At 37.6% G+C, this 576,716-nt stretch overlaps 1 protein-coding gene across 4 annotated transcripts; it reads left to right on the top strand.

Annotated features, from left to right (window-relative positions):
* Positions 1-281,021: 281,021 nt before the first annotated feature.
* KCTD1 (potassium channel tetramerization domain containing 1) lies at positions 281,022-530,941 on the top strand. Of its 4 annotated transcripts, none has more exons than XM_007487578.3 (5): positions 281,022-281,154; positions 472,028-472,206; positions 508,323-508,467; positions 520,942-521,247; positions 529,979-530,941. In XM_007487578.3, exons 1-5 carry the CDS (start codon positions 281,146-281,148, stop codon positions 530,135-530,137), a joined length of 798 nt encoding a protein of 265 aa, XP_007487640.1. In that variant the 5' UTR covers positions 281,022-281,145; the 3' UTR covers positions 530,138-530,941. The 4 variants fall into 4 exon arrangements, with proteins under 4 accessions (XP_007487640.1, XP_007487641.1, XP_016287132.1 ...); XM_007487579.3 differs by lacking the exon at positions 281,022-281,154 and adding an exon at positions 409,789-409,927; XM_016431646.2 differs by lacking the exon at positions 281,022-281,154 and adding an exon at positions 410,029-412,143.
* The last annotated feature ends 45,775 nt before the right edge of the window (positions 530,942-576,716 follow it).

Below are 576,716 nucleotides of genomic sequence, written 5' to 3'. Positions count from 1 at the left end.
TACTTAGAGTTCAACAGCAAAAAAGATTATCATTGTTCAGTTGTTTTCAGTCATGTTTGAATCTCTTCATGAGTTTGGGTTTTCTAAGCAGAGATACTGGGGAACTTTTCCATTTCTTTCTCCAGCTCATTTGACAGATGAAGAAACTGGGACAAATAGGGTCAAGTGACTTAACCAGGGTCACACAGCTAGTAAATGTCTGAGATTAGATTTGAACTGAAGAACATAAGTCTTCCTGACTCCAGGCCTGATACTCTATCCACTATGCCACCTAGATATCCTAGCAAAAAAGATGCATTTCCTTTTTTTTCCTTAGAATTGAAAATTTTTATTTAAATAATTAATTTAGAATATAACGTGTCTAATGTCAAAGTACCATGACTTTGATAGTGATAAGGACTTTGACATCAAGAATCATTTTTCTTGGTCTTCATTATCTGTGTTTGCTGAGAAGCAATGGCTTTAGTACCAGCAGAAACAATTGCCAGGTATCCTCTCCACAGGTAATGGAGGCAAAGGCTGGGTTGGAAGCAAGACTGGTGATCTGGGAAGGACTGACAGTCCTGGGCACTAGGCTTCACTCACCATCAGTAAAGAAATATTTTTAATTATCTTGATGTATAAATTTCAATTCCATAGAAGTCAAAGCTTTGGTTTTTGTTTGTTTTGGTTTGGGTTGGGTTTTTCCCCCATCTGGACAGCTATTTCCCCTACACAAACCATTTTCAAGTAGTCATCGATCTCAAAAGTCAGGACTGGGGAGTAAGAGCAAATTAGGAGTTGAGGATAAGACCTAGGTTTTTGAGGTAGAATCCTCAAAAGTAATAGATATAGGGCAGCCAGGCAGCATAGTGGATAGAGAACCAAGCCTGACTTTGGGAGGACCTGGGTTCAAATGTGGCCTGAAACACTTCCTTGCAGTGTGACCCTGGGCAAGTCGCTTAAACTCCAATTGCCTAGTCATTGATATTAAATCAGAAGGTATGCATTTTTGTTTCATTTTGTTTCTTAAGTAATAGGGAAGATAGAAAGAGAGAAGGTTTGGGGAGAAAGAAAATTAGTTCCATTTTGGATATACTATTTACAATGTCTGTGAGATACACAATTCAAGGTGTCTACTAGTATCATAAGTTGAAGATGTGAGACAAGAAAGAGGTTAAGACTGGACAGTAAATCCGAGAACTATCTATAGAGAAATGAATGATAATTAAAACCATTGGAGCTAATAAACTAAGGATCAGAATCAAGTTATCAGTGAGGACTTCATTTTTCCCCTGATTACAAATAACTGAAATAACCACAAAAGAACTAAGGATTGGGAGATACTAGACTTTCTGTAGTGAGTTATAATAAGGAAAAGTTGAGAAATACTTATGTAGATGATTCAGCCTCGTGGTATAGTTATAATGTAGTTAAATCATTCATAATTCTTCTAACTAAAATGAAAAAATTCTTATCTAACAATGGATAAGATGATGACATTTTCATCTCATCAAACTTTAATCCCAAGAGAATTGTAATTCTGAATTTCTTCACCTCAAATCAAATTGAAAGTAATTGTCAGATGTCATTTTAATTTCCACCACTACATTCACTTCTACATGTTCTTCCTTACATTATTATGATTCGTTTTATTCTCTGAGTTACTGTGCACATCATTTTTCCTATTCTTCCATCCATTTTAAAGAAATTCTGTCACTTATAAAGACCATATTTCGAAGTTGGTAAAAGAAGTGTCTGAGCTAATCTATTACCTTTTCTAGAGAATGTTTCAGTGAATCTTCAAAAGAATACAAAAGCAGTTAATTCAGTCTACTGATTTACATATTAGACATAATCTCTGGTCCTCTACTTCTTTATTCACAGAATAGAAAATGTTTTTTCTTCACCCACAATTTTTATTAAAATTAAGAGAATCCATTTCTCAAAATAAACATTAGAAAAACAAAATTAAGCAAAAAAATTCAATTTAACTTAAAAATGAACACAAAGAGGATAAATATAATCTTGAATCTTTCATTAATGTTACATGAAGAGACTTTTGAAAATAAATCATTATCTAAATCAATCATATAAATTAGATTATGGTCAACGACCTAAAATAACTTTAGAAAGTGATCTTTATGGCACATAATGTTTTTATTAGGTTTATATGGAAATATGTACCTTTGAAAAATTTTAGTATATTTAACTTTAAGTTGCTACTTCTGTATGCTTTTAGCCCTGTCAACACAAATGCAACATTACATTTCAAAAACAAAGAAAATACCTTTTAAGAACACGGGATCATAGATTTGGTGCTGCTAAGGGTCTAGAAAGTTATCTACTCCAATATATCATTTAATCAATGAGAAAACTGGAATCCAGAAGAATGAAGGGACTAACCCATGATGGCTCAAGCAGTAAATGGAGGAGTCAGCATCTAAATTCAGCTACTGTTATTTCGAACTGAGTCCTCATTTCACCTTAAAAACACACAGTGCCCAGGAGGTTTCCCTTTCTTTCTAGCCCTTCCTGAAGAAGCATTGGGGGTTAGGGGGTGGGAGTGGAAATGTTTCTGTAGTAGACAGACAAGAACCAAAAACCACTTTCTTTTTCTTTCCCTTCTCTCCTTCCTTCACCCTTTCTCCCCCTCTATCTGTGTGTGCCCCTTTTGTCTGGTCTCTCTTTCCCAGACCCACTTCACCTTTTCTGCTTGGTTTGATGTTAGGAAGACTATATATGACCTGGTGTCAATGTAGACTCATTTGGGCCTGGGAAAGAATCTATTTCCATCTTATTTATAGGAATATTTATGTGTCTTGTATTTTTTTTTAATTCTAAACTTAAACTTCAAAAAAAGAGTATTTTCATTTGCTCTCACTTTCTCTCTCTCTCTCTCTCTGACTCTGTCTTTGTCTTTGTCTCTGTCTCTGTATGTCTGTCTGTCTCTCTCTGTCTCTGTCTCTCTCTCCCCTTCTCTCTTCCTCCCTCTCTCTCTCCCCTCTTCCTCCCTCTCTCTCTCCCCTCTTCCTCCCACTCTCTCTCCCCTCTTCCTCCCCCTTCTCTCATTGGATGACTCCTTCTAGAACTTCCATGTAAGGTGGTTTCCAGACCAGCCAGTAATCATTGCTTTCCAGGGTGCACTTTGGACTTTCTCTTTGTTATTTCAGGCATATTCCACTCTTCATTACCATATAGGGTTTTCTTGGCAAAGATACTGAAGTGGTTTGCCATTTCCTCCTCTAGCTCATTTTTTACAGATGAGAAAGCTGAGGTAAACAGGATTAAGTGACTTGCCCAGGGTCAAATAGCTATTGTCAGAGGCCAGATCTGAACTCAAAAAGATGAGTCTTCCTGAATCCAGGTCCAGCACTCTTACTTACCTGCCACTGTACTTTTCTACCACAATCTTTTTTTTTTAATTATTATATTTTATTTGATCATTTCCAAGCATTATTCATTAAAGACATAGATCATTTTCTTTTCCTCCTCCCCACCCCCCATAGCCGACGCGTAAATCCACTGGGCATTACATGTTTTTTTGATTTGAACCCATTGCTATGTTGATAATATTTGCATTAGAGTGTTCCTTTAGAGTCTCTCCTCTGTCATGTCCCCTCAACCGCTGTATTCAGGCAGTTGCTTTTCCTCGGTGTTTCCACTCCCATAGTTTATCTTTTGCTTATGAATGGTGTTTTTTTCTCCTGGATCCCTGCAAATTGTTCAGGGACATTACACCACCATTTATGGAGAAGTCCATTACGTTCGATGATACCACAGTGTATTAGTCTCTGTGTACAATGTTCTCCTGGTTCTGCTCCTCTCGCTCTGCATCACTTCCTGGAGGTTGTTCCAGTCTCCATGGAATATTCCTCCACTTTATTATTCCTTTTAGCACAATAGTATTCCATCACCAACATATACCACAATTTGTTCAGCCATTCCCCAATTGAAGGGCATCCCCTCGTTTTCCAGTTTTTGGCCACCACAAAGAGTGCAGCTATGAATATTTTTGTACAAGTCTTTTTGTCCATTATCTCTTTGGGGTACAGACCCAGCAGTGCTATGGCTGGATCAAAGGTCTACCACAATCTTGAACTAGGTTCAAGTATATGAGTGTATAGGGGGTATGTTCTCACCCCTCACCACCCACTCCTTTTCAGCTTCATTTTATGTGTTGTCTGCTCCCATTAGGTTGTAATCTACTTGAAGGCAGGTGCTATCTTTTTTTTGTACTTGTTTTTTTATTTCCAGAATTTGGCACAAGGTTTGGCACATAGTGAGTAATATATATTCTTGACTGACTGATAAAAAGATTTCCCATGAAACTGTGACTCTATTTGGCTCTTAATGGGGAGCTAAGACAGACACAACTTCAAAGACAGAACTACAAAATTGGCAGAGCTTTGTGCCAAGCACTAAGAACACAAATGCAAATAATTCCACAGTAATTTCTCTCCCCAGTGATGACTATGGAGCCTGTGGGCTAGAGGCAGAATCAATGGTCTGGAAAAGTTTAAGAACTGGTTATGGTGATGGTGGTAGTCCTAGAGTCAGGAAGACTCATCTCCCTGAGTTCAGATCTGGTCTCAGACAATTCCCTAGCAATGTGGGCAATTTCTGGGCATTTCACTTAACCCTGTTTGCCTCAGTTTACTCATCTGTAAAGTGAGCTGGAGAAGGAAATGGCAAACCATTCCAGTATTTTTGCCAAGAAAAAATGTCAAAATCAGTTCATGTAGAGACAGATACAACTGAAATGGCACACTAATAACAGGTGGCTTGACTTTCCTAGGACATGCTACCTCCTGCTCTCCTTTGGGGCATCGTTTTATTTGGGTTTGGCTCAATTATTTGTCTGGACAGTGGCACTGACGGGCAATTGGTAAGGATGGCTGGTCCCTTCTCCACAGGAGTAGCTTCCTTGAATTATGAATACAGCGTCCAATCTAGAAGTAGGATTGTTGGTAGGGGGAGAGAGAACATGGCCTTCTCCAAATCTTTTCGGTTCAGAACCCTAGGCTCTTTCCATCAAGGTCTCAGGAGAAGTGGGGAGCAAGGTAATATTGGTAATGGTTTGAGTGCTAGATACCTGTCTATCTTATTTCTCCCTCCTGGTGCCTTGCTGCTGCTTATTCAATGAGATTAAATCAAAGTATATCATAGTCTACCTCCTATCAGATTCCAAGTTAATGTCTGAGAAAGATAAATATCAAGTATATGCCCCTCATTCCCGTAGGGAATGGAATTAGATACATTAACAAGACTGATGGGAAATCAGGAGAATAGGGAGAGTTTTCAGAGAAGCTCTGCTCTTAAAATGTATTAGAATGGGTCCATGGGAAATGGTAGATTTTAAGTTTGAGGCAATTCAGCAACAAGTCATTGTTGTTGGGCAGCAGGCTGCTATGATCAGTGGTTTACTATTTAGAGATGAATAATGCCCATGAAGACATCAATTTGATTATAAAAAAAGGTTAATGAAATTTGAATTATTTAGTCAAAAGATAAAAAAATTTGGATTTACTCAATGATGACCATTCTACATTTGGTAAATTATTCAATCAATACATCAATAAGTATCTATAAAAGATCTAGTGTTTCTAGATACTCTGCTAAGTGCTGATGCATAAAAATGAAAATTGAAAATATCCCTGTTAAAGATCTTACACAGAAAATAATGGTAGTCTTCTCCTAAAGGGAAAGAAGAAATTCAGACTCCAGAGTTGATATAATAGATTTAAGTGAGATAAAAGTTACAGATTGATTAAGTCCTGTAAGGAATTACCAAGGAAAGTTATAGACTGCTTTTCTAAAGTCTAAAAATATAAACGTGAATGCCTTACTGTCTAAAAGAAGAGGAAGACGGGCTCAGAATTAAGGACCTGGGCAAGCTGTCCCCACATCATGATTCTATGCAAAACTCCATTGTAAGTTATTAGGAAGAAATTGAAACTGTGTTAAAAAAAATGGGGTTGACTGGCCTCTGCCATTGTTCACACTAAATGAAACATAAAAAATAAATAAAACTTAACCAGGTCTGACATTCTGTGATTTTATGATATGGCCAATGGAAAATAACCTGGACTTTTCAAATAGTTTCAGTCATATCTTACCATCTTAAGTCAAAAGCATTTGTGGCATTCTTTAATAGCATTTCCATAACTTTATCCTTTTATTACATTGGTGGACTTCCTTTCAGCTATCTAAAAAGTGAATGGAGAATTTTACCTAAGATAATGTGGAAAGGTTTGAAATTCTATAAAATTTTCCTAATGTTGATACCACCTGACATAAATAAAAATAAAAATAGCTGATATTATAATGCCTTAACATTTTGAAGCACTACAGCTATATATTATATCTATATGTATATATATGCATGTACATGCAAAACTTGATTTTATATTCACAACAGTTCTGTGGGAGTTCAACTGTGGTCCCCTCTTAACAAATGAAGAAACCAAGACTCAGAGGTCTTATAGCTAGTAAGTATCAGAAGCTGAATTTGAATCCAGATCTTACTTGACTTCTAAAGAGGCATTACTACACTGCCTATCATCATACCACCCTGAAATATTACTGCAGCTTTTATAAATCAGGAGGTAAATTTATAACTCAAAACAGAAGAAAAATATTTTTCAACACTTATTTTTCTCTTTTACTAATACATGATTAGGCTTCTTTAGATCCATAAATTCCCCACATCCTCTTCCCGTTCAAAAAAAAAAAAAGCCTATTTTGATGTCTTATCTATAAGCTGTGCCACGACAACTTCACACTCTGCATCCTGGGTAGATTAGTGTGACTTGGAAGTTCACTTTGTTGGTTAAAAATAGAGAGAAAGAAACCCTGATCTCAGATAATTGCAGGGCAGGTAATCTCTTAGGATTTACATTCATTTTTTTTTCTTTTCAAATGTTAAGAGAACACATTCCCCTAAGGCCAGGTGTAGAGGTCCAGGATGTGACTAAACAGCAGCCAAAGATGGGGTTGATGACAATAAGGAACAATGGTAATCAGAAGAAATAACTGTAATGATAGTAATAATCCTGGAGCTGCCACCAGAGCAAAAGGTTGTCATAGAAACCCTGGGAAAATGGAAGCAAAGAAGGGAGGTAGGCAAAATCTTTGACAATGGAATGCTGTCCCTGAAAGTCCTGAGAACAAGCTCCCGCATTGTTGTACTAGGAGAGAAGGTTCGGATAAACACTAATCTTTAGTGATTATACATGACAGAGTTAAGGACAAAATGGCTTGCTGGGATCAGGAGGATATACCAAGATGATGGGCTGTTCAGTTTGCCTCGGGTGATGCTCTAGAGAAACAGCTGTACAGCATCTTCTCTGAGATGATTCAGGCCAGCTGCCCTCTAAAGGATGTAGACAACAAAGAACAAATGTTCAGAGTACAATGCTTCCATCCCTGGTTTGGTTTGGTTTTTTCACTGCTGTCCAGAACAAGCCAGGCTTGATAGGGACACTCATTGCTCTTAAGGCAAAATATGCCAGGGAACTTTCTAAGCCTCAGGGCTGAAATGTGAATGGATAAAGATACCAGCAGCTTGTTATAAAAACATCAAATGCAGAAGGAAATCAGAAAGCCTGTCTGGATCGCTTTTGAACTCAGCAGATATACTCAGATAGATTTTTCTTTTTATTCTATTAGTGAGATAGTTCAATTTCATGATTTCCTTGCCATTGAAAGGTCCAGGACAAACTTTGTTTGAATGTCAGTGGTCATTGGACAAGGAAGACTATTCCACTCTTAAAAATACTAACACTGGGGGGCAGCAGGATGGCCCAGTGGCTAGAGAACCAAGGCCAAAGATGGGAGATCCTGGGTTCAAATGTAGCCTCAGACACTTTCTAGATTTGACCTAGTGCACTTAATCTCTATTGCCCAGATCTTCTGCCTTGGAATCAAAAAACAATATTGAGTCTAAGACAGAAGGTTTGGGGTTTGTTTGTTTTAAATACCAACACTCAAGGACAGCTAAATAGCTCAGTAGACTGAAAGCCAAAACAAGATAAAAGGAAATCTTGGGTTCAAATGTGGTCTCAAACACTTCTTAGCTGAGTGACCCTGGACAAGTCACTTAATCCCCATTGCCTAGCCCTTACTGCTCTTCTGTCTTGGAACCAATGCACAATATTGTTTCTAAGACAGAAAGTAAGGGTTATTTTTTTTAATTACTAATACTTTAGTTCTTCTGAGCATTATCAATATAGGTTGATACTTACATACAAATGACAGACCTGCTCCAAACCTAATGGATGGCCTTCCTGAATTCTATGGCCAAAAACTTATTCCTCATCTAATTATAAATAAGTTATCACCACACCCTCACCAGTGATTAATTCCTCTGAATTTCACTAGATTGTTCTTTGAATACTAGAAATACATTCTATAATAAGATTCAGGCAAAAGCCTTTCTAGTTATTTCATTCTTATTTTTCAGTTGTCTCAGTCATGTCTGTGTCTTCAAGACCCCATTTGGAGTATTCTTAGCAGAGATACTGGAATGGTTTGCCATTTTCTTCTCTAGTTCATTTTACAGATGCCCAGGCAAACTGGGCAAAGTGATTTGCTTAGGATCACACAGTATCTGAGGGTAGATTTGAATTCAGGAAGATGAAACTCTCTGACTCCAGGACTGGCACTCTATTCACTGCAATAGCTGCCTTATCTGACCTATCTATTTAAGACATGCCAAAATATGTGATTCTGCGGTATTTCCACTTTAGTGACTTAATAATAAAATCTCCCTCAGAGTCTAATCTAGTCTTCATACCCTATAGTGAGGGTGGGAAGGAGAATAACAAAGATAGAGAGAGTATCCCAGCCCAAGGCAGTACAAAGCAGAGATTTCTCATACCCTAAAACTGTTATGATAATTAGGAAAGCAACCCTGAAATTATGGGCAACCCTGAAATAATGGTGAAGCTGGCTCTGGCAATATAACTGACTGAGGCATTATCATCAGGGTAATTCAATTGCTTAGAGTCAAAGAAATAGATGAGGGGAACATCAGTACAGCCAATGATGTGGCCAAAACTGTCAAGAAGATTAACTTGGCATGGAGGACAGGGTGAGTAGCTCTCCTTTATGTTCTGGTACCACAAGATGGCAAGGCTCTTTAGCACAAATAAGAAATGTCAATACTTTCTCTGTTGAAAAATAATGCTTTGGAGCAGATGCTATAGACAAATCAAGCAAGCAAACTATTAATGTGTATAAAATAGCTTGGGCATCAATGCTTTCGTTATGTACCAGTACTTTATCATAACAAAATTCGAACCAGATTTCAGCCAGTTCAATCAATCAATGAGCATTTAAGGGTTTTCTATGGACCATGCATTTAAAGCCAAGGGATTTATACTGTTTTGTTTTGTTTTGTTTTTGGCATAGGCACCCTCAGCTCCAAGGCTGAATGTTGATTAGCATAGGATAATTACAAAAATAACTTCATCCCTAGATGAGATGAAATAACAGAAAAAAATCAAGGAACTACAAAAATATGAAGAAGGAAAAACTGAAGAACTCCGTGTCATTAAAAAGATTCACTTAAACTTTTCTGCCAGCAGCAATGCAATGACCCGGGACAATTCAGAGGAACTTATGAGAAAGAATGCTATCCACATCCAGAAAAAGAACTGTGGGAGCAAAAATACATTAGAAAAGTATAAGCTCGATCACGTAGCATGATAGGGATGTGATTAGAGTTTTGATGTTAAAAGATCACTCTACTGCAAATATGAATAACATAGGAATACATTTTGAATAATGATACATATATAACCCGGTGGAACTTGTAAAAATTAAAATTAATATACAATAATTTCAAATATTATATTTTATAAGATTTATTAATCACTAGACGTAACAAAATAAAACCAAGTACCCATGGCTAATCTACCTGCACAAACAGTCCACTCCACCGATGTCCTGATCCAGAAAGGAAAAAGATCTAGCCATGGAAGACCACCCAATTTATCTCCTGTCTACATCAGCATGTAACAACAGGAAGTCAGTGGACTCCTGGGAAATGTAGTTCAAAGGCACAAGATTTCCAATTATACAAACTGCTTGTCAGTTTGGGGAAGGGGGAGGTGAGAGCAGGGAATGGGAGGATTATAAATCATGTAATCATGAAAAAATATTCTAAATAAAAAAAAAGATTCACTTAAGAAAAGTTCCAAAAAGAATACCTAATAATGAAATGGGTAACAAAAATAATCCTGATGTGTCAAATGATTTTGAAAAGGAGATAGGAATACATAGATTGAAATTCCAAGAAGCCTCTTTGAATTTGATGAAATGAATCTAATTGGAGACCAATTATACCAAAGCAGAATAATTCCAAAAAGCTGGTATCTAATTTAACCAGAATGAGTGAAATTATTCTCCCATAAGATTTAACAGAAAGTATAAACTTTTCAGGATTTGCACTCAATACCATATACAGCAATCATAGCCATATTAATTAGCATAGGAAGAAGAATGAAACTATTTACTATTAGCATTAATTATTATATTTGTTATACTCTTATAAAGATTATTTTGATATTATATTGCAGTTTATATATTTGTTAATTATAAGATAATTATTTTGTTGCTATTATAATTATAGCTTTGTGTATATTATATTATAATTAACCTTTTAGTTTTACAAAACATTTAAACACATCTCATTTTATCTTCATAACAACTTTGTAAGATAGGTGCTATTATTATTCCCATTTCAGATGAGAAATTGAGGTAGACAGAGGGGTTAAGTGACTTGCTCAGGGTCACACAACTAACAGTGTATGAAGCAAACTTGAACCCATGTATTCCTAACTTTAAATCCAATGCTTTATCTAGCACACCATGCTGTCCTTCTATCAAGCCTAAGGGCATGCATCAAACCAAACATGGCAAAAGCAATGTGGAAATCTGTTGAAGATATGGGGTTGGTACAAACAAAAGAAAAGTTGAATATCATATAGCTCAATTAAAGAGAAAACAAAGAAACCTAAATACACAAAAAGTAACTTAAAACACAAAGAACATCAGAAATTCAAACTTCCTTTCATTAGCAATTTAAAACAAATGTCAAAACACTGAGTAGTATCCAAAGAATAAATAATTAAATATTAATTTTAAACAATTTACTACAGAAGTTTGCAAAGTTAAAAAAAAATACAGATGAGAAAGAATCCCAGAGGAGATTTGCAGGAATTTTCAGATCATATTAACAGAAAGTATCATATGTGCATTACCAAAATATAGAGCATTATTGACTTTTCCAAGTTCAGTCAGTCACATTTAGGAACTTTATACAAAGCATCTGAATTTGAAATCACTTTTTAAAAATCTCCACATGTAAGAAAAAATACTAGTTGAGCAGCAAAAAGGGTGTGTCAAAAAGTCCCAGAGGTGTAAAAGGCAAATTATTATCAGTTCAATAATCATTGAACAAGTTGCCAGAAAGTACTGTGATGTGTATACTACTTTTGATGAATATCACAAAGCTTTTGACGAAGTTCCACAACATATGGCTTATCTGCATAATATATATATATGTATATATATATATTGCAAATATATAAAATACTCTCCAGTGTAGTGAGTATTTGATACCCACTTGGAAAACTGTTCGCTATTTAAAACACACCATGAACACAATTTTGTCAAGAACAATTCTTTAAAACAGTATTTTTCCGGTTATAGTTCAAGCCCATTATGATACTATTTAGAAATCCATTAATATCTCTACTAAAACTAAGTGACTTTTAAAATAAAGAGGAAGCTGAAAAAAATCATCTTATTAGTCACTGAATATATATAAATAAGGCCAACCTATATGACCCCACCAAAAAACTACACTCAACAGTGGAATGTTTCTGAAGTGATATAAAAATGTCATTTGGATTCATTAAATATAAAATACATGTATAATATATCTGTGTATTGCATGTGTATTATATATACTATATATGTATAGCATATAATATAATATATAAGATAAATAAAAAAGATAAATGTAAATCAAGAAAAAACAGATCCTGAAAGTCTGAACTCAGAGGTCATATCAAACCACTGATTGAAGATGTTATCTACAAATACCTGGATCTTCTCCACACAAAGTATAAAACCATGAAGAAGACAATAGCTTCATATATTAAGAGACTTACTGGCATGTGAAAATCAAAACCAAATGATAAGATATTTTTATCAACACAACCACAATACCAGATTTCATGTACATATTGTAAAGTTGTCAATAAGTTTGGAAAATGATCTGACAAAAACCCATGAAATACAAATGAAAAAGGGTTCATTACTTAGGCCCTACAGAAAGGTTAATACTTACAAAAGAAAATAATAATAATAAAAAAACATTCTTTAAATACCTAATAAATAGGTTAAAAACAGATGAGCATGCATCCCAATACTTTTATTTAACTACAAAAGTATAAGAATTTAAATTTAAGTTCTTTGCTAAATATGAGAATTCTAAAGTAATACTGTGATGATTTAAAAATATTACAGTTCAAGTCAAAATGAAGTTTAGCAGCTTTATTTACAAAGAGATGGAAAGAGTGAAAGTGGAAAAATATAGATAAAGAGACAGAAAGCATTGCCTAGCTACAAAATACTCTAAGTTTAATCCTAATGTCTCCAGACTGCAAATGTGAATCCAAAAGCGAATCTCACCAGAATCCAAAATCCTAATTAGAAAGCTGAAATCCGAAAAGCCAAGAGATGATGAAGAATACACCGAAAACTTTCAGTGCACATGACTCTAAGACCGCCAAGAATCTCACCAGAACTCACACTGAAGGTAGTGTCCCACCTATGTGCCAAGGAGCAGAGAGGGTCTCCTCACCAAAGAACCAAGGAAAGAATCACTCCACTCACCACCGCAAGCCTAAGCAGGATCCAAGGAAAGAAAGTCTTCAGTCTGGCTCACCAAAGCAGAGAGAATAACTGAATCCTTGGGCTGGACTTTTTTAAACCAGTTTTCTTGATGTCACTTCCTGTTGCTCCCCCACTTTATGGGAACCAATCACAGTCTTTCAATTTGCCTAGCACTGCCCAACGTGGACCTCTGGAGTTGTCACCCACTCTAGCAAGTGACTTGTGAACTCTCATACTTAGTGACTGGTAAGTTACTAAGTAGTGACTTGTAAATTACTAAGTAGGGGTACCTAAGTTCTTGATTTGATTAGCTAAAAATAGACAAGGGGAGACAAAAGGCAACCATTTCACCCAGCTATGCAAGTCTCCCAAATAATAAACCTAAAAGAAGAGTAGGACAGCTAGGTGGCCCAGTGCCCAGCCTAAAGTCAGAAAGACTCATCTTCCTGAGTTCAAATCTAGCCTCAGGCATTTATTAGCTGTGTGCCTAGCAAGTCATTTTAATGCTATTTGCCTGAGTTTCCTCATCTTTAAAATGAACTAGAGAAGGAAATGGCAAACCACTCCAATATCTTTATCAAGAAAATCCCAAATGGGGTTACAAAGAGTTGGACGCAACTGAAATGTCTCAGCAACAACAACAAAGGAACAATAAAAGAATATGTGGACACTGTGATAGAAATGATAATCTATACCAAGATAATCTCAGAATGAGTGAATAACTTGAATATAAAGAAGGAAACTATAAGTAAATTAGGTGAAAACAGAATAGCATACATGCCAGATCTTTGGGAAAGGAAAGATTTTAAGACCAGGCAAGAGCTAGGAAAAAATTACAAAATGTAAAATAAATAATTTTGATTACAGTAAAAGAATATGTGGACATCACTCTCATCATGTCACTGGTCCAATTCAAAAATGAAGAACAAACAGGAACAATAACCAACTTCTCTCCAAAGCATCTCTATTTGTTCTTCAACAGTTATAAAAGAGGGAGGAAGACGGAGGGGAAGGAGCTAGAATCATTGTAATGTAGTGGAAAGACAGCAATTTGGGGAAGAGAGCCAAGAAGTTCTGAATTTAAGTCCTACCTCTAACACACACTAACTACAGGACCCTGGGAGGGTCCCTTAACTTCTCAGTGCTCCAGACAACTCCCTAAGTACATAAATTGTTGAGCAGTCCTCAATGTGATTTGGTGGAGTGAAGTTCCTCACTGGGAGGATTCTACACTGATGAAATTGCAGGTTCAGAAATACAATAATGACAACAACAAATAGCAAGCAATGAGGCAATTAGGTTGCATAGTGAATAGAACACTAGGCTTGGAGTCAGGAAAACTTGAGTTCAAATCCAGATTCAGTCATTTACTACCTATCTCCATTATCTATAAAATGGGGATAATAATAGCACCTACCTCCCAAGGTTGTTATGAGTCTTAAATGAGATGATTATAAATGCTTAGCACAGTGACTGGCATATAGTATTTATGCTATTTAAATAGTATTACTATTAATTATAATTATTAATTATATATGTAATATAATAATTAATTATAATAAGTGGTACAGTGGGTAGAGTTCTAAGCCAGGAGTCAGGACAACTGGAATTCAAATCCAGTCTTAGACACTTAGCAGCTATATGGGCAAGTCATTTAGCCTCTGTTTTCCTCAGTTTCCTCAATGGTAAAATGGAGGAGATAATAGTCTCTACCTTTTAAAAATGTTATAAAGATGAAATTAGATAATATTTGTAAAGTGTTTGGCATAGTTTCTGGCACATAGTAGGCACTTATTAAATGTTAATTGATTGATTCATAAAGTGCTTTACAATTACAAAAAAAATCTTTCACATTTTTCATGTTATTTGAAAGTATATGCTTGATACAGGACTTGAAACCAGATTTTCTTTAGTCAAAGGCTAATAATTTTGCTACCATATTATCACCCTAGGTAAAATTAATAAAAAGAGACAAAGCCTGTTTTCAACTCTTTTCTGTTTCATTTATATCACTCTTCCTTCTCAGTTCTGATCCTTTGTTGTACTATAAGTCCAATACCCTTGTGTGCTTTGGCTGCATAGGTTCTCCCCTTCAGTACCACATCTAGACTTTTCATTGTGGTATAGGGGAAAGAGCCCTCTACTTGGCCAGGTCAACAAGAAGGTATTAAGCCTCTACTACGTGTCAGATACTTTGTTAAACACTTGGCAATATAAAGAAAGAAAAGGGAAAAAAGTCCCTGTTCTCAAGGAGCTCACTGTCTAATATTCAAATTCTATACAAACAAAATATATCCAGGTTAAATTGGAAATAATCCAATAGAGAGAAAGCAAAAGTATTAAGGAGGATTGGGGTAAGCTTCTGGCATTTTATCTGGGAGTTGAAGGAAGCCAAGGAAGCTGGAGGCAGAAATGAGGAGGGAGATAATTCCAGGAATAAGGAACAGCCAATGAAAATGCATAGTTAGGATATGGAATGTCTTGTACAAGAAATAGCATGAAGGTCAATATTATTAGATCACAGAATTTGGAGAAGAGAGATCAATTTAAAACTGGAAAATGCAGAAGACAGGTTATGAGGGTTTGAAAAAGCTAAATAGAGAATTCTGTAGTAGATGCTGGGGATAACACAGTCATTGGAGTTTGGTGGATGGAGGAAGGGGATGACATGCTCAAACTTGGGCTTTAGGAAAATTTCTTTGATAGCTGAGTAGAGATGGCCAGGAAGTGGAAGAACTTCAGTTTGGAAAAACAACACGTAGGCTAAGTATAAAGTGATAAGGGTCTATTCCAGGGTTGTAGCAAAGTTTGAGGAGATAAAGTTGAACATACAAGTATGCATAAAATATAATACAAAAGTAGAATTAACAGGACCTTGGCAACTGACTAGTTATGGGGTAGGGATGGGATGGGTGTGGGGGAAAAGAGTATAACATAGAAAATTACACTTGGATATTGAGTATAGGTAACCAGGAAAATGGTGGTATCCTTGACAAAAAATAGAGAAAGCTAGAAGAGGTGAGGGTTTGGGAGAATAAATAATTCTTTGGACATATTGAGTTTAAGACTAGCAAAACCAATAGGCCACCAGAGGAGAAAGCATGGAATTTAGGTGGGAAGTCTTAGGATTGGATAAATAGAAATCATCTGCATAGAAGTGATAATTGAATCCATGAGAACTATAGTTAGAGGGGTCTTGTTAAGAGGATCTGAGTTCAAATCTCAGTGCTGCAAATTATTCCTTAGTTTCAGTTCTCTCACCTGCAAAATGAGGGTATCAAATAATAGATAATATCTAAGGTCCCTTCCAGCACTAAATTATAAGATCTATGTTCCCTTGAGTTTTTAACCATCCCTCTCTCATTCTCTCTTCATTCCCTGCTTCTCTAATTTACTACTGACCACTAATAATTATCTGTTTTTCATTCCCCCAGGGTCCTCCTGGGTGTTTGAAACTAATCTAATCAATTAACTCATAGTAAGGTGTTAATGACTTGTAAAAATATCAGAAAGCAGAAGTCACTGTATCTATGGTATCCTTCCCATCAGAATCAGAGTGTTCTATCAAAAATTTTACTTATAAGAAGTAACTCCTCAATCTCCTTACATCCCATGACCTTCTCCTTCACTCTACCTCAGCCACATAGGTATGGTTACACTCTGAAGCTCACCATTACCCACAGGTGTTCCATTTCCTTAATCAAAATTTCTGATATTCCTCTATCTGATCCTAACTTCCTATCATTCCATCTCTTCCTTTGCCTCACCAGTCCTAAAACTATTCCTTGCCTTCATAATGACCTCCAATCCTTCTACCCTCAAGTATTTTCTCAGTACATTAACTCTGCTCCAAGTTCACTTTCCTCCCTTTTCAATATCTTAGAGTTGGACAATTCAATTCTATAAGGTCTACAATCCATCTGTTTAGACCTTGATAAATTCAGCCCTAGATAACTCTCACACTCTGCTTTCTCCTTTCTTATTAATGTGCTGCTGAGCAGAACTGGAAGAATTCATACAACTATTCTAAGTATTTTATAAATTCATGTTATTAAACTTCAACATATCCCTGATGGATTATAGTATAGCAAAAAAATCCTTTTGTTGCACGTTGATCAATTCCCTATATCACTCTTCCAAAAATTGTCCTTAGCCATCTCTTCCCTACTAAGACCTTCAAGACTTCTACCTACCTCACCACAGAGGACATTACCTAATTCAGAAAAAATTAAGATTCTTCTAAGTGAGCTCCCCCTTTTCTCCTTCTCTTTTTTTCTCCTTACCTCTAACAATAAGGTAGCTCTTCTCTTTGCTAAGGTTAACCCAACTAAGTATGTACTTGGTTCCATCTCTCCTTGTCTTACAGATTTCATTATCAATCATCCCCTTTGTTTATAATCTTCAAACTCTTCTTATCAACCTACTGCCTTCAAATGTTCCTGTGATTCTTCTACCTTTAAAAAAAACTTCACTAGCTCTTACCATCCCCTCAAACTATCCTTCCATATCTTTTCTCCCTTTCTTAGCTCAATTCTTAGAAAAAGCAGCCTGCCCTCATTGCCTCCACATCCTCTCCTCTCACTCTTCAATCCTTTACAACATGGCTTGTGACCTCCTGAATAGATAGAAACAGTTCTCCAAAGTTAGTAAGATTGCCTAATTGCCAAACATGACTATTCTCAGTCTTCATTCTACTTACTGGGAGTACTCTCTCTCTCCTCCTAGATATTTCTCCTCTCTGGGGTTTTGAGAAACTACTCTCTCTCCTGGGTCATTCTACCTCATTCTCTTTTACTCATTCACCATCCATTTTGAGTCACCTGCCAGTGTACCCCAAGGCCTTATTCTGAACTCTCTTCTTTTCTTTCTATAATCTCTCAATGTGCCCATCAACTCCCATGAACTGAATTATCATCTCTATGCAGATGACTCACAGATCTCTACACCCAGCTCTTCTGAGCTTCAATCTCAAATCACAAATTATCTATAGGACCTTTCAAACTGAATGTCCCATAGAAATCTTTAATTCTATGTCCAAAAATAAACTCACTACCTTTCCCAAAAATGCAATCCCTCTTCTATACTTCCATATTTCTAACAAAGCCGTCTTTGTTCATCCTAGCCTCTCAGGTTTATAACCTTGGTGTTCTCATCAACTTCTCAGTTTTCTTTATCCTAAATACCAAATCATTTGCCAAACATTGTACTTTCTACCTCCACAACATCTCTTGCATCTGACTCCTGCTCTCTATTTGCACATGACCAACTTTGGCTCAGACCTTCATCTTCTCTTACTTGAATTAGTGCAATGCCCTCCTAATTAATCTGCCTTAACTCTCTTACCATTCCACTCAAACCTACATATTGCTGAAAAAGTTATTTTCCTAAAGTGCAGACATGATCATATGATTCCCCTATTCAATAAACTCCATTAGCTTCCTCTTAACCTTATTACCAAATAAATACTTCCCTGTTTAGCTTTTTAAAGTCCTCACAGTCTGGCCCCAACCTATGTTCCCACTAAAGACTTCACTAATCCTCTTGCACTCTGGGATCCTCCCAAACTGGCCATCACTGTGTTCCTCACACAACATTCATCTCCCATCTCTTTGCCTCTGCATTGACTATGTCCTATGCCTGAAATGCTAAAATGCTCTCCCTTCTTACTGTATTCATCTCATGTCTTAGGAAAGACATGAAATCTTTCCTAATTCCCCCATCTGCTAGTGCCCTCCTTTCCTTTTATTCTGCATATAATCATCTATATTCTTATTGTCTCCTATTAGAAGATGTGGGATTGTTTCATTCTTCATATTTTTCTCTCCAAGTAGAAACACCAAAGAAAAACAACTGCTTGAATACATGGGTCAAGGCGATATGGTTGGGGATGTAGCCTCTAAATGAACATCCCAGTGTAAACAACAACATGGAAATAGGTTCTGATCAAGGACACAAGTAATACCCAATGAAATTGATGTCAGCTGTGGGAATGGTGGGGGGGAGGGGAGGGAGGGAAATAATGTACTTCTTGTAACCAAGGAATAATGTTCTAAATTGATTAAATAAATTAACTTAAATTAAAAAAAATAAACAAACAAATAAATAAATAAATAAACATATTTTTCTCCCTAGGGCCTATCACAATGCCTAGCACATAGTAGGCACTTTTAAAAAATGCTTGTTGATTGAAAGAGAAAGAAGCTCCTATCATCATTGATGGTGGAGAAATAAGTTGAGAGTTGGCTGTATCTCTCACATGCCTCCTTGTAGGCTTCCAAAAGGAAGCTTCCAATAAGTATTGTTATGATTAAAATTATTTCAGGAGATTGCTTTTGGCTAAGAAGTATGTTTGTTGATTATATCAGTTCATTGGTTAGGCCAGCCTTATAACCAATAAAGTGATATAGGTCAACTACTCTCTCTCAATGACCAGAGACCCCAAAGCTTGGTCAAGCAACTCAATAAACAGAGTTTAAGAGCTCATTATTCAGTCTCTCCTTTGAATATTCAAAGACATCTCTAATTGGTAAATAGCTAATTAAGAGGTGGTCAATCAAATTATCCACCCCTCCCCATCTGCATGTCATGTGGCTCCCTATACATAGGACAATAATCCTTGACTCCCTTCATTCATTAACCAAATTCAGTTAAAAGGGAAAGCATTTGGGGGCAGCTAGGTGGCTCAGTGGATTGAGAGTCAAGCCTAGAGACAGGAGGTCCTGGGTTCAAATCTGGCCTCAGACACTTCCCAGCTGTGTGATCCTGGGCAAGTCACTTAACCCCCATTGCCTAGCCCTTACCACTCTTCTGCCTTGGAGCCAATGCACAGTATTGACTCTAAGATGGAAGGCAAGGGTTTAAAAAGGGGGGGGGGGGGAGGGAAGGCATTCACTGGGATTCCTAAAGACAAAGAAAATGCAAAAAACATCAGCCTAGAACCCAGACACAGAAATACACAGTACAGGAACTGAATGTGGCCTTTCTCAGAATGAATACAGTATGTGAAAAATAAACTCTCACAGTACTTATGGAGCTACTACCCCAGAGTAATGTGGGGAAAGAGGAATGAGTATTTGTCAAGCACCTACTATGCCAAGTCCCTTTTTTTGTATGATATTATCTCATCAGATTATCTCATCAGCTATTTTTATTCTCATTATACAGGTGAGGAAATTGAGGCTGAAAAGTTAAATGACTTTCTCGGGTCATATGGTCAACAAGCATCTGAAGCCAGATTTGAACTCAGGTGTTCCTGACTCTAGGCCCAGCACTCTATTCACTGCACCAACTGGCTACCTCAGGAAAATGCAAGAAAATCCATAAGAGCAGCAGCCATGAGAACAACCCCTTTTATCAGTCCTAGAACTACAACATCTAACAGCAGCAATAAAGGGTAATTTCCACATCCGGATCCATTAGGGTACTGGAGACCTGGTTGCAGGATGCATCTCATGCTTCATAGACACAGTGATCCTTAGCAAGTCCCTCACTGATCTGAATTTCTACAAACTATCCGGGATGCAAGATCCCATCAACAACATGGCCAGGGGTTCCACTTTTCCCCATCCAACATCCAGTTTTCAAAAGGAACCACTGAAGAAGAAGAACACAAATATTCAAATATCAAACACTAAGGTTTTTTTTTTTTACTCTGATTCACTTTGATTTTGCTAGGAGTGAAATTGAAAGGAAGCCTTTTAAGCTGGGCATCTCAAGAAAACACAGACTAGCATGCAGCAGGCGGGACTGATTTGAATTCTAAAAGGTTTTTCCTTGAAATAAGCTTTTTTGCAAAGGTTATAAAAGCAAGAAAAAAGATAAAAGGGATCAGAGTTCCAGATAGAGTTTAGGATGTCTTAAAAATCAAATGCAGTCATGAAATGTTGGGCGCTTAGGCACAGAAGCACACAAAGGCATCTCAGCCTTCTTTTCCTTTCATTAAGATTTCCATTTCTTATATTGTGAAGGCTGATGTCACAGGGTGAACGAGCATATAGATGCCTCTGGGGAAAGTTCAGAGGGGACTCAGTCAGGGCTGGCTCCATCATTTAGGGAGAACAGGCAGTAGCCCTGGGCAGCAAAATATTAGGAACTATGAAAATGTATAGTGACTGTATATTGTGTGACCGACTTCAAGCCTGGGGGGACAGACATTTTCCAGTCCACCTGGGGCAATAAAAGCCTTCATTGCCACCACTAGATTCAATCAGGGACATACAGTATTGATTTCCAACATTAAATTACACTGAAGTTTTTATTATTGGATACAGATATTTCCCATTGTTTATAATGTGGACGTGTGTGGAGGGGGGAGGGAAAGGGAAAGATGGGTGAGGCACAGCAGTGGCTTTGACATCAGACCTCAGAAGTCTTTCAGGATAAGAAACCCATCCATTCTCGCACTGTTCTATTGTCTTTGCCCTGAGATGGTTTCACACTAATGCATTTTTGGACAAACAAGGAGTCACGATCTAAGGGGTTGCCAGTTCTTTATGCATGGTTACAATCAAAGAATAAAGGACTATCATCCATTGGCTTATGAGGACGCTTAAACTTAATAAGAATGGTTATTGAGCATGAAAATAGTATTCTTGAATTACGTCAAGGTAATTTTTTTTTATCTTCTTATAAGAACAGGGACATTCTTGGAGCTTGAAATAGATGCAGATACAGATAAGTAGGAATGCTTGTTTGTTTCCACTTGGTTGACACTGATATTTGTCTCTAGTGCAGATGAAAATGCAGACAACACACAATTTCTTTTCCTGCCAGAAGTTGCTCCACTTTTGTTTCCCTTCTGCCCTAGATATAATAAAAGTAAAAATGAAAACATTTTTAATCTCTGAATAATAAAATTATCAATCTACTCAGATGAGGTGCCACAACCTGAAAAGGTGACAGACGTATCTCTATCCATGTGTGCGATTTCTCCTTATAGTACAAGGAAACCAAGTCATCAAGTATTCAAGCACATATTTTTTTAATTCCTTAAATTTAACCCATTACTTCTGAGGCTCTGGGAGATTTTATAATGCTATGGCAAAGGGGGGAAATAGGATGGTATGCCTCACTTTATAATATTCTTTTAGATTCTAACTATTTTTATACAGATGACCGGATACTGCTGTGATCATTGTTTTGAAATTGCTCAACTGTCATAATCATTAATTACCAAGCCACTGATGGATTTCCAGATGGTCAGTCCTAATGGGATGCTTTAATAACTGATAGAACAGCATCAAATAAGGGCTCTTATTATTAAGATGACTGGATCAAATCAGCCACACCTGAACCCAGCAAAGGAAATAATTAATTACTCATATAAAAGTGGTCCAAATCAAATGTATGGGCTACTGATACTCAAAAGAAAAACATTATTAGTCTAAGGATTTCTTTTGTAACTAACTGTTTAAAAAATACAAAGAAATAACTCTGTATATATGAGTGAGTGGCTGGGTGCATGTTCATTTATAAATGTTTGGAGGATGAGGCTGGTCAAGACTTTAATTTTCCTTGGTGTAGGGAACTCTTAATGGGAAACTTCCTCCATCGGTGCAGATTAAAACCTGAACAGGTATTGCAAATTATAGTTTTAGAAATTTGCCTTAGGTATAAGAAGTTGACTTGCCCAAGGTTAAAGAATAGAGGACTATCATCCACTGGCTTACATGGACCCTTAAACTTAAGAATAATTATTTGAATTACATCAAGGTAATTTTTTTTCAGTTGTTTTATAAGAATAAGGCTATTCTTAGAGTATATTTGAGAGGTGGTATTGAATCTAGATCTCTCTGAGTTTAAAACCAATTCTCCATCCATTATACCACACTGTCTCTCACATTGCGTAATGTAACTAGACACTGGTCAAAACACCCAGTCCTTAGGAGTACAAAAAGAGTATTCAGCTGATTCAAATCTTACATAGACTTTGAAACATTTGTAAACATTTTCTACTTTGGGGGTTTGTTTTTGTTTTCAGTAAAGATGAGCCCTTACAATGAGCTATGGAATTGGTATATTCACCAAAAAACTGATGTATTAAAAAAATAATTGGTCCTTTTATCTGCAATTCCTACTAGCCACTATTTTGGTGAGGGCCAGTAATATGAAGGAAGAGGCTTCAGTCTCTCCCCATCCGAAGCCAGCATGTGGTCCATGAATATGAGGCTCTGGTTTTTTTTTTCTCTTTCTGTTTATTCTTTCCTGTTTGCAATTTTGTAGAGATTATAGATAACTATAACTTTGTGAGCTTTGAAAGGTCAAGAGAGGAAGCTACCAGGAGGTTCAGGAACATATTCCATGATGGGGTTTATAGCCATCCAATCCAGCATAGAGACCCTGAGGAATGGTTTTGGGGACCCAGCCCAGCAATACATAAAACAAGGACTCATTCAGTAATTGTGCCACATATGGAAGTGAACTTGGTGGTACAAATATTGTGTAAAAAAATTGATGAAAATGGGTTCAAAAGGCTATAAAACTGCGCATTCTCTTTGCTTCTGTAATATCATTACCAGATCTATATGGAAGAGATCATTAAAAAGGGAAAGGACCTGCTTGTACAAAAATATTTATAGCAGCTCTTTTTGTGGTGACAAAATATTGGAAATTGAGGGTATATCTATTGTGAATTTTAGATTTACTCCACCCTGCTTAGTCTAACAAAACAGGAATGTCTACATCCCTACTTAAGGATTAAGTATTGAGAAGGGTGGCCTATGACAGAAACGTGCTAGCAAATGACAAATCAGAAACAACTGACAGACCCCTGGGCTGTCCTAAGTCAAGCTTAAGCTATCATTGGTACATGTGAAATGCAGGAAAGTGATGTAAAAATGGTCTATGTATTTGGCGTCACTTCCTCTCTCCATCTCTTTTCACAGAGAGGTGGCTCTGGCAGCAGCGTGCTGAGCATCCTGGCATCTTGGCGTGATTGCAACTATTGTCTGGGTTTGGTGGTGAGCATTCTCTTGGAGTTTAGGCTGATTCCTTTTTTTTCTCTTTACCTTCCAAAACACTATCCTCTTAAGAAGCCTCTAATCTTCTGAGGAGACCTCATGGCTAAGGTCTTTGAACTCCCCCTGGCACAGGCTAGGCAGGAGAAATCCTATACCCTTTCCTCTCTCTTCTTCTTAATTCATTCCCTCTATATTAATTAAACCACCATAAAATTTCAAACTGACTTGAGTATTTTATTTGGGATTTTCCCTGGCGACCAATTAAATTTATATTCAGTCACAACCCTAAATTTACCTTTACACCATCAATTGGGGGATGTCTGAACATTTTGTGGTACAAGTTGGTAATGGAATATTATTGTGCTATAAGAAACAATGAGCCAGATGACATCTGAAAAGCTAGAAAGACCTTCAGGAACTGATGCAAAATGAAATAAGCAGGACCAAGAGGACATGATACACAGTAATAGCAACATTGTACCATGATCAACTGTGAAAGACTTAATGACTCTTAGCAAGACAATGATCCAGGACAATTCTGAAGGAATTATGACAAAGAATGCTATTCACCTCCAGAGAAAAAACTGGTGAAGTCAAAATGCAGATCAAAGCACACTATTTTGCACCTTAGTTTATGTTTTTATGAAGGGTTTTTATGGTTTTATATGAGTATTATCTTACAACAATGAGCAATATAGAAACATGTTATACATGGTAATGCATGTATAATAATCCAGATCAAATTGCTTATCATCTCCAAGAGGGGGGGAGGGGAAAGGAGGGAGAAGATTTGGATCTTATAATTTTGGAAAATATATGTCAAAAACTGATTTTGTGTAATTGGGAAAACAAAATATCTTTTTTTTAATTGTGTTAAGTCTGAGCCCACTTTCCCCAAGGACCAAGATAATATGAGAAAAGTCTGCCTCCAGTTGTTAGAGGAAATGTTTGTACTTCTATTCATCCTATATCTTCATAGTAAATATCTTTTTTTAAAAGCTAATCGATGTTCATTGGTTTACTAGAATTGGGGTGTTAATCACCAATAGTTCACAGAACAGGGAACAGACGAGAGTGGGAGCTTGAACCAGTAGTATTTCAGAAAGTCTCTCAGACATATCAGAGGTATATACTAGAATGATAAGGGGGAGGAGATGTAGCTAGCCTGGCTCTAAGACAGTCAGTCTAGAGTTAGCTTGACAATATGTTCCCTGAAACTTGACTACATAAAACAGAAACTTAATATGGTACGCTTTACCTCTTATCCATAATCTATTCACTGACTTCAAATTATAAAGGGTTTTCTGCTGTTTTTCCACCTCTCTCAAGTATGTTCCCTTATTTATATCCTTAACTCTTCACTAATTCATATAAAAGTCTGTGCTTACATAATAGAAGATATTAGTCTTCCATTTTTTCCATCTTAAGCAAATTAATTTTCCAAACTCCAAAAAGAATATTCATAGCTATGATCAAATAAACTGACTGGACTGTAAGGCATAAAAGAAAACAAAAGGTGGGGAGTGGGGGGAGAATAATCAAACAAGGTAAAAGATCACCATGGAAACTACATTGCTATCATTGATGTATGAGCCTACAACACAGTAGTACCAAAATTTTAACTTCCTGCCACCATACAAACAAAATCTTTCATGTAAAAAAAATTATACAATTCCCTGAAAATATAATTCACTATAAGTCTTGTATTGCCCCACCACCACCACCACCCCCACCCCCATCCACACCAAATCTCAATTGAGTGCTGCTCTGAAGACAGATAAAGAACTAACAGTAATTGCACATTTGGCAATTGTTTATTTTGATTCATCTACTTAGAATCTCATTGCCAGTACTTGATAGAAATTTGTGCATAAAATACAAAACAGGAATAGGAAGGAGGGAGGAGGACAAGATATGAAGAATGAGGTGTACGAGGTCCAAACAAGACAGTCTGATTAACACTTGAGTTTGTGTTTTCAGGGCAAAAAAAGTAATTTGGCAAGGTTTCTACAAAGAAATGTAATAATGAAAGGAAAAGGGAGGGAGGAAGGAGGTAGAGGTAAAAGAGGAAATGGACAAAGAGGATAACGAACTAAATCTGGTCTCTGGGGCAGAGTCACACATAGTATAACCAGCAGCCTTCTTCAACTACTGGCCATGACACTTCCAAGAGAAGCTCTAAGCGCAGAGGGGGAAAGAGCAATCACGGAGAATTCAGAGCCTACTAAATGCCCTTAGGAGAGTGCCCAAAGTGGAGCCCTCATCACCTTGTTGGAGGCAAGAACAGAGTGACCCCAATGGAGAAGTAGCTAATGGGAAATAAATTATCTACTCCCTGTCTCTTAAACCATGAGCAAACCCACAAAGAGTTGCTCATAGTAATTTAATGACTTGTCATTCTCTAACCTTTTAGTGGAATAATGAGCTCAATATGGTCACAGTTAGGTCCCAAATCGTGTTTCTTATACAAGTGCCTCATTAAGCATTACAGAGAGAGACAGAGACAGAGACACACATAGAGAGAGAGAGAGAGAGAGACAGACAGACAGACAGACAAACAGACAGACAGAGGTAGAGAGCAAGAGAGAGAGAGAATATATCTGATTCTTTTCCATAGTGATTGCAGCATCAGAGATTGACACCAGTAACAACCACAACTTCAGATACCCCAAGAATCCTTTTGGGAGATTGTCCTTTGATGGCACTAAGAATAACTAGAGGTTCCTCCATCATCATAACAGAAATGGCAGGGGTCTCCAGGACTTGAGAGCTCACCACCACTTCAATGGACAACTCTTGAAAGGAATACAGCTATTCAAAGAGGAAAATCATTGGGGTTTGTGCCTGTGCCAAGATTACCATGTCAAGAATTTAAATGTCATTAGGGAGTTAAAATTCCAGTGTTTATATTTCTCTCCTAAAAGCTCTTCATATTACAGGGATTTTAGCAAATGAACTTTCAAAAAATATATTAAGAATTCATGCTTGATGTACAAATAGAATTGAGGATTTCTGGGAGGAAAACAAGAGCAAGAAAAGAAAATAGTCCATTTTGGATGTGACTGCATGTAGACAGGCAGAAAATAACAACCTATGACAAAAGGTCTATATTGCTTTAAATTTTGTGTTTTAAACTGGTTTTTTTTCAGTGTTATACATAAATATTCAATTCTTTCTTTTTGACCTTCTGTGAAGGTAGTATATATAGCAGTGACATGCCCTTGTTCTTTGACTGAATTGTGGTTTTCTTGGCATAGAGAATAGCCATTGACAAAATCCCTTTCTTCACTATAGATCAGTACCTACTATGTACCCTAAAGTCTTATTAGAGTTTTCTGGAGTCATGTGTACCCAGCACATTTCATTAGAGAATGCCTCCAAGGATCTATATTTGGAAAGACAAACATTTATTGAATACTCAATCACAAGGGACATTATTTTTATTCATTAAAACAGAAAAACTAAAACATCAAGAAAATTTTAATTAACAACTAAATTTTACTTTTAAAAAATACAAAGATTATAAACACTTCTTTAAATCAAATCCTGCCCCTAAAATATAGAACCATCTTTTTTAAGTTATGGCTAAAAAGGCATTTTTTAAACTGAACCCTATCCTTAGCCCCACTTTGCTATGAAATGGCCAATCGATGATGGCATTTAAGGCCCAGTGATTAGAGGCTTATCCTTTTAAAATTAATTTTTCTTGGCCTTACCTTTACCAACCAGGGCACCAGGACCAGAAATCCTGAAAACCAAGTATCCAGAGGAATCAAAATGGGAAAATATTTCCTCTAAACTGACTGCAATGGGCTGGCAGCTTAGATAGGGGCAGGATCCTCCTGAAGACATAACGGAAGATAGCAAATCGCATGCTTGATAGCAACAGGAACTGGTCTCAGCTAAGTATAAATGTCATCAGAGCAAATGAGATGGTACCATGATGGAAAGAGTGTTTGAGGGGCTCCAGACTGTGGACATAGAACCAAATGGGTCTCTTCCTCCCCACCCTGCCCCTTCACTAGAGCCTCAAGGAGAAAGCAGAAGATAAAAGGGTAGGAAGTAGAGGATAAAAGCAGGAATAAAGAGGTGATTGCAGTAATAGAGGTTTCCCAGAGACTAAGAAAGCTGATCCCTCCTTGGGTTCAGAATTCAGAAAAGCCTTCTGGTACCTTAGGTTGTTTCACCTGAGGGTCTGAATAGAAAAGCATGCATAAAGTGCTTGGAATATAAATTCTGGGCAGTGTGCTAAGAGAGACAAATGTAAGCAAGACTCCCAAAGAAATTATTCCCAAAGAACAGTAGTTCTTAACTTGAGGTGTGTGAAATTCTTTTGAGGGCTTTTTTATATGATAATTGTATTTCGATACATGTGGTTTCCTTCAGAATATCACATATATTATTTTATACATTTAAAAATCTTATTCTTAGAAGGGGTCCATAGGCATAGTCTGCCAAAGGCATTAAGAACTATCAAAAAGGTTAATAACTCCTTTAATGAGGAGAAGCATATTAGGAAGAGGTGGTCAGGGAAGAATGTTTTGGAAATGTCCATTTAATTACTATTGTTAGAGCAATAATCATACACTGCCTACCCCCTTTTCTATTCTAGCACAAAGATGGCTGGGGTATAGCCTGACAGATTTGAGTCCAGATTCTCTAAAAAGAACATTCACTAATCAGAAATTCAAGGAAGAGAGCCTAGACAACCAGGTTGGAGAATGGGAAAATGGTAGCGTGAACATACTGTAATATATGGCCAAGAAGAGAACACACACACAGGGAAATGGAGGGAGTGAGAGAAAGAGTTGAGAGAATAGAGAGGGGGAAGATTGACCTTCCCCTCTCTTCCCTTTGGGGAAGATAATCTAGTCTTGTCTCCCTGAGGGAAAGAGTGTGTCTCCTCAGAGAATGGTTCTGAGAGGTGGACATTAAGAACTAGAGGGAAACACTTTGGTAAGATGACACAGTGCCTCCCCTTTTTGGTCCCAGCTATTATTGAGAGGCAAGATGGACTCTTTTGCCTCTGGGTCCTTTGGGTACACCAACTGCCACTCCCCCCCAACCTTGAATTACTCCCCAACCCAGGAGAGATAATTGCTCCTTGGGTCTGGTTGTTTGAAGCCCAGGGATCCTGAGCTAACCCCCCTTTGAGGGAGAGGTATGGTTCTCCTCAAGTCTTCAGTCCCCTTTCCTAGTCTCAGAAACTAGTCAGATCTGATTCTAAATAGTAGATACTTTATTTGGGTTCACACAGGGAAAGGAGAGGTAAGGGTGTCAGGTAAGAAAAGTGGGTGAACAGGAAGCCCTATTGACTGGCAGACTGACCCCCCCAAGATCTCGGGGTTCAGGCTCTTGGCCTTGACCCCTCTTCTGGCCAGCTGCTGGTTTGGTCCCTACTCCTGAGCTAACTAGCTTAAGTAATGGAGTTCAGGGACAAATTAGAGAGAGAGATGAAAAATAGAGATCCTTGAAAAGGGGTATCTCAGAGGACGGATTTTCCAAGTCCCAGTCCCCAATATTCATTGATGACTCTGAGCTGTTGTTGAGAGCTTATTGAGAGATATTCATGGGTTCCCAGGGAAACAGTTGATCTCCAGAGAGACCCAAGCTTAGGAGATCTGCTTCTTAGGCTCCCAGCTGAAGAAGTGAAAGAGCAGTTGGAGTTCTCCCAGCTTCTGTTCTCTGACTGGAATCTTGAGTTTTTTCTTCTGAATCTCTCCCACTCTCTCTCTGCATCTGATTTCTGCCTTGCACAAATTGGATTTGATTCCTTTCTTACAACACCCAGGAATTGTTATATAGCCAATGTGTCAGAAGCAGGACTTGAAAGCCAGTCTAGACTGGTTCTCCATCTACTTCTACCCTGCCTCTCTAAGATATGACATTCTTCCCAATTAATATCACTAATGGTTCAAAATAGCATCAACCTGTTTCATTAATTAACTTGGAAGTCAGTCTTCACTATCATGAGATTAGGCATTACTGGGTTACATTAGTCTTGACCATTATAAATTAAAAACAGAACTGATGAGTTTCAGAAAAGCCCCTCCCAAGCATTTCCACTAGGCTGGCAGAGCAGGGGTGGGGGGGAAGCATCACACATTGTATACACTCCACTGCCCTTCTAATAAAGGTAGTAAAGGTAGCCTGACTATCAGCTCCTGATCAATCAGCTACAGCACCTCTGCGTTGTGCTAGATGTCTGCCTGGAGACAGAGAGCCACAGCATCAGCAGGGAGGGGCCCAAGGAATTCCCCCAGGAGAAAATGTGTCTTTGACCATTCAGGGGTCCCAGCCCGATGAAGCCATTCAAGTACAACCATCCCCAAGGATTCTTCAGCCATCACTGACCATCAGACTACCTTCCCTCTGTCCATCTGTCTGTTCCCTGAAGAGCTTCTAGTGGGTTCCAAAAGAACCAGCAGTGGTTGGGCACAGGGCTTCCACACCACACCTGTATGACTTGGCCGCTTCTCCAAGTGTTCTAAAGTCAGTTTTGTATTTTTAACCTATTAAATATGTCACTGGGTGAAGTGAAAAAAGAATAGGTATAGATGACCTTGTGCTATCAACGTGACCTGAGACATGGAAGAACAAGAGGAGCACAGCCCAGATTCTCCCCTAGGGTGGCATGTGACTAGCCAGGGCTAGGTGTTCTAAGGTGGAATTGGCTACAGCCTGTCAAGGTCAATTATCTGGTGTGCCCCTCTCCTTTTCAATATGGGATTAAGCCCACCACATAATTGCCTGTACCTCACAGTAAAAGGTGTTGCTAAACAGGCTCCTGTTTGCTCAGGGTCAAGTTTGGTCAGGGTCAGGTTTGGCCAGCTTTCATTTTGATCAGAGCATATTTGCTCCCTATCACATTCCCCACAGAGCCTGTTCAAAAGCTTTTCCACTCTCCTCCAGCCCCTGTCTCTCTCCCCACCCCTATCCATCTCTGCCTAGGACAATCGGCTCCTTTACTGAGAAGTTCAAGGTCATCTGATATGACTGCCTTCAATCCCAGTCCTTCACACTTCTGAAGTGGAAGAGAAATGGAGGAGGGGAAAGAGAAGTAGTTGGAAGGTGAGTTTCTACTTAAGCCCTTTTCACAAAGACCTGATAAATGTAGCTTCTGTTTGTATTAGTGCTTTGGCAAGAATCTGCTAATTACAGGTCAAATGCAGTTGAGAAATCTAGCCCCATTTGTAGGAGGAAAGGTAGAAAAATCCCAGAAAAAAATTTAAGGGTGGCAAATTCCAGCTTAAATTAAAAAATCACTCAATAGCCCCTAGCAATTGACCCCCCTGACAAAATAAACAGATGAAGCAATCATTAGATTTGGCTAGCAGCAAAAGTAACAGAACTGAAGACCTCAGCTCCAAGCAAATGTGGAAAGCAGTGGGAAACTGAGAATCGTCTATTAGTCAGGCAATGTGTTTTTTTGCCATGTTATCTCATTCTTACAACAATTCTATGAGGTAGGTAGTATTATTATCCTCGTTTTTCAGATGGGGAAACTGAGGCAAATAGAGACTAAGTGACTTGCCCAGGATTGCACATCTAGTAAGTGTGCGAAGTAGGATTTGGACACAGGTCTTCTTGAGTCCAAGTCCACTATCCATTATGCCACTGAGCTCCCTCCTCCCCAATAATGCAGTAGACATGCAGGAAGATTTCTCATGCTGGGATCCCTTCTTCTACACTATACAATCTATTCCCAAAACAGACACAAGAAGAAATTCAGGTACCTGTGATTTAAGTGTGTTTTAAAAGAAAAGATCTTATAGATTTTTATACCTATTTTCCTTCTATGAGGATACCACTCTCAGCAGTGGAATTATTCCTAATGCCTGGTCTTTCAAACACTATGTTCCAAAGCATAGAGTCACTCCCCCTCTCATTTTCCTGCATATGATCACTATCCTCACTCTTATATTGAACCCATATCTGCAAAGGGCTATATCCTCACATTCAATCTCACTGCAGAACACTAGAACCAATATCTCCAGTCACTCCCATTCATGTTCCAAATGGACTGACACCAATTCTGAAATTACTCCCCAAGGATGGCACGGGGGAAGTTTAGTTTGATTACCTTGACAGATCTACCTCCCCAGCACCTGTCACATTCATATCCCTTCTTCTACCCACACAGGCATCATCCTACATCAGGCTCTCCTGAACTCTATTCTGTTCATCAGTTGTCAGTGGCCTCTTCACTTGGTTATTTTTAGTCTCAGCTACTGTGGTTCCAACATTGGTTCTAAAGGTTAATTATTTGTACTCCTATAGGACTGATACCTGTCAACCTTCTTCAGCACTCCTGGGTCTGCTTCCTCCTTTGGCATAGTTCTTTCAGGTCTTGAACACTCAGTTCATTGATACTTACCATCACTTCCTCTAGCTGGTTCTACTTATTCATGATGGAATTTTTATGTGAGCTTGGTTGCCCACCTCATATAATCTCAAACCACTCCTATTTTCAGGTGCTCAGTAACTCTCCCCACTCTCTAAGCCCTGAAAGAAGGGGCCTGTAAACACAATAGTTAACAATCTTGGTGAAGAGCAAGCATTGAGTGCTAATGTCCTATCCAAATTTTATTTGTACTCAAGGCATTTCAGTTGTGTCAAACTGTTCTTAACTCCATTTAGGGTTTTCTTTGTGAAGCTATTGGAATAGTTTTCCATTTCCTTCTCTAGATCATTTTACCAATAAGGAAAACTGAGGCAAACAAGGTTAAATGACTTGCCCAGAATCACACAGCTAGTAAGTATATAAGGTCAGATTTGAACTTGGGAAGATGAATTTTCCTGACTGGAGGCTTGGATTTCCATGCACTATATACCACTTAGCTGCCACAAGAGATTATTGTTCAGTAGAGTCTGACTCTACATAACCTCATTGACTTTGTCCATAGAGGTTTCTTGACAATGAGATTGGAGTGATTTGCCATTTCCTTCTCCAGTGTATACGCATTTTGCCAAAGAGGAACTGAGACAAATAGGGGTTAAGTGACTTGCCCAGAATCACACAGCAAGAAAATGTCTGAGGGCAGATTTGTACTCAGATCTTCCTGACCCCCTAGCTCTATCCATTGCACCACCAAATACTCCCCCACCAGTAACAGATTCCAATTATATCCTTTCATATTGGAAGTACTGATGTTAGTAAACCTCCACAGAATCTTATATTAGAGAATATCTAATCAGAAAGTTAATTGCATGAGCTCCCAGACTGGCCTGTTTTTAACTGAGTATGTACAGGATATCCAATAGTAATGAAAACAGAAAAGGCCTAAAAAATCTAAGTCACTGACATGAGAAATTAACCCATGAAACAACTCTGCTATTGAGACACTGAATTGTTATTCTGGAAGGTTGCTATCCCATTGTTGAGGCCATACTACCATATGCAACACATCAGGGAATTGTACTGAAAAAAAAATATTAACTAGTAGAAGTGTCCGACAGCCTGGAATTGATGTTGATATTGAAAAAACTGCAAAGGAGTTTAGCAAATATCAGGCAATATGATATAAACCTATTTAAGGTTCCTATTGTTCTCATTTTTCATTTTTCTTTATAAATGCCCAAGGAAGACTCCAAGGAAAATACTTGAATGAGAGGTAGCCCTCAGTACAACTCCCCCACCCATCACCTCAAAAAGACTAGAAAAGTCCCAAAATGAAGCAAATTCAATGAGAAGAAAAAAGAAAAAAAGAAAAAAGAATTCACTAAAAGAAGCAATTCTCACTCAAAAATACAACAAATAAAAATGAAGACTAGTTCACCAACTAAATACTTCTGGAACTTCCAACCCTGGCCTATGCCATGTCCCCTGCCCTCCCCAAAATCACTCTCAGCAGCTGGAGAATATTGACTGGTTCTTCCTCATCCCCTAGATATAGGCATTGATTTTTAAAGTTATCTCTTTGACAATGGAGGGTAGGAGGGGGAAGGGAGAAGTCACTCCAAGGTAACACTGAGGATTATGAATCACAATATCCCCAAAGCTTGAGAGGAAGGAAAAGGTACAATTGTAAAGTATATAGAGTTGACAGAAAAGATCATGGGAGTGAGTAGAGTCCAGGACTGGGGCACAATTGAAATGATTTAGGTTTATTTTTTTTAACTTTTCTGAGTATCAGTTTCCTCATCTATAAAATGAGGTTGGGCTAATTTGCCTTTGAGGTTCCTTCAAGCTTTAAATCTATAGGCATATGATTCTATGAAATAAGCAGCCAGCAAAAGAGAAAGGTAGAGAAGGGAAAGAGTTTCAAAGGCAACTCGGGGTCTCCTCTCATAAGTGTCTGGGGTCCCTTCTGCCATCATAGTTTAACCAGGCCCCTTAGGTTAAATGAGCACCTCAGATCTGGAACTGGTAAAGCTCCTAAGATCTGGAATGGAAAAGTGAGGAGGTCGACCTACAGCAGCTTTTTAAGGTCCTGTAGCACCAGCCAAGTCATGCTCATGCTTATGCTTAAGAACCACAAATTAATCTGATGGTCTAATCAAATAAAGAATAAACAACAAGGATTTAGGAAAAGATTCAACCACAGGGGACCTATGGAAAGGAAAAGAATTAAGCAGAAATATTAAAAAAAACAACAAGAAAAGAAATTGTCAATCTTATAAGAAAGGAAATGACTTCACCAATATTTCTAATAAGAGATCTAGAAAAATCAAATAAAAGGCTGACTTTCCAAAACAGTGATTGTTCAGAAAAAAAGTAAGAGAAAGGACCTAAAAAGTCAGGAACAAAAGGAAAATTAATTGAACAAAATCATATTATAACAAGATTGGAAGAACACGTAAGAGACCTACAAAACAAAGCAAAAAAAAAAGCCTGAAGGTAAATGTAAATATGAAGGTAAAATACAAAGGACTAACTTTAGGATTATCGATCCAGGAAAACATCAAGAAAAAGAAAATCTGAATACCATATTTCAGGAAACCACATAGGAAAATTGTTCAGAAATACTGGAAATAGATAACAGAATATAGTGAGAGAATACAATGAACACCAATAGAAAAAAATTTTACTCACCAAGAAACACCACACATAATCAAAGTTCTGAGTTACAATAGAAAAAAAAAGAAAAATTTTTCAAGCAACAATGATGAGGAAAACCCTTTCACTTTCTAAGGAGAATCAATTAGAACAGTTTAGGATTATTCCTTTGTTTATAAGAAATTTTTAAAACTGGAATATCATATCTTCAAAGGAATTGGTTGGCACCCCAAAACAATATCCCAAGGAGCTGTCTGAAGCATAAAATTAAGTAATTACAACTTAAGCAAAAGGGATAATTTTATTAATTCCTTTAAAAGAATCCAAAGAGGAAGGAGGATACTCAACATCCAAAATGGCCAAACAAAAGAAAGTTAAATACTTTCAGATAGCAGTGGAAGATGAAGAAATGAAATGTTTATCTTCATGTGGCAAGGGCTAGACAAAGCCAGGAATGAAGGGTGTGAATTATTTTTGTTTGTTATTTGCTGTTCTTTGGAATTAAATTTGCCAAAACAATCAAAACTTAATGTTGTGAAAGATTAAATAATAGACTTGCTCCAAAGAAGAAATATGAGAAAATGCCTCACCCTAATCCTTAGCAGAATTTGATATCAATAAGTTTGGAATATAGTATTTAATATCAAATGTTCTGTATGTGTCTTTCAGTTTTGCTGAATTTTTTAAAGCTTTATTTTTTATGAATTCTTTATTATAAGGATGTTTCTGAGATGGAAAGGGATAAAGTGGAAATAGAGATGACATAAAAGAAAAATATTAATAAAATCTATTGAAAAAGTCAAAGAAAATTTGCACATTGAGATGCATTGGGAAGCCTTTGGGGCTAAAAAAGTCTAAGGAACAAAAACTACAACTGGAAACATCAAAAGAACAGTAGAAGGAAGAATTAATATTTCAGGGGGAAATTCATTCCTTTAACTGTAAATCAATATAAATAAGGAGTTGGAACAAAATCTAGCATATTATAGGAAACCATAGAAATAAGGAATTGCAATCACAATTTCAAATAAAGCAATAATTTTAAATGGTATCAAGAGAGACCCAGGAAATGTATATATATATATATATATATATATATATATATATATATATATATATATATATATATATATACATATATATATATTATCTTTAAAGACACTATAAATATTGCAAAAATATTAGTAAGATAGATACCCCAAATTGCGTAGCATCTAAATTCTTTAAACCAAAAGCAAGGTAAAGTCCAAAAAAGATAAAGCTGAACAAATCCAACAGAAATAGCTTTAAAAGAAAAACATATATCTGAGTACACTGTTGGAAAATTAGATTTGTCTTACCTATGGAGATGGCCAAATGTCATTATTAAAGCAAACATATACCCCATGGTACAGTTTTTAAAACTAATCAAGTGCTAGATCATAAATTAAAAAGAAAAGAAAAAATAGTGAATACATCCTTTATATTTATAAAAATATTAAGGAATAAAATTAATATTCCCAAAATGTGGATCTAAATAAATACTAAATATTGACATCCTAGATAATGAATACACCAAAGATTAATAAAAACAACAAATAATTGTGTTAAATATAATGAAAACAATGAGACAATATACAAAAACTTATTAGACTCAAAGCAGTCCTCACAGTAAAATGTATATCTCTAAAATCATTAACAAAATACAAAATATAGAATAAACAGCATTCAGTAAAAAGACTAGAAAATAAACAAATGAGCAACTATAAAATTAAAAATAAGAAAACTTTAAAATAGAGGAAAAATAAATCTTATTAAACTATAGAACTAAAAATACTAACAAAAATAGGGCAGCTAGGTGGCTCAGTAGAAAGGGAGCCAGGCCTGAAGAGATAAGATACTGAATTCAAATCTGACTTTAGACCCTTCCTAGCTATGTGACCCTGGACAATTCATTAATTCCCACTGCCTACCCCTTACTACTCTTCTACCTTGGAACCAATACACAAAATTGATTATAAGATAGAAGGCAAGGTTTTTATTTACTAAAAAAGAAAGGAAGAAATCACTAGCTAATCTAATTAATTCTTTAAGACAGGAGAAACTCAAATAACAAAAAAAAAAGGAACAGATGAACTTCTATGCCTGTGGAATTGAGAATTTAGAATTTAAAGGAAGTTAATTATCTATAAAAATATAGACTATACACACTAACAAAACAGTAGTAGTAGTCGTAGTCTCTCAGTAACCGAGGATGACGTTTGTCTTTGTGCGTTTTCATCTATGATAGATGAGTGTGCACAAAGACACTTGTGCATGAAAGAGATTTAAGTGGAAAAGTCAATGCACAGAGACAGTCCCACTCTCTCAGCGTTGGAAGCCTGGGTCCAGTGGCACGAAAAATCGTTACACCTGGAGACTTCCTCAGCTGCATTGGATGGCCGTGTTGTCTTTTGTGCTTCAACACACCCTAAGCATTCCACAGTGCTTTGCTGCGTCGCCATCTCAGCCGTTGAACCTTCTTGTTGATTTCTTCCGCCTGTTCCGCCGAAACAGTCTTCACATGCTGGGTGAGCAAAGCCTTAGTTCACCAGGGGTCTACGACCCAACTAACAAAACACGAATTATCTTAAATAGCAATGTCTTAGAAAAAGAAATCAAGCAAGCCAAACATGAATTGCCAATGGGTAAAAGGCTAAAGTCAAATGTATTTCCAAGAGAATTCTACCAAACTTTTAGAAAGGAATAAAAATTCTATGTTACACAAAGTATTCTCAAAAACAAAGATAGAAGGCTCCCAATCCAATTCCAATTTACAAAACAACTACAATCCTAATACCCAAACCAGGAAGAGACAAAAAATAAAAAAAGAACTATGGCAATGTAACAATGTTGAATGACATACCTGTCATGTCTAGAATGCATTCTCTCTTCACCTTCACTTTGAAGTACTCCTTATTTTGAGAGTAGGTCAAGTGCTATCTTCTACCTTTTTCCATCCCCCCCAACAACTTAGTGCCCTCCTTTCTTAACTATCTTATACTTAACTAACTTGTGTTTGATTTGTATTTATTATATATATATTCATTTTGAATATATCCATTCTATATATAGACACATTTTACATATACATATGTACACATATAATACATGTGTATATGTGTGTGTGTATATATATATATATATATATATATATATAGAGAGAGAGAGAGAGAGAGAGAGAGAGAGAGAGAGAGACAAAGAGAGAGAAAGGGAGGGAGGGAGACTTTCCCAAATAGAATTTAAACTCCTTGGAACCAGGGATTGCTCCATTTTTGTCTCTGTATCCCTAAGCACTTAATATAGTTCCTCGTAATTAGGAAATTCTTAATAAAGAAACTTTGATTGATTGAATAATTAAAAAATAATTAATATTTCAATGTTATAAAATTTAATTCAAACAAAGAATAAAAGGATAGAACATGAGGCAAAGCAACTAGCATAATTAATCAGGTTTATATATATATAATATGTATTTCAATAGATGCCAAAAAATCCTTTAACAAAGTATTGTTTATAATTACGTATCCCAAAAACATAACAACTAATTGTATATGATGAAGAGTTTGTATCTAATGCCAAGAACTACCATTAGTGGTGGTAGTAGTCTCTCAGTAACCAAGGATGACGATTGTCTTTGTGCGTTTTTGTGCACAAAGACACTTGTGCATGAAGATTTAAGTGGAAAAGTCGATGCACAGAGACAGTCCCACTCTCTCAGCGTTGGAAGCCTGGGTCCAGTGGCACAAAAAGTCGTTACACCTGGAGACTTCCTCAGCTGCAATGGATGGCCGTGTTGTCTTTTGTGCTCCAACACGCCCTAAGCACTCCACAGTGCCTTGCTGCATCACCATCTCAGCCGTTGAACCTTCTTGTTGATTTCTTCAGCCTGTTCCGCTGAAACAGTCTTCACGTACTGGGTGAGCAAAGCCCTGGTTCACCAGACGTCAACGACCCGATGGCTACCCTCACAAGGTTTAGCTGGCCTGTCGAAGCCATTGCCCGGGGTGTGGCCACTGCTGCATGCTAGCAGCTACTAGGAGCCACAAGTGAGAGCTGGGTGTCAGGTGAGGGTCATAGGCTGGAGAGCTGCCCTAGGAGGGCACGACAAGCCCTCCATACCAGAGATATTACTCCTCCCTGAGCACCCCATACACCCCAAGAACTACCATTATTTGCTATGGTAAAACACCAAAGTTTTTTCAGTACATAGAGACATAAATCATGGATGCCCCTCTTTCTGCTATTATGTGATGTGTTTAGTCTTAGGAATGCTACCTATAGAAATAGCACAATAGAAAAAGGAGTGTAAAATGGCCAAAAAATGAACAAAAAAAGAAACAAAATTATCTGTATTTGCAAATAATTTGATACATTTAGAAAATCCCAGATAATCAATAAGATTGATAAAGAAATGAAGTGATTCATTTCTTCAGCAAAGTAGCAGTGTACAAAATGGACCCACAAAAATCATCAATATTTCTATATAAGAATCTTAGCAAGCAAACCATATAAATAAAACTAATGCATCCAAAATTAGAAGGGAAGCAACAAATTGGGAAACAATCTTCATTACAAAAACCTCTGACAAAGGTCTAATTACTCAAATTTATAAAGAGCTAAACCAATTGTACAAAAAATCAAGCCATTCTCCAATTGATAAATGGTCAAGGGAAATGAATAGGCAATTTTCAGTTAAAGAAATCAAAACTATTAATAAGCACACGAAAAAGTGTTCTAAATCTCTTATAATCAGAGAAATGTAAATCAAAACAACTCTGAAGTATCACCTCACACCTAGTAGATTGGCTAGCATGACAGCAAAGGAAAGTAATTAATGCTGGAGGGGATGTGGCAATGTCGGGACATTAATTCATTCCTGGTGGAGTTGTGAATTGATCCAACCATTCTGGAGGGCAATTTGGAACTATGCCCAAATGGGTGATAAAAGACTGCCCTTTGATCCAGCCATAGCACTACTGAGTTTGTAACCCAAAGAGATAATATGGAAAAAGACATGTACAAAAATATTTAGAGCTACACACTTTGTGGTGGCCAAAAATTGGAACATGAGGGGATGCCCTTCAATTGGGGAATGGCTGAACAAATTGTGGTATATGTTGGTGATGGAATACTATTGCACTCAAAGGAATAATAAAGTGGAGAAATTCCATGAGAACTGGAACAACCTCCAGGAATTGATGCAGAGTGAGAGGAGTAGAACCAGGAAAACATTGTACACAGAAACTGATACACTGTGGTACAATCGAATGTAATGGACTTCTCCATTAGTGGCAATGCAGTGATCCTGAACAACTTGGAGGAATCTGCAAGAAAAACCACTATCCACATCCAGAGGAAACACTGTGGGAGTAAAAACACCAAAGAAAAACAACTGCTTGAATCCATGGGTCAAAGGGATGTGGTTGAGGATGTAGACTCTAAATGAACATCCTAGTGCAAACAATAACATAGAAATGGGTTCTGATCAAGGACACAAGTATTACCCAATGAAATTGCATGTTGACTGTGGGAAGGGTAGGTGGAGGGGAGGGAGGGAAACAATGTGATTATTGTAATCAAAGAATAATGTTCTAAATTGACTAAATAAACTAATTCAAATGGGGGGGGGAAGCAAACCATAAAAAATTATAATAAGAGACATTCCATTCAAAATGACTACAAAGTTGATAAAATATCTGGGAGTTATACCATCAAACAATCTATAAGATTTATATGTTTAAAGCTACAAAACATTCCACAGAAATAAAATGAGACTTATAAGATTAAAGAAATATTCACTGCTTATAGTTGGGCTATGCCAATATAATGAAAATGATCTTAATTAATTTATAGATTTAAAGCTATACCTAGCAATCAAATTTCTAAGGTTCTACTCTATGTGGAAAAGGTAGACAAAATAACAACAAAATTTGGTTGGATAACCAAAATGTCTAGAGTCTCATGTGATATAAAAAGGAAATATACTAATCATTAATAGACCTCAAATTATATTATAAATCATCAGCTATCCAAGTTACATTGTACTGGTTTAAATTTTTTTTTTAAAACAGAAAAGTTGAACATCCTACATAAGTAGAGACAGGAAACAATCAAAAACAGTAGCCAAATATTTGATAAAGCATGAACATAGCTTATAGGGTGAAGTATTAACTTTTTGACAAGAATTTCTAGAAAGAAGTTGGTAGAAATTAGGTTTAGACAATAATCTATACAACACAATAAGCTCAAAATAGATATGAAACTGAATTTAAAAGAAATGAAAAGAAAATGAAAGAAGATATCTTTTACAACTATAATAAGGGAAAGAATTCTTTCCCTTAGAAATGGAATGGGGAAACCATAGAAAATAAAACACAGCAATTCAATTAAATAAAATTCAAATGTCTTGTATTACTACAATCAATGATGAAAATAATTGAGGCAAACTATAGAGTAGGGGAAAATACCTCAAATACCATCACTAAAAATCTTATATCCAATATACATAGAGAATTAAGTCTTCTCGAGTCAACAAGCATTTACTAAGTGCCTACTTTGGACCAGTCACTGGTGTGATAATTAAAATCACTTTTAAAGATTGTTATAATATTAATTTATGGTCACCAAGGAATTTACTTATGAAATTCCTAAAATGAAACACTCAAGTCATAATGGAGTTTATGGTGGTTTAATCACAATGGGAGTAAGAAAGAAGGAGAGGGAGAGAAGGAAAGAGGGGGAAAAGGAAAAAGGTTAACTCAACCTTCTGGCAGAGCCAGAGGGAGTTTAGGCCTGAAGGCCAACGTAAAAAGGAGAATCAGTCCTTGACTCATGTGACCAATCTGAAGGAAAGCTGTCTGTCGGCCTCCTCCCTGCTCAAGTTCCTAGAACAAACTGGCGCCTAGCCCTGTCCACAGGAAGTGAGCGAATTCCAAAGGCTGTTCCCTACTTCACTTCCTGTGCCTCACAAGTGCCAATGGTGACTCAAGCTTGGCTTAGGACAGCCCAGGTGGGCAGTCAGTTATTTCTGATTTGCCATTGCCTAGCACATGCTCGTGTAGCGAGGGTGTGCACAATTTTGGGTGCCAGACCAAGCAGGAGATTTAAAAATCACAATCCCCCCTGATGATGATTGGGGGACTAGTCTCCCCAATTGATCACTAAACATAAGTGTCCTGTACCCCAAAATTTCTGACTGCCAATGCATACAAAATTTCTACCTCTAAGAGGAAAACTACAATAGTTGTGGGAAATAGATTGGGGGAAATAGAAGAGAGAGAGAGACAGCAAAACCAATGTTTTGCTGGGCACATTGACAAATCCAGGATGGATTCATACACTTCTAGGCCAATGCAAAGGTTTTGAACCTAGTGTGAAGACTCAAGGTTACTGTGTTTAACATTGTTAGACATAGGCTTTCCTTGTGTCTACACTCATTCTGAAAATACTCACAGACGAGTATCCCTGAAACCTTGGCTCCTATAATCTGGTCCCTTTTCTGTCTTTCATAGTGTGGTAACTTTCTGTCGTCCTGGCTATTGACTGGGTAAATGCATCATTGCTTAGATAATTTTAATTGGGCCCTAATTCAAGGACCTGTTATAGATTTATTTTGCCTTTACATGGAATTTTTACAGATAAAACTTTGATAGTCTATATTTTCATCCAGAAATTTTTCTTTTTTATTTGGATATCTTTTTAATTTCTCTTACCAATTGATTAATATACCTCATAACTCAGTCATGCATCCCTAAGTGATCCTATATTTTTCAAATCACCCACAACATGGGGAAATGTAAAAAAATATTATTATTTAAATTGCAAAGTTTAAATTCCTTTTGAGAAGAATTTTAGGTAAAGAAAGATGCTACTTCCCTGAATCCAGAAACTGAACTATTGGAGAAGACACCATGAAGAAGCCTCCAGACCACAAGCTGCACAAGAATGAACTTTGGGTGTGGTTGGTTGAACATTTATTTGTATGTATACTTTCATGCCACAGGAGACTGCCCCCTAACTGGCTTTTTGTCAATGCATCTAGCAATTATTGGTTTTGTTCTTTTTTTTCCTCTTATCCTCAAATTATTGTAATCTTTAAATTGATTATGTTTTTATGATCCTTTGGGGAAGACCTTCCCAAATGATCACATGGAGAAATGTAAAAATGGAGAGTTGAACTCGGGACTCCATTTCCCACGAATCTTTGCTCACTTCCCAAAATGCCTTGTAACCTCACCTGGGCAAAAAGCGAGATGGGGTATTTAACCTGGCTGTAAAGGCTACTGGGTCTCTTTTCCTACTTCTGCTTCCCAGCAGAGGCATCTCTCATGATGTAGGTGAGGTTGTCTAGGCCTTTCTGGGCCTAGACACATGCCTTCTTATTCTGTATTTTCACTTTTAATAAACCTCATAAAAATATAATACTCCTTGCAGAGAGAAAATAATTTCTACCTGCCTCAGTTTCCCCCCGAATTTTAACTCTTACACTGGACAAAGTCCAGGGCATACAAATATAAGCAAAAAGAAAGACAGCTCTAGCCCTCAAGGAGATTACATATTAATAGGAAAAGATAACACATAAAAAGGAAGCTGAAAAGATCAGAGTAGAAGGTACCCCCTCACATACCCTGATAGTAAAGAGAGTGGTTGAAAAAAAAAGTCTAAATATTCAAGATTAGAGTCCAAAAAGGAATGAAGGAATAGACAAATTAACAAAAATATTTAATACCAAGAGCCATTCCCAAAAAAGTGATCAAAGGATAACAAACATTTTTAGAATTGTAACTATAAATTACCTTTTGCAGATACATTAAAAATCAATAGTACGAAAAATACAAATTTTAAAAATTATGATATTTCACATTAAACTATATAAATTGACAGTTGACAAAAATGAGAATAATAAATGGTGAGGTAGGGAGTTGAGAAGAGATGTTTCATTAAAAGACTATTGGTAGAAATGGGAATTAGTCCAACTGTTGTGGATAATGGTTTTGAATTTTACTAAAAAGAGAAGTGACTAAACTATCCACACCCTATATATCCTAAGAAAGTTAGAGACTGGTGGAAAAAAAAGGACCAGTGTATAAAAATAACCATTGCAATATTATTTGATATAGCAAGGAACTATAAACAAAGTGAGTTCCCATTGATTAGAAAAGACTGAAAAAAATACTATGGTATATAAATGTAATAAAATATTTTACATTAAAAAGTAACAAATATGAAGCATTCAGAGAAACCTGAGAAGATTTATATCACTTAATACAGAATAAAATAAATACAAGCAGGATCAAAAGAATAATCTAAATATTAACTACAACTTAAATGAAGAGATCACTAAAAGGTAGTGATGCTCAAAGTAAATAATAAACCAATGATCATCTGGGAAATCAGAAAATAAAGCATACCTTCCAAAATAGCCCATTTTACTTTTATACAGCTCTATTCAAAAGAAAAATTTTCCTTTGTCAAGCCAATATCTGCCTTTCTGTAACTTACAACATCATGGAGCTAGAGTTGAGAGGGACCTCAGAGACAATCTATGCCAACCACTTTAATTGAGAAGTGAGAAAAACTGGGACTTAGGGAGGTCAAGTGATTTTCCCAAAATCAAACTAGTATTGGAGGTTATTGTTCCTTTTTCCGACTCTCAGAGCCAAAAAATAAATTAGAAAGGCCCAATCTCTCTTCCTCATGATGACTTTAAATGCTTGAAGATAGCTAACATGTCTTTCTTATGCCTTCTCACTTCCAGACAAAGCTTCCCACTTCCTTCTGTCAGCGTTTATATGGCAAGTTCTATAAGACACTGATCGACATCATGACTCATCTCTAGATATTCTCCAGTTTATCAATGTCCTTCCTAAAATGAGATGTCTAGAATTGAATACAGTACTCTAATTGTAGACCTGCACACTATGCTTCGTCAATGCAACAAAAGATTGACTTAGTTTCTTTATCTGATAGCAAAGAATTGGAAAATAAAAGAGTTGCCCTTCAGGTGAGGAATGACTAACCAAGTAATGGTACATCAATGGAATGGAACGCTATTGTCCTGTAAGAAATGATGAAGGGGATAGTGTCAGAGAAACCTAAGGAAAATTGTATGAACTGATGCAAAGGTGAAGAGAACCAGTAAAACACTATAAAATAACAATGGGCAGATAGGTAACACAGCATCAGGCTTGGATTCAGGAGGAGTTCCATTCAAATTTGGCCTCAGACACTTCCTAAAGGGATGTGTGCTGTGGACAAATCATTTAGCCCTAATTCACCAGCCCTTACCACTCTTCTAACTTAGAATTGATACAGAAGGTCAGGGTTTTTTTTAGTAAGTAATATAATAAAATAGCATCAATGTTGTCAGTAATTTTTAAAAACTCAAAAACTAATCAAACAATGACCATCCACTATTTCCAGAAGACTTTTGATGAAGCATGCCCACTCCTAAGAGAGGGCAGGCAGAGACATATTTTTAGACACGGCCAAAGGGGAAAAAAAATCTTTTTAGCTTGACTATCCATATTTTTAAAGACTTTTCATTTTTCTTGCTTTCTTAATGAGGAGAGGAGTTGAATGTGTAAATGTAGGAGAGGGAGGATGTTCATTTGAAACTAAAATTACATTTAATATTAAAAAAGACTGCATTAACTTTTTTGGCAACCATATTATACTGTTAAGTCATGTGTCACTGCTAAATCACCAAGATGTTTCAAACTGTTATCTTGTAATGCCTTCCTCAACTTGTACTTGTTGATTTTTTTTTCAATTTCTATGTAAGATTTTTTAAAGCCAATTTGGCCTTGATATAAGGGAAAGTTCTTACCAACTAGAACTGCTCAATAGTTGAATAGGCTGCCTCAAGAAACAGTGGGCTTTAACACACTAGGATTGTTCAAGTAAAAGTTGAATGATCTTTTGTCAGTTATATTGTAGGGAGGATAACTGTTTATATGTGATTTGGAATACATGAACTATGAGATTCCTTCTAGCTCTGAAATTCTATGATTTTACACTTCACTTATTCCTATTAAATTTCATCTTATTAGATTCTGCCCAACATTTTAGGTTGTCAAGATCTTTTTGGATCCTGACTATCACTCAACACACTTGCTACCTCTCCTAGGCTATATCAGCTGAAAATCTGATACACTTATACATACATATATATCCATACGACTAATAAAAATATTAAATAATGCAGGGGTAAATAAAAATCTCATCCCAAATTGGCATCAAACTGTGAATGACTACATTGAATACAACATTCAAATAGTTGTACAACAATCAAATCGTGTGTCTGTTTGGCCATCTCTTTCCATATTTTCCACAAGATTAGCAAGAATCATGTTGTCAAATACTCCTCTAAAATCTAGGGTAAACTGTGTCTATAGCAATCCTCTTCTCTAACAATCTAGTAACTGGTAAACAAAAGATAAAGAAAATGTCCCATTATATGTTCTCGGTGAAACAATGCTGGCTCTGTATTATTGCTTCTTCCTTTTCTTGATGTTATTAACAATCCTCTTAATATATTTCCAAGAACAGCTGAACAAGTTGTGATATCTGATCATGATGCAATATTATAGCACTACAAGAAACAATGAGTGAGATGCTCTCAAAAAAGTCTAGAAAGATTTACATGAATTGATACAAAGGGAAGAGAGCAGAACCAGAAGTGATGGTACACAATAACAATAATATCATATGATGATCAACTGACAATAACTTAACTCTTTTCAATAATAAAAAATCCAAGATAATTCCAGAGGATTTATGATTTAAAAAAAAAACTATCCACCTCCAGATAAAGAACTGATGGAGTCCAAATGCAAATTAAAGTATATAATTTTTTACTTTATTTTTTGTCTCTGTTATTTTTTACATGACTAATATGGAAATGTGTTTTATATGACTGCAAATGTATAATTTATTTCAAGTTGCTTGTTGTCTCAGGAAAGAGGGAATGGGGAAAGAATAAGGGAGAGAATTTGAAACTCAAAATTTTTTAAAAGAATGTTAAAGGGGGGGCAGCTGGGTAACTCAGTGGATTGAGAACCAGGCCTAGAGACAGAAGGTCCTAGGTTCAAATCTGGCCTCAGCCATTTCCTAGCTGTGTGACCCTGGGCAAGTCACTTGACCCCCATTGCCTAGCCCTTACCACTCTTCTGCCTTGGAGCTAATACACAGTATTGAATCCAAGATGAAAGGTAAGGGTTTAAAAAAAGGAAAGAAAGAAAGAAAGAAAGAAAGAAAGAAAGAAAGAAAGAAAGAAAGAAAGAAAGAAAGAAAGAAAGAAAGAAAGAAAGAAAGAAAGAAAGAAAGAAAGAAAGAAAGAAAGAAAGAAAGAAAGAAAGAAAGAAAGAAAGAAAGAAAGAAAGAAAGAAAGAAAGAAAGAAAGAAAGAAAGAAAGAAAGAAAGAAAGAAAGAAGAAAGAAAGAAAGAAAGAAGAAGAAAGAAAGAAAGAAAGAAGAAAGAAAGAAAGAAAGGAGGAAATCAGAGACTGATACACTGTGGTACAATCGAACGTAATGGACTTCTCCATTAGTGTCGATGCAAAGTCCCTGAACAATCTGCAGGGATCTAGGAGAAAAAACACTATCCACATTCAGAGGAAACACTGTGAGAGTAAAAACACCGAGGAAAAGCAACTGCTTGACTACAGGGTTGGAGGGGATATGACTGAGGAGAGACTCTAAGTGAACACTCTAATGCAAATACCAACAGCACGGAAATGGGTTCGAATCAAGAACACATATGATACCCAGTGGAATCATGCATAAGCTATGGGAGAGGTGGTGGGAGGGGGGGGTGGAAAAGAAAATGATCTTCATTTCCAATAAATAATGTTTGGAAATGACCAAATAAAATAATGTTAAAAAAAAAAAGAAAAGGCAAACAATCCAGAGCAGTGTTAGTATTTTGGTCCCTTTCAGATCCCATGGTTTTATGCTGTAATGATTTTTAGGGTGTAGCTAAGAAATGGGTTCTCCCTCCTTGGAGGTCTTCAAGTACTGGAAAACCAATTATTGGGTATTCTATCATAAGGATTCCTTTTGTATGTGGGTTGAATTATATGATCATGGTCCCTTCCAACTTTTAACTTCTGGGACTGTTTTGCCCAGAGTATATATATATATAATATATATATATATATATATATATATATACATATATATATATATATATATATATATATATAGTTAGATTTAGTTTTGAGCGTTAAATAGTTGTAGATAAGAGAGTGGGAGCCATAAAATGTGATAATTAAAATGTTTGGGAGCAAGGGAAAAATATAACAATTATGACCGCTGAATATATGTTTTCTACTGTGTCTTGGTTTTATATAAATATAAGATGGTCGCCAGGGAATATATTCCCAATTTATGAATATGCCCAAGCCAACTGGGTTTTATAGAGAAATTTAATTTATAATATACTGATTAATCAATAGAAAAAGAGAGAGTTAAGAAAGGAATAAGAAGGAAGGGCCTCAAGCCAATAAGGCCTAGACCTCAGTCCTAAGAGATAAATCAGTCAGTTGGTTTTATCACTCACCTAAGATCTAAAAAAAAAAAATATATATATATATATATTATGTGTGTGCACTAATAAATGGACTCTTGAGTAAAAACCTGCTCATACCTGTTTATTCATACCCAACACTATACATTCTCTGGTAGGACTCCTAACTTGTCCTCCTACAACTGACTTACATTACTCATTTTGGGATGCATTTCTAGGGGAAGAAATTTTAATATTGAAACTCTGATTAACTGACCAAAACTTCCAATTATTTTTTGCAGTACTTACAACAGCATCTAGCACATAGTGGGTGCTTAATAAGATGCTTATTGACTTGTTGTCCTTATTTTCTACATTGACCTTTAAGAGAAGCAAAGAATACAGCAAGCTGCAATCAGAGATTTCTTTTTCCTCTTCCCCCAGAAAGGTAACTTCCAGGCTGTATCTTGAGGTCAGTACACATTTAGCCCAATTTCCTGCATCTTCTATATCGACAATACCATATAATGAGAATTTATAGTTAGACTTATAACCCAGAGGCACTGTAAGATCCTCAATCATCAAAGAAAGATGCAATTACATTTACTGCTCTGTACTTCCTAAGGAAGGAAAGTGTACTAATATGCTTTACAAAGATTTCCAGCAACAGTTGAAACCAGAAAGAGATTTGGGGTTAACCATGACTTCAGTTAACTAGAATATCCCCCACTCTCAATTTACACAGTAATAAACATGTGTGCTTTATAGAATTTTTCGATCTCCATCGTTAATATTCTAGGAAGAGAGCAATTCATGCTGGTTTACTTATGTGAGGGTTTTGTTTTCATTTTAGTCTGCCATCTTAGCAAAGTGATCACAGGAAGATTACTTGTCTTCATTATTGCATCAGCAAGTACCGTGACTGTCCTGGCTGTTTTTGTCCAAAGCTACCTAAAGAGAAGTTATCTATCATTCCCCTTCCAGTATTCACCTTCAGATAAAGAAATGTCTATCAAAATATTGCCATCGATGCAGCCATGACGGATAAATTTCATTATGTGCCATGTGTTGGGGGATGTCTGTTTGATCTGTAGTATATACCCTCCCCAGCCTGATTAACATCATCATCATCACCATCGTTTATACAGCACCTACTATTTGTCAGGCACTGCACTAAGTGCTTTACAAATATTGTCTCATTTTATCCTCACAACAACCTTGGCATGGGTAGGTGTTATTTTTATCATCTATAGTTTACAATTGAGGAAACTGAGGCAGAGGCCCACTATTTCACCCTTTCATTAGGCAAGATGGTGCCCTCCCCTAAAACCCGCCATATTCTCACTAGACCAGATACCTGCTGCATTGATGCATTCTGGGGCTACAATTCTGACATCCACCATTGGATGCTGCCCAGAATTTCTGCCAATTCTCCTCAAGCTGGGAGTGGGGAACATTTGTGGAAGATACAAAAAAAAATGTACTAATTCTGACCTGAGACTAGAACTACAGGGTCCACAGAGCTAATTCAACATTTCTTGGTTAGGCGAAGAAAAAAAGGGAGAGTTGGTCAGTTAATTAACTACCCTTTATTAAATGTCTACTGTGAGCCAGGCCCGTGCTTAGCCCTGAAGATACCAAAAAAGGGGGGCAAAAGGCAGTTCCAGCCCTCAAGCAGTTCACAGTCTGAAGTGGGAAACAATATGAAAACGACAATATATTGTATATATGTATATGGAGAGAGAGGAAGGGAGAAAGGGAGAGAGAGAGGGAGGGAGGACAGTAGATAGATAGATAGATAGATAGATAGATAGATAGATAGATAGATAGATAGATAGATCGATAGATAGATAGATCGATAGACAGACAGACAGACAGATAGATAGACAGATAGACAGATAGACAGACAGACAGACAGACAGATAGATAGATAGATAGATAGATAGATAGATAGATAGATAGATAGATAGATAGACAGACAGACAGACAGACAGACAGATAGATAGATAGACAGACAGACAGACAGACAGATAGATAGATAGACAGATAGACAGACAGATAGATAGACAGATAGACAGATAGATAGATAGATAGATAGATAGATAGATAGATAGATAGATAGATAGATAGATAGATAGATACACAGAGAAAGAGAGAGAGACAGAGGAGGAGGGAGGGAGGAAGGGAGAGGGAGAGAGAAACAGAGAGAGACAGAGGAGGAGGGAGGGAGGAAGGGAGAGGGAGAGAGAGGGGAGGGAGAGAGAGATAAAGAAATGTAGATATAGATGTAGATGTAGTTATATTCAGGATAAGTTCAGGATATTCTCAGAAGAAAAGCACTAAGGTTCCCAGAAGGAATTAGAAAAATTTCTAATCGAAGATGAGATTTTAGATGAGATTTGAAGGAAGCAGGAGACAGTGGTGAAGCGGGAGAGAATTTCCAGGCCTGGGGAATAGACAGAGAAAATGTAATTGGGAGATAGATGTCTTATTCAAGGGACAGCTAGGAGGCCAGGGGTCCTGGATCACAAACCAATAGGAGTAAGAGGTAAATAAGAAGACTGGAAAAGCAAGCCCAGTTGGGTTATGATGGGTTTTGTACACCGATGGATTCTATATTTTATCCTACAGGTGATAGGGAGCTCCTGGGTTTTATTGAATAAGTGTTGATATGGTCAGACCTGTGCTTTAGGAAGATTAATTTGACAGAGGGTATGGACTGGGGCAAAGAGGGACTTGCAGCAGGAAGACCAACTAGAAGGCTATTATAATAAATTAGGCAAGAGGTGACAACGGTCGCACTAAGGTAGTGATAATGTCAGAGTAAAGGAAGGGGTATATAGAAGTGGCATATAGAAGTTTCAAAGGTAAAATCAACAGAACTTGGCAATAGATTGGATATGAGGGGATAGAAAGAGTGATAGTGTGAGTCCAAGTGATTGTGAGGATGATAGTAATCTTGAGATGAGTGAGGAAGAGAAGAAGCGAAGAGGTTTGGAAAAGAAAGATAATTAATTTCATTTTGAAAAAAAAATTGAATTTAAGAGGTCTGCAATATCCAGTTTGAGATGAGTAATAGACAGTGGAAGTCAAGTACAGAGCTCAGGAGAGAGGTTTGGGCTGGATAAATCGATCTGTGAATTGTTTGCATAAGTATGATAATTTAATCCATGGGAACTGATGAGGTCATCTAGTGAAATAGAATCAAAGGGTAAACAAAGAAGACCCAGCTCAGAGCTCTGAAGGAGCACTCATCATTAGTAGGCATTATCTGGAAAAATATAAGAAAAGAACAAAGACTTGTAACACACAAAAAAAAAAATAGAAAAAAACTAAAGAGAAGAAAGTATTAAGAAGAGGGTGGACAATAGTGTCAAAAGCTATAGAGCAGTCAAGAAAAATATGGCTTGAGAAAAGGCCATTAGATTTGGCAATTAAGAGATCATTGGAAGGGAAGCTAGGTTAAATGGATAAAGAGGAAGGCCTGGAATCAGGAGGACCTAAATTCAAATGGGGCCACAAACACTTCCCAGCTGTGTGATCCTGGGAACACTGCTTAATCTTGTTTGCCTAGCTCTTTCCCTTTTGTCTTAGAGCTAAGCTAATTCTGAGTTGTTAAAGCTGAGATATATATATATACAGATATGTATATATAGCTATATATAAAGTTATACATATATAATATATATAGGGGTAGCTAAGTGACTCAGTGGATTGAAAGCCAGGTCAAGAGACAGAAGGTCCTGGGTTCACATCTGTCCTCAGACACTTCCTAAATGTGTGACCCTGGACAAGTCATTTAACCCCCATTGCCTAGTCCTTACTACTCTTCTGCCTTGGAACCAATACACAGTATTGATTCCAAGATGGAAAGTAAGGGTTTTTTAAATTTTTTAATAAAGTTTTATATATAAAGTTATAAAATTATATAGTTGTTAAAGCAAAGAATTAAAAAGAGAGATTGTTGGTAATTTAGAATCCAATGGCAGTTTCAGGTGAATGATGAAGTTAGAGGCAAAAATCTAAGATAAAGAAGATAAGAAGAAGAAATTAAGTGGAAGGACCAATTACTGATGGCCTTCTCAAGAAGTTTAGACACAGAATTATTAACAATTATAATAATAGCTCACATTTATAAAATGCTTGTTATGTGCCTGCCATTGTGCTAAACAAAGGCTTTATGATTATTATCTTATTTGATCCTGACAACAGGATTTTTATCTCTGGGAGATAAAAAGTACTGCTATGGATTGAGAGCTAGTGGGGATAGGTGGATCAAGTCAGAGTTTTTTGAAGATGGTGAGACATGGGCATATGTATACACAGTAGGGAAGGAGTCATTAGATGAAGCAAGATTAAGCATAAGTGAGAGTGGGTAGGATAGAGGGGAATATCTGCTGGGGAAAAAAAATAATAGAAGGAGATCCCTTGCACAAGAAGAAGGGCTTGCCTTGGCAAGGAGAAGAGCCGCCTCTTCAGGAGTTTCAGGAGAGACAGGGATTAAAAAGTCAAGAATAAGGCAGATGGATCATGAAGTTAAAGGGACCACAGACGGCAGGACAGGCTTATACAGAAATCAAGGTCAAAGTCAGAAAACAAACCAAGAGAGCAGAGAAAATTAAGATTCACATAGAGTCTAAGCTATGATGCTTTTTATTTCAGGACAAATAACAAAATATCTCACTAAAACAAAGAATTATCTCAATTTTCCCAAATCAGAAGGCAATAGTATATAGTACAGAGAGTTCTGAATTTCAATCAGACCCAGGTTCAAAATATCATGATTTTTTTTATTTATAAAATTTTATTTACAAAATATATCATTTTATAAGATATTACATATAATATGTATTACCTTACATTTAGATATTCTTTAATGAATACTAATCATGTAATAATAGGCTAACCATTTCATTTTGGAGAATCTCATTTCCTCTTCCATCATTTATTACATCTTCTTCAACCTCCTCATTTTACAGATAAGGATACTTGAGTCCTAAAAAGATGAAAATGTCTAGTATGTGTATTATAATAACAAGAATTTTTTCATTATAATTACTACTAGTACTATATCTGGCATTTATATGGCACATACCACATGTCAGGCACAGTACTAAGCACTTTATAAATATTATCTCACTTGATCATTACAAAAAGTCAAAGAGATAGTATTAGTATTGGTTTCTCTATTTTACTGCTAAAGAAACGGAGGCAAACAGAAGTTACCTGACTTTCCCAGAGTCATAAAATTAGTAAATATCTAAGGCCAGTTAAGTGACTTGCCCAAGATCACACAGCTAGAATTTATCTGAGCAGATTTGAACTCAGGACCCCCTTTTCTCTAAGCATGGTGCTTTATCCACTGGGACACCTAGTTGCCCCTGAAAATGGATATTTTCAGCCCCCCAAAAAAATCCTACCCCTAGACTTCATATACCTGATAAGCTATAATTCTAGCATCATAACACCTCTTGAAGCCAGGACAGCAAGTAAGGGTGCATCAAGTCAGGAATGTCTCCTTACAGGACTCACAAAGATAACAGAGTCTAGTCTCCGAGGAGATATGGAGTGGGACAACTTGATGGCTATCTCCAAATGCCACAAGGGTCTTGTTCCATTTGAATTTTTCAAGATAAGACACTGAGATTCACCCAGAGCTAAATAGTAGGTGGCTTGTGACCCAGAAACAGGTGACAAAATGTCCTGAACTTACTTATATTCTCTTAGCTTCCTTTCCTGAATCTTTCGTTCCCAAAATAACGAGTGAACATCTGAACCCAACTTTTCCTCTTGAGGTTTGCCTGACTGGTTTTTAGAAACTACAGAAAAAGGTTATTGAAAAAGAAACCAAATACTAACAAGGACTGAGAATGCTTAACAGAGAACACAAGGGTCTGAGTTATTTTACTTTTTAAAAAACTATTTCCACTTACAAGGAAATATTTGAAGATTTCTCTTTTAAAGACAGAGAAGATGTAGTTATCTTACTCTCCATAAGACATACCCAGTGAGTGATCTCTTCATAACTACTGGCTCAGGGTATAACTGTGGCAAAAAACAAAAATACAGACCTTGGTCCAAATACAAGGCAAGTTTTGACATGTACTTTGTAAGTACCAATGAAAACCCTGCTGCTTTTGCAGGAGAGATAAAAACAGTAGAGGAAAAGCATTGTTAAGAAACAACAGGAGAGCCAAGAGGAGCTTGTACAAAGAATCAATACCTCCAAAGACCCAACATGAAAACAAAGATGCCAAAAAGCTGGATAAAAGATCCCCATGTCTATTTCACCACATGGAATTTTGTGCAACCTGCAATGATTTATAAAGGCAAGTGGTGGGCATACTTTTGTCCTTAGTAACATAGATTACTGCAGATCAGTTTAAATGATAGCCACACTGTGCCACCTTATGGTAGGTAGCACCCGTTCCTTTTGAGTTAGAGTTATAACAGGCAAACAGATTTGCTTTTTTTTTTAAATCTCTTGATTTTTCCTCCCTGCCCTTGCCTAGAGTTCAAAATTCTCCTTCTCGTTGTGATTTAAACAACTAGCTACCTCTCTGAAACTGTGTCATCATCTTGGAAAATAGAATTAGAATAGAATAGAAATGGAATATAGAATAGAAATAGAAAATAGAAATATATTTCTCTATGTAACTGAAATGGGTATCACAAGAATCAAATGTGATCATTTCAAATACTATAAGGAATTATAGCTGGGTAAAGTGTGATTGTGATTATTAGTTAAAATAACAACATGAATTAAGATATTCAGTGTGTTTTTAATGCTAAAGCAGACTATATAATGTAAAGATTAAAATTAGGGAATATGGGGAGACTGAGGCAGGTAGAAATTAGTTTCTCTCTGCAAGGAGTATTATATTTTTTAGAGGTTTATTGAAGATTAAGGATTAAAGAAAAAACAGGATAAGAGACACGTGTCCAGGCCATAGAGAGGCCTAGACACAACCTCACCTACATTATGAAAAAAAAAAAACCACGCCTCCCCCAAAGCGGAAGTCCAAGAACCAAGAGAGCCCTCAAAAGCCTTTAAATCAGCTTAAATACCTTCTCGATCTCGGCCCAGGTGAGATTACAAGGCATTCTGGGGAAGTGGAGCAAAGGCTCGTGGGGATTGTAGTCCTGTATTCGAGTCTTTTTTTTACAATATCAATCTGCTATACTGACAACTAAAATGTACAGATGTAATGCTTTCCCTAGCCTTCCCCTCCTCCTTCTCTTTCTATAGATAGATGGATGGATACATAGATAGCTATATAGATGTACATATACATATAATAATTGACCCATTTTACATATTATATTTCTAAACCAAAAATTGAGGCAGGAGGCAGCTAGGTAGCTCAATAGATCAATAGCCAAGCCTAGACGCTTAAGGTCCTGGGTTCAAATGTGGCCTCAGACACTTCTTAGTTGTGTGACCCTGGGCAAGTCTTTTAACCCCTATTGCCTAGCCCTTACTACTCTTCTACCTTGGAACCAATACACAGTATTCATTCTAATATAGAAGGTAAGGATTTTTTAAAAATACAGATACATGGTCTGACAAATGTTACACCTTTCTTGTTAGAAGGAAATAGCATTTCCATAGCTCTTTAAGATTTACAAAGAACTTTATAAATATTATCTCATCTTATCCTCACAACTACCCTGAGAAGTAGAGCTATTATTAGCCTCATTTTACTGATGAAGGAAATGAGGAAGATAGAAGTTAAGTGACCTTCCCAGAATCACACAGCCCTGGCCAACTTGCAACATGCCATCTCTTCTTGGCTTCATTGACTTTTTTCAGGTCTCGGGTCAAATCCCACCTTCAGAAAGAAGCTTTTCACATCAATGGCAATAACATCAACAATGATACCACCAGCACCAATACCACCACCACCACCAGCATCATTAACAATGCCAATACCACCTCCATCACCAACACCATTTACAACACCAATACCAACTCCATTACCAACACCATTAACCACACCAATACCACCTCCATCACCAACACCATTTACGACACCAATACCAACTCCATTACCAACACCATTAACCACACCAATACCACCTCCATCACCAACACCATTTACAACACCAATACCAACTCCATTACCAACACCATTAACCACACCAATACTACCTCCATCACCAACACCATTAACCACACCAATACCACCTCCATTACCAACACCATTAACCATACCAATACCACCTCCATCACCAACACCATTAACCACACCAATACCACCTCCATTACCAACACCATTAACCACACCAATACCACCTCCATCACCAACACCATTTACGACACCAATACCAACTCCATTACCAACACCATTAACCACACCAATACTACCTCCATCACCAACACCATTAACCACACCAATACCACCTCCATCACCAACACCATTTACAACACCAATACCAACTCCATTACCAACACCATTAACCACACCAATACTACCTCCATCACCAACACCATTAACCACACCAATACCACCTCCATTACCAACACCATTAACCATACCAATACCACCTCCATCACCAACACCATTAACCACATCAATACCACGTCCATCACCAACACCATCTAGTATGAATATGAGGCAATATTTGAACTTGTCTTCCTGACTCTAGGTCCAGAACTCTATCCACCAAGTTGCCTACACTGACTTCCAGAATTTTTTTAATCTGTACTATCCAAGGAAATCTTTAATGTAGAGGGTTATATCAGTGCCTATTAAAATAAGAAAAAGGTAGATGGGCACTCTTCTGCCTTAGAAACAATACACAGTATTGATTCGAAGATGGAAGGTAAGAATTAAAAAAAAAAGGTAGGTAGTCTACAAGATGGGGGTAGCTGTATGATGCAGTGTCTAGAGTTCCAGGCCTGAAATCAGAACTCATCTTCTTGAGTCCAAATGTGGCCTTAGACACTTACTAGCTATATGCCATTGGGTAAATTTCATTTAATTCTGTTTCTCCATCTGTAAAATGACCTAGAGAAGAAAATGGGAAACTACTCCAGTACCTTTGTCAAGAAAACTACAAATAGAGTCTCAAAGAGTTGGACATGACTAAAATGGCTAAACTACAGGCTTCAAGAAGTCCCTGTGAAATCCCCAGCTATTTCAAGTAAATTGTCTTGAGCAAAAACCTAGTCTTTACTGTGCTAATCATTTCTAGGTAATAATAATAATCACTCATAAATACACACACATATATATATCACTTTACAGTTTAAAGTACTTTATAACAGCTCTTTTGAGGGAAATAGCATAAATATTATTATCACAAACATTCATAGAACTCAGAGCTGGAAGTAACTTTAAAGATCACTGAGCCAAACCATCTGATTTTAGAGATGAGAAAAGAGAAGTTCAGAAAAGTTGTGACTTTCCCAAGGTCACACAGGTAGTAAGAGACAGAGCCAGCACTCAAATAGATGTATTCCAATTCATTCCAACTCCAATGATCTTTCCATTTCTTTACAATGAACCTAAATCTGACTCCCTAAAACTACTAATGATAGGTCTGTTGGAGGCTGGCAATGAGGGGCAATAATAGAAGCAGGACCCTCATTTTCTGAAATCTTGCATTTCTCACCAATTAGGACTAGTTAAACATTGACTGCAAAATCTGTAGTTTCAGCATTAGTCAAGCATGAATTGCAGGATCTATATTGATCAATTATCTGTTTGTTGTTGTTTAGTTATTTTTCAGCCCTCTTGTGACTCAATCTGAGTTTTGCTTGGCAAAGATACTGAAGCAATTTGCCATTTATTTCTCCAGATCATTGTACAGTTGAGGAAACTGAGGAAAAGAGGGTCAAGTGATGTATCCAGGGTCACATAAGTCTTCCTGAATCCAGGTCCAGCACTCTATTCACATGCACCACTTCACTTTCCACTTGTGCTTTACAACTTCAGAAATATTCTACAATCATGAAGCCCTAGCCTACTTGCAACATGCCATTTCTTGGCTTTGCTGCTTCTTTCAGGAATCATTTCCCACCTTCAAAAAGAAGCTTTTCCCATCACAACCACCACCAACAACAATAACATCAGTACCACCAACATCAATAACACTCCCGTCACCAGCATGACCATCAACAAAAACAATACCAACTCCATCACCAACACCACCATCAACAACACAGAATGCTGATGCCTTCCCTCCAAGATTGCCTTCCACTTACATTGTATATGACCTCTTTGTTTACAAGTTCTTTGTGTGTTGTCTCCTCCATTCTAATGGTAACTCCTGAGAGTAGGGACTAGACTTGGCTTTTTCCCCTGACCTTCAGGGCTTAGCACAGAGCCTGACCCAAAGTCAGTGCTGAAATGCTTATTCTTATTCTAATTTTTCACTTAAGTGGCATTGCCACAACATACCTCATATAAGTGATTAAATTTAAACATTTTCCTGCATAATCCTTTCCTCTGCTCATCATTTCATTTGTATTTTATACACATGACTGTTCTTTGAGCATCTGTGTACTATTCCCTTGAGGCAAACCTCTCCCAATTCATCTCCCACTGATTTATCTGAGAATCATAGATTTGGAACTGGACAAGATCTCAGACCTCATCAAGACCAAACACAGGAAGAAACTGAGGCTTAGCAAGTTGAAATTGGGTCACATAGGTAGAAAGTAGGATTGGGATGATTTCAATGTCAATGAATCCAAAACCAATAAAAACAGTTCCTGCTTTACTTAAATTCACATTGCATTAATTTGACTTTGTTTAAAGAATTCTGAAAGAAATGTGTATTTTAAAACAATTATTATGAAAATTCTTCATGCAAAGCAGATTCTGTAGGATAAGATATTGTGCGATACAAGCAACATAAACACTGGTGGGAAGCTGAGGAGCATTTCTAAGTCAGTTCTTATGAGTCTGCAGACAGTGAGTGATTCTGTGCCTCTTCCCGTGTTCAATAGTGATCTTGATATTTTCACCATGGCTGGCAGCAAATGTGCTCTTGCAGGAAAAAGTGAATCATCTCATTATCATAAACCAATAAATCTGGAAATTAAAATGAAAACAATAAGAAAAAATGATGAAGGACAGAAATCATCATACTGCACACCTGTGTTAACTTTGCTCTAGAGTATTGTGCATACTTTATCATTAACTTTGCTTTTCATTTCCTAATTCAGTTTGCTACATGGTGCAGTGTTTAACGTTTGCATTTTGGTACATTTTATGATTTGCATAATGGCATTTTCTGTGCGCCTTTGTTATACTGGTTAAGTGAAGTGGATGGGTAGGGGTAAATATGCATTACATAAAAATCACATAGAGATCTGCAGAACCATAAAGGGAGAACTATTGGCATTCTTTCTTCTAGTCACATGTCTGAATATAAACTGTTGTTATCGTTTATAATAACTATAAAAGCACTACACGAGAGAAAGGGATAGAAGTTTACTATAAGCTGAGGTCAACCACAAAAAGATGGATGTTGAAGAAAGCAAAACCAATAAGCTGTTTGTGGTTCTACAGCTCCACCATATGGCAGGTGTTGAATGTGAAAGAATTCTCCATAAAATAATGATTTTCTTTCCTAGTAATCAAATATTCATTCATTAGCTAAATAAACATCTATTAAGAAACTAGTAGTAACAGAATCCTGTATAAAGTACAGAAAGAGATATAAAGTTCATATACCTTAATGTATGCTTGTATAAATCATATATACATATGTATATAATGGAGAGACTGGCCTTTGAGGACCCAGGCCTTGGACTCTAAGGCTTAGAGCTTCTACAATATGCTCTGTCCAGTACCATCCCACATGGAGGACTGGTGGACTGGCTTCTGGGTATGTTTAATGGAGGAATACATCCAGTATCTTCTGTTTTCTTTTGGCTTACTACATGGTGGATAAGCAACTCATTCACCTTGTGCTATCCACCTCTCACCCAACTCTCACCTGTGGTTCCAAGAAGCTATAGCATGGACAGCAACCTGACCATGAGTTACAGTAAGGAGTGCCTACCCCAACCATGTGAAGGTTTCCCTTGGAGGAATAGGCAGATGAGAACAATTTGTTCCAAGGGCAATGACAGCAGCTGAAGCAAGTGCTGTGGAGTACTTTGAGCCTGTTCAGACATCAAAGATGTCAAGGTCATCCACCATATCCTGGATCATCCTGACGGACTTGGACAACTCTGAGAGTGATGATTTTGTGCAACTCTGCCTCACTTAAATCCAATTAATGTGGAAGTCAAGACATCGCCACATAATGTCATTGGCAGTCTTTGAAAATGAAGGATGAACATGCATGATGATATGGAGTCTTTTAAGTAGTAGCTGAGCCTGAACTAAGTGCAATTACACAAAGTTAAAAAAAGATCTTTTCTCTTTCTCTTCCTTGGCAACCTCTGCGTGAAGAGGAAGATCTTCTTTGGACCTCTGGGTAGGGGAATGTATTATCCCTTTATCCAAGCTCACATGAGAATACATGTTACCTGTTTCTTTGGTCTCTTGTGTCTATTCTTTCTAGAAGTTGTTGACAGAATACTTAGAGGCAGAATTATGACCTTGTGACCTTCCAAATATTGGAAGAGTCTTTAGAGGTCCAGCAACTGGATTCCATGTCAATGTCTATGGAAGCTAGAGCAGTTGAGTCTAGTGACGAGTTAGCACAGTAACCAAGAGATCTACTTGACCAAGTCTGGCAAGGAGCCAGCCCAGGTGAACAAGACCCATTTATCTATTGGCTATGCTATACTCAGAAGTGAACTTGGTATAAAATCTACAAAAGGAGGAAAGGACTCCCATAGCTAAAAAGTACCTATGCATCCCTGGTTGGAAGTGAGGAAAAAGAAATATTTTGCAGCACATACATTAAATTTGAATCTGCTCTCCTAAGAGACCAAATTAGTATGTGAAAGGGAGAATAAACCACTCAGTTTGGGGGATGTTGAAGGACTTCAGTCTTTTTTATTCCTTTCTCAGTAAATAAAAGCTATTTGGTGTTGTAGTTAATTAATATGAGCAAAATGTTAACTTGGCAATTGACATTATGTGGAATAAACAAGGACTTATGAACAATAGTATTAGAAATTGGGGGCATCTAGGTGACTCATTGATTTGAAAGTCAGGTCTAAAGATTGCAGATCCTGAGTTCAAATCTACTTCAGACACTTCCTAACTGTGTGAACCTGGGCAAGTCAGATAACTCCCTTGCCCAGTCTTCTAGACCACTTTTTTGCCTTAGAACCAATGATGGAAAGCAAAGGGTTTTTTAAATAGTTTTAGATAATTCCAACCCCTTAGGGTTACCCTAGAAGCAGAGATGTTCTAGAACCAGCTCAAATTGACTCAAGAAACATGATGATTAATGTTTTCTATAAAAATCTATTGTAATTCAGTTCAATACAATTCAATTGAATGAAATCTGATTATTAAAATTTTCAGTTCAATTTCTTGTGCCTAAGAAATTGACAACCCCTACAAATCGGGCTTGATTTATTGTTTAGTTAATTGTCTAGACTTGGGAAAAATGATGGATGTAATGTTATAATGCAGATAAAAGTTAGAAATGTATCACACATAGATTGTTTTGGAAAGTAGGTTGTTAATCACTTACCAACACATCCCTGCTGAGAACCATAAAAAAGGAGTAACAACTAAACACTGGGGACATGAATGGTGCTAGTCCATCTTGAGTGGAATGAGAGAGCCCAGAGCCTATGTGTCATATGTGTGCCATAATTTCCAGGCTTGGTAAAACCTCAGTCCTTCTTGCAACATGTTTCCTCATTTTTTCTCCAGCAGTTTAACCCCACTAACCATTCTCTCTACCCCCAAATTACATTACACTTCCCCTCCACAGTTGCCCTGTCTTTAGGGATAGGGCAATGTTTCTTGGTCCCTGACCCTGTGAAAGAGGAGGATATTTTCCTATCTAACCTGTAGAGATTCCTTTGTTGATCTTGTCATTCAATTATTTCAGTGGATATGACTCTTCATCACCCCATTTGGAATTTTCTTGGCAAATATGCTAGAGTTATTCACTATTTTCTTCTCTAGATCAATTGACATATGAGGAAACTTGGGCAAAAAGGGTACAATGGCTTGCTCAGGGTCACATAGTTAGTAAATGTCTGAGGCCACATTTGAACTCAGGAAGATGAATCTTCCTGACTTCTGGCCCAACACTCTATTCACTGGATCACCTAGATATCCTATGCATACACATATAAATATATTTTTAATATGTATAGACACACAATTATATGTACACATATGTCTTTGTATACACACACACACACACACACACACATATATATATATATATATATATTCAGTATAATCTGTAGAAGAGAAAGAAGTTCACAAGATCATAAGCTCCTTGAGAGCAAGGACTACCTTTTGCCTCTTTTTAAATTCCCAGTGTTAACACAGCACCTAACACACAGCAGGAGATTAAGTAAATGTTTATCGGTTGATTCAAGGGGACCGTTTTGCAAAGAAAGGCAATGTCACAAAGGGAGCTATTGGTAGATTTCATTCTCTTACTCTATTCTGTCCTGTTTTGCTGCTGTAACAGCATCTGAAGGAGCACTTAAATCTAATCCCCACATGGAGGAAGGTCAAAGTATTTACCTGGGAGTCAAGATGCTAGTCAGGGCTCTATCTTAACAAAATGTGTGGCTTGCTTTTTTCTCAGCTTCTCTTTTTAAATGGGATGGGGGGTGGATTCAATATCCTCTCAATCTCTTTTAGAACCAACTTTCTAAGATCAACTGGAATAATCTAATACAAGGTATGTCATTGAAACTTTCTGTTACACTAAAGAATCCTGAAAATTTTTACCCCAATGTCTGCTGGAAGCTTTGGTGTCTTTCATTTTTCTTTTTTTGAATTAAATAATTATTTTATCAGGCACATGGAATTTCCATGAAGGTGAAGGTATGTTATCTTTCATTGCTGAGTCCATAGTGCCTAGTAAAGCCCATTTAACATGGTAGGAGCTTAACGAATGTTTGTTGAATGAATAGATGAACAATGAATGATTCCAGGTAAAACGTTATGATGAGTTGGTTGTGAGAGTTGATCATTTTTTTAGCAGACTATCTACATGTGAGCCAGAAAACCTAATATTTAAGAAGAAAAATGCCCAAGGCATATGAAATAATTATTAATGTTATTAAGAAAATTAGGACACTAAGGGAATGGAAGGGAGAGCATGATGTACTTATTGGGACCCTGCCTACAGCTATATTCTCCTCCAAAATAGTTGCTTATTTACACAAAGAAGCACATAATCAAAGAATCTACCAGTTATAAATACCTTCAGACACCACTTGGATGGGAATAATAGTCACTTCTACTACATGACCTTGACAAGTGGTCATCCAGCCTCTGCTTAAAGCCTCTAATAACCAGGAACCCATCACACTTCTCCAAACTGGCCATTCCACTTGTGGAGAATTCTAATAATTAGGAAATTTTATATTGCTTTGTTTTGTTTTATTTTGTTTCCTGAGATCAATCTTAAATTTATCCCATTGCAATCTCTGTTTGAATTATTTTCCTAAAGTGCAGATCTGACTGTATCATCCCATCCCACCCCAAAAATCTCCAGCAGCTCCTTATTACCCCCAGAATCAAATGCATGATCTAATCAATTATAAAATTTCTTCACATACTGGCCCTTTCTTCCCTTTCCAATCTTCTTACATATCACTCTTCTGCAATAATATAAAATAAAACAATATTGGTGCAATTAGATGGCTCAGTGGATAAAGAACCAGGACTGGGATAACCTGGGTTCAAATCTGACCTCAGATACTTCTTAGCTGTATATCACTTAGTCCCAATTACCTAACCCTTACCACTCTACTGCCTTGAAACTGGTACTTAGCATCAATGCGAAGACAGAAGGTAAGGTTTGGGTTTTTTTAAAGAAACAGAAATACTGATCTTCCCACATGAACCTCTTCTTCCAACTCTTAGCCTTTTCACTGGCTATCCTCCATGCTCTCCCTCTTCCTCTCTGCTTTCAGGTTTCCTTCACAACTCAGGCAAAATCTCACCTTTTGTAAGAAACCTTTCCCAATCCACCCCCCCCACCAATGCCTTCCCAAAAAGATTTCCTCCCATTTTACCCTGGATGTATCTTGTACGTCCAGAGTTGGATTCATGCTGTTCCTTCCACCCTTCATTGTACTGTGAGCTCCTTGAGGGAAAGGACCATATTGTTTCCTTTTTTGAATCCTCAGAGTTTAGCTCAGCACCTGGATCAGAGTAAGAGCTTCATAAATACTCATTGACTGATTCTGCTCATCACTTCTAGTTCTTCCCTCCAGAAACAAACCAGACAAATAGAATTCTTCTCATATGTGACAGGACTTCAAAGACATGCTGATGCTTTGTGATCATCACTCCCCTATTGAACACTTAGTGTTCAATAACACCCCTTTAATAACACAGTCTGGCCTTCTGACAGGAATCAGGGTTAAGCTCACTGATCCCTTACCAGTAGATTCTCTCCTCCTCCTACTTCACACAAAAAGAAGAACATAAGAGTGTATATCAAGGCAGTGGAATACGCTCAGAAGAACTTCTGGCACTAGTCAAATTGATCTCCACCTGGTTGTTCAGACTGTTACCTGCACCCTTCTCAAAAAGGATGTTTCCAATGCCTTAGTCAGCTTTTCAAGATGTAATGACTTTGAGGGCAGCTAGTTGGCTCGGTGAATTGAAAGCCAGACCTAGAGATGGGATCTGGCCTCAGATACTTCCTAGCTGTGTGACCCTGGGCAAGTCACTTAACCCCCATTACCTTGCCCCTACTTCTCTTCTGTCTTGGACAAAATATCTTGTATTAATTCTAAGATGGAGGGTAAGGGTTTTTTAAAATAGAAATGTAAAGACCTAAAGATATTTTAGACCATATATTTTAAGAAGAGCTTTTTTTAACTGAGAAGCAATTTAGCATAAGGGAAAGAAATCTGGCTTTAGAGTCAGGAAGAGTTAGGTACAAGTCAAATCTCTATTAATATAAATTGTGAAATATTGTTGAACTGCACTGTTAGACATAAAGTATTCAGTGGGAGTTCCCTACACTGAAGAAGTCATAGTTCAGGGAAAAAAAACTTCATCAACTATTCTAAAATCATCCCTGGTTATTCTTTGCTACCAATACCTCCCTGCTCCCTGACTGGAAAAGATAGAATATATTGTCCCTTGATTTGGCCAAGAGAGAAAGCCAAAAAAAAAATGGGCAACTCTACCTAGATGGCATCATAAATGCTTATTCATTTGAAGGCACTTGGAAATATATTAATTACCTATATAACTTACATACTTTCTCTAAGTACCTAGAACCATGTCGGCGAATCTATGGCACACATTCCAGAGAGGGTTGCTCCCCTCCCCTCTCCACATGCGCCTGAGAACATTTCTCACATCACCCACCCTTCTGGCCAGCAGCCCAATGGGAGCCCTTCCTCCCTCCCCTATCTGGGGTAAGGAAGGGGCTCACATGCAGTGTGAGGGTTGCAGTTTGGGCACTCGGGCTCTAAAAGGTTCACCATCACTGATCTAGGATCTTTCAGTTTAGTTATAAGAAACAATAAATGCCACCTCAAAGGACTGTTATCTACCACATGGCATATACCAGACATCATCGAAGCACAATCTCCAATAGGGATTGGATAGACCATTTTGCTAAACCATGTAATCACTCATGTGAGTGTTCCTCCATCTTTTATGGAGATCAAGGATTTTGCCAGCTGGATCCAGTGATCTCATCTATACTAAAGAATTTTACTAACAAGCATGAAGTTGAAGAAGGCCCCAGGAGAAAATTTCTTGCCATTAAAACTTTTTCAAACTCTGTCCTGAGTGACAGGCTCTTATTTTTTCCAAATTAATTAATGTTACAAGTCTAGTTCTTTCAGGATGGGCACTAAGTATTCATCTTTACAATGGGATATCCTTTTATCATCTCAAAATTATAGACCTCTTACTCTGTTGTACATCCCTTCAAAAACTGTATAATAGCTTTCTCCTCAATAAAAGATAAAGTTTTGCAAATTACAGGGAAGGGTTTCCCAAAATAATCTTTTGTGAGAGCAGCAGGCTGGATTGAGGAACAATTAGTCCTCTATTGTTCGCTCCTACAAAATGCCTAGACCATATTATCTCAGCGCTTCAAAGAAATACCCTCACTGATTTATGAGTCCATGATATATATCCTCTACCTTTACAGAGAGTTGTGACAGAAAATCTAGGCATAAAGACACTGCATCAGCCACAATTGAACATGACTCTTTCCCAAAGATATTCTTTCTTATTCTCATATATTCTCTCTATCTGTCTGTCTTCTGTCTGTCTCTCTCTCCTACCACCAGCACCCCCAATCAGTTTCATCCAGACTCAGGAACCAAAATACCGACATCACATCTGCCTCTGGGCACTCTCTATATTGTCTGAGATAAAGAAAAAACCAGTTGAGCTCCAAAACAAACTAAACAAAAATTGTTTTCAGTTTCCAAAAAGAACCTTACTAAGAAACATCAAAAGCATAGAAAAGCTTGACTTTTTTTTAAGAGTACAAATTTCTTATCCATACCCAATCCCAGTTCCTTTTCTTGCCTCAATTCTTATCTGATTGGCACTGATTTAGCTCACTAATCATCCATATTAGGCTAGCAATATTGTCCTGCTAAATCACACTCAGCAATTGGGCCTCATGTCTCTTATAACTAACTATATGTTCTCCATGAAGATCTCCATCTTTTCTTGGAAGTTTTCTGCAAGTGGTCAGTAAATTAACTAACAATGAAAAATGACTACTCTGTGCCAGGCACCGTGCTAAGTGTTAGTAATTGCTTTCCCACACCAACTAGATGCAATCTTTCTTCTCTTTCTGTCTAAGAAACATATACAGGTTTTCATTCATTTGCAGAGCAAACAACCAGCATGATCTGAGCTAACTATGCAATTGAGCCCACTGATCCAAGTTACTATCTCTGTCCATGTTCCTAGAATGCGGTCTCATTTATACCAAGGGCCCTAAGGAGGACAGATTCCAGAATTCTGTCTTTACCATTTTATAATTCTGAAGTATTTTCACCATACATTAAAAGCAATATAGAGAATTTCCAGCAAAGGAAGAGAGTATTTTTGCCACAAGAGTCAATATGAAATATGCTAAATGAAATAGCATTCATTTATCTCTTATTTATATCTCCTGCTTAGACTGTTATAATCTATAACCTTTATCAAATAGTAAACAAATACAAATACAAGTATACATATATGCACATAGAAAAATACATCTTTTGATACTTCAATCCAAATGATTTTTCATTGGTAAGGATATTCCTATCAAAAATATGAACAAGAGCTTATCCACGCTACTTCATATTCATTGAACTAAGATTTGTTAAGTGTTGGTATAATGGATACAGACAAGCTTCAATGTTGGAGAAGTGGCTCCAAGACTGATATACACTGGCTCTATGGCCCTAGGCAAGTCACTTCTCAGTGCTTCAATTAGTGGTGAGATATTGGTAGAGGGAATTTCCTCATTGGGACTTCTCCACATAAATGGAATCACGAGTCCAACTCCCTTTTCTTAAAAAAAAATAATTCTTATGTAAAACACTGTGCTAAGTATAGTAAATACACAGAATTGAAAATGGCAAAGTCCTTGACCTTAACAAGCTTCCATCAGGAAGGATGATATGAACATAGCTAGCATGTGTTGGGCACAAAGGAAAGACTCATCATATTTTAGGAATTGAGAAAGAAAGCATCGATTTGGGGGGAGAGGAGATCAGAGAAAATAACAGCAGTGAACACCTTCACCAAGTCTTCAAGGGAAGGGAAAATTTTTAGAGGTGAAGATAAAGAGAAAATGTAGTCCAAGAAAGGAGCAATAGAATGCTCAAGTTCATGGAGTGGAGTGCTATTAATAGTCTAGGTTAACTATAAGGTGGCTGATGGGGCATAATGTAATGTAAACCTGGAAGGACAGGTTGGATCCATTCTAAGGAAAACAGACCCTGATTGTCAGGCTAAGGAGTTTATACTTTATCCTGGCAGCAATAGGGAGTCAACATAGGGTTTGTGCAGGAGTGACAGGAGCAGACCTCTGCCTTAAGAAAGATGATTCATCGGCTGGTGAAAGGATGGATCAGAAAAAAGGAAACCTTGAAAACAAGAGAAAGAATAAAACAATATTAAAATAATCATGGTGAGAGTTAATGAGAGCCTGGACTAGAATGGTTCTTGGGTGGGACCAGAGAGAAGAAAACATTCTCCTTACACATTTGTTGTTGTGGCTGTTCAGTCATGTCCAACTCTTCATTTCATTGAGGTTTTCTTGACAAAGAAATCCCAGTGGTTTGCCATTTCCTTCTCCAGCTCATTTTATAGATGAGGAAACTAAGGCAAACAGGATCAAATGCCTTGCCAGGGTCACATCATTAGTAAGAGTTGGAGGACATGTTTGAACTCCAGATGAGTCTTCCTGACTCCAGACCTATCACTCTATTCCTTATGCCACCTAAATACCCTTAATTGAGGGCTAATAAATAACTTGGAAGTTTGTAAAGCACTTTACATACCTTAACTCCAATCAGCCTCTCAAACACCCTGTGAGGTGGGAACTACAGGTTTTACTATCTTCTTTTTACTGATGAGTAAAATGAGGCTGAAAAACTCAAACTGGTCACACAGCTACTGTCAGACACAGAAGAATAAACCCAGTCCCTATTGAATCCATTCCCCACACTTAGAAATGTAGTAGTCAGCATTCAAACTCAGGGTTTCACAGAGTCCATCCAAAGTAGTCAGATTAGAACTTCACTGTGACAAATAATACAAAACATGTCCAACCTATCTCAAATCGCTTGCCATCTCAAGGAGAGAGAAGGATATAGAGAAGGGGAAAGAATCTGGAACTCAAAATGTGAGAAAATGAATATTAAAAATACCTTCTTCATGAAATTAGGGGAAAAGAAAATATTACTAAAAAGGAAAAGAAAAATGGTGCAAAAATAATCTTCTAGAAACCTACCCTCAGGTGACTCTCTTCTCCAAGTAAAATGAATGATTGCCCCTCAGTTGTCTTAAGATGGAGGTGCATTTGGATACAAGGACTCAACATCTCTGAGGTTCTCTTGTGGAATCTGAGCAGCATATTTAGAATGTGTGCTATTTCTTTGGTTTATCACCTATTTCAGGCACTGCTTGCCCACAGTAACAAATATTATTGACCAAGTGAAAAATAGGACATTTTAACTTCAACATCCTGAAATGAGAAAATGAGGTTAAAGAGCTATTTTGCAGCAACTTAACTCTACATATTTCGATATTTGGGGAGGGAAAGCAGGGACAGAATTGGCAAATGGAAAGTAACTGTGGAGACTCATGAACAAACCACAGAAATTCCAGGAGTGTCATTGCATAATAAAGTTTGTGTGATTGTTCTTTAGTAAATACTACCTGACCTTTTACTTTCTAACCTTTAATAGAAAAAAAACAGACTAAAGATTTGTTAAACTCCATAAGAATTCAGAGAAATTTTAAAAGCCTGATTAGTCTTCATAATACCTGACATAATACCTCCTGAGGGAAAAGTGTTAAACTTTAGTTAGTACATTGGGTAGCATTAGCTGCAAAATAAGACTCATTTTTGGACATTGTACTTTTGGGAAATTTCTTTTCTTCTATATACATAGTTATTACAAGGTTTTTATATTTTCTTTCAGGGTAGTGAGGTGAGAAGGAAAAAAATAAATATTTAATCACTGAAAAAGTAAATGTAACATTTAACTATATATTAAAATATAAAAGTATTTTAAAATATAAAGTTTTTACATATAAAATATAAAAGTTTTTTAAAGATGTGAAAACACACTTCAGTCATTAGTTACATTTAGGTTACAACTGGGTCTCATTCAGAATGCAACTGAGTCATAGAATCAGAGACTAGAGACATATGCTACAAATCTCCCCTTGGATTTTCTGCTTAATCTGAGCAGCAGGAAAGATACCTCAGATAACAGTATCACACAACCAGAAATGATAATAGCATTTCTTTGAACTAATAGAGATTTTAAGTCATTGGGTCCCCAAACTTTTTCAAATGGGGAAACAAAGTCAAAGAAAGGCAATATGACTTTCTCCAAGGACATTGATCTGGCACTACGTTGTAGTGGGCAATTGTAGTAGTACTACAATTACTACAATTACAAGTACTAAAAGAAAGTAGTACTTTCTATCCTACTACATTTGCCCATCATTATTCAGAGGTGGTAGAAGTCCCCTCAAGAGACTATAAGATCAAGCTTTAGCCCTACTCTTACCTTTCTCTTCATGTGTAAAAAAATTATATAAATATGTTTATATATATATACATATGTTGGACTAGGTTAAAAAGCAATTGTGTAGTCTAGAATACAACATAAAATGTAATCTGTATAAACATAGATATACTAAACCTTATTTTAATGAAAAAACTAAAACAGAATAATAATAATAATAATAATAATAGCTGTCATTTACATAGCTCATTATTTTGAAAAGCCCTCTCATGGGATCCTCCTAGCAACCTTGTGATTTATTGCAGGCAGCTAGAAATGACTATTCGTTTAAGGAATTGCTACTAAACTTCATAATAAATATTTCCCATTTAGTCTCTTTTCAAGTTAATCTGGTTTATTAGAATGATCCCAATCAGGACTCCATCTAAAAGGCGCTGGTAGTGGCTAACCTTGCCATCTTAGGCAAGTCCCTTTCCCCACTTTAGGTCTGTTCCCTCATCTATAAAATGAGCCAGATGTTCTCTAAAGTACCTTCTAGCTCTAGAATCCTTTTCTATGATTTAGTCCTTGTAAAAGCTTCCCCAAAAATGACTTCCTTAGAAAATAATCACAATTCACCTGTGTTTGAATATGTGGTTCACTAACAATAATTTCTGCTACGTTCTGTTTAATTTCTGAGGACTAACCCTTTCATGCCCCTCTACTATTCTGTTACTTTCTAATGTTATAGCAAGCGTAAAGGTAGCCTTGGATTCTTAGAGACCAGCAGAGGGGAGCATAGTTTCTTCCATGCCTGGAAGGCTTCTTTCTTTCTTTTTTTAATTGAAATTTTTATTTAATTAATTAATTTTGAATATTTTTCCATGATTGCATGATTCATGTTCTTTCTCACCCCTCCTCCCCACCTCCCATAACCTATTAGCAATTCCACTGGGTTTTACATGTGTCATTTGATCAAGACCTATTTCCATATTATTGATATTTCCACTAGGGTGATCATTTAGAGTCTACATCTCCAGTCATATCTCCATTGAACCATGTGATCAAGCAGTTGTTTTTCTTCTGTGTTTCTATTCCCACAGTTCTTTCTCTGGATGTGGATAGTGTTCTTTCTCATAATTGAATCATTGCATTGCTGCTAGTAGAGAAGTCCATTACATTCAATTGTGCCACAGTGCATCCATCTCTGTGTATAATGTTCTCCTGGTTCTGCTCCTTTCACTCTGCATCAATTCCTGGAGGTTGTTCCAGTTCACATGGAATCCCTCCAGTTCATTATTCCTTTGAGCCCAATAGTATTCCATCACCAACAGATACCACAATTTGTTCAGCCATTCCCCAGTCAAAGAGCATCCCCTCGTTTTCCAATTTTTTGCCACCACAAAGAGCACAGCTATGAATATTTTTGTACGAGTCTTTTTCCTTATTATCTTTTGGGGATATAAACCCAGCAATGTTATGACTGAATCAAAAGGCAGACTGTCTTTTAAAGCCCTTTGGGCATAGTTCCAAATTGTGGAAGGCTTCTTTCTGCAGGGATCTCATGGCTGACCAGGGATCAACCTAGTGACCTTCAGAGAGGTTTCTCTTGAGGAAAGTTGTTCTCCACATGGTGAACTTTTCCCTGTTCCCCAAGTAAAAGGCAAGCTCCTGATGATGATGGATCACAGGATTACAGGTTTGGAAATGACCTTGGAAGTCATATACTAACACTATCTTTTTTAACAGATAAGTAAACTGAGGCTCTGTGATATCAAGTAACTTGCCCACAGTAACAGTAATTAGGGGGAAATGGGGCTGCTAGGAGGCTTAATAGATTGAAAGTGAGACCTAGAGATCAAAGGTCCTAGGTTAAAATGTGGACTTGGGGACTTCCTAGTTGGGTAATCCTGGGCAAGTCACTTAACCCCCTTTTCCAGTCTTATCATTCCTCTGCCTTAGAACTAACATACGGAATTGGTTCTAAGATGGAAGGTAAGAGTTTAAAAGTATATATAAATGGCAGAGATCTTAACATATTCTCTAACTCCAAATTCAGCTTTCTTGTTACAACACCAGGGTAGGGAGTATTTTTATTTTTATCTTTATATCACTAAAAAGGGATTCTTAACTTGTGGTCTATGAACCCCTTTTTTAAAACATACATAGTTTGATATAATTGATTTCTTTTGTAATCTCATATATTTTATTTTATGCATTTAAAAAAATTATTCTGAGGAATCCATAGGCTCAACCAGATGGCCAAAGGGCCCCATGTCACACACAAAAAAAAAGGGGGTAAGAACCTCTGCTCTTGAATAATACTCAGCATATAGGAAGTTCTTGATAATGTTTGTTGAGTAAATGAACTCTTTTGGCCATACATATCCATGAAAATAATTTCCTAAGGAGCAAAGGGACTGCAATTAACATTAGGAAGAAATACCCACACACAAACACACATAAAATCTTGAACCATTGAAGTGTTGAAATTCCTTTAATCAATGGGTGGCTGCATGCATTCATGTAAACTAAGATCTTCTTATTGCTATGGTGCCACAATTTCTGATTTTATTTCCCTATGATTCCATTAAGCAGTTAAGTGATGTAGTGGATAGTGCCAGGCCTAAAGTCAAGAAGATCCATCTTTCTGAGTTAAAACCTGGCCTCAGATGCTTACTAGCTTACTAGCTTAATTCTGTTTGCCTCAGTTTCCTCATTTGTAAAATGAGCTGAAGAAGATGGCAAATCACTCCAATATCTTTACCAACAAAAGAGTAAATGAGGTCATAAAGAGTCAGACATGAATGAAACCAACTGGATCTCAAAAATTATTCCATCATTTTGATATTTTTCAACAGATATCATATAGATGAATTTCTTGCTATGTTACTATTGAAAAGCTTTGAATACCTTGGCATTTATATGATATTCTTTTACAAAGTGTTATTTCAAGAAAGTTTCAGGGGAAAATAAATAAGCTATCAGAATTAGCAAAGGAATTGTTGTTAATTGTACATTTTGCTTCTTAACACTACAAAAGAGGAAGTCACATGGACCTAAGGTGCCATTATACTACCCCAGGCATAAAATGAATTAATTACTGTAAAAGAGACAGACTAGAGAGATAGAATAAATGGATGCATAGGGAAATGCATAGATAGACAAAATAAATAGATATGATAGCTAGACAGAGAGACAGATAAATAGATAGATAAATATAAATAGATTGATTAGAGAAAAGGAGAATATTTATTTAGCACTGTTATACCCCCAGAGGGTCATGGAAGCATCTTTTCTAAAAGAGCAGAAAACAGAAAAGTTAGAAAGAACAGGCAAGCAACAGATTTAAAAGCTGAATTTTGAACTTATTTACTTAAAATCAAAGATTGTATAAAATAGAGATATACAGTTTCATGTTCTTTCTCTGTTGTACTATGTATTTGGAAATGCCTATTTTGTATTTATTGTGTTCAAAAGAAAAAAAAGATATGAGCTTTTAAGAAAGGGTAGGATTTTTGTAGAAATAGATGAGAGAAAAGGAAATTGGAGGTGGAAGGAATAGTGTGGAACAATGTCAACAGAGGCTAAGAATGATATATATTCAGATCCAGTCTGATTAGAGTGAGATACTCAAGGGGAAACAATAAGTAATAAGGGTAGAAAAGTATTTTGGGTCTGGGTTGGCAGATGGCTATGAATCCCAAGCTAAATACACTGAACTTTGTTTAGTGATTAATGAGAAACCACTGGAGAAAATTTTTTAGACTAGGTGACTTTTGAGGTCTCTTCCAGCTCTAAATATATAATTCCTATGATCTATTCTCCTCCTGGGAGAAAGATGATAATTCTTCACATGGTGGCCAACTTTTCTAAACATCATTGAATTGGTCCTTGGTCGACCATTAGGCCCCTGCAGAAAGAAGCCTTCCAAACAATGGTAGAATCAACTGTTTTCTACTTTGTTTGACCTATTGCTTTTGTCTTTCCTTGTCTCCCCAGTGCTTAACCACAAGCACTAAATAAATTATTGTTGATTTGATTTCACTTGACTCTAGCTCTGGACACAATAATTATATTCAACACTACCTTTCCTGGAAAGGATATTTCAATCAATTATTACCCAATGGCAATAATTCACTATTCCTGCAGACTTACAGACCAGGCATTCCTTCTTGACCATCATTTCTTCATATGTGTTGTCTTCCCCATTAGAATACATACCCCTCGAGATCAGGGACTGATTTGCTCATTGTAGTTGTATCTTCCATATTTAGAGTAATAATGAGAACATGGTAAGAACTTAAGACTTTTTATTCATTCATTTAAATCTCTATATTAATTAACAATAAGGATTTTTTCAACATCTACATGTAAGGCACTAAGACGATAATAATATCGGCAACGACACATGCTCAGTAGGGCACCTACTAATCGTGGTTCTCTTCTAATGGAGAAAGAGGAAGCAGCATGTGTCAGGCAGGACAAACCACCACTTTCTCTCAGACCCCACTGGAAATACCCCAGGACTGCAAAACCATGAGCCTTGGAATTAACAGTCACCTCCCAATCTAGGCTATGATTCACTGTGGAAAAGGGGACCACCAAATGGTAACCAACTACCAATGGCAGGCAGGGAATCTCCAAAGCCCCAAGAGTGGCAGCACCTAGACCAGTTCTGCTTCCAGCCCAGTCCCCACGGTCATCATCCAAGGAAGGAAGGAAAGAGGAAAGAAACATTATATAAGCAACTGCTATGTGCCAGCCACTATGAACCTAAGAAAGGCATAAACATTATTCCTTGTAATCCTCATTTTTATTTTTATTCCTTTAAATTTTAAATTTTAAAATAAAATTTTAATCCCTTTAAACCACCCTAGGAGTATATATCATTATTTATTATCCCCATTTTACAATTGAGGAAGCTGAGGTAGACAAAAGCTAAATGACTTGTCCAGCATCACACAGTTAGTAATTGATTAAGTCTAGATTTGAATTCAGATCTTCCTGACATGAGACCCAGCTGTCTATCTATTTCTCTACCTACTTGCCTCCATGATAGGCAAGCTCTGTGGGGATGCAACCTGGCAACTACATCTTCAGGCATAAACACCACAGCTACTGAAGGCTCCTTGGGGAAGGGGAAGGGCAGGGGGCGGGTGGTGTGGAACGGTTCTTGCCACCAAAGTCCTTAGTGCTGTCAAATGGTTCAGGATTAGAAACAGCTATGATCTGAACAATGGAAGTGACATTAAAGAAGCTACATCACCATCTGCTTTGCCATTACACCCCAAGGACTGAGGAACCTTTCCCTCTGGCTAGCAACTCAAATCATCTAGATGTGTTGGCTCCTCTCCTCACCTTCCATTAGAATGTGAAACTGCAGAATGGGGACTGCCTCACTTTTCTGTCCTGAACACTTACCACAGTCTTTGTACACAGTAAAGACTTAATGAATGTTTTTTCATTCATTCTTCTTTTTCCTCTGCTTCCTCTTGCCTGAGCCTCTCTCTTCTTCTCTTTTTTGGAGTTTCTACCATTTCTTGCCCTGAGTCTCTCTCTTCTTCTCTTTTCCTATCCCTCTCTTCCTTTACTGCCTTAACTTGCTTTTGTGCCAATATTATTTTCTGTTTCTTAAAGAACGGTTACTCCCGAACCTTGGGTATTCCAAAAAGGTGGCTTCATCAAATAAAGAGCCATCCACTTCTATATAAGATGAGTAAGAGTCTTCCCTCATCGCTTCTGTAATGGAAAATTAGCACCTCTGCCATCTTTTCTCTCTCTTACAGGAGACCAAGGACACCAGAAAATACACTTAAGGATCATCTGTGGCCCACAGAAGGAGACAAGAGAAAGTTGTTGGTACATTTCAGCATGCTCCGTTTAAAAACAACTCTAGGCTCTACAAAAGTGTATGTTATTAATATGCATATGTGATATCTCTGAGGCAGAGTTGCCTTGAAGGTGTATTTTCAGCAGGACAGCATTTTCCCATGTGAGGCAGGGAACAACAGTGAATCATATGTGTGGGAGGGAAAGACCTGCAGGCTATGTACAATACTTATTCCCTTTTGTGTCTTGCTCACCCCCTCTCTCCCCCTCTTTATTAATGGTTTCTGCAATTACTGGTAACATTGTATTGCCAGCTAAGAAAAACCAGTGACTCTCAGATAGATTGTTGGAAGGGAAGGAGAGAGGTTGTTTGCAGAGGAAACTGAACTGACTGTTTGCTACAGAGCCAAAGATTTCCTTGAAATACCAATTCCTAAGTAAAGCCTGTCTAGATAGAGGGGTTTGTGAACTCATTTATTGTTTTTGATATATTTTGAATGTTACATGTTATTGTAATTGATACTTTTGTCATCCTCTGTACCTTATTTTATGAACTTAAACATATTATGCTGAGAAGGGTTCAAAAGCTTCAGCTTCAGTCAGAGGGGTCCAAGACATACATTGCCCCCTAAAAAAAGAGTTCAGAACCCGTGGCAAGTCTAGGGAACATCTGGAGGTCACAAATCCAATCAGGTATAGGTATCTGTGTGTCATATAACTTGGCTTTTTTTTTAAATAAAAACAAAGATAGATATTGAAATAGAAAAGGTCATATCAGAAGTCCATAAACCATTCTGGATGGATGCTCAAAAGATTTCAAATGAAATTGTCCTTAGAGAGTCCAGAAAACCTTAGCAGCATCATTTAATTTTTTTATTTATTTATATGGAAATTTGAGTGATAATACATGATTAACCCAGTGAAATTGCTTATCAACTCCAGGAGGGGGGAAGGGAAGAGGGGATGGGGACAACATGAATTGTGTAACTTTGGAAAACTTATGTGTAAATTTGTTACTGGAATAAAATAAAGATAAAACTTAATTTTAAAAATTATATTTGTTAGTTACATTAAAATACCAAGTAGCTCTCTCCTCCTCCATCACAAAAGACATCATCTGACAATAAGATATAATTAAATTTTTAATTATGTTTAAATTATGAAAAACACTGCTCAGCCATACATGGTCAGTAACGATTAGCTATTCAGGGAGGTTAGAAGCAATTTTTTTTTATCTTTTATCGTTTATCTTGCAAAATGAAGATATCACATTAAACACAGAAAACAGCAATGACAAGATCTCAGTGAAAAGCTACCAAGAAAAACTGCTAAGCTTTGGCTTTGGATTTGGGGATATATTTTGACAGTGGAATCACTAATTTAGTTGTACAGAAGTAGGCAACTAGTCCACATTTCTTTCTTAAAGTCCAAAAAATATAAGCAGAAAACTATGAATTAGTTTGGCTAGATGTCAACATTCCTATGTTGTAGCTGTACTGAATTAAAATTAAAGTCAAATATTATAATATCCAGTTAAGAACAAAGAATATGTTATCATTGGTTTTTTTATATTTTTGTATTAAGCAGATGTTTGGTTTATGCTATATTTATAAATAAGAAAATAGAGATGCACAATGGAAGGAGAGTAAAGATTCTGCAGGGACACTTAGGAGTCTATTATATTGTAATACTATATCTATATAGCATTTATTCCTTCTTCCATAATTGTATTTAATTGAAATGCCTGGATAAGACATTATTAAATAAATTTAATATTTTTCATAGGTTCGGTTAGGTATTTCTAATCTATTTAGTTTTGAAGGATGGCATTTTTCCATGGAATCATTGAATTTTGGTTTGAAAGGGGACATTTCAGGTTACTTCACTCAACTTCTGCCATTAACTAGTTGTGTGACCCTAAAGAATTTATATAATGTCTCTGGGCCTTCGTTTCTTCATCTGTAAAATAAAGAAGTAAGACTAGATGGTCTCTAAGGCCCTTGACAGCTCAAAATATATGATTCTATTTTCAGAATAGAGCCTGTGGTCTCTCAAAGAGGAGGGTCCTTCTGTCTAGGTGGAGTAGTAAGGGGAATAATGAGATGAGAGATGACTGAGTGCTCAGACCTGTGCTTGGGCATCACTCAGTTGTTCTGCCATTGCACAGGGTTTGCATTTATTTTATAAGTTCAGTGAGTACATGCTTTTCTGGCACACAATCATTTTTCAACATAAATGTTTCCATAGAATCTAACAACAGACATGAATCCTAAGGCGATAGTCAACAAAACATTGTTGCTAAGTGCAGGGTCGGAGGGTAGAATCAACATGTCCCAGATATAAGTTGGGGAATTCAGAGCACAGATTTGCCAGAAGTTTTTATGCCTAGAAAAGAGGGTCCTATCTAAGTGGGTATATAAGAATCCTTAGGTTTAATTTTGTTAGTGAGCTCTCCTGATAATATTCTGGGGGCACAGAGTGGGACGTCTATATTAACCCTGCAAGCATGTTGCTCTCATCTATTTTTCCTATTATTCTTACTAATCATAGCAATTCCAATAATAAGGGGATGTTAATAAGGAAAGTCAATTGGAGGGTTTCAGTGGATGTTTCCATCCTTCCTGGGGGCTCCTTTGCAGTCCCCGGTTTCCACGTGTGACTGTGTCAAACAGTGTGATCTTTGATGGCTCTGGGCACTTATCCAGTTCCTTTTGTATAAAGGAGATCAAGACACGAAGGTGGCAAATATAATAATAAAGATTAGGAATATTACTTGAAGAATCTAAAATCATTGATAGTAATGAAAATTTATCACAAAATCAAAAAAAAATCTCAAAGTTAGAAGAGTTCTCAAAGGCAATCTAATCCAAACCATAACTGATCAAGTATCCTTTCTACAACATACCTCACAAATGGTCACTTTGCTTAAAATGACTTCTGGTGAGGAATAATCCACTCCCTCCCAAGGTGGCCCATTCTATTTTTGGAGAGCTCTATTGTTAGGGCAGTTTTATTTACATCAGACCTATCTATAGCTGTCTCTCTTGAAAATTCCACCTTTTTCTAGTTATGTCCTCTGGGGTTAAGCAAAACAAATATATTGTCCCCACCCTCCCTTACTCACTAAAATCTTAAAATCACCAGAGACTAGGAGGAAAACACATTCATACTTACATGTGAATTATCTTCTGAATGTTTTTGTCTCCATTTTGAAATAAATATATAGGAGTGTGAGTTCAGCAGAGACCAGGGGGCCCAGTTACTAGCATCTATCAGTCCATAAATCTGCTGACTCAACTCTTTATTCCCTTGCATTTCAGGCAAGACTAGCTCTCTTCACCATAAATGTGGGATTCTAGAGAGTGGAAACCCTAATCAACTAGTAATTCCCACAAACCTGTGGCTAACAAACTCCTACTTCTCCCCCTAATCTGTGAAATTCAGAGTTGCCAACAGTGAAGACATTCTTTCCTGTTCCCAATACCCACTTTCCACTCCATCATTTCTATCTACTTTCTCCCCATCCACCACCCTAATGCCAAATCTGCTTCACTTTGGACTTCTATTATGCCCTTCAGAAGCTCCATTCAATAATTTAAAAACTCCATTTCATTTTAGACCTCTTCCTCCAATACATTTTTCTGTTTTCTTAAATTCCTAGAAATGTCGGTCTTGGGGAAAAAACCATAGCCCTAGCCACCAACACAATGAGACAGAATAATTAGATGTATTCCCAGGATCTCTCTTCTGCTTCTAGACTCAGTGTTTGCCAGTATCACTCATTAACCTCTCTTCCTTTAAAGTATTTCCATCTGCCTAAATTATTCAGTCTAGAACCTCTTCACAGACATCAATTGGCCTTCAAGGTTATTCTCTGTACACTTTAAAAAGTTCAGTACCTAGAGTGCTGCCTTCTTCTTCGTTCCAATTCCTGCTGTCACACCAATATATAGATGTGTCCTCTCAAAAAACACCTTAAAAGCCATTACCTACATTTTCATCCCATCCATTCTTTAGATTTCAACATCACTTTGGTGAAGTATAAGGCTTTAGATTTTCCCTTGTTACAAGGGAATCACTTTAAAAGACTGATATATATTAATTTAAGGTCGCCAAGGAATCAGCTATGTAATTCCTAAATGAAAAACTCAAGTCAGCCGTCAGCCTTTTTTGGAGTTTAATTACAATAGGAGCAAGAAAGGAATTAGAGATATATAGAGAGAGAGAAAGGGGAGAGAAGGGAATAGGGCTTAAATACCCCTTCTGTTTAGGCTGGGCCAAAAGGCCCAAGCCCTTAGATAGCTGGGGCAAAGAAAAGAGATCAGTCCCTATTACTCACGTGTCCAAAATGGAGAAACAGTCTCAGAGGCCCCCCTCAGTCTCCAGACCCTCCTATCTTTAAGGACACCATCCAAGTTGCCTCCCCTCAGTCCTCACATCTACCAATCACTCTTCATCAATTTCCCTGTCAATGGAGGCTCTCGCTTAACCCAGGACCGCCCAGAGGTTTCTGGCTTTTGCACATGTCTGTTGAAGGTCATATTTTCAAATGATTAAATCTATACTCCTTTGCTACAGCCCTTTCTAAATCCTGTTAACTTGAGTAGGGTAGAGATTGGAATAATTAAATTTTGATCTAGGCTGCAGCCCTTACTCAATCCTATTAGGACTGAATAGGGTGGAGTATCTCCAAGTATCTCCATTGTATCAATTCTAAAATCAATCAAGACTTGAAGAAATTCCTGTTCTATGCTTAAGCATAGGTCAAAGTCCTTTCCATTGTTCAGCAAAGGGTTTCTGTCCTAAAGTAATCTTGAGAAGGAACCTCCCATGCCTCCCATCTTCTAGTATCTTGTTCGGTCATTTTTCAGTCATATACAACTCTTTGTGACACCATTTTGGGTTTTCTCTGCAAAGATGCTGGAATAGTTTGCCATTTCCTTTTCCAACTCATTTTAAAGATGCGGAAACTGAGACAAACAGGGTTAAGGGACTTGCCCTGAGTCACACAGATAATAGGTATCTGCTGCCATATTTGATCTGCAGAAGATAAGTCACCCTGACTGCAAGCCTAGTACTCTATCCATTGCTTCAACTTGCTCCATCATAGAATCAGAGAATTTCCTAACTGGAAGGGTCTTTAGAAACTATCTAGCCAATACCCTCATTTTAAAGATGAGAACACTGAGGCTTCGCAAAGGTTAAACTGCTTTAACCAAAGTCACCCAGTAGCAAAGGCAAAGGCTGAACTAGAACATAGGTCTCCTAACTTTTCTAGTTCAGTGGTCTTTCCACTACATTCAATAACTCTCTTCCCAGTTACCAATCAGAACTATTAGAGGAAGTTAGGTGGCATGGTAGATAGAGCACTGAGACTAGAGCCCAAAGACCTGAATTCAAATCCATCCTCAGGCACTTACTGACTGTGATCCTGAGCAAATCATTTAACCTCCATCTATCTCAATTTCTCAGCTATAAAGTGGAGGTTAAAAATATCACCTGCCTCTCAAGGTTGTTCTTGTGTGGGTCAAATGAGATATCTATAAAATGTGCAGCATAATATGTGACATATAGTAAGTACTTAATAAATGCTTACTGCTTTCATTCCTGTTATAACTTAACATTTGAAGAGAGTGTAAAGTCAGAAATATGTAGACATGGGATTCCACTGGGAGAGTCACTGGTATATTAGTCACTGATTTTAGAGTCAAAAGACAAGAAAACTAATATCAATTTTACTGTTTACTTCTTGTGTGACCTTGGGGAAGTCATCTAACTTCTCTTGTTCTGTTCCCTCATCTGTAAAATGAGAATTTTGGACTAGATGACCTCTACAATTCCTTCCAGCTCTAAATCTAATAAGGTGATGCTTGTACAATCTAAGTGAAATTAGGGTTTGGTATGAAACTGATAGTTTATCTTTCTGCCTGTTACCATCTCAACTGCCTCAAGAGAACTGAGTTTATATTTCAACCACTCCAGCTGAAGGTCCACCCTTGCCCAGCCTTCCAATCTTACTGCCTCTCACCTGGCTTGCTCTGTACCTGAGGGAAGAAAAACCTAAAAAAAAATCCTTTGGAATATTTCAGTCATCCCCTAATATCACAACACTAAAGTCAGAGCTTCTCAGCACAGAGCCCAAGAGATCTTTAGGACTCTCTTTGATGCAAAAAGATCACAAAATTAGAGTTGCCAATAAAAAATCATTTCCTCACATCTAGCTTTCTTTGTCCCCTGCCCTTCCAAGTCCCATCTCTTGTAAACTTTAGCATTCCCTTTCCTCCATACTTTCATGGTGTTGTTGTGGGCACTCTCTCCTTGTGCAAATTTAACTAGGTACTAGTTAGAAGTCTTCACAGGTTGCCAAGGACAAAGAAAAGAGGGAAAAAAAGAATTGCCAGAGAGCCAGCTTTCTGGCCGCAAACTTTCCCAAATTTTGTGCTGATTTCAGAGGAGAGCTCTTCAGTTCATTGCAGGACCATATGCAAAGTCTCTCAAGCCTTGTATAGACACTACCTCACATTTAAGGCATTCCACTCTAACCTAATTCTCCTGCCTTATTTCATATTACTTTCTTCTTAGACCTCTAAATTCTCAAATCTTTCCCTGACCTTCCCTGGTCTGGCTCCATGGATCACTCAAGCCATCCTCTTTTCAGGGAATTCCCTCTCTCCTCTGTCCATTGAAATCATTTCTCTTCATTCCAGATCCAGGTCAGATGCCATCTCCTTCATGAAAGTTTCCCTGATCTTCCACTTAAATGAAAATGGTAAGATGGAAAGAATGTCAGGTTTGGAGTCAGAAGACCTGGGTTTGAATGCTGTTTCTCTCTCTTACTACCTGTAGAACACTAGACAAGTCACTTAACCTCAATTTCCTAAGATGAAATGAGATGATTAAGGTCCCTTCCAGCTCCAAATCTATTTTCTTAGAGTACTTTCTCTAGATATTTCTTTGCCCCATTATATTCTACCTTGTATTATATTTTAGTATGCATATACTATGGAGCAGCTAGGTAGCACAATGGATAGAGAGTTAGGCCTGAGATTGAAAGGACCTGGGTTCAAATCTGGCTTCAGATACTTCATAGCTGTGTAATTCTGGGAAAGTCACTTAACCCAATTGCCTATCCTTTGCCTCTCTTCTGTCTTAGAATTGATACAAAGACAGAAGGTAAGGCTTTTAGAAGGAGGGAAAATGTGTGTGTGTATAAACATATATATATATATGTGTATATATATATATATATATATATATATATATATATATAGAGAGAGAGAGAGAGAGAGAGAGAGAGAGAGAGAGAGAGAGAGAGAGAGAGAGAATTGATGCTGAGAGAAGGTAAGGGTTTTAGAAGGGGGGAAGTATATGTACATACCATAAGCTAGAAGAAGCAGTATGATTCAGTGACTGATCTCAAAGTCAAGAGCAGGGTTCTAGTCTTGCCTCTCACATACAATGGTTTTACAATTCTGGCACATCAGAGATCTCTAAGATTCATCTATCTCATACAACTTAGAAAAAAGTTGGATATTTGATCCCTATTGGCCAGTACAACCTCAGCTTTCTCCTACATAATCCCAGATGAACACACACACACACACACACACACACACACACACAAATTCTTCAGCTCAAACCTACCCCAAATTGATTCCTTCTTCTCCTCAGTCCTCCTCACTCTATGCTAGCTTCCTCAAATATCAAACACAAATCTCATGGGACACTGTTTCTTTAAAATGCCAGAGAGAACCCCTAGATTTTGCCCCTACTTTTGCTACGACCAGCTCTGGGTATGAGGTATATATCTTTGATGATGTTAGTATATCATCAAAGCCATCTCTAGTTCCCAAAGGAGGTACTTCTTTTTGAGGGAGACAGAAAAGAAATCATATTCATCCCTCTTATAATAACTTCTCTTTCAATTTCTGTCATATCATATTAATAATACAAGTACCCAAAGGTGGTGGTTGTTGTTCAGTTGTTTCTCACTCTTGGGGTTTTGTTAGCAAAGATACTGGAGTAGTTTGTCATTTCCTTCTTCAGATTATTTTATAGGTGAAGAAACTGAGGCAAGCAAGGTCAAATAATTTGCCCATGATCACTCAGGTAGATTTGAACTCACAAAGTCAAGTCTTCCTGACTCCAGACCCAGACCTCTCTATCCATAGCATCAGCATCACTAACTGCCAGTTACTTAACATAAATATCTTACCAAAGGATAACTTACTTTGAATAATGAATGCAATCATTGGTGTCATCTGTCTTCCTCACTCATATCACAATCCTTCCAAACCTGTTATGGATTACTATAACTGGAATAATTCATCATCCTGTGGCCAGTTGGTGACTAACTAACTTAGATCAGTTCTAAGATAATGTATCTCCTCCCCAGGTCTGTCACCAAACCTGAATTCAAAGCATTTCCAAGTAATAGGGCCTGGGAGAGATAACTCTACACTGGTATAGATTTCAAAGACAATATATTTTTCTTAAATTATATCATCATTGTACAGCCAGACATGTGAAAGTATTTGTGATACAAAAATCTTTATTGAAGCAAACATCATTATCCCCATAGTCACATGTTGATGTAGTAGTGCTGCATACAGAGATGTAGAAACATGTGTTACAGTTGTGGAATGTATGGAGTTACAAGTTAAAATGTATTAAAGTGGGATTCTACTCACTATATAGAAAAGAGCATGAATAAGTTAAATTAGTATGACCTTAAGTTTCATTGTATTTATACTCACAAGTTCATTAAAATTATTCTAGAAAGTTTTATAGAAAATAAATGAACTCTATAGGCATATCCCTTGGTCACCATGATCAAAGATAGTATTACTTTACTTATAAAAGTGACAGAAAATAGACCTTAAAGCTGCTCTAAGGGCTTTAAACAAGGGAAGTACTCAATATAATATGCAAAGCATCCTTTTTAAATTTCTGACTCTATTATTATCTTACACCACCTCCCTATCATTAAAATAGTGCTGACACAAATTAATGTCAGAAATTACTTTCATGTTTATTTTTGCCTCTTTTTTTTAATAGTATTTAAAAACACATTCATATATAGGTATACCTAATCTAAACTATATTCATATATAAGTAGTTATATCTAATCAAAAATACATTTATATATAAATAAAATATATATCTAAATCTAAATAAATGTATACTCAAATACTTCTAGATATGTGAATATCTAAAATAAATATTTAGATATATAAATATACAACTAAAATATAATTAAACTATTCCTCTAAAAATAAGACAAATCAAGAACTTTTAACTTCTACAGAAGAGAGAGACTGAATAAGTTAAGTCTTCTCTTATTAGGTGAGTTGTAACTACAGAGGAAAATCTTTAGGAAATAATAATACTAATAACAATATTTACAAACATTGATATATCACTTATTCCATCCTAGGCTCTTTATAATTATTATGTCATTTGGTCTGCACAACTACTCTGGCAGAAGTAGATGCTATCATTAATCTCATTTTACAAATGATGAAACTGGGACAGAGATTAAGTGGCTTACCCAGAGAAACACAGAGGGTAAGTATCTGAGGGTAGAATCAAACTCAGGTCTTCCTAACTACACAATAGGCATTTTATCCACTGAGCAACTTAGTTGCTCCTAAAAGAAAATTGAGCAGCTGGGTAGCACAGTGAATAAAGCGCCAGACCTGACATCAAGAAAAACAGTTTTAAATCCAGCTTCAAATACTTACTAGTTGTGTGACAGGCAAGTCACTTAACACTATTTGCCTCAGTTTCCTCATCTGTAAAGTGAGCTGGAGAAGGAAATGGTAAACCATCCCATTATCTCTTCTAAGAAGACCCCAAGGTCCTGGGTGGAGCCAAGATGGAGGAATAACTAGAGTAGTAACTCTGTGCCACCATGAGAATCCTCTCTGACCAAGATTAAAATATCACCACAAAACAAATACAGGAATGAAAAACCCAACAAGGAGACAGAGTGAAAAATTTTTCAAGAAAACAAAAAACCCAAAAGGTAGGCAGAGACCTGGGGGGTGAGAGGAGAGCAAAGCCAGCAAGAGGCTGTAGCAAGGAGTGAAGAGCGAGCCAAGAGCAAGCCACACACACACACACACACACACACACACACACACACACACACACACACACATGCGCACACATGCGCACGCACATACACTCCATATCTGCTGTCACAGGTTCCAAACTTAAGCCCAAAATAACATTCAGATCCTAAGATCCTACCTAGGCAAATAGTAATCCAAGTCAACCCACATCTCTTAAAATTTCAAACCTGTGGAAAAGTTCAGAGTCCCAGGCCAGGGCAATCTGGGCTGAAGGGAACTAATTCATGTGGGCCCAAGGTGAAGCCAGGAATCAAAATCTGGGCTTGGGATGAGAACATAATCTACAGTCTGGGGTGAGGACATAGTTCTCAGGGAAAGCCCCGAGCTCCAGGACAGGGCAATCAAGGGTGTGTCTGATTGGATTAAGTATATGGTAAGACCAAAAACTTGAGCCTAAGCCTGGGGCTAGAATTTGATCAGCCCCTGACTTGATCAAGATCCAAATCAGATCGAAAGCTTATACCCAAGCCTAAGGAAAGTCTTTAAGCTATCAATATCTCAAGAGTCAATTGAAGCAGCAGGGGAGGGGGCTCTCAGAGTTCTCAGTCCTCAGACCACCTAGTAAACTCGTAATAAACCAGAAAATAAGCTGAGAATAATATCAAGGAGGAACTAAATTTTAAGAGGATACCCCAACTTACCAGAAAACAGAGTCTACCTATAATTAGATAGGAAAAATGAACAAACAACCAAAAAAAGTACCTAACTCTAAAGAATTTTTATGGAGACAAAAAACAGATACAAGGTGCACACATCAAAGCAAAGGAAACACCCAAAAAGTCCAAAATAAAAATATGGATTGTACACAGAGTCTGGAAGAGCTCAAAAAAGACTTTAAAAACCAATTAAGAGAGGCAGAGGAAAAGTGGGGAAGAAAAATGAAAGTGATGTGAGAAGAAAAGGGCCAACTGAAAAAGAAGAATCAAAAACTGAAAGAGGAAAATCAGTCCTTTAAAATCAGAATTGGCCATCCAGAAATTAATGATTTCATGAGAAATCAAGAAACAATAAAGCAGAATCAAAGGAGGAAAAAAAAAGACAGAGGAAAACATGAAGTATCTAATTAAAAAACAACTGACATAGAAAATAGATCTAGAAGAGGCAATTTGAGAATTATTGAACTACCTGTACACCACAATCAAGAAAAAACCTTGGACACAGTATTAAAGATAACTACCCAGAGATCCTTGAAAAAGGAAAACAAAATTATAGTTGAAAGAATTCACAGATTGCCTCCAGAAAGAAATCCTCAAATGACAACTTCCAGGAATGTAATGGCTAAATACAAGAGCCAGCAAGCCAAGGAGAAAATACTTCAGTCATAAAGAAACAATTCAAATACCACAGAGCTGCAATCAGGATCACACAGGACCTAGCCTCTTCTACATTAAAGGACCAAAAGGCATGGAATACGATATCCAGGAAGGCAAAATATTTGGGTTTGCAACCCAAAGTCACCTGTCCAGCAAAACTGAGTATATTTTTTCAGGGGAAAAAATTCATTCAATAAGATAGATTTCCAACCATTCCTGAAAAATAAGCCATACCTAAACAAAAAAAAAATGAAATCTAAACATTGGACACAGGAGAAGCTCAAAAATGAAAAGAAAGAGAAAATTTAAGGGACTCGTTAAGGTCAAAATGTTTATATGTCTACATGGAAAGAGGATTTCTGTAATTCTCAAAAATTACTCTGAGTAGCAGAGAAAATGGAATGAATTTACTCAGAAAGAGGGTGGAGAAGTAAGTTGATTATGATGGTATGACGTATACGATAATATATGATGATATGATCTATATATGTAAATGTGATGATATGGAACAATATGTATGTTTGATATGATATATATGCATATGAATGACAGGTAGAAATTCAATCAAGGGCTGAAAGAGAGGTTTGCACTGAGAGAAAAGGGAAGGGAAAGATAGAATGGGATGAATTATATAACATAAAGAGAGGCATGAAATATCATTACAGAGAGGGGAGGATAAGCATGGTGATGAGCAATGCTTAAACTTTACTCTCATTGTAACTGACTCAGAGAGGGAAAAGCAAGTGGGGTCTAGAATTCTATCACCCTACAGAGAAGTAGAAGGAGAATTAGTAAAGGGAAAGGGGAGATAATTGAATGGAGGGGGAAGTGCGGGCATGCCAAAAAGCAAAATACTGGTGAGAAGGAACAGTAAAAGGGAATAGAGCAAGATCTAAAGGGGATAATATAATGAAGGGCAATACACAGTAATCATAACACAGTGTGAATGGGATGAACTCACCCATTAAGCAAAAGAGGATAGCAGAGTGGATTAAAAACCAAAATCCTACAATATGTTGTTTACAAGGAACACATTTGAGGCAGGGTGACATACACAGATTCAAGGTAAAGGGCTAGAGTAGAATTTATTATGCATGATCTAAAGTTAAAAAAAGCAGGAGCAGCAATTATGATACCAGAAAAAGCCAAAGAAGAAAACGATCTGATTAAAAGACACAAGGAAGGAAATTACATTTTGCTAAAAGCACTATAAACAATGAAGTAATATCATTACTAAACAGTTATGCACCAAATGGTATAGCATCTAGATTTCTAAAAGATAAAATTAAAGGAGCTCAAGGAGGAAATAGATAGTAAGACCATACTAGTGAGGGATCTCAACCTTCCCCTTTCAGAACTAGATAAATTGAACTCAAAAAAATAAGAAAGAAGTAAGGGAAGTGAATGAAATGCTGGAAAAATTAGAGTTAATAAATATCAGGAGAAAACTGAACAGAGATAAAAAGGAATATACCTTCTAAGCAGTACATGGTGTATATATACAAAGATCAACCATGTACAAGAGCATAGAAATATTGCAAACAAATGCAGAAAATCAGAAATAATAAATGCAACTTTTTCAGATCATAATGTGATAAAAATTATAATTAACAAGGGTCCATGGAAAGGAAATTTTAAATTAATTGGAAACTAAATAATCTAATTTTTCAAAACTGATGGATCAAAGAAGAAAACATAAGAACAATTACAGGCTTCATTAAAGAAAATGACAATGAAGAGAACAAATTTTAAATCCCCAGATAAAAACTAAATTGGAAATCCTAAAAATTAAAGGAGAAATTAATAAAATTTAAAGTAAAAGAACTATTGAACTAATAAATAAGACAAGGAGGCTGTTACTTTGAAAAAATAAATAAAATAGATAAAGTACTGGTTAATCTAAGAAAAAAAGAAAGAAAAGAATCCAATTAACAATATCAAAGATAAAAAAGGTGATCTCACCTTTAATGATGAAGAAAATAAGGTAAATATTATGAACTATTTTGCCCAATTATGTGGCAATAAATATGACAATCTAGGTAAAATGGGTGAATATTAATAAAAAATATAAATTGTCCCTAGATTAACAAAAGAGGAAAGAGAATACTTAAATAATCCCATATCAGAAAAATGAAATTGAACAAGTCATCAAGGAACTTCCTAAGAAAAAATTCCCAGGGCCAGAAGGATTCACCAGTGAATTCTATCAAATGTTTAAAGAATGACTAATCCTAATACTATACAAATTATTTGACAAAAGAAGGAATCTTATCAACTTCCCACTCCCACCCTACTCACAACACACACACTCAGGAGAGTACTGTCCAGTCTAACTATAGAATGTGTCTCAAAGGATTTAACAAACACATATTATGTACCCAGTACAGTACCAAGTACTCAGTGACACAAAAGAGCTATTTTAAATGGTCTATTCAAGAAAGTGAGGAGCTTGTAGTATCGGCCATGTGAACTTCTCTCTGTCTCTCTGTCTGTCTCTGTCTCTGTCTGTCTCTCTGTCTCTCTGCCTCTGTTTCTGTCTCTGTCTCTCTGTCTCTGTCTCTGTCTCTCTCTCTCTCTCCCTCTCTCTCTCTCTCTCCCTCTCTCTCTCCTGCTTCAATTATAGTAATAAACAGCAAAGTATTGGACTAAAGTTACGAGCAAGATCTTGGTCATGAGCCCATGAAATAGGTTTCAAGTCAAGCAAAGAATGACTTCAGTTTGAGTGCTTGTTGCTCTACATTAACTTAGAACAAATGACGTATGAGATTTAATGAATTAATGGGAAAAATCATGCCTCTGATGTTATTTCTAATTTCCAGAAGTCTCTTTAAAGTCAAGGGTCCCAGAGTTTAGCATACATCAGCCTGAGACTTTATACCTCCCCAAAAAAAACTTGAGTTTAAGTAGATGGACTTCAAGAGGTTCTGATATTTTGGGGAGGCAGGGAGTTCGAGTTTAAATATTTTTTATAAACAAAAAGATGAGGGATTCCAATCATAGGGCAAATAAATATAACAGAGAAAAATAATAGGGAAAAAATGATGAAATCTATTGGGGGTTAGAACTTAGCTCCCTCCTCTACTGCTCCATGACAAAGAAGAGCCCAGTATGCAGGGGATGGGGGGGGGGGGTTTCTGACTTTTTTTTTTTGTAATATTATCTTTGCTTTGCTAAGTACATCTGTGTCAAACCAGAAGACGTTAAGCAATTATATGAGAATCTGCTCTAATTCTGAGTAGCACAGGGACCCTGGAGATTAGTAAATAATAAATAAAGTATTTCTTCTTTTGTTAGTAGCTTCTGTCCCTGTTCATTAACTCTCTTTCTGGGCAGCCAAAGGGAAGGCTGGGGGCATGGCGCCATCGGGGATTCCCACTGCTGAACATAACCACTAAACAGCTTGAAACATGCTGTCTGAGTTCCCAGAAGACAAAACTAACAGAAATACATAGCCTGTTTCCTTCTTCTTCCATTTTCATTGTCTTGTTTTCTTTCTCTCTTTTTTTTGATACATATATAGGTCTAGAAATATATATTTGTACCAACACACAAGAGAGAGTATGAGTGAGAGAGAGAGAAAAAGAGAGAAAGAGAGAGAGAGAGAAAGAAAGAGAGAGAGAGAGAGAGAGAGGGAGAGAGAGAGAGAGAGATTTTAGAGAAAGAGAGATTTTTAGAGAAATAGAGAGATGGGGAGGGGGAGAGGGAGAGAGAGAGAGAGAGAGAGAGAGAGAGAGAGAGAGAGAGAGAGAGAGAGAGAGAGAGAGAGAGAGAGAAAGAGAGAGAGAGAGAGAGAAACATACAGAGAGAAACAGAGAGAGAGAGAGAGAGAGAGAGATCATAAAGGGCCAGCCCAGAATTCAGCAAGACCTAGATTGAAGTGCCACTTGTCCAATACCCTTTCATCATCAGAAACAACTCTATAAGACTATAGGTAATATTTTATTTGCTGATTTGCATTGATAAAGGGAGTTTATTCACCTAAAAACACCAATGAAATCACAGGTCTAGGCTTTATATATTTTGGGGTATAAATATATACATATACATTTACATTTTTTAGTATATATGTATATTAAATTGGTCTGGCTTTAAGTCTTATTGTATTTAGGCACCTAAGATCACTGAGGTTATTATTTAAAAGCTATACACAATATAAATGTGCATGTAAGATACAGAAATATGCATATATATTTATATAAATTAATCTTTATAATAAGCCCCTCTGATCAAGGTCTTATTTCCAAAATAAATTTTTCTCTAAAAAAAGGAACTGATTCAAATTTATAATTGATAAATGTTGTCATGGTTGTAATTTTTCAATTCTGTCTGATTCTTCATGACCCTATTTAGCATTTTCTTGGCAAAGATACTGAGGTAGTTTGCCATTTCTTTCTCTGACTCATGTTACAGGTGAGGAAACGGAGGCCTACAGGGTTAAATGACTTGTACAGGGACACACAGCTAGTAAATGTCTAAGGCTGGATTTGAACTCAGGTCTTCCTGATGCCAGGAACACCTAATTGCCCATAATTGATAAAGGGTCAAAGGAGATAAACACGGTGTACTCAAGGGAAGCAATCCAAGCTATCTAAAGCCATATGAAAAATACTACAAAAATGAATAATTAGAGAAACACAAATTAAAGTACTACTGAGCTCACAACCCTCATCAGTTTGTTAAAGTTAAAGAGAAAAATGGCAAATATTAAAATTCTAGTGAAAAACAAACACATTGATAGAGCTGCAATTTGGTCTAGCTATTCTGGAAATTGGAACTATGTCCCCAAAGTTACTAAAATATGCATACCTCTTGACCCAGTAATAGCAATAACAGATGTTTTGACAATTGATTTATAATATAGTTTGAGATATGGAAATGCTATTTCCCCTTTCTCCCTCCCTCTTTTCATAATTTTCCTTGGAATTCTAGTGTCTCCAAATGAGCTTTATTATTATCAAATTCCATAAAAAACTCCTTTAAGAATTTAGTTGATATAGTATTTAAAATAAAAATTAACTTTGGTATTTCATCATTTTAATTATTTAAGTTATTCTTCTTTAAAGAATACTTTGACATTGAATTGATAGAGGTATTCTGTGTGCTAAAGCAGATTGCTCACCAGATACTTTATTAATTTTGTGTTATTTGGAAAGGGGTTTCTCTTTCTATTATTGACTTTGATATTTTGTTATTTATGAAACTACTATTGATTTTTGAGTGTCTATTTTGTATTCTGCAATTTTGCTGATTATATTCATTATGTCATTTAATATCTTTGTTGGTTTCCTGATAATTTTCTAAGAAAGGTATCATATCAGCAGCAAATAGGAATAGTTTTTATCTTTAGTTTACCTGTTTGCTTCCAAATAATTTCTGTCTTTTAACTATAGCTAGCATTTCTAGGACTACATCAAATAATCACGAGGAGAATGGACCGCCTTGTTTTACTCCCATATTTATTGTGAAAGATTCTAACTCATCCTTATTGCATGTGATGCTCCCTTTTGGTTTTTAAATAGATACCTTTGTGATTTTTAAGTCTCTTTATGCATATATTTCATGTGGCTTTAACATAAATGAGTACTGTACTTTGTCAAAGGCTTTTTCCACATCTATTAAAATAATGTTGTAGTTTTAGATGTATTTATTTTAAATATGATTTATTATATTGGTTGTTTTCCTTGAACCATTCTTGAGTCATTTACATAAATGAAAGTCATAAATAATGATTTCTTGAATGAATTGATATAGTCCATTTCATAAGATTTTATTTCAAAATTTTGAATCTATTTTCATTAATTCATTGCACTATAGATCTCTTTCTATGCTTTATCCCTCCCTGGTTTAAGCATTAGAACCTAATTTGTTTCATAAAAGAAATCTAGTGTAAGAATTAAATTGTAATGGTTTGAATAAAATATGTAAAATTTATAAATAATATGGTAGTCATCAATTCAAAGAATTATTGCTTCAAAGTCAAAATGACTTTAATAGCTTTTATTTACAAAAGAGGTAGAAAGAGTAAAAGTAGAGAAATACAAAAGGGCAAAGAAGACATTAGGTTATCTAACTAAATATTGCTCAGGTGCTCAAGGCAGCCAGGATTTGTTGACCTTAAACCAGAATTAAACTCTCTCCAGAAGACAGGAAGGGAAAGTCAGCTATCCACTCACCTAAGTTCCCTTCAAGAGGCAGGTCAAGATGATGACTTGAGCTGAAGGTGACATTCTTGAGGCCCACTTTCTTCCTTGAGCCAACCTACTTCTTGAAGCTGACTTCCTTTTTGAAGTTCAACTCCTTCTTAAAACTGACTTCCTCCCTGGAGTCAATTTTCCTAGCCCCAGAAATTCAGGGCCTTTTATAGTGGCTTCTTGTCCCTTCCCTTTTCACAAGGGCCAATCACAGCTTCCAAATTGCCCAGCACTGCCCAGGGGGCAGTGTTTGTGGGAACCAATTCTCACCTTCTGAAGAGTTGAATACTCATCAAAAGAGTTCACAGATTCCAGTATGACTGAGGTGTGAAATTCTAGTTTCCTGGCTGATTGAGTTGAATGAGTGGAGAGCTCCTCCAGCTAGTACTAAGTAGGGTGTTCAAGCTTTTGTTGATTCAATTCAAAAGTAGCCAAAGGAGAGTTAATCCTGTCTTCACAATCTAGTGAGTTACTACATAGGGGTACTTAAGTTATTGTTAATCAAAGTGTTAACTCAAAATAGACAAAGAGAATAAAGGATTCCTTTTCATAAGTGTAAACTCAGAATGGACAAAGAGAACAAAGAATTCTCTTTTACAATAGCAGGGTGCTTTCTCAGTTTTTGAAAATAAGTCCAATAATATAGGCACTAATTTGCTTTAAAAATTTGGTAGGGAGGCAGCTGAATGACTCATTGGATTGAGAGCCAGTCTTAGAGACTGGAGATCTGAGGTTCAAATCTGGCCTCAAACACTTTCTGGCTTTGTGACCCTGGGCAAATCACTTAACCTCTATTGCCTAGCCTTTACCACTCTTCTGACATGGAACCAATACACAGTATTGATTCTAAGACAAAATGAAGGATTTAACAATCAAATAAATAAATAAAAGTTTGGTAGAATTCTCCTGTGAATCCATCAGGCCCAGAAGGAATTATTTTTGTAAGTTCTTACAGCTATTTCTATTTATTTTTCTGACACTTAATTATTTAAAATTTAAGTTGGTCTTCTCTTAGCTTGAGTATTTTATATATTTAAAGGCTCTCCTCTATTGCTGTAGCACTCAGTTTTGTTGGTATAAAACTAATAGAGTCTAATAATTATTTTTATTTATTCTGGTTTTGTTGATACCACACTGTTCATTTGCTATTTTGTTGATTTGATTTGATGCTTTCTTCTTTTTAGTCAGATTAGCTAAAGGTTTATCAATTTAATGTTTTTTAAAACAACTAGCTTTTAGTTTATATTTTCTATAGCTTTTTTGTTTCCAGTTTATTTCTAATTTTTAATACAAATTCAGATCATTAATTCTCTCTTTTTCTCTTCTGTTAATGTATGTTTGTAGAAACATAATTCCCACCCCACCAAAGCCTATTTTGGCTGTATCTCAGAAATTTGGGCATGTTGTTTCATCATTATCATTTTCTTTTGTCTAATTATTGTTTCTGTGATTTTTTTTGGATCCCCTTATTATTTAGGATTTCATTGTTAAGTTTCATTGTTAAGTTTTGGTCTGTGTCTTTTCTTTGTCTTTCCTGAACTGATTACTATTTTTAATGGGTTATTATGTGTAAATGGGTATTTACTATTGCAGACTTCTGACATTAATTTGCAATATATCTGTTTCTTAGCATATGGTCAATTTTTGTAAAAGTTCCACATGAGGATGAGAAATACAAATATATTTATAATCTTTAGCAGTCCCATTTAGAAAAAGATACTACAAAAATAATTTCAGAAAAAAACTGCAAAGATCTGCAGGAAGTGATGCAGAGTAAAATAAGAGAACTGGGAGAAAACTGTACACAATTAACAGCAATATTATACAAAAGGTGTCATTATCTGAGAAAACCAGGCTACTCTCAGCAATGCAATGATCTGGGAGGATATAATCCTGAAGGATATGATGGAGAATGCTATCCACATCCAAAGAAAGAACTGTTAGAATTATCTTTCACATTGGCATCTTTATGTTTTCTTTTGGGATTTTGGTTATGTATGAGTTTGCTCTTAAAACAATGACCAATACGGAATTGTGTTTTGGATGACAATAAAAATAATATTTTTTAAAAGAAAGAGATGCTATCAACTTTGTTTAATTCTATTTTTTCCCTTTTATTTATTTCCTATGGACAAAAGCAAAGTCACTAAAATCCCCTGGCACTATTGCAATACTATCTATGTCTTCTTATAATTCAGTTAATTTTTTATTAATTTAGATGTTGACATTTAGAGCATATATGTTTAATATTGGCATTGGTTTGTTGTCTATGATTCATTTCAGTATAATGTAGTTTTCTTGTTTAACTCTTTTTATGTTATAAATGTTTCTACTTTGTCTGATAGCATGATTGTAACTATTGTTTTTGGGGGGTTCACCTGATACACAGTAAAAAATAAAAATATACAACAATCCTTCGTTTTTATTTTGTGTGTCTTTGTTTTTTAAATGTTTCTTATAATCAACAAATTATAAGGTTTTATTTTCTTATAAATATATCCCTCTTTGTTTTATCAAGTTGTTTAATCCATTCACATTTAAAGTTTTGAGAGTTAGATTCATATTTTCCATTTGTCTCTAATATTGGAAGTTTTTTTCCAAAATTAGGATTTTTCCCCTTTTCTACTAAAAACATAGTATTATCTCAATTTCCTTCATTCATATTTTACTTTAAGGTAACCCTATTCCCAAGGAGTCACTCTTCCTCTCCTACTTAGCCCCTCTCTAATCTACCTCACTTTTAAATTTTTCCCCTAGATTTTCCTACTTACTTTTGAGTACTTATTTAATTACTCCCCTCTTTTTTTTCTTAGCAGGACAATAAAATTCACTTCCTCTTTTCTCTGTTAACTTGTTTTGTTCTTTAAGGTTTTTAAATTTTCCTTTATCTGGGCTTTTTTTCATAAAAGGATTTACTTCCCTCATTCTTTTTTATTATTTTCCCTCTTTATTTACTTCTAGACTTATTTTTTTTTAATTTATGACCCTTATATGTATTTTGTCCTTCTTTAGTCTATTTATTCCCACGTAATTAAAGTTTTTAAGTGATGTTTTATATTTCCTCTTGAAGGCCATTTCTAAATTAAAATCTAATTGACCTTGCCCCACTGCCCCTTCTTCTATTGCCCCTTACTTTTAGAAATAAATATCAATTCCCATGTTAGGAATTTTTTTATGTCTCTGATTGTGCAGTTTCTTATTATCCTTTGCCCTCTCCCCAGTCATTTCTTTCCTCCATTTGCTATGAGATCTCCTCTCTAGATCCATGCCCTCCCACTCTTTCGAGTTTCAATTCCACAAAAATCTCCAATTCCAGTTTTCCTGAAGAAAAATGAGTGGTTTCTAAGCACCAAATCCCCACAGCTTAAATCCATTACAAAGTCCCATCTCCCTTTATAGAGTAGCTTTCTTTCCACCAAAGGATTGGTGCCCTCTCCCACCAATGGAATGTGATTTCCCCCTTTCTTTCCCTGTTTCACCTCATTCTCCTGAAGGCATTCTTCTTCCTGAGAGAAAATATTAATAACAGAAGGGAATATGCCCTCTAGATCAACTAAAAGAGACCAGACATCTGTGAAGATTAAATTAACTCTTTGCTGCCTATTTTTAGATTTAATCTCTAAAAGCGTATACATCCCACTCACACTTGAGTGGGAGAGGTCTGTGACCCACATGTGCAATAGTGGGTGATGAATCAGAATCTACTGACTGCTCCCTGGGAAGTCCTAAGCAAAGCTTTAGCTGTAATTGGTACACGTCAAATGAAGGAAGTCACAGGAAGTGATGAAAAAAAATGGTCTTTAAAAATGCCAAGAACTTCTTGTGGGGGGTTCTCTGGTCTCTTCATCTTCAACTTGACTGATGACTCCCAGCAACTTTGGAGGAGGTCAGGCTTGAGATCTCCGTCTGCTTCCCTTTGGACTAACATGTGGTGAGTGAAAAAAGGCTGACTCCTTTCTGAAGGGACTAACCTCAGGAGAGACCTACCCTATTGAAAGAGGCTCCCTGCATCCCCAGGTGCTCAGCTCAAAGCTGAGGCCCTTCCTGTTAAGGACTAACTAGCCCTGTCTGGGTTGAGCCAGAGTGGAAGCAAAATATGTAGGCTAGATATATTACCCTATCCTCTCTCTGAGTTCCTTACTTTCACTCTTTCTATATTTTATAAATAAATTGTTAAAATAAATCTCTTTGGAATTAATTAAAATTCCTGGTGACCCTACTCTTTAATAATTTTAATAATAATCTTTAATAATCTAGTCCAACTATTTATATAAACCTCTCACATTTTTACCCCTTACACATCTATGAATAAATACTGCAGACAAGGAAAATAAATTATACTTGATGAGGCAAAGGCTCCTATAGATTCCGAAGAGAGCATGGAACCATAACAGGATGTTCTAAAATGGTATAGTAGAGAAACAATTATGAGAGCAGAATGTATGGCCTGTACAACAAAAACATTTGACAGTATGGAAAAATATGAATCCTCAAGAGCAATTTTCATCAAGGAAACAAAAAAAGAAAATAACCAGAAATGAAAATACATACAATGAAGGACAATCTGGAAAAAAGAAAAGCAATATGTTAAAAGAAAACATGGTCTACATACAAAGAAAACATATTGATCTTGAAGACAGACTGCAAAGAGACAATTTAAGAATTATAGGTCTTCTAGAAAAACATAAAAATATCTATAAACACCAAGAAATAATGCAAGAATACTGCTCAAAACTTCTGAACCCTGAAAACAAAACATCAATTGAAAGAAATTACAGATATAGGAAAAAAAGAAAAATTAAAAAAACAAAATGCTGCAAATTCCAAGATTTCACAACAATGACAAATAAAGTCTGCAAGTGACCAGGAGAAAAATCTTGAAATATAAAGGAAAGTTGAAAATATGATTCCAATCTGCACCAACCAAAACCGAAAAAGGGAATGGATTAGGATATTTTATTAATTAAATTATTTATTTAGACTATCTTTCCATGGTTACATGATTCATGTTCTTTCCCTCCCCTTTTCTCTCTTCCCTCCCAGAGACGACAAGAAATTCCACTGGTTTATACATGTATCATCATTCAAAACCCATTTCCATATTATTAATATTTGCAATAGAGAGATCATTTAAAGTCAACAACCCCAATCATATACCCACTGAACCATGTGATGAATCGTATGTTTTTTCTTCTGCATTTCTGTTCCCCCAGTTCTTTCTCTAGATGTGGAGAGTATTCTTTCTCAGAAGTCTCTGGGTTATCCTGGATCATTGCATTGCTACTAGTAAAGTCCATTACATTTGATCGTGCCACAATGTATCGGTTCCTGTGTACAATGTTCTCCTGGTTCTGCCCCTTTCACTTTGCATCAGGAATAGCATATTTTTTTAAATTCATTTTTTTATTTTATTTGGTCAATTTCAAACATTCCTTGGTTACAAAAATCATATTCTATTTCTCCCTCCCCTCCCAACTCCCCTCCCATAGCCAACACGCAATTCCACTGGGTATTACATGTGTCCTTGATCAGAACCCATTTCCATGTTGTTGGTGTTTGTACTAGGATGTTCATTGAGAGTCTCCATCCCCAATCATACCCCCTTGACCCATGTGATCAAGCAGTTGTTTTTCATCTGTGTTTCTAATCCCACAGTTTTTCCTCTGAATGTGGATAGTGTTCTTTCTCATAGATCTCTTTCAATTGTTCATGATCACTGCATTGCCACTAATGGAGAAGTCCATTACATTCGATTTTACCACAGTGTATCAGTCTCTGAGTACAATGTTCTCCTGGTTCTGCTCCTTTCACTCTACATGACTTCCTGGAGGTTGTTCCAGTCTCCATTGAATTCCTCCACTGTATTATTCCTTTGAGCACAATAGTATTCCATCACCAATATATACCACAATTTGTTCAGCCATTCCCCAATTGAAGGGCATCCCCTCATTTTCCAATTTTTGGCCACCACAAAGAGCGCAGCTATGAATATTCTTGTACAAGTCTTTTTCCTTATCTCTTTGGGGTACAAACTCAGCAGTGCTATGGCTGGATCAAAGGGCAGACAGTCTTTTATCACCCTTTGGGCATAGTTCCAAATTGCCCTCCAGAATGGTTGAATCAATTCACAACTCCACCAGCAATGAATTAGTGTCCCTACTTTGCCACATCCCCTCCAGCATTCATTACTTTCCTTTGCTATCATGTTAGCCAATTTGCTAGGTGTGAGGTGATACCTCAGAGTTGTTTTGATTTGGATCTCTCTGATTATAAGAGATTTAGAACACTTTTTCATGTGCTTATTAATAGTTTTTATTTCTTTGGCTGAGAACTGCCTGTTCATGTCCCTTGCCCATTTATCAATTGGAGAATGGCTTGATTTTTTTGTACAATTGATTTAGCTCTTTGTAAATCTGAGTAATTAGATTCTTGTCCAAGGTTTTTGTTATGAAGATTGTTTCCCAATTTGCTATTTCCCTTCTAATTTTGATTACATTCATTTTGTTTGTACAAAAACTTTTTAATTTGATGTAGTCAAAATTATTTAGTTTACATTTTGTGACTCTTTCTAACTCTTGCTTGGTTTTAAAATCTTTCCTTTCCCAAAGATCTGACAAGTATACTATTCTGTGTTCACATAATTTACTTATAGTTTCCTTCTTTATGTTCAAGTCATTCACCCATTCTGAGTTTATCTTGGTGTAGGGTATGAGGTGTTGATCCAAACCTAATCTCTCCCACACTATCTTCGAATTTTCTCAGCAGGTTTTATCAAATAATGGATTTTTGTCCCAAAAGCTGGGATCGTTGGGCCTGTCTTGCTGAGGTCATGTATCCCAAGTAGGAATAGGATATTTTAAAGAGTAAAGTAACTCAAGGTGCTTCCCAAGGTAAACCCTAACCATTAATGCCATAATCTGGCTTTTGGGCAGTGAGGAATAGAGTGCTAGTATATTAGGGGGTTGAAACTAGCTTTGTTTGCTATTAGTATTGAATTTTTACCTCTAATACTTCTTAATCCTAGGCAATGGAGACAAATAAAATTACTTTATCTCTCATGCATAATTCCTATTTTTTGAGAGGTATGACATGAAAATCATAGAAAATGTCCAGTCCCCTATCTTCAGACCCATCAATACCACTTCTCGATAGATATACCAAAGAGATCAAAAAAGAATAGATCCTACAAGCATAAAAATATTTGTTGCAATTCTTTTGTATTGGCAAAGAATTGGAGCCTAAAAGATTGTTTTAGATAAACCTAGGAAGATTTGCATAAACTAATACAAAATGAAGTAATCAGCAACATAAGAACAATTTATGTTATAACAAAAATATAAAAACGAACATCAAAAATATTAGTTTGAAAAAACTCTGAATCATACAATGGTCAACCATGATTCCAAGCACTGATGGTGAAGAATGCTCCTGCAGAGGTACAATGAACTAATTATGCATGATACGACACATTTTGGACCTGACCAATATGGAAAATTTGTTTTGCTTGAAAACACACAGTTGTTATAAGGATTTAATTTGGGGGGGGGGGGGGTTCCTAGTTGGAAGGTATAGTGAAAATACATATGTTAATTTAGGATAAACAACTACCTTTTATAAGCCCCCATTTTGTAACTTAGTAATTGGTTTTCTGTTGTTGTTTTTTTTTTAACCTTTACCTTCTGTCTTGGAATCAATACTGTGTTTTGGTTCCAAGGCAGACAAACGGTAAGCGATAGACAATGGGGGTTAAATGACTTGCCCAGGGTCACACAGCTAGGATGTGTCTGAGTCCAGATTTGAACCCAGGACCTCCTGTCTCTAGGTCTGGCTCTTAATCCACTGAGCTACCCAGCTGCTCCCTCTATTTTTTAAAAGGGCATTTGTATATAATTTGGCAATGATGTTTATGTCCCCAAAATTTGGTAAACTACTAATGATGTGTATATTATCCAGATCTGGTAAACAACTACTAATGATGTTTGTGTATGTGTGTTTGGGGATGTATGTATATCCCAAATTTCATAAACAACTGATAAACACTTGCTAATGATATTAGCTTTTATTGACAATTAAACTTTATTAATTTATTCAATTCAATAAAGCAAACATCAAGCTCTCTAAGACCAACCTGATTTCTAAAGATGCCAGTAAGTTTTCCTTATACTAGAGCTCATGACAAAGTTCCCCCAATTTGGCATTCTGGCAAATCTCTGTCACTTTTCACTGATCTAGAATGAAAACAGGATGATCACATTTCCAAGTGCAGGGAACACAGGAATCTGCCCTAGTCTCATCCCAGGAGCAGACATTGATAACTGGGGTCCTGGTGGGTTTTTACAGTTTTGACTAATAGTGTTTACATATTATATCTAAATTCTAATTGGCCATCAATTACCTAAGCTTATGATGAAAGGAAATAAAATTTTTAATAGATTAATATTATGAGTCTTTTTTATCACAAAGCCTAAGCAAGCTAGAAACATTTGATTCCAAGGGTTGGGTGGATTTCTAACTATAAAGTAGCCAAATATAATAAAATATTATGGAATCGCTCAGATGGTGAAAGAAGTATTCATTCTAATTGGTTAGGAGTAAAATAATGCTTTGTAATTATATGTATAAAATTTCCAGATTAGTTACAATTTATGATTGTCCATAGACTTCAATTACAGACCCTGAATGTGACTTTTGAAGGAGAAAAATGAGAGTGAGAACCTGTTATACCTTAACTTCAGTGGGCCAACAAACTGGAGCTCTGATTGCCATTAATGGACTTTAAGTGCCTAATCTTATTTTAAAATGCGAATAGCTCCTGTTTAACATAGAACAGTGATGCATGAGGGATTTCTGTTCCCATGTTGAAATCAGTCACAAATGACACTGGATCATGACTGTCTGGATCTTCATGGCCCAATTTCTATCACAAAGAAGTGAGAGGGACAAAATGAAACAGGCAGTATTGGTGGCAAGCACAAGTATTCTCCTATTCAGAGACAAATGTGCTGCAAAGAAAACTATAAAATGAACCTAGTATAGAGCATCTGACCTCCTTTCAGGGAACTACTAAAAAACAACATGAAAAATGAGTGGAAGAATAGTTTGCTGGGCTTTTCATATGTCTCCAGTTGCTAAGGAAACTACTTCTTTAGCATCAACCTGTTCAGTACAGCTGGTTTTCACATACATGCGTATTCATCTTTGGAAGTGAAGCTGTGGACGTGGGGGAAATAATGAAGAATAAAAGTCAGCACCATGCTGGTCCAAATAGCCCTAGACCACTCTCCTTACCAAGCCTTACCCTTCCCAGTCACCTGGGATATTTGCCACCTGGCAAAAACCTCCTGGACTTAAATTTGAAGATTTAGCTAATAGGGTAAACAAAACAGCAAGAAGTCCTATTTGACATGCAGCAGTGGCTGAAAAACTGCCTCTTCACCCCTACTCCACTCCTTCTCCTGCTGGGGAAGTGGGAGGCAGCTCTTAACACAGCAGGGAGAGCAGCCTCAACCCCCTCTCCTGCCCCATATCTCTGGGGGAAGTTCTTATAAGTTTCTCAACACTCTGGGTTTGACCCGGAGCTGTGGGTTAGCATCAGTGAACTTAGAGCTGTACAAATGGGGAGCACACACGCTTGTAAATCTGATGACACTAAGTCAAACCTAGATAAACTGGTATCTCACCAACCCAACTCAAGTATGACTAGAACCTCACAGAATATGGAGGTTACCGATTTTCACCATATTCCTGTCAGTGAAAAGGAGAAATAGAAGTCAAATCAATTGATCAACTCACCAGCATCCTTGCCACCACCTATCCTTTGCCCCCTACCCACTTTCCAGTCCTGGAACCATAACCTAATGAATGCTGCCACTATTGAATGAAAGGATGCTTCAATCAGTTTTCCCTTGCTCCATTCACCATCGCTGTAATCTTCCCAACTAAAATACTTCTCCCTGGTCATTATTCCCTTAAATGTACTGCCTTCCCCACTTAAAATATAAGTTCTTTGAAGTCAAGGTCTCTCTTCATTTTTGTATTTATATCCCCAAAACTTAGTTCAGTGCCTGGTACCAAGTAGGTACATAATAAATGCTTGTTGGTTCAATAAATAAATGAAAAAATATTTGTTAAGTTCTTACTTTGAAAAGTAAAGGAGATTAGAAGCTTGGAATTTAGAGATAAAAATGAAATAGGCCTTGTCTTCAAGGAGTATGAAGGATAAAAAGAAAAGAAAAGAGAGCATTTAGATCAATAATCAAATGCCTCAGCTAGACTAGAAATCAGAATACTTAGATCCAGAATCTGAATTATCTGGGAAAATATCTGGAAAAAAAATTATCTGGAAAAAATAAAATACTTCTTCCATTTACTCCATACTTATCTCATATTTCTAAATTACATATGTTGTTTCCCACATTAATTTACCATTTACAAATTGCCCATGTAAGTTCCTTGAAGACAGGATCTATCTTTGATTTTTCTTTTTGTCCCCAGCACCTAGCACATAGTTCCTGGTATATAGCTGGTACTTTAATGAATGTCCAATTATTGATTGATTCAAAGATGCTGGTGCTCTGTTGGCTTCCTCCTCCAGCTTATACCTATAGCCCTAAAGGAACTAGAAAGTTAGGTTATCAAGCCAAAGATATCCAGGATGCGTTGTGGCCTGCTTTTAGGTTGCCTTGGGCAAAAGGAACATTGATTTTCTTTGAAGTAATGTGATTCTCATGGGTTTCAGACAATTTTTTTCATGCATAGCTGTCTAGTTGGCAATTCTATGAAAGGAAATATTTTAAAATATTTATACTGATTTAGAGGCCCTCTCCCTGAATGCTTTAAAGATCCATGTAGATACTCCATACATGGAGGCCAATTCCTACACCTTTACAGCCTAGAAAGTGGTCTTCAGATATGATATGGCCAAAATATTCAACAACTTGTGTCCAAGCTAATAATAAGTGCCTCTGAACTTAGCTAGTCCATGACTGACCTAGCCACTCATATTCCAAGCCTTTCCAGCTTAGTAGTAGCGCCTGCCAGAGTTTGTTTCCTTGGCATAGCCTTCAAGACTTGCAGGGCCACCTGCACTTTACCCTGAGGTCTTAGAGGAGGATATCAGTAGAAAGAACATAAAAAATGAAAAAATAAAAATATTACTCTGCCACAAAACATCTTAAAATGCTTTTTTTCCCCACTTAGACTCTTGGGAGCTTTCCAACAATGCTAGAAATAATATGGAAAGATACTTTCAGGCCTTGGGCTAAAAAATTTTTCTCTTTAGGGGCTTCCTGGGATAATCAATGCTGTCTGGGGTCCCTGGGCTCAGTAATAGCCTAAAAACTATGAATTTGTGTAATATAATCCTGCCTGGGTGACTTTGATTAAGGTACTACTTATAGACTGGAGGGGGCAGGGAAATGGGGAAAATTGGGGCAGGGAGAATGAGATGATTATATAAGCTTCTATAAATGCTAAATAATGACTTTAGTGAAATTTCCCTTCCAGCTAGGCAATAAATCTATCACAGAGTTGTTTATTGTTTTGAGTTGTTTGTTATTTAGAAGGTTTGATTTTGTTTTTAACAAGTGAAACAAGTGATTTTAATGTGCTCCTTTTTATGTATCTTTTCTGTAAGGAATTGGGAAGCAAGTGGGTGCCTCATATACCCAAGTTTCTCTGTGGTCATTTTGACCAGGGGCTAAATAACATCTAGTAAACTAAAAATATTATCATTGCAGTCACATCTATCGTGTTTGTATTTGAACACTTGAGACCTACTCCATCAAAATCAATAGGTCAAGAGAGTGTTACTTTATCTTAAAAAGTGTGACAGTAAAATACACAAGAAATTCACTTGAAAAATTACATTAAAAGAAGGTTACAAATCAGCCAAAGCTCAAAGGATTCTGGGTATCCTCACCTCCTGCCTTCTCTGGGCACAGCAGGGGTGAGATATGATGTAAATGTAGAGAGATGGCACAGATTAAAATTTCTCATATGTGAATCATACTTAGCTAGGGAAGCCTTTGTCATAGAGCTATAAGTAAAATGTGAAAGCCCTTTTCAAATTAAGACCCATCCCTCAGAAATCATTAAGATAATTGTTGTTATAGTTGGGGAGAAGGAGGTGATATTGGGAATTACAATTTGGGGGAGAAAGGAAGGAAGGAAGGAAGGAAGGAAGGAAGGAAGGAAGGAAGGAAGGAAGGAAGGAAGAAGGAAGGAAGGAAGGAAGGAAGGAAGGAAGGAAGGAAGGAAGGAAGGAAGGAAGGAAGGAAGGAAGGAAGGAAGGAAGGAAGGAAGGAAGGAAGGAAGGAAGGAAGGAAGGAAGGAAGGAAGGAAGGAAGGAAGGAAGGAAGGAAGGAAGGAAGGAAGGAAGGAAGGAAGGAAGGAAGGAAGGAAGGAAGGAAGAAAGAAAGAAAGAAAGAAAGAAAGAAAGAAAGAAAGAAAGAAAGAAAGAAAGAAAGAAAGAAAGAAAGAAAGAAAGAAAGAAAGAAAGAAAGAAAGAAAGAAAGAAAGAAAGAAAGAAAGAAAGAAAGAAAGAAAGAAAGAAAGAAAGAAAATATGAAAACATGGGGAAATGTAGGCATTATGGAGTGGTATAAATTACAATGGAAAATTCAAATGTAACCTCATTCAGAGAGATATTTCATTCTTTAACTCTCCTTACTTGGCCGGTCTGAAATATGCAGGATACCGCATCAGCCAATTACTCTGCCTACTGTCCTTCCAGAGTTGGCTGAAAAACCCTGTTCCTTTGGCCATGATGTTTTACCAGAAGCGTTTTCTGTTCCCCCATAGGACCAGTTGGCAATGACTTCACTTGCACAACTCAGTTCTTTCTCAAGCCTCATGGCCTAGAGCTTTTCTTCTCCTTAAAGGCTTTCTATTTTCTAAAAGTCCCATTTATTTTATACACACATATATACGTGTTGGCAGGGGAAGGATTTTCTTTCAGGTTTCCTTTAAGGGTGCATTTAAAATGCTCACTTCAGGCAGGGCCAAAATGGACCATGGACCATAGCATCTCAAGGCTACATATGCATCCTTTTCACCTAACATTAAACTCCATAGAGCATCCTTAGGGCTTGAGGGAAAGAAGGTGGCAGTATGTGAGAGCTGGGGAATGTTTTCATTTTCTTTTTAGTCGTCGAGCCAGGACACAGTCTGGATTTTGTCAGCTAGAGGCAGGTTACCATCTCCAGTATGAGACAGGGATGCTTTGATTTTTCTTCATTTGGGATATAACAAGATCCTTGTTATTTGCCAAATACCCCCAAGGGTGTCCTACTTTCCAATATCTTCTGCTCTGTCAGTGTTCCTGTGACTCAGTCTTGTGGTCTTCTAGGAGAGAAGCCCTCTCCAAAGAAAGGGCTGCAGGACTTGGTTGGCTGCTCTTTTTTAAAACTGTATAGAACATGATGCTTTGAGATCCAGAGAAAGTTGCTTAAGTGTGAATTATTCTTACAAAAGAATGTCAATAAGTCTTATACAGAAATGGAATATGCTATCTGGATTTGCATCCCATAATTACTATCAATCAGAATCAGCTCACAAACATGTTTTATAAAAATGTATACTCTGTGCCAGATGCTGAGAATAGAAATCAGTAATGGCCACTGATAGTGGAGAATATGATGAATTTGGAATCAAAAAAAGTTAGGTTCAAATCCTAGCTTTGCCACTTACTACCCCATAGGACCTTTGGCAATTGTCTATGCTGGTCTCACTTAGTTTCAAGTTCCTCATATGTAAAATGAGGAGATTAGATGTAACCTATAAGGTCTCTCCAGTTCATAACCTAAGATCCCACTACAAAAGCAAAACAATTCAAGCCCTCAAGAGCTTAAAATTAGAAGGGTGAATGCAAGATTTTTTTTAAATCAAAATTTATGTAAAAAGTTAAACTGAAGAAAATTTCCCTCTCTTCTCTCTTCCTCATTGCTCTTCCTCATTTACTTTCCCTCTTCCCAAGTTAGACATTTTTGCTTAATTGTGTTGGAAATACTAATGGAACTTCACACAAACATCTGGGGAATTAAAAAGCCTAATAACTGTCTCAACCCATTTTTTTAAATAGCTTTATAGCAATCCAAACATAACCAAGCTCTTTACAAAGGTTATATATATATATATATATATATATATAACCTTTGTAAAGAGCTTGTATATATATAAAGAGCTTACATATATAATTTTATACAAATTATTACTAATAAATAATTTTTCAGTCATTTTTCAATCGTGTCTGACTCCTTGTGATCCCATTGGGGGTTTTCTTGGTGAAGATACTGACTTGGTTTTCCATTTCCTTCTCCAAAACATTTTACAGGGGAGGAAATTGAGGCAAATAGTTGAATGACTTGTCCAAGGTCATACAGCCAATAAGGATCTGAAACTAGATTCGAACTCTAGAAAATGAGTCTTTCTGACTCCAGACCCACTATTTTGTCCACTATGCCAACTAGCTGTCCCTAATAAATAATAATCACTATCAATATTATTACTGTTATTTTCTTCATTGAAAGTAGAAATTCCATAAAAAAAAAAAGAAAATTGTTAGTATCATTATATATGGGCACATATATTTATAAATACACACACACACACACACACCTACATACAATCCTTTGCCTAAATGGCTGGTTCTGACTGTGACTATTGTCTTTCCTGTTCCCATTCCTATTCCTTGGCCATAGCCTTAAATATAGTCCTAGGCTATCCTCTGGGGACTCCTCTGTCTTGTGGGAGAAACGATCTGGGCTCTATGAAAAGGTACAAAGAGTTAGAGGTTAGCGAGTATCTTAGGTGGCCCCAACACAGACTGACTGCAGTCTTGTCCCTTTTTCTTCTTTTCTCTGTGCTCTCTGTATTTGAGGGAAAGCAGTGATCCAAAGCTAAGATCAGATACTTTGGAATCCCCCCAAATAAACATATTCCCAGAAACAGAATCTTAAGGCAGCCAGTGAAAGGACTATGTTGACCTTATCCACACATGCCAAAAATACCAGGTGTGTGAGTATTAACCAAAATCTGTAAGAATTAGGAAATCAAGATTCATAAAGCTTGATGGTTAGTCCTAGAGAGCATTTGTTTCAAGAACAGGCGAGCCTTAGGATGATTAACTATTTCCAGAATAAGTCACCTTCTGTCTGTGCAGTTTCTAGGACTCTGCATTATCAGTGTCAATGGTTCATGGTCACTCTGAACACCAAAGTCAGCTATTAGTTTTCCCTGCTCATGTTCCATGCAAAGCTATCCCTGGGGAAATGCATGTGATTTTTTTTTTTTACTCCATTCATTTCTCTAGAAATCTTGAAGGTCACCAGCACCGCTGGCATCTTGGTTTGGTTTGGGCTTTGCATACACAAACACACAAAACCTGAAAGAGGCAATTTCACTGTTTAGAGCCTGAGGGGGGAAAAATACATATATGGGGGCAGTTTATGAATGGATGTCTCTATCTCTACTACATTATGATTTCATATATTTCTGATTATAATTTGTTTATTAGAGTGACTATCAAACAGACATGGGACACAAGATATGGGTAATCTATGGAGGGGAGCATTAGACCCCAAATCAAGTCCTAAGAAGCAACTAGGAGTTCTACTTAAATTGCTTTCCCTTTCTAGAACTCAGTTGTTCCATCTGGGGAAAAAATAGCATTCAAAATAGTAGCAAATATTGGTAAGAGTCCATCTGAAGGACACCTATATAGTGCTGGGTACAGGGCATCTGAGTCTAAGTCCCACATGCCATCACCAGACACTGGCCTGAAGCGAGCTGCCTGAATACTCCTCTGAGCCCCTCTCACTCTAGAGACACCTCCATCCCCACCACCAGCTCCCCTCAAAGCCCCAGTGTGTATGTGCTAAGAATAGGGGGAGGGAAGCTCATGAGACCCATATGTCTGGGCTGCCTCGCCATCTGTGCAGCCGCGAGGGCCTGTGGGGATATCCCTACATGCCTTGGACTGACCTTTGCCTTCCTCATGGTGACCCAGAGAGTCCTGATACAATAGCTACCAAGCACTTTAGAGCATCGAGTCCAGAAAGGCAATAATGCATAAAGCAATCTATTCCTCTCGTTCCTGCTACACTTGCCTGAAAATTATTCAAGCCTCCTGTTTTCTTTCCAGGTCTCACATCTACCGGCGCCAAGCCCAAAGATGCTCAGCAGGAGCAAAGGCTGCAAACAAAGGGAAAGGCAGACGAGCCAACGAGGCGGAGGCTGAAGTAGCCTCGCTCCTCTGTTTTTAATAGAGACGAACAGTTCTCCCTTCCAACCAGCAGGAGGAGGGAAACCTCACACTACACGCGGTTGGAACTGCTTTCTCCTGAGCATCCATCATCTATAGATCCCAGTGCCAGAGAGTTAATCCCTCAAAGAAACCCAGGGCCTGAGATAAAAATCAATTCAGAGATCCCCGCATTCTTTGCAAAGGCACCGGCTTTACCATATGCATTCTGAGTCACCGCTGATTTAAATGCTGCCAGAGCACTTTCCTTGTAAACATCGGGGGATTTCAATACCAGCTCGGAGGGTGCAGCGGATCTTGGCACCGGGACAGAGGAAGTTACATTTCCAGGATGTGTCTGAAAATGAGTAGCGAGTGTGGCTGGTTTGAAGTTTGTCTCATCTTTCAAAAGCTTCCTCTCTTGGGTGATTCCAGCCCAACCAGACCAGCTCCAAGTTTCTTTTGGGAGTATTAAAGGACTTTTCAAATACTCCCTTGAAGAAAAGGGTTTGGAAAAGCAGGCAAACAAAATTGCTCCGTTCAGATAAGCGGTAGACAATCCACATACACAGGAAAGAGTCCATAAAAGTCTGTCCAGCCACAGGAACCAAAACTTGGCCACAACAGTGTGGCATCCAGAATTTAGCCATATTTTCCCACTCGACAGCATTGAAAAGTTCATATATATTAAATAGATTGTATATTATATATAATACATATATTATGTTATGTATGTATATTGTACATATAGTATACATATTCTATATTGTGTGTATGTCACATCGCATATAACAACGTGTTATGTATTATATGTGTTATATTTTGTACATATGTTATGTGTTGGGCATATATTATATATTATACATATATTACATCTAGGAATTTATATATCATATAAATACTGATAGGCCACAGTTCTATTAAAAAATTTTAAGAACTGCATTTCTAGAGTGCCTTTCTATAATCTCCATTCCAGCATTCCTTTTAGGAATAAATTTTCTAAACCATAAAACACAGCATGAATGGGGCCAATTGGAAGAGTGAGGGGGGGAAATAATGTGCCTGAAGTCAAAGAATAAGGGTAGAAATCCTGATTCAGCCACTTTATCTGTGTGACTTTGGGCAAATCGCATGAGTTCTTGGGTCTCCACTTCTGTAGACATATCATTGGACAAGATGATTTCAGCTCTAAATATGAAATACTATTCGTTTAATATATGGGCAAGCAGTGAATAGAACTCAAGACCTGTAGTCAAGAAGACCCGCGTGCGAATGCAGCCTCAGACACTAGCTAGGTGACTTTGGTCAAGTCACTCACCTTGTTTGCCTCAGTTCCTTCATCTGTAAAATGAGGTGGAGAAGGAAATGGCACACCGCTCCAGGATCTTTGCCACGAAAACCCCGGGTGGAGTTAAGAAGAGTTAGACAAGAGGGAACAACAACAAAATTGTGATTAGGTATCCTCATCCAGCACGAATGGGGCACAAGTTCTCCGCTATTAGGTGGTGGATTGTTGATTAGTTTCCCCAGCACTTCCTCTTCGGTAGAGGTATTGGATTTTAAATACTCCAAACCAAGTGAGCCTCTTCAGACTTACATGGCCAAGACTGGCCACTGCGTGGAGAATTGGAGCGAGTCCTGGATTTGGAGCCAGATGGACCTTAGTTCAAAACCCGCTTCGGATAGTTACTCCGAGTGATCTTGGGCAAATGGCTTAGCCTCTCTTGGACTCAGTTTCCTTATCTGTAATACAGAAATAACAGATATAAATAGAATCCATCTCCCAGGGTTGTTGTGAGGACTAATTGAGATAGCATTTGTAAAGCACTCTGCACATCTTAAAGGACTTAAATTCTGGGTATTATTATTGTTATATTTAAGCAGTACAGTCAGTAGCCATGCTAGAATTTCTTTACAGCACAAAACCAAATTGGTTTATACAATGCCTTGGCCTCATTATCCCTGCATCTCATTAATCCTTATTATCACCATCATCAACACCACCATCAGGTATGAACAGGGGTGTTGGGGATAAATGTTTAACAACTCATTGTGGGGGCACTGTGAAGAAAATAAGACATATTTAAATTTAATCTGTATTGTTAACATTTTCTTCATAATTTTCTTAAGACAATTTTTAAATCTTACCTTCTTAGTCTTAGAATTAATATTAAGTATGAGTTCCAAAGCAGAAGCTAGGCAATTATGGTTAAATGACTTGCCCATAGAGGAAGTGCCTGAGGCTAGATTTGAATCCTGGACCTCTATAAGCTGAGCCATCCTAACTGCCCCTAAATCCATCTAATCAACAAAACAATGACCCAAACTCTAAAGTGGAGTCTTTGTTGATTTCCAAGGTGTAAATTCTCTGAGATGTGAATGCTCACACTTAAAAGCTAATCATCACTCTCTCAGGCTTTCTCCAACACACTCCTGAGTATACAAAAGACCAAAAGGAAAAAAAAAACTAAAGCAAACAAACAAAAAGGCATAATGCTTACTCTCAAAAAGCTCCCATTCTGAATAGTGAAAGGATGTATGGGATACCTAGAAAGAGCCCTCACTAATTTAGGAATTCCGCCATCTCAGTTCTAGTCCCAGTAGAGCCATTGGCAAGCTTTACTTTTCTTGGCCCTGGTCTCTTCATCTGTACAATGAAGGAGTTGGACTAGCAAGATGATCTTTTAAGTTCCCCAAACAATCTCTGATTGTGGGACAAAATGCATATCTAAAAATGACAAATAACAATTTATTATAATATATGAAAAGCATCAAGTCGACCTTATATGTGAGAAAAGTGACATAACTTGTCCAAGGCCATGAAAAGACTATTGGCAAAGTTCCCATGATGCCTTTGTCATATTCAATTGATATGATATGATAATCATGATATGATAATATGATAATCATAAGGTGTTTGTGCATTTTCTTTAGGCATTCTTCCTATGTCTTTGAAATGTCCCTCAGTCAAATGAAGTATATAGTATACAGTCCTTAAACTTGTCAGGCAAATTAATTTTGTTTTTAATTATTTATATGCAATATAATTAATTAATAAAGTTAAGTTGCTCTTGTAATCTTGTAGTCAGTGGGGGGGGGGGGAATCTTAAAAAAAAAAATTGTAAGCCAGTTTGTGATTCTGTTCCCCAGACTGACAATTAACACAACCCAGATCACATTTGCACTAGTTAATCATGGAAGTCACTGATTGTTGTAGGACACACAGATGAAGAACTGTTTTTAATATTCTACACTAAAGATAGTGCCTTCTATGATTCTAGGAGAAAGGATAGATATTATGATAACTTCCTCTAATGATCCCCATTTATAATTGTGTAGGAAAGATGGACCAACTTTTTTTCAATGAAAATGTTTCAGAAAGTGGTCTTGAAAATGATCTTTTGGAGAAAAAGATAAATCTTTCTAATAGGATATGGCCTCATTCTTCAAAAGGACTATAAGCAAAGTCTTTGAAATCGGACTTCTCAATCAGTAAAAGAAAGCACTACAGCTCTTTGTTTTTAAATTGATACCCGGGGCCAGTTATCACAAGAGCAGCTAATTTGAGTCTTTTTTTTTTTTTGCAAAAACAGTCATTTGTGTGTAGTGATCAACCCCACTGACTTTCAGGCCAGAGCCCCCATTTGCAGAACTCTAGGACCTTAGTTTCATTAGTTCCAGGCTCTAACCAATTGAGTTAACCCCCTGCTCTCTTGTCTCTTCATTTGCCAGTGGCAAAAAGAGTCTACTGGAGGGATAAAAAATAAAAATAAAAATCTCCTTGAGTGTATGAGTTAGTCCTGCCTCGAGCAATAGTAAGGGTATCCAGAGGTCAGTGCCCTGACTCTAAAAAGGCCCAGAGCCTCCACCCCTATCCCTGAGGGCTTCCCTGAGCCAGAGTTGAATGCAGGGTGAAAAGGGCAACAGAAGCCAAGGAAAGGAAGGAAATAAGAGGCATTTTCTGTTGCTGTGGAGCAATCATCACTTTGTGTTTCTGTTTTAAAAATCTTGTATTCTTTTTAAATATATTTTAAAAGTTTTTTAACTGAGTTTAGATTGTAAAAACTGAAAGCAGGTTGACACAGAGTCTGCAAGTAAGCTAGAAATACTGCTAGAGCCATAACAGGGAAGAAATAAATGTGTTTAGAGTGTAAATGTTTTTGTTTTGTTTTGTTTTTCAAAATCATCAATAACAGGAGCTCTAGCTTCACAAGATTTGAAGCTAACAGGAAACTAGAGATTTGGGGAAAGGCATGAGGTGGTACCATCAGACTTCTGTATAACTAACTCCTTTCTACTTTCCCATTAAATGAAAGAAAACACAAACAAGTCAGGGGAAATATAGAATGGCTCTTCTAGCAAATCAGGATGGCAAATAAGGCTGGCTTTCTTATTAGCTAACAATTAATCATAGTGAATAGACCTTTGTGACTGTGGCCAAGAGAACTCATTGACAGTTCAGGGGAGGAAAGCTCTGAAAGGGCTTTTATTGCCAAGCTAAGGAGAATTTCTAGAGCTATGGATAAGCCCCAGAAGGGTCTTACTCTAAGAAAGGTTCAAGGTGAGTTAACCTGGTGATGGAACCAGAGTTAGATCAAGCAATGATTTGTTAACACTTGAAGATTAATGAGAAAAAAATCATAATTATATTTTTGCTTATATTTCTTTAAGTCTTATCCTAATTGGGTGCCATCTTTGTGTCCATTCGTGTTTATGATTAGCTACTTAATAAGCAGTTGTTGGGTTTTTTTAAGAAAAAAGCATAATTTATTGAGAAAGAATGCTCCTTTCTCAGTTAATCAGGTTTTGGGGCTATCTAGTAGTCCAAAAGACCCCAGACAAGACACCACAGTTCTCTGAAGGCCAGCAAAGTACTCAGGAAAAAAATAAATAGTTTCTATAAAGCTAATTCATCATCCAAACCAGTTCTTCCTAATTATCCTGTATCTGTCTATGATACCACATCCTACCAATGTCCCAAAATTGAAGCCTTAAAGCCATTTTGACCCCTTCTTTCCCTTCATCTTTTTGTCCGATCAGTCAACAATCCCTGGTATTTTGTCCTTCAGAAATGACTCACAAATTTTTCTTTTCCTCAAATCTATTTAACTCAGGTAGTAGTAGTAGTCTCTTGGTGACTGAGAATGACAATTGTCTTTGTGCATTATCATCTATTGTACCCTCATGTGGCTTTGGAGTCCAAAGGCTGAGGCGCACAGTCTGTGGCACATGGGGCCTGGGACGCCAGTTGTTACTGGAGGTGCGGTTGTGGCCTGGTGTCGGCATTCACGCGCAGAGGCAAGACGTCGGCGTCGCTCATATTCAAAGGTGGCCGCGGCATGGTTAATGTGGGTTCATCAGCTGCTTCTGTCAGAGGCAGAGAGTTCTAGTTGCTTTGGTGTCATGACAGCCCACTTCAAGTTGGACTTTAGCTGATCCTTGAATCTTTTCTTTGGTCGGCCTTGTTTCCTGAGTCCAGCTGACAGTTCCCCATAGAATACCTGTCTTGGTATTCGCTGTGGGTCCATGCTGATGACGTGTCCAGACCATCGTAGCTGGGTTTTGAGGACCAGGACTTCGATGCTGGTGGAGTTGGCTCTGTCGAGGACTTCCTGGTTGGTGATTCGGTCCTGCCATCGGATCCTCATGATTGACCGGAGGGAGCGTTGGTGGAATTGCTCCAGCTGCTTCATGTGCTTCCGGTACAGTGTCCGTGTCTCACAACCGTACAGGAGCGAGCTGAGGACCACTGCGTTATACACTTTGAGCTTCGTCGCAGTGCTTACACCTCTGTGTTGGAGGACTTTGCAGCGCAGCCGCCCGAGTGCCTGGCTGGCCTTTTGGATCCTGGCATTGATCTCGTGGTCTAGGGACCCGTCGTTGGCGATGGTGCTGCCCAGGTACTTGAAAGTGTTGACGTTAGAAAGCTGTGTGCCGTCGATTGTAATGCACGGCTGGTTCATTGGCCTCCCTGGTACAGGTTGGAACAGCACCTCTGTTTTGCTGAGGCTGATAATCAGGTCAAACAGTTTTGTTGCAGTGGAGAACCTGTCCACAATGGTTTGGAGATGATTTTCTTGGTGGGCCATGAGAGCACAGTCATCTGCGAAGAGAGCTTCCAGGACGAGTCTCTCTGTTGTCTTTGTTTTTGCAGTCAGTTGGCGAAGGTCGAATAGTGAGCCATCGAGTCGGTATTTGATGTAGACGCCCAGGTCTAGATCCATCACAGCATGTCGTAATACTTGGGTGAAAAATAGGTTGAATAGTACCGGAGCGAGGACACAGCCTTGTTTCACGCCATTGGAGATGTTGAAGCGATCAGAAGTCTCTCCACCAGATAGGACTTCCCCTGTCATGTCGACATGAAAGAGCTGGATCAGTGTGACGAATTTTGCTGGGCAACCGAGCTTGCTAAAGATCACCCACAATGCGTCCCTGTATTACTTTGATGGGTGAAGCTGGAGAACAATAATAACTGAAGGGATCAAAAAAGGACTCTTGTAGGTAGCAGCACTTGCTACTGAGCCGAGACTTGAGGAGACCTAGAAATTCCACAAGGCAGAGATGAGGAAGAAGAGTATTCTGGGAAAGGAGTGTAACAGAGGTTTTGCACATAGGAAAAGTGCCAAGCTGAAGAGTTTTGTGGATCTGCTCACCTCTGTCACAGGGGCAGGGGGTAAGCTGTACAAATGCATAGAAATGAAATCTGGAATGTTACATACAGGGAATAACAAGTAGGCCAGTTTGCCTGGAAAACAGAATGTGTACAGGGGAGGAACATGGAATCATTATGGAAAGATAGGTTGGAGCCAGATTTGGGGGGGCTTTAAATATCAAACAAAAGAGTTCATAGTTAATCCTAGAAGCAGTAGTGAGCCACTAAAGTTTCTTGAGCAGAAGAGTGATATGGCTAGACCAATCTTTAGGATTAGCTGTATGCAGTATTCTTGCTGCCTTAACTATAGCTAAGAATTTCAATTCATAAATAGTTTAGTGTTGATCCCTTTAACTCCAACTTCTACTGCTTCTAATATACATGTTTAATTGCCTTACTAACATTTCCTAAAATACTGTTTTTTATTCCTCGAGAACCTACAATAATTCTCTGTTGCATCAAATACAAATCCTTCTTTATTTCAAGGCTCTCTGCGTGATCCAGAGGAAAGTTCACTCTACTTATCCAAGCTTCTCTCTCCCTAGTCTAACAGAATACCCTCTAGATCAGTGAGGTATTGCTCCTTATTGACTCCTTCACACCATCCTTTATTCTTCCTGATTCCTCTTCCTGGAATAATCTACATTCTCCTTTCCACCCAGGTATATCTTACCCACTTACTCCTTAAGTCTTCTCTAACTGCTCCACGTCACACTGATCCCTACCTTCTCCATTTCATTTAATAATTGGAGCTAATAACTACATAGCTCTTTGAGGCTTGCAAAGTTCTATCACCTCATTTGATCCTCCCAACAAGGGAAGCATGAAGAGTATCATTGTCTGCATTTTACATATGAGCAGAAGCTTAGTGATTGGCCCTAGGGTTTAACAGCCAGCAAGTATAGAGAGAGGACCTGACCCCAAGCCAAGTCATTATAATATGCCATTGTTCTACATTATCGTCCCCAGTTTCATAGTTTTAGGATTTACAAAGTGCTATCCTCACCATGACCCAGTTCTGTGAGATAGAGTGTAGACATTTTTATTTCATTTTACAGATGAGGAATTTGAGTCTCAGAAGGTTATATGATTATATATTATATATATATATAATATATAATATATATATTATATATGACCTGGAGTGGCAAAGTCAAGCAAGATTTGGAGATAGATGTTTGAACACTCAGACAGTATTCCTTTCATCATACCAGGCTATCTCCCAGGCCACTTAATTTTCTTTCCAGTTCATTTTGGCTCCTCAACTAGCCAATAAGCAACCTGAAGGCAGGGGTCCCTGGCTTATACATCTCTTATATTCCTCATAGCACATAGCATTGGCTGAGTACAGAGTATTTGCTTGCTCATCACTTGTTGATATTGCAAGTTGAATAGCTAGGAGTGAGAATAATATCGAACCATGCCATCCCAGGTTAACACTGAATTTGTTCAAGTGCATTGGGTTCAAAGGAGAGATCAAAGAAATGGGGAGTATCTTGAGAAATGTCTCTCTGACATAAAGCAAAAAAAAAAAGCAGATTTGGTTTCTTTTAATGGAGAAGATTAACAGATCAAAATAAAGAGCAAGGGAGTTGAGGGAGAACAGTATGAACCCTTACTACTACTTAATTTTACTCACATTTACCCATCAGGAGGTGTATGCTCTGTGCCAGGGTTCAGGTTGGTATATCCTGGTATATAGTCATTCTCTCTCTCTCTCTCTCTCTCTCTCTCTCTCTCTCTCTCTCTCTCTCTCTCTCTCTCTCTCTCTCTCTCTCTCTCTCTCTCTCTTTCTCTCTCTCTCTCTCTCTCTCTCTCTCTCTCTCTCTCTCTCTCTCTCTCTCTCTCTCTCTCTCTCTCTCTCTCTCTCTCTCTCTCTCTCTCTCTCTCTCTCTCTCTCTCTCTCTCTCTCTCTCTCTCTCTCTCTCTCTCTCCTCCCAGAGAGCAGCAGAGAATCCAGATGGATTCCCTTGCATGCCTGGTTTGATTCTCAAGGAGGACAGATTGGTCACATACCCATATGGCCATAGTTGAAAGCAGTGAGTTAAGCAGCAAGGTGCCCGAGGGAGAGGATGTCTTTCTGTCAAAGCAAGAACACAAGGCAGCTATGAACTTTGAAGTCCAAAAACCCGAAAATGCTACCACAAAAGAAGAATGGAGAAGTTCAAGGGAGTCACAAGGCACTGGCAAGGGTCCCTGTTGGATTTTCAAGGAGGAAAAAAAAAGAAGATTTGGTAAAGAGGATTCCTTGCAGGGCAAGATGAGGGATGTGATGCTTTCAAGGTGCACTTCTCAGCCCATCTCTGTCTCCATACAGGTAATAAAGCACTAAACTAAGGAGACTAGGAATAAGTATGGGGTGTACCTTTTTCCCAGGCCTTTTTTGGATTATTTTTCTTTTGACCAATCCCCAATCATGATCTATTTTTTTTCTGGACATAAAACTCATCTGCCAAAACAAATTAGAGTACTTTTCCCAACTCCAAGGTCTAAGGATACAGTTCACTCTAAGTGCATCCTCTTCTTTAGTGACCTGTTAAATGATGACCATATAGGGTGAAGAGTGTTAGAAAATTGGGGAATTTTTTGTAGTAAAAAGCTGAGAAAGAGGGCTCAAGAACCAAGGAATGCAACCTTGGGTAGACAGGATAATGTAGGACAAATGTACCTTGCCTACAATTTTATAAAATAAGCTCCCTCCCAGTTCCTATGCTGGGACAATACATTTATAGAATCACATCATTTTAAGATCTGATATCTAAAGGTCTTCTATTCCAATCACCTTATGTTACAGAAAGAATTAAGGCCCAGAGCAATTGTCACTTGCCCATCCAAAATGATACAATTAATTAGTGACAGACTAATTAGGAATAAATGATACTAGAACTGGATCTTGTGACTTCCAAACTAATACTCATTTCACCATAGCACAAGAGTAGCCATTTCAATTTCTTCTTATTAATTGACAGTAGGTGAACATGGAAATTTTAACTATACAAACAGTCTGAAATGCTGAATGGTAGAAACTCCAGATCTAGGTCAATTCTAAAACACCCAGAAGATTCAATCATTCACTCACTCACTCAAAACACTGTACTAAGATGCTGTTGGCTCCACAAAAAAAGTACAAGACATAGTTCTTGCAATCTAGAAACTTCAACTTTGTTTGGGCAAAAGGCATGTAAATAAGCAATTGCATTAAGACCACATGGATTTTCATCTCAGATTTTGTCAGAGCATTGAGATGTACCACTTCTCTGTGTTATTCTACCAACTCGCAATGCTGGTATGTTAGGTTCCCCAAAGAGCAACTGTTATGTCGGGTTCTAGGACACTGTGTGGATAGCTACTTCTAAAACTATACCTCGCACTGGAAAGGAACAGTTAACTAGGAAAAAATCTTTGCAGAAAGTTTTTCTGTTAAAGGTCTCATTTCCAAGATATAAGAGCCACTCCCCCAGAGATAAATGGATAATGGTTAGGAACAGGCAGTTTTCAAAGGAAGAAATACAAGCCATCAATAAACATATGGGAAAATGCTCCAGATCAAATAATTAGAGAAATACAAGGTAAAACAAATACAAAAATACATTTTGAAATGGAGGTTCCATCTCACATGGGTTAGATTGGCAAAATAATTTTTAAAGAGGAAAATCACAATTGTTGGAGTAACTATGAGAAAACACACACACATCAATGAACTATTGATGGAACTGTTACTTTATCCAGCCATTGTAGAAAGCAATTTGGAAGTATGCCCTCAAAGTCACAAACTGTCCCGATCTTTTGACCCAATGATAGCACTCAGATCTATACTCCAAAGAAATCAAGGAAAGAAGGAAAGGACTCAAATGTAAGTAAAATTTTATAGCAACTCTTTTTGTTAAAGCAAACAACTGAAAACCAAAAGTATTTTCACCAATTGGGGAATATCTGAACAAATTATGGTATATAACTGCAATTGAATATTATTTTTGCTCTAAGAAATGACAGAGATAATTTCAGGGGAATTTGAGATGATATGTACTAATGCAATAATGTAACTAATGCAGAGGAAAGTGAGCAGAACCCATGGGACAATCTATACAACAATAACATCATAAAAACAAACAACTTTGAACAACATAAGAACTCTAACAAATGCTAGAGAAAACATAATTCTAGAGAACTGATGATAAAGCATGCTACCTACCTCCTGACAGAGAGGTGATGGACACCAGTTGTAGAATAAGACATGAATTTTTAGACATGACATGTGGAAATTGGCTTTCTTTGATTCTGCATATGTTACAAAGATTTTATTTCCCTTTTTATCCATTGGAGTGAAGGATTAGAAGAGGGAAGGGAAGGGGAGGGGAGTGGAGGGGAGGGGAGGGGAAGGAAGGTGGATATATGTATATGTATATATATGTATATACATGTATCCACCTTCCTTCCTTCCTTCTGTCATTCTCGGTCACCGAGAGACTACCACTACTACTACTATATATGTATATACATCCTATATATGTGTGTGTGGATAAAATAAGTAGTCAAACTCAAATAGAACCAGGCACTAAATAATACATAAGAATAACTAAAGACTACATATTGACTTAGAAAACCACAGATTAAGGACAGCTAGATGGATACTTCTTAGCTGTGTAACCCTGGACAAGTCACTTAACCATAATCCTAGCCCTCACCACTCTTCTGCTTGGAATTGATATTTAGTATGGATTCTAAAACAGAAAAAAAAATTTTTTTTCAAAAGAAAAAAAAAGAAAATCACATTAACAATATGTCCTATTCTATTTTTATTTATTTTGTTAAATATTTCTTATATTTTATCTGTTTCTGTACCTAGGAGTATTGCAACTGCAATGCATACTGCCTCATGTTTTACGTGTCCCCGATAAAATTACGACTGGGGTCATTTCCAACTCTGAGAGCGAGTGAGTCTGTGATTCTCTGATACTAATCTTCCATCTGGTATGACCAGTGTTCTTGTGGAATGATCATATTTTATTCATTGAGACAAACGTGATGACCTAAACCCAGAAAACATTCATTTTTCAAAATGCCATTTTAATATTGTCTTACCTACCACACTCCATTTCTGGGCCCTTCTCCCAAGGTTATGGATCCAGATTAACAATGGCCTGTTACCTAGAGAATTTCAATATGGTAAATCCAGCCTGACCCTACAGAAATTACATGACTCAAGAGAGACTAGAGAAGTTCTAATGATTTTATCTGAATTGAAATCCCTTCTAAAAATGGCCTTAAGAGAATGGAGAAGAAAGAGAAGCCTCAGACTCTTTTGCCTGTGTTTTATTTTATAATAAAACTGGCTTCTGGTCAGTTCTGGAATTATTAAGGCTCTTGAGACTCCTGTGAGGAATCTCTATCCAGTTGGCTCTCCATCCAACTGGATGCACCAATTACATAGAAACTTCAAGAGATGAAGATGTAACAGTGTCCTGAAGATGTATTCAAAGACCCTTTGTGTCTCTAAACCCAGAATGCTATGATCCTATGATTTGGATATGGGAATGCCATTTCCACTAGGAAAGTCCTGTTCATTGCTGGTTAGCATTGGTGTAAGACTTGGTTCATATTCCTACTCTGAGTAAGTCACAGGTCTTCTGGTCCTCACTTTCCTTATCTGTAAAATGGAGATATCAGGGCATCTCTCTCAGGAGGTAATTGAAAGAAAAGCACTTTGCAAATTGGATAAATTATAAATATTAGGCATTTATTGTTATTAATTGCCTCCCAAACATCCCTAAATGGCTTCCTACCCAGTCTTTTTACTCTATCCTGACAAGTGCTCTGAACTTTGGCAAGAGAGAGAAATATGATACTGTGGTGTTTTTCTAACATTATTCACTCCTGCTAATGAATCGTTCCCATTGGCTGTGTATTCAACAAAGTTAAACAAACAACTTCAGGGGACTCATAAGTGAATTATTATCTTAGTATAGACCTGGCAAAATAACTTGGATTAGCCCCAGTGCTATTTCCTTTATTTAGACCTGGCCTAAGGGGCATTTCTATTGGGGGATCTGAAGGTTTGGAATTCCCTCTTCTTCCTAGTCCAACAAAGCTCTAATTTATTGACTTTCAGGACACAGTGCAAGACACCTGTTGACTCTGGCATTTCCTCAACATGCACAGAAAATCTTGAGAGTTAAAAAGAACAGAGGTCTTGCTTTTTTTTGGTGGGGGGGAGGAATGACCATCCTTTATTCTATATTTTCTACTGTTCATACACTCAGAAGCTCCTGCTACAGGCCCCTTCTTCTAAATCAGAAAACAAATGTATTTTGCACATCTGTGCCAAAGATGCCCTTAAACATGATACCTCACAGCAAGAGCTTCTCCCTCACAGCCACAGAGCTATGGACTGAAAAAACAAACCTGGCTCCCTTATAGTACTGGCAGGTGGGGAAATTTGATTGAGCAGCAAAGCTTTGTCCTTTGTAAGGCAAAAAAAAAAGTCCTGAAAGAATGTGAGAACATTCCTGTCCAGCCGCCAAACAATTGTTTTCTGAGCACTCCCTAATAGCTCATGTTCACCCTGGATGAAAAAGATAATGAAACCCAAACAAGCCTTAGAAGCAAGGAGGAGGAACAGGAGTGTTTCCAGAGCTCCCAGACTGCACATGCTCTATCTTCCCACTCCAGAACACCAGGAAAGAAATTGGCCCATTTGGAAGATGGAGAAAGAAAAGGAGAGAAAGATGACTGCTCTACTCCAAACTCAAGGCCTCTCCAGTTACACCTGATATTGCTACTTCCATGACTTCCTATCAGCTGCATCAGTCATAATGGGAGATGCCCACAGGATTTAGACTTTGAAGAGGTCTAAAGCTGAGACTAAAAAGGGTTCCTGTCTCCTAAGAAGGAGAAAGGGGTGGGAAGCTTACACAAGACATGCACAGGACTCCCAATGCCTCCATTTATCGGTAATGAGATCCTTTAACTTCAAAGAAAGAAAGGCAAGTCATTTTGGTTTTGTTTTTTCAAAAAAGCTTTTTCTTCTTCAAAATGAGAATCATATTTTTTTTAATTGGTTTCCAGATCAAAAGGGGGTGAAAAGATTCCAATTGGTTTCTAGAAAGAACTAGATGTGCCTGGGGAGGGGGAGAGGCCAATAAATTGAGATCCGGACTTCACACAAGATTTAAGCCTGTATTGCTTACAATAGATAACACGATCCTAGTCTTTGGGTTGTCATTCAACCAGATGATGTTCTTGTACTTTTGGGGGCTAGACTAACCAAAAATTGTGGGCTGGGGAAAATTAAGGAAAATGGTCATGGAAGGAAAGAAGTACTTTTTAGATGATGTTTAAAAAAGGACAGGAAGTTGAAGAGATGGAGAAAAGCAGACATGGATCTATATTTGAGAATTCCCTAAGTAAACAAATAACACTAAGTAAGTAAATTTGTCAATTGTCTGATCATTTAAAATCTGGGCTCTATCTTAGTGTTTGAAGAAGGAAGAAAGTAATTTTCTGATTTCATTCTGTATCTAAGTATAGAAACAATACAAAATGACAGTCTTAAACAAAACAGGCTATTATAGGTTTGTGCATGTGTTATTTTTAAGTGCAAAATAAAGTCCAACCAGATGAAATCAATGAGGGCTGCTGTGCCTCAAATTAAATCCCTAATGTAGCCCGCTGGGCATGGGTACAGCTCCCCCTCCTTTTGGCCAGGAGGCAAAGAGGTACATGTCCGTCTGGGACCCAGGGTAATAGCCGGGAAGACAATGTTGTTGTGTTGTTCTTGCCAAGAAGACAGAAGAGTAATGGATGTTTCTGCTTGGATTGGTAGCTGTACTAAGCAGAGCAGGGAGCCCAGGAAGTATGGAGAAAGAAACATCTAAGTAAGCAATGAATAGCACCTGAGGCAATGGAAGCCAGGACCCAGATGGAGACAGTGTAATGAAGAGACTTCCAGAGACAGGTTATAGACCTCTCCCAGATGTGCTGGAAGATAAGCAGGGAAGGAGACAACCCTGGACCAGGGTTTTAGTCCTTCACTGAAATCCTCCTCTGAGTATGCTTTGGATAAAGAAAGAGAGTCCATGTCTTTCCTTGTAAGAGTCAGTGGTCTTTAAAGAGCCTGTTTCCTAAGCTGCTCTGGTGACAGAAGTATATGTGCTCCATTCTCACTGCACGATGACAGATATTATTTTCTCTAGTTTTAGTACTCATTTATGTCTCAATTAAATGTTTTATTATTCCTTTATTGGGCTTTGGGTCAAACGGTTAACAAGCATCTATGCTCTCCCTCCTCCTTCCTCCCTGACTACTGAGGTCCCTGACTTCCTCTAAGTCCCAGCTAAAATCCTACCTTCTATAGGAAGCCATCCACAATCCTCCTTAATTCTAGTGAAAGTTTTCTAGGAGTTTTAATTAATTTTTCTCCCTCTTTCTCTTGGTTGGATACAGGTTGGAAATGCCATTTATGGCTCTTGACAAAGTAAAACGAACTGATCTATTGTCATCCTTGGTTCAAAGTACTATGAACCTTTAATGAAGAAGTATTAAATACGCCGTGTCCCAAAGGTCCCAGTGCTATGGCGCTGAAAGGGACAGTCAGGTAGCACAGTGGATATAGCCCCAGGTCTGTAGTTGGGAGGACCTGGATTCAAATGTGACCTCAGATACATCCTATATGACCCTGGATGAGTCATTTAATCTCAATTGCCTAGCCTTTGCCTCTCTTTTGTCTTAAAATTAATGCTAAAACAGATGGTAAGGGTTAAAAAAAAACAGTACTGAGACTTTGGGGACACCTGCACAACCAAACAAGAATTTGTTTTGTTTCCTTGCATTCTGTGGATTAAATGTGTTCAAGTCCCAACAATGAAAAATTTTGCCCTTTATAGAAATCAGAGAGAGGTCCGTTGGCACATGTAGTTCTGCTATAAATGCTTGACCTGCCAAACCGACAGGGAAACCTGACAAACTGTTATTCATTCACAACTCTACCTACTTCTGAGTTGATTTTGGTTTACCTGGCTCCCAAACTTTCCAGTCTTCTAAATGTTCCATCCTCAATATGGAAATAGGTTTGGAACAATAATACATATATAACCCAGTGGAATTGTTTGTCATCTCAGAAAGGGGGGAGGGAAGAGGGGTGGGAAAAATCATGAGTCATGGAATGATGGAAAAATATTCTAAAAACCAAATTAATGTAAATGTTTCATCCTGGTCCTATTGTATCAATTCCTAATGGTTTTGATCCGGTCAGAACATCCCTCATGAATGAGTTTTATATGACTGGCTGACATTTCAAATTTGCTTATGTGGCCTTCCTAAGAGGGGACTACAAAGAAAAAAAGTCCACCGACACATAAGCATCCCAAACCGGACCTTGTACAAGTCGTATCCCTAACAGAACACATGGTAGACAGAGTCTTAGAGTCTGTGTTCAAGTCCCACCTTTGGAATATATGAGCCCTAGGCAAGTCATTTAACCTCCAAACAACTCTCTCAGGTTAAAAGCTTCAGAGAAGATGCCAATCTACATGGATAGTTTCCTCATCCAGGAGCTCTTCATACCAATGAACTCACAGCACTAGTTTCTATCCCTTCTTACACATCACAGTCCCATGCAAATAGTTGGAGGTCACCCATGTTTTAGAAATGAGAAATTTTAGAATCATGCCTTTACCCAAAGGAATATCTCTATCTTTTCTCTATACACCATTTAAGAGAGTCCCAGTAAGCTATACCCAGGACTCTGTGGTCAGTGATAGAGAGTAGAGAGTACTAGAAACCAGGAACTGTGCCATTCACCTCTTGGGGGAAGGGGGGGGGATGAACTAGAGACATGGATTTTCATACATAGTCAATGAATTGAATTCTTTTGCTTGACTATACTTATTTCTTACAAGCAAGGATTCAGTAAAGGATAAGGATAAAAGTAAAAAGAATCAATAAAGCATTTTTAAAGTATACAGAACGTGTTTTATTTTACGTCACTAATACAGAAATGTGTTCTTCATGACTACTCATATATGACCTATATCAAAATTTTTGCCTTCTCATTGAGAGGGGAGGGAGAATATGTTAAATTCAAAATTTTTCAAACCAAACTTATGTATTATAGTTGGAAAAAATAAGGTATAATTATATACCCAAATGTATACCCAAAATAACTAAGTTAGGGTCAGAAGGGAATGGAAAGGCAAATATCATGACTACTTTTTACATTTGATTTATATTTAATAATTTCTTTTAAAACCAATGATACATTGAGAGAGATTCAGTTTCATGTAAATTCTCTTTTTTACTCATTTTTCTATGCTAAAATGGTCATGTTTGTCAAAAATTAAGACCATAATAAAAAAGAAAATGTTTGTTTTGAAAAAAAAAAGAGTACTGGTTTTAAAGTCAGGAGACATGAATTCAAATCTGAGTTCCTGACAGTTAATCTCTGTGTGACACTGGGAAAGTTTTTAATTTCTCTAATCCTATTTCCTTGCTAAATGTGGGAAACACATACTTGCCCTAACCTAGAGAGAGTTTTGTGAGGAAAGTGAATGTAAAACTTTAAGCACTAAGTAAGGAAGTATTATTGATAGTGACAGTAGAAAGATCTAGAAGATTTTTATAACAGAACCTCCACAGAACCTATATTAGCTTCCATAAAACTCCACAAAGTCAACCACATGACTATCTCAATAGATGCAGAAAAAGCCTTTGATAAAATACAACACCCATTCCTACTAAAAACACTAGAAAGCATAGGAATAGAAGGGTCGTTCCTAAAAATAATAAACAGTATATATCTAAAACCAACAGCTAATATCATCTGCAATGGGGATAAACTAAATCCATTCCCATTAAGATCAGGAGTGAAACAAGGATGCCCATTATCACCTCTATTATTTGTCATTGTATTAGAAACACTTGCAGTAGCAATTAGAGAAGAAAAAGAAATTGAAGGCATTAAAATAGGCAAGGAGGAGACCAAATTATCGTTCTTTGCAGATGACATGATGGTCTACTTAAAGAATCCTAGAGATTCAACCAAAAAGCTAATTGAAATAATCAACAACTTTAGCAAAGTTGCAGGATACAAAATAAACCCACATTAAGTCATCAGCATTTCTATATATCTCCAACACAGCTCAGCAGCAAGAACTAGAAAGAGAAATCCCATTCAAAATTACCTTAGACAAAATAAAATACTTAGGAATCTACCTCCCAAGACAAACACAGGATCTATATGAACACAACTACAAAACACTTTCCACACAACTAAAACTGGACTTAAACAATTGGAAGAATATTAACTGCTCATGGGTAGGACGAGCCAATATAATAAAAATGACCCTCCTACCCAAACTCATCTATCTATTTAGTGCCATACCCATGGAACTTCCAAAAAATTTTTTTACTGATTTAGAAAAAAGCATAACAAAGTTCATTTGCAAGAACAAAAGATCAAGGATATCCAGGGAAATAATGAAAAAAATACAAAGGAAGGGGGTCTTGCAGTCCCAGATCTCAGACTATATTATAAAGCAGCAGTCATCAAAACAATTTGGTACTGGCTAAGAGACAGAAAGAAGGATCAGTGCAATAGACTGGGGGCAAGCAACCTCAGCAAGACAGAATATGACAAACCCAAAGATCCCAGCTTTGGGGACAAAAATCCACTATTTCATAAAAACTGCTGGGAAAATTGGAGGACAGTGTGGGAAAAATTAGGTTTAGATCAACACCTCACACCCTACACCAAGATAAATTCAAAATGGGTGAATGACTTGAACATAAAGAAGGAAACTATAAGAAAATTAGGCGAACACAGAATAGTATACATGTCAGACCTTTGGGAAGGGAAAGACTTCAAAACCAAGCAAGAATTAGAAAGAGTTACAAAATGCAAAATAATCTGGAATACATCAAATTAAAAAGTTTTTGTACAAACAAAACCAATGTAACCAAAATCAGAAGGGTAGCAACAAATTGGGAAACAATCTTCATAAAAACCTCTGACAAAGGTTTAATTACTCAAATTTACAAAGAACTAAATCAATTGTACAAAAAATCAAGCCATTCTCCAATTGACAAATGGGCAAGGGACATGAACAGGCAGTTCTCATCCAAAGAAATCAAAACTATTAATAAGCACATGCAAAAGTGCTCTACATCTCTTATAATCAGAGAGATGCAAATCAAAACAACTCTGAGGTATCACCTCACACCTAGCAGATTGGCTAACATGACAGCTATGGAAAGTAATGAATGCTGGAGGGGATGTGGCAAAGTGGGGACACTAATTCATTGCTGGTGGAGTTGTGAATTGATCCAGCCATTCTGGAGGGCAATTTTGAACTATGCCCAAAGGGTGATAAAAGACTGTCTGCCCTTTGATCCAGCCATAGCACTGCTGGGTTTGTACCCCAAAGAGATAATAAGGAAAAAGACTTGTACAAGAATATTCATAGCTGCACTCTTTGTGGTAGCCAAAAATTGGAAAATGAGGGGATGCCCATCAATTGGGGAATGGCTGAACAAATTGTGGTATATATTGGTGATGGAATACTATTGTGCTAAAAGGAATAATAAAGTAGAGGAATTCCATGGAGACTGGAACAACCTCCAGTAAGTGATGCAGAGCGAAAGGAGCAGAACCAGGAAAACATTGTACACAGAGACTGATACATTGTGGTACAATCAAAGGTGATGGACTTCTCCATTAGTGGCAATGCAATGTCCCTGAACAATCTGCAGGGATCTAAAAAATACTATCCACAAGCAGAGGATAAACCGTGGGAGTAAAAACACCAATGAAAAGCAACTGCTTGACTACAGGGGATGAGGGGATATGACTGAGGAGAGACTCTAAATGAACACTCTAATGCAAATACCAACAACAGGGAAATGGGTTCGAGTCAAGAGCACATGTGATAACCAGTGGAATCGTGCATTGGCTATGGGAGAGGGAAAGGTGGGGGGAGAGGGGGGAGGAAAAGAAAATTATCTTTGTTTCCAGTGAATAATGTTTGGAAATGACCAAATAAAATAATGTTTAAAATTAAAAAAAAAAAACTCCACAAAGCCTACGTAAATGTAATGGAAAGCAGAATGATCTGCTATTCCCTTAGACAGCTGTAACCATTGTTTTTTAAACTATTTAGATATCCCAGGAAAAGAATTGCCACCTTATTCTTCTCATTCATTCTGTGATTTGACTTGGACATAAAAGAACATACCACCATACCCTCCAAAACAACTATTCTCCTCATTCGACGATCCCAAAGGAATAGTGTTGCATTGCCTGGGAGCTGGGAGAAGTTCTAGAAGCCATGAGCCTCTAGATAATAGATATTGTCTTACATCTTTTTTGTTTTGAGCTTATCTTATATGAATTGTTGTAGTTCATCCTTCTTTGTTGAAGAGGACCAATAATATCACAGAATGAGGTCTTGGTTGGCATGTGAATTGGACTCAAGTAAGGCAGAATTAGGCTCTCTTCCGGGGTCATCCAAGTCCAATGGCAAGACAAAAGTCAGGACCACTGCAATGATCCAGGATGCAATGGATGAGCTTGGCATCTTCAAAGTCTGAGCAAGCTCTAAGCCTTCCCCAGCACCTGCCTTAGATTCCTTTATGGCCAGTGGAACAGATCCTTCTCATCCACCCATTCCAATGGAGACTTTACATTCTTGAAGTAAACATCCCGCTAACTTATCAGTGGGTTTGGGACCTGTCAGTTACCCAAATCTTTTTTTAATACTTATGCTGGCAAGTATTTTTTCATTTTTGATGTTTTTCTTTTTCTTTTTAAATTTATTTATTTAATTAATTAATTTCAAATATTTTCCATGTTTACATGATTTGTATTCTTTCTCTCCCCTCCCCCTCCTTCTTACTATAGCCAATGAGGAATTTAACTGGGTTTTACATATATCATTGATCAAGACCTATTTCCATGTTGTTGATGTTTGCACTAGGGTGATTATTTAGAATCTACATCCCCAATCATATCCCCATCGACCAATGTGATCAATCAGTTGTTTTTCTTCTGTTTCTGTTCCCACAGATCTTTCTCTGCACAGGGATAACATTCTTTCTCATAAGTTCCTCAGAATTGTCCTAGATCATTGCCTTCCTGCTAGTAGGGAAGTCCATTACATTCAATTGTACCATAGTGTATCAGTCTCTGTATACAATGTTCTGTTCCTTTTGCTCTGCATCAATTCCTAGAGGTCTTTCCAGTTCACATGGAGTTCCTCCAGTTCATTATTCCTTTGAGCACAATAGTATTCCATCACCAACAGATACCACAATTTGGTCAGCCTTTCCCCAATCAAAGCTGACCCATATCTTTTTGTCACTTTTCCATCTAGAGGCTCTTCTTTCTTCCATTTAGAAGTGATTAAAGTTGATTTTGTAATTTCCTCCAAAGAAAGCTTGACTGTGTGGTTTAGATTTTCTCCATTTTGCTTAGTCTTAGAATTCTAGCAACCAGGAATGTATACACCCCTACTTAAGGATTAAGTGTTGAGGAGGATGGCCTATGACTGACATGTGCTAACAAGTGATAAATAAGAAACAACTGACAGATCCCCTGGACTGTCATAAGTCAAGCTTAAGCTACCATTGGTACATGTGAGATGCAGGAAGTGATGTAAAGAAGGGTCTATCTATTTCCTGTCACTTCCTCTCTCCTGGCTCTCTCTCTTGCTCTCTCTTGCACAGAAATGGTGGGCTCATTCAGGACATTGGGCTCTATCGGCAGCGTAGGGAGTGCTGGATGGTGTTTTTGCGTGCTTGTAGCTCTTGTCGCGTTTTGGCATTTGTGACTTGCCAGTGAGGTGACTGGGAGAAGCTCTGTAGCATGAGTTAGGTGAGGTGTCTTCCCTGAGTGACTTTGGTGAGGTGACTGATTCCTCCTTTCCTTGACCTCCAACTCCTATCTGGCTTGCCAGAGCAGTCCAATTCCCTTTCCTCTCTCTCTTCTTCTTAATTTCTTCCTTCTTTTGCCATTAAACCACCATAAAAATCCCAAACTGTCTTGAGTGTTTTATTGGGATTGAATTTTAATCGCTGGCGGCTACTAGTATAATATATTCAGTCAACAACCCTAATTTTACCCCTTACAACTGGACCCTGGTCTCTTAGCTTACCCATTGTGGATGTCAGGAACTAAAGCTCTCTTTTGGGTCCCTAACACGATGACTGGAACTATGGTTATCACTTTCTTCATTATTATTCATAATAAAAACACAACATTCATAGGATCACAGATGGAGAACATAAAGGAATGTTAGAAGTCATCTAGTCTAACCTTTTATGCCTTTCTGTGACACATGAGGAAATTGAGACTCAGTGATTTAAAATTACCCAAGGTCACATGGGCAGTGCAAGTATTTGAACTCATATTCTCTTTATATGTCTGGTGTTGATGGACCTGGAAAGATGGGCCTCTTAAGAGATTATAAGCAAAATTTAAATGAAGTAAGTTCTTCATGAAAGTTTTCTGTGACTTTTTGAAGGCCAGTAAATGAAATGGAGAGTTTGTTTTAGATATGAAGCTTACAGGGATGTGTAGGCAAAACCATCTGACAAAAACTTGGAAGTCATCTCAGAGAGTTTTAATGCCAATCCCTTTCATTTCATTTTTTAAATTGTAAAATGTTATTTAATAAATTAATTTAAAATATTTTTCCATGGTTACATGATTCATGTTCTTTCCCTCCCCTCCCACCCCCCTTAGCTAACACACAATTCCACTGGGTTTTACATGTGTCATTGATCAATACCTATTTCCATATTATTGATAATTACACTAGGGTGATCATTTAGGGTCTACATCCCTAATTATATCCCCATCAACCCATGTGATCAAGCAGTTGTTTTTCTTCAGCATTTCTGCTCCCACAGTTCTTTCTCTGGATGTAGATAATGTTCTTTCTCATAAATCCCTCAGAATTGTCCTAGATCATTGCATTGCTGCTAGTAGAGAAGTCCATTACATTCAATTGTACCACAGTGTGTCAGTCTCTGTGTACAATATTCTCCTGGTTCTATTCCTTTCACTCTGAATCAATTCCTGGAGGTTGTTCCAGACCCATGAAATTCCTCCACTTTATTATTCCTTTTAGCACAATAGTATTCCATCACCAACATATACCATAATTTATTCAGTCATTCCCTAATTGAAGGGCATCCCCTCATTTTCTAATTTTTGGCCACCACAAAAAGTGCAGCTATGAATACTCTTGTACACATATTTTTCCCCATGATCTCTTTGAATCCCTTTCATTTTTTGATAACGCAACATGAAAACAACAAAAACTACCAATATGGAGAAAAGTTCCTGGCAACTCAGATTACCTTTTCCCTGGAGTTGCATCATTCAGATCCTCAGCTCCTTAGGGCAAGAACTTAGTTATTTTCTTTGGCCCAACTTTATTTACCATGCAAGAATGCCTTAGCACTGTAGAAATATTAGATAATAATGTTGTAAACACCCTTTCAGTACTTCAGCAACCACTTATGACTCCTAGCCCACTATGAGGGGGGGAAAATCTTTCGAAATGTATACTTTTTGGATGAAGAGCTGATTTCCCATTAAAACATGAAGTCAATATGAGGCTGTCTAAGAGAAAGGTCACTATATCAGAGTTTCTATTTCAAAGAATCTGCCCTATCAGTGAAGTCTCCCCAGTGCAACATCATCAAAGATTAGGGAGTTTTTTGAAAGGACAATTGTGCTGTGGGAAAATGATTCTTTGGGATTGTCCTTGGAGAATGAAGTCAAAAAGCATTCTGACTCATAAAATGGTGAGTAAAGATGAATAAACATGGAAGTCGTTAGACCTGAGTTCCGATCTCAGCTCTCCCTCGTAATACCTGGGTGAATTGTACAAGTGATCTAACATTTATGACCATCCAGTTTCCTTTGCTGTAAGTGAAAGGGGATAAGCAGGATGAACTCTAGGACCCTCCCAGCTCTGGATCTCTGATCCCATGACAACAGTATTTGCTACTGAGTACTACACAATCACAGGCACCATCTGAGCAGCAGGAACCTGTGAGAATCCTTTTCAAAGATTTCTAATTTTGGTGTGATTAATATTCTTGTTTCCCAAGGCTTTGGTTCCTTTTAGGTCTAAACTAATTTCTTTTAGGACCCGATACTGTAGAACTGTGCTAATCTACATAGCTCAGTATTTAACAGAGCAATGCTTCATTCTTTAAAATCATCTAAAAGTGAAGTAAGCAGAACTAGGAGAAAACTTACTTGCACAGCAACCACAAAACAGAACAATTAACAACAATTAATCAATAGTGAAGGACTTCACTATTCTCGGCAATATAATGATCCAAGACATTTCCAAAAGACTCTGGATAAAAAATGCTCTCTGACAGTCTGAATGCAGATCAAAGCAAACCACTCTTCACTTTATTTTCTTGATAGTTTTTTTTAAATGTGTCTTCTTCCACAATATGGAAATGGGTTTTGTATGATAAAACATGTATAACTAATATCTCAGGGAGGAAAGAAGGAAGGCAAGGATAGAGAGAATGTAGATTTCAAAATGTTAGAAGATAAACTCTAAAAATTGTTTTTACCCATAAGTGGGGAAAAATAAAACATCACCAAAAAAATCATATAAATTATCAGCTCAAATCAAATCTCTACCATGTTAAGTTCTCAAACTCCATGGTCAAAATCGATATCTTATTTCTTTTAGCCTTATAATTATGATTTTTTTTCACATAGTTTTCCAGTTCATGGGATTGTCTTGTACAGTAACTGAACTGATTGTAATCTGCAGTGTAAATGCCATTCATTGCTTTTGGGGGATGCAGAAGTTGCAAACTACAAGAAGGGTAGACAGCTCTTCTTTGAGAAGATTGGCTGAAGGAACCAGGGATGTGCAGCCTCAAAAAATAAAAAACAAAAACTTGGGGAACGAACAAATAGTATGGTGTAGTAGATAGAACAGTAGACATGGAAGGGAGGAAAAAAGAACAATGGACATGGAGTCAGGAATGCTAAGATTTGAATCCCTGATCACATGCTAATTATCTATGTCTCTCAAACAATCTCAGCCTCCATTCCCTGGTCTATAAAATGGGGATAAGAGCCTCAGTTAATTGCCAAGGTATCAAATAAGATAATAAAGAAAAAGTACCATGCAATCCTTCATAAATGTGAGCTATTATTAGACTATATTGGAAAAGAGATTAAATGTATTCTACTTGGGTCCAATGAATGTGAATTAAAAAATGGTAAATTTAACTCAGGCCAATTAGGTGGCACAGTGTATATAGTCTTCTGGGACAATGTACTGGACAGAAATAGTCATCATTCTGAACAAATCTAGCCTCAGACACCAGCTCTCTAACCTTGGGCAAGTCACTTAACCCTGTTTGCCTCAGTTTCATCATCTACAAAATTAGCTAAAGAAGGAAATGGAAACTAGTTTCTCTGCTAAGAAAACCCCAACTAGAATCAGAAAGGACTAAAAATGACTGAAAAACAAAAATTTAACTCCTAACAGAGTTTTCAAAATAGAATAAATTGCCTTGATTGTTATTGTTATACCTACCATTACTTGATTTTAATTGCTATAGAAGTTCTCCACACCAATAAAATCTATTTTTTTGTTTTTTTTTAATTTTATAGTATTTTATTTGATCATTTCCATGCATTTTTCATTAAAGACAAAGATCATTTTCTTTTCCTCCCTCCCACCCCCCATGGCCGACGCGTGATTCCACTGGTATCATATGTGTTCTTGACTTGAACCCATTGCCATGTTGTTAGTATTTGCATCAGAGTGTTCGCTCAGAGTCTTTCCTCTGTCATGTCCCCTCAGCCATTGTAGTCAGGCAGTTGCTTTTCCTTGGTGTTTCTATTCCCTCAGTTTGTCCTCTGCTTTTGGATAGTGTTTTTTTTTCTCCTTGATCCCTGCAGATTGTGCAGGGACATTACACCGCCACTAATGGAGAAGTCCATTATATTCGATTATACCACAGTGTGTTTGTCTCTGTGTACAATGTTCTCCTGGTTCTGCTCCTCTCGCTCTGCATCACTTCCTGGAGGTTGTTCCAGTTCACATGGAATTCCTCCACTTTATTGTTCCTTTGAGCACAATAGTATTCCATCACCAACATATACCACAATTTGTTCAGCCATTCCCCAATTGAAAAATCTATTTTTTTGAACAAGACCAAAAAGCAAAAATTAAAACCCCTCCCACAAAGACAAAAGTAAAGTCTTTAGAATTAAAAGTCATCTTAAACCACCCACTCAGTTCTATTACACAAACAACATTTAAGCACCTACTATGTGCTAGACACTGGGAATAGCAGTTACACATGAAAAATGACAAGGAGCTAGGTCACAAAGAGTTGGACACAACTTAACAAACAGTAGAATGTAAACTCCTTGATGGCAGAGAGCTTTTCTTTTTTCTTTTCTTTTTTTCTTTTTCCTCCCTTCTTGCTTCCCTTCTCTTCCTCTTTTCTTTCCTTCCTTCCTTTCTTCTATTCTTTCTTCCTTTCTTTTTTTCTTTCTTTCATTGTCTCCCCAGTGCCTGGCACATAGTAGGTATTTTAAAAACCTTTTTCAAGTGAAAGTAGGAAAAAAAAAACACGTATTCAATCAAATTGAATAAATTGCAACACTTAACTCAGCCTACACATGAAGTCAGCTTTCCTTTGTAGCTCTGACCAAATCTTAGTTCAATCCTCTGCTACTTTGTTGACCTTGAAGAAGTGGCAAAAGGTCTTTCTGGTTTTGTTGCATTCCTTATTGGGTATTTTGGGGACATTTCATTTTCTTGACAGGGAATTTTAGCTGCTGGTTTGAATTTAATTGAGGTATTTTGTATGCACACACAAAGACCCTAAGGCAAGGGTGGATTTTTAATAAATCAAACAAATTCAGTGCTTTGTTCTCACAGAAACTTCCTCATACCTCCTATGGGTACCCCCAAAATATAGCAAACTGAGAAACAGAGATGACAAGCAAACTTGATAGAATCCTGAATACCAAGGGATGGATGTCCAGGCAAATGACCTCAGGCCTCCAAATCTAGGGGGCTAGTGTTACCCAGGAAATGTGGATTCAGAGCAAATGAAGCACACCGTATAGCTCAAAAAGGCCACCCAAGATTCAATCCAAGTCCTAGCTCAGATCTGGGACCAATCCAAGCCCAGGAATTTTCCCATACTGGGTTAAGCCAGGGCTCAAATTACCCCCCTACTAGTTCCTCTTTCTCAGAGATAAATGGGAACCAGACTTTCAAAGGGCTAATTCCTTACATTTACTAAGGCAAAAAGAATGTGGTATAGTCAGTCAACAAGCGTTTATATTAAGTTCTTACTCTGCATGAAAGACTGCAGAGAGCAAAATCAAGAAAACTCATCTTCTTGAGCTCAAACCCATACTCAGACATTAACTGTGTGATCTTAGACAAGTCATTTGACTATGTTTGCCTCAATTTCCTCCTCTGCAAATGAGCTGGAGAAGGAAATGACAAACTACTCCAGGATCTTTGCCAAGAAACCCCCCAATAAGATCACAAAGAGTTAGACATGACTGAAAACAACAAAAAACTTATTAATGGAAATACAAAGAAAGGTATAAATAGACTTTACCCTCTAGGAACTCATATTCTAATGAGGAAGATTTGTAAAAAAGTGGAAAGTTCACTGAATTTAGGATAAGATTTCCATTTGAGTAACAGTTCTGACATTTACCAGTTGTGTGATTTTGACCCTGTCACTTCTATCAGTAGCCTTCAAACTTTTTGATTATGTACCCCAACCAGAAAAAAAAAATACTAAGCACATAGTACTAAAATGCATTTCTTTACTTATTTATAAATTACATGGGTATTACTGTGTATGACTATTCAAAAGGAGAAGTGAAAAGATGAGATAAAGATGAATATTTTGAAAAAAATATTTTATTACTGATATAAAAAACTTTTTATCTACTCACTAAAATATTCTTATTTATTATATTTTGGGTAAGAGAAATATCACTGAATGAAGTTCATTATTTGTGAATGTTTTCGTTTAATACTTTGTGACACACTGACTCAAAAATACATTCATAATTTCCATTAATTTTGATAATTGATTTTAATAACTATCATAACTAAAAGAGATACCTTAAAAGGACAAGTAGCTTCAAATGGAAGAATTAAATTGTAATGTCCTTTTTTTCAATCTCTTCTACCAATTCTGTGAAGATTTTTGTTGAAATTTGGTTTGTAAAATTCCATCTCCCCTGATGTCATAGTTGTTCTTATAAACTAATTAGAATGTCATAGTTTATATTTTTAACAAATAGGATGAAAATCCTGTGAAACTCTTAGTTTGAGAATATTTTTAAAGAGGGGAAAAATTCCTTTTCCAAGTTTTCAAAGTGTGGAAATATGAAACTTTATATAAGTGACATATATACATATATACACACATGTGTGTATATGGGTGTATCATTGGCAGCAACCTAGGGAAGAGAGTAAGTATCCAGGAGGCTGTGGTCAAGGATGTCAAATGATACAGAGAAGTAAAAAAGTGTGAAAAATGGGGAAAAAATAAAATAAGAGATAATTTGTTTACTTCAAAGAGAATTTTTGGTTTAGTAAAAACCAAGGATTACAAGGAGATTGAAAATCTGTGAGATTGAAAAGCTGTAACATTTGGAAGAATGACAGATTTGGGGAGACAGATGAGCTCTGTTTCGAACATTTTGAGTTCAGATATCTATGGAACATCCATTTTGAAATTTCTAATGGACATATAGTAATGAAGAATTGGAACTCAGAGGAGAGACTTGAGTTAAATATATAAAGAGAAATAGACATGTAAATATTTCTTAATATATACATGCATATATGCATGTGTATACATGTATGTACACATTAATAATTTGCAAAGAAATGACAAATCTATAGATGGAGAGAGTTCCATGACAGAACTTTGAGGTATATCCACATTTAGGAGGAGTGATAGGGATGATAAGCTAGCAAAAGAGACTGAGAAAGTAAAGAAAGGTAGAAGGATTCCCATAAACACCAAAATTTTTATAGCAATACTTTCTGTGATAGCAAAGAACTGGAAAGAAGTGTATGCCCATGAGTGGGAAATAGCTAAAAAATATGTAGTTCATGAATAAAATATTTCTATGATATAAGAAATAATGAATATGATGAATACAAAGAAACCTAGAAAAGGACTTCTAAGAATTGATGCAATAAGGTAAGTAGAGCCAGAAAACAATTTACACAACTTCATAGAAAAAAAACAAGTAATTGAAAATGAATGTGGTAAAATCACAAAGAATATAAGAAAGCAATCTTCAAGTCTGTCCTTCCTCAGCTCACACGTACACACACATACACACAAACACACACACACACACACACACACACACACACACAACCTTTTCAAAGGTAGTAGGTCCACAGGTACAGAACATTTCATATACTGTTAGATTTTTTTCAATGTATTAAATGGTTTTAGTGACTTTTTTTTCCTCTTCTTCTAGTTCTTTCTTGGAAAAATACTTCTCTCTGGGGCATGAGGGAAAATTTAATTGATATAAAAACATAAAAGATATCAATAAAAATGTCTTTTTTTTAAGATAAGGTGAGAGGAGAACCAAAGAAGAAAATTATGAGGAAAATATTGATAGGAGGAGACAAGAGCTATGAGGAGAAAGTGAGTAATAGCAGCAGAAGCTTCAGAGAATCCGAGGATTAGGAATGAAGAAAGACCTTTAGATTTGATCATTAAGAGATCATTATTAACTTTGGAGAGAGATGTTTTCATTGAATGATTTCGTAGGAACCAAGTGTCTGGTTGGTTGCTGTCCTTTCTACTTGAAGAGGACCAAAATGAAATCATGCTGTCTGGGTCAGTATATAGCATGTCTGACTGTGGCTTATCAGACCAAAACAAACTTGGAAGGTTCTACCACTGGTCAGCACAAATAGTGCCTGTGAAAATTTGTGATGGCGATGTCTCTAAATTTGTACATCTCCTAATTCTTTCAAGCTACTGCAATTCTGCTTTACTCATAGAGTACAACTTCTTTGATGCAGATATGTCATGCTGGGCAGCCCTGTGTCAATATCTCCCAAGTCTCACAACTGATATCAAAGTTCTTCAGAGAGACTTTGAGAATGTCCTGGTATCACTTCTTCTGACCTCTGTGAGACCACAGGCCTTGCAAACATGTGTTCAGCATTCAAACAATGTGTCCAACCTATCAGGGTTTCATGCTTATCTAATGTGAATCAGAATGTACATGCAAAAGCAGGAATTTAGTCATAACCTCAGACATCTTATTAATTTTTGTTGCTATAGCACGGCTGCTTACATTACACTGTTATTATGTACATTACAGAGTTTGAATACTTGGCATTTTAGCTCAAGACTGGACTTCGATGCCTGGTATCTTATCTTGTCATGTAACCTTCAAAATCTTCTAAGACTTTTCAAATGGAAAGGATTTGGTTTCCTGGCATGGTGTTCTTATACTTTCCAGGTTTCACAGGTATACAGTAATGAGGTCAGCATAGTTTTCTGTAAACCTTCATTTTGCTGGGAAGTCTAATCTCTCTCTCTCTCTCTCTCTCTCTCTCTCTCTCTCTCTCTCTCTCTCTCTCTCTCTCTCTCTCTCTCTCTCCCTCCCTCCCTCCCCCATACTTTCCTTCAGAGGATTTAGAAAGGAATGTACAGAGAAGAAATGGATATGAGCAACAACAATGGTTTTTTCAAGGAGTTTGGGAAAGGGGGTGATATATGTCAGAATAGGCTGAGAGGCTGGTAAAAGCTAGAAAAGGTTTTCATTTTTTAAGGGAGAGGGAGACTTAGTGTTCAGAGGATGTAGGGAAGGAACTAATAGAGAAGAGATTGAAGATCAGATAGAAAGCAGGGATGGTTATGAGGGCAATCTGTCGGACAAGACAGAGAGGATGGATGAAGGGCATATTAGTAAGTTGATCTTGGAAATTATTGGAGATCAGAGTCAGAAAGGAGAGAATTGGGGATTCTGATGTTAAGGAGTTTTGAAATGTAGAGAAGAGATCAAAAAGGGCTACCCCATCTGGAATATAAAACTATCTTCCATACTGCCCAGAAGGGCTCCTTTTACAATAACTTTTTACATGGACCCAAGTTGCCATTTGCAGTCTTCATTAAATGGCAGTGATACCAACGGGTATCTCTGGGTCCCTATTTGCCAATTTAAATATGAAAGCCAAAAAGTACGTGCTGAGTATTTGTCCCTCCTATGGTGATATACAAGCTCTACAGAATAACCTTCACTTTACCTACTTCTATACCATATACCCTACCCTTCCTCTTACTGTAAAGCAGCACACTGAGAGAAGCAGTCTGATGGGGTGATGACCCCTACAAATGAAGCATAGGTTGACACATGTTGAGCCCATAATCAAGCAAGTTGGTAGGAGCCCATTGTTGATATGAATAAATATGGTAACACCAACATCAATTTGTCATAAGGAGGAAAGAAGGAATGTAGGGTACTCTAGATCTTGGTGTTAAGAAGACAGCCAGATGGCCTACCTAAGGGGATTCTATTGTAATAGTTATGAATTAACGAGGCTTCAGTCATAACTGTGTCCTTCTATCAGTCAGTCATTAATTATTTAATGAGCCTTTAGTATGGGATAGTCACTGGGCTAAGCACTTGGGATGAAAAAACAAAAACAAAAAAGATAGTTCTTGTTCTCAAGAAGCTCACAGTCTGATGAGAGAAAAAACATGCAAACAACTATGTAGAAATAAGCTATAAATTAGATAAATTAAATGCTTTTCATCACCAATTTCTGTTTCCACTAATAGTTCTCAGACAGAATTCTATAGAAATCCAGGTTTCTAAAAGGTTGTCCAAGAGGTTTCCTTAAGAAAATAGCTATAATGGTGGTCATGTGTGTAATGGGGGCCCATCACATGTTCCAGGAATGGCACCTGGGTAAGTGGATCCCCATATAGAGAACTAAAAGAAGCTGTTTCCTGAAGAATCTTGATGATATATAAGCAAAGTGCTGAAAGAGAGAAAGATTGTGAAGCATGCATAGACATTTTATAACTGTTTCTACTCAACTAATCATTTGTTTAAAAAGAGGCCCTTTGGTTGAATCATTCAAAATGGACTATCAGCTTTGGCTATTGCCTTTTTGTCTCATTTGCTTCTTGGCAATCTCAGTGACTTCTTTGCTAATAGTGTCTGATAAAGGCAATGGAGTCTCTGACCTTGGGAGAGGGAGCCATGGGAAATCATAGTCAAGAATTGGACTGAATTTTACAGCCAATGAAGGAGCAATAACTCTAGGAAGAAGGCTCAATCTTTGTGAATAAACTTAGGGATTCCAATACAGCTTAAAGGACTCTTATGACAGCAATGCCATCTTTGGATATGAGATTCATGGAACCAATATTATGTAGAAACTGAGCTAAGTCTGAGTCTTCTCCCCCACAGACTCCAGACCAAGATGGCATAAGGGGGAGATCATGCACCAGAAGTGTTTAGGGGAAATGTTTGCATATTTGTCCTGGCTATATTTTAAAGTATCCTTTTCTAAAGGCTAATCAATGTTAAGTGGTTAAATTGAATTGGGCTGCTAATCATCTGAGAGAAGATGGCTATTTGGAGCTTGAGCTGATGACAATATAAAAGAAAGACCCCAAACTCTCAGAGTACCTTTGGACACTGAGGCATGAGGTAGGAAGCAACCTAGACCTGAGAGAGTAGGTCTAAAACATATTACAAATATATATATATATACATATATACATATATGTATATATAATACAATAAATGATCTGTTTTCCTCCATATGTAAAACAGGCAAAGTATATATATATATTCAGCCAACAGAAAGAATCTTTGAAGATTGGTTAAAATAAACCATATGATCAATCACACATCGGCTATGGGGGGTGGGGGGTAGGAAAAGAAAATGATCTTTGTCTTTAATGAATAATGCTTGGAAATGATCAAATAAAATATTATTTAAAAAAATAAATAAACCATATGATCAAAAATGTGGTTTCTTATTGATCTAGAATCAGTCATTGAAAACACTCACTGAGGTATGATGTGTATTTGGTGGTTGGTGTTGGGTCTTTGACAGGATATGTAAAATTAACTGTGTCCAGTTCCATTTGTTTGTATTTTAATATGTTTATACCAATCCTCATTTGTTGATAATTGGCTAAATTCAGGAAGTTTGAAGAGATAAGAGAATGAAAATATTCACCCAGATTGATAGTGAAACATCTCTAAACTAGCTCAAATGTCAAAAACAAAATGCAAAAGAAATGTAAATTTGCAATCATTATCCAAATCCTACCTCAACACTCATTGGGGGACAGTTGGCAAATCACAATTTATTGGAATATCAATTTCTTCATCTGCAAAATGGAGATAATAATACTAACAGAGGGTTGGTGTGATAAAATGTAACTTACTTTGCAAACTGTGAAGCACTACATAATGTCAACTATATTAATAATATTTTTTTTCTGCAACTACATGTAAAAACAACTTTAAACATTCATTTTTTTAAATATTGAGCTCCAAATTCTCACCCTCTTTAACACAATCCTCTTCTTCTCCCTGAGATGGTAAGCTATCCAACATATATTTTGCATATGTAATCGATGTCAACTATTATTATTATTGCTGTCTACAAAACTGGAGTGAATCATTTCATTTCAATGTCTCAGTTTCCTTAGAAACTCACCTTAGAAATAGATTGCATAATTCTTGAAATGCATAAAGAATGAGGAAATTGAGGCTCAATGACTTTGAGTGACTTGTCCAAGATCACACAGCTATTTAATGGTAAATCAAAGACTAGAACTCAGTTCTCCCAATTTCCCAATTCAGTGCTCTCTCTACTATACCACATTGCTACTTGAATATCATGTAGTCACAGTTAATGCCTGGGGCTGAGGGGAGATAATGGATGAAGAGAACTGAAATTAAAAAGGTCAGACCCTTAGAAAGATTTCTTTGATATTCTACTGGCTACAGTGCATTTCCTTTTATCTTCAATTTAACCAATACTTGTAGTTATACTTCTGAATTCTATGCCATTGTATATTCAAGTCACACAGCTGATTGTGTCGCGAATGTATTAGCAAGAACTTCATAAGGCTGATAAAAACTGATGGGAGGGTCTGATTCTCCTAAATGACTTTAGTAACAAAATCAATTAAGATCAAAACCAGATTGTTCACAAAATTGCATCTTCCTATAAAGAGTAATATTTCTCCCACATGTCTTGCTTTCAGCTTGGCTAAAAGTTACTTATATATATTTGACCCTTGTTGAGCCCCCATTGTTAAACAAATAACAGCAAACTTCCTGGTTCCAGTTGTTAAAATCAAAATCCACTAGAAAGAAAAGTGTTCCTTCACATAACAATAGTAAGACTTTTTGCTTTCCTATTATCAGACATGAAGAACTGAGCTGATCAGTGAGCCAGTTAGAATGCAGCTGTCTAATGAGCATATAATCTATCTTATTTCTCAGTTATTAGGGAATACTTATATTTCTTTCTCTGTTATATCATTTTGTAAACCATAAAGCCTCAATTATCTAGCCATTATTTAACCACCCGCAAAGCTCTTTTACCACGATAGTTTGTGTTGCCTGATAAAGCAAAGTGCTTTGCAAGGGCGAGGGGCTATGTTAGCATTAGCAATTATCACAGAATCATTAAACCTCAGAGCTAGAAGAGACTTCAGAGACTAGCTAGTCCAATCTCTGCATATTAATAGTGAAGAAACTGAACCTTAGAGAAGTACATTTGCCTATGTTCACACAATTGCTGGTAAAACTATTTCTACAGCCATTTCACCTGCTTGTCCATTCTATATTCTTGCTTTTTTTTAATTACTAGTATAATTTATTTCCAGGTATCTCAGCCTCTCCCTCCCCTCCCCACACCATAGATATCATCATTCAGTAAATAAATATGTACATATAAATTATGTCTTTCATGCTTCCAATTTTCAGTTCATTCTCTGGAGGTGAACATTCACAAGTTCTTCTTCAAATATTAATTCTATAACTATATAATGTTCTCTTGATTCTACTCATTTCACTCTTCATTATCTCATGTAGTTATTTCCAAGTTTTTTTTAATTGGCTTATAATTTCTTATGGTGCAATAATATTCCATCACAATTACATATCACAAATTTGTTTAGCCATTTCCTAATTGATGGACATCCCCTCGATTTCCAGTTCTTTGTCACCTCAGAGAGAGTTGCTATAAATCTTTTGGAATATGTAGGTTCTTTTCCTTTTTCCCTGATCTCCTTGAGATATAGTTAGTTTTATAGCTCTCTGGGTATAGTTCGAAATTGCTCTTCAAAATGGTTGGATCAGTTCATAGTTCCACCAACAAGGTATGTGTCCTCACTGTTCTAAATCCCCTGCAACATTTGTCATTTTTCCCCTTTTGTCACTTTAGCCCACCTGATGGGTGTGAGACAATACCTCAGAATTATAATGTTTTGCATTTACTTAATTAATAATGATATACCACATTTTTTCATATACTTATATATGGTTTTGATTGTTTAATCTGAAATTTTTCTGTTCGTATCTTTTGCCCATTTATCAGTTAGGAGATGGTTCTTATTCTCATAAAATTTTTGAAAAAAAAATCTCTATGTATTTCAGGTAAGAGACCTTTATCTGAGAAACTACCTATGAAAATTTCCCCCAAATTTTCTGCTTTCCTTCTGATATTGGCAACATTACTTTATTTGTACAAAAACTTTCCAATTCAATGTGCCCCCAAATTATCCATTTTATATCTCAAAATACTCTTCATCTCTTGTTTTCTCATAAGTTTCTCTCCTATCCATAAATCTCATAGGTAATAAGTTTTCTGTTTTTACAATTTGGTTATGATATCCCCTTTTATGTCTAGACATATCCATTTTGATCTTATCTTAATAAATGGTGTAAAATATTAGTCTATACCTGGTTTCTGCCAAACTATTTTCCAGTTGTTCCAGCAGTTTTTACCAAATTGTTATTTCTTATTCCAAGAGCAGATGATATATATTTTGTCAAATGCAAAGTCACTATAATCTTTTACTACTGCTTATTGATTCTGCATTCTTTTCACAATACCATGTTGCCACAATTATTTGGGGAGTTATATTATAGATATCTCAACTGGATCTAATTCTTGTAGGGAGTCAGGTGGTAAATCATGCTTTTTCTCTTTTTTTTCCTTAACCTTCTCTTCATCATTTTCCTTCTTATGAGAAAATCATTATCTAAAGCAAAACACCTACAACCTATTTCATCTATCAATCTATATGAGTCAGAATCTTATTTAAAATATAGTTTTCAACCCCCTACCAGTATTTTTATTTTTGCTAATTAGTTAAAGGGCACATAATTCAAATCCAAAGTATTTAATATAGTAATAAGATTGAAATAGACTCTTCCCACCAAAAGCCTGAAACTCAATTTCCCATACATGCATACTCCTTTAATAGGAAGAGTAGACATGCATAGTGATCACATATGAGGAGTATAAGTGGGACATGCCTCTCTAGTAAATATATGAAGTCAAGACACCATATAAAGGAGTACATACACAGTGGAAGCAATTGTGGTCAGTGAAAATTCAACATCATTCATGTTTCTGTTGTGTTTGAATTGCTGATGTCTCCTGGAGATAGTATAATTTTGTTGCTTCCTATTCTTCTATACTGGAATTTGCTTCTCCACTCCAACTTGTCTAGTTTCCAACTGTCTTTAAAGCCACCTGCTTTGTGTCCATTATCCAATAGAGGTGCTATGATTAGTAAGCCTGTCCCCTACAGAGAAGTACCTTGAATAAGCTCTTTCAGCTTCTCATTGGGTCAACAATACTTTATCTTAAGGGCCATTCCCTACTCTGTCTATCCTCATTTGTGAGGTATAGTCATTCGTAAGCCTCTCCCTTGTAGGAGAGGTCCAGAGATCTCCAATGGCATCATTTCTGATCATCCAGCCCAGAATTAGTAGATGCTAAGGCTAAAATCATTTCTGTTCTGTGAAATCCTCTCTCCTCTACTGACTCTTCTAATTCTCTTAGTTCAACTCTTTTCTGACTCATAGTCAGAAAGCCATTTTAGTTCTTGATTTTTGTTATGGGAATACTTACCCTTCACTGGGCAAGTATTCCAAGTATTCTTCTTTCTTGAACAGAAAAGGAGTCAAATAAAATGAGGTTAAGGAAATTAGTTTCAACCTCCCTAATGGTTCTGTTCTATTTGAATCACAAGACCTGAGCTGATTAGAGAAGGAAAGACTAGTGACTTTTGTACCACTTCCTCCCAGAAAAAAAAAATCACATCTTGATTGCTCTCTTGACTGTCTATAGAAGAAATTATGAAAAAGAAGTAGCAGATAGAATAGGCAAATGCAGAGAAACAGTAATTAGGAAATAAAAGATTAAGTCAGATGATAAGTTCATGCAGTAGAAAGTTTACTGGGTAGAAAATAGTGGTGAGGGAGAATAAAGGAGGAAAAAAATTTCCAATAGATACAAATAATATAGACCCTGAAGACAAGGGTACAAACTTGGCATTGTTCCCAAAAGCAAACAACTATAGGACTTTAAAAAGGATTGAACATATAGTGATCCTATAAATAGTCATAGTTCAAATTAGGGGATTAGAGAAATTCTAAGTATCAAAATTTGTGACATATGTATTGGGAATGACAGGGCTGAAACAACATCAATATAAATGATTTGACAGTCAAATCCATCTTTCTCTTCAACTCTGTTAGCAATAATAACATACCCTCCAGAAAAAAAAACCCTTCAGGATTTGCAAAATGGAAGAATTCATTCTTCCACCTTTTTTTAACTCAAAAGAGGACTTTCCATTACAGATTTTTAAGAATCTAATCTTTTACCCATGGGTTGGAGAATAAAATTGAATGTGATTAAATAGAAGACAATTGGAAATACATGAATTTCATTGATAAATGATATAATATCTTTTATTTCATTTAAACAATTTGATATTGTTCTTATTTTCAGACATAACTAATACAACAAATCTCTTAAAGTTCTTCACTCCTTTTCTGCTCCACTGTTGCCAACATGTGTTGACTCAGCTTTCCCTCAAAGTCAGTAACAAAAGGGGAATCATCTTGGCTTGGGGTGGCTAATTTTATTGAATGCAAATGTTTAAGTTGGAGAGGATAAATTGTGAGGGTGCCTCCACAAAGTTTTATTGCATTTAGATAAACAGAAGTCAATGTTGTTGAACTTAAGATCACGGAGATGCACAAATCTTCAGGATTAAGTGATCAATGCTGTTGCTTTTTCCAACTCCACATTTGCCAGAACACTCAAGAACATCAGTATTGGTTTGATGTAAATGATGGAGAAAACCAGAAACTACTAAATGAAAAATGAAAACTCTACTAGGTTTACCAGCAAGATAGTTTATCCATCTTTAAGAAGGCAACATTTAATGCCATCAAAAGTAAAGCGCAAAGTTTAGGGAGATGTAGAATTTTGGTTCAGTAAGAAAACAGATGAAATCCAATTTTGCCATGATAGTAACAATCCAAAGTGCTTCTATGATGCCCTGAAAGCTATTTATGGGTCAAAGATCTATGATGCCTCTCAACTTCTCAGTACTGATGGAGCCACCTTCATCAGTGATAAGGACATGATCCTGGAGAAATGGGCTGAAGACTCTCATAGTATTCTCAATAGAACATCATCAAACCAATGCTGAAGCCATTGACCATATACCTCAGGCTGAAGACAATCCCTCTCTAGCACAACTTATAAATGAACATAAGGTTTTGAATATCATTAGATTCCTCTTATGTAGCAAGGTGCCTGGTGCTAATTCCATTCCAGTTGAGATTTACAAGGCAAGGGGTATACTGCTCATACAAAAGCTGATTGAAATCTTCTGGGTTATTTGGCAAGAGAAGGTTATCCCTCAGATCAAGGATGCCTCCATGGTCCATCTCTACCAATAAAAAGGACATGAGATTTCCTGTGACAATCACTGGGGTCTTTCTCTTAATTATTGATGGCAAGATTCTTGTCCAAATTCTCCTTAATAGGCTGATCATTTATCTGGAAGGTGGTTATCTACACAAGAGCTAGTGTCTTTAGAAAGGGCCAAGGGCAACTTCTGGGTAATCATGGCTGCAATCTAGACGCCACACGCTTCCGCTGCCCGGCACCGAACGAAATAGACTACATCAAAGGAGCATAAAAATCACCTTTGGAGGAGCAGAAGGACTCCCCAGTACTCCCCAGTATCCCACAGAGGTGAAGGTACGTGGGGTTTGAACACTTCCACACTATAATAAGAAGGAGGAAAAGCTTGCACAGAAATGTGAACTGAGCCACCTTCCCCCCCCCACCTCCCCCACCAAACCAGAGTGAGCTACCGGAGCGCTCACTGGGACAGTGAGTGAGTGGGGAACGTCTCTGTCTGGGGGGGCACTCCAGGGTCCTTGGGATCTGGGGACTGCCAGGAAAAAACGTCTCAGGGCGGTTTCACGGGAGAATCCTGCGCTGATCACAGGGGGCCCAGGGAGCTGTACTCTGGGCGGTTGCGCTGAGCATCTGGGTGGAGCTAAACACCAGGGGCGGACCACGCGCTGATTATCTGGGTTGAGCTGAACACCTGGGCAGTTTGGCAGTGATCAGGGGCCCAGCGCTCTAAGAAACCTCGGAGGCTGGGAAGAACTAGTCTGAGGCAACCTAAATTCACAGAAAACCCACTCATATCACCCAGACCCCAGACCAAAAAAGGAAAGGGGAATAAAACCACTAAAGGGATGGCTCACATAGCCCAAAATCAAGCCTCCAGGAAGAAAGGGAAAAAGGTGACTATTGAAAACTTTTATGGTGGAAGTACCCAAGGAAAAGAAGAGAATGAGGATGAAATCCAAAAAAAAATCAGAATATGCCTCCAAAAATGGAAACTATCAACAAGCTCTGGAAGATCTCAAACTGGAACTTATCCAAAAGATGGAAACTTGGAAAGAAAAATGGGAGAAAGAGATCAGCAGTCTGACAGATAAGACTGCTCAATTGGAAAAAGAGCTCGAAGCATCCAATAGAAGGGCCAACAAAGCTGAAAAGCAAAAACAGTCCCTAACAATCAGAATTAAGCAACTCGAAGAAAGTGAGATCATAAAACAGCAAGAATCAATAAAGCAAAGCCAAAAAATTAATGAATTAGAAGAAAACATAAAATATCTCACTGAAAAGGTCACAGACTTGGAAAACAGAGGAAGAAGAGACAACCTCCAAATTATCGGTCTCCCAGAAAAACCAGAGATAAACAATAAACTCGATGTTATTCTACAGGAGATTATAAAAGAAAATTGTCCACACGTTCTGAAGCAAGGGGGGAAAATAGAAATAGAAAGGGTTCATAGAACACCCTCTATACTAAATCCCCAAAAGACAACCCCTAGGAATGTAATTGCCAAATTCAAGAGCTTCCAAGAAAAGGAGAAAATCCTACAAGAAGCCAAGAAGAGGAGCTTCAGATATAGGGGGGCTCCCATAAGGATCACACATGACTTAGCGACTAACACACTAAGAGACCGCAAAGCATGGAACACGATATTTAGAAAGGCAAGAGAGCTGGGTCTCCAACCAAGAATCAACTACCCAGCAAAACTGACTATATACTTCCAGGGGAAAGTATGGGCATTCAACAAAATAGAAGATTTCCAAGCATTTGCTAAGAAAAGACCAGAACTTAGTGGAAATTTTGATATCCAAGCACAGAAAGCAAGAGAAACATGAAAAGGTAAATATGAAAGAAAGGGAAAAGGAGATAAATCTTATCTTTTTCTTTAAGTCAAACTCTCTTCTATAAGGACTACATTTACATCAAATTATATATATTAATATGTGAGGAAAATGTTTTGTGTAACTCTCAAAAATTGTATGCATCATAAGATAGAAGAAACATACATGGGGAAAGATTGGGACATTAAGAAGATTGGGGAAAAGTGGGGACAAAGAAAGGAAAAGGGAGGGGGGGAACTGTCGATAACACTAAGATTTACTTCAAGAAATAGGGGGTGGGACTTAATAGAATAATCTTTCCCATATAAAGATACACATGGGAAGGGGAGGGGAAGAACTCTCATATGAGAAGGAGAGGAAGAGAGCATGAAGTGGAATTACTTAAACCTTACTCTCAGTGAAATCAAATCGGAGAGGGAAGAACATCTAGATCCAGTGGGATCCTGAATTCTATCTTATCCAACAGGGCAAGAAAGAAAGGAAAATTAAGGAGGGGCGGGGGGAGGGAGTATAAAAAGGGAGGGAAGGAGAGGGGGGAGGGGAAGGGAGCATAAAAAGGGAGGGGCTAGAAAGGGAAGCATCTCAAGGGAGGGGACTAGGGGGACTGACCTAAAGTAGATCACTGGTTCAAAAGGAGATAGCTAAAGAAGAAAGGTCAGAACTAGGGGGAGATATCAAAATGCCAGCGAATCCACAAATGACAATCATAACTTTGAATGTGAATGGGATGAACTCACCCATAAAACGTAGACAAATAGCAGATTGGATTAGAACCCAAAACCCTACCATTTGTTGTCTTCAAGAAACACATATGAGGCAGGTTGACACTCACAAGATTAGAATTAAAGGTTGGAGTAAGACCTTTTGGGCCTCAACTGATAGAAAGAAGGCAGGAGTGGTAATCATGATATCTAACAAAGCCAAAGCAAAAAATAGACCTGATCAAAAGGGATAGGGAAGGTAAACATATTCTGTTAAAAGGGAGTATAGACAATGAGGAAATATCACTAATCAACATGTATGCACCAAATGGTATAGCATCCAAATTTTTAATAGAGAAACTAGGAGAATTGAAGGAGGAAATAGACAGTAAAACCATATTAGTGGGAGACTTGAACCAACCACTATCAAATTTAGATAAATCAAACCAAAAAATAAACAAAAAAGAGGTAAAAGAGGTGAATGAAATCTTAGAAAAATTAGAGTTAATAGACATATGGAGAAAAATAAATAGGGACAAAAAGGAATACACCTTCTTTTCAGCACCACATGGCACATTCACAAAAATAGATCATACACTAGGTCACAGAAACATGGCACTCAAATGCAGAAAAGCAAAAATAATAAATGCAGCCTTTTCAGATCACAAGGCAATAAAAATATTGATCGGTAAGGGTACATGGAGAGCCAAATCAAAAATTAATTGGAAATTAAATAATATGATACTCCAAAATCGGTTAGAGAAGAAATCATAGAAACAATTAATAATTTCGTTGAGGAAAATGACAATGGCGAGACATCCTTTCAAACCTTATGGGATGCAGCCAAGGCAGTACTTAGAGGAAAATTCATATCCATGAGTGCATATATTAACAAATTAGGGAGGACAGATCAAGGAATTGGAAATGCAAATCAAAAAACTTGAGAACGAACAAATTAAAAACCCCCAGAAGAAAACCAAACTAGAGATCCTAAAAATTAAGGGAGAAATTAATAAAATCGAAAGTGACAGAACTATTGAGCTAATAAACAAGACTAGAAGCTGGTACTTTGAAAAAAACAGACAAAATAGACAAAGTACTGGTCAATCTAATTTAAAAAAGGAAAGAAGAAAGGCAAATTAACAGCATCAAGGATGAAAAGGGGGATCTCACCTCCAATGAAGAGAAAATTAAGGCAATCATTAAAAACTACTTTGCCCAACTATATGGCAATAAATATACCAACCTAGGTGATATGGATGAATATTTACAAAAATATAAATTGCCTAGACTAACAGAAGAATAAATAGATTTCTTAAATAATCCCATATCAGAAAGGGCCAAGGAACAATCGATATGGTGTTTGCTACCCGCCTGACAACTTCAGGAGAAATACCAGGAGCAGAACAGAGGTCTGTACAAAATGTTTGTCAATCTGACCAAGGACTTTGATAATCTCAGTCATAAGGAATTGTGGAAGATCATGGCAAAATTTGATTGCCCAAGGAAGTTTATCAGTATCCTAACACCAGGTCCATGACAGCATGCTTGCACAAGTTCTGTATAATATACAATGCTCTCGTGCTTTCCTAGTCACTACTGGAGTCAAACAGATCTGTGCACTTGCTCCCATGCATTTTAGTATAATATTTTCAACAATATTGACAGAGACCTTCAACAAGGACCCAATGACATCAAGATCAGCTAATCCATTGATGGTAAATTATTTAACTTGAAAAGGCTACCAGCCAAGACTAAAGAGGAGGGAGAGTTAGTGTACAACTTGTTTTGCAGATGATTTTGCATGCAATGCAGCCTCTGAGGCTGAGGTACAACAGAGTATGGATTAATTCTCTGCCACTTATGCTAATTTTGTCCTGACAATTAACATCAAGAAAATGATGGTTCTCTACTAGCCATCAGTGCACTCTATATGCATAGAACTGTTGGTTACAAGAGATGGAGAAATTTTGGATTCTGTGGACAAGTTTACTTACCTTGGAAATATACTTTCCAGGGATGTACACGTAGATGAGGTTGATGCATGTTTTGCCAGAGCTAGCTCAGCATTTGGAAGGCTTCAAAAGAAAGTGTGGAGAAAAAGAGGTATTAGGCACTGACCTCATTGCTGTACGCCTTTGAAAACTGAACTATCTGCCACTTCCATGCTAGGAAACAGAATCCCTTTCATCTGAATTGTCTTAGGAAGATTCTGAGGAACACCTGTCAAGATAAGATACCAGACACTGAGGTCTTTTCTTGAGCTAAACTGCCAAGTATTTAAATTCTACTATAAAGAATGCATCTCCAAGGGGCTGGCCACATTATTCAAGTGCCAAATGTAAGTTTACCTAAAAGGTTATTATATGGAGAACTCACACAAGGCAAATACTCACAGGGAGGTCAGAAGGAGCAATAGGAGCAATAAAGGACACTCTGGAGGTCTCTTTCAAGAACTTTGGCATCAATTGTGAAACACAGGACCATCCAGCCTGGCATACCCACATCAAAGAAGGTGCTGTACTCTATGAGCAAAACAGAATAGCCATAGCTTAAAAGGAACATGGGTTGTGCATATTTAGAGACATTTCCATCCCAAATGGGCTATTTGTTCCCAACTTGTAGTAGAGCCTTCCAAGCCTGTATTAGAGCCTTCAAAGCTTGTATTGATTTAATCAGCGACAGACTAACATTGACCCAGACATTGTGATCTCATTTTGGTTGCCTCTATTTACCCATCTGTAAAATGAGCTGGAAAAGGAAGTGGCAAGTCATTCCAGTATCTTTGCCAAGAGATCATGAAGTCAGACATTACTGAAAAACAACAGGAAGCCTGTGTAAAAGGGGTCTGAAAATACTTCCAATTTTTTTGAAGTAAATTTTCCCAAACTCCTCAATAAGCAAAATGGCTGAGGACACCCATCCTCAGAGTTCTGTATAGGAATAGAAGGGGAAGATGACAAGGAAGAAGAAAAATAGAGATACACGATTAGAAATACAAGAGAACAACTGAGGGGGAAAAAGGCCAAGTAAGAATGCCTGAGAAAAACCCAGGCAACAAGCAGATAACCCAACAGAGATGCTCATAAAAACCAAAGGAATAACAAAAGTAAAAAAAAAATTTTAAACCCAGAATACTATAAACAAATACTTGTGTAAAGTAATTCAAAGCATTGTGCTTTGAAGAACCACAACTTCCTAGTAAAAAGGAAAGTCAGTGGAATTCCCAGAAATCATGGGAAAACACAGATAAACTGTATAATGACTCTAAAGAAAAAGTAAACTTTAAATGAAAATATTAAAAATGAAACGATTTGGGAAATCAGAGCTCTCAAAAGATTTTTAAAACACAAATAGCAGGGTCAGAACTAAGATGACACAGTGAATATTCTCTCCAAAGAAGTAGAGCCTTTGAGCTACAGAATAATACTTTTGAATAAGAAAAATAATGCTATAAAATATTCCAGGTTTTTACATAAATGTTACATTCTAAGACAATATAAAAAAATTGAGGCCACCAGGTTAAGTGACTTGCTCAGGGTCACAGAGGCAGGATTTGAATCCAGGTCTTCCTGACTCCAAGCTTGGTGCTCCTTCCAATAGGCCAACTAACTGACCCACAGGGATCCCTAGGGCTCCACTATTCTAGTTGGTCTTCAAATCCATGTTTACACTAGCCATTGTCATATTGATATTTATTTGGTGCCAATAAAATATAGAGCATAATATAGCTTGATAAGTAGCATACTTTCTATATCCTGACAATATCTTGCACATATCTCATCACAACCCAGATAGATTTTCTTATGCCACATAGCTGCATGGAGAGATATATTCCAGAATATAACTAAGGGATTTCCTCAGAATCCTGACAGGCAAGAGGAAGTCACAATGATTATTATCTCTGGGTGACACAAATAGTAGCAAAAAGTGAAATTCCAGGAGATGAGGGGAAGTCCTTCTGGAGTGGCTAAAAGAACACGTCTCAGTAGAAGGACTGAGTCTTCATTATTAACCAGTTTAATAGTTTATATTAGGTCACAAGTGTACCACTGGGTCCATCCCCATAAAATATTCTCCACATAGCTGGAAAGGATGTGTGGTTTCATTGGCCCTAAACTTCCTATGAGGCAGTAAGTTTGGCAGTGGGGAGAATTTGACTTATTTTCTTCCACGGTTATCTGTCATGTCAAATTACTCTTTGTGACAGAACATAAGCTACTATAGAGTGAATTATGATATGACAGCAGTTATACAGAGATGTACCTCATTAAAGCAAACTATAAAGACAAGAGCTAAAGGTAATCTTCCTTATACCATCCCTACATATTTTCTGGCTTCCTTAGTCATCTCATTCCTTTCATGGTGATCATTCTAAGCTTAGTTTTAATTCTTGGTCCATTTCCCATGTTGACAATTTTTAGCACCAAAGTAAACAAGGAGGATTAAGGTCTCCATCAGAAAAATCAGAAATACTATCAGAAAAAAAAAAATTGATCAGGCTGGATAAACTCACCTGATTCTAACAGATGATATCCCTCAAATGCACAGGGGGTCAGCAGGAGGGAAGACAACTGGAAAATAATTGCTAGTATGAGCTGGAAGGAAATTCCTTCCATTCTCCATATCTGACAATCAATCTAACATTGGGAATACAGCTAAGAATTGTTACAGTTAAGAGCAGAAAACATTTCTACACTGAGACACCCTCACTACCTGGCTTTTTGCCTTGTGGTTTGTTGTTTGTTTTTCCTAAAAAGATATATTTGACAGTAACAATAAGAACACAAAATTCAAAAGTAATTATCATAGAACAATGCCCTGATACTCATCAAAATCAATCTCAATATTTTGTTAAATTAACTTGCATTTATTCTAATAAAGACAACATTGCCTTACATGTAATTGAAGACAAAATTAAAATCCCCTATGTTTACTGTTGTTGAATATAAAAATCATTGATTTGGCAAAACAAAATGACTACCTTTAAGACAATTCCCCAACAGGGTATCTTATGGAAGGTAGATAGATAGATAGATAGATAGATAGATAGATAGATAGATAGATAGATAGATAGATAGATAGATGGATAGATGGATAGATGGATAGATGGATAGATGGATAGATGGATAGATGGATAGATGGATAGATGGATAGATGGATAGATGGATAGATGGATAGATGGATGGATGGATGGATGGATGGATGGATGGATGGATGGATAGATAGATAGATAGATAGATAGATAGATAGATAGATAGATAGATAGATAGATATCTGTCCTATGGCTTTCAGGTTATTAACATTATATAAGGTATAAATTTTATGCTTGACAATTTCACATTGTAATGGAGAATATTCAGGAAAAAAAAAGACATTCCTTATAAATGGCAAGACTATTTGTGGATAACTTGCTGACTGCATTAAGTCCTGAAATATTTCTGAGGCTGCTAAATAAAATCCATAATCACTCAAAAGAATTTGGCCTAACTATTTACAGAGGGGAAAAAACCAAATGTATGAACAATATATCTCAACAATGATATGCATTTGGGCCCCCCAAAGACTTGGTTCATTACTAATTAAATTCAAGCCAAGCATTTATTCAATATCTGCTGTTATATGAGATGCTGAAAGGAGTGTATGTGGATACAAAGATTTAAAAAGAAAAGAAAAAATATAAGATATGGACAATGAACTGGGACCAGATTTGAATAGGAGAAAATAGATTATATTTGAGAAATTGTTTAGTGTTTTTAATGTGACTGGAATAGGAAATGGGATTAGCCTATAGACTAATGACTATAAGATGTATCCTAGAGGTAAGTTGGACTTTGGAATACAGGCTTCAGGGCAGCTATATGGCTCAGTGGATAGAGCACCAGACCTAGAGACAGGAGGTCCTGGGTTCAAATCTGACCTTGGACTCTTCCTAACTATATGATCTGAGCAAGTCATTGTTTATAGAATTGTTTATAGCACAGAGGGAGATATCTGGGAAATGTTTGCCTTTCCCTAATAAAACTGTGCAGTTAGAATGAACTGACCATCAGTATTTCTTCCAAAAACGTCCCAGGTGCCAAAATTTCTAGTTGTGACCTTGTCCTCAAACCTCTGTTTTCACTTTTCTTCTCTCTTCTTTGTATATTCTCTCTGAGCAATCTCAGCTCCTGCCTTGGATTCAATTATTACTGATAAACAAATGACTTCTAAATGTTATCTCTAGTCCTAACTTTTCTGTGTTCCAGACTTCCATTTTCATTTTCTCTCCCTTAGTATTCTGACATCTGAATTCTAAAATTTCCGAAAATAAGCTCATTAACTTTATTCCAAAATTACTCATCCTTTGGCACTTCCTGTCTCCATCAGACAACCAGAGAACTCTGTGGGAACCCTCTCAGTATCAGAAGAAATTGAAGAAGCCTCCAGGACATTAAGTGGAACCCCCCTGTGGTAAACTTATGGGAGGATAAGAGTTACATTGGTTGGGCAGGCATGGATGAGTTGTGGCCTGTATCATTGGAGAGAACTTCCAAATTTATGAGAACATCGGTTATAAAAAAGAGTATCTCTCAGGGATTTAAACCTAGATCTTTCTGATTCCAAGATCTGTACTCCATTCAATAATAAAAATGATAATTGCTAACATTTATATAGCATCTATTATGTGCCAACTGCTTTCCTAAGGGCTGAAAAAATACTATCTCATCTGATCCCCACAACAGTCCTAGGAAGTAGGTGCTATTATTGCCTGCATTTTACAGATGAGGAAACTGAAGCAAACAAAAGTTAAGTGACTTACCCAGGGTCACAGAGCCAATTAGTGTCAGAAGAACTTGGGTATTTCTGATTCCAGGCTTGGAGCTCTGTTCATTCTAGCACCACCTAGCTGCCCCACCATGCTGACTCTATTGTCTAATAGGAATTGACCTGAAATAAGACCAGGTTGCCCTATGCAAGTCATTTATCCCTGTTTGCCTCAGTTTCCTCATCTGTAAAATGAGCTGGAAAAGGAAAGGCAAACCATTCCAGTATATCTGCCAGGAAAGCACTGATTGGGGTCATGAAGAATCAGACACAACTGAAACAAGTGAACAACAATCTGTGGAATGTATAAGGATATGAGTAAGATTTAATTTTTATTTTTCTCTTCCTTCCTCATTATCCACTTAGAGTTACTCTATAGTAGAAATGTTTAGAGGATCAATGGACTTGGAATCATCAAGCCCTAGGTTCAAATTATGCTTTTAATAATAGCTGAGTGACCCTGGGCAAGCCACCTAACATCTCTTGAACTCAATTTCAATTTCTCCTCTGTAAAATTAGGGAGTTAGACTAAATCATTCAAATCTATGATCCTATGTCTTTTGTCAAATTCTGATGGCCATAAACCATAGTTCACTTAATACTCCAATGTCCAGCACACATTAAAAATTTAACAATTTTTAACTGAATTAAATTAAACTAGTTTTGTGTTGCCTTGGCTTTTTTTTTTAAATCAAACTCCCACTAATATACTCACATCAGGAAAATTATAATCTAGTTAAAACAAACTGACTCCTCTTCTCTGACTTCTACTGAAAATAAGCAGCAAAGCAGCCAACAATTGAAGCAGACATAGAGAATAAACCCCCCATTCATGCCAGGAGGTAGTTCCGAACTACAATGTTGACACAGGGGCAGGTTGCCAGCCCTGTGTTAGGAAGCTGATGAGCAGCCGCCCAACATGAGCAGCGGTCTCAACCCTTCTGCCCCCTTCCTTCGGCGAGCTCTACATGCCTATCAGCCGCAATTATTTCACTTTTTAAAAGAGACTCCTTGAGGTCGCCTTGGCAAATGGAGATTTTTGTCTTGTTACTAGGCTTGCAAGACAAGAGTGAAATAAAATCTAAAAAGAAGCAACTTAATTTCCCATTTGTTACTAGATGCCAGATGCTGCATCGCAACCAAGTGGAAGAAATCTGAGGCGCCCACCTTGACTAATTGCTACAACTGGGTAAGGGATGTACTAACGTGGAAAAGATTAGCCATGTAAGGAGCCTTGAATCAAAGGGCCTTTTGAGCATTTGGCTGCCATCCCTGCCTTTCTCTGAATAAAAAGACACACCATAAAATACAGTGGTCTGGTTTTCATATCTTCTAAGTTTATATATTAACCCAGCTCTTTTCATGATACTCAGTCCTTATATACAAACCACAACTGTTTTACACAGAAGAACAGATAGTCATGTATAGTATTTAATGCTATATGGGGGGGAAAGGCCTGGGGAAATGAAGCTTAACCCATTCTTTACGGAATTCTGGCAATTAATTCTTTGCAAAAGCATGAATAAATACTCAGTCATATCTTTCAATACTGTTTCTAGGGAAAAACATTGGAGCAGTTGCTTTCTCCTTCCTTTCCTTCTCTTCCTTAAATTCTAGTCTTTTAACTAGTAAAGGTCCTCTACTAATAAATAGCATTATCCTTTCTGAGTATATGTTGTATAAGATGGTCTGGGGGGTAAACAACCAGTCTGCCAGGGGAAAAAAGGGTAAGTGTAGGACAGGAGACATTTTTTTCAGTTTAATCTACATTATTAAAGTTTTCTCCATGACTTTCTTTGTAATATTTGCCAGTTTCCAAGGTATTGGAAATACTCAGGAAACACTTAGTAACCAAGTCCAAGCCAGCTACATCATAGCCCTGTGTATATACATCAGGAAAGTGAATAATTTTTTGGAAATGTAGATTGAGAGTCATTGATCTTATAATGGAAATGGAATGGAAGGGGGACTGAACATTCTAATCCCTACTCTGTACTATATGACTGAGCAAACTCTTCACTCTGGAATTATTTCTTCTTCTGTAAAATGAAAGCAATAATAACTGACCCCTCTCTATTTCACAGTGACATTGAGACAACAAATTAAACAAAAGTTATTATTCTCTCCTTTGCCCTGGACAATCAATGTTTTATAGAATCACAGAATTTCAGAGTTGAAAGGGACCTAAGAAACCATTTGGTCCAACCTATACCTAGAAGAATTCCTCTCTACATTATGCCCATCATTTAGACTAGTGTATATCATATCTTTCTTTGTCAATATTCCCAGTCTTTCCTACCTGCCCCCATACCTACACTGAATTCTAAGCTTTCTGATGGCAGAGCCCATATTCTCTTATATGTGGCATAGTGGAAAGAGGCTCGGACTATTACAGAGGAGACCGGGGTTCTATACCTGAGATATTTTTCTGATACCACTACTGGTGGTGAGTATCCTATAAATATGGGAATAAGGCAACATCTTTTAACCCCTATCCCTCAAAACTAAATATGGGCAGAAGTGGAAGGAGAAGGGCATAAAGGCATATAACAAAATATAGAACCACTCCTGGACCCAAGAAGCTGAAGCATTCACCCTCTTCCTCTTCATGAAAGGGCCCATCTCAATTCTGTATCCATGCATAAATAAGCAGAGCCAATTCAGTGATGGGAAACAAGAAGAATCAGACTCTTTTCCCTCACTCTCTCTCTCTCTCTGTTTACACTTCTACTCCAATGCCCTGAGAGGAAAAAAATCTTTGTAATTTAGGTTTGACTCCTTTGCACAAACAGAGGGGAAAAGGTGGAGAGTAAAAAGATATTCAATGTACAATGTGAAACAGGTATTGATCAGCTCTTTATTTCCTTTCCACAAACGAAGTACTTAACACGAGATTCACAAGCATGAGATTTAACAAGAAGCAGTAACTTGTGACTATTTTTATACTATCTTAGAATGTAACATTTATATAAAAAACCTAGAATATTTTATAATATTACTGAATCACCATTTTGCCTACACCTCTATTCTGTACTATACAAACAAATTCCCCCATTTCCCTGTCATATGGCATGCTAGTTCACGGATAGGTTTCCTCTTACTGCCAATGGTCATCCTTTCTGATAAATAAACTCCTCCCACGGCTAAGGCAACATCAACTGAGGTACCAAGGATCACTGGGTACAACACATAAGGTTGTCTTCATGGTCTATCTCAGGAACATCTGGTCACCTATGCTCATAAAAGAAATCTAAAACTAAAGAAGATATAGTCTTGAGTTTGCCAAAGCCAACATAAGTGCTTTAGCTGTCAAGTAGTCAAAGAAGTCAATGAAAATGAACTCAATGAAAAAACAACAGATCATGGAGCAGACTCAAGAATCCTAGTATTCACATTGGACTCCCACACCTGCATAAGCACTACTGGAAAAAGTGGGGAATACATAAGGCATAGACCCTTAAGCTTACAGGCTAGCAAAATATAGAGAAGAAACAATCTTTTTGTCTCTATATCTCCATTATTGGTATAATATAAAGTATAATAGGTGTTTAGTAAATATTTGTTGAATGAAAAATTGTTATGTATATTTGACAGCAGGAACAAGCAATTTTCCAAAAGTAGCTCCAAGTTAGCTGCCCCTTTTCTTCTAGAATACTCCAGTAGAGGAAGAAAAGAAGGGATGAGATGGTAACTAATCAACATGATTCTATTAACTCCCTACTATGTACAAAAAGCACCTGACTAGGCTCTAGAGATACAAATGCAAAGAATGAAGTAATCTCTACTCTCAAGGAACTTGCATCTAATGAACAGTCAAGTGCAAATATGTGTGTATTTTATATATAACATGTGTTATATTACATTTACATTCATAGTCTTATAAGGTATATTTACATCCAAACATGGAATATTTATACTATATAATATGTTATCTATTATATCATACATAATATATACTATAAATACAGATATAATACACATATGCATACATATATAAACAATTATATAGAGAATAAATATAAAGAGAAGAAAATAAAAGGTAGTTTGAGAGAGAGAACATTACAGGGATGAGTACAGGTTCCCTGTAAAATGTGATGCTTAAGATTTGTCTTGAAGAAATAGAGGGATTTCATGAGGTGAGCATGATAAAGGGATGCATTCCAAGCCTAATAAATACATCTATTCTTATATGCAACAATGGAGAGAGCCTAAATTCAAGGTTGAAGAACTCTAGGAAGCAATGAGGTGATCTAAGCCCCCATACTTTCGCAAATAGATGTAAATCAGGAATGTGGGGGAATTAAGCATGATGATTGAAGGTCCTCATGCACCTGAAAAGTAGCCCACTCATTGGCATCTATGTCATATTCAGTTGGTTTTTTGTCTTGTACCAATAACTTCACTGCCAATTTCAGGATGCTTCTATCAAAACAGGTCAAATAAAATAACCACTGAGATTGCTGACATTTTTTTCTTGATACTTTCAGTATTAGTTAGATACTTATGTTCTTGGAAAAGCTAGTCAGGAAGCTCTCTCAGAGACAGAAGATGGTCTATACAAGATGACTTCTCAAAAGTCCTTTCCCAACTCTAAAAAGTCCTGTGGGGACTGGCATTTAGCTCAGGAAAAGACAGGAGTTAATGAATCAAGCCCCATTTCCAGAGTGATGCAGGTACAGAAGCAAAGAAGACAATGAAACTAAAGTATTCCCAAAAAATCCTCATGGGGAAAAGAATGTTGCTTCCTTACATTAGGGTAAGGAGGTAAGTATCCTCACCCTTAATTTAGATAGAAACCAAAGAATGTGAAAATCCCTGTGCAGTCCCCGGAAATGTTAGGATGCTTAATATCCCTATACATTGCCTAGGGTACATACACAGTTTATTTTTGGATACAAAAGCACACATCCATAGAGCACTCAGTGTACTCTAAACATTCTCAATACGGTAAGATTATTTTCAGAATTGTGACCCCAGTTGCTTGTAAATATCACAGAGATCAGAAAAGCACTGGACTACTGACATGCAAATGTCAGCCCGGAGGTTGTGTCTACACAACCTCCGGGCACAATGGGAAGCAGAAATTTGCCTGTGAAATAATCCTCTGGAAGTCTTTAAATGTATGGTAATTGTCTAGGAAGGAGTAGTTTAGGCTCAATGTGTGTGTTGGGGTGGGGGGTAGGGCAGGCAGGGAAATGGATGTTTGGGATTTTTTTTCTGTTATTTGAAAATACCTTCCAAGTACAGGAAAGAATATATTCAAAGAAATGTGATTAAACAGAAAGACTAGATTGACTTGCCCAGGGTCATATATTTAGTAAGTATCCAAAAAAAGAACTATTAACTAGATGGTTCAATTTGTCTACTAAGCCACACCACCATGTTGACTATTTCCAATTATCAAAATAACTGGAAAATATCTTAGTCTTAACCTCACTTTGAAAAATGTGGATATTACCATAGCATTAGACCCTATGTCTCTTTTCAAAAGCCCATTCTACAAGCTGAGGTCAAATATGACAAACAGCATCAGTTATTTTTGCAATCATTAACAAATAATCAGTCTAATGAAACTAGACTAAGGGATATCTTTTCTTGGCTGCTTTTTGCCCTACCTAAGACCTCTCATTCTGCACAGGGAAAATCTAAAGTAAATTTGTTCAAAAAGGCTTTAGATAACTGTGATGGGTTGTTTTTTCACTATCACCATCTAAAGAGGGGCAAAACATTTTCCTTTTTCTATAGATATGTAGTAGTTTTTAATCATGTTAAAGAAATGCTAAATATGCCTTTGAGGGCATTTTATTAAAAGCAGAAAAAGGGGGGAAAGTGTCAGTGAGGTCTATTGTAAAAATTTACTTTCTCTCAATAGTGAAATATTGAAATCCTACTTCACATCAGAAAGACACCTCTTCCCTCCTCCTATTCATGGGGAGCCAGATTCACATTCTCAGAAATCCCTCACCAGGATAGAAAGTAGCCTGGATAGAGGGTTTCAGTCAGGTGTGACCAAAGTGTCAAAAGACAGATAGAAACCAGCAGGAATTCTAAGCCAGAAAGAGGAGAGACACTGGATAAGAGGTAAGGTGAACGGACAGACTTGGGTTATTACCAACCTGTTCTTAGATCTGGCCATTGTTTGTTCCAAATAGCTATTAGACATTTGAGAAGTTAACAAAAATGACTTGCCCTGCACAAAAGCACACAAATATCATATCTGAGTGCCAGCTACTTAACTGACAAAGAAAAGGTTGGATCCCACTAGGGTTGAATGAACAAAAGAGGAACACTCATTTCGACAGTTCAGCAATTGCTGGACAGCGACTCTGTTCAGGACCCTTTGATTAAAAAGCTAAAGAACTCTAGTCAGCTTCACACTGGGGACCTCACCACAACTCTTGGACCCATCAGCTGACAGGAAAAAAGGCAGATGTGATCAAAGCATTTTGCTCCCAGGATTTCTAAGATGATATAGACACACAGTAATAGAGAGTGACACTCTTCATGTTGTGTCAATTTTCAAATTCCAGATAGGTCTAGATATAGATGTCATCTCCTAGGACAACCAGGCTACATTGCCCATGGACATCATCACAGCCAGCACCTGTCTACTCAGCAGGTTGTGCGCCTTGCAGTGAAGGAATAAACAGGATCTGCTTCCCCAACTCATCTTCCCCAGGCAGTGGCCGCCAAAAAGGGTGCGCCTCCTCTCAGTCTGTGTCAGCACATGGAGTTCAGTCAGGGGAGGCAACTTATAATTATGTGATGCAGATGGTCACTTCATTAGCATATATGCAGAGCAACCAGTTATAGGGTATTGAATTGCCTACCAATTTCTCTTCCTGAAACAAGCCTTCTGGCCATCAGGCAATACATTTAAAGCAAAGAATGGCTCTTTTATAGCATTCTAGACTTCCTATTTTATGTGAAAGGCAGACAGTAATTTGGGACAGACCATCCTAAATGGCCAAGAAGGAGTCTCTAGGTCTCTATAATAGAAAAATCAGATGCAGCATTTTGTTGTTCCTAAATGAGGTCACCAGGGAGCACGGAACTTGTTCACTGAAGTTGGAAGGTTTTCCAAGTCTCTTGATTGGCACGAGCCACGTGACTCTTCAGTGTGCCCTTACCTTAAGAAAAGAATCTTCAAAATAATAATGACATAAAACCAAAATGTTTTATGTAGGAATAGCTCCAATCCATCTACTCATATATTACTTCTCACCTAAATTAAGCTAAATAAGAGAGCTATATAGCAGTTAAAAATTCGTTTTACAAAATTTTAGGCTATGAAAAAATTGGGCCATTATTTCTTCTACTCATGAAGTGCAAGGCTCTGGAAGGTGGGGACTTTTTTTTAATCTTTATGTCTCTGATACCTAACAGCACTAAATGTTCACTAACTTTAAATGATCCTAATTCAATAGGCTTATCATAAAAAGGAGGAAACTAATTCAGTTAAGTGGTGATTTGCCCCAATATTGCATACATTTCTTTACTTTCTGAAAATAAGATGGGGGAATCACAATTGAAGGTTTGAAGTGTCTAAATTATACCAAATTTACCATTAGAGACTCCAATTCTGTTGCTACAGGGCCTGGCTTTAGCTATGGAAGGGTTATGCTCTAAGCAGTTTGAAGCCAAGTGAGAAAGTTGTGTCTGCTGCCCAAGGGCCAGCTTGCCTAAATATTGTGGGGATCATCACCAGGAGAGGACCACTAGCAGATGTAAGGGCAACCCATTAAACTCTTCTTATCATCAGGCAACAGAAGCAAGACTATGAGCATACAAAGCAGGCAAACACCTGGGGTAAATATGCAGGGGGGTATGCTGAGGGATATATTTTAATATTATTCTTCATATGTGGACTTATTTGAATGTCAAAAAATTCTGTTTTATATAACAAGAAAATGGCTGATTCATGATAAGGCAAGTTGCATTGTGACAATGGCAGTTCAAAACTCTGGTGGTCAGTAATGCAAAAAAAGTCACACTATCCAAGTGCAAAAGGTGGTGATTTTCAGATTTTTCTTAGGGTGTGCAAATGTAAGACTCTGGCTTAAGCAGGTAGTGACTAAAAAGATAGAAGGATCAACCTCCCCAGCTGCTAAAAAGAAAAGATATGCTCAAAGACCAACCAATGGAATACAAATGAAAGCAGAAAGCTTAGAAATCATTCAGTCTAACTGCCTCATTTTACATATTGTGAGAGAGAGAAAATCCAGATACTTTTGGAAGGAAAGCCTGGTGGAGCTGCAAGGATTCCATCAGTAGTGGGGGGTTAGGCATAGAGAAAAGATTCAGAATTCTGAAAGGAAAAAAACCCTGAGAGAGTCAGTTGGCTCTGCTCTCTTGACTGAGGCCTGCTAAGGAGAAGGCCCATTCTTTGATTGGATCCTGATCCCAGAAATCTTTCTCTCCCTGAAACCTGATCCCAATCCTCCCAGATCAACAAGTGGGCAAAGACCTGAAGAAAGAAGTAGTCCACAAGAAGACCTGTCACAATCTCCCTTTACCCTGAATTTTCTGGATTTTCTCTCTCACACAATATAAAGAAACTGACACCAAGAGAAATTAAAATATTAGTCCCAGATTACTTTGCTAGTTGGTGGCAGAGTTGGGTCTAGAAGCCATATCTTCTCACTTCTTTGTCCATCTCTTTTCTGAGATGTTCAGGGAGAGGTTCCTGGGACACCAAAAAAAGAAATACTCTTCAGCAAGCTACAATAATTATGAGACAGCAGGAAAGGTTGAAAGATCAGAAGTTGCTTTGTTTACAGTCATTCTACCAAGAGATTGATGGAACTATTTCATTTGGTAAAGCATATATTCTTTATCAAGTATCAATCAAAGCAAAATGACCCTCATTTTGCCAGTAGGCATTCCTAGGCCATCAGAGTTGAAAGGGAGTTTTTGATAAGCTAAAAAATATCAGAAGAGAATAACTGGAATGGAGAAGAACCTTAAGTAGATATCATATGAGAATTAGTTGAAGGAACTGGGACTATTTAATCAGGCAAAGAGAAATCTTGGGGAGTCAGTCTGGCAGAAAAGAGTCAACCCAGTTGAACTCTTTCATATTCCCCTCCAAAAAACTTTAAAATAATGCTTTAAGACTTATGATAGGGTATGCTATCCACCTCCAGAGAAAGTTGGAGTCATATAAAGGTCAAAGCATACCACCTTTCACATCAATTTATTTACAGCTTATTGGGGATGGTATTCTGTATGAATGTGTTCTTACAGCAATGACCAATATGGAAGTGTGTTTTGCAGGATAATACCCATATGGTCCAAATCAAATTGCTTATCTTCTCCAAGTAGGGGGGAAGGAAGGGAGGGAGGGAGATGGTTTGGTTCTAATAGTTTTGGAAACATGTTGAAGATTATTATTATATGTGATTGGGAAAATAGAAAAACTTTGAATAAAAAATTTATAATGTCTTAAAGTTTTGTCCTAGTAGAGCCAACAAAAGGTTAAATAAAAAATTCAGGAAAACAACAGTGGACATAGTAGCAAGAGCAGTTCAGGGAGCTTTCAGCCCAGCGATGGTAAGAAAGGCAGACAACTGGTCAGAAAGATATTACAGGGGACCTTTTGCTGGCCCTGGGTATAGCTGACAATGATAGTGTTATAAATAAAAATTAATTTGAAGGCTTATTACTATATTTTAAAATATTTGTTAGTTAAGAGAGAGAAAGAGATGTTGGTTGAGAAAGAGTGGTTGGTTGAGAGAGAGAGAGAGAGAGAAGGAGAGAGAGAGAGAAGCCTTTCCAACTTTAGGTGAAAATGCAATCCTCCATTGTAGCAGGTCTCCAAGTCTCCACCTGTCAGAGATGGCCAGATAAGATAAGCAAGCAGCCAGAGACTATTAGGTCAAAAGTCTGGTCCAGAGAAAAGAATCCTGCTCACTTTTCAAAAAGTTCCTAACTCCTCCCTCCGTGGCAGCATTGACACTGGACTGCCAGAGTCCCCCAGTGTCAAACCACAAGACATGACACATAACTCTGTGACTGCTATATCCCATCAGTGGAGTGTGGGGGATCAAAGCTGAAATAGAGGTCCCCTAGATATTTTCCTCACACAATAGGTAACTATTTTGCCTAGATACCATTCTGGGTCACTGTTCTAAAGAAGAGAGGAGCACTAAAGGGCTAACTTACATTATTCTAATTGTAGCTTCACAGTATTTAAATTGTGTCTTTTCTAGTTGCTTGTAGTATATTCTTGAAGAAAAGACCAGAACTGAATGAAAAACTTGATCTACAAAGAATGAGAAAAAAGCATAAGATAAACATGAAAGACCAATTATAAAGGATTTATTAAGGTCAAACTGCTTGCTTCTCATATGAAGAAATGGTTAATTATGTAGTTTAAATGAGTATATATTGATAGAAGCTTTGAGGTCAAGTTGAATATAATAGAATGAGTCAAAAAATAAAATAAAATTTGATGGGAAGGTATAAATAATTATCTCATATAAAATAGACATAAGTATAAACTGTATTATATTATAAAATGGACATTAGGAATAATTATCTCATATAATGAAGTATGAATAAAAGAAATATTACAGTACAGGGAAGAAAGAGATGGAGGGCTGGCAATGCTAGCACCTTATTCTCATGAGTACTGAGTAAAAGAAGAAATAATAATAATATCTATATAGAAGGGTAAATTTTTTCTTAACTTAAAAGGAGAACTTAAAAGGGTAAGAGAGAAAGATTTTTAAAAGCTTTTTTAGAAGGATATATAGATTAAGAAAAGAGGGAGCAAGGAGATAAGAGAAGGAAGGTGATATTAGAGGAAGACTGGGGGATAAGAAAAAGGACAAGAGAGGACATTCATACTAAGAAATATTTAAAAATGTAGCCAAGATTTAGAAGGAAAGCAGAAAACTGGAGGAAAGGAGGGAGGGAGGGGGTGTGTCATAGATAGTTCCTCAGATACTAAAATATATAGAGAACTTCATCAAATTTATAAGAATATAAGCCATTCCCCAATTGATAAATGGTCAAAGAGATGAACTGACAGTTTTTAGGTGAAGACATCAAGGCTATATATAACTATATAAAAAAAAAATACTCTAGGTCATTATTGATTAGATAAATGCACATCAAAATAACTCTTGAGATATCACCTCACATCTATCTGACAGATTGGTTAAAATGGTAAAAGGGCAAAATGGAAGATGTTAGAAGAGGCAAATGGGGATAACACTGTTGTGAAAGTGTGAATTGGTCATTTTGGAGAGCAATCTAGAATTATGCCCTCAGAGTAATAAAATATATTTTGACTCAGCAATATCACTATAAGGTTCATTTCCAAAAGTGATCAGGGAAAAATGAAAAGAACCTATTTTTCTAAAATATTTATAACAGCTCTCTTTGTGATGGCAAAGAACTAGAAATTGAGGGGGTGCCCATCAATGGGGAAATGACTCAACAAGTTGTGGTGTATGATTGTGATAAAACATTATATTATTATTTATAATAATTTATAACATATAGTATAATAAATTAGCATAATTACATTATAAGAAATGGTGAGCAGGGTAATTCTTATAATTTATTTAGAACATTTTTCCATAGATACATGATTTGTGATTTCCTCTCCCTTTTTCTTTCCCCCTCCCTGAGCTGACAAGCATTTCTACTGGATTATACATGTATTGTTGTTCAAAACCTATTTACATATTATTCATATTTGCAATAGAGTAATATTTTAAAGCCAAAATCCCAATTATATCCCCATCAAACCATGTGATGTGTTTTTCCTCTGCATTTCTACTCCCACAGTTCTTTCTCTGGATGTGGATAACATTCTTTCTCATAAATTCCTCTGGATTGTCCTGGATCATTGCATTGCTACTAATAGAAAAGTCTATTACATTCAACTGTCACAATGTATCAGTCTCTGTGTGCAATGTTCTCCTGGTTCTGCTCCTTTCACTCTGCATCAAATCTTGGAGGTCTTTGCAGTTCACATGGAATTCCTCCAGTCCATTATTCCTCTCAGCAAAATAGTATTACATCACCATCTGATACCACAATTTGTTCAGCCACTCCCCAATCTATGGACATCCCCTCATTTTCTAATTTTTTGCCACCACAAAGAGCACAGCTATGAATATTTTTGTACAAGTATTTTCCTTATTATCTCTTTGGGGTACAGGTAATTTTTTAAAGCATGGAAAGACATGAAATTATGAAGAGTGAAATGAGCAGAACCAAAAGAACATTATATCTAGGAACAGAAATATTATTTGAAGATGTCTTATCTATGTCCACCTCTAGAGAAAGAACTGATAAATACAAATAAGCAAGACATAGTTTTATATAGATAGATATTTATTTATCAAATGATTCCTTCTCTAATGGGGGGAGGAGAGAGAGGGAGATAGTAACCTGGGTATTTTAATGTAACAAACAAGCAAATAAATAAATAGAATTTTTATTGCTTACCTTCTCAATGAAAGTCAGGGAAAGAGCAGGAGAATTTGGAAATAAAAAAAATGTTTAAATAAATGTAAAAAAATTATTTTTCCATGAAATTGGAATTTTTTTTATTTAAAAGAAAATGACACAAACAGAACCAACGCAATCAAAATTAGAAGGGAAGTAACAAATTGGGGGGAAATCTTCATAACAAAAAACCTCTGATACGGGTCTAATTACTCAAGTTTATAAAGAGCTAGATCAATTGTACAAAAAAACCAAGCCATTCTCCAATTGATAAATGGGCAAGGGACATGAATAGGCAATTTTCAGATAAAGAAATCAAAACTATTAATAAGCACATGAAAAAGTGTTCTAAATCTCTTATAATCAGAGAGACCCAAATCAAAACAACTCTGAGGTACTACCTCACACCTAGCATATTGGCCAACATGACAGCAAAGGAAAGTAATGAATGTTGGAGGGGATGTGGCAAAGTGGGGACATGAATGCATTGCTGGTGGAGTTGTGAATTGATCCAACCATTTTGAAGGGCAAATTGGGACTATGCCCAAAGGATGCTAAAAGACTGTCTGCCCTTTGATCCAGCCATAACACTGCTGGGTTTGTGCCCCAAAGAGATAATAAGGAAAAAGTCTTGTACAACAATATTCATAGCTATACTCTTTGTGATGGAAAAAAATTGGAAAATGAGGGGATGCCCTTCAATTGGAGAATGGTTGAACAAATTGTGGTATATGTTGGTGATGGAATACTATTGTGCTCAAAGGAATAATAAAGTGGAGGAATTCCATGTCAACTGGAAGGACCTCCAGTAATTGATGCAGAGTGAGAGGAGCAGAACCAGGAGAACATTATACAGAGACTGATACACTATGGTACAATTGAATGTAATGGATTTTGCTATTAGTAGCAATCCAATGATCCAGAACAATTCAGAGGGATTTATGAGAAAGAACACTATTTACATTCAGAGGAAAAACTGTGGGAATAGAAACACAGAAGAAAAAACAACTGCTTGATCATATGGGTTGATGGGGATATGGTTGGGGATGTAGATTCTAAATGATCACTCTAGTGCAAACATCAATAATATGGAAACAGGTCTTGATCAATGACACATGTAAAACCCAGTGGAATTGCATGTCAGCTATAGGGGGTGGGAGGGGAGGGAAAGAACATGATACTTGTAACCATGAAAAAATATTCTAAATTAATTAAATAAATTTTTTTAAAATAAATAAAAGGAAATGACAAGGGGATAGTTTCAGAAAAACATGGCAAGACCTATCTGAACTGATGCAAAGTGAAATGAAAAGAACTGGTAGATCATTGTGCACTGAAACAACAATGTTGTAATGATGCTTAACTGTGAAAGACTTGGCTACTCTAATCAAGACAGTTATCCAAGATAATTTCAAAGGAATCATGGTGAAAAAAAAAATGCTATCTACCTCCAGAGAGGGAGCTGGTGAAATCTGAGTACAGACTGAAGTATAATTTTCTCACTTTCTGGCTTTTTAAAAAATATGCATGATTTCATATGTATATTGCCTTCTCTGTGAAGGAGGGAGGGGTGGGAGAAAGAAAACGAATTTGGAACTTGAAATTAAAAAAGAAAAGACTGTGTAAAATGAATAAATATTTTTTTAAAGGAGAAAGATGAGAGATGGGAAGGAAGTATTGATTAAGAGAGTGATAGCTGACCAAATCTTGGACGAGTTGCCACCAAGAAGAGTGATTAGACTTGAATTGTTTGGTACCAGGAGGCAGAAGCAAAATTAATGAGTGATAGTTGCAAAGATGCAAATTTAGGCAACATGGGGGGAAAACATGCTTATAATTCAAGCTATGCAACAATGGAAGGGGCGGCTTTAAGAGACAGTTAGATAGCTCTCCCTACCTCACCTGACCCCCATGAGAAGTCTTTAAGCAAAGGTCAAATGACCACTTGCAGAATATTTTGCAGATGGAAGTATTTTTAGGGTGTAGATTAGAATAGATAGTGACTGAGATCCCATCCAGCTCTGAAATTCTGTGAGACCTAAAGCCTATTCAGTGAGCTCTGAATTCTTATTCCAATAGTTTAGTAAATATACAACCCTATAATTATATCCAACCCATTCCTTAACAATGAAGGAAGAGATCATTCTATCTTTCAATTCTTTCACCTGTAAAATGGGATTAATGAAACTGAAGTGAAATGCACTTTCCTCTTCCAAGTATAGAGGTGAGGACTTACGGATATGAAATATTGTCTACCTTACTAAACAAAGGTGCTATGTAGGCTGGCATCTTTTATGTTTGTTTTTGTTACCAGGAGAGAGTTATATTGGGAAGTGACAAGAATGGAAAAATAACTGAGATACAAAAAGGTAAAAACAAAACTTCTAAGGGGGGTTTAGTACTCATATGAAATATTGTATAACCAACTGGCTGTGTGAACCCCTACTGAAATATACAACTGTAAGAACCTAATTCAAAACAGGGCCAGGGTTTTCAGTACCCCACCCAAATGCTAGCCCAGTTTTTTTAAAGCTTATGATTAGGTTTGTGGTAAAATCTTCACCTCCTTAGGTAAAAGAAAGGGAAGACAATCATTCGGTGAATTTGATCAACAAAAGCAGCTAATCTGGAGAACACTGGACCAAAAAAATCTATCCAGTTATCCAAATGGCTTCTTTGACCCTCTATTTTAACCTGTGTAGACATATAGCCTGAGGCAGCATGATGTAAAGAACCTTGGATATAAAGTCAGAACATCTGGGTTTTGTCCTGGTTCTATAACTGAATGTCTGTGACCTTTGGTGGGTCATTTAATTTCCTGGGGCTCAGTTTTCCCATCTGTAAGAGGTGAGGATTGAATTAGATGATCTCTAGAGTCCCTTCTAACAAGATACAAGATCCTCTGATTATAATGGTTGTTTCCCATTACTTTTTCTTTTACATTCTATACATTTTTGACTAATTAAAACAAAGTCTGTCATTCTTAGAAAATGCCAACAATTTGCTTCAAGATGTCTTAAGCTTAGAGTGTTAATTTTCTCCCTAAAAAGTGATGAATAACATGTGTTGTTTTCAACATTTAATGGTTAATATAAAACTCTTTTCTCCATGCAGTCTCCATGCATCTTTTCACTAGTCAAGTCAACATCAGTGTCTTTTTAAAACCACAGTAAATCTCTTTGATTGGGACTTGAGGCTGGAATCATTCAATTTGTGTTCAACTAAATTGTCTTATCTCTTTGAGTGCTAGGCAGCCCCTGGCATGTCCAGAACTCTATACCAACATGGCCTAGGATGCCCATATTTGAAAGCAACGAACAAGGACAATGGGGGAGGGGAGATGTACTTTCCCTAAATCTCCCTTTCCCCTGCCCCCAACTGTAGTGCTCCCAATGATGACAGAATGGTTTTGCTTGCCTTTTGCTCCTGAAAAATAATAAGATTGTTCTTTTTATATAGTGACAGTCGGCAGCCAGAGCATCGACCCATTAATTTCAAAGGCACAAAAATGGCTAAACATATGTTGCACATGAGTGATCTTAGACAGAAGCTTCCATGTGCCAGAAAAAAGGAAGGGTAGAAAATAATATAAATTGTGCATAATGTTTGCTTCTATTTTCTAGTTTTTATGTAGCATGAAGTATTCTTTAAAGTGCTGAAAATTCTTGATGCTATTTCCTATAAATAATCTTATATTGTGTCCTGGCTTCAATATTTCAAGGACCTGTTACTTCATAAGTAAGGGAACTCCCTCCACTGATAAAAATTATAATCCCTCAGTAAATTACTATATGGTTTTTTGAGAGTTGCTATGGCTCCGAAATTCACCAACATTGCAGCCAACATGGTGAGGGGGAATCTCTCCTTAGCTGGATTAGTCCTCACACTGTAACAGAAGTCATCAGTCACTGGGTTAATACTTGACGTTTTCTAGCATGGTAGGATCTCCCCTCTGTTCATGTCCATTTTGACAAGCCATTCTCAGGAATGGATGAATAAGTTATGGCATATCAGTGTAATGAAATGCTGATCCACTGTGTTCAGTGTAATGATCAACCAGAATTTCAGAGTACTAATGAGGAAATATGCTGCCTACTTTTTGATAGAGAAGTGAAGGGGTCAGTACAGAATGAAAGAAATTTTTTTTCTGATATGGCCAATGTACAAATTTGTTTTGATTGACTATATATTTTGCTTCTTGTTTTGTTTTTCTTGCACTTACCTCTTTGGGGTGGAAGAAGGAGAAGAGTGTTTAGGTGGCAAGGTGAGATGAATCTTAGCTGATTAAAAAGGGAAAAAAGTTGTTGGGGGAGGAAGAAAAGCAAGAATGATCACTTTCACACCTCCATAGGGTACTGAGTAGCAAGTAAATTCAGTTCAATTTAGTAAGTACCTACTATTTGCAAAATACTTTACTAAATGGTGGGGATACAAAAGGAAAAAATGAAAAAAAAAGTCACTTTCAGTCCAGTGAAAATTGCCTCCTTGATGTTTGTCAAACAATACTCTCCATCTTTTGACTCCAAGAATTTTCCCTAACTTCCTCCATGCTTGGAATGCTCTTCCTCCTCATCTCTGCCTCCTCCCTTCTCTGGATTCTTTCAAATTTCATCTAAAGTCCCAGTTTCTATAAGAAGCCTTCCTCAGGTTTCTTTAATCATAGTGCCTTCCCTTTGAGAAATTCCCTCAATTTATCCTGTCTGTATCTTGCTTCTACACAGTTGTTAATTTGTTGTCTCCCTCATTAGACTGTGAGATCCTTGAGGGCAGGGGCCCTTTTTTTTTTCCTTTCTCGGTATCCCCAGTGCTTACCACAGTTCCTGACTCATAGTGAGTACTTTAAAAATGCTAGATGACTGTCTCATATTCCCCAAAGTGACTCTTCCAAACTTTCTCTCATCAAGTCCCCAACTTCACTCTCATCCTCTCATCTGTCCAAGATGACCTCTCTTTCTAAAGTAAAAGACTGAGATCCTCTATTATGAGCACCCTAATCTTTCTTACCTCACATCTAAGAAAGAGATGACCCTTCTCATTGTCAAGGTTAACCCTTCCACTCATACCCTTGATCCTATCCCCTCCCACCTCCTTCAGAAATTTGATCTCTTGAATACCACCACCCTCTGTCTCTGGCACTCTATTTCTTCCTGTCTGTCTGTCTGTCCATTTCTCTCTCTCTCTCTCTCTCTTGCTCTTCATATATGCTATCTCCTTTCCCATTTCCTTCAAGCATGTTCAGGTCTTTGATATTATCAAAAAGTCTTGTCCTTAACGCTAACATTTCTTAAAATCTCATCCTCTCTCTTTTCTTATTCATTGTTAAGTTCCTTTTTTTAAAAAGGCAGTCTTTTATTCTCTTCCCCCACCACCCAAACAAAAACAATTGTGGGACATAAAGTGGTACAATGGAAACAGCATTCATTCCTGAAACTTTTGCAATTTAGCTTCTGATCTCTCTATCCTTCTGAAATTTATCACATAAATCATCCATAACCATCAGTTTTTAAATCTGATGATCTTTTCTCAATCATCATTCTCAAACTTTCTGCAACATTTTGACATTGCCAGCCACCTCCTGCTACATTCTCATTCTTTCTTTGGCTTATATAACAATGTTTTCTCTTGACTCTTCTCCAATCTATCCTACTTAGTATCCTTCCTTGGTTCATAATCACTTTTCTGCTCTCTAAGTAGAGGTGTGTCACTTCTAAGACTCTCTACTAGGAATTCTTCCTCTTCTCTTTCTACATTGTCTACTCCAAATGGTGTACTTATCTACTCCCACGATTACATCTATTAACATGACTCCCAAATCTACATTTCCCTCCTTAATCTCTCCCCTCCACAAAGATCTTGTTTCACCAGCTGCCCATTGGCTTTACCTACCTGAACATCTTACCTGCACCCCACACTCAGAATGTCCAAAAACTAAATTCGTTATTTTCCCAAACAAGCTTGTCTCTTTTCCCACTCTGCCTATTTTTGTCAATGGTCCCTCCAGCCTCCCAACCACTAGACCTCAGAGCCATCTTTCACTTTTGAAAATGTCATTTTCCTCAATCTTATTGCATCTATCCCCTTCTCTCCACTCCACAAGTTCTCTCCAACATTCTAGTTCAGGAACTCATCACTTCCTACATGTACTCTTGTACTACACCTACCTCATCATTTGTTTCCCTGCTTTGTATCTACTCTTTCTCAGCCAACCTTCACACAGCTACTAAGGTCATGGATTTAAATGGCATTCACCTTCTCAAAATTCTTCAATGGCTCTCTAATTCCGAAAGAATAAAATCAAAGTCCTTAACCTGATTAAGCCTCTCCACATTGTGGCATCACCCCCTTTCATCTAACTCTTCTGCATGTATGCTAAGCTCTAGCCAAACTGGATAACTAGCTATTACTTGACCTTGACGTGTCATCTTATTCCTCCATATGTTTGTAAAAGCCATTCCCCATGCCTGGAATGCATTTATTCTTTATGTGCACCATTAAGTATCTTCTGCCTTCAAGGATCCATTCAAATAACTCCTTAGCTGATTATCTCAGCTAAGAGAATGGCAGCATTCTCCCCTTCCTCAAATTGTCCTAGAGTATCTTATCTGAATCTATCCTTAACCTCCTATACATCAAACTTTGGGTTTGCTTATCCATGTAACTAGTCATCCCCACCCCCACTATCAGTAGAATACAAATGCATTGTAGGTAGAGTATAAATCACGGGCAGCAAGGTAGTGCAGTGGATAAAGAAGTGGACCTGCAGTCAGGAGTAATCCTCTTCCTCAGTTCAAAAATCTGGTCTCAAGACACTTAAAGGAGTGACCTTGGGTAAGTCACTCCACCCTGTTTGCCTCAGTTTCCTCATCTGTAAAGTGTAAATGGCAAACTACTCTAGTATCTTCACCAAGAAAACCCCAAATGGAATCACAAAAAGTCAGAGAAGACTGAAAGCAATGAAGAATGACTGAGTCCACATAATTCTTTAGATCCTTGCTCTTTAAAGCACTTTCTAGACTACACCAATAGTGTCAAACTCAAATAGAAATTGGAGCCAATAAACTTTACTTAAGGATTCCTTCCTGCATATTGACTTGGAAAATCACAAATTAACATTATCTCTATTCTATGGTACTTTTATTTATTTTGTTTGATCTTTCCCAATTACATTTTAATTTGACTTGGGCTGTACTCCAAAGAACTGCAGGCCTTTTGTTTGCTACTTCTGCTCAAAAGGACTAATGTCTTTCAATATTGAAATTCAAGTGTTTTCTTTCTTTAATCTACTCTTACTTTCATCTCTTTGATTTTTTTTAAACACTTACCACTAGTCTTAGAGTCACTATTAAGTATTGATTCCTAAGCAGAAGAGCTTTATGGGCTACGCATTTGGGGTTGTGACTTGCCAAGGTCACATACTTAGAAAATATCTGAGATCAAATTTGAACCCAGGTCTCCTGTCTTAAGGCCTGGATCCCTATGCATTAAGTCATCTAGCTGTCCTCTCTCTTGATTTTTTTTTTAATTTTAAAACTCTTACCTTCCGTCTTAGAATCAACACTGTGTATTGGTTCCAAGGCAGAAGAGTGGTAGGGGCTAGGCAATGGGGATCAAGTGACTTGCCCAGGGTCACACAGCTGGGAAGTGTCTGAGGCCAGACTTTAACCTAGGACCTCCTATCTCTAGGCCTGGCTCTCCATCCACTGAGCAACCCAGCTGCCCTCTCTTGATTTTTTAAAACCTTTTGCAATCCAACTTTAGCCTACCTTTCTGTGCGTATTGCATATTCCACCCCTTCATACACTATATGTTCCAGACAAACTCCCCCCCTGCTCTTCCCCAATGTGACATCATACCAGCTTCCCTTCAAACCCCCTGCTCTCCTGTCTGACTCTTACAATCCCTAGCTTCCTTCAACCCTCATGTATTGCTTCCTAAATGAGACTTAACCTGATTTCACACAGTTGGGAGTCTCCTCCTCACCCTGAAATTACTTTGCATGTATTTTGTATTTACTTATCTATGTACCTGCTATTTCTTCCTATAGAATATAATCTCCTTGGAGCAGCACCTGTTTCTTTTTTTCCCTTTTGAATGCCCATCTTCTCGCACAGTGCCTACAATTTTGAAGTCACTAAGTGAATGCATATTGAATGAATAAATGAATTTGTATCTGCTGCACTGAGCACAATATCTTGCACATAGTATAGGTACCTAAATATTTGCTGGCCTTCATTTTCACTGAGTTTCACAATGACTTAAAAGATGAGGACATTATTAACTTCCATCAGCTTTGTTTTATAGAAAATTGGGCATTATTCTTGGTGTTATGCAGGTAAGGCTGGTTTTTCCTTACTGGGTAATGAGGCAATAGGGACCAAAGGTCTGGAACAACCTCCAGGAAGTGATGCAGAGCGAGAGGAGCAGAACCAGGAGAACATTGTACACAGAGACTAACACACTGTGGTATAATCGAATGTAATGGGCTTCTCCATTAGTGGCAATGCATCCTGAACAACCTGGAGGGATCTACAAGAAAGAACACTATCCACATGCAGAGGAAACACTGTGTGAGTAAAAACACCAAAGGAAAACAACTGCTTGATTACATGGGTCGAAGGGGATATGATTGGGGATGTAGACTCTAAATGAACATCCTAGTACAAACACCAACAACATGGAAATAGGACACAAGTAATACCCAATGAAATTGCATGTTGGCTGTGGGAAGGGTGGGTCGAGGGGAGGGAGGGAAATAATGTGATTATTGTAACCAAGGAATAATGTTCTAAATTGACTAAATAAATTAATTTTTAAGAAAATAAATAAATAAAAATAGAAAAAAAAAATTAGGGACCAAGGGTGAAGAAGGATAATGCCAAGGAAGAAATAGTCAGAACTATAAAAGATTCTTTGTGTACAAAAATTTTATAGCAGCTCTTTCTGTTGTGGCAAAAAATAAAACAAAACTAGAAACCAATCAATCACCTCAAAACTGAGGAATAACTGAATAAATTACAGCCAATGAATGGGATGGAGTATTCCTATGCTGCTGTAAGAAATGATGAGAAATGATGTCATGGAGAGAAGAAACATTTGCATGAATTGATGTGAAGTGAACTATACAGAACCAAAAGAACATTTGATATTGTTCTATCAATTTTACAAAAGTGAACAATTGCAAAGACTTTTTATGAACTGATTAAGAATGAAATGTGGAAAAGCAGAACTATGTATAAATGGCAACACTATAAAAATAAATAACTTTGAAAGCTATAAGAACTATGATCAGTACAATCAATGATCATTCGTGAAAACTAATGATGAAACATGAATTCTATTATAACCACTGTGTAACCTCATACTCTCATCAAATAAATTTTATTATTGAATATTAGATGGTGTAAGAGTCTCATTTTGTTCCAGTCCCAAACCTGAACAAACTGGATTGGTCTGAGACAAGTTTGGCCCAGAGCAGTCCAGTTCTCCTGAAATGAGTAGAGATATTTCAATTCAATATGAATGTAAATGCCTATGTAATTACAGTGACCGTATTTCCTTTCACCAAAAATTGGAGTATGAAGACTGATAAGTGCTTTGCCCTTAAAAAAAAAAAAAGACTAGCTACATAACTGTTATCTTGGGATGTGAGTTTCAAGGAAGACTCTAGGAACTATCTAATTTATTTTCTCATTTTACAGATGAAGCAACAGAGATGCAAAGAGGTAAAATCATTTACCGTTTTATACAAAAACAAACAGAAAGCCAGGTTTCAAACACAAGATATCTGGTTCCAAACTAGAGCTCTTCCTCCTCTAACACATTGCCTCTCAGGACATATGACATCCCATTGTGGACCAGACATATCTCAGTTATCTGTAGATATCAAAAATGAGGAAGGGGGAAGGGGACAGGAATAAGGATTTATGTAGCACCTACTATGTACCAGGCACTCCGCTAAGCACTTTTTACAAACATTATCCCATTGGATCCTCATAACAACCCTGTGAGATAGGCAATATTATTATCCCTTTTTACAGTTGAGGAGAATGAGGCAAACAGAGGCTAAGTGGCTTATTCAGAGGCACACAGCTAGGGAGAGGTTACAGTTACAATCAAACTGACTACAAATTCAGTGCTCTCTCCAGGACAAGGCCAGCTGCCTCTCTTCCTCTCTTCCCGTGTCCTTCCATAAATTCATAATCCATCCATGCCTATTTCTCCTGGTTGACTCTTGTCTATGTCCTTCCATAAATATAGGCATAATGTATATAATATAGAAATTTTCATAAATAATCTCCATCTTTCCTCAGCTTATAATGCTCTATCTTTCTTAGCTCTCAGTCTTTGGTGATAGTTCAATTTGTCAGTATTTTTTTTTATTGATTTGAGTCATTTAATTATAACCTTCTGAAATTTTGGAATTCTCCTTTGTTTAATGGGATAAACTATTGAAATTTGTCCTTTCCTAGAAAATCCAGGAGGCCTTCCTTCCAAACTACCTTGTATTTAACTATGAGATATGTGTATATTTGTTGTTGTCAAGTCATTTCAATCATGTCTACTTCTTCATACACTTATTTGGGGGTTTTTTTTGGGCAAAGATACTGGAGTGGTTTGCCATTTCCTTCTCCAGCTCATTTTACAGAGGAGGAACTGAGGCTAACAGGGTTAAGTGGTTTGCTCAGGATCACATAGTAAGTGTCTGAGGACAGATTTGAACTCAAGTCTCCATGACTCCCACCCAGTCAGTGAGCCACCTAGCTGCCCTGGATGTATAGATATAGATATATAGATTATATATGTATATATATTCATACACATAAATGTGCATATACTTTGTGATTATGTGTATATATTTGTTAACTTTGTATTTATGCTGTATACATATTTTATATGAACTCATTGTCTCCCCCATTAGACTATAAACTCATAATTAGTAAAGACTATTTCATTCTCTATACTTGTACTTCCAACCCCAAGCACATAGTAGGAACGTGGAACATAGTAGGCACTCAATAAATTATTGTGTATGGATCAATAAATTGATATTACTTTAATATATTTGCCATTGAATACTCAGTATTTGTATGATTAGGTAAATTCCTCTGTAGTTTAACACACAAGCAGTTTCAGATCAAGTGCACACTTTTACATATACACACACTCATACGACCAGACTGTGCACAGCATCTTAAATACTGCCTGTACCCTGTGTGTGATTTGTTTGAAGGTTTTTCTGCCTTCATTGTTGTTATTGCTGTTGTTCATTGTTCTTGCCTTACTTTGAATAAGTAAATTAACCAATGAATGCCTTGAGGACACACTGCACATGTTCAGGGTTTGTGGCATAGGAAGGGGTAAAAGCAAAGCTGGTAATATCTACTAATGGAACTTCCCATCCCATGAGGGGTTTTCATTCCTTTTGTTTGCCCACTTTAAACAGTGAAGCTTTCCCCCTTTAAATGACACCAACCTTTTGTCCCTTCCAGATTTTGGTTATCAGGCCACAGTCTGTCAGTTAGAAACCATTTCCTTCCCAATTAGCTTGCAGTTGGGTGCAGAGTCATGCTGTTTTGCAGTTTCTCTCCCTTCATTTGACCTTCAAGATCATCTGCAGTGCTATCTGTTTAGCACCAATATCCCCCCAAATGCAGGAAGGTGCTTGATATATTTTCTCAAGAATTTTGTACTGTAAATCTTATAACTTTGAAAAGATTGGTTGTGACCTGGGACGTGTTAAGTGGAAGTTGCCTCCCCCTTCCTGAGACCAAAGGGGGATAAGAAATTAAGAAAGCATTTATACATTGAAGGTTTTTGCAGTAACACTTTATGACCCAGGCGAGGATGGACAGACTAAAAATGCCTTTATCTCTAGATTCTGTTTTAGTAGCCTTTTAGAAGAAAGAAGCATGGGTTTTCTATTCTTCTTGGAGCCTACCCTCTCTGGCTGCCTTCTTTCCTCGAATCATCTCTTTCTTTCCTTCCCATTCCCAAGTGCATGCCTTTAATGCCAGTTACCCCAGAATAAATGCTCATGCCCACATCTCATTTCTCAGACTCTTTCTCTCCTCTCCACACTGGTAATAAAAATATTACTCTATATTCATGGTACTAAGCAAGAGAAAAATGTTTGAGCTGGTATTAGGGTATTGGTTTTGTAGTGTGGGACCCCAAGGAAATTCCAAGGAAGAAGCAGGTCACCCAATCCTGAAGTGTAACCACCTCAGGAATAGGATTCAGAAACCTTTTAGCAGGGAATAACAGCATCTTATAATAGCTTAGAAGAGAGGGAAGAAGCCCCCTAAGCCAAGCTATAATAGATAGGCCAGTTTGCTTGGATATAATTTATCATTAAGCTCCAGAATTCAAAGATGCAATAAAAAGAGCCCCTTTTCTTCACAGCAATGTAAAAAAATAATAATAATAACCAAACAAACCAATAAGAGACTTTGAGAACTAAAAGGTATTTGAAGATCATTTAGTTCCATTTTTATGTTACATATTTTAGAAAAGTAAAGCTCAAAATTTTAAATAACTTACCTGAAGTCACACAGATAGTGGTAGACCTGGCACTAGGCTCCAAATCTCCTGATTCCAACCTTGATTTTGCTATTTTTCTATATTCATATGCCTAAATATTCCAATGGTTCTGGGATTTCCTCAATGTGAATACTACCTTGAACAATTCAGATAACAACCTATCCATGTCTATTTAGCCCAGGTGACTATTGCCCAGGTCTTTCCATGAATTCACCATAGAGAGATCCACCTACCCAATGTATTAGAACTAAGTACCTCCAGCTTTCCAGGCATTCATTGGAAGACATGGTTGGTTGTCCATTAGTGATCTCTTACTCTGACCTAGTGACTAACCTACCTTCTTTTTTTTTTTTGCTTAAATGAATGTGCTGTGCATCATTGTACCAAAATGAAGTAACTTTAAGAGATTATTATCATAATAATCAAGGACAGTGAAGAGGGGTTGCTATGCTCAGAAAATGTTGTTAGCATTTTCTTTGTCTTATGGCTCTTCCAACTCACTATATTTTACTGAGACAAAGTGGGCAAAAGCACAAAGAAAAGGAGAGAAATCCTAACTTGGCCTATGAAAGCAGCCTCACAAAGAGTTAAAACTGACTTCAAAGAGTTAAAGCCAAGTATCTAAGCTACAGAAAGAGACTTAAAGGAAGGAATTATGCTAAAAAGATAGCCCTGAAAATTGGTCCAGCCCTCCAGCACTTTCATCTGTCAATCATGAAATATCTTGACAAATACCTGGAGAGCTGTGGAGAGAGCCAATGGCAAATCTATGAAGTGATAAATTTCTCCACTTGAAAATCAGGGAATATCAAGAAGGTAACACTAATGATGGTTTCATTGGATAAGTAGGAAGAATACCATTACCATCATCATTCATTTTCTATTGTTGGCAATCATCTCAAAAAGGATTCTCTCCAGTTATAGAAAGGAAATGTATATACAGTGAAAAGTGCCAAGCATACTTAATTTTCTCAGAACAGCATTCAACAAATGTTGATTGATTTCATTTCAGCTGATGGAAAGTTTGAACTTTACCCCAAATTGGACATACCAGGCAGTCTCCAGTTTGAAACGGTGTGATGCCTTTCTATAAAACCTATTAACTTATTAGAATAATCTCTTTGAGAGTTGTTTTTGTTCACTTCCATAGAAGTTTTTGCTGGGCATCTAGGAAGTGCAGTGAGTGGAGCAATGAACCTGGATTGTGGAGTTGTTGCCGCTATTCAGTTATTCCAGTCATGTCCAACCCTTTATGAAACCATGTGGGATTTTCTTGGCAGATATTGGAGTAGTTTGCTATTTCCTTCTTCAACTCATTTTACAAATGAGGAAACTGAGGAAAACAAGATTAAAAACTTGCCCAGGGTAACACAGCTAATGTCTACAGCCAGATTTGAACTCTGGAAGAGAAATCTTCCCAACTCCAAACCCAGCATTCTATCCATTTTGCCTCCAAGATTAACAGATCCTTGAGTTCAAATCCAGCCTTAGATATTTCCTAATCATATAACCCTGTTCAAGTCCCTAAACCTCTGTGAGTTTTTTCAGCTGTAAAATGGGGCTAGTAATAGCACCATCTCACAGAGTTATTGTAAAGATCAGATGAGATAATAATTGTGAAGGGCTTTGCAAACCTTAACATTTTAACTTTTATTATTTATTATTAATGATTATTATTTTATTTATTAAAATAACTTTCTAGGTTTATTTATTGATTCTAAATTTCTCAATTATAGCCTAGACCAATTCTCTCTTTTTACAGTTGAGGAAACAGATTCAGAGAGGTTAAAATAATTTATCCAGAACTTGAACTTAGGTCTTCTGACTCTTAGATCCAGCATTCTTTCACCTATACTACCCAGTAGAATTAGTTATCAAGGCAAGTAAAAGCACTAGAATGCCATATTAGGGATGGAGAAGAAAACAGGTTTGATTTAGATGCCTTCCCACCTGGCCTTTGAACTACTAGGAGAAATTGTTTTTTTTTCCAAGGGAGTCATTACATTATTGCTTCTATTTCCTGAGTTACTACCTTCCTTTCTTGCTTCCCTCCCTTCCTCCACTCCCAAATAGGTTTAAGCACTTTATCCACCCATCCCTGGCCATGCATGAAATACAGACATACCAAACAATAAGCACCCTGTCTCTTACAACTGTACTTATGCCAAAAAAAAAAAAAAACCCTTTGTATCAGGCAAGATTAAAAACCTTTCCCTGGCTTTAGTATATTCCTGTGTTTTGAGTTTGTGAATCCATAGAGGAAAACTTGCTGCAATCGTCTGAAATGTATATAATTATATCAATCTCTTTAGGAAGTAAGAGAGAAAAAAACTGTCACCAACGACTCTATACTCATTCTTCTTCCCACTAAGCTAGGGTGCCTCTGAAGGAGAGGTCAAGGGAAGTTGGCAATCATAAGCAAAGCCATCAGCATGCTCTGATTAACCCTCTGAAGCAATGTCATTATCTGTTTCCTCTCCTGCTGAGAACAGTTCCCTGGCAGGCTCATAAATAGGCCACACTGCAGTGAGACCCACTACATCCCACAGAAGGCTCTGGAGTGTGAGACTAGAGGACAGCATATAATGACTCTGGGGTTTCTGGAAAATCATCTTCATCCCAATGGGCTTGGATTGTTGAAGGAAATAAGTGGGGCTCATTCTCTAAATGTTAATCCCTAAAGACCAAACAGTTTGAGATTGGATACCCCAGCCAAGGAACTCAAATGTAATGGTTCAAATGGGATGACTGAGGAGTTGAATAGGATATCTGTTGGTACACAAGAATTCATGGGACTAGATGTTTTGATGAAAGCAACCATGTTCTAGTAAATGTTTAACAACCAGCTCCCTAAAAAGACAAGTCACATTTTAAAGTTTAATCTACATTTTCTCCATTTTTAAGTCTATAGACAATCATGAAAACAAACTCTGATTTATAAGATTTGCCCATTTCTGAAGTATAAATTCACTGAAAAATTAATAATTGGCTCTTTGGAGCCTGTTTAAACTGGCTAAAGTCTACCCCTGGACGGAAGAAACTATAATCCAACCTGATCATTTTACAGGTGAGAAAATTGATACCAAGTGAGCCAGTCAGTATTAACTGATTTAGACAAAATCATGTTGGTAATAACTAGAGGAATCGGGATTTGAATCAAGAACCTCCAACTCCAGATCCAGCATTCTAGCCATTGCCCCATGCTGTATCTGACCCTTTCTAGTTCAAACTTGATATTTCTTCCTCATTACATTTTCCAGCAATATATGTGTATGTATATATGCATATATATATATATATATATATATATATATATGTTAGGAGATAAATTTCTTATAAAGAAGTAAAAGAAGAATTTAATTACTGTATTGAATTGGATTGAATGGCCTATATGAGCCCTTCCAACTCTGAGATTCTAGTATTCTCTGATTTTATTGAGGGAACAACCTTCTAGATTTGAGGCATCAAATGTCCAAAGCCCCATGCATTCTTTGAGAGACAACTGTTTATGGCAAGGGAATGCTGTCAAACTAGTATCCACAACAAAGTTCTTGTTGACACCAACTAGTCAGTCTGAATAACACATCATATAGCTTTCCCTCTAGCCACCCCTGTTTCTAATTTTCCAATTTCTGTCAAGGCTACCAACATTTTTCTGGTCACACAGGTTTGCAACTCTAGCACCATCCCCTTTAATTCTTATTTGGGGGGGGGGGGGTTATCCTCAGCATCTAACACAATGCCTTGCATATAGTAGGTGCTTAAAAGATGCCTATTAGTGCCTGATCTTCAGCCTTTTCTTTTACTTTATCCATAGTAACCAACCAACCAGGGCCAATTTTTTTTTCAATTCTAAGGATATTTATCTATGTCCATACCATCATTCCCCAATGGGATGTATTGTCTTTAAGGGCAGAAATTGTTGCTGATTTTGTTTTTCTATCACCTGCCTATAGCAAAATCTCTGAGACATAGTAGGCACTTAATAAACGCTTATCATATTCAACTGAATAACTAGTTCTCTTCTTTCACAACATTTTTCTTGATCTTGGGAATGTTAATCTTTCTGATTCCTACAAATTCAAGTATTGCTGTTGTTTTGTGAATTATCTTTAATTGATGCAGATAAATGGCATAGTGGATAGAGGACAGGACCTGGAGTTAGGAAGACCCTTGTTCAAATCCTTCCACAGACACTTACCAGTCATGGGACCATACGGACTCCACTTAACCTCAGTTTCCTCATCTGTAAAATGGTGGTGATAATAATAGCACCTACTGGACATTAATTCATTGCTGGTGGAGTTGTGAACTGATCCAGTCATTCTGGAGGGCAATTTGGAACTATGCACAAAGGGCAATAAAAGAATGTCTACCCTTTGATCCAGCCATAGCACTGCTGGGTCTGTACCCCAAAGAGATAATGAACAAAAAGACTTGTACAAAAATATTCATAGCTGCCATCTTTGTGGTGGCCAAAAATTGAAAAATGAGGGGATGCCCATCAATTGGGGAATGGCTGAACAAATTGTGGTATATGTTGGTGATGGAATACTATTGTGCAAAAAGGAATAATAAAGTGGAGGAATTCCATGGAGACTGGAACAACCTCCAGGAAGTGATGCAGAGCGAGAGGAGCAGAACCAGGAGAACATTGTACACAGAGACAAACACACTGTGGTATAATCGAACGTAATGGACTTCTCCATTAGTGGTAGTGTAATGTCCCTGAACAATCTGCAGGGATCTAGGAGAAAAAACACTATCCATAAGCAGAGGACAAACTGAAGGAGTAGAAACACTGAGGAAAAGCAACTGCCTGACTACAATGGCTGAGGGGACATGACAGAGGAGAGACTCTAAACGAACACTCTAATGCAAATACTAACAACATGGCAATGGGTTCGAATCAAAAACACATGTGATACCCAGTGGAATCACGCGTTGGCTATGGGGGGGGGGGGGGAAGGAAAAGAAAATGATCTTTGTCTTTAATGAATAATGCATGGAAATGATCAAATAAAATACTATAAAATTAAAAAAATAATAATAATAGCACCTACCTTCTACCTGTTGCAAGGATCAAATTAGATAATAATTGTCAAGGAATAGCAGAGTGCCTGGCATTTAGTAAGTGCTATGTAAATGTTAACTATTATTAAATCAAAGTACTGGCTTCTATTTTATACCATTTAAATAGCTATTCAGTAACATGGCATAGTGAGAAAAAAAAAGTTTGCTAGGAGTCAAGAAACCTACAGCTTCACCTCTCTGGGTCTCATTTTTTATAAATGAGATAACATATTTACAAACATTAAAGCACTATGTAAATAACAATTCACAAGATTATACATTTGTTACCATAATGTACTACCATAATATAGTACAGTAGGAGCAGCACATCTTTGCCAAGTCTTTCTATGACTCTCAGATCCTCAACTTCTTTGCCTATAAAATGAAAGAGTTGAAACAGATGTTCTTCCAGTTCCAGCATTTTACAATTTTATGGTCCTGTGGATGTTTGGGATAGGAGTTTTAGAACCCATTCAACTAAATTCAGAATGTGCCCACTGAACAGGGCAAAAGGGGCCCCTTCAACTCCCCTATGCCCTCGGGTGAGCAATGTTTTCACTCTACTTCCTGTCACAAAGGAAAGTAATTTGATAAACTAATTCCCACTAAGAGGTTAATGATTTAATGAGTCCCCCCTCATTTGCATTTTTAAAGAAGGCAAGTCTAAACCCAAGGAATGAATCAAAAATAACATGCCACTAATACCTTAATTTCAGACATCAATGATAGGCTAGAGAAGGGAGATCTTTGCAGTGGGGAGCATTCTCACTCTCTTCCAAACAGAGCACCTGGGCGGGCAACCACCCAATCTACCCACACATTTGCAAGGAGTATAAAGGAGTCTGCTATCCCTCTCCTTCCTGAGACTTGCTCAAATTGCTGCCAAAGTGGCTTTGGGGTCACTACTATTCCTGATGGAGATTTCTACCCACCTCACAATGATCTACGTGTAATGTTGTTTTCATTGGTCTGGATCCAGGATTTAATCAATGTAGGGAACTCTCACAAATGGGCTCTTCAACTACAACTTAGTTTTAAAGGGATTCTGAAACTTTTTTGGTACCATTTGGCATTATGGACCTTTTCATAGGATAACAATTTTAAATGTGTAAAATAAAATACATAGGATTAGAAATGATTCCACTCTGAGTTTGACCCAATGATTGGGTAAGTACCAGCCTGGAACCCCCAAATCATGAACCTCAACTGCACCTCTCATTTTCCACTCATGGACCATTCTCCCATCGGCTCAAACTGCCTCATCAGCTGCCAAGTCCTCAGATGGATACCCTTATACTATTTCCACTCCTGTGCCTTCCCCCTTTTATATTTTGCCTTCCTTTTACTTTTGCCCAATATTTCTAGAATGTAATCTCCTTGAGAATAAGAACTTCCTTGTTTACTTCCTATTGTATCTCCAGGACTTACCTCAGTGCCTTGCCATAGTAAGAAGTTAATAATAAATGTTGTCCAGTCTATCAATCTACAAAGAAAAATAAGTATGATGAAATAAAGATCCGTTGTTTCCTACCCAAGGCCCCCAGACATCTCTCTCCTCAGGTCCTCAGATCCTTGATTAAGAACCCCTGTCTAAAAGTGATGCCTGATCTACCAAGAGGTTGAAAGTTGGTAGCATCATCACACAGCTGGTTGGCATCAGAGGCAAGGTTTAAATTCTAGCCTTCCAGACTCCAAAGCTGACCCTCTATCCAATATACCATCACATAAATATGCCATTCCATAAGATCAAAGAACTACATACTGTTTTAGTTGTAAGGGACCTTAGAGTCAACCTAATTCCATCCCTTCATTTTACAGCTGAGGAAACTGAGGTGCAGAGAAATCACATTATGCTCCTTAGCAGTAAGTGGTAGCATCTTGATTTAAATTCAGAACTTCTGATTTCAAATTCAGGGTCCTTTCCACTTCCCCATTTTTTTTTTACTCTCTGATACTCTGAAGCCTCATTTCCAAAGGAGAACTCTTGGGAACAGTCTCCCAACCTGACTCAAGTATCCTCCTCTTAGTCAGCTCCAGGTGCTGGTATAGGAAGCTGGGTTTAACTTCTCTGCCAGGAGGTGGAGGTGGAGTACGTATCCTGCTGTATTGCTGGCTGCCTAGTTAAAAACCATAGCTTGATTTCCCTGTTTATCAGCCCCCTTCCCCCATCCACCTTGAGAGTAAGTATACTGTCAGCCTCAAAGAAACAGAGAACCCAGCCTAGGGGTTTTCCTCTCCTTCCAATCTTTCTTCTTGTTCTCCCCCTCCCCAAACCCCTCCTTCCTCTCTCAAGCTGTAACTCATTAGACTGAGTGAAACTTCACCATCCCCCTCTCCTGCCCGGTAGGTGGGTGGCACTCTCGGATAATTTGGGTGTGGGCATAAGAATGCCAGCATCCAATTTCCTTTTTCAATTCAGCCCAGCCCAGATTCCCACTGTGGAGCAGAACCCCTGGGGGCACTCTGAAGTCAAGAGCTGAACCTGGAGTGGCTGGGTCCAGTGCTGGAGGGGAGAGGAGAGAGTGCTAATGGATTTTGTCAGCAGCCCCACCACCAGGAAGGTGCCACCCCCATCTAATACCTCATTAGGAGGGCATTGGCATTCGGAGAAAAACATTAGCTGACTGGGCTCTTTGAAGATGCTTTCATTCCCACAGGGGGAGCCCCAACAGCCAAAAAGCCACCCCTCCAAGGGGAGCTTCAGATCACTGTCTTGGTTTATTTAGTGTATTAAAGTAACTTCAGCTATTCTGCTTGTAGGAAATCAATGACTTTGTAGTGATTTAGCTTGCAATAAATCAACAAGTATTCACTGAGCATCTGTATATGTCTTTGTTCATTCTTAAGAATGAATTGGAGAGGGAGGGTGATTCGGTCGGTCAGCTGCCTCAATGGATTGAGAGCCAGGCCTAGAGATGGGAAGTCCTGGGATCAAATGTGGCCTCAAATACTTCCTAGCTGTGTGACCTTGGACAAGTCATTCAAGTCCCATTGCTTAGCCCTTACTACTCTTATGCCTTGAAAGTGGAAGGTAAAAGTTTAAAAAAAAATTTTTTTTAAGACCAAATTGGATGGAGAGGTATCTTGCAGTTTACTTTGTTCAACTCCCTCATGTCAAAGATAGAGAAGCAGAGATATGGAAAACTGTAGGGACTAGTCCTAGCACAACTGGGATCCAATTCCTGGGTTTCAGACTCCAGGATCCAGCACTTTTCCTCTTCCTCTCACACTGTTTTCAGACTTAGGACAGTGATGGTGAATCTATGACACATGTGCCAAAGATGGCACACAGAGTACTCTCTGTGGGCACACATTCCTACCTCCAACCGCCCCCCCCCCCCCCAGTTCATTACTAGAAAGGCAGAGGGACTCAGGCTCAGCTACTCCCCTCCCTCTTTCCACCATGCCCAAGGACATTCCTTACTTCACCTGCCCCTCTGCCTAGCTGTCCATTGGGAGCACTTTCTCCCTCCCCTGTGTGGGGTAAGGAGGAACAGGGCATACTTGGCTCTCAGTGGCAAGATATGGCATGGCATGTGGTTCTAAAAGGTTTATTATCACTAACTAGGATGTGGGAGATTCAAAGTAGCAGAAGACAGGATCCCTGCCCCAACAAGGAAGATGAAACTAAGACATAAAACAATTAAGGGAATGTGTGGTACCAACTATAAGACAGAGAAGAGAAGCTCAGAGACAGCTCAGAGAAGAGAAACATGGTGTGGTCTAGAGTTGTGAGAGATGATTTCATGGAAAAAGAAAAGATGGACCTGAATTTTGTAGAAAGAGTAGGACTTAAATATAATCACAAGCCATGAGTCCAGACGCCTGAAGATGAACCACAGAGAGATGGTGAACTTAAAATTCAGAAGGAGACTTGGATTGTTGGTCATGGCCAATGTGGGAATTTACTTTGTTGGATTATGCAAGCTTGTTAAGAGGATTTTGATCCATTTTAAAAATCATTCAATTAAGAAGAGCAATAGAAAAGAGAAATTTAAATTTTTTTAAAAAGAATAAGGATTAAAGGAAGAATACACAAATGCAAATACAAGACTAAGTGGTCTGAGCCAGGGAGCCGTCAATCCTGATAGGAAAGAGAGTGCATATTGCCTAAGAGAGGAAAGTAAGGTTAAATAAAAGGCTTTGAAAATATATGACCTAATCAAACATACTATATACCTCTAGAACGAGTGAAGCAGAAAGATTGAGTGCAAAATGAAACATGTTTTCTTCTTTCTTTGCTTTCTTTTTTTTGTGGGGGTGGGGTGGAGGAACATAGCTAATGCAAGAATTTGTTTTGCATGTCTATACATATTTGTCATGGGTTTTGTTTTTCTTACCTTCTCAATGGATGGGAGAGGGGTAAAGAGGAGAGAACTGTAAGCTAGAAATAAAATCAAATTTTTAAAAAGAATTTTTTCATTTTATTTCAGCTTTAAGGGAGCTTAGCATTTCTGAATAAAGAAAAGCATAATACTGAACTAATTTTGCTTAGTAAAAATTCATCACACATATAATTTCAGGTTGGCCTTCTCTGCTTCTCTCCTATTCCTCAACCATTAATTCCTTTTCTCATTTCCCATAATAGATATCCCAAACTTTTTCTCCTCTTGCCCCCCAGGCCCACTCATACTTCTTATACTTAATAGTTGACCACTGAACCTCCTCCATCTGTAAGAATACTGAGTACATACAAAAGGTGTTTAGTCAGCTTCACTCTTTAAAAAAGCTCTGCAGCATTTAATCTATTATCTCTAGGCAGAGAAGAGAGTCAGTCCCTCCACCTGCACTCTTCATTCTGTTCCCAGGATCCTATCTTCTCTGCCACTTCAGATTCCCCTACAATCTAATGCTTACCTAACTGTTGTTTATTTCAAATTTATCCTGGACATACCTTGTGGGTAGATAGTTCTTTAAATGTTGTCTTCCCCATTGGCTTGTGAGTTCCTTGAGAGGAAGACTGTCTTTTGCCTTTCTTTGTATCTCTAGCACTTAATACAGTGCCTGGAACATAGTGGGGGCTTAATACATTTTTACTGACTGATTGTTCCAATAGTCATTTCCCCCTTTTTTTTCTATAACATCATTGGTGATATCTTTTTTAAAACCCTTACCTTCTGACTTAATATCAATTCTAAGAAAAGCAGTTAGGGTTAGGCAATTGGTGTTAAATGACTAGCCTAGGGTCACACAGCTAAGAAGTGTCTGAGGCCACATTTGAACTCAAATCCTCCCAACTCCAGGCCTGGCTCTTTATCCACTGTGTTACCTAGTTCCACCTCATCTTCCCTCTTAAAAGTATCTCCAGTCTATTCCTCTCCACTCTCCACTGGGTCCTTTCCATCTGCCTACTACAGGCTCATTTCTTTTTAAGCCTCCCTTATCCTCCGCTAAAAAAGCAAAAACAAAAACAAAAAACAACCTTCAATCTTCTTCCCCACATATCCATTATACTATCTCTCACCTCTTTTATTTCCTACTAAAATAATAAAAACATTGCCTATCATCTGATCTCTTTCCTCTGCTACTACTCACTCTCTCCTCAATCTCTTTCAATCAGTTCTCAGTTCTTACCACCTACCAAAACTTCTCTCCAAAAAGTGACCTCTTAACCACCAAGTCATATATGGTCTTCTCTCAAACCTCAACCTTGACTTCTCTGTAATTTGTAACACTATTATCCGCCCTCTTCCACTGTCTAGTTTCCCTTGGCATTAGAGGCAATAGACTCTCTAGTTCTCTTCCTTTCTCTCTACCCATGCTTCTCTTCTTCCCAGTTTTGTATTAGGTGGCTGACATTGGCAAAGAGATGTAGGATAGAAAATTGTATAATTGTCAGGTTTCAGTATGATATGCTTTTGTTTTGCTTCATTAATAAGGGGAGATCAATGCAGGAAAGGGGAATTATTGGGACGTGAGAACAAAATGTTGTTGTTGCAAAGCCGTTTCATTTGTGTATGACTTTTTGGGACCCCATCTGGGGTTATCTTAGCAGAGATTAAAGAAGTTTGCCATTTCCTTCTCTAGCACATTTTACAGATGAAGAAACTGAAATAAATAGGGCTAAGTGATTCATCCAGGGTCATACAGCTAGTGTTCGAGACTAGATTTGAACTCAGATCTTCTTGACTCCAGCCCTGGCACTCTATCCACCATACCACATAGCTGCCCTTAGAACAAAATATCTCAATTATCTCTTTTTGACTATCATATTCACTCACATAGCTTCAGCTACAACTTCTAAGCAGATGACTCCAAAATCTTTATTTCTGGTCCTACTAGATTTAAAAGAGTATATGGCTTAAACTGTGGCAGTTAAAGGAGTTGGGGTCATAAACTGTAAGAGTTAAAATGGTTGGGGTTGTAAACTGCAGTGATTAAAATAGTGGAAGATATAAATTATAGTAGATATAAGAGTGGGTGTGTAAATTTGTGACCGCAGAAAATATGTTTCACTACAGTGTCTTGGTTTTAAATCAAATATAAGGTGGTCGCCAGGGAAATATTCCCAATAATGAATCTCCCCAAGTCAACTAGGTTTTATAGAGAATTTAATTAATAACACAATGAGGAATTAAAGAAAAGAGAGAAAGAGAGAAAAAGGAAATAAGTATGAAGGGCCTTAAGCCAACATGGCCTAGACCTGAGTCTTAAGAGAGAGAGATCAGTCAGTCAGTCTTTTATCACTCACCACAAGGTCTGTCTAAGCAAGGATTCTAGTGAAAGAGTCTCTTCAGAGAGAGTTCCAGCCAGAGTCCTCCTCAAAGAGCCTTCCAGCCAGAGACTGTTTCAAAGGGCCTCTCTCAAGAGCCTCCTGAGGGACAGAGTCCCCTCAGAGGAGCTCCAGTGAGACCTCCTTAGAGATTGTCCCCCAAGAGCTTCCCTTCTCCAGAGCCTCTCCTCAAGTGATCCTCCAAAAGGATTTTCCTCAAGCGATCCTCATAAGAGATTCTGCTTTTTCTTATATAGGGGGTTTTCTCCTATGTCACCTCCCCTAAGTTCTTCCATCTACCAATCACAGTAGACATTTTCTAAAGGACAGCCCATTATTGCTGGGTCGACTAATCCCTTTAGTAAGTTTGAATCAGAAAAAACACTGCTGGGTCAACTAATCCCTTTAGTACTTTGAACCTGAAAAACTTCTGAATAAGTTTTCACCTCTTTGCTCCTGGCAAGTTTACAAGTTGCCTGACCTTTAATAGGTACTTAGCACCCCATTGTATAAATTCTAAAAATAGGCATGGCTTAAAGAACTTTTGGCCTCATTATAAGCATGGGTTAAAGTACTTTCATTGTTTAGCAAGGAGTTTTCTCCCCTAAAGCAGTCTTAAGTATGGGTGGAGGAGAGGTCCTACCATTTCTGATCCAAGTAGAGTTCTCACTGTCAAATGTGGAATGTTCCCAGTAGGGAATTGTTCCAATGGAGAATTCCCCAATGGGGAAATTTTTAACATTCATAAGTCTGAGAAATTTCAAGATTCACAGTCCCATTCTTTTTTCTGAGCCCAAGGACAGTGCCCCCAGCTGTCTACAAGACATATCCTCCTGTATATTTTACCAACATCTCAGGCTCAACATGTCCAAACCAGATGTCCTTTCTTTCAAACATCCTTTCTTCCTAAACCTACTCCTTTATCTGAATTCATTATTATTCCATTATTTATTTGGTTTCCCATGTTTATAACCTTTAAGTTGTCTTGGATTCTTTCTTATCAATCAATCAGCAAATATTTATTAAACTCCCACTATGTGCTAGGCTTTATATATAAGTACACCGGAATAAACCAGCCCTATTCTCAAAAAGCTTATATTCTAATGAAGTAGACATCAAGCACATATATAAATATATTTGTTGTTGCCAGTTGTGTCTGGATCTTCATGGCCTCACATGAAGTTTTCTCGGCAAAGCTATTTGAGTGATTTGCCATTTCCTGCTCCATTGGATTAGGCAAACAAAAGTTAAGTGACTTGCCCAGAGTCACACAGCTAGTAAGTGGTTAGATTTAAATTCAGGCATTATTCAGAGCCTTCAGTTTGATACCTCTAATATAGGTGAAATAAAAACAAAAGCTACCAATAAATTGATTTTTAAGTTAAAAAAAAAAAGAAAAACAAGCAGAATCATTTCAGAAAAATCTGGGGATTTGTATGTGAACTGATGCAAAGTGAAGTGATCAGAACAAGGTGAACATTGTACATAATAATAATAGCAATATTGTGAGGATAATAGACTGTAAATAACATAGCTATGCCAATCAAGATACTTTCAAAGGATCCATAATGTCCTATCCACCTCTTGAGAGAAAAGTTTTGAAAGTAATGCAAATTGAAGTCTAATTTTCTCACTTCGTTATTTTGCCTTGTGATATGGCTAAGAGAAAAATTTTCCATAATTGTACAATAAAAATACATGATAATATGTTAAAAATTAAAAAAAAAAAGGTCTTCCTGACTCCAGGCACTATCCAATGAGCTATCTAGCTGCCTCCAATATAAATATATACTGCATAAATAGAAAATGAGCAAATATAAATATATACAAAGTAATTCAATACAAGGTAATTTGAAAGGGAGGGCGCTAGTGGGAAGGGAAGGTGACCAGGAAAGGCTTCATGCAGAAGATAGTGTTTAAGCTGCCTTCATCTGTAAAAAGAGGTACTCCAAAATGGAAATAAAGAGGGACGGAGATAGCTAGGTAGCACAGTGGATGGAGTGCTAGGCTTAGAATCAGGAAGACTAATCTTTCTGAGTTTAAATCTGATCTCAGACACTTACTAGCTGTATAACCTTTGGCAACTCACTTAATCCTGTTTGCCTCAGTTTCCTCATCCATCAAATGAGCTGGAGAAGGAGATGACAAACCACTCCATATCTTTGCCAAGAAAACTCCAAATGGGATCACAGAGTCAGATGTAACTGAAAAAATAACTGAACAACAGCAAGGTTGGCATGTATTCCAGGAATGGGAGAGGAATAGAAAGATCTGTTTTGCTAGATTGCAGAAAGTGAGAGAGGAAGTAATGCCCAAAGATAAAGGATAGATAGGTTGAGGCCAAATTGGGTAAGGCTTTAAAAGCTGAACAAGAGAGTTTACATTTCATCTGAGTGACATTCATTGGGAAGCCACTGGAGTTGAATCAGTAGGAGAGTTTATGGATAGGTAAAGAGAAGAGCTCAGAAGAAGGCAGCTAGATAGTGAAGTGGAGAGAGTGCCAGGGTTGGAATCATGAAGACTTTCATTCAGATTTGGCCTCAGATGCTTGTAAGCTTTGTGACTCTGGTAATTCACTTAAACTTCCTCTATTTCATTTTCTTCATCTGTAAAATAAAAGCACTTCACAAATCTTATAAAAATGCTAGCCAAAAAAAAGTGAGAGATGTTAGATTAACATCTATGTTGGGTGTTGGATGTAGATTTGGGTGTTAGATGTAGAAATGGCAATCTATGGTGGCAAATTGATTAAATATGTGAAATAAGAGCGTGAGGAGTCAAGAGGATAATACACTTATGGATTCAGAGGTAATAATTAAAATGAAAGAAGCAGAAAAGTTTACCAAGAGAGAATACAGAAGAGAAATGGGTCTGAGGCAGAATGCTGGGATGCACCCACAATTAGGAGATATAATATGGATTATGAACTAGAAAAAAACAACAAAAACAACTCAAGACAGTGAAGTCAGCCAGGTAAAAGGAGAATTAGGAGAGAGTAGTATCATGAAAACCTAGAGAACAAAGAATATCCAAGTAAGAGAATGATGGACAGCAATAAATATTATATCAGAGAAGTCAATAAGTGTGAGAACTAAGAAAAGACTAGCAGATTTGACAATTAAGAGATCATTGGCCTAGCTATGTGACTGTGGGCAAGTCACTTAACTCAAATTGCCTAGCCCTTTCTGATGCTTAGTATCTATTCTAAGATGGAAGTTAATGAGGTTTTTTTTTTGTTTGTTTTTTTAAGAGAAAATATCATTGGTAACTTTGGAGAGAGAAGTTTCTATTGAGATTAGAAGCCAGAATGGAAAAGGTTGAGAAGTGAATGAAACAAGTGCAGGCAATGACGGTAAGAAGCTTTTCCCAAGGAATTTGGCTGAGAAAGGGAAGAGAGAGAGAGTGGCTAGTGAAGGTTATTTTCAAGATGTGGAGAAGTGGGTATGTTCGAAGGCAATATGGAAAGAATCAGGTTGAACATTTAAAGTACAAGGAGGAAGATAGCAGAAGCTACAACCTTTTTTAGTTGAAAAATTTTGTTTAATTAGTTAATTTAGAATATTTTTCCATGGTTACATGATTCATGTTCTTCCCCCACCCCCCACCCCCATAGCTAATGCACAATTCCACTGGGATTTATATGTGTCATTGATCCAGACCTATTTCCATATTATTGATAATTGCACTAGGATGTTCATTTAGGGTCTACATCCCTAATCATATCCCCCTCGACCCATGTGATCAAGCAGTTGTTTTTCTTCTGTGTTTCTACTCCCACAGTTCTTCCTCTGAATATAGATAGACTTCTTTCTCATAAATCCCTCCAAATTGTCCTGGATAATTGCATTGCTATGAAGCTACAATCTGTATGAGAAGATGGGAAGAGAAAGGGTCAAGGGCACATGTAGAGATGATGTGGGGGATGATGTCAAGGGGTTTCAAGGTGAATAGAATGGGAGAAGAGGGAGGTCATATAGATTGACCTCAGTCTTTTCCATAAAGTAAAAAATAAGGTCCTCAGCTGATAGGGGGATGGAGGTAGTGGAATGGGAAAGAGGGAAAAGAAGTATGGGAGACTTGAATAAGGAGCATCCTATTGCCAAACAAGTAAAGAGAAAGCAGAATTCTCTTCCTGACATTCAAGGCTCTACACAATTTAAGAACAGGCTTGAGGGTGGAATAGTTTCTGTGGGGAATAAGAGAGGGAATCAATTAAGGAGGAATAACAAGACTTGTAAGCTTGAAAACAATAATTTGTGAGGTACCCATTGAACACTATTGTGGTAAGACTTCTCCCTACATTAAGCAGCATGAGTAGAACCAGAGGAGATAGATGGTAGGATTAATCCAGGACTGAGGTATGACAAGAAATGAGTGGTTATAGGACAAGAGGACAAGAGATATCAGAGCAGGGAACTACGTAGAGTTGAAACAGCTATCGGGTTAAGATTGGAAGAAGCTTGCAGTCTTGTGCTAAGGATGCTAGTTAGATCTCAGCTCAGAGCTGGAAGGAGTGTGAAGGGTCCAGGAGGAAGAGAAAGGAATTTTTGTCTCTTAAGGAATGGGTATTGGCAGAGCTAGATCCTATTGATTACACCACCTCACCAACAGATCCTATCTGTTCCCCACCTTTCTAATTACACTACCACACCCTAGAATAAACCAACCTTATTCTCACCTGCTGGGGTGACTGCAAACAGCTTCCTAACAGGTCTTTCCACCTCCATTCTCTCCTCTCCTATGGATCCTTTATAGATCTTTCTTATATATTGCCTGACCAAAAATCTTCAGTAGCTCCTTACTTTCCAAGCAGTAAAGAAAAAAATAAGGAAAGGCCTTCTGCCAGACATTCAAGACCCTAAACACTTTAATTTACTTATAGACTTAATGTTTTAACCAAACTGAACATCCTGGGCGGCCTGTCAAATACTTTTCTTTTGTTCTGGTACTCCTATCCCAGGTATGCTTACTCTCCCTCCTCCCTCTTCATTCTGAATCTGCTTTAAAGCCCAATTCAAATGCCAGCTTCTCCAAGAGACTTCCTGCTCAAAAACAACACCCTTTCTTTCCCCTCCTCATTCCCCCCTACCCAAATTTTATAAGGTACTTTGTTTTCTAATGCATTTATCATTTATGCTGTTTATTATAGCAAGCTGTCTTTGAATCTTCTCTCTTTCTAGATGATTAGCAACATGAGTTACTACACAGTGTAACAGTGGACATTTGCCACACTTGGAATTAGGAAAGACCCAAGTTTGAATCCAATTTCTGGTGTTTACTGGTCACGTAATGTTAAACAAGGCACTTAATCTTTCTGACCCAGTTTTCTTGTCTATAAAATGGGAATGATATTTTCAACAGCTACTTCACTGAATTTTTATGAGGAAAGCACTTTGTATCTAATATAAAGGTGAATTATGGCAAGGGCAGGAAGTGTGTCTTATCTAAGAACTGATCTGCCACAAAGCCTAATGCAGTCCTCTGGACACAATAGACAATTAATAAATACCTGTTAAAATGAAAATTAAATTAAATCAACTGTGAATCCTATTCATCAAAATTTCAAACAATTAGGGGGCACAAGGAAGAGTAAATAATAGCCTGGTAAAAGAGACATATTTGTTTTTCTTCAAAACTATTCATCAAGCAACTAGGTTGTTCAGTGGCTAGACAGCCAGATGTGGAGATGAGAGGTCCTGAGTTTAAATCTGGTCCCATCTCTGTGACTGTGGGCAAGTCCCTTACCCCTTATTGCCTAACCCTTACCACTCTTCTGCCTTGGAACTAATACTCAGCATCAATTCCAAGACAAAAGGCAAGGGTTTTTTAAGAGAGAGGTATATTTAGGCTCCATCTAAAACTTCTTAATAATTGAAACTGTCCAAAAGGTGAATAGGCTGCCAAATAACTAATATTTACAAAGCAGCTTACACACACACACACACACACACACACACACACACACATAATTTCATGTGATCCTTACCACAACCCTGTGAGATAGGTGCTATTATGATCTCCATTTTATAGATGAGGAAACTGAGGCTGACAGAGGTAAAGTGATTTTGACCATAGCTACACTGTAAATGGGGGGCAGCTAGGTGGTACAGTAGACAAAGTGCCATGTCTGGAATCAGGAAGACTCATCTTCCTGAATTTAATCCAGCCTCAGACAATTCCTAGCTAGGTGACCCTTTGCAAGTCATTTGATCCTGGTTGCCTCCATTTCCTAATGTGTCAAATGAGCTGGAGAAAGAAATGGCCAACCATTCCAGTATCTTTGCCAAAAAATAGGTTCACAAAAGTCATATATGACTGAAATGACTAAATGATGGCAACACACTGTAACTATCTGGCTTGATTTTTGAATGCAAGTCTTCTTGATTCAGTATAAGATCTTCAAGCAGAGGCTGAAGTGTTGGAGATGTTGTTGAAGTAAGAGTTTAAACTAAATAACTTCTGAGATCCCTTCTAACACTTCCTGAAACTATCACAACAGGTCATGTAGGTCCATCTCTCTTAAATCTCTCCTCAGTCCACTCCATCCTCCATTCAGCTGTCAAACTGATCATCCTAAATCATGTCACCCCTCTCTACAATCAACTCTAGCAGCTCCCTATTACCTCTAGGGCCAAATATAAAATCCAGATTGACTTTTAAAGCTCTTCATAACCAGCTCCTTCCCACCTTGCCACTCTTCTTGCTCCTCATTCTCCTCCACACATTTTCTGATCTAGTGACTGCTCCTCATAAAAGGTGCCCCATCTCCAAACTCTTGAGTGTTTCCACTCTCTGTTCCCCATTCTTAGAATTCTCTCCCTCTTCATCTCTGACTCCTGGGTTCTCTGGCTTCTTCTTCCAAGTCCCAGCTTAAATTTTACAGGAAGGTATCCTACATTCTATAGGAAACCTTTCCCATTCCTCTGAGTAGTGCTTTTCCTTTTGAGATTGTCTCTACTTTCTCCTTTATTTCTCTTGTTTGCACAAAGATATTTGGATGTTGTCTCCCCCCATGGAAACTCCCTGAAGATAGAAGTTGGTTTTTGCTTTTCTTTGTCTTCTGATAACTTAGCACAGAGCCTGGGCACTGTTATCATTCAGTTGTTTTTTCATTCATATCTGACTCTTTGTAACCCTATTTGGTTGGGTTTTTTTTTTTTTTGGCAAAGACACTAGAAAGAATGGTCATTTCCTTTTCCAACTCATCTACATAGGGTAAACTGAGGCAAAAAGGGTTAAGTGGATGCTCAGGGACACAGAGTGCCTGAGGCCAGATTTGAAAAAAATGAGAGTATTTCTGATTCCAGACCACTGTAACATCTAGCTGCCCAGCATTGATAAATACAGATCTATATTATTGTAGCCTTTTCCCACTACCTCTAAACAGCTAAAATTCTCTGTCTCTATCTCTCTCTGTCTCTCTGTCTTTCTGTCTCTCTCCTGCATTCCCTCTCTCTTTCTCCCCCTCTCTCTCCCTCCCTTTCTCCCTCTACACTATCTCTCTCTCTCTCTCTCTCTCACACACACACACACACACACACACACACACACACACACACACAGCCCTAAGCAAAAAATTTAAGGCAAGTTATCAGAGCCACAGTTAAGAGAAAATAGATACTCTGAGACACTAACCAAATACATTTTTCAAAGGATGCAAAGACTAAGTCCCACCCCTGTGTCCAGCACACCAACGGTTGACAACATACACCAATAACATTGTTAACTCAGAACCCAGGCACATAAATCACATTATTTGTTAACAGGATTTAGGGACTTGTTTTTGTACTGAGATAAAAAATATACCAGTAAATTGCTCTTAAGAGTGGAGTTTCTCACACAATTGCCTAGTTGCACAATAAGTTATCATTAGTCTGATAGTTACTAGGAGCCAAACTATGCAAACTAGTGGTAGAAGTCAGCAAAATTAACTGGACCCTAAGCAATTCTTTGGACATCTAAGTGGTACAATGGATGGAGTACTAAGCATGGAGTCAGGAAGACTCCTCTTCCTGAGTTTAAATCCAGCCTCAGACACTTACTGACTAGACGATCCTGGGCAAGTCACTTAACCCTGTTGGACTCAGTTTCCCCATCTGTCAAATAGACTGGAGAAGGAAATGACAAGCCTTTCCAGTATTTTTGCCAAGAAAATGACAAATAAGGTCACAAAGAATCTGATGCAATTGAACAACAACAAGAAGCAGCATCTTACTTGTTAGGCTGAGCAATGTATTCTAAGAGGAGGCAGGAGAGTCCAGGATGCAAAAAGAGCAGAGTAAAATAAACTCCATGATTTTCCTCTGGCCAAAATAATTTCAGTTTGTTACCGCTTTCACCCAAGAGCTTTAAAAATATTCCCTTTCCTCAAATGAATCAGGTTATACTGGTACCCAAACAAAAAATAGCACATTATTAGCATAAAATAACATTAGCATAAATAGAAAAAAGAATCAGGGCATTGAGGGAGGGAAGCTCACATAAGTGGCCTGCTCATTTCAGTAGACCTCATTGGAGCTGATAAACTATGAAATTTCCATAATAATGTAGAACACAGAAAACAAACAACAATTTTATTTGACAGGGAAATTACATCCTGTTACTGGACATAAAGCTCTACAGCTCAGTTCAATGGTATTTTAAAAGCACTGAACATACAGACATATGTTTTAATTTTTAAACACGATTGTAATGTAAATAACAAATCTACCACAATTTAGGTGGTCAAACAGACTGTTAGCATCATTAACTCAGAAGCCTATGGATCCTAATGCTGCATGTGTATTGCTTGGGCCTTCAACCAACTGCCTTTCCAACTCTGTGGATATTAAGACTTGCCAACAACTCCATCAATATGCATCTTGATCAAGGGTCTTTAGGGCCTGTCTGTTTTTGTCTTTCTCACATTTAAACAACTCAGCTGTCCATGATTCCCTCCTTCTGCTTGTTTTTATCCTCTTATTTCTTCATATTTCTCTGTTCATTTAGTTCAAATTATGTTCATTTTCTTTCTACCTTTCATGATCTTTCTCCTTTACTCTCATTCCTCTGAATTCTTCTAAATTATACCATACCTGTGGATGGATTTTGTCATTGTTGTTGTTTAGTCATTTAGGTCGTGTCTGACTCTTTGTGATCCCATTTGGGATTTTCTTGGCAAAGATATTGAAGTGGTTTGCCATTTCCTTCTCCAGCTTGTTTTACTTATGAGGAATTTGAAGCAAACAGCATTAAGTGACTTGCCCAGAGTCACACAGCCAGTAAATGTCTGAGGCCAGATTACCAATCCTGTAAACAGTCTATCCACTGGACCACCTAGGTGCCCATGAATGGATAGGGATAGGGATAGAACCTGTTTTGATTTCATTGATATAGGAAATTCTTTGCTAAAGAGATTCCCTCTACTAATTCAGATTGGCACCTTCTTTGCAACTTCTAGTAAATTACTTAGAGAATGGAGAGGTCATATAGCTAAAGCATTTCCATGTTCATGTCAGTAAGTGGCAGGCCCAGAACTTGAACCCAGGTCCTCCTAATTCTGAGTTCAGCTTTCTACCCACTGAGTCATAATACCCATGTGTGACCTGAAACTAGCCTCCTGCTCTATACCCAATAATCTGCTTCAAAGATATATATTTTCCTCCAAGGAAGATTTCTTTTGCTCAAAAAACCTGTCCAAATGGATGTTGGACAGTCACTGAATTAATTAATAATGATAGGAGAGTTAATTTTGCCTATCCATCAAAAAACTAAACCAAATCTATACAATATGAACTCTTGTATATAGGGGAGAGGTAGGGAAAGGGAAGGATATCACTCACAGAATGTAATTTATCCTATTTCTCTAGGATGAAGGAACTGAAACTCAAAGAGATTAAATGACTTTTCCAAGGTCACACAATGATTAGTGGCAAGCTAGGTCTATAACACAGGTATCCTGATTAGGACTCCATCTATACTTGTCACCATGGTCATGGTGTCATAACAAAACAGAAGGTTATAATGCCAGGGGGTTGGACTAGATGATCTCTAAGGTCACCTTCTAGTTCTGTGATTCTATAAAAAACAATCTTCCAACCAGTTCTCCATTTTGCCTGAGGCTAACCCTTATTGGGAGGGTTTCCTTTCATGAATATAACATGAGTTAAATCATCTGACCCATAGGTCAAAGTACTGAACTCAACCTCCTTTCAAGAATTTCAAATTTTGTTCCTCCTTCTGAGACATTAAAAAATAACAATAAATATCTATGAATCACTTTCTAGAGGTAAAGTATTGCATTGACTGCTGAGGATACAAAGAAATCTAACATACAGAATCTGCTTTCAAGAAGCTTATAATCTAATTGAAGGAAGATACATATATAAATAACTATATTATAATAGAAAACTGATCAGTGCAAAACTGAGATCCAAGGCAAAGTAGCATGAAAAACTGGAGGAGAGAGAAATCACTTTCACCTGGTATATAAGGGTATAGATGATGGGGGAAAGAGGTAGGAATCAAATAGTTCATAGAAGAAGTCCAGAGAATATGAGTGGGACCTTTAAGGAAAGAAAGAACTCAACAGATGGACATGGGGGTGAGAGTCTATTCCAAGTACAAGAAATGTTATGAGCAAAGGCATGGAGATGGGATAAGGATTCTGATAGTCCAATTTGGGAGGAATGTAGAATATGTGAAAAGGAATACTACGAGATAGAGCTGAAAAATAAATCAAAACCAGATTGTGAACTTTTTTGAATACCAGAATCAAGTGTTTATACTATATATGGCAGACACTGAAGATTTTTTTTAACAAAGGAGATGTAGGAGGAAAATGGCATAACAAGTTGTCTTTGCTTACTCTAGATTTTAGTTTGTCTATATACTTCAAAACTATGAGATAATTGTCAGCTTCTTCAATTCACTTGGTTTGATATAGAACTTGCAAAAGGATCTGAATTATATGAATAATTAGGATGTCATTGACTTCCATTATTTGAGTAACTGAAGACTAGTAGACTATTTTAGATTGAATCCTAGACCCAGTTGCAGATGATATAGGGTCAAATCCTGGTTCTAATACTTACTACAAGTATGTAAAATCTGCTATAAGACCCTTCCCTTTCTCCAGATCTCAGTTTCTTCAACTATAAATAAAGAAGGTAGATGAAGTGATGTCAAAAGTCCTTTCTGTTCCCAAACCTATGTCCCTAATTCCTTCCTGGAAGAAAATCTTAATGCTGAAAAAGAAAAGCAAAGAAAAATTCTCTTTCAAATTCAAAGTAAGTACTGTCTTGTTCCTACTTTACCTTGATTTCATCCTGTTTCAACTTTCATGTAAGATTCATATAGTTGATGACAGAAGGAATAAAAAAGCAGTTTGACTCCTTGTGACATATACTCTTGTGGTTAGTATAAAAATTAAATTATATAGTGCTTTATAATTTACAAAGCAATTTATGTAAATTATCATATTTAATCCCCACATAGGCAAGCTAACCTAGCTAACAGTGAAGCAAGGTGCCCTGAGGGAGAGATAGGAGGCAGCATGTACCAAGTAAGTCAAACCACCTTGATCACCATCTCCCCTCAGACCTTTTTAGAAACAGTTCAGTGTTCTTGAGACCAAGAGCCTTAGGAATAGCAATGCCCTTTAAATCATCAGATAACTTCCAGTTCACCCTCCAAAGTTCTCATTAAGGGAAGAAATCACTGTGCAGAAGGTACCAACCTTCCTCCCCACTACTAGCAACTACTGCTAATCCACCATCATCATCAGGCAGCTCTGTGAGTGGCAGCATCTTCCAGACCAACAGACTTGCTTTCAGCCCAAATCTCACAGCCATCATCTGAGGAAGCAACTCCTGTGGAGAAGAATCCAGTCATTCTCACCAACTGCCTCACCCAGGACACCCAAGCCAGCCTAGCAGTAAGGGACTTGAGGAAGAGACAGAAGGCAACGTTAGGTCTTCTGAACCCGAATTTCCACTCTAAACATTCCCACACAGATGGTTGCCATCTGGGTATTTTCTATCTTGTGTAGACCTTTTTTTTAATGTTCCTATAGGCATAATATCATTCATACTTAGATATTTAAATGGAGCTGATTTCATCAATGTGGTTACTTCTTCCTCTGGAAAAGAGCCATACCTTCTTATCCACTGCAATACCTGGTCATGGCTTTATAAATAGCCATTATTATTAGGTCATTTCAGTCATGTCTGACTCTTCATGTCCCCAGTTGGATTTTCTTGGGATAGATACTAGAATGGTGTGCCATTTACTTCTCCAACTCATTTTATTATGAGGAAACTCGGAAAACAGTATTAAGTGACTTGGTCACCCAGTGTCACCCAAGTAGCTATTGTCTGAAGCCAGATTTGAACACAGGAAAAGGAGCCTATTTGGTAATAGCTAGCACCAAAAGAGAGAGTGTTTTTAAACAGTCTAAGGGTAGTGAGATTCCTATTAGCATCTTCTTGTTACCCCACTACTACTCCTAAGGAAGGAGAAACAGTCCAGGACTGAAGACTGTTCCATCTTTTTGACCATCTCATATATCTCTGTGATGCCCCCCCCCCAAATATCCCTTTATGGCCCTCAGGTGAGAAGTTTCTCCATATACTTGAGGAGGCTGATAACCAGACCATAGATACAATCCATTGCTAATGTAATACTTGAGGCTTTCCCAAATGGTTAGTGAACACTTCAGGAGCTTGTGGCTACCAATATAACCTTGGAGAACTTCTGGTCATCTCTTTGCCACAAGGAGACTTCAGGAAAGGACTTTTTTTGTGAAGGGTTGGGGAGAATATTTGTCTTTTCTTGACAGGTTTATGCAAGTATACTGCCCCATATGTTCCATTACACTTATGTGGTGAGAAGACTTACTCGATCCATATATAAGAGAAACAAGGGACTCATATATGGGACTGAATGTGCAGTTCTCATTGCTCAAATGATATAAATTGAGTTCACAGACCAGTTTTACTAGCTATTAACTGGATGACTTTAGGTAAGTCACTTAACCTATAGACCCCATGGTTTTCTCATCTATAAAAGAAGGGAGCTGAGCTAAATAAACTCCAAGGTTGCTTTCTAAATCCTATGAGACCAATAAAAAGCACCTAGGGCAGTAATAAGCCTTTATCTTCTTATTCAGCTGAAAACAATTTGCTTTAAAGATGGCTACAAACATCAACACTCTTTGGACAGAGTATATACATGGTTGGCAATGTGTCAAGGCATTGGTGAATAACTAGATCATAAAAACCTAATATAAGTATTGACAGAAAGATGAAAAAGATTCTTCATTACCACCCTATACTATCAGTAAAGATAGTCAAAAATTGTGAAAATTCACTGTTGACTGGAGTATGGAAAAAGAGGTAAGTCTATCACGTTCTTGGTGGAAATGTAACAGTACAATCTCTGTTTTTTAATCTAGCAATCAGTAAGTTACAAAATTATCATGGACCTTGACTCAATGGCCTCACTTGTAGAACTAGTTCCTAAAAATGTTATTAAAAGGAGAAGAAACCTGTTTTTACAATATTACTCATAGTGAGTTTATTTGTAATAACAAAAAAAAAAACCTGGAAAAAAACATTATACTCAGCTATCAGGGAATAACTAAATAGGTAATAATTTACATAAATGTAATGGGATATTATTGAATCATAAAATATGGCAAATATGAAAACAAAGAAATATGAAAAAACATTCAAAGTAATGCTGAATAAAGAAATCAGAATTCAAATAACAATATGTGTTTTAACTATGATTATGTTTCAAAAAACAAAAAAAATGAACAAATACACAAAAGGAAAAAATCACAATGAAAGGAAAAAGTGAACAAGTATATTATTTTGCTAATGTTTATGTATGCATTATTAAATCAATTTGAGAATCTGGAGTTTATGATTTTATAATTATCACACTTATTTTTTTCCTTTTTTTTTTTAGTGAATGGGATAGTCACTCAATTTAGCTGACACTTGCTAAATTTAGAATTTTTAAATTATCTCCCCCACCAAAAAAAAAAAGATTTCCCAGAGAAAGACATAGTCAACCTCCAAAGGAAGATGTAGCATGGGGAGGACAATTTGGTGGGGACAGATTGTCAGGAAGAAAAGTCAACTTTAAAACTAGCCTTTAGACTAGAAACTGGTGGAATCCACCAATTTTTTGTACCTTTGGATTTCAATTCCATTTTTACTATATTGGCCCTCCTTAGAAGTGTCATGGAGAGAAAAGATTGGTGATAACTCTTTTATAAGAATTCAGCCATTATTGTGCCTTGTTTCAAAACACTTATTTGGAAGGAATTTACAAAGTTTTCTCTGAATGATAGTGACAAGGTGACATGGAGTTTTGGGAAGTACAAGTATGCCTCTTTGTATTCCTGAAAACTTTGATATAAATCAACATGATTTATAGAATATCTATGTAGAACATAGATTTAGAATTTGAAAGGACCTCAGAGATCCAGTCCAAACACTTCATTCATCATCTTCCCTTTGTAACACCCCTCACATTCCTTTAAATTGACACTCAAAAGTTTGCAAATTGGGGATGGGGATAGAAACATGCCCAAATTCTTGGGTGTACCCTCTGAGGCTATTCTTGTTAAACTATCTCTCACAAGCCCCCATTGGTATGTTTTCCATTAACAGTCAGCCATTAGCTTTGATTGACTCTAAGCAGAATAATAAAAACAATACTTATAAAGTATTCTCTCTACAAACCTGAAGACAAGCAGTATCTGTGGTAAGAGCAGTCGCAAACTTAGGGTACAATGGTAGTGAGCCAAACACATGGAAAACATACGTGGTACAGACTATTCACTCTTCTGGAATCATCAGACTTAGAGAACTCCATTCTCTCCTTTGGCAACCCTACAAAGTTCCCCAGTGAGCACAGTATCTCCATTGACTAAGTTGCTTAGCTGAGTTACAGGTGTTTTTCTTCTCCACACATCAATTCTCGATTGCCATGGCTAGGACTCTTTCAAGTCCCTAGCCATTTCTTCTATTCCCTGCCAGAGGTCCCACTCCTTTAAGCTGTTTCTCAGCTTTGAGTGAGGGCTTCTTTGTATCCATGTCTGGAATTTGTCTCTGCTGTGCCTCAAACTCTCTAGAACTTTCTATAGGATAGCCTGTCTCATTCTCAAAGAGTAGTTCTATTACCAGACACCATGGCTGATACATAGTTCATCTTTTGTTTTTTGAAGAGGACTGATGTCATTTTGGGTGATGCCTGGACTTTCATTGTGAACTTGATTTAAGTGAGGCAGAGTTGCACAACATCATCAGCCTCACTCTCTCTTCCGGTGTCATCCAAGCCCAGTGTCAAGACAAAAGCCTATAAGATTGGTGATGGCTTGGGATGTAGTGGGAGATGTTGGCATTTTTGAGATCTGACCATACTCTAACCATTGCAGGGGGGAAGACTTCACAAGCTTGGAATAGATGTTCCTCTAAGTCACCATGGCTGATAGTGGGGTTAAAAAAAAAAAGAATTATACTTTCTTTTTCCCAAAAGTGGAAGATCTGCGTCCATCTCACCTAAATTTCAAACTCTTGAATTGTCTCTAGGACTTAGCTGTTTAAAGTTTCCTGGGGCATGACCAGTTTTCAGGTCAGCCAATCCTATTGATGGTTATGACTCCACTGGGGAGAGATAGTCATACTTTTTAAATAGATTATTGGCTGTTAAAAAAATTGTAACCTCATTATCTGTGACAATATCAATTTAGACCTGAGAGGAGAGAGGTAAAATATCATTCCCTTGGTCTTCTATACCTTCTTTATTTATCTCTCTTTTCAAACTTTCCTTTTTTGTTTGATGGTACACCATTCTAGGTTTTATATCTAAACTATACTCCCTTCTCAGTGCTTTTTTTTAGAAATCTTAACATCCCTCAAGAGCTCATTTATATGCTAACCTAAAGTTATTCATTCTCCCTCTCGCCTTGAATGATTATGTATAGGTCAATCTGTTTGACACAGGAGATCCATACCTTAGATAGAGTAGAAACTCTTTAAGAGCAGAGATGCTTTTTAGTTTTGCCTTTGTATCCTCCATGACTAGCATAGTGCCTAACCCATAGTATAGGCTCTTAAAATGAATGTAGAGTTGGATTGGACTATTTTTGATTGTGCTGTTTATTCCAAACTCAGATTTTAATGAGAGTTCACATTCCTAATATAGATTTATCATTCACAAAGCACCTCAAATTTGTTGTATCTCACAACAGCATATGAGGTCGTGTAATAATTATTTTCATATTACCCATGGTATATGAGGTACTCAGAGAGGTCTAGTACCTCTGGTGAAAGGGCTTGCAGTCTTTTTCAGGGCTGCTCATCTACCTTTGTCCACCTCTCACCTAACTCTCACCTGTGACGCCAAGAAGCTATAACATGTACAGTGTCTAAAACCTGGCAAAACTATCTTGGTAGAGGGCTACACCAGGTTAAGAGTAACCAACAGGCTTCAAACCCATCAGTGATTTGAGAAGATGTCTAACCCAATATGTGAAGACCTTTTCTAGCAGAATGGTGGATGAGAATAATTTGTTCCCACAGCTATGTACACAGCTGTAGCCGACATCATGGAGTCATTAGAACTTGGGCAAACACCAAAGGTGCCAAGGTCATGCACAGCATCTTAGGCCATCACCACTCATCCTGACATTAGACTTGCCAATGGACTTTGATGACTGGAAGAGAGAGTGAGGTTGATGACTTTGTGCAACTCTTTCTAAATCCAATTTGCTCCAAAAGTCCATACATCACCCCTGCTATCATTAGTCCTCTTCTAAAATGAAGGATGAACAACTAGATTACTCCTGTTTTATAGGAGAGGAAAGTGAAGGCCAGAAGAACTTATTTGTTTGTCCAAGATCACATACCTAGTAGTGATGGATGTAAGAATTCTGACCCAAAGTCCAATGTTCTTTCTACAGAGCTCCCTTGTTTTGGGTTCATTTACTCAGTCTATGCAACCTAACTGGATAATTGCCAAATCTCTACCCCATGTTTCCTGTGGTGTAAACACAGAGGGTTCTCAATGCATCATTCCTAGTGAGATTTACTCACAAAGGTTTCCTTATTAGTTGCCGGTGAGTCAGTTTCCCTTAGTCTCATTTTTAGTAACCTGATCAATGAGGAAAAAACTGTTTGGGACTCAACATTTTAATATAATTTGGAAATCCTTACTTCCCAAAGATGAAGCCAAAATGATTGGGGATGTGGAGGTGGAAAGAAGAGATCAATTCCCTTGGCCAACCCACTGACCAATTTAACTGAGAGATGGCCAGATCTCCATTTCACTTTGTGCTGCATAGACATAAACTCACAGTTTAAAGCAAATAGTTTCTTGCACTTTGTTTTTCACTGGAAAGGGTCCCTCCCACCTTCATTTTAGCAAAGCGTGAGACAATGCTTAGAAGCAGCCTCTTTGAGCTTGGAGTTCTTTTATTGTTTGACTGGTCTAAAAGAAGTAGTTTGGGGTTTTCCGTTTCTTTCTATTTGGGGAGTAAGTGTTTGGGGGACGGAGAGGTAGTTAGGTGGCTGAACAAAGCCAGTTGAACAGTTAATGCTTTAACCTTGCGTATAATTTATACAATAAACAAAGTCACATGCTTCTCTAATAATTTAGATGTAAGCAAATGTTGATTTATTCAGGAAGGCTACTGCCAGGAGCAAAGCCTGCAGCATTGAAATTTGAATTAAACTAGGACAGAAGCAGGCTAGTCTATAATAACATTTGTATAATTTTATTTTTGCCCTTGGCTCAGTTCATTTCCTCCTACAGTAGATGCATGAAATTGGTTCTCCAGCCACCTTTAGCTGATGTTCATTGATATCAGGGGTAGGCAGAGAAGCAAGAGAATGTAACCTTTTTAGGCTTTGTGTTTTCAATCGTAAGGCCATGAATTCCTAGGTCATTTATGACAAAGATTATCTTTCTCTGAATTATGTTTTCAGCAAATATCTCAGAACAGCTCCATTTAACCCGCAGATACAGATTTTTCCCCCCTTTTGCTGTGTGGGGACTCTTGGACTGGGATTGTTAAACAGATGCAAATGTTGTGTTGTTTTTATTCCTTTATTCAGGCCTTAGGGCATGAAATCTGAGTTCTCTTACTCTGCTTTCAGCAGTAAAATAAAGGCCCGTATGAGATTCTTTAAATGGTGGGGAATAAATACCAGGCCTCAAAATTAAAGTACCCAACAACCAGCCTGTCACGTCGGCCTCCGGCTTCTTAGACAATGATATGTTGGGAGGAAGTTGGAGGTGTGGCTGGGCCCCAGAGTCCTTTTGGGGATAGGGACTCTAAGGCTGAGAACACCCTTTCCCACCCAGGGTGTGGAAGATAGAAAAATTACTCGGGGTTTTCCCCATCTGAATCCCGTGGATCTTGGACTTTCTGGAGGACGGTAGATGTTGAGCTAAAAGGGACCTTCAGGGAGTTCTTAACCTTTTTAGAGTCATGTACCCCTTTGGCCATCTGGGGAAATCTAGGAACTCCTCTGAATAGTGGTTTGGTTCTTTTTAATCACATAAAATAAGGAGGATTACAAAGGAAGCTAATTACATTAAAATACAGTTATCAAGACATTTTTATTTTTTTTAATTAATCTTGAAACATATGGACCCCAGCACCTCTGATTGAATCTAACCCTTTTCATTTTATTGATAAGGAAACTGAGGCAAAGAGATGGGAAATGACTTGCCCAAGTTCTCATGAGTGATAAAGGGAAGAACAAAGTTTAGAACCTGGGCATTGTGGTACTAAATCCAATGATGTCTCAAGGACACAAAAGAATCCAAAAGATAGCAATTTATTGCAAGACATGCATTCACACTAAACTCATCTTTATTCCTTTTTCAAAAAACATCACCATCAACACCTTTTTTACCTGGAATCCAAAGGGATAAAATTCAGTATTTCTCCGCAGCTCAGAAATTCAAATATGTACACAATATCTCTCAGTCCTTTGTTTAGGCCACAGGAAAAGAGGCCTCCCCACACCAAGAAATCAAAGAAATGGAGTTTATACCTTCTGTGAGATGCCTAGGCATTTTTCCTTCCCAGTCACAATAGACTGGGTCAATAGCAGCCCTTGTGTTTTGGATGCAAATATTACAGTGTCTGAATCTTGGTAACTAAATCTGCTCCCTCCTCCTCTCCCATCCCTGCTGGATTGTGCCTGGGGCGGTTGGGTCCAGCCTCTGCCAGTGAAGCCTTTCAGTGAATCCAGCCCATGTTTTGACTCCATTACAAATTTCAAATAGAACAAAAGCTGGATTTTTGTTGTTGTTGTTGTTGTTGTTTGGCCTGGCTTGGAGTCTGGTTATGAAACTTTCCCACCACTCTAAAAAATATACAGAATAATAGATGGTCAGGCTGAGAAATAGGAGCAACTAGTAATTCCATCAAAGGTTTCTCATCACATCATAAACCGCAATTGCACAGCCTGGGGAGCTTATGTCACTAGGACCCAGAGATAAAATGTTTTGCCTTTGGCCCTGGGGTCATGCAATGGGGAATGCAGCTTTGAGGCTCTGTCCTTTGTTTGCAAGCTGGCTGGGGAAAGGGCACTTGATCCCTGAGGGGAGGGAGAGAGAGAGAGAGAGAGAGAGAGAGAGAGAGAGAGAGAGAGAGAGAGAGAGAGAGAGAGAGAGAGAGAGAGGAGTGAGGAAAAGAAAGAGGGAGACAGAAAGAGAGGGGGGAGAGAGAGGGGGAGAGAGGAGAGAGACAGAGAGACAAAGGCAGAGAGACAGAAACAGAGAGAGACAAAGAGAAATGAGACAGAGAAATGAGACAGAGAAAGAGTGGAGAGGCAGACAGAGACAGAGAGAGAAATGAGACACACAGAGAGAGGGAGAGAGAGAGGAAGAGAAAGAGGAGTGAGGAAAAGAGAGAAGGAGATAGACAGACAAACAGACAGACAGACAGAGACAGGGACAGACCGAGAGAGACAGAGAGACAGACAGAGACAGACAGAGACAGAGAAATGAGACAGAGAGAGAGAGTGGAGAGGCGGAGACAGAGAGAGGGAAAGAGAGCGAGACAGTCTCCAGAGGTTTTGCCATGTAGAGTCCCCCTAGCCTCTCCTGGGGTCATTTTGCTTGACTCCTGAGGGCACAGTTAAACCTTATTCCCTCAAAGGGATAGCTATGAAGATTCAAGTGCTTGTTAGGAGCTCCCAGCATAAAAGCAAAAACTGATGAGTTTGGATAGGATAAGTCCTAAGGCTCACCCAAAGGGGTCAATAGGGAGGAAGGACAGTTTTTATTGTTTTACTGTAAAATTTTCTTTTCTTTTTGCCATTCTTTTTTATTGAGTCAAGATGTCATATGAATGAATGCACCAATTATATATTACTGGAAAGTCTCCAGAGAAAATCATTTCATTCCCCACTTTACAGGCCAGTTTCCAGCTCCTCTTTGTTATCCCCAACTCCTAATCTCTTTCCCTCAACTCCACTACCAACCTTAAAAAATAATTATCCAAACAAATCATAAATAATGTGGTGGTTATTCTCCAACTGACACATATTCACTATAATTTTAGATTTTGTCATTTCTGGTTTTCTGTTTCCCTAAAAGGTTTAATGCTCCAAACTTTTTAACTCCTTTTTAAAATACAAAGTTACCCAGAAGATGGCTAAATTATTACTACAAAAGTAGATATAAAACAATGCAAAGTTGTCCTTTTGAAAATTAATTATTAGACTATATCTCCCATCTAAGAATCAGATGTTTAGTTGTAACATTTTTTAAAAACCAGTAAATGAAGCATTATAATTTCTAATCCATCACTTCAGCATCAAATTGGACTGTAACTTTTATGACATCAAAACAATTGATTATGACTTTTTTCATGTGTGGCTTATAATGCTATCATTGCTATTACTTAAGGTTATATGCTAACCTCCTAAAATAGTTGAAGAGATAAAAAGAAAGCAGTGGTTTATGGTCACACAACTGACATAAAACACAGAAAGAAGACTTTAAATATGACAAAACCTTTTTTAATGAGCATTGGCCAATCATTTGGCAGAACACTTTTATCTATCCACTTTCATTAATCACTTGTGGTTAAACTGATCATGTATCTCATATAGTGGAGGGAGTGTAGTACAAGAGTCAGTGCATTTGACTTGAATCAAGACCTGTCTTCAAATCTCCCCTGTGGTTCACTATCAAATTTTGATCACATACAAGCCCATTTTTTGGAACATCAGTTTCCTAATCTTTAAAATGAGACCAATGCCACCTGAAGTACTTCATAGAATTGTTATGGGGATCAACTGAGAGAAGTCCTTTATAATCTTTAAAATGTTATATAAATGGCAGTTATCATTATTGTAAGCAAAATAAATAAGATTTGGGCTTAAATATATAAGAGATCAGAATATTCCTTTGTCTTTTCTACTGGTCGAGTACAATTCCTTACACATGGCAAGCCCTAAAATATTTTTGGTTGGTTGATTATCCTGATATACCTAAGTGAAAGAAAGTCTATTCTAAATTAAAGAAAATTCGCTATTATTTATCATTTACATGTGCTAACTAACCACTTATACTGGGGATTGAGAGGACTGGGAAAAAGGGGGGGGGGGAGAGGGGAAAGACAGGGGGGTGGGAAGAGGAGGAGAAGAGAGGGGGGGGGGGAGAGTTTTAAGCCATGGGGTAAAATAGCCAGCAACAAGGTGAAAAGAAGTTCATTGTTTCAACAAAATAAAGACTTGAAATTTAAGAAATGGAAACATAACATTAGCCCCAGATTCTAATCACAAGGCAATTATTTTTTAAAGCATTTTCTAAGCAATACACATAGACCTAGGACATCCCCAGGCTAACTTGTGTATCAAGGGACAGATTTTGCCCTTGGATGTATGTTAGTGGTGTGTCCCTAGGGGAAACAAAAGCTCATTTCAGTATTACCCTACCCAAGAATATACTTTTAAAAAGAAGATGCTACTTCAGAAGATGCAAATAAAAATGTATCAGATTAAAATTATCTAGGGGGCAAATGAGATGAAAAGTAAAACTGGGCACCATCACACTAGGTCCACTCCAGTAAAACATATCCAATTCAAAGGAGCATGGAAAAAGAAATCGGTAGCCAGTCTGCTTAATGAATCCATGGCTCTATCAGGGCATTAGAATTAGATTTCAAATCTGCCTTTGTGTGTTAACAGATGTTACCCATGCAAAAGATTCCAGGAATTGATTTAAGAGCAAACACCTAAAATGTGAGTCATATGGTAAAGCACTTTTATCTTCTTATCCCAAGGAAAAACGCTTAGTGAATTTTGTGCTGATAGAATTGGCAGCCCTGAAGGGTAAAGTCCCTTATTAATCTATGTAGTTGGTACGTGTGGAGAAGCTACATGATTTTTTTCTTTTTCTTTTTTTCTTTCTTTTTTTTTTCCTGTTGTTAAATTGCCCTCAAAATGTGTCTTAAAATGGGAGAGTTAGCTACTGAATAAGAGAAAGTGAAGAATCAATTAAAGTTGGAAGGACACTAACAGAACTCTCTTATTTTACTGATGAGGAAACTGAGACAATGAGAAGTTAAGTCACATGGGCAGTAAGGAAAGAAGAGGAATACAAGCCCTAATCCTTGGACTCCAAATCCAAAACTCTTAAGGATTTACTACCACCATCCTCTTGGTTTCTTTTCATTCATTCATTGGGAGCATTTAACAGAAATATCTTTTGCTATTACTGAGAATAAAATGGAAGGATATAAACCTCATAAGAGCACAATTGAGTGGATTTGAAACTTGTTGAAAGGCAGAATTCTATTTCAAAATTAATTCAGGAAGAGGTTTTCAGTAAAGTGGTGGAAGGATCTATGCTAGGCCCAATGCCATTTTTACATTTTTGTTAATGACTTGGACAAAAGGAAAACAAAATATTTCAATAACAGAACAATGAGGTGGATTTGAAACTTGTTGATTAGCTAGATCCAGTATTCCCATATTAACTTGGAAAGAGGTCTCCAGTAGAGCATCCCAAGGATCTGGGGTTGGTCCAATGCCATTTTGCATTTTTACTAATGTCTTAGACAAGGGAAAAAAAAGATAAAATAAAGCTAAGGATGGCTAACACATTGGGATAACAGAATCAGAATTCATGACAAAAATTCTAATAAAAATTAAACCTTTTGCTGAATCTCAGTTCAAATGCACCTTTAATTTCATTAATGTGAGTATTCTTTCCAATTGTACAGATTGCAAACTATCCATGACTGCTCATCTTGTTCCATTTTCATCCATGTCCTTCAGTAAGTTCATGACAGGGGGTCAACCAAATAGGTTAAGGGACTTTTTTGAATTCTCCTGGCATCCCAAGGATAACACTGGTACACACAAGCTACCCATCCATTATCTGTTGTTCTCACAATGGCACTAATCCAATTTCTTTTTTGGTCAGATCTTTTCTTGATTCTTTACACTAATTTTCCCACATACATTTTTTTAATAATGTGGCCAAAAACAAAAACAAACAAACAAAAAACAGCTAAGCAAAGTTATCCCAAAGGTACTCAATGATGAAAATTGAAAAGAAGATTACAAATAGAAGAAAAATGAAAAAGATTTGCAAAAAAAAAAAAAACAGGTTATTTAATATATAGTGAAACTACCACACTCGGATGCCCGTATCACCATCCCTGAGATGCTTATAAAGGTAATAGGAATAGCACTAAATCTAACAACAGGAAATGTCAGCAAGATTGAATCAAATATATACTGTTGCATAAGTCTTAATGTAGTTTAAGCTTTCATAGATTTTTGGAACACTGTAGAGAGGAGGTACTTGGGGTGAAACACTTGCAGGGGCATTATTGTAGCAATATACAAAGTATCTGATGGAAAGGAAGATAAAAAATATTTTTAAACCCTTACCTTCCATTTTATAATCAATACTGTGTATTGGTTCTAAGGCAGAAGAGCAGTGAGGCTAGGCAATAGGGGTTAAGTGACTTGCCCAGGGTCACACAACTAGAAAGTGTCTGAGGCCAGATTTGAACCTAGGACCTCCCGTCTCCAGGTCTGGCTCTCAAATCTCTGAGCCACCCAGCTGCCCCCAATAAAAATATTTGAAAAATCTCAAATCTTATTAATTTCCAAACAGGGACTGTAATAGAAGGTTAAGTCTTTCAGCATACAGAGAGAGAAAAAAGAGTGGAGACCTCTCTTCTCAAAGGGAGGTTCAGGGGAGGCAGCAGATGTAATGGAGAAAAGATTTGGGGATGGTAAAGGGAAGAGGATCTAGAAGAGGACAGCTGATGTTTAGGGTTGGCTCAGAGAGAGGAGAGGGGGTTTGAAGATTTTCCCTCATCTGCCTTCCTTCCTTAGCTATGGCTACTCTCCCAGATTTGCTCTTGTCCCTCTTGTCCCCTCTCCACTACCAAATGGTCTCCCCTTGATCTGTTCACTCACACTTGATTCACAGCTTAGGGAAAAGATAACTACTTTAATGTCAATTAACTCAATCAGGATAATACAAAGGAATAACTGGCAGAGAAAGAATGGGAAAGAATAGTGGGGAAAAGGGGGTCCTGGTCTCTATCTAAAACCCTTTCCCTCCCTCCTTGAGTTTGGGGGGAACTAAAGCTTTGGCAGCCTAAGGCCCCTGAGAGAAAGTCAGGTTGGCTGACCCTGGGTTTGGCCCCTTGGCCACAGTTCAGACCCAGCAATAGGAGCTGAGGTAAAGTCTGACAGATTCAAAATGCCTTTTCTCAAGTTTCTCTTGTTTGGGTCCCTTCAGTTAGGAAGTGTTGGGGGGAAAGGTTTCCAGTTAAAAGCAGGAAAAAGTCTTATTCCACCTTCTCTCTTTGGCTTCTCCCGACTGAGAGACCAATTACTCTTCCAGCCAGAATCTTCTGCTCTTCAAGATTCCAATCTCCTGGGGCCCCTCCCCCAAAGAGGAGAAAACTCTTCCTTTAGTGCCAGCCTCTGTCACAGGACTTATGTCCCTACTCACTCATCTTTATAAGATCTCTGTGAGGATCATCTATATAATAACTGATGACATCCTCTATCAGCATATCAATAAGAAATAAGCAGGCTTTTGCAAGCAATATTCAACAGACTACAACTCCACAGTCTTTAAAACTGAAGGATATAAAGCATACAACATTCCATCTAGCTTGTTATTCACATTTGAGTCTATAGAATGAAACACCCCCCACAGATTCTTTTTCAAACAAGGTAACTTCCATCCATCCCTATATTAGGATCATTTAGGATTCCTTAGAAGATGTAACAATAAAATTAAGCCTGATCAATCATACTGATGATAAAAAGCAGGGAAAACATGAATTAGGGATATGGATGCTCACTTAAAGGAGTCACTGTTGTGATGGAGATCCAGCACTGAGTCCAGATTGAGGACATAGATGGTGAGGTTCACTAGATGCCCCTATTTGTGTATGACACTGGGTTGATTTCATTAAACCCCAAGATATGGAAATGTTTCCTAGAATAGCTAAGTAATCAGCAAGAAGAGATTGGTCTATTCATCTATATAGGAAAGACCAAATGGACAAAAGATGCCTAGAACCTAGATTTGTGTGTGTGCGTGTATGTGTGTGTGTATGTGTGTATGTGTGTATGTGTGTGCATGGATAGATATTCTATATAATTTATCCAATAGTATAAAGATCTTGGTTAGATAGGAAAGATGGACTCATAGTTGAAAAGGAGGAGGAAGATAAATGTATGGATTGCTTTAGGGAAACTGCAAAATTTCTTCTTTTCAACAGAAACATTTTATCAGTATTGTTATAGCAAGACTTGTTCCTCCACTGCTTATGAAGAGCTAAAAATAAAGATCTCACAGAAGGCATGTGATGTATGATAGGTGTGAGCAGGTTGCAACATATAACTAATAAGGAAATCTGAAGAACAGATATAAAGGATGCCATCAAAGAATTGTTTGTCAGAAAGAGAAGGTAGCCTAGTCACATAATGAACACAAGGGATGAAGGTAGACAGAATGCTCTACTATAACCTAACAATGTCAAGAGAAAGCAAAGAAGACCTCTAACAATTTGGATAGACCCCTTCTGATGAGCTTTGGGGAAAATATGGACAAATTACAGAGAAAGGATAATCATGGATGGTTACAACCTACATAATTGGAAAGAATTCTCAAATTTGTAATGAAATCACAAATCCTTTTGAGTAATGTACAGGTTTTATATAACTTGAACTTTTCTATTGGCATAGAAAAGGGAAAAATGTAAAGTCTTATACTTGGGTTCAAAAAGTAAATTTCAGAAGAACAATATGGGGGAAGCAAAAGATCTGGGAATTTTGACTGTAACTTTAATATAAGTCCACAGTATGTAAGTGAATACAAATCTAGACTTCCTAACATATAAGACTAGGGAGCTGATTGGTAGTCCTGCTGTTACTCTGCCCTTGCCAGACTACATCTGGAATACTATGTTCATTTGGTACTGCATCTTAGGAAGAACATTAATAACCTGGAGAGCATTCCAGAGACCAAGCAGTCTAGTGAGTGAACTCAATATCATACCATATGTAGATCTTGGAAGAACAGTCTGGAGAAGAGAAGTCAGAGAGGCTATGATTACTGTCTTCAAGCACTTAAAGATCTATCAAGTGAAAGAGGGACTAAGATTGTCATATTGGGTCTACAGAAGTAGTGAGCAAAAGTGACAAAGATGCCAATGTAAGCTCAATGTAAGGGAAAGCATCCTAGGAACTAAAGCTTTCAGAAAGTGGAAAGGGCTGTTTTAGGAAGAAGGGAGATTCCCCTTCCATCCCTAGAAGCCTTCAAGCAAAGGCCAGATAACCAATTGTCCACTGTATTCTAGATGGTATTCTTATGCAGGAATGGACTGAGCTGGAATTTGAGTTTGCTTTCAATTCTGAGATCTATGACCCTGTGATTCTGTGCCTGATAGTGAAGGGGGTAGCTGACATGATAGGGGAAAAGTTGCTTTAATTGATGTCATTCAATAATATCAGTAATAGTATATTTACATCCCACCATAAAGAGGTAAAATTACCTCCAGCATCAGTAAAGAATTCCTCCAGCATCAGTTAGCTCATGGTCCCTTTTGAACATTCTTCCTCTAGAACTCGCTGCTCCCAGTATCACCATCCCATTTGACATCACTTTCACAGACCTAGTTAACAAAAACAGATGGGATTATATGCATCTTAAAGGAAGCAAAAGGTCACCATCAAGTCATCTCACTAGGTATAACTAATAAATTACAGAAGAGACTTTCAGCAAGCTAAAATGGAATTCTTTTCAATCAGCAAACCAGCCATTTTAGAGGACTTACTATGCACGAGGTTCTCAACTAGGTGTCACTGGGGATGCACAGTGCAAAGCTTTGACCCTTGCCCTTGTGGAGTTTACAATCAAGTTTCCACTTTTCTTATCAATCCTATGAGTCATCTACTATTTCCAACTATACATTTTAAGGCTGGACTATAGCTAATATCTTAATCTCAAAGGCTAACCCTACTTGTTATTCTGCCTGATGAATCTTTAGTCTTAGGATCATAGATTTAGCACTGAAAGAGATATGAGAAGCCCTTGAGTTCAACTCACCATTTTATGGAGTAAGGGGCTTAGACCTGGAGAATTGCCCAGAGTAACAGTGAATAAACAAATGTCTAGCCGATTTGGACAAACTCATGAATGTTCTCCAACCTCTGAGGTGATTCTCAGAGAAACTTAAAACCTGGTCTTTTGACAACAGCTTGGGCACTTACCTTTAACTTTCCAAGGACTCATTCACATGCAGGCCAGGCACTGACATTATTGTTCAGCTGGGGGCATATTTAATTGCTGAATGCTCTGCAGATGTCTCCCGAGCTGGATAGATAAAGGCATTTAGGTTGCTGACTTATAAAAGGAATACACGCTTCCTTTCTCATGAAAATTCCTACATTTCTTGGTGGAATTTTCAAGGATTCAAAGATGCATTTCCTATATGTAGAGTGATATATACATATGTGTATATGTATATATTAATGAACATTTAGTAAATGCCTACTATGCGCTAAGCACAGCACTAGGTATAGATATTGATATAGATATATGTATACATGTGTATTTTATTTACAAATGTATTACATGTACATCTATATTTCTATGCATAATATATATCTGTATTTTCTACATTGCTTGGTACCTATCAAACATATTTGTTTTGTTTCAATAAACTAACTTCATTACTAAATGAAAGATTTTATGCTTTTAAAAAAAGATCCCACATAGTTTTCTCTAAATGTACAATATGCCCTCTCTCTCATCTGATTCTGAAATGATCCTTTTAGCTTATAGCTTACAAGGAAGGACTTTATATTGCATATTAATTTTTAAATGTTTCTCAAACCCCTCTCAGCCTTCATAAGAAACCCAAGAAAAATCAGATAAAAATGAATTATTTGTAATACGGTTTTGTTTAATGACATGGGAGTTTTGTCATTCCCATTTCCCTGTGTCACATCGGGACACCTCCATTATGGCTGCTTAGGTGTCTGACAATTTGTCAGAAAGCTAGCCATAACTTAGGCGGAAAACTGGACTCCATTAAAAAAACATTAAAAGCTGAGAGGGAGGCAACTTGATGTGGCATGGCTCCCAGCAATGAGGAAGCATGAGTGCATGCTGAAGCTTAGAAATAGAAAGTGATGTCCTCATAAAAACATGGCTCTAGGCTGGTGTGCCACTAGAAATTCTTCTGTCAGTTTAGAATATTTAGCTCTAAGGGATTTCTACTTTCAAATGTATCTTTGGATGCAAAATAGGCTGCACAGGCGGAGATAGCATTGAAGGAGGGAGAGCAGCATTTGCTCCCAATTATTCCCAGTTTATGGTAAACTGAAAGATTTTTTTTGCAGATAGAATATTTGATCAGAAAATATTGCATGTGAGTTAGGTGAGTTTCCTTACTGGTGTGAAGTCATCTGCCAGCTTTCATAACTGGTACATGTTGCTGATAACTGATAGAGAGAAACAATATTAAAAGCTCCAGCACTACTAGTTATCAAGGGAACCTTTCAGCCTAATTGGAAAGCTCAAAGCTTCAGGCATCTAGATTTCTTGGTTTCAGGCTCTTCTACAGCATTCCAATGCAGTATAACCAATCAATGATGCGATGCCATGCGCTGTACCAACATGTGACTAGTTAGCTCCCCTGGGTTTTGTATTTGACTTGTTAAACTGCAAAAAGAGTTGGCGGAACAAACAGAAATGTAACTCTTCAGTCTCTGACTGACAACATTTAAAATAAGCAAATAAACAAGCTTCAGGACTCAAGCAAGGGGGTGGTAGTGGAGGTAGGGTGTAGAAAAGAACTCAAAGTTTAAAAAAATATATTCATTCATATTTACATGCATTAAGTATAAGCCACTTGTATCAGGTTCTTGTTTCTCTAGGTTCTAAGCAAAGGGGTTATTCCTTCAAGCGGTCTGTGTGTGCATCATCGACTTGTGATATGTGAACGATTTATGATAATATGGCAGATTCCACTAGAAAGCTGGAGAATAACCTCTTTTTGGAAGAGTGGATAATATTTTTCATTAGTCTTCAGCCATAAGGCTGTTACAGATATCACATTAGAAACTAACATCCCAAGAAAGTTCAGTATCACCCATTTCCCAATGCATCGACCATGCCCCTTCATCCTACTCAAAACTACTCTCTGGTTCTCTATTGTCCCTAGAATAAAATGTAAAATCTTCAGCCTAGCACTCAAGTAAGTCTCTAAAATCAAGCTCCTAGCTCCCTTTCAGCTCTTCTATCTGAATATTCCCTTTTCTGCATTCTCTGTTCTAGTAAAATTAACCTGCTAACTGGTCCCACAGATGAGTTGCTGCTTCTTACCTCTAGAAAAAATGTCTTCCTCAACTCCTGTTGGAATCCATTTAGCTTCTTTCAAGACTCATTTCAGGTGCCATTTTAATATGATCCTTTCCTGATCTATTCTATGTGTAACACTCAATAGAACTGGAATTCACTTTGTTTTATTTTATATATACTTTATATTTAATTATCTCTGAATTTGGTATTTCTTTGTAGTAGAATGTACTCTGAGAGTAGGAACTCTTTCTGTTCTGTCTCTTGACTTTATGTCGCTAACACCCAACACATTTTTCCCTAGTAAGTATATATACTATATAAGTATAGTATATTAAGTATACACTGAATAAATGTTTTTTAAATGGAATGGAATTGTTTTACATAGGAGTTGTGTCATTTCCACCTCCCTGAGATGCCTTATAATTTTCTTCATCATTCTCTTTCATTAAACAGACCCCCAGCCCTTCCAGTCAATCCACTAATAGAGCAAAATTAGTTTTGATATATGATAGGATGCATCTTAGAATATTTCTGATATAATTATGAGGTATTGATTTCAATCTGACTCTTCAACAGATAGGACAGGACAAATCATTAAACAAAATAGGAAAAGGAACACCAGTTCTGAAATCAGAAGACCCAAATTCAAATCTTAGCCCATATGTTCACTTGTTTTATGACAGACAAATCACTTCTTGTCATTTCAGGTTTCCTCATCAGTTAAACGAACTAAAATTTTCTTACTACTCACCTCAAAAGTCATTATGGAGGGCAGTTAGGTGGCTCCATAGATTGATGGATGGTCTAAAGATGGGAGGTCCTGGGTTCAAATTTGAACTCAGATACCTTCCTAGCTGTTTTACCCTGGACAAATCACTTAATCCCCATTGTCTAGCTCCTACTGCTCTTCTGCCTTGGACCCCAAACACAGAATTGATTCTAAAATGGAAGATAAGGGTTTGTTGGGGGTTTTTTCTTAAGTCCTTGTGAGAAAAATACTATATAAACTTCAGAATGCTATGTAACTGTGAGCTATTCCTATTCATCTGACCTTTGAGATTTCATAGTCTTCCAGTGTCCACTAGGATAATTCCTTAAAGGGACACCTAGGTAGTAACTAAGAAATTTAAAAAAACACTTTGTGTTAGTGAAGCATCAGTTCACATCCACACTCAGCTCCTTTCTGATTTCTCCTACTGTGACCTTCACAGAGTTACCTTCATTTCCCACATCTGACAAGTTTTAAACCTCTGAAATCAAATGACAAATGGGCCTCTGTTATTGCATTTGGAAGGAAATCCCTCATGATCTCATTTCTTCCTGTACCTCAACCTAGAAGAAGAAAAAATAAACCTTACCTGTCCCAAAATTATTGAGGATTTCTTTCTAACTTTCAGAGGAGAAAGACAAACTTGCTCAAGAGATTTATATAAGCTGCATCAACTTAAACAATGTATTTTTTAAATCTATAAGACAAGAAAAATAGAAGGTTGAAAAATATTATTTCAAACTAAACTTATCATATCTACTTGTAATTATTTGCATTTAAAGTTCATTCATACAGATAGGATCAAGTATAATAAAATTATTCTTTAAAGATTGTATCCATTGACATTTCTGGTTCTATCCTCAAGATAATTCGCTACAAGGCTGGAGAGATGAATTTTGAATGTTTCTCCTTGTGTGCTAATAAGGAAACAGTGACAATATCATCAAAAAAAGGAAACAATTATAATATCATCCATCAGCCTTTATCACTATACCAAAGGAAGAGACAGAAGAAAACATTTGGGAAAATCACTCAGAGAAATATCTTAACTCCTAATGAATACTGACATCAACGTTGTAAATAAAATATTAACATAGGCTATAGCACTATATCAGAAAGATTATTCACTATGACCAGCTTAGATTTAACCACAAGGTGCAGGATTGGTTCTTTATTGGGAAAACTATAAACATAATAGACCATACACATGCCATAATAGACTATAAACATAATAGACCAGAGACTATAAACATAATAGACCATTATAGACCAAGAATAATATAAATTATGCTTATGTCAATAGATGAAGAAAAACCTTTTGACAAAATAATACATTTTTGTTAATAATCCTGAAAAATATAGGAATAAATTGATTTTTCCTTAATTTGGTAAATAGTAATAATGTTAAAAAATTTTAAAACAATATTTTATATATAATGTAGTTAACTAGCTTTTCTAATAAGATTAGAATTAAGATAAATATATGCAATCACCACGTTACTTGATGTTGTTATAGAAATACTAACTATAACAATAAGGAAAAAAAGAAAAATTGAGGCAATCAGCAAAGGGCAGAAAAGGAAACAAAATTATCACTTTTGCAAGATGATATGATGATTTACTTAGAAAACCCTAGAGAATCAACCGAAATAAGAACTTTAACAAAGTTTCAGGATAAAAAAATAAACCCATATAAATCATCAACATTTCTATATATTACTAACAAAAGCCAACAGGAAGAGATACAGAGAAATTCCATTCAAAATAACTGTATGTAATATTTTGTAGTCTAAGATACTCAGAAGCTATATGACTATACCCACAAAATAATCTATATAGAAACAGATTTAAACAATTAGAGAATTGTTGATTGCTCATAGGAGCATGTTGATAAAATAAAACGACAATACTACATAAATTATTTATTTGTTCCATGACATGACATCAAACTACCAAATGATCAATTTAAAGACCTAGAAAATGTAATAATTAAACTCATCCCTAGGAACAAAAGGATAAGAATTTCAAGAGAAATAAAGAAGAAACATGGGAAGGAAAGGTCCCTAGAAAGTACAGGTCTTCAAATATACCACAAAGCAATTATCCTCATAACTATATGGTATTGGTTAAAAAAATAGAGAAGTTGATCAATGAAATAGATTAAGTATACAACATACAGAAGGTCACATAAACAAAGAAAAAGTTCAAGGAATAAAACACTTTTCACAACTATGATATGGAAATGTTCATGAACAAAAAGGAGGCAAAAAATGTCCCAAAAGTTGACATGAACAATTTTGATTATATACATTTTTAGTGTTTGCACAAACTAAGCAAGAGAAATTAAAAATAGAAGGGAAATTGTTATGTGTAGAGGGGAAAGTATTTTTAGCAAGTTTCTCTGATAAAAGTATCATTTGCAAGATATATGATAATTGGTTCAAATTTTTGAGAACAAGGATATTCTTCAAAAGACAAATGGACAAAGGATATGAAAAGGAGAAAATAAAGAAAATTTAGGCTATCAGTACCCATTTGAAAATATCCTGCAAATCAGGATTAATCAGGGAAGTGCAAATTCAAACAGCATAGAAGTTCCAGCATACCTATCAATTTGCAAAAATGAAAAACAAATAAATAAATGCTGAGAGGCTCTAGTAAAACAAATACATAACACTATTAATGGGTCTGCAAATTAGTGTAGCCATTTTTTCCTTTTAAACATTATTTTATTTGGTCATTTTCAAACACTATTCATTGGAAAAAAAAGATCATTTTCTTTTCCTTCCCCCCCCCCCCCACACACCTCTCCCATAGCCGGAGTGCAATTCCACTGGGTATCACATGTGTTCTTGATTTGATTCCATTTCCATGTTGTTGGTATTTGCATTAGAGTGTTCATTTAGAGTCTCTCCTCAGTCATATCCCCTCAACCCCTGTTGTCAAGCAGTTGCTTTTCCTCGGTGCTTTTACTCCCACAGTGTTTCCTCTGAATGTGGATAGTGTTTTTTTCTCCTAGATCCCTGCAGAATGTTCAGGGACTTTGCATTGACACTAATGGAGAATTCCATTACGTTCGATTGTACCACAATGTATCAGTCTCTGTGTACAGTTTTCCTGGTTCTGCTCCTTTCACTCTGCATCACTTCCTGGAGGTTGTTCCAGTCTCCATGGAAATCCTCCACTTTATTATTCCTTTGAGCACAATAGTATTCCATCACCAACATATACCACAATTTGTTCAGCCATTCCCCAATTGAAGGCATCCCCTCATTTTCCAATTTTTTTGCCATCACAAAGAGAGCAGCTATGAATATTCTTGTACAAGTCTTTTTCCTTATTATCTCTCTGGGGTACAATCCCAGCAGTGTTTTGGCTGGATCAAAGGGCAGACAGTTTTTTATCACCCTTTGGGCATAGTTCCAAATTGCCCTCCAGAATGGTTGGATCAATTCACAACTCCACCAGCAATGAATTAATGTCCCTACTTTGCCACATTCCCTCCAGCATTCATTACTTTCCTTTGCTATCATGATAACCAATCTGCTAGGTGTGAGGTGATACCTCAGAGTTGTTTTGATTTGCATCTCTCTGATTATAAAAGATTTAGAACATTTTTTATGTGCTTATTAATAGTTTTGATTTCTTTATCTGAAAACTGCCTCTTCATGTCCTTTGCCCATTTTTCAATTGGAGAATGGTTTGATTTTTTGTACAATTGATTTAGCTTTGTAAATTTGAGTAATTAAACCCTTGTCAGAGGTTTATATGAAGATTGTTTCCCAATTTGTTGCTTTCCTTCTGATTTTAGTTACATTGGTTTTGTTTGTACAAAAACTTTTAATTTGATGTAGTCAAAATTATTTATTTTACATTTTGTTAGTGTAGTCATTTTGGAAAACATTTTGGAACGATGTTCAAAAAGTCACTAAACTGTTATACTTTGACCCAGTAAAAATTCTATTAAACCTGAAAGGAATCTAAAGAGAGCAAACAACAAAAGAAAAGGACCCATTTGCACAAAAACTATTTCTAGTAGCTCTTTGTATAATGGCAAAGATCTATAAATTAAAAACATGTCCTTCAATTGTGGAATGACAACAAATTTTGGTATATAAATGAATAGAATATTTTATTACTGTTGAAAAATGACAGCTTCAGAGAAATCTGAGGCTTGTATAAGCTAATGAATTGTGAAATGAGCAGAATAAAATTATATAAGCAAACTTTGAAAGACACAAGAACTCTAATCAATGTAACAACTGACCAGAATTCCAAAGGAATGATGACAAAGACTTTTATTCCGCCTCCTTAAAGAAAGGTGATGAACTAAAGATGCCAAATAAGACAGGTTATTTTTGTATGTGGGTAATGTGGGAATTTGTTTTGTTTGATCATACATATTTGTTACAAGGTAATTGTTACTTTTTTGTCCTACTGAGGTGGGAGAGGGGGTTGGAAGGGAGAAGGTAGTTAAAAGTAAAAAAAAAAATGAGAAGAGAGCAGAAGAAAGGTAAAAAGGATTCACAAACAAGTTAACAGACCTTTGAAAAAAGTTGCATGTTGAAATTAGAGACTTCAAAAGAAAAGTAAGCTCTATATAACAGACATTCACAATTTCATGTACAATCCTCTCATTTTATTCCACAATGTACAATGGAAATACTCATTATATTTGGTGATTGTTAAATTCAGAACAAAAAGAGGGGAAAATCCTTTGAATGACCAGGAAAAGGGGCAATGGAAATACATAGTTCCAATCATCCAATTACCAAGCCAACAGAGGAAAAAAAGATTTTAACTTACAGTCAATTAATTTCTTCCCTCTGATTGCATATCTCCACTTTTAAGAGATAGGCAAAACTTAAACTTAAACTAAAATATTTAAAAGCTAACTTTTGTTTTTAGTGATTTTTCTGCCTTTATCTGATTTGTCCTTATTAAAAATACATCTAAAATTGACTGTGTCTCTGGCTCAAAAATGTCGGTCGAGGAACAGTTAACCTTGAGGCTTCTAATGCTATTTTCTTTATACTTTAGAAGTGTTTCCCCACATGAATCCACACCATGATATCATGAAAATATTTCTGCCTGGTTGAGGTCACAGCTGGTGAAGTCATAATTTGGAAGAGAAAGGGTAAAGAATAGCAAATCAGTCAATTATCACTTTAACAAACACAGGACACTGCTTTTACTAGATAATGACAAAAGTGAATGAAAGACAGCAAAGTGGTTTCGTTTTGTTGTTATTTTTCAATCATGCCCAACTCTTCATGATGTCATTTGTTGTTGTCTTGGCAAAGACACTGGAGTGGGTTGCCCAAGGTCATACATCTAAGAAGTATCTGGAGCAAGATTTGAACTCAGGAAGGTGAGTCTTCTTGACGCCAGGTGGTATGATGGATAAAATACCTGGCCTTAAGTCAGGAAGACTCACCTTTCTGAGTTCAAATTTGGCCTCAGATACTTTCTAAGCTATGTGACCCTGGCAAGTCACTTAACCCTGTTTGTTTCAGTTTCCTCATCTGTAAAATGAGCTAGAGAAGGAAAAGGCAAATTCACTCTAGTATCTTCTACAAGAAAACCCCAATGGGATCACAAAGAGTCAAACATGAGGGCAACTAGATGGCTCAGCGGATTGAGTGCCAGGCCTAGAGATGGGAGGTCCTGAGTTCAAATGTGGACCCAGACACTTCCTAGCTGTCCGACCCTAGTCAAATTATTTAACCCCCATTGCCTAGCCCTTACCGCTCTTTTGCCTTGGAACCAATACACAGTATTGATTCTAAGATGGAAGGTAAGGGCTTCAGAAAAAAAGAGTCAGACAAAATCAAAATTGAGAAGAAAATATATTTTGGCAGTAGGAAATTTGTCTCAGATACTTGGGTTTTATTGCTAAACCAAGCTCAGTAATTTTGTTGGTGCACTGATACATCTCAAGTACCTCCACATCTCAAATTTGAAGGGTTTGCCATTTTTTAGTTTCTTTTTATTTAATGGGGCAAAAAAGATAATATAGCATGTAATGCTAAAAGGCAATTCATGCTCAGAACTTCCTAATGACTGAAGCAACCTAAATATGTAATGTATTAAATTTATATGTATGATACTAAAGCTGCATAAAATAGCAAGTTTAAATACCATTAGACTTCAAGTGGAGTCTGGATGGACCATATGTTAGGAATGTTGTAGAGAGGATTTCTGCCATGGTGGGATGACCTCTAAGGCTTCTTCCAATCCTAAGATTCTTTGATGTTATTGTTCTAAGAGGTCACTGAGGCTGATTATATTGTTGTAAACATTCATGCAAGACAAAATTAATGAGTCTACTAGAAATGTCCTCATAATTTGAAGGAAAGAATCAGTTATTTTGATGCTAGATATTAAGGTGTAAAGGTTTAAAAAGAAGAAACAAACAAATGAAGGAAGGAAGGAAGAAAAAAACAAACAAATGAAGAGAGAAAGAAAGAAAGAGAGAGAGAAAGAAAGAAAGAAAGAAAGAAAGAAAGAAAGAAAGAAAGAAAGAAAGAAAGAAAGAAAGAAAGAAAGAAAGAAAGAAAGAAAGAAAGAAAGAAAGAAAGAAAGAAAGAAAGAAAGAAAGAAAGAAAGAAAGAAAGAAAGAAAGAAAGAAAGAAAGAAAGAAAGAAAGAAAGAAAGAAAGAAAGAAAGAAAGAAAGAAAGGAGGGAAGGAGGGAGGGAGGGAGGGAAGGAAGGAAGGAAGGAAGGAAGGAAGGAAGGAAGGAAGGAAGGAAGGAAGGAAGGAAGGAAGGAAGGAAGGAAGGAAGGAAGAGAAAAATGGGACAAAAGAATCTCCCTCCTTTTATTTGAAAAGTAGAGGTCTATGGGTATAGGATGTTGCTTAAACTGTCAGATGTTTTGGTTGGTTTTACTTAACAGTTTTTCCTTATTACAAGGGAAGATTCATTTTATGCTTGGTGTGATATCTAGGAATGTCTGTGTTATAAAAACAAAAGGAATCAATAAAAATAGAAAAGTAATAAATAGGATCATAGAAAAATATACCTAAGAGAGAGTTGTACTTAAAATAGTCTTTCTAGGCTTCACTGCCAAGCCAATGTGAAGATAACCTGCCTAATACGGACATTTGCAAAGAAAAGGGTATATTCAGCATCCTGAGAAGATCTTCCAATGAGAGGAGACAAAAGCCCTGATTTTGGAAGTAGAGTTCCCAAGACTTCTATTTGTCCCTAGGAAAGGCCTAAACCCATAAGTGACTATCACATGTCATCCTCTCTCCTACAACATTTTCTGGGGCTTCTTCTTGCCTCCTCATCTTCAGAAAGTATGTTTGGCTGGTGGAACAGAAATCCTTAAACCTTGAGGAAAGGGTCATGGCTTGAATAGATAATATGAAATAAAAGAATTTTTATATTTCATGTTTTGCATTTCTTACCATGGTCCTAGGTTCATCAAACATGCACTGCTACTAATCAATAATTACTTAAACTAGTAAATGATTATCCCAGCCAATAAGTGTGTAAACCAAACCACTATCCCTCCTTATAACAGGATCATAGATTTAGGGCCATTAGGCTTATCCTGGGGCAATTAGGTGGTACAGTGGATAGGGTATCCAGCCTGGAGTCAAGAAGAGACTCATCCTCCTGAGACACTTCCTGGATAGGTAACCTTGGGCAAATCTTTTAACCTTGTTTGACTCAGTTTCCTTATCCATAAAATGAGCTGGAGAAGGACATGGCAAACCACTCTAGTATCTATGCTAAGAAAACCCCAGAACTCAAACAAAACTGAAAAACAACTGAACAACAACAAAGCCTCTCTTATTCATTTTACAGATGTGAGGAAATGCAATATAGTCGAAAGAATGGGGGAAAAAACCTGTTAAGCAACTCTAGGATTTGAATTCTCCTTAATCTACTTACTACCTCTGTGGCCTTGGGTAAATCACTTAGCTTCTTTGAGCTGTTTCCTTAAATATAAGTTGAGGGATCTGGACTAAATGACTTGCAAGATTCCCTTCCATCTCTAAAACTGTGATTCCTTGAATCTTAGAAAGGTTAAGTAGTTTGTTCAAGGTCACAGAGGATTCATATTCATGTCATCTGACTGAAAATTTATGCACATTTATGTTTAGTCTTCAGAGATGACCTTGTGTGGTCAAGAGAAGTCATACTTGCAGGCCTCATTGCTTTGCACTTTGGGTGAGAAGATAGATAGCAGCAAAGACCAGAAGTTAAATCAAGATTCCCTATGATCTGTCTCCTGGAATCCCAGAGCTCTTTCTCCTTAGGCTGAAATGGAGAGACAGAAGGATTATTCAGGAGGCAGTGAAGAGCCTGGGTCACTGTGCAATAGCATAGACAGACAAAATTGGGAGAGATTAGACTCATAGTCTAGAAGTGAAGACACAGGTCACTTTTTTTCACATTTTTTAAAGAATATTTTTCCATGGTTCCATGATTCATAGGTTACTTTAAGAAAGAAGTATTGAGGGGCTGATAGGTGGTATAGTGAATAGAGTCCCAGGTCTGGAGACAGGAGGACCTGGGTCCAAATCTGGCCTCAGATACTTCCTAGCTAGTGATCCTGGACAAGTCACTTAACTCTGATTGCCTAGTCTTTGCTGCTCTTCTGTCTTACAATTGATACTAAGACAGAAAGTAAGGGTTTAAAAAAAAGAGAGAAAGTACTATTGAAAGTATATTTTCCTATTTACCCTGCATCCCTTTTCACCAGAGAGAAAAAGAGCATGAGTGTTCAAAGAAGAGCAGCACCTCTGGTGTGAGAACTTGCAAAGTCCATTTCAGGGCTGCTCACCCACCTTTGATATCTACCTGGCACTCAACCCTCACCGAGGGCTCCAAAAAGTTGTAGCATGCACAGTGGTTATGCCCCAGGAAACTAGCTCAGCAAATGGCAAAACCAGGTTGAGGGTAACCAACAGGCCTCACACCCATTGATGAGTAAGGGGCATGTCTACCCCAGATATGTAAAGGCTTCTCTAGTGGAATGGGTAGATGAGAGTGATTTGTCCCAATATTCATGAAAGTGACTGAAACAGGCTTTGTGGAGCCCTTAGAGCTGGGTCAAACATTAAAGATGCCAAGGTCATTTGCTGCATCCTGGCCATCACTAGTCATCTTAATTTTTGCCTTGCCACTGGACTTTGATGACTTTAGAATAGAGAATGAGGCCAACAACTTGGTGCAATTTTGCCTCACTTAAATCCAACCCATGCACAAGTCAAGACATTGCCCTATGATATTATTGGTCCTCTTTGAAAATGAAAAACAAACAACAATATTTGTGTATTGTTTTTCATGACTAATATTGAATGATAGCAAAGAAGAGACATGGAGCATGAAAAAGTGGGGGGCAGAGTTAATTTTAAGAACCTGGAGGTAGACAAAAGACATTATGTTGTAGACTGGAACCCATAGAGAGTAATCTCCAGAAGATCCATTGATGGCATGGACCTGATCTGGGTCCTAGGGTTTGGGACTAGTCAGTAGCCTTCTGAGCAGTCAGAGGAATGAAATGTGCAAAGGTGGGAACAGAAAAGTCAAATGCAGATAGAACAAAGGCAACAATGTGGGATGTAATGAGAGAAAGGTGCTGTTAGATAAAGGCAATGATATTCCCAGAAAAAGAAAGCATTCTGAAAGCAGCCTTTGTGAAGATAGGCTTCCCAGGGAGAGATGGAGCTTAGGAAATCTAGCTTCTAACTGCATCCTGGGAGAAACATTGAAAAAACTGAAACAAAACAAAACAAAAGGCCTATTTGGGTCACAATTTTTTGTAATTTTAAAAAATGTATAAAAAGATATAAAACATTAACAGAAACAGCTATAATTTTGACAGTTAATGTTAAAAGTTAAAAAATGCTAAGAATAAGAGTTCTAATGAGGGCAACACAAAATTCTATGATGGTTAACTATCTGTGAAACCCACCCACTGGGCAGCTTTGGAGTATAGTTGTGTTGACATCATAAACAACTGCTTTGTAGTTGAACTTATTTTAGTGTCTACAATGGAGAAGGCAACAATTAAATCAGTTTTTACATAACTGTGAGGGGATGCCATGCCGAAGCTATGCTGGGTAACCTGTGGCCCCTAACAGTTAGGTCTGATATAATAATTGAGGGTGACTCCCAAAAGGGAGCTCATTGGCTATGAACTTGAGAAGAAAGGGCATACTTTAAGACTAAGAGGAAAATGGTTAATAGCAGGCTGAAGGGCAAAGTGGATGAGTAGCAAGAGAACCTCAACCAAGAGACTCCATCTGGAGGCTAGTTAAGACACCATGTTAAAGTGCAGAAGGTCTGGATGCCTCTGAGCACAAAAACAAAATTTGAAAAGAGGTAAATTGGATATAGTTAAGAAGAGAAGTGCCTGGTGCATGCATAATCTTAGACTTTAAAAATTATAAACTTTACCTGTTTTACAATAGAAATTACATGAGAAATTAAAGCCCCCTTTCCCTTCCCCATATCTTTTCCTCACTATCTTCCAATGTTAATATATATATATATACATATATATATGTATATATATATATATATATATACACATTTTAGTGGTGAAAAGGGATGATTTACTTCTGATACTCCTTTTTTTTTTTTTAAGCCTATGTCTCTCTACTTTTAGGCTCTCCAAATTTCCTTCATCTCTTCTTGCTATTGCACAGAAACCAAGTTATTTGCAGGCCATTTAACTGCCTCCCAGGTAGTCCTTACTGTTTCTTCAATTCAGCTCAAAGAGAGGGTGTTCAGTGGCACTAGGGCAGTGATAGTGAACCTTTTAGAGACAGTATGCTGTGACCCGCCCTACCCCCTAACACCACGTGCCATGCCATCCCCCCAAGACCAAGTGTCACAAGCAGCTCCCCTTTACAGAAAGTGCTCCTATTGGGCTGCTGGGTGGAGGAGCTGGAGATGGGAAAAAATTTGTCAGACAGGGTGGAGAGAGGAAGGGGAGAAGCTCTGCCCAAGTCTCTCTGCCTTTCTAATAATGAATTCTGATGGGGGATGATGGCTGCATGCCCACAGAGAGCACTCTGCATGCCCTCTTTGTCAAGTGTTCTGTAGGTTCGCCATTACAGCTCTGAGACTCAGATGGTAGAAAACCTTGCTTTAGAGTTGAGAGTTGTTTGTTTGTTTGTTTTTTAATAGCACTGGCAAGGGTGCAGGAGGAGTTATTTCCCATAATTAAAACTGGAATCCTACTTGTAATGAAAAAGATGTTCAATCACATAGAATGATAAAATGGCAGAAGAGGTGGGAAATATTATATTTAAGATTTTGTCTTGAGGAGAAAATTAAGACCTTCCTACCCCAAGGACAATTTTGACAGGCAAATAAAATTTCCTCCATGAATTTGTCTCTAGTGTAAGAAATATTTGTCTTGTTTCAGAACATGATAAACAAGTAAATGTGTATTATATGATAATATATGTATGACATATCATATTACTTGCCTTCTTGGGGAGGGGAGAAGAGTGAAAGGGAAGGGAAAAGATTTTTTGGGAGTATAGCTAATATGAGAATTTGTTTCTCTTGAATAAGTATATCTATTATCATTCATTACATATAACAATTTGTATGTATCATTTTATATATATTATCATTATATATTCTTTTGTGCTATATATCTAAAGAATAAAATAAATGGTAACTCAAAAAAAAGTAAGAAAACATAAAATGAAGCTTTTCTCCAATTTGGCAATTGCAGCTAACATAGATTTCATCTCACCACTATCAACAAATATCACCAAATATCCACTTTTTTAAACCCTGACTTTCCACCTTAGGATCAGTACCATGAATTGGTTGCAAGGCAGAAGAGGGTAAGGGCCAGGAAATGGGAGTTAAGTGACTTGCCCAGGGTCACACAACTAGGAAGTGTCTGAGGTCAAATTTGAACTCAGGACCTCTTATCTCTGGACCTGGCTCTTTATCCACTGAGCCACCCATCTGCCCCTTAAATGTCCACTTATATTTTATAAACAGTGTAGATACAAAAGACCATGAGAAGATATGCCCTCACAGAATTCATATTGCAAGAGAGCTACATTAACATGAGCCTACTCACTAAACAAATACAACAAAAACATATTAATGTGGGGGCAGCTGGGGTAGCTCAGTGGATTGAGAGCCAGCCCTAGAGACGGGAGGTCCTAGGTTCAAATGTGACCTCAGACACTTCCCAGCTGTGTGACCCTGGGCAAGTCACTTGACCCCATTGCCTAGCCCTTACCACTCTTCTGCCTTAGAGCCAATACACAGTGTTGATTCTAAGACGGAAGGTAAGAGTTTTAAAAAATACAACATATTAATGTTTTGTCAACTTTGTAAGACTAACCCCAGCAAGCACCTTCCCTGTCTCCCATTCCTTTACCCTAAGACCCACATTCACAAATGTACAACATGGCCAGATCCGCCTTCCTAAAATAATGATGTGCTTGCTGGGTTACTCATTATCTTACTAAAAACAAATCAAAATAAAAACCTCTAATCTTCTCCTCACTGCCAAGCAAGGCAAGTCTGAATTGTGATATAGTGAAAAGGATAATGGATTTGAATCCAGAGGATCTGAATTTGAATCCTGATTCTGCCATTTTAGATCTGCATGAACATGGTGGACAAGTCCATTCTCTCTCTAGGCTTCATTTCTCTTATTAGTAAAACTGGAAGCACCTCAAATCCTCTAGGCACAAGCCCCAATTCATTTCCTTATTTCTGGTTCTCAACCACATTGAACCTCCCCTTTATTCAACTTCCTTTTTGTCTTCAACTGACCCAATCCTTCTTCTCAGGCCCCTTCTCCTGGCCTTCTTTCTCCAGTTCACTTATTCACTTCCCACACTCCCTTCAAAACTCAGTTTGAGACCCATCTCTTCCATGAAGTCTTTCCTAATTCACCCAGCCCACAGTAAATATTTTCTTCCTCCAATTCCAGGAACAGTAGATAATCTGACCTTAATTATATAGAGCCCCAGCATCCTCCTTTATTTGTTTCATATATATTTATCCTAATTCTTCAATTAGAGCCACAACACCTGGAAGACAAAGGGTGATTTCCTTTTTCCCTCTTTCATACACTCACAGCAAACAATGGGTACTTAAAAGTGACCCAGTAAAGTCTGCTGATTTTGTATTTGTTTTGAGATTCCCTTTTGGGGGGGAAGTAGAATTTCCCTTTGAGGAAGAGATTTAAACCAGAGACTTAAGGATTCATAAAGGAAGGGGGAGTTTGGTGTTCACAACCCAACAGATTTAACCCCTGAAAAAGCATGTTTTTTTGAAACCTCTCTTTTAGGAAATAAAATGAGAATAACCAAAGCAAAGGTGTTATCCTAAATTCAATATTAGTTAAATAAAGTAAAATCATAGGGTTAAATTCAAGCTTTTGACAACAAAGGAAAGTCAGGATATTCATATCCACTTTCTCCTCCATTTGAAGCTCAAGAAGTATCCCATCCCACCTACACTGTGAGAGGACAGCTACGTAGTAAAATGGATAGAACACTGGCTTTGGAGTCTGGAGTCCTTCCTATGATGCTCTTTATGGTAGACACCTATTTAAGATGACACCTATTAAAGTGGCACGTCACCCAGGTATCAATAAGTGCAACATCTTCCCACAGTTAGAAGCTCTTCCTTTTGCGGTAGGAGAAAAGTATTTCTTTAGAACAATCCCAGGCAACTTGGGAGCTCTCTTCTTAATTGCCACAAGGAAAGAAGAGCCATTCATATAGCTTGGGTGTGCATTCCCTCTCCTCTGTTCATCTCCTCACTGTGAATCCTAACTTTATACAATGGCATCTCCCAACTACTCTGTCCTGGCCCTTGCAAGTTTGCTGTTCCCTGTGCCAAGGTACTCTGCACTGCATGATTCTCTAATGAACCCATAATGACCTCCAGACCTGGAGGCAGATGGTCTGGGTTAAAATCCAAGCTCCACCAGTGATTAGCTGTGAACTAAGGGAATTAATTTGCCTCAACTAGCTTTCTAGGCTGTTATGGTGGACATGGAAGTAGTTTGTAAACTGGTAACATTGTGGTGTTGTTGCTGTTACTTCAGTCATGTCCAGCTCTTCATGACCCCATTTAGAGTTTTCTTGGCAAAAATACTGGAGTGGTTTACTTTTTCCTTCTCCAATTCGTTTTGCAGGTGAGGAAACTGAGGCAAACAGAATAAAGTGACTTGCCCAGGGTAACATAGTTAATATTATAAACAATTTTGAGTGGGAGGCAAAAAAAAAAGTCATGACAGAAGCAAAAGAGTAAACTATGCTTCTTCTACTTCTTACAGAATCACTCAATAAATGCACTTGTCAAGGGGCAAGAAGGAAGTGACTTAAAATTTTTTTTGAAGAAAAATGCAGAAAATAAAACCTAGTAAAGATGTTTTAAACAGATATAAATAGACACTCATGGCTTCCTGTGAAGGTAAAAAGCTTCTGAAAGCTTAGGATTTCTGGAAAGTAGGAGAGTCACTTCAAAATTGTAGAAACTTTCAAAGGTGAAAAAGTTAAAAAAAACAAAACAAAACTTTACTCCACTCAGCAAATCTTCAGAACAGAATAGTTATTCTATTTAACTTCCACATCAGAGATTCGCAACCTGGGGGTACACATGAAAACCTTTTTAAAGTTGTGTGGGGAATATTTGGTAAACAACCATATTATCATATTGGATTTAATTGATTTTGTTAGTTATGTGCATATGCATGGTAAACTATAGAATTTCTTTCCTTTCATGTTGAATACTGAATTTGGAGATGCTTAATGAAATCTAAGGGGTATAAGGATCAAAAAAAGATGGATAACTCCTGTCCTATAATCACACAGTTACCAGCTCCCACCCTCATGCTCAATGGGCATCTTTCTCTTTTTATTCTTAATGCCACAATCCTGATCCAGACCCTCTTCACCTTCTGCCTTGATAGTTACAATAAGCCTTTTAGGTATTCTCCTTGTTTCAAATTCCTCTACAATCCTATCATTCATCCTACATGCCTCTTGAACAATCAGTTTTAAGATACCATTTCTATTTGCAACTCCCTTACTCAAGAACAGACAAAGGGAGCTATTTAAAAATAACTATTAGTGACACTGGAAAGCAGTTGGACACAAATTAGGTGTAGACCAATTGCTAAAACAAGGTTGCAAGATGAAGTCCAAATACATCCATGACTTGGGTATGAAAGGTCACACCAGTTAGGAGAGCAAGGAAGAAATGACCTTTTAGATCTATGGGACAGAAGAGTTTATGACCAAACAAGAGATAGAATGATTACAGAGGATAAAATGGATAATTTTGATTGCATGTGCAAATAAAACCAAGGCAGCCAAAATTAGACAGGAAACTAGGGGGTGGAGAAAATCTTTGCAGCAATTGTTTTGATAAAGATCTTATTTCTAAAGTATATGGGGGCGGGGGGGGGGGTAGGGCAGCTGGGTGGCTCAGTAGATTGAGAGCCTAGAAACAGGAGGTTCTAGGTTCAAATCTGGCCTCAGATACTTCCTAGCTGTGTGACCCTCAGCAAGTCACTTAACCCCTATTAGCCCTTACCACTCTTCTGCCTTGGAACCAACACACAGTATTGATTCTAAGGGTTTGAATTTTCCAAAAGTATATAAGGAACTGGTTCAAATTTATAAGAGCCATTCTTCAGTAAAGAAATGGTCAAAGGATACAAAGAAACAGTTTTCAAAAGACAAAATCCAATCTATCCATAGCCACTTGGGGAAAGATGCCCCAAATCACCCATACAAATTTTTAAAATGACAAATGAAAACAATTCTAAAATTCTACCTCACCTCCATCATATTGGTCAAAAATGACAAAAAAAAAAAAGGAAAATTGCAAACATTGGCTAGGCTCTAGAAAAATAGGTATACTGATGCATCGTTAGTGGACCTGTGATTCAGGTTAGCCCTTTCAGGGTGCAATTTTCAACTACTATCACAAAAGTTACTAAAGTGTTATTAGCCTTTAATCCATTAATACCTATACTAGACCTCTGTCTTGGAGGAAAGAGGAAAAGGACTCATAGATACAAAATTATTTATAAGAGTTCTTTTTTTGTATTAACAAAGAACTGGAAACAAACAGAGTACCCCCTGTACTATAAGAAATGATGAGAGGAATTGTTTCTGGAAAACCTAGGGAGGACTTGTAGGAATTAATGCAGAGAGAAGTGAATAGAACCAAGAGAATAATTTATACAAAATCAAGAACATTGCTAAAATGAATAATTTTGAAAGACCTAAGTGTAGCTAGACAGAATAATAGATAAAATTTCAGACCTGGAATAAGGAAAACTCATCTTCCAGAGTTAAAAAATGGCCTCAAGTACTTACTGGCTGTATGAACTTGAGCAAGTTACTTAGCATGTTTGCCTCAGTTTCCTCATCTGTGAAATGACCTGGAGGAGGAAATGGCAAAACATTCCAGTATCTTTGCCAAGGAAACCCCAAGTAGGGTCATGAAGAGTAGGACTCAACTGAAAAGACTGAACAACAACAAAGAAGAATTCAATCAATGAAATGATCAATCGTGATTCCAGAGAACTAAAAATATAAAACATTACTCACCTCCTGACGGAGAGATGATGGACAAATGCCACAGAATAAGATACACATTTGTAGACATGCCAATGCGGGAAATTGTTTTTTCTGACTATGCATACTTTTTTCTTTTTTTCTTTTCTTTCTCAGTGGATAGATGGGGAGAAGAAACTAAGTTCTTGTTAATTGAAAAAATGAATTAAATTAAATTATGAATAAAAGAATGGCTCCCAATGGGTATATAAACAGCTCCAAACCTGGCTTTCAATGCACCCCTGAGTCTGGCCTCACTTTCTTTATAGAATTTTGTTTCCCACTCCCTGCAATGTGGGCTTTATCCTTCAGTCAAGCAAGACTCTTCACTGCCTTCTCCATATGCCATGCTCACTTCTGACCTGCATCCATGGCTTGCTCAACACCTCATGACATCCCTTCCTTCTGTCTATATACCTATATTTCATCCCTCCTTCAAAGGTTTAGCTGAAATTTTACTTCACTGGCCAGGAAGGATCATCCAGTCTGGGATTCTGATTTTATAGACTAATGAAATGGATTGTAGAGGAGGTAGAGTCACTTGCCAAGGAACATACAATTATTAGTAAGTGGCTGAACTGGGATTCAAATCCCAATTATTTGATCAAAATTCAATGTCCATTCCATGATATTATAGTCTCCTCTCTTCTAACTACTCCAATTTACATGGATTCCTACATTCCCTCCACACCTACTGTAATTATAGTCAACATCAAACAGTTTATGAATGAATTATATTGTCTGTATTCCATTGTATTGAATCTATATTCCAAAGTAAGCTCCTTGAGGGCAGATGTCATTTCTCAAAAAAATTTTGTATTTCTGTAGAGCTACAGCTTTCAAATGTTTTGGTTGGGGACCCATTTACACTCTTATATTTTACTTAAACACACTTTATACTCAATAACCTAAAAGAGCTTTTGCTTAGGTGGGTTATAGCTGCTTCTCATCTAGTGCATTAGGAATTAAATATCTTAATGTTATTGTGAAATCATTTTGACCTCACAGGATGCTTGAAAGGGTCTTGGGGATTCCTAGGAAACCCTAAGAGAATCTAATGAGAACCATTGCCTTTGAGCATAGAGTTGTCATCTCTAAATACACATTGGTTAATTAGAATTTGATTAATTTATTGATAATGCTTTACTATAGGCCTGCAATATGCCATTCTCTTTTATACTTCCTACTTCCCTGCAACATCCTCCCTCCTCTACTAATAGGAAAATATTTATCTATGTACTTCCTGGAAAGCAGAGAAGATAGAGAAAACTAGGCCATAGTGCTAGTACTTTATTCACAGACAGTAATTCCACAGGTTTTAGATCAAAATGGGACAAGGCCCACCCTTCTTGACTCCATCATTCTTCCAGGGCAGTGAAAAGAAGGTAGGCATTTGCTTCCAGTTGATATGAATGGAGAGGATACAGCTAGATATTACTGTGGAACCCTGGTGCCACATTCATGTTCTTTGTTTTGGCATTGGTAATATCTGCTTTATGAGATTAAAAAAATCTTTATTGTACCAACTGATAAGATCTTTGTCCTGATGTTGAATACATATATACATATATATATATGTATGTGTATATATATATGTATATATATATATATATATATTTTAAACCCTTACCTTCCATCTTAGAATCTGTATATTGATTCTAAGGCAGAAGAGCAGTAAGGGCTAGGGTTAAGTGACTTGCCCAGAGTCACACAGCTGGAAAGTATCTGAGGTCAGATTTGAACCCAGGACCTCCCATCTCTAAGCCTGGCTTTCAATCCACTGAGCCACCCAGCTACCCTCTAAGATATAGTCTTTTCTTGTCCATTTCTTGTCCAACTGATATGTCATTTACGATAGACTGATTGTCACTTAACTATTTTGGCCTCAGTTTCCTCATCTATAAAGTGAGCTGGAGAAGGAAATGGCAAACCATTCTAGTATCTTTGCCAAGAAAACCCCAGATGGGTTCATGAAGACTCAGACACAAGAGACCAATGACAACTGATAATTGATTCAGTCAGTTCATGTGTCTGAGTTTGGGCTTTAAATGAGAAGTTCATAGAGAATGGGAAGAAAGTCAAAGACTTAAGAAGAAAATCTCCTGGAGATAATTCTTCCCTTCTATTTGTCCCCTCTAGAGAACCACATGCCTTGCCTCCCCAAACCACTCTCTAAAGGAGATGGAACCAACCAGTGGACAGAGACAGGAGTAAGGTGAGAGTGGTGAGGAGTTCCTTGGCCAAATTCCTGAACCAAGATGGATCCAGGGCTTAGGAAGAGCAAGGGACAGAACTACTATCTAAGAGATCTATCTCAGTCCTTTTTCTTCATTTATATTAAAGTGCTTGGCCTGTGTAGGTTTGAACATGAAAAATTCACAGTCTCTTATTGAGGACAAAAGTTTTATCATTGCAAATTATTATTGCAAATCATAAAAGCTAGTGGATTTGTCCCAGGGAAGGTCTATCCCTTTGCAGGAGGATTTGGGAGAGCTTTTATTTGGGGTGTTAGTATGTCTAGACTCAGGTAAACTGGTCAGAGGTTTCCTGGAACAGCTAGAAAAACAGGGTGGTTAGCCTTCTCTATCTGATGCAGCTTCCCCCTTTCAAGTGCTCAGAGCAGTCTGTGATGGCTGCCAGGCATGAAGGGAACAGTCATATCAGTACTCTGTAGGTTCTGAAGGAGAAGATGGGGACCAAGACAGGATGGAACTCCACTCTGCTTGTACTCTGAAGGAAGATGGACCTTACCCTTCCCTCTGTTGATTATTCCCAATTTATCTTATCTATAGCACCTTTGTACATAATTATTTGCATATTAAATCTTTCATTAGTCTATGAGCTCCTTTAGAACAAGAATTTTCTTTTACATTTCTTTGTATCCTCAATACTGAGCACAGTGCATGGGCATTTAATAAATGGTTTTTGACTGACTTATACTGTAAAATGGGAATAACAATAGAACACCTACTTTCCAAGGTCATTGTGAGGATTCAATGAGAATATTTGTAAAGTACTTAGCACAGTGCTTGGTAGGTAGTAGGTGATATAAATGCCGTTGTTACTCTGGAAATGAAAGGAGAGTTGTCTGGATTCTTTATGGGCTCAGTTGTGATTCCTTTGCTTTTTGCTTTCTTTTTTTTTTTAAACTTTTACCTTCTATCTTAGTATGGATACTAAGCAGCCAATCCAAAGCAGAAGTGCAGTGAGGGCTAAGCAACTGGGGATTAAGTGACTTGCCCAGAATTACACAGCTAGTAAGTGTCTGAGGCTGAATTTGAACCCAAGACCTCCCAACTCCAGGCCTGGCACTCAATCCACTGGACTACCTAACTGCCCCTCTTTTACTTTTCAAAAGTTAAACAAAAGTTAAATAAACTCTGCCTAATGTTTTAAATGGCACCTGAGTCTTTTCTCCTTTTGTTCTGGAGAACTAAAAAATTGCTAAATCCTGCAGCTCTTCTTGGGGGGTCATATGGTTTCTCCTTCCAGGAAATCCAGTTTATAATATATAGCTTCCCCCATTTCCCCCCTACCCTAGAATTTCTATCCAATCTTCAACCTTAGTGTGCCCTTTAAATTCTAAACTCAAGTGTGATCAGCTGTTTTTTTTCCCCAAATCATCATGCATTATGGCCATTAAAGGCAATGTCATTGAGAGAGGCAACAAGTATCTAAGAAAGGGGAGAGAATTCATGTCTTACTCTGAGGAGGACTCTATATCTAGAAAAGGATGACATCTACAATGGCCGCCTATTGGGGAATGGCTAAACAAATTATAATATATTCATGTGATATTATTATACAATAAGAAATTATTAAATGCACAATTTAATAAGAAATGGGAAAGACCTTTAGGAACTGATAAGGAGTGAAATAAGCAGAAACCAGGAGACATATTTAGATAATGATAATATGATGAAAACCAACTCTGACATACTTTAGAACTCTAAAGTTCTAAAGGCCAAAGACTTTGCCTTTCAAAGAGAATGAAAATGAAACATGTCTCTTGATGGAGAGGTCTTGAATTTATGATGCGAAAAGAGACCTAAATTTTCAGATATGGATGATGTGGAAATTCCCTTTGTAGAATTATTTGGGTATGTATTAAGGGATTAGTTCTTGTTTTTTAGTTTTCTCAACAGGGGCATAGGTAAGGGAAGGGACAGATTAATTAAAAATACTTGTTTTTAAAATGTTACAACAAAGTGTGCCACCAATAAGGCAATAAAGACCCAGACCAATACCTTGACATACTTACCACTGAATATGGCCCTCTCAGCTTCCATTCAATAGAAAATTCTGGATAATGATCACAGAAGGACACGTAAAATAATATAGCCAAACTCACAGAGGTCCTCAAATTATATTCTGCAAAACACCAATGCTCTAAGGAATAGTATAGGGGTTCTATAGAAAAATGTTAATGATAAGGACATTGTTCCTCATAAAACATTAAATCTGAAAATATTTACATATCAGAATACTTGTGTATATTTTTCAGAATGAAAATACTTAATTTTCCTGTTTTACTTCAAAATTTCCTCAATCCCCTCTTATCCCAAAGGCATTTCATACCTTCCTGACCAGTATTTCTAGGTTCTGTCAATTTCTTTTAAGCCCAAATTTGTTCAGTGGCCAAATTACTTTGAGAAATTACTCTACAAAATTGTATACAATTTAGACAGTTTTGCCTTAAGAAATACAAGGCAGAAATGGAAGCACTCCAGATAAATGCTAGAAAGATGGTTAGTTGGTAAATAATGATTGTACATTACCTACTGACAGACTAACAAAGTTAGGAATTCTAGTCTTTGTCATTACAGATGTTATGAGGAAGAGACAAGTATAGTAGAACAGATGAAGGTTTGCAGAGGACAGATGCATGAGACCTCAGGACTTGGCAGTCATTCCCTCCAGGTTTCATCCAAAGAGAGAGAGCTAACAGCCCCTGAGTTCCAGCTTAACCCTTCCTTCCAGCATTCCAGAATCTTCCATCTTCAGGTCTCATGTGTCTGTCCTTTTCTCTCCTACTCAACTTATCTCTTCCTCATAACACATAACATAACATAATAATGATGATAATGGAGTCATTTTTTTTCCTCACAGCAGTCTGGTGAAGTAGTTGGTGCCAATATTATCCCCATTCTACATGTGAGAAAATTAAGTCTTTGATGTAAAATGTTTTTAGTAGCTCCCATTTGCCTATCAGACAAAATTGATCTTTAGACTTATATTTAAGATAGTCTACAATATGGCTCCCACTTGTCTTTGCAACCTTGTTTCATACTTCTTCATTTCACAAACTTGGTCTTCCAAACAAAGTGACTAAATTTCTTCACTATCAGTTCTCTAAATTTGATACTCTATCTCCCACTTTCATATCAGTGTATTTCATGTATCAGTATGAACTGTATCCACTTCATCTCTTCTTCCCAGGCTGCTTGTCTTTCTTCAAGGCTCAACTCAAGTGCCACTGCCTCCTTGAAGTCTTCCCTGATCTCTGTCTCCTCCAGTTCCATTATTAGCGCTCTCCTCCTCCAATTTTCCTTGTATTGGTCTTATTTGTGTACATGTTCCATTTTCCCCTTAGCAGAATGTAAACTCACTGAGAGCAAGGACTGATTCTTCTCTTTGTGACCCTAACATCTAATACACTGTCATGTATATTACAGACATAAGATTGGAATGGCTTGATTTGACAAATTATCTTTCTCCCAAGCCCTCCCTGCTTCAAAACTTACCTATATCTGATGAAGGTACCATCATCTTCCTAGTTATTCAAACTTTCTCAACATACAGTATTTAAATACTAACATAAAATATTTATATAGTACTCTAAAGTTTGGAAAGCACTTTATCATTATTATCTCATTTGATTCTCACAACAACCCTATAAAAAAAGGTGCTGTCATTATCTCCATTTTGCAGATAAGGAAACTAAGTTTTATAAAGTTTAAGTCATATACCTAAGGTTTCACACAGCTAGTAAGTACCTGAGGCAGGATTTCCACTCAGGTCTTCATTATTCTCAAGACCACTACTCTCTCCATTGTCTGACTATTCCCTCTTCCTCATGCTCCCTCCCACTCAGTCAGTTGTCAAGTGTCCTGTTTTCACAGCACCGCTTTCATCCATCTTTTCTTTCCACACACACAACTACCATCTGAATTCAGATTTTCATCACTTACACCTAGACTATTGTAACAAGCTCTTGATTGGTTTTCTTGTGTCTAGTCATCCATCCTTTGCACATATCTTTATAAAATCCAAGTTGGATGGTGAGTTACCTACAAATCCACATAGAGTCCTAGGCAACTAACTCCTCCTTCCCCTCATTTGGAATTATTTGTGTTTAAGAATTTTAGAATTTCATTCTTAAGAGCTTCTATTAGGAAGGAAACACTGATTTCTTGTTTAGAATCCTAATTCATGTATCCTAACTGCCTTTTCTGATCACTTTGAAATCTGCTCTCTCAAAGTCTACTATGCATGTCAAAACATCATAAATGTTGTATCAGTAGGACAAGATATGCCCAGATCAAGGCAAGAAGTTGAAGTATCAAGGATGAAATATCAATGATATTTTCCACTGCCAGGACAAAGACCTCATCAGTGGGAGTTATAAGACATGTATACATTTTACGTGAGATATCAATGCCATATGAAAGGGGCAATAAGAACCCAAAACACTACCCAGATGAATGTTAACTATAAGTATATGTCTACGTTCCTTTTAGTCATTGCCATGGAAGAATAATGAGGTAGAGAAATATAGTCTTTGTCCCATCCTAAGCTGGGATTTAAGTCCCATTGAGATTTATGATGGAGTAAAGTACAAAGACTACGTTCGGGCTCAAAACAATATGTTGTCTACGATGACGATCGGTTTCCTTCCCTCTCTCCACCTAATGTGACTTGCAGTAGGTGATTAGAACACATATTCCCATTTAGCTACTCTCAGCAATACAATGATCCAGGACATCTGAGGGACCTATGACAAAGAATGCTTGCCATCCACCTCCAGAAAAAGAACTGTTGCAGTCAAGATGCAGACGAAAGGATATGATTTTTCACTTGTTTGTTTGAGTTTTTACTTTGAGGTTTGGGTTTTATGTGATTATTCACATACAAAAAAGAATGATATGGAAATACATGTTTTATGATAATACATCCATAATCTGGAATGAATTGCTTGTCAGCTCCAGGAAGGGGTGGAAAGGAGGGAGGGAGGGAGACAATTTGGATCATATAACTTCAGAAACCTTATGTGGAAATTTGTTACCACATGCAATTGGTATAAATAAATAAACAAAAAAATAATTTAAAAAACAAAACTAAATTCTCCCAAAGAGGCAAATATATATATATGTGTGTGTGTGTGTATATATATATATATACATATATATATTCCTATTTATGTGTAAGAGCAATGGAGGAGTAGAAGGGTTTGTGTGTGTACATACGTGTGCATGCATGCATGCAAAATACAAAAATAAAACTACAAAAGGATCTAACATATTGTATAGATACAGTAAAGCATTGTTAATACCATATATGTTGATCAAAAAACCAGCAAAGAGTCAAGATGTGTTCAGGAAAGTCAAGGATCTTACACAGACAGACAAATAGAATAAGAGGAAGTAGGAATTTAGGAAGAGAGTAAGGACAAAAAAAAAAACACAAAAAAAACACTATTTGGAACCAAACTTGAATGTTCCTTTAACTTGTATTGTGAGCTAGATGGATTGCGCAAACCCAGGGAAGATGGAATTGACTCAAAAGATGTCAGATACTTTCCCCTTCTGGAGAAACAAGTCTGATCCAGGAGAGAGGGAAGGCGAAAACCCACTACAGTAGGATATTGTTTTATATGATCGATATATTCCAAGACGCTTCTTTAAGATGACAATCATATGTGATAGCAAACTCCATTTTAATCAATATTTCTATGTGAACATTTTTGGGTACTTTATGATCTTCTTTAGGCTTATCAGAGCTATTAGCATCACTACTCTTGTACTTTGGGACCCTTATGAATAACTAAATAGTATTCATGAGACAAAGAGAAGCACTACACTGATGCAGACATGACTTGTTATTAGTTGGAATTACGAACAAAGAATAATATGAAAGCTAATGTTTGACCCAAAACAATGTAATGACTCACACTAACACTTCTCAGAATAAGAATGAATGTGACTTGGCAAAATGTTGGGAGACTTAACAGTGCTTGGGGAAGTAGCACCAATTTTGCACTTAATTATTTACATATTTTTCTGCCTTTATTTTTTTAAATTGCCAATCGCATATGCCTGAATTAATGTGTGTTAAATTCACATAAAATGAGGTTCTACTGTATAAGTCTGTAAGATTATAGAAGCCTTTGGGCATATGGAGCTGTCTAGAAAGAGAAGAGTGGCCTCAACTGTTATGGGGCTCGAGTGTGAATCTGCATTTCTTACATATGTCAAAATTCTGAAACTGAGTGATCTCTTCATTAATACTCCAAGCTCCTTTCCCAGGCCTTTTCATGACTGTACCCTCTGCTGGAATACACTCTCTCCTCACCTCCATTTCTTAGAATATCTCATTTCTTCCAAAATTCTGTTTAATCAGATCAAATCACCTGCCAGCAATGGAAGGGGGGAGGGAAGGGAGAAAGATAAATTTGATCATATAATTTAGGAAAACTTGTGTGGAAATTTGTTATTACATGCAATTGGTAAAAATTAATAAAATAATAAATCAAAATTCTGTTTAAAGTGCTGTTTTCTACTTAAAGCTTCTCCTGCTGCTAGTGCCCTCTCCCCATCCAAAGTTGCCCCACTTTGTTTTATATAAATATTGTAGCTAGTAATTTATGTGCATTTTGTTGTATAATGGTATTTAAGTATCTTTCAGTTTCATATTTATATTTTCAATGCCTAGCACAGTAACTGGCATATAGTGTTATAATTGTTCAGTCATGTCCAACTCTTCCTGACCTCCTTTGGGGGTCTTATTGGCAGAGATGCTGGAAGGGTCTGCTATTTCCTTCTCCAGCTCATTTTATAGATGAGGAAACCAAGGCAAACAGGGTTAAGGGACTTGCTCAGGGTCACTCAACTAGTAAGTGTCTGAGGTCATATTTGAATTCAGATCTTCCCACCTCCAGGCCCAACACTCTATCCACTGCACCACCTAGCTGCACCAACTAACACTGCTCATTTCTACCTCATGCTTACTAGATGATCTCCTAACTGGTAGTGCCTGGGCATCCACCAGAGCATTCTTTGAAGGACAAGTACTTTCTTCCTCTTTGGGAAGAACCTTTTATCCAATTCATATCTCCAAATGTTCAGTAATCTTTCTTCCTTTTCTTTTCTCTGCCAAATTATTCCACTCTCCAAACTCTTGACAAAGATTAGGATTTCTCATTGCTATCAAATATAAGGGGAAAAAAAGGAGATGGCAGAGGGAAAAGTGACTAGGTTACATTCAACAACTTTGTTATTGGAGCCCTCCTTTGCTTTTTTCTTTTTATATGTATACATAAATTATTTCTTTGATGTTTCCATTTTTCAGTTCATTCTCTGGAGGTGAACATTCACAAATCATTCTTCAAGCATTAACTCTCTAGCTGTGTATAATGTTCTCTTGGTTCTGCTCGTTTCACTGTTTGTTATCCCATGGAGTTATTTCCAAGTTTAAAAAAAATAAGTCTGCTTGTTGTTTCTTATGGCTCAGTAGTATTCCATCACAATAATATACCACAATGTGTTTAGCCATTCCCCAAATGATGGACATCTCCTTGATTTCCTGTTCTTTGCCACCACAAAGAGAGCTGCTATAAATATTTTGGAACATATAAGTTCTTTTCCTTTTCTCCCTGATCTCCTTGGGAAACAAAACCAGCAATGTTATAAAACATGCTAGATCTACAGGTATACACAATTTTATAATTCTAGGCATAATTCCAAATTGCTCTCCAAAATGGGTTGATCACTCCATCAATAGTGTATTAGTGTCCCCATTTTTTCACCCCCCCCAACATTTGTGATGTTGCCTTTTGATCATTTTAGCCAATCTAATGAGTGTTAGGTGATATTTGAGAGTTAATTTGATTTGCATTTCTCAAATTAGGAGTATTTAGAACATTTTTTCATAAACATATATGGCTTTGATTTCTTGATCCAAAAATTGGCTGTTTGTATCTTTTGCCCATTTATCAATTGGGGGTTGACTCATTCTTATAAATTTGACAGTATTCTTTTTGTTTGTTTGTTTTAGATATGAAATTTTTCTCAGAGACTATCTATAACTTCTTTCTCATTTTTCTGCTTTCCTGCTAATCTTGGCAATACTTAGTTGTACAATCTTGTTTTAATTTAATGCACTCAAAATTATCAAGGACTCAATGTTATAATTGTCAAAATTATGATGTACTCAAAATGTATATCTCATAATGCTCTCCATCTCTTGTTGCCTCAGAAATGCTCCTTCTACCTATAAATCTGATAGGTAATACATCCCCTTTTATTCTAATTTACTTATATGTCCTTTTATATCTAGATCATACATGCATTTTGATCTTATTTTAATGATGTAGGATATTGACCTATACCTAGTTTCTGTCAAATTACTTTCCAGTTGTTCCAGCAATTTTTTCCAAATAGTGATTTCTTATTCCCAAGTCCTGGATCTATGCTTTTGCCAAATACAAGGTTACTATAATCTTTTACTTCCATTTGTCGTCCTGTTCCACTGATCGAATTTTCTATTTCTTAGCCAGTACCAGATGGGTTTGATAATTACTGCTTTATAAAACTTTTCCTTTTTTTTCTTAAAAGAACATTTCATTCTCTCTAATGAGGGGAAAGGTGTTCCTTCAGCTCCTTCTTCTTTTGTAGAAGGGAAACGAACTTACACTTTGATCATGTTCTCCATATATGCTAGAAATGAGAATGAGATCCTTATAGTTTTGTTATTTTTCTATTTTCTATTTCTATTCTGTTTATTTTTATATTATAAATATTTACAGATTATCTGCATTCCACAGGAGATCCTTGTAACAAAGTAAAAGAATTATTGGGGTGGGGGAGGGTGGCAGAAGTTACAAACTTGTCCTTTCCAGGGAGAATTAATTTGAAAATTGATTGGGGGGCTCTTCAGCTCCAGAGTTGTCATTCTCCTACTCGCCTAGTTAGTATCTCCAGAGCAACTGGACACTCTGTGGTCCCTTAGCAACCTTGACTGCTTTCACTTGGTTCTCCTTTTACTTATCTGACTACTCCTCAGGCAATTCTTTTTCTGTATTATCCTCTTCCTCCCACACACTAAGCTGAGAGCACCTTCTCAGGGTTATGTTCTGGGCTCTCTTAAACTATACTCTCTCCCCTGTTAATCTACCAATGCCCATGGGTTCACTTCTTTTTTTTTTTAAACCCTTACCTTCCGTCTTAGAGTCAATACTTTGTATTGGTTCCAAGGCAGAAGAGTGGTAAGGGCTAGGCAATGGAGGTTAAATGAATTGTCCAGGGTCACACAGCTGGGAAGTGTCTGAGATCAGGTTTGAACCTAGGACCTCCTGTCTCTAGACCTGGCTCTCCATCCACTGAGCTACCCAGCTGCCCCTGGTTCACTTCTCTCTACACATTGTCATCTGTCCTCTGATATCCTGGCATAATGTCTTAACTTGTGCAGGATTTGGATTTCAGTGAGGCGGAATTCCACAAAGTCATCTGCCTTTCTCTCTTCTAGTCATCCAAGAACAGTGGCAAGACAAGAGATGGGACAGCTGGCAATAGCCAAGGATGCAGAGAATGACCTCAGCATCTTTGATGTCTGACCAAACTCTAAGGGTTCCAGCACTCCTGTTTCAGTCCTCGCTTTCATGGCCATTGGAACAAATTGTTCTCATCCAGCCATTGGGGGGTGGGGGAGGAGGCTTCACATGTTTGGGGTAGACATTCCCTAAGTCACAAGGAATTGTGAGGACTGCTGGTTACCCTCAGACTATTTTAACTTATTTGTCAGGACAGTTTTAGCTGGGTGTGGCTGTGGAGCCACGGGTGAGAGTTGGGTGGAAAAGAAGATATCAAAGGTATCTGGGCTCTACAAGCCCTCACACCGGAAGTGGTAGTCTTCTCTAAACACCCCATACATGTCTCCGCACAGATGACTACCAAATCTCTGTCTGTCTTCCTGACAACTATTTCTAAGCCATGCTGCCTTCACTCTGGTCATCATCCACATCTCCCCCTTAATAGAACTCTGGACACTGCCCCTAAAAGTATCATTGCTGAGCTTTTTGCCTTATGTGGCCTCTATGTTATTTCCTGGCCACCATTCTAAACTATGTTGATGCACTTACCCTCCATGCCTTCTTTCCAGTCCTCCCTTTCTCTGTTATCTTTTCCCTTTTAGAATATAGGCTCCTTGAGGACTGGGGCTCTCTTGCTTGCTGGGATTTGTATTCCCAGAATTTATCCCAGTGTTGGGTACATAGCAAATACTTATTGAATGTTCCATCTATCCCTAAAAATCTTTCCTGAACTCTAATAGCACATTACCTGCTGCCTTTTGGATATTTCTACCTGAATACCCCACCCTCTAGTCATCTCAAATTTACCATTGCTAAAACAGAATTCATTAGCTTTGCAAAAAATCTGTTGGGGGGGGGGGGGGAGCTGGGTGGCTCAGTGGATTGAGAGCCAGGCCTAGAGAGGGGAGGTCCTAGGTTCAAATCTGACCTCAGACACTTCCCAGCTGTGTGACCCTGGGCAATTCATTTGACCTCCATTGCCTAGCCCTTACCACTCTTCTGCCTTGGAGTCATAGTATTGACTCCAAGACGGAAGGTAAGGGTTTAAAAAAAAAAATCTGTTCTCCCTCCAAATGTCACTATTTCAGTTGAGCCCACTACCATTCTGCCAGTCAACCAGGTTCATAGCCTAAGAGGACTCTTAGATCTCTCTCTCCCTTAGCCCCTATCTTCTGTCAGTTATTAAATGTTGTAGATTCTGCTTTCTAAAGGGCTCCTGTACCAGTCCCTTTCTTTTAACTCAAACAAGCTCTAACCTAGTCCAGTCCCTAATCACCACTTGGTAGACTACTGTAATAGCCTGATAATTGTTCTCCCCACCTTCAGTGGAATCAACAAGTATTTATTCAGCACCCACAAAGTGTCCAGTGATTACAAAGAAAGGCAAAAATAATCCCTGCCCTCGGGGAGGCCTCAATCTAATGGGAGAGACAACATACAAATAACTCTCTACAAACAATATATATGCAGGATAAATTAGAGGCGATCAACAGAGAAAGCACTAGCCTTGAGGGAATCTGAGAAAGCTTTCTTGTAGAAGATGGGATTAGCCCATACTTGAAGGAAGCTAGAAAGGAGATGAGAGTGGGAAGAGAATTCCAAGCCTAGGAGACCTCTGTGAAAATGCATGGAGTTAGGGGGCAGTGAGGTGGCTCTAGAGAGCCAGGCCTAGAGACCAGAGGTCCTGCATTCAAATCTAGCCTCAGTTCCTTCCTAGCTGAGTGACTCTGGGCAAGACACTTAGCCCTTATTGCAAAGCATTTACCACTTTTCTGCCTTGAAGTCAATACACAGTATTGATTCTAAATCAGAAGGTAAGGGATTAAATTTTTAAAAAAGAAAAGAAACAAAAGAGAGAAAAAGGAAGAAAAAAATACATGAGGTTGGAAGATTGTGTCTTTGTGCAAAGAGCAGTAAGATGGCCAGAGTCCCTGAATTAAGTGGGTCAATATATAAGAAGACTGGAAAAATAAAAGGGGACCAGGTTATGAAGGGCTTCAAAAGCCAAATAAATGAATTTTTATTTGATTTTTTGAAAAATAGGGATCATCTGGTGTTTGTGAATTGGAGGGGTGGAAAGAGGTTGAAATGGTTGGTTCTGCACTTTAGGAAGATCACTTTCTTTTTTTTTCACATATTGTTTTGGAAGGACTCTAGGAAGATCACTTTCACAGCTGAATGGATGAATTAGAGTGAAGAAGACTTGAGGAATGGAAACCAACTCAGAAGACAATTATTGTAATCCAAGCTTAATGTTATGGGACTTTTCCCAGGACAATAGCAATGTCAGAAAAGAGAAGGTGATATATAGGAGAAAGGCAGTCTGGGTAGAATCAATAGTCTCTTTCTTTAGTTCTAACATTTCTTCTTTGGCTGAAGTCTTTCTCCTTTAGCTTATGTCTTCTTCATTCTCCCTCTCCTCATTTAGCTTCTCAAGCCCCTCCAAATTTCCAGTCCTTAAATTCGACTTCTAGCTTTCTTCATTTCAAAACCTTCCAAATCTTGATCACAACTCCTCACCCTTTTTATTTTTCATCTCGGTTCTTCTCCTTTCATTCAGCTATCTTTCATGGTAGCCATCTGCAAGCTCTTTAGTTTCTTAAATAATGATAGATTTGCAATATGCTTAATGCTTATCATATACTTTCTATTGCCCCTATGCTTGTAATATTCAAATAATCAATTTTCTCTGTCACATGGACATTGCCCACATACCTACTTGGTTGTCCAGGGATTTTCACCAAGATTGCTTTCAACTGTTACCTGTAAAGGATATTAAACAAGCAGGCCACAAATTGTGTCAACATATAGGTAGAACACCAATGTTTGAAAAGCCCTTTTTAATGTTTCTATGGCCTCCAGGAGGATAATAAGATCTCATCTCCAAAATGACATAGGAAAAACATTTAACCAGTGATCACTGGCCGGACCTTGACACCCAGCTAAACCAAAGTCAACTTCACCTCTAGATACAGGTGAACTGGGATCCAGAAATGGCTACATGGGAATTCTAGCTGAGAGGGGAAATCAATATAGGTGGGAAAGGGTCTATTTTACAATGTCAATTGAGCAATGACTTTTCCATTGCTGCTTGGATAGTGTTTTCCGTGTTGTACAATAAGACTATCTTTGTTGATAGTTGGGTGTATTTATGGAGAGACAGACAGACAGAGAGAAAGGGAAGGAGAGAGATAGAGGGGAGGGAAGGAGAGAGAGAGACAGAGAGACAGAGACACAGAGACACAGAGACACAGAGAGAGACAGAGAATAAGAGACACAGAGACAGAGAAAGAGAGAGGGAGAGATGTATGTGTGTATTTTGTTCTCATATTTTAGAGATTCAAAGTTGTCACTCCCTACTTTTGATATCAAAAACCTAAATAAAAGTTAACAAGATATCAAAAATAACTGTCTTCAAAAGTAACTCTTGTTATATTACTATTATGGTTGTTATACATATAATTAAAAACTACCACTTAACTATAATCAGTCTGTGGAATTCAAAAGGGTATTCAATCTAATATTCTAGTCAGAATTAAACATAAGCCAGGCCATTTGATGACCACTAACAGCATTTAGAGTCCACACAAGCCAAGGATAATCAATTCTTGCCCTTCAGGGCATAAACTGATCACCTGTGGAGCTGAGAAGAGACATTTCCCCTTGTATATAAAATAGTACAATTGGCTTTGTGTGTACAGGGTTTCCCTCCCCACTCTCAGGCCATTTGTCTGAAGTATTATGTATTGGCCATTGCCAGAGGCAAGATATCAGACTACATAGGCCAATGATCTGACCTCCATTTAGAAAAATCTTATATTCATTTGAAAATAATGAGATTAGTTTTCATTTTCATGAACAATTTCCTTTGCCCTCTTGAAAAGGAAATGTGCATCTGTACATCCGTATCATGGAGCAATGCACATGTATTTATAGGCTGACAAGAAGAAACTGGATAAATCCCCCTGCTTTAAGAAATTCAATTCAGAACTCTGCCTAATCTTTCTTTAATTTGGTATACATCAGATATGTGTACAGTGAATACAAAGCCTTCAGCCTGGACAAAACTCCAGTTCATCCTATGCAGAAGCTAAAGAAAATAATGACAAAGAGAAGGAAAACCTCCTTTGGAAGGCCTGGCTTTCCTGATTGTCATGAATGGCCTTCCTGGGGGAGGCAGTATCAGCACTCCCATTAGGTTTTCCTAGTCTAATTAGGAAAATATACCCAATCAAGGGTTTTTTTTCCCCTGAAATTAAACGGTAGCTAATTAGGAGGTGAAGATATTCTATAGAACTTGAGTCTCTTGATAAGATACTTTTCCCCTTATTCTCAACTCACAAGGACAAGGGGAGTGGGATTTTAGAAGAGAAGACCAATTTCAAACAAGCTAGCAGTTGGTATGGCTGCGGAAGGCCCAAACAATAAGACTGAATGTGCTTCAGTCTTTCTTGCCTCTAGCCATGCATCTGTGGTCCTATATATTTCCTACATTTGCCCTGGACTCTGATGGAGGAGCAGCTCACCCTAATTCTGCTAAAACACTGTGTTTTAGTGAGCATTTATTATGCAGGGCAGTAACAGAGAAAACAGATAGTTTCTGCAATATCATGTTACCTTCCTTCCTCTGTCCCACTCTTTCCCTGCTTTCCTTAAAAAAGAACAGGGTTGGGAGGGAGAGAAGGAGGGGAGGGAGAGCCTCCAGTAGTGGGATACAGAAAGAATCAGACTTACCACTGACAATTAGTGGACCTTCCTTCAGGGTAGACCCACTCATTTCCTGCTCACTCACAGGAGAGAGGGGCCCAACATTGGGGTTTCCAAAAGACAGATGCAACTCGTCCAATGTGTCTGATTTGTGGTTATGACTAACCCACAAATGAGTACATGGTAATTTAGATTTGCCCAGAGAAATAGGGTTGTGTCTACCTGGCAGTAAATGAACTGATAGTGTCTGTCAATTTAGTAAAAAAAAAAATCAATTCTGTAGGAAGAAAAATCAGTCAAAATAGGTGACCCATGGATTAAAAAATTTTTTTTAATTAATTTTATTTATTTATTTTTTTGTTTACAATAATCACTTTATTTCCCTCCCTCCCATCCACTCACCCTTCCCCTGCAGCCAACGCAAAATTTCATTGGGTATTACACGTGTCCTTGATCAGAACCTATTTCCATGTTATTGTTTGCACTAGGATGATCATTTAGACTCTACTGTCCCCAGCCATATCCCCTCAACCCATGTATTCAAGCAATTGTTTTTCTTTGGTGTTTTTACTCCCACAGTGTTTCCTCTGAATGTGGATAGTGGTTTTTCTTGTAGATTCCTCCAGGTTGTTCAGGATCACTTAATTGCCACTAATGGAGAAGTCCATTACATTCGATTGTACCACAGTGTATATCAGTCTCTGTGTACAATGTCTCCTGGTTCTGCTCCTCTCACTCTGCATCAATTCCTGGAGGTTGTTCCAGTTTCCATGGAATTCCTCCACTTTATTATTCCTTTTAGCACAATAGTATTCCATCACCAACAGATACCACAATTTGTTCAGCCATTCCCCACTTGAAGGGCATCCCCTCATTTTCCAATTTTTGGCCACCACAAAGAGTGCAGCTATGAATATTCTTGTACAAGTCTTTTTCCTTATATCTCTTTGGGGTATAAACCCAGCAGTGCTAAGGCTGAATCAAAGGGCAGACAGTTTTATTGCCCTTTGGGCATAGTTCCAAATTGCCCTCCAGAATGGTTGGATCAATTCGTAACTCCACCAGCAGTGAATTAATGTCCAGACTTTGCCACACCCTCTCCAGCATTCATTACTTTCCTTTGCTGTCATATTAGCCAATCTGCTAGGTGTGGGGTGATACCTCAGAGTTGTTTTGATTTGCATTTCTCTGATTATAAGAGATCTAGAACACTTTTTCATGTGCTTATTAATAGTTTTGATTTCTTTATATGAAAATTGCCTATTCATGTCCCTTGTCCATTTATCAATTGGAGAATGGCTTGATTTTTTGTACAGTTGGTTTAGCTCTTTATAAATTTGAGTAATTAAACCTTTGTCAGAGGTTTTTATGAAGATTGTTTCCCAGTTTCTTGCTTCCCTTCTAATTTTGGATGCATTAGTTTTGTTTGTACAAAACTTTTTAAATTTGATGTAATCAAAATTATTGATTTTACATTTTGTGATTTTTTGTCCCTAGCTCTTGCTTGGTTTTAAAGTCTTTCCTTTCCCAAAGATCTGACAAGTATACTATTCTGTGTTCACCTAATTTCCTTATAGTTTTCTTCTTTATATTCAGGTCATTCACCCATTCTGAGTTTATCTTGGTGTAGGGTGTGAGATGTTTATTCAAACCTAATCTCTCCTATACTGTCTTCCAATTTTTCCAGCAGTTTTTATCAAATAGTGGGTTTTGGTCCCCAAAACTGGGATCTTTGGGTTTATCATAGACTGTCTTGCTGAGGTCATTTACCTCTATTTCCATTTTTTAAATTTTATTTTATTTACCTCTAGTCTATTCCACTGATACTCCTTTCTGTCTCTTAGCCAGTACCAAATTGTTTTGATGACCACTGCTTTTTAGTATAGTTTAAGATCTGGTACTGCTAGCTCACCTTCCTTTGTATTTTTTTTTTTCATTATTTCCCTGGATAGCCTTGATCTTTTGTTCTTCCAAATGAACTTTGTTGTGTTTTTTTCTAATTCAGCAAAAAAATTTTTTGGTAGTTCAATGGGTATGGCACTAAATAAGTAAATTAATTTGGGCAGGATTGTCATTTTTATTATGTTAGCTCCTTCTACCCATGAGCAATCAATGTTTTTCCAATTGTTTAGATCTAGTTTTAATTGTATGGAGAGTGTTTTGTAGTTGTGTTCATATAGTTCCTGTGTTTGTCTCAGCAGATATATTCCTAAGTATTTTATATTGTCTAGGGTGATTAAAAAAGGAATTTCTCTTTCTAATTCTTGCTGCTGAAATGGGTTGGAGATATATAGAAATGCTAATGACTTATGGGGGTTTATTTTGTATCCCCCATGGATTTTTAAAAAATGTTTTATTGGATTGACTCAACTTCTAACTAATTATTATGGCACAATTCAAGTTATTGCCTGAAATGTGTTTAGCATTTTTGGAATTATTTTAAATTGCTTGTAAACTGATTATGGGGAGGAACCTCAGAATAGTGGAATAAGCCCTGGAATGGGAGTCAAAAGTCCTGGGTTTGAGTTTCAATTCTGTCATTTACTTTTGTTATCATTCAGTCATGTCTGACCCCATTTGGGCTTTTCTTGGCAAAGATACTGGAAAAATTTGCCATCTCCTTCAACTCATTTTACAGATGGAAAACCGAGGCAAGCAGAGTCAAATGATTTGCCCAGGGTGACACAGCTAGAAAGTGCCTGAGGCCAGATTTGAATTCAGGAAGACATGTTTCCCTGACTCCACACTTGGCAATCTATCCACTGTGCCACCTAGCTGCCACTACCTATGTGACTTTAAACAAATCACTCCACCTTCTCTCTCTAGGCATTAGTTTCTCCATTTATACAACAGAAGATTAGACTAGATGATCTTCCAGTTCTAAAATTCTGTGATTCTGTAATATATAATATGCTTTCTTGACAAAAATCTGATTTTCACATTGGGAGACCAAGATAATAGTAGTAGAGATAGGAAGATGATAGAAGGGTTGATGGTAAAGAATAGAAAGTCACTCTTTGAGCTAGAAAAATGAACTTGACAAGGAAAATGAAAAGCGGGAACAAAGAGGAATAGTGGTGCTAACACAGGAGCTAGTTAAATATAAAGGAACAAAGATAAAGCAATGGATTATAAGACTATGTATAGGGGCAGCAAGGTGGCTCAGTGGATGGAGAGAGCCAGGCCCGGATACCAGAGGTCCTAGGTTCAAATATTACATCAGACTCTTCCTTGCTGTGTGACCTTAGGGAAGTTACTTAGTCCTAATTGCCTAGCCTTATCACTCTTCTGCCTTAGAACTGAAACTTAGTAGTGATCCTAAGAAAGAAGGTAAGGGTTTATTTGTTTGTTTTTTAAAGACTATGTATAAATACTTTCAGAGTTTAAAAATGGAAAAAATAAGCAATAAGTTCTTACTCTCTATAGTCCCTTCCTCTTCCCCCAAGCTTTGTAAAACAAAATGATATTCCTTATAAATAGAAAAAAAACAATTTTCATCTCTCCCAAAGAATGATGAATCTCAATGAATCACCCACTTCCCCATAATAACTGTAAAAAAAAAAAAAACACTCACTGAGTTTTATGCTCCCTTTAACTGATCAATCAATTGGTAAGGAATATTCTTGTGTCACATAGAATTTTGCTTCTCAATTCTCTTCTGTATCTGTTGTACAATATTTTCTATTATAATTCTCCATGTTTGTGCTTTATCACCTTACTATACTGTGAACTCCATGAGGATAAGGATCATATTTTAGATGCTGTGCATAACTGACACTTAATAAATGCTGGTTGAATGAAAGAACAAATGGTTCCTATTCTATTATGTGCCTAATTTAGTATACAGCCACTTGATAGACTAGAAAGAGAGAAGCTACTTCTTTAATTCTAAAGAATCTTCCCCCTTTCCCAAACCTGCACCTGATTAATGAGTGAGGCAACTTTGTAGGAGGATTGCATTGGATAAATACTAATACATAAGACAGGAAATACATTTAATGGTTAAGGGTAAAGGCCAAAGTTATTTTTCAAAACCTCACAGGAAAACATAGGGTTTTTTTTCAGAATTAATTCATAAACAGGTAGGGTTTTGTTCATATAGATACAAAAGCCAATAAAATATCCACAAATAACAAAGGAGCTAAAGGAAAAACCATGTTATTATTTTTTTTACATCTGAAAATGTCTACATAATGGAAATATAGCAATTTCTCAACAACAAAATGATGCCAATGGACATAGAAGGATGTGGCAAGGCTATGAATAAAGAAATCCAGACTTTGATGGGTTTCAGTTATGTAACCTCTAGTTTTCCATGAATATGGATCTACCCAGTCTTCCCTTCCTCAATGAAGAATATTTGCAATTGCAATATATCTTTGTTGAGCTCAATCGAATTAGGAATCTGGAGCTAAATGTCTGCTTTGCAAAAAGAAAAAGCCTGTCTTCATCCTTACATTGCACCTTATCACTTATGTCACCTTATCTCTACTTGGTTGTCAAACTAATCTTCCTAAAGTACAGGTCTCAATGTGTCCTCTCCTCCTACAACTCTTCAACTCAACTCCTGACTACCTCTAGAATAAAATATAAAATTCACTGTTTTGTTTTTTCAAGTCCTCATTGCCTGGTCCTTTCTGGCCTGTTTACATCCTGTTGTGATTCAGTTGTTTTCAGTCATGTCCAAATCTTCATGACCCCATTTGGGGGTTGTCTTGGCAAAGATACTGGAATGGTTTGCTATTTCCCAAACCCTCTCATTTTACAAATGAGGAAACTTAGACAAACAGAGCCAAGTGACTTGCCCAGGATCATACAGTTAATGTCTGAGATCAGATTTAAACTCAGGAAAATGAGTCTTCCTAACTCCAAGCCCAGCACTCTATCCATTGTGCCATCTACCTCTGTTTATACCTTACTCCTCTTCAAATACTCTATCATCCACGACTTTGGCCTCCTTGCTGTTTCTAACAACTGGAATGCTGTCCCTCCTTCATCTCTGCCTCCTAGATTTTCTGGCTTTATTCAAGATTTAGCTTCAATCCCAAATCTCACCTTCTAAAAGAGGTCTTTCCTAGTTTCTTACCAACACTCCCCATCCTCTGAAATCACCTACCATATATCCTAGATGTATCTTCTTTGTACATAGCTGTTGAATAATTGACTCCCCGATTAGACTGTGAGCTCCTAGAGGGAAGGAACTATTTTTGCCTTTTTTTGCATCAGCAGCACTTTAGCACAGTGCCTAGAACATAGTAGGCACTTAATAAATGTTTGTTGACTTGCTTTGATTTGAAAATGCCTCTCACAGTGTTTTGTACATAGCAGATGTCCAATAAATGTAATCTCTTCTAGATGTCTAACTGGGTCAAGGTAAATAGCTAAGGTTGTGGCCAAAAAAAAGCAAAGTAATTCATTCAAATGATCTGCCATATTAGTGTTGTATTACATTATCTCCAAATATCTAGTGCAAAACTAAAAAGTAAGTCAAACCTTTGGCTGTTTTTCTCTACATAAATCCAAATATCCCAGGGTTCACAAATTTCCAGGTGTTCCAGTTGGGTCTTTATCTCACAAATCTTCATATCATATCTCTCTGTACTAAACAGCAATTTTGCCCAGTAATAGTATATAGACTTGTTTGGATCACTCTGGTATGATGATTTCTTTTGGTTCACAGCTACACTTCTTCAGGAACAGTTATTGCCAGGTGAAACTTCTTTGCCATATGTTACATAAATAATGCCTGTTAATAGGGGAATTCAATGAGCTGAATGTTATGTTCTTGCTACATTATGTTTTTGTTGTAGGGTGGTTGTTGTTTTTTTTCTGGTTACTCTTTATTTTTATTTATTTATTTTGGATATACTTCTTTTTTTCAAATGTATTTAAATAATTTAGAATAGTTATCCATGGTTACATGATTCATGTTCTTTCCCTCCCCTACCCCCACCTCCCTCCCATAGCTGACGTGCAATTCCACTGGGTTTTACATGTGTCACTGATCAAGACCCATTTCCATATTATTAATATTTGCAATAGAGTGATCATTTAGAGTCTACATCCCCAATCACATCCCCATCTGTTGTTGTTTTTTTGTCCAAAGCTTTCAGTTAGTAAAGAGAATCCCCCAAATGAAACAGCCTACTCCTTCTAACTTTGAAAGGAAACCAACAAATATTTATTAAGCACCTACCATGTGCAAGGCACCATACCAGGTCCTTGCTTATTGAATATATCTACCAAATAAAGATAAAATGACTTTTAAATCTATTGGATTTTTTTTTTGTAGAGTAAAACTTGAGTTTTACTGGACTTACAATTCAAATCAGTTCAGTCTATTACTATTTTAAGTATTGCTCAGTGGGGAAAGGGAAGTTTGGGAAGATTGGCATTAGTATGAAATTGGGAGTTACAGAGCTGAGTCCATGCTCCACTTATCAAAAGCCTTCAGAAGGAGAAAACAGTAAGTTTCTCATGAGCACAGAGCTCTTGCCTTGCTAGGACATCAACACTTAGAAGGGTAATAGACAAGCAGGCTTTGTTTTCTCAGCAGGAGATGCTATACATTGGTACAATGGATATCTGTTTTATTTTTTTTTTAAATTAAGATATCCATTATCTACAGAGCAACCTTAGAGGGACAGACTGTGGATTTGAGTTTAGAATTTTATGTCTGACTCCAACAGCCAGATGGTCTTTTACACAATGAAAGTTCACTACAATTATTTGTAATTGTTTCCTTATCACTATTATTGCCATTGTTATTAATAACAACAATAATAATAATGTTGGAACAATGAAAACACTCATGTTTCATACCCCCATGTCTCCCTGCTTCCCACTTCTTCATCTCTTACACGTTCATTGTGCCATTTAGCTAATCAAAACTGCATTCATGTAAAAAACCATTAGACCAGACTTAAAAAGTTGTTTTCTTCCCAGATAACTCCAACGACACTACATTGAAGTTTATATTTATCCTGTGAACATATCATGTTTGCTCCCTGCAGGATGTTTATTTGCAATGGTACCTACAACTGTTGGAGAGAGAATTTAATTTCATTATTTCTTCTGATACATTTCTTGTGTATTGTTCAGGGGAGGAGTAAGGATAGACTTTTAAATTTTGAAATATGACATGCATAACTTGTGAATTTTTTTAAGTTGCTAATATGCTTTAGGGGTACTCTTTATGGTTAGCAAAGCTGAGAGGTTCTGACCCCCAAAGGATGTAGGAAAAGATAACTTACATAAATGTATATGGTGCCCTGAAGGGGCCTCAGTTGTATTATAGGGTTTCTCATGAACAGCATTGATTCAGGCAGCGGGACAGTGAAGCAAAACTAAGTGGTTCTTTAGCGGATGAGCTGTGAATGAGACACATTACACGACAAATTGAAGTAAGTACCTTTCTATGCCAACTGGTTGGCCGTAAAGCATTGAGATATGAAATAGGGCAAAGCAACTAATGAAATGTTTATCTTATTAAAAACTACTCTTAAAATGCCTACTGCAAAATCCAAAAATGGAATAATCCAGTGGCTTAAATGGAACACTCTGAAAAACTTTGGGTCTTAAGCTCTGAAAAGAGAGACAGGCAGAAGTCAAGCGAAATAAATAGAGTAGGTTAATTAAGTGAATACTTTAAAAAAATATTTTGAACCTTTCTTTGGTTGTTTGCTTTTACTTCTTTTTCTGATTATCTTGTGGTTTTCAAAACTACCTTTTATTTGATTGTTGGATATCCTAACCTGCTATAATTGAGAGAAGGAGAAGGTTCAGCATGGAGCTAGAGCAAAGTCTCTCTCCAAAAAGACAGCAATTACTCACATAGCTTAATTGTTTTATAGGCAAGTCAAAATATCATAAGAAACAGAAAAAGATGTTCTCTGACAAGCTCTCAAAAGTTCTATTCTTTCTATCTTTCTTTCCATCTATCCATCTATCCATCCTTCCTTCCTTCCTTCCTTCCTTCCTTCCTTCCTTCCTTCCTTCCTTCCTTCCTTCCTTCCTTCCGTCCTTCCTTCCTTCCTTCCACCTTTATTGTCCATTTTGGAATCAATACTGTGTATTGGTTCCAAGGCAGAAGAGGGGAAAGGGCTAGGTAATGGAGGTTAAGTGACTTGCCCGGGGTCACACAGTTAAAAAGTGCCTTTAGGCCAGATGTGAACCCAGGACTTTCCATCTCTAGGCCTGGCTCTCAATCCACTGAGCCACCTAGTTGCCCTGAGTATAATGATTTATGATGAAATTAAATTCAGTTATTGTCATAAGAGTAATGCTTGCGACTTCCAGTTAAGATGGCGGCTTAGAGAAAGCTAAAGCTCAGATCTCCTGAAAACCCTTCCCGACTGATCTCAAACGATAAGCTCCTAAGGCGCCGAAATTCAAAACGATCAACAGCACAGACCCTGGGAACCCTCCTCCTGGACCTGGACCCGGTTCAAAAGGTACGGCTCCCCTCAAAAGCCAGAACCCGAGATCACTCGGACCTCAGGGGTAGGAGCGCAGAGTCCAAGGCTCCCGGAAGCCGCAGCCCGGCCGGGCTCAGAGAGCAGGGTCCTCGGAACAACAACAACCCTCAGGGCCTTCTATCCGAATCCCGGTGAAAGTTACTGCCTGGGGCTTCCCCTGCAGAGAGCTGGTCAAAACAACAGCAACCCTCAGGGCGGGCAAGACAGCCTCACGGGCTGGATCCTGCTATCCAAGTCGCAGTGAAAGTCCTTGCCCTAGAGCTTGGGAAAGCTGCAGCCCATCCCCCCGCAGGCCTACGAAACAGCCTCACCCAGCGATTCTGAAGGCAACTTCCTGAAAGCGAGCTAGGGGGAGAGTGTGGCCTCGTGGTCTGACCCTTCCATTCCAGTTCCAGTGAGGCATATTCAGATTAACCCAGGGAAAGCTCATAGAACCAACATCTGCCCAGGACTAAAGCCTCGGATCACCAGAGATAAGAAAAGCTAATCCTCCACATTCAGAAATGGCAAACTCCACAGAACCACAGAAGCCCCAAAATACCAAGAAAAATAAGAAGAAAGGGGCGACTTTGGACACATTCTATGGAGCCAAAATACAAAATACAGAGCAGACAGAAGATAATATAAAAGAAAATGCTCCAAAACCTTCCAAAGGAAATGGAAACTCTCCACAAACCTATGAAGAATTTGAATCAGAAATGACCAAAAAGATGGAAGCCTTCTGGGAGGAAAAGTTGGAAATAATGCAAAAGAAATTCACGCATCTACAAAACCAGTTTGACCAAACTGTAAAAGAAAACCAGGCTTTAAAGGCCAGAATCAGGCAGCTGGAAGACAACGATCGTGTAAAAGAGCAAGAATCAATAAAGCAAAGCCAAAATACCAAGAAATTAGAAGAGAACATAAAATATCTCACCGACAAGGTGATAGATCTGGAAAATAGGGGGAGAAGGGATAATTTAAGAATAATTGGACTCCCAGAAAAGCCAGAAATAAACACCAAACTGGACATGGTGATACAAGATATAATCAAAGAAAATTGCCCAGAGATTCTAGAACAAGGGGGCAATACAGCCACTGACAGAGCTCACAGAACACCTTCTACACTAAACCCCCAAAAGACAACTCCCAGGAATGTAATTGCCAAATTCCAAAGCTATCAAACAAAAGAAAAAATCCTACAGGAAGCCAGAAAAAGACAATTTAGATATAAAGGAATGCCAATCAGGGTCACCCAAGACCTTGCAAGTTCTACTCTGAATGATCGTAAGGCATGGAACATGATCTTCAGAAAGGCAAGAGAGCTGGGTCTCCAACCAAGAATCAGCTACCCAGCAAAACTGACTATATACTTCCAAGGGAAAGTATGGGCATTCAACAAAATAGAAGACTTCCAACTTTTTGCAAAGAAAAGACCAGAGCTCTGTGGAAAGTTTGATACCGAAAATCAAAGAGCAAGGAATACCTGAAAAGGTAAATATTAAGGAAAGGGGAAAATGTTATCTTCTTCTTTTACTCAAACTCTCTTCTATAAGGACTACATTTATATCAACCTATGTATACTAACATGTGGGGGAAAAAATGTAATGTATAAATAGGGGGTAAAGAAAGACCAAATAGAATAATCATTCTCACACAAAGATTCACATGGGAAGGGGAGGGGAAGAAAACTCCTATAAGAAGGAGAGGAAGAGGGGGGGGGGGGTTACTTAAACCTCAATCTCAGGGAAATCAGCTCTGAGAGGGAAAAACATCCAGATCCATTGGGATCTTGAATTCTATCTTACCCAACAAGGGTAAGGAGAAGGGAAAACCAAGGAGGGGAGGGGGAGAGGGAGAACAAAAAGGGAGGGAAAGAGAGGGGGGAGGGGGAGGGAACAAAAAGGGAGGGACTAAAAAGGGAAACATCAAGGGAGGGGACAAGGGGGACTGTTTCAAAGTAAATCACTGGACTAAAAGGTAGAGCCGAAGAAGAAAAGGTTAGAATTAGGGAAGGCAATCAAAATGCCAGGGAGTCCACAAATGACAATCATAACTTTGAACGTGAATGGGATGAACTCACCCATAAAACGTAGACGAATAGCAGAATGGATTAGAATCCAAAACCCTACCATATGTTGTCTTCAAGAAACACACATGAGGCGGGTTGACACCCACAAGGTCAGAATTAAAGGATGGAGTAAGACCTTCTGGGCTTCAACTGATAGAAAGAAGGCAGGAGTGGTAATCATGATATCTGATAAAGCCAATGCAAAAATAGACCTGATCAAAAGGGATAGGGAAGGTAATTATATTTTGTTAAAAGGGACTATAGACAATGAGGAAATATCATTAATCAATATGTATGCACCAAATAATATAGCACCCAAATTTCTAATGGAGAAACTAGGAGAATTGAAGGAAGAAATAGACAATAAAACCATACTAGTGGGAGACTTAAACCAACCATTATCAAATTTAGATAAATCAAATCAAAAAATAAATAAGAAAGAGGTAAAAGAAGTGAATGAAATCTTAGAAAAATTAGAATTAATAGACATATGGAGAAAAATAAATAGGGATAAAAAGGAATACACCTTCTTCTCAGCACCACATGGCACATTCACAAAAATTGACCATACATTAGGTCACAGAAACATAGCACACAAATGCAGAAAAGCAGAAATAATGAATGCAGCCTTCTCAGATCACAAGGCAATAAAAATAATGATTAGTAATGGTACATGGAAAACCAAATCTAAAACCAATTGGAAATTAAACAATATGATACTCCAAAACCGTTTAGTTAAAGAAGAAATCATAGAAACAATTAATAATTTCATCGAGGAAAATGACAATGGCGAAACATCCTTTCAAACCTTTTGGGATGCAGCCAAAGCGGTAATCAGAGGTAAATTCATATCCCTGAATGCTTATATTAACAAACAAGGGAGAGCAGAGATCAATCAATTGGAAATGCAAATGAAAAAACTGGAAAGCGATCAAATTAAAAACCCCCAGCAGAAAACCAAATTAGAAATCCTAAAAATTAAGGGAGAAATTAATAAAATCGAAAGTGATAGAACAATTGATTTAATAAATGAGACAAGAAGCTGGTACTTTGAAAAAACAAACAAAATAGACAAGGTACTGGTCAATCTAGTTAAAAAAAGGAAGGAAGAAAAGCAAATTCACAGCATTAAAGATGAAAAGGGGGACAGCACCTCCAATGAGGAGGAAATTAAGGCAATCATTAGAAATTACTTTGCCCAATTATATGGCAATAAATACACCAATTTAGGAGAAATGGATGAATATATACAAAAATACAAACTGCCTAGACTAACAGAAGAGGAAATAGAATTCCTAAATAATCCCATATCAGAAATTGAAATCCAACAAGCCATCAAAGAACTTCCTAAGAAAAAGTCCCCAGGGCCTGATGGATTCACCTGTGAATTCTATCAAACATTCAGAGAACAGTTAATCCCAATACTATACAAACTATTTGACATAATAAGCAAAGAGGGAGTTCTACCAAACTCCTTTTACGACACAAACATGGTACTGATTCCAAAACCAGGCAGGTCAAAAACAGAGAAAGAAAACTATAGGCCAATCCCCCTAATGAAATTAGATGCAAAAATCTTAAATAGGATACTAGCAAAAAGACTCCAGCAAGTGATCAGAAGGATCATTCACCATGATCAAGTAGGATTCATACGAGGGATGCAGGGCTGGTTCAACATTAGGAAAACCATCCACATAATTGACCACATCAACAAGCAAACTAGCAAGAATCACATGATCATTTCAATAGATGCAGAAAAAGCCTTTGATAAAATACAACACCCATTCCTATTAAAAACACTAGAAAGCATAGGAATAGAAGGGTCATTCCTAAAAATAATAAACAGTATTTATCTAAAACCAACAGCTAATATCATCTGCAATGGGGATAAACTAGATGCATTCCCAATAAGATCAGGAGTGAAACAAGGATGCCCATTATCACCTCTACTATTTGACATTGTACTAGAAACACTAGCAGTAGCAATTAGAGAAGATAAAGGAATTGAAGGCATCAAAATAGGCAAGGAGGAGACCAAGTTATCACTCTTTGCGGATGACATGATGGTCTACTTAAAGAATCCTAGAGATTCAACCAAAAAGCTAATTGAAATAATCAACAACTTTAGCAAAGTTGCAGGATACAAAATAAACCCACATAAATCATCAGCTTTTCTATATATCTCCAACTCAGCTCAGCAGCAAGAACTAGAAAGAGAAATCCCATTCAAAATCACCTTAGACAAAATAAAATACCTAGGAATCTACCTCCCAAGACAAACACAGGAACTATATGAACACAACTACAAAACACTCGCCACACAACTAAAACTAGACTTGAACAAATGGAAAAACATTAACTGCTCATGGATAGGACGAGCCAATATAATAAAAATGACCATCCTACCCAAACTTATTTATCTATTTAGTGCCATACCCATTGAACTACCAAAATACTTCTTCACTGATTTAGAAAAAACCATAACAAAGTTCATTTGGAAGAACAAAAGATCAAGGATATCCAGGGAAATAATGAAAAAAAACACATATGATGGGGGCCTTGCAGTCCCTGACCTAAAACTATATTACAAAGCAGCAGTCATCAAAACAATTTGGTACTGGCTAAGAAACAGAAAGGAAGATCAGTGGAATAGACTGGGGGAAAGCGACCTCAGCAAGACAGTATACGATAAACCCAAAGATCCCAGCTTTTGGGACAAAAATCCACTATTCGATAAAAACTGCTGGGAAAATTGGAAGACAGTGTGGGAGAGACTAGGAATAGAGCAACACCTCACACCCTACACCAAGATAAATTCAAAATGGGTGAGTGACTTAAACATAAAGAAGGAAACCATAAGTAAATTGGGTAAACACAGAATAGTATACATGTCAGACCTTTGGGAGGGGAAAGGCTTTAAAACCAAGCAAGATATAGAAAGAATCACAAAATGTAAAATAAATAATTTTGACTACATCAAACTAAAAAGCTTTTGTACAAACAAAACCAATATAACTAAAATCAGAAGGGAAACAACAAATTGGGAAAAAATCTTCATAGAAACCTCTGACAAAGGTTTAATTACTCATATTTATAAAGAGCTAAATCAATTGTACAAAAAATCAAGCCATTCTCCAATTGATAAATGGGCAAGGGAAATGGATAGGCAGTTCTCAGATAAAGAAATCAAAACTATTAACAAGCACATGAAGAAGTGTTCTACATCTCTTATAATCAGAGAGATGCAAATCAAAACAACTCTGAGGTATCACCTCACACCTAGCAGATTGGCTAACATAACAGCAAAGGAAAGTAATGAATGCTGGAGGGGATGTGGCAAAATAGGGACATTAATTCATTGCTGGTGGAGCTGTGAACTGATCCAACCATTCTGGAGGGCAATTTGGAACTATGCCCAAAGGGTGCTAAAAGAATATCTACCCTTTGACCCAGCCATAGCACTGCTGGGTCTGTACCCCAAAGAGATAATGGACACAAAGACTTGTACAAAAATATTCATAGCCGCGCTCTTTGTGGTGGCCCAAAACTGGAAAATGAGGGGATGCCCATCAATTGGGGAATGGCTGAACAAACTGTGGTATATGTTGGTGATGGAGTACTATTGTGCTAAAAGGAATAATAAAGTGGAGAAGTTCCATGGAGACTGGAACAACCTCCAGGAAGTGATGCAGAGCGAGAGGAGCAGAACCAGGAGAACATTGTACACAGAGACAAACACACTGTGGTATCATCGAACGTAATGGACTTCTCCATTGGTGGTGGTGTAACGTCCCTGAACAACTTGCAGGGACCCAGGAGAAAAAAACACCATTCATAAGCAAAGGATAAACTATGGGAGTGGAAACACCGAGAAAAAGCAACTGCCTGAATACAGAGGTTGAGGGGACATGACAGAGGATAGACTCTAAATGAACACTCTAATGCAAATACTATCAACAAAGCAATGGGTTCAAATCAAGAAAACATCTAATGCCCAGTGGACTTACGCGTCGGCTATGGGGGGTGGGGGGGGAGAGGAAAAGAAAATGATCTATGTCTTTAACGAATAATGCTTGGAAATGATCAAATAAAATATATTTAAAAAAAAAAGAGTAATGCTTGCCACAAAAAGTTTAATTAGATGGATGCTCTACAATATGCAAATCTTTTTTCTTATATAACATCAAATATACTACAACACTTTCCTAGATACTGTCTCTACCTGGTCAACATAGTAAAATTCACATATGGTTATATTGACTATGTGGTAAAGACCTCGTATGATACTTTATATCTCTCTAGTCAAAGAATCTTAGAATTGGAAGGGATCTTGAAGATCATCTAGTTCAACTCCTAGTGAACAACAACCTCTATCTTATAAGTTCCCCCAAGAAATGTTCATTTAGCCTTGGTTTGAAGACTTTTAGAAAGTGGAAAACCAACTAACTCTCACCATAGTCTATTCCACTCTTAAGTGGCTCTAACTGTTAGGATTTTTTTAAAACCCTGATCTTCCATCTTAGAGTCAATACTGTATGTTGGTTTCAAGGCAGAAGAGGGGTAAGGGCTAGGCAATGATAGTTAAGTGATTTGCCCAAGGTTACATAGTTAGGAAATGTCTGAGGTCATATTTGAACCCAGGACTGACTCTAGGGTTGGCTCTAAATCCACTGAGCCACCTAGTTGCCTCTACCTGTTGGGAACTTTTACATTTACCCAGCTAAAATTTGCCTCCATATAATTTCCATCCATTGTTACTAGGTCTCAGCCCTCTTAGGCTAGGTAGTACAAGTTTAATTCCTCTTTCAAACAGATGACCCTTCAAATACTTGAAGAAAGTTAACACAACCCTCTCCTCTTCTTCATAAGTCTTCTCTTCTCCATCCCAAGTTCCTTCAACACATTTATATGGCAGGATCTCACTACTTCTTTCTAGCCTTCTCACCCCCATCGCTTATCTGAACCCTTGGTTTAAAACTCAGCTCCAAAGAGCTTTCTTAGATGAACCTTCCCTTGTTCTGTTTATCCTCCATCATGTAATGGTGGATATTATTGTTATTTGCTTTTGTGTCTTATCTCTGTATGAGACTATAGAATCTATCACAAGTGCTTGGGACCAGAGGCACTCACTAGGGATTTGCTGAATGATTAAATGTGAATAGAGGTGTTTTACAAAGTTCCATCCTACTGTAACAAGGCTATTCACTCCTAATGCCAGATTCCACATCTTTCCTTGCCTACAGGGAAAGTCTGGTTACTTAATTACACCAAAACATAGACAGATAGATAGATTCCCTGGTTTAAAAAATCTTTTTTAAAATTTCCTTGTTTCTCTCTTTTTAAAAGTCTTGTATATCCTTTAGTGGTGATCCAAGAGGTGGGACTATTGTTAAAGTATATTCATTTGACATCTATGATGTCTTTTTCCCCCCTTACCTGAGACTGTTGTAGCTATAAAAGTTGTGTACGTTTTGGGAAAACTTTGAAGACTGATTTAATAAGGGCCACATAAGGGTCACATTGTTTACAGTCAGGGTTACTGTTGTCAGAAATCATGCCCATCAGCAAATAATCACCCTCAAACTAAGACCATTAGCTTTACCTTTTCAAAAAGCTATGATGTTGTAACCTATTACCATTGACAATGATCTAGAAAGTAGTATGGTTTCTCAAAGGCTAATTATAAACAGGTGAGAGTCTGAGAAAAAAATCTAGGAATCAAGTAGCACATTTTTGAGTTCATTAATGTTCTTATTCATACAGGGAAAGAAAGGTTCACATTCCACTGCATTATGCAGGGTCTTAAGTAAGCTGATACAAACCAGGTGATTTGCCTGCAAAAGCCCTGACAAGTAAAAATAAAGCAACTCAATTTAGTTTTCTATTTTGTTGTGTTCCATGAGTTAAAATTATCTCTAAGTCCAAAGGTATCATGATTAAACTACCTGGGTTCCATTAATATCAAAATATTCATAGGAGCACTCTTTAGCAAAAAATGGGGAACAAAATACCAAACAAAACAGTTCATCAACTAGAGAATATCTAAACAAGTTGTGGAATATGATTGTCATAAGAAACCACAGAGATGAGGAACTCAGAGAAGTATGAAAAGACTCGAATGAGCTGATGCAGAGCAAAGAATCCACAACAAGAAAGTAGACTTCTGTGGACCTCTGATCTGATTTCTGTGGGCATTCCTCAATAATGCAAATTGCAGATCCTTGTCAATGTCCTGCTATTAGTTAACTATTGGAGATTCAAATGGTGTAAATGAAAACAGCACTAAATGATAGAAATAGCTGTGCAATACACAAGGCTGATCCGGGTTTTGGAAAAATGATGATCAAACACACATTTCATTCCTCTCAAGAGAGGTAAATTGTAAACTGCTGAAAATCTATCAGTCCTAAACTATTTTCTTTATTTTAAAATATATATGCATACATACATATAATACATATTATATATAATATACATATTATTTATATATATAGAGAGAGAGGTACCATTGAGGTGGGGGGGCAAGAGTTATATGGAAGTGACAGTAGTGATGTAAAATAACAAAAATGATTTTTAAAAAAACATCTTAAAATAGAAATACCTAGAGGTCAGTGACCAGAAAGAATTAATTGACTTAGTAAATAAGCAGGCAGCTGTGAATGGAGAAGGTTAAACCCAAGCACTGGGGCTTTTCTCCTCTTCTTTAATAGAAAGTGAAATGAAATCTTTAACTTGGATCTGAACATCCCAATCCCAGAGTGGAGGACCCCTCGATTTCACATTTCATCTCCGGAGGTTAATGTACATATCATCTAACATTGCCACCAGTAACATACTGCAGGGTTATCCCTAGACAAAATATTGATATTCAGTGTAAACTTGTGATTTGAGGCCTCAGTGATAATAGTGCTACCAAATGAGCTGTCTTATAGTTCACATTGCAGCTGAGGCTCTGTTCTTTAAAAAGAGCATCCTATTTTCTCTCCAAGAATCCTCTCCATTTTAAACTTCTGTTCATTTTCATTGTATTCAACTCTAAATACTCTAAAAATGGTTTTCATGCTTTTAAAAATCAGCAGTTCTCAATTTTAATTCTCATTACTATCTTAAAAGATTAAAAGCTCTCTGTTTCCTTCCTGAAGTTTTCCTTTCTCTATTTTGCACATTGCTAATGAATGCCTGGCTGCTGGCATGTTAGTTCATTTATTTATTAGAAAAGGAATACTGAAATATATTTCACATACATGCTCAGTGGGTTCCTTATGCGACTTTCTTAGGTGATGAGAAATGGGACACAGCAAGACCTCAAGAAAGGAGTAGTTTACCAGACACAGGTATTGCTTGGATCACATGCACTTTTTGGGCTTTTTAAGCTTCTTGCAATATGGAAAAAAAAAGTATTTTTCTTCTTCTGAAAGTTATTTTAGGAATTGCTTTTAGTTGAGTCATAGTATTCCTCCCAATATTAAGGATGCCATTCTTTCAAGTGGCATTAATAAATATCCATTTTCTAATTTTAAATAAACTGCATTATCTTTTTATTTAGAGGGTTTTTTAAATCACCTCGAAAGCATTACAAGGACCAAAATCCCCACATTTAAAAAACACGGTTTTCACTACTGTGCTTGAGTGAGGACAGTCTTGTCCTCTGCAGTCCCACATACCTAAACTTATGGTCCCTCTGAAACAAGAGAAATTCAAGATCATTATTCCAATAACATCAGGACTTATCCTGCAGCCTATCTGCCACTGGGAATGCCACCAAATCAGCAGCAGGCATAAAGAAAAATGATTCTTCTAGAAAAGGGGAAGATCTTTTTAATGTGAGGTTCTTTTCAATTGAAAGCATTGTTTATACAAGGTATGACTAAAAAGTAATATTTGTACAGTATCTCTACATGTGTTTATGTTAAGGAAACCTTTCAGCTAACTAAGTATTTTTTTAAATTCATCTTTTGTTTTAGAATTGATTGGTTCCAGGACAGAAGAGCAGTAAGGGCTAGGTCATTAGACTTAGGTGACTTGCCCAGGATCTCTCAGCTAGGAAGAGTCTGAGGCCACATTTCACCCCAGGATCTCTGTCTCTAAGCCTGGTCCTCTTTCCACTGAGTCACCTAGCTGCCCCTCCAAATGAGTATTGATTTTGGTTTGAGAATGTCCTCAAGGACAACTAAAGAACAAAATGAGAAAATTCCTCCCTTTACTTCATAAATAAAACGAGGTGGCTACATGGTCTAGGAAATAGAGCCCTGGGTCTGGACATTCTTTCTTCAATCCAAGCCTCAGATTTCTGCTAGCTCTTTGACTCTGGCCAATCACTTGACTTCTGTTTATCTCAGTTCTGTAGTCTATAAAATGGGGATACTAATAGCCCCTACCTCCCAGGGATGTCAGGAGGATCAAGTGAGATAAAAATTAGATGCTTGCCAAATGTGTTTCCTTTATAATAATGTCTCATTTTTGAGCAAAAACAGTATTTCCCAACTTGATCCCCAAACTTATTCACAGAAATTAGTTCTGAATCATTTTCAACTGTTTATAAAAATTATAAAGTGCTACCACCACTAAAAAGTATTTTAGTTTAGTTTCTGTTTTTAAATTAAATGACAGAATAGTGTGAAGACAAAAATCATTGGGAAAAGGGTGTTGTTTCCCAATAGGGCTTTTCCCCTTCTCTCAGAAGGCTCAAATACTCATTTGGCAATAATGTATAAGTTGTATATTGTTAATTTAAAAATAAGTAGGGGGAAGCTGGGTAGCTCAGTGGGCTGAGAGCCAAGCCTTTAGAAAGGAGGTCCTGGGTTCAAATTTGACCTCAGACACTTCCTAGCTGTGTGACCCTGGGCAAGTCAGTTAATCCCCATTGCCTAGCCCTCACTGCTCTTCTGCCTTGGAACCAATACATAGTATTAATTCTAAGGTGGATGGTAAGGGTTTTTTTAAAAGTCGCGTTACTTTATTAGTCATATCTTGTGTTTATATGGTCATCTTTTTTTTTTTCATTCCAACTGGAAATGAGAATTTACCAGTAATTTAAGATGTTCCTCCTTTGTTGTTTTTCTCCCTAGACATTTTTATGCATTCCATGTTATTTATCAGTGATAGGAAAGGTCAAGTTTTAATTAAATCTAAACTTAGAATTTATGGACCTAAATTATTCTATGGTACAGGCTGCAGAGTTTGCCTTTCTGTATGCATGTGCTTAAATGTGTGTGCATGAGCAGTATGTGTACATAATAGGCATGCAGTGACTTGGGATTGTAAGTGTACGTGTATATCTACAAATCCACACACATGTACATATAAGACACTCAGCATGTGTGAATATATATGTGTATTCATACAAATGTTGTTGTCGATCAGTAATGTCTGACTCTTTGTGACCCTGTGGACCACACTGTCCATGGTGTTTTCTTGGCAATGATACTGGAGTGGTTTGCCATTTTTTCTCTGATTAAAGCAAACGGAGATCAAGTGACTTTTCAGGAATCACACAGCTAGTGTCTGAGGCCACATTTGATCTCAGGTCTTCCTTCTAAACCTGGTTCTCAATCCACTGAACCACCTACCAGCCTCCTATGCATATGTATATACTTGTATATATGTATATATTCTTTATTCAATCTCTTCGGGTATGTCTGACTCTTCATGACCCCATCTGGAGTATTCTTGGTAAAGATACTGAAATGGTTTGCCATATCTTTCTCCAGTTCCAGATGAGGAAACTGAGGCAAGCAGGATTAAATGATTTGCTCAGGGATACAGGGCTAGTAAGTGTCTGAAGTTAGATTTGAACTCAGGTCTTCTTGACTCCAGGTCCAGCACTCTATATGTTAAGCCATCTAGCTGTCTTCTATTTATATGTGTGTATAATATATGTGTGTATGTACATATATATATGTGTGTGTGCATGAGACACACATATACAAACACTCAAAAACCCACACCATAATATACTTGTTATTTGTGTAATATATATCTATATCTGTGTTTATACACATACACACAATTTTGTTGGGTGTCATTCTTTCCTTAATTACAGAACTGCAGCTTTTTTCAACTCAGAAGCCATAGTATACCTGTTAAATGAAGACTGAATACTGACCACTACCATCCCCATTCCTATGCCTATGATAATCAGGCCATGTTATTAGCCAGTCTGATCTGATTGACTCTATTTTTAAGCAGTAAGATCAGATCTTCCTTGTTTTGTTGGTATTATAGAAGTCACTTGCCTTAAGGTGAATTGGATGATTTAAAAAAAAATACTCCAAGTTGCCAATTGCAGGTATTTGCTGGACATGTCTGATTTTATTTAGGGTTTTATTGGACATCTTTGGCCTTACAGTCTGGTCTTTTTCATAAGAAATGTCAGCAAAGTCTTTGAATTAATGGACTGTGAAGTGCTCAGAAACATACCATTTCAAAAAGTATCCTGCAAGGATGTGACACTAATGGGAGGTGACCCATGAGTTTATAACCAAATACCCCATCCAAACTACAAAGAAATTAAGATAACAACAGCCCAAGCACAATCATTTTGAACAAAGACCTGTCAAAGAAAGGGAAGTGAAGATGAGTAATCCATCAAAACATGTTCAAATTATCAAGCCCCTTTAGTTTACTACTCTCCTGGAAGGTTGATCTTTTCTGTCAAATAATGGAAGCAGAGAGAACTCTTCCTTATATGTGAGACATTAAGTAGGAAAAGGTAAGGAAAGGAGAAAAGAGGCGCATTTAGCTTTAGAACATTCATTACATGAACCTGAATGGTAGATGCCTGAGTGTGCTTCCATGGATTTTGTTTTCTTTTAATTTTGCTATTTTGGAAAAAAAAATGCAGTGTAACTCCTTCAATCTTTTTGCAATTCTGCATGGTTGAACATTTGAAATGAGTTTGTGTATCACCCTCAGGCACTGATTGAGACTTGATTGGGGCAAAGCAGACTCCATGTGCTTATTTTTATACACGTCATTTGGGAAGTTATATAGCCAAGGGAACAGAAAATGTGTTGCTCTATTGCCAAATTATCACATATCCTTTGATCCAAGGAGGAGGTGATCTTAATCAACAAGTTGCCCGACCTTAGTGCAATGGCAATGTCAGGTCAACTCGGGAAAGTGAGGAGGAAGATCTAAATACAAATAAAAAGAAACAACTCACAATCCTTATAATTATCATCATCTGCTGCTTTTCCCTCTTTTGGCAAAGAAACACTCCATCCATTTGCAGAAATTGCCTGCGGAAACGTTACATCAAAACTAATCACAACGATTAAAATCAGCTTTTCTGTGCAAGAGGAGAGTAAAAAGCAAGTTGGAGGCTGGAATGAGACTGGTTTTCCACCCCCAAAAAAAATCTCAAAAAAAATCCCTATATACATATCTATTTATAAATACATATATGTACAGCTTTATTTTTGAAGGAGATCAATTTTCTGCCCGTGTGATCAGTTAATTTGATTTAAGTTTTATTTTGGAGATTGATTTAGACTGGAGGTAGAGGCATGAGCTAATTGTATCCTGATCCTTGCCTTGAGGGGTTTCAAAGCCCTGGAGCAACTCTTCTCAGTATTTTGTTCTGTCTACCTTAGCCAAGCTATTGCATTTCTCTCTGGTGTAGCGAGCTGAGCAGATCGCTGGGAGAGAAATCGGAAGGGGGGAGAGGAAAGGAAGGGGACTTGGAAAGAGACTTTGTGCTTCAATGTTTCAGGTAAGATCTGACGGTTTGGGTTTGTTATTATTTGCTAAGGAGGGTATGGCTGGGACTTTGGGCGCAACTCGCTTTTACGCATGTGCCAGGCATGGGAGAGAGCGCTCCACACTCTCGCACACACAGAGCCAGCCACCGTGGGGTTGGCAAATTCCTCTCCGTTGAGCGGCGGCGGCGGCGGCGGCGGCTGCTGCCACTTCCTCCAGTCTTTTTTTTTTTCCCTCCCTTTCCTTCTCTTTCTTCCTTTCTTCCTTCCCCTCCTCCCTTACCAAGCGTAGGAGAAGCCAGCTGGAAGGCGGGGGGTGGGGGGAAAGAAGAGTGCGCGGCGGCGGGCCGGGCTGCCCCAGCCTGGGGTTTGCCACTGTGTGCGGCCGCGAGAGTTGCAATGCCCCGCCGGATCCCAGTGGTGACCAGGAGCTGGAGGTGGCTGCTCCGGGAGCTCCGTTTGTGCCAAGCAGCGGAGGATCCCTCCTGGAAGCCCTGGGAGCGCACTTACCCCGCCCCCCCCCCCCAACCCCACGCACCTAAACCCAAGCTGTGCTTCGGCACCACCGGTCCCCCACCCCCACCCCTTCCTCTCTTCGCCTTTCCCCTCTCCGTCTGTCCCTCTGAAACACCCCCCGCCAAGTGCACGGAGATGGCCCATCAGGCGACCCGGCTGCGGCAGCTGCCCCTGGGGTCCCGCAATGCCCCCTGCCAGCAGGAGCACAAGGGGGGGGGCCGGGCCCGAGGCCGCCTGGTTTTGCTAGGCGCTGCTCCCCGGCTTCTGCCGGTCTCCCCGTTGCCCCCGAAAGCTCCGTGAAAGGCGCCATTGTGGCTCTGTGCCGATGCTGCCCCGGGGCGATTTTCTTTTTCTTTCTCCCCCCCCCTCTTTTTTTTTTCGAGAGAAGAACCTGGTCTCCCTTTTGTGTGTAGCCGGCTGCTTGGGGTTTCTTATCCCCCTAGCAGTGCGGGTCGGATCCCTAGTGTATTCGTCTCCCTTGGCTGACACCAGAGACCTGTAAAGCCCCCTTCCTTTTAGCCTCTATCTGTCTCTCTCTCAGCCTCACCCCCCCCCCTCCACACACACACAAACATACACACACATACACTTACTCACTCACTCCCTTTTTTGGGTGCAAATGTTTCATTTATTTTTTAAAAGCTCTCATTCCTCTTTCTCCCCCCTTCCCTCCCTTCCGCGATAAAGGGCACGGCACATGCTCTGGATTAGAAGTCTCCTTGGGAGGCGGGGACTGTCTGCGGTGGGGGGTGGGGGTGGTTGGGGGTGGAAGGAGGGGGAGAGGAGGAGGAGGATGTGAGCGCTGCAGGTAATGGCTGTGGCTTTGCTGCGCTCGCCTCTTCCCCGCGGTGCCTGCAGCGCCCGAGCCTGGAGCCCGCATCCTTCCCTCCCCTCCTGTCTGCCAAGGTTCCCTTAAAGGGACAGAGCTTCCTTTCTGTCTCTCCCTCTTGGTTTGCACCCATGGCCTGGGGCGAAGGGGGTAAGTGAGTTTTGGATTCAATCCAACCCCTTCCCCTAGGGGAGAAGGGGAGATTATTTCCCCCCCACTTTCATTGAAGTGTGCTTTGTAAGCTTTTTTTCCCCTCCACCCCCCACCCCCCTACGGGAACTAAAATAAGGACTCCATGCCTTGCTTGAAAAGACAACACAAGAAAATGAGGCTTTTATTGGGAAGTCGGGTTAAAAGTGCAATTGATCCTTTAAAAAATGTTTTTTTTTTTTTTTAAGCAAGAAGGGATATTCAGATAGTTTCTAGCTCAGGAATCCCCACACCTTTATCCGCGGTGGTAGATGAAAATAACATGTGTCCACTGATAACACACTCCCCCTCTCCACCCACCCTACTACTTCTCACTGTTCCCATTACACCCGCTAAGTCCTAGCTATTACGCATCTGCCTTTGTGCTTTGGAACAGTTGCACTGTAGTTGAAGTGGTCTTCTGTTATCAAAATATCTTTCAACGTGACTGCTCCGGAGGCAGGATGGGTGAGAGCCAACTAAGTTCCCAAAGTTGCAAATACGAATTGCTGCTTTGTGAATCTGGGAGCAGCTCGCAGGAACTGTCCAATATCCCTGTGGCACCGACTTGCTCTCTAAAAGGTGCAAAACAGTGGGCAAAAGTAATTTGGTACAAGTCCTGCATTATCTCTTAGATAATAGGACTGGCTGCTTTCGAGTAAATCCTTGATTCTGTGTGTGTATGTTTGTGTCTGTCGGTCTATCCCTGGTGGGGGGAAGCGGGGTGGCGGAGAGACATAACAGTTTAACATACTCATTCTTTAAGAAATGTTCGCCTTCTGTTTTCAATCAACTAAGCTGGCAGCTAGAGATACAAGTTTATTTGAGAATACCCTCTGGGTACCAAGCATGCTTGGATTGTTTTAGCAAATTAAAAATGAGCAAAATGCTTTTACCTTCTCAGCAGTAGACTCCTTAAGAGACCTCCTGTTTTGCGTGGTGTGTGTGTGGGTGTGTGTGTGTGTGTGTGTGTGTGTGTGTGTGTGTGTGTGTGTGTGTGTGTGTTGTAAAAGAAAAACATTCTCTGTGTACCTCAAATGTGTTTTTAATGTGGAAGAGGAGAAAATACTGGATTTTTAAGACTGAAACTAATTCTCAAAAAATGTAATGACATCTGATCCCCAAACCAAGGATGTACCTAGTGTTTTTAGAATTCATGTAACCAAACAGCTAAGCCATTATTGTCCTTTACAACGGATCGCTTTGTTTATTTAATACGTTAATTTATCTATTACTATTATATATTTTATACCACTTGGTAAAATAAAGGTGCTTGAGATGCAAGAGGCTGCACATTGACTTTAACAATTTGGTTGAGGCTTTATCCTGCTATTTGATTAGGAGAAAAAAAATGTTAGCAGTTACTATGAGAGTAGGTTTGAAGTTTGGGTAATTACTAGATGGAGGTGACCACATGGAATTTTTAAACTTTGAATCACAAAATAAAGTTGGTTGTTTGCTAATACAAGGCAATTGATGCCCAATTGGGCAAAATGGCATCATCATAATGTAGACATTTCTAGATTAACTTAGTATGTGATATTTTGTAAAATTTACCATCAGAGTATTCAAAATGACTGCAGTGATTCTGGTGTATTAATTATGCCTGGAGCACAACATTCGCTTTAGCTCACACACACTAGAGGTCTCTCTTCTAACTAGAACATATTAGTGTATTTACAATTCTTCCTTTAGTGTTTGAATACGGGATTTGTACAGTTCTGTTTGGTCTATCTTTGCATAATGGCAATTTAATGTCTCCCTTCATGTTCTCTGATTTTTGTAAGACTTTATTTTTACTCAGTATACAGTACTTAATGTCCAGATTGGGCTTTTTTTTTTTTTGAGGAAAGTGACTGCAAGAAGATTGATTATAGATAATGAATTTTTAAAGGTGACTCTAATATAAAAATGTGGCATTCAATGTATAAAATATTATTTGGCCATAAAATTGTTTAACCTGTGTACTTTGTTTTCAAAAAGAACCATTAAAGTTAATGGAAGACATATGATGGGGAAACTGAAGATTCACTGCCCATAAAACTCTAAATGTAGTCTCCTTCAGAAGTGGAATTTCTCTGAAAACATTATGCTTTTCTGCCCCTCAAACATTTTTTGATTATGAGTAAATCAGTTGCTCAAGTCTTTGTGTTATTTTAGGTTGTGTTTTTGTAAACTATATTTTTGAACTCTAATGAAAAATAACTAAGCAACCCATCTTCATATGAGCCTTTGTGGGCTCATTGACATTGTTGGCTCTAGTCATGTATAATTGGGTGAAAGTGGGAAACAATTAAATTTCAGTATCATAGATTCAGAGCTAAAAGGAGCTTCAAAAAACAAATAGGGCAGCAAGGTGGCTTGGTGGAAAGAGAGCTAGGAGGTGACTGGAGGTCCTGGGTTCTAATATGATCTCGAATACTTCATAGTTGTGTGATCCTGGGCAAGTCACTTAACTCCAATTGCCTAGCCCTTAGAGTTTTTCTGTCTTAGAACTGATACTTAGCATCAATTTTAAGAAGATAAGGGTTTAAAAAAAAATTCATAGTCACTAAGTAGAAGAGGGAATTTGGACCCAGGTTCCTCCACAACCAGTTCCAGTGCTCTTTCATTCATAAAGTATTGCATTTAAATAATGAATTCATACATAATGGTTAATGGGATTAGACTGAGGAAATGTTATGCAGAAAATGTAATTTAAGATGAAATAGCCTTTCATCACAAGCCACATTTCATAATATGATAAGTTAGAGGACTTAGAAAGTTGCTTAGAATTTACTAAGCAACATTTCAAATGAGCTAGGTTTAGTAAGAATGATGGTTTAGATTTACATCCTAAGCAGTACTTTTCAAAACTATAGATATGAGTTGTACATAATCTCTTTATTTGTTAGAGTCCATAAAAATTTGTTCCCCTGTTTTCCTTTATTGTACTAGAGTGTAAAAAAACCTCTTAATTCTCTGCTAAATTAGGATTTGTGATTATTTAGACTAGGGCTGGGCTGCAGTTGTTTGTTTGTTTTTGGTAAGCAAATATTTTTAATAGGAAGTGGAAATTAGTTATGTAAATAAGATTTCAGGGGTAATTTCTACAACTCTTAAGAGAATAAACTTTTGAAGCTTTTAAAATAAGCAGCCATTTACACATAGAAAGTGATTTACTAATTATAAACTGTTCTTTTCAATTCATTGCATTAAATCTTCTAAGAACTTCACCTTCAGTATTACCTACTTTGGGCTAGTTTGTATTGCCCATGTAATAGGAATTTTTATTCCGTTTCCATTTCTTTTAAATTATTAGTTTTGTTTTAATTCTGATTAGTTAGATAGAATTGAATTTGCTATTCCTTTTCTATCTCCTCTTTCTATAAATATTGTTAGTTTTATATCAGCTGATATAATTTTTTCCTCTTTTTAAAACTCTTGCCTCTTTCATTCTATAATTTTAATCTGGATATTATTCTTTTAATTCATTTCCAATCTAGTACAACTTCAAGAACTTGTTTGGAGAAATGATATATGCCAAGGTCCAAAATGAAATTAAAAAGTTATTACTTATTTAGATAATGAGTAATCCTTTAATTGAGGAAAAAATTCTTCCTTTTGTATACACCAACTTGTATTCCAATTCCTGGGTTGATCCTCTGGAGGACACCTACTACTCCCAGATTCGAGGGTACCATGTAGGTCTATATTCCAAACAAGCTCCCATTAGTGTTTTCCTCTTAATAATCAGAGAGTAGATACATTTTAGCTTGTAGTAAATACGCTTACTAATGTGACACAGAAAGAACTACAGAAACAATCTTTCTCCCTAAGCTATGGTGTGCTCTCCCATAAATATACATGACAACTAAGGGAAGAGGGGGCACAACCTTAGACTATAATGGTAGTGGGCATACCCATAGGAAACACATGTAACCAGGGCAGCTCATCTCAAGAACTGAAAAAATGTTAATTTCTTTTCTTTCCCCATGGAGTCCTAATGCTTCTTCCTTCTATGGGGCGTGCTGCAGAATCTGCTTCTCTCCATAGCACAATTCTCAGTAGCTTAAGTATCTGGGTGGTAGAATGGCTAAAGTATTGGACTTAGAATCATGAAGACCTGAATTCAAATCTTGCCTCAAACCCTTATGAGACTGTGTTATCCTGGGAAAGTCACTTAATCACTCCGATTCAGTTTTCTCATAGGTAAAATGGAGAGAATACCACCCACTTTATGGGGGTTGTTGTGAGAATCAAATTAATATAAGTAGTTTTCTGTGGCTCCAGTCAGATCTTTTTTTTTCTTTACTACTAAAGGTCCTGCTTCTTCCCTCTTTTCTCTTCAAATACAAGATTGGGTCTTTTTTCTTCCCCAAGTATGTCTGGAGAGTATGTCTCCTTCTCCTAATGAGTATGGTATCACCTACTGGTCAAAAAACTTGACTTCAAAGCACTGAAGCCAAAGAGAAAAATCCTTCATCTTCCACTTCTCTAAGAGGGGGTCAGTAATGATTTGATTCCCTCTCAGAAGCTGGATTCTTGCTCCACTGCTGCCTTGCTCCTGGTCTGACTCCAAAACTCAGCTTTTTTAAGGGCTATCAGAAGCATGGTCAGTCTTCTCTGGGCCACTGGCCAACTTCCTCTTCCAGTTCAAAGAAATTTCCTTCACACCTTGTAAAATAATTGAGGATCATAGATGCATCTTTATATTTAGTTTAACATGTTTGGCCATAGTTCTTTGAAGTCAAGACATATGCTCTCCAGATAGACATGGAAGAAAAAAGATAAAGTCTTCATTTGAAGAGAGAAGAAGGAAAAAAAATAAGACCTTTAGCAGGAAAAAAAGAGGTGATTCTGGACTTGAGGAAAAACTAGCCCTGGCAATTTATAAACACTATATTTATGTAGTGTTTTAAGATTTGCACAGTGCTTTTCTTATTTTAACTTATTTGATTCTACAACAACCCTTAAAGTGGGTTGACTAATGTTGAGGATAGGATGTTGAGAGAAAACAGAAGAAAGGCCATGACCCAGCTTTGGCAAATACTCTTGGGTAGTAGTAGATAGAGGATGAATGATAATCTAGCAAAGGACACTGAGGAGTGGTTATATAGGAAGGATCAGGATAAGAGTTGCATTGGGACCTCAGAAGCCATTTAGTTCAACTTGTACTTGAAAAAGCATGACCATTACAATATACATAATATGTGGTCAACCACGTGGAATCCATTGCTACCTACCAACTGAGGCAGCCCATTACATGTTGGATAACTCTAATTACTAGAAAGTTTCCCTTAATTTCAAGCTTAAACTTGTGTCTTGACCACTTTTACTTATAGCCCTCCTGGCCATAGCTTTTGGAAGGGAATAGAAGATAAATGTATTAAGAGAATTCATTTCTGATATTCCTCAGTTCAAGAAAGGAATATAATAATGAAAAATACAGCCACTGAATGCCAGAAGACAGGTTATAAACCTATCTACAACAATGACATGGACTGATGACAGCAAATAAATCTGCATACTACAATACAAGCCTCAAAAGATCCTGGAGAACTCATCTAACAAACAGTATTCTAAGCAGACCATTATCTCCAACTGAATTTGTTGCCTATTATCACCCAGACACAATATAGATCTACAAATACTGAAGAACATCCGTTTTAATAGATATTGCCATCCCAGCTACTCGTGATCTCCAAACTATATGAAATTAAAAGCTTTCAAAATACAGAGACCTAGTGGAGAAAAGCAAAATTATGTTCACTTCCTCCCTCTTATCTTGTCTGTTGAGTTTTAGGGCTGGGGTTTTAGGAACAAATCATTTAAATTCCCTAGCCCTCAGTTCCCTCATCTGTAACATGGGTAGACTAATACCCATAGTACCTCTCTAAAAAGATCATAGATTAGAGCTGGAAGGGATCTTAGAAGTCATCTAAAACAACCTACTTTTTTTTTTTTAACAGATGAGGAAACTGAAACCTAGATAAGTGACTTGCCAAAAGTCCCACAAGTAGTTAATCGGCAGAGAGAGAATTTAAACTAAGTCCTCTGACTCCAAGTCCAAGAATTCTTCCACTGTATCCACTCTGTTAAAGGGTTGTTTTGAGATAATTTACACAAAATACTCCGTAGACTTTCAAGTCATATATATGTTAATGTTTTATTATTCTTGCTCTTAGAAGAAAACAAGTCCCCAATACAAATTATTATGTTGAGTAAAATCTGGATTTGTTTTTCATTCATTGAAAACTGACTTCAGAAGTTACTATGTATATAAAATGCCGTTGAGAAGAAAAGTTATAGACTGAAGGAAATATTAACTATTTATGTTATAAACATATGGTGGAGCAAGGGATAAACTACCTGAAATCCTTCCTATGTGCCCACTGCCATTATTGGACATGAGGAACCTCTGTGGCATAGGGCTTTGAATCTGTAACTCCTGGATTGAAATCCTGCCTCAGACACATTAGCTGAGAGACTCTGGTCAAATCATTTAATCACTGTCCATTTTAGTTTAGTCTTCTGTAAAATGAAGCTGTAAAATAAAGATTGTGAGGATCACAAGGCATAATATGTGTATGGTATGTTGCCAAGCTTAAAGCATGATATAAATTTTACTGTTATCATTTGTTGTAGTACTTGCTGAAAACTGATGGATTGTAGTATGGGGGAAACACATTTGTCAAAGAAAAGACTCATATTTTCCTCTCTATGCTACTCTTTAAATTTTATTATTTCAATGCATATCAGAGCACTAGCATAACAGCTCCCAAGGATTTTAGCAATTATTTCCTTCGTCAGGAGGTTGTAAGTCCAGCAGGAAGAATACCTTATCCAGATTGCTTATAGTTTTGTTTTGTTTTAATCAGGTTGACTGCTTGGGAATCTGCCATATTATGTCTTAGGTAGACCTAGAAGCACCCCAGCCAGGACTTCAATCCTAGGGGCCCACCAAATTTAGCCTTCCCCTCCTTGCCTTCATGGAAGCAGTCCTTCAACAGCAATGCAAATTGTGCCCTGAAGTCTCCAGCTTACAAAAGCTTCGGTCACTTAGCACTTTACCTGTGTGATTCCAAACAAATATTTCTCTAGATTTCTCCCCACAAAGGAAAATATTCACTTGTTCCTATAGGCAACAGAGAATCTTATCCAAACAAGGTTGGTATCCATTCTGTCCAGCAGATGGCAGTGGTACCCACTCACAGCCTGGACTTGGAGTAGCCTCAGGTCTTTTTCCTAATCTCCATCAAGACTCTAAAAGTCATTGCCCCCACCCGCTGTGGAAGATGCCAGCGGAAGTTTCTTATTCTTCCTCCATTCCTTAGCCCCAACGGGAGAAGCCAGGCTGGCACAACCCCAAAAGCCCACACCCCAGAGTTAATTACTGACTACGCCATTGCCCCTGCTCCTGGACAGCATTGCAATTGCTTACATCCTGCATGTGCCTCTCAGAGTAAGTTGCGATAAGAATGGAGCAACTATTTTGTTCTGGATTTGGGCAAACTACAAAGGACGCTGTTAAACTCCCACAGTTCCCTACCCGTGCAATTGAGTCCCCTTAGAGATTACAACACAGGACCATAGATTTAGTGTGAAGAATGAACTTGGACTTCCTTTAGTTAAATCCTCTCATTTTAAAGATGAGGAAGCTGAGACCCAGAGAAATTAAGTGACTTGCTCAGTCACACATGCCATAAGTAGGTGGCAGATACGAGATTAAAGCATGTCTTTTGCCAAGTTCATCTCTTTCCACTGCACTATGGTACACTATAGTGCATCCTAGGGGAGAACCTTTGTGTCATTTAGCTGTGTGACTATGCTAGCAATGATAATGACTTGTTATCCTGTGCAGCTGGGTATTAATATGAATGAAAGCTATTTTTGTCTTTAATTTTTTAAATCTTTTGTTTTTGTTTTACTTTCACTTCAGAATATTTCTGTCCCCTCTCCACTCCATCCCTTGCAACACAGATTTTTAAAAAGAGGGAAAAAGTAGCTCAGTTAAATCAACTAATACCTCAACTGTGTCTGACCATATATTCAATAGTCCATGCCCATAATCCCCTACCTTTTCAAAGAAGGGAGGAAAGTACATTTTCTCAACTCTTTTCCAGGGCCAATTGTACCTTAGAATTACATAACGTTCCACTTAATCTTTTTTTATTCTTTCAGTTTACATTATAATATCCTTGTGTATATACATTTTTTATTGTTCTGCTTATTGTACTATGGATAATTTCATATAAGCCTTCCCATGCTTCTCTGACTTTTTCATGTTCATTTCTTATGGTATAGTAATTTTCCAGTACATTCATACACCACAACTTGATTTCCATTCCTCTGTTTTGTTTTCAGTTCTTTACTGCCACAAAAACAATTTCCATGAATATTTTAGTGTATATGGGTTCCTTCTTTGTGTCTTTGACCACCTTGGAGTAAATGCCTATCAATGAGTTCTTGGGATGATTTTAATTGCTTTTTAAAAGCATAATTCCAAATTACTTTTCAGAATCATTGGACTAATGCAGAACTCTGCCAAAATTGTCTGTCTTTCAACAATCCCTGGACTAAATTCAAATACATTTGAAGTCCCAAGCTATCTGATCCAACAATCATCTACTAAGCACCCATTATGTGCCAGGCTTTGGGCAACTAAGTGGTACAGTTGATAGAATGCTAGGCCTGGACTTAAGAAGACTAATTTTCCTTTGTTCAAATCTGGCCTTAGACACTTACTAGCTGGGTGACTCTGGGCAAGTCACTTAACCTTATTGACCTCAGTTTCCTGAGCTGTAGAATGAAATGGAAAAACCATTCCAGCATCTTTGCCAAGAAAACCCCAGATGGGGTACAACAGACTGAAAAATGACTAAACAGCATCAATAATATGCCAGGCACTGTGCTAAGCACTGGGGATAAAATTAATAAAAAGACAGACCTTGCCCTATGGGAGTTTAGAATCTGGGGGTGGATGTGGGACAGAGACAACACAAAAAGAGGCAAGAAAGGGGAGGGGCAGCAAGGGGTATGCACTTGGGGGCATTTAAAAAAATAAACCTTAGCTTCTGTTAGTATCAGTTCTGAGACAGAAGAGATTAACAGAATTAAGTGATTTGCCCAGGGTAGCACAGCTAGAAAGAGTCTGAGACTGAGTTTGAACCCAAGTCTTCCCAACTTTAGACTGGGTACTCTATCCACTGTGCTATCTAACCACCCCTTCTTGGGGGACATCTTGATCCTTGGAGCTAAAAGCAGGCACATCAGCAGATACAGAGTAGAGTGAGTTTTTCCTTTGTAAAATAAATTTCATAGAGTATATACACATAAAATAATCACCAAGAAAGCTCTTAAACTGTGGGTTTTGTAGGTTAGCATGTCCTTAAATACTTCTTATCTGAAGCCAATCATTTGAGCATCTGTTGAGCACTGACCCAGAGTTGTGCTCGGAAGAAAGATGCAAAAGTAGTTTCTACCTTTTAAACATTTGTACCCTACTGGAATATTTCTAGACCCCCTGATCACCTCTGTAAAGTGTGGGCTAGGATACTCCATCCAACCACAAAAATCATAAACCCTCTTTGCCTGAGTAGACAATCTTTATGAGTTGCCATTGTTTAAAGAAAAATTCACTGAGGTGACCACTATTCTGAGGATGAAACTCTCCAAAGTTAACTGGCTCAGCCCTCAAATAACAGACAGAAAAAGCTGTCTCTGGACTTTATAGTCATCATCACCTTTCCAATTTAGTATGACCTCCCAGAGTTTATGCTCTAATAGTATAGTCTACTAGAATTTAGGGTTATTTGCATATTTCACTCTAATGTTTCACTGGTCTAAACTCGCTTGCACAGACAGATGGACTCGGAGGTTAGAGAATATAAGATTAAAAGCATAATCAAATGCTAAAGTGTAAGGTTCAGATTTACAAGTGGAAGAGGAATTCAGAGACAAGAGTGATCAATGTGGACTGGGTATAAAGAGGCCCTACTGTAATTGTATGTCATAAGAGGAATCAATTTAAAATTCATTATCATCTTAAATTTCCATCAGGTGCCCTTTTATATTTACAGCCTCACAAATCATTTTCAAAAAGCATTAGGTCTATCTGCAAAAATTTACATTGGTCCCACTCATGTTTACCATTGCCTTTCTCTCCATATGCTAATCTTCCCATATTCCTTTTACTAAAGGTGTGGAAAGAGCCAATTGGTATTAACCCTTGCTGAATAAATGTGCCTTCCCATTACCCAGATGGAATAAATTTTCTTTGTTCATCCAAGCCTGTGGCATGGTTAATTAACCCTTGTTTCATACCTTCATAGGACAGAAAAGAACCTTAGATATCAGTGAATCCAAGGATTCTTGCCTTTACCTCTTTGCCAGCCTGGTGAAGCCTGTGGGCCCTTTCTCAGAATAATGTTTTAAAATGCAGAAAATAAAATATGTAGGATTACAAAGTAAATAAATTCCATTGAAATACCACTTTCAAATTATTTTTTTAATGTTCACAGACCCCCAGCCTAACAACCCCCTGGTTTAGTCCAATATTTTCATTTCACAGATGAGGAAACTAACACCCGCATGATGGGACCAATGGTCCCAGTACAAATAGTAAATAAACAGAATTCAAATCTGCATCCAGTGATTTTTTTTTACTATACTCAAAAGTTACAAAGCAAGGGAAGTTTACATTTAGTTTCCTACCCTTTTCAGCACTCGTCTCCTTTTTTGCTGGGGTTTTCTGTTAGAAATATCAAGTCAAGTGTGAGTATGCATCAGGTTTGGGCATTTGCTATATAGTTAGGGATCCATATCCTTACTTTCCACAATGTACCTTAACTAAAGCTGATAATTTGCCAATAGTGTGAGAGCTAGGAAACCTTCCAGGACATGGATGAAACTGAAAAGGGTAACAATCAGTTTGGACAACAGAATGGAGTCTACTCAAGAATGAATAAATATATCTTTCTTCAATGATTAAGATTCCTATACATCCAAGACTTGATTAAGTTTGGGGGGAAATATAGTAGAACTCAATGGAATTTTCATTATAAAACTAAACCAATAGATCTGAAGTATAGGTACTTTTTTTAAACTGTAAAAATCAAGGAAATAAGCAGAATTTAAGCTCTACTTCCATATCCAGAAGAACTGAAGCCTTTCAGAGAGCAGTGTCCCTGAGTCAGGATCCACAATACCTTCAGAGGGCCATAGGTATAGAATGTGGAATGTGAGTGGCTGCACTCCCAGCCTGCAAATATGCATAATTCCATGACCATCAGTTAGAAGAAATTCTTGATTCCTTGAATTACTCAGTTAACATGAATGAGTGAAGTTACCACAACTAGTCATTCAAAAAATTCTGGATTTCAGTGAATTGATCTGCCTCAGTAGCATCTCAGTCTATTAGGCAATCTCACTGATTAGTGAGGAGAGATGAATTCTCATAGGGTTGCCTAGTAGAGAAATGATGTAGAACACTCCTAATAACACCTGGAGATGATTTGACAAATTCCTGAAGTAAGGACAATGGATTTTCTAGTTGTATTAACTGGTGGTCTCTTTCTGGGGCTTTATGTACATTCCAGACTGAAACAGCATTGTTGGCTTTATCCCCAAATATCCATTTAAAACTAACTTACCTTTCCTAGGCTGTAAGGACACTCATCAAGAGCTCATCAGATCAAGTCAAGTTGTGTTTATAGAAAAACTGTAGTCTTAGAGTAATAAGAATATTGGGAAGTAACTAGTTGTCAAAGGATCATTTTTAAATCCTTACTACAGAATTTAGGTATTTACCTTCTTTCTCAATTTTAGATTCTAAAATAAGATAGTATTATGTGGTTTTATTCTCAGATCATCAGTGTGAAGAACCATGCTTAAATTATATTTCCTTATAAGATACGCTGACATTATAAAGAATAGCATGCAAAAATCATACAATTATATCAATTGATGCAGAAAAAGCCTTTGACAAAATACAACACTCATTCCTATTTAAAAAAAAACTGGAAAACATAGTTATAAAATGATTTTTTAAATGATGGAACATCTACCTAAGCCATCAGCAAGTATTATTTGTAATGAGGAAAAGCTAGAAGCCTTCCTAATAAGATGAGGAGTGAAACAAAGATGCTCATTATCACCAATGTTATTTAATATAGTATTAGAAATGCTAATAGCAATAAGAGAAAAAATAAATTGAATGAATCAGAATGGGCAAAGAGGTAATAAAACATGTCATTTTGCAGTTACTATGATATTATATGTGGAAAATCCTACAGATAAAACTAAAAAATTAACTGAAACTATCAATAATTTTAGGAAAATAGTAGAATATTTAAAAGAAAGACACACAAATCTAGAACATTTTTATACATCATGAACAAAGACCTACAAGAAGAGATAAGTAGAGATACCCTATTAAAAATTACCACAAACTGAACAAGATACCTAGGGGTATATCTGCTGAAGGAAACCTAAGAACTACACAAATATAATTATAAAATTCTTTTTTACACAAATAAAGGCTGACAAATAATTGGAGAAATATTAATTGTTCGTGGGTGGGCAGAGCCAATATAATTAAAATGACCATCCTACATAAACTAATCTACTTATTCAATGCCATCCCAATTAAGTTGCCAGAAAAATATTTTGTTAAGCAAGAAAAAATAATTTAAAATTTCATTTGGAAGAACAAAAGATCAAAAATATCAAACAAATTAGTGAAAAAAAGTAAAGGAAGGTGATCTAGAAGTCCCAGATTTAAACTTCATTGTAAAGCAGTCATTATCAAAACTATCTGCTACTGGCTAAGAAATAGAAAGGTAGATCAGTGGAACAGAACAGACATTCAATAAACAATATTAAAAGATTATAGTAACTTTGTATTTGACAAAAGTATAGATCCAAGTTTTGGGAATAAGGACTTACTATTTGGTAAAAATGCTGGGACATTTGGAGCCTAGTGTAACATAGACTGGGTATAGAACAATTATCTTTTATCATTCACTAAGATAAGATCAAAATGGATACCATGATCTAGACATAAAAAGAGATATCACAAGCAAATTAGAAGATCAGAGAACATGCTACCTATCAGATTTAGGGTTAGGAGAGGAATTTATAAGGAAACAAGAGATGGAAAGCATTATGAGCTGTAAAATGGGTAATTTTGATTATATTAAAATTAAAAGTTTCTGTACAAGTAAAATTAATGCAGCCAAGATTATAAAGAAAGCAGAAAATTGGGGAAAATTTTATAGACAGTTTCTTGAATACAGGCTTCATATCTATAATATATAGAAAACTTTGTCAGATTTATAAGAACAATAGCCATCTCTTAATTGATAATTAAGCAAAAGTTATGAACAGTTTTTGGATGAAGAAATCCAAACCATATATGAAGTATAAGGAAAAAAATACTCGAAATCACCACTGATTAGAGAAATGCAAATCAAAATAATTCTAAGATATCATCTCAAACCTAGCAGTTTGGCTAAAATAATCAAAGGACAAAATGACAAATGTTGGAGGGGATGTGGAAAAATAGGGGCACTAATAGACTCATTGATGGAACTACAAACTAATAAAATCATTTAGGAGAGCTATTTAGAATTGTGTCCAAAGAGTTATAAAACTTTGTATACCCTTAGATCCAGCAATCTGTTTCCCAAGGAGATCAAGGTGAAAAGTAAAGAACCTATATGTTCCAAGGAATTTATAGCAGCTCTCTCTGTGGTGACAAAGTATTGGAAATAAAGGGGATGGCCATCAATTGGGGCATGGGTGAACAAATTATGGTACATGATTGTGATGGAATACTGCTGTGTGAAAGGGAAATGATGAGCACAGAAAAATCTATATGAAGTAATAAAGAATGAAACAAGTAGAATCAAGAGAATATTATATACAGTTACAGAAGTAATATTTGAAGAATAACTCACCTCCAGAAAATAAACCAAAAAATAGAAACATGAAAGACACAATCTGTATATACATATCTGTTTGTCCGGTGATACCTTCTACAGTGTAGGGAGAAGAAGGAGGGTCCAAGATAACTGAAAATAAATTCTATTAATTCTATTCTATTAAATTCTATTAAATACATTTTAAACATAAAATTAAATAAATGCACAGACGAGAATAGAAGGGAGGCTACAAAGAATCATAGACAAGGACAGCTTTGAAAGATACAGGTTCAATGTGTTATATAATTAAAAAGAAAAGCAAGCTGTACATTATAGAGTTACATTTTCATGCACAATCCTTTCCTATTCATATGTATATCTACACATATATGTACATCTATTTGGAAATGCCTATTTTATTTAGTGTTTAAATTCAAAGCAAAAATGAATTGTTTAAAAAAAGATAGTATGGTCACTAAAGATAACAATTTCTATATAAAACATTATAGAAATTTCATATTCTGCTCTACACATTTAACAAAGACCTTCTTGGAGAATATATTTCTGGCAACTAGCATAGGAAATATCAGGTAAAGGTACGTCACAGTAATTGCAGTTGATTATTCCATGTAATACATTTCACATTCCCAATTAAATCTTTCATAATTCTTTCCAGAAAGACATTCATCAGGAATTAATGGGTACTCTTTTTGCCCTGGAGTGGTGCATCTTCTCTGAACAGAGGAGAGATTACTAATAGGGACACCCTGGCCTTTTCTCTACAGCTCTACAGAAGTAAAATTCACAGGACTGCTAGGTGGCTCAGTGGCCCAGACCCAGAGCCAAGAGGACTTGAGTTCGCATTTGGCTTCAGACATTTCTTCACTGTGTGTCCCTGAGCAAGTCACTTAACCCTAATTGCCTAACCCTTCTTCTGCCTTGGAACTGATATTTAATATCAGTTAATAGTTAGTTTTAGATAGTTAGTATCTAAGACAAAAGGTAAAATGTTGTTGTTTTTTTTTGCCTTTTTTAAGGAGGTAGCTAAGTGGCTCAGTGAATTGAGAGGCAGGCTAAGAGAAAGGGAGGTCCTGGGTTCAAATTTGATCTCAGACACTTCCTATCTGTGTGCCCCTGGGCAAGTCACTTAACCCCTATTGCCTAGCCCTTGCCACTCTTCTGCCTTGGGACCAGTATTTAGTATTGTTCCTAATATGGAAGGTAAGGATTTTTTTTTTCTACAAAAAGAAAGAAAGGTTCACATAGAGCAGAATACATGAACTCAGACCTGAAGATTAAGACTTTCAGAAGTTTGGTGTTACCGATAATCTGATCTTTTGTAGTCTACCTTTAACAGAAGGTAAACATTAAGACATTCTAAAAACATAGATTGTTAGAGCATTTAGTCATTTGGGTAGCGTTCACTTTGTGAGAACAAAAGAAAAAGACCCATCATGCATGACATGCTCTGTCTTAATAGTCAGTAATTATATGGCACTTAAGGTATGTAGAACACCTGATCCTCACATCTACCTGTGAAATGCATTTTGCTGTTATCTACAGTTGACAGAGAAGGAACCTGAGGCTGAGAACAATTAAGTAACTTGACCACAGTCACACAGTGACTAAGCGACAGGATTTGAATTCAGATCTTTTCAACTTCAAGTGCAGGCCTCTATACTACAACACCTAGTCACCCCTTTCTTTCAGTTTGGTTTCCCAAAGCTTTGTGCTTGGTGGATGAGGTCCATACGATGATATTGTTAGACTATTAAAGTCAAATTTTCAACAACAAACTTGGTGGGGTGGGCAATAGCACCAGTGAATACCAATTCCCTCTTTATTCAAGTGCATTATGGCAGGTACTAGAGCCAAATAAGGAAGAATTACCTTAAGCAAAAATGACCTGGTTGGTCTGAAGCTGGGGAAGAAGATAAAGACATAATTATTCTGCCTAAGGGATGGGGGGGGAAAGCTACACATCTTAGCATGGGAGTCAATCTAGAGTTCCTTTTCTAAATTGCTTAGCCATTCCCAGGATGACCTTGATTGGTATTTCAGAAAAAAATTTCTGCATCAGCATCATGCGTTCTACAAAACAAAGATTCCAAAGTTTGATCATAGCCTAAATTGTCCATTTGACTTTTTTTTACCCTCCTGAACCCACTCTTTCAAATGGGTTGGCTTTCATTCTGGGAGTAGCAAAACATTACACTGTCTTTGCCAAGAAAACTCCAAATAGAGTCATCAAGACATGATGGAAAAATGGCACAGTGCCTGGCACACAGTAGGTGCTATACAAATGCTACAAATCCCAAAGTAGAGTTTCACAACTTTATAGCATGGTGATTTCACTAGTCTGATCTAAAAAACCCTTTAAACTTCCTTTAACATTTTGTAAAATCTTGGCCATTTTTTCCCTCCCAAGTTATCTATTGATGAAGACTGTGATTAATAGCTGAGAAAATGAGGATCTTGAATGATGATGATGATGATGATGATGGTATGGTGGTGGTGGTAATAATAGTTTATAGAGCACCTACTATGTGCCAAGCACTGCAAAGTGGTTTACACCTCTCTTTCTCTGTCTCTCTAACTCTCTATCTCTTTCTCTTTCTCTCTCTGTCTCTCCTAAATTATCCCTTAGTGGTTTACACTATGCACTCTCTCCGTCTCTCTGCTGAAAAGGGACAATTTACTTGAAATAGAAATGCAGAGTAAACAAAAAGATATAATTTCAATATTACTTTACTTTTTTTAAAGCCCTTTCTTTCTTAGTTTCAATTCTAAGACAGAAGAAAAGGAAAGGCTAGGCAATCATATTTAGTGACTCTCCCAGGGTCACAAAGCTAGTAAGCATCTGTGATCAATTTTGAACTCAGGTCTTTCTGACTCCAGGCCCAACTTCTCTCTTCACTGTACCACCTTGCTGTTTTATATGATCCAGTTTAAGTAAAACATTACTGATTCTTTTTCCCTGTTGTTGAGGATTCAAAAAGTTAAGACATTCATTTGGGGTACTGTTTTGAGATGCATTCTTAGAATCCTTTTACTTTTAAAAACATCTTATATGTTTCCCATTGCCTTTTGATTGATCATCAGGTCCACACTTTGTCAGTAAAAATGGCATCTAATTTCTTTTTTAATCTCTTCTTTTTTCCCTAAACAACTAACCCAGGCTGAGAATTGCATTTCTCTTTTTTTTTTAATGTTCAGTTCTTTACTTATTTGGTATTTCACTTTCTTTCTAATGCTATTAGTTTCTTAACCTCATATTTTTTGCTTTTAAACTATTTTTCAAATTGTTTTCAGATCTATTTTTTATTCCATTGAATCTCTTTTGCAAATTAGCATAATTTTTTGTGCATCTCAAATTCATTGCGAATTTAGCCTTTAGGGGATCAAAGCTAGTACTTTCAAGTTTACAGTTTCTCACTTTGCCATCCTTTTAAAACATTTCCTATTTAGTTTCTTACTTAAAAAAACTTGGAAGTGCTTGGTATATTCTAATTCTTTTTAGGGTACTTTGTTTCTGTTTTACCTAGACAAATCAATTCTGCCAAGTCCTTCAGAACTTCTTTGTGGTCAAGCAAACCAAACTCCAAAAATGTTTTGTCTTTTTGCAAATTCCTTGTTTCTTGATTTTAAACAAGCCTTCCTCCTCCCTCCAAAGATAAATCTTAGCTTTGAACCTCTAAACTTGTTCTTTTTCTGCTTTTGAAGTCACTGGAGAAAAAACTTTTAAACTGGCTTTAATCCTCTCTCTGGATTAAGCAACATTTTTTTTCCCCTGAACAGTTATCAACACAAACTCACAGAAAATACAAGAACAAATATTTCTGTTATTAGCAACATTCATTCATTCATACAACCAAAAATTCTAAGCACATTTAATTTAGATGAAATGAGAATCATTTTTTTAAAAATTAGCCAGATTCTTTTGTCCAAAAATATAAATGCTTTATTTTTTTTTTGCAGGTGAGATGGAAATGCTGATTTTCCCAGGAATTTTATTTAAAATTTTTAAAATACTCTGTTTTCTAGTCCAAAATTTCCCCAATTTTCTATAGTTGACTCTAAATTACTAACCATATCTACATAGTGGAGGATCTGATCTCAAAACTCACTGACCAACAAGAGCCTATGTCTAGGTCTACCTCTAAAAACAGGGAACCCAGGTTTTGGGTTTTTTTTCCCTGGGATTAGAGGCATCTCTAGACTCATTTTCCATTGTTGACAATCCATTGGTCTTGGAAGCTGTTTAGTCAAGCAAAACAAATTCCCACATTGTCTGTGTCCCCCCCTCCCCAAAATGACTCTGAGTCTACCACCTCTCTGTCTGGAGTTGGGCAGCATTTTCATCTTAAGTCCTCTAGAATAATGGTTGTTCATTGGGTTGAAGGAGGACAAATAAGAAATTTTGTTGATCACCTGAATGTGAATAATAAGCAATGTGAATTTGAAATAGTAACATTTTTTATCCAGACCTGTGACAGCTTGGTGGCACAGCAGAGAGAGCACCAGGACTGGGAGTCAGGAAGACCTGAGTTCATATCAAGTTTCAAATACTTACTACATGACCATGGGCAAGTCATTGAACCTATGTTTGTCTTAGTTTCCTCATCAGCAAAATGGAGATAAAAATAGCAACTGGCAAGTCATTGAACCTCTATTTGCCTCAGTTTTCTCATCAGCAAAATGAAGCTAATAAGAGCACCTACCTCCCAAGGTTGTTACAAGAATCAAATGAAATGATATTTGTAAAAACGCTTAGTATACTGTCTGGTACTTTAAACATGTTAGCTTTTTTTCATCTTCATTCACATCACTCATGTGGAAAGTCCCTCCACCAATACATATCTGTAACTTATAGTCTTTGAGCATTTAGAGGTTAATTCAAATGTCCATGGACACACAGTCAATATGTATTAGAAGCAAGATTTCAATCCAGTGGAGCTATAAATGATATAGATAATTGCTGGAAATCTTTTTTATTTAATTGAACTGTTGATAAATTTTTTACTTGCTTTTGTGATAAATTCATCTTTAACAAGAAGGAGGAAGCAACTGGAGAGTAACTGCTATTCTGGACTTGATTCTGGCCATTAAGGAATAACTGGCTGCTTAAATAGAAATGACTAAAACCTTGGTATGAAGTGAATTCATGGTAGATAGGAAAAGGCATCTCTGTAATAGTCTGAAGCTTATCTGAGACTTTGACAAAGTGAATTTCACAATTCAGAGAAAGGATTAGAGCAGTGATGGTGAACCTTTTAGAGACCAAGTACCCAAACTGCAACCCTCATGCTCCATTAAGCCCCCCCCCATCTTATCTCAGATAGGGGAGGGAGGAAGTGCTCCCTTTGGGCTGCTGGGCAGAGGGGCAGGTCATGTGAGAAATATCCTTAGGCAAGTAGGGAGGAAGAAGGGAGTAGCCCCCTCTACATGCCATAGGTTTGCCAACATGAAATTAGAGGGTTCTCATCATTTAATATTCTCTAGAGGAGGTCAGTACAAGGAAATGTGGATGCTTCGATGTCACAAATACAAATAATTCTAATGAGGAAGATAATGGGGAACTTGTTGCCTAAAAGGAACAACTACATGGTATTAGTAGTTAGAGTACAGAGCCAGGAGAACCTGAATTCAAATCTGGCCTCAGACATTTATTTGTTGTGTGATTCTGGGTAAGTCACTTTAACACCATTTACCTCGGTTTCCTCACTTGTAAAATGGGCTGGAGAAAGAAATAGCAAACTCCAGTATCTTTGCCAAGAAAATCTCAAATAGGGTCATGAAGAACCAGACATGATTGAAAAGACTAAAGAACAACAATAATGAAGTTGCCTAAAAGATTGATGTGGCCACAGAGGGAATTCATCAACCAACTTGGACTTTTAAAATGAATAGAAAGAGAAAGAATTTGTTGATAAGTAGACAAAAGTAGCATTGTCCCCTAAGAATAATGTTTGGGAACACTCAAGTTCAAAATGAGCTGAGACTAGCAATAGACAATAGGGACAACAGAGGAGATTATTTCAGTCATGTTGATGCCAAAGGAAGATCGCAGAAAGATTTGCACATCTCTTTAGAATAGATGGAAAGACAAAATTACTCATCTATTTTACTTCTATTTTCTCTGCCAACAAGAATGATCCTTAGACTAGGAAAAATGAAACAAAATATTTCTCGCAAGGAATTGAAACTCAAAGTAAATGAAGATATAGTAAGGGAGCTCCTAGCAATTCCTAATGAATTCAAGTTACCAGACCTATAAGGAACCATCTCCTAGGATACTGAAAAAAACTCAAATGTGATTGCTAAAGCTCTATTGAAAAACTAGAAAGATAGGGAAGTTACCACAGGACTGCAGATGACAGGGCCTCAATTTTCACAGAGATAATAAGAACAAAAATTCCCATTTACGTAGCACTATTTTCATAAAGTGCTTTCCATACCCTCCCTTTGAGATAGTGTTGTTATCACCCTTTTATAAATGAGGAAACTGAGGTATCGAGAGATTAAGTGATTCATCTATAATCAAGTAGCTATCTGGGGGCTGACCCTTTCAAGGATATGCCAGTTGCTGATGGAATTCCAGAATGCATTATTAAAGGTATGGTTTATAAGCCTCCCCAAAGTCATCCTCCAGTCTCTCATGGTGTGGAGGTTCCTGATGCCTGTGCCAGCAGAGTACCAACTCCAAGAGGCCCTACTGTAAATGAAAGTCTCAAAATGGAATGGAAAAAATACATAGATAGCACCCCCCAATGTTCCAGGCACTGTGCTAGCACTTTTGAATTCTTTTTTTTTTACAAATATCTCATTTGGTCCTTACAACAACCCTGTGAGGGAGTTCCTATTATCATCCCCACTTATACAGTGGAGGAAACTCAACTTACATGATTTGCCCAGTGAAGTCTCTGAGACTAGATTTGAATTCAAATCTTCCTAACTCTAGACCCATTGCTCTATCCACTGTGCCACCAATGGCCTCTAGTCTGTAAGTAATGGCACTATTAACAGATTGAGTCTGTTTGCCAAGGACCAAGTTAGCTAATTATAAGGCCTGACCACATGATAATTATTTTTTAAAACTATGTCAGCCCATAAAACCAAGTAAAAATTTATAAGGCCTTCATCATATGGAGCCCATTTCTGCAGTGATGGTGGTAGGGTGATGGGAAAGAGGGAGTGAGCAATAAGAATCATACGACTTGTAGGCCATCAGCAAAATTAAATTCTATGGATACTACTATAAATGTGAGATCCCTGTCCCATGATTAACAAGAAACCATATTGTTTCTAACATTGTTGGTATCAATTAATCCAGTGAAAGAAGTTGACACTAAATAGAAGGATACTCTTTGGAGAGGAAAAGAAAGGAATTGGAAGCAGGCTTTATTATACATTCAGAGGCCACAAGAAACATTGAATGGGATATTTGTTCATCATATATTTTAGTATGAATGAAAAATATTTGCAAAAGCCCACCACAAAACAATTGCAGTTTATGCATTAATACTGGTTGCTGAGGACAGCACCTGATAGAAAAAGGAAAAATAAACAAAATATGTCTTGCAAGGAATTGAAACTCAAAGTAAATGAAGAGATAGTAAGGGAACTCCTAGCAACTACTAATGAATTCAAGTTACCAGACCTATAAAGAACTATCTCCTAATATACTGAAGACTCAAATGTGATTGCTAAAGCTCTGTTGAAAAAGCCTGCAAATCAAATCATTATGCTGTGAAATATTTTTTTAATTGGCTTGCCCATCCACACAGAAAAGACCAAGTGGATAAAAATGCCTATGACAAAAAATTTTAACATGCATTTGGATAGGTACCCTATAGGCCTGGCCCAACAGGTGGGATAATGGGACAGAGAATAAAGATGGGCAATGAATGGGACCAAGGATTGTCCATATTCTCCCAAAAGTTCACCATAAGGATCCAACTTTTGTGCCTTCCTTATTTTCTTCTGACATTTGAAAGTTAGCAGTGAAGCACATTAACTCTGTTGTCTCTTCCTGCCATTCAATTTCCTGATGATTTCTTTTATTCTCATTCTTGATCAGAGTTCCTCATTGGCTATTTGTTGCAGCCTTCTCACACTTCCCATGTACCTTTCTATTGCCCTCTGTGTGATGCTCATGTTTAGTTGTTCAGAGGCAGCTGTGTTCCATGTCTCATTACCATTTAACAACACCAGTAAAATGTTAGTCTTGAAAAGATTTGCTTTCATGGGAAGCTTGGGGTCAGTAAAAGTGATTTGTAATTTCCTGAAAGTAATCCAGCCAACTCCCACTTGCCTTTTCTACTTTTGGCCTGCTTACTGTTGTAGAGGCAGATTATGTTTAGTATAGAGAAGGCATAAGAGGGGGCATGATAGCCACAGTTAAGAATTTAAAGATCTGTCATTTGGAAGAAGGAACAGAGTTGTTTTATTTGCCTAGAGGAGAGAACTAGAACCAGTGAGTAGAACATGGCAGCTGCAGAAAAAATGTAAATCACTTCCAAGACCTAAATGGTTGTCCCAGGAGAAAATGACTTCTCTCATGACTGTGGGTCTCTTAAGTGATGGTTGCTTGACCACTTACAGGTGTTTTGTAGAAAGGATTCTTGTTCAAGTATGAGTTGGACTCCTAAGTCCTCTGTGGTCCCTTCCAACTCTGAAATTCTGTTATTCTTTGAATCAGAGCTACCCCAAAACTTGTTCCTTTTCCCTTGTGCCTTCAAATGCAGGCTGGATTACCTCTGCTGCAGTAGGTTGGAAAGGGGGAAATCCATTCAGGTTAAGATTAAAGTAGATAACCTAAGAGCCAGACAACAACCTTGGCATTCTATGATTCTATAATTCATTTCTCACAGAAGTGGTTAAGTGCTTGTGAGCTATTCAGTTCAAAAAGTTGTAAGTTCTTTTCAACAGATGCTAAGTCAGTTTTGCATATATTTACATAACAATGTGTGATAATAATTATTCTGTGTTTCTTCAAAGTCCCCTTCATTTCCCCACCCCCCCAAGAATATCAGGTCAATTCTTAGTTATGCAAGAACTGACATAGTTAGAACATAGACACTTACAGATGGCAGGTACATTAGAGACCATCTAGTTTAATCTCACTTTTTAAAAAATCTCTGAGGAAATGAGAACTTAGAGAGATGAAGTCAGCTGCTCCAGATAACCCAGTTTGTTAGTGATTGGCAGAGTCATCACAAAGAGCCAAGTTTTCAAACTACATCCTTGTCCTTTCCTTTCCTTTCCATACTGATGATTTTAAGGAATTTTTAGAATTTTCCTCCAATTTTTTTCTTGTTTCTTATTACTGCCTAATATTGTTGTTGTTTAGTTAGTTCTGACTCTTCATGACCCATATAGGATTTTCTTGGCAGATATGCTAGAATGATTTTGCCATTTTCTTCTCCAGATCATTTTACAAAGAAGGAAACTGAGACAAACAGGGTTAATTGACTTGTCTGGGCTCACACAGCTAGTAAGTGTTTGAGGCTGGATTTGAACTCAGATCTTTCTGTTTCTAGGACTAATACTCTATACACTCCCACCTAGTTGCTGCATTGTGGCCTACCTCTTGCCTATTTCCCTAATTCCTTGTACCTCTTCCAAAAAAAAAAAAAAGAGAAGCAAAGGGGAAGAAATAAATTTTAGACCAATTTATTCTTTTTTGTTTTTTTTAAACAATTTGACCAAGAAAAAGGTTAGTCAGAGAGAAATCAGCACTTGGTGCTTCATTCTTGATTGAAGGAATCAATGGTAGATATTCTCAAGTAATTTTTTATTGAATTTATCATTTATTTTTACTTTTTTGCAGGAAAATCTATCTTCCTAATGATTAGATTAATATTAAAATGAAATGCTATTCAGAAGACATTGAAATTATAATACAATTAGTTACTGCCAGGGGAGATGGTCCTAATCAGGTCCAAAGTGTCAGAGTGATTCCAGCCTGTGATTCAAGACTTTCTACATATAATCTTAAAGTAAATAACCTACATATGATCCTGAATTGATTAATTGACTAAAATAAGTTTGAGGTACATACTTTTTTATTTCAAATACCCATATTATTTCTATTACCTATTGAAATGATAAATTTGAATTATAGTTAATCTCAGTCATTTATCAACCATAACTGTTTATCTAGAACAAATTTTGTTTTCTACTACATGGATGGTGAATATCTAATTTATTTTAATCCTTGTTTTGTTTCATTTACCAAACATTTATTAAGTTTCTGTTGTGTACAGAACATTGGGTTAGGTGCAAGGGAAAACAAAATTTAGAGAATATATGATTCATGCTGTTAGGAAGTTTACTATCTAAAAGATACTTAATAGATCATTAGCAACTAATTTACTTAATTTCAATTTTGCTAACTTTTTGTTAATTTCATTAGCAATTCTGCTAACTCTTGAAATCTATACCTAATCATCTTTTTTTATTCCAGTGTGAAGCTGCTTCCCAAAGTAGCAGGGAATAAGGCATGGGGATGAAAGAGACCATAGTGAGATAAGAAACTAGACTGTTGCCAGTTCTTATTATAGTTGAATTTTCACAGCATGGTCCCATGGTCCCATCATGACCTTTCCAGAAAACTAGCTGTATCAGAGGACCATCTGTCCTCAGGAAAGGAAGGAATTACATGACCCCCAAAGACAGCAAGGTAGGTGACTCAATGGATAGAGTGCTGGACCTGGAGTCATAAGACTTATCTTCGTGAGTTCAAATCCAATTTCAGACACTTGCTAGCTGTAAGACTCTGGGCAAGCCACTTAATCCTATTTGCTTCAGTTTCTCATCTGTAAAATGAACTAGAGAAGGAAGTAGCAAACCACTCTAGTATCACTGCCTAGAAAACCCCAAAATGATGACATGAAGGTTCCGACATGACTAAAACAACTGAATAAATAAGAACAGATAGGGAAAAACAGAGGTGGTGGTTGAGAAAAGATGAGTTTGGCCACTAAATTGGGAGCTGTGGCAACATGAGCCAAGTTCTATGGGGCAGAAGTGGTAGAATGAAGGAGTTCCTTAAAGAAGTGAAACAATTCCTGTTGTAAGTAGAGAAATATCTAGACCCAGAAGGAAGGAGTGCCCAGGGACAGAGCCCTGACACTGAGGAGCAAAACTGAACCTTGTCCTTCTCTAGTAGCATGAGCGACTTTGTGAGTTTAGGAGAAAGGAGATGATTCTTTATTGGTCCTGAATGCTTTCTTTCCCTTTAGTAGGGGCAGAGGAAATTCAAGTTTAGTGTAGTACTCCAAGTCTGTATGAATGTAAAGTTCCCTGGGGGAGGTAGGACTTACTGCAGGGATGAGATACTTGACCTTTAGCAATCCTGAATGCTTTCCCCTTGTAGGAGGCTTTCAAAACTAGCACTATAATTCCAGAAAATTATATAGGTCCCCTGGGGAAAGTGGTGCTCACCAGCTTACTAGAGAGAGAGTGAGCAAGAGTTGTTTAGGCCATTTATGGGCTCCAGAGTGGGTCCTTGCTTTTTCTGTATTTTTTAAGTACAGTGAAATAAGGCTTGTCCTGTCTTCATTATATTTTAGTCTGAGTGCCTTGCATGAGAGCTAAGGGTCCTTTTCATTCATCATGGTGATCTAGACATGAACCAGAACCTAATGTTCCCAGAGGACACTCTGGATCAGAAAGATAATGACCAAAATGGGAATATTATCAGGCTTCACAAAGTTGATGGATAGAATGAACATAGATTGGTCACAAAATGTCTGTATACTAAGAACTAAAAGGCAGTCCATAGTTTTGAAAATGGTCAGAGTTTTTAGGACAAATGAAGGAAGCAAGGTTCTGCTTTTCAGAGCAGTTAGCAAATCTAAGGAAATTATTACTCCACCTGTAGGATCAGAGTGGTACAGATCAAAAATGTAAAAGACAAGGGGTGGGGGCAGCTGGGTGGCTCAATAGATGGAAAGCCAGGTCTAGAGATGAGAGGTCCTAGGTTCAAATCTGGCCTCAGACACTTCCTAACTGTGTGACCCTGGGCATGTCACTTGACCCCCATTGCCTAGCCCTTACCACTCTTCTGCCTTGGAACCAATACACAGTACTTTTTCTAAGACAGAAGGGAAGGGTTTAAAAATATATATATAAAAGATAGTAAAGGAGAGTTTTTATGAATTTGCCAGAAATCATTATTGCAAATCCTTTAAAACTGAACCCAGGGGGGCAGCTGGGTAGCTCAGTGGATTGAGAACCAGGCCTAGAGACGGGAGGTCCTAGGTTCAAATCCAGCCTCAGCCACTTCCTAGCTGTGTGACCCTAGGCAAGTCACTTGACTGCCATTGCCTAGCCCTTACCACTCTTCTGCCTTGGAGCCAATACACAGTATTGACTCCAAGATGGAAGGTCAGGGTTTAAAAAAAAAAACAAAAAAAAACTGAACCCAGTCTGGGTAAATTCCAAATTTAAGTTCTAGACCATGGTTTATATTTACATGACAGCTGTCTACCACTACCATTCATTTTCCTTTCCTTGTTGAAACAAGTAACAATATTTATTGTTTTATCAACGATGAAAACCAGTTCTTCCCTACTTAAGGACCTAGTCACTTACACATGCACCAAAACAAAATGAATACTTTGTAAATGAACAGAAAGCAATGCCTTTTCAGAAATGAAATTTCTATTAGGAAAAATATAGAGGATTTGAGTTTTTCTTGGAAGTAGGGTAGGTGGAGGAGGAGGAGTGTGTTTTAGAGTTTCTTATTTCCCTCCTTTGCTGCTATGGATTCCTCCATAGCCTCTGTTGCATAATGGAAAGCCTCTGGTCTTTTACCGATCCTTCCCACACCAACTTCAGAACCTTGATGATTCTACTACATTTATACAAGAGATAACTGCAATACAAAGTTAAGGCAACTGCCCTTTGGTCACAGAGCTAATAAATGTCAAAGGACCTAAGTCTTCCTGACTCCAAGTCCAATATTCAATCCAGTACAACACACTGCCTTGTAGACTGGTGATGTCAGATTTAAATAGAAAAGGGGATCACTCTTCCAGCCATACACCTCTAAGAAGATCTTTTATACTTGTGGGCAATTATTCTTTGTAATATACCGGAGCTTACTGCCACCTTCCCCCAAAAAGAAGGAAAGAAACAGGGGGCACTAACTTTTCATAAAGAAAGGGACATGTATATATGTATACACATACATATATAAACTTAGTTTTAAAGTGTAACATTATGTGTCATTCAATTTTTATTTTATTTTGTTATATATTTTCCAATTACATCTTAACATGGTTCAGACCATGCTCAGGAGCACTGGGGCTCACAAATTGAACATTCAACACCTCTACCAAAGATCATATAAAACTACCCAACCCACTGTTATAACGCCGCCAAAAAAAAGCAAAATAAATAAATAAATAAATCCACTTTTTTTTTAAAGTATCGAGGCAAGAAGCATTATATTACCCGTATATAAAATCTCAAATTCCAGCACTAAGTCCATGACCCTCTGACCCTCTGCACAGTAAAATGCCAGTGTTTCCTAAACTTTCAAAGAGAGGATGAATACCCCTTCGGGCTTTCACATGATAATAATTTCACTCTTGTCATCATTAAGCAGGAAAGTGCATGATGGCAAAAAGCGACTACAAATTCAGCAATACTTTTAATGAATTTCTGTTTTATTCATCATAGCAGCATCTGTGCACATTTAAAAAATAGTAATATGTATATTGAAAGACATTATTTATTCAGTTCATACCCATATGTCTTTGTGGACCTCTTATATAACTGTCGCCTCAAGGTTGGGAAGCTTTGCTTTGGGTAGTTCTAGTCAGCACCTCTCAAGAAACACTGAAAATTGATGGAAAACATCTCGAGAAAGATAGCTAACACAATCAAGGGAATGAAGGAGGTTTTGTATTAACGTTTTTTAAAAGGACACTTCAGTTTAGAAAGGTGATGCCTGAGACAAGGATGTTATCAGGATCTACGAAATTGTTGGATATACTAGAACTAAAAGGCAGCCTTTAGTTTGAAAATGGTGACATTAGGACAAATGAAATGAGTTTTTGCTTTTCAGAGGGGGGTTAAACCTAGGGAAATTGTTACTCCATCTATACTCCCAGAGTGGTACAGACTGAAAATGCAAAAGAGGTTCAAGAAGAGTTTTGATGAATTTATGCATGATAGTTCTGGAATAAATTATTCAGGGAAACTAGGAATGCTTGAGGGGCACAGAATTTTGAAGGGATGTCAAGGTAAGCAATTATGACCTACTAGAAATTGTGACACAGTGGATAGAGCACTGGCTCAGGAGTCAGAGAACTTGGATTCAAATCTCACCTCCAATGCTTATGACTCATAATTTTGAATAAATCATTTCACCTAGGGCAACTAGGTGGTCTGGGAGACAGTGTATAGTGTTAAGGAGTCAGAAAAACATGAATTTAAATCCTGTTTCATTTATCTGCTGGCTTTGTGACCCTGTGCAAATCATTTAATTTTACTATGCCTCTGTTCCTTCATCTGTAAAATGGGGAAATAATAGTATTTATTTACATTATAAGGTTTTGGTGAGGATTTTTGTTTCTAGTTCTGTCTGACTCTCTGTGACCCCATTTGAGGATTTCTTGGTAAAGATACTAGCATGGTTTGCCATTTCCTTCTCCAGTTCATTTTATAGATGAGGAACTGGGGTAAATGGTGTTAAGTGACTTTCCCAGAGTTACTCAGCTAATAATTGTCTGGGACCAGATTTGAATTCTGAAGATGAGTTTCCCTTATTCCAACCAAGTCCAGTGCTCTGACTGAACCACCAATATTTGTAAAGCATTTTACAAACCTTAAAGCATAATATAAATCCATTATTATTACTTTAGCTCCCCAAATCTTAGTATCCTCATCTATAAAATAAGGAGTTTGAAATAGATGTGATCCTTCTAACTTTTAGCTCTATCATCCTACGATTCGTTACTGTACTTGTCAGACATGGGATGTTAAGATGAACAAGGGTGGCATTTGTAAATGCCCTTCTGTTTCAATATTTATTCAAGAACAGGACTTGGGATTGTATTCCCATTGCAGTCAGAAAGTGACATGAGTAATGGTCCCCTCGGGAAGAGTCCAGAATGCCTTCCTCATGGGTTCCCCACAATCTCAGACCCATTTCTCCCCGGCAGAGGCCTGCTTCTACTTCTTGAAGTTAGCAGAGTGTAGAGAGTACAGTCGCACTAGGTGGGTTGACCCCATAATAGAAGTTTTAACACATTTCAGCTTTTTGAACACATGCATACACACCTCCTCTTCACCACTCACCTCCGCACCACCCCCAGCAATCTGGAAGGCCCTTTGCTAGAGGGGAGAACATTATTAGATATTCTCAATCCTAGTGTGCGAAACATAATTTTCACACGTAGCCAAAGTTATAACTGTATCATTTTCTGTACTTTCCCATGGAAAATCTGGGCCAGTGTTCAAAAAAAGAGAGTTAGGCCCCTAATTAGTGACAAACAAAAAGGGAGAAGGTGGGAAGGAGCAAAGCAGGAAAGGACAAAAGGGTCAAAAAAAAAACAACTTGTGGGTTTCCAAGTAGTTGGTAATAAATTAAATAAGCATTTTGAGAAAGTGGTTTCTGTAATTCTGAAAATGCTAAGTTCAAAACTTCTGTCGTGAATCCCCTCCAGAACCAGATTGCATGTATCAGGGCCTTGTGGGTGCACTGGATATCAGCCCCTTATCAATCTTCCTGAGCAGCTGTCTGTCTTTCTTCTAGCAGGGGAAGAAATGCATTTATTCTTTTCCATAAGCCAGAACACAGAGAAACTGTCAATGTCAGTGTCAGGAAAGGTGGCAAACAAGTGGAGCAATAACTAAGAATTCTTTCCCTTGGGACAAAGAATTGGGGGTGGAGGACAGTCCAGTGTTGGGTGGGGGAGGGAGAAGAGGGGTATAAGATAAAGCATGGTCTGACTAGGGGGCAAAACCTGCTGAAAGAGAGTAGCCTATGGGCTGAGAGAGAAGAGAGCCCCAGGAGATACATACTTCAGGAAGAGGACCTATTGGATAATGACCAAGAGGTGGTTATGCTGCAGGGCAATACCTTTGAATAGAGGACCACAGCAAGGTACAAGAATGGCAGGCATTCTTTTTTTAAATATATATTCGAGATTTACATTTTAATGGAAATTTATTACAGCAAGCAGTATCACATTAAAAAAAAAAAAGCCTATTCCAGACCATTCCATAAAGACACTGTCCAATCTTCCAATCAAAGTGAGTGACTCTAACTTACATGACTAATCAGAGTGGAGATCTTGCACCAATATCATCAATGAAGAAAGCTGTATCATAGACCCACCAGAAAGAAGGCAACAGTCTCCCACTTGATTTCCTTCATGAGATTTTTCCTTGTGTGTGTGAATGCGTCTTCCATAAGCAATATGGAAATATGTGTTGCATGAAAGTACTGATATGACCTCTATTGCTCTATTTACTGTCTTATGGGGGGGGAGGGACCTAGAGAGAGGGAGAAAAATCTGAATCCTAAAATGTCAGAAGATAGTTGTCAGAAATTGTTTCTATATGGAACTAAATTAATTCATTAGTTTTTTTAAAAGAAGGCACCATCTCCAAATTCCAGATTGCTTTGTCCCTTCAGCAGGAACTAGATGGAAGTCATTGCACTAGTCTAAATCTGGCAGCCCTCCACCCATCGGAATATTCATTTTCTTTCTGTGTAAGCACTGTGCTAAGACTTAGGATATAAAGAAAAGAAAAGAAAATCCAACCCACAGATTCCAATCCTGAGAGTGTACATTTGAATGGTGAGGGAAAGGGACAATACATAAATATCTTGATATTTGAACAAATAGATTAAGGAAATACAAAAGGAGAAGCCCTTCACAGCTGGAGGGACCAGGAAAGGTCTCCTGTAAATATGGAAATTAAATTGTCTTGAAGGAAACTAAGGGGGGGGGGCGAGCTTTCCAGGCATTGAGAAAAGCATTTTGTTTGAGGAACAACAAAAAGCCTAGTCATAGGATCATAAAGTACTGGGAAAGGAGTAAAGTAATGGAGACTGGGGAAGAGAGGAAGAGGCTAGGATGTAAAAAGTTTCAAAAGCCAACAGTGGATTTTATATTTGAGCCACTTGAGTTCACTGAAATAGTCAGATCTGTGCTTTAGAGGGGAAAAATGATTGTGAGGGGCAGCTAGGTTGCTCAGTGGATAGAGAGAAAGGCATAGAGATCAGAGGTCCTGGGTTCAAATTTGGGCTCAGATATTTCCTAGCTATGTGACCCTGGGCAAACCATTTTGCCTCAGTTGCCTAACCCCTAATACTCTTCTACCTTGGAAATGGCATTGATTCTAAGTATTGATTCTAAGACAGAAGGTAAGAGAAGAAAGAAGGAAAAAGAGACAGAGACTGAGAGAGAGGAAGAAAGAGAGGAAGGAAGGAAGGAAGGAAGGAAGGAAGGAAGGAAGGAAGGAAGGAAGGAAGGAAGGAAGGAAGGAAGGAAGGAAGGAAGGGTGACAAGGAAATCACCTTTAAAAGACTGATATATATTAATTTAAGGTCGCCAAGGAATTCAGCTATGTAATTCCTAAATGAAAACTCAAGTCAGCCGTCAACCTTTTATAAAGTTTAATTACAGACAGGAGGAAGAAAGGTATTAGAGATAGAGAGAGAGAGGGAGAGAGAAAGGGGAGAGAAGGGAATAGGGCTTAAATACCCCTTCTGTTTAGGCTGGGCCAAAAGGCCCAAGCCCTTAGATAGCTGGGGCAAAGAAAAGAGATCAGTCCCTATTACTCACATGACCAAAATGGAGAAACAGTCTCAGAAGCCCCCACCTTCAGCTTCCTTCAGAGCAAGCTTCTCAGAGCACCTCTCCAACCACTCAGAGCCAAAACTCTCCAACCACCCCCTCAGTCCTCAAACCCCCCCTATCTTTAAGGAAACCATCCAAGTTCCCTCCCCTCAGTTCTCACATCTACCAATCACTGTCCATCAATTTCCCTGTGCCAATGGTGGCTCTAGCTTAACCCAGGACCGCCCAGAGGTCTGTGGCTTTGCACATGTCTGTTGGAGGTAATATTCTCAAATAATTAAATTTTGATCTATGCTGCAGCCCTTCCTAAATCCTGTTAGGACTGAGTGGGGTGGAAATTGTATTTTCCAAGACCTGATTCTGTCATTCCAAGTATCTCTATTGTATCAATTCTAAAATCAATCATGACTCAAAGAAATTCCTGTCTGTGCTTAAGCATAGGTCAAAGCCCTTTCCATTGTTCAGCAAAAGGTTTCTGTCCTAAAGTAATCTTAAGAAGGGAGGAGAAGGAACCTCCCATGCCAATGGGGTTCACATTCCAATACACTATCAGTAGGAAATTTTCCAAGTATGAAATTTCCCAATGGTGAAATTTCCAACATCTATAAGTCTAAGAAATTTTAAGGTTTACAATAGGAAGGAAGGAAGGAAGGAAGGAAGGAAGGAAGGAAGGAAGGAAGGAAGGAAGGAAGGAAGGAAGGAAGGAAGGAAGGAAGGAAGGAAGGAAGGAAGGAAGGAAGGAAAAAAAGGGATCTGAGTAGAGGATAGACTAGAGTGGAGCGAGGCTTGAATCAAGGAGACCAACCAAAAGTCTATTGCAGTCTTTTTCCCTTGATATTCTTGACCTTTTATTCTTCCAGGAGAATTTTGTTGTCATTTTTTCTAGTTCTATAAAATAATTTTTTCATAGCTTAATTGGTTTAGCACTGAATAAGTAAATCAATTTAGGTAGAATTGTCATGAACTCTTGACTAAATCTTGTGATCTAGTCACTGTGTCATCTAGCTTCATAAGGTCAAGAAACTTTTTCTTATTTATTTATTATACCCTTTTATCAAATGAATTTACTCTCACTGCAGGGGGAAAAAATCCATGTCTTGTAGAGCTTTGAATAAATAGAAATAAGCAAGACATGGTTTTTTATATATGTACATATATGCATGTATCTTTTTGTCAAATGATGTCTTTTCTAATAGGGAGAGGGAAGGGATTGAGGGAGTTACTAGGGTAGTATAATATATCAAACTAATTCATTAATTGATAAATTAATTAAAAATTTTAAAACTCATAGAATATAGATTTAGAGTGGGAATAGACCCCAGAATTCCTCTAGTCCAATCCCTTCATTTTACAGATAAGGAAACAGAGGCTAAGAAAGGAAAAGTAACTTGCCCAAGGTCTCACAGATCATAAGTAGCTTAGCTGGTGTTCAAAGCCAGGTCCTTTGACTCTCAATCCAGGGATCTTTCTATTTTAGCAGTCATCAAAAGCTCTTTAAGAACTATGATCCACAGTTGAAAACCTCTGAACTAACAAAATTATAATTCAATCCTAGGTTTAAACTGAATTGTGATGATTATAGCATACACTCCGGAGTTATGGTTGAGAGGGCATTTTAATTAGAAGCCCCTATCTCCAGGCACTTAAAACTCCACCTCCCTCTTGTCCCTCCCCTCCAAAATTCTTTGGGATGAAACTTCTAATGCTTTCTCTCAGCCTAAAGGTAAATTTCATTTTAGAAAGTAGAGTGAGATTCCATTTAGACTATTTTTAAAACTCTAGAAAAAAGGCAGAAAAGGGGATTTCACCACTTAAGAAATTACTTGGGATACTTTTTTTTTTTTGCTAAATGCAAACTACTTCCTTTGAAAACTTCCAGCTTGTCCTTCTTAGATGCCTTTGGCATGATTGAAGAAATTCAGTTGAGTTGTAATGAAGTTCCTAGCTGACTATATACATATATATATATGTATATATATATATATGTACATTTCCTTTCCTTGTAAAAATACATGGAGAAGAGCTCTGTGGGCAATCATGGACAAAGGCAGCACAAATGGCTTGACACAAGAATAACTGTAGGTGTCAACTATGGATGTGTTAACATTAGATTCATACTTTGATTAGTCAGAAAATCATAAACTATTAAAGCTGGGAGGGACCTTAGGGTTTATTTTAGTTCAACACTCTCATTTTAAAGAGGATAAGCCTTATGGGCCAAAAAGGTAAAGTGACTGATCCAAAGTCTCACAGTTCATTAATGGAATAGCCAGGACTTGATATCAGATCACCTTATTTCTAATCTTCTCCTCTTGCTCCTTTATTATAATTCACTTCTTCAGTAAACATCTGCAAATGCCCATTATGTGTAGGTCTTGGAATGAAAAGATGAAAAATGACCTAGTTTTTGCCCTCAAAGAGTTTACAATCTACTAAGAGAACACAGCACTCAAGTGTAATAATAGTGGGATGTGATTAAAGACAAAAATGAGATCTAAAGTGCTCACAGAGGGGTAATACAGTAGAGAGAGAGTCGGGCCTGGAATCCGGAGGACCTGGGCTCAAATGTGGCCTCAGACACTATGTGATCCCAGGCAAGTCACTTAACCCTGATTGCCTAGCCTTTATCCTTCTGTCTCAGAATATACTGACAGAAATTACTGACAGAAGGTAAAGGTTTGAAAAATAAAATAAAATAAAATGCTGGAGGATAATTTGAGAGGGAGAGTTAAGGGAAGACTTTACAAAGTAGGTGAATTCTGAACTTGGTCTTGAAGGAAGATGATTTTAACAGCGACGAAGAACAAATGAGTTCCACACATGAGGCAGATAAAGGGGAGGATGGGAGGAGGAAGAGATGTCTGCAGCGATGCAAGAAGATGGAAGACAACAGGATGAAGAGGTACCTTTTGTCTTAGAATTGATACTAATTCCAAGGCAGAAGAGCAAATGGAACACAGTGATTTGCCCAAGGTCACATAGCAAGGAAGTGTCTGAGATCAGATTTGAATCTAGGACCTCACCTCTCTAGCCTGGCTGTGCCACCTACCTGTCCTCATAATTGTTATTAAATAAAGTTACTCTAGGGAAGAATGTTTTAAATGGAGTTCAATAAAATTGACATTGGTTTTATTCCAATTAATTCTATCATACCAAGACAGTGTATTCTCACAATACAATACAACACAGCATAGCACATTACAAAAATAAATACTGTGATTCTACTATGTCTTTAGCAATGCATCAGGAACTATTTGACATTTCCATGGATCTCACAGGGATCTGTCACAGACAGATCACAATGTGCCAATACCCTCTCAGTTTAGATGACTCATATAAAAGAACGCTAGGGAGATATAACAAAATAGAACATGAATATTTGATTTCCCTTTAAAGCTAAATAGAGAGGTAAGATTAATGCACATGAAAAATGTCAGCAATTAAAGAATATTTTAAAAGATCTGATATGTGCAAGATTGCTTAGAATGGATCCTATTAAGAGTTTGGGGAAGAAGATCATCAGGAAAGAAGTAGGTAGATGACTGGTGTATCCTTAAAGGTGGTAAATATGGAGGTTGGCATAAGTGTGGGGAGCACATGATGAGCTGTGCATTACTTGATATAAAATTAAGTGTGGAAAGGAACAAATGAGAACAAGCACCATGACAGCACCAGGAATGAAGTATTTGACTTGGGTATCCTTTGTTGTTATCGTCAAGATAATTCAATCCATTATAGTTGTTTTTAACTAACAGTGATTCTATCTTTTGTTCTACCTCCTTCATCTCTTAAAACAGAAAAAAAGGAAAGAAAGGAAAGCCTTAGCAAGGAATGTACCAAGCAAAAACAAATTTCTGAATTTGTCAGAAAAAAAATTTCTCATTCTGCATTTTGAGTCCATCACTTCTCTGAGGAGGTGGGTAGCTGCTCATTGGTCCTCTGCAATCATGACTGGCCTTTGCAGATGCAATTCAATTTAACAAACTTCTCCTCAGCATCTTTAAGCAGCTCTATTAAGTATTTATTTATACAAGGCACTGGGGTATAGGAATATGTTCACAGAAGTTTGACTCCCTCAGGGTTTGTGATGTGGTTTCTCCAATAATCCAGAAGTTGCCTAGTCCAACTCATATCAGAAAAAAGATCACCTCTCTACCACATCTCCAGAGGGTGGTCATACATCCTTTACTTGAAGGCCTCAAATATGGTAGGGGAGTCAATTCCCTCCCAAGGGAGCTTATTTTACTTTGGGATAGTTCTAATTGTTTGGGAGTTTTTCTCTCCTATTGGAACAAAACTTGCTTCTTTGAAGCTTCCCTCTATTGCTCTAAGTTTGTTTCCTCCTCTATAAAAACAGGGATAATAATGTTTGGATTGCCTGTACACAGTACAATCCTTTCCAATTTGATAAATGTTTATTAAGATCCTATAATGTGCCAGAGACTGTGCTAAGCACTAGAGATACAGCGACTAAAAAGAGAGTCCCTACCCTCAAGCTTACAATCTAATGGGGAGAGATAACACACAAAAGGGAGCAGGAAAGGGGGGACAGAACCAGTGGATATCTTGTTTGAGGAATTGAAACTAGGAAGACTAGTATGAGGAGAATGAGCTCCCAGAGTCCAGTTTCTGCCCACTAAAAAGGAAGGTATTGGGAGGAGCTTGGTACTCTACCTTCAGCCCTTCGGTCAGAGGGAAAAGGAAGATGAAGAGGTGCTGTCAATCAGAGCTTGAGTCAGCAGCATGATGGTGAGATTAGAATTGATAAATTTAACCTGGAAGGAGCATCTCCTTCTGAGGAGATACAAAGTGGAGCGAGTAGAATACTTTGTAAACTTTAAAGAGCTATATAAATGTTTCCTCCTGTATTGGGATCCTGGGCTCTCATAAGCCATGTCTACAATTTCTGTTGAATCTTCACTGCATGGTATATTCTAAATGTGCTCAACAGATATCGTTGACTGATTAAATTGTTGTTGTTGTCCAGTCATTTCAGTTGTGTCTGACTTTTGTGACTCCATTTGAACTTTTCTTGGCAAAGATATTGGAGTGGTTTACCATTTCTTTCTCCAGCTCATTTTACATATGAAGAAAGAGACAGACAAAGTTAAGTGACTTGCCCAGAGTCACACAGCTAGAAAGGGTTTGAGCCCATATTTGAACTCAGGTCTTCCTGACTGCAGAGCCAAGCTCTATCTATGGTGCCATCTACATGATTAAATTAGGTGTGAAAAAAATCTCTTGAGAAGATAATGAGTCACTACTTAGTTTGGTTTTTTTTGTTTGTTTGTTTGTCTAATGTCAAACACAATTGGTTATCATGTTTTATTAAAATGAAGCACCAAGCTAAGGTACAACAGTTTTTCATCATGATGATGATAAAAGGTGAGTGGATAGATTGTTGGACCTAGAATAAGAAAGACCTTGATCCAAATCCTGCCTCTGACATTTTTTTGCTGTGTGACCCTTGGTAAATTAATCTAAACTTTGCATGCCTTGGTCAGTACCCTAAGCCTCTATCTAATATACAGTAAAGATTTTGCCTTTGTCCATTCCCTAGGATTTGTCTGCTCACTAATAAGAGAACTTGGTGATGGTACAGAGATTTCAAAAGATACAGAGCTGAGAAGGACTCAGAGGTTGTCTTGTTCAAACTTTTCATTTTACCAATTAGGAAATTAAGACTTTAGTAGATTGAGTGACTTACCCAAAGTTATATGGGTAGTGAGCATCAGAGGTAAGATTTGAACACAAGTTGTATGATGGGGATTCCCCAAAATAATACATGCATGCTTGACTTCAGGAAGTAGATATCTTAGATCATTTTGTTACAAAATATCTAAATAGTTTTCTGGCTCTTTCTATCAAACTAAATGAAGTAAAGCTCTTGTCCTCTTGTCTTTCTACTGTAACATATGTAGGTAACAACCTCTATATGTCATGTGTTTTATTTTGGTAAAATAACCCAGAAACAAAAATATCAAAAGCTTGACTCAAGGTTCTAACAAAATGTTGTTAGGGTATGAGATACCAATTAGAATTTGAAAAGATAGTAGTACAATAGAAAGAATTCAGGCCTTGGAGCCAAAAGATCTGAGTTCAAATACTAGATCTGTTGCCTACTACTTGTGAGACTTTAGGTAAGTGGTTTAACATCTCTGGGTCTATTTCCTCAACTACAAAACAAGGGGTGGGGGTGTGCATTAGATGGCCTTTTGGACCTTTTCCGGCTCTTAATCTATGATCCAATGAGGAATTTGACCTAGATGATTTCTAAGGTCCCTTCTAGTACTAAATCATGATGCTGTGAGGGCTAGAGTAGTTAATGAAAATTTCATAGAGGAGGTACATAAGCCTTGAAAGAAAGGCAAGATTTGAATAGTCAGGGAGAAGGAAAGAAGGAAAGATTCCCTGGCACTGGGAATCAAGTGATCAAAGTTGGAAAAACAGGAATGAGTGTATTCATGAGATATTGAGGAGAAAGGCATTATTGGAGTGGAGGCAGGATGCTGTGGGAAATAAGAGTAAATAAATAAGATGGAGACAGGTATCAGTCTTGAATAAGTAAAGTTCAAATACTAGATCTGTTGCCTACTACTTGTAGTAAGTATAGTAAGCAAAGGCTGTATATCACATCAGTGAATATTTCCAATATTTTCTGCCTATTTAATTCAGTTAAGAGTTGGTTCCCTCTGCCTCTCTCTGTCTCTCTGTCTCTCTGTCTCTCTCACACACACACACACACACACACACACTTATTGTTAGCTAGATCAATTATGAGTTTGAGATAGCCAATACTTTGGTTCCCAGTGTGGCTCTGGTCTGCCCCCTTGTGCATTTACATACTAGTGCATGTACCATGGGCAGAAAGGGTAAGAAGTGTCCCCCTGCCCCCCCATACCTACCCTTCCCCTTTCTCCTTTGTACTGAAATTATACAGCTAAGTTATGGACAACTCAGAGCTTTCCTATGTGAATAAGACTTCATGAAAAGAACAGTATCTTTCCAGATACATGGAAGTAAGTGATGTTACATATGTACACATTTACACAAACCTCATGTGTGTACTGTAAAAATTAAATTATCTCTAATAATAAAAATTACATTTTATGAGGTTTATTAAGGATTATTAGAAATCAAGGATACAAAATAAAAACCATGTGCCCATGGCTGATTAGCCCATTCAAAATCCCCGCGCTTAGCTTACCACTAAACTTACTACATCATTGCAATGGTAGAGAGCGCATGGTAGGCATTACTGCCAGTTAAATACCAATTGTGATCTCGCCTACGTGGAAACTTAGGTGAGATTATAGGGAATTCTGGGAAATACCAAGGACTTCTGGGGATTGAAGTCTAGGGTTCAAAATCTCCATTTATACAGTACATGCATATACACATTCATGCACACATATACATATATGTGCTTATACGTGCAGCTAGTTGAATCAGTAGATAGAGTACTGGACCCAGAGAAAGGAAGACCTAAATTTAAGTTCAGCCTCAGACACTTATTAGCTATGTGACCCTGGGCAAATCATTTTACCTCTATCTGTAAAATGGGGATAATAATAGCACCTACCTTGCAGGGTTGTTTTGAGGATAAAAGGGGTTAATAATAAAATACTTTATAAACTTCACACACACACATACACACATGTGCACACACACACACATATGACAATAGGCTTTCATAGGATCCTATGATTTGGAGCTACTACAAACTGTCTTGTCCAAATTCCTTATTTTACAGAGGAGGAAACTGAGGGAGTCAAATTATTACTTTAAAAAATCCTTAAAGGGGTGCAGCTAGGTGGCTTAGTAGACAGAAAGCCAGGTCTGGAGATAGGACATCTTGGGTTCAAATCTGTCTTCAGATACTTCCTAGCTATATGACCTTGGGCAAGTCATTTAATCCCCATTGCCTAGTCCTTACTACTCTTTTGTCTTAGAATTCATACTTTGTATTGGTTCCGACATGAAAGGTAAGGATTTTTCAATAAAAATTGTTTAGTTTTGAATTTATTTCCAATTTCAGTCCAATCTTTATACCTTTCACTTTTCCAATATATCCTCTGTGCAGGTATAGAAGTGAGATTGCTAAAGCACAAGACCTGACTATTTACCACCCTGCTCAATAAACACCAGTAGCTCCCTATTACCTCTAGGATCAAAAACAAAATTCTATTTGGTATTTAAAGTAACCTGGCTCCAACCTTGTCTTTCCAGGTTTATTATACAGCACTCCTGTTTACACTGTAATCTAGCCTGCTAAGGAAAGCTAAGTGTCAACTAGAGAACTGGGCCTGGAGTCAGAAAGACCTCAGTTCAAAACCAGCCTCAGATACTTGTCTGGTTGTGAGACCCTGGGCAAGTCATTTTACTTCTGTTTGCTTCAGTTTCCTCATCTGTAAAATGAGGATAATGATAGTACCTACTTCCCAGGGTTGTTGTGAGGATCAAATGAGACAATATTTATAAAGTACTTAGTACAGTGCCTAGTATAGTGGCCACCATGTAAATGCTTATGCTCTTTCCTGTTATAACACACACACCTCCAAAATGGTCTTCCAACCTTTGCTTCAAGACACTAAGGAAACATCCTAATCATCTGTTTGGAGGATGCTAGTTTTTAGAAAATTCCCTTTAATCAAGCCTTAATTTGTTTCTTTGCTACTTTCATCCCTGCATCTAGTTCCACCCAATAGAACCAAAGAAAACACATCTAAACTCTCTGACCCAGATAGTCTATCTCATCAAACCCCTGCACTCTTCCCCCCAAATCTAGCCCTGAGTTTTCTCTTTTACAGGTAAAACATCTCCGAGTCCTTCAGCCCATCCTCATCAGCATGAACTCGAAGACCTTCACCATTCCATTTGCTTTCCTTGGACACACAAGTTAATCAATGCCCTTTCTAAACTATGGTGCTCAGGCCTGAACACAATATTCCATGTGGTCTGACTAGAGCGGAGTAAAGTAGTCCCATCACCTCTTTTCTTTGTTTTTTTTTTAAACTCTTACCTCCTGTCTTGGAATCAATACTGTGTATTAGTTCTAAGGCAGAAGAGTGGTTAGGGCTAGGCAATGGGGGTCAAGTGACTTGCTCAGGGTCACATAGCTAGGAAGTGTCCAAGGCTAGACTTGAACCCCAGGACCTTCCATCTCTAGGCCTGGCTCTCAATCCACTGAGCACCCCCACTGCCCGCTTCTTATTTCTAGACACAGATTATTTCAAATTCAAATGAAGAAAGAGGCTGAAATTACCATTCTCATCTCTTCCCTGTCTCTAGGTATATGTTCACCCCTTTATTTACTAAAAAAGAGAATCTAGTTATCCCATCTCATAGTTTTAAAGATTATTTTAAAATTCACTGATCCTTATGCCACAAGAAATAATCACAGAATTTTTTTGTTTGAAAAGAACTTCATGATATAATGAAGAGGGAAATGAGTGAAAACAAGAGAAAATTATACACAGCTACAAATTTAATACTTGAAGAATAACTTGCAAATGTTCACCTCCAGAGAATGAACTGAGAAATGGAAACATGAAAGCCATAATCTATATACATAGTTGTTTGCCAAATGATGCCTTCTATGGTGTGGGGAGGGGAGCAAGGGGCTCAGATACCTGGAAATAAAGCTGATTAATAAAAAAGTAGCCAGTATATCAAAATAAAAGATATCAATAAAATTTTTAAAAAAAGAAAGTAAAGGGGGCAGCTGGGTGGCTTGGTGGATTGAGAGCCAGGCCCAGAGAGACAGGAGGTCCTGGGTTCAAATCTGACCTCAGATACTTCCTAGCTGTGTGACCCTGGGCAAGTCACTTAATCCCCATTGCGTAGCCCTTACTGCTCTTATGCCTTAGAGCCAATACTGGTTCTAAGACAGAAGGCAAGGGTTTAAAAAAAAAGTTTTAAAAAAATTCATCTTCTTGCCTTTTTATCACTTTTACTGCCAAATATATATCTCCCCCTACCCAGTTGAGCCATCCCTTGTAATAAAGCAATCAAAAAGAAAATAAAAAGATGGGGAGGGAAATGGTTCAGCAAAAAACAATCAACACTTTAACTCTAGGACAAAATGTGCCATATTTGTACCCATCATTGCCCACCGATCAATTCTTCTTTTGGTCCAAGCTTGATCATTATAAATTCACATAAGTAACATTTGATTTAATTTTTTGTTCCATTTACAATGTTGTAGTCATGATAGATCATAACTATAATATATGTTGTTATACAATGGCAACATATTATTGTATGTTATATATGAATAACTTTGTTAATAATTACACACATCTAAGAATATTGTTTTGTGGAGTCCACTGAGTTCACTGTCCATAAGGTCATAAAAGCCTTCTCATGCCTCTAATTTTTTCACATTCATCATGTCTTATAACAGTACCATTCCATCATGTCCACGTACCCCAATTTGTTTAGTCTTTCCCCCAATTAATAGACATCCACTTTGATTCTAGTTATTTTCTATCACAAAAGTGCTGCTTACATAATTATTATTAATATCCTTGGCCTCCTTAAAGTAGATGAAGTATATGCATATAAGCATTTTAGTCACTTTTTTAAAAAGCATAATTCCAAACAACTTCCCAAAATGGTTAGACTAATTCCTAATCTGATGCTCATGCTACCCCTCAATCCTTTCAATATTTACTATTTCCATCTTTTATTATCTTTGCCAGTTTTCTCGGGCTGAGGTGAAACTTCAGAGTTATTTTACTTTTCATTTCTCTTATTATTAAGTGACTTAGAGTGTTCTTCCATAGAGTGGTTCCTAATTTTCCCTTTTTCTTTGAGGACCATTTGTTCATATTCTTTTACTGCTTATCCATTGGGGAATAGTTCTTAATCCTTTAAACTATGTGTCTCTTAATGCAGTCTAAGATTATATTGGCTTTAGAAGCTAAATATAATTCTATCAGTTTGTTGAGCTTGCAGTTCACTAAGAACCCAAGATCTTTTTCAACTAACTGTTATGTAATTATGCTTTCTCCATTTTATACTTGTAGATCTGATTTCTCAAACCTAAGTATATTATTTTACATTTACCTCTATTAAATTTCTTCTTATTTAATTCAATCATTTGCTAGGCTGCCAAGATGTGGGGTCATCCTGAATTTGTTATCTAGCTTATTAGTTATATCTCCCAGCTTCGTATCTTCTGCCAATTTAATAAAAATCCCATATATTTCTTTATCCAACTAATTCCTAAAAATGCAAAGATCCCTATGGGTCTTTAAGATCTCTTTCCAAACTGATAAACAACTAGTGATTGATATTTTTTTTAGTCTGTCCATTCAACTAATTTTGAAATCACCTAACTGTGTATTGTCTAGTCCACAGCTTTCTATCTTTTCTACAAAAATAGCACGAGATACTCTCTGATAATCTAGCTATATTTGCATCAATCTCCAGGTTATTGACCTTATTTAAAAAAGGAATAAAGTTATTGTGGCACAACCTATTCTTGCTGAAGCCATTCTGGCTCTTTGTGTTCTTTTCAAGGTTCTCACTAGCCATCTCTTTAATAATATAGTCTAGAATTTTGCCAGGGGAAAAATATATTTAATTATCAGTTCTCTAGGGCCAGTATTGTTTATTGCGTGTTATACAGGTTCACTTGTTGATTTCATTTGCATGATTGTGGTCATTAGGTTTTGTTCTCCTGATTCTGTTTCCTGTAAATCTTCCTTGGATTTCCCCAAATTCCACATATTCATACTTTCTTATTGCCCAATAATATTCCATTCAGAGGCAATGTGGTAATGTGGAAAAAATGTTTAACTTAGAGACATAAGATCTGAGTTCACATTCTAGTTCTGCTACCTATTACCTGTATGACCCTGGATAAGTCACTTAACCTCTTTCAGAGTTAATTTCCTCATCTATGAAATGAAGGGCTTAGACAAGGTTACATCTGAGCTCTCTTCCAGCTTTAGATCTTTAGTCTTATGATTATATATGCTACAATTTTGTTCAGTGGCTCCTCAATTAATGTGATTCCAATTTTTTAGCTACCACAAAAAAATGGAAGTGATCAACTTATGACATGATGGCTCTTTTCTTTTTTTAAATATAATTTTCTTTTAAAAATGTTTTCTATGGTTACATGATTCATGTTTTCTCCCTCCCCTCTTCCCTTACTCCTCCCAGAATTGAAAAGTAATTCCACTGAGTTATACATGTATTATCATTCAAAATATTTCCATATTATTCATTTTTATAATAGAGTCATCTTTTAAAACCAAAACCCCAAATCATATACCCATATAAATCATGTGTTTTTCTTCAGCATTTCTACTTCCACAGTTCTTTCTATCAATGTGGATAGCATCCTTTCTCCTCAGTCCCTCAGTGTTGTGCTGGATCATTACATTGCTATTAGTAGCAAAGTCTATTACATTTGATCATCCCACAATATTTCAGTTACTGTGTTTAATGATCTCCTGGTTCTGCTCATTTCACTCCACATCAGTTTGTGTAGGTCCTTCCAGTTCTTATAGAAATCAAGCAATTCACCGATCCTTATGGTACAATTGTATCCCATCAGCATGGTATGCCACAATTTGTTCAGCCATTCTCCAATCGAGGGGCATCACCTCATTTTCCAATTTTTCTGCCACTACAAATGATAGCTCTTTTCTGAGATAAATAGCTTCCAGAAGCTTTGTTAGCTTTCTAATGAGGATTTCTCACAGGGGCTACATGCTTTAATTCCCTCCTTGGTTGTCGATCTTTTCACCTTTGTGCTTTATTGTTGGCCAATGCATAACTAAAGAGTGTCTTTTGGTCAGCTGCACCTCTGAATACACCATCATCCCCTCATTCAGAAAAATGTTTATTAGCACTTTTGAAGAATTTGACTTGCTTAGCAGCTCAGGTAGATCTATTGAGAAGTATTTGATGAGTTCATTGACATTTGTAATGTATAGTTAAATTGTGGAGACAATGAAACAATATGCAAGATGTTATTATATATGCCATGGAATCCTGATATCATTGCATTGTTTGCTAAAACTTATGCTGAGATAATGTGCTAAAAATCCAAGGTACAGCGAAATTATGGGCATTATTAGACAATAAGATAGAATATTAATTTTTTAAAATTAAGAGATGGGAAAAATGGTAGTAAGTTGAGTTTAGTTTGGAAAGCACTGATTAGAAAGCGCAGTAACTTTTACTTTCCTTGTGTTGCCCTAACATTTCCTCTTTTGTCACTTAGTTGTTTTCAGTCTTGTTCAACTCTATGTGACCCCATTTGAGGTTTTCTTGGTAAAGGTACTGGAGTAGTTTGCCATTACCTTCTCCAGCTCATTTTACAGATGAGAAAAAAGAAGCAAGTGGATTGTCCAGAGTCACATAGATAGTGTCTGAAGCTGGATTTGAACTTGGGAAGAAGAGTCTAAATCCATCCATTATGCCACCTCACTGCCCTACATTTCCTCTACCTGCCCACAATTCTGTGTATGCCACTTCCATAGTCCCATTAGTGTAGCAATCCTCTTCCATGTCCAATCTTGGTTATAATTCCCACCTCTAGACTGGCCCTCCCCATGATGACTGTATTCCTGACTGGACCATCCTCTATACCATCCATCCCACACCTTGTTCCTGCTCAACTGCTTTTGCCTCAATTGAAAAAAGTCTATTTATAGCTCTACTTACAGTGTTTGATCAGAAACTACTGACGATCTTTTCTACCTTTAAATACTGGATCCTAACATGAAAAGAAAACTAAAATAAAAAATCTAAGTTTTAGAAAAGAAATAGCCAACAGAAAATCATCCTACCTATCCATTTCCTAAATGTGAGGTAGTTTCACAGGGGAGAAATAAAAGTGTTAGTCATTTTCACTGTAAGTACAGGGATCCCTTCCACATCTTGGGGTTGTGGCGTAGTACCCTGTGATTTGGAAAATCCATGTAAAATTTATTGGTCTTTCCTTCATACCAGAGAATTTTCTTTCTTTTTTTTATGGGGTGTTTACAATACTTTATGTGCATTATGAATTACTAAACTTTTTAAGATATCTCTACATTTCTAGCCTCTCTGTGTTCGCTTTCATGTTCTTTTCACAAACTTTAAGTTTTTACTTATTTTAACTTAAAAAAGAAATTGTGTATATTTATAGTATTAAAAGGTGTTATTACCCAATATTAGTCATATGCTTAAGGCATTTCTGAATTGCTAAACTTTTTGGGTTGTCTGCTGGTCTTCATGTGTTGTTATCTGTGGTTTCCACAAACCACCACCCCTGCCCCCCCCCAAAAAAAATTCCCAACTAATGTCTTATGTTGACCTGTGATATATCAAAATTGCAATGAGGAAAGTGGCAATGTGAAAGGGATACCTTGTATTTGAAGCACTGGTTGAAAAGGAAATTGTAATAGGATTTGTAGTCCACCATAGTCCTCTTCAAGGCAGTTTAAACCAATAGATTTACAAGAATTATTCACACACAAACTTTTTTCCCCTTTTTGCCCATTCCCCAGTTGTGTTATTTTTACTTCAATGTCACAAGAACTAAAGGAAGGCCCCGGCACATTAGGTTGACCCCCTTTTGAAGACTGTGGACAAGGCCAAAGTCTCACTGACTAAAAAGAGCATGAGGGGTTTGTGGCCAGGATCACTGAATGGAGCACCCTGTGAATGAGATCACAGAGCCATCAAAAAGCATCCAAGGAATTCTGAAGGAAAGGAGCAGCCTCCTATCTGCTTATTCTGGCTCTCCTGCCACATTTCAAAAGGCACATTGCTGCCTGGCTCGCTGGCATATCTCTTCCTGGAGCCCACTTGAAGAAGGGCATCTTGAGAAATTTCTGCAATAGCAGAACATATTCTCCAGCACTGGAAGACAGCTGACATTCCTCAGAGCTAACATAACTAGCTCTGTACATTATTGTAATGCCTGTTCTCTGACCCTGCCCAGAAGAATGCTTAAGACCAAATGGATTTTTGAACAATATTTTCAAATTTACTAAGCCTGGAGAGATGATGACCTTGAAAGATTATCCTGGAAGCTCTAACTTATGCCAAATGCATTGGCCCAATCACTAGGAAAGGGCTAAATAAACAGACTCTTTCTTCTCCATGGGCAGGGTCAGACAAGGAAATTACCATACTGTTGGACTTTGGGCCAGAGTTTATAGAAATGACAAGCCTCTGTTGCCCTTTCCTCTCACCTGCACCCTATCCCCTGGGTTAGCCAAGCAGCTAGATGGTCTAGTAGATAGTGCTAAGTCTGGAGTCAGAAGACCCGAGTTCAAATCTGACCTCAGACACCAGCTGTGTGACTAGGGAAGTCACTTAATCTATTTGCTTCAGTTACCTCATCTCTAAAATGGAGATAATCATAGCATTAATCTCCTAGAATTGTTGTGAGAATAAAATGAAATAATAATTGTAGTGTTCATCACAGTGCCCAGCATATAGTACTATATGATGTTAACTATTATGACTAAGTGTCAAAGAATAGATTTTAGTGTGTGAAACTTTTATTAGGTATAAAAATCTATTTCTTTTGAAAGTGCCTGCTTATTTTGCTGTTCTGCTTTTTTCTTCTCCTTTTTTCTTCATTATAAGGGCCTGATCATTGAGAACAGAAAATAGAAGGGAGATATTCAGAAATAAGAGATTTTTTAAAAACTCACAATGAAAAAAGCACTTTAGAAATTTTTCCTCATTCGATCCTCACAACAACCCTGTGGGACAAGTACTGTTATTATCCCCATTTTATAGTTGAGGAAACTTAGGGAAATAAAGGTTAAGTGACTTCTCTAAGATTGTACAGCTATTAAGCATCTGAGACAAACTCAGATCTTCCTGACATCAGGACCACTATATCAATGATGGTGAACCTATGGCACAGGTGCCAAAGATGGCACGCAGAGAGCTCTTTGTGGGCACTCGGCCACCCCTGCACCCCAGTTCATTACTAGAAAGGCAGAGGGACTTGGGTGGATCTGCTCCCCACCCCCTCTCCACTTTGTCCAATGACATTTTTCACATCACCTGCTCCTCTGGCCAGCAGACCAATGGGAGTGCTTCCTCCTTCTCCTGTGTAGGGTAATGGGTGGCTGTGTGCACCTGGCACTCAGTGGGAGGGAGGGACACAGTACTTGGTCTCTAAAAGGTTCACCATTATTGCAGTATACTATCTAGCTTCCTGATGATATGGGGGCTAGAGGAAGAATTCTTTCTAGACACAAGGTAGAAGAAAGAACCCTAGATTTGTAGCAGAGGCCTTAGATTTGAGTCCTCACTCTGGCACTGAACCTTCACCCATATGACCATTATTTTAATCAAGCCATGAAGGGGCAAACATTTATTAAGTGCCTCCCCTCTGTGTACTAGGCATTGTTTTATTTCTAGGGAATACAAAAACGGACATGAAATGTTCCTGACCTCAAGAAGCTTACTTCCTATTGAGAGAAACAAAATGTACACCGAGAAATAGGTATTTTCCATATAATATACATATTAGTACACACAGAGATAGAAGAAACAGAAGGTAATTTGGCAAAAAGAGAAGTATTAGCAGTAGGAACATGAGGCAAGAGTTCATTCCAGACTCAGGAGACAGTCTTTGCAAATTCCCAGAAAGAGAAGATGGAATGTTGGATGTAAGAAACAGCAAAAAGGCCAGTTTAGCTGAACCAATCAATGTATGAAAGAGAGTAATATATAATGTATAATATGTAATTATACCTTAGCATTCCCTATCTAAACCTTTTGAGGGACACTTCAATTTGTTGTGATCCAGCAAAATCCTTATCTGTCTTTTGTTGGTTTTGTTGGGGTTTATTTTAGGTAGGTCAGTCTGGAAAATATTTCCCATACCATTTCCATACTCAGGTGGGAAGAATGTCCAGACTTCTGGCATACCTATTCATACTGTTTAGTTCTGCTCACTTGGTTAGTGTGTATATTAGTGGTACACAAATACGTACAGGTTTCCTCAAGAAAAAAAGAAGCTAGAAATGGCTTTGAAAATTAGTTACTATTAAAGGTTGAGTATAATGTGGTTTACTGTTTTAAGAGGAATAAAACACTTATTACATTTTATCCCTCCCCATCCAATTTTATTTTCTTTTTAAGTTCATTCTTTTATAATCAACTCAAAGCTTCTATCTATAGATATTTTTTCAAACTTCCTGACATCATTCTTAAGGTTTATATATACCTTTTTCCCATATGAGAAGTAAACAGTTTGAACCTATTAAATAAATCCTTTATATTGGTCTTTCATGTTTATCTTCTAATGCTTCTTTTCATTCTTGTAGATCAAATGTTCTTTTCAGTTCTAGTCTTTTCTTCAAGAAAATTTGAAAGTTTTATTTTGTTAAATCATCTTTTTTTTTTTTCTTGAATGATGATTCGCTGCTTTGCTGGGCAGGAAAAGCAAATTGAGCATAAAATTTCTCTTAGTTTGAGCAGCTGGGTGCCACAATGGATAGAGCACTGGGTCCAAGAATCAGGAAGACCCAAGTTCAAAGTCCATCTCCCAGATTTGCTGTCTATGTGACCCTGGGCCAATCACTTGCTCTCTCAGTTTCTTCATCTGTAAAAATGGGGATAATAATAGCACCTGCTTTACAGGGTTGTTGTGAGAATTAAATGAGATAATAATTGTAAAGTGCTTAGCACCATGCTTGACACTTAATAGGTGCAATGTAAATATTAATATTAGTATTATATTGTTATTATACATATATGATATTAATATTATAATAATATTATTCATTCTTTTAATACACAATTTTTCTAAGAATACGGTTCCTTTTTAAATGATCTTCACATAGATTAATATAATTTTCCAGCTTAAAAAAAAACTATTATTCATAGTGTTTTGTGGTTGTACCAAGTACTTTTACATACTTACCTAAATCGTATAATAATCTTGTGAAGGAGCTAGTGTAAGAATTTGTATTTCCATCTGGCAGATGAGGAAACCTTGGCTCAGAGTTCAAATGGCTTAGTCCTAATTCACCCTGCTAGTAAATGTGGGAGTTAGGACTTGAACTCAGGTCTTCCTAGTTCCAAGTCCAGAGCTCTTTTTACTGTACTTTGTTGTTAGGGTGCCAGTATCCTTTCCTCTGTTGAAATTTGCAATATATTTTGCCTCATAGTTATGTGGGTTGTGAAGCCTCCATTTTAGTAAGCCAAAAGTGTACAAATAGTATTTGTTTATCTCTCTTATCTGGCTCCACCTTAGATTATAAACACCTCATTGTGCTTAGATTGTGTCTGCTTTTTGTACTTTCTTGCTTATCTCTATTGTCTATCTCCCATCTCCCTTTCAAATGTTCCTAATGTACAACTGAAATTCAATCAATCTTGTCTGGTAATGATGTCACTGAATTTCAGGTTTCAACTTTGGGAGAGGAGAGAAACTATTTTTAAAAACAGAGTAAATACATACCACAAATCAGAGAATTTGTTAAAGAAAGGACAGTTTATTTCTTCAGCTCTTTCTCTAATCAAATGAATCTGTTTTTCTGTGTATAAAGTACTTATGTTTATACTTGCCTTTCCTTTACCTCGTAGAGATATCATCAAGATAAATGAAGTAATCTTCACAAAACGGCTAGAATTTTATTTTCTAATGCGATAAATATAGAAGATATACGAGACAAAGCAGAGCTAACAAATTTGGACAAATAAAGAGCTATGACCAGACCCACATCCAGATGTTAAATAATAGAACTGTGGGGAAATAATCTTGTGGAATTTTTTTTAAAAAGCAAAAAACTTTTTTCCTCGAATCCCGTCGATTGGGGCATGTGGAACCAGGAATAGGTAGATTGAAAATGATGTGAATGGCCAAAGAGTAATTATTACTGCTTTTAAAACAGGAAACCCTAAACTTGATCATTAACCTAAGTTCCATTAACCTAAGTCACAGTGTCTTTCAGCCTCTGTTTTCTGTAAAATGGGGAGAGTAATAGCACTGACCTCATTGGATTGTTGAAGAAATCAAATGAGAAAATATTATGAAGAGCTTTGCAAACCTTAAAGCTCTATGTAAATGCTAATATCGCAGCCACTGCCATTTTCCATTCTGGTTTGGGGTTCAGTTGGAATAGATGACCTGAGTTCCCTTCTGAATCAAAGGAGACAAGGAGGAAACTAAACTATCACTCTCCTTGCAGACTTAGAGAATTCCAAAAAATCAAGCAAAGTTCCCTTCTGAGGTTCTCTGATTCAGTGATGTTGAACAAACATATATGTATTAAATGTCTACTGTGTGGGAGGCCCTGGGGGGGGTACAGAGGTCAGTCATGGTTCCACCCTCATGATAAACCCCTCCCCACTGGAAAAATGAACAATTCGTGTTTTGACCAGAAAAAGAATATAATTGAAGACATTCACTTAGCACTGCAGAGTTTGCAAAACACTCTCCATATAGCTCATTCTAGGAGAAGTGCATCAGAGAACTGCTAACCAAGGATTTTGTGAGGTCCAAGGGGTCCAGGCATGTTGTCTGAGACACTGAAAGCACCAGCACATTTGCTGTATTGGAAAAAAACCAAAACATATATCTAAATTCAAGACATCTTTGCAAATACAGCCCATTACCATTTTAGAAGCAGTCACTTCATATGCATATCACTTCTCTGAGTTTAATGTTTTATTGCCATTGTTTTGGAGCCTTTGAAATTTAAATGAAATATCCAAACAGGAAGGCAATTGATTTTCCTTATAAAGTCATGTTAATTCTGATGGTAGATGCTATGGAAAATATTCGGGTGCATTAATTAACAATCCAGAAGGACTGGAGCCAGTCTGTTTTCTCCCTTTTTGAGCTCAAAGGCAAGCCAAGCTTCCAATCCCATCCTAACGTAAGTAATTAAAACCATCTTAAAGGGAAAGAAGAGACAAAGAGCCCAACCAGTTAATGTTGCAAATGGCAAATTCTGACCCGAATTTTAAAAGGTGAGGAAATTGACACATTGCCCTTTTGTCCCACATTACCTCTAACCCTGGCGGTACATCACCTGGTAATATAGCCCCATTAACCTCCTGAGGGCTGAACTCCGTGCATAATCAGAGGCCATGCCTCCCGAACATCATTCATTTAATTTGCACGGCATTGAGATACACCATCCTCATGGAGATGCAGGAACTGATTTTATTTTTAAATCACTGCACATTGGAGAATTAGGCCATGATGCAACGGTGCCAGGAATTTCAGATGTTTAATTTTGTTTTAATACTGTCTTACATATTTAATGGTTGGAGACTTTTATGAGAGTGCATCATCCCCACTGCAGTGGCTGTTACAGTGGGGTATTTAACTCTATTGTAGGAGTCCTGGTAGGACAATTAGCTGTCACTTTAAAAATTAATCTTTAGCAATCCAGAGAGGGCTCATGAATTGAGCATAGGACCGACAGCCAAGAGCTCCCCAGGGAGAATCCCAGTTTTGGCATTCCCTCTTGGGGCTCTGGACAAGCCTCTAATCCATTTTCTTCCCCTTCATTTTCTATAAAACAACCCCCCGCCGCCAAATCACTCACCCCTATGTGGGTACTGTGAGGAATAACTAACTGATTTTTTCATCCTGCCCTGGCAAAGAAAGGAATGATCATTATTGTTGTTGTCTTTAATGTTAAAATGATATTTCCTGAGCACAGATTTTTGATGAAATCAGATCTTGTTGACACGTAGTAGATGTCTTGAGAATTTTCTTCTTTTAAGAACAAACACAATGTATTAGATTCCATGAAAAATATGGAGTCAGCACTGTGACCACTAAGACGAGGGACATTCATTAAATGTTCAAAATGATAGGACATTCTTTGGGGAATGGCTGAACAAATTGTGGTACATAATGGTGATGGAATACTATTGTGCTATAAGGAATGAAGAACAGGATCATTTTGGAAAGATCTGGAAAGACCTCCATGAACTGAAGCAGAGTGAAGTAAGCAGAACCAGGAAAAAATTACACACAGTAACTGCAACATTGTGACATAATCAACTTTAATAGACTTTGCTACTGTCAGCAATACAGTGATCTGGGTCAATTCTGAGGGACTTATGAAAAAGAATGCTATCCACCTCTAGAGAAAGAACTGCTGGAATAGAAATGCAGATGAAAACATATTATTTTTCCCTTGCTTATTTGGTTATGTGTCTTGGGGTTTTGGTTTTATAAGATTATTTGCTTCCAAAAATGAGTAATATGGAAATATGTTTTATGTGATAATAAATGTATAACCCAGAAAAAAGAAATTAAGTTTATTTAAAAAGCAAAATTTAAAAGAATGCTAAAAATAAATCAATAATAAATTTGGAGCTGTTTTTAAAAAAACAAAAAAAAATGACAGGCCATTCCTATAAATAATGGGGCAAAAGAAGTATATGAGGGGGGCAGCTGTGTGGCTCAGCGGATTGAGAGCCAGGCCTAGAGACGGGAGGTCCTAGGTTCAAATCTGACCTCAGATACTTCCCAGCTGTGTGACCCTGGGCAAGTCACTTGATCCCCATTGCCTAGCCCTTACCACTCTTCTGCCTTGGAGCCAATACACAATATTGACTCCAAGATGGAAGGTAAGAGTTTAAATTAAAAAAAAGAAGTATATGAGGAGGGGATGCCAAAATAAACTTGTCTACTACTGGGTCTATAACTCTTCTAGGTTTGTTACCAAAGAGCTTCTTTTGTTTGGAGGTATCAGGAACGACAACTAGGAATTTCTGTGCCCTGGGTAAGAATCACAAACCACACCTAGAACAAGTTCATGAAACATGCCCTCCCTTGAGAGGAGTCTGGGAACCATCCTAGGGGCAGGGAAGCAGAGACCTCAGCATGGATTGGGAATCTGCATAAGCAGGACAGTGAGGGAAGCAGCTCATTCTATCTACCATGTGGGAGCTTCCTATCTTAACCAATTATTCTTGTTCACTAGATGTTAAATTACTGAAGGATTATAAATGCTATCCTGTGCCCCTAAATTTACCATATAATAGGGGCAAAGCCCTGTTTTTTTCTCCCTACTAAGCATGTTGATGCAAATGGAAAATAAGAGACATCCTTTCTCTTATGAAGCTCATATTCTAATGGAAAAGACTGTGTGTATGTGTGTGTACAGGAGATTTCGGCTTCAATTCAAATGGAAAGATCTCAGAGTCCTTAGGATGCTGCCGAAAGCAGCTGGTGATGCATCTCCTTTAATGTCATCCCACTGATAAACCTGTATTTTGGGCAGGGCATTTGACAGTGCCAAGGAATTTGGTGTCCAGAATTTCCTTTTCCCGTGCTTTAGGAGCCATCACTACAGTTGGTCAGTATTTGGAGACAGTGGTCAAGATGGTGGTGTCAATTTGACTTACAAGGTACATACCGCTTCCATCTTACTTTCAGGGTGCTTTGCTGCTTAAGGTAGGCTGGTCTGCCTGCCCATAGATAGATTTCAAATAACCTGGAATGGGGGAAAAAAGATTTGAAACAGGAATGCTACTGCAGTGATTCAGGTGAGAAATAAGCAGTGCCTGAACTAAAGTATTAGCTGTTTCAGTAAAGAGAAGGGGGCGCATAAAGAGATGGTGTGGAGGTAGAATGGACAAGATTTGAAAACTGCCTAAATATAGTCAGATCCACACTGAAGCAAAATCATTTGGGCAACAGTGTGTAGGGTGGACTGGAGTGAGGGGAGACTCGAGTCAGGGAAGACTAGGAAGCTGTTGCACTAGTCTAGGTAAGAAGTGAGGATGGGCCAAACAAAAAGGAACTAAGAGGCATGAATGTATCCCTTAGTCAATGATCAGAGCTTTGAGGAGGAAATTTATGAATTATATGAGAATTCCAGATAAGGAAGAATTGGAATATAAGTTATGGATATGTTAGTAGTAGATGAGATTTAAGTAGGTAGCACAAGTTCTATTATCCACATTTTTTCAGATAAGGAAACTGATGTTCAGAGAGGTTAATTGACTTACCCATGATTATATAGCTAATAATTAGGAGAGCAGGGATTTAAACCCAAGTTTTGTAATTCTGAGCCCAGGATTCTTTTTTTTTTAATGCCACTGTAACTGCAAAGGGAAGATCAAACATTTATTTAAATTATTTTATTTATTTATTAATATTATTTATGTGCCAGGCATTGTGCTAAGCACTGGGGATATGAAAAAGATAGAAAACAGTTCCTACCCACCAGGAGCTTACAATCTAACAGAAGAGACAATATGTAAGCAACTATTTCAAAGAAAGCTGCATATAGGATAAATAGGAGAGAATTAACAGAAGGAATTAAGAGGGACTGGGGAAAGCTTTCTTTTGAAGATTTTAGCTGGAAGTCAGCTGGTGGAGCTGAGGGAAAATAGGCAGGGGAGACAGCCAGAGAAAATGCCTGGAGCCTCTAGACAGAATCTTATTTGTGGAACAGCCAGGAGGCAGGTGTCATTGGATCCAAGAGATGTGTCAAGGGTAAGGTGCAAGAAAACTGGGAAGGAGGAAGAAAGGGAGAATAGGAAGAACTGTGATTGCCAAACAGATGAATTACATATGATTAATTACACAGATCATGACAGTGGCTCTTTGGGTATAGCTTTGTCTAGTTTGGCACATGAAAAAGTGGGGTTGGGGAGGGAGCATGCATTTATTAAGTACTTTAGACATATCTCTTCTGATTTTCACAACAACCCTGTGAGGTAGGTGCTATTATAAGTTACAATGGATATAATCATTTTATAGATGATGAAAACTAGGGCAGATGGAGATTGTGATTTGGCAAGGCTCATACAACTAGTTAGTTAAGTGTCTGAGGCTGAATTTGAATTTAGATCTTCTTGACTCCAGGTGTACTGCTAGACCCATTGCACCACATAGCTACCTCTATTCCTGCATTAAATAAATGAAAACGTAATAAGACTAGAAAGGAAGTCTGGAGTCAGATTGTGAAAGGCTCTGATTGCCAAGTAGAGTGCTTTGTTTTTGTTCCTAGAGGAGTGACAAGATCAGAACTGTACCTTAGGAGTATCACTTTGGTAGCAGTATGGAAGTAGGATTAGAGAAGAGACGATCTTGGGGCAAAGAGATGGATCAGGAGACTATCGTTGTACAGTGGTTAGAGTCCTGGACCTGGAATCAAGAGAACCCGAGTTTAAATCTGGCCTTAGACACTTGCTGGCTATGTTACCCTGACTAAATCACTTAACCTTTTATAACTCAGTTTCCTCATCTATAAAAATGATCTGGAATAGGAAGTGGCAAACCACCCCAGAATTTTTGCCAAGAAAACTCCAAATGTGGTCACAAAGAGTCAGACATGATTGAAAGAATGAAGCAAGAATCCAAGAGAGAGATGATAAAGGCCTGAACTACAGTGCTGGTCCTGTGAGTTGAGAGGAGGGGACCAAATTAAGACAATTAAAATTAAGGAAAGGAGGGCAGCTAGGTGTCTAAGTGGATTGAGAGACAGGCCTAGAAACAGGAGGTCCTATGTTCAAATCTGGCTTCAGACACTTCCTAGTTTGTGTGACTGTAGGCAAGTCACTTAACCCCCATTGCCTAGCCCTTACCACTCTTCTGCCTTGGAACCAATACACAGTATTGATTCCAAGGTGGAAGGTAAGAGTTTTAAAAAAAATTAGGAAAGCAAGAGGATACCCCTTAACTAGAACAAGTGAAAGAAAAGACTGGAAAAGAGAATATGGAATTATGGGAAACAATAAAGAAATATAGTAGTAGTAGTAGTAGTAGTAGTCTCTCGGTAACTGAGGATGACAATTATCTTTGCGCGCTTTCATCTGTGATGTAGATGAGTGTGCACAAAGACACTTGTGCGTGAAGGAGATTTAAGTGGAAAAGTCGATGCACAGAGACAGCCCCACTCTCTCGGCGTTGGAAGCCTGGGTCCAATGGCACGAAAAATTGTTACACCTGGAGACTTCCTCAGCTGCATTGGATGGCCGTGTTGTCCTTTGTGCTCCAACACGCCCTGGGCACTCCACAGTGCTTTGCTGTGTCGCCATCTCAGCCTTTGAACCTTCTTATTGGTTTCTTCCATTTGTTCGGCCGAAGCAGACTTCACATGCTACCCTCACAAGGTTTGGCCGGCCTGTCGAAGCTGTTGCCCGGGGTGTGGCCACTACCGCATGCTAGCAGCTACTGGGAGCCACAAGTGAGAGCTGGGTATCAGGTGAGGGTCAGAGGCTGGAGAGCTGCCCTAGGAGGGCACGACAAGCCCTCCATACCAAAGATATTACTCCTCCCTGAGCACCCCATACACCCCAAAAATATAGACTCAAAAAAAAAGAAATATAGGATAAAAATTGTTAATAAATGGGAAAGTCCTTGGAGATTATCCAGTCCAACTCGCTTGCTTTAGAAATTAGGAAACTAAGACATGAAGAAGCAGAGACTCAAGATCAGAACATCTACCTCCCAATTCCCAGTCAGGTGTTTTATTCTGTTGCTACCTTTTTAACTCTATTCTTTTATTGTGTAGTTTTAAAAAGTAATAACTGTAAGACCATATAGAAGATGATTGATCAAAAGTAAGCTTGTTTATACAGGAGGACTGGAAAAGAACTTAGAACATTTACTTAAAACATTTAAATTAACTTTTGGTATATTTGTGTGCCACACACACAGACAATACTAATAAAAAACTGAGAATAAAGGAGGTCATATATGCAGAGCTATTTCTATCTCTTTGGAGGCAAGAGGCTGCGTTGAGTATAAAATATTCCATCATCCTTCTCAACTGGTATTTGTTAAGGATGAGGCATGGCTTGAAGTGGCACTCAAGATGAAACTGAACATAGCGCCCAGCTTCTGAGAGCTGACAGCATTGATGCACAGACATGTGTAGGGGGATATGTGAATACACATATAGCTAGAATGATGGAAAACACAACCATGGGAAGGCAAGGGAAAAAAACATTGTAAATGAGGACTACCAAAATAGCAATGAAGTGCAGAGTTTTGCAGATAATATTCCACCTCCTTGCTGAAACAGCTTAATCATACTTCCTTGTTTATAAATTTAAATATATGTATTTTTATATATACATATGCATCATACATATATGTGTGGATATATTTTATATGTAGATAACATTTTTGTGTATATAGTTTATATACAAATATATCATGAATATATATGCATATTTTATACACACATATCATAGATGCATTTTTGATATGTATATGATAGACATGTGTTTATTATATATAATAGATATGTATATATCTATTATTATGTACAGATATATACATACATATGTTAGATATATACTTGTAGATGTGTGTATATACATCTATACTATAGCTATCATAGATATGCATATATATTATATATTTGTTGTGTTTTTCAGGCATTAAGTCATGTCCCACTCTTTGCAACCCTATAGTCCATAGTACCATAGTATGCCCAGCTCTTCTTTCTCTCTCTCTCTCTCTCTCTCTCTCTCTCTCTCTCTCTCTCTCTCTCTGTCTCTATCTGTCTCTGTGTGTGTCTCTCTGTCTCTCTATCTCTGTCTTCCTTTCTCTCTCTCTTTTTCTCTGTCTTTCTCTCTGTCTCTCTCATCTCAGAATCAAAACTAAGCATTGGTTCCAAGGTAGGGGCTAGGCAATTGGGGCTAAGTGATTTGCCCAGAGTAACACTGCTAGGAAATGTTTGAGGTCAAACTTGAACCCAGGACCTTCTGTCTTCAAACCTGGTGCTCTATCCACTTAGCCACCCAGCTGCCCCTCGTCTATCCTCTACTATCTCTTGAAGTCTGCCAAAATCATCTTTATTGCTTCCATGATACTATCTCTTCATCTTATCTTTTGTCATCCCCTTCTCCTCTCTGGAATTCTGTATTCATTTGGATATATCTTTCCCTTTTACTTCTTTTCTAAGCTATTTTGTAACCCTTCTTCAGACAGCCATTTTGCTTTCTTGCTCTTCTTTTTCTTCAGGGTGTTTTTTGTTGTTGCCTCCTGTATAATATTTTGAATCTCTGTCCGTAGTTCTTCAGGCACTTTGTCTACCAGATCTAATCCCTTAAATCTATTCATCTCTTCTACTTCATATTCATTAGGGATGTTATTTAGGTCATATCCATATGGTCTGATGATTTTCCCTACTTCTATTTAAATCTGAATTTTGCAATAAGAAACTCATGATCTGAACCATAGTCAGCTCTGAGTCTTGATTTGACAGACTATATAGAGCTTCTCCACTTTTGGCTGCAAAGCATATAATCAATCTGATTTTGATACTGACCATCTGGTGATGACCTTTTGAGTTGTCAAAAAATAATGTTTGTTATAATCCATGAGTTTTGCTGACAAAACTTTATTAGTTCCACTGGAGAAGGAAATGGCAAACTAATATCTTTGCCAAGAAAACTCCATAGTGGGGCAGCTAGGTGGTTCAGTGGATTGAGAGTCAGACCTATAGATGGAAGGTCCTAGGTTGGAATCTGACCTCAGATACTTATGACTCTGTGACTCTGGGCATGTCATGACCCCTCCTGCCTAGCCCTTACTGCTTTTCTGCCTTGGAACCAATTCATAGTACTGATTCTAAGATGGAAGGTAAGGACTTTTAAAAAAAATTTTTATTGATTAAGAAAATTTTTCCATGGTTACATGATTCATGTTCTTTCCCTCCCTTCCTCCCACCCTCCTCCCATAGCCAACACGCAATTCCATTGGGTTTTACACGTGTCATTGATCGAGACCTATTTCCATATCATTGATATTTGCACTAGGGTGATCATTTAGAGTCTTTATCCCAAATCATATCCCCATCGGCTCATGTGATCAAGCAGTTGTTTTCTTCTGTGTTTCTACCCCCGCAGTTCTTTCTCTGGATGTGGATAGCATTCTTTCTAATAAGTCCCTCAGAATTGTCCTGATTCATTGCATTGCTGCTAGTAGAGAAGTCCATTACATTCGATTGTGCCATAGTGTATCAGTCTCTGTATAATGTTCTCTTGGTTCTGCTCCTTTCTCCCTGCATTAGTTCCTGGAGGTCATTCCAGTTCACATGAGATTCCTCCAGTTCATTATTCTTTTGAGCACAATAGTATTCCATCACCAACTTATACCACAATTTGTTTAGTCATTCCTCAATCGAATGGGCATCCCCTCATTTTCCAATTTTTGCCACCACAAAGAGCATAGCTATAAATATTTTTGTACAAGTCTTTTTCCTTATTATCTCTTTGTGGTATAAACCCAGCAGTGCTATGGCTGGATCAAAGGGCAGGAAGGTTTTTAAATCCCATTGGACATAGTTCCAAATTGCCATCCAGAATGGTTGGATCAATTCACAACTCCACTGCATTAATGCCCCTATTTTGCCATGTCCCCTCCAACATTTATCACTTTCCTTTGCTGTCATGTTAGCTAGTCTGCTAGGTGTGAAGTGGTACCTCAGAGTTGTTTTGGTTTGCGTTTCTCTAATTATAAGAGATTCAGAACACTTTTTTCATGTGCTTTTTGATAGTTTTTATTTCTTTATCTGAAAATTTCCTATTCATGTCCCTTGCCTGTTTTTTAATTGGGGAATGGCTCGATTTTTTGTACAATTGATTTAGCTCTTTATAAATTTGAGTTATTAGACCTTTGTCAGAGATTTTTGTTATAAAGATTTTTTCCCAATTTGTTGCTTCCCTTCTAATTTTGGTTGCATTGGATTTATTTATACAAAACCTTTTTAATTTAATGTAATCAAAATTATTTATTTTAAATTTTGTAGAGTAAGAATTTTTAAAAAAATAAAAAATAAAATAAACCCCATGGACAGTATTAAAATGATAAAGGGTATAGTACTAGAAGATGAACCTCTGAGGTTGGAAGGTATTGCTCCTGGAGAAGAAAGGAGGACAACTACAAATAGCTCCAGAAAGAATGAAGTGGCTGGGCCAAAGCCAAAAGAATCTTCCTAGGATGTGTCTGGTGATGAAAGGAAAGTCCAATGCTATAAAGATCAATAGTGCATAGGAACCCAGAATATAAGATATGTAAACTAAAGTAAGCTGGATGTGGTCAGGCAAGAGATGGAAATATTAAACATTGACATCTTGGGTGTCAGTAAAATTAAATTGATAGAAATGGGTAAATTTAATTCAGGTGATAATTACATGTATTACTGGGCAAGAATACCTTAGAAGAAATGGAATTAGTGCTTTAGTCCATAAAAGGGTAAGAAAAACAGTACTAGGTATAATTTTGAAAATGATAGAATATCTGTCTGAATCCAAGACACACCACTTAGCATCCCAATAATAAAATCTATGCTCCAATCACTGATGCTCAAAATGCCAAAGTTGATTAGTTCTTTGAAGACCTACAACATCTTCTAGAGATATCACCAAAAAAAGACATTGCATTAATTATAGGGGAATTGGAATACCAAAATAGGAAAAAAAGTGTAATTGGAATAACAGGCAAGTTTGGCCTTGGGGTACAAAATAAAGTAGGACAAAGACTAACAGTGTTTTGTCAAGATAGATCACTGGTCATATATGACAAATACTCTTTCAACAACCTAAACATGGACATCACCAGATGATCAGTATTGATAGATAGATAGACAGACAGACAGACAGACAGATAGATAAATAGATAGATAGATAGATAGATAGATAGATAGATAGATAGATAGATAGATAGGTTTATTGACAGGTTATCAGAAAAAAGTTGTCTTCTTGCTGTGGCATGCTTGACTGTTGGAATCTTGTCTCAAACATTATGTGTCACTATTATTTTTTGTGGTGTAATTTTTTATGTTAATCAGGCTTTGTTTTCATTTCTCAGCACTATCTTTTGTGTAACTCTCTTCTTATTCTATGTCTATTACAGTGATATTGATTTTTTCTGGTTTTATGTGGAAACAATGGAACCATGAGTCTTTCCCTGCAATTTTTATAGCTGTCGGGGTAGTAAGCAATACTTCATGTGGTCCAGTCCATTTTATGTCTGTAGCCAATTTTTTATTGAAATTTTTTAAGTATACTTTGTCTCCTGGCTTGATGTTGTGCAAATTGTAATCCAGGGGTACTATTTGTTGTATCAAGCCCATTTTGTGCAACTCTGCTATTCTTGTTTATAAAGCTTGTATATATTTTGTTAATTGACAGTCTGTTTTGTGAGAAGTTCTAAGTCAGAGAAAGGAAAATGTGACAGGATCATTACACTGTTTGCTTCTTCCTCTGTTTGTTTTCTATCAGGTATGTAACATTGTTTTCCTAATTCAGTGTCTTCTTCCTCAACCTCATACTTTCATAAAGTTCTTGATAATTCTTGAGTCCCAATGCTGCCAGCATTTCTTCTAATTAGTTTGTGTGTTCTATGTCCTGAACTAACTCTTCTGACAGGATTGCTTGTTCTTGATTTGAGTTGTTAATGTAATCATCTGTCTCCCACTCTTGTAAAGCTTTGTGATCATGATTGTAAAGTTTGATATATTCATAAGGTTCTTGGTCTTCCTCACTGTCTGAGTCAAATATCATTGTATATAATGGGTCTATGTGATTCCTATCTTGCTCTGACTCTTGCTCAGCGATTTCTATATTCCCCAAGTCTTTTGCTAGCTCTTTCCCAGTAGTATATTGTAACTCTGTGTTATGTGTTGATAAATTTAGTTCTTGTGTTTTTGTTCCTTCCTGTGGATCTGGTATCATATCCCAGTTTTGTTCTTTAGCTAAAGCCTTCACTTGTTGCTTTGAACATTCATTTTGCAATCCATCATCAGTTTGCAATGAAATTGTATTATCATGGAGACTTAAGGATGGTGTGATGTTTGCATTTTCTTGTGCAGTTGCTATTGGTTGGAATTCTTTGGCATGAGGATGTAAGGTTGACTTATGTCATTGGTATGTTCTTTTGTAATATCATCCCTGCTTTCAGTGTCATTGTATTCAGGAGGTCTGCTAATTTGAATGTTCTCTGTCATTGCATTTTCTTCCCCCTTGGGCCATTCTGTTGTTTGCTCATATGCTTCAGTTAATTCAGTTGCAGTTTTTCTTAAATCTTCCAGACTTAGTGTTTCCCAATCTGGGCATTGAAGTTTAAAATATGATCTAATAGGTGTGTTACTGCCTTTCACAAGTTGTCTCCTTATGTGTTGGAGATTTTGTTCAGTTATATTTTCAAATCCAAGACCATCCTCTGCTACTTCAATCACCCTATCAAGGAACTTTGATAGATGTTCCCCACTCCTGTCTCAATTTTTCAAATTGTCCCCAAGTATCTGGTCTTTTTGAAAAACTTTTCATTGCCTCTAATAGATCTTCTCTGGTCTTTTTTAGACAACACAGATTTGCATTATTAGATAACTCTAGTCTGTTCCTTCTTCTGGCCATGATGTTAAATTTGGATTGTTTCTAGTTTCATCAATAAATTGTTGCTTTTCCCTTTTTGAAAATAATTCTGAGAGAAGAATTTCAGAGTCCTGGAAATTTGTATCATAAAGCCTAATTGCTCTTTTAAATTCTTTCAAACATTACACTGGTTCTGAAAACCAGGAAGGCATCTGTTTTTTTCAGACTTTCAAGGTCGTCTGCTGTAAAGGACTTATGTGTTTTAATATGAATGATGCCACTGTCTGGTTGTAGGCTTGTTTGATCTCTTAATGGCAATATTGGTATTCCCCTTTCAGCCCCATCTGTCTTTTCTTGCTCAGCTACATTGTTATTTTTAGGTATGTCTTGTTGTGTGTTAATATATTTGCAACTTTGTTTTTCCTCAGTTAGTTGCTTAATCATTTGCTTTAGTTGTGTCATCTGCTACCTCATGGCTAAAATCATCACTGCGATTTCATTGTCTTTTGCTTTTTTCCCATAAATTAGATACACACTTTTTTTTTCAGGCCATAGTATAATTGGATTAAGAAGAATGATGCTCCAGCATATGTGGGAATGAATGAAATCAAGTGATCTAAACCAATCTTGAGCCATTGAAGACTTTCATAGATGTTAAGCAGAAAATAAATATAATATAGAATCTTGACAAAAATAAGTTGTAAAGCATAAAAAAGAAATGTCCAATCAATGCTAGATAACACATGGCAAGTAATAGTGTCTTTGCCATCTTGTATCTTGAAAAGCCTTTTGCAAAGAAAAAAAATGCTTTTAAGGCTGGCCCTTTAAGAGTTACCTCCTCCCTTCAGAAGAAGTGTTTCTTATTGGCTGTGGTGTTGCTAGGCAGATTAGTTTCACTCAACACTGCTCTTAAAATGGCTGCTTTCCACAGCCACACAGGCTTTTGAAATGTATGTAGGCCTGATTTCTCTGAAACTTCTAACACCTCCAACTGCCTTCTTCTTCCCAATTTTTTGGCAAAATAGGCTGGAAAACTTAGCTGGCTCTGCCAAAACTGTAATATTTAAAGGAATTGTAGGGATTGAAGGGGGCTCAGGGAAGAGGTACAGGGGATAAAGGAAGGTTTTGTAATAGAATGGAGGGTTGAAGGGAGAGAGGGAATATGGCTGCCCCTGAGGTAAAAGGAGAGAGGCTATCTTTGAAAATTGGGATTTCCAAGAAATGGGGCACCTATGATAGCCTGAGGGGATGTCTTCTCTATTGATTGATGTTGAAGATACCCCAGAGCAGGTAAGCACGGACACTTCTGAGAAACAAGCCTCTCCCAGATCAAGGTTGCCCAGCAGGGGTTCAATAAGGACCCTTTATGGTTGACTGGCTGTCCTGAGGTTCAGTTTTTTTATGACCCCCTGAAATGATAGTCCTCTTATCTGACTATGGTTATTTAAATAAAGATGAATTTAATAACAAGTTTGGATTGGGGAGATATCAGGGAAGAGGGAATTTGGATTTCCCTAGATTGGGTTTGAGTCTCTCTCAGCTTTGGAACTGAGGCCAGGCTGGAGGGTTTCTTTTATTCCTGTCCATGCTATTTAGCAGTAGGCAGCAAGAGGAAGAAAAAGTTCTGACTTTCAGAGTTGGTTGGGCCTGTCTCTTCAGGCTGACACCCTAAAGACCAGCCTTACAATTCAAACCACTCCTCTTCAATCCTTTTGTTTGATGATAGGATAACAGGAATCCAGGTAGAGCACACAGTTGGGGAAATCCAGGAATAGAGGAACTTCTATCCAGAGACAGGGAGAGAGTGCTGTGTACGAAATGGATAATCTGTGGAATTATTTCTGGTTGTAGAAAATGGTATACTCTGGCTTGACTAGAGAGATACTAGGGGACACCTCAGGGTGCCTAATTGTAATAGAGATAGAAATATTTCTGAGAGACAGAGAAATACTATTGGAGAGAGATATTCTGGAGTGACTAGAGAGATACTATTAACAGGGGTACTCTGGGGTTTTCCCATCTGGGGTGAAAATTGTATTAGAAATGGATAATCTGTGGAACTATTTCTGGTTGTAGTAAATGGTATACTCTGGCTTGACTAGAGAGATACTAGGGGACAACTTTGGGTGCCTAGTTGTAATGGAGGTAGAAATACTTCTGAGAGATAGGGAGATGCTATTAGAGGAGGTACTCTGGGGTTGCCTATTGGTCACTACTGATGGCTAATAGATCAATATTTTTCCTACCCTCCTCCTCCCTCAATACCACCCTTCATCACCCTTTTGTTCACCCCTCCCCCCAAGTGGATTCTGAGGTTTAAAAGGAAACACTCTTTTCCTTTCTCAAGTAAGGGGATTTATTGGGAACAACAGGATGGAGAACTGAGGTAGGATGAGGTGAGAGGGATGAGGTTGTCCCTAGTCAATAAGGAGGGTTAGAAGGATTTTGGGAAATGTCAGTCCTGTCACAGCTGTGACACAGAGTCTGTCAGGAAGATGGAGGAAAACTGTTTAATCTTCTTTCTTCTTCCAATCACACAAAATCTCAAATATATATAATCAGTTCTTCAGATTCAACTACCACCATCAGCCACATAAAATCTTCTTTTTGCCTCCCCTCTCCAAAGCCAAGAGACTTCAGCTTAGGACAGAAGCTAACAGGATCAGTTCAGAGCTTCTTCCCCCTTCAGCCTGGCTTGCCTCCAACGCACTTTCCTGGGAACATTCTATTTGGAATGTTCACCTTGATTGACAGATGAGGTCCCCAGCTTTCTGTCTTGCATGCATGTTCTCTCTTCCTTCATGCCTCTTCCACAGCGCTCCTTCCAGTCTGAGGGCCAGGAAAGAGAGAGTCACAAGACCGACTGCCACTCCAAGTACCCCTCCCCCCACCAACTGTCATTCTTGTCAATATCTTCTAACATTCCAACTGCTGTTTATTCCATCTGAGTGGCAGAAAGTCCAAAACTTGTTTCAGCTTTCCTTTCCACAATATAAATATATACATGTATAGATACCTATAATTATAGGTGTATCTATATATGTATATATAGATGCCTATATGTCTCAATATCCATGTAGGTATAGATATCTATACATGTGTGTTTATATGCAGAGGTAGATAGATATTTATATAGATAAATATGGATATCTGTCTGCATCTATATCTATCAATTGATCAATATAAAAGATTATGGCCCAGTCTTATAAAAGTAGCATATAGATACAGATAGACAGTTATCTATATCATTAGATACAGATATGTAGATAGATATCCATAAAATGAGATCTAGGGGGCAGCTAGTTGGCTTAGTGAATAGAGAGGCAGAAGACTGGAGTTAAGAAGTTTTTGGCCCAAACCTAGTCTCAGACATTTCCTAACTGTATGCCCCTGGACGAATCACTTAACCGAATTACCTAATCTTTAAAGGCTTTAAAAATAAATAAGTTCAATATAGATATCTCTATGCATGTGTAAATCTGTCTAGATATAGCTACAAACACATTTGCGTTTGGGTACATCTACATGTATGTAGATGATTATGACAAAGTTGTCTTGTAAAAGTTGCATCAGGGATTTTAGAGGTCAAAATGAGCTGAGTTTCTATTAAGGGAAACTAAAGATAACAGAAGAAGGGTTGGGGTTTTGAATTCTCTTTTAGGAGAAAATAGGACCTCAAAGCAGGGATGATGGGGATTTTGTTTGAGATGTACAGATTGATAAATGACAAAAGAGAGAAATCAGACCTGCTCATTTCTTTTTTTTTTTAATTTAATTGATTAATTAAGAGAATTTTTCCATGGTTATAGGATTTTTGTTCCTTCTCTCCTCTACTCCCACCCCCCCCTCCCATAACCAATGTGAAATTCCACTGGGTACATGTGTTCACTGATTAATACCTATTTCCATATTATTGATATTTGCACTAGGGTGATCGTTTAGAGTCTACATCCCCAAACATATCCCCATCAACCCATGTGAACAAGCAGTTGTTTTTCTTTTGTGTTTCCACTCCCACAGTTCTTTCTCTGGATGTGGATAGAGGTGCTTGTTTCTTATTTAGTTAGAATGGCCTTTCCTACTAGAAATGACAGAACAAAAACAAATAACTGTTGATCCAATAGTAAGAGAATTCATGGATGCTCTTGATGATCCAAGTCACCTGGCTCAGGGGGAAAAAATCAACAACCAAAAAATCTGCATAATTGGGTATTGATAGAAATAGCAAGTGTGATTATTGAACCAATGTCAGATAAATGTGTGTGGTCTGTATGTATGCATATGTGTATCTATCTATCTATCTATCTATCTATCTATCTATCTATCTATCTATCTATCTATCTTAAATTTAAACCTTTAACTTCTGCCTTAGAATTGATACCAAGTATCAGTTCCAAGGCAGAAAAGAAGAACTAGGCATTGATGTTAAGTGTCTTGCCCAAGGTCACATAGCTAAAAATTATCTGAGGCCAAGTTTGAATCCAGGACTTCCCACCTCTATGCCTCACTGTCTATCCACTGAGTTATCTAGCTGCCCTGTCAGTAATATTTTTTAAATCCTGAAAGAAAAAAAATGGGAAAGTTTTGAGAGGTTTGAAGAAAGGAAGAAAGGACAAGAGAAAAAAAAATCTACGAACTATAGACCTGTGAGCTTAATTTTGATTCCTAGAAGAATTCTAGTATGGATCATCAAGGAGATGGTTAATTAATATCTACAAAGGGAAATGACCATCAGGAAGAGCCAGCATAATTCCATTAAGAAAATATCATGGCACAGTCATGTCATTTTCTTTTTTGACAAGATTACTAAGCTAGCACATATAGGGAATGCTGTGGATATAGTTTACCTAGATTTTAAAAAACTAGAGAAAGTATCACATACTACTCCTGTGGAGAATGTGGCAAGATATAGATTAGATGACAATAAAATTAGGTAGATACAGGATTGTTTGAATGAATAAACTCAAAGAGTAATTATTAATGCTTTAATGTCAGCGTAGCAAGGAGTCTCCAGTGGAGGTCTACGGGGATAGCTCCTTAGCCCTATATGCTTTAATATTTTTATTAATGACCTGGATAAAGGTATAGATGGAAAACTATCAAATATTCAGATGACAGTAAGTTGGATGCGATAGCTAACTAATTAAATCATAGATTTGTGATTCCAAAGGATCTTGGCAGGTGAAAGCATTGGACTGAATCTGATTAGTAAAAATTCATTAGGTTTAAATGTAAAGTCTTCCACTTGGAAACAAAAAAAAATCAGCTTTCATGAACAATATGGGAAAGATGTGGTTAGAAAGCACTTGGTGTGAAAAAATCTTTGAGTTTTAGTGATCTGCAAGCTCATTATGTATCTGCAATATGAAGTAGCAGCCCCCAAAACTAATATGATTTCGTGCTACATTAAGAGAAACATAGCTTCCAAGTGTAAGGAAGTAACATTCCCATTATGCTTTTATACATATACATATGTATATAAATGTGTATGCATATTAATATATATATGTTTTAATCAGCCAATATCTACCTTCTCACCCTCCCAACTCTATCAAATGAGCACAAAAGAAAAATAAAGTCTCTTATAAATGTGTATAGCCAATGAAAACAAATTCTACAGTGGTCATATCCAGAAAAATAATTTGTCTTCTTCTGCATTCTGAATCCTTCACCTCTCAGTCAGGAAGTGTGTATCATTTTTCCTCATGGATTATCCTCCTCTGGATTCTTGATTGGTCACTATGGTGACAAGATTTTAGCATAATGGTATTCAATCACATTTATATGTCATAACTTATCTGTTCCTCAATTTAGGGGCACCTTCTCATATTCCCATTCTTTACCATCTCAGAAAGAGCTAGAAACATTTTTTTGTTCATCTTTAGAGTTTGTTTTGCTCCAGACTAATCCCTCTCTTAATCTTCTCTTTCTTTAATTCCCTTTTCCCCTTCCCCCTTTCTCACCTTTCCCTCTCTTTTCTCTCGAGTAAAATGTATTTATTTCTATACCCAACTATGTGGATGTGCTAGTGTGAATTCTTCCTTCTTTTGACAAGACTAGATGAGATTTGAGTGTTAGCTGTTCCCTCCATCCTCTCCTTCTTGTTTGTATAGATGTCTACTTGTGTGCCCTGATTATGTAAAATAATTTATCCTTTCTTTTCCTTTCCTCCCTAGTACATTCCTCTTCATTCTTTCTTTTTCTTTCTTTTTTTTTTTTTTGTTTTAATATCTTCAAGACATAACAGAATGGCTCCCAGGCCTTCTCAAATTGGACTCCCTCTATGAATCCTGATGGAGTTCAGAGAGGACACATGTATCATCTCTGTTATCTGATTTTAAGCAATTTGCCCTTGTTTAGGTCTTTATCATTGTCCATTCACATTTACCTTTTTATTTTCTCTTCACTTTTATGAAGCTCTGGTTTTTTCATCAGGAATACTTGGAAATGGGGGCGGTTGGGTGGCTCAGTGGATTGATAGCCCGGCCTAGAGATGGGAGATACTGGGTTCAAGTCAGACACTTTCTAGCTATGTGACCCTGGGCAAATAACTTAAGCCTCATTGCTTAGTCCTTACCACTCTTCTGCCTTGGAACCAATACACAGTTTTGATTCTAAAATGGAAGGCAAGGGTTTAAAAACAACAACAAAAAAGAATACTTGGAAGTCTTCTATTTCACTAAAGTTCCATTTCCTCCCCACACTTACCCCCCACCCCCTTTGGCATTATACTTTTTGGGGAAGAAAGTTATTCTTGACTGTAAGCCTATATTCTTTGCCTACTGAATATCATATTCAAAGTTTTTTTTCTCCTTTATGGTGATAGCTGCTAAACCATGTATGAGCCTGACTATGGCTTCTTGGAATTTGAATTCTTCTTTTCTAGATGTTTGCAATATTTTACTTTGACATGGAAGCTCTGGACTTTGACTCTTATATTCCTAGGAGTTTTCAATTAGGGGTTTCTTTCAGAAAGTAACTGGTAGTTTCTTCCTATTTTTATTTTGCCTATAGTTCTAAGAGTTCTGGACAGTTTTTGTTTTGTTTTGTTTGAATTGTTGTTGGGTTGGTTTTTTTTTTTTTGAGAGTTCTTAAAATAGAATGTTCTAAGAACTCTTTTTGGTCATGGCATTCAGGTAGTCCAGTGATTTCAAAATTTTTTCTCCTTGACCTATTTTTCTAGGTAAATTGATTTTGTTATGAGACACCTTACATTTTCTTCTATTTTTTCAGTTTTTTGGTTTTAATATTTTTTTTTTTGCTGCCTTGTGGAGTCATTGGCTTCTATTTGATCTCTTCTAATTTTCAGGAAATTTGTTGCTTGGGCAAAGTTACATAACTTTTGTGCCAAGCTACTAACTTTCTTTCTATTTCTTCCATAGCTTTTATTTCTTTTCTAATTTTCCCTTCAATCTCCATTTATGTTGATAAAATATTTTTAAATTTTTTCATTCTTTCTTTTTCTCTTCCAAGTTAAGTTTTTATCCAATCTTCATTTTTCTCTGAGGCATGGTTTATAAATATTTTAGAGCAAATCTCTTCTGAATTTGTGTCTTGAGTGCTCCTGCTACCATAATAGCCCATTATAGTAGGCTTCTTTTTTTTTAGCCCATTCTTCCAGCCAACTTCCTGATTTCAGACTTGATACTAGATCTGGAATCTTCCATACTTCTGGAGGAAAAGTCTGGGCTGATTTTATTGTTACTTTATTAGGTTATTGAGTATTGTGGTACTTTAAGATCTTAAGTACAGACTAGGTACCTGCAAGTTTTCAGTTTTTCCTGAAAGGTCTGATCTATGGCAAAGTTTGATTGTTGTCCCCCTAGTATGAGTTCTGCAAATTCCTGAATGGGGTTAGGATCTGGACATGAGCTGCTGGATTCAGCCCATATTAACCAGCTGGAAGATTCTGTTGGTTCAGAATGGCAGACTTGTAGGCTTCTATTTAACTGAGATTTCCATCCTGCTCATTCCTCTGAAACCTAGGCTTCATGCTGGAAGTGAGACCCTGCTTTGTTTCCTATAGTCTGAGTCACCCCACATCTGTTGCTATACTCTTAACTTGCTCTTCCCTCTATGAAAAACCTAGGACTTTCTTACTGGAGAAAGTCACTTCCCTGGACAGGTCTTCTTAGTCCATCTTAGATCTGTGATCCAGCATTGGGCAGTGAGCCAATTAGGGTATCACACCTGTCCCCTTCCCAATGACCAGATATGGGTTTGGTAGTGCCCAGTCTTTGATCTAGTGGACACAACCTTTCTTTTTTTTTTCCTCTTAATTTTAAATTTTCTTTCTTTCTTTGTTCCATTACCTAACAAATAGTATTTGTTACCTTGAAATTCCTGGGTATTTCCCTCCCTCTTTCCCCTCCCCTCACTAGGGTAGGGCACGGAATGGACACTTTGGTTCAATCTACATTTCCAGAGTTGATTTGGGCTAATTCACAAAATTGATTAGTTCATTATTAGCTTGTTGATCAAAATTCAGGCAATCATTCAGCATTAGACCAGAGGAGTAAAAACAATCCTATTCACAAATTGAATTGACTGATTACTATATGACATCAAGTATTCATTTTAACGTCACAAAAAAATCAAATTAACTTAAATTTCATAAATCTGAAACCACTGCATTTAGATCTGATAGGAACTTCCAAGATAATCTAATCTGACTCTTATTTTATTTATGAGAAAATCAAGGACCAGACATGAAATTACTGTCTATAGGTTACATTTTAAATTAAGTAAATCAATTGTTGTAGGACTGGTTTATTTTTGTTGTTGTTATTCCTTTGGGGGTCATGGAAATAGCCTCAGTTGTTGCTTAGAAAGATTGAGTTTCATATTGAGAATGATGTGCTCATCATTGGACATAGGACATAGGACATAATTTAGGTATATCTTAAGATCTCAGAGCTTATAGTGAACTGTGACATTTATATAATCTTTTTTTTCCCTTTTTAATGTTTGTATAATCTTAAGATTTGCAAAGCATTTTATTTTTTACTTATTTACTTTTTTTTTCACTTACATGTAGAAACCATTTTTGACAATTGTTTTCTGACTTTTAGGGATTCAGATTTTCTCCCTCATTCCCTTCTCCCCACTCCCCAAGGAAGTAAATAGTCTGATACATGTTATACCAGGTGCACAACCTGTCAGTGGGTACTGGAGTGATCTATACACAGTATGCTTCTGGCCTAAACTCATTCCTAATATCCACAGACCTCCCTATCTGTCTCTCTATGCTGAGCTGGGGTAGACAGATTACTTACTGTAACCTCTTCTGGATTTCTCCATCAGGATTCCGGCTTGTACATTTTATAGAACCTGTTTGGAGGAGTTTGTGGAGGGGAGATCATGGCACTGCTTTCACTCTGCCATCATGGCTCTGATCTCCCCCACTGTACTTTCATTGTCAGAGCTCATCTGGAATATTATGTTCAATTCTGAGCATCACCATTTAAGAGGGAAATTGATGAGCTAGAGAATATCTAGAGTTTAGAGAACGCAACTTTATTTATAGTTGGTGTTTTGCTTTTGTGTGTTCATCCAGCAGATTATAAGCACCTTGACAGCAAGAGTGATCTTGTTTTTGTCTTTATACCCTAAGCACATTAAATGCTTCTTTTGTGCCAAGAATAATAAACACTTGAATTAAACTGACTATTCTTTGATAGATGAAACAGATATAACTTTGTTCAATGACTCTCTCATTGGTGCTATCAAATGAGGCATACAATTAGTTGTGTTCATGAGGGTGTTCACCTCTGTCATAGAAAACATTCTTCTTAGAATCCAGGTGGAACCAGGATTCCCTAGAGGTGATGACATCCTTTACATAAACAAGTGTTAAGGACATGTTATTTAAAACAATAAATATTCACAAGACTATCTTATACTTTAAAATTGAGGGGACAGGCATGGGCCACCACACCTATCATCCCTGCTGCAGTAAAGGTTGAAGCTGGTGGATCACCTGCAGTTGAAAGTCTATTGAAAGTTGAAATGCAATGGACTGAGCCAATCAGGTGTCCTCACTAATATGGGGAATTCCCTGGGAGTGGGGGGCTACTGGGCTGCCTAAGGAGGGACAAACCAAAATTAGCCCAATCAGGCTCCTGTACTACAAGTATTGGAATAAGGTATCTCAGTGGCTGCTTCACTTCCAGCCTAGGAGAGACAAGAGACCCAATCTTGCCTGAAAAAATGAGGAGGGGGGACAGGAGGTAGAGTGAGTCTCTTTTCTAGCCCCTACTTGACAAGTAAGGACTATGTCCAGCTTCACCAGAGTTGAGTTATCTCTCATTCCAACTCTAATTCTGGCATTTTCACAGTAGAGAAACACTGGGCTCCCCACAGCATGGAAATAGCATAACATTTACTTACCTTTGTTTTTGCTTTTATTTAGCTGTCCCTGCAAAGATATACATGCCACAGCCAGCCAGTCCCAGTGATGATGAGATGTGGCTGCCTTTGTCCCCTCTCCCCAGTGCATTCTTGTTTGAGTTTCCCAGAAGGTATGTCTCCTATTCCAATCTAGCCAAAGGTCAGTGGGAAGTTCCAAGTATCCATAGGCAGAATGGTGCCAAGACTAGATTAGTCTCTCTTCTTTTATTTTCTCCTTCCAGTGGGGGATAAGCTGGTATTTTTCCTTCTCTACCCCCAATTTGCTTTTTAAAAAAAATTTTGTTGCTGTTTTTCTTCCTTTCTTCCTCCCTCCCTCCCTCCCTCTCTCTCTCTCTCTCTCTCTCTCTCTCTCTCTCTCTCTCTCTCTCTCTCTCTCTCTCTCTCTCTCTCTCTTCTTTCTTTCTTTCTTTCTTTCTTTCTTTCTTTCTCTATCACTTCCCACTAACTCCCTCTACCTACATTCCACCCACCACTGTATAGAATCAGTCCTCCCTTATAATAAGCAAGTGTAGTCAATCAAAACAAAATAGCATAATGGCCATGTGTGCCTCATTCTGCATCTGAAGTCTCCATCTCTGCTGAAAAGCAGGATACATGCTTTGCCATCAGTCTTTTGAAGTCATGATTAGTCATTGTGTTGGTCAGAGTTAAGTGTTCTAGTGTCTAGATTTTATACTCATCATGCAAATTGTGCTGCCCATTTGAAAAGTAACTGTCTGGAACAGTCAGTAAATGATGATTTTATATCGAGGGACATATTGTTGCTCATATGTCTGACTTAGGTCAGCTATGAGTTTTGAGCCTATACATAGTTTAACTGTAAGAATCCTCTCACCAGGAATTCCCTCAGGCAGTGTATTTATTTCTGATGCTTCAACTACAACTTGTATAAAGATCATTCCTAAATATTTGCGTATTTCTCTGATTCTATTACTCCTCCCTCCCTGGGTATCTCCTACTATCTTCAGGGCACTGATCTTGAGTGTCTTCCTAATACTTAAAACTGAATGTGCAGTTTGAGCTTATCATCTTGTTCCTTATTCCTTCTCTTTTACCAAATCAGTGGCACTTGTAATCCCCACAAATCAAAATTCTGATATCATTATGGGGTCCCCTCCTTTGGCCCTCACATTCATTACATCATCCTTTCCTGTCAATACTTTCTCTGCTTCCTCTCCATTTCCATGGCTATAACTTGGGTTCCAGCCAGGATGAAAATAGCTTCATGTTAAGCCATTCTTCAGACAATCTTCAGTCTTTCTTACTTATGAGATGGAGCATGTTTTAATGAGAGGAGGATGAAATATCCTTTCTCTGCTGTTTGACTTTGGGCAAGTCTTCCTACCTTTTGCTTTGTGGGAAGGGGGGGGGGGTTCTCCTCGCTATGCCTCAGGGTACTAGCCTCCCCTCAGTGGACATTCTCTTCCTTTTTTATTTTTTAAAACACTTTCTAGGCATTATTTATTAAACTAAATGATTTTTAAGATGCTTTAAAATCTCTAAAATACTAATATTCTAAATTAAAGGGCATTTTCCTTATGTGTTATTTGGATTTTTTCTCTACCCTACTTCAAATCCTATAGAAGTTTTCTGCTGCATCTTTATTGACCTTATATAATGGAAAGATCCTACAGTTTCAGGGAGAGGTGGAATTGAGGAAGAAATAATTCCTACAACCAGGTAAGCCCTTGGAAGCAACACAGAAACTCTGCCTGGGTTATTACACATTTCTTCCCTTGATGTACAACATGTCCAGCTAAGCAGGCCTTTTTGCTGTTCCTCACACATTCCATTCCTTCTCCCTTGGCTTTGCATAGTCTGTCCTCTAGGCCTCTTCACCTGGTCTTCTTAGAATCCCTACTTTTCTTCCAGCTTCAGCTTCTACTTAAGGCCTTTTCTGATTCTTTCCTCTACAATTATCTTGTATTTATTTTGTATGTATTTTTAAAATTCTTACCTTCTGTCTTAGAATCAATACCACATATTGGTTCCAAGGCATAAAAGTCGTAAGACCTAGGTCAGTGATGGGCAACCTTTTGAGCTTGGTGTGTCAAAATTTGACAAAAAAACGAATATGACTCAGGTGGTGTGTCACTTCGAGGAAAAACAAAAACAAAAACCTAATTTTGTGATATTTATAGTTTAAATAACAAAAATTTATAATTATAATATATAACTATGTTTAATAAACCAAAAATTAATTATTTAACTTACCTGCTTAGAGACTTTTTTTTGTGCATCTATCTGTCAGCCAGTTTCTTCTGTTGGTCTTGATATTACTTAATTTATGTGGGGTGCTGTGAACTAAGATTAGTGAGGGGGAGGGGGAATTCTTTAACTTACCTGCTTATTAGTGACTTTTTTGTTGCTGAATTTCATTGGCTACATTTTCAATTGAAGGTTGGTATTTTGTACACTTTAAGCCCAAGCAAGCGCTATTAACTTCATCTGTTAATCTGTTTCTTTTGTTGGTTTTAATACTATTTAACTGCCAGTGGGTTCTCCTTCTCTGGGTGCTCCCTCCTCCCCCCCACAGGAGCCCCACGCCCACCATGTGGATCAGCCCCTCCCTTGACCCCCCCCCTTGCTGGGCCAGGGCATGGCCACAGCTATATCTGCGGGTGCCGGGTGGCTCCTGGGCCCCTAGGTGTGCTGAGCCCACATGTGTCCGCATGTCATCGAAAATGGCTATGCATGTCAGTGCTGACATGCGTGTCATAGGTTCACCATCACGGATCTAGGCAATGGAGATTAAGTGATTTGCTTAAGGGCACACAGATAGGAAGTGTTGGAGGTCACATTTGAACCCAGGACCTCCCATCTCTAGGCCTGGCTCTCCATCCACAGAGTCACCCAGCTATCCCATTTTGTAGTATTTGTGGTTGTCCCTCTCAGTAAAATACTTCCTCAAGGGCAAGAACTCTCATTTTTGTCTTTGAATCTTCAGTGTGGTACCTGCCTCATAGTTGGCTTTTATTGATTGATACTCCAAATAATTATGACTGATAAATTTCTATCGTGCTTTTAAGTACTGCAAAGAACCCTGCATCTACTATCTCACTGGATCCTCACACCGGCCCCTTGAGGTTTATTTCACCAATATTCACTAATTTCACTGTGAGAAATGATTTCACAAATTTTACACCAGAGGAAACTGAGGTTCAGAAAGATTATGTGCTTAGGATCACACAGCTATCAAGTAGGATTCAAACCCTGGTCTCTTCTGACTCTAGGTCCATCATTCTTTCCATTAAATCACACTATTCCTGTGTCCTACCATATGGCTCCTTCCTTTCTCTTATTCAGTTTAGCCTAGCCTAGAAAAGCTGTCCTATTTATTCCATCCCTTGAATTCTCATACATAACAGTCCCTTTGCCTCCATGACCATCACTGTACCTCTCTTTACCCTTGGAGCTAGGTGGTGAAGTAAATAGAGCCTAAAGTCACAGAGGCCTGAGTTCAAAATCAACCTCAGATATTTACTAGCTACACAACCCTGGCCAAGTCACTTAAACTCTGCCTCAGTTTCCTCAACTACAAAATGGGGGATTTAAAGCACTTATCTCCCAGGGTGGTTGTGAAGATCATATGAGATAATATTTGTCAAGTGCTTAGAACAATGGCTGGCCACATTTTTGTTGTACAGTTGTTTCAGTCACATCTGACTCTTTATGATCTCATTTGGGGTATTTTAAAAAATATTTTCCCATAGTTAAATGATTCATGATTTTTCCCACCCCTCTTTCCTCCCCCTTCCGGAGCATACAAGCAATTCCACTGGGTTATATATGCATCATTGTTCAAAACCTATTTCCATGTTATTCATATTTGCAATAGACTGATCTTTTATTGCCAAAACATTTGGGGTATTCTTGACAAAAATTCTGGAGTGGTTTGTCCTTTTCCAGTTCATTTTACAGATGAAGAGTCAGAGACAAAGAGGGTTAAGTGACTGGCCCAGGGTCATCTGGTATAAGTGCCTAAAGCCAGATTTGAACTTAGGAAGATGAATCTTTCTGACTCCAGACCAAGGGCTCTGTCCTCGGTACCATCTAGCTGCCCCACCTATGTTCATAGTTGATGCTTCATAAAAGCTTGTTTCCTTCTTTGCCTTCTAAACATTACACTCACCTCTTATATGGCTATGCTCACAGGGCTCCGATAATTCTATTACTTCAGCAGCTCTTTAGCATTCTCCAGTATTCTCATTAGTTGGATTATTTGTTTCCCAGCCTTGTTCTCCTTTCCATTACAAAGTACTTTCACATACATTACCTCATTTCAGGGGCATTTGAATTATCCACTCCCATTAGATTTTAGATGGAAGATCTATAAGATTGCTAGATTAGAGATCAGAGTCGATATCATATGGTAAAAAAGAGCACTGCCATCTGAGTTATTAGACCTGGGCTTACATCCTAACTCAGCCATAACTGTCAGCAAATTGGGATGCCCGCAGGGTTGGGAGGAAGAGAAACACACAGGTGCAGCCATTTATATGGGAAGAGAGTGATTGATTACAATTTGCTGGAAGGATTTAAGGCCAGTAGGAAATAGGCAGATTGCTGCTGTATGATGAACCTGGTGGATGGAGAGGCTGGCCTTTGTGTTTATTTGTTAGAAGGTTACTATGTGCTAGGAGAACAGCCGTAACTAGGGTGACACAGTCAGATTTTTGTGCCCAGGTCAGGCCAGGATTTGGCTAGGGATAGAAAAGTTGCCCCAGGGCAGGAAACATACTGAGCCACTGGTAGTCCTATATTCCTCTAAGGAAGGAGATTCTGACAGATGGTTATCAAACCTAAGCAAAGCTGTTATCCGGTGGTACCCAAAGAGATTAAAGACAATTAAGTGGTATAATAGAGTGCCACACTTGGGGTGAAGACCAGAGTTCAAATTCTGCCTCTGACATTTACTAGCTGTGTAACCCTAAGCAAACCCTCAGCCTCAGTTTCTTCTTCTGTAAAATGGAGATAATAGTGCTTACTCTATCCCACGATTATGTGAGGATAGACTGTTTCCTTCTTCATAAAATGTAGGAGTCGCACAAGGTTATCTTTAAGATCCCTTTTTGCTTTAATTATTGGTACAATTTGGATATTATCTGACTCCCTTTCAGCTCAGTCTCATCTCAGTAATGGTTGAATGATCCTTCCTCTGTGACCTAGGGGCCTCAGTTTCCTCTCTTTAAAAGGAAGTAGTACTGAGTTTATACCCCAAAGAGATAATAAAGAAAAAGACTTGTACGAAATTATTCATAACTGTGCTCTTTGTGGTAGCAAAAAATTGGAAAATGAGGGGATGCCCTTTGATTGGGGAATGGCTGAACAAATTGTGGTATATGTCAGTGATGGAATACTATTGTGCTCAAAGGAATAATGAACTGGAGGAATTCCATGGAAACTGGAACGACCTCCAGGAATTGACGCAGAGTGAAAGGAGCAGAACCAGGAGAACATTGTACACAGAGACTGATACACTGTGGCACAATCAAATGTAATGGACTTTTCTACTAGCAGCAATGCAATGATCCAGGACAATGATCCAAAGGGACTTGTGAGAGAAAGAATGCTATCCACATCCAGAAAAAGAACTGTGGAACCAGAAAAATATGTGATCAATCGCATAATGTGATAGGGATATGATTGGGTTTTGATGTTAAAGGATCTCACTACTGCAGATATGAATAACATGGAAATAGATGTTGAACAATGATGCATGTATAACCCAGTGGAACTGTTTGTCAGATTCAAGAGGGGGGAGGAAAAAGAGGGGAGGGGTGATCATGAATCATGTAACCATGGGAAAATATTCTAAATTTAAAAAGGGAAAAATGTTTTAAATTAAGAACCAGATTGATATATTTAAAAAAAGGAAGTGGTTAGAATAGATGATTTCTAAGGTCCCTTCCAATTCTGATGCTTTAAGAGGTTTTCAATGAAGTGAAGATGGTGGGAAGATTGGTTTCAAATCTTGTTTTTCAGCCCCCTTTTGAAAAGCATGGGTTTGTTGTACAGGGTTCCCACTCACTCACCCAAGTCCACCCTCACCCTCATTCTTTGATGCTAAGTATGAAGAAACAACTGACTATGTAACAATACTATAAGAGTTTTTTGATCCATTGATGCATTTGTTATCTTAAATTCATCTATTCCTGGTCATCAGATATCATTCTCTTTCATTTTCTTCCATAAGTTTGACACAGGGGGTTCACCTAACATGCTGAGGGCCATGAATACTAATGGACCAAATGGATTATAGGTCTGTTATCCCTTAGTCCCTAATGTGAGAGACCCATCTTTGCTTCCAGTGCTGCTTTTCTCCAGTGAAAGATGAGATTTGTTTTAAATATAAGTTATTTAAGGCATGTAAATGAAAGAGAGAGCTAGCCAAAGTCCTCCTAGAAGGATTACTTCCTCAGGCTACTTTATTCATTCCTGTTGCTTCAACTATGACCTGCATTCAGATGGCTCCTAAACATTTATATCTTTATCTAATTCTGTCTCTTCCTCACATTTGGACATCTCCTAATGTCTTCAGGGCACTGTAATTTAGATGTTCTGACATCCTCTTCCTCCCAAAATGCCATCTTTTAAAACAAAACAAAGATTGTATTTTAAAGAAAAGAAAAATGAGAATAAATTCAGCAAAACCAATCAATATATTTTTTAAAAATCCATTCTTTATTTATTATGTTCTTTATTTGGGCATCTCCCCATTCCCCTTAGGAATGAGCTGTGATAGGAGGTATCTTCTTATCTCTATTCTTTGGAGCTAAGCTTATTCTTTATAATTTCACATTTGATTTTGATTGTTTTGTTGTTGTTGTTTTTTTATTTGTATTGTTCTAGTCACTGTAGATATTGTTTTCCTGACTGCTTTCTTCATCAGTTCATAGAAGTCTCTCCAAACTTCTCAATACAGAGATAAATACATATCATTCTCATCATTTCCTACAACAGAATACTATTCCATTATATTCATCTACCATAATGTTTCTCTATATTCATCATGTTCACTGCTTCTTCCTTCCCAAGACCAAAGCTCTTTATAAAATTATAATAGTTAACATTCATATAGGTTTGCATGGCACATTATAGATTGATCGATTGATTGATAGATAGATAGATAGATAGAGATAGATAGATGGATAGATAGATAGATAGATAGATAGATGGATAGATAGATAGATAGATAGATAGATAGATAGATAGATAGATAGACAGACAGACAGACAGAATTTTATCTTCACAATAGCCCTGGGATAGGAATGCTATTATAGATTGGATAAACAGATTAAACGTATTTCACAATATTATAGAGCTAATAAGTGAGGGAGGACTTAAGTCTTCCTGATTCCAAGTTCAGCAATCTATCCACTAAGCCACTTTGGGGCTTCACATACTTGAAGGGCAGTCATACAGAAGACAGTCTTATTTTATTTGAACCTAGATGGCAGAATTAGGAACAATCAATAATGACTTATTAGACCCCTCATTTATGTCTAACTTGTTTATTGTTTCTTATAGCACAATAATATTCTACTACATTAATGTTTGACAATTATTTAGCCATTTCTAACTGATAGGCATCTAATTTCTAATTTTGCTAATATAAAAAGCACTTCTATATATTTTTTGGTATATATGTAGCCTTTCTTCTTTGTTGAAGACCTCTTTGGGATACCTGACAAATAGTGGCATCTCTAGATCAAAGGATATGGGCATTTTATCCATGTTATTTGTAGAATTCTAAATTGCTTTCCAGGATAGTTGTGCTATTTCACAGCTCCAGTAAAACTGCATTTGTTTGCCCGTCTTTCCACAAATTGTCCAAAATTAACTTCCCACCTTTTGTCATCTTTGCCAATTAGCTGAAGGTGAGGTAGGACCTCAGGGTTGTTTTGATTTACATTTCTCTTATAATTGGTAATTTGACTCATTCTTTCACTGGGTTGTTAATAGTTTGAGAATTGTTTGTTCATATCCTTTGACCAATTGTCTATTGAGAAGTGACTTTTAAAAAAATCTTACCTTCTATCTTAGAATCTCATTAAATATAGATTGCAAGGTAGAAGAATGTTAATGGCAACTGGCAGGGTTAAATGACTTGCTCAGGATCACAAGAATTGACTCTTGATCGTATATATTTCTGTTAGCTGTTACACAATACCTAGCACATAGTGGGTGCTTAATAGATGATTATCAGGAACAGCTAAGGTGGCTCAGTGGATAGAAAGCCAGGTCTGGAGATGGAAGATCCTGGGTTCAAATGTGGCCTCTGATACTTCCTAGCTAACCCTGAGCAAGTCCCTTAATCCCCATTGCCCAGTCCTTAACTGTTTTTCTGCCTTAGAACCAACACATGGTATTGATTCTAAGACAGAAGGTAAGGGTTTCTAAAAATAAATAACTAAAGATAAATCAATTGAGTTATCTACATATCTTAGATACCAAACTCTTTTCAGAGATATTTAATACAAAGATTTTTTTTTCTTGTGGGCTACTATCCCATCGTATCCTAGATTCATTAATTTTGTTTTTGCAAAATCTTTTGAGCTTCTAATAATCTAACTTGTAATTGGGATGAAGTTTTAACTAAAAGTCAGATGACTCAGCCCAAGAGGAGGGGTAGGAGTGCTGCAAGATAACACTGTAGTATGTCAAAAAGCAAAGAGAGAGATTCTCTTGTGGGAAAAAGTACTAGAGAGGTGAGAGAGAATATAGGGTCATCTCAGTAGTATCCTATAGAGATTTTGGAGCTTTAAGAGAGGTCAATGAGTCCAGCAGCCTCATTTTACTTAGAAAGGTAAAAATGACTGATCTAAGATTGTGCAGGTAATAAGTGGCAGAAGCCACCATGCCAATTCAGGTCCTTTGACTCCAATCCAATTCTCTTCTGCCTCTAGGGAAAGAGACCTGAGATAAGAGGGAGCTTCCCAGACCCCAGAAGAGAACAAGAAAAGCATCTCTTACTAAATGTAAGAACACCAGTGTTGTAGAGACAGTCCACAAAAGATCTTGGCGAGCCTTGAATTAAAGAGAAAACAGAAATTGGAAATATATCTTCTACTAGAATCAGACCAGTAGTGTGAACATTATTACCTCTCAGAGGCACTCAGTTAAAAATCATGTGGTCACAGTGAACCATTTGTGGGTTTCTCTTTGTTCCTCTTTCTGGATTATTTGAGCAACAAAACTTCTTCTGCTAAAGTATACTTGCATCAGCAGAATTGGATTGCCCCCTAGAGAGATTTCTCCAGTATTCTGGGTAAGGGCTCTGGCCCCAAAGCAAAGATACATCCCCAAATGGTGACCGTTGGCCCTCTTACCTCTGGCATGAGTGTATTACACCATTATTTATTAACTCAGAAACAAGTAGAATCTTGGTCATACAATCAAATCTTTTTTGAGTTGAAATCGGGCACAAGTCCCAGAATTTTAAAGCTGTAGGTGTCCTTATAGACCAACTAGTTCAGTATCCCCAGCTGGCCTCTCTGATCCCAGACTCCCAAAACACAGAACCAAGGAAGAAAGATAAGGACACCGAGACCCAGAGAGGTGATTTAACTTACCCAAAATCATACAGCTAATTAGTGACTGCACCAGGACAACAGCCAGGGTCTCCTGATTTTTAGGTCAGTGCTCTTTACACTCCACCATGGAATGCTACTTTTCCCTAACCAAATGTATAATTAACCTAAAAGGTAAGAATTCCATCTAGTTAGAAGGCTTTATGTTCTTTGTATGGATTCCTATTTAGCTATTATGAATGAAATTGAAAGGAAAAAAAACCCTTTAATATCTTATGTCTTGCCTATTATTAATATGATCTTCTAATTAATCTTCCTGGCCCAGTGTCAGAATCACCAAGTCAAAGAATGTTCAGTCTGGAAAGAACCTTATGATACATGAGTCCAACCTCCTCATTTTCCAGATGAGGAAACTGAGGCTGGAGGTGAGAGGGAAGTGAGGGAAACTAGCACATGTCAGAGGCCAGACCTGAGAATGAAACCCAGGTCTTCTGACTTTTAATGCAGTATTAATTCCACTAGGGGAGCAGTTAGGTAGCACAATAGATAGAGCATCAGGCCTGAAGTGGGAGGACCTGGGTTCAAGTTTGATCTCAGATACTTCCTAACTATGTGACCCTGGGCACCTCATTTAATGCCAATTGCCTAGACCCATGATGGCAAACCTATAGCACATGTTCCAAAAAGAGCATGCAGCGCCCTCTCAGTGGTCAGGAAAGCCACTGCCTACCAGAGTTCATTAATAGAAAGGCAAAGGGACTCAGGGGAGCTGCTCCCTTCCCCCTCTCCACCATGCTAAGGATATTTTTTCACTTCACCCACCCCTCTGCCCAGTAGTCCAATGGAAGTGTTTCCTCTCTCCCCTCTCTGGGGTAAGGGGGAGGCAGGGCTCCCCCGTGGGGTCTGGGTGGGGGAGCACCTCACTTGGTCTCTAAAAGGTTTACCATCACTGGCCTAGACCTTGTTGCTCTTCTATCTTAGAGTTGATACTAAGACAGAAGGTAAAGATTTTAAAATATTTTTTAAATTCCTCTATAGAAGGGGTTCTTAACATTTTTGCATATCATGGTCTCCTTTAACAATCTGATGAAGACTCTGGACCCCTTCTCCAAATAATATTTTTAAATGTATAAAATTAAGTAGGAAACCAATTATATTGAAATACTATTTTCAAAACTTTTTTAAAAACAAGAACTATATAATATGTAATACATACAGGAAACAAGAAAAATAATAAGCAGCCATTATCAACAAAATGCTAAATACTGTAGTGAAGTCAGAATTAATGACTAGTCCATGCTAGAAGTCACATAGTGAAGTAAATGCCCTAATAACCACCCTCACAACTAAACACACACACATTCTCTCTCTCTTCTCTCTCTCTGTTTCTCTCTCTCTTCTCTCTGTTTCTCTGCTCTCTCTGTTTCTCTCTGCTCTCTCTGTTTCTCTGTCTCTCTGTCTCTGGCTCTGTCTCTCTTTTCCCAAAGGAGGTCAAGTAAGCCATTGCTGAAGGTCTCAGACTGGACAGGAATAAATCTGAAAAGCCCCCTCAGGTGCCCTTTGTAGCCCTGAATCATGGCAAGAACAGAAGACCTCTATCCAGGATGAATGGGTTCCTCTAGGAGTCAAGTTATATTTTGGGCCAGAATAACCCTTCTGGGCAAGAAATCCTCCCCAGACTGCAGGAATCTCCTCAGAGTTCTCCAGACTCAAAAAGACCCAGAGCCAAATTCTCTGAATTCTACCTCCTGGGGCAGAGGTACCTGTATAGGCTGGCTTCTGGGAAAGAAGTTTTATGAACTCGGGCATTTTTTTCAGATGTTAGTCTGTGGAGTCAACAAATAGATCAAACCTAAAATCAGAGAAAAGATGGTTTTATCTACCCATTTAGAGGTTAAATGGGTAACTGCCCATTCATGCGGTGGTTAGTTAAGTTTATTGTAATCTTCAGCTATCTCCATAATAACAATAGCTAACATTTATATAGTGCCTGCTATGTTCCAGGGAGTGTGCTAAGTGCTTTTCAATGATCCCATGTGATTCTCATAACAGTCCTGAGAGGTAGGTACTGTTATTAGCATCCCCAATTTACATATGAGGAAACTGAGGCATACAGACCTTAAGTGACTTCCCCAAGTTCACACAGCCAGCAAGTATTTGAGGCCAGATTTGAACTCAGGTCTTCTTGAACTTCAGTCCTGGCACTATAGCCACTGTGCTACCTAGTACCTCCAATGGAGATGATTTTACAGCTTTACTAGAGAAAATGATTTCATTTCAAGCCACAAGGGACCTTAGACATAATTTATTACTATCTCCTCATCATAGATAAGGAAATTGAGGTCTCAAAAGGTTAAGTGTTACCAAAGGCCATCCAGATAGTGAAGTCTATTTGAATGAGGTTCCCATTCCAAATTCCCTCTAGCATATTCTGTTCAGTATTACTCTTCTGCTTAAAACACTTCAGGGGCCCCCTACTGCTGCCTCAAACCTCCAGAGCAACCTCTGCCCCTACACTCTTTTTTTTTTAACCCTTATTTTCTGACTTAGAATCAGTACCCTGTATTGGTTTCAAGGCAGAAGACAACAGAGATTAATTGACTTGTCCAATGTCACACAGCTAGGAAGTATCTTCAGTCACATTTGAACCCAGCACCTCCCATCTCTAGACCTGGGTTTCAATCTGCTAAGCCACCTAGCTGCTCCCTCTACCCCTACACTCTTAAATGAGATCCTTGCCTTTTACATCACTGAAAAAACTGAGACCTTTTGAAAAGAGCTCCTTTCCTCTCCCTCTCATTACCTATTACTCAGATTCCTTCAGGTACTACCTCCTCCTTCACCCTTGTTTCACATAAAGAGGTGACCCTCTTCTTTCTCTGTCTGATATCTCTCCCCCACAACAGTCTATCCTCAACTCAGAAGAGGTCTGCCCAGTCACCTCCTCCCTAGTCAGTAAATTCCAGTGGCTCCCTATTACTTCCAGAATCAAATCTAAAATTCCTTGTATGGCTTTTAGAGTGCTTCATAACCATTTCCAGTCTTCTTAGACCTTGGTCCCCTCAATAGACTCTTTAATCCAGTGACACTGGCCTCCCAGCTGTTTCAGCAACAATATGCCCTATCTCCTGGTTCAGGGCATTTTCTCTGACTAATTCCCCTTTCCTCAAATTCCCTTCCTCCTCTTCTCTGCCTCCTGTCTTCATTGTCTTCCTTTGAGTCTCAGCTAAATCCCACCTTCTGCAGTCCTCCTTAATGCTAGCGTCTTCCCTTCAAGACTCTATCCTTTCTCTGTCTTGTTTTTACATAGTTGTTTTCATGTGGTTTCCTCCAATAGACTGTGAGATCCTTGAAAGCAGAGACTTTTTTTGTGTTTTTTTGCCCTCGTTTGTATCTACTGCATTTGGTATAGTACCTACTACATGGAAGGTGCTTAATAAATGTTTATTAAATGATTGATAGACTGACTGACTACCATTTAAAATCTAAATTATTTTTTCTGGCCTTTAAGACCCTACACCATCATCTGGCATCAACCTACCTTTCCATTCTTTTCCTTTTTTTCTTTCCTTTTTCCTTTTTTTTTACATGTCAATACAATTTAAAATAATTTTCTGTCATGAATCTCTTGGAGTTATCCTGGATCCTTGCATTGCTCTTAATGCTTAAGTTGTTCACAGTTGATCAATATACTTTTTATTGTTACTGTGTACAACATTCTCCTGGCTCTGTTCATTTTGCATCACGCCATATAAGTTTTTCCATGTTTTTTATGAGCATCTTGTTCATCATTTTTATGACACAATGTGATTCCATTACAATCATATACTACAACATGTTCAGCAATCCCTAGTTCATGGACATCCCTTCAGTTTCCAGTTCTTGGCCAGCACAAAAAAGAGCTGCTATGAATATTTTGGTCCAAGTAGGTCCTTTCCTATATCTCTGATCTCTTTGGGATACAGACCTAGTAGGGGTATTTCTGGGTCAAAGAGTATGCCCAGTTTCATAGTCCTTTGGGCATAGTTCCAGATTGCTCTCCAGAATGGTTATATCAGTTCATAATTCCACCAACAGTATATTAGTGCCCCAATTTTACCACATACCTCCAAACATTTATCATTTTCCTTGTTTTTTTTGTTTTGTTTTGTTTTGCCATCCATATAAGCCAGTTTGACAGGTGTGAGAAGATACATTAGAGTTGTTTAATTTGTATTTTTCTAATCATGAGGGATTGGGATCATTTTTTCACATAACTAAAAATAGTTTTAATTTCTTCATCTGAGAACTGCCTGTTCATATCCTTTGACCATTTGTCAATAAGGGAGTACTTTGTATTCATATAAATTTGACTCAGTTCTCTGTATATTTGAGAAATGAAGCCTTTGTCAGAGATAGTTGCTATAAAGAATCGTTTTCCCAGTTTGTTGTTTCCATTCTAATCTTGGTTTTGCATTGGTTTTGTTGGTACCAAAACTTTAAATTTTAATGTAGTCAAAATAATATAGTTTTAGAAAGTTATCTACTTACTAATTTTCAAATCTATTCCAGTCCACATACTAGGTGGACAATTCTCAGACTTCTACATAGTGTCCTACTATTTTTTATATTTTTCAATAAAGTTCTAGTGAGGTCTTAAGCTTTAATAATTTCATAAAATAAATGCTACAAACTTATAAAAAATCATTTGGGAGCAGCTGGGTGGCTCAGTGGATTGAGAGCCAGACCTAGAGATGGGAGGTCCTGAGTTCAAATGTGGCTTCAGATGCTTCACTTCCCAGCTGTGTGACCCTGGGCAAGTCATTTAACCCCTATTGCCTAGCCCTTACCACTCTTCTGCCTTGGAGCTAATACACAGTATTGATTCCAAGACAGAAGGTAAGGGTTTTTTAAAAAAGCATTTCAATGTTTTACTACTAAAATTTCTTTTACACTTATTTTGTGAATTTTCAATAATACTTTTAACATTTAAGCTTTAATAAGATGGATATCTTCTTATTATGCATTGTGTGTGTGTGACAGTTTCTGGATGCCATTTTCTCTATTCAATGGATCAGCAGAAGAAATACTTTTGCTTGGCCACCTAAGTTCTCACCTGGTCAATTTCTACTAGATTTTTTTTTCTTGTGGAGTCACATCAAAACTGCCATTTATGCATCAAAATCGTATTCTTTGGATAAGGCAGCTAGGTGGCCCTGTGGTTAAATTGTTGGACCTGGAGTTGGGAAGACCTGAGTTCAAACCCAGTCTGAGATAGCTTCTAGTTGTATAACCCTAGGCAAGTCACTTAAACTCTATTTGCCTCCGTTTCCTCTACTGTAACAACAGTACCTACCTTACAGAGTTGTGGTGAGGATCAAATGAAATATTTGTAAAATGCTTATTAGCACACTTCCTGACACAAAACTTACTCCCTTTCCTTCCTTTTAGCCACTGAACTGAAAGAAACTTTTTGCAGAATTTGAAAATCATGAGAGAGAGATATAGAATAAGACAGTGGTTATGTTGAATTTTCATAATAAATATATAAATTTTTGTTTTCCGAATTTTATTTTTAAATTTTTTTCCCATGGTTCTTGTTGTCTTCCTCCCTTCTTCCCTGCCCCCTCCCAGAACTGACAAGCAATTCCACTAGGTTATACATATATTATCACTCAAATCCTATTTCTATATTAATCATTTTTGTATTAGAGTAATCAAACCAAAACCCTAAATCATATACCTATATAATCGAGTGATAAATCATGTTTTACTTCTGCATCTTTCCTCCCACAGTTCTTTCTCTCCATGTGGATAGCATTCTTTTCATAAGTTTCTCAGAGTTGTCCTGGATCGTTGCATTGCTTTTAGTAGCGAAGTCAATCACATTTGATTATCCCACAATGTTTCAGTTACTTTCTATAATGTTCTCCTGATTCTTCTTATTTCACTCAATATTTTTTAAGTTATCATTTTTGTAAGTTTTTAGCATTTCTTCTTCTAAAGCTATTAAAGCTTAAGGCTAGTCTAAGACTTTTAAGATACATTATACTTGTAATACCTTCCCACTCTCCACCTGTAGGAATTTTTCCCATGCTCTAAAGCTTAGCTTAAATATCACTTCTATGAATCCTTCACTGGTCCTCTCAATTGATGATGATATTTCCCTTTTGGAACCTCATATAGTTCTTTGCACCTTCCTTCTTATGCATTTATATCCGTTGTTTTTATTGAAGGTGTCAATTCCACTTACAACATGTGAGTTTCATGAGGTCAGGAACCAATAATATCGTACTTAAACCTTGTGTCCTGCCCAGTATCTAGCACATAGAAGGTTCTTTAAAATGTTTGTTAAGTTGAATTGAATTAAGAATCCTTATAGCTGTCATTAATTGGAAAGGGGATTTATCAAAATCCTCGAAGTAATTGCCAGGAAAACTTTGTACAATTGAAATGGTGTGTGAAATTACAAAAATGAAAAAATCTCATAGTATTTTTTGTGATAAAAGACCCAGATTAGTAAACAAGGAGAGGGGAAAAGACCTATCCTCTGCTCCTATTTTTGTAGTATATTGAGAGCCAAGTGCTTTTCATCTTCCTTATAGTTGTAGATGCCACATATGTGTGGAGTATTCTAAGTATTCCCCAGGTACTTCAGGTGGTTTTGTTCTCAACTATAAATATTCTATGGCTTCCTTTAGTATCTGTATCAGAGAAGACAAAAGGTCTATTGCCAAGTCCAACTGTGGTAATTTTTAAAAAATTACAACCTCAGGCTGTCAACAAAGGCAGTAAGCACTGCAGACAGGGAAGGCATGCTATTAGCTGGCTAGTTGTCCCACATTCTTGTAAAACATCTGACTTTGCCCCATTCTTATCCAAGAACATATCTAGTTTCAGTGACTGATGAGTCAGATTCATTCTTGTACAGCATAAAACAGTCCCCTAATCATCTGAAAGAACCAGTGGGTCTTTCTCAGCATCTTGCCTAGTGGGTACTGGAGAGAATGCAGTCCATTCTGCCATAAATACGAAAAATGCCCCATTAAGGAAATACCAGCTTAGAAGTCAATAGTGCTGTCCAGGGCAATTACTGATAAGCCACCTTCTAAAGTTGGGAGAAAGGAAAAAAAGAAAAGAAAGTTAAGATGAGAACAAATGCAGGTGGGGGCAGCTCATGCTGATTCTACATCAACCCCCAAAAGTGATCTATCACAGAACAACCCCCTCCCATAGTTTATCCTCGTATTAGGATGTAAAGTCCTCTTCCAGAAAGCAATTTGGAACTCCACTAAGAGGGTGACTAAAATGCCCATGCCTTTTGGCTTGGCTAGTCCACTCTCAGCCTTATACCTCAAAGAATTCAATGACAAAAGTAAGTAAGATCCCATATATATTTATATAGATATCGATGCATTTTTTGTAGTAGCAAAGAACAGGAAAAAATAGAACCCCATTGATTGGGAAATGGCTAAACAAATCCCAGAACATAAAGGGAATAGAATATTGCTTTAATGTAAGAAATGATTAACATAATGAATACAGAGAAACACGGAAAGAGAAGAATGGAAAGATATATGAACTGTTGCAAAATGAAATGAGCAGTCAGGGAAACAATATATACAATGACTATAACCATGTAAATAAAAAGAATAGCAACTGCCAAAAATAATAACAAAAAAGCTGAACATGAATTCATGACTTTTGTGTATTTAGTATATCTTTATTCTGGGAATACAGTTATGAGAGGCAGTGCGGTTTAATGGAATGACTGTTGAGTTTAGAATCAGAAGACTTGGGTTCAAATCTTGTCCCCAGTGTTGCCTCTGGGTGACATTGGGCCAGTACTTTAATCTTATTGAACTCCTTGGCTCATAAAAAGGAGATATCAGTACTTACAATTCCAACCTCAGACTTATGGGAGGAAAGCACTTTGCGACCTATATGTTATAAAACAGGGAGGTGTGGAAACAGCTTATCCTACCAACTTTTTAGAGCCCATTGTTAAATTTTCAGTGTGAGCATTTATACTTCAGGAATTGGCAAATGTTACAAAGCAGGGTTTGACTTAACTGCTTTGTAACTGTTTGGACTTAAAAAATGTGATGGAGAAAAATGCTTTAATAATGTAGATTGGGGCAGTGGGGTGACTGAATGATTATAGGGCCAGGCCTAGAGATGAGAGGTCTTGAGTTCAAACAGGTCTCAGACACTTCCCATCTGTGCACTTGCCTAGCCCTTACCACTTTTCTGCCTTGGAACCAATCCTTAGTGTTGATTTTAAGATGAAAGGTACACGTTTAAAAAAATAATAATAATGTAGATTAGATTTAAAAGTTTGCTGTGTTGACATTTAGGGAAACAGGGATCCATCTGTTAAACGTTTACCAACACACTCTTGGTTGTAATTATTATACAGATAATGGGAAATAACTTTTGATTTTTGCAGACAACTTGAAGAAAATTATTTTTTTTCTTCAGAGAATTTCCATAAACTAAATCTCTCCCCATTATGCACAGTACTTTGTATAACTTTTCTAGTTGTTGCAAGGAATGTCCATGATTCAGGAGGAATTCTTTGGCTGTTTCCTCCTTGTGGTCTCAGTCTTTTCTCCCAAGTGCATGCCTTTCTCTATTCACTAGAGTAAAGGAAAGAAAGGAAGGAGTGGGGGGAAGGAGGGGTGGAAACTCTTGTAGAAGCTTTGTCAAATACAGATGATAAATCTGAATGTTGAGGGAGTTTCTTTATTATGCTTATTTCCTGTGCAATGGATGTGTGGTAATTATATTTGCTTTCTATTATTCATAATAAGCACCTCTTAAGTAATTGGCACCATGCTCATTCTCCCCAGGACTAAAAAGTATACTGGATAACCACCATAGTAGTGCTTACTGGGTAATTTGGTATACTGGTAAGGGAAATGACCTCACTGAGATCTGTTTCCCAATAGTATTTAACACTGGCATCCCAAGAGAATAAACTAGAATGAGCCATATATGAAGCAGAAGCCTTTGGGGAATTTCAAACACTCTTTTATCCCTTCACTTCAAAAGGAGGGAAAAAACCCTAAAACATTGTTATTCACATTCACATACTCTCCTACACAGCAGCAGGTGATGGAGATCCAGCAAATAGTTGCTGTGCCCAGGCAGCCAACCTTGACTTGTGCTTTCCCTCCACCCCACCCCCTCCCCCAATTTGTTTGAGATTTGCAGTGAATGCTCACAGCATGTTTTAAATCATCACCGCCCTCCAAAGTTTAGCTGGAGGAGGCAGGGGCGGGATCTGAAGCTGGGGCTAATGATGACTGGTTTCTTTTGGAGCATCCCCACTGTGAAAGAGGCCTTTCTGCTTCTTCCAGTACAAAGGAAGCCAGTCTCTTCTGGTTAAAAGTATAGCCCTCTGTGATTCAGGGGAAAGAAGCACAATGGTGTGACCCTATTTGAAGATCAACTGAGATAATATTTGTAAAGTACTTTGCACAGTACTAGGCACAAAGTAGGTGCTTAATAAATGCTTCTTCCATCCCTATAAACTGAAAAATATAGTCTTCTGAAGACATCTGGAAGCAGATAACTACAAATGATAATGCCTTGGTGGACATGATATCTCTATCCTAAAGAGACAATAGAAAGTGAGAACTATTTTTCTCCTTGCATTATGATTCCTCTGCAAGTACTTGCTAGAACTCAGATTTTCTAGGAATTAAGTAGTTACTAAAGCATAAGATCAAGATCCTCTAACTTGCAAAAGCTCAGTAAACCCTGCCCCCAAATGCTATTGGAGTTTCTAAAACTTCTCCCTTGGGGATCAAGAGTACCTGGGTTTAACAGTCCCAGTACAGAGCTCCATTGTTTACCAAACAGCAGCTTCCTTCCTAGAATTATCAAGACAAGACAGCTAGGTGGCTCAGTGGATAGAGCTCCAGGCCCAGAGACAAAAAGACCTGAGTTCAGACTTAGCTATGTGACCCTGTACAGGTCATTTAACTGATTACCCAAGTTTCCTCATCTGTAAAATGAGCTGGAGAAGGAAATGGCAAACTTCTCTAGGATATTTGCCAAGAAAACCCCAAAAAGGGCTCAGGAAAAGCCAGTCATGACTGAATAACAACAAAATCCTCAGGTCAGGTCAGGAGGAGGCAGTGAAAAAAGATGATGGTAAGAGACTGCCATGAAGGGGAAACCCACAACCAGTTGACTGCTTTCCACATTGTTGAACTTTTGTAAATATGTCAGGCGTAGTGCCTATCCTGATTGCTCTTTTAATCATCAGGAATGAAAAATATGAAATTAACTGAAAAGGATTAATCATATTCAAAGTAGACAGATGTCTAGAAAGAATTTCTATTACGACGATCTTTGATGTTTAAACATGTGTGTATAATGTAGTGTATATAAATAGGTGGGTGGAAAAATAGAAGGGCAGAGATAGATGTAAAAACAACTGAACCATGCAATAATAAGTAATAACAAGCCCATGTACCTTTGGAGTTGCCACAGAGTTCTTCTTCAGTATCAAGCACATTAATAATAGAAACAAATCTGGGGGGGGGGGGATGTAGCATTCCAAAAGTTTCTGCATTTTCTGAGCTTTCTAGTACCTCTGAAAAATTAGGAGCAACAAAATGAAGAGACAACCCACTAACACGTCAAGGATATAAGACCATAGTGACTATGAATGAAGATCCCAACGTTCTCTCACAAATAAACAATATCCTCCTTTAATAGCTAGTGTGCCCGAAGCTAAAAAACTGTCTGCCCAGTTATGCAGAGCCTAGATTGTACCACTCAGACCAATACAGAATTTCAGTAGTAGACAAATATATTGATCTAATTTCTACATCATCCTCATACTCCTTCCCATCATGACAAGTAGATTTGAGAGAGAATTTCTTCCCGAAAGTTTTCCTGACAAAATGGTGGTACATGGTGTTAACTAGCTTTGTTTCCCAGTGCATTGTGTTAGCACACCATGTTCTTCAGAATGCCAGTTAGAAAGACACTGCATGTGGTTACAAAGGAACGCTGGCTTTGGCATGAGAAACAATATTTTCAAGTCTACACGTGTATCCAAGTTGCCACAACTGGGTAATACTTTTCTGGCAGATTAGTTCTGCCCTGCAGTATTTTAGGATATGTTTATGATTTTTAAGGGCATAACTACAAAAGTGGGCCACAAGTTCAGACTTTTTGAAATGTTCTCCACTGCTGCTCATATTGGGGTATTCAGATTCAAGTTTCTTGATGCAAAGGGAGCCTTGGCATTTCTGACAGGATAAAGACTGATATCATACAATGGCAGAGGAAATTGTGGGTTTATGTCTCCAGGTGGGCTAATTTCCAAATTATGCCAGAGAAAATTGCTCAGGATAATTTCTCTAAGACATCTCTAAGGTTCATAGTGGCGAGATTGTTGCACCTGCAAAATTTAATTACAAGTTTGTTTTTTTTCTTCAGAGCAAAGATATCACTATAATTGGTAGCTGCTTGTCTTAGCAACATTTTTTATTTGTAAGAGGCCAGGAGTAACAATTTTAGCCCAGAAATGTGCAGAATGATGTGAAATCATCTGATATAGTCATTTTGCATATTTCAGGTAATTTGATTTATTTTTTATGGAAGTCTGCAAGCCATGGCTGTATAACCAATCCTTTCTGGGATCTTAGGCAAGTTATTTGGCACTGTCCTCATAGAGTTGCACACTTTGCTTTTATTTTTCTTAAAACTTATCTCTTGAGGGCAGCTGGGTGGCTCAGTGGATTGAGAGTCAGTCCTACAGACGGGAGGTCCTGGGTTCAAATGTGGCCTCAGACACTTCCCAGCTGTATATTTATAACTGTGCTTTTTGTGGTGGCAAAAAATTAGAAATTGAGATGTCCCTTGATTGGGGAATGGCTGAACAAATTGTGTAATATGATGGTGATGGAATGCTATTGTGCTATAAGGAATGATGAACTACTTGATTTCTTTATGAACTGGAAAGACTGCCATGAACTGATGCAACCAATTATGTTGTCGAGAGAATTATTCAGATAATAGGATGGGCTGGATGGACTTTGAGGGCCCCTTCAACTCAAATTCTGTGATCAATAGTAGAATGTGCAGAAAAAAAATTTTAGTCATTTGGTCAGTCAATAAGCATTTATTAAGCTGGGGATACAAAAAGGCAAAAATTAGTCCCTGCCCTTAAGGAGCTCAAATCCCATCAGAGATACAATAAGCAAATAAATATGTGCAAGCAGGATATGTGGGATAAATAGAAAATAATTGAGAAGGAAGGCACTAGAATTAAAAGAGGTTATCTTCACTCTCATTTATCAATATAATCATATGATCTAATAATGTACTTGCAACTTCTACTTATACTATATTTTACTAGTATAGTAAACTCTTACTTGTTTAGGAAGAAAACAGGAGTCCTGTGTAATTAATGTTCTGGTTAACTAAAGATTTATAATTTTTATCATAGATTATAGATTTTCAAATTATTAGAGTAAAATGGACTAGAGTAAAACTATACTGAACAGAATTTAATCTTTCTTTGAGGATTCAGAAGGTTCTTCAAGATCTTGCATTTTCTTAAAAATGCCAGTTTTTATATATGTCAATAGTTAATGTGACATTGGAGGTAGCTAGGTGACTCAGTGGATAGAGAGCCAGGTCTAGAGACAGAAAGACCTTAGGTTCAAATATGGCCTCAGACACTTCTTTCCTAGCTCTGAGACCCGAGGCAAGTCACTTTACTCCAGCTACCTAGCCCTTATCTTTATTCTTTCTTAGAACTAATACTTGGGGATTCTAAGATGGAAGGTAAGGGTTTAAAAAATGGTTAACATGATATTGAATTGAATCAGTGTAGATGCAAATGGAATATGACATTTAACTAAATGGGCAATATTTGAAAAAATGAGCCCCTGCTAGCTACTCCTTCACTTATTTCTTATGTGTTTCTCAGAAAAGAAGCCTAAGCTTTAAAAGAATGCATGCCCTTTGATATAGCAATACCACTACTAGGATTGTTTCCCAAAGAGATAAAGAAATAATGAAAGGATCTTTTTGTACAGAAATATTTAAAACTGTGCTTTTTGTGCTGGCAAAAAATTGGAAACTGAGATGTCTCTTGATTGGGGAATGACTGAACAAATTGTGTCATATGATGGTGATGGAATACTATTGTGCTATAAGGAATGATGAACTACTTGATTTCTTTATGAACTGGAAAGACTGCCATGAACTGATGCAGAGTGAAATAAGCAGAACCAGGAGACCATTATCATAGTAACTGAATAACTGAAACATTGTGGGATGATCAGATGTGATTGACTTTTGCAAAAAGCAATGCAATGATCCAGGACATTTCTGAGGGACTTATGGGAAAGAATGCTATCCACATCTAGAAAACGAAATCTGGGAGTATTTATGTTTATATGGCTATATGATTTAGGGTTTTGGTTTTAAATTAATAAATAGGTTTTGAGTGATAATGTATGTATAACCCCGTGGAATTGCTTGTCAACTCTGGGAGAGGAGAGGGAAAGGGGAAGGGAGGCAACAGGAATCCTGTAACCATGGGAAAAAATTAAAAATATAAACAAATTAATTTAATTTCTTTTAAAAAGAAGCCTTAAAAATATTGATCGGCAAGGGTACATGGAGAGCCAAATCAAAAATTAATTGGAAATTAAATAATATGATACTCCAAAATCGGATAGTTAGAGAAGAAATCATAGAAACAATTAGTAATTTCGTTGAAGAAAATGACAACGGCGAGACATCCTTTCAAACCTTATGGGATGCAGCCAAGGCAGTACTTAGAGGAAAATTCATATCCCTGAGTGCATATATTAACAAATTAGGGAGGACAGATCAAGGAATTGGAAATGCAAATCAAAAAAATTGAGAACGAACAAATTAAAAACCCCCAGAAGAAAACCAAACTAGAGATCCTAAAAATTAAGGGAGAAATTAATAAAATCGAAAGTGACAGAACTATTGAGCTAACAAACAAGACTAGAAGCTGGTACTTTGAAAAAACAGACAAAATAGACAAAGTACTGGTTAATCTAATTAAAAAAAGGAAAGAAGAAAGGCAAATTAACAGCATCAAGGATGAAAAGGGGGATCTCACCTCCAGTGAAGAGGAAATTAAGGCAATCATTAAAAACTACTTTGCCCAACTATATGGCAATAAATATGCCAACCTAGGTGATATGGATGAATATTTACAAAAATATAAATTGCCTAGACTAACAGAAGAAGAAATAGTTTTCTTAAATAATCCCATATCAGAAAAAGAAATCCAACAGGCCATCAAAGAACTTCCTAAGAAAAAATCCCCAGGGCCTGATGGATTCACCAGTGAATTCTATCAAACATTCAAAGAACAGCTAACTCCAATACTATACAAACTATTTGACATAATAAGCAAAGAGGGAGTTCTACCAAACTCCTTTTATGACACAACCATGGTACTAATTCCAAAGCCAGGCAGGCCAAAAACAGAGAAAGAAAATTATAGACCAATCTCCCTAATGAATATAGATGCAAAAATCTTAAATAGGATACTAGCAAAAAGACTCCAGCAAGTGATCAGAAGGGTCATCCACCATGATCAAGTAGGATTTATACCAGGGATGCAGGGCTGGTTCAATATTAGGAAAACCATCCACATAATTGACCACATCAACAAGCAAACCAACAAGAACCACATAATTATCTCAATAGATGCAGAAAAAGCCTTTGATAAAATATAACACCCATTCCTATTAAAAACACTAGAAAGCATAGGAATAGAAGGGTCATTCTTAAAAATAATAAACAGTATATATCTAAAACCATCAGCAAACATCATCTGCAATGGGGAAAAACTAGATGCATTCCCAATAAGATCAGGAGTGAAACAAGGATGCCCATTATCACCTCTATTATTTGACATTGTATTAGAAACACTAGCAGTAGCAATTAGAGAAGAAAAAGAAATTGAAGGCATTAAAATAGGCAAGGAGGAGACCAAATTATCGCTCTTTGCAGATGGCATGATGGTCTACTTAAAGAATCCTAGAGATTCAACCAAAAAGCTAATCGAAATAATCAACAACTTTAGCAAAGTTGTAGGATACAAAATAAACCCACATAAATCATCAGCATTTCTATATAATTCCAACACAGCTCAGCAGCAAGAACTAGAAAGAGAAATCCCATTCAAAATTACCTTAGACAAAATAAAATACTTAGGAATCTATCTCCCGAGACAAACACACGATCTATATGAACACAACTACAAAACACTTTCCACACAACTAAAACTAGACTTGAACAATTGGAAGAACATTAACTGCTCATGGGTAGGATGAGCCAATATAATAAAAATGACCATCCTACCCAAACTCATCTATCTATTTAGTGCCAACCCATGGAACTTCCAAAAATTTTTTTTACTGATTTAGAAAAAACCACAACAAAGTTCATTTGGAAGAACAAAAGATCAAGGATATCCAGGGAAATCATGAAAAAAAAATACAAAGGAAGGGGGTCTTGCAGTCCCAGATCTCAGACTATATTATAAAGCAGCAGTCATCAAAACAATTTGGTACTGGCTAAGAGACAGAAAGGAAGATCAGTGGAATAGACTGGGGGCAAGCAACCTCAGCAAGACAGTATATGACAAACCCAAGGATCCCAGCTTTTGGGACAAAAATCCACTATTTCATAAAAACTGTTGGGAAAATTGGAGGACAGTGTGGGAAAGATTAGGTTTAGATCAACACCTCACACCCTACACCAAGATAAATTCAAAATGGGTGAATGACTTGAACATAAAGAAGGAAACTATAAGAAAATTAGGCGAACACAGAATAGTATACATGTCAGACCTTTGGGAAGGGAAAGACTTCAAAACCAAGCAAGAATTAGAAAGAGTTACAAAATGCAAAATAAATAATCTGGATTACATCAAATTAAAAAGGTTTTGTACAAACAAAACCAATGTAACCAAAATCAGAAGGGTAGCAACAAATTGGGAAACAATCTTCATAAAAACCTCTGACAAAGGTTTAATTACTCAAATTTATAAAGAACTAAATCAATTGTACAAAAAATCAAGCCATTCTCCAATTGATAAATGGGCAAGGGACATGAATAGGCAATTCTCAGCCAAAGAAATCAAAACTATTAATAAACACATGAAAAAGTGCTCTACATCTCTTATAATCAGAGAGATGCAAATCAAAACAACTCTGAAGTATCACCTCACACCTAGCAGATTGGCTAACATGACAGCTATGGAAAGTAATGAATGCTGGAGGGGATGTGGCAAAGTGGGGACACTAATTCATTGCTGGTGGAGTTGTGAATTGATCCAGCCATTCTGGAGGGTAATTTGGAACTATGCCCAAAGGGCGATAAAAGACTGTCTGCTCTTTGATCCAGCCATAACACTGCTGGTTTTGTACCCCAAAGAGATAATAAGGAAAAAGACTTGTACAAGAATATTCATAGCTGCACTCTTTGTGGTGGTCAAAAATTGGAAAATGACGGGATGCCCATCAATTGGGGAATGGCTGAACAAATTGTGGTATATGTTGGTGATGGAATACTATTGTGCTAAAAGGAATAATAAAGTAGAGGAATTCCATGGAGACTGGAACAACCTCCAGGAAGTGATGCAGAGCGAAAGGAGCAGAACCAGGAAAACATTGTACACAGAGACTGATACACTGTGGTACAATCGAAGGTGATGGACTTCTCCATTAGTGTCAATGCAATGTCCCTGAACAGTCTGCAGGGATCTAAAAATACTATCCACAAGCAGAGGATAAACTGTGGGAGTAAAAACACCAAGGAAAAGCAACTGCTTGACTACAGGGTTGGAGGGGATACGACTGAGGAGAGACTCTAAATGAACACTCTAATGCAAACACCAACAACACGGAAATGGGTTTGAGTCAAGAACACAGGTGATAACCAGTGGAATCGTGCATCGGCTATGGGAGAGGGAAAGGTGGTGGGAGGGGGGAGGGGAGGAAAAGAAAATGATCTTTGTTTCCAGTGAATAATGTTTGGAAATGACCAAATAAAATAATGTTTAAAATTTAAAAAAATAATAAAAAATAAAAAGAAGCCTTAAAGACACAAACATACATGCAAAGGCAGCTATTTAAAAGCAACAAGGTGACATAGTGCATAGAGTGCTGGAGTTAGAATTAGGAAGATTTGAGTTTGAATCCTTCCTGGGACCTTAGGCAAGTTATTTGGCACTGTCCTCATAGAGTGCATCTCTTATCTCTCTCAAACTTATCTCTTGGGGGCAGCTGGGTGGCTGGGTGGATTGAGAGTCAGGTCTAGAGATGGGAGGTCCTGGGTTCAAATGTGGTCTCAGACACTTCCCAGCTGAGTGACCCTGGGCAAGTCACTTAACACCCCCCCCCCCCCCCCCCCCCCGTTGCCTAGCCCTTAGTACTTTTCTGCCTTGGAGCCAATACACAGTATTGACTCCAAGGTAGAAAGTATGGATTAAAAAAAAGAAGAAAAAGAAATGAAGTTGGAAATAAAAGGAAAGAGAACTAAGAAGTACACAGTATTGACTCCAAGATGGAAGGTAAGGGTTTAAAAAAAAATAAAAATAAATACAAACTTATCTCTCATCTTAGAATCAATATTAAATATCTGTTCCAAGGCAGAAGAGCTAGGAAACTGGGGTTTAGTGATTTGCCCAAAGTCACAGAGGTAGGAAGTATCTGTGGCCACATTTGAATCCAGAACCTCTTCTGGTTTCTAGGTCTAGCTCTCTGTCTGCAGAGCCACCTAACTGCCCCAGGTTGCTAGCTATTATTATTTAGATTTTCAGGTTGCATGGATTTCAGCTAAATGGAAGTTACCAAAGAATACCCTATTCAGATGAATGCTTTTTATAGGAGTTCAGCCAATAAGTATTTCTTGAAGAACTACTGCTGTTCAGTGTGGAGGACTCCAAAGAATTCTGTTGGGGAATCCAAAGAATTCTGGAAACTGAATAACAAAACAAGAGATGTAAGAAGGCAATCATACTTTATGATAATAGCGCACATTTACATAGCCCTTTGAGGTTTCCAAAGAACTTTACCCATTATATCTCATTTGATCATCTCTACTACACTATGAGAACTATGCTATTATTACCCTTATTTTACAAATGTAGAACCTGAAACTGATAGTGTTAAGTGATTTGCCCAGGGTCACACAGAGACCAAAAGTGTGTCTAGGTAGGGATTTGAACTCATGTCTTTCTGACCCCAAGGCCAGCACTTTATCCATCATGCCAGGCTACTATTATCAAGTGAGTGAACAGGAAAGTTGTGAGCTCAGAAGATGGAGAGATGACCATAGGTTGTAATAGCATAGGAAGACTTCACTGAAGAGAGCCAAAAGCCAGCTTTGTGACCTTGGGCAAGTCTCTTAAGCTCTTAGATGAGATGGCCTCTAGGCTCCCTTCCAGCTATAAATCTGCACTCCTATAAAAGAGTCTTGAAGGGAGATGGGATCAGTGAAGCAAATCAACTTGGATACAACCATGTAGGATTGAAACTGTATTTCAGAAAACTAACTTCTTGCAAGTAAATAATTTTGAATTGTTTATTTTGTCACAAAAATTAAACTCTTTTTGAAAAAAGATTGTTGATCTGCCATTACAGTACTGTTTCATCTGTTATATTGGTTTGTACTAATTTTTAGTGAAACTTGTAGACTTGGGGTCAGGAGAGGCCAACTTTCAGAACTAGCCCCTGCCACTTGCTAGTTGGGAGACCTTGGGCAATTGGTTTACCCTTTCACAGCCTTGATTTACTCATCTGTAAAATGCAGATGTTAATCTCTTTAGTACTCATCTCACATAAGTGAAGGATCACACTTAACCTTCACAAAAAAATCTAAATTCCATCGAGGATCAAATTATATGCTTTATACTATAATATATTTATAAAAATTATAATATAATATATTAATCATATATTTATAGTATAATCAATATAATGTGCTTTATAGACTTTATATAATATATAAATGTGGACTGTAAATGTAATCGTGTAATAAAATATTATGCTGCCATATATTATAGCAAAGAAGTATAATTATTATATTAATGACATGTTAAAATAGTACATAATCTTATCATTATTACTATTGCTATTATTGTTGGGGTTTTTCAATGTTAAAACAAAAGAAAAAGACCACCTTGGAAATTCTAAAAGATTATATTCAATTAATCTAGCCTAATCCAGAAAGCATTTATTAGGAAACTACTCTTTGTAGCCATTAGCTCCAAGAGGTAAAGGATTTATTTAATTTCAGTATTCTTCCCCTAGGAGAGATAGTATGGTGCAGTGCAATGGGTAGAAGAAGGACCTAGAAACCAGGTAAACCAGGGTTAAAGTCCCATCTCTGACACACACCGGTTATGTAACTAAGGACAAATCACTTTCTGTCTTTATGATCGAAGACAAAATTTCCTTCCTTCTTCCTCCCTCCCTCTCTCCTTTCCTTCTCTTCTTCCTTCCTGCCACCCACAGTAAAATGTACCAATTATAACACCACTATTAAAGAAAATGATTTTATTCCATTTTAGATGGATTCATAAGGTGTTCCTTAAATAACACTTTGAAAGAGTAATGCTATCACTTCTTTATAGTGGCAGTATTGCATTATAAACTGAAACTTTTAATAACAATAACTCACATTTATCTACATAGCACATTTAAATGTTTTCCTCAAACAAAAGAAGAAAAACAGATGAAATGGTGTTATTATTCCCATTTTTACAGAATGGGAAAACCACAGGTTCAAAATAAGCATTTTAGAGCTCAAAGCAAGATGATTTTTTCTGTTCCCCAACTTTAAAATTGTCAAAGTTTTAAATAAGCTCTTTTGTGACTTCCATATTGAAGACTACAACATGAAACAGAATACATATTCTATGATGACTACCATAGAGAAAACCAGCCCCTGAATCTGGAGACCTAAGATCTAGCCCTTTCCAGAGAGCAGTACTAGTTTTATGGCCCTAGGCGTGGCAGTTAAATTCTGAGTGGCCCCAGGCAACTCTCTAAGACAATAAATTGCAAAGGAGTCACTGAGCTCCCTTGGAGGGGAGAGTTCCCCACACCAAAGAAATATCTAATAGCTAACATTTATATAGCTTATACTAGGTGCCAGGCACTGTGCTAAGGACTTTACAATTATTATCTCACTTGATCCTCACAACAACCCTGCAAGGTAGGTGCTATTATTAATCTCATTTTTTAGAGGAGGAAACTGAGGCAAATTGGGATAAGTGACTTGCCTCAGGGATACATAATTAGTAAGTGTCCAAGGCTGGACTTGAACTCCCATCTTCCTGGCTCCAGGCCTGCACTCATTTGGTTTTGAACTGAAACAACCTGGATTTAAAAACTATTATTATTCATGTGAATAATAGCAGCCATTGAAAATTTTTGTTAGAATTATTTGAAGATGATGGCATTTTCTCCTACATCTTGGGAAATAGAGGGAAGAAGGAAGAAAAGAAGGAAGAAGGAGGAAAGAAAGAAGAGGAGGGAAGGAGGAAAGAAAGAAGAGGAGGAAGGAGGGAATGAGAAAAAAAGAAGAAAAGGAAGGAGGGAAGGAGGAAAGAAAGAAAAGAAAGAAGGAAGGAGGGAAGGAGGAAAGAAAGAAAAGCGTGAAGGAGGGAAGGAGAAAAAAGAAAGAAGGAGGGAAGAATGAAAAAAGGAAGGAAAGGAGGGAGAGGGAAGGAGAGAGAAAGAAAGGTAATGAATGAAGTGAGGAAAGGAGGGAGAAAGGACATTATTTTGCACCTTTTCTAGAAATGTGAAGTTGCCATTCATAAGGAAGGAAATGGGAGGGGGGTATTTTTTTATGGAAAAGTCTCATCCAAACAAATTTTTTAAATTTATAATTATGATTTATGCCAATGAAGGTATAGAGTCAGAGAACCTCCATACATTATGATGTATTGTTGATGTAGGATGTTAATGAATTAGAAGTAAGTGCATGGATGGCTACTTCTGATGAGCCTTCTTCTTGAGGCAAGCTTTGTTCCAAACTGTAGGGGTGAATTGGGAGAAGTCAGTACCAGGATGGAATGGAGTTGGGGGGTAGAGGGGTTGGGTGATCAGAGTTTTTGAGTTCTGTGTGGGGAGGTGGGGAAGGGAAGAGGAATGTAGAGAGACAAGGGAGGAGAGGAGAAAAAGGAAGAGGGATGATTGATAATAATAATAATATTTATCTAGCTCTTTAAGGTTTACCAAGAACTCTACACATTTTACTTAATTTTATCCTCATAACCCTTAGAAGCAAGTGCTATTATTATCCTCATTTTACAAAAGAGGAAACTGGTACAGGCAGACCTTTAAGTGACATTAAATGACATCAGGAGAACACAGACAGCTACTAAGCCTCTGGGGCTAGAGATGACTTCAGGTCTTTCCTGACTCTAGATCCATTACTCTGTCCATTGAGCAACCTAACAGAAAAAGAGAGTGAGGAAGGCAGGAAGATGGAGCAGCTGATCAGGCTAAAGGAAAGATAACATTTACTTTAAAACAAAATATGATGTTGGTATTATCCATAGTCTGTCTTGTTGGTGCCTTCGCTCTCCTAATACTAATGATACAGATTGTCACTGATATTGCTGTGTATTTCTTATTGCACTGCACAGAGTATTGGTTTTTGTTCCTGATCCTAAAGCTGCTGCTCCTTTCTGGTTGGGTGAAATCAACCTGATATTCACATGAATAATAATAGTCTTTAAATCCAGCTTGTTTCATTTCAAAAGCAAAGGACATTCCAATACAGGAAGCCTGCTGTGCTTCTAGCCTACACCTGACCTTCAACTTGAGATAAATCTGTTTCTCAATACTACAAAGAAAGATCAAGACAGCACAAGGAAAAGATCAATGCAGCCTATCAGTGATTCCAGGGCATAGCTGTCACACTACTGTCAATCTGAAGTTTATTCTGCGGAGCAAATAGTTTTGAAGTAACAGGGAACTGCCAGGGTTCTGGATTTGATGGTGTTAATCATGAAACATGTTGGTTATTTTACTTTGTTTCTCTCTGTCCTTGATGTACTCTTTTCTGATGTACTGGTTGTAGAGAGGTGGTTTTTGAAGTCTACCTTTTTTTTTTTAAACCCTTACCTTCTGTCTTAGAATCATTACTATATATTAGATCCAAGGCAGAAGGGCTAGGCAATGGGGGTTAAGTAACTTGCCCAGGTTCACACATCTGGGAAGTGTTTCAGGCCAGATTTGAACCCAGGACCTCCCATCTCTAGTCCTGGCTCTCAATCCACTGAGCCATCCAGCTGCCCCTCTCCTCCATTCTTAACCTTTACAAACTGACTCACATAACAGTGGATATACAAAGGGTTTAAACTGCTGGTACCCTGAGAAGTCTCCGGATTTCCTACCCAACTCTGATAGGCTATGAGTCTATAAAGCAGGACTGCTTTGATGATTGAGAAGAGAAGAAAGGTCATGTTTTGTTAACCATTTCAAAATCTCAATGTTAAATTAAGTGAAACCCTAATTTAATTGCAATGCAGTGTATATGCAAAGAGTTTTGGAAGCCATAAAGTGTTATACAAATGTCAGCTATTATTATATAATTCTTGAGTTCATTGTTACCATTATAGTAAGACTCAAATTCAATTTAAGCAGATTGATTTGCAGACATACCAGCCTTATTCAATACACAACAAGGAAGAGGAGGTAGGATAAGAATTGGATTTGTAGTCCTTGTGTCTGCTGCTTAGTATCTGTGAGACCTTGGGCAAGTCAGTTAAATTTATGTCTCAATTTCTCATCTGTAAAATGAAAAGATTGACCAGACAACGAATCAGGTCCCTTTGACCTGGATATCTCTGATACTTTGATCTCTCCACTCAACACAGATTGTCATCTTAGTAGATGGTCTTAGTAATATGGTGGTCAAAAAATTCATAGCCCTGTAAATAACCTTTTCTGAAACTCCCCCAACTTAGCAAGGCATATCTTCAACCAATATCATGGAGTCCATCACTGAGTATGCATTTGACATCTTTCAGATTAGTGGAAATTGCCAGCACTTTATGGGATATAGACAGTCTTCAAAAAACACAAGATGTCTTCTGGACCATGATGGGGCATTGGAAGTAGGAATTTGGTGGAGGACAGTAGAGAAGGCAAGAGCAATCTTGATATTTTACCTATTTTGATTACCCTTCAGACAGTTATCATCATCATTAAAACACAGTTATCAGTTTTTAATTGCACACTGTTGTAGGCTGGTGCACAGGATTATTGTAAGAAATACATTATTTTAACCTTAAAATCCAATAATAAATGTGAGCTATTATAAATACAGTGACCGTGTCTTATCTTTAAAAGTCTCTCTACACCCATGATATACAAACAGATACCTAATAAATGTTTACTGAATAAAGGAACCAAAAAAAACCTAATTCTAATTTCTGGAGAAATACTGCCTTAGTTATAGTTTTCTGGCTAGACAAACTATACAATTTTCAGGGAACCTGTATTAAAGCAATGAACCAAAATATCTGAGGCCTCATTGTATCAGTCAGATTTTTGAACCTAGTTTTTGCAGAAAAGATTCTACAAAGAACTAAATTCTATTCCTCTCTGTTATCTTTCTCCTTTCCTACAATTCTAGGAAACTGCAACATGACTTAGGGAAAAGATCAATGGATGTGGTTAGTGGACCTGTGTTCAAATTATACCTCAGTTACCTTTTGAACTTGAGGCAGCTTTTCCTGGACCACTATTTCTTTCTGTAAAATGAGTAGTTTACACCAGAAAGCTTCTAAGGTCCCTTCTAAGCTCTCATCTATGAGAGCCAGTTGCTCCAAATCTCATCTATGAAAGCCAATTGCTCTAAATCTTCCTTCAGTTCCCTAGAGAGCTCTCCATGGTCCCACTACTACAAGGAGAATGATAGCTAGTGTTTCCTGCCCTGGCTCAAGGACAGAGAGGGTCTTTGGCTCCAGGGCTGATCCTAGGAGAGGGCTAAGCCATGTTATCCTCTCCAATCTAGTTTTCACATTCTACAAATGGCACCCCCACCGCCACCACACCCCTTTTCCAAGTCTCCTCCCCCCAAAAGGAGTTTGGGCATCATATGACAAAGGTGACACTAGGGGAATGCCAGGTGTGTGGGGGCTGTGACTTTTTGATGAAACAGTAAAACGAGTGTCTTCACGTCATGTCATCCAATGCCAGCACTCCTGGATTTCAGTATACAACATTGCTGATTACGTCTATTTGAGCTGCAGGAAGAGAACACCTTCCAGTTAAACCCAAGCTTCATGCATAGGTTAGTAGCAGTATACCCATCTTCCCTCCTCTTAGAACTGAACAATTTTCAGACAAAAGTCTCTCCTCAAAGTACAAGTTGTTCATTGACTCGGTGCTCTATATATTTCCCTGGGTATGATAGATCTCATCAGTCTAGTTGCAGAACAGATAAAAGTAGCACATTGGAACTGGTCTGGGTACCTCCACAAAACAGGTATGGACCTGGTCAGATGAGAGGTGGAACCAGAGAAAGCACAGGGCAGGAGCCAAGGCCCATATGTGCCCCTTTGGCTTCTGGAGTTCTCCTCACATGCTGAGAAGTTAGGAAGTCTGCTGGATCTGGTACCCTCTTTAAAATTAGACTTCTGAGGAGAAAGGGCCAACATCTTTAAGGGAATTTTTATGAGGCGTCAAGGTAAAGAATAACCTAGTGCTTACAGGCTTCTTTCTGCTTAGGCATTACCTTTTGAAAGGGAAACCTTCCAGGCTAAATGAGCTGGAGTCATTAGATAAGGTAGGTAGTTAATGAGGGTCAAAAATGCCCTTCTTGTAATCACTACCAAGAATTCTTGCCAAAAGCGAAGCAGAATGCTGGTTATCCTAAATAAAAAGCTAACATCTCTCCCTCTAGCTCCTCCCTTCTCCCCAGCATTCCGTGACTGCAACAAAATTCACTGAATGGTAAAAACAAAGACAAAAGGCCATGCAATAAATAATTACAACAATAATGGATATACTTGGCATCTATTATGCTTTTCATCAGATTACTGTAAAGAATTTAATAACTACTGCTCTGATAGATCATTCTTAATACAAAATCTTATTCATCATCCATTCTAGAGGAAGAATAAGTCACAAAGCTTCATTAATACCCAAAAGGTAGAGTTTCTGGAATAAATGAAATTCTTTCCTACAAAAAGAGATAATTACCATACATTTATTTTTAAATATGCTGAGTATACATTTGTGTGTGAACATGTTGTCTCCTCCAACAGAAGTCAAATCAACTCATCTTTATTAAGTGCTTACTTACCACTGGCTAGGCACTGTACTATAGGGGATGCAAAGAAAAACAAAATTAGGCTCTGCCCTCTGGGGGCTCACAATCTAATGAGGATGACTATATAAGCAAGATTTATACATGATAAATTGGAGATAATCTCAGAAAAAGGCACTCCCATTTATGTGGTTTGGAAGATGCTTCTTGCAAAAGGCAGACTTAAAGGAAACCTGAGAAGTCGGGAGGTAGAGACAGACAGAAAGAGTGTTCTGGGGGAATTCCCAGTGAAAATGCAGAGTCCAGAGATGGAGTCTGGTATGTATACTGGGGAATAAAATGTAAGAATACTGGAAAGATAGAAAAGGATCAGGTAAGGAGGGATTTTGAAAGCCAGAGCATGTTATAGTTAATCTTGGAGGTGATAGGGAGCCCCTGGAATTGATTTAATTGGGGGTGATATAACTGCCTGGATTTAATTGCCACTAACTCCCTCCTCACCCTTTCCAGATGAACCTCATTGGCTGATTTCTGAGGGTTTGCAAATTGGACACTTCTCTGAAAATGTATATATCCCAATTCATGTATAAGATATGGAGATAATTGGGAAGAATGTACCTATTCTTATAGATTAAAGCTTCCAAGATGACGATGCCAATTTGTCCTAAACAGTTTACAGAAGAAGCACCTTCCATGAGAATGTATGGGTTAAAATTATGTTTATTTCAAAGAGCAAATCCTTCTTTTCCAAGATTTTCTCTAGCATAGTCATTGAATTGTCATGAAAACAAATTCTTTAGTTTTGATCCCACTCATATAGAATTTGGAACAAACGTATATGATTCTTATGGAGACAAAAGTTTAATATCATTTTTATCACTGCTTAACAAAACTAATCACTGCAAAATTTCTGGAAATTCTGCACAAGTCTGAGAAATTCAATCTAAACTTGGAGTTGCCTTTTTTCCCCACCCCTAAACCAAGGCTCTAGAAACTAAGGGTTCTTTCACTCTACCATCAAATACTAGGTCCAATCATTCTCAAGAATTAAAGGATTTCCATGCTTATGAATGAGTGAATGAATGAATGAATAAAAAAGCTCTTATGCTGCCTAGTACTACAGAGTTAAAACATAAGGATATAAATACAAAAGCAGATGAAGTTCCTGCCCTCAAGGAACTTAACATTCTAATAGGGGGAAATGCTGGGCTGGGAAGCATATTTAGCTTGGTAATGTTATTGGGATGGTGGATTAACCTCGGGGAGACAAGATTGGCAGGGGTCCAGTGGCAATTCTGGTTTTATTTGATTGTGATTCTGGAGCCTGAAAGCAGCAAGAGTAAGGAAGAGGCTCAGAACCTAGGAGGTTGAGGAGGATGGCACTATAGAGAAAAGTGAAGCAAATCAAATTAAGTCACTGAGCACTTGTTAAATATCTACTGTGTGCTAGGCACTGTGCTAAGTACTGGAGTTGCAAAGGAAAAACCAGTTCCTGCTTTCAGGAAACTCGCTGTCTAATGGGAGAAGATTCTATACAAACAACTAGGTGTAAATAAGGTAGGTACATACCAAGGGTGTGTGTGTGTGTGTATAATATATATCTTTTGAATATAGATATGCATACATATATATGAAATATACACATTCACATATATATTATCCCTTACCACAGATTAAGGGTGATCAGGAATGACATCGTGCAGAAAGGTGGGATTTTAATTTAAACCTAAGCTTTGGGAAGCCAAGAGATAGAGACATGTGGAAAGGAAGCAAGACTGACAGTTTGTGGGGGAAGGGGCCAAAAACACAAAATAAAGAATAGGAAAATAGGAAACTAGTGCCACTAGAACTCAGTTCACTCAGAGGAGAATTGGAGGGGAGTGAGGTATAAGTAAACCAAAAAGGTAGGAAAGGGTCAGGCTATGAAAATCTTTTAAAAGTCAAACAGAGGATTCTGTAGTTAATCCAGGAGGTAAGGGAGGCAAAGGTGAGGTGGTCAGACATGTGCTTCAAGAAGATCACTTTGATAGCTGAATGGAGGAAAGATTAAAGAAGGGAGGGACTTAAGGCAGGAAGAACAGCTAGTAAGATCACAAGCAACAAGGGAGATCATTTGTAGGAAGACCAACTAGCAGACCACTTCACTAGTCCAAGCATGAGGTGATAAAGGCATGCACCTGTCAGAGGATACATAGGAGGGAATTTATGAAACTAGAAATAACAAGATTTGGCAACAGATTGTATATAGAAGATGAGAGAGTGAAGAGTGAAGACAAACTCTACCATGTGGTGAGATGCCTTTCTAACTGTGCTGTTAGGGGAAAGAATAAATATCCTTTTAAGGATTTTATGAGGTTTTTAGTTTTTGATTAGTAAATATGTGTTATATTGAATTAGATAACCAGAAAATGGGATATGCTATTTAATCATACGATCTGACTTCTGAAGAGATATCAGAAAATCTATACCTGAATTATCAATGTTCAAAGCATTAAGAAACATTAAGGGAAGCTTTAACACTAGAGTTATGCTCAATATAGTCTTTTTCTGATGCTGTTTGTAATTGTAACACTTGGGCTCCTCAAGTGCTTTGGGACTATTGTAATGAGTTTCCATTATACTATTCATGAGTAATGATTACTAGTTAATAATCAACTGAATGTTTCATAAATACATAGTGAATTTTAATATCTTTATAGTAATTGTGTGATTGATGGTAATCTATAAATCTTGGACAAATCACTTAAACTCCCTGAGCCTCAGTTTCATTTTCTACAAAAAGAGGGTCTTGCCCTATATGTTATGAGAATTGATGCTGTAGTATATGTGTAATTTCATTGAAAACGAAAAGCTTTATACAAATGTAAGATATTATTATTGCTATCATGAGTGAGATAATAATAGCTCCTGTGCTTAAACTTGATTTGATCTCATTCTTTTGGATAATAGTGCAATGGCTGGAAGGCTAGCTTCAGAATCACCATCAGCCAATCAGTTCGATATTTATTAAATACCTGCTATGTGCCAGAAACTGTGCTAAACACTGGTCTTGATACAAGTGCAAAGAAAGAAACAATCCTTTATTTTAAGGCTCTAATATTCTAAAGAAGGAGACATATAAATATGTATACCATAAATATAAAATGAATAACTATATGCATATCGGTATTTGTAAATTATATAAATGTAAACTTAATAAACACAACTACATTTGTGTTTCTGTTTATGTGTGTACATATGTAGGAGATGATTCCTGAGTTGTATCTTAAAAGAAAATAGGAATTCTGTGAGGCAGAGGGAAGGAGAGAGTGAATTCCAGAAAGGAGAGCTGGCCAGTGCAGATACAGAGATGGATTGTTAGGACGAGAAACCAAGAGAAGGCCATTTTGGCTGTTTAATAGAGGGCAGGAAAGGTAATAATAATGTGCAATGAATAGAGAAAAGTAGTTAGGGTCTTGGTTGACTAAAGGGATAGTAATGTCTTTTACCAAAATTGAGAAGTTTGGAACAGGAGAGGGTTTGTGGGAGGAAATGGTGAGTTTCAATTTTGAACACGCTGGGTTTAAGATGTCTCTGGAACATCCCATTTGAGGTGTACAAAAGGAGGCTTGTAATGAGCAGCTGAAAGTAAGCCTTGAGAGAGAGAGAGAGACTGAGTATAATGGGTCTACATTGTGTTTGGATGTCTGTCCATCTGTTTAAGTATGTGTTCAGAGAACACCTGAACACAAATGGGATACTATATGAATTTAAACGAGCAAAGGAGAGAGGAAAGGAAACGTCATAAAAAGGAATTTGGTAAGCCTCCATTTTGGCTATTTTTATAAATAGTTTATATAGTATTGGAATTAATTAGGTTTTAAATGTTTAGTAGAATTCATCTGAACTGGGGGAGTTTTTCTTAGGGAGCTCATTTATGGCTTATTCAATTTCTTTTCTTAAAATAGGGTTATCCTATTTCCTCATCTGTTAATCTGGGAAATTTTTATTTTTGTAAACATTCATTCATTTCACTTGGATTGCTAGGTTTGTTGGCATACAGTTGGCAAAACAGCCTCTAATAATTGCTTTAATTTCCTCTTCATTGGTAGTGAATTCAATCTTTTCATTTTTGATGCTGGTAATTTGGTTTCCCTCTTTCTTGTTTTAAACCAAATTAACCAGTGGTTTATTTTGTTCTTTGTTGTTGTTTTTTATAAAACCAGCTCCTAGTTTTATATATCAACAGAAGGTCAAAATAAGTACTTGATTTAAATGTAAAAGATGATATCATAAGCAAATTAGGGAAGCATGGAATAGTTTACCCATCAGATCTATGGATAAAGCAAGAATTTATGACCAAAATGGCTATTACGTGAAGTAAAGTGGATAATTTTGATTGCATGAAATTAAAAAAAGGTTTTTCAGAGAAAAACCCAATACAGCCAAGATTAGAAACAAAGCAGAAAGCAGCAGTTTTCTCTGGTAAGGAAAGCCTCATTTCTGAAATATATAGAAACCTGAGTCAAATTTATAAGAATACAAGTCATTCTCCAATTGATGAATAATAATCAAAGGATATGAATAGGCAGTTTTAAGAAGAAATCAAAGCTATCTATAGTCATACAAAAATGCTCTAAGTTATTAGAGAAATGCAAATGAGAACAAATCTGGTACCACTTCATACCTATCAGATTGCCTAATATAACAGAAAAGAGCAAAGACAGATGTTGGAGGGAATATGAAAAACTTAGAACTCTAATATACTGTTGGTGGAGTTATGAACTGATCCAACCATTCTGGAGAGCAATTTGGAACTATGCCCAACAGGTTATAAAACTGTGCATTCCAAAAACAACAAAATGGTGTTTTGTTTTGTTTTTAAGGAAAAAGACCTATAATGTACAAAAATAGTTATAACAGCTCTTTTTTGAGGTGGCAAAGAGCTGGAAATTGAGGGGATGCTCATCAATTGGAGAATGACCATACAAGATGTGTTATATGATTGTGATGGAATACTATTTTGCTCTAAGAAATGTTGAGCAGGATGTTGTCAGAAAAACCTGGAAAGACTTACACAAACAGATTCCAAGTGAAGCAAGAACCAGAAGAACACTGACCATAGTAGCAGCAATATTGTACAATGATCAACTGTGAAGGACTTGGTTATTCTCAGTAATGCAAAGATCCAGGACAATTCTGAAGGACTTATGAAATAAAATGCTATCCACCTTCTTGGTGCAGACAGAATACAGATCAAACCATACTTTTTACAAACTTTATTTTTCTTGAGTTTTTTTTTGTATGCATTTTCTTTCCAAAAATGGCTAATATGGAAATTTTTTTGCATGACTGCACATGTATAAACTGTATCAAGTTGCTTGCTTTCTCAAGGAAGAAGAAGGGATGAGAGGGAGAGAATTTGGAATTCATCATTTAAAAAAAAGGAATGTTAAAAATTATTTTCACTTGAAATTTGAAAAAAAATATATAAATTTTTTTTTCAAAAGAAAAGAAACATTCAGGTAGAACCTGAACCAAGAGAGTATAATGTCTTGAAAATTCTGAGAGGAACGCCTTTAAGGAGAGAGTAGTCAACAGTAGCAAATGCATCAGATAGGTTAAGAAGGATGAAATATAAAAGACTGTCAGACTTGGTAATTAACAGATATTAATCATTTTGAAGGGAGCCTTTTCTGCCATGTAATAAGGGAAGCCAGATTGCAAAGCATTCCAGAGTGAGTAAGAAGGGAGGAAATGGAGGCAGTAATTATATTCGTTTCAAGGAGCTTGAGTGAGAAAGAGAAGAAAGATACAGAATTAATAGTTTGAAGGTATGGAGGGATTTTAAAAGTTTTTAAGGATGATATAGACTTGGATATATTGAAGTCAGTAAGGAAGAAATTAGGAAATAAGGTGTGACTGAAGATTTAAAGGAGAGGAGTTAATTGAGAATGAAATCATCTAGGAAGGAGATGGAAAGAGAAAGAATCATATACACAATACATGGGTATTGACCTTGGCAAAGAGAAGAGACATCTCTTTATCAGTGACTTGGGGAAAAGAGAAGAGAGTGGGGTTTCGTATTATTTATTGCTTATATTTACTCCCTCAATTTCTTTTTCTTCTCTTATCTTCTTAACATTTCTATCATCATAATAGATAGCAACAGTGATAACGGATACCTTTGCTTTACCACTGATCTTATTGCAAAGGTCCCCAACCTTTATCCATTAACTGTAACGTTTGCTCTAGATTTTAGATAGATACCACTTACTATGTTAAGGGAAGTCTATTTATTCCTATGCGTTTTAGGGTTTTCAACAGAAATAGGAGTTGGATTTTGTCAAAATCTTTTTCAACATATATTGCTACAATAATACAGTTTTTTAATTGTTGCTTATATGGCTGATTATGTTTATAGTTTTTCTTATATTAAACTAACCCAACCTGGTTATTGAATTTAATCAATGTCATATGTTGTAGCCTCCTTGCTAAGATTTCATTTGAAATTTGCATTCAGTGTTCATTAGGGATATTGATCAATGGTTTCTTTTGTTGTTTTGTTTCTTCTAATTTAGACATCAAGACTATATTTGTCTTGAAAAAATGTTTGGAAGAGTATTTTTCCTATTTTTGAAAATTTACATAATGTTGGAGTTAAACATCCTTCCTCTCTACTCTTCTTTTTGAGTGTTTAATAGAATCACTTGTAAATCCATCTGGTCCTGGAGAACTTTTTTCCTTAGGAATTCATTAATGGTTTATTTAATTTCTTTTTCTGATATTGGGTTATTTAAATAAACAATCTGTTTCTTTTTCTATAAATCTAGGTATATGTATTCATATCATCCAAGTTCAGTTCTGTTGACAAATAATTGGGCAAAATACTTTTTCATAGCCTCTTGTATTTCCTCTCCATTTTTCTATGAATTTTTCTTTTCAAATTTCTGGTAGGAATAGTTTGGTTTTCCTCTTTGAAAAATCATCTTGTTTATTTTAAATTTCTTTAAAAGTTCCTATTTGTATTTGTCAATTCAACTTTCTTAGCTTTCAGTTTTGTTCATCTTATATATTTGATTTTCAGAATTTCTGTTTTGATGTTTAGAAAAGAATTTTTAATTTGTCTAGTTTTAAAAGATATATTTGTCTAATTTATTTAGTTAAATGTCCAATTCACTCATTTATTCTTTCTCTCCTTGATGAAAGTATTTAGAGATATGAAATTTCCCCTAAAGACTGTTTTAACCAAATACCATACATTTTGGTATGTTATCCTCATTTGAAGTAAATTTTCTACTGGTTCTATGATTTATTCTTTGATTAACAATTTGTTAGGATCAAGTTGTTTAGTTTCCAATTAATTCTTTAAAAAAAAAAAACCCAAAACAAGAACCTTTATCTTCTGTTTTAGCATCAATGCCATCTATTGGTTCCAAGAGAGGTTAAGGGCTAGGCAATGGAGGTTAAGTGGCTTTTCCAGTGACACACAATTAGGAAGTGTCTGAGCTCAAAATTGAACCCAGAACCTCCAATACCTAGATATGGTTCTCAGTTCACTGAGCCACCTAGCTGCCTCCCTAATTAATTTTTAATTCTTTCTTCCAGAGTCTTTTCAAATACAATTTTTATTTCATTGTGGTCATTAAAATGTATTTCTACTTTTCTGTATTTATTTGTGAAGTTTTTATGTTCTAATACATGGTCTAGTTTTGTAAAGATAACCATTCTGTTTTCATTCAGATCTATTATCTCTAATTTTTCTAAAGTTCTATTAAGGTCCTTAATTTTTCCTTACTTATCTTTCTGTTAGATTTGTCTCTGTTTTTTACTGTTTCTTCCTGCAACTTGATTAACTTAAAATTTAGATGCTATGAAAGTCAGAGCATATGTATCGAGTATTCATATCGATTGGTATTCTACTATGCCTTTAAGCATAATGTTTTATCCTTGCTTGTATCTTTGTTATCAGGTCTGTATTTTCTAAAGGCTTTTCTGAAGTCATGACTGCTATTCCTACTATTTTTTTTTTACTTTACCTAAACCAAAATAGACTGGTTTCCTTGTTCTTTTTTCTTCCCCAGCTATATCATTTTGTATCATTTGTTTCATTTCTTCCAGACACAGTTGTCATCCTTATGCCTAGGCCATTCTTTTCTCTGAGTCTGTACTTGGACATTTTGGGCTCCTAGTCCAAGGTGTTTCTTCTTTGTGCAGCTAAGTAATAAAGTGGATAGAACCCTGGCCCTGGAGTCAGGAGAGCCTCAGTTCAGATCTAGCCCCAAATACTAGCTAGCTGTATGACCCTGGGTAAGTCACTTAAATTCTGATTGCCTCAGTTTCCTGAACACTAAAATGGGGGTAATAATAGTGTCTATTTCAAAGGTTTGATGTGATGATCCAATGAGGTAATATTTGTAAAGCATTTAGCAGTAACAGGAACATAGTAGGTACTATATAAATGCTTATTCCCTTCTCTCCTGTCACCCTTCTGTTTACTTATATTTCTGGTTTTACTTTATGGATTGGAAAATTGTGCTTAAGTTTAACTTTTGCTCCTCTGCTCCTAGCTTGAGTAGGCTCTGCTTAATTTTGTCTTCTGCAAGAATTGTTTGGTTTTGTCTTTTTTTTTTTAACTTTCCCTTTCATCTTAAAATCAACACTATATATTGGTTCCAAAGCAGAAGAACAGTAAGGGCTAGGCAATGGGAGTTAAGTAATTTGCCCAAGGTCACACATCTAGGAAATAAATGAGGTCAAATTTGAACCCTGGACCTCCCACGGGGACACCTAGCTGGCTCTAATTTTATCTTCTATTGTGGACTGTCCCCAGACCATTTGAGTACTGACTGGGTTGGCCATGAGCTATCTGACTCCTAGGTCAAGCACAGGGTTCCTGGATGGTGGTCTGGCCCTTAGAGACAGGAGGTCCTGGGTTCAAATATGACTTCAGATACTTCCTAGCTGTGTGACCCAGGCAAGTCACAACCTCCCTTGCCTAGCCCTTACTGTTCTTTTGCCTTGGAACTGATACACAGTATTGATTCTAAAACAGAAGGTAAGAGGTTTTTTAAAAAAAATATCGATCAAGTTGTCAAGGATTGGGAATCTATGTTAGTTGAGTGAATCCCTCCACTGATGAAGCATCAAATCTCTGAATTATTTCAGAGATTTGAAAGAGATTTGATGCTTTATCAGTGTGTGGACTCTTCAGTACCTGGACAAGAACACAGACAAGAAAAGATGGGCCGCATAGTTGGGGGTCCCAATAGGTGGAAGACAGACACATGGGGGCAAACGTGATGACATGTGGGCAGAGTAGGGTAAAAGACTCCTCTTTCAAGCTGGAGGTCTTAAGCCAAGCACTCAGTGTAGAGGTTGTGGCAGAAGTCTCTCCATGGATCTGTTTTGCTTTCATTTGGAGGGATTTTTTTTAAGTGGGGTTTTGTTGGTGGTGATGAGGCTGGTGTGGGGAAGGGCAGGGGTGGAGAGTGCACAATACAGTAAAGTTAGGTGAGATTTTTTGGAATATCGATTAACTGTCTGTTGAATTCTAAGTGAGAGATTTGCTTCAAAAAATCATTTGGGACTAGGGGATAGAGTGCCTTAAATGCTAACTTTAGGAATTAGGACTTGTTTTAACAGCCATTGGAAACTTCCTAGCTGTGTGACTCTAAATAAGTTACCTAGCCCTTATCACTTTTCTGCCTGGAACTGATACCTGTATTGATTTTAAGAGAGAAGGCAAGAGTTTGCTAATTTAAAAAGTAAGGGAGGAGGGGGAGGAGGAAATTTGATCAGTTATATTTTGGAAAGACCAATTTAGCACCAAAGTGGAGAGAGATGAGACTTAATGAGACCCGAGGTGGGAGGAACAGTTAGGTGACTACAACAATAGTTTAAAATAGTAGGAAATGAATCAGCACAATGGGAAAAAATACACTGCACCTCCCTGAGCCTTAGTTTTCTCAACTTTAAAATAAGAGGGTTTTAAATTCTATGATCTCCTCATCTTTTCAGCCTTAGTTGGCATTGATATTCTCCTAATCACTCAGATTTTTATTCCTCACTGTCTTATCTTACCTCTGCCACCAATATTCGGTCAAGGCTGCCAGGTACTTTCTCAAGTAAATTCTGCACACTATATTGCACCCAGACTGACCTACTAACTATTCTGTGAACTCATCATTCTGTCTCCCTTCTCTCTGCCTTTGCATGGACCATTCCTATCCACTCTAACTTCCAGGTCCCCATCTTTTCCTAGAATGCCTTCTCTGATTTCTCCCTCTTAAAAATGACTTTTATTTCATGAGTCAATTTTTTTTTATCACTCCATGTTTCTAATCAGTTGCCAAGTTCTGTTGAGTCTATATCCACAGATATGTTCTCTTCTCTCTAGTCACACAGCCACTGGTCTACTTCAGACTTTTATCATCTCTTGCCTGGAATATAGTAATGGCCTCCTAATTGGTCTCCTTAGCTCAAGTCTCTTCCTTCTCCAATTTTGTCCTCCACAACTACCAAAATGATTTTTTCCTAAAGTGCATGTGTATATATGACCATAAATCTCATTTTCCTACTCAATAAACCCCAGTATTTCCCTATTACATTTGGGACTAAGTATAAACTCCTTCATTGTTATCTCAAGCCTTTTACAACTGGTTTTTCACCTAACCTGTTCATATGGTGAATTTTTCCCTTTAAGAGTGTTGTCTCAGTAGAGCAGTGGAAGTGGATGCCAGATTACAAGAGGTTGATGAGTGAATGCATAGTAAAGAAGTAAAGAAGTGGTAATCTGTATAGACATTTCCCTTTCCAGAAGTTTGGTGGTAACAGGAAAAGGAAATATAGGACAGTAATGTAGGGATAGAAGCAGGGTCAAGAGAAGGTTGGTGTTTTTTTTTTTTTGGGTAGATGGTATAATTGTTCAGGTAAACCATGGTGCCCTATGAGTTAAAATAGCTTTCTTGACAAAAAAGTAAGTCAATTAGTTCAAAATGTGGGTTAGTGCTTCTGGGTATTTGAAGGGGGATTTTTTTTTCTTTTTTAGTTCATTTAGAAACATAGCCATAGGGCAATCACATAACTACTTCTCAGCAAATCTCCTGAATTGCAATTGTATGACTTAATATTTAATATAGAGATCTAGAACTTCAAAATCTGGTCCATAAACTTTCTCCAAAGTCATAAGATTATCTCAAACTGTTGGCATTAGTTTTTTTTTTCACTTTTAATTTTTCACCATCTGGGTTGTCAGTAGACTTATTAAATACCTACTAGGTGTAAGGGACTTGCCTCTGGTGCCCTGACCTGTACCCTGACCTTTATTCTACATTTCCAGTCCAGACTCAGTATTAACACCACCACTACTATCTTTATCATCACAAATATTTACTATGTACCCAAAAGATACATGGGGCTATGTCATAGTGCCCTTTTTATAGTACATAAAGTGGTTCTGCCTTAATTGGGACGAGACCAGGGTGAAACAAGTGAAACACTAGATTGCTGACAGTATGTTCTGGTTAAAATACAATCTGGTATCAGGAAATACTCTGGGTTATATTATTAGTATATACAGAAAGTATGCCTGTCTAAATGGACCAAATATCACCTCAATTCTAAAATGTTTAGTGATAGAACTTAGAACTAAGAACATTTAAGCCAACCTGTCTGGATTAACAGATGATGAAACAGACCTAGAAAAATGAATTACTTATTTAAAAGTTATATAGGAAGAGAAACATAATTCACTCCATCTCCAATCCAATTCCAGAGCTCTTCTACCATACAATATGGCTCTGTGAGTTTATACTAATTTCTAGATATTCTATTTTGTCAATTAACCCAATGTCCCTTCTATAGAATTGTCCAAATAGTAGATGACAAGGGAAGCAGGATAATTGATGTCCAAAATTAATCAGAACCTTTATGTAACTAAATGGGTTCAGCCACCACCTCCATCAACCCTATGACACAGAGGTGCTGGTAAAAAATCAAATTTATTTATTTGTGTTTTATCATTTTATTTTTTCATTTCCCACAGTCTGGCAAAAGTGATAATGAATTGTAAAAAGCCCTGTCTTTCAGTAAACTACAAAATATAACCTGCAACAAAGTTCAGGTTTTCTTTTTACCTTGTATAATTTGTTTCTATAATTTAGAGTTAAAATCACTACTTCAAAGGTCTGTGATTTTATTAGTGTGGACCTCCCCTCTTCGGATACAGATTGCAACTCCTCTGTGCCTCTGAACCATTTCTCCAAATTGTCGAGGCTGGTCCTCAGGTGACAAGCAATCCCATACTACAATCCTACTAGAAATCTGGCAGAATTCCATTTTATAGTACCTGTGGTCACTTCTGTTCTTTGATAAGATTAAGCTCTGGTAGCAGATGGATTTACTGTGCTAATAAATATCACCAAACATAAAATGCTCAAGAGTTCTCAATAAATTTAAGTAAGCTGCAAACCACAAACCCCAGGGAATAATACCATCAGTAATGTATTTTTATTTATTTAAATTAACTAATCATCTCTCCCCACTGCCCTCTCCTCTTTGGAAAAAGAAAAAGAAACTCCTTATAACAAAAAGCATATTATAGCAAAATACATTCCCACACTGGCCATGTCCAAAAATGTATTTCTCATTCTGCTTTTCAATTCCCATCACCTCTCTGGCAGGTGGTAGGTTGCATGTCTTATCTTTGGGCTTTTGGACAAAAGCTTTTTCATTGAACTGATAGATTTCTTAAGTTTTTCAAAGTCGTTTTTTTCTCTACAATGTTTCTGGCATTGTATAAAGTTTTCCCTTAGTTTTGTTCACTTCACTCTGCAAACTTTCACAGAGGTATTTCTGGTTTCCTCTGAAACTGTCCATTTCATAATTTCTTATGGCCCAATGATATTCCATTATATTTACATATCATAACTTGCTTAGGCTTTCCTCAATAAGTAGCACTCAATGAAATTTACCATTAAAATGACCTCATCAACAGCAGATATCTTGACTGATATTTTAAAGGATTTTAGAATATGTGAAATTATTTAGAAAACTTGGATGTTCCAGTAACAAATGAACTCATGTGGATTTCCTTCATTTACACATGATGTAGCATGGTAGTAACATGGAAGTAAGAAATGATAACCAGTTAAACTCCATAAACGTTTTGTATATACACAAAAGAAAAGCTAAAGCCAAGATCTAAAGCCTGAACCTTTCTACTTTACATTTAACTTTAGAAACCTCTAACTTTTACCTAGAGAGTTGCTGCTCCTTCCCCTAGTTTTATCATCTGTGCTGTATAACAAAGGAAGAAATACACATAATTAGGCACCACAGCTTCATTTCCGGAGGGAAAGCTACACATTCTTTGTCTGTTGACTAAAAAATAGCCCAGACCTAAGGTCAAAAACTTTGGTTAACAAAAACAGGAAGATTACCAGGTGTCAATTGTTAACTGAATTCTCCTTTGGTTACTAGTCAGTTACTAAATTAGATTCAGTCTGCCTTCTGCTTTGAAATTGTAATACAGCAAGAGTAGAGTTAACCAATCACCTTCTGATCACTGGAAGATTTATGCAGATAGTTAACAGATTCACCATTTCAATAGAAAGACCTCTTCTAAATGTAGGACTGGTCAATGAGCCTTCCTTCAGCAAGCTTCATTTTTCCTTCCTTCCAGGGCTCTGCCCATTCTGCTGTTGATGCTTTTTTAACAGTTTAGCAGAGTAGGCCTGGATTTTGAGGCTGGGTCTGCAGAAAATAGGAATAGAAGTCAAGGCTGGCTCCGACCCCCTAGTTTCTCAGGCCTTGCCTCCACTGATTATGCCTTCTCCCGATTTCAGAAGTTCTCGATAGCAATACTCTTAGAGTTATTGTCATGAACTGCTCTCTTTGAACAAATATTTTCCTTTCCATTCTCTGGCTGCATTCGTCCTTTCACTTGGTGTTTTTATGTGTTAAATTCTAATCTGAGTTCATAACATTTCACTAGATGATCTCCAGTTGCAATTAAATAGGTTTTAAACTGAGCAAACTTCAAAACAAAAGGAGCTCAATTTTATTCTATACTTAATCCTATAAACACATTTCAAAAGCACTTTCTTCGGTCTTCAGTAACCGAGGCAAGTGGATATAACTTTTCTTTTGTTTCTTTTAAGTTAGGAATTTAATCCTTTTTCTGCACCCTGCCATCTGGAGCACACACAATCCCCTCAAACCTACAATGCCAGTCCTCTTCCCTTCCCTTCATAACCAGCAGATCTTCCTTTCTTGATCTGCTTACTGAAGGGTCAGGAAAGCAGTCCTTCTAGCTAGCTCTCTTATTAAAACGTTTCCAGTATATGTAATCCTTTGCTGGGGAGAAGGAGGGACCTTCTTTCCTCCAAAAATATCTTGGCAAAACAATGTTTACATTATTCATAGCTAGCCAGAAACTTACCTTATCATCTATTTTAAATACAACGTTTTCAGTTCTGAAACAGGCACAATATATGAGGTAAATCACACAAAGCTCCTTACTAAATACAAGCATTTAGATACATGTTATCCTGCAGTCTCTCAAATACTATTTCCATGTTAAGCTATCACATGAAATAACATTTGTGAAATGGAAATTAAATTAGATAAGAGAGTGAGAAATTTTGGTTGGTCAAGAGACGTGTTACAGTTGAAAAAGCTTCTATACTGTTGATTCTGTGATTTCATCAGGGACGTATTCAATCCATAGACAATATCTCAACCCCATTACACCTTAGTAAAATGGTCTCTAAGAGTATTACGGAGGTGCCATAGCTGAAACATTGCCTGGTAGCCAGCCTTCTGGTGATGTCAGTCAGTGAGCTGTGGACAAGCATCAGCACTTACTATGTGCTTGGCACTGGGCTAAGTACTAAGAACACAAACACAGAGCTTCTCTCCTCATTTAGCGGGGCAGTTCCTAAGACCACCGTTTTAGAGTCCGTCCCTGGGCTATATATACTCTAGTTTTTCCAGGTTGCTTTGACCTGCTTTGTGTTGTTTTGGCATAGCTTCAAAAACCCAGGTTGTTTCCACAGCACAGTGAAGGCAATGGGGTAGGACTTTAGTGTAGCATAAATGCAAAAGTGAAGCTATTTGGCTGAAACTTAAAACAGCGATGGCAAAAGAGAGAAAATGAGGTAATGCTGTAGCTCTTGAAGTTGAAAACACCTTGTTAATGGAGTTTTGTAGGATAGCTTGCTATGAAGCCTCGGTACAATTCTGGAACCCAAAGCCTTTTTTAAATCACAAAGAAGCAGTGTGTTATGCATTTCAAATAAAGCATAATGTCAAATTTAAGTTGTCGGTCTGTTTGGAAGGTTTTCTGTCTTTGCACTTCATATGCTGATTTTAGCTGTAGCCTCCTAGAATGAGTAATGTTGAAGAAAACTTCATCTTCTTGCTTATTGTTCCTTGGCAAATAGCAATTATAGAAAGAGAAAGTGTCTCCCTGTGAATAGACTAAGTCAGTATAGCCTCTTTAGATCAAAGATAGCGTTTCTCCCGTTCTCCAATTGGAATTAAAAGAATGTTGCACAAAATGATGGATCCAGGGAATTGTATTAGTTTAAGGAGTTCAAGTTTGTTCCATTCTTTTAAAATAAAGTCACATCTTCCCCCTCCCCCCTTCTAAATAAAGAACACAACTCTATTGTTTGAGTCTTTCGGCATATCCCTTAAAGTGCAATATTGGTCACATAATATAGCCAATTGATGTCGGTATAGTCCAATGTATGAGGAAGCCAGTTGTGCTAACATCTGAGACATCAATGTATTTAGGAAGATGATTGTGCCCGAAGATTTCTGAGGTTCCTCTAAAATTTCATGGCTCTAAGAAAGCAATGTAGTTAGTAAAGCTAACTATTTCACCTTATATTATGGGGTAGAGCAAAAGTTTTCCAAAGTTGCTTGTGGCACATCCAATTTAATTGGGGGTCGTGCTAATCGTGTTTGGACAGCGCTTATTTAACCTTCCCCTACTCCAAACTCACTAAAGTAATGTTTGTGTGTGTGCGTGTGCCTGTGTAGACCTGCCCCGAGGGTGGTTTTGTACTGAGAGCACAAAAATATTTTCGTTTCTGGAAGTAGGTTGACGTCAACTGGAAACTGTTTTTTGTTACTTTGTTTCCCGGAGCATCCAAACCGGCACATCGCCCCGGGCAAACTGCACAGAATTCAATGTAGCTCCTGATGGAGGGGAAGAAAAAGAAATGCGCTGCCAGTCCCCTGGGCAAGACCCAAGTTTTTCTTCGGTTCGATACTTGCCCATTCTCTTGCACAAGTGTAGGGACACACCTCAAGACTCTTCGCAAAGTTCTGTAGACGCCTTTTGTGGGTACTTTCGGCTTGTGTAGAACATAGCCACAATTAAAATTCATTATAACAGATAGATGAGACTCAATTTTCCATTCTGTTGTCCAAGTTCCCAGCCCAGGCAGGGCAAGGACCTTTTGAACCATACAGAGAGGTTGGGACAGCAGAGAACTTGAGAGCATCTCTAGTCAATGAGGCAGGATTTCCAGAGCTCCGGAAGGGTCTCTTCTATAGTGATTCCCATAAATAGCTCAAGCTTCCCCAGTTTTTACTTGTATGTGTGTGTGTGCGTGCGTGTGTGTGTGCGAGCGAGAGCGCGCAATGTAGCCATGGACTGTCCTGGGCTCTGGGAAGCTAACACGCCTTTCTACATATTTCCAAGGGGCGGAGGATAGAGGGGGTGGATATAGGGGGGAGGCGTAGTGGTGTTAAAGGCTAGCCGCCTTTCTTCCTTCACCTAAATATCTGTGGGAGCTAACTACCCGCACTGCCTTCTAACCCTAGGGGCTCACTCACTCACCGCCTTCCGGGATGGCTCTCTCCGAATACTTAGTGGGAGGATTGTTCTTCTCACTAACCCCCGAAGACAATAGGGGCGGGGGAAGGGGCGGGGACGCAAGAAAAAGGACTTGCTTTAACTCGCTTACCACCTGGAAGGATTTTCCCTCCGCTCTCCCCTGGTCCACCAAAAAATTAAAAAAAAAAAAAAAGCAGCAGCAAAACTCAGAATGAACGTAGAGCAGGCAAAAAGTAAACTTTCCAGTATAGCAAACAAATATCGACACTGTGTGTGTGTGTCTGTGTGTGTGTGTGTGTGTACCTGTAACCTTTCAATGATGGATACAATTATATAAAGTGTTCTATTGTGTTCTGTTAGGGGTGGAGAGAAATGGAGGTGGGGAGTAGCGACAGAATTGAATGCAGGTTCTTGGTGAAATGACAGTTTGATACGGATTCAAATCTTGGTTGATGTACAATAAACTTGAATGGCTGGAAAGATAAGAGACCTGGACCAAACGGATCCTACAGCTTGAACCTGTTCTGAACCCAGTTTCCACCTCCTCTCTACTCTGGAGATAGCAATGAATACTGGTGGAATAAAAGGACAATTTGTGTAATGATACACGTGTCCATGGTCCCATAGAACATACCTGTTCTTCTACATCAAAGAAGACCAAAGTTAAGGACTGGTGGTCACCTACTTTTAGGGATTATCTGTCAAGAACTGAGGCGAGAGCTAGGGCGAAAGAGTCTCTGGCTAGTTGCCACTTGACCCCACCCTCTTACCCTAGGAGGCTAGGTGTGTAAGGGGTGTGGGTTTGGGTAGAAATGGTGCTATTTCCCAACTCAGTGGTTTTTCCTCTGACAGTTCTCTAAGCCTGAAATGCTCTCCTCACCAGTCTTACCCTCTGGGCTTTCTCGGCTTCCTTAAAGTTTCATCTAAAGTCCCACCTTTGCAAGAACCCGTCCCCTCCCCCTCCTAGCTCTTAATGCTAGGGTCTTCTCAATAAGATGACCACCAATTTATTCTGAACATATCTTATATATACGTAGTTGTTTGCATGCATCTCCTAATTAGAATGTGAGCATCCTGAGGGCAGGGGCTGTAGTTTTGCCATTCTTTGCTATCTACAACGCCTAGCACACAGTTAAGTGCTTAATAAAAGCTTGTTGACTTGACTTGATGGGTAATTCCTGGCTTGCGCTGGGTCTCCGGGAGCTTTTACACTCCCCGATTATTTAGCGCCCTAGTCAATTGCAGATAAATACAAACCTTGAAGCCCTAGAGACTGCTAGGCGGAAACTGCTTTCCCTGATCTCAGTTCACTTTCTCTGCTTAGCAGAGGTGGGGATGAGGATGGGGAGATGGATGGAGATTGGGATGGCAACTGCTCCGATCTGGAGGAACCACTTGCCCCGGGTAGAGTGTCACTCTCAGAGGAGGGAGGAATGGGGGAGTGAAGGAAGGGGGCCAGGCTGCCCGGAGGGGTCCTGGGGGTCTCTAATGCTCCCTCCCCCCTGCCGAGCGTGCACCTCTCCTCATGCCCCTCCCTTTCTCTCTCTTTCTTTCTCCCTCCTTCCTCCCGCTGGACGGGCGCGGACTTGCCCCAGACCTGCGGGGAGCGCCCCAGGCCCTTCACGACAACTTAAAAGTGGCTGTCAGAGGAGTCCAAAGGGACAAGGCTGAGGCAGGGCGTGTTTCGCTCCTTAGCGAGATTCGGAAAGTGAGCTGGGAGCCGCGCGCTGGCCCCGGGCCCCCGCGCCTCGCCTCGCCTCGCCGCCAGCGAGTAGGTGGGGGAGAAGCCGCCGCCGCCAGCCCAGTCCCTCTCCCAAGTCTTGCCGGCTGCGCCCTGGCCGCGGGCGGGGAGGGGTGCGGGGCTCTTCTTCTCTCCCTCCTCCACCCTCCTCATTACCTACCTGCTCTACTCCGCTCCGGGCGGCCCGGGAAGCTCCTGGCAGCCCCCGTGAGCCAGGCCGCCGTAGCCACAGCCGCCGCCGCCGCCCGCAGCCGCCGTCGCAGCCGCCGCCGCCGTCCCCCACCCCGAGCTCCCGGGGGGCGATGAGGGGGCGGGGGAAGGGGCGCCGCTCCTTGGGCATTACATAGAGAAGTGAGGCCATCCCTCTCGCCCGTCCGCCCTCTCGGGCCCGGACTGCCACTCTACTGCCAGAGGGTAAGTTGGGCGTGTTTCTTCTCCCACCAACCTCCCCTCCCCCTACCCCCCCCCCAATTTTTCCCCCTTAAAACTTTTCTTCTAGGTGTGTGTGTGTTTGTGTGTATGTGTGTATGTGTTGAGGGTGGGGGGAATGTAAGGTGCATTTACTCCTCTTTACTCTACTCTCGGTCCGACGTATCCTCCCAACTTTGCACCCTCCCTCCATCCTGCCTGCCTCTGCCCCGCCGCGGCGCGGCTGGTGCTGACAATTGGAGTACGGCCCCTTTAAGAGCCCGGCTTTGCCTCCCGGTAGCTGAAGGTCATTAAACACAAAAGCTCTCAGCGCTGCGGTCCAATATAGCGCATGCGCCCTGCCCGAGGACTGGCAGAGAGACGGCAATATGGCGAGAATGCCTGGCAGCGGGGACTGTAACACCAGCCCCAGCAGCAGCGCCAGCGCCAGCGCCGCCGCCGCCGCCGCCGAGAACAATGGGGAGCGGGGCGAGGGAGAGCGCGGCGGCAGCGGCGGGGGCAGCAGCCGACCAAGCCACCCGCACTACTGCAGCGCGGGCGAGGAGGAGGAGGACGACGACGACGACGAGATCCAGGAGGTGCAGATAACGGGGGACGAGGAGGAGGAGGAGGAGGAGGAGGAGGACGGAGGTGGGGGACTGGAGGAGGAGGAAGAGGAGGAAGAGGAGGAGGAAGAGGAGATGGGTCTGGACTGGGACGAACCCCTGGAGCCCGAATACTCTGCCGGGGAGGAGCTGGAGCCCGAGCCGGTCCATATGATCCATATGGACCAGAGTACGGAGCTGGACCCTGAGTCGGAGCCGCTGCTGCTGGCGCCCCGCAGCGGGCCGGCCGAGGACCCGGAGCTGGACCCGGACCTGCTGCAGCGCCCCGAGCGGGCCCGGCTCAGCGAAAACACTCGCTTGGCCACCCGCTATGCGGTGCGCATCTTCCGGGAGTACCTGAGCGAGAAGTCGCAGAGCCCGGACTTCGAGACCATGGACAAGGGGGCGCTGTGCCGGGTGCTGCGCTCCTTCTACGCCGAGGCCCGCTCCAAGAGCGGGCAGCTCTACAGTAAGTCGTCGCTCATCAGCATCCGCAGCTCCCTGAACCGCTACCTCAATGAGCCCCCCTACTGCCGCACCCTGGACCTCACCAAGGATCCCGAGCTGCGCAGCGCCAACCTGACCCTGGCCGCGGTGATCCGCAAGTTAGAGGAGCAGGGCGCGGGGCCGGTGGTCCAGAAGCAAGCCATCACCCGGGCTGACCTGCGCAAGCTGTACACCTCCAGTGTCTTCAGCACCAACACCCCCTTCGGGCTGCTCAACAAGGTCTGGTTCGAGACGTGCATGTACTTCTGCACCCGGGGCCGGGAGAACCAGCGCGAGCTGGAGGAGGACTCTTTTGGACTGGCCATGGACGAAGACGGCCGCAAGTTCGTCTACTTCAAGTCCCTGGGGCCCTATCACAAGTCCCGCTCGTCGTCCTGGAGCAAGAAGCGGGCGGAGAGCAGCGACGAGGAGAATCTGCCCCGCATGTACGAGACGGGCACGGAGTTCTGTCCTTATGCCAGTTTTGTTAAGTACCTGTCCAAGCGCAACCCACTCTGCAAGGCTTTCTTCCAGAGGCCCCGGGACCATTGCAACGAGGGCGATGTGACCTGGTACGAGAACAAAGCCATCGGCAAGAACTTACTTGGCACCAGGATGCAGATGCTCTCCAAGGCAGCCAAGCTGTCCAAAACGTATACCAACCACTGCATCGGCGCCGTCTCCATCGCCACCCTCAACAGCATCGCGGGCATAGGCACCAAGCTGGGACCCCCCGCCCCGCAGGGCTGCTACGCCGAAGCTCTGAACGGGGGAGCTCGCCACCACCACCACCATCACCACCCCTCCACCCCCCACCATCACCACCGCCCCCAGCCGCCTTCGCTGGGGAACACTTACATTCTTCCCAAAGAGAGCCAGGTGGTGGCCGACGTGAAAGCGGAGGCTGCACCCAAGCGGGCCCTGTACGAAGCAGTGTTTGGGCCGGGTGAAGTCTGCGGTCCCTCTTCCCCCAAAAGACTGTGCATCCGCCCCTCGGAGCCCGTAGACGCGGCGGCGGTGGTGGTGGTTTCGGTGAAACACGACCCCCTGCCTCTTCTTCCCGAAGTCAATGGGCACCGAAGCACCAATTCTCCCACAGTAGTTTCACCTGCTATTGTTTCCCCCACCCAGGTAACCAAAACCAAACTCTATGCATGTAATGTTTTCTGGTGCCACTTCGGGACTAACTTTTTGTGCTAAGGCAGGTTTGTGCTTTGGGGCCATTTTTTTTTTAATAGAAAGTGAAGTGCGTTGAATCGTTTCAAGTGCCCATTCAAGTTAGGCTTTCTTCGAGATTGAAGGGAAAATTACTTTTAACCCGGTGGTGTGAGAGGCAGGCAAATCACTGCTGAGCAGTAGCTTTTTAAAACTTCTGTGTGCCAAGAACAATAGGATTAGCTGAACTACTGCAGCCTCTAAAGAGTTATGTAAAGCCATTTAAGTTAGAGAAGTTTTGTGTGTCTATGATGTATGGGCATGATGTGTAAACGAACCGGTTTTTTTTTTTAATTACTTCTGGTAAATAGAATGACCATTAAAAAATTCCATTATATAGCCTTGATAACTTTTGAAGTTAGGAGAAAAAGTATTCATCATTATAAATTATTAAAAACTCCAATCACAGTTCCCGGAGGCTTTTTGTTTTTTGTTTTAGTAAAGCATTTAGCTTCAGGAATACATTGACATTGTTACATGGACTATGGTGCTACAATATATTGCAACATCTAATTCCGAGCCCTAAATGGCTTGTAGTTGAGTAAATTAAACTCAACTTGTTTAAGTTGAAGAACTGACTGCAGTTACAGGCTAATTAACAAATATTTATTATGTGCCTAGAGTTGTAGAGCACTGTGCCAGGCACTATGAAGATTCTAAAAAGAAATTGGGGAAACTAGACATAAACACCCCCATATGTGCATACATTTTATATATATACATAGGTGATCACATACAAAACCTAGTGGAAGGAGCCCCTAATGAGAGGCTTGGGTGCCAGTCCTGGTCCTGTCACCAATTTGCAGTCTAAACTCAGACAAGTCACTTAAGGGGGGGGAGGGGCCTTGATCTATTCATCTGTAAAATGATGAAGCTGGACTAAATGATTTCCAAGGCCTGTGCCAGAAGTTGAGTTCTTTGACTCAGTGATAAATGGGCAATGAGTAGAGTAGATTGTAAGTGCTATAATAATGCATGGGAGAAAGAGATCATTGATAGTCAAAGAAGGAAGACTTCCTGTCTCTTTACTCCTGGTGGGGTGGGGAGAAAACAAATAAACCTCGAGTACTTTAAATTTATGTTTACTTTCTAGATTTTGCCTTTGCTCTTGAGTTTGGAGAAAGTTGTCTTTTCAAAAATGTAATGGAATTTAGATTACTGTTCTCCCACTCTTGCCCTTTCCCCCACTATTGGAGAAACATTTCAGAATTTTTGCCCACTTATCATCAAGAAAAAAATAGGAATTTCAACTGTAAGTCAGGCCACTTAATGAACAGATGTAAGGTACCTCTGTGCTCTTTCCAAAGTGGAAATTCCAGTTCTGGACAAACTGACCCTTTCAAACAGTTTACCAGCTAATCAGCAAGCCTCAAGGCCAAATGAGAAAGGGGGCTGTGAATGGTAATATAAACATGGAGGTTCTCTAAAATACACATGACCCGTAGGCTGTGTGTATCTTTGTGTTTTTAGTATGGATGGTTCATTTGTGATATTAAGAAGAATGGGGAAATCTTTTTAAGTACTGTAGTTTGTTCTCTTAAAAAAAGTTGTAATAAGCCTTTTGTCTCATGGTAAAACAGTAACTTATTTTAAATATAGTAGTTTAGAATGTTAACTGAACAGATGAAAGTGTGAAGCTTAAGCATATTTACTAAAAAGTCTGCTTACTTGGGACAGTAGTGGTCCAACAAGACAGCTTTCTGTCTTTTTTAATATCCCTTGGGGTCATGTCAGACTAGGAAGTAGCATTTTGTTTCACTAGACATGCATGTGTCTCTCTGAATTTTTTCCCCACTTATTTATTAACCTGTTAAAACCTGGATCTATGAAATCGTGTACTAACTCTTACATTTTCTCTTGAAGATTGTAAGATAATTCCAATGTTAAGTTTAAGGGTCCAGTAGAGATTATAGATTTTTGTGTCCATATCATCATTCTTTCAAAAATGATCAATTCAGATGAAACCTATTGAAGTGTTGTTTGTTTTTTAAATGGCACACCAATTAAACATGAAGCCCAAGTTTTCATTCATGTTAGAATCACATTCTTCCACATCCTTTTTTCTTTCCATTTTTAAGCAAGATTAAAAACTTGAAAGGAAACCTTTTAAAAGAGTAACTCCTATGGGACTCTGTATTAAGCCTTAGCATCATAAATATGGAATAGATTTTTTTTTAGTTTAAATGGAAAGCTGATATTAAACTTTTTCCCTTCTGTATTTATTAAAACAGCTATAACGATTGAGGTCTTGGGCATTTCCTGGGGATTAATGGCCGGCTGGGGTTAATGGCCCAAGGCGTTGCCTTAGGCCATCAACTCTTCCAGCTAGTCATTAATCCCCAGGAAATGCCCTGTACCTCGAACCTCAATGGTTATTACTTAATTATAAACATAGGCTTTCTAGCCTTATTACTGGCTAGACCTCATCAAGCGGTGTGACACCAAATTCCACTGTTGATCAGATTACTTGATAAATTAGAGGTCACAGACTGATACTTTTATTGTCCTCCAACTTTGCAAGCTTCTTTAAAAAACAAGTTATTTTAACTGCCTAAACTCTGCTGTTAAATGTAGATGCCCATTTGTCCCTCTTCCGAGACATTGTACTTACAGAAAGTTTTATGAGTTGATTGAAATGAAAATGTTCTATTGAGGATGAATGGGAGCATGTAATTTCAATTTTTACTCATTTAAAGTATGAATTTCAAGGATGTAGACCTTGTCGATTTTTTGATATCTGCTTCCCTCAGAGACATCCTAACATTTTTAACTCTACTGGATTGTTACGGTGCCAGTCCAAGAAAAAAAAGTGGTTTCACTGTTTATTTTGTCACAGTATTTGTGATCTTGGATCATCTAGGCATTACTCCAGCTTTATAACCCTAGGAAGGAAATCCTGTACAGTGCATCTGAAAAGATTTAGCACCATACCCCCATCACATCTTCACTGTAGCTCCTATTTGCACTGAAATATAGCACTTTCCACGCCACTGACAGGAGTAGTTCTGTATATATAGGCTGAAGATAGAGGTATGTGATTTTACAGGCTTATCTTTCATGTCACTGGGAGATGGGATAATAGTAAATGTCTGTTCTAGCTGTCCTAGTTAAATAACTGTTCCAGTTTTATATACTATTTATCCAGTACTAAACAAAGGTCCACAGAGAGACCTATGAAAATGGACTTGAAAATATTCATTGAAGAAGTTTTTCAGCTTCACTTGTTTTAACTCTGATTCTTTTCTTTCCAGACAAATACCTTTTAGGTATCTCATTCGCTTAAAACCTAATCAAGACTAAAAAATTTATTCACTGAAGCACAGTCAGTTGTTTATATTTCACCGTCATGACTGTGTCCCATGGCAGGAGCTCCAAAGATCTCAAGCCAAAAACAGGGCCAGCATCCTGATTTGGAGCACATGATTCCTCATTGCCTTCAATCTTTGAAGAGAAGCCATATGCTGACAGAATTAGGGAACTGGCTCTGGCTTTGGGTTTTGTGGTAGGAAGTACAAGGATCCCTTAATCCACTACAGAAACAAAATATGAAGTTGATGATGGGTTGAAATAATTAATAAAACCAGTTTAAAATAATTTTTATTAAAAAGTCCTTTTTTCTTCATAGACATATAACTGATACTTCAAGATATAAAAATGTGTATTTAATGGACTTGCTCTAATTAATACCAAATATATTTTGCTGCTATTTGAAACTTATAAGGTTAATGATTTGTTTAAAACATGTATTTTTAAATAGCTTTAATATTAGTTTGTGATATTTATAGAAGCATTTTCTCCAAAGAAATTTTTCTTCTGTTATGAAAGGTTGAGCCAGATAATTTTTATACCCAGAATTATTGTAATTAATCAGTTTGCCATTAACTACTACTAAGGAAGTAATCCTCTGCCTCATTTGGCAAATGTTGAATTTTGGTCTAAGTGAACATATAAAATTAGACCAGAATAAAAAAAGAGAGAGGCATTGCGGCAGAGTAGAGAAAGAGTTCTGGCTGGATATGGAGTCAGAGGACCCAGATTCAAAACCTGCCTCTCACTTAAATTAAGTCACTTAACTTTGGGGCCTCAGTTTTCTCAAAGAGAGAGGACTGGACTAAATGCCCTCTAACATTTAAATCTTATCAGCTTTAAACCTTATGACATAAATTTGTCATCATTATTGGTCTATTAATTTTACTACATCCTGTAAAAGAAGTCCATATTTTAACTTTTTGTGTGAACAATTTCATAATTATTGAATGATTAGTTATTTTAATAGGTTTTTGCATATATCTAAATCCATATAAAACTGCAAATGAGAAATCTTATGATCTCTGCTATTTTCCTATGTACTATTTTAGATGATAAGTAAGAATTGCTATCCCATTTCATCTCTGTTAATGTCCTATATAGCATAGTAACTTAGATTATGAGTCCCCTAGTAAAAAAAAAATCTTAATTACAAAATAAGTTTTCAACAAAGAGAAACCCTTTCTTAACTGCAGTTATGGGGGTCGTTTGGATTTTTATCTGTGGTTCATTAGCATTTAAAAGTTTTTCTTTACTTACAAAGTAAAAAACTATTGAAGTTTAAACTTTAGAATTTTAAGTACTCTATTTTAAAAGAGGACTCCATCTAGACATTTATACTTGAATAGTAGGCACTAAAGTAAAAAAAAAGTTCAAGTGTTCTATGATTTACCCTGTTATTCATTAAGACTTTTAATTTGCTATATTTATATTCCCAGATTCATCATGGACCTGCATTATATTAGTCAAAATTTGCCTTTTAAAATTTCTTTGGGCAAAGTTTAATAAAAAATGGAGAAGGAATATTAATTGATCTGAAAAAGAAGGCTAACTTTGAATCTAATCAAGTAGGAGAGTTCTTCAGGACTTGGAAAGTTACAGGGCCAAATAGCCTCCTCCTTCCCACCCTTCCTCTCCCTTCTACTAGTGATAGTGGTAGTGGTAGTCCCTGGGTGACCGAGAATGACAATTGTCTTTGTGCATTATCATCATTATATTTTTTCTAATTGCAAATGTACTTCAGTACTTTTTACATGAACCTCAGATCTGAAACACAAAAATGTTTAGTTACAGCATCTTTTATTTGTGTTTGCTTCTCAGATGAGTAGAGAAAAAGCATTATTACTCACTTCTTTGAAAAAAAATCAGAACAACTGTGATCATTGTGACAATGAGCTTCCTTATATTACCTATGTTCTAGAAATAAGTAAATGGTTAAATCCTTTGAAATACTTCACTAGAATCTGGCCTGTGGGCTGTAATTACATTGAATATGGGGTTGTATTATCGATGCCTGTAGCTATAAACTTGATAACAGACCAAGCTACACCCTCTATTATGTTAGGAGGCAGATCCTAATTAGACCCAAAGGCCTTCTGTTCATTGTTTTGTTTCCAGCTAGACTTTTTTCCTTCCAGCTCATACTTTTAAAAGCAGATGTAGCTTTTTCTTTCTCCCAAAATGCACACATTTATATTTGACAGCAAACCTTTATGTGTTAGTTAGTTTTTATTTATATCATGTAAATTTAAGTCTTTAGTGAAAGAAAAATTTGTAAATAGAAGCTATCTTGTAACATTGGGTGACAGGAGTATTTGAACTTTAGTTGAAAGTTTTATTACAGATTATTTCAGGTGTTCACATACTATTAGAAAAAAAGCATGCACTTTTTGCTGAAACTTCTCACATTTTCAACCCAAATGTGAACTTTCTTTTTTACAGGAGACCTTTTTATTTAGGACATAACTGTAGGATTTCTGACATTTGCAGGTTCCTCTTTCATCAGTGATGCTTCCCCCCAAATCAATCGACAAACAATTCAATACCTACTTTGGTGACTTTTCGGGGTTTTTTTCCCCCCAGTTGTAGTTGGAAGTGTAAAGCCACTTTGGAAGGTAAATAATGGGAGTGGAGTGGAGAAGTTCAGTGTATTTTACTTCTCCATAGACAAGTTTAAGAAGTGTCTCAGCCAGCTCAAAATATTCTCATGAAGACTTACCAGAGAAAGATTCATATAGATTAGCATCTGTTCTTTTAAAATGCAAATAATTATTTATTTGGAAGGTCAGGACTCAGTCATACCAATGTAAATTACTTAAATAACCTATTATGATTTTCTATCAGAAGTAATTTAATCTCATTTTTAGTAGATTATTCTGTTTGTGGTATTTGTATTCCCAATGCCTGGCATATAGGAGATGTTTAATAATTGTTTGTTGATGTGATTTTAGTTTCTATTGAGGTTTTGATAAAAGGTAAAAACAATCAATAAGATGGATTGAAGAATTTTAGACAGTATGTGATCAGTGGTTATCTGGGGAGCAAGGGAGAGGAGAAAAGTAAAGAGAGCCACTAACTGTGTTACCACCTATACTCTTCCTCATCCAACTTGTCTCTCTTCCCTTATTATCATTGCGGTATAATACAGAATTTCCCTATTTGTGGGACTCAGAGAATGCATGCTTTAAAATCTTATCTGTTTGGCAAAATTTATTTCCATTCAGCTTTATTAATTAGACAAATAAAAGGGAACTTTGGGGAATTTTTTTCATACATTTGTGACTTAGTTGTATAAATTGAATTTGCAATAGATTTCTTCTATAACGACATTTTGAAAAGTAATTTTAGAATATGCCTTGAGGAAAAGATGGTCTGAAAACCTATGATTATTTTTATGTTAAATATTAAGGTATCAAATAATAATTCCATAAACTTTTATAGGGTTTCATATACATTTTCTTGCCTGATCTTCACAGCAACCACATGAAGTAGATAGAACAAATTGCTAATACCTTCTTTTTACCCAATCAGAGAAGTGGCAATTTGTCCTTGATCTTGTAATAAGGAATCAGTACCAAAAATGCATGTCTTTGGATCCTGTCAAGCCTTTTTCAATATCCACTTCTTTGCAGTGCTAGATTAAATAGGCCAGTATCAATCCATTGTAGGCTGTACTTCTTAAATGAACCACATTTTTGAAATTTATATTAGTTGATATTTTTAAACTATCAGATTAACTGCTTTCTTAAGTTGATGACTGATAGGGGGAAGAGTTCCGAAGTCACAACTTCAGATTCTCTTTCTGCTATTTAGGGGTACATGTTATCTCTCACAAAGAATATAAGGATTACATGATGTATTGCTTTTAAGGGTCTTGGACTACTTTGGATGAGAGTATGAAGTATGAAATGATACACCTATCATCATTTATGTTTGCTGAGTACCTACATAGGAGCTATTTTGCTAAACTTAAACTAAAGGCATGACTTTTTTTTTACCTCTTTTTTTTTAATACAAATCCCAATGCTTAGCACAGTACCAGTCTTGTCGGGTTCTAGGACAGAAGATAAGGGTTTTAAAAGTAAATTAATATATGCTTCTTATCTTGACATTAACATAGTCATCTATTGAAATGTGGGAAAAACACCATTTTAGAAAAGCAATAAAAATATGCATAGGACCAAAAGAATAAATGATATTATTTATAGCTTGTTCAAATTTTGATTCATGTAATAGTTTAAGCAGCTAGTTAGTCTCCATGGTCATTTCAGGATCTGGGAGTATATTTTTACTTTATATCACAAGACATTTGCATATCACAGGTTTTGGTTTTATGTAGAAATATGCTAATGACTAATCCTATCACTGACAATTTTGCTTCTTAGAAGTGTCTTGGCCAAACTCCATACACAAAGTCCCCTCAGTTCCGATTTGATCTTTTTTCTCCTATCTGTTATGAAATTGTGACTAAGGCATGTCTTAGATTCCCTTCAAATGAAATCTGACAGTTGTAGTACTTTAAATTGATGCATATTGCTAATACTTGCTGTAGTAATTTCTCCTACTCCCCCCTTCATTTTTTATACTCTTACTTTATATCTTATAATCCATGCTAAGTTTCATTTCCAAGGAAGAAGAGTGGTAAGAACTAGGCATTTGGGATTAAATGACTTGCCTAGGGTCACATAACTAGGAAGTGTCTTAAGATCAAATTTTAACTCAGAACCTCCCATCTTCAGGCCTGGCTCTCTATCTACTGAACCACCTAGTTTCTCCATTCCCTTTGCTTGCTTTCTATGATCCTCTTTTTACATACAATACCTGTGCTAAGTGGGATTCTTTGAGCCAAATCCCATTATCTGCTTTCACTACTTTTGGCTACTTCTGTAAAGTCTGGAGTAGAATATTGATAATAAGCCCCAGAGAGAGTAATAGTCATTGACAATGCAAGATCTATAGGAAGGCAGGTTTTGATTACCAGTAGAAATAACTACTTTCTTTTCTTGATTTTACTTGGTTTTCTCTCTTCATACCTCAGAGGTTTAAAAATCATGCACTGATAGCAGATAGCCAGAAGCAGCTGCTATCTTTTGCAAAGCTATGTATGTCATTATTTTATAGTTGTATTGTTATTAAACTGAATTTGCAAGCCAGTTAGTCAGCTAGCATTTATTGAGTGCCTACTATGTGTACTGGGCACTGTTCTAAGCACTGGGAACATAAAGAAAGGCAGAAAAACAGCCCCTGCTCTCAAGGAGCACACAATCTAATGGTAGAGACAACATGCAAACATCTAGGTATAAAAATACACTGACAAGATGCATTGTGAGGGAAGGCTCTAAGATTAAGGAGGAATGCAAAAAGCTTCTTATAGTAGGTAAGACTTTGAGTGAGCTGAAAGGAAGCCAAGGAAGTTAGGAAGTAGAGCTAGGGAGGGAGAGAGTTCCAGCCCTGGAGGGCAGTCAGTGAAAATGCTCTGGAGGATGCCAGTGTCACTCTCTTATAGAGTATATGGAGGAGAGTAAGAATGGTAAGGTATAAGAAGACTGGAAAACCAGAAGGGGTCAGGTTATGGAAGGTTGTAAATGACAGATTGTATATTTAATCCTGGAAGTAATAGTGAGACACTGGAATTTGTTGAGTAGGGATAGTGATATGGTGGGATCATTTTTAGGAAGATCACTGAATGGAAGATGAATTGGAGTGGGACAAGACTCAAGAACAACCAGAAAGCTATTGCAGTGATCCAGGCTTGAGATAATGGGGGCTTGCTACATGTTTGTGGAATTGTCAGAGGAGAAAAGGAAGAATATATGAGAAATATTATGAAGGCAGAAACAACAGAACTTGACAACTGATTGAATTTAGAAGGTGAGAATGAGGAGTTGGGAAGAATACCTAGTTTGAGAGCCCGGTTGACTAGGAGAAAAGATAATGAGTTTAGTTTTGAACATGTAGAGTTTAAGATGTCATTGGGATGAGGCAGCTGGGTGACTCAGTGGATAAAGAACCAGGCCTAGAAATGGGAGGAGCTGAGTTCAGATTTGCCTACTGAAACTTCCTAGTTGTGTGCCTGGGCAAGTCAGTTAACACCAGTTGCCTAGCTTAGTATTGGTTCCAAGACAGAAGGTAAGGGTTAAAAAAAATATATCTATGGGGCATCCAGTTCCAGATGTCTAACAATCAATTGGAGATACTAGACTGGAGGTTGGGAAAGAGGTTAGAACTGGACAAAAATAGCTGAGTCACTGTATAGATATGATCATTGAATCTTGGGAGCTGCTGAGATCATCAAACAAAAAAGTACAGAGGGAGAAGAGAACACAGAACACAGTCTTTGAGGACTGCTGTGGTTAGCCATTGTAACATGAATGGAAATCCAGAAAGGAAGCAGAAAGTATATAGAGGAGAGGTAGATGGAGAACCATGTGAGAGAGCATTGTCATGAAAGCTAAGAGAGAAGAGAGGATTAAGAGGAGGGTGACTAAAAACTGCAGAGAAGTTAAGAAAGATGAGGGTTGAGAAAACACCATTAGATTTGGCCACTGAGTGACCAAGTCGGAGAGAATAATTTAAGTTGAATAATGAGATCAGAAGCCAGACTGAAGAGATTGAGAAGCACTTATTGTAGATAGCCTTTCCAAGGAGTTTAATCAAAGCTAGAGGGTGATAGCCAAGGAAGATAAGATGAATCAAGTGACTTGGGCTCATTTGTAAGCAATGAAGCAGCCAGTAGAAAGGAGGAATTAGTGAGAGTAGGAAAGATGGAGGGGACATTCTGCTGGAGAAGATAGTATAGACTGGAATTATTTGTGCATGTAGAGAGGTTTATCTTGGCAAGTACACTTCTTAATGTTAAATAAGTAAAGGAGGAGATGGTCCCAGAAGGCATTTGAGTGATATAAGATGAGGAACAAGGGAGCAAAAGGAACTCTCTGTGAATGACCCCAATTTTTTTCAGTAAAGATTGAGTCATGATTCTTAGCTGAAAATGTATGGGGAGGGAGAGACTTGAGAGGTTTAAGGTAGCATGAAAAGGTTTAGAAAAGCTACTATGGTGAATGAGACAGTGAATGATTGGGGGAAATATAAAGATTGCGTTGTTTTAGTAAGATCCCAGTTAAAATTATATAACAGAGGCAGCTGGGTAGTGCAGTGGATGGAGTGCCAGGCCTGGAGATAGGAAGGACCTGGGGTTAAATCTAGCCTCAGACATTTCCTAGCTGTATGACCATGGGCAAGTCACTTAACTCCAGTTGCTTAGTCCTTACTGTTCTTCTGCCTTAGAACTGATATCTAGTATTAATTTTAAGACAGATGTTAAGAATTTTCTTTTTTTATAACAGACTTGAAGTGGACCCCATCAGCATGGTTTCATGATTTTAATTAACTTTCAACTTTATTCAGCAATACATGAGTGTCAATGAAGGGAGTAATCCAAGGTTGGGTTGGAATGGGCAAGATTGTCATCAGGATAAAGAGGCAAGGGACTAGAGGAAACAGAACAGTGTATAGTTGAATTGATTCACTAAAGAGTCAAGTTGGAGAAGGGAGAGGAGGGTAGAAGTGATCGTCTGGGAAAGAACTGAGGGATAGAGGGGTTGAAGGTCATGATATAGTCAAAGAACAGGAGTTGTAAGACAGAGCCAAATTATGAAAGATAAAGGAATTTTAGAGTTCATGGGCATGGATATAGAACACTTTTGTATGATGGCATGCCCAAGGATCTGACCATCTATTTTTGTGTACAGCTGTGGTAGAGTGGAGGAGTAAGCAAAGGGAAATGAGCAAACTGAGGAATTAGAAGGTTGGGAGATTTGAGAGAATATAAGTATGTATGCTGAAGTTCCCTAGTATAGGGCAAGTATTGATTATAGGAATAAGTGATGTGCTTGCACTTAAGGCCCTGGAATTTCTTTATAACCGGCAGTTTTCATAAAACCACAGACTTGAATCACATCTATGGGTCCTTTGTTTCATATCTTAATGCTATGATTCTGTTTTAATAAGTTTAGTTATCATACAAATAAATTTAACTATCCATGCATATACATATACAGATCTATATATGTTATATAAATGACCTGGAAGCTAACACTTACAGAATCATAGGATTTTAGAAGTGGAAGGAACCTTAGGAATATTCTACACTAGTAGTGTAAACTCAAATAGGAACAGATCCTTGCCAACTGTTTATTCACTTAGAAAATGACAAATTCACATTTTCTATGTTGTATCATATTTTTATTTATTTTGTTAAACACTTACCAATTAGATTTTAATTTGTTTCAGGTCCACTTGGAGTTTTTCCATAAGTGAGTTTGACATCTCCTTTCTACACTAACCTGTTATCTTTTTCAGATGAGGAAACTGAATTAGAGAGAGGTCACCTGATTTGTCCAAGGTCATATAGGTAGCAAAAGATAGGGTCAAGATTCAAAGGCAAGTCCTTTGACTTTAGATTCAGTGCCCTTTCTTCCACACCCTAATTTAATAGTCTAACATTTTATATAGATTCCAAAGTCAAAGGAGTTGGGTATAACCTCATTGCTTTATTAATGGCATGTTAAGAAATGTTCTTAAAAAAAAAAAAAAGAAATGTTTTTACGTATTTACCAAATAATTCTTGGGTCATGTAACTGATTTATATGCTAAAATGATGATTTATTATTAGCTACAATTGAGCTTATTTCTACTAACTTCAGGGTTTGGATATCTACTACAAGGTTATTTTATGGAGCTTTAGAATAATTAATTTTAATCTAAGTGCTCTTTGGTTATGAGCATAGTTTTCTATTTTGTAATGTTCTTCACCAAAACTTTTATCTTGTTTACTAAAAAAGCAGGCTTTAATGTGACTTTTTTTTTTAAAGAATCTTAAACACGGTTGGTACCGTGCCTCCCTTTTAAAAACCTTATAAAATATGTGATTCTCTTGGAGTGGATTGAAGGAGACCAATAAAAGCTGTTAAAGGAAAATGAGAAGGCTAAACAAGTTAACTTATATATCTTCCCATTTTACTAATATGCATTCCATAAACACAGCCAAGAATAGTCCTAGAGCTGCCAGTTTTGCTCAATTCAGGAACATGTTGCAACTTGCTGTCATTTTTACTAAGGGAAGTAAAGTTCCAGAAGGGTTTTTGATGTTTTATAAAAATTATCATTAAAACAATGACCCACATTATGATATGATCCCATCCCTATTGCACTATAGTATGTTAAAAAATTCTGCAAAACAGCAGAAACATTTACTTAGCTACTTATTTACTTTATTTACTTATGATGGCACTCCAATTGCATCTTATATATAGATAGGAATGATTCTTCTAAATAAGAATAAAGACAGTAGTCAAAAGAGAATGAAGTATTTTTCAGTTAAGTTTCTTAGAGTTTAGGAATGAGGGTAAAGCTCATGAGGAAGTTGAATATTAACTGGGAAATCCCAGTAGAAAGAGAAAGACCAAGAAAGAAAAGGAAGTAGGGCAGCTAGGTAGCTCAGTGGATGTCTTGGGCTCACATCTGGCCTGTTACCCTTCACAAATCACTTAACCACAGTTGACTAGCCAGTATTACTCTTCTGCTTTGGAACCAATATACCATATTGATTCTAAGATGGAAGGTAAGCATATCTTTTAAGTTCTTGTTTTAGAAACATGAACAAAAGTTATGAACTTATGTTGGGTTTTTACTTCTATCTGTAAGGGCTCTATAGATATACTGGAAATTAACATTTCTGGGCTTATGAGATTTTAGAGCTAGAATCTTAAAGATGCACTCCTAAGTACAACAGTGAAGAGATTAAAATGGAAATCAAAAATATTTAACAAAATAAATAAAATACCATAATAAAATATAGATAAATAATATAGATAAAAAAATAAAATATAGATAATGTGTAAAGGGAATTTGAAAAGTTCTAGAAAATCTAATGTCAAAAATGCCTGGATTTTACATCTTGTTAAGTTTCCTTTGAAATAAAAATGCAAAAGACTGAGATTGTTGGAGGGGTTTTTTGTCTTTGTACTATACCCGTCTTCCTCCCAAATCCTAGAATCTAACTTATTATCTTTCAGTTCTTAAAAAAATGGTTGAATTTCAATGAAGGACTTTGGGATGCCTTTAAAAGTACTTGAATTTTTGATATGTAGTAGTCTATATATATCAAAAATCTTCATACTTCATTATAAACTGCTATATTCCAATCTCTTATGGGACAGTCAAAATTCACTCAATATTTGAGCTACTTTAGATTCACCAGCACCCCACATAAAATTTAATCTCATGTTCTGAGCAGCAGCTGAAGAAATGTAAAACCAATACAATAACTAGTGTTTTACATTTTTTGAAGGTCTTATCCATAGTATATATTTTTAGACTTAACTTATAGAGCAGTTGTGATGAAAATGCTTTACAAATCTTAAATCACTATGTAAATGTGAGTTGTTTCTATTGTTAAAGACCCAACCTAATTTCTTTGAGGTTTTGAGTGGCACAGATTTTGAAAGGTTGAGTTTGAAGCTTATTGCTGTTATGTGACTTAGGTAGAAACCAATTCCGTGCTTCAGTTTTATCATCTATAAAGTGACGAGGTTGGACTATGATGGCTATAGTGCCTTACAGTTCTGAAGCTATGATTTATATCACAGGTATTAGGCAGTTTAAAGAACAAAGCAGAGTAACAATGAGGATTTAGTTTTAGGTTCCACTTAAATGAAATTGGAAACTAAATAAATCCCCAAAATGTGATCAGCTTTGGAAATGTCAGGATATTAAAGAGAAGCAATAGGTTGTCAATCCTTTTTCTTGTTCAAATTTATCTAAGCCATTCTAATTGCAAGAAGTAATTCATATTGCTCTTAGGTGGCCTTTGGATTAGTTTTGGCCTATTTTTTAGCAATAAAAAACTATCAATTTCAACAAAGGGGGAATCTTATGAATTTATTAAATGCTTGCCATGTGCCAGGCATTGTGCTAAGTGGTAGGGATACCAAGGCAGAAGTGAAACAGCCCCTGCCCACAAAGAGGTGACAGTCTAATGGGTAGCTTACTGAATAGACATAGCCCAGTACTACCCATAATTCTGACTAGCCAGGGCACACCAGGAGAACCATATATATAGTTTCATACCGGTTATCTGCATTTTGCAGCAAAGAACTTTTATTCCCTATGGCTCATTTTCACACATTTCTCACACAGCAAGTACTTAATTAAAAAAAACAACAACAAAATCCAAACAATTTTTATGCAAAGTTATAGCTAGTAAAATAACTAATAAAATATGACTATAAAGCATTTTACAAATAGAAAATGCTTAATAATAATGTGGAGCTTTATAGGGCAGGAATTTAAATTTTGGCATGGGATGACAGGGCTGCCCTGTAGGAGGCTTTAGCTTGTTCTGTTGCTGTTGGCACTGAGTACCTGCCCGCCCAGAATGGTGGAATGAAACGGATTAAAATCATGTTGATTTCTCCTTAATATACATACTGTTTAAATTTCCAGAAAGTCTTTGGGAAAAGGCAGCTACAGACATATAGGTCCTTTAGTGGAGAGAAAAGACAGAATATTAGGGAACAAAAATGTAATTTGATAAAGGAAAGACTGAGAGTAGTGGAGAGGTTTAATAAATGTTTTTGAGATTTCTTCAGGCATCTGTTTGAGAAAGTACTTCATTTTAAGAGAGCAGCAAAAACTATTAAGCACCTACTGTTTGCAGAGTGCTGTGCTAGGTGCTATGAGAGATTCAAAGTTGAGGCAAAATATAATCCCTGTCTTCAAGGAACTCAGTCTAGGAGTGAGATAAGACATTGATGGTTGTTGTTGCTCAGTCATGTCCAGCTCTTTGTGACCCTGTGGACCACAGCACACAGGGTCCTTCTGTATTCCACTATCTCTGAAAGTCTATCCAAGCTTACATCCATGGGGTTTTCTTGGGAAAGATACTGGGATGGTTGTTATTTCTTTCTCCAATGGATCACTTTTTGCTGGAACTCTTCACTGTGACCTTTCTATCTTGGGTGACCCTGTATAACATAGCTCATAATTTCATTTGAATTGTACACATCCTTCTACCACGACAAGGCAGTGATTCAGGAGGGGAAGGCATTGGAACTAACTATACTATACTATATAATATTATGTAAAATTACATTAATCACTTACAAAGAAATGTGCTAGGTGAGATCTGAAAAGGAAGATTGTTACCAACAAGGGCATGAGAGGAGTAAGAAGTAGCATCTGCATTTTGCTTTTAAAGGATTGGTAAGAATTCAACAGGATAAAGGAAAATCATTTCAGGCATGGGGAATAGACAGAGAAAAGGCTAGAAGTGGAAAATCCAGTCTATTTTGAGGGCCAGTGAGTTATCCAGTTTTGTTGGGGGTTAGAGTATAGGCAAAGGAATAATAAGAGACTAAAAAGTTAGAATGGATAAGCTTGTAGAGGATTTTGAATGACAGAGAAGTTGGGCAGCCCTGTCATCCCATGCCAAAATTTAAATTCTTGCCCTATAAAGCTCCACATTATTATTAAGCATTTTCTATTTGTATAATGTGTTATAGTCATATTTTATTATTTTACTAGCTGTAACTTTGTATAAGAATTGTTTGGATTTGGGGTTTTTTTTGGTCAAAGAAGTAAACAACCGGATCTATGTTTCAGAAAGTGTTCTGGCAGCAGAATTGTTGATAAGTGGGATGGAAGAGGAGCCATATAGAGTAGACGTGAAGAGTCTTGTATGTAGACCTTGCAGAAGTCCAATTGGGTGGTTATGAGAACTTGTATTTCCTGTAATAGTAGCAAGAAAAGGTAGGAGGGAATGGATGCTAAAGCTATTGCCAAGATGAATTCAAGAGAACTTGGGAATTGATCAGACATAAGTAAGGAAAGAGAAAAGACTTAAAGATGATCCAAGCTAATAAACATGGGAAACAGTGAATGGTAATGCCAAAGATAGAAACAGTAAAATTTGAAAGTGAGAGATAATGAATTTGGTTTTGGACATGTTTTGTTTGGGATGCCCTAGGCTTATCCAGGCAGAGATAACCTGTAGACAGTTGGGAATGCAAGGTCTGGAACTCAGAAGAGAGGTCAGGGTTGGACAGAGAGATTTGAACAGATTTGACAGAGATGGAAATTGTCTACATAGAGGTCACAGTGAAAGCCATGGGAATGGAAAAGATTGTTGGACAAGGGAAGAAAACCAAAGTGAAGATCCCCATATTGAGGGGCAAGAAGATCCAGAACGAAAGAGTAAAGAGATAGGAGGAGAACCAGGAAAGTATGATATATTTTAAATTAGTGGAGAAGAGAGTATCTGAATATCTGGTAGGATGGAATGGTCAGTTATCCTCAAAAGTTCCAGAGAGGTCAGAAGGTGAGGACTTAGAAAAGACTGCTTGATTTGATAATTAGAAGATTACTGGTAAACTTTGTGAACTCTATTACCAGGGTTTTGAGGAGCTAGTGAGCTAATTGTATCAAGTGTAAATTTTGTTTTGTTTATTTTTAAAAAGCTTAGCAGAGAAGGCAAGCAGAGAGAAATGAGACTGTAAGTGGAGGGTAAAGGTGGTACTGATCATGAAAAAACTTTTAGGATTAGCATGTTTGTAGGTAGATGTCAGGGAGTCAATGGTAAAAGTGAGATAAAAACTATATGAAAGTGAGGATGACTCCTACAAGAACATGAAGGCAGGAGGGAATGGGATCAGATATGGAAGCAGAGGAATTAACTATAATGAAGAGCAGGGATTCCTTTTCCAAGAGGCGGGAGAACATGAGTGATAATCCTGACAAGTTAATGAACAGTGAAAGAGAAAGTTGAGAGATATCCTATCAGGTAGCCTCCATCTTTTCTGTGAAGCAGGAAGCTAGATCATCTCCCATAAGTATATAGTTGTGGATGAGAGAGTAAATTTTAAAAAGTTTTATGACAATCACTAAGGGGAATGAGATAAGGAGTTGATAGGGCTAGAGTGGAAGAATTGCCAAGGTGCAGTTGAGAATTTGTAGTAGACATATTCAGATGGTCAAAACTCCTAGTTTCCATTCTACTATTCTAAGAGATATAGTTATCTAATAGATGCTGATTGAATTAAATTTAAAGCTTGATGAAGAATGGTGTACAAAAGACAAAGTAGCAGTTTGAGGTTCAGAGAGGATGTTCAAGTTGAATTGTAGGTCTCCTAATTTGAAACTATCTTATTAGCTAAAATGCAAAAATACAATTTACACCTTAAGTTTTAGATATCATTTCTTTGTTTCATGAAGATGATATAAATTTCTGAGCCCCACCCTAGCCTAAACAATCTTAATGTTAATTAGAGCCTATGAAGTTTGGTTCTACTGACCCTGAGGATATTCAACATAGCAATCTTTTCTTTAAAAAATTCTTTTGAAATGAATAAAAGGAAACATAAGAGTAGAATTCTTTATGGCTCAGCAAAATGAACAATTTCTTTAAAGAAGCCTTAACCAGCTCTTCAAAGCTGAAACCTGATTTTTTTTTCATAGTAATAGGTAAAGAATAACATGTGATCAATTCCTTTGCATTATATTGTTGTTGTCTGAACTTTAAAAAATGATGCATCAGTGAAATCTAGTCAGGAATTATGTATTGAGATATTTTAGAGATCTAGAATTCAGAATTGTATATGAGGCTGATTTAAACTTGCATCAAATAGCCCCTCTCCCAAACCCTACCTCAGTCCTAATGAACAGAAAGCAAATTGCAGAAAGTTTTTACAGTCGGTTGAAATGAAATCCTGTCTTCATGATTATATTTTCATCAGAAAATAGTCTGAATGTATAGAAAATATGAAAATATCTTTTTAGGCAAAATACCATATAATACAGGTCTCACTAAATCTGGTGGACAAGTGGGATTCTTTATTAAAGTTAATTTTGGGAAGTTTGTAAATTCAGTTACTTTTCTTGGTCCCCTTTGATGCTTGTTTTAAAGCAAAAATTTCCTAAACCAACATTTTTGCAAGTATAGCATATGCTCTGGGCTACTTTCCCAACACCTACTCACTGTTAAGTCTGGTCCGCAGAGCAGCAGTTGACTGTCCCTTCAGGGCTCTAATAATAGCCTTAAGTGTTGGAGGGAGGTGTCATTTCTAATGCTGTAGCTCACAAGCCCCCATCATTGTACTTCTCCCTTTGATTTTCATTTGATATCACTTAGCCAGCCTTGGTCAATTTTTAGAAACAGGCATTAAGCCTGGTGGCATTGTTGGTACAAAGCATCCTCCCAGAAGTCTATAGCATACTCTCACAAGTACAAACAGATTCCAGGGGAAGGGAAAGCAGGGCTTGTCGTCTTAGAGAATGGGTGGCCAAAAAAGTAACTCACAGCTCCTAAATCCTCAGGATGTAACTCTGGAACATGCTGCAGCTTTTCTGCTGGGCTCATTGTAGAACCCTGAATCTGCTTTTCCTTATTGTATCCAGCCAGTCCTAAGTTCCTGATGCAAGACCCTGCAATTGGCCACTCCTGTTAGGATGCCGATATGAAGTCCACATCTTCCCCATCCTTTGAAAGTGAAGCAGGTCCTCCTTCAGCAAAGAGAGGGCTTGACTGAAGCCCAAACTGGGTTCTTCCCCTCTTCCTTTTCTTCATCTCAAGCAGTTCCTTCTCAAAGGCTTGGTTTCTTTCTCTTCTTTACTTCCCAATGGGTTATGAACTGGCTGACTATGTTATAGATGACTCTGGGTATCCTGCCTAGTTTCTTCAAGCAGTTCAGTACCACTGTGCAGTGTCACTCAAGTTGATCCAATGGCTCTAAAAAAAATCTAAATTGATCAGGACTTTTCCCACTTAGTTGAAAGTCTTGTTCACACCTCTGATAGATTGTGGACAGAAGTATGGGGGCATATCTTGTTTGTTTGTTTGTTTGTTTGTTTTAAACCCTTATCTTCCATCTTGGAATCAATACTGTGTATTTGTTCCAAGGCAGAAGAGTATCAAGGGCTAGGCAATGGGGGTTAAGTGACTTGCTTAGGGTCATAGTACTAGGAAGTGTCTGATGCCAGATTTGAACCTAGGACCTCCCATCTCTAGGCCTGGCTCTCAATCCATGGAGCAACAGAGATACGCCCCCATATCTTGTCTTTTACCATTAAGTGGGGTAGGTCATTGATTGATTGACTCATTTGATCCCCTATCCTTAAACTAGAGGAAGGATCAGGCAGGTTAGAATCCTGCTGCTGTCTCCTACTGAGAGTTAGTTGCTCTTGGGCCAGTTATTTTAATACAGATATCCCTTCAATATCTCAACTTTCTCCCTCAAGATTGGTCAGCATAAGAAATTAAATGAGAATTTTGGGGGGAGTTTTATAGAGGCCATCAGATGACATTGAAAAAGTTTAGAAACTCAGAAATGCATACTATATACGCATATATAGTATTGTATGATATCAACATATCTTTTAATAACATAGATACAGTCAACATAAAAGAAAAAGAAAAAATTCAGACTTCTCTGGTATGAAGGAAGGGCCAAAAACTTTAATGTGGATTTTCCACATTGCTCAGGCATTATGCCCCTAACCTCTGAGCTGTGGAAGCTTATAGTGGTTTTTTTCCACAGAAGCAATAGTCACAGAACCAGGAGTAAGGCCACAAAGGAAATGGGTCAGAATGAGGATGACTTGGGAGCAGTAAATGAAGGTCATGAAATGAGGTAGAGGGAAGAGAAGCATGGGTACAGCCAAGATGGAGGAAATGATGGAGTGAGCCCTACTTAGTGCAGAACAAAATCTTTTTTTGGGATCATGAAACCTAACCTTCACTACTGAGTATATCCAAATGATCTAATGGAAGAATCTGACTGATAAATACTCCTTCTGGCATAAATAGAAATTTTCAAGAGGTTGTGTAGTTTACTGGAAAGAACTCTAAACCTGGAGTTAGGAGACTTGTATGGGAATCTCAGCTCCTACCTCTTAGCAATGTCATGCAGGCCAGATAACTTCACCTTAACCTCTGTCTCCTCATCTATAAAATAGAGACAAAACTTTTATGATGTATCTCATGAGATTGTTTTAGGGAAAGTGCTCTACAAATATTAAAGGTAGAAATTTGGCTTAAAAATTATTTTATTTTTTTATTATACCCTACCAATAAAGTAAAATAAGACTTTTGTGGAGAAAAGAAGACTTTTTCTTAACTTTAAAAAAAGTAAAGTTTAAAAAAGTAAACTTTTTTTTAAAAACAAACCCCCATGTAAATCCTTTAGAACAGAGTACTGGAACAAATGTCCAAGACATCTTCTGTAAACTGAAATGATGCCATGGAGTTATTTAAATAACTTTGCCTCCACTTAATACAGAAAAGTTGAACTTAACACCCTTCAAAACATTAATTGAGGATAAGGTTGAAGTATAATGAATACATGAGACTTGAGTGATTTAAAGCAACATCATTGGACTTTCAGACTTTTGCCTTCTATTGACAATAGTTCAAATCAGACTAATTAAATAATCACATGAAATCTATTATCATTTTTTATAAGCTTAGTTGCCAGGCTATTAAAATTTAAAAAAAGTTATTTTCATCATAAAAATAACTATTGAAATCAAACAAATCATTATGTTGGGTATGAACTTGAGTGAACCAGTAGAAAAAACCTTTTTGCCCCTTCTTGAAGGATTCTTTCCATGGTTGTGTGAGTGTGTGTGTGTGTGTGTGTGTGTGTGTTTGTGTGTGGTTTGCATAAGTGCTATGAAACGATCTCCAACTCTGACAGTTTGCTGTCAGTCAAACAAAACCCAAAGTTTTAACAGTGGCAAGTCCTACAAATAACACAATTACAAACCAAGGTATAAATTCATCATGTACTCATCAATGTAAAAATATCTTTGGTATTCTGGGTGTTTCTTATTCAAGTAAGATACAATAATTATGCCACTCTAATATTTGCATGTTTCAAAGGTAGGAGTTTTCCCTCTTCTATTTCTCATGCCATCTTCAAAATATTCAAAATAGATGGAGGTAGATATATTCTAATTTTTGATCTGGACTTTTTCTTTTATTGTACTCATAGTGAAGAAATTCTCCTCCTTCCCCACAAACATACACACATGCCATGCTGCTCTGCAATTTAGAGTCAGAATTATGTGGGGCCCTGAGACAGAGGTGACTTGCCTAGAATCACAGATCACAAGTTAGTTTTCAGGGAAGGGTGGCATGTTGAACCCAGTCTCCCAAGTTCTTAGATAGGTTCTCTATTGACTCGTCTGCCCATCGTTATCTTATTGTAGGGATAGGGACTGGAACTATGATGTCATCAGTAGAGGAAATCCTGGATGAAGAAATTACCTTTACCAGTAAAGAGGCTACTTATCGTCTCCCAAAGTTGCCAAGAGCACTGAGGTTAAGGGATACCAATGGTCATCCAGATTGTATGTATCAGGATTGGAATTTGGACCTCAGTCTTCCTGGCAACTAGGTGACACAGTAGACAGAACACAAGACTTGGAGTCATGTATGTTCAAATCCTGGTTCAGATGCTTGCTGGACTGGACTGGACAAGTCTTTTAATCTTTTTCTGCCTCCTCTCCTCTTCTGTAAAATGGGAATAGTAATAGCACCAACCTCAACAGTTTGCTGTGAGTTCATGAGTGAAGTGCTTTAAACCTTCAAGACCTATCTAAATGCTAGCTGTTCCTGACTTTGAACCAGCTCTCTGTCCATACTCCCTTTCTTATTTTATAGGTGTGAGAATGGAAGCACGGAGTGATATAAAATCATCATATTTAGCATTATAAACTACTTTAGAAATCTTCTGTTTTGATTTTATATATGATGAAATTGAGTCCAGAGAGGCTCAGAGATTTGCTCAAGTAAAAGGGAAGAGGCAGGTCTATTGTTTTTATGATCAATAACAGAATAAGGACTAGAACTCATGCCTTTTGACTCATAGCTTAAAGATCTTTTCATTGGTTGTCATTGCCAACTCTTTGTGCATTGCCAGATTCTTTGTAGCTTTTATGGGGAGATTGCATCATTCATTAGTCAGCTGATTCTCATCTTTTCCAGGGACAATTAAAGCCTGGGTAGTTCTTTTTAGTTGTTCAAACTGAATGGTGTACTAAAGGATTAACTTTTTCTCTTTTTTCTAGGTAAAAGTATAGACGTTTATCCTCTCTCTGCATAGATTTTATAGAGTTACAATATTTTTTCAGGTTATAGATAGTATTTTTCTCAATCCTTTAGTTAGGGTTTACTTTTTTTTTTAAATACAAGCTAGTTTTATAAGATCAGTAGTACAGAATAAAGACAGATTTGTGATTAATCACAAAATAGATGATTAATTCACATATATCTTAATATTCCAAATATAACACATATGAACTAATAATATTTAATGAAATAACTTTCTGGCTAGCCAGGCATAACTAAACTTTCCCAAATGGCCATATAATGCTAGCTATTAAAAAAAAAAACAATAGAGTAACTTACAGTAGTGCCAGTTGAAGGAAACCTGAACCAATTTAAGGAATCAGTCTAGGGTCTCATGGGCTGGGAAAAGCCTTCCCGAGCATATTTGAATCTGCTAGTTCAGGCAAAACCCAGTGGAATAGTCAGAAGGTGAGAGGATAGAGAGAAAATGACCTCTTTTCTCTGTTGTTTCTGCCTCGGTTGGAGAGTAGAACAGATCCTTTGAGAGCAGTCACATGATAGAAATGTCCATTGGAAGAGTGTTGTTGGGGAGTGATGGAGTATACTATAGAGTAATGATCCTCAAGTGTTTAAAAGCCTCAAGGGGAGTGAGTAGCTTACTTCGCTTTTGTAGCCATATCAACACTTACTGCTCTTCTTCACAGAATTCAGCAATTTTGTGAATCCATCTGCACACATCTCACTTCCTGTCCTCCTTCCCATATCCCTCTTTCATTTTTATTAGTGTCACATTAACAGGAAACTCAAATTAGTAAAGGGTTTGTTGTACAAACACCATATCCAAGGTGAAATATGTATGAGGGTCACTGATCAAGTATTAAGGTTGTTATCTGATTTGAGCACCAAAAAGATTAATCAGGAAGAGCTGATCCAGAAGGCAGCTGGGTGGCTCAATAGATGGAAAGCCAGGTCTAGAGATGAGAGGTCCTAGGTTCAAATCTGGCCTCAAACATTTCCTAGTGGTGTGACTCTGGGCAAGTCACTTACCCCCCATTGCTTAACTTTTACCACTCTTCTGCCTTGCAACCAATACCCAGTAGTGATACCAAGACAGAAGGCGAGGGTTTAAAGAGAAGTAGTAGGAGAAGAGTTGATCCATAGAGATGTGGAAGGGCAAAAAGCTAGGCATTTTGCTCCAGTTGAATAGATTGAAGAGGTGCTAGTGTGTAGCCATGACATGTGGTAGAACATCTGTCTCTAGTAGGATTGTGGAGTCCAAGAACACTAATTAAAGGAAATCAAGTAGCCAACCTGCAGTGGGGAAGCAAGGTGGTATTATTAAACGTTTAAAAAGATACAGGTATTTCAAAAGAGTTATGCATTCAGATAATCTCAATTTCTTCATTTGCAAAATGAAGATGATAATGCTTGCACTGCTCCACAGCACAACACAACTGCTTTGTTGTGAATAAAATGCATTATAAACCTTAAAATAGCTAGACAACAAGCTTCAGGTTATGGAGAACTTTATTTTGTATTTATTTTTAAACCTATAACCTCTGTCTTAGAATCGATATTAAATATTGGTTCCCAGGCAGAAGAACAAAGTAAGGGCTAGGCAATCAGGGCTTGGCAAGGTCATGTAACTAGGAAGTATCTGAGGTCATAATTTTGAACTCAGTTCTTCCCAACTGTAGGCCTGGTACTCTACCCACGGTGCTACCTAGCTGCCCTGGTTGGGTAAATTTTTCTAACAAAATATAGAAATCTGTTGTAAAGTGATTTACCACTTAATTACCTTTTGTAGGAATGTTTATTTTTAGCTACTGTATCACTTTTTATTGAAGGTAAGATATAGCTATAAAGTTTCTTCTATGATTCCTAGTAACCTTTTCTCTTTCTTAGGTGTGCACATTATCATCATATTTCTAACATTTGTCTTAAATGTCATCAACAAAAGGTAGATGAAATGTGATCAACATTCTCTAATTGGTTTACAATAATATTTATTTGCTCTGTATACATAGCATTTAATCACATTTGGTGGTTATTTTTTTCAATTTATTTTTAAGTTTTGGAAATTTTTATTTAATTAATTAATTTAGAATATTTTTCCATGGTTACAAGATTCATGTTCTTTCCCTCCCCTCCCTCAATCCCCTTCCCACACAATTCCTCTGGATTTTACATGTGTCATTGATTAAGACCTATTTCCATATTATTGATATTTGCACCAGGGTGATTATTTAGAGTCTACATCTCCAGTCATATCCCCATTGACCCATGTGATCAAGCACTTGTTTTTCTTCTGAATTTCTATTCCCACAGTTCTTTTTCTGGATGTAGATAGTATTCTTTCTCATAAGTCCCTTTGAATTGTCTTGGATCATTGCATTGCTGCTAGTAGAGAAGTCTGTTACATTTGATTGTACCACAGTGTATCCATCTAGTGTATCACGTATAATTTTCTCTTGGTTCTACTCCTTTCACTCTGCATTAATTCCTGGTGGTGGAATTCCTCCAGTTCATTATTCCTTTGAGCACAATAGTATTCCATCACCAACATATACCACAGTTTGTTCAGCCATTCTCCAATTGAAGGACATCCCCTCATTTTCCAATTTTTTTTGCCACCACAAAGAGCGGAGCTATGAATATTCTTGTACAAGTCTTTTTCCTTATTATGTCTTTGGGGTACAAACCCAGCAGTGCTATGGCTGGATCAAAGGGCAGAAAGTCTATTAGCACCCTTTGGGCATAGTTCCAAATTGCCATCCAGAATGGTTGGATCAATTCACAACTATTTGGCGGTTATTTTCTAAAAACAATATTTAATTATTTCTAGTGGTTTTAAAAGATTTTACATTAAGTTTTACAAAAGTAAAAGATTTACAAAGGAGTACATTAAGGATGGCTTTTCTCCCTCTTTTTTTTTTTTTAAACCCTTTCCTTCTATTTTAGAATGGATTCTGAGACAGAAGAGCAGCAAGGACTAGGCAATCAGGATTACATGACTTGCCCAGGGTCACATAGCTAGGCAGTGTTTGAGGTCAAATTTGAACCCAGGCCCTCCCAACTCTAGGCCTGGCACTGTATCCTTTGTGCCACCTAGTTACCCCTTGAAGGATAATTTCATGTTATCAACTACTTTTTAAGATCTTGGATAGAAAGAAATTAAGACTTGTTCTTGTTTGGAAAATGAAAGTAAGATTAGTAGCTGTGGTATAAACTTTAAAACTCCATCCAAGACCACATAGGGAGTTCAGATTAATAAGTCTTTGATGAACTTTCTATTTTACATATTCCAAACTTACTTTTGTCCCGGTTTGTTTATTTCTTGCTGGACAAAACAAATCAAGTGCACTCAAGTAAAATCACAAGGTACATATGTTCTGGACCAGTGAGTTCATTACTAAAGCAGCCAGAATGTGGAACTAATAGAATGATGGGCGTGAGACAGGGGAAGGGGCAAGGCTAGAACAGGACATTTGAAACACTAACCAAAGACTTTCAGCAAGTCTCTTCTACTGACACCTTCCTCCACCATCAGTTTTCCTGGGTCCTTCCCTTTCACCTGTCCCTTCCTCAAACTATCTTTGTCCTCTGGTCTTTCTGTGAGAAAAGAAAAATTAAAACTAGGAAGAACCTTTTGTTAGATAAAGATTTGATTTGTGATATACCTTATCCTATGTTGTATGTGGTAGAGGATGGGTGGGAAGAAAACCATCAGGGAATCCAATGAACTTTTGATCTTATTAAAATTATAAAAAATAAAATTAGTATTTTCAGAACTTACCTCTTTTTAGAAGTAAGGTTTCTTGCCTAGTTTCAAGGATCACATTTTCATTGTAATTTAAAGATTACTGTCAAGGTTACAAAAAATAGATAATACAAAAGGTATAATAAGCCTTTCTTTTCTTTCTTCATGTTTTCCTCAGCTGGCCACGTTTCCCTGATACATATTCTTTTGTTGTTGTTATTGCTATATGTGTTCTCCACATGTGGGTCTTAATATCATTATGTCTTAAGTTTGTGCCTAAGGACTGCATGTTTGCAGAAAGTACATTTCAGGATTGGGGAGGAAATACTTTGGAACGATGATAACATATTTTTCTGGATTGTAGTCTTCTAAGAGACCCCAGGGTGGAATGTTTCCAATTAAAAGGCTATTGGTGGGGGCAGCTGAGTGGTTCAATGAATTGAGAGCCAGGCCCAGAGATGAGAGGTCCTGGGTTTAAATCTGGCCTCAGACACTTCCTAGCTGTGTGACCCTGGGCAAGTCACTTAACCCCATTGCCTAGCCCTTACTCTTCTGCCTTAGAACCAATATACAGTATTGATTCTAAGACGGAAGGTAAGGGTTAAAAAAAAAAAAGCTATTGGTTCCACTTGTGGAACCCTGTTTAAAAGATTCATTAGTATTGAATCCTATGTTGTTTACTACAGATATTTTAACTTTCAAGAACATCAGGAAGTATCTGGCAGAAGTTAAATACATCCTAAAACAAATTCTATGCCAAAATTATAAAAGTAGGCTGTCGGTCTTTAGTACCTGACCCAGGCATTACATTGGCCCCTGCCCTGACCTGCTTCTCATAGTCTGTGCCCTCCTTGTCCAACAATCCCACACCCCATCTAAGATATCTCATCTATCCCTACCCTGTTCCCCATTAGCTGTTGTACTAGCTTCTTTGCTAGCTCCCCCAAGACTGGTCTCCACTATATCTCACCTTCTCTTTCCACTGGAACTTAACTGTATCTCATTCCTCCAGTCTTCTATTATGAGTTAGTTGATATTATATGCTACTATTTATTCATAGGTTACTGACTTGCAATCTCTCCTTCATATTATCATCTCCAATTGGGTTAATTTTCAGATCCATTCAGATCATTTTTGTATCTATATATTTTATATCTATATATGGGAGGAAGAAAAGCACATCACCTCATTCTATTCATTCCCAGTGACAAATGTATTTTTCTTAGTCCTCTTACCTTTGTTTTAGTACTAGTGCTGTGACTTTTTATTGATTCTAAGATAGAAGGGAAGGGTTTGTTTGTTTGTTTTTAAAGAGTTAATACTAAGTATCAGTTCCAAGGCACAATAGTGGTAAGGGCTAGGCAACTGGAGTTGTGACTTGCCCAGGATCACACAAAATAGGAAGTGACTGAGGTCAGATTTGAATTCAGAACCTCCCATCTCTAAGCCTAGCTCTATCCACTGAGCCCCTTAGCTGCCCCTCAGGGGCTCTTAATGACAGAGATTTCCGAGTAGTAGGAAAAGAAGTTAGCCTGGTGAAGCTTACTCTTTTTTTTTTAAACCCTTACCTTCCTTCTTGGAGTCAATACTGTGTATCGGCTCCAAGGCAGAAGAGTGGTGAGGGCTAGGCAATGGGGGTCAAGTGACTTGCCCAGGGTCACACAGCTAGGAAGTAGCTGAGGCCAGATTTGAACCTAGGACCTCCCGTCTCCAGGACTGGTTCTCAATCCACTGAGCTACCCAGCTGCCCCCTTGAAGCTTACTCTTAAATCATTCCTTATAGGTAGTCATTTACCTAATGCTTAGGGCTGCGTTCAGTTTGGAATGAAAGCAAGAAATTATTCTATCAACATAAAATTTCTTGAAACACAAAGAAGTAATTTGATAGGAACATTTATTAAGCAACTATGTTCTAGTCAGTAGGGATACAAAGACGAAAATAAAACAGTCCCTGCCCTAAGGAGCTTACATTTTACTGGAGGTAAATGCAACATGTATACCTAAGTAAATATGCAAAATTATACTAAGCAATGTATAAAGAAAGCAAACCTTAGTTAATGAGATTGGGGAGGGATGTATTCATAAATTAATCTAATCTAACAATGAAAGTCATCAATAAAACAAAAAATAAAACTTTAAACAGGTTTCTTAAAGTGAACATCTTAGGAGGTAGCACCTGAATTGTACTTTAAAGGAAGCTAGGAATTTTGAGATTTGGAGGGAATACATCCCAGGCATAGGACACTACCTTTACAAAGTCAGGAGTTGGCAGGTCATGTGTGGGAAACAGCCAGCCAGTCAGTTTGACAGGACTGAAGCATGCACTAAGGAGAATGATATAAAATAAAACTAGAGCCATTTTCTAGAGGACTTTAAATGCTGTGTGAGTGTATGTGCATGTGTGTGTGTGTGTGTGTGTGTGTGTGTTGTCTTGGAGATAGTAAGGAACCAATGAATATTTGGGGATATAGGTATAATATGGATAGTTTGATGTTTTAGAAATATCAATTTAGCAAGTATATGGAAGATAGATCAGGAAGGAGAGCGATTGAGAACAATGAGACCATATGTAGGGCTATTGAAGTAATCCAAGTGAGAGATGATGGGGTCCTGACAATGTAGAAAGTGTATAAGTGAACAGAAAGGCACACAATCTTATAGAGGTAGAACAGATGAGCCATGGCAACTGATGGTGGAAAAAGAGAGAAAAACAGCAAGGATGTCTCCAAGATTGGGAACCTGCAAGACCAGATAGCTGCTGGTACCTTCAATGGAAATTGAGAGGTTTGGGGAAAGAGTTAGTTTTGGGAGAAAATATAGTGAAGCTCTGTTTTAAACCCATGCAGTTGTGAGGTCTATCAACAACTTGATGAGTATGTCCAGCAGGCAGTTGGAAATGCAAGACTGAAATACAAGAGAAAGATTAGCTCTGGATATAAAGACACCAGAATTATCTGTTATAGTTATGATTAATAAACCAGTGGGAACTGATGAGATGATCAAAGAGAAATTGTATTGAGAAAAAGAGCCCAATACTGAGCCTGTATATCTGTACACCATAGTCCCTATCACTTGTGGACCTCTCAAATGCAATCAGTAACCAAGCAAGACCTTTGATTAGGAATTAGAACATTACATTTTCAAGACATACAATAGTCGTGTGATTCTTCTTATTAGTACTGATGACAGATGTGACCCCAGAATCTTAATGCCTACTTACCATCACCTTTCATTGTGTTCAGTGGCTTCTCCTTTGTACCCTGTCTCTTTTTTCAGAAGATCTTGATTCAGTAGTTGTTCATTGTTCATAATCTCTCACTAGGAGTTGAGAAGTGGTATAGACAGAAAGCAAGCACTAGGCACATTTTAAAGAGCTTTCTGAAAGACATAATCTATATATTTTGCCAGATGATGCCTTTTACTTTTATGGTGTGGGGAAGGGAGGGAGAGGCTGAATAACAACAAAAAACAGTCATCGGTCCTCTTAATACTACTGTGGTATAATGCCTACAGTCATAATTGAAGGAAATGCTATGTTTCAGAGGTTAGTGAAAATAAGGATGCAAATTTTTCCCATTTATAAAAAATAGAGCTTTCTATATGCAGTCATTCTCCTTCTCACTTTCATCTATATACAAGCTGATCACAGTTTTTACTTTTATTGAGTTAGGGACAGAATTAAGATTTGAGGAAGGTTCCCTTTTATGTGAAAAGAAAAAAAAAGCCAGATTAACAGTGTATTACCTGGGTACTGTTTAATTCACCAAGATTAGATTCACCTGGTTAGATCTGGAAGGGAAAAAACCCCAAAGTTCTTAAAATTGTAGACTGTTAGAATCACATGAAGTGTGCTTTTTAAAGTTCCACAAAGGGTTAGTAGAGGGAGGGTCAATTTCAGAGGCACAGACTATTTCAAACTTAACTGACTAAACAGATCACTCTCTTTGTACTAAACCCAGCACTCAGAACAAGGTTCAAACTAGGTTCTTTTGAGAGAAAAAAGAAAAGAAAAAGCAAGATTTTTACACATTTTCTCTGGAAAACATCATGGTGAAGAGAGAAACAACCATTTCTTTTCCTGAAAGCAATTGCTTTTATTTGAAATTTCCACGGAGACATAGAAAGTTCATTTTTCAAATCTAACTGTCCTAAGGTTTTAGTATAGTCACACACAAATGATTATTCTGGAGTTGTCCCTTCTTATCTACAGCTTGCATATTTATCTACACCATCTAATTCAAGGTTTCTTCTCCCCTCCACAAGTTCCCTTTATATAGGTATAGTTTAGTATTCATAACAAGTTTTCTTGACAACCTGCTTATGCAGGCAAGAGCTGTTTTTGCCTCTTTGTATCCCCAGAACTTAGCATAGTGGCTGACACATTGTAAATATTTATGGGATGTGGGAAAAGGAAATGGATAAGGGAATATGCATGCATGTGGCCTCTGCTATGTCATAGGCCCATTACAAATATTATCTCATTAATGGGTGAAGTACCCTCCTTTTGCACTGAAGAGTAGATTCTTCCTATAGCCTTACTTTCCCAACCTCTAGATACTAGACTTTTCATTGTTGAGTGTTCTTTGTGGGGGAATGTAGTAGTGAATGTTCTAGACAGAGATAAGGAAAAGAGACTTTTTTTGAAGCTTAAGAATTAAGAGAATGGGTTCTATGATGCTCTTTTATTACATTTGTGTACAGATTGCTACAGCTTCAAAGCCCAAGGAAAGGTGTGATACTGACAGATGAGAGATGTTTAGGAAAATTCTAATATGTGCAATAAGAATGAAACAGAAAGTAAGAATTTTCTTGGAAGAAATTGGTTATTAAGCTATTTCTACAGTTGTTAAGTTGTTTTTAGTCATATCTGACTTGTCATGACTACACTTTGGGTTTTTCTTGGCAAAGACATTGGAGTGGTTTGCCATTTGCTTCTTCAAGTCATTTTACAGTTGAGGAAACTAGGCAGAGTTAAGTGACTTTCCCAAGGTCACACAGCTAGTATCTGAGGCCAGCTATGAATTTAGGTCTTTTTTACTCCAGGCCTAGCTCTCTTTCTGCTGTGCTACTCAGTTGCCATTTATAACATTATCAATCAATTAATAACTTATTTACAATAATTTGAGCACTTATTTACAACAATTTGAGCACTTTTGTCTGCTATGAAGGACACACACTTGCTCACTAAAAAACCCTCTAGAACCATGTTGGTGAACTTATGGCATGTGTGCCAAAGGGGCTGCTTCCTTCCCCCTCACCTGAGGACATCTCTCACATCACCTGCTCCTCTGCTCAGCAGCCCAATAGGAACACTTCCTGGGGGTCACGGGGTGGCTCACATGCTGTGAGTGAGGGTTGCAATTTGGGCATTTGGTCTCTAAAATGTTCATCACTGCTCTAGAACATGGGTGATAAAAGCCATATATCTTCAAGAAATCTTAGAGATCATCTAAACTCTGGGATTCTAACCCCTTCTCTTATGTCATGGACTCCATAGCATTATTTCCATTTCTATAGGTAATTGAAAAAAATAAAATAATTTTAAAGCACTTATTTTGAGAGGAAAGAAATGGAGCAAGAGCCATAGGCCAGGTAAGGAAATGGTTAGTGCAGTGGTGGTCACAATTTTGTGACTTGGGAGCCACATTTTCAATGCCTTTAAAAAAAAAACAACCTGCCTGATAAATGCAAGTCTGATACACTCTGGTATTTTGTGACATTCCAGTCTAGAAATTTGAGGTCTTAAAGAGCTTGAATGTATAGTTTGAGAATGTCACTGGTTTGCATTGCCAGAAACTATCCCTGGGGTACCCACAAGTGACCCCTAAGACACAGTTTGGTGAGTACTGCCTGCTCAAAGCACACAGGACCTAACTGTATAATTCAGAGACTGGGTGGCACTCTTAACTGAAGGGCTTTGGGGTATTCCTTAATGTTTGGAAAGTAGGGGTTCAGATGGGAAATAATTAAACAGAAAAGACAAAGTCTGTGTCTGGGTAACCATGCTCTGCTCTGGTACCCTCCAGAGAAAGGCTCAGTGGGATTAGGCAGTGTTTTTGATTTGGTTTTCTTAGGGAAGTGAAACCTTCAAAGAAATCACAGTTTTTGAGATATTAGGTAGAGTTCAGGGCTTCACAATGAACAATTCAATTGAATTTAGCAAATATGTATTAAATGCCTACAGTATACAAGATTCTGAGTTGAATGCTGAGGATACAAAGACCAAAAAAAAAAATTAAATGGTCCTTGCGCACCAAGGGTTTAAAAAACAAAAGAATGGGGAGGAAGAGGGCTGAGAGATCCCAGAAGAGTAGGATCTTGAAGGAAGATAAGATTGTGCACAGTGCTGGTGAAAAGTCCATTTCAGATTAAAGGAGCTGGCTGTTAAAAGGCATATAAAAAGGAGAGCATGGGAGTAGTCATTAATAGTCAGGGCTTGTAATCCAGTCTAGTCAGAGGGAGACAGCAACAATAGTGATATGAAAAAAGTCTCTCTCTCTCTCTCTCTCTCTCTCTCTCTCTCAAACCCTTACCTTCCATCTTGGAGTCAATACTGTATATTGGCTCCAAGAGTAGTAAGGATTAGGCAATGGGGGTTAAGTGACTTGCCCAAGGTCACACAGCTAGGAAGTGTCTGAGGTCACATTTGAACCTAGGACCTCCCATCTCTAGACCTCGATCTCAATCCACTGAGCTACCCAGCTCCCCCCGAAAAAAGTCTCATTTTTAAAAATCTGGGTAGTGAGATGCTTTTTAAAAACAAGGGTAAATTAAACATTTTAGTAACAGGAAAAAATTCCTAGGAGAGTGGAGTTGGAAGGGATAAAACAATAAATCCTGGAAAGAAAGAATCATAAAGTGCTTGAGACATTTACTTTGTAAATATCTGTGAAAAGTTGGAAACTCAGATTATCATCTAAAATCAAATCCAGCCAATTCTTAGCATGAAACATTGATTCAAGAACTGAACAGTATAACTTTGTCTCTAGTTCCAAATTGTTTTTTAAAAAATTGATGCTTTATCAAAAGATGATCATAAGACACTTAGTAAAGAAGGGAATTAATTCTTTTTTTTAAATTTCATTTAATTAGTCAATTTAGAATAGCTGACAGAATTGCACTAGATTTTCCATGTGTCCTTAATCAAAACCTATTTCCATATTATTGATATTTGCACCAGGGTGATCATTTAGAGTCTATATCCCCAATCATATCCCCATCGACCCATGCGATCAAGAAGTTGTTTTTCTTCTGTGTTTCTGCTCCCACAGTTCTTCCTTTAGATGTGGATAGTGTTCTTTCTCATAAATCCCTCAGAATTGTCCTGGATCATTGCATTGCTACTACTAGAGAAGTCCATTACATTCGATTGTGCCACAGTGTGTCTGTCTCTGTATAAGGTTCTCCTGGTTCCGCTCCTTTCACTCTGCATCAATACCTGGAGGTCATTCCTCCAGTTCCTCCAGTTCATTATTCCTTTGAGCGCAATAGTGTTCCATATATATATATATAACATATATAACATATATAACTATATATATATATATGCCACATTTTGTTCAGCCATTCCCCAATTAGAGGGCATCCCTTCATTTTCCAATTTTTTTTGCCACCACAAAGAGCACAGCTATGAATATTCTTTTTAAAAATTTTATTTAGTCAATTTAGAACATTATTCCTTGGTTATAAGAATCATATTTCTTTCCCTCCCTCCCCTCCACCTACCCCTTCCCATAGCAATTACACTGGGTTTTACATGTGTCCTTGATAAGAGTCTATTTCCATGTTGTTGATGTTTGGACTAGGGTGATCATTTAGAGTCCATATCCCCAAATCATATCCCCCTAGACCCATGTAATCAAGCAGTTGTTTTTCTTTGGTGTTTCTGCTCCCACAGTTTTTTCTCTGAATGTGGATAGTGTTCTTTCTCTTAGATCCCTCCGAATTCTTCAGGATCACTGCATTGCCATTAATGGCAATGTTCTCCTGGTTCTGTTCCTTTCACTCTGCATCAATTCCTGGAGGTCATTCCAGTTCACATGGAATTCCTCCAGTTCATTATTCCTTTGAGCACAATAGTATTCCATCATCAACATATACCACAATTTGTTCATCCATTCCCCAATTGGAAGGCATCCCCTCATTTTCCAATTTTTTGCCACCACAAAGTGTAGCTATGAATATTCTTGTACAGGTCGTTTTCCTTATTATCTCTTTGGGGTATAAACTCAGCAGTGCTATGGCTGGATCAAAGGGCAGTCTTTTACTGTGCCCTTTGGGCATAGTTCCAAATTGCCATTCAGAATGGTTGGATCAATTCACAACTCCACCAGCAGTGGATTAATGCCCCAACTTTGCCACATATCCTCCAGCATTCATTATTTTCCTTTGCTGTCATGTTAGCCAATCTGCTAGGTATGAGGTGATACCTCAGAGTTGTTTTGATTTGCATCTCTCTGATTATAAGAGATTTAGAACACTTTTTCATGTGCTTATTAATAGTTTTGATTTCTTTATCTTAAAATTGCCTATTCATGTCCCTTGACCATTTATTAATTGGGGAATGACTTGATTTTTTGTACAATTGAATTAGCTCTTTATAAATGTGAGTAATTAGACCTTTGCCAGAGGTTTTTGTTATGAAGATTTTTTCCCAATTTGTTGTTTCCCTTCTTATTTTGGTTGCATTGGTTTTGTTTGTACAAAACCTTTTTAATTTACTGTAATCAAAGTTATTTATTTTACATTTTGTAATTTTTTCTGGGAATTCATTCTTGATACACTGTGGCACAATGGACTCATTTCCTTTGATAACAGTATTATTGCTAAAAGATATTTTAAAAGTGTGTTTTGCTTGATTGCTTCTCTTTTGAGACTACATGGTAGAAGTCAAGAGTACTTTCAATTACCTAAAGAGAAAGTCAAGCTGATATATTACCTTTAAAAAAATCCTTACCTTCTATCTTAGAATTGATATTATGTATTGGTTCCAAGGCAGAAGAGTGGTAAGGGCTAGGCAATGGGGATTAAGTGATGTGCCCAGGGTCACACAGCTAGGAAGTATCTGAAGCTAGATTTTAATCTAGGACCTCCCATCTCCTGTTCTAGCACTCTATCCACTGAGCCACTTACCTACACCCTACATTAGGTCTTAAAAGAAGGAAGCAATTTTAGAAGACAGAAATGAACAAGGGACATAATCCATTCTAGATTCAGGAAATGATATGATCAAGAGTACCTTTTGAGTGAGAATGACTACAGAGAATCATGTACTGCCCTTTAAGCTTTGTCAGCCATATTTTTGTGGCTACCAGAATGACAGAATATCAAACAAATAAGTAGGTGTGTTATATTCTTAGTTGTTTTTAATGCCTATCACTGACCATCTGATAGCATAGAGCTAGAATTGGGAGGGACCTCTATGCCATTCAGGCCAACACACATGCACACACCCTAACCTCATCCATTTTACAGGTGAGGAAAACAGATTGTGACTTGCCCAAGATTATATAAATAGTAAGCATCTGAACCCAGGTCTTCTGACAACAGAACCGGTGCTCTTTCCACAATACCTCATGGTTGCTTCCTCCCAGGGATAATAGTGATGGAGAGAGTGCTGGGATTTGGAGTCAGAGAACTTGGGTTTGAGTCCCAATGATGTTTTACTAGCTTTATAACCTGGAGTAAATTTCCTAACCTCTGTTTCTTCTTCTGTAAAATGAAGGAGTTGGATTTACTAACTCTATTGGTCCCTTCCATTTCTAAATGGTTTATTTATTTGTTTGTTTATTTAATTTAGACTATTTTTCCATGGTTACGATTCATGTTCTTTCCCTTGCCTCCTCCCTCCCCATACCCATAGCCAACGAACAGTTCCACTGGGTTTTACATATATATCATTGATTAAGACATATTTCCGTATTATTAATATTTGCAACAGAGTGATCATTTAAAGTCTACATCTCCAGTCATGTCCCCATCAAACCATGTGAGGAAGCAGTTGTTTTTCTTCTGTGTTTTTGCTCCCACAGTTCTTCTGGGTATGGATAGTGTTCTTTTTCATAGGTCTCTCAGAATTGTCCTGGGTCATTGCATTGCTGCTAGTAGAGAAGTCTGTTACATTTGATTGTACCACAGTGTATCAGTCTCTGTGTACAATGTTCTCCTGGTTCTGCTCCTCTCACTCTGCATCAATTCCTGGAGGTTGTTCCAGTTCATTCCTCCTGGAATTCCTCCAGTTCATTATTCCTTTGAGCACAATACTATTCCATCACCGACATATACCACAAGGTTTCCAAACCTTATAAAAGTATTAGGACTGCCCTTTTGCACTCTAATTTGTTAGAGGAAGATACATCTTCAGGTAGGTTAATGAAGGCAAACCAGCACAACATTCATTAACTTGAAGTCTCAAGAAATGATTCCAGAATATTCTCACATTCCACCACACAACACAACCAGAGTTCCAAAATCTTTTAGTTTCCCAGGGTATTTTAGATATTTTTATATTTTTGTTTTGGGGGGAGGCAAGAGGCCTAAAAACCAAAAGGAAGTTCCTATGTCCTCAACAAGATCTTTCCTTCAAACCAAAGTAATTTTATTCTTATATGGCTTAAAACTTTTATTGTGATACAGCTTAAAATGTTACCTCTCCAAGAGCTTTTGATTTTAATAAACTTTTAATGAAATTCATCTTTGGAGATAACATTTCATTGATGTTTTAGCTTAGGAAGCTGCTTGGTTTCCCTGAAATCATACCATACCTACAAGTAGCCGGATCTAAGTTAAAGTCCTAGCTGACTCTGGGAAAGCTTTTAATGAAACAGTTTCTTAAATTGGTGGCTACAGAAGGGTAGACTCCTCTCTTTAACCTATTGCCACCTCCCCTTCCTAAAGCAGGACAGACTTGGAACACAGAATTTCTCAGACTAACTTGGCCACAGAACACTTAAAGTTCAACAGTAACAACAGCAATAATAACAATAGGTAAGATTTGTATATATAGCCCTTCCTAACTACAGAGCATCTCTCACACTTCATCTCATCAGCTAGCCTCTCCTAACAACTCTATGAAATAGCTACAAGTGTTGTTATTTATATTTCATAGATGAGAAAACTGAAGTTGAGAGAAGTTAGTTTGCTCAGAGCCACCCAGTTGTCCAGTAGTAGAGCAGACCAGCAGATTTCTTCTAGTGCTTCTTTCATTTTATACTCTACCTCCCTCTCATTATGACTTGCTATCATTTAGGATTAAGATTAAGTTAAAACTTAATCTTTTTTAGGAGCAACTAGGTAGATAAACTGCCAGGCCTGGAAATGGGAGGTCCTAGGTTCAAATCTTACCTCATGCACCTCCTAGCTGGGTGATCCTGGGCAAGTCATTAACCTTCTTTGCCTTGAGTTGTTTCTAAGACAGAAAGGCAGGATTTTAAAACAAAACAATCTTTTCTAATCAACTTCAGTGCTATCCCCTAATCCTTCTTCCTTAGAACTATTAGCCTTTTCCATGAGAAACTTTCAATTATTTCTCTCTAAAATATTAAATATGAAATTAAATGCCCACATGTTTAATACATGTGACAGTTTCTGGGCAGAAAAATGGGCTTACTTTCCTCTATTTTTTCCTCACCAAATTTCCCAATTTACTGTATCTCAGTTACCCAGAGACCTCTCTCCTGAGTAACTATAGATTCCATTATTATAAATTCAATCCCAAAAGTGTTCTGGGGCATAATTAGTTTGGGAAATGCTATGCTGGAAGTTTGTCCAGCAAAAGGAAGGGGAGGTGACAGAAGGATAAAGGTAACAGTCCACCTCTGCTCAGCCACCAACTTCTCTGCTTAATTGAAAGTCTTTTATAGAGAACTCACTCTAATTTTAACACAGAATGGTTGATTACACATGTGGTGTGACTTAAGGGAAACAGAACAGATCTCCCCTTACAAGATCACTGGTCTCTGAAATGGGTAGCAGATTGTCTTTTTCTTCCCCATTTTTTCTAGGGCCAGACCTGGATTAGGCCTTCAGTAGTCAAGATTGATCACACAATCTATGAAGAAGAACTATGCACATGAAAATGTGACATTGGCAGGGTAGTCACAAACGAATGATTAGACTTATTATGGCCATTTACCTGCAGGCCAGAAAACGAAATTTGCCTTGATTTTTGAAGCAATTAATGTAGAAACATTAAAAAACATAATCAGGGATAAATAGGTGGTTTAGTGGATAGAGAGCCAGGCCTGGAGGTGGGAGGTCCTAGATTCAAATTTGAGCTCAGACACTTCCTGGCTATGTGACCCAGTGCAAGTCACTGAACTCCTTTTGCCTATTCCTTAGCATTCATCTTCCTTGGAACTTATACTTAGTATCAATTCTAAGATAGTAGGTAAGGATTTGAAAAAAAGAAAATATGCATACATTAAAAAAATAACTTACCTTCCCCACAGTGTTATTGGAATAAATGCTAATAGTCAATATTTCATAGTGTAACATTAGCTACATAAAATTACATGATATCTGAAGATTTGCAAAGAACTTTATAAATATTTCATTTTATGATAATTTTATGAGAGGCTAAATGATTTGCCCAGGATCGCACAGCTAGCTGGATTTGAACTCAAGTCTTCCGAACTCTAGACCCAGGACTCTATCCACTGATAGAAGTCAAAAGTAAAGTACATCAAGTCAACCTTCCACATCAGATTTATGGCAAGATAGCTAGAATAGTTGTGTTGGATAAGAATGTGTAGATAGATTTCAATCTTTTAGAAATATTGGAGTATATAGGAGTTTTTACTTTTTTCAACTAAAATTATTTTCTTATTTTCAAATTTGAATAAGTTAATAGATTTCCAATTAAAATACATGATCATTTGAAACCATTTTTAAGGTCAGTTGAAGGGCAGCAAAATGGCCCAATGGACTGAGAGCTGGGCCTAGAGATGGGAGGTCCTGAGTTCAAATCTGTCCTGAGTCACTTCCTAGCTATGTGACCTTGAACAACTCACTTAATCCCAATTGCCTAGCTCTTGTTGCTCTTCAATCCTCAAATTGATATTTAGTATTGATTCTATGTCGGAAGGTAAGGATTTTTTTTTTCTAAGTCAGTTGCTTCATCCCATATCTGATGGTCACTACTGTGTGGGCTTGAGCAAGTTACTTTCTGGTACTCTGTAGAACTGTTTCCTTATCTCTAAAATAAGGGGGTTTGGAGATCCCTTTCAGCTCTAGATCTATGATTCTATGATCACTCAATGGCTTGTAGAATCTAAGATCTCTATATATCTAATTTCTCATATTTTCTTCTCTTATCTCTTAATCATTATTCAAAACACTTGAAGATTAAGCTCAGCACATATGTTGATATAAAATTCACTGGAGCATATCTTAATAAAATTTAAGGATTTAATAATTTCAAAGAAATCATAATTATTAAGGAGGAAATTGTATGTGATGACATGCATAGAATATTAGCTTAACAAAATATTAGTCCTCCATAATATAGTTAGGATAATTTCTCATTTTCTTGAGGGCTGCCCCTGCCCTCAAGAAGCTCATATTGTATGGGGGGGGCACACATATGAGGAGTTACAGTGTAAGAAGAAGACTGGGAGGATAGGTGGGAGTAGATTGGGAAGGACTTTGAAAGCCTAACAGAGAATGTTGCTCTATTTGATTTTGGAGGTAATAGGGAGCCATTGAAGTTCTTTGGGTAGAGAGGTGACAGGGTCAGACCTGGGCAATTTGGCAGTTAAGTGGAAAATGGATTGAAAAGATGTGAAGCAGGGATAGTTGACCTCAAAGCCAGGAAGTGCTGCCTTTGGCTAGGTGATTCAAGGATTAAGCTTTCAGTTTTCTAGGCAACTCTCTAAGACTAGAAGATTCAGAGAATGTGCCAACCTGCATTGGTTGAGATGGTCTCTTCACCATGTCCTCTTTACCAGTGAAATCACAGGTCCATGCCCTATCCCTACATCGAGGTATTATTCTTAATGGGAAGGCAGTGGGGAGAAAAAAAGATTTGATTCATATGAATATAGACAGCATCATTTTGAGAAAAGAATCTCCTGACTAAGGATCAAAATATCAGATTTTTTTTTTACTTATTCTGCCACTAACTAGTGACCTTAGACTCTACAGCCATTTCTGTAAAATGAAGGGGCCAGACTTCCTTTTATTTAGGAAGATATAACTATCTTCCAGTTCCAAATTTCTCTTCTCTTCTACCATATGTTATAAAAAAATATTGCCTTGAAACTGAAGTTTAGTACTAAATTTAAAGTTATTGCCTTGAATGTGATCTTACTTTACTACTAACTTAATTTCATTTTATATATATACTGGCAGTTTTGACAGCACTTTCATGACACTTTCATGCTAGTCACTACAATTGAAGGTGGATAGTTTGTGCTAAAACAGGCTAATTTAGATCAGATTGAGTTTCCTTTTGATGCTTTTTACAGTTTTCTTTTTGAACACAAAACAGTGATTGTTTCCAAAAAGGCAGATATTTACCAAATCCAACATTTTCCCTCACTTCAAAATCTAGTAATGAAATTGTATTTGTACCCTTCATCCTCCTTTTCTCTTCCTTTGTATATTACTCAACTTATTGCCACAACTGTTACAGTACTGGGAAAAATAGTTATTGTTGAATTTTTTTAAATGCTTATATGATATTTCTATTTGGGGGATTAGACAAAACAGTCAATAAAGCAATTTGTTAGGCAGATATTTTATTAATATTTTATAGAATTACTTTAATTATGACAATAATATTAAGTTTGTGAATATTGTTACTTGGTTAGTGGTTATAGGACAGGTATAGCTTAATTTTGTATTTAGTTTACTAAAACCTCCTTTTTCTTATGTATATGTTCATATATATTATACAAATTTTTATTAATCACTCAACTGTGACAAATAGAGTTCTTAGTATTTGAGTGCTATCAGTGTTATCACTGACAGTCCACATCTGAATCTTGTTTATTTAAAATTGCCACTTAGAGGCAGACACAGTAATAGTTGAATCAGAAAAATTCATTTGTACATGGAATTTGTTTTTCTCTAATGAAAAATATTCTGTGAAATGTTTGATGGCTTACAAACTGGTGCCACCCTTAAAACACCTTACTTACATCTATTGAGAACTAAAATATTGCAATTTTCCTATTCATCATGTATTATGACTAAAGGGTAGGCTCTATTCAAATAAGCCAAGTTTATGATTATTTTGAGCCTGCTTCAAGTCACAGGTATAGTAGTTTAAGCCAGGTGTTAGGATATGAAGATTGTGAGTTCATGAACATGTTTGCTGGGCCTGAATGTATATTGTGAAATGTGATGGCTGCATCTGGGAAGCCCTGAGTTCAAAACCTTCCTTCCTAGCTTTGTGACCCTGGGCAAGTCATTTAACCTCTATCTTCTTCATTTTTCTGATCTGTAAAAATAGGGCTAATAATAGCACCTACCTCCAAAGGTTGGTGTGAGATTAAAATGAAATAATAGTTTGCAAACCTTCAAGTATGACATAAATGTTCACAACTATTATTATATGAGGGAGATAGGTAGAAATGAAATATAGCTGCTAAAATGCAAACCCCTTTTTATTTCTGAAAAGCCTTCATCTGGGCCAAAACTGTCCCTTAAACAGTTAGCTTTGCGAACTCAGGTAAAATCAGAAACAAAGGTTTTGCCACTTAACTTTCCCTATGGTAGATGTAAGTCAGATTTCATCAATCTATATTCTTTCTTCCTGAAGCAGATAAAAATGATAAACTTCAAGAGTTCAGGATATGGAGGGGTTGCTTGTCCCTTCTCATGGTATGCACACTATATGGCATAAGGCAGACTGTGATGTGACAGTTAAAGCAAAATTCATTGGAGGGCAACCTAGAGACTAGACTTGGAGAAATAAGGAAAGTTGTGTGAGAAACATTTAATTATAGCAAAGTATTTTGCAAGTGCATTTCTAAAGAAGTTATAATTGTTATTTCCCCCCAAAAAGAAAAAAAAAAGCTACATTTAAAAATTCCCCAAACCAGCCAGTTTCTTCTGTATCTCTTCTCTCTTGTTTTAAAATAATTCTCTGCCAAATAAACTTTGTGAAGAGTGGCACAGGATGGGTGTGGGTGGTTAGTGAGATTTCAGAATGTACCTTGAAAATGTTTAAACATTATTTCACAATATTTTAGTATTTTTATTCCAAAATAAATGTTCACATAGGTCTCTTCAACCTTCTTCTTGAACCTGTTTGTTTATTTACCTTCCCCTTGCAGCTGCATTCTCTATTTTACAGTATTCCTTAGCTTTCAAACAATTCCAGCCCCAGGTTAGTTTGTTATTTCTCCTTTCCTCACTTGTGCTTCCTACCAAAGCACTCCATATTGAGTTAGTAAAATAAAGAAAAGTCTGTAAAGGAGAGCAGTGGAAAAATCCAGGGCCAAAAAGCCTTGGTTATCCCCATTTTTTCTTGTCTTGTTTTGTTTTAAGATGCTGGTTTAATAATTTCCAGTGCAGTATTCCTTTTGTGCAAAAATTCTCACCTTAATGGGGCATCTACCCAGGAGATATATTCTCCACTTATCTTACTGAATGGTGCCTTATACAATTTGAATTCCCTTCAGTTTGCTAGAGTTTTATTAGTAAAAATTCTGCAGAAGGGTCTAGCCCAACATCATCAAAGTGGTAGACTACAATCTTCTTTGTGCAATTCTTTGCACCACCATCTCAGAACAAGGTATTTGGATTCTATAGTGAGGAAAGGAACTACTTAGTGGTTCAACCGTTTTACTAGTTACTTTAAAATATTTTCCATTTTCTCAACCATAGCAAGTTTCTGGTCTCCTCAAGCAATGATTCCCAACCCATAGCCCATTAGTCCAAAAATATCACTATTTCTCCTGGTCCATAGGCTGATCTCTGGTCAGATTAGCAAGTTTTCTAGTTCTGCATGACAGTGTTTTTTGTTTTGTTTCTGGTATTGCTTAAATGAATAATGTATTGGTTATATATAATTTTTAAAAATACATCACCTCATTGGTGCTTAATCAAAAGCAACTTATCCTATTAATGTGATTGGATGTTTATAGGGTTTTTTATTCTACCATGACAAACTGCTGATCATCTCAGAAAAATCAGCTCCCAGCCCTACTATCCTCAGAGTCAGATAATAACCAGGGTATCATTTGGGCATTCTACTAAAAAGAATATAGCAATTGTTGGAAGTGTAGGCATCTATAGGCCTACATTTCAAATATCTCTCCAGCTTCCAGTTATCCTGGAAGACCAGCAGAGAGACTTTACCCACTATTTGCAGAGAATAGAAGTAAGAAGAAGCTTCAGGATTCTAGCACCCTTGTAAAATATGGGAACTTCTGGTGGACGGGAACGTCTCTGGCCCCCTATCAGAATAAAACAAAACACACTGTATTCCAAAGGAAACCAATCATGTGAAAAACAATTAGCCAAATATTTTTCTAAAAAGCAAGTTTAAAGATTCCCCGGTTAAGTACCTTTCAACTAGATAATCTCTGAAGTCCTGTGTTTTGGAAAATTTTATTTAATGAATTTATTTAGAATATTTTCCATGGTTACAAGATTCGTGTTCTTTTCCTGCCCTCCCTCAACCCCCTCCCGTACTTGACATGCGATTCTCCTGGGTTTTACATATGTCATTGATTAAGACCTATTTCCATATTATTGATATTTGTACTAGAATGATCATTTAGAGTCAACATCCCCAATCATATCCCCGTCAACCCATGTGATCAAGCAGTTGTTTTTCTTCTGTGTTTCTATTCCCACAGTTGAGAAAGTAGCATTTAGATCACCCCCATATATCACTGTGTCATGGTTAAAATCATCATCTAATAAAGTTAAGTTGGGCTGGGTAGGAATATTAAAGAAATCCTGTTGCTCATCTTTAAATCCTTGCATGGAAATGTTCCAGTACCACCCAGTCTAATACCATAGGCAAACAATGGAAGACCAGATTTTCAAGGGCAGATCCAAGCTCCAGTGAATCCCCAGATCCCCAGATAGGTTTACAGAGGATAAACCCAAAACTATGGTTTTTCCTACTTTTTTAGAGACTTTCAAGAGTCAAATCACTGGATGTTCTAGACCTCTACACTAACATTTTTTAAATTTAAAATTTCATTATTTCTCAGTTTTTCCCTTGTAAAAGGAGGACAGTGACTATTCCTTCTATCTCACAGAATAAAAACTGAGGTAATATCTGTTGCACAATTCTTTAAGACCCTTGGAGATAAGAAACCATAAAATTCCAGGTATAATTATTGTTATATCTTTCCCCAAGTGCACTCACATTTAGAAAGCAGTTTTTCCAGTAGGCTGATCTTGTAATAATTGCCTCAGTGTTTTGTCTTGTTTTCACTCTCGCTAATGTGCAATATTTACTTAAGATAGTTATCCAGAAACAAAGCTATTGTCTCCTTTACAGTGTAAAAATTATAAGTGACAGAGAACCATTGCAGTAAAATGCTGAGGAGGGCATTTTTTTCTGGGACTCTATTGCTTATTTGCCTTCTTTATAAACTTTATTTAAATGGTTATCTGCTCATCCATCTACTCTTGGACAGAAGCACTTTCCCAGCTAGTGTACTCTCTGAAATATCCTTAACTCCAGTAACAAATCTATTTACTTTGTTGACATTGGAGCTAACAATTCTCCTGCAGGTCACTGTTGACCACTGCAGAGTTCACTGACCACATTTTGCTTCTGGCTGTCCCGGCTTTGGCCCCTACCACAGATCACTGTCAGGCTGTCTCTAGAGTCAGGTCTCGGCTTCCAGAATAATGAACCCATGAACATGACCCAAATATCAAGGGGAAGAGAAAAGACGATGGATCAGCATCTTTAAAGCTAAAGATAGTAACAGCACCAGATTTCAAATAGTATTTGCAATAGACCTTTGATGAGTCAATCAATAAAACATAGGATCCATTGATTCTAGTTTATTTTGATTGCCCAATATGTTTATTTGAAAAAGACAACTCTGATTTTGCTTTGTAACAGATGCTCATTTTATTAAAAAGCATCCATTTTATAGTGCTAAAGGGAATGTTTTTTCTTCTTGGGATAGTCAGATGAGCTGTTTTTGAACTGTCTTAGCAAAGCAGTATTAGGATATCTTTTTTGGAGTAGGGCTCTTAGCCACATTATTTCATGAAACATTTCTTTGTACCACTGAAGGCACCTTAAATTTTACTTTTTTAAACTGGTGTAGGGCATACACTTGTTCAGAAGCTTTTAATGTTGCGTTTTTTTTTCCTTAGCATTTAGTCTTTTTTTTAACCTTTCAGATTATTTTTTACCAACTTTTCACTTTATCAAATTCTTGTTATATTCCAATCCTGACCATCACTGACTTACTTACTAAGGAAACTGTGGAGCCATCAGTTTTGAAGTCATAGAGTTTCAGAACTAGTCCTTTAGGACTATCTCTAAGCCACTCCCTTCATCCTGTCATTTTACAGATGTGCAGCCACAGGACCAGAGACCAAAAATGATTTTATTAGGTCAAAAGGGAAACACATTGAATAGAAATCACTGTCCATGACTTTTGACTATCACGTGTGGGAAATTTTATCAGTGAAAATATACCATTTAAACCACGGGTGATTGTACAAACCTTTAATCTCAGCTAAAAGGGAATTTGAAATTGGTGGGTCTCTGGAGTTCTAGACTTCTGAGCTTTCATGGGCTAAGTTGATATCGATACTGAGTTTAGCATTAATATAATGATTCCCCCAGGATCAAGGAGCCAGCAAATTGCCTAAGGAAAGGTGAACCAGTCAAAGTCAGAAATGGATCAGGTCAAAGTTCCTGGACTGACTGGAGTAGAACCAAACCTATGAAGAACCATTGCCTTTCCAGCCTGATTAATAATGGGATACTCAGGTTTTTTTTTGTTTGTTTGTTTGTTTTAGAAGAGAAAAAAATGCAAGATTTGATCAAATTAAAGTTAGTGTAGCTAGTACTCTTCTCCAAATGGTGTTTAATTCCAAATATGTGATGTATATAGACAAAATACTAATCTCCTTCTACTACTACCACCTCCTTTAAGAAAATACAAACAAAATTCTGGGTTTCCAAAATATAGGTTAGAGGACAATTATTTGTAACTACAAAGGGAATCTTTGACTTATAAAATAATTCACTGGACATCTTTTTTTTTTTTTTAATTTCAGATCATTTAAGGTTTTGACTTCTAAATTTTGACACTCTAGAAGTTCAAACTCAACATTTGCCCAAAAAAGTACTTATCACGCACTCCCCTTCAAGACTGTTGCCTCATTCTTCAAGGACAAAGATCCTGTTGGTATATTGAAGCCATCCTTGGTGCCCACATCTAATTATTTATAAATCCCAGAGAGTCTACCCCTGTAATATCTCCATTCCATCATCCAAGGTCAGGCACTCCTTATCTTTTGTCTAGGTGAGGTTTTAACAATCTTTTTCATATCATGGATGACCTCTTTGGCTATCTGGTAAAGGTTACTGACTCTTTAGCAGAATAATTTTTCTGAAGGAAATGCCAAATTTCATTTTGAGATTAATGAAAATAAAGATGTAATATTTTATCTCCATCTGGACTCATGGACCCCTTTTGATTTTAGAACCTCTGACCTAGACTAATTACAAAAGGATGCAAGACACATTCTCTTTGACACCAACTGCTTTCCCTTTCGATCCATCCTATATTTTACTACTGCTAACACTCCAGAACCTATGATTATGTCTCTGCCCTACTCAGAAACATACAACTTGCCAATGCCTACTTCATGAAGTATAAACTCTTTATCTTGGCGCTCAGGTCCTCTATCACTTCCAAGCATACTACATTATGGTCAAGATAGATTGCTTAAACTTCCCAAAATAGTCTGTTCTACCTTTCCTATCTTTACCTGTTGAAATTCTAAACTAGCTTCAAGACATAATTCAAATGCTTCCTCTGTCATAAAGCCTTTTCTCCCAAGCCAAAAGTATTTCCTTTATCCTTTGTCCAGTTATTTGTGTCCCCATTTGGGATTTTTTAGGAAAAGATGCTAGAACAGTTTTCCAGTTCCTTCTCCAGCTTATATTACAGATGAAGAAACTGAGGCAAACGGGGTTAAATGATTCAGTCAAGGTCACATAGCTAGGACATGTCTGAGGCCATATGTGAACTCAGGAAGGTGAGTCTTCTTGGCACTGTATCCCCTGTACCATCTAGCTGCCCCATTTAGCACTTTTGTTCCTATTATTTGGTTATGTACCTACCTGCATAGATACCCATTTTTATGTTGCATATTTATTTGCATATATGCCTCCTAGATTATATTTTTAGAGTAGGCAATATACATTATTCAAGTTTGTGTTCACAACTAGCACAGTGCTTTGTACATAGTAGGTGCTCAGATGAATGAAATTCAATCATCTATGCCTTTCGATATCAATTGTACTGATATATTTTATCTGTGTTTGACTTGTCTGCCCATCTAGATTAGAAGCTCCTTGAGGCCAAAAGCCTTCTATTATGTATCTTTATACTAACACAGTACTGTTCCCATGATAGATGTTAAATACATAGCTGTTAAATAAACAAATAATTGAATGTCAACTTTGTAGGATCATATCTGTTGTGTAGATTTACCTGCTTGGAAAAAATATATATATACAGATGTGTGTGTGTTTGCATATGTCTATACATACATACACACACACAAGGGATTGTTAATTCAAATAGATTCTTATCTCTGTATCCAAGCTCTTCTATTCATTTTTTTAAACCCTTAACTTCTGTCTTAGAATCCATACTAAGAATCAGTTCTAAGACAGAAGAGTCAGGTAATTGGGGTTAAGTGACTTGCTCTAGATCACGAAGCTAGGAAGTATCTGAAGTCAGATTTGAACGTAGAATCTCCCATCTCCAGACCTGGCATTCTGTCCACTAAGCCACTTAGCTGCCTCATAAGTTCATTCTTAAGAAATCATTGTTCTGAAGCTTATCAAAATATCAATTATACTTATTCAAAAAGAAGTTCAGCAATATTCACCTATTTCAGAAGAGGATTGCAGAATTTTAATTTATCCTGCCTTGGAATTTTAAAAGGTGGTTATTATCTGTGAGTCACTGGTTAGTCACATCACTTTTATAAGCCTCAATTTCCTCATCTGTAAAGTGGGAATAATATTATCTTACCTCCCCTACGATGGTTGTAAGGAAAGCACTTTATAAACTTAGAAGTACTCTATAAATTAAGGTCATTATTATTATTTTCTTCAAAATACCTTTCATCCTTGAAAATTATTGAGGGTGTCTCAAAGGTCTTAGTGAAGTTTTAAACACCAGTAAGCTTTAAGTAAGTTTTAAATTGCACTAAGAGTTTTGGGACACTGCATATTAAGCAATTTTAAATTCAGGAAACCATTAATGCAATTTTTTATTTAATTCAATCATTGCCTATGGCTTATTAGCTCAGTTAAGGAGCCAGGCTTACATGTCCACTAACATGGATTAGACCCTTCTAAATCAGTTAATTTCATGGCCATACACTGCACTGGGTACAAAGAGCATTGATAGAATGGTCAATGCAAATCCATTACCACCCTTGGGAAAATTAAATGTGCTGCCTAGTGATGATGGGTAAGAATCATCTCTGTGCATGATGAATACCACATAAAAGACAAGTCTATGAGGAAAAGATTTTCCTTCCTCATACCTCAGATATGTTCAACCAAAATGCTCTTTGGTATTATGGCTATTTGGGCACACATTTTAACTCCTTTTCTAGAGTGAAAGCTTAAAGACAGGAACAGGATTTTATTTGGTTTTGTATCACCCTCTAGCATCTAGCCTAGTGTTCTTGTGTGCAGACACTTGTTTTAGCAATGTTGGTTGAATGTTAAAAAATATATTCTCAGGTAGCCATAATTTAACTTTTGAACTCATTCCTAATAAATATAACAACACACATATTTGTTGCAATGAAAAATCAGAGTTGTCTTTTCAGGTAAACATATTGGGCAATCAAGGCTTCTGAAAAGTTACTTCTGATGATAATACTGAATATGTTTGAAGGTGTGTTTCTTTTAAGTTAGAAATTAGGGTAAAGTGCTCTGAGATCCAGGATCAGAAAGCCTCTTGAAAATAATAAGACATTGCTTAATTGTCAGCATTCAAAGCCCTTTCTATTTTTCTTCCTAAAAGATAATGTATATAGGAGTAGACATCAAAATATAAAGAATTCCTAAATCCCCACAGATGATTGACTTCAGGAAGTCCTATGATTGGTCTTTTGATCTCTCATCCTCTTCCATTAAAAATTTGGCATAGAGGGCAAGCAGAGGAGTACTAAAGAGATTGGACAAACTATAACGTTGTACTTGTGAATTAGCAAAATTTCAAATTCAAACCTCCCAACCTTTCATTTTTGGATTAACACTGGCTTGCTCTTCTACTCTGGGCAAAGCATTTAATCTTCTATCTGACAGTTTTCCTCTCATGATTGCAAAATTACAACATTCTACCATTTTGCATAGAGGAGAAACTGTCCATGAATTATCACTGCTTCTTTCCAATCAACACTTTTCATCATAATTGAACTGTTTTGAAAGGAATATGCTACAGTTAAATCAGAGCAGGAGTTACTTACGATGAATTCGTCCTCTAATGTTGCCTTCTCAGATTAAGAAGTGCATAAAGTATCAAAATTTGAAATATATTGGAAATTACGCTGTGGTTTTTAAGGGTCTCCCAAAAAGAATCTGGGAGGTATTATTAGAGAAGAAATTTCCATAAACTTATTTTATGCCACCATAAAAGAAGACATAACAGAATTTTACCTGAATTTTCTCAGATACAAGTTTATTTTCTTCTGGAGAATGAGTAGATACATTTTGTAGACAAATAGATTATCATTCTCCATATAATGACCTGATATTCTTTTCTTTATTCTGTGTCACAGTTTAGGGAGAAAGAGTTGGGTAGACAACAATATATCAATTTGTTAAGCATCTCAAATATGTCTTGTGGATAATCCATATCTGGCAATAGATTTAGCATGATGCCCTGAGGGGAGGGGAGGGTGGGTTATGAATGAGCATATTGCTTTTCCTACTTACCTCTTCCTGCTTTCTGCCCTTGTGATTCAGCCTATAGATTTATTTGAAGGATCTAAATGGCTTCTAATCTAGATTTATTCTGCTAGCCAAAAGTTTCCAAGGTAAATTGAGATTTATGTGTTTATGTCTGCCTCCCCAAACCTGGCTACTTTTTACTCTCTTTAAAAAGGGATCCTTAGGCTTCACCAGCCTGCTAATGGGGTCCACAACACAGAAAAAGTTAAGAGCCTTAGAATAACAAGGATGAAGTGAAATGATACCTGATGAGGAGTCTGTTCTAGTGGCCTGGGAAATTCGGTCAGATCCCTAGGAACTACCTCTAAATTATCAAGTAAGTTGATGAAGGGAAAGATGTTCTAGAAGTTGGAGAATATCACTTTTCTAGCTATTCCAAAGAAGTAACCATTTGGGATTAGGGGATAGGAGGAGGAGAGGTTTTAGCGAAGCTCCAGCCTTACTCCTCCACCCACCCACCTTTGATCTGTGGGACTCTCACCCTTTGATCATCCTACTAGCTTTGAAAGGACCCAAGGATATTTACCCCTCTGCCTTGTGTACTCTCTAAGCCTGAGCCTCCTTTCTGTGGACTCTGAATGTGTACAAGAATGTGTCACTGACCTTTGGGGGCATGTTTTATACCAACTTTACTTATTGTACTACTTAAGTGAATATTCCTCTAAAAGTTGCATAATCTTGGCTGACTGAAGCATGCCAGAAAGGGCTTCAAGGATACTCTGGGAAAGATTTGCTAGCTAAAATTTGGGTTCCACTCAGTGGAGGTGGGACTTGGGATCAGGATGCTCTGATGAAACAATATTTTAGTAAAGCAGCCTCTGTCTTCTTAGGAGAGGAAGGCTAAAATTGAACATTTAAATATAATAGAACATTTATAACTGAATATAATTTAACATTTTCTTGACATTACTGTTATAACTGAGAGATAGTACATGATTTATAAGAGGAAGACCTAAGTTCAAATCCTAGCTCTAGCATTTTCTGTTTGGAGAAATCATTTAATCTTTCTGAACCTCAGTTTACTTTGTAAAATGTAGAGAATAATACTTGTATCAACACAAAGAAGTTGTGAGGAAAGCACTTCATAAGCCTTTAAAGTGCTATTTCTATAAATGTTATTATAAATATTAGCTAATGGGCTGTAATATGCCAGGGCTCTAGTCTCCACAGAGATGTTTGGGGCTCTGCCTGTGCAGTAAAAGGCCCCATAACTTCTATAGTTTCTAAGCTCTTTTTATGTACTTTTTCTTTTGCCTCCTCCCTTGTCATCTTGATATTATACAGGCTTATGTCTATGTAACTGAAATATAGTCATATAGAGTAATAAAATTGATAATAGATTTGATAGATAACAGAATAGTAATAGACTTAATCTGTTTGGCCTGGAAGTCAAATTGTTACTGTTGTGAATATTTCAACTCATCCTAAGGAAAATTTTTCTGATATTTAGAGCTGTCCAAAATCGGAACCCTAACCCTCAGGTTTAGGGAAGGAAACATTTCCCATCACAGAAAATCTTCAAGTGGTGTCTGGAGGAACTTGTTAGGGCTCTTTTAGAAAGAATTCATAATTTGGGTAGGGGTTGAATTTGATGAAATCTGTGCTACCCTTTGATTTTTAAGATTCTATGATTCTAGATGCTATATCATACTATATTTTATGGAAACTGTCTCCAGCTAGCAGGGTCTTTTTCCTTTCTATTTAAATGCCTTTGATACTCTGGGGATCAGAAAACTTTGTGACTTAGAATTGTGTATAACTCCTCAGGGATCCATGATTTTTGTAGTGTGTAAATTACTTTCAGCCAACCCACTGACATCACAGTCTGTTAGTAACAGTGAATAAGTTGTACCCAGGCCCAGGCTTCAGACAAGTTAAATGGTTTGACTGTGATCACCCAGCAAATAAGTGTCAGAGATAGAACTCAAACCCAGGTTTTCTTGACTCTAAGCCCAATACACTCTCTACTATGCCACAGTATATCCCTTAGTGACTTGGTGGACTTTAAGTGAGAACTCCTAGATATGATGTTCATGGACTTCTGAAGTTTGCTTTGGCTACTCTGAAGCCTTTCTTTCTTGTTTCCTTCTGGTTCTCTTCTATGTTCAAATAAGTGATGTTGCTAGTTAACTTACCTCCAGATAAACGATAGGTTACTGTTTCTTATACTACAGGGACTTCGGAAGCTTTTTGTTGCTTTCCTTGTGTGAAATTTGGGGGAATTATTTTATTTTTCCCTCTAGGCATGTTCTGCTTAGCTAAAGTCATCAGAGAACACTTTTACTTTGTGCTTTTATGAGATCTCTTTTAAAATGTGTTGACATTGCAGTGAGTTGCCTCGTTACCAGACTAAAGATTTGTGGTAGGTAAAGAAAGTGCTGTATTTCTAAGAATGTATAAGTGAGAGGTCAGCCAAGACACTTTTACTGCCCAATGGACAGAACATTCTCAAGGGAAATAATAGAGGTCTGATCTCCTCTGGTGAGCATCCCGGCCTCCCAGATGGACTTAACATGTGTGGGTTTGACTATTGTTAACCAGGAAATTCAGCTTGCCAAAACACCTCCGTTCCCAATCATTCCAAATTACTGAGGCATTGATGATACACTCACAGTATATCTTTATGGGTGCCTACCCTAGCTAAATTTTGTGCAAACTCTGTAGTCTTATTCCAGGTCCTTTCCCTACTGTCACTTAATATGGAAAATGAAAACTGTTTCAACATTCTAATAAAATTACTCTGTTGAAATGCAAGTCTCAGGACAACTAAAGAGTCAGCTTATTTCTACAGTGAAGTAGTTAGTAGTACACCATCATAGCAAAACTTGACATGGTGTATATCCCCAGCAAATAAAGTCATTACCACTTTCAGCTGAAACTTCATCTCAGTTAGGCTAAGGCAGTGTTCCCCAGGCTCCCATTTCCATAGTATACAGCAAGGTTAGACTTAGGAGCTGAGGTTTTCATCAGATTCATTTGAAAGGTACCTGAAGTAAAATCCCTTCCAGGTTCCTGCCATCAGAAAATCATTGGTATTTAGGCATCCGAGATGGATGTGCAAAACTACAAGGTTGTTGGGTTTTTTTTCCCAGCCACTATCTGAAATATGGAAATGTGAAAAAATAAATTGATCATCCTGACAATCTATGAACAAAGAAGCAATCAGAAATTAAAATCTCAGGGAAGCCATTTCCTACTGGAGTTTTGGGTTTGTTTGTTTTTTAGCTAGGTTTCTTAGAGCATCTAGGAAATGGTGGCCAAAATTAGAAGATTATTCTCACCCTCCCACCCCCATCCCATCTTTTTTTTCTTTACAAAATGCAGCAATACCAAAAAATCCTATATAATCCAAAAACCAAATACTATTGCTTTTGTTAGAGCCATTTTATGACTTTTAGTTTGTATTTTCATCTCAATTCATAATCTCAGTAAAAGTGCAAAGAATGCTTCAAAAGGCCATGTGTTCAAAGTGAGTGCCTAAGCAGCATCCATGAGAGGCAGAGTAATGGCATTTAAGGAGTGCTGGACTTGGAGTTAGGAACAAATCAAAACCTCACTTTTATTAAGCATCTACAACTAATTCCAAGGCACTGTGCTAGTCATCAAGAAGACGAAGACAAAAGGAAAATCAGTTAAGACTTACCTTCTCCTGGGGGAATATAGCATTTGCACAGGTAAGTAGATGCAAGTTAATCTGAGAAGAGAAGGAACAGCAAGGAGGTAAGGGAGCTTGGGAAAAAATTCTGGAAAGAAGTAACACCTGAGTTAAGCCTGGAGAAACTAAGGATTCTAACAGGTAGAGATGAGGAGATGTGGGATATCCTGTTTAAAATCAGGAGTCCAAGAGATGGAATAGCAACTTTGAGGAATGGCAGATTGTCCAGTTTGGCCAAAACATAGACTATGTGAAAAGGAACAATAGGAAATTACTCTTGGAAGGTAGAATGATGCCAGATGGGGAAAGCTTTGTAAAATGAGGAGTCTGTATTTATCTAGGGGCAGCAGGAAACCACTGAAGATTCTTGAGCAGGGGAGTTGTAGTCTGATGCGCTTTACTAAGATCCTTTTGGCAGATGCATAGAGGAATTGGAAGGGGGAGACTGAATGTAGGAAGACAAATAGGTTGTTGCAGTCATGCCAGCAAGAGGTGAAGTGAGTACAAGCAGGCATGTGAGAGAAGAAAAGAAGATGAAATAGGGTTAGAACTGATATGCCTTGGCAATCATTTTAATTACAGAGTCATAGAATTTCAGAGTTGGAATGGAGCTCAGCATCTATTCCACCCTCTACCTGGAAACAAAAATTCCACTATAGTATAGTTCAAAAGCCCTTGCTTAAAGGCCTCTCCAACAAAGAACTCCCTGCTTCCCAAGGCAGCCCATTTAGCCTTTGGAAAACATTAATTGTCAAAAAGGGGGCTTTTCCTCCTAACATTTAGGTCTTCAAGTCTTTCCTTACATTAAGGCTAAGGAAATGTAAAGTCAGTGATGCCTAAAAGACCCTGAACCTCCCTGGCTAGATGGAGAGTGGGTCCTCAACAGAAAGAAGGGAAAATTCAAAGAAGTGGGTGTAAGGCAGGGATTCCTAACCTGAGGAAGGATGGTCAGTAAATTTATGTTGGTTTTATCACTTTTGGAAAAATAAAAATAAAAAATAAACACTTTAGGGCAGCTAGATGGCATAATGGATTGAGAGTTAGGCCTAGAAGTGGGAGGTCCTGGGTTCAAATATGACCTCAGATACTTCCCAGCTATGTGACTCTGAGAAAGTCAGTTAACCTCAATTTCATAGTCCTTCCCACTCTTCTGCCTTGGCACCAGTACACAGTATTGATTGTAAAACAGAAGATAGGGGTTTAAAAAAAAACAAAAATATTTTATTACTGGATTTCAATATAATTGATTTCTTTTGTAATCCCATGTATGTTGTCTTATTCTTTTTATTTTATTATTTAAACCCTTACTTTCTACCTTAGAATCAATACTATGTTCTGGTTCCAAAGAAGAAGAGTGGTAAGGGCTAGGCAATGAGGATTAAGTGACTTGCTCAGGGTCACACAGCTAGAAAGTGTCTGAGGTCACATTTGAACCTTATCTCTAGGTCTGGTTCTCAATCCACTGAGACACCCAGCTGCCCCTGTCTTATTCTTTATAAAACATTCTGAAGAGACAATAGACTTCACCAAACTATCAAAGGGGTACCAGAAACAAAAAAATGTTAAGAACCTTTGGTTTAAGTAATAAGATAATGAATTCTATTTCAGACTTGTTTAATTTGAGATGCATAAGAACCATTCAGACAGAAATATTTAGCAGGGAGTTCATTCTGTAGCTCAGGAGAAAGATTAGGGTGAGAGATACAGATTTGGAGGTCATAGTCATAGATATAAATGAACCAATAAATACAGATGAGTATTAAAGATTAAGAAGTAATCAAACAGTAAGAAGAGAAAGAGAAGAGGAAAGAATGGAAAAAAAGAGAGGAAAGGGTAGGGCAGGGCCTTGGACAGATCCTGAGGAGTGTGGGGAACAGAGTATTGGTCAGGATATAGATGATAAATAAAGGAGGCCAAGGAGAAGTCAAGACAAGAGCAGAATCAGGAGAGAGCAAGCCAAAGAAGAAAAGAATATGCTAGAAAACAAAAGGGGCAAGAGGATTGAAAACTGACAAGAGGACATCAGATTTAGCAATTATGAAATTATTGGTCACAACGACCAGCCACAGTTCCAGAGGACTGATGATGAACATATTGCCCACCTCTTCATAGAGAGAAAATGGACTCAGTGCAGATTGACACAAACTTTTATTTTTTGATCATGGCTGGTGCAGGACATTGTTTTGCTTGACTATAACTTGTTTGGAACAGGGTTTTTATGTTTCTTATTTTCTTGGTATAGGAGTGGAATGGAAGAGAGAAAATTCAAATCTTTGTGAAAAGAAAAGAAATTTGATTTTTTTTAAGAGAGATTTTTGATTACCTTGGCGAGAATGGTTTCATAAAAAAAGTTAATGAGAGGCAAGGAAACAGAAATGAGAGTAGATAACTTTTCCTAATAATTTGGCTGTGAAAAAGCAGAAAGAATTAAGAGGATAGTGTAAAGGAGTGTTAGGGTCAAGTAAAGAAGTTTTTTAAAAAAATGTTTTTAAAGGTTTGAGGTTAAAGGAAGAGAACTAGATTTGAATTCCAACTTCAAGTTTTACTAGATGTGTGACCATAAACAAATTACATCTCTGAGCCTTTATTTCCTCATCTATTAAAGGGAGATTTGTATTTGCATTATCTACTTCACAGGTGATAAAACTATTCCATAAACTATAAAGTACTATACAAATAATATTTGTTAGGTCTTCATTCTTGCTTATTTAACTCAGTCCTTTCAAAAATCACAAGTAGTTTGAATGATTTAGGAAAAGTCTAGATTGAACATCTTTCTTCTAGTATGTTAGACTTTTTTTAAAAACCTAAATTATTGTTCATATAGCCCAACAATTTTCAAAATACTTTGTCATAATAATGATGATGATAATAGCCAGCATTTATATAGTGCTTTAAGGTTTATAAAGCTTTTTATAAATATTATCTCTTTCTTTCCTCACAACAATCCTGGGAGGTAAGTGTTATTATCAGCCTTCTCTTCCTGAGGGGAAAGAAAAGTAATAGAATGTCTGTGCTGCTGGGATAGATAGATACTTTTTGCCAAAGAATGAAGAAGACTGTCAGAGATGTTCTCATCCACCACCATTTGAGTAGATGTGTGCTTTAAGTTTTTTCCAGTTGTGTTAATGGATCCACATTCTTTCTGGCCAGGATATTCCATATTTTGAGGCAGTTCTCCTGTTTAAAATGATCAGGAATATATTTATTTATATGACTTGGGATGGTAATGGGGGTGAATAGTGAGGAAAAAACTAGACAAAATGAAAAGAAAAAAAGTTGGACTAACTAAACTTGTGACTGTCATCACCAAACCAGCTGTTCTGGGCTCTTCAGGTCTCTCCTGCCAAGGTTGGCCTTAAGGGCAAGCAGCCATGAAATCTAATGATTACCTCAGTATCCACAAATGACCCCCATTCCCTCACCTTGTCTGAAATGTGACACGAAAAACAAGTATCAGAGGAGTAAGACCCGAAGCTCTTTAGCTGTGATCAGCTTAGCCTTAGAGGTCCCCAGGCCCTGAAGCACTGGGACCCAGGAGAGAGGGACACGAGAAAGGGCTGGGGACCTAGGGAGAAGGGGGGTATCAGCTTTGCCCCCTTGGGACCTTGTAGCCACTGCAGAACTTGTCCATCAGCCCTAGGGATTCATAATCCCTTCTTTGAGAAGCACTGGGCTAATTTTAGACTTTGGAGCTTCTATAGATTTGTGATTTACAGCCTAAACGGCATATACCTCAAGAAATCTGGAACCCTTCAGGTGATCTGCTCTGCTTTAAATTCTTCTCCTTCTATACAGTCCTTGCAGTGGTATAGCTCTGCTGAATGAGGTCACAGTCTAACTACATATTAACCCTGCAAATCTGTTCATTTTCTTCTGAGCACCCTCAGGCAGGATATAGAATGTGTCCAATTGAAAAACTATTACAGACTCCATGGTGCTGTGATGTGTTCAGTTGTAACAGGAGTGAGTGTGTGTGTGTGTGTGCGCGAGCCACAGAATCAGTCTCTCAAAGGAAATAAGGTAACATATGCCTTATGTGTTTCCATTCTAAGAAGACAAATTTTTAAACATTTTCCAAATGCTACTTTCTTCTTTGTGTTTCTTTTCTTTTGCTATTTATTTTTACATTTTTCTGCCAGTTTGTGTCTTTGTTTCATATTTCCTCTTACCCACCACCTCATTAATTCCTCTTCTTTGACTATTTGTTGGCCCTCTTCAATCCAGCATATAGAACACAGATGGTAAACCTTGTGTACAAAAGCCCAATCACTGCTCCATTCATGGGAGAAGCTGAGCATTCTAAGAAGCATGTGTATTCCGCATCATGCCTGGACATGTGGTTAATGCTAAGTATTCCAGCAGTTGTGCCCCAGGTAGCTCCTAAAGCAGTTCCAGATCATAAAACATAGGGTGTTTGGCAAATTTATATTTTATCACACGGGGTTTTATGAACAAAAGCTAGATGACTTCCCCTCTTACGATCTCTATCAAAAGCATTTTGTAGCTTTTTATTATGCCTTATCACTGTATTTGACCCACATTGTTTGCATATTCGGAAGAGCAATCTCTGTTTCTGTTATGTCTGTGACTGACTATATTTGTAATGTTCATCTTAAGGAGACCATGCAGTAAATTCTCTTTCGGTTTATTACTAGGATGAAGATCTTGAGTCCTAGGCCTCTTCAGTGAAAAACAATTTGACATTAGCTTCAGCTTTCTTTGTAATTTGTGCTTTAATTTAAAAGCAATGAGAAATTGTTATAGTGGAGTTTGAAATATTTGTATCATACACTCGGGAAAGAAGTACCATTTCATTGGCTCTGCAGTACTCTTTTTTTAATCCCAACGACCCAGAAAAGTTCTGGTACCAGGCAAATTGCCCCTCCCCTGGGTCCTGTTTTATAGAGATTAACTATGTTTGCCTTTATGACACTATACCTATTCCCGTGTCATTGAACATTTGATGCTTCTGTTCTTCTTTTGAAGCTTGATTTCCTTAAGAAGTTACACACTTAGAAGAGTCCCGCAGATATGTTTCATCAGGACACTTTTATCACTTGGGGTGTAGTTTGTTTGATTTTTCATGGAAAATGATTTTTCATCACGTCACAAGTCATTGCTATTGAGGATGAAGCACAAAAAGTAGAAGGCTGGGCAAATAGTAAAAAAAAATGTGATAGACATTTTAATAATTTTGTACTTTCTAAATGGTTGTTTAAAAACATAGTCCATTGGCTATTTTGTACTTGCGGAATAATTTTAAGTACTCAGTTTACTAATAATTCATTTGATTACTGACAACAAAAACAAATTCAAGAAAAGAATCTGTAGAATATAAGGACTAAAGTTTGTGTGCATCTAGTCTGACATCATATCAAAGAGAAATCATGAACATTTTTATTTAAATGCTTATTGTTTTGGGCTTTGATTATCCTTTTTCTTAAAGTGACTAGTAATTCTTCGCATGAAGTTACCTATTGTTAAATATAATTCAAATTCATTAATATAGCAGCCCCTCCTATTTCATGAAATTATTTGAAATGGATTTTAGTTAATAACAGATCCTCATTGAACATGGAAGTTTCCTTTATTTAGTCAGTTAAAATATTTATTTTTCTGTCATTCATTACAATAGAAATGAGAATTGGTAAAATTTTAAAGACTCACTAGCTTTCATATTTTAACATAAAGAATGTCAGCTTTAATCATTGACTTGTTCATTGTTGTGTATATTTTCTTTTATGCCATTTAAAAACAAGAAAGAAAAAAGAAAAATGTCTAAACTTGCTTGTCTCTCCGTAGGACAGTCGGCCCAATATGTCAAGACCTCTGATCACTAGATCCCCTGCATCTCCATTGAACAATCAAGGCATTCCTACTCCAGCACAACTCACAAAATCCAATGCACCCGTCCACATTGATGTGGGCGGTCATATGTATACCAGCAGCTTGGCCACACTCACCAAATACCCTGAATCAAGGTAATTTGAAAACTGGAAAGTCAGTTGACAAAGTGTATGCATTTGGTAATCTAACTGTTTTTCTCATGGCCAAATACAGTGGAACTGCTTTGTAACAGTGGTATTGGGGAAGAGGGCCAACAACGATCCTATAGGCTGTCTGAATAATAACAGGTTTTACTGCCTCCAGTTTTGTTCTAAGGGCCCCAAATTAACCCAGAGTTTATCCATATCCATATCACAGTGAGCTAGTTCCACTGTATTTAGCTTTTATAAAGAACTTCATATTTCTTAATGTATTTTCAAAGGAAGAATTATTTTCTCTTATTTTCCTTCCTTCTGTCCTAAGACACAATTTTTTATAAATCCCTATACTTCTAGAGCCAGGTAGTTGGTTCATGAATACAGTAGGTAACCAGATTGCAAAATGGAAAAGAGAGATACAGTATTTTTCCAATGAGGGAGGATTTTTCAGGACACCATGCAAAAGCCTTGGAACACAAGGCAATCTTGCAAAAATGGTCACAGATCCTGAACAGCTCAAGCAAAAGAAGTATTTGCAGGGGGAGGGTTGTGTTAAATCTGGCACTGTAAATGCTTGTGGGATTTTTTTTCCCTTCAGTTCTAATGGAATCACAAAGAAGGGATTCACATTTGCTCTACTCTTGGTCTTGCTGACCACTCTGGCTCTCTGCTTTGCTTCTCTAGAACAACACTTCTTTGCTAGTCCTGTTAGTTGATGAGTAGGAATGAGCTGACATGGGGCTACTTCCTATTTCTGTTCTCACTCATAGAAAATAACAAGAAGTTGTTTGGTTTCAAAAGATTTCTTAAGACATGAGGGGAATAATTCTTTTTTAAAAGGGGCCATCTTACCACATAGGTACAAGAAACTTGACTCATCCTCTGACATATTCTCCAGCATGTATATTTATAAATGTGTAACGATCATATCAGTCACTTAACAGCATTACTGACTGAATACTCTTCCCTGGAGCACTGAACTATATGCTGTGGTCTTTTATTGTAGTCATGATTACATTTTTGTACATGTAAATACTTGTGTCGAGGAAAAAACTCTTCAATTTTTTTTTATTACATACTTCAGCTAATGAAAAAGATCAGTGCATCTTTTGCAAATACACTAAATACCAGAGAGAGAAGAGGCCCCATGTATATGTATCAAGAGGCCATAGGATATTCTAAGTTTCTAGCAAGATGACCTGGCATATAGTCTGTTCCTTGGGTTTGTTTTTTAAACTCTTGATACATGTTACATTAATGATCACATTTGTATATAATGAGATTATTATTTTTTAATTGGTTGCAATTCTTCCTACTGCTTTACTTTCTATCAATAGTTTTCTCTGTGTAAAGATCACTCCTACCATGTAGTTTTCTTTGGCATTGGTGAAAAACTGGAACTTAAAAAATTTTTTTGCCAGTGTAATTATTCTAGCATTAAATATCATCAAATAGCATCATTGTACTTCTTGTGCCTTCGCTGAAGGTGATTCCTCACCAACTCTATGATTTATGGATGATTTCAAGAGTTCTAAATCTCTTACTCAAACCCCTGAGCAACTGCTCCAACAGTCTTAACTACCAACTACATATAGATGATACACTCGATCCAGAATAGCCACTGTGTCTTGAAGACATCTTGATTGGCTGGACAACTTTATCAGTTTGGTTGGAAAAGATACATCTTCCTATCACAATATTTCTCCAATATTTATCTTCCTTGTCACAATGGTCCCCACCATATCAACCTCTAAGTTATTCCCTTTTCATTCTTTCTATTGCCTTCCCAACTTCAGTGCCAAGTTCCGCAATTTTTTTTTAGGCTATCTACTAAGTGCCAAATAGATCCCTTTATAAAGAAGCAATTTTAGATAGTAATTATTAGCAATAATGAACATCAGTCCAGTCAACCAAAATTACTTTGCAACTAATGCATTCAAGTGGAAGAAATTCATCTTATAAATTGTCATTGCTATAACTTATCTTTCACTCCTTCCAAATTTCCATCAAGATTCTTTCTGCATTCATTCCTATTCATTTTTCCTCTTAAATGCTTATAGTTTCATGATGTGCTCTGTTCTGGTTCTTTTTTGTCTTTTGCATCATTTCTGTATAGACTTTATACATTTCCTTACAGCCCTCATACTTTCTCATCTTAATTGCAATATAGTATTCTGTTTCATTGATGTGCCATGATTTAATCATTCTCCTAGTTTATGCATTTGAGCTGCTTCTAAGGTTTTTACATTACAAATAATGCTGTTCTAAACATCTCCTTTAAACAAAATAATACAGGGCATATTCCCAAACGTGAAGTTATTTGGGTCAAAGAATATTATTATTTTTGCAACTTTTGATTGCATATTGCCAGATTATTTTACCAAAAAAAAAATCAAATTCTACAATTTTACACTTCTTCCAGCAATGCATAGCCTTTTTCACTACAACAGCACAATCAACAACAGTATGTGTTGTTTTTTCATTTGGTAGGTAAGGTGGTAACTCAAACTTGTTAGTTTGTATCTCTCATTGTTAAACGAAGCAGTACCTTTTTTCAAATGATTGGTATTTCCACTTTTGAAAATGTTCTGTTCAACAACTTCTGAGAAAACTGGAAAAGTTGGGCAAAAATTAGGTTCAGACTAAGCAGCATCTTTTACTCAAAATGGATAAGTGACTTGGATTTTAAAGATCACAATATTAAAAAAATAGAAGTGGACAAGATCAGGTACCTTTCACAACAATGCTAGGATTCTTAGACAAAACAGAGGTTTCCAAAAAAGATAATTTTAGTTGCATGACATTCAAAATCTTTTTGCACAACAAAAGCAGTGCAGCAAAGAAAGGAAACAAATGAATTATTGGAAAAGTGTCTGCATACAATGTCCCTGGGAAAAAATAGGAAATTAACACAAATCTATAAGAAGCCAATCCCCAGTGAATAACTAATCAAAAGATATAAGCAAACAGTTGTAAAATGAATTTTAAGCAATTGAGAACCATATGAAAGGTTGCTCCAAATCACTAATAATAAGAGAAATGCAAACAAAACAATCCTTAAGTTTCACCTCCCACTCCACAAATCAGCAAAGATTGCAAAGGATGGTGGAGGAGCTGTGGAAAGTGAGACATATGACACTGTTGGTGGAGCTGTGAATTGATCCAGCCATTCTAAAAAGCAATTTGGAATTGTCCTAAGAAAATGGCTAAAAATGCCCATCCTTTTGACAGACTCAATCCTATTGATATATATATCTTATGGAAATAAAAGAGGAAAGAAAGACCCTATGGACACCAGAACATTTATAGCACTTTTTGTGGTAGCAGAAAAGGAGAAACAAAGTAGTTAAGACTGAGGAATGGCTAAAAGCATTGTAGTACATAAATGTAATTGAATATTACTGCTTTGCTAGAAATTAGCATGGAAATTTTAAACAATCATTGGAAGAATCTATGAACCTAGATAAAGTAAAGTGAACAGAACCAGGAAAATACTATATACACTGACTCCAACAGTATAACAAAAGAACAACAATAACAACAAAAACTCTGAATAGTATATATAAATGTATCTTCCAATTCATTGCAAAGGTGGGAGACTACAGGTATAGCCTATTGCATATACTGTCAGACATGGTGGATGTGTTAGCTAATTTTGTTAAACTGATTTTTTACCCAATTTCTTTTGCATTTTTTTTAAGAGAAGGGATAGGAAAAATAATTGGAAATAAATGTGATCTTCAAACAAAAGTATCAACTAAAATTAAAAAAACCTCCAATTAAAAAAAAGAAAACATAATCTCTTCATCTTGGTTGACCACATCTCTACTCTTTTTTAGGCCTCTCTTTTTTCTTTATCCCTACAGCAACTTCTAAGCAAGAAGGGTTATGTTTTTCCTCCACTACTATGACCTGAATGGATTCCTGGTCCCTGATATCTCTCCTTCCATCAAGCAGTTAATCAGTAAACATTTTTTAAACACCTACTATATGCCAGGCACTATGCTAAATGCTAAGGATAAGAAAAGAACAAATTAAGCCCTTGCCTTCAGAGTTTATATTCTACAGGGAAGACAACATGCAGACAAATAGATATGAAGTAAGCTATATACAGAAAAAATAGGGAATAATTAACAGAGGGGAAAGCATTGCAATTAAGAGATGTTCAGAAAGTCTTCTTATAGAATATAAGATTTAAGTTAGGACTACTAAATTTCTAAGACATTATCCATTTAACCATACCACTTTCTTGTTCAAAAAACTTCAGTGTCTCTCTGTTGTCTTTAGGATAAAATACAAGTCTGTTGGCCTACATAGCCCTTCAGAATCTGGCTCCCACTTACCTTTCCAGACTTAATACATCCCATTAACCTTCATCCACTCTACTTTCTAGCCCAATTCAATCACTGTTGCTATTGAGTCATTTTCTTAGTCACATCTGACTCTTTGCAACCCTATTTGGTTTTCTTGGCAAAGATACTGGAGTGATTTGCCATTTCCTTCTTCAGCTCATTTAATGTATGAGGAAACTGAGGTAAACAGGATTAAGTGACTTGCCCAAGGTCACACAGCTGAGGCTGGATTTGAATTCATGAAGATGATTCTTCCTCATTCTAAACTGAGTGTTCTAACCATTGTGCAACCTAGCTGCCCTGAATTCAGCTCAGCAATTTCTCAATTTTGTGCCTTTCCTCTTGAACTTTCCTCCCTCCTCCCTCCTCCCTTCCACCTTGCTAGCATCCCCACTTCCCTCAAGCTCAGCTCAGGTGGCACTTTCCACTTGGAGTCTCCCAGGTGTTGTATGCTTACCTCCTAGCCTTTATCTGTTTCCATGTTGGAGTCTCCCAGCTTCTCAAGAGAAGAAACTTTTGTGTCATCTACTCCCTCCTGTGCTTTGTGCATAGTAGATGATTGATAAATATTTGTTGAACTGAATTGTTTGAAAAAAATTTCATTTCAATTTTTTTTGCTTCAAACTGCCATTTTGTTGGTGTAAGAATTTCACAGTAAGGAAATTCCCTTTTCCCAATGCAGATCATGTCTGTTCTACCCCTTAACAGCCTTACTTAGATGGTTGCTTGGGTCACTGGGAAGTTAAATGATTTGCCAGAAGTGGGACTTTGACTCAAGTCTTCTTGCTTCCAAGGCCAGCTCTCTATTTACTGTGCTATGCTGTCTCATACATATTTTGATGTGTGTGGGTTTTTGCAAACTGGCTTCAGACGAGACAAAGTGTTTCACCAGATAAATATAGATCTCAGCCTTTTTTTAGTCACTACTTCAAGCTCTGACTTCATGGTCATTTCAGCAAAAGAAAATATCCATTTTTAACATGTTCTAAACAAGGTCAGCAATAGTTCTACTGTTGGTAGGTTTGTAGGGTTTTCCCACTTCTTGACTGATAAGTAATCGTGAGTAGTAATGCTTTAAAAATTAGCGGAGTTTTATCTCTTATATGGAATCCTGGGCTGATATCTCAAGTTATTTTTCACCTCCAGTCTCAGCTGCTTTAAATTATGGTGCTACAGTATACAAATGAGCTGAAAAATAATAAGATAGTTACAAAATCATCTTTCTTAAACTTTTTTAATAGTAGAAGATAAAATAATTATTTTTGGCTGTTTCATAGGGTTGATATTGATCCCTTATTTTTTCCAGTAGTAAGAATTGATCACTGAAGGAGTCAAAAACCTCAGGTTTTTATTTGCTTGTACCTTTTTTAACACACTAAATTTCACGATAGCTGATTTGATTGATCTGTGGCAAAACCTACTAAATAAAAATGGGGAAAAAATCTAGGAAAATGGAAGAGTCATCTGGAAAATTTTTAAAGAAATTAAAAGAATGTTTAAAGTAATGGATATATAGATATGTGACACAAAACAAATCTAAAGATTATTGGATATCCTTTACTAACAACTGTTCTTGTTATTAATGACATAGGTGGTTTTGTTACTCTAAAATATATCATTGACATGGCATGGCCGCAAAGAGGATAGTTCCTCTTTTCAAAGAAAATGGAGAATTTAAATTTGCCTTCAAACTTGGACTCTCCTGACTGTCTTTTCCTCCCATTGCCATTAAGAGCAATATTTGTTCCAGCTGTGTTGATGGTTTCCATGCCTTACTCTTAAGAAACCAGGAAATCAACTGATATTGCTACTTAACTGAAACTGTCAGGTGGTAACTGTGTTTAGTTATTAACAATCAGGGCTGAATGTGAACCAGTGGCCTAGAAGTGAAAGACTTGATCTCAAGTTACCAATCCCTTGAGCCATCCAACCTCACTGCTTGACAAAACTTTTGTATATTTTAAACCCAGTACATGAGTAAACTCCCACATAAGTGGATTATGCTAAATTGGTCTCTTCTAAATAGCAGTGCAGTTACTAAGCATACTGGCATATGTGTGTAATTGCAAAACGAAGTCGACTCAGCTTCCAGCATTGAAGTCAACACCCATGGCCACCCATGGGGTGTTCTTGAAGCTTTTGGATACAGATGCCAAGATATGGAATAGATGCTTTTGCCAGCAACCAACAGATTTCTGGCTAGCTTACAGCCGGATGTGTTGGCCATAGTAGGATTTGTGTGTATGTGAAATTGTATTTAAAGGAAAGTCAAATGGATGTTATTAAAGGCTCTTAATATATGTAGTCCGAGGATATTAAATTTTTAGTGTTAGGATTTTTTGGGACTATTTCATGCCAGGTGGGAGAATTTTCCTTAATCTTGTGTTGGACCCAGGGATTCTATACTTTGGCTTTTTAAGGGATGGAGACTAGACCTTTGATTTCATTGGTACAAGGAACTCCAGGGGAGGAAAGTTCTTCTACCAATGCAGATTGGCACCTTTTTGCTGCAATGTAAGAGAATTGTCTAGAACCCTGAGAGTTCACAGGACTTCCCCCAAGGCACACAACTAACATGTGTGAGAGGTGGGACTTAAATCCAGGTCTTCCCAACTACTGCCTTTCACTTTGACTGATTTAAACTTATGTAAAAGCTATTTAAAACAAACAAACAAACTATGCCCAAAGAGTTCAGGAACAGATATGTTCTAGGATCTTGATAAAAACCATACAAAAGAAGACTCCAGAGCCAAATATCCTTGGCTATTCTTCTATCCTTTATTATAGCTATCCACTATTCTTCCTACCTTTATTTTTTAATCTTCACATTGAACTGAGTGGATTACATTTCCCTTTGGCCTGATCTTCACTCTTAAGCTCTTTTCTTTTTTCTAATAAAGCATCATTTCTATCATGGTAAAGATTTACAGGATAGTTTTCTTTGTTGCTGTTTCAGGTTGGCAGAAATTCTTATTGGAAGTATTCTTAGCACAGAGGAAAAGAGAAAACAAAGCCCTGGTCCCAAGGAGCTTACAGTCACATACATCATAATGGCAATGGCCAGAATCTGTGGTCACCAGACTTTATTAAAGGCAATTCAGTTTCAGGGGAACTTAAAGGAGGAAAATTGTACCTGGCAAATAAAAAATGGAAAGATTCTCCAAGTTAGGTCATGAGGGGACATTTTTTCCCTCTCTGTTCTTTTCATCTTACAGTTTTGCTGTACAACTCTTTTGGAAAGCACTTGTCAGGCAGAGAATAAATGAAATTGGCTTCAAAAGATCTTTTATGATGAAAGAGACTTTTCTTGTTTAGTCCTGAAAAGTAAGCCCTTCAGTAACTTGCATTATATTACTTGACTCAGCAAGCTTCTTTTGCCATTGGGAAACAAAATAGGACAAACAAAATGTGTTCCTCATCCTCTATTCTAAGTAATCTAGCTTGTAAAGTCTTGCCCTTCAACATAATTTGGAGGAAATATATCCATATGGCACCTGCCCCTTTCCTTGCTCCCTAGAGGTCTCACATCAGAACTAAATCCCACTTTGGATACCCTCAGGGCTTGCCTTCTATCTTCCCTTTTCAAAATACAAAGGTTATGTGAAGGAGGTGGTATTTTTTTAGAGTAGTTTCAGTTCCTTTTGTAACTAATCTTTGTCCATAAATGCCCATTTCTTCATTTTGCCCTGCAGAGTTAGGTTTGTTTGTTTGAGTGACCCAAAATAACACCTGAACTATTACCAATTATCTATTTAGAGTTCTGTTAGTGTCTTCCCACTTCTCCAGCATGTGGTAAATACATATGTTTATACTTCATTCCCACTATTTACACAACTTAATATATAACTTATAAATCAAGCATAGCAACTATACTTTTAAAACTTTTCCTTTTTCTTTTGGTTAATGCAGATGCTTGGGATTAACTAAAATAGAGTTGGAGGAGAGAAATAAAGGGTATTGAAATAACTGTGAGAAGAGAGCTTATACTGCTCCTTGTTTCATAGATGTTTAAAAGGACCTTGTTTAACACAAGAGCTTCATGGAATAAGAAGAGGTTATGGCAGCCTTGCAGAAAGACTTTAGTCTACCTGAAAGTGTGTCTGAAAATATTTCCATCATTTCAATGTCAGTATATATTGGCTCATAATAGGCACTTAATCAGTGCTGATATTATTTGTACCATTAGAGGAATACTTCATTTATCCAATTGAATTAATTCAGTCTATGAATGAATGAAGTATCCCAGCAATGATATAGCTAATATTGTGTGTGTGTGTTTATAAAAACAGTGAGTGTATATATATCCCAAGAAAACAATTCAGTGTTAGGTGTTATATTTCAATTGCTATTACATTGCCAGCAACTCAGGTATAATTTTAAAGATATGAATTTCCAGCTTTATAGATCTATTGCCAGATTCATATCTGACTAAAACTAAAAACTATATGATTCAGAGGCAGAATCTTTGAACGAACACATAGAAATGATCAGAGTAAAGCTAGTCAGCACTTACTAAGAAAGGAATTAAGTGATAATCACATTTCTTCCTAAATTGCTGTGTAGGTGTGTTCTTCAGAGGCTAAAAGCTTCTCTCCCCTCCTTTGAGATATAGAGATCAGGGCTGTATTCTAGTTAGTCTATCTGGAGCATAGAGGGAAAATCTAGTCAAGAAAGAAGAAAATTATCTGTAGCATTGTGGGCCCATATTTACCTAGAGGGTGTCTACAAGATGCTTCATGGGCAGCGTTGGCCTTGTGGCCTTACCACCTCGTGGGTAGTTGCTTATTTGCAGAGGTGAAGAGGGTCAATGAAAAGTAGGATGTGCAGGAAAATATTCAGTGGGTCTTGGCTCTGTTTCACCTTAAAACACTATGCCTCTAGTGAGGGACTGGGGTGATACCTCTAAGCAAACTATCCAGTGCTTAGTTATTCAGAGGCTGATTATCTGATGTGTGGTTTAGCCAAACTCTCTGCTATTGCTGTTTCTGCTGCCATCATGACGCCACTGTTTCTCCTTTACCTTGTAGGGCGCTGTGTGGATGTTTGTTTCACAGGGCTCCCAAGGACAACAGAGGGTCTGAAGAACCCTTATCAATAACAATAATTTGTATTATGATAGATGCTTATACCAATCCATTAAATTTAGTGCTAACAGTTTCTAAATGGCACCTCCCTATAAGTAACTCTAATTTTAAGTGCTCCACAGTGATAAGAGGATAAGGAAGATAAGAATCCAGTTACAGTCCTTAGGCTTGTTGAGTCTCTGAAGCCTTGAGCAACTCAGTCAAGTCACTCTCAGATTATAGCAGCTTGAAGGTCAAAGATTCTGAGTGTCCAGGGGCCATCAGATATCACTCCAGGCCACCAAGTCATGTGTATCTATACCTCCTACTTCAAATCTGGAGCCAGAAAAGGTTCTTTCAATTTGGTTACACTAAATAGATCATTGTAAAAGACGAGTAAGCTCACCCAGTCCCCATGCTAGGAACAGACCCACCCACCAATTAAATTAATGATTTCCATCCAAATGTTTATTATTGTTCTCTGGTATCTCTACTAGTTTAAAGAGGGGAAGAGATGAAACTTTAAATTATTCCATATTTCTGTTTCCCCACCATTATGTGATAAACGTTGACTAATTCAGATGAACAAAATTTGCTAAGCATCTGCTATATACAATGCATTGCAGGGTAAACAGAGATAAATAAGAGCCAACCTGTATTGAATGATCTTATAATCCATTATGGACCAAGATGAGGCTGTGGGCTGTTAATTCTCCATTACTGGACATTTGGGATCAGCCATGCAATGGTAATTTTGGGTGTGTGTGCCAGTTTGGAATATTTTCTAATTTGTGGTGCAAAATTAAAACAGGTAATAGATTTGGAATCACAGGAACATTTTTTAAAATCTTGCCTCTGTTGCTTCCTTGCCTGCTTGAATTTGGGCAAATCATAAATAACTTCCCTGAACTTGGTTCCTTATCTGTGAGATGAGAGAAAATTGAACTAAATTCCCATCTAACACATAGCTTAGAAGAAAATTTCTCTTTTTACTCTGTAAAATGCCTTTTATATTTTGTAGTCTTTTGATTACTTTCTTAAATGGTTCCTAGTTCTTTATATAATAAATATGTAATGAGTATAAGTAATATAAAATATCTTCTGTGGAACAATGTATTTGAAGACAGTTCTGTTTTCCTTAATAGCAAAAACAATAATATATAGCAACATAGCTTATTTAGGGGCAACCTGTATAGTCTTTTGAGACCTCTCATTTCTGAGTTAGATTATGCAAACTTATTCCATTTTGCTTTTTCTATGCTATAGTTAGAGGAAAGTTGACTAATTTGGATCAACAAGCATTTACTGAGCACCTACTCGGCATAATGCAGGGTGAACAAAGAGAAATAAGAATTGTCCCCTGTGTTTGGTTATGTAGCCCTTTTGGCTAATGATCGTGACAAATGTCAATATTTTAGGTTAATATCACCTAAATTCTTTGAAAAACCAAGAATATTATCTGTACCCATAGGACAAATTGTATATTCTTCTAACCACTCCAGGGGAAATACACTGCAAGAATCAAAATCTTTGTCTAGGTATAAAATATTTCATGAACAAGTACAACAGTAAGCTTTGGCCTGTTACATAGCCTGTACAATGGAAAGTATTCATATTAGTACCTTAGACTCTGCTCACAAGTCCATTCAGCAACTTTTCTAAACCAGAGGTTATCAAGTTGTGGTTCAAGAAACTCTTTGTGTTCTCTGAGACCCTTTCAGAGATTCCGCAAGGTTAAAACTATTTTTTCACAATAGTAAGAAAATACTTGTCCATTAGAAATACTCTTTTCCAATTCCATATATGTATGAGACTAATTTATCTTCATATGCATGAATGAAAATAACATTGCGACAGATTGAATTTAGGATATATAAGAATCTAGCTGTCTTTTGTTAAGCCTTGTATTAAAGAAACTTGAAAAAATATGTAAAACAATGCTACTCTTCTTACTAAATTTTTGTTTTGAAAAATATAGTCACTTTTAAAAAATGTTATTTGTGTTAACATATAATTGCCTTATTATTGTTATTTTAAAATAAATATTTAAAAAATTTTGGTTTTAATTTCCAGTATCATAATTATCAGTATATATGATCCATGTCAACAAAAAAAGATCTGTTTGATGTCTTCTGTAATTTTTAAAAGCAGAAAGGGTCTTGAGATGAAAAAGCCTCCTATTCTAAACTTCCTACTTTTCACAAGCTCCCAACTTTACCTTTAACTCCCACATATACAGTAGATTGTTTTAGCCTAATACTTCACTTGAGGCCATTAGACAAAAGCTCAAAACAACTTGGCATTAATTACTCATTCTCTGCTCCCCTTACCCTCAACTTCCCTCCTGTCCCAGGAGAAGTATCTTTATTCTTTGCTAAGGATAATTCTTCCACTACGTTACTTGACTCTAGTTCCTTCTTTCTCCCTCAAGAATTTGTTCCACCAATCATTCCTTCTTTGAGTATCCTGACTTTTACTCTCTCTATTGGCTCCTTTTCATCTGCTCATGAATTCTAGATCTCCTATATTTTATTAGAAAACCCCTTCATTTTAGGAGTTTTAGCTTTCTCTTTTTAATTCCTTTTTTTCTCTTTTTCCATCTTTGACTATACAGTCTCTCCTCTTTACAGTCAACCTTATGGGAAAAGTTATATACACTTTAATTAATGCCTCTACTCCCTCTCTACCCACTCATCTTTCATAGTCTGACTTCTATTCCTATCTCTCTATTGAAATGTCTCTCTTCAGATCAACCAATGAACTTCTTTTCCCAAATCCAAAGGTCCTTTCTCAGTCCTCTTCTTCTTTGACCTCTCTATGGCAATTGACACCACTGGAGAGTCCCTCTTTCTTTATTTTTAAATCCTTACTTTCATATTGATTCCAAGGCAGAAGAGTGGTAAGGGCTAGGCATTTGGGGCTAAGTGAATTGCCCAGGGTCACACAGCTAGGAAATGTCTAAAGTCAGATTTGAAACCAGTGAACCCCTCTGCCTGATAACATCTCCTCTGATTTCTGAGACCTCACTTCCCTTGTTCTTCTACCTCTCTTTGTGCCTCTTTAACTGGTTCCTTATCCTTTAAAAAATTCCTTAAGGGGAATAATAATGTGGAGGAATTCCATGGGAACTGGAACAAACTCCAGGAATTGATGCAGAGTGAGAGGAGCAGAACCAGGAAAACATTGTACACAGAGACTGATACACTGTGGTACAATCAAATGTAATGGACTTCTCCATCAGTGGCAATGCAGTGATCCAGAACAACTTGGAGGAATCTATGAGAAAAAATACTATACACATTCAGAGGAAACACTGTGGGAGTAGAAATACAGAAGAAAAACAACTGCTTGAATACATGGGTTGAAGGGATATGGTTGGGGATGTAGACTCTAAATGAATATCCTAGTGCAAACACTAACAACATGGAAATAGGTTCTGATCAAGGACACAAGTAATACCCAATGAAATTTTGGGGTCGGCTGTGGGAAGGGTGGGTGGAAGGGAGGGAGGGAAATAAAGTAATTATTGTAACCAAAAAATTTTTAAATTAAAAAAAGATTATGAATCCATTTGACTATTGAAGGGAAAAAAAATTCCTTAAGGGGGTTGTTTTCCAAGGTTCAATCCTCAGCCTTTTTATTTTCCTTTTTCAGCATTCTCCCCCTTAGCAATCTCCTTAGTTCTTTTGGCTTCCAATATCTCTAAACTAATGACTCCCAGATCTAAATATCTAGCCCTGAGCTCTTTTCTAAGCTCCTGAGCCACATGCCCAACTGCCTACAAGTTGGAGGTTCCTCTAGCACTTCCATCTCAGCTCAGATGAGTCATAATATCTTTCAAACAAAACCCATTTCTACTTCTGGCTTTGCTATTTCTATTAATGGTATCACTTCTGACTTTCCAGCCTCATCTTGAACTACTTTATGTTTCAAATAAATGGAACTTTGAACCAACCCCCATAAATATACCACACTTTTTCACCTCCACACCTTTGATTACATAGATTACATTTTTTTGGTATGCCTTCCCACACCCTACCTATTCAACTCCTTTTTATTCTTTAAAATTCAACTCAAATTCTTTCTCCTCCAGTAAACCTTCCATGTCCTTCTGAGTCAGTAACAGCCTTCTCTCTCAATTTAAATAGCAATTTGTTCCTCTCTTAAGGACTCTTATCATGTTTTATTTTGTACTGAAGTTACTTGCATTTATGCTGCTATTACCTGTCCAATCCATTAAACTGTATGCTCCATGAGGGGAAAACTTATATCTTATCTAAACTTTAAAACATTCTAGTATCTTGCCCAGTGGTGTGGTAGCAGTCTTTTGTTGAATAGACTTTGGTATGAATCAGATTTCATATTGATGCCTCCTGCAAAGAATTGATTCTCAATATCCATAAAAAATTGTTAATTGTCAAATGGAGTTAAAATACACACATACACACACACACACACATACACACACACACTATCTAAAGGCATTAAATGCGTATTGTTTTTAAGGGACTCATTGGACTACAATAACCGGAAATAATGATGAAACAGTTATATTTTATTAGTCCTTTAATACAAAGATATGTTTCAGTTGAAGATAACCAAGATGTGCTTCTAGACTACTAAAATACGCCATATCTGCCCTTCAATTTAATGTATTATTACTATTTAAGTAATACATTAAATATCATTTCTTTTCATTATAAATTCAGAATTTATAGTCTCCATTAATGTACAGATTATCAGTGTCCTTCTAAAAGATTGCTATCTTTATGCCTGAAGATAAAGAAATGCAACAGTTCTCACCCCCTTCCCAAGCATCCTGTGATGAAATACCTACTTAATTCTTAGCAAACATGCCCAAAAGGCACTTGTAGGACCCAGAGATAAAGTGTGGAGAATATAGAGGAGGAGAGGAAATTAGGGCAAGTCACTTGACTTTCTGGCCTCAGTTTTCTCATCAATGGAATAGGAATATAAGGATCATATGAGTATGGAAAGTACCTTCTATACCTCATGTGACTCTAAAAATGGAGGTTATTATATTAAACCATTAACAGGCTTTATTCATCTGGATTTTTAAAATATTCCCACCCTCATCCCGAAGCTCTGATGGTCATACAAAATGGTTTTAATATCTAGCGATTCCATTTGCAGAAGAAAAAGTTTAATTGTATTTTTCTGTTCCCCAATCCCATTCACTAAGCTGTCTGAATCTAATCAAGATATGATGTCTGTAGAAGAGAGACCCCTGACATGGGATCATGGTTTCCTGCTCCTACATTAAGGCCACGTGTCAGTTTGCTTAGTAACGACCTTGCTACTTATCTTCTTTTGTGGTAATGATTATTTTTACTCTTGTGCAACTCCTCTTATTGTATTTCCCCTATGTAGAAGATAAATTATAGCTGTGCATAATAACAGTTAACCACCAGTTTTAAACAGTAGCAAATATTTCTGGGCAGGGAGGGCTGCTTCTTCACTGAAAGGTGAATTGAAGCTTGTCCAAACTTGTCCTCATGATCCAAGCTGAATGAGTTCCAGAACTCCAACCTAGCCTCATTCGGCTCTCCTAGGCCTCTTCTACCCATCTTAACATTGATTTCTTTTTAATAGTTTAGAAAACCCCAGGGGCCTTGCAGCTTACCAAAAAAATGGAAACTCTTCTAGTCTGAAAGTGCTGGGAACAGTCAATACAGAGGGAAAAAATAATCTTTTAAGTGTGTCCCACTGAATCCATTAACTTGGGGGCCCTGGGTGAGATGCTCCATCAAAACATCATCATCTTGATGAGCCAGTGCAGAGTGGGCAAGGTGGCATTTGGAGAAAACTGCTACAATGCATTAAAACAGAAAGGAATGAGGGGCAGCTAGGTGACTCAGTGGACTGAGAACCAAGCCCAGAGACAGGAAGTCCTGGATTCAAATTTGGCCTCAGATACTTCCTAGCTATGTGACCCTGGACAAGTCACTTAACTCCCATTGCCTAGCCCTGAACACTCTTCTGCATTAATATTGGTTCTAAGTCAGAAGGTAAGGGTTTTAAAAAAAAGACAGAAAGAAATAAAGGTTGTAGTTCATATCAGGAAAATCCAGGGAATCAAGTTAAAAGTAGGGTAGGGAAAGAGGTGAGTGAATAAAACATTTATATCCACATCTGCTCTGTGTCAGACACTATACTAAATGCTTTACAAATATCTGATTTGATGATCCTCATAACAACCTTGTGTAGAGAATTATTTATTAATAGTTCATTAATAGTTCATTAATAGAATTAAGTAGCGTAAGTTATTGATAGATGCATAAGGGAGATTTATAAATTAGGTTTCTTTAAAATCTGAATGTAATCTCAGATGGATTTATAAGAGTAATAGTAAGAGAATGGATAAGAGAATTTTCCCAGAGTGCTTTGAGAGACAGTTACCCAACTGACTTTCACTTTTTGGGCTCACCCTGTTCTGAAAGGAGGTCCTAAGAGCTACTTGGTGATTTTGGGAAAATCTCAGTGTTTTCACATCCAAAGATTCATTTAAAAGACTGACAAGTAAAGCAGATTGTTGGGTGAAACATTGGTGCAAGCCCAGCAGGTTTGCTGTGCAAGTGGAGAAACACTGTGGAGATTCAAAGCTGTTTGTTCATTTATACAGCAAGGAAGAGAGAGACCTAACATTTCTCTTGTGTATAATTTAGATTAGGTTTGGGGGGATTTAGATAAAATAGGGAGAGAGAGTAGCCTCAACTCTGTTGGGGAAGAAGATCTATGAGGATCAGATTTTGGGTAGTTACAGTAAGAATTATTAGCTTAGGGACTTATATATTATAAGAATTTCTTTACCACTTGTTTCCTTTTATTGTCCCTTTCATTATTTTTTTACCTATAATAAAACTTTATTTTTTTATATAACTGGCTGAGCCAGAATTCTTAGGCTGCTCTGAGAAGTCATTTTTCTCAAAGAGTTACACCAATAACCTGTCCATATGGGACAAAATTGTTGGTATTACCATACTATACCAATAATCAATAAAGGTTAGGAAACCCTTATAACACTTAGAAGTTTGGTACTGTTATCTATATTTTACAATTGGAGGAAAACAAGGCAAACAAGTTAAGTCATACAAAAAATGTCAGAGGCTAGATTTGAACTTGCATCTTCCTGACTCTTATCTAAAAACTATCCACTGTGGCACTAGGCTGTGTTTAGGATAGAACAAATACTAGCAAGTGTAAGTATTCCATTGTTCACAATCACTACGTGGTGATGAGGGTTAATCAAATATAATTAACAGTTGAGAAACTGCTAACCTTTCAGAATCAATAGGTAGGTAGTTTATTTCATATCTTCCTACTTAAGAACTGGCAAAGAACATTACTCTCAACAACCCTGAGAAATACACCATCCACATTTAACAAATGAAGAAACTGAGCCCTAGAGGCATAATAAAGTGATATCCCTGAAGTTACACAGGTAGGAAGTGGCAAGTTGAAGACCTGAAGCCAGTGTTCCCAGTCCAGCATCGTTTCCTCTATGTATTAGACAGTTTCTTTGTAATTATTACTGGAAAGTAAGAAAATATTCTTGGTTATAGCCCAGTTTTTACTCACTGGATTTCCCTGAAGAAAGTTATAATTTTGGGGTTTGTGAAAACATCACACATAAAATATGTCAAATGATTACCTTCATGAGGGAATCTGAAGCAGCAACAGTAAATGATGATTCCACAGTTCTCTATAAGAAAAAGGGCCCTATTTTTTTTTTTTAATCAGAGTTAGGGAAAGGAGGGCAGATCATTTGATTAGACAAGGTACAAATCCAGTAGATTCGGGTAGGAAATTGTTGTTTGTGATTTATTTATTAAGTGCCCCACATCCTTATGGACCAATGTGCTTTCCCGGAATAAATCCTTAAACTCTCTCCACGAGACATCAGGCACAGTGGGGTGTGCACTCTTGTTTAAGACACATCCACAGTGGCTGCATTGTTGAATCCCAAGCAGCCAAAGGCAGAATGCCTCAACATACTTCATTCATGATTTCCCAATAACACATTTCAACTCATATTTTTCATTTATCATTTTCATTTCACTTCGTGATGATTTAATCTTGCCATATACACACTTCTTGGGTCGCTCAGCCCAGAGAACCCACATCAGGCATCAGACATCAGACATCAGACATGGCTCTCATGTTGCCATTTTAATCCAACGATGCAGGAGGGATTCTTTTAGCTAACCAGTCATTAAGGTAGGGCAGGGAGAGAGCTGCATGTTTCTATGCATTTTAGAAGGCTTTTAAAAAAGAAATTTATGTGCTTTTAAAATACATAGAAATAGAACTCTTGTCCAATTTTAGCTTACTTCTCTTCTTTTAAGGAGGTGTATAACTCATAGTCCTGAGGCGAAAACTCCTCCCTTCTGCTTTGTCATCCCAGAGTCTTCTTTCCAACTATGTTTATGGAAGTTTATGAATCACTTGGAAGTTCCTTCTGCCCAGAGCTTTTGTTCACATTTAACAATGGGAGAATGAGAAAGCAGAAGTATTACTATTTGCCCCAGCCTTTCAAAACTTGAAATCTTTCAAAAGTGTCTAGGATCCATGGCTTTACAAGAGAGAAAAGTGGTGAAGGGGAGGAGCTCACCATTAGTCAAATCTGTTTCTTTTCTACTTGGAGGCATTTCCATTTGTCTGCTGTCAGGCTTTCAAAAAACATTTCAAGTTTTCACCTTGTCCCAGGTAAAACATTTTAATTTATGGATTTTTTAAAAAGGTTAGAATAGAGAAGTTGTCACTGCTCTGGCTTTTAACTTATTAGAATGAGTTTTTAAAGAATCCATTGAAAGCCACTGCTTAGCTGGCACTAGTACAAGGGGAAGAATTGTTGGTTTGCAAAGAGAGAACAGCTGGCTTGGCTGGAGCTTTCAATAACACTTTATCCTGACTGGGACTCTTTATCTTTTATTTTCTGCTAAGAGGCCAAATTGCAGTCGGGAGGCTTCCCACAGTATCATATCTTTAATATGATTGTTTTTTAATTAAAATAGCTCCTGTAAAGAATTCCATCAGTTCTGACTGATTCAGAAAAAAAAGAGACTAGTTTGTAAACAGGATTTTACAATGTTTAAAAATATGACACACCTTTCTCTTCTGACTATCAATTCAATAGTCAGGGGGGGGGGTGTTAAATGATATTTTGGAAAGTTCTTCCCCATATAATCCATAGGTAAGAAAGCAACAACTATTATATTTTTGCATTAGATCAGTAGCTGATTCTCTGGTTTCCTTTGCCAACTAACTTTTTTTGATAGAAATTTCTATCTCGGCTTCTTGTACAGCTTGAATTGCTTTTGTTAATTAATTACTTTACTTTTTTTTAAGTGTCCTGCTTATATACACACACAACACACCCAAACTCAATTTCTTGTCTCTTCTGTGCTTGGCATTACTACTCACAATAATAATTTTAGTACATTGATCTGATTCTCTTGCCTTCTGATGAAGAAGTTCTTAAGATACTTAAAATTCCCTCTGCTTCACTTAGCTTCATATTTATTATTCTCTTAGATTCAGATTAATTATGATTTAGATTAAAGCAAGAAAGAAACTAGAAGAACAAAAACTGCAAACACCAAGGAGGTACTAATTTGATTTAATATTGTTTTCCTCTTGAACAGCCCTGGTGTGCTATCAAAAGCAGCCATTGTTTAAGTATTTGCCTTAGAAGACCTTAAAATTATTTTTAATATTTTATTTCTGCAGTACTAACTTCATAGTTTTTTTACTATTCAGATGATAAGCCAGTAATTTGGTATTTAATCATTTCAAACTTTTTTCCTTTTTTTTTTAAATTTGGTCATTTCCAAACATTATTCACTGGAGACAAAGATCATTTTCTTTTCCTCCCCCCTCCCCATCTCTCCCCTAGCTGACGCATGATTCCACTGTATCACGCATGTCCTTGATCCAAACCCATTTCCATGTTGTTGGTATTTGCATTAGGGTGTTCATTTAGAGTCTCTCCTGTCATGTCCCCTCAACCGCTGTAGTCAAGCAGTTGCCTTTCCTCTTTGTTTTTACTCCCAAAGTTTGTCCTCTGCTTGTGGATAGTGTTTTTTCTCCTAGATCCCTGCAGATTGTTCGGGACATTGCATTGACACTAATGGAGAATCATTTCAAACTCTTAGTGACCCTGAGGACCATATAATGTCTAGGGGGTTTTCCTGCTAAAAGCTATTGGAGTAGCTTGTCATTCCCTTCTCTAGTAGATTAAGACAAACAAAGGTTAAGTGATCTGCCCCAGGTCATATTCCTTGTGTCTGAGGTCAAATTTGAACTTGGATCTTCCTGACTCCAGGTGAGCCTCTTCACTGCCTCTGAAGCCAGTAAAACCTGGATCAAATCCTACTTCTGAAACACAAGGCTGTGTGATGTCCTGCCACACGTCCCTTAACCTTTTATGCTCTCGGCAGCACTTCTAAGACTGTAATTTGCTAAGAAGATGCCAACCTAAACTGGTAGACTTTTCTCACCTGGGAGTTCCCTGCACCAGGGAAATCACAGTTTCCATCTCTATCACTATCAATTTTCTAGTTTTGTTTTAAAACTTTCCTTTATAGTATAACCTCTGAAAAGTTTCCAATAGGAAAATAATAAATTCAGATTTGTTCATCAGTTGTTTGGGGTCCTCAGTTTAATTGATTAGTTTAAAATCTTCAAGTAGAAATAATTTATGGCATTTAAATAGCAGTTAGGCAGCACTGTAGATAAAGTACTGGCCCTGGAATCAGGAAAACTTGTTCAGGTTTGACCTCAGACACTTATTAGCTGTGTGACCCTGATCAAGTCACTTAACCCTGGTTTTCTCAGTTTCCCCATCTGTAAAGTGGTGCTGGAAAAAGAAATAGAAGACCATTCTAGGATCTTTGCCAAGAAAACCCCCAAATGGGGTCAGGAAGCCTCAGAAATGACTGGGAAATGACCAAACAACAGCATAGCATTCAAAATATTTATTTTTAACATTCATTTGAAAAATGTATTTGAGTTCCAAATTCTCTTCCTCCCCATTGATAAAGCAAGTAATAAAACATTGAAAATGTAGAATTAGATCATTTTACCTTGCATGAGATTATTTCTTGACTGTTTTTCATTCTCAAGCAGAAACGGAAAATCCGATAGTATTATCAAGGCGTGATTTTCTTGCATTATGCTATCTTTTTAGGTCACAGACTTAACCAGAACACACATCTTTATTTTTCTCATGTGCTGCTATACAGTTGTGTGAAAAGAAATCACATCAACTAGATGTCAGAGTTTTAAAAAACAGAGGTGTTGATTGAAACAGATTGTTCAAACTCAGGATCTAAAGTGGAGTAGGATTACTTCAGCATTTTTGGCAAGTTTTTATTACAGGCAAGCAGCTTTTGTATTCACAGAGATTTAGGCATGTTAGCCTAGGACTTTAATCATAGATAGTAAAGTTGTCTGCATTTTTTTTTTTAATGTTCAGATTTGCTTGTCAAAACCAGTTCTGGGGCAGCTAGGTGGCTCAATGGATTGAGAGCCAGGCCTGGAGATGAGAGGTCCTGTGTTCAAATCTGGCCTCAGATACTTCCTAGCTATGTGACCCTAGGCAAGTCACTTAACTCCCATTGCCTAGCCCTTACCAGAAGAGTGGTAAGGGTTAAAAAAAATGACAAAAATTCTGTAAACTCTCTTAAAACTCATTTTTATTGTTGGGAAGTAAATTAATAGAAAATCAAATTGATTTTTTTTCTTCCTTTTAAAAAAATTTCTTGGTTATTTTGTATGAATCTCTGAGAATGGAGAGGGGGGAAGTACATAAGGAAATCTAAATCATGTCATAACAAAAGATAACAGCAGAGAACTATAATTTTTTCTAAGTTAGCCTCAACATCTATATAAGACTTTTTCTACTCAATCCTTTATTCAGGTGCTAATGGAAGCATGAATGAATCACTGAATGTAAAAGTACTTACTATATGCCAAGCACTTCAGATTTAAAAAAAAAAAAAGGTCAAAGTCAACCCCTATCCTGAAGATGCTTACTTGCTTTTAGGGGAAACAACATACACAAAGGGTGGTGGTAATGAGAATGGGACACTTTGGCCCAGAAATTTCCAGTGATGGTGAATGAGATCACAGAAGAATAGATTGACATTTCCCATCCAGAAGCAGAGTTGATTTGGCCACAGTTTTGGGTTTCTGAACTGGTGGGGATTAAGGGGGGAAGAAGGATGCACCAAGAGCAGCAAGACAGTTGTCAAGACTGTGGAAAAGATGACCCAAGAAGGAAGGAAACGAAGCAGAGCAGTAGGGGCTTTCCTGAAAGGGTGGTCTTATAAGAGGCTGTTAGTAATCATTTTAAAAAAGAGCCAGATATTCCATGGCAAAGGAATAAAAGAAAGGATCTAAAAATGGAATGAACTATTGAATGAAGCCTGATAACCTGCATCTCCAGGGTAGGTCAGGAATTGGTAAGGCACCATAATGAGAGCTTTGGTCTGTATTTTTGAGAAATCATTGAAACTTCTTAAGGTTAGAAAAAAGGGAAATTTCATCCCTACTTTTTACTATAAATTAGCATTTGGGAAAATACTAAAATAAGTCAGAAGTTTAAAAGCATCTACAAGTGTATAAAATTTGAGAATACCTAAAGGTGCCTGGTAAACATGCCAGGCCAATTTATTTTTTTTCTGTTACATAAATGTTGGACCATAGAGTCAAAAGGGAAAGTAATGCATGCACTTGATTTTGTTTAGTCAGGCTTTTGATTCCATCCTAAACAGTATTCTTATCAACAAACAAGAAAATAGAAAATTCACTATTAATAAAATGTTGATAGGGTGAACAGTAGACTCAAGGGTGTTGTCAAGGGGTTTCTTTGATGGCAGTTTCAGGTGACAAAGCTGATGGTAAACCACTGGAACTAATCCCAAGACAACTTGAGACCAAATAAGAAGATAATATGAGTTTTCTAACATTCAGAAACCCCAAAATAAAATTCAAAATGTCCTTTAAAAACAGGCTGTAACTTAGTGTGTATAATAGGGAAAGATGAAAAACCTTTATGCTATAAATATAAGGAGAGAGAAACACTGACTAGAAACATAGACAGCAGCAAAAGATTTGAGTCACTCATGACTGCAAACTTTTTGTTCTTTTTAATTTCATGAAAGCAAAATGTAGAAAATAGTATGACATTCAAGAACAAGGAGATAATCCTCCTATTCTGTACTATGTTATTAGTCAAATTGTGTCCAGTTTGGTCAATATACTTAAACATTTTTTTATTGCTCTCTCTCATTTTTCATATCATAAACATTTCCCCCCAATATCCTTCCCCTTCCTTCCCCCTGCCATCTCACAGAACAAATGCTATTTTTTAAAAGAAAAAATTCAGGAAAATTGATAGTTGATACACATTTTTAATATACATTTTTATTATCTTTTGTTTTTACCATAACTAAATCAATATTTAATATTTTCACCATATTTACTATAATTTCATCACTACAATTTTTCCACTATCTTGCTTCTCCCAGAAAATCATTCCATATAACAAGTAATTTTTTGAGACAAAAAAAAAGAGAAAAAATCAACATGATTGATCAGTACATGGGAAAAGCCTGAAAAGATTTGTAATAGTCTATACTTGAAGGACCTCTCACTTTTGCAGAGGGGTAAGATGGAGTCATCTTCTCATATTTCTCCTTTGGAGCCATGCTTTGTAATTTTTTAGATTTTAAAACTTTTTTGTGGTGGTTTTTTCCATTTATATTGTTGTAGTCATTGTGTACATTGTTTTCTTGGCTCTGCTTTCTTTATTCCACATCAGTTCATTTTCCAAGTTTCTATAAATTCTATTTTATTCTATTATTTCCATGTTTCTATAGTTCTTTTCCATGTTCCTTTTTATTGATCATATTTTCTTGTAGCTTAGTAATGTTACATACTTTCATTTGCCATGGTTTGTGCAGCCATTCCCTACTTGATATGTATCTTGGCAAGAAAAAATTGCTGCTATAAATATTTTGTTGTATACATGAGAACTTTTCCCCCTAGTCACATTATTAATATAATTCCAAATTGTTTTCCAAAATTGTTAGACTAATTCACAGCTTTACCAACAATATACTTGTGTGCCTATCTTTCCCCCAATCCCTCCAGCATTGACTATTCCCATCTTTTGTCATCTTTGACCAGTTGCAGGATATGAGATGAAACTCATTGTTTCCATTTTTCATGTGATTGTTATTAGTTTGCAATATTTCTTTTGAAAACTGTTTGATCATATCCTTTGACTGTCTAGAGGAATGTTTGGTGTTTTATATACCTACTAATGACTGTTAACAATTGTTAATTGTCATATATCTTGGTTACCAAACTCTTATCAGAGAAATTTGATACAAAGATTTTTTTCCCATTTGACTGCTTGCCTTCTTCTCAGAAGTTCATTATTTTGTTTGTACAAAACCTTTTCAGTTTCACTTAATAAAAATTATTCATGTTATCTTTTGTAATTGCCTCTATCCCTTGTTTGGTTGAGAATACTCTTCCCTTTCCAGGGAACAAGTAAGGTCAATATCAGCAGAGAAGATAAGTTCATGTAAATTGTCTAAATTTATAGGCATGGTTAGGAGGTAGAATGGATGGATATCCCTGGAATCTGGGCAACCTCTCTTGAAAGACACATGGGACCAGCATAATAGCCTAGCTGAAGTGCGGAATCCTAATGGAGAGCTAGGACATATTATGTTCCAGGCAAGTCAAATCACCCCTACCACTTTGACTGCCATCTCCCTTCAGACCCTGATGGAGACCACCTTAAACCCTGAACCGAAGAGCCTTATGAGTGATAGTGCTCCCTAGCTACCAGATCTGCTTCTATATAAGCCCCTGTAGCTCTTATTGAGGGGATAACTTATTGTTGACAGGGTGATTCACCTTCCTCATCCACACCACCAACAATTGCTGACCAATTGCCATCAATGGGCAAATAAGAACAAGATCCCTGCAAGGTGCAGCATGTCCCAAATTACCCTCCCCAGTCATATTTACAGCTTATCTTCAGAAGAAACAGCTCCAGTTGAAAAGGTGCCAAACATTTCTGCCACCAATTGCCATCCATATGATGGGCAAGTTAGTCTATCTGGAGCAGTGAAGCAGCCTGACAGAGAGAAAGAAGGCAGAATGTGACAGGCAAGTCAAGCCACCACCACCACCACCACCACCACCACCATCACCATCACCATTTCCCTTTGGACCTTAATGGGGATTCAGAGTCCAAAGCCTTGGGAGAAGCATTGCTTCTAGCCCAGTGCCCTCAGCCATCATCCTGGGAAGCAACCCCTGTCAGCATGCAGCCTGGTAACTCTCCTACAGGTGCTACAACCACAGCTCCTAAAGACTGAGGAAAGAAAGTTCTAGCTACCACTGTCAAATGGTTTAACATCCAAACCTGATATGATTTTATCAGTGGAAAAACATTAAAGAGGAGGCATTAATATTTGCTCCCTAGGAATAATAGGACTTGATTTATAGTTGTAATCTTCCAGGTGTGTTGTATTCCCCTTTAGAATGTGAACTCCTTGAGTGTAGGGACTGCCTTATTTATATCTTCATCAACCTAGCATAATACTTTGCATAGAGTAAGTCTTTAATAAATGCTTTATCTATCCATTCATTTAAAAAATACTCTTCCTTACTGATAACTGTGAAAGGAATTTGATCTGCTTCTCATCTCATTTTTTAATAGTATGATCTTTAATATTAAAGCAACATCCTTTTAAACTGTATTGTAGAATATAATGTAAGGTATTGGTCCAAGTTTCAGTTCTCCCAGACTGCTTTCCAGTTTTCCCAGTAGTTGTTATCAAATGGGATGTCCTTTCCTAAGTAATTTGTTTCCTGGTTTATCAAACACTGGGTTGAGCTTCATTGTTTCTGATTCTCCCTTGTCTAGTCTGTTGCATTGATCATACTTTTTTAACCAATATCAGAGGGCTTTGATGATGACTGCTGCTTTATAATATAGTTTGAAGTCTGAAAGTTGTATTCCCCTTTGTCTGTACCTCATTTTCATCATTTCCCTTGATATTGTAGATCTTTTATTTTCTTAAGTGAATTTTGTTATTTTTTTGTTCTCTAAAGTATCCCTTTCAAAATTCAATTGGTATAGCATTGATTCTATAAATTAACTTTAATAATGTTATCATTTTTATTATAGAGGCACAACTCAGCCATGCATACTGAATAATCCTCCAGCTATTGAAGCTGTTCTTTATTTTGCAGGGGCCATTGGTAATTTAACTAATATATGTAGTTTATGTGTTTTCTTGAATTGCATGCTGCAAACAGCTAAGAGACACACAGTACATTGGAGGTAACAACACAAGACTTGAGTTCAAATCCAGCTTCAGATATTTATTAGTTGTGCAGTCCTAGGCAAATTACTTAAATAGGGATAATCCTGGTACCCACATCCCAAGATTGTTGTTTGGATAAAATGAGAGGATATTTCTATAGCATTTTGCAAATCTTAAAGGACTATATAAATGCTAGCTAACTGTTCCTGATCCACAAATATTTTATGCATTGTGTAGTTATTTGGAATGGGAGTTCCTTTTTTATTACCTCTTGGATTTTGTTATATCACATAGAAATGCTACTGGGGAGTTTATTTTGTACCCATAACTTTGTTGAAGTGATTGTCTCAATTTGAATCTTTGCTGATTCCTAGGATTTTCTAAGTAAATTAGCATGCCCTCAGAAATGTTGTTCACTTGTTTTCAGATGTGTCTAGCTCTCCAGAAATAACAATAGTTTCATCTCTTTTGTATCTTTATACCTTTATTTTCATTTTCTTGTCTTATTGCTCTTACCTTTGCTAATATTTGCAAAACCATATCAAATAAAAGAAAGGAGAGTGGGCATCCTTAATTTATTCCTTTATTGAGAAAGCTTCTAGTGATTTATACATATATTTATGTATGGGTGTCTAAATATATCTAAGTATATATGTGTATATACAAACAGAGAGAGATATATGTATAATGCTTGCTTTCTTATCATTTTAGACTAATTTTTTTATGATAATAAAAATATCTGTGCTTATACTTTGTAGGGTTTTTAGTATCAATAAGCATTGTATTTTGTCAAAGTCTTTTTCCTGAATCTATTGTGATAATTAAGTAGTTCAAGATGTTTTTCTTTTTAATACAGGGAGGCAGGAAGGAGGGAGACAGGCATTTACTAAGCACCTACTATGTGCCAGATGTTATTCTAAGCACTTTACAAATACTGTCTTATTTGATCCTCACAATAACCTTGGGAAGTCAGTGCTATTATATTTTATAGTTGAGGAAACTGAGACATACAGAAGTTAAGTAAGTTGCCCAGGGTCACACAACTAGTAAATAGTATCTGAGATCAGTTTTGAACTTGGGTCTTTCTGATGCCAACTTGGCCTAGTGCTTTCTCTGTACCACTGAATGTCTTATATAAGTTCCCTTATTCTATGAAAATTTTTGAATTGATATTAATATTAATCTACAGTTCTCTTGTACTTTATCCTTACTGGTTTAGTATTAGGACTATATTTGTTTCATAAAAAGGATCTGGAAGCTGCTTTGTTTTCTTTTTTTTAGAATAATTTTTATAGTACGGTTGATAATTTTTCTTTAAAAATTTGATAGAATTCTCCTGTGAGTCTATTAGCACCAAGAGGGTTTTTTCTCCTTTTGGTAGATCCTTTACAGCTAATTCTACATCTTTTCCAAGGATTAGCTTATTTCTCTATGTGGTTTTCTTTAGAGGCAGCTAAAGTGGCTTAGTAGGTAGAGAGCACTGGGCTGGAAATCAGGAAGATCCAAGTTAAAATCCAGCCTCAGACACTTGCTAACTATGTGATCCTGAGCAAATCATTTAATGTTTCCCTTAATCCACTGGAGAAGTTAATGACAAACAACTCTAATATCTTTGCCAAGAAAAACCCCCAAACAGTATGGTCCATAGGGTCAGAAAGAGTTGTACACAACTAAACAATAAAGTGGTTTTCTTGTAATTTTAGTATTTTTTTTAATATTCAACACATTTTTTAAAAGAAAGGAGAAACAAGGAAAGGTTCAAGGGAATACAATAGAAACGATCAAAGAAATTAAAAATATCTTTTGAGGTCTAGAAGAAGAGAAAGCTAAAGGCTGACAATCCTTAAGTATATGAAAGGTCTTAATGAAAAAGATGATCAGTGGATTTTTCCATATCTCTATGGGATCAAGTAAGAGAACATGGGTTACATTTAACAGAAGTGATTTCCCATGGAAACAGTGAAATGGGCTGTCAATAGTGACTATATAGTGTTAAGAAGAGTCTAAACAGCCACTTTCCCTGAATGCTTTACTTTAGACATTCATTTGCCTAAAGCTAGGGGTGATCCCAGATATTCTCATGTGCTCCCAAGATTTCTTCCATATTTGATATTCTAGGAGAGATACATTAGAAATATCAATAAAAGCTATAAGCAAAATAAGCCATTATTTCCTTTTCAGATGTTTTACTTGCTTGTGTTAGATTATTCTTATATTCTAATATTACCACAGGTAAAAATGTCCTTATAATGAAGATGATTAGAAAGAAGACATTTCCATGTTCTGTTCAGAATGCCTGTAGCAGCAGTTTCATTGATCCATTTATAAATTCTTTATAAAGAAAAATTCTTTGCAATAAATATTCTCTCTGGTGTCTACAAACATTGACCAATCATTCTGGATGAGAAGAATACTATTTGTATTGTAGGTTAGAAGGGGAGAGAGGGCCTGAACCATACCTGAATATTTTTACTGCTTTTTTCCCCCCTACTGTGTGATTGAAGTTAGCCATAATTCACATCATGCTTCAGACACATCATCCATTCCCACATAAATATTCACTTACCACTGCCTACATCAAACTACATGAAAACAATGTCTCAACAGGAATACATAGTAGGTGCTTTAAAAGTATTTATTTAATAAAATACAATAATAATGTTAATAACTTACTTTAGATTATAATTTCTAGTCACAAAGGACCTTACAGTCTTAATTTCACTTGAATCTTATAATAAACCCATGAAGTCAGATATTATTGTACCCATGTTACAAATGAGAAAACTAAGGCTCATAGAATTAAATAATTTGCCTAAGGTCACATGAATAGTAACCTCAGAAGTGGGACCAGAGCCCAGCTCTTCTAACTTTAAGTCTAGTATATAAAAGCAAATTTCCTGGCTTTCAAAGGATTGGGGGGTGGAGACAGAGAAAGGGGAGTGTGAAGAAGGGGGGGGGGAGTGAGGGAGGGAGAGGAAAAGCAATAAAATGACAAGCAAATAGGATGATACAGACATAGTTTTATTTCTAGGTGTGACAATGCCTTGCCACTAATACATACTTGTTCAACTGAATTTGCTTTTAGACCTGGTTCTACAGGCAACAAGGTGGCTGGACCTGGAGTCAGAAAGACCTGAGTTCAACTCTAACCTCAGATATTTATTAGTGACTTCACCTCTGTTTGCCTCAATTCCCTCAACTGTAAAGTGGGGATAATAAAAGCACCTACTTCACAGAGTTGTTGTGAAAACCAAACTATTGTAATATTTTATTAAAGCCAGGTACAGTTCATGGCATATAGAACATAAGCTTCATGAAGGAAGAGATTTTTTCATTTTTGGCACATAGTAGATACTATATAAATGCTTAACCCTTTTCTTTCTCCTTCCTTTCTTTTCCTTCCCCAAAGAGAAATTCTTAAAGAAATGAATCCCAGCAAACTGGCTAAATAAGGTTCTTCCCATTGCATGAGTCCAAACTCCAGGGCTCTTTTGTCTATCTCCTACTCTAGAAATATGAACCCACTATCTGCAAAAACAGAGAAGGATACAATTACATGCATATATGCATATATATATATATGCATGTATCCACCCCCCCAGTAAACTTTTCAAATATCACCAGACTTTAGAAAGATAGACCCTATTTTTACAAACTTAAAAATGGTAAGAAAGCTTTCAACATAATCACTTAGTGAACTAACAAGTTTAAAAACTTCTATTGTATTGTATCATTTTCCCTTTGAATGGTCCTTGGCCATGGTCAATCAGAGAACATAAGGTATCTTATGATCCTGGAACTATATTCAAATTCAAGTACCCTGCAAGAGCTCAGTTTGAAAAGTCTCTACTGTTTAATTAGTTGCCCTTCTTACATGTAACAATACATAGAATCAGTTCAGCTTTGTACTAATTTATTCATTTAACTAAACTGAAATCCTTCTTTCTGCCATTTCCACAAATGTATTCTATCCATCCAAAAGAATACAATATTGCCATAGTTCCATTCTGGGCAATTTAACCTGCTTTTTCATTTCCTAAGTTCAAAACTTTTCTCTTTTACAGCTGGTGTATGTGGCCAGGAATATGGATAGAGTTTGGGACCCACAGTCCAAAGATCTAGCTCCAAATCCAAATTCAGATGTACATCCCTAGCCAAAGCATTTCTCAGCCCCAGTTTCCTCATCTACAAAATGGGGACAAAACTAGCACCAACCATATAGGGTTGTTGGGAGGAACAAATGAGATAATGTATTTCACAAATCATCCTTACTATTACTGATTTTTCTTTTTTCCTGTATTCTCTACTAGCTCAGTGCCTAGCAGATAATAGGTATTTTATAAATGTTTATAGAATAAGTGAGTGAGCATTGGTTGAGGATCTCAGGTACAATTAACGTTCATTTTGATGATCTCTCTTTTTTAACCAGGGAAGATGATATTTACAAAATCATTGCCAGAATTCTTTTCAAGTTGCTACTTTTCCCCAAAACATTTTTTTTGCCTCACTGTTCTTTATATAATTTGGCGCTATCAGACTGCCCTTTTTTCTTTCATCTTGCCAAGATGCCTAGAAACCTCTGTCATCATCTAGCTCTCATGCCTTTTATTCATTCGCTTCCCTCAAATACATAGACCTTTTCAGTTATGAATCCTCAGCAAATTTTTTTTCTCAGTTTTCCTTTTGCCAAAATTGCGACCACATCTCCTACCAGGTAAATCTGTCATCTGGGTAATTTTTATCTGTTTAATTGATCAAATAAGGCCCTAGGGCAAGACCCGTGTCATCTTCCCTGTCTTTAATAGCACAGAGTGCATTGCTGGCATGCAACAAATAATAAAATTTCTCTTGTTGTGGTTTCTGATCAGACAGGTAATGGCAAATCCCTGTGATCAGCTTGTTATCTTTTATTATAGTTAATGATTCTGCCTCTCTTGCAATTTCAGTTATCACCATCTGCTACTTCTAAATCTTTCTGTAGTGAAATGGTTGCTCTCGTTCAGTCTATAATCTCAGCCAGCCAACCTTTTCACAACATGTGGCATGCATCTATATTTACCTCCTACTGTTTTCTTTGTTTTTTTCTCACTTTGGGATGAGTCTGATGTGAAGATGCCTCAAACTTCATCTATTTCCAATTTGCTTGGAGAGGGTCATTTTTTCCCCCTTGGTTTCCTAAGTGAAGTTCAAATGATGTTGTTCTATGAAGTAATGTAGCCATAATGCTTAAAAAGTTCAAGAAAGACAATTTAAACTTACTGCTAAGATTCTTCTTTCTAGTCCTTCCATCCTTAAAATTACTTTTTAGCAGTGGCCTTCCTAGAGCCCCTTTTGGTATATGCATCCTAGAGTCATTCTTCTAATATGCTCTATTTATCATTCAGTTCTTTTAAAGCTTTTCTGTCCTCCTAAGTGTATGGAATAGTGATTTTTGCCAGTGAGCAGTAATTTTCCTTAAGAAAAAATATTTGCCTATCTTTATCCAAGCTTAAAGGAGATCTAGGTAGGGAGCAGCTATAGGTGGATAGAGGGACAGGCCCAGAAATGGGAGTTCATGGATTCAAATCTAACCTCAGATACTTCCTGGCTGTGTAACCCTAGACAAGTCATTTAATCCCCTTTGCCTAACCCTTACCACTCTTCTGCCTTGGAACCAGTACATTATATTGGTTCTAAATGGAAGGAAAAGGTTTTTTTTTTTGAGAGAGAGAAATATACATATATAATTTTTTTCAAATGATGCCTTCTCTATTGGCAGGGTGGGGAGGGAGGAAGGGAGATACCTCAGAAGTCAAATGTAACAAAAAATTTTTAAGTAAACTAGGCCATCAATACCAATATAGAGTAGATAACAAACTAGTCAATTAAGATCAATCAGAGAGCAAGCTTTCTCATGCTCCAAGGACTTTGCTTAGTACTTGGATATGAAAAGGAAAATTAGACAATCCCTGCTCTCAAATTTACATGCTATTGATGGAAATAACACACACACACACACACACAAACACACACACACACACACACACACACACACACACACACACACACACACACACACCTATATATTAGTAGCTACCAAAATTTTATTTTAAAAAATACATGGCAATTTGGGGAAGTATATACTATTCTAGTGAGAATCTGGGAAGATATGGAAAAATATTTCAGGTAAGAGGTAACAGTTGAGTTGAGCTTTGAGGGAAGCTAAGGATTCTAAAAGGCTGTTAGAGGTTTTATGAAAACAAATTGTAAACCCAGGCCTTTTTTAAAATAGATTTTTATTAATATCTTTTATTTTTATGCTATCTACATACACTCCTGAATCCCCCCTTTCTCCTTTTCAGAGCTATGTCTAATACCAAAGAATTTTTTTTAATAAGGAAGAGAAAAAATTAGTAAAACTAATTAATACATTGAAATATATATACATATATATTGTTTTTTGCAATGTTCCACACTTGCAAACCACCTCATGCAAAGGAGGGTTGGAGAACAGTCTTTTCAACTCTTCTTTGGGGCCAAAATGGTTCTTAATAATTTCATAACATTCACTTTTCAGTTGTTTGATAGTTGGGTTTTTTCCCACCTAAAATTGTTGTGGCCATTGTGCAAATTATTTTCCTAGCTCTGCTTACTTAATTTGCATCAGTTAATGTTAGTCCTTTTCATGCCTCTCTGTAATCTTCATATTCATACTTTCTCACAGCACAGGGATATTCCATTATATTCATCTACCACAATTTATTTAGTCATTTCTCAGTTAATGGGCATCTGCTTTGTTTCCAGTTCTTTGTTGCCAGAAAATAAAAGGTACTGCTTTAAATACTTTGTTATACATTGGGACTTTTCTTTTTGATCAGTTACCTTCTTCTGGATTAGAGGGATATAAATACTCCAGTCACTTTCTTAGCATATTTCCAAAAATCTTTCCAGAAAAGTTGCAATAATTCCCAGTTTCACCAATAATGCATAAGTGTCCCTGTTTTTCTATAACCTCTCCAATATTGAATAGTCCTGTCCTTTTGTCACCTTTGCCAGTTTTCTGGGTATGAGATTGTATTCATTCAGTTATATTTTAATTTGCACTTCTCTTATAATTAGTGATTTGGAACAACAACTCTTTACATTATAATTATCAACTTTCAATTTTCCACCATATTGAGAAATGAGAATAAATTCTATGTGATATATAAAATTCATCAATGATCTAAAAGCATAATCATATTTTAACCAATAATATCAATCTCTTTTTCTGTGATGCCAAATTTTTAGTTTATCATTGTTTAGTCATTTTAGTTGTATCTGACTCACCTCTACTGACAAAGAGGCATCCTGAGTTTTCCTTCCTACTGTAAAGATTAAATTTTTAAGGGATACTGAGGCAGGTAGAAATTAGTTTCTCTCTTCAAGGAGTATGATATTTTAGAGTTTTATTAAAGGTTAAGGATTAAAGAAAATACAGAATAAGAAAGGACGTGTCTAGGCCCAAGGGCCTAGACAACCTCACCTACATTATCAAAAGAGCTGCATCTGCTTGCAAGCAAAAACAGGAAAAGAACCACTGCCGTGGGCGGAGAACCTTTAAATAATGATTTGCTCTCGGCCCAGGTGAGAATTCAGTGAGATTACAAAGCATTTTGGGGAAGTGGAGCAAGGACTTCTGGGGATTGAAGTTCTGGATTCGAGTCCATTTCTACACTTCCCATGTCTCTCTCCTTTGTTCTTCTTGCTTTCAGCATGGAATTATAAATTCTTCTGTCCTATGTAAAATCCCTCCACAGAAAAATTCATTGCAAAATTACCTACTTTTGTTTTGTTTTGTTTTGTTTTGTTTTCTGGCCAGTTTAAAGAATTTTTCGTTTTGTTTGGGGAAAAGGGTGGGAGGAGTTGAATGAGGGTAGAAGGCATTTATTTTCAACAAGAGCTAAAAATAATGATTTTTACTCCCATTTCCTTGCGATATCAGCATATAGGGAACAATTTAAGACTCATTTGAATTTTTCTCATTGCCCAACTGATGTACTGTATTTTGGCCAGGAAGTGGTTGGCCAACAGGTCTGGACCTGTAATCTCATTTGGGTAGAGAACTCCAGGAAAGGAAATCCCCTTTTTTTGATATAGGCCAGATTTTCAGCTTATAGTCTTAGAAAGTTGCATAGAAAATGAAATACTTTGTAGATATTTCTCTTAGAAAGCAAAGCACTACAGTGTAGTTGGCAAAAACATAATTTTTATATAAATTTATTTTTCAAAAATTGAAGTACTTTATAATGACCAACACTGACTGGAGAAAAGATAAGAAAATGCCTTTTTCCAGGGGCAACTAGGTGGCTCAGTGGATTGAGAGCCAGGCCTAAAAATAGGAGGTCCTGGGTTCAAATGTGGCCTCAAATTCTTCCTGACTCTATGCCCTGGGCAAGTCATTAACTCCCATTGCCTAGTCCTTACTGCTCTTCTGTCCTGGAACCAATGTACACTACTGATTTCTAAGATGAAAGGTAAGGGTTAATTTTTTTAATACCCTTCCCTTCCTTCTTTGCAAAACTGAGTGACACTAAGTGCATATATTGCACCCACATTGCATATAGTGTCAGACTTTTTTACTATAGTGATTAATTTACCCAATTTTAAAATTTACATTTTTTTCTTCTTTGTTATAAGGGACAGGGAAGGAGGAAGGAAGGATATATTTTGAAAATTAAGGTTCTATTTTTAAAAATCTATAAAAAGGGAGCAGCTGGGTGGCTCCGGATTGTGAGCCAGGCCTGGAGACTGGAGGTTCTGGGTTCAAATCTGGCCTCAGACACTTCCCAGCTGTGTGACCCTGGGCAAGTCACTTGACCCCCATTGCCTAGCCCTTACCACTCTTCTGCCTTGGAACCAATACACAGTATTGACTCCAAGACGGAAGGTATGGGTTTAAAAAAAAAATCTGTAAAAACTTTGAGAGTGAATTACCATACTATCATTCATTTAGGCAGATTCTCCTACAGGATACAGAGGTGCTCATCTTACATTCATCAGACACATATTCAAATTATAAGTTTGTTTTCAGAGAAGCAATGAGGAGCACAATGTATTAAGAGCACTGAACTTGGAATCAGAGACTTGAGTTCAAATCTGGCTTCAGAAACCTAACTATGGTAATAGTAAGTCATTTGCCTCCATTTTCTTGACTGTAAAATGGAGATAATGATAGCATCTATCCCCTTGGGTTGGTGTAAGGATCAAATGTGATAATATTTGTAAAGTGCTTACCACTGTGTCTGGCACCTAGTAGGAGATCTATAAATGCTAACAGTCTGGGCTACTGGATGTTGACAAATCTCACTGAGCCCCTTCACTTATGTGGGTTATTAGAAATTCATTCCCTCCTGTCCATCGATCAAAATCTTTTTCTTCTTTCAAAGGCCCAGCTTAGTTGCTCCATCTTCTTCCATGAAGCCTTTTCTGACCCCCCCTCAGCTAAATGTGTTCATTGTTACCTTTTACTTCTGAGTACTTTTTCTTATGATTTCCTACAACCCCTTTCCTGGATCTCTTACTGCCCCTTTCACACTATGACTTCTTTGAATGCTTCTTGTATCCTCCCATGGAACTGTAAACTCCTTGAGAGTAAAGACTTTCTCATCTGCCATCCTTGCATTCTCTAGTGTCTAGCAAACATAATTGGTATTTATTCATGTTTGTTGGATGAAAATTAATTTCTCACCATAAAAATAAAACAAATAAGTCAGATGGCTCGTCGTCGGGCTCTGTGGTCAAGGCCTACTGGTTTTAAGACCCACATTTCTCCATTGTTGCAATAGCATCTCGCCACAAAAGATATCAGCATGTTTTCCTTCAAAGAGAAAGCTTGCTACCAATCTGCTTGCTTCAGAAAGCTTTGGAGTGCGTTCAGTTATCTTTTTCTAGGCCTTTTCCCCCATAAAGAACTGCATGCTTCTGTCCTGGAACTGTTTAAGTGTTAAGTGGAGTTTTGTGATCATCTGAACTTTTTTTCCCTTTTGGGCTGTGATTCATCCCCATCGATGTCATTCCTCCTTGATGAGGAAAGTCCTTCTTCCAACGCAGAGCGGTCCCTCCCCTACAACGTGGATGCTTGGGGACGCGAGAGGTGACTGGCTAGGGTGTGCAGCCGCTTTGTGTGTCAGAGGCAAGAAGTCTTCCTGACTCCGAGGCCAGCCCGCTCTCTAAACGTTTCCCCACACGGCCTCTTCCTTTTTTTTAGAATGATCGAAATCTGTGGCTTTCCGTCTCGATGGCTGAATGGAATATTGATTGTAATTCTGACCTCTCTGTTCATTCACTCTTTTCCACCGCAGAATTGGAAGACTTTTTGATGGCACGGAGCCAATTGTTTTGGACAGTCTCAAACAGCATTATTTCATTGACAGAGACGGACAGATGTTCAGATATATACTAAATTTCCTACGAACGTCAAAGCTACTCATTCCGGATGATTTTAAGGTGAGATTTCTGTTCAACTACAGATATTGTAGACAGTAGAGTATGATGTGTTTTGAAGTGCTGACAGGAACATTTTGGAATTTCCCATTTTCAGTGTATTTGGGGATCAGATTTCTTCTGAGAATATATAATACTACTAGTCGTCAACACTTACAAGCTGCTTTAAAGGTTTGCAAGGCACCGTAGGCGTACCTCTCTCATTTGGTCCTCACAGAGGGGAGATAGGCACCCTTGGTATGAAGCCCCGGTAAAGAGACCTGTCCAGGATAGCACAGCCAGGAAGCAGGATCTCTCTTCCTGCCTCCAGGGCCATCACCCCATCAGCTCAGTGCTTTGCCGCCTCTCACCCTGCATCTGTAGCGCTTCAGGAATGACAGGGAAGTCTCGGGGGCCCTTGCAGGCAGGCCCTGCCTCATTTCTCAACTTTACAGCCCCAGAGTACAGCCCAATGCCTTGCACTTCTCTACTGCGCGCTTAATAAATGGGGATGGAATTAAATTAAACCATTAAATTTGAGGATGACTAAGTTAGAGCCATCAGTCCTGTATTTGGACAGCTGAATTAGAATTCAGAAGTACTCCCACAAGTTGTCAAAAATGAAGCCAAGCTGTGTTAAATATAAACCGCCACATTTAGGACAAAAAAAAAGCACATTAGAGCCTCAACATATTTTCTATTTTGCATATTCGGTATAAGACAGGTCACACATAGACCCCATCTCAGCAGATTTAGTGACTGACATGCCGGAAGAGTTTATTGCGAGCTCCTTCACCATAGTCAATCCATCGGCATGAGCCGTGCTACAGTGAGGCCCCAGTGAATCAGTCAGTCAACAAGCATATGAGTCCCCTCCTCGGTAACAGCCACGGGGCTTACCCTGGAGATACAAGTGCAGCGGTGAGGCAGTTCCGGCCCTCCCGGGGGCAGGAAGCATGTGCACAGGTCAGTCAGTACAGAATAGACACAAAATCAGTACAAAGTGATCTCAGCTCCTGGGGGCGTCAGAAAAGGTCTCTCAAAGGAGGTGTCAAGTTGAGTCTTGACGGTAGCCAGGAGAAAGCATTCCAGGTGTGGCGGAGCTCGGGGATGGGGCCTGGGAACAAGCAAACCAGAGCAGTGTGTGAGGAGGACTAAAATGGAGTCAGACTGAAAAGACCGGCCGAGGCCAGACTGTAAGGGTTAAATGTCAAAGGGAGAGTCTGCGTTTTATTGTAGAGGCAAACCACGGAAGCCCCCGAGCTGGAGACTGAGATGGTGGGATCTGAGCTTTAGTTCCGGCCATGTGGCCCCTCTTTGGGAGGCAGCTCGGAGAGAAGAGAGGAAGGGGGCAGGCGTGGCGCGAGGGGAGGGACGGGCCCCAAAGCAAGAGTCTGAGGACGTGAAATCAGCGAGCCTTGGGAAGTGTGCGCACGGCTCGCTAAGGGGTGAGCTCCGGAATCAAGCTATTCTAGATGGTGACGGGGGCGACTAGGAAAGAAAAATGACGGTGCTTGCCGTAAAAAATGGAAGTGTGAAGGAGTTAGGCAGGGGAAAGAATGGAATCTATTATGGACAGGTAGAGTTTGAGACGCCTGTGGGACATCCGGGGGGAGATAGACCTGTAGGCAGTGGAAGATAAAATCCTGGAGCCCAGGAGAGAAAAAGGGAGAGATCTGAGAGTTTTCTACATAGAGATGAAGCGATCAAGAAAAAGAATACGGAGTGAAAGCAAAAAGGCCCCGTACAATCTGGGTTATCCCTCTCCACATGGGAAGAAATAGGACTGATGATCCTGGAGCAGCTGGGTGGCTCAATGGATTGAAAGTCAGGCCTAGGGATGGGAGGGCCTGGGTTCAAGTGTGACCTTAGATACTTTCTAACTGTGTGACCCTGGGCAAGTCACTTAACCCTATTGCCTAGCCCTTACACTCTTCTGCCTTGGAACCAATACTTAAGGCAGCAGTTAGGGTTTAAAAAAAAAAAGGAATGATGATCCCACCATGGAGACTGGGAAGAAACCTCTCAGAAAGGTAGGAGAAGAACCACAAAGGGAGCCAAGAAAATGGAACAAGAAAGCTTAGTCAGATACTACTGAGGGTTTTTAAAAGACAGGTATTGTGAAAAGGCCATAGAGAAATCATTGATGATTTGGGGGAACGTAGTTTGAGTTGAATGGGGAAAGAGGAAGCCAGATTGCAAAGAGTAGAGAAATGTGAAAAAAACATAGACAATGAATTGAGAGTTTTCTCTGGGTGTTTGTAGAAAAGGGGTAGAGGTCTAAAGTAATAGCTTGAGACTTTTTTTTTTAATTGGAGAAATCTGGGTATATTTGTAGACAACCATGAAAGAAGCAAAGTATGTGGAGAAATTGAAAATTTGGGAGAGGGAAGAGATGGTGAAAAGGGCAGGATACTGGAAGAGAGAAGATACATACAGAAAGGCGTTGGTGTTGGCTAGAAGGGTGTCTCACCTCCTGATATGGAAGAAAGGAGGAAAGAATAGAGGATGTACACAAATGAGATGGGAAATGACTAGATAAATAGAAATTCAGTGCACAGACTTTATTATCATTTAGAATTCTGTCAACTTTCTGTATATAATAGTTTTCCCAGTAACACGTTAAAAAACAATTTTTAGCATTCATTTTCAAAAATTTTAAGTTCCAAATTCTCTCCTTGCCTCTCTCCCCTCCCCCCTCTCTGAGAAAGCAAGCAATTTGATATAGGTTATACATGTGCTATCATACAAAACACATTCCCATATTGGTCAAGTTGTGGAAGAAACACATTAAAAAAGACCCCATGAAGAAAACAGAATGAAAAAATATGCCTTGATCTGCCTTCAGACTCCATAAATAGAACTTTATAAACTTAAGAGAGATATGGAAGACTTTGCATCTAGTGACAAGATGATTTCTGGTTATAAAATAGGATCTACAAGGAAATTATAAGTAAACAGGAACTCCGGGCCTGAAAGAATAGAAGGCAGAAGGTTCCTTTTTTGCACTGTGCAGGCTAGCTTTTTGCCATTTTCACTAAAAACTGAAAAAGAAATTAATTTAAATCACAAAGGAGAATTTAGATTAGATACTGTCTAAGGGGAACTTGCAGATAGTAGTTTAGCCCTGGAACAAAATTCCTAAAGAATCTCTCTCCCTGGAGATTTTTAGAACCCAAACAGATAACCTAGAAGTTAAGTATAGAACTAAGAAAGCATCTGCATAGAGATGTATGGTCCTTCCTATTCCGTGGCCCCTTTTGGCCTTTATTCACTAATTCTTTGTGCAAAATAAATTTTTTTAATTGGCTTAGTATTTATCTACAACCTTTGGGTTTTTAAAAAAATAAGTAATATAAAACCTAATCTTTGAAATTAAATTAAAATTACTCTTCTCATATATGTATTACTGGTATTAAATTAAAGTGCATCTTCTGACTGCTCTGGGTAGTGCAGTGAATAGTGTTAAACTTTAGAGTCTATGTTCAAATCTTGCCTTAGATACTATACTAGCTGGGTGACCCTGAGCAAGTCACTTAAACTTTTTCAGTCTCAGTTTCCTGAACTGTAAAATAGAAATTACCAGATCAAATGAGATAGCTTATATAAAGTGCTCTGTAAACCTTAAAGCACTGTGATGTATGATGATGCAGTTGAAGGTGTCTAGAATGATCATTTGAGGATGAACAAAAGTGTGACTCACTAAACAGCTGTGGCTAAGAATTGAATAGTAATATTCCCTGGAAAGTGAATATTGATTTGATATATATTCCATATAGCTTTGAGTCTAGAGAAAAAAATGTAAACCCTCTTTTTTCCCTTCCCAAAGCAATGTAAGAGGTACTTTCTCCTTGTCACTCATTGCCTCCTGACAGTGACAAAAGGAACCAGTCATTTTGGGTGTAAAGGGATTATATTATACTAGGGTGTGGCAAAAAGGAAGTTTTTTTAATTACTTACTTTTATTTCCTCGTCTCTAATACTATAATAATTTAGTAAATGTATTACATCTGCAAAGTATGTCTGTTAAGTCTATAAGCTAGAATCCTAATTAGCAGTCTGAATAACTTTAAATAACATCTTTAAAGATGTTATTTAAGCAACTGCCATTTGTCCCCTTTTTCAACCATTAAATGTCTTTGGAAACTTTGGAAATATCTTTGGAGACCATTCATTCCCAAACTTTTCTGCAGAGATATCTTGAATATGAATAAATTTCACATTTTTTTCCTTTTTCCTTAGTGTTTTTTTTATGTAAGGTTTTTTTTTTAGCCATTTTTTTAGGTTCTTGGTCTTTCTAAGTCCTTGGTCTTTTTTACCTTTCTGAGCCCTACCCAAACCATATTAGAACTAAGAACCTCTTTTGGGGAATTAATACTCTAGACCAGGGATTCTTGACCTGGGCACCATATTGTTTTTTGTTTTGAACATTTTGACAACCTTGTTTCTATATAGTTGGCTTCTTTTGCAATTCAATGGATTTTTTAATGTATTCACACACAATTATTCTGAGAAAGTGTCCATAGGCTTTACCAGACTGTCAAAAGGGTACATGACAGGAAAAAAAAAGTTAAGAATCTCTGCTTCAGAATTATAAGGTTCTTTGGATTACACAGAGTTGTGAAGTGAACTGAGATGCAATGATAACATATATGTTCTATGCTAAGTGCTAGAACTATAAATACAAGCAGAAAGAAAGACTACCCTGAATCTCAAAGAACTAACAGTCTTCTAAGGAAGATAACACATAAAAAGAGGCTAGAAAGAGAGGGCAGGAGGTGAATGGGAAAACAAGGAGGAGATACCTGCTTTCTGGAGGTACCACCTCTCTAGCAGTAGAATCTGAAGAAGAATGAAGACATAGCTGGCCTGGGTATTTCCCTTAAAATGGAAGTTCTGCAATTTATACAACAATGATATTGTAAAGACTGACAACTTCAAAAGACTTATGAACTCTGATCAGCACAAGAAACCAAGAAGAACTCATGATAAAAAAAAAAAAGTTACCCACCTCTAGATAGAGGTGATGGATTGAATGTGCCCTTTTTTTCCCCTGACATGATTAGTGCTAGAATTTGTTTAGCTTGACGCTACATGTTTGTAATGGTCTTTGTTTTCCTTGCTTTCTCTGCATAGGAACAGATGAGGGAAAGAATTTAGAACTGAAAATCAAATTAAATTGAATTAAAAAAAATTTTAATGGAGATTCTGGGAGTTGGAAGCACACAATTAATGGAAAGGGCCACAAGGACAAAGTCCTCTTCCAGTGTGAAAAGTTCAAGGGAATAGTAAATTTCTAGGGTGAAGATGACAGAGGGCTCTCTGATTATCCATGCAAACATCTAAAAAGAAATCTCATCCTGCTAAGTCAGGCTATCAAATATTCACTTAACTTCATGGACAATCTCACTTCTCAGAACATAAGAGAAACAAGAAGGGGGACTGTTTAATTGGATTTAATTTTAATCAGAAAGGAAAAAGAACTTGTCTGTGATGTGATAGTAGCCAAAGCTTTGGGAAGAAGTAGCCATGCCCTCTTAAAGTTTACAATCAAATATGTACCCAAGATTCTGTGGAAGCATATTTCCGAAATTCCAAAGGCACAATAAGTATGATCTCATGACCAAAAAAATATGATTCAGTAAAGAAAAACTCTAAAAACAAAATTCTAATAATATAATTACAGATGATTTTCAGGAGGAAGAAGTAGGGCAGGCATCTAAAGAAACCAAGGTGGAGATAGACAGGGAAAATCTCTAACAGACTCTAATGTGAAGAGAATGTGTTCAGAAGATGGTTTGAGTTACAATTACCAAGGATATAACACAAAATAGGACCACCAGCAGCCTATGATAATGATGGGAGCAGACCTTATGCCTAAAGATAGTTAAGGCTTCCTAAGTGTCACAGTCAAAAAAGGGGTTTTGTTTTTACACTTTTCCTCGCAGGTAAATAAAGGAGGAAGAGAGAGAAGCCCATTGTTTAGGATAGCTAAGATAATGTCACCGAATAACAGGGGGAACAAAACTCAGAATTATTCAAATCCTATTTTGATTCTATTTTCATATTGAAAATGTAGTGGGCAGGTGGAGGGATACTTCCTAGCTGTGTAACTCTGGGAGAGTCACTTGACCCCCATTGCCTGACCCTTGCCACTCTTCTGCCTTAGAACCAATACATGATATTGATTCTAAGACTGACTTCAGGTAAAGGTTTAAGAAAAAAAAAAGAAAATTTAGAACTCACATATCTAACCACTCCTTTCCCCATTGCCTACAAACAGATTTTTCCTAGATCTACTAACCTTTCATTTAAAAACAAACAAAAATATACATCTCAAAGGGAAAAAACGAAGAATCTTAGCCTTTAAAAAAGCAGAACCAAATAAATTTACAAATACCCAACCAATATGATTTTTCTTTTCTTTTCCATTCCTCCTCCCCAAACTGCCACTTTGACCATGTTTTCCTTCTTTCTTTCTTCCTTCTTATGTAGTTATAGTGAGAGAAGAGAGATGACCTAATGGCTAGAGTATTACACCCAAAGTCAGGATTCAGATCCCATCTCAGATTCTTATTAGCACCTTAACCTCTCTGAACTTCAGAAAACTCCCAGACTTTCCTGGGGTACAAGTGACTTGCCACATTCATCAGCAGAGGAATGTCCTACAATGACAAAATCATGTGTACTCTAGTCAATGGTATTTCTGTGTGCTGGGGCTGATGGTCAGGGCTACAAAGAAGCAAAAAGAGCCTCTGCTTTCAAGATATCTCCATTCTAATAGTGAAAACAATATGTAAAGAGCTAGGCATAGGGGCAGCTATGTGGCTCAGCGATGGAGAACCAGGACTGGAGTCAGGAGGACTAGGGTTCAAATCTGACCTCAGATACTTCCTAGCTATACCCTGAGCAAGTCATTTAACTCCATTTGCCACTTACCCATGCCACTCTTCTGCCTTGATACTTAGTATGAATTCCAAGGCAAAAGGTTTTTTTTTAAAAAAAAACAAAACTAGACATATACAAGATACATAGAATATATATGGAAGGCTGAAAATCAGAGATACCCTGAACTTATCTTGTAAAATTGATATTACTAGAAGGTGAACAAAGACCATTAGTGTACACAATCAGTCGTAATATAGCGACATGAGCAATGTTTATTCCATTCTGGTTTTGCTGATTTCATATCACATTATCCACATGTACTTTTCTCCATATTTGTATTTCTGTATTTATTATCATTTATGGCACTGTGATATTTTAAGATGTCATTTTTTAGGGATGGCATCTGTTATTTCATTGCTTTAGGCAAATCCTTGCAAGGAAACTTCATCTACAAAAGCAAATTCACAACTGTTCCATAGCCACAGTCTCAGATAATGGAATGGGGGCACCTACTTTTCCAGGATTACATAGCCAGGTAGTATGGTACACTTCAGAGGCAGGACCTAAATCTAGGGTTTCTTGATTCCAAGATTAGCTGCACCTTGCTAGAATCATGCTATGTCATTAATATCATTTATTCATCTATTCTCTAACTATTGGATGTGTTAGTTATTCAGGATCTTTTGTTATTATAAATAGAGTAATTATAAATACTTCTGTTTCAATAGGTTCTCATTTGGGTTTCTTATGAGATTATTAGTCTGTTCCATAGGGAAATGTATATTTGTTGCTGTAGTTCAGTCATATCTGACTCTACATCCATGGAGTTTTCTTGGCAAAAATACTGGAGTAGTCTGCCATTTTTGTCTCCATTGTGTCCCCATTTTACAGACGAGGAACTGAGGCAAATAAGGGTTAAGATCACTTGCCAAAGGTTGTATAGCTAGTAGGTGTCTGAGGCAGGATTTGAACTCAAATCATCCCGACTCTGGGTCTGATTGCTTTAGCTACTGTGCCACCTATCTGCCCTTAAGAAAATTCAGTAGACATAATATATCTGGATCTTTGGAGGCATTCTACAAAAATTCCCATTTTATCTTGTGAACACAATGGAGAAATATGAACAGTATGATGATGGCATCTATTCATAGTTGATTGAACAACTGTATCCATAGAGAGTTGATTAGTAGATTGATTTTCCCCTGGAGGAAAGTCTAGTGGCATGTCAGAGGGCCCTGTAATTGGCCCTGTCCTATTCAACACTTCTCTCAGTGGCTTGGCTGAAGACTCAGAGGGCATCCTGTCATCAGATTTGCAGATGGCACAAAGCTAGGAGGGATAGCTAATGCATCAGATGACAGGATCAAAATGATGTTGACAGGCTTGAAATATAGGGGTGAAACTAACTAGAGGAAATGAAAATAAGATGGATGTAATGTCTTGCACTTGAGTTTGAAAAACCAACTCTACCAGTACAAAATGGGGAGCAACCTGGCTTGACATCAATGTGAAAAAGACTCAAGGGCATACATGGGCTGCAATTTCAATATGAGTCAACAGTATGATGTGGCTGCCAAAAAATGCTAATACAATCTTAGGTTCAATTAATAAAAAATATGATGTCAAGATCAAGGGAGATAATACTTTCATCATTCTCTGTACCAATCAAACCACATGCACCTCATCTGGAACACTACTTTCACTTCTTCTTAGTGACACACTTCAAGAGGGACACTGGCAAACTAGAGTACATGCGGAAGGAGAGTGACAAGTCTTAAAACAAGATTCTGTGAGGAATGGCTGAAGAAACTGAAACCGTTTCACCTTGAGGCAGCTAGGTGCTGTATTGGATAGAGCTCCAGGTCTGGAGTCTGGAAGAACCAACTTCAAATCCAGCCTCAGATGCCTACTAGCTGGGTGACCCCAGGCAAGTCACTTAACCCTGTTCGCCTCAATTTCCTTATCTGTAAAATGACTGGAGGAGGAAATAAATGGCAAACCATTCTAGGATCTTGGCCAAAAAAATCCCATATGAGGTCATGAAGAGTCAGACGGGACTGAACAATACAGGAGTGAACTACAGAAGGCAAAACTAGGAATAGTGGATGAAAGTTAAAAGGACTTTGGTCTAAATTGAGAGAGAATTGTTAGCCATTCAGTCTGTCCAGAAATGAAATGGTCTTCTTTGTTTCTCTGCCTCTAAATTCTCCTATCATCTTTAGGTATTTATCACATTCCATTTTTTCCTGGTCGTACATATATGTGTGTTTTACATATCTGGAAGGGGAGGGATGGTGCACATATCTCTGGTACTCCATTAGCTTGAAAACAGGAATTATATTTTATCTGTCTTTCTAGCTACCCAGGCACAGTGTCATCTCCTCCCCCCCCCCATACTCTTATACTTTAAGTGTATCATTGCATAGGTTATTAAATGTTTGTTGAATTTAATTTAGAAGTAAGTAATAAGCTTCCCATCCCTAAAAATGTTCAGGTTCGTTCAGAGGCTGAATGAACACCTATTAGGGATAATAGATATTGCATGAGACGGGGCTCAATAAACTTCCAAGGTTCCTTCCCTCTCTAATATTCTAAGAAAAATGTGATTTTTTTTTAACCCTTATACTCCATCTTAGAATCAGAACTGTGTATTGAGTGGTAAAGACTAGGCAATGGGGGTTAAGTAATATGCCCAGAGTCACACGGTTAGGAGGTATCTGAGGCAAGATTTGAACCCAAGACCTCCTGTCTTCAGACCTGGCACTTTATCCACAAAGCTACCTGCCTCCTAAACATGACTTTTTCAAAGGACTAGCATCCAAGTGTCCCATGCCATTAAATTACCATGAAATTAAATCACTCGGAAATAGGAAAAATGAGCAGAAACGTGTCTTCACCTTATTGTGGCTTATCATTTTTAAATCCTTTTGATACCTGTAGTCTTTTCTAATAAAGGAATAAAGTTTATTGAAGTCATATTTTACTTTTGTCAGAAACAGAGAATGCGCCTTTAACACAGGGCAGTGATGTTGAACCTTTTAGAGACTGAGAGCCCAAACTGCAACCCTCATGCCACATGCAAGCCACCCCCTTACCCCAGACAGGGGAGGGAGGAAGTGCTCCCATTGGGCTGCTGGGCAGAGGTGGGTGAGTGATGAGAAAAATGTCCTCAGAGAGGAAGGAATGTAGAGAGGAAGAGGGGAGCAGCTCCATCTGGCACATGTGCCATAGGCTCCAACACAGACATAGGGAATCCCAGGCTCCAGAAAGTTCATGAAGATACTTGAAGAGATGATGAATGCTCTGTCTCTAAGAACCTGAATTGGGATTCTACTTATTGCTTCGCCCTTGTAGGCCAGTATCTCATTCATATCTGAGGGCTATTTTTTTTAACATTTTATTGATAGTTTTTTGTTTACTATCACTTTCACTTCCAATGAAGCAAAACCAAAACACACATTGGCCACATCTGATAACACATGCCTTGTTGGCACCATCAATCTGCAGCAAGCAAGTTAGGTCATTGCATTGATCAGAGTTCCAGTATCTTTTAATGCTCCTTTTACATTTTTGTGGTCATTGTGCAAAGTGATTTCTTGGTTCTGTTTGCTCAGCATATGTTGATACAAATCTTATGAATGGCAAGTCAGCCCAAGAGCAAGGGCGGAGCAGCACTTTCAGTCATCTGATTTGTAGCTCAGACCTCCATGTGTTGGCACTCCTTTTAGAAGTGAGTTGGGAAGCAGCAATCACCTTACTTTTCTCTCTGTATCCTCAGCATTTAGCACAGAGCTTTGAACAAAGTAGACATTTACTTAATACTTTTTTAAATTCATGCATTCATTAATTCATTTCTGAAATCTTTATTTTCGTTATTAACTGGAGTGCAACAATATACCATTGCATTTACATACCACAGTTTGTTCATCCATCCACCAAATAATCAGCCTCCATTTTGCTTCCATGTCTTTGCTACCACAGCATATACTGTTAGAAATAATTTTGTGGGGGCGATATTTCAAAAGGAACATTGATAATTGAATCAGCCCAGAAACAAGGCAGCCAGGTTGGTGAAGAGCCTCCAAGCCATGTCATTTGGGGAAAGGTTATTAGAATTAAAATTTTAAATAAATTAAAAATAAAAGCTAGGAAATGATTGGGCAAGAGGAGGCAAGAGAAGAAGTAAAAGTTATTACTACCATTCATGTCTTTTATGAGATTGATACCTTCCCTTGCCTTTTACTTGGTGAAAGCTTCTCATTTTGTGCAACTCTTATTTTATGAATTATAATCATGTAAAATTGTATGAGTAAACTGCTAAAAAAGAAGGAGGTCATTGGAAGCATTACATCTTAAAGCCCTGAGGTAATTCTGCTTCTGATCCACTCAGATGAAGGGCAAAATGAAAATAAAATAAAAACAGTTCACTCCTCTCCATCCTCCCCTCCATATACTCCAGCATTACTATGCCAAATAACAAAGACCTTTCTGAGGATGGATACTTGGGCCAAAAAGATTTCAATCAAACTCACCTGGCAGCATCAGCCCATTGCGTTGGACTGTGGAATGACTGTGCCAGAAGATGGAAACTTTCACCACAAACATGCCTGGGCAAGCTATCTCTCATCTCCCACCCCATAATGATTGTGGCTATAGCTACCATCAAACACAATATTGACCTTGTTTCTACTTCCTCTCCATTCCTTTTTTCTGTCTCTATAGGCCCTCTCTCCTTGGGTGTTCATCTTTAATTAATACCTATTTGCTGGAAGAACTTTTGGAATAAATACCAAATTTTTTTTAAGAGACACAATTGTGCAAAAAAAAAATGGCTTCCTTTTCCGAAACACTTGAGAATTCCTTCCTCTTCCACCACCCTCCTCACCAACCCTGGACATGTTTGCCTGCCTTGTGTGCCTAGATAGGCGAAGAGATCTGATGTTGTTCTGACCTGTCAGTTCAGTGATCTCATTATTTTGCCACACCACCACTATGTTGGCAGAAAGCACAGGTTTTCTGTGAAGCTCATTAAGAATGGCAAAGGAGATCTCTTCCTACAGGTGTTCCTCACTTTCCACAATAGGTTTTTCTCCAAACTTTGAACATAAATCACATTCCGGTCAATTTAATAAAATTTTAAAGGCATTAGAGGGCTTATTACTTAAGCTGAAAAGTCATCCCAATTATATCAGTTTTGCACATTCTAACTTGGGGCTCCCTAGGTTCTCTTAAAGCAGAATACACATCTATATCTGTAAAATCTCTTTTCTAAATCCTTTACATGCTAAAACAGGTTTTCCTACCTTGTGTTTGTCATTATGCAGACTATAAACTATCCCAAAGGCGTTGACCCTTTCATTATGCAGCACAGACTTTATGCAGGCTAACTCCAAATTGCATGAATTATTTTAGGCTTTACAAACTTGAAGAGAGAAAAATGTCAGTGATTTCATTAAAAGATCCAGTTAACAAAATGCACAATGGCAAAGGTCAAAAATGATTTTTTTATACCCAGGTAGGCATTTTCTCATGCTTTAAGTTTGCTATACTGTTTATGACACTTTAGCACAATGAACTCTCTCTTCCCCAAACCCTTTTCTTCTTTCCCAGGACTACACTTTGTTATATGAAGAGGCAAAGTACTTTCAGCTTCAACCTATGTTACTGGAGATGGAAAGATGGAAACAGGATCGGGAAAATGGTCGCTTTTCTAGACCTTGTGAGTGCTTAGTGGTACGAGTTGCCCCAGACCTCGGAGAGAGAATTACACTCAGTGGTGATAAATCTTTGATAGAAGAAGTGTTCCCAGAAATTGGAGATGTGATGTGTAATTCGGTCAATGCAGGTTGGAATCACGACTCAACGCATGTCATCAGATTTCCACTGAATGGATACTGTCACCTCAACTCAGTTCAGGTACGGTGCATGTCAAGTATTAAGAAAGCTATAATATTTGACTGTGTTCTTTTAAAGCTTATCAGATCACAAGATTCTTGAGGACAAGCACTGGTATTGGTTGGCTGGTTTCAAATTTGTATCCCCTGTGCCTACTATTATTCTTTTGTACATAGGAGGTATTCAATAAATGTTGTCTGAAATTAGATAGTGTTACTCCTCCAAAGATCCCCCCAAATTTATATATGTCTTTATCTCTATAAGGTATCTGTTATCACCCTTTTACAGAAAGAAACTAGGTCACAAAAAAGAGGTTAAATAATGTATCCAAGCTTACATAATCAGTAATAAAGGCAGAACATGTTTTCTGAGTTGGAGACTAATGCTATATCAAGCCCAGCTATGCCAACATGCTTGTATTCAAGGGCAAAATCACTTATAAAAGTTGAATTAAAAGAAATAAATGATTCATCTTTTGTTCAGGATTAATTATGCAAAATATTTAGGCAAGACAGCCTCCCTCAGAATTCCTTAACCCCTTGGCACTGTGAAGTTGTTGTCATTCAGTCATTTCAGTCATGTCTAACTCTTTATGACCCCATTTGGAGTTTTCTTGACAAAGATTCTAAAATGTTGCCATTTCCTTTTCCAGTTCATTTTACAGATGAGGAAACTGAGGTGGCAAACAAGGTTAAGTGACTTGCCTGAGTCACACAGCTCCTAAGTATCTGAAGCTGGATTTGAACTTGGGGTGGGGAGCTTTCCTGTCTCCAGGGCTGGCAATCTATCCACTGCACCACCTAGCTGTCTTCCCATAGCATAGTGACCCACAAAGGTGGCAGAATCTGAATATTCAGAAGCAGGTCCTTCCCAGGGCAAAAAATGGCCCTTCAGAAAAATCTTTGCACAGGGCGGACACCACCCAAGAGTAGGTACCTGCTCCTCCCTGAGCCTCTGAAGCTTCTCTGCTTTCCCTCCCTTCTCCCCTCCTTCCCCTAAGGGAGAAATGGAACCAGCCCTGTGTGCCCAAGACCCTACAGGTCCATCATTCCCTCCTGAACCTTTGGCTCCATTCCCAGCCCAGTGAGTCAGTGGCTTAAATCCAGTTGCATGGCAGGTTTACCAGATCATTCCAGTTGGATCAGAAAAAGTGGAGATTTTCTCCTGGGTTGACACTCTAGGGCACAGCTATGAGCCGCAAAGCTCTTCCTACTTTACCTCCCAAAAAGTGTCAGAAGGAAAAGGGACCTTCCTGGCAAGCCAAAACTCGTATTGTGGAAATGTAAGTCAAACAAACATTGTTCATTGGCAGCAAGAATTGGGGGCACTGTTAGAATTGGGGTGACTTTTAAGCAATTGAGGTTAGGAAACAAACTATTAGGCTTAACTTGAAGGCAGAGTAATCTTATAACATTCTAATTCATGGCACAGTTTTTTCAGTTTATCAAGTTTGGGGATCATCTCAGTCACAATTCTGTTCACCTGGTTCTGCAGAAGACATTGAGGCTGTCAGGCTGAAAGACCAAAACCTTTCTGGGCCTGTGTATCTGTTTTCCAAATAATATCAAAGAAACTCTTTTGGCAGAAGCCCTTTTAGTTAACCAGATCAGATCATGTCTCTCATAGAGAGATTACATTCCTGTCCATGCTGAGTTCTTCTCCTTAGAGAGAGCTGTTCTTTCTCTTCATTAGACACCAAACATCTGAACAGATTATATTTATCCTCAGATGTTAAAAGGCAGCTCAGCGTAGTAGAAAAAACACAAGGCTTGTTGTCACAAGCCAGGTGATTGAGTCCTAGCACCAGATCCTTTGTGTCCTCATCTGTAAAATGGGGACAATAACACTTGCAGCCTGAGTTACTAGGAGAAAAGGGTTCTATAAGTCACCATATAAATTTCAAGATTTCACCATATGCATATAAAGACTTCAAAGTTCACTCTTTGAATTTCTCATTTAATAAATGGCAATAAAATAAATACTCAGAAGTTTATTTCTTCAGACTAAGCAAATTGATATAAGCATAAATTTTGAATTTACTAATAGAATTAGAGCCTTGAGGGGGTATTTTGATAAAAACTTCTTGATAGCAATCTCTCTCTATTCTATTTTTTAGAAATAAATCAAGTGGTCATTTGCCCGCTTTGCAGTTCTAATTTTTAATATCAATATTCACTCTCAGGTTTTACCTTAAACTGTTTCTCAGGTTGGTGGGTCATGCTTCATGAGCAATGGTAAATGGAGAAATGTAACTAGGAGCACACTTTTCACTGCATTGACACTAAATGTTGTAATAGCCCTTATGGTGATTCAAAAGTCATTGAATTATTCTAAAGAATACTGACAGAGAATTGGAGGTCTTTTGCTCAGTTTTCTGCTCATTGTGTAACAAATTTTAGAAGAACCAACATTCTCCTATGTTTAAAAATACCAGATGTGTACTGGTTAACCAATACTTGATATTTTATTTTGAACTCGAAGATTTGAGATAACTTTATTTGTTTGATTTTAAATACCATAGATTAGTAACATTCATATATGCCTGACTACTAACTTAGATACTTATATATGCATACATAAATATATGTATACATATGTGTGTGTGTATATGTGTGTACAAAGATTTTATTATACACACATGGAAAGGGAGAAAGTAGATGCAAAGAATGACATTGATAGTCCCATGATCCACCAGTGCTGATTACAGCCTGTCCATGGCTTCTATAGCCTGCCTCAGTCCAGTTCCCATCTCTCCAATAAAACCAACATAGAAGATCTACTCCATGAGTTGAAGGCCCGATTCGGATTCTTTTTCTAACTTGTGGGTACCAATGGATTTCTCAAGCTGCCCTTGTAGTGTCCCCTACTCATGCTTCATAATTGGCCCACTCCATTTCCAATCACACCCAAATTTAATGATACCTTTTATGTCACACCTTACATGCAAGTCATTGTTGGTAACATGCTACAACCTTTGCTGTCTCTACTCTTCAAGGTTCCCACTTCCAAGGCAATGCATACAATTTTGAAAGTACATAAATCATATAAATTCAGATGTGAGATCTTATCTCATGATTAGGAACCTTGAACAATAGTAAGAAAAATAGTATAGAAAACAAAAATATAGAAATTAAATTAACTTAAAATTTAATTTTAATTTTATAATATATAAATTTTAAATTAAACATGCAAAAGGGAAATAGAAAACATAAAGCTTGCAAGGGGGATGAGCTGAGACATTTAATAAACTGTATTGTCATTACTTAGATTATTGCTGGCTTATTCCTGCATACATATATATACTTTGTGCTTGGAAGTCTTTGCTGCCTTCAAACCAGTTTACCTTTCCCAGAGTGCTCTAGTTTTAGCTGATAATTTAAATTGGCTGCTTCTTTTCTAGTCACTTCCTAAAAGGAATCACCTAACCAAAAGATTTAATTTTTATTTTTAGCATGTCATAGAAAATCATGTTCTCTCCACTAGATTAACCATACATAAAGACTAGCATTCTTATTCAGATCACCAAATATTTTGTTTGCCACATGTGGCAAGTAAAAGTTGGGCAGGAATAAATACTTCAGTTTATGTAGATGAGAAATGTCACTTTTTTTTTTAAACCCTTACCTTCTGTCTTGGAGTCAATACTGTGTATTGACTCCAAGGCAGAAGAGTGGTAAGGGCTAGGCAATGGGGGTCAAGTGACTTGCCCAGGGTCACACAGCTAGGAAGTGGCTGAGGTCGGATTTGAACCTAGGACCTCCCTGGTTCTCAATCCACTGAGCTACCCAGCTGCCCCAAGAGAAATGTCACTTTTAAAAAATAAAGCATTAGCAAATTTTTACCAGCATCCAAACTGAAAAGGAGATTCATAAGTGAAAAAGAAAGGATATTATTAGAAACTATTTTTCCCAAGTATATGCCAATAAGCCTAATAACTTAAATGAAATAAGTTGATATATACCAAAATATAAGATACCTAAAATAACACAAGAAATAAATAACTTAAACAATTGAATTTCAAAGGAAGAAACTGAACAATGAAGTTGGAAAGAAGAAAAATTTCAAGACCAGATTGATTCACAAGTGAATTCTATCAGACATTCAAAAAATTTTAATTCCAAAATTATATAAAATGTTTGGGGAAAATAACAGAAGGAAGGATCTTACCAAATTCTTTCTGTGACACAAATATGATCTTGACATATAAACCAGGGAAAGTCAAAACTAAAAAAGAAAACTATAGACCAATATCCTAATGAACATTGATGCAAGAAGTTCAAATTAAATATTAGCAAAGAGGCTATAAAACAGCATGTAACTATAACCATGTTGAATTTATGCCAGGAATACAAGGTTGATTTAATATTAGAAATCTATATGCTTAATTAGCCATGTTAATAGCAAAATCAACAAAAATCATGTGGTTATATATAGATGAAGTTAAAACTTCTGGCAAAATACCCTATTTTTAAAAAACAATAGAAAACAGGAATAAATGGACCTTTTCTTCAAAAGGTAGATAGTATAAATCTAAAACCAAGAGCTATCGTATATCATGGAGATAAATTAGAATACCTTCCAAAAAAATTGGAGTGAAACAAAGATATCCTTGGTCATTATTTCTATTGACAGTGTTTTTAGGTGTTCAAGGAGAACTAGCACCTCGGCCATGAGGGTTTAACAAGCCCTTTTACTCTACTCTGCTATCCTCTTCTTGCTAAGTTCTTTTCAGGGCTACTCATCCACCTTTGGTGTCCAAGAAGCAGTTGCATGCAGAGTTGCCACACCCCCCAGCAAAACCGTCTTGACAGACAGGTGAAACTAGGTTGAGGGTAATCAGTGAGCCACAAACCTGTTGGTGAGTTAAGAGGGTGTCTACCCCAAGCAGGTGAAGACTTTCCTAGTGGAATGAATGAATGACAACAATTTGTTCCACTAGCCTTGAAGGCAGCTGAAGCAGGTGCTGTTGAGTTTTTAGAGCTTGGTCAGACATCAAAGATGCCAGTATTATTCGCTGTGTCCTGGACCATCACCAGTTATCAGGACTTTTGTCTTACTGCTGGACTTGGATGATTCTGGAAGACAGTGCAGCTGACAACTTTATGCAACTTTGCCTCATTTAAATCCAATCCACACTCAAGACATCACCATGTGATGTCATTGGTCATCTTTGAAAATGAACAACAATTTATACTGGCTATTAAAAAAGTGGAAACAAATTTGTCACTTTTGCAGATGACCTTTGTAATATTTATTGGGAAAGGAAAGGATTGGAAAAATGGGGGATAATGAGAGGTTTGTATGGGGGTATGGAGGAAAGAAGGGAGAGAGAGGGAACACTGCTTGGTGAGACAAGGGAGGGAGATGCCCCCTGCTGAGAGGAAACAGCAGGGGTCCGATAATGACTGTTTGTCCTGGAATGACTGAACTGAAGTTCAGCTCCCTCTATGTCCAGAAAAGATAATCCACTTATCTGACTGCGAATTCAAATAATATAAAGTTTAATAACCAGTTGGAATTGGAGTTATTTCCTCAGCTTCAGAGTTGAGGCCAGGCCCCAGAGGCTGGCGGAGGGTTTGTCCCACTCCCGTCTACTGTATATCAGTCCTCGCTTTGTCTAATTCAGAATCTTAGCAGTACACAGAAAGCAAACAAGAACAAATCTGACCTTCAGAAGCCTGTGTCTTCCGGCTGAACCAAGAAGAGCATGCCAATCCAGACTGGGCTGAACAAACTCCTTTCTCCCCCCAACACCAGGAAACCAGTCCCACCTGGCAGGAAGGAAGTGCTAGTCACAAGACCCAACTGCCACTTCCAGTTGGCCCCTTCCCCCACAAACTCTAATATTGTTTCCTTTCCACACCTTAGAGTCAATTAGAAATTAATTGAATTAATTTGTAACTTTAGCAGAATTGCAGAATATAAAACATATCCACCAACATCACTAGGATTTCTATATAATAACAGTAAAACCCAATGGGAAGAGGTAGAAAGAGAAATCTTATTTTAAATGATTTAGAGTGTTTAAAATAATTAGGAATCTACCTACCAAGATTGGCATAAATATTATATAAATACAACTGCAAACCAGTGTTTACATAAATACAGACCTAAATATGCCCATCAAATGCTCATGGGTTGGAGTTAATAAAAATGAACCTACCTAAATTATTTGTTCAATGCCACACTCTACTTCTAAAGAATTACTTTAGAACTAGAAAAAAATAATTTTAAAAATGTAGCTGGAAGCCAAAAAAGATTAGAATCTCAAAAATGATGATGAAAAAAAGTAGAAATGAAAGTGGCATAGCAGTGCCAAATCTCTAAATTTACTACAAAGCTGAAATTTTCAAAACAAATATATACTGGTTGAAAAATAGATATATCAATTACTGAAACAGACCACACACATCAGCAAACATCTAGTATCCTAGTATTTGATAAATACAAAAACTCCAGCTAGTTAATGTGGTGGCTAGAGTGCTGGGCCTGGAGTTAGGAAGATACAGCTTCCAGAATTCAAAATGGACTCAAGATACTTAATAGCTATATGACCATGGCAAGTCACTTAACCCAGTTTGCCTTAGTTTCCTCATCTGTAAAATGAGCTGGGGAAGGAAATGGTAAACCATTACAGCATCTTTGCCAAGAAAACCCCAAATGGGGTCATAAAGAGTCAGACATGACTAAAACAACTGAACAACAAATTTGATAAAAACTATTGGGGGAAATGGGCAGCAGTATGGAAGGAATTAGATTTGGACCACTACCTCATACCTTATACTAAGATAAACTCCAAATGGACACATAACCTAGATATAAAAAGGCATATCCTAAGCAAATTAGAGAATATTTTTTAAAGTATATATCAAATCTATGAAGAGAAGAAAAACTTATGACCAAAAAAGTGATAAACAGGATCACAGAAGATAAAATGGTTAATTTTGATTATATAAAATTTTAAAGGTTTTGCAAAAACAGATCTAATAAAGCTAAGATTAGGGAAACAACTGAGGAAAAAATATTTTCACAGCAAATTTCTTGACAGAGATCTGATTTTTAAAATTTATAATAGGAAGAGCCACTTCCTAACTGGTTTAAGGATATGAAGAGGCAGTTGTAGAAAAAAAAACATTTGAAATCATTATTGCTTAGAAAAATGCAAATGGAAACAGTTCTTCTACCTTCATATTCATCAGATTGACAAGACAAAAAAAAAAGAAAATGATAAATGTTAGAGGGAATGTGAGGAAATAGGCATATTGATACATTGTTGGTGGATCTGTAAATGGATACAACCATTCTGGAAAGCAACTTGGAATCATACAATATATGCATGTTGACCTGGCTATATCAGCACTAGCCCTATTCCCAAAAGAAATAAGATCTTAGATGTACAAAAATATTTATAAAGACTTTGGTGACAAAAAACTGAAAACTAAAGGCCTAATAAATAAAAGCACTAATCATTTGATTAGTGGCAGAATAAAGTATGTCATATTAATGTGATGGAATATTATTGTGTTATAAGAAATGAGGAAATAGATAACCTTGAACAGACATAGAAAGACTTACAGACTGATGCATGGTGAAATAAGCAGAATCAGAAGAACAATTTATACTATAATATCAATATTCATATGAAAATGAGCAATTTTAAATACTTTACAAATTGATAAGGAATGAAGTGAGCAGAACAAGGAGAATAATTTCTACAACAACAGCATTGTTCAGAGGAACAATTCTGAAAACTATAAGAAATGTGATCAATACAATGACCATCCGTGATTCTAGAGAAATGACAATGAGACAAGTATTTGTATCCAGCTACTGAAGGAATTTGTTCTGTGTAACTGTATACGTGTTACGAGGAATTTGTTTTTGTTTTCTCTTTTTTATAATGGAGTACGTGCGTGAGAAGAGGAGGAAATAGATTTTATAGATTTTTTAAAAACAATTTAAAATAGAAAGTGAGGAAGGGGGCCTACAGATAGGGAATTTCCATGCACTCTCAGATGAATTCATCGTATTGTTGGATTTGTTTAATTGCTTTGCTTTGTTATAAACAACCTCATGGAGCTAGGGGTTATCTGGAAATGTTTGTAATATAAAACAAAACAGTTAATAAAACTTTTTTGATATTAATGATTAAGAATAAGATGTCTTCTATATGCCAGGCCAAATGATAAACATGGGGACGCAGATGCAAAAGTGAGACAATTTCTACACTCAAGAAGCTTGTATTCTAAAGGAGAAAGTTGCACTTATGGGGACTGGTCTTGTGGAATCACTGGGGATTGAGAGAGCTACAGGGCAGTCCCCATTGTCATACTCTTCCCAGTAGCGATGTTAGTATTGGTTTGATGGCCATCCTTAGAGTAAGAGAGGACATGGTGGATGGCAGATGGTATGGGTAGGCCCTGGTGGGTGACTGGATAGGATGTGGAGCACCATCTGGGGCCAGCTAGATATGGTGCTTTTTTTTTTTTTAAACCCTTACTTTCTTAGTAAGAACTCCAAAACAGAAAGGCAAAGGCAAGGCAAACAGTCAGTTTTTAAAAGTCATTTAAACAATGACACCCTAGGGTCACACAGCTTGGAAATGTGTGAGCCAGATTTGAACTGATGACCCTTCGTCTCCATTCCTGGCTCTCTGTCCACTGAACTGTCTATCTGTCCCTTTTCTTCTCTCTCTTAGTGACCAATGGCCCATTTGCCTCCCCACCTGAATGTCTTCCTTTGTCTTTTCCAGGTACTTGAGAGGCTGCAGCAAAGAGGCTTCGAAATTGTGGGCTCCTGTGGAGGAGGGGTAGACTCTTCCCAATTCAGTGAATACGTACTGAGGCGAGAACTCAGACGGACATCTCGTGCACCCTCTGTCATTCGAATAAAGCAGGAGCCTCTGGACTGAATGGACATGTTTCTTATGCAAAAAAAAAGAAAGAAAGAAAGAAAGAAAGAAAGAAAAGGAAGAAAGGAAGAAAGAAAGAAAAGGAAAAGGGACATTCATGTGCAGTTGGGACACCAAACCAAGTCCTGGAATGAAAATCGAATAAAGACACATTTATATCAAATAGAGACCATACCTGTATTCATATGGGAACAATTGGAATAGTAATAATAACCTCAAGGTGTAAAAAATATATAAATATATTATATATGTCAAAAGGTAGGAAATGCAAAAAATAATAATAATAATGATGATGATGATGATGTGGTAGCTGAAGTTGGTGCTGTGATGGCCATTAAGTGTCCTAGGCCTTCATGAGGCCTGCTTATCAATAAACAAGCCATGACCAGTGAGGACACAATCTCCTTACGTTTTCCATTGCCAAACAGCCATCCATTTTCTCTCTTTCTCTCTCTTTCTTTTCTTTCTTTTCTTTTTTCTTTCTTTTTCTTTTTTACACCTTGAATTGAGTTCTTTTGCAGATGGAGTTTTGGAGGCCTCTCTTGAAGAGGGAACAGTTCAGGACTTCATGAGCACATCGCATTTGAAAGTTGTTAGACTGAAAATTAAAACACAGCTTGTACAGAGTCTCACCTTTTTCGTCTGCCTCACCAATGTGAACATCACGTTGTTTTTAAACTGACAGTTTTGCAAAGGGGCCAGAATTATTACTTGTTAGAGTTTGCTCTGGTTTGAATCTGCTGCTTTCCTACAATTTTTCAAATTTTATAATGTATTAAATACAATAAACGCTGTTTAAAATAATCAGGGTCTCCATTAAACCCACAAGACTGGATGAGAGGCTGGGTTCAAATGACGAATTTCTTTTAACTGACTATATTGTGTATCAAAAGGTGGCCCAAGAAACAAGTGGCCATCGTGCCAACTTAAGGATGTTTCCCAGTGGCTGGAACGATGAGATAAGGGCATTATTAGCAGCTACTTTTGAATAGTGCTCCCCTAATGCTACATCATTGGTAAGCACACAAACCCTTCCAGCTTCCTTTTCATCCCTGCCCAGACCACCTGAGAAATAGAGCACACCAGTCTACATTTCAGAAGAAAATCATTTTATGGCCATGGCTATGAAGGTAAAAAGATTGAGAAACCCTAGATCATAACTAGTCATCTGGAGCTAGAAGAGACATCCAGCCTAACTCCCTTATTTTACAGACAAAGAAACGGAGGCCCAGAGACTTACCTGACATCCCCCAGGCTATAAAATGAGAGGTGAGATTTGAACTAAGGTCCTATGTCTCCCTTTCCACATGCTGTTGTTTTTAATTAATCATTTTGGAGTTAGAGCCTTCATTTCCTTTCTGCCATTTTATCCACACACCTTAAATGCTGCTAAGATTGACAGATAACTTATAATGTCTTTCTGCTTCAAAGGAGTCCCGGAGGGAATGTGCTATTTCCATCCTGAAATTTTTCCTCATTTAAAAATTTTAAGTCAACACCTGGGAACACCAGTAATAAAAACATCTCTGGGATCAGAAACCAAAAGTAACATTTAGCAGTTCTCCTCACACTCTCAAGGGCACAGAGGCAATCTGACCACAAAATTACTTTGCTTTCATCATTATAAATCCGTTTTCAACATTGTCACTAATTCTCTCTTATCTGATGGAAATACATGAACATAGGTCTGTGTTTTTTAGTTCTCCCCTCACAGTTGGTCAGCAAGATAGTAAAATTGCTGGGATTTTGTCCATCTTCCTCATGCAGCTACTTATGACATCAGACAAACAAGGGCTGGGCTTGGAAGGACTTGAACAACCATCCTCAGTTTACATTTATTAAGCACCTACTGTATTCTAACAGAACTCTGCAGACTGATGGCAGAATATTTGTTGTCACCTAAGAACAAATCCACCGTCTTCTCACCCAGACAAGTCTCATCCAGCTACAACACACAATCATGTATTTTATATCACTGGACGGACAGATTGTTCATTGGAATTTTTTTTAAAGTTATGAATAAAGGTTATCTGTATACTGATAAATGCTGAAGAAAGTGCTGGCAATTCCAAAAATGTCATCGAGTTCCAAATGTTTTCATTTTACTTTTTAAATGAAAACTACATTAATTCAGATCCATGGATCTTCAAATGGTCCTAATCCTTTAACAAAATGAAAACAAAACACTTCATTTCTGTGCCACCCAACTCTCTGCCCATTTTCTTCTTCTTATAACTCCGTATAATGCCACTTCCTCACCACCCACTTTTCCTTATCCTCCTTACAGTCAGCTTTCACTAAACAAAATCTGTTAAAACTGTTCTGTCAGAAGTCACCAATAGCCTCCTAACCACCGCCCAGAAGAGCCTTTCCAATCCCTCCTTGTCATCTACAATTCTTAGCTCTTTACCACTCCTCCCTTGGCTTCAGAAATACAAATACTCACCTGCTTCTCCTTCTCAGACTTGTTTGTTGGTTACTTTATTATTCTTCCAAATCGTGTAACATACTATCCCTCCGCTTCTCTCCCCACCTCAAGTCTGTCCTTGTCTCTCTTCTCCTCTCTCCCTGGGCAATCTCATTCATTCCTGAGACTTCAGTCATCACTTCTCTGTAAGTAACTCCCACATATGTTTCTCACCTTTCTTCTGAGCACCTGACCTGCACCCCTCTAATGGCTTACAGGTTATACGTTTGCCCAGTGTTGTGTTATCTTTGACACTTTCCTGTTTATTACTTCTGATGTCCAGACCATTGGGCTACCACATCCTGCTATTTCTACTTCTGCCTCATCTCTCACTCTCACTCTCTTCTCTGTTCCCTTCTGCCACCTCCTGGGGCACAAATTGCCCTTCTTGTCACATGGCTAAGCTGAACGTTCACATTAACCTCCCCATAGGTCTTTGAACCCCTGTCCAACTGAACTCCCACACCAGTGATAAACTATTTATTGGTCTTTATTCATCTGTGTATTGGTTGTGCCGTTCACTGCTTAGAAAAACCTTTGGTGGCCTCTGACCATCAACTGTAGTTCAAACTCCTTCACTGGCCTTTGAAGGGCCTTTGTAGCCTCGACTTAATTCATGTTGTTTTACCTCCATGCACTAGACTCCAACCAAATTCGTTGTTCGTGTTTAGTAGTTTTCAGTCATGTCTGACTCATGATTCCATTTGGGGTTTTCTTGGCAAAGACACTGGAGTGCTTTCTTCTCCAGCTCATTTTATAGTTGAGGAAACTGAGGCAAAGAGGATTGAGCCAGATTTGAACTCATATAGATGAATCTTTGTGATTCCAAGGCCAGTGATCTATTTACTGTGCCGCTTAGCTGCCCTCCAACCAAATTAGACTTCTCGTTATCGCTTGAACACTACTTCACCCTGCTTCTTTCTCTGCTTAAAGAAGTGGTCCTTACCCTTCTTGGCTTATAATATGCTTGCTCATCCTTTAAAGACCAATTGAATGGCCACCATGAGGACTTTATCTCACCTCTGTCCCCTTTCCTTAGACTTCTTACAGCATTTTATTTTTCAGCTTTCATTGGCTTACCATGCAAGTGTGTATTAGTTATCTCTGCTTGTGCCCTGTCTCCCTCCTAGACTGAAAGCTCCATAGGGGACAGAACTGGGTCTCATCTAAAGTTTGTATCCTTTCCCTCCCCTCCTAACCCCCCACCCCCCACCCCCTACTGCTCTGCACACAACAGGTACTTAGTAAATGTTGATTGGCTGGTGGAATGAATGTTTGAAAGGAAAATTGAAATGCACATAAAATGTGGTTCAACTCAGGTTAGAAAATATTGGCATTGTTCTTCTCTAGAAATGTTCTTGAGAAAATGGGGCACCTAGGTAGCACAGTGGATGCATAATGAGGCCTGGAGTGAGGACCTGGGTTCCAGTGTGACCTCAGACACTTTCTATCTGTGTGACCTTGGGCAAGTCACTTAACCTTGATTGCTGAGCCCTTGTCACTTTTTTGTCTTAGATTTGATACTAGGGGGGCAGCTGGGTGGCTCAGTGGATTAAGAGCCAGGCCTAGAGATTGGAGGTCCTATGTTCAAATCTGGCCTCAGACACTTCCCAGCTGTGTGACCCTGGGCAAGTCACTTAACTCCCATTGCCTAGCCCTCACTACTCTTCTGCCTTAGAACCTATATAAAGTATGGATTCTAAGACAAAAGGTAAGGATTAAAAAAAGAAGAACTGAAACTAAGACAAAAGGTAAAGATTCAGGAAAAAAAAAGAAAAATTGGTTTTAAATTATTTTCCCATGAGGACCAGCTAGTTTATTTACTGGACCTGAGAGTAAGAAATTGAAATGAATTTTAACTCTTCCTCACCAAAAGCATATAAATGTATATCTATCTTTCTATATACACACGTGCATATTTGTATATGTATAAACACACATGTATATCATATGTATTATATATATGATTCAAGAAAATTTAAAATAGTGCAAAAGAAATTTTCATAGTAGGTTGTTGTAGGCAGAATTTCGATGAGTAAGAATTATATCCTGCATTGTAACCAACACTCACTCATTCATTCAATCACCAAGAATTTAGGAGGCATTTTCTATGTGCAAAGCACAGCATGAGTTACTGTAAGGAACACAAAAATGTATATTGTGCACAACAAGATAAGTCCCTACCTCCAGAATCCGGCAGTCTTCTTAAGGGAAAGGAGATGTGTGCCCAAATTGCTGAAATTCAGTGTATGATGACTAACCATTCTCCCCAGGTGTACAAAGAGCAGGTCTCCCCACCTTGGGGCTCCCATCGCCCCTGAAGGAGCACAATGTGTCTGGAGCAGAGACCCCAGAGCCAGAGGGAATGGCCCCAGGTACCGGGCTCCCTTCCCAGTCAGTATCTAATATTTGTGAGCCTTAAAAATTCTCAGACTCTACCTTAGAACACTTGGTTAAGACCATTCCCCATTTAAACAATGAAGGTACTTGATCAGGAATGTGAGAACTCTACTTCACCATACCTAAGCATGCCTTTGGGGAAGAGAAAGTTGTAAACTCCTTGCTAAACAATGAAAAGTACCTAACCTATACTTTTAGTAAGGCAAAAGCTCTTAAGCTGTGCCTATTTTTAGAGGTGTATGGGGTGCTCAGGGAGGAGTAATATCTTTGGTATGGAGGGCTTGTCGTGCCCTCCTAGGGCAGCTCTCCAGCCTCTGACACTCACCTGACACCCAGCTCTCACCTGTGGCTCCCAGTAGCTGTTAGCAAGGGGCAGCGGCCACACCCCGGGCAAGGGCTTCAACAGGCCGGCTAAACCTTGTGAGGGTAGCCATCGGGTTGTCGACCCCGGGTGAACCAGGGCTTTGCTCACCCAGCATGTGAAGACTGCTTTGGTGGAACAGATGGAAGAAACCAATAAAAGGTTCAACGGCTGAGATGGCGACGCAGCAAAACACTGTGGAGTGCTCAGGGCATGTTGGAGCACAAAGGACAACACGGCCATCCAATGCAGCTGAGGAAGTCTCCAGGTGTAACGACTTTTCGTGCCACTGGACCCAGGCTTCCAACGCCAAGAGAGTGGGACTGTCTCTGTGCATTGGCTTTTCCACTTAAATCTTCATGCATAAAAACACACAAAGGCAATAGTCATCCTTGGTTCCCGAGAGACTACTACTACTACTACTACTACTACTGATGACTAACATAAGTGGCCTAAACTAAGTGCTATCATGCTGTAGCAACAAGGGGACAATCACTTCCAGGTGGCATAATGAGCAATTGAGGAGGAGGCATCATTTGAGCTGAGTCTCAAAGCCAATCCAAATGGCCATGATTTCCATTGGCCAAGATGGGCATTGGGGTGATTCTAGGCAGAGGAGATGAGCTAAGCAAAGGCATCAAAGAAGGAAGGCTCAGTGTGTGTTCCAAGAATGGAGATCCCAGATTATCCAAGTTTTAGGCCTATTATTGATTAGTTACTGCTTGAATTTCTAACTAATAATTAGAAATTGATGTCTATATCATTTCAAAGACCCCAGATGCACTAGACTCCAATGGCAATTCCATACTGGATTGGGATGAAGGATTAAATACTCAAGCAATAACTAATAAATTATTTTAGGACTAAAACTTTAATGCAATTTTTTTCTGATAAAGATCAATTCTGTAGATAAATGAAATAACATTGTTAATAGACTATTCTTAATTAAATGCTTAATATGGTTGTGTCCTATCCACCAAAAGTCAAAAGGTCAGTAAACTTCCTCTGCAGGTAGGTTTGCTGCATGTAATTTTTTCAAGGTTTTTCAAAATGTCTTCAATGATACTTTGGTTAACAATATTGAAGACCTGATGAAAGTATCAGCCAGGCTGCCTGGAGGAGGCAAAAAAAGCCTCAGCAATACTATGGATTTGAGAGGCTTCTATCCTTTACCAGTCAGGTAGAGAACCTGCCTATGATAGATGCCTGCCCTTGTCTGTCCCTAACAAAAGCTAGAGATGACGTGACATATCTCATGCCACAAACTCCAGCTTGTAACATAATATAGAACATGCTGAGATCAGCAAGCACTCTCTCATGCTTTACTTGAAATGCATTGGTCTTTCATTTGGGAAATTCCAAATTTCTGTTTCACTTATAAATATCGGTGTTTGTTTATATAAAACTCAAGCTCAGACTCTCTTAGATTGCTTCTTGCTCCAGGCCCTGTGATGGACCTCAGTTATCTCTAAAATCCCAGCAGAGAGGCATCATAGCAGTGGGAAGAAGGCCAGACCAGGATTTGAACACTGGCTCTGATCCCTTAGTGGTCTGTAATCTAAGTCCTCAATTTCCTCAGACATAAAACAAGAAGGTTGGACTAGATGCCTTGTAAGGTCCATTGTAGCTCTAATTCTAAATCATATCCATGATCCTAATTCATAGACAACATGGTTTAATTGACATGCCAACTCTCCTTAATGTGTTAACGACATGAATGAAACCCATTTCCTTCATTACACCCTACTCCTACCACATGCATATTTCCTTTAAGATTTCCATGGCTTATGCTTTCTTTGACATGGGGCACAGCTTGGCCAAACACTCAGTCTCTCTCCCTCTTTCTCTATCTCCCTCCCTCTTTTTGTCTCTCTGTCTCTGTCTCCCTTCTCTCTCCTTTCTCTCTCTCATTTCTCTGTCTCTGTCTGTCTGTCTCCCTCCTCTGTCTCTGTCTCTGTCTCTTTGTCTCTCTCTCTCTCTATCTGTATCTCTGTCTCTCTCTCTCCCTCTCTTTCTGTCTGTCTCTCTGTCTCCCTCTGTCTATGATAAAAATCAGATTTAGGAACCCTAAAAGAAAAGAAAGAAAGGAACCCTAAAATTCACTTTTAACAGGATCCTACCTTTGATAACATAAAGACTCCATGCATTCATTTCTTCTCCAATAACTCCTGCAAGAAAGTTTAGCCAAGAGATCAATCCACAGGATCCTGGCACACATTAAAAATCCACATGATGACTATTAAAGTAACCTCTAATTGATTAGGACTTTTTCTGATCCTCCTTCCCACATGAGATCTGGCTAAGCAGCCATACTGGCTACCATACATTCAGATATTCAGCAGAACCCTTTAGAAGGCACAGGACCTTAGAGAAGTAGCCACAAGAGTCCATTGACTTGTAGAGCACCTGCTGCAAAGGTACCTTCTAACTGAGAGAATAGTGCTCCCCAGACCTGAAAGAGGGTACAATAGGAAGGAGCTAGTTTTAGTAACTGACCAACAACTGAGGCACAATCACTAGCATTTTGTACTATTGGTCTATTTGATGTTTGTTCTGATCTTAGCCAAAAAAAAGAAGAAAAGATCAAACATTTAGAACTAACTCCATTTGCAGTTGTTTTGAATAGTAAGTAATGAATTCACATTTGGACAGAGATTCAGGTCCCAGACAGCAGAGTGATGGTTGGAAGTCACCAAGGTTAGCTAGGTTCATGTTAGAAGGTGAGAATGTCCACATTAAAGTCAAACCATCGCCATCACTTATTAAAAGCAGTGAAAACCAAGGTTGACCTGGACTTGGTTCCAGAATCGTTCTGCTTTACAACTTATCCCCAGCTCCTTCCAGTGATCCTCTGGCATTTTGGGGTACCCTTTAGCTATCTGCACAGAATAAGATCAGTCTACCTGCAGGAAGTTAAGCCACGTGCACTCGGTGAGGTTACATGGAGGCTTGGCCAAAGTCTTCCAGGGCCAATAACCAACACTGCTTCCTCAAGGGGCATCAAATCCACCAACTGAAGCTAATTCGCTACATCCTCCTTTTCCCCCTTTCTCCCCAATGACAGTCTCATATCTTGTCTCAAAGTAGAAAAGAGCATCTGTGTTCACAAGTACCAAGTCACATCCATGTCACATTAGCTGCAAAGGAGATGGACATTTTATGAAAATGTGTTCAGCTGGCAGCAAAAATTTGCCTGGCCTCCTCTTTCTCTAATGCTAAACAGTTTCTCAAGTCAAGAGTCCCAACCCCAGTAAATGCTTGGACAGCTTTATTTGTTGAAATGTCTGCTTTTTGCTGCTCTCTGAATGAAGGATCTATAATGAATTGTCCTTTGCATTTGAATTTAATCACCAAGAAAAATAATTTTCTGACTTGGCAAACAGCCTCCATTTTGATGTCAAACCAATCAAACATGATTCTTTCAATTTGTCATTTTTCTAGATTAAAAAATACTTTGAGGGGAGTGTGAGGGGTGTTGTGTTTTGTACTTCAGAAGAGTTTAGAATCCTGTTGTAACATGCTCAACTTTTCTGTCTTGTAGAGAGACTAGATTTTAAAATCCTCTTTTCTGACTAGCTTTAGTCCGTACTGATTGGGTTAACAGAGATAGAAGATTGAAGTTTGGGGGCTTGGGGAGGTTGGGAGGGGTATGCAGTAAGACTTTTTAAAGACCAATCTGTTCCTCTGCCTCTTCAGCCTGAATAGAGTTGGTAAATGAGTTCATCTCTGGACACAAAATAGCCTTTGTTTTATCATGTAGCTCCCTGGCTTGATGCTTCAGTGGAGGGAGGGAATGAGTAGTAGAACAAGGTTTGCCTCAACATGCCTAGTCACTGCTTTTAAAGAAAAGGTTTAATTTATAGGTTCACAGCACATTAAGCCGACTTCCCGACATTTGCCTCTATTTGGGTGTTGATTGCTTTTAACAACCTATGTGAATGTGTGCAGTATGTGTGTATCTGTTCAGATTTGCCATTCTCCTCCCACCACTTAGTGAGACTCAAATAAATGGAAGCTTGATACTGCAATTAATCCAAGTCATGGCATTTGCTAGAAGTATCACACATGGGACACACCGTTCCAAAGATTTGAAGCAGCTAGTTCACCCATCATCTGCTGAATCAACAGCACAACTCGGGTATGGGGCACTACACTGAAAACCAGGAGAGGAGGTGAAAAGATGCTCTTGTCTTTTTCCAGACCTTGAATCAGAAACTTGTCATAGCTGGTGTGTCATTTGCTGCTTGACCGATGGTTGACATAGCAACCTCAACAACTCACAACTTCCAATTTTCCTGAAGTTACCCACAATAGATTCAATTCTATAAAAACCTGAAATCTTGCCTGGTTTTATAGAAGAATTCTGGGATTACCCCCTCAAAAAAGGTCTAAACACAGCGTCTTAGACTTGGAAAGAACTTTAAAGGAAATCTAACTCAACTGTGCTTTTTTTTAATGCATAAATCCCCACAATATTACAAAAATATAATCCTGAGAACTTTACTTACATAGCTACAATAACAGAAAACTTTCCAGCTCAAAAGGTAGCCTTTTCTACTTTTAGAATCATAGAATCTTGGAGTTAGAAGGAATATTTATCTTAATACAACATTTAATCTAACCCCCTAATTTTACAGAGGAAGGAATAGAGTCCCAGAATGGATAAATAACTTTCATAAGGTCACACACGTAGTAAATGATAGAGGTGTGATTCAAACACAGTTCCACAGACACCAAATCTAGTGTTCTTTCCACATTAGCACATTGCCTTCTAATATGTGAGGTATATAGAGCCTCTTTGTAGAATTCCACCATATGGTAGTAGTTCTGTTCTCTGGAGCAACATCAGGCATCTACTCCCTTTTCCCCATGACTGCCCTTCAAATATATAAAAGAAACTATTATGTCTCCTTAATCTTCTCTCCTTCATGCTATTCACACCCCTAGATCCTTGCCCAATCCTCATACACCATAATCAAACCAGCCAACTACTAACAATTCATGTAGGAAAGAAAGATAACCCCTGAAGAAACCCAGAAAGAATCTTTAGAAACTTGAGTTTCTGGGCAGAAACCCAAAGGACTGGAGGGCACTGTTAGTATTTCCATTGATTCTTCCAATTGAAGTGAAGAACTTGGGAAGAAAAAGGGTAATATTAAACATGAGTGTCAGAAGATAAGATTTTACTTTCTGGACCATATCGTAGGATATAGCAATGATGAAACTGTGGTTAAGAAAAGAGTAGATATTACAAGAATTTACTGATCTGATTAAGAGAGACAGAGTAGGATCAGGTAGATGACTCAGTGGATTCACAGCCAGGACTAGAGACCTGGGTTCAAATCTGACCTCAGACACTGCCTAGCTGTGTGACTGGAAAGTCATTTAACAGACCTTACTGCTCTTCTCCCTTGGAATCCATACTTGGTGTCAATTCTAAGACAGTAGAGAAAGGTTGTTTTAAAAAAAAAGGTGAAAGGAGAGGAACAGGAGTTTGTAGGCATATACTAAGGGCCATGAGACCAGGTGGTAACAGGCAAGAATTACTCAGGTACCTGCTACCATTCATATTCCACTTGTGATAAATTATTTCTGTCTTGCTAACAAATTCATCTCCCCAGTGAGAGAGGAAGCAATCAGGAAGCTGCCCTCTCCTGCACCTATTCCTGCCCAACAAGGAAGATCTGACTGGGAAAATAACAGTGATAGGAAACTTGGAAGAAAATGAGCAGATGATCTCAAAGTTTGTTGTAGATGAAGATGGGAATTCTGGGGAGAGTGGAATCATGGACTCTTTTGAAACTTGAAAAAATTCCAAGAAAGGACACATTTTATCCCATGGCTTTGAGACTCTGAAAAGTAAGATGGCTTAAGAGGACAGGAGACATTCAAACAATAAATTCTGATCTTAAAATGGTTCATGATCCTAATGAGGAAGAAAAGAGGAGGCATCTAAAGATTAACTATAAGCTCAGATCTTAAAAGACAGTGTACTTAAAATGGAATTAGAGACACAACCATAAATAAATTCAACATTGCGCCATGGGCCCATGACAGTAGCCACACAGGAAAGAAAGCCACACATTAACCTTTCCAAATAAACCAAAGTTTACACAAACACCAAAATAAAAAAAAAAAGAATTTTAAACCTTTATTTGGGTAAAACACACACACACACACACACACACACACACAAGGAAAAGATAGGCCTGCTGCTTTGGCGGGGGCGGGGGGGGGGCAACAGGAAGGAAGTACTGATGATATCATGTTAATAAATAACAAAGAATAAGGAGATTTGTATCAGGGTAGCTAGGTGGCACAGTGGATAGGGTGCCAGGCCTGGAGTCAGATTCATCTTCCTGAGTTCAAATCTGGCTTCACACTAGGCAAGTCATTTAAGCCTATTTGTCTCAGTTTCCTCATCTGTAAAATGAGCGGGAGAAGGAAATGGTAAACCACTCCAGTATTGTTGCCAAGAAAACTCCAAATGAGTCACAAAAAGTCAGATATGAGTAAAATGACTAAACAATAAGGAAAACTGTTTAATTCCTCTTTTGCTTTCTTCATTGTCAAGGAGGAAAGATCATGAGACAGAACAAATGGAACAAAAATGGATGAGTGAATTGAAGATCATGATAGATGAGGACATAATAATAGGGCATCCAGTTACTTTAAACAAATTCAAGATACCCAATCCATATGAATTATATTCCAGGAACCAACAAGATCACTGACAATCATAACAGCTGACATTTATATAGTACCTTAAGTTTTTCAAAGTACTTTACACACATTAGGTCATTCAACCTTCACTACAACGTTAGGAATTAAATATTTTCAGCTACTACCTTTATTTTCAGATGAAAAAACTAGGTCTCAAAGCAGTCAGAAGCCTTGCCCATGGGTATACAACTACTATGTGTGAGAAAGGGAGAGAGAGAGAGAGAGAGAGAGAGAGAGAGAGAGAGAGAGAGAGAGAGAGAGAGAGAGAGAGAGAGAGAGAGAGAAAGAAAAAGAAAGAAAGAAAGAAAGAAAGAAAGAAAGAAAGAAAGAAAGAAAGAAAGAAAGAAAGAAAGAAAGAAAGAAAGAAAGAAAGAAAGAAAGAAAGAAAGAAAGAAAGAAAGAAAGAAAGAAAGAAAGAAAGAAAGAAAGAAAGAAAGAAAGAAAGAAAGAAAGAAAGAAAGAAAGACTTTAGAAACTCTAGTGAACTTGATTACAGAATTAAATAAATAGTCTATAATTACTTAGGAAGGGAAGCAGCAACCACTCCAAATAAGTCTGGGACCCAAATTAATATAATTTCCTTTTTAGACAGAGTTGCAGGATGGGTAAATCAGAAGAATGATGTAGATATAACCTGGATTTTAGGAAGGCATCTGACAAAGCCTTTCGTAGCAATTTTGTTGACAAAGCAAAGAGATGTGGGCTACCTGATAGAGTGGTGACATGGATTTGTACACCAAAGACTACAGATTATTGGAAAGATGTCCAGCTTAGAATCAACCAACAAGCATCTATGAAGTGCCTACTCTGACCCAGGTTGCTACACTAGACCCTAGGGTTATTAAAACAAAGATGAAACCGGAGGGCTACTGCTCTCAAGGAATTTACATTGTCAGAGAGATGTATAAGTAAATAGATTCAAGATTGGCTGTTGTCCTTCTGACTTGAAAGAAGACCAAAATGATATGCACAATGTGTCCAACGTGGTTGATCAGACCAATACAAGGCTCTACCACAGGTAAGGTATAAACAGCCCATATGAACATTTGGGATGGAGATATCACTTCTCACATTATTTTTTGAGCTCTGCTCAGAGAGCACGACACCTTCTTTGATGCAGGTATGTCATGCTGGATGGACCCCTGCCAGTGTCTCCCAGATTCTCACAATCAATATCAAAGTTCTTCAGAAAAAAATGAGAGTATCCTTGTATCGCTTCTTCTGCCCACTGCATGAGCATTTGCTTTGTGTTTGAGTTCTCTATAAAAGAGTCCTTTAAGGCAAATGTATGTTTGGCATTCAAACAAGGTGGCCAGCCCACCAGACTTGTGCTCTCTGCAGTAGAGAATGAATGCTTGGCAGTTCAGCTAGAGAAATGACTGTCCAGTATGTGTCCGATACCTTCTCTTGGCAATTCAAATGGAAGCAATTCAGTTTCCTGGAATGGCACTGGTAGAGTATCCAGGTTTCACAGGCAGGCAACAATGAGGGTTATAGATAGTAGGGAAGGGGAAGAAGAACAGAAAGAACTCTATATCATACGTGAACAGAGTTATGAAGGAAACAAAGGATGCCTAGTGACAGAGGAGGGTGAATTTTAGGCAGAGGAGAGAGTCTGTGCAAAGGTGTAGAGATGAGAAATAAAGTGGAGAGTAGGGGAAAATAAAGGTCAGGTTGGTTGTAGACTATGGGAGGGGAAGTATAATAAGCCTAAAAAACATAGTGGAGGGAGCCAAGGAGGCAGCTAGATGGCTCAATGAATAGAGAGCCAGAACTGGAGATGAAAGGTCTTGGGTTCAAATTTGAACTCAGATACTTCCTAGTTGAGTGACCCTGGGTGCCCAGCCCTCATCACTCTTCGACCTTAAAACCAATACACAGTACTGATTCTAAAATGGAAGGTCAGGGTTATTTTAAAAAATGTTGGGACAAATTACAAATAATTTTTTTAAACATTGCTTTATTTGGTCATTTCCAAACATTATTCATTGGAAACAAAGATCGTTTTCTTTTCTTCCCTTCCCACCCCCCCACCTCTCCCATAGCCGACGTGCAATTTCACTGGGTATCACATGTGTTCTTGATTCGAACCCATTTCCATGTTGTTGGTATCTGCATTAGAGTGTTCATTTGGAGTCTCTCCTCTGTCATATCCCCCCCACCCCTACAGTAAAGCAATTGCTTTTCATTGGTGTTTTTACTCCCACAGTTTATCCTCTGCTTGTGGATAGTATTTTTTAGATCCCTGCAGATTGTTCAGGGATATTGCATTGATACCAATGGAGAAGTCCATTACCTTCGATTGTACCACAGTGTGTCATTCTCTGTGTATAATGTTTTCCTGGTTCTGCTCCTTTTGCTCTGCATCACTTCCTAGAGGTTGTTCCAGTCTCCATGGAATTCCTCCACTTTATTATTCCTTTTAGCACAATAGTATTCCATCACCAACATATACCGCAATTTGTTCAGCCATTCCCCAATTGAAGGGCATCCCCTCATTTTCCAATTTTTGGCCACCACAAAGAGCGAAGCTATGTATATTCTTGTACAAGTCTTTTTCCTTATTATCTCTTTGGGGTACAAACCCAGCAGTGCTATGGCTGGATCAAAGGGCAGACAGTCTTTTATCGCCCTTTGGGCATAGTTCCAAATTGTCCTCCAGAATGGTTGGATCAATTCACAACTCCACCAGCAATGAATTAATGTCCCTACTTTGCCACATCCCCTCCAGCATTCATTACTTTCATTTGCTATCATGTTAGCCAATCTGCTAGGTGTGAGGTGATACCTCAGAGTTGTTTTGATTTGCATCTCTCTGATTATAAGATATGTAGAACACTTTTTCATGTGCTTATTAATAGTTTTGATTTCTTTGGCTGAGAATTGCCTATTCATGTCCCTTGCCCATTTATCAATTGGAGAATGGCTTGATTTTTTGTACAATTGGTTTAGCTCTTTGTAAATTTGAGTAATTAAACCTTTGTCAGAGGTTTTTATGAAGATCATTTCCCAATTTGTTGCTACCCTTCTGATTTTAGTTACATTTTTAATTTGATGTAGTCAAAATTATTGATTTTACATTTTGTGACTCTTTCTAAGTTTTGCTTGGTTTTAAAGTCTTTCCCTTCCCAAAGGTCTGACATGTATACTATTCTGTGTTCACCTAACTTACTTATAGTTTCCTTCTTTATGTTCAGATCATTCACCCATTCTGAATTTATCTTGGTGTAGGGTGTGAGGTGTTGATCCAAACCTAATCTCTCCCACACTGTCTTCCAATTTTCCTGGCAGTTTTTATCAAATAATGGATTTTTGTTCCAAAAGCTGGGGTCTTTGGGTTTGTCATAAACTGTCTTGCTGAGATCATTTACACCCAGTCTATTACACTGATCCTCCTTTCTGTCTCTTAGCCAGTACCATATTGTTTTGATGACCACTGCTTTATAATATAGTTTGAGATCTGGGACTGCAAGGCCCCCTTCCTTTGTATTTTTTTTACATTATTTCCCAGGATATCCTTGATCCTTTGTTCTTCCAAATGAACTTTGTTATGATTTTTTTCTAAATCAGTAAAAAAAATTTTTGGAAGTTCAATGGGTATGGCACTAAATAAGTAAATTAATTTGTGTAGGATTGTCATTTTTGTTATGTTAACTCGTCCCACCCATGAGCAATCAATGTTTTTCCAATTGATTAGATCTAGTTTTAACTGTGTGGAAAGGGTTTTGTAATTGTGTTGATATAGTGCCTGTGTTTGTCTCGGCATATAGATTCCTAAGGATTTTATATTGTCTAAGGTGATTTTAAATGGAATTTCTCTTTCTAATTCTTGCTGCTGAAATGGGTTAGAGATATATAGAAATGCTGATGACTTATGAGGGTTTATTTTGTATCCTGCAACTTTGCTAAAGTTGTTGATTATTTCGAGTAACTTTTTGGTTGATTCTCTAAGATTCCTTAAATAAACCATCATATCATCTGCAAAGAGTGATAGCTTGGTCTCCTCATTGCCAATTTTAATACCTTCAATTTCTTTTTCTTCTCTAATTGCTACTGCTAGTGTTTCTAGTACAATGTTAAATAATAGAGGTGATAATGGGCATCCTTGCTTTACTCCTGATCTTATTGGGAAGGCTTCTAGTTTTTCCCCATTGCAGATGATGTTTGCTGATGGTTTTAGATATATACTGTTTATTATTTTTAGGAAAGGTCCTTCTATTCCTATGCTTTCTAGTGTTTTCAATAGGAATGTGTATTGTATTTTATCAAAGGCTTTTTCTGCATCTATTGAGATAATCATGTGATTTTTGTCAGTGTACTTATTAATATGGTCAATTATGTGGATGGTTTTCCTAATATTGAACCATCCTTGCATTCCTGGTATGAATCCTGCCTGGTCATAGTGGATGACCCTTGTGATGACTTGCTGCAGTCTTTTTGCTAGTATCCTATTTAAGATTTTTGCATCTATATTCATTAGGGAGATTGGTCTATAGTTTTCTTTCTCTGTTTTTAACCTGCCTGGCTTTGGGATCAGCACCATGTTTGTGTCATAAAATGAATTTGGTAGAACTCCTTCTTGGCTTATTCTGTCAAATAGTTTGTTTAATATTGGGATTAGTTGTTCTTTGAATGTTTGATAGAATTCATTTGTGAATCCATCTGGACCTTGGGATTTTTTCTTAGGGAGTTCTTTGATGGCTTGTTCAATTTCTTTTTCTGATATGGGGTTGTTAAGGTAATTTAGTTCTTCCTCTGTTAGTCTAGGCAATTTATACTTTTGTAAGTATTCATCCATATCACCTAGATTGCTATATTTGTTGCCAGATAATTGGGCATATTAGTTTTTAATGATTGCCTTAATTTCCTCTTCATTAGAGGTGAGGTCTCCTTTTTCATCTTGGATACTGTCAATTTGGTTTATTTATTTTCTTTTTTTAATTAGATTGACTAGTACTTTGCCTATTTTATTTGTTTTTTCAAAGTATCAGCTTCTAGTCTTATTTATTAAATTAATAGTTCTTTGACTTTCAATTTTATTAATTTCTCCTTTGAGTTTTAGGATCTCTAATTAATCTTCATCTGAGGATTTTTAATTTGTTCGCTTTCTAATTTTTTAATTTACATGCCCAATTCATTGACCTCTGCCCATCTTAATTTGTTAACATATGAACTCAAGCATATAAATTTCCCCCTGAGTACTGCTTTGGCTGCATCCCATAGGTTTTGAAAGGATGTCTCATCATTGTCATTTTCTTCAATGAAGTTATTAATTGTTTCTATGATTTGTTCTTTAACTGGTTTTGGAGAATCATATTATTTAATTTCCAATTAATTTTTTATTCACCTCTCCATGTTCCCTTACTAATTATTATTTCCATTGCATTGTGATCTGAGAAAGTTGCATTTATTATTTCTGCTCTTTTGCAGTTGTTTGAAATGTTTTTATGCCCTAATACATAGCCAATTTTTGTGAATGTACCATGTGCTGCAGAAAAAAAAGGCATATTCCTTTTTGTCCCTATTTATTTTTCTCCACATGTCTACTAATTCTAATTTTTCTAAAATTTCATTTACTTCTCTTACCTCTTTCTTATTAATTTTTTGGTTTGATTTATCTAGTTCAGATAGAGGAAGGTTCAGGCCTCCCACTAGTATAGTTTTTCTATCTATTTTGTCCTTGAGTTCCTCCAGTTTCTCCTTTAGAAATTTGGATGATATGCCATTTGGTGCATACATGTTGAGTACAGATATTTCCTCACTGTCTATATTGCCTTTTATCAGGATGTAATTACCTTCCCTATCTCTTTTAACTAGATTTATTTTTACTTTGGCTTTGTCGTGATTGCGACTCCTGCCTTCTTTTTGTCAGTTGATGCCCAATAGATTTGGCTCCACCCTCTTACTTTCACCCTATGTGTATCTACCTTCCTCATGTGTGTTTCTTGTAGACAGCATATGGTAGGGTTTTGGATTCTAATCCACTTTGCTATTCACTTGGGTTTTCTGAGTGAGTTCATTCCATTCACATTCAGAGTTATGATTACTAGCTGTGTATTTCCCAGAATATTGATTTCTGCTCATGTTCCTACCTTTTCTTCTTTCACTATTTCCTTCTACACCAATGTTTGCTTTTAAACAATCCCCCTTGTTCCCACCCTTATTTTACTTCCCTTTCTAACCCACTCCCTTCTTATCCCCCCCCTTATTTTTCCTGTAGTCTTTCTAAAATTAACCCCCTGTCCCCTCCCTCTCTTGTACTGCTTCCCTCCCCACCAAACCATTTGTTACCCTTCTACTCCCCTATTGGGCTCAAATCTATTCTCTGCCCCCAATGGATTGGATTATTTTTCCCTCTTTGAGTGAATTTCAAAGCATGTAAAAGTTGAGAATTTCCTGTCTCCGACCTCTTTACCCTTCCAGTATATTGATGTTCTCCCCTTTCCCACCATGAACTTCTTTATGATGTATAAATTTACCCCCACTTGTTTCTTTTCCTATTTCTTTTAATATTAACCTATTTTAAGCTCTAGTTATATATATATGTATATATATGCATACTCATGTGTATGTATTTTTGCATGCATATATCTATATACCAATTTATGTCCTTGCATCCTATACAGTTTGTCACTGTTCCCTCTAAGTGTAATTCTTCTAGCTGCCCAGGTAATAACAACAGTTTTTAAGAGTTACCAATGACCTCTTTTCTTATAGGGATACATATCATTTTAACTTATTGAGTCTCTTTAAAAATTTTTTTTGTTTTGTTTTTCTTTTTTCCCCTCTTTTTTAATTACCTTTTGATGATTCTCTTGAGTTCTGTGCTTGTACATCAAATTTTCTGTTCAGGTCTGGTCTTTTCTTTACAAATTCTTGGAATTCTTCTATTTTGTTGAATGACCATACTTTCCCCTGTAAGAATATAGTCAGTTTTGCTGGGTAGTTGATTCTTGGTTGTAGACCTAGTTCCCTTGTTTTTCAGAATATCATATTCCATTCCTTTCTTTTTTTCACTGTGGATGCAGCCAGATCCTGAGTTATCCTCACTGTGGTTCCTTGGTATCTGAATGACTTCTTCTTGGCAGCTTGTAATATCTTTTCTTTGGTCTGATAGTTCTTGAATTTGGCTATAACATTCCTGGGTGTTGTCAGTTGGGGATTAAGTACAGGAGGTGATCTGTGGATTCTATCAATCTCCATTTTTCCCTTATGTTCTAGGATTTCGGGGCAGTTTTCCTTAATAATTGCCTGTAAAATAATGTCCAGGCTTTTTCTTTTGTCATGGTCTTCTGGTAGGCCAATGATTCTTAAATCGTCTCTCCTTGAATGATTTTCTAAGTCCTCTGTTTTTGTGAATGAGATGCTTCCTATTTTTCTCAATTTTTTTCATTCTTTTGGTTTTGTTTTATAGTGTCCTGCTGCCTTGTGAGGTCACTTAATTCTAGTTGTTGTATTCTGGTTCTTAAAGACTGGATTTCATCCTTAGTTTTTTGGTTGTCCTTTTCCTTTTGGTCTGATTTTCTTTGGAGATCATCTTTCATCCTCTTTACCTCGTCTTTCATCTCCTTTTTCTCATCTTTCATCTTCTTCACCTCATCTTTCATCTCCTCTGCCTCATTTTCCAGCTGGTTGATTTTGGCTTTCAAGACACCATTTTCTTGTTTTAGTTCAAGTGCCTCTGTTTCCAGATAACTTATCTTAGTTTTTAAGTTCTTTTCCCAATTGTCTTCAGCCTCTCTTAATTGTGTTTTGAATTGCATTTTGAGTTCTTCCAAAGCCTGTATCCAATTCGCTGGGATTTCTGATTTTTCCTTTGCTAATCCCTCCCCCTCTGTTTAGTTCACTCTTTGCTCATTACCTGTGCAAAAGCTGTCTATTGTAATTTCTTTCTTCTTTTTCTGTTGTTTGCTCAGGTTTACCCCTTCTTTGCTCCCCGTGTTTGTCTGTGCTCTTGCTCCTCTCATTTGGGGGGGGGGGCTGTCAGTCTCCCATCTTAGAGCTTTGTCAGATCTCTTGGTACAGTCTCTAGGGGAGGAATGTTAGCTTCCCTGTCCTCTCGAGGCTTTTGATCGGATTAAATTCAACTGCGTTGGGCTGTATGTGCTCTGAGGCTGAAGACTTTTGGAAGGCTGGGTCGCCCAGGCTCTCTCCAGTTCTCTCCAGTTGTTTCTCTGCTGTCTGCAAGGTTCTCCAGTGCCTTTGTCTGCCTCCCTGAGTTCTGAGGAGTCCTAATGGGGTTATGTTCAACTGGATTGGTCTGGATGTGCCCCGAGGCAATGGTGAGACTGGAGCCTGATGGAGGGATCCAGCCAAGGCCCAGGTCTCTCCCTGGTTTCCTCCCCACTGTCCACTTTGGACACTCGGTGCCCGGCACCCCGCTACTCACAAGGTAGACCCTCCAAAACAGCACCTTTACCTGCTCAGAGGTTCCCGCTGCCACTGGGGGCTCAGCCCTCTAGGTTGGGGGGGAGGGGTCCTGGGATCTTCCCTCTGCCTTCCCCTTAGAACTGAGTATTCTCAGGTTCTGGCTTTTGGGGGATGTACCTTTTGATTGAACCCAGAAGGAGGGTTCCCCACCTCTGTCCTGTTGCTCAGTTTGAATTTCAGTGCCATAGGAGCATTTAGTCTGTAATCGGTTAGGAAGGGTCTTCCACGAGGTCTGAACTTTTGCAGCTTGCTAAGCAGCCATCTTGACCGCAAGTCCAAATTACAAAGAATTTAGAAATTAAACATTTTATTTTTTTAAAGCCTTTAACTTCTGTCTTAGAATCAATACTCTGTATTGGTTTTAAGGCAGAAGAGTGGTAAGGACTAGGCAATGGGGGTTAAGTGACTTCCCCAGGGTCACATAGATACGATGTGTCTGAGATCAGATTTGAACCCAGGATCTCCTGTCTCCAGGCCTGACTCTCAATCCACTGAGCCACCCAGCTGCCCTCCAAAATCAAACATTTTAAATATGATCCTAGAGGCCATAGGACACCAATGGTATTTAGTGGGTAGGAGAGTAACGTGGTTAGACTTTCATTTGAAGAAAATCACTTTGGCAGCTGTATGGAGGATGGATTGGAGAAGGAGAGAGAAGAAGTAGGGGAAATAACTAGGAAATTATTGCAGTAGTCCAAGCCAGTGGCAATGAGGGTCTAGACCAGGAGATAGGGGCTCTCTAAGTAGAGAGAAGAGGAGAGAGGAGAGGGATGTTGTCCAAGTCAAAATGACACGATTAGGCAATTGACTATATATGAAATGAAGAAGAGTGAGGTTTAGGGGGTAACACCAAGGTTATAAAACTGAGTCACTGGAAGGATGGTGATGCCTCCTCCAGAAATGGGAAGGTGGGATGGTACGTCTTGAACATGTTAAATGGGAGTTGCTATGTGATGTCCAATCTGAAATAAATGGAATAGAAGAGGATGCAGAACCTTGGGGTATTTCTGCAGTTATGGTACATGATTGAGATGAAAAACCAGCAGAGGAGACTGGGAAGGAAGGGGAGGCAAAAGGGGAAAACCAAAAGATAGTCATAGAGTGAAAAAAATAGAAAGAAGGAATATTTAATAGGATAGAAAACAGAAGAAAATGCTCCAGAGAGGCCCCAAACGATGAAGATGAAAAAAAGACCATTAAATTTGGCAATTAAGAAATCACAATATATTTAGGCCTCAGATCATTTGCACAGTTGATGGTTTGAGATGAAATAATCTCTTAAGTTCCCTCCAAGAAATCAAATGATGATTCTATGGCTCACTCTGGGAAGAGGTCTTCAGTGGAGTACCACAGGGCACCATCCTTGACTCTTTTCTGTTCTGAGTTTTATTAATGACTTGGGTGTAGACAGAGACAGAATAATCATCAGAGGTGTAGACAAAACCTGAGAGGGAGAGCTAAATCATTAAATGGCAGAACCAAGATCCCGAAAGAGCAGGAAAGGTTTAAACAATAGACCAAACCCAAGGTGACACTTAAAAGAAATAAAAGTAAACTTGTGAATTTAGGCATAAAAAATAAATTTAAGGGGGCAACCAGGTTGCTCAGTGGATTGGGAGCCAAGCCTAGAGTTTCTTCCAACTCTAATATTCTATATAACTATAATTTCTACATAAATATAACATCCAACGATTAATATTCTAAATATCTTAGATATGTTAACTTCCTGACTAAAGATTCTCTTCCATGATTGCTCACACCTAAGTTATGCCTTCAAACTAATTAGCTTTTTAAGCAGGTTGCAAGGAGTAGAACACCAAAATTTGAGGCAGACAACTTGGGTTGTTTTGGTCTTTTGTTTTGAATAAAAGCCCTTCCTTTCCATCCTAGAATCAAAACTATGTATTGATTCTAAGACAGAAAAGCAGTGGGGGCTAGGCAATGGAGGTTAAGTGACTTGCCCAGGGTCTCTGGGCCTTGCTGATGACTTGTTTTGAATCCCAACTCTTTCATTTGCTAGCAATGTAACCATAACTGAGTCATTATTTCCCTTCTCTGACCTTCATTCTTCTCACCTATAAAATGGGAATAATAATTGAGATGATCAACTGAAATACTTGGAAAGAGCTTTATAAGCCCTAAGCATTCTGTAAAAGTGAGCTGCTATTATTATTATTAACAGCATTCATAATACTATTAATAATTATTATTATGCCACTACTTGAAGTGGGATGATTTTCTCACCATGCCACACCTTTCTGATAAATTCAGTGAAAGCTATTAAGGGAGTCTTGGGTCCTCCTGAAACAAGAGGAAGTCATCCTATCTCATGTCTTCTTCCCCTGAATTCAAAGCAAGCTTACAAGTTCTTTTAGACCTTCTTGCCAGAAGGTTAGCCAAAATGGATCCCACAAAGGGTCAAACTCAGGGAACTGAACCCTTCCTAGAATTGGATTCAATGTCAGGCAGACCTTGGTTTAAAGCCTGCCTCAGACACTTACTAGCTGTGTGACTATGGGCAAAGTATTTAGTCACTCTCTGCCTCAGTTTCTTCATCTGAAAAAGTGAGAATAATAACACCAACTACCTCAGGGTTGTTGTGAGGAAGAAATGAGCTGCTATTCCATATAAAGTACTTTGGAAATCTCAAAATGCTTTAAACTTGTGAATCATTGCTGTTATTATCATCCTGACCCTAGGACTCAAGGGCATAAATCCCAGCACTACTAGTAAAGCATACCAACTAATCGAATCCCATAACTTAGTTCAGGAAAAAAAAACCTGTAAGTAGAAATGAGCCTGTCTGATTGAGTGTGAAAGAAATAAATAGGCTGAATGATCAATATTTTGCTTTTTCCATAAATAGGACTTCTTTAGTAAAAGGGTAGGGTGAGGGTAGGGAGGCCATAGGGTAAACTCTTTAACCAACACAATTATCCTAAAAGCAAAAATTCCTTTTTACTCACCTGAGTCCCATGAGCTTCCTCTGGTTCCCTTGCCATGTCTCCAGTCATAAAACTCCTAGCTTGATCAACCAGTATCTTCTAAATCCAAAGAACCCATGCAATTCCCCAAATGTAATCTACAGCTCCTTCAGTGATGGATAGCAAAACAAATGCAAGGCTAATGAAAAATTAATGAAACCAGTTACTTCCATAAGAAAAATGATCTGTTTTCCCTACCTTTGTATTGATTTTTAACTGGCCTTGTAATTGGAAAAGTATAATTTTATCCTAAGGTAAAAGGAAGAGGGAGGGAAGGGGAGAGTCCAGGATTCTACTCACATATGTAGACACTTTTAGATCCTAGCAACAAAATCTCCTTCCCCACTACAAGCCCACAGCCTTTCATATATTTTTTGTGTTCAGGCAAAGTTCGGATGCTTCCAGTTCCTGAAACTAGATCTGTCTCATAGCTGACTCCTATTATTTTCTAAGTCATTGATGACCAAGAAGCCTTCACTCCACTGAGTTAGAACAAGGGGGCTGATGCTAGGATGGACTTCCCTTATCCCTGCACTGGGAAGATTGTTGGAAAGGACTTCAATAGTCAGTACCTAAAAGAGATCTGTTCTACAACATGCCCCCAAAGCAGCCATCCTGGCTTTGCTGCTTCAAGCCCACTTCATTTGGGGATGATTCTGATTCTCAGGAAGGGGGGTTTGGTTTGGTTTGCTGATATCAAGCCTAAGTGTCCCTTTGCCACCCATCGTTCCTAGTTCTGCCCTCTGGGCCCAAGCAAAATGGACCCTAATGGGGAGATAGCCCACCCTTAGGAGAAAAGTGCTGCCAAACTATCTACTCATGCTTCCCCCTGCCAATATAACAATGTAGCAATTGAGTAATCATCAATCAGGTAAAACAAGCTTTTTGAGGTGATTCAATCCAACTCTTTCATTTTGAAGATGAAGGAATCCAAGGACCAAAAAGAATAAATGCCTTATTCAAGCTTGCATGTCTAATGAATGGTTGAGGCTGGGATTTGAACCCAGTCAATATACCATATTCCTCATCCCCCCAGGCATAGTAGGTAGCTGAACTGGCAGTGGCAGTGATGAACATGGCAATGCTCTCTTGTTAGCTCATCCCTATTACATTGGTTGCTATTTTGCTTCAATTACAATGTGAATGTGACTCTGCTTCAAATATTACAGGTATTGGAGTCAGGAAGATGTGTTCAAATCCTGTTTCTGGGACTTAGCAACTGTGTGACCATGGGCAAGTCACTGAAACTCTAATCCTCAATTTCCCTTATATGTAAAATGATAATACCATTCACAAGACCTACCACAGAGACTATTGCAAGGATCAGAAGAGATTATATTTTATAAATCGCTTTGCAAACTTCAAGGTGATATTTTGTTGATGTTGAGTAATTTTTCAATCACCCCATTTTGGGAATTCCTGGCAAAGATACCAGAGGAACTGTATGATTGAAAATCTGTTACCCTAAAAAAGAACTACATTTCCTGGGAGCCCACAGACTTCCTGTCATTACATACTTCCTGTAGACAGGGAATATTAGGCAGTGATGTGTAGGGTCTGGGCTTTCCTTGGATTGCTGGCAAGGATGGTGGTGGTAAGCCTGGGACTTGAATAGGCTGATTAGCCATGGGCACATGGTTGGTTTTTTATTTTGTATCCCTTTTATTCCTTTATTTCTATGATCATTAATAAATCTCTTAAATATTATATTTTTATTATTGAGATTTAATTTTAATTTTTACAGAACTCTAGCTCATTTGACAGATGAGGAAATTGAAATAGAGTTAAGTGACTTGCTGAGGGTCACCCAGCTAAGAGGTGTCTGAGGTCAGATTTGAACTCAAGAAAATGAAACTTTGTGACTCCTGGCCCATCACTTTGTTCTAAGCTGCTATGTAACCTGAATTGAAAAATGTCAGAAGACAATTACTAAAAATTATACTGGCATGTAATTTGGAAAAGAAATCTAAAACTCTAACAAAAAAAAAAGGAAATGTCAATTATTATTCAAGAGCAGAGAACAGTTTTTGGATGTCACTATGTCCCAGTGCCTGACATTGTACCTTGTATGAGGAGAAGAGGGAGTCACAAAGGGGAAGGTATCAGTTCAGATCCGTAATTTTACCACTGTAGGTAGGGAACTCCTGATGCAGATGTTCCTTCCAATTCTTTGACTCATCCTGAACTTATTATCTTGAAGAGTTTTCTGGAACAGCTTAAGTGACCTGCCCCAGGTCCTACAGCTGAGATATGTCATTGGGAGGTCTCAGAGCAAAGGCTTACTAATTCTTTTTTTTTTCCATTTGAATAAGTTTATTTAGTCAATTTAGAACATTATTCCTTAGTTACAATAATCACTTTATTTCCCTCCCTCGCCTCCACCAACTCTTCCCCAGTAGCCAACACGCAATTTCATTGGGTATTACTTGTGTCCTTGATCAGAACCCATTTCCATGTTGTTGTTTACACTAGGATGTTCACTTTGGGTCTACATCCCCAACCATATCCCTTTGACCCATGTATTCAAAGAGTTGTTTTTCTTCAGTGTTCCACTGTGTTTCCTCTGGATGTGGATAGTGGTTTTCCTCGTAGATTCCACCAAGTTGTTCAGGATCACTGCATTGCCACTAATGGAGAAGTCCATTACATCTGTGTACAATGTTCTCCTGGTTCTGCTCCTCTTATTCTGCATCAATTCCTGGAGGTTGTTCCAGTCCCCATGGAATTCCACCACTTTATTATTCTTTTATCACAATAATATTCCATCACCAACATATACCACAATTTGTTCAGTCATTCCCCAATTGAAGGGCATCCCCTCATTTTCCAATTTTTTGTCACCACAAAGAGTGCAGCTATGAATGTTTTTGTACAAGTCTTTTTCCTTATTATCTCTTTGGAGTACAATCCAAGCAGTGCTATGGCTGGATCAAAGGGCAAACAGGTTTTTATCACCCTTTGGGCATAGTTCCAAATTGCTCTCCAGAATGGTTGGATCAATTCACAATTCCACCAGCAATGAATTAATGTCCCAACTTTGCCAAATCCCCTCCAACATTCATTACTTTCCTTTGCTGTCATGTTAGTCAATCTGCTATGTGTGAGGTGATACCTCAGAGTTGTTTTGATTTGCATTTCTCTGATTATAACAGATTTAGAACACTTTTTCATGTGCTTATTAATAGTTTTGATTTCTTTAGCTGAAAATTGCCTATTAATGTCCCTTGCCCATAAGTGGAGAATGGCATGATTTTTTGTACAACTTGTATAGCTCTTGATAAATTTGAGTAATTAGACCTTTGTCAGAGGTTTTTGTAATACAGACTGTTTCCCAATTTGTTGCTTCCTTTCCAATTTTGGATGCATTAGTTTTGTTTGTACAAAAACTTTTTAACTTGATGTTATCAAAATTAATGATTTTACATTTTGTGATTTTTTTCTAGCTCATGTTTGGCTTTAAAGTCTTTACTTTCCCAAAAATCTGACAAGTATAGTATTCTGTGTTCACCTAATTTACTTATAGTTTCCTTCCTTATGTTCAAGTCATTCACCTATTCTGAGTTATCTTGGTGTAGGGTGTGAGGTATTGATCCAAACCCAATCTCTCCCATACTATCTTCCAATTTTCCCAGCAGTTTTTATCAAATAGTGGGTTTTGGTTACAAAAACTGGGATATTTGGGTTTATCATAGACTGTCTTGCTGAGGTCATTTACCCCAAGTCTATTCCACTGATCCTCCTTTCTGTCTCTTAGCCAGTACCAAATTGTTTTGATAACCACTGCTTTATAATATAGTTTGAGATCTGGGACAGCAAGCCCTCCTTCATTTGCATTTTTTTTTCATGATTTCCCTGGATATCCTTGATCTTTTGTTCTTCCAAATGAACTTTGTTATGTTTTTTTCTAATTCAGTAAAAAAATTTTTGGTAGTTCAATGGGTATGGCACTAAATAAGTAAATAAATTTGGGCAGGATTGTCATTTTTATTATGTTAGCTCCTCCCACCCATGAGCAACCAATGTTTTTCCAATTGTTTAGATCTAGTTTTAATTGTGTGGAGAGTGTTTTGTAGTTATGTTCATATAGTCCTGTGTTCGTCTCAGCAGATAAATTCCCAAGTATTTTATATTGTCTAGGATGATTTTAAATGGAATTTCTCTTTCTAATTCTTGATGCTGAAATGGGTAGGAGATATATAGAAATGCTGATGACTTAGGCAGGTTTATTTTGTATCCTGCAACTTTGCTAAAATTGTTATTTTGACTAGCTTTTTGGTTCATTCTCTAGGACTCTTTAAGTAGACTATTATCTGCAAAGAGTGATAGCTTGGTCTCCTCATTGCCTATTTTAATGCCTTCAATTTATTTTTCTTCTCTAATCACTACAACTAGTGTCTCTAGTACAATGTTAAATAATAGAGGTGATAATGGGCATCCTTGTTTCACTCTTTATCTTATTGGGAAGGCTTCTAGTTTATCCCCATTGTAGATGATGTTTGCTAATGGTTTTAGATATATACTGTTTATTATTTTTAGGAAAGGTCCTTCTATTCCTATACTTTCTAGTGTTTTCAATAGGAATGGGTGTTGTATTTTATCAAAGGCTTTTTTCTGCATCTATTGAGATAATCATGTGATTTTTGTCAGTGTACTTGTTAATATGGTCAATTATGTGGATGGTTTTCCTAATATTGAACCATCCTTGCATTCCTGGTATGAATCCTGCCTGGTCATAGTGGATGACCCTTGTAGTGACTTGCTGCAGTCTTTTTGCTAGTATCCTATTTAAGATTTTTGCATCTATATTCATTAGGGAGATTGGTCTATAGTTTTCTTTCTCTGTTTTTGACCTGCCTGGCTTTGGGATCAGCACCATGTTTGTGTCATAAAATGAATTTGGTAGAACTCCTTCTTGGCTTATTCTGTCAAATAGTTTGTATAATATTGGGATTAGTTGTTCTTTGAATGTTTGATAGAATTCATTTGTTAATCCATCTGGACCTGGGGATTTTTTCTTAGGGAGTTCTTTGATGGCTTGTTCAATTTTTTTTTCTGATATGGGGTTGTTTTGATAATTTATTTCTTCCTCTGTTAGTCTAGGCAATTTATATTTTTGTAAGCATTCATCCATATCACCTAGATTGCCATATTTGTTGCCATATAATTAGGCATAGTAGTTCTTAATGATTGCCTTAATTTCCTCTTCATTAGAGGTGAGGGCTACCTTTTCATCTTGGATTATGTCAATTTGGTTTTTTCTTTCCTTTTTTTAATTAGACTGACTTTGTCTATTTTATTTTTTCAAAGTAATGGCTTCTAATCTTATTTATTAAATCAATAATTCTTTGAATTTCAATTTTATTAATTTATCCTTTGATTTTTAGGATCTCTAATTTAGTCTTCATCTGAGGATTTTTAATTTGTTCACTTTCTAGTTTTTTAATTTGCATGCCCAATTCATTGACCTCTTTCTTCCCTTCTTAATTTGTTAACATATGAACTGAAGGATATAAATTTCCCCCTGAGAACTGCTTTGGCTGCATCCCATAGGTTTTGAAAGGGTGTCTCATCATTCTCATTTTCTTCAATGTAGTTATTGTTTCTACAATTTGTTCTTTAACCAGTTTTGGAGAATCATATTGTTTAATTTCCAATTAATTTTTTATTTACTTCTCCATGTACCATTACTAATTATTATTTTCATTGCATTGTTATCTGAGAGTGTTACATTTATTATTTCTTCTCTTTTGCACTTGTTTGAAATGTTTTTATGCCCGAATACACGGTCAATTTTTGTGTATGTACTGTGTGCTGCTGAAAAGAAAGTATATTCCTTTTTGTCCCTATTTATTTTTCTCCACATGTCTACTAACTCTAATTTTTCTAAGATTTCATTCACTTCTCTTACCTCTTTCTTATTTATTTTGTGGTTTGATTTATCTAGTTCAGGTAGAGGAAGGTTCAGGTCTCCCATTAGAATAGTTTTTCTATCTATTTCATCCTTGAGCTCAACTAGTTTCTCCTTTAGAAATTTGGATGCTATGCCATTTGGTTCATTCATGTTGAGTACAGATATTTCCTCATTGTCTATACTGCCTTTTGTCAGGATGTAATTATCTTCCCTATCTCTCTTTTTTTTAAATTTTATAGTATTTTATTTGATCATTTCCATGCATTATTCATTAAAGACAAAGATCATTTTCTTTTCCTCCCTCCCACCCCCCGTAGCCGACGCGTGATTCCACTGGGTATCACATGTGTGCTTGATTCGAACGCATTGCCATGTTGTTAATATTTGCATTAGAGTGTTCGTTTAGAGTCTCTCCTTGGTCATGTCCCCTCAGCCACTGTGGTCAGGCAGTTGCTTTTCCTTGGTGTTTCTACTCCCTCAGTTTATCCTCTGCTTATGGATAGTGTTTTTTCTCCTAGATCCCTGCAGATTGTTCGGGGACATTACACTGCCACTAATGGAGAAGTCCATTACGTTCGATTATACCACAGTGTGTTTGTCTCTGTGTACAATGTTCTCCTGGTTCTGCTCCTCTTGCTCTGCATCACTTCTTGGAGGTCATTCCAGTCTCCATAGAATTCCTCCACTTTATTATTCCTTTTTGCACAATAATATTCCATCACCAACATATACCACAAATTGTTCAGCCATTCCCCAATTGATGGGCATCCCCTCGTTTTCCAATTTTTGGCCACCACAAAGAGCGCAGCTATGAATATTTTTGTACAAGTCTTTTTGTCCATTATCTCTTTGGGGTACAGACCCAGCAGTGCTATGGCTGGATCAAAGGGCAGACATTCTTTTATCGCCCTTTGTGCATAGTTCCAAATTGCCCTCCAGAATGGTTGGATCAATTCATAACTCCACCAGCAGTGCATTAATGTCTCAACTTTGCCACACCCTCTCCAGCATTCATTACTTTGCATAGCTGTCATATTAGCCAATCTGCTAGGTGTGGGGTGATACCTCAGAGTTGTTTTGATTTTCATTTCTTTGATTATAAGAGATTTAGAACACTTTTTCATGTGCTTATTAATAGTTTTGATTTCTTTATCTGAAAATTGCCTATTCATGTCCCTTGTCCATTTATCAATTGGAGAATGGCTTGATTTTTTGTACAGTTGGTTTAGCTCCTTATAAATTTGAGTAATTAGACCTTTGTCAGAGGTTTTTATGAAGACTTTTTTCCCCAATTTGTTTTTTCCTTCTGATTTTAGTTACATTGGTTTTGTTTGTACAAAAGCCTTTTAATTTGATGTAGTCGAAATTATTTATTTTGCATTTTGTGATTCTTTCTATGTCTTGCTTGGTTTTAAAGTCTTTCCCCTCCCAAAGGTCTGACATGTATACTATTCTGTGTTTACCCAATTTACTTATGGTTTCCTTCTTTATGTTTAAGCCTTTCACCCATTTTGAATTTATCTTGGTGTAGGGTGTCAGGTGTTGATCAATTCCTAATCTCTCCCACACTGTCTTCCAATTTTCCCAGCAGTTTTTATCGAATAGTGGATTTTTGTCCCAAAACCTGGGATCTTTGGGTTTATCGTATACTGTCTGGCTGAGGTCACTTGCCCCCAGTCTATTCCACTGATCCTCCTTTCTGTCTCTTAGCCAGTACCAAATTGTTTTGATGACTGCTGCTTTGTAATATAGTTTGAGGTCTGGGACTGCAAGGCCCCCCTCATTTGTGTTTTTTTTCATTATTTCCCTGGATATCCTTGATCTTTTGTTATTCCAAATGAATTTTGTTATGGTTTTTTCTAAATCAGTAAAGAAATTCTTTGGGAGTTCCATGGGTATGGCACTAAATAGATAAATAAGTTTGGGTAGGATGGTCATTTTTATTATATTGGCTCATCCTACCCATGAGCAGTTAATGTTTTTCCAATTGCTCAAGTCTAGTTTTAGTTGTGTGGCGAGTGTTTTGTAGTTATGTTCATATAGTTCCTGTGTTTGTCTCGGGAGGTAGATTCCTAGGTATTTTATTTTGTCTAAGGTGATTTTGAATGGGATTTCTCTTTCTAGTTTTTGCTGCTGAGCTGTGTTGGAGATATATAGAAAAGCTGATGCCTTATGTGAGTTTATTTTGTATCCTGCAACTTTGCTAAAGTTGTTGATTATTTCAATTAGCTTTTTGGTTGAATCTCTAGGATTCTTTAAGTAGATCATCATGTCATCTGCAAAGAGTGATAGCTTGGTCTCCTCCTTGCCTATTTTGATCCCTTCAATTTCTTTTTCTTCTCTAATTGCTACTGCTAGTGTTTCTAGTACAATGTCAAATAGTAGAGGTGATAATGGGCATCCTTTTTTCACTCCTGATCTTATTGGGAATGCATCTAGTTTATCCCCATTGCAGATGATATTAGCTGTTGGTTTTAGATATATACTGTTTATTATTTTTAGGAATGACCCTTCTATTCCTATGCTTTCTAGTGTTTTTAATAGGAATGGGCGTTGTATTTTATCAAAGGCTTTTTCTGCATCTATTGAGATAATCATGTGGTTCTTGCTGGTTTGCTTGTTGATGTGGTCAATTATGTGGATGGTTTTCCTAATATTGAACCAGCCCTGCATCCCTGGTATAAATCCTACTTGATCATGGTGGATGACCCTTCTGATCAGTTGCTGGAGTCTTTTTGCTAGTATCCTATTTAAGATTTTTGCATCTATATTCATTAGGGAGATTGGCCTATAGTTTTCTTTCTCTGTTTTTGACCTGCCTGGTTTTGGAATCAGTACCATGTTTGTGTCATAAAAGGAGTTTGGTAGAACTCCCTCTTTGCTTATTATGTCAAATAGTTTGTATAGTATTGGGATTAACTGTTCTCTGAATGTTTGATAGAATTCACTGGTGAATCCATCAGGCCCTGGGGATTTTTTCTTAGGAAGTTCTTTGATGGCCTGTTGGATTTCATTTTCTGATATGGGATTATTTAAGAATTCTATTTCTTCTTCTGTTAGTCTAGGCAGTTTGTAATTTTGTATATATTCATCCATATCACTTAAATTGGTATATTTATTGCCATATAATTGGGCAAAGTAATTTTTAATGATTGCCTTAATTTCCTCTTCATCAGAGGTGATGTCCCCCTTTTCATCTTTGATGCTGTTAATTTGCTTTTCTTCCTTTTTTTAATTAGATTGACCAGTACTTTGTCTATTTTGTTTGTTTTTTCAAAGTACCAGCTTCTTGTCTTATTTATTAAATCAATAGTTCTATCACTTTCGATTTTATTAATTTTTACCTTAATTTTTAGGATTTCTAGTTTGGTTTTCTGCTGGGGATTTTTAATTTGGTCACTTTCGAGTTTTTTTATTTGCATTTCCAATTGATTGATCTCTGCTCTCCCTAGTTTGTTAATATATGCACTCAGGGATATGAATTTACCTCTGATTACCGCTTTGGCTGCATCCCAAAAGGTTTGAAAGGATGTCTTGCATTGTCATTTTCCTCGATGAAATTATTAATTGTTTCTATGATTTCTTCTCTAACTAAACGATTTTGGAGTATCATATTGTTTAGTTTCCAATTAGTTTTTGATTTGGTTTTCCATGTTACTGATCGTTATTTTTATTGCCTTGTGGTCTGAAAAGGCTGCATTTATTATTTCTGCTTTTCTGTATTTGTGTGCCATGTTTCTGTGACCTAATAATGTATGGTCAATCTTTGTGAATGTGCCATGTGGTGCTGAGAAGAAGCTGTATTGCTTTTTATCCCTATGTATTTTTCTCCATATGTCTATTAATTCTAATTTTTCTAAGATTTCATTCACTTCTTTTACCTCTTTCTTAGTTATTTTTTGATTTGATTTATCTAAATTTGATAATGGTTGGTTCAAGTCTCCCACTAATATGGTTTTATTGTCTATTTCTTCCTTCCATTCTCCTAGTTTCTCCATTAGAAATTTGGGTGCTATATTATTTGGTGCATATATGTTGATTAGTGATATTTCCTCATTATCTAAAGTCCCTTTTAACAAAATATAATTACCCTCCCTAACCCTTTTGATCAGGTCTATTTTTGCTTTGGCTTTATCAGATATCATGATTGCCACTCCTGCCTTCTTTCTGTCAGTTTAGGCCCACAAGGTCTTACTCCATCCTTTAATTCTGACCTTTTGGGTGTCTACCCGCCTCATGTGTGTTTCTTGGAAACAACATATGGTAGGGTTTTGGATTCTAATCCATTCTTCTATTCGTCTACCTTTTATGGGTGAGTTCATCCCATTCATGTTCAATGTTATGACTGTCATTTGTGGACTCCTTGGCATTTTGATATCCTTCCCTAATTCTAACCTTTCTTCTTCAGCTCTACCTTTTAGTCCAGTGATTGACTTTAAATCAGTCCCCCTTGTATTTCCCTTTCTACCCCCCTCCTTTCTTATTCCCTCCCTTATTTTCCCCTGTGGTCTTTTTAAAATCCCCCCCCACCCTCTCCCTCCCTTGTACTGCTTCCCTCCTCACCAGTCTGTTTTTTACCCTTCTACTCCCCTATAGGGCACAAATCTATTCTCTTCTCCAATGGATTGGATTGTTCTTCCCTCTTTGGGTCAGTTTCAAAGTACGTAAGAGTTGAGTATTTCCTATCTCCAACCTCTTTACCCTTCCAGTGTAACGATGTTCTCCCCTCTTCTACCATGAGCTTCTTTGTGACATATAAATTTACCCCCATTTGTTTCTTTTCCCATTTCTTTTAGTCATAACCTCTTTTCTTTTTTTAGCTTTAGTCATGTATATATTTATATATATACATACACATGTATATGTATTTATGTATGCATATATCTATATACCTATTTATGTCTTGTCCTTTCATCCTATACAGTTTGTCACTGTTCCCTCTGAGTGTAGTTCTTCTAGCTGCTTAGGTGATAGCAACAGTTTTTAAGAGTTGCCAATGACCTCTTTTCTTATAGGGATACATATCATTTTAACTTATTGAGTCTTTAAAAAAAAACCTTTTTTATTGTTGTTTTTCCCCTCTTTTTTAATTACCTTTTGATGATTCTCTTGAGTTCTGTGGTTGGACTTCAAATTTTCTGTTCTGGTCTGGTCTTTTATTTATGAATGCTTGGAACTCTTCTGTTGTATTAAATGACCATACTTTCCCCTGTAAGAATATAGTCAGTTTTGATGGGTATTTTATTCTTGGCTGTAGGCCTAGTTCCCTTGCTTTCCGGAATATCATATTCCATGCCTTTCAGTCCTTCAGTGTGGATGCAGACAGATCCTGTGTTATCCTCACCATGTTTCCATGGTATCTGAATGGTTTCTTCTTGGCAGCTTATAATACCTGTTCTTTCATCTGATTGTTTTTGAATTTGGCTATAACATTTCTTGGTGTTGTCAGTTGGGGATTAAATACAGGGAGTGATCTGTGGATTCTTTCAATCTCCACTTTCCCCTCTTGTTCTAGGATCTCAGGACAGTTTTCCTGGATAATTTCCTCTAGTATTATGTCCAGGCTTTTTCTTTTGGCGTGGTCTTCTGGTAGTCCAATTATTCTTAAATTGTCTCTTCTTGAACGATTTTCTAAATCGTCTGTTTTGTGAATGAGATGCTTCACATTTTCCTCAATTTTTCATTCTTTTTGTTTTGTTTTATAGTGTCCTGCTGCCTTGTGAGGTCACTTGATTCTAGTTGTTTTACTCTGGTTCTTAAAGATTGGATATCATCTTTGGCTTTTTGGTCGTCTTTTTCCTTCTGGTCTGAGTTTCTTTGAAGATAGTCTTTCATCCTCTTTATCTCGTCTTTCATCTCCTTTGCCTCATCTTTCATCTCCTTTGCCTCATTTTCCAGCTGGATGATTTTGGCTTTCAGGACACTATTTTCTTGTTTTAGTTCAAGTGCCTCTGTTTCCAGATGACTTATCTTAATTTTTAAGTTCTTTTCCCAATTGTCTTCAGCCTCTCTTAGTTGTGTTTTGAGTTCTTCCACAGCCTGTATCCAATTCGCTGGGATTTCTGGTTTATCGTTTGCTGATCTCTCCCCCTCTGTTCCATTTGCTGAGTAGTAGCTGTCTATTGTAGTTTCTTTCTTCTGTTTCTGTTGTTTGTTCAAATTCACCCCTTCTTTCCTCCCCGTATTTGTCTGTGCTCTTGTTCCTCTCGTTTTTTTTGTTTTTTGGGGACTTCTATCAGTCTCCCCTCTTGGAGCTTTAACAGAGGATCTCTTGGTGTAATCTCTGAGAGAGGGTTGTTGGGGGTTTGAGCTTTCCTGTCCTCTGGAGGCTTTTGATTGGCTTAAAGTCCAGCAGTCAGTGAGCATGGATGGGGAGCCTGGGCTATGTTCTGGAGACTTTTGATGGGATTGAGTTCAGTTTAGTTGGGCTGGGTTTACTCTGAGTTTTAAACTTCCTGGATGGCTGGAGCAGATATGGAGGATCTCTAAAGCTCTGGCCAGGCTGCCAGGTCTATGCTCCTTTTAGGCTGCCATCTTGACTTCGCCTCTAGGTTTCTGTTTTTTCAGAAGACCCAGCTCTCTAAGGGGGGAGGGGTTATTGCTTGCCTGGACTCTGAGGGCTCCTGATGGGATTAGATTCAGGTGGTGTGGGCCAAATGATCCCCGAGCCAAAAAAAGGAAGAAAAAAAAAAGCAGCAACCTCCTCTTCCACAGTCTGTGATGAGTGCCCAGAAACTGGCCCAGGTTACTTTCAAGGTAAGCTCTTTGGAGCAACCACTTTGCCAGCCCTGAGTTTTCTGTCCTTTCAGTAGCTCTGAGGGCTCCTGATGGGATTAGGTTCAGCTGGTTCTTTCAGAAGACCCAGCTCTCTAAGGGGGGAGGGGTTGTTGCTTGCCTGGACTCTGAGGGCTCCTGATGGGATTAGGTTCAGGTGGTGTGGGCCAAATGATCCCCGAGCCAAAAAAAGGAAGAAAAAAAAGCAGCAACCTCTTCTTCCACAGTCTGTGTTGAGTGCCAAGAAACTGGCCCGGGTTACTTTCAAGGTAAGCTCTTTGGAGCAACCCCTTTGCCAGCCCTGAGTTTTCTGTCCTTTCAGTAGCTCTGAGGGCTCCTGATGGGATTGGGTTCAGCTGGTGCCCTAAAGCTGGGACCTCCCTTGAGACTCAGATGGAAGGACCCAGCCAGGGGGCTACAGGCTTCCCCCTTCTCTCTATGTTTCCCTGCCGTCTGTGTTGGGTGCCCCGGAGACTGGCTCAGGTTGCTTTCAAAGTGAGTCCTCAGAGCCCTGAGGTTCCCGCTGATGCCGTGGGCTCAGCACTCTGGGTTGGGGGGGGGATGGGTCCTTGGACCTTCTTTCTGTCTACCCCTTAGATCAGAGGGATCTAGGGTTCTGGCTTTTGGAGTGTGGTACCTTTTGATCCAGGTCCAGGAGGAGGTTTCCCCAGGTCTATCCTGTTGTTCAGCTTGAATTTCGGTGGCCTAGGAGCACTCTGTTTGCGATCGGTAAGGAAGGGTTTCAGAGGTCTGAACTTTCACTGCTTCTACACCACCATCTTGACCGGAAGTCTCCCCTATCTCTTTTAACTAGATTTATTTTTACTTTGGCTTTGTCAAATATCATGATTGTGACTCCTGCCTTCTTTTTATCAGTTGATGCCCAATAGACTTGGCTCCATCCTCTTACTTTCACCCTATATGTATCTACCTTCCTCATGTGTGTTTCTTGTGGACAGCATATGGTAGGGTTTTGGATTCTAATCCACTCTGCTATTCGCTTGAATTTTATGGGTGAGTTCATTCCATTCACATTCAGAGTTATGATTACTATCTGTGTATTTCCCAGCATTTTGATTTCTACTCCTGATCCTGCCTTTTCTTCTTTCACTATTTCCTTCTACACCAATGTTTGTTTATAATCAGTCCCCCTAGTTTCCAACCTTATTTTACTTCCCTTTCTACCCCCTCCCTTCTTATTCCCCCCCTTATTTTCTTTGCAGTCTTTTTAAAACTACCCCACACTCGCCCTCCCTTGTACTGCTTCCCCTCCCCACCAGTCCATTTGTTACCCTTCTATTCCCCTATAGGGTGCAAATCTATTCTCTGCCCCAATGTATTGGATTGTTCTTCCCTCTTTGGGTCAATTTCAAAGCACATCATAGTTGAGTATTTCCTATCTTGAACCTCTTTACCCTTCCAGTGTATTGATGTTCTCCCCCCTCCCACCATGAGCTTCTTTGTGACATATAAATTTACCTCCATTTGTTTCTTTCCCATTTATTTTAGTATTAACCTCTTTTTTTAGCTCTAGTTGTGTGTGTATATATATATATATATACATATATATATATATATATACACACACACACACACAAGTATATGTATTTATGCCTGCATATATCTGTATACCTATTTATGTCTTGTCCTTTCATCCTATACAGTTTGTCACCGTTCCCTCTAAGTGTAATTCTTCTAGCTGCCCAGGTGATAACAACAGCTTTTAAGAGTTACTAATGACCTCTTTTCTTATAGGGATACATAACATTTTAACTTATTGAGTCTCTTAAAAAAAAGGGAGGGGGGTTTATTTGTTTTGCTTTTCTTTTTTTCCTTTTTTTAAAATTACCTTTTGATGATTCTCTTCAGTTCTGTTCTTGGTCATCAAATTTTCTGTTCAGGTCTGGTCTTTTCTTTACAAATTCTTGGAATTCTTCTATTTTGTTGAATGACCTTACTTTCCCTTGTAAGAATATAGTCAGTTTTGCTGGATAGTTGATTCTTGGCTGTAGACCTACTTCCCTTGCTTTCTGGAATATCATATTCCATGCCTTTCAGTCCTTCGGTGGGGATGCAGCCAGATCTTGCGTTATCTTCACTGTGGTTCCATGGTATCTGAATGACTTCTTTTTGGCAACTTGTAATATCTTTTCTTTGGTCTGATAGTTCTTGAATTTGGCTATAATATTCCTGGGTGTTTTCAGTTGGGGATTAAGTACAGGAGGTGATCTGTGGATTCTTTCGATCTCCACTTTTCCCTCTTGTTCTAGAATATTGGGGCAGTTTTCTTGAATAATTTCCTGTGGTATTGTGTCTAGACTTTTTCTTTTGTCATGGTCTTCTAGTAGACCAATGATTCTTAAATTGTCTCTCCTCGAACAATTTTCTAAATCCTCTGTTTTGTGAATGAGATGCTTCATATTTTCCTCATTTTTTTCATTCTTTTGGTTTTGTTTTATAATGTCCTGCTGCCTTGTGAGGTCACTTAATTCTAGTTGTTGTATTCTGGTTCTTAAAGACTGGATTTCATCCCTGACTTTTTAGTAATCTTTCTCTTTCTGGTCTGATTTTCTATGGAGGTCATCTTTCATCCTCTTTACCTCATCTTTCATCTCCTTTGCCTCATTTTTCAGCTGGTTGATTTTGGCTTTCAAGACACTATTTTCTCATTTTAGTTCAAGTGTCTCTGTTTCCAGATGACTTATCTTAGTTTTTAAGTTCTTTTCCCAATTGTCTTCCTCCTCTCTTAATTGTGTTTTGAATTGCATTTTAAGTTCTTCCAAAGCCTGTATTCAATTCAGTGGGATTTCTGATTTATTGTTTGCTGATCCCTCCCCCTCTGTTCTGTTCGCTGAATAGAAGCTGTCTATTGTAATTTCTTTCTTCTTTTTCTGTTGTTTGCTCATATTCACCCCTTCTTTGATCCCTGTATTTGTCTGTGCTCTTGCTCCTCTCATTCTTTTGGTTTTGGGGGCTTCTGTCAGTCCCCTCTTGGAGCTTTGACAGAATATCTCTCAGTGATGTCTGTGGGGGAGGGTTGTTGGGTTTTGAGCTTCCCTGTCCTCTGGAGGCTTTGATTGGATTAAAGTCCAGCAGTCAATGAGGGAGGGGTGTGGAGCCTGGGCTTCCCTGAGTTCTGAAGACTTTTGATGGGATTAAGTTCAGCTGGGTTGGGCTCAGTGTGCTCTGAGGCCAAAACCTCTGGAAGACTGGAGCAAATATGGAGGATCTCCACAGCTCTGGCCAGGTTGCCAGCTCTAAGCTCCCTCTCCAGCTCCTTCCCCGCCATCTGTGTTCGACGCTCTGACCTTGGCACAGCTATGCCAGCAAGGTACACCCTCCAGACCATCACCTTTGCCTGCCCAGAGGTTCCTGCTGCTGCTGGAGGCTCAGTGCTCTAGGTGGGCAGGGGAGGGGTCCTGAGACATTCCTTCTGCCTTCCCCTTAAACCTGAGTGTTCTCAGATTCCGGTTGGGGGGGGGGGGGCGTACCTTGTGAATTGAGTCCAGCAGGAGGTTTCCTTGCCTCTGTCTTGTTGTTAGGTTTGATTTTCAGTCCCCTAAGAGCATTTAGTTTGTGATTCGTAAAGAAGGGTATTCAGAGATCTGACCTTCTGCTCCTTCTAGGCCTCCATTTTGACTCTGCCTCCAAGGCTGGCCTTCTACTCATTAAGTCTCATTCCCTACCACCTCACACAATTCTGTAGTAAATAAATTCTTGGTGAATTCATGATTTCATGTTGGTGGCTTATTTCCCCTAGTCCACAATACCAACTAACCAGAACATCAGACCTTCTAAAAGGAAGCCCAGACAGGAAGCTATGCCAAGCTGTCCTACTAAAGTGACACCTCTCTCCTGCCCTGTAGGGAGAGCTTCCCTGGCCTGGGTCCAGGATATTATCAGACCAAAGATCTTCCCCCATGGCTCTCGTTGTGCTCTACAGGAAACTGGTCTCTGTCAGGGTGATCTCATATACCACTTTCCTTCTTCTGGAAGGAACAGAGAGTGCCAGGCCCTCATAGACAAATAGTGGTTAAACTCCTACTCAGGAAAACACCCAAGAGCTGCTCTGTGCCAGCTACCACCCCATCCCTCACCTCTTTCCTTCAAAGAAGAGACACAGAGTTATTGAGAAATAACCTCGGGTACATTTAGAAACTCAGCTGTTCCACACCCTCTCAATCTTGTTTCTTCTCTAGGTATGGAATTCAAATGACACTTTGGGTGGCTAATTTCTTGAGTAATAGACAATACTGGAGGTTTTCCCTGCTCTTTTCAGTCAGAGAGAAGCAGCACATGTGCTGGTGAGAGGCTTGGCCTGGCTTGGCTATCAAGACACCTGGGTTACAGCCACAGTTCTTTGCGAGTTGTACCAATCCCTTAACCTTTCTTAATTCAGTTCCCTCCTCTGTCTACTGAGAATGATAATACTTACCTCATACGGTTGTTGGGGAAAGCAATTATAAACCTTCCATCAAGCAATCAATCAATAAGAATTTATTAAATGCCTACCATTGTTGTTTGTCCTTCATTTTTGAAGAGGACCAGTGATATTATAGGGTGATGTCTTAACTTGTACATGAATTGGATTTAAGTGAGGCAGAAGGGCACAGTTAATGGCCTCACTCTCTCTTCCAGAGTCATCCAAGTTGGGGACAGGACAAAAGTCAGGATGACTGGTGATGGTGCAGGATGTAGAGGATAACCGTGGCATCTTTGCAATCTGAACAAGTTCTGGGAACTCCACAGCCTTTGCTGCAGCTACCTTCACGATCACTGGAATAAATTGTTCTCATCTACATATTCCATTAGGGGAAGCCTTTACATGCATAGGGCAGACACCCCCTTAACTCACTGATGGGATTGTGGCCCAGTGGTTACCCTCAATTTGCTTTAGCCCATCTGCCAAGATGGTTTGACTGGGCTGATGCCACTATGCATTTTACATATTCTTGAAGCCACAGGTGAGTGTTGAGTACCAGGTGGATACTAAAGGTGGATACGCAGCCCTGAAAAGGATTTGGCAAGCCCTCACACCAGCAGTACTAGTCCTCCCACATCCCAAATGCCTACTATAGTATATACAAGCATTGGGGACAATTAGGTAGAGCTTGGGACTTTTAGTCAGGAAGATCTGAATTCTGGGAGGCAGTTGGGAGGCTCAGTGGATTGAGAGCCACGCCTGGAGACAGGAAGTCCTAGGTTCAAATCTGGCCTCAGACACATCCTAACTGTGTAACCCTGGGCAAGTCACTTAACCTCCATTGCTAGCCCTTATTGCTCTTCTGCCTTGGAACCAATACACAGTATTGATTCTAGGATGGTAGGTAAGGATTTTAATAAAAAATTAAATTAAAGGAAGACCTGAGTTCTAATCTTTCCTCAAGCATTTACTGTCTGTGTAACCATAGGAAGTTCATCTAACCTCTATTTCCCAGTTTCCTCATCAGTAAAATGGGAATAATAATAGCACTTAGCTCCCAGAGTTGTTGTGAGTTAATATATGTAAAATACTTTGTAAACTTTCAATCATTATATAAATTCTAGCTTTTATTTTTGTTTTTTACAAATATAAAGAATGAAATGGACCCTATTTGTGAGCCACTGACATTCTAATGGGAGAGACACTGAAAATATATAGCTATATACAAATATATATGTACATGTATACACATATGTGTAAAATTTTATATGTATATATGAAATCAGTAATACAATATAAATAAAAATAGATGTAAATGATTAAGAAAAGAGGGCACTAACAGTTAGGGATGAGGGATTAGGAAAGAAGATGATGCTTGAGCTGTGACTTGAAGGAATTTATGAGGTGACAGTGAGAAAAGAGGATATCTGTGTGCATAACATAGAAAAACTCAGTTTGACTAGATTGCAGCATGTAAGATTATTAAAAAGAAGAGGCCAGCAATGTTTCAGGACAATTCTGAGGGACTTAAGAGAAAGAACACTATCCACATCCAGAGGAAGAACTGTGGGAGTAGAAACACAGATGAAAAACAAATGCTTGATCACATGGTTCAATGGGGATATGATTGGGAATGCAGACGTTAAAAGATCACCCTAGTGCAAATATCAACAATATGGAAATAGGTCTTGATCAATGACACATGTAAAGTCCCAATGGAATTGCTCATAGGCTATGGGAGGAGGAGGGGAATAACATGAATCATGTAACCATGGGAAAATATTCTAAATTAATTAATTAAATAAAATTGTTTTTTAGACTAAAATAATACAAAAATAAAAAGAGGCCAGAAACATAGATTGGGACCATTTTGGGAAGGTCTTTAAAAGCTAAACAGAGGGCTTACATTTTATCCTAGAGGCAATAGAGGGCCATTGGACATTATTGAGTAAGGCAATATATAGTAAGGCTGGTACTTAAAGAAATCATTTTGGCAGTATCATGTAAGATGGTCCAGAATAGGGAAAGATTTGAGGCAGAGAAACAAATTAGGAGGGCAATGGCATAGACCAGGTGAGGGATGATGGGGGCCTGAGCTAAAGACTCTTAATGATTATGCAAATAAAGAAAATGGGTCAGATTTATGAGATGCTATAAAGCTAGTAGCAGCAAATTTGGCAACATATTAGATATGTGAAGTGAGAGAGAGTAAGGAATTAAGGTTAATGCCAAGGTTGCAAACTCCAGGAAACTGGACAAATGGACAGAAATAGGGATATTCAAGAAGGAAGATGGATTAGAGGGAAAGATAATGAGTTCTGTTTAGGACATATTGAGCTTGAGATGTCTGTAGGACATCCAGTTCAAGATTTCTAATAGGCAGTTGGAGATAGACCTGAAGCTCAGGTGAGAAACTGGGGCTGATTTGTAGATCTGGAAATCATCTGCATAGAGACTGAACCCATGGGAACTAGTAAGGTGAGAGACTGAAAGAGAGGCAAAGACTGAGAAAAAATAGAGAAAATGAGAGAAAAAGGAGAAACAGGGGAGAGAGGAGAGAGGGGGGAGAGGGAGAAGAGGAAGAGGAGAGGAGAGAGAGACAGAGAGAGACAAAGAGAGAGAAACAGAGAGACACAGAGAGAGAGACAGAGAGACAGAGACAGAAAAAGAGAGGAAGAGAGAGGAGACAAACTGCTCCTTGATTATTATCCCCATTTTTGAGAGACATGAGTGGTGAGGCAGTCTAGCAGGTAAGACTAAAGAGCAGTCAAGCAGGTAAGAATAGAACCAGAGAGAAGAGACAATCTAGGAAAAGAGGGTGGGCCAGGGTCAAAAGCAACAAAGAAGAGGAGGATGTGAAGTGTTACACACATTTGAGCTTTGTTATCATTATTGTTAATAACTTATCTCTCAGGGCCTCCATTTCTTTATCTCTACAATAAAGGGTTTGAACTAAATAAACTACACAGTCCTTCCCAATCCCAATGGAACTGGAATTAGATATCAACTGGCCTTAATCCCATTCTTTCCTCAGAGCCTGTGGCTAACCAGCCTGAGATAGTTCTACACCAGAAAGTAAGCTAAAGGAGCTACAGTAGTTGGTAATTTAGTTGAAAGGGCCAGATCTTGAGAGGTCCATATCTTTGGTCGTTCTTATAGCTTCTCATAAGGCAGCTAGGTGCACACTGTAGAGAGCTCCAGACCTGGAATTAGGAAGACTTGAGTTCAAATGTGACCTCAGACACTTTCTAGCTGTGTGATCCTGGTCAGGTCACTTAACCCTCTTTGTCTCAGTTTCCTCACCTGTAAAAATGAGCTGGAGTAGGAAATGGCAAACAACTCCTGTATCTTTACTAAGGAAATTTCAAATGGGGTCAAGAAGAATTCCTCACAACTGAGCAACAGCAAATAGAAGCTCATCAATGAGGTCATTTGAAGACTGTGAGAGGCTTTATGGACTGCAGATTCATAACAGAAATATCCTTTTTATCTAAACCCCACAGGACAGTTTCACAGCTTGCTCAGTGCCTGGCAGGCCTAGATGAAAGTGAACTGGCTAAGACTGATTCCAGATACCAATCAGGTGTGATTAAATGGATTCCCACTCTCCCTCCCACCTCTGCTCCCAAACTGGTCTGACCCTCCATTCTGTAGAGCCTGGGGCAAGATCAGGCAGATACTTCCCTAGTTTTTCTCCACATCCCATTCCCCCCTAGACACTGAAGGGAGGTGGCCCACAGAAGTTGGGGGACAGTATTGGTCTACACATCTACAGAGCTAGTTTGAGTTAGTGCTGTGGGAAAACAGAGTTAATGGGAGAAAAGGATTATATTATTGGATGATGGGTGGCATTAAGGCAAAGTCTCTGGGCTGAACTTTTAAGCTAATAGTTCATGAGAAGCAAATTAGGGTTTCACTTTGCAAATACAAATCATATGTGTGCAAAGATAATTAGGCATCTTGAGGTTTGGGCCTGGCTAGTTTCCTAATCTGTAGAATACATTGGATACCTAGTGTAGTGATTGGATGCAGGTTTCCCACAACACTAACCCTTCCCACCCTTCCCCAGTTCCCAAGATGGTAAGCAATCCAATATAGATTTTACATGTGCCATCATTTAAAACACAAATGGTTGGCTATGGGGGGTGGGGGGAGGAAAAGAAAATGATCTATGTCTTTAATGAATAATGCTTGGAAATGATCAAATAAAATATATTTAAAAAATAAAATAAAATAAAAAAATAAAAACACAAATGGTATTCCTAAAGCAAAGATCTGAGCATGTTACTCCCTTGCTCAAGAAGGTTCAGTAACTACCATCTGCAATGGATAAAAATTAGAAACCTTCCCAATAAGGTCAGGGTTAAAGCAAGGATGCCCATTATCACACTATTATTATCATGATAGAAATGCTAATGTTAGCAATAAGAAAAGAAGAAGAAATTAAAGGAATTGAAGTAGGCAGTAAGGAAACTCAACTATCACTCTTTGCAAATGATATGAGAATCAACTAAAAACTAGCTGAAATAATTAATAACTTAACAAAGTTGCAGGATGCAAAATAAATCCACACAAATCATCAACATTTCTACATATTACCAACAAAGTTCAGCAGCAAAAGATAGAAAGAGAAACTCCACTTAAAATAACTATAAACAACAGAAAATACCTGGGAATCTACTTGCCAAAACAAAAGAATTATATAAACACAATTACAAAACACTTTTCACACAAAATTAGCTCTAAACAATTGGAAAAATATTAATTGCTCAAGGTAGGTTGAGCTAATATAATAAAAATGACAATTCTATGTTAGTTAACTTGCTTATTCAGTGCCATACCAGATCAAATTCCTTACCACCACCAAGAGGAGACAGGGCAGGGAGGGCGGGAGGAGGGAGCCAATTTGAATCTTATAATTTCAGAAAACTTATGCTGAAAATTATTACATGTTATTGGAAAAATAAAAAATCTTTAAATAAAATTATTTATACACACATACACACTCCTGGGACTCTTGTGTTGGCATTAGTAATTGTTGCCTAAAAAATAGAAAAAAACATGACTATACCTATCCTATCAGAGAGAGAGATGGTTTACCCAGTCCTTCATGACACACGAGGGTGGATGAAGTCAACTACACTTCCCTTGTTAAAAAAATAAAATAAAAAACTTAAAAAAAAAACCCTAGCCTTACACATAAAGAGATGACTCATGCTAGCTCTTGATTTAATAGGCAGTCTTTTTGGAGAAGCGCATAATTGACTATACAGGAAGCTCTAGAACATCCCTAAAAACATCATTAAAAAGAAGAATATTTTTTATGTTTTTTTTTCAGATCATGTCAGTAACATTTTCAATAATCATTTTCTTACATTTTTCAATCCATGCTTTCATCCTCCCTCCCTCTTCCCCAAGACAGCAGCTAATATAAATTGTATGTGTGTTACCAAATAATACCTAGTTCTGTGTACATTATATTGTGAAAGACACCTGTCCCTTATACTTGCAAAAAATTCATGGAGGAAATAAAGCAAAAAATGGTTTCAGTCTGCATTTCCTTCTATGGCGATGGAGAGCCTTTTTTTTTTTATCATCAGTCCCTTGGAGTTGTTCTGGATCCTTGAATTGCTATTAATAATTAAGTCATTCACAGCTGATCATCATTCTTAATTACTGTTACTATAAACAACCTCCTCCTGGCACTGCTCACTTCACTTTGAAATACATCATATAAGTCTTTCCAGTGTTTTTTTTGTGATCATCTTGTTTGTCATTTCTTATGGTACAATAGTATTCCATTACAATCATATATCACAATTTGTTCAGCAGTTCCCCAATTGTTGGACATCCCTTCAATTTCAGTTCTTTGCTACCATGAAAAAAAAAGCTGCTATAAATATTTCTGTACACGTGGGTCCTTTTCCCCTATCTTTGATCTCTTTGGGATATAGACCTAGCAGTGATATTGCCAGATCAAACGGAATACACAGTTTTATGGCTTTTTGGGCATGATTCCAGATTGCACTCCAGAATGGCCATATCAGTTCACAGTTCCACCAACAGTGTATTAGTGTCCAAATTTTTCCATGTCCCTTCCAACATT

The sequence above is a fragment of the Monodelphis domestica genome, chromosome 3, assembly GCF_027887165.1.
Source record: "Monodelphis domestica isolate mMonDom1 chromosome 3, mMonDom1.pri, whole genome shotgun sequence".
NCBI classification, from domain to species: domain Eukaryota; kingdom Metazoa; phylum Chordata; class Mammalia; order Didelphimorphia; family Didelphidae; genus Monodelphis; species Monodelphis domestica.
This window is presented reverse-complemented; position numbering and strand designations above follow the sequence as displayed.

Bases quoted from the DNA above. Each gene is read 5' to 3' on its own strand.
- KCTD1 (XM_016431646.2), top strand. From the start codon at position 410,311: ATGGCGAGAATGCCTGGCAGCGGGGACTGTAACACCAGCCCCAGCAGC. The intron at 472,207-508,322 runs GTAATTTGAAAA...TTTCCACCGCAG, and splicing joins ACCAAATACCCTGAATCAAG to AATTGGAAGACTTTTTGATG. The intron at 508,468-520,941 runs GTGAGATTTCTG...CTTCTTTCCCAG, and splicing joins TCATTCCGGATGATTTTAAG to GACTACACTTTGTTATATGA.